The sequence below is a fragment of the Sorex araneus genome, chromosome 2, assembly GCF_027595985.1.
Source record: "Sorex araneus isolate mSorAra2 chromosome 2, mSorAra2.pri, whole genome shotgun sequence".
Classification (NCBI taxonomy): Eukaryota; Metazoa; Chordata; class Mammalia; order Eulipotyphla; family Soricidae; genus Sorex; species Sorex araneus.
The window spans coordinates 135,149,291-135,647,739 of NC_073303.1; the positions used below are offsets into that span (position 1 = coordinate 135,149,291).

Here is a 498,449-nt window from a genome sequence, read left to right on the forward strand (position 1 = left end):
ACCCATCCCTCCACCAGTGTCCATTATCCACCACCAATGAACCCAGTATCCCTACCACCCTCAAATCCCGTCCCCACCCCACCCCACTGCACCCTGCCTCTGTGGCAGGGCATTCCATTTTGTTCTCTCTCTCCTTTGAGTGTTGTGGTTTGCAATAGGGGTATCGAGTGGCCATTGTGTTCAATCTCTTGTCTGCTTTCAGCACGCATCTCCCTTCCCGCTCGGGATCTCCAACCATGTTTTACTTGGTGTTCCCTTCTCTATCTGGGCTGCCTTTCCCCCAGCATGTGAGGCCAGCTTCCAAGCCATGGAGCCAACCTCCTGGTATTATATACTACTATTCTTGGGTATTAGTCTCCTACTCTGTTATTTTATATTCCACAGATGAGTGCAGTCTTTCTGTCTGTCCCTCTCTTTCTGATTCATTTCACTTAGCATGATACTTTCCATATTGATCCACTTATATTCAATTTCTAATTCAATATTCTAATTTTATTCTACTCAATATTCTAATATTCTAATTCAATTTCTAATTCAATATTCAATTTCTGATATTTTGAGAAGCATCCATACTGTTTCCCAAAAGGGCTAAACCAATCACATTCCCACAAGCAGTGAAGGAGAGTCCCTTTCTCCCCACATCCACGCCAACACCGGTTGCTTTTGTTCTTTTGTATGTGGGCCAGTCTCTGTGTGAGATGATATCTCATTGTTGTTCTGATCTGCATCTCCCTGATGATTGGTGATGAAGAGCATTATTTCATGTGCCTTTTGGCCATTCAGATTTCTTCTTTGAGAAAGTTTCTGTTCATTTCATCACCCCATTTTCTGATGTGATTGGATGTTTTCTTCTTGTAGAGTTCAACCAGTGCCTTGTATTTCCTTGATATCAACCCCTTATCAGATGGGTATCCTCTTATCAGATGGATACCCTTATCAGATGGGTATCCTCTCTGATTCTGTAGACTGTCTTTGTATTTTGGTCACTGTTTCTTTTGAGGTGCAGAAGCTTCTTAGTTTAAAATAGTCCCATTGTTTATCTGTGTTTTCACTTAATTGGCCAGTGGCATTAGCTACCATCTTTGAAGATACTTTTAGCTTCAATGTCATGGAGGGTTTTGCCAACCTTGTCTTCAATGTACCTTATGGATTTTGGCCTGATTTTGAGGTCTTTAATCCATTTTGATCTGACTTTTGTGCATGGTATTAGGTAGAGGTCTGAGCCCATTTTTTGCATGTAGCTGTCCAGTTTTGCCACCACCACCTGTCCAATTATTCTATATGGTACAAGTAAGTGAGATCATCCTGTGTTTGATCTTCTGGCTTACTTCACACAATATGGTATCTTCCAGTTCTTATCAGGTTGCAGAAAATCCCATGATTTCATCATTCCTTGTAATGCATAGTATTTCTCAAGCCTGCTTCCCTCCATCTTCAAAGACTGCAAGGGCATGTCTTGTTCTTCTCACTTCTCTGTCTCTGATCTCTCTGCCTTTCTCTTTCGTTTTTAGGGTCCTTATAATTGCATCAAGTTTATTTTGTAATTCAAAATACAGTAATGCAGGATAATCTCTCTGTCCTAAAAGCCGTCAATTAAGTCCTCTTCACCACATAAGGTAACAGATTCATAGGCCATAGGCTTTAGGATAGGAACTCTAAGGAATTCCTTTATTTGCCTACCATACTAAAATAGTAAAAACCACAAATCCACAAATTCTTTCTTATGGTGATTCAATTATTCAAAGACTTTATAATTGGTTCAGTTCTTCTCTGTGCCATACCTCTGCAGTAATTGCTGAGGTTACAGCAGAGGTCAGGAATTAGGGATTTAGTCATGTTTCCCTCCCTTTCAAATACAATTCCCATTCTGGCTATTTTAGCTAAGGAAAAAGAGAAAACATGACCTGAATAAGCTCTCTTCATTACATTATAAATGACCTGTAGAAACCTTGTAGAAGAGACATTTAGATTCTTTTTTAAATGAGCACCCATATCCAGTGTTTCTCAGCGTTTAGCAAGCATACAAATCATCTGGGACTCTTCAAATGCTGTCTTGATCCACTGGGCTGGGCCTGTGGCCTGAGACTGTTTTTCTAAAAAGCTTCTAGGGATTCTGATTCTGTTTATCTAGGGCAGCAGAGGAAAAGCAAAAGCCTAACACAAATGAACCTTTGGATAGGGACTCTAAGGAATTCATTTATTTGCCTACCAGACTAAAATCCTAAGCAATAATCTGTCTGATTCTGCCACCAATCCATCCTTAGGAAGGGGGTGCCTCCTTACAAGAGATTATAGTAAACAATTAGTTTGTCAAATGCCACACCTGGTAATAGAACATCTGTAGCAGAGATAATACTTCATCTTCTGGCTATGATCTAACTTTCCTCTGAGGAAAGTATTTGAGACCTATATTTGTACCAGGTATGGAGCCTGATATATTCAATCCTTTGCAAAATAAAAGCAGAGATCAGGGAGATAACACATGGGTTAGGGGTCATTCTTCGAATGCATAGACCCCAGTTCAATCCCTGGTACTTCATGACCCATGACCATTGCCAGGTGCGGCCAAGAAGGCCCCCTCAGCTCTGCTTTGGTGAGTCAGTAAGCTTAGGAACACAGAGCTCACACAGCACCCTATTCTTGGACTAATCATTGGAACATTCTGGGCTGGTTGAGCAATAATTGCCAGGAAGGGTGCCTGGCCTCCTGAGTACCAAGAGTTCCCAAAAAAGAAATGAATAACTACTATCTCCTAGAAAAAAGATTTCCATCAACCAAATTTTATGCACCACCTGAGTAACCTAGTACCTAGGTTTATTCTGATTGTTGGAAATTCATAAAGTTTAAACTGTTTCAAATGCCTCTACAAGGCAGAAGATCCAAACTTATTTTTCTGATAAAGTTTTTCCTTCTAGCTATGGGAGTGGAATAATGAGACAAGCAGGAGTATAGAAAAGAAGCAAAAGAATCTCTACGGGTAATTTAGATTCTTTTTATAGGTACTTCAGCCAGTGATCCAACCTTAAAGCCCATGAAAGAATACATTTGGTATCAAGATGAATTGACAACGTAATTTTTAAGATAAAGAAGGCCAGCTCTTATATATGTCCAATGACCATTTCTGATAAATCCACTTGAGCAAAGGACTTTCATGGTATACTTTAAACAATTATGTACCTAGGTACACATGTCTTCCTGAAATCCAGATAATCAGCCTCAGGAAGACTGATCACTATGCAGATACAAATCAAACCCGTCCCTACAACTCCAGGCTGTCTACTTTCAGGGCAAATGTCTTATTAACTGGGTTATACTGGCTCCCTAAAACCTCCTTAAAGAGCCTCAGACTTATGTCATCTGCTAGTCTCCTTCCCACTTTATCTTGGGTGGGCAGCTGCTAAAAATATTCTTGCATAGCCTAACACTACTGGGGCTCCCCCACATAAGCAGCACAGGGGCGAACTTGGCACCTCCACAACTTAGAGAGATAAGAGAAGGCATAAATGTCTGCAGTGCAAAGAAAGAGACATACTCAGCCTCCTCTTAGACCACAACCTGCCCATTCATCTCGCATCTATTTCCTAGTGCAGAAGAAGTTAAATTAAAGGTCACTGTACTCTCTTCCCCTAAGCTTTCATCCAAGTATTAAAAGGTAGGATTTTATACCGGGCAGCAACTTTTATTTATTTATTTTTTATTTTTTAAATTTTATCTCACCGTGAGATAGCTACAAGCTTTCATGTTGGGTTACAATCTCACAATGATCAAACACCCATCCTTCCACCAGTGCACATTCCCCACCACCAATATCCCGGGTATAACCCCCTTTCCCACCCTCCCCCTGCCTCTAAGGCAGACAATATTCCCCATACTCTCTTTCTACTTTGGGGCATTATAGCTTGCAACGCAGACACTGAGAGGTCATCATGTTTGGTCCATTATCTACTTTCGGCATGCATCTCCCATCCCAACTGGTTCCTCCAGCCATCATTTTCTTAGTGATCCCTTCTCTATTCCATCTGCCTTCTCCCCTCCACTCATGAAGCAGTCTTCCAGCTATGGGGCAATCCCCCAATCCCCCTTGCCCTTGTATCTACCGTCCTTGGGTGTCAGCCTCATATGATCGGGCAGCAACTTTTAAAACAGTGTCATACCCTCACTGTATGAGTAAAGAACAGGAATTCTAGAGAGCAGAGAGATAATACAGTGGTTAGGGCGTTTGCCTTGTGTGGAATCAAGCTGGGTTTAATTCCCAGCATCCCATATGGTCCCTGAGCGCAGAGCCACGATTAAATACTAAGAACTGTTTGAAATGGCCCCAAAGCCAACAGGGAACAAATAAACAAGAATAGGATGTCTAGAAGATGAAGTAAATAGATGATACTTACTTCATTGGTTACTGGCAATTCTGGAACTAGAACCCATCTCCTGCCCTAACATTTACCCACTGCAGCTTCCTCAGCCATCGCTAGAACACCCTATTCCACCCCAGATGGAGAAGTTTGAGGATATTCACTTTGGTGGCTAAAGGCTATAGATTAAGACAGGAGAAGGGTGGATGGAAGGAAGTGGAATTTCCTGGAAATGCTATTTATCAGTCCTAGCCATATCAGCTTTTTCATTTAACAACTTCTTTTCTTCTTCTCCTTCTCCTCCTCCTCCTCCTCTTCCTCCTCCTCCTCCTCCTTCTCCTCCTCTTCCTCCTCCTCCTCCTCCTTCTCCTCCTCTTCCTCCTCCTCCTCCTCCTTCTCCTTCTCCTTCTCCTCCTCCTCCTCCTCCTCCTCCTCCTCCTCCTCCTCCTCCTCCTTCTTCTTCTTCTTCTTCTTCTTCTTCTTCTTCTTCTTCTTCTTCTTCTTCTTCTTCTTCTTCTTCTTCTTCTCCTTCTCCTTCTCCTTCTCCTTCTCCTCGTCCTCGTCCTCCTCCTCCTCCTCCTCCTCCTCCTCCTCCTTCTTCTTCTTCTTCTTCTTTTTCTTCTTCTTCTTCTTCTTCTTCTCCTTCTCCTTCTCCTTCTCCTTCTTCTCCTTCTCCTCGTCCTCGTCTTCGTCCTCCTCCTCCTTCTTCTTCTTCTTCCTCCCCCTCTCCTTCCCCTTCCTCTTCCTCTCCCCCTTCCCCTTCTCCTTCCCTTCTTCCCTTTCTCCTCCTTCCCCTTCCCCTTATCCTTCTCCTCCTCCTCCATATCCCCCCTCCTCCTCCTTGTTCTCCTTCTCCTCCTCCTCCTCCTTCTCCTACTCCTTCTATTTATCTTTCTCCTCCTCCTCCTCCTTCTCCTACTCCTTCTATTTATCTTTCTCCTCCTCCTCCTCCTTCTACTTATCTTTATCCTTCTCCTCCTCCTCCTTCTTTCTTCATCTTCTCCTTCTCCTCCTCCTCCTCTTCCTTCTTCTCCTCCTCCTGCTCATCATCATCATCCTTCTCCTTCTCCTCTTCCTCCTCCTCTTCCTACTCCTTCTCCTCCTGATCCTTCTCCTCCTCCTCCTTCTTTCTTCTTTTTCTCCTTCTCCTTCTTCTCTTTCTCATCCTTATCCTCCTCCTTCTTCATTATTATTATTATCATCACTAAACTATGACTTACAAAGTTATTGATAATAGCATCTTAGATGTATAGTATTTTAGCACCAATCCCACCACCAGTGTCAACTTCCTCTCACCAGTGTTCACACATTCTTTCCCCATCACAACTGCTACTCCTATCCTATTTTTATGGATTAAGCCTTTTCAATCTCTTCTTAGCCTAACCTCTCTTTCTGGTCATGTGTGATTACTAACTTGCTATTTTAGGGGTCTCACCAGTTGGGTGAATCTTCACTTTCTGCTCTGGACTAGCTCTTAGCACTGGGTTTTCCCTTTGATGTCCTTTCCTCGTCCAGGAGGCCAGCTTATTTCCCACATCCCCACATTGATACTTTCCATATCCTTTCTTCCTTCTACTTCTCTTGGAGGATGGTGCCTGAATTTTTCATCCCCACCCAAACTGGATGGCTCTTCTCCCTCTGCTTCAGCAGGGCGAGGGAGTGGGGGAGCCGTGAAAGCCCAAAATGCCATCTTTCATCTTATTTCCTATTTCCAGCACATATCCTATTTATAACTTTGCCTCCTTCATAACAGATTGACACAGCATTCCTCTTGCTTCCCAGAATAAATGCAATTCAAGAGAGGCAAGTCCAGGCTCCCAGCATTCTTCTGCAGTCAGACACTTTTTCATTTTTCTGCCAGCATTTGAGAAGTGTCTCAGCTGGCAGCTGTGTTTCTCAGAACCAATATTCTGTTGTCCTAGAAGCCCCTTCCCTAGTGTATATTTTCTTGCTGATTTCCCCTCTTGACCATTTCTGGACCAAGCTTATATGACAGTGTTTTTATCTCTATCACACACTGACTATACTATAAAAGATACTTAAGATGTATATCTGGGTGAATAAATATTGGCATATCAGTGATACATCCTGAGTTTGTAAAAAGGACAATTTGGAATTATAGCTGTCCACAAAGTCACTAGCACATACAGAAATTCACAATTCAACATCAAAGTCAAATTTCATTATTATACCTAGTATCTCTGATGTCTCATCAAATCACCACATCACCAAATGAGGTAGACACATTCCCAGAACACCTTCTATTCTCAGGGATTATTCTTTGTGTGAGATTTATCTTAAAACCTCTGACATGTATATTATTACTTCTATTTTGTGGAAAACAAAACCTTGTTTCACAGAAAAGTAATAAGTCTCTCCCTATGTAACAAAAATAGAAAATGGATTTGAGCCCAGTTGACCTTCCTGCAAAGCACACTTTGAAACCTAAATGAGAACTCGGGTTCTTTGAATGCAGCATCTGAAACCACAAGTCCTGAGGACATATGGCTCAGTCTGTATCCCTTGGTTTTCTTCCTTTCCTGTTTAGCACATAGAACTCAAACAAATACTTGTGAGATTAAATTACTCAGTGTAGTGTTTAAATTTGCTTTATAGCCTGGTATTTTTTAATACTCAAGGCTTGATGTCGACACCCTAAAAGAACCTCAGCATCAACTGAGGGTTATCAGATAAGGATGCACAGTCTCCATTGAGATAAATAAATTTGGCGTCAAGCCCCAGTAGGCAGAAGTGAGGTAAAATCTAAGGTTGACATTCTAAAACATTGATCCAGAGCATTGTGAAAGAGAAAGTATTTTGTCCACAGATCCTTCTCTCCAGGATGAGCCAAAGCCAGGACAAGAAGGCTCCATCACTGAAGATCTGCAAGAAACCCTCATCTGCACGTGTGGCCACCAGAAGAAAATGCTGCAGAATGGCTTCTGTCGGTGATCTCCTCTCTGCAGCAATGTGGATTTGTTAGTTCCCTTGATTGCTCTGATGCACAGCTTTAATTGCATTCTAGCTTTTATGTAGAGAATAGAATCATGTTCCCAGGAGGATAGCTGGGAAAACCCACTGTCAGCCTCGAATACAAATAGGAGCTTGCAGAAACTGCTGTTTCATGGTGGGCTCAGGAAAAAGGAGAAGAGGAAGACAGCTCCTCCCGAGGCTTGGGTTGTGGGCGTGGATGGATCTCCATCCCCTCGCCCCCTTTCAGGAGCATGAACAGTGCGGCGTCATTTATAGGAAACTGCCTAGAAATCACATAGAGCCGGGTTTCTATGCAGAGAGGGTTTATGTGATGTGGAAAAGCTATCACCGCCCCCCCCCCTCGACGAAGCTCTTCTTCACCCACACAAGAGTTCCCAAGGACTAATACTATTATTGACATAATTATGTGTTGCGTTCCCTAATTTTCATGCATATTTTTATACACTTGAAATTATAGCAAACAATCTGCCTTTTCCAGTAAACGTTGTTGCTTACCAGCATTTAGAGGAGAGCACTATAGAAAAGTTCAGCCATTTCACAGCTGATGGTGAAATTAGGCAGTATCAGCTTCCAGAAACTGAACTTGCTTCACCCTCACCTCTGACTGTGCTCAACCAATTAAACAACTTCATGGGGCAGGATTACAGCATTTTTAAATTTTTTTCCAATACTTTTATTTTTTTCAAATTTTATGATAAACCAGAATCACTGACTTAGAAAAAATTATTTTCAGTGTTTCTCCTTTCTACTGTCAAGAAACCAGCAAGGCAGTGAGTCTAAATCAGCAGTAGAAGAGTCTGTCACCCAGGTTCATCCCACCATACCTCAGGCTCCATCTGTGAAGGGACCAGCCTATGGCACCCTCCACAGTAGGGCTATAACACCATTGACATTAAGGGTGAGGTGATGTCAACGCAGGACCAAGGGAAAGGATAGCCAAGCACCTGGAGCTGGGAGTTGTCCATGCTTAATGATACCTGCTGACTCACTCTCCAAAGCATCCTCTACCCTACAACCCGAGCTTCTCAGAGGAAACCATTCATTCATCTTATTTCTAATCATGATTTTATCATGATCATGATCTTATTTATGATCACAACCTACAATTCAACCATCACTGAGACCAGACTGGAAGTCAGACTGTTGACATCATTATGTTTTGCTCCCCCTCATCCTCCACCAGAAAAAAAAAAAAGCATTCCGGTACCTTCTTTCCCCATTTCTCACTGAGCAGGCTAACTTACTCACTACACTTAGCAGACACAGTATCCCTAGAACCAAACTGTTTTAGAAAGTCACATGAATGTGTCCGCAGCTAATATCCAGGCAGTTGCCATTATGCCAAGATGGTTGTAAAAGTACTTTTAGAGGCGGAGGTCCCCGAAGGCAAATGCACCTAAACCACACCCAAGTGTGCATCCTCCGGCACTGCTCAGAGCCTATGAGTTTCACATTTCTTTAGCCTTTCCATGAAATCTCTGTGGGCTAGAATGCAGACTCCTCCTCTCTTTTCATCCTCTTCATCCTCTGGGACAACAGCTATGGAACCTGGATATAGTTTTTTGTTTTTTGTTTTGTTCAAAGGCCACGCCCAGGGGGCTAATCCTATCTCTGCTCTTAAAATGGTAGCAGGGACTGAACCCAGATATCCAGCATGTGATCTGTGCGTTCAGCCTGTTGAGCTGTCTCTCTAGCCCCAGGTGTGGGTTTGGGCATGAAAATAACCAGAGCCATGAAATCAAACAGAGACACCATAGCAGAACTAGGCTGATGGAAACAGATTTAATAAGTCATAGAAGAAATGGCTTTAAAATTGTCCTCACAAACAACTATCCTTCCACACAGGAAGGATAGAAAGCAATAATAACTCAATGAAATGATGTAGCATTTCCCCTTTTCTTAAAAATGATTGTTCCTCATTCCTTAGGATAAGGTTTGTATGAAACATGAACATACCCTTTTATAACTCTGGTCCATTTTTTCAAATTAAAGTTATAAATAAGTAAGCACAATTCACAAAGCATTTGATTACATCCCTGTACTTTCCCAAAATTCCCCAAGGAGGCACTTATACCAATTTTCACATCATTAAATATTTAAATAAAAACTTGAGGTAAATTGTGAGACAAAAGGCATTTATCAAACATACACTTGGACACAAGGCGGCACCAGGTTTTTGGACCAGGAAATAAGAGAAACATTTGGTCCCTGCAACCCAGCCATAGTCTAACACATCAGAGTTTCAAAGGGAGAGAAACCTGGTTTTAAGGTAAGAAGCCAGCACAGAAGTCCCAATTTTCTTTGAGTGGCTTCAGAGACACAGACCACCATCAGAAGCAGTGAGGTGGGCAAAACAAAGCATCTGAGTGGCTGACCCCCCATGACAATGTCCAGGCCTGATTCATCAGGGACTGGGGAGCTGGTTTAGGAGTTGGGACATTTGCTTTGCATGCACAAAACACTGAGTTTAATCCCAAAAACCACATGTCCCCACCCTAGCACCACAGGTAGGCCTGGTGGCCCCTGCACTGCACCATATCACCAGGTCTGACTGTTGAACTCTCCTGCTCACTGACCGAGTATCAACAGGAATGGTCCTCCAGCTTCTTTGAGGAGCACTCCCCCATCCCCAAAATATAACAGCATAGAAAAATGACTAAGCCCTATTACCTGATACCTGTGGCACAAAAGATAATAACAAATCTAAATTCAGAACACCTAATAATAAAATCTGGAAATTACCTAATCCATTTTGCCATTATTTTCACTGGTAAACAATGGCAACATGCCAGAATGTGAATGATGCATGAAATTGCCTCAACCTATGGGAGCGTGAGCTGTGCCTGCAGAACATGACAAATCCTGGTTGCCTAGGGGCAACTGAAGTACTGGTTGTTCACCATGAATGATGCAAGAGTTGGCACAACTGACTCTTTCTGTGCATCCTCTGTTGGAGTGACCAGAAGTCTCAGGTTACTGTCGTGTCATTAATCATCAGCAGGAAGCATAGGCTCTCTAGGGGTTTAACTAGGAGACACTGCTGAGATGGGTTGGGGGGAACTGGGACTGGCAACAGTGGGAAGTCTCAGTGCTCTTGTCCTGAAGAGCTAAGCCTAGGAAGGCCATCACCAGGCTCGCTGAGAGCTGATATCATGGAAGAAGGGCTACTCGACAGGATCCGAGTGGTGAGGCAGGATGATCCTGATGGGGATGAAGAGCGAATTCACAACCAGGGAGTCAGGAGATATAAATGGGAAGAAAGAAGAACGGAGAGTGAACTTAGGGGGACAAAAGGAGATTCAACCAGGACACAGCCTGGACATCTTGCTCAAGAGAAAAGGAAAAATTCTAAGCATTCTAAGCTATGGAGGGAAGGGAATAACTCTGGGTAGAGGAAGGTACATATGAAAAATAACTTTCATGTAAATGGGGTTTATTTTCATTTAGGCAACATACTTTACAAAGTGGTTGACAAGAGACTCTGGCAGACAATGCTCCAACTCCTATCCCAGCAGTGTCTGTATCCCTCTACCAATGACCCCAGGATCCCTCGCACCCCCATCCTGTCACCTTAACAGACATATTTTGTAGTTCAATCTGGTCTGATTCAGTTTGGTCTGTTGCTTACAACAATGTGCATAGTGGTTTAGACACAAGCAGATACCTCATCTCTACACCCCAGAGTCCAAGGCCCCCAGCCCTGGCCCTTTTGTTAACTTCAGACCACCTTGTCATGTACCCCTCACTTTTATTTCTTCTCCTTCCTTGGCACTTTTATTTCTATGTCTAGAATCAAGGGTTTGCCCATCTTCAATATGTTCACAAAGAATGATGCAATCATAGAACTCCCTGCAACTCTGATGGAGCTGGAGGATGGTTCAAAAGGGCAATGGCTAATACCGGATGTTCCACTCATCTGTGGCATGTAGACTAGTATGACATGGGAAAGGAAAGTATTAAAGAGAAAGGTTTCTTTCTGTTGGTCATTACCTGTGCAAAACGCTCTTTGCTTGAGGAGATGCAAGCTGTCACACTCAGGAATCTTGCAGACTTGGAGCAGGGTTCTTGGTTTCGGCACTATTGGGGCAGAATAACTGCAGTGGGGCCATTTTGTGCTTTGTAGGATGTCGAGCAGCATCTGTGGCCCCAACTCACTAGGTGTTGGTAGCATTCCACTCCCAGTTGTGGTCACCAAAACTGTCTTCTGATATTGCCCAACATCGCCCAGGAGGAAGAGCATGGCTCCAGGCTGAGAGCCACAGGCAGAGGACAGGAGGGGACTCAAAGATGCTGCAATGCAGTGCTGGTAAGGGGTGCTCAAGGACAGCCCAGGAGAGAGCTCGGGGCTGACAGAAAGGGCAGAACAACACAGACACCATAGGGGAGGAGCAGGCGGCTCTCCCCAACCCCTGTATGTGAGGTGGGGCCGAGCAGATGGCCGGGGGTGACTCTCAGGAGCGCAGGTTGGCTAGCAGGGAGAATGAGGCATGTCTGACGTTCGTGTCGGTGAAGTAGTCGGGAGGGAGCCAAGGGCCTTTAGACAAGGGTCTGAACTGAGGAGGGATGTTGACATGAGAGGCCTGAGGTCAAGTCATCCACTGAGCCTGCTCTCCTCTGGAGAGAGGTTCTCAGGAAGGGAAGGTGGGAAGAACAAAGACTGGGGTTTCCTTTTTCCAGTGGAGAGGCAAAGAGAATGGAAGTGCTGTTTAAAATAATGTGAAATTAAATAGAAAGATGCTGGGGCAGGAAAACCAGGCAGTGTTTTGTTTGGGAGGTCAGTTGGGTGGACTGACACCCAGCTCCTGTCCGAGTGACCCTTTCCCAGTGTGTGCAAAGGTGCCCTGGAGGATGGGGTGGAAGCAAGGCAGCCACTAAACCCACAGGAAAGGAGGCGCCTCGAGCTCCCTTTCCACCTTCTCCTGCTCCCTTTCCACACCCAGAGGTGCTCAGGGATCACTCCGGGGGGTGCTCTGGAACCGCATGTGGTGCTGGGGATTGAAATGGGTCAGCTGCATGCAAGACAAGAGCCTTTACACCTACACTTTCTCTGACCCTGATGTTATTTGGTTGTTTTTTTAATTGCTTGATAACTTAAAGCACACTTGTGTTAACTATGAAGTTCCACCTACTTGAAACAAGCAGCATGTTCTTCACAAGTAAATTTCAAGGTGGTTTCCCGAGATTTCTCAAAGAAATGAAGCAGCAGACGGCTGAGGGAATCCTCAACCACAAACAGCACCGTGCTCACCTGACTTTGGCTTTTCTGAAGAAAGGGATGCATCTTGCTAATTGCCCCATCCCCCAAAGACGGAACTCAAAGGCTCACACTTCTAAGTGGGTATGACCTCAAGGGCGCCTTGAGCACAGCCAAGAGGCGAAGCAGACGCCCTTTGCTGGTGGGTGCGAGTGAGTCTCTCTCCAGAGAGCCCCTGGAGGAGGTAAGCTGGGACAGAGGGTGCCTCCAGAAAGCCGGGTCAGCCTGGGTAAAAAGTCAGGAAGGAAATAGGGACCTGTCCTAAACCTCAAGAAAATGAGTGTGCAGCCAACCATGGAAAAGGTGGGAAAGCATGGGGAAAGCATGAAAAGCACCCCCGCCCTGCAAGCTTTATGAGATTGCTGCTTCCCACCCCCATGCTCAGAGGAAATCCAAGGCCCTACCAGCCACCTGGGCCCCACTGGAGAGTCTCAGCCAACCAGGAGGTGGCTCAATGCCAGGGTGGGGGAGTCTTGGGTGCAGGAACTCACCCACCCCCGTGGTGGTGCTCGAGAGGCGTATGTCGCGACCTGAGTGCAGTGGGTAGGGCGTTTGCCTTGCACACACAGTCTCAGCTTGATCCCTAGCACCTCATAAGATTTCTCAAACCCCACCAGAAATGATCCCTGAGTGCAGAGCCAGGAGTAAGCCCCGAGCACTGTCTGATGTGGCCAAAACAAACAAACAAAAAACTATAAACAGAAAACCTATGTGTACCAGGAACTCAACCCCGGCAAAGTGAGTGCCTGCAATCTACCTGTTCATCACACTATATCCCAGCCCCCTAATGATCCTGCCATTTTGGAAAACAATAGGGGCATTCCTCAAAACATTATAAATTGAGCTTTCATATGACTCAGCAGTATCACTCTTAGGAATATACCTTAGAGGCCCCAAAATACAATTCAGAAATGCAATCTGCAGCTCTATGTTCATTGCACCACTATTCACAATAGCCAGAATCTGGAAACAACCCAGCGCCCAAGAACAGACGACTGGATAAAGAAACTATGGTCCATCTACACAATGGAATACTACTCAGTCATCAGAAAAAACTGAAGTCATGAAATTTGCGAATATATGGCTAGACATGGAGAGTGTCATGCTGAGTGAAATGAGTCAGAGGTCGGAGGGAGAGGGGCAGACATAGAATAATTGCACTCACTTGTGGGATATAAAAAAACATCCCATGAAATTAATACTCAAGGATAATGGAAATGAGGATTGGGTGTACTGGTCCATAGTTGAAAGCTTGCCACAAGTGGGGGTGGGGGTGGGGGAGGAGAGTGCAGTTAGGACATAGGAGGGACCACTAAGACAATGACAGTTGGAAATGATCACTCTGGACAGAACTGAGTGCTGAAAGGAAGTAAAGTGTATACAGGATCATCCTTCAGTACCTATATTGCAAACCATAGTGCCTAGGGAGGGCAGGAGAGAACAAGAGGAGGAGAGAGAGAAGAAAAGTGTCTGCCACAGAGGCAGGATGGGGTGGTGGGAGGGGACAAAGATGGTGAGAAATGTACACTGGTGAAAGGACAAGAGTTAGAACATTGCTGAGACTTAAGCCTGAAAGCTTTGTAACTTTCCACATGGTGGTTCAATAAAAAAAAAAAAATTAAAAAAAAAAGAAAAGTCAATAAAATCAGATAACCTGGGGGGAAAACGTTAGAACATTGTACGTCAAAAACCCAATCATGAACAAATTTGTAACTGTGATTCCATAAAAATTAAGAATCACTGTATCACTGTGTCTCTGTCATCCAATCGTTCATCAATTTGCTCAAGCAGGCACAGTAACATCTCCATTCATCCTAGCCCTGAGATTTTAGCAGCCTCTCTTTACTCGTTGTTCCCAACAGTGCCACATTGGAGGCTCTTTCAGGGCCAGGGGAATGAGACCCCATCATTGTTACTGTTTTTGGCATATGCCATGGGAGTTTTCCAGGCTCCGACATGTGGGCAGGATATTCTCGGTAGCTTGCCAAGTTCTCCAAGTGGGAGAACTAGTGGGATGTTGCACAGCCGCAAATGCTTCTGGGAGCTTTGTTTTATAGTCTCTGGATCTTGGTCATTGGCCATTGATGGGATTACATGACGCAGGGGGAAGTTTGTGGGTGGAACTACCTAGCTACTGGAAAATGGGGGATCTGGGTGGAGGAGGCCCAATCCCATCTGAGCAGGCTTGGAGATCTCAGCCCCAGGTCCCGCACACCTGGGTTCCTCTGCCGATTCCTTCATGCTTGAGTCTCGTCCAAGCGTGTGGAGAGTGGCCTGGAGCACAGCTGTGGCTGGATTCTGAAGGTCTTCGGCTGCCGGGGCTCTGCTTGGGTCAGGGAGGAAACTCAACCTGCCCCCCTCGAGGGTCCCTGGTGAAGACAGCCAGACATGGGGGCAAGAGATTCTGCTAAAAAAAAAATTAAGAAATAATTAAATAAGTAAAACAATACCAGCATCCCTTTCAACTCCTCCTGATATAGGCAGGTAGAGAGGGAAAGGTCCTTGTTAGGGCAGGACTGCCCTGGGCAGGGCCAAAGACAATGAAAACCTTATATTTTCCACTCAGGCCTCTGCTATCTGCTTTCTCCAAGAGGAATGTGTGGGCTCCTGAGCTACAACCATATAAGGGTATAATCTAAACAGATAGCCTCCAGGGCCTGGGCTCAGCCCTCGGACCTGTGCAGGCGCTTATGCAATTGTGACCTATAAATCTATAGGCTGGAAAAGCAGATGGGCCTAACAGGATTGGAGGGAAAGGCATGTCGAATTATAAACTTATTGGCTATGGAATGCACCGGCTTTTGCGCTTTCAACGTAAGGGCCTATATAAGTAACCCCTGCACCCTGGGTCGGGGCCTTGCCTCGCACATGGGACCTGTGTGTCGCTCTGTGTGTGTGTGTGTGTGTGTGTGTGTGCGCGCGCGCGTGCGCGCACGACCCTAACTAGTCAGCTTAATAAATTACTCGCTTGCTGATTGCATTCCTATGTGGTCCTTGTCGGTGGTCGGAGACCAGAACCATACCCTAATAGTCCTCAGCAACGAAACTCAGTCAACAAAACTTCTGGAAGAAAAATTCTAAGGCTGATCCACCTGTGGATATGGATAAGACCTTGAGCAGCAATGGATCCTGAGGAGATTGAACCCCACCCCATGAAGGAAATTCCTCGAATACCCTCGGACCTCTCCTTTTATCTGATTAACTGTAGTGATTAGGCCCAAAGAAGATCATCACCACTCCCAACCTCCCTGGTAACTTCCTTAGCAATGGACTTTTTCCTAGGAAGAAGCCCCACAATGGGGCACATTGGAGAAACCCTATAAAGGCCGCCTTGAATGAAGGAAGCACATGCATATGCTGCCCGAGCCTATGTGCTGCTTGTGGCCACGTGGCCAAGTACATGGGGTGCCCCAGCACATGTGTCGCCTGCATCTCCCTTCTTGAGATGTGTACGTTCATGCTTTGGTGTCTAATGCTGAGATGTGTGTAGGGGCTCTCTCTGCCCTTGGAGAAGCCTGTGTTATCTCTTGAGCACGTTACCTCCCTCCCTCCCTCCCTCTCTCTCTCTCTCTCTCTCTCTCTTTCTCTCTCTCTCTCTCTCTCTTTCTCTCTCTCACGCGTGCGCTCTCTCTCTCTCTCGCTCTCTCTCTTTCTCACTCACTCTTTCCCTCCACACCTTCAAAAACCTTCCAAATAAAATCTCTTTTACTCCACTGCTTGTCTACTCCTGAAACTCTTTCTGCTAGTGAGACGAGAACCCAGTAACCCTGGGTCCGTGATGGCAGAGGTGGATGGGGGAAAAAGTGACCATTTTTCTCCTCCCCTTTCAGATAAGTCACTCTTGGGCCCACCGACATCATGCCTATGTTTAGTCATCACTGTTCACATTTTAAAAAATTGTTTTACTAATTTATCTGCATTCTCCTACTAGGGTGCATGTAGTTTTTGTTTATTCTATTTATTTCTGGGTCCCATGATAGGGCTGACAGCACCCAAGCTCAATAAATATTTGCTTACATTTATTTGAATACAGTTCTCCTTCACCCCTACCTCCCCCATCTTTCCTCCTCCTCCATGCTTCCATGAGGCTCTCCTGATACTTCCTTGTTCAGGGCTGCACCTGAAGATGCTGTGGGCGGGGGCGGGGAGCTGGGGGTGGGGTAGGAAGGGGGGGTGATCAATCTGGGGCTGGGTCCATAAAAGACATGTTCCTTAATCACTGTAAATCTTTTTCCTTTTCCCCAGAAAAAGGAACTTAACTCTATACTCCTGGAAGTGGTCCTGCAGGCCCTGGGGTGGGCTGAGTGAATGCCAGCAGGGCAGGACCTGGGCCACACTGCATCCGCAAGCCCTCAGGCTGTTACTCCCAGGTCTCCTGAGTACTACTTGGGAGCTCCTTCTTCCCACTCCCATTCCCCAAAAAGGTTCTCCTTTCTGCCACACAGCTTCTAAAACTCTAGTAATTACCTAAGTGAGGCAAGTGATAAAAATGTCTTTTATTATCCTAATGAGAACACTTTGGGTTCGCCCCTAGAAATGGGGTCTGGTTGCCAAGAGAAAGAAGCATTAGGGGTGGGACTTTAGGTCATACCTCCCTGACCTTCTTTGGGGAGTGGGGAAGAATTCATTATCAGTAGCACACAATGACTTAATCAGTCACGCCTATGTGATGAGGCTTTCCTAAAGACCCCAAATGCAGAATTTAGAAATTGAGGACGTTGAACATACCAAATGTGTGGCCAAGCTGCTGCTTCAGCTCCACAGGGACAGAAGCTCCTTTGTGGATGACCTTGCCTCTACATCTCCTCATCTGAGTGTTGATTGGGATCCTTTAATAACCGTGTAACAGACCAACAATCTAATGATTAAATTGGCTTCTGTGAGCTGTTCCAGCAAATTATTCAAACCGAAGAAGGGGGCTCTGGTAATACCTTATTTAGAGTCAGTGGGTCAGAAGCACAGATGACATCCTGGGTTTATAATTGGCATCTTTCAGGGAATAGTCTTGTGACACAAAGCCCTTAACTAGGGGTGTTGGGGCCTGGACGAAGCCATCAAGATGAGCTGTGTAGACTGTCCTGCAAATGAACAGGAACACCGGACCCATGAAAATGGGAGAGATTACTCATGTGTCCAGATTGGTTTGGATGAGGCTGGACTCTTGCTTTGATCTCGTGCTTCAAGCTGCCTTCAGTAAATAACAAATTTCAGTATACCAAAAGAGTCAGTCTGCCTCTTCTCACAGATCCCAGGTGCTTACCCAGCCAGTCTCTTTGACATGCAGATCCAGGTGCTTGCCCAGCCTGTCTTTGATATGCAACCCCAGGTGCTTGTAGCCCCCTCTCCCAAGGCTTTCGGTTTTGCATTTCTTTCTGGAGGTCAAAACTAACTGACTTGCAGACTAAGGAAACAATGTATGCCCTACTGCCTCAATGTTCTTCCTGTAACTTCTTTATTGATAACATCACTGTATTGAGCCATTTAAAGGTGTGTATGGTAGGATGGTAGTAAAAGGAGACCTCAGGACCTCTACCTTTGTCACAGGGCCTGAGCGAATCTGGGCCCTCCATGAAAAATAATTTCTCTCACGTTCCTTGTCTCAGAGCCTCCAACTGAACAAATAGCACAACACAGGGAGAGCTGATGTTTTCTCATAGTGTCAGAATTTTGCTGAATTGAAGGAAACCCAGCTGGTGTTGGAGAATTGTTGGCAGTGTGGCAGGGGCATGAGGACCCTACATAATGTAATCTTGGGACAGCCAAGATCAATGTGCTGGCAGAATCATCTACGCTCAGAGTCTATAGGAAGGCTTGCAAATCTCCCACCTTCTGGCAGTGTCCTCAAAGACCAGAGAGAACCAGATCTGGGACCCCCTCTTCATTTAGATGTATTGATCCTATCATAAGAGCGACACCACTGAGACCTGTCTACACCCAATTCCCCACAAAGCCCACCTCCAAACATCATCACGTTGGAGGGTAAGGCTTTAACACAGGAATATTGGAGGATACAGACTTTCGGGTCTGTAGCAACCAGCAAAAATCTGAGTAGGAAACGTGAGGATAGAAGGGGGGAAAAAACAGAGTGTGATGTTCTAAAAGTCCAGGAAAGATTTTTCAAGAATGAGTAATCAGCAGGGTGAAACACTGCTGATAGATGAGTGTGGGCTGAGACCCCTTTGATTTAACATCCTGTCCTCTGGGTCCTAGGAAAGAGTAGTTTCAGGAGAGTGGTGAGGATGAAAGTTTGATTCAATGGATTTAAGAGAGACTGGGGGGGAGAGAAATTAGAAGCAGCAAGTTCAGACAACTCTTTACAGGATTTTGCAGTAAAAGGGAGCGGATAATGGGACTAAGCTAGAGGTGAATATGACGGGAGAAACTTCAGTATGTTTGCAAATTAATGGGAGTAAGGTAGAAGTGAAATAAGGGTAAACACAAATAGTGAGTTCGGGATTACAAAAGAAAATAGAGGGAAATAGCTTGATCAGATGTGTTTAAAGGTTTTGTGAAATATTTTTAAATTTACTTTTTCATTATTTTTTATTTGTTATAGTTTAGGTCATGTTTATGAGTGTTAACATCATAGGTTTGGGGAGTTGGGAGGAATTAGGCCATGCCCCCCAGTAATGCTCCTGGCTCAGTGCTCAGGAACAACCCTGGGAACAGGGGCAGATCACTGTTAGGGCACAGATCGAAATCTCCCTTACCGACAAAGAGTCCAGAGACAGCAAACAGCAAGCAGTGTTTATTGTAAGACTGGCTAGCCAGGGTCCAGCCGCCTATGCAGACACATAGGTCCAGCAGGTTGGGCAAGACCCTGAGCTTCTTCAAAGGAGATCTTATATAGGCCTTCCCCAGCCGTTACAGCGGAGCCCACGCATTTCATAGCCAATAGATATTTGTAATATTACAAACTCTCTTAACCAATCCATTTAAAAGGACATCACTCCTTAGCCTATGGTTTTAGAGATCAGTATTCGCGCCAATATTCAGGAATGTCCCGGTTCTGGAGGCAGTCCTGGGTCTTGTGACATAGGTCTTGTGATTTGGGCCTTGTGATATGCTTTTTGTGATATGCATCTGGTTATCTGGTCTGACCACCACCCTTTTTTCGACCCAGGGTGCCTGTATCCAAATTCCTTGCTCAGGGACAGATAGACAAGTTATTTTACAATGCAGGCTCCTGTAAAAAGAGTCTTAAGAAAGCTAAATAGATTCCTGTGGTCTGTCCTTGGCCAGTCCTTCACAATCACATGCGAAGCAAGCACTGGACCCCGCACTAGCTCTCTGTGTTAGAGGAACCTAATGTTTATAGTGTTTATAGACAGATTTTGCTCCTCACCACTGCCAAAGTGGTCAAGATCCTGGTGTCAACTCGTATCAACCTCATCATTACACTCTCCCACCCACCTTGTTTAGAAATCTCAGTTCTGTAATCCAGGCCAAAAGTTTGTCATTATTTGATACTGTACATTCCCTTGTGTTTGTCTATCTACCACACGACTTGAGGCCAGTCAGTGTCTGTTCTTCTCCTTCTAACTTTATTCACTTAGCATGAGGCCCTCCAGTCCCATTCACACTGCAGTGAACTGCAAGCTTTCATCTTTTCTTACAGCTATATAGAAATTCATTATGTATATATATGCCTTAGCTCCTTTATTTATCTCTCATCAAACATTTGGGTTGTGAAACATATTTTAAGTACAAGAAAGTTCTGAAATATAACGGGCCTCCACCAATACACCATAAGCATGACCACCGTCAATCACAGTTAGTTGCTCATCCCTCTACCGCTCCACCTTCCGCATCCAACTCTTGGATCAAATAAGCTTTCCTGAATTTTGTGATTATTTCCTCGTGATGTCATAAATTCTGTTGCACTTATTAACAAACTGAGCAGAATCCCACTGTGCCTCTAGTAGACTGCTTCAATCACATGTATTGTAAAATCTTCTTTGACATTAAGCATTACATTAAAATTCAGGTTTTCTTCCCTCTCCAGTTGGTTGCTGCTTTTCCTATAACACTCCTTCTACTATACCAAGACCCTTATTCACACTTGTCACTCTCCTGTATCACTTTCTCTGCAGGGAGACAGGCATTGACACCAACACATTATTTCCTTGCACACACAGTAAACAGATCCAAATGATCAGAATGTTCTCTTGCTCCTGGTATACCTGCAGCCCTCAAGCCACCCACATCTTCCTGCAGCTGTAAGGCACATTTTGATTGGGCAGGGATCATACCAACACCTGGTGGCCTCTTTACAGAGAGCATTGGAAAGGCAGGTGATGACCCGTGGTTCTTTAATCCTTAGATCGTCTGTGGGCAATGACCACCCCTAGAGCATCCAAAATTCTCCAGCTATGCAACGAAAAGCAAGATTTTTCTGAATGCATTCAGACTAAGCTCTTTATAAATGGATGACAGCAGGCTCTGTAAAGCCCTCTGCATACATAAACCCCAAACCCAGCTCCCTCACCTGCTCACTGATGCTTGAAATTGCTTTAAGGAGAGACAACAGTTTTCATCTCACAACTAGAGAAAACTTTGAAGGCCCTGGGTGAAATAATTCATTTAGATTAGAGCACACTAAGTATAAAATGGGCTAAAAAAATGGATGATGCAACTGAGCCCCTTAAGAAAAACAACAACTGTGTATAATGACAAGTGTAGCAAGAAAAGGGTTTGTGTGTGTGTGTGTGTGTGTGTGTGTGTGTGTGTTTAAGTACTTAATAAAGGAAAAGTCTTGACACCAGAATACCTGGAGTCAAATCTGTTTTTACCATTGGCTTTTCAATCATAATCAGGTTATTCAAAGTTTTGAGTCTATTTCTTCTAAGAATATGGTAAATCCTTTCCTACCTCCAGCATTGTGAGAAATTTATGTCATTCCACAATATGAATATTTTCATTTTTCATTGTTTCTGTATCCTGAGTTCTAGCACTTTTTACTATAGCTTCAATCTCATTCTTTGCAAAATAGAGATTAATTTTGTGTGAGGAATTGGGACTATAGGAGAAAGGTTGAAACCCTATCACTTGCTAACTATGATCTTTATTTTTTATTTATGTTTTATGTTTTCACTTTTTGGGTCACACCCGGCGGTGCATAGGGGTCACTCCTGGCTTTGCACTCAGGAATTACCCCTGGCAGTGCTCAGGGGACCATATGGGATGCTGGGAATCGAAACCTGGTCAGTCGTGTGTAAGACAAACGCTCTACCCGCTGTGCTATTGCTCCAGCCCTTAACGATGATCTTTAACAAGTATCTTTTATTTATTTTGGGATTTGAGCAACATGTTGATGAAAATGTTTTGAGGAGGCCACACCTAGTGGTGTTCCTGGGATACTCCTGGCTCTGTGCTTAGGAGACCATGCAGAACTGGCCTCCCACATGCAACACAGTACAGACCTATATCTCTCTAGCCCCAATAGTGTTAATATTAATGTTTATTATGTGCAAAATTTACAGCACTTGCACCACCACCAAAGTACCAAAGACCAGAGACTTTCCACCACTGGTCTCACTTCACTTCTAATCCGCCTTTTCCATCCCTGATCCCTACCTCCACTTGGTAACTTCAGCTCTGTAGCCAAAGTCCAAGTGTTTATCATTATTGGATATTACCTATCCTATTGCCTTGTTTATTTATAATCCACATACAAGAGAATGTATTTGGTATTTTCCCTTGTCCCAATGATTTATTTTGCTTAACTTAAGCCCTCTAGTTACATGTTGTAGCAAAAGACAAGTATTGACCTTTTCTCATAGCTGAATAATACTTCACTGTTTGTATATGTGTATATATTACTTTCTTTTGGGATCAAGTCATACCCAGTAGTACTCTGGTGCCATTTCTGACTCTGTGCTGAGGACTGATTCCTGGCAGTGAATCTTATGTGGTGCTGGGGACTAGATTTGACTCGGATTTAATGCAAGGCCAGCACTTCACCTACCACAATCTTTATCCACTCATCTATCACTGAACATTTGAGTTGTACATAGTGTGGAAATGAACACAGGTGTGCAGGTACCTTTTCCTTTTCACATCTTTTCATATCTAGTTATTTCCTTTCCATATCTAATTGATTTAGAAATCTCTCTGTAGCAGCTACAGTTGATAGGAGGGTTCCTTTTTTACACTACATCCCACCTGTTTCCCATTATAACAGGAGAATGCACGAACATATGAAACTTAAATCGTTTCTGTGAGGCCTCTCTACTTCCACCCTCTTTCTGTTTATTTTTGGCTTGTTGGGTCACACCCGTGGATGCTCAAGGCTTACACCTGGTGGTGCTTGGAGGAGCAAATGGGATGCGGGATCGAACCCAGGTCTCTGGAGTGTGAGCTACCGCCCTCCGGACACTCTCTGCCTTAAAGCAAACTCACTTCCGCCACAGTCTACAAAGGCCCACAGCAAACGCTGCACACACACCCCTGAAACCTCCATGTCTTCAGGGACCACCAACACACAGTAGTCACAGTCCACAGTGCTCAAGTTTACCCTAGTTGACGCTCCTTCACTGTTTGTGGGAATGCTGACTGGTCCAGCCTTTCTGGAAAACAATATAGACAGTCCTTCAAAAACTAGAAATTGAGCTTCCATATGACCCCACAATACCACTTCTGGGAATATATCCCGAGGATTCAAAAGAACACAGTAGAAATGACATCTGTACCTATATATTCATTGCAGCACTGCTCACAATAGCCAAAACATGGAAACAACCTGAGTGCCCTAAAACAGATGACTGGTTAAAGAAACTTTGGTACACCTACACAATGGAATACTATGCAGCTGTTAAGAGATGAAATTATGAAATTTACTTATAAATGGATAAACATGGAAAGTATCATGCTAAGTGAAATGAGTCAGAAAGAGAGGGACAGACATAGAGGGACTGCACTCATTTGTGGAGTATGGGGTAGCATCACATGAGGCTGACACCCAAGGACGGTAGATACAAGGGCCAGGGGGATTGCCCCATAGCTGGAAGGATGTTTCATGAGTGGAGGGGAGAAGGCAGATGGAATAGAGAAGGGATCACTAAGAAAATGATGGCTGGAGGAACCAGTTGGAATGGGAGATGCATGCCAAAAGTAGATAATGGACCAAACATGATGACTTTTCAGTGTCTGTATTGCAAGCTATAATGCTCCAAAGTAGAGAGAGAGTATGGGGAATATTGTCTGCCTTAGAGGCAGGGGGAGGGTGGGAAAGGGGGGGTATACCCGGGATATTGGTGGTGAGGAATGTGCACTGGTGGAGGGATAGGTGTTTGATCATTGTGAGATTGTAACCCAGCATGAAAGCTTGTAACTATCTCACGGTGATTCAATAAAATTTTTAAAATTTATATTTTTTCTTTTTGGGTCACACCTGGCGATGCACAAGGGTTACTCCTGGTTCTACACCCAGGAATTACTCCTGGCGGTGCTCAGGAGACCTTATGGGATGCTGGGATTCAAACCCCGGTCAGCCGTGTGCAAGGGAAACACCCTACCCGCTGTGCTATCACTCCAGCCCCTAAAATTTTAAAAATTAAAAAAAAAGTTTACCCTAGTCTGGGTCCACGGAGGGGGGGAGGGCAGTCTGGGAGCTGGCGATTCAGTGGGTGGGGCAAGGGTGGGACTGGGGCCTGGGCAAGGGCGGGAGTGGGGGGAGGGGGGTTTGGGCGGGGGCGGGGCAAAGGGATAAGAGGGCGGGGCTCGGTGTGGGCGGGGCGAGGGTATGGGCGGGGTGCAGATGTGGGCAGGGTTTTGGGGAATGCAGGGGCATCGCGCTGGGCAGGATGAGACTGTAGGCGGGGTTTTGGGGGGTGCTGGTGTGGGCGGGCGCTGATAAGGGCGGGGCGCGGGTGGGGGCGGGGCGGGGCAAGAAGCCTGCAGGTGGCTCTGTGACGTCTGGTCCAGCCGTGGTCCTTGGCACCGGTTGCCACTCACACTGCACCAGCATTCGTGTTGCCAAGCGAAGGTTCGGCACTAACAAAGCTGGGTCCCTTCCCACCGTTTTCGCCCCTAACGGCCCAGGCCGTTACAGCTCTTCCTTGCCCAGGTTCAGCTGCTTTCCTGCCAACAGTGCTAGCTACTGGATCTCGCCCAGGCCTTCCACTTGAGGCCAGTCTCGAGGAGTCTCTTGGTGCCAGACAGCTCCTTTGGGAGAGAACCTCAGGTAGCGACCCCGGAGGGCAAGAGAAGCTGGGTTTGCTCCCAGAGCAGACGTAGGACGGTGACTGGGTGGGTCTGGAGAAAGGGTCTTTACCCTCTTGGGCTCACCTGCATTGTGAACAAGAGGAGGAAGTTAGGATATTTAAGAGAACATGGTAAGGGGTGAATGTTCCGCGCTGACAAAATATGTGTATTTTGTACCCAAACCTATTGTTTTTTTATTTCCTACACAGTAATTTAAGTCACTAACAATTTAGAACTAGAACTCCTCCACTGATTGGCAAACCCTCTACTCTTTCAAAAGTATTTGATGCATATAAGAGTACCTGGCTGGGATGGAGGTAGGGCGGCAGGCAGAGCAGGGATAGTGTGGAATTGTCGGGAGGACTAAGGATGTTAGTTCGTTGTAGCATTTTACAAACTCCTCTCATTTATTCATTTTAAATTTTATTACTTTTGGGGTTTGGTACTCAGGGCTTACTCCAAGTGGGCTCCAGGGACCGCTTGGAATACCAGGGAACCCAGGCAGGGCCCGCACAAGGCAAGTGGCTTACTTGCTGTACTATCCCTCCAGCCCCCCCATTTGCTCATTTCCCTCCCCACTGTCTCTTAAGCACCAGTACTATCTGTGTGCATAGGTGTGTCTACAGTGGCCACCAACTGACCTTCCCTGCCTTCAGTTGGTGACCTACTGGGGGCGAGGCAACTGTCAAAGCATCAGGCAAGTAATGGAAACTTAGAGCTGGGCTAAGTGTTGCCACGGAGAGGTGGGTTAAGTGGTACTCTCAGAAAATGTGGTAGAACTGACAAGTCCTGAAAGTGGGGTGAACTTGGGAGAAACAGTTAAAGCATTTCAAGTAAGGGTAGCCGTGTGTCTAGTTCGTGTGTCTAGTTCACACCACCTTCTATTCCAAACTCAGGTACATAAAGTTGCCTTGTCTATGGTTCCCAAAGCTGTAGATAGAAACTGCCTCTAAGATTCTGTTGTCTGTAGATTTTCTTATGTAACTGAAGCCTTTTTTTGTTCCTTTAACTGAAGTCCTATTGAGCCCACACATAAATCTAAAAGAGAAATTCCAAAAACAAATATTTGATTCCTTATTTGATAAGCTTCTTCGGCATTCATCAAGTACTTCTACACATTGGGGAGCATGCAAGTTTCACAAAAAGAGGAAATTTATTGAATTTTAAGAGAAAGGGGGCTGCTATAATGGCAAATGGAGGAAATGAGAAATTTGAGAATGGAAAAGAATGTCATGGAACACTACGTTAGAATAGAACCTTCCTCAATCCTGTCACATAGGCATCACATTGACTGGTGGCAGAAAAGTAGGATTTTGGTGAGTGTTGAATCTGAGTAAAGAGTCAGTGAGCCTGTCTCTGTGGTTCAAGAGTACAACGAAATTCCTGAAAGAAAATAAGAGAAGAATTTGATCTGTCTCCTTTGACGTCAGTGTTCTTTATTTACATATTGGTGCCACCAACTACTAGTCATCTAAGTCTGAAAAGTGATGAGTCATTCCAAACAATTGTCTTTCCTCATCCTCTTCCCTCATTGACTACAAATCCAATAGTGCTTATTTTCTACCCTCACAACTGCAGCTACTTTCCAAAGCTTTGAGTCTCTCAAGTTGTTGAAAAACATGTTAGCACCTTTTCCTAAGCAGGATCCCTAAAAATGCTTCCCTCCATACTCCTCAGCCCACTTAGACAGCTGCCATCAATATTTCAGAGATTAAAAGAAAGAAATCATGTAAGGAGGTAAACAAAGAATGTTCAGTGTAAAGAACTTTCTACTTTAATGATTTTGGAGTATTGGAAGATTTGTTAGACAGGAATTAAGTGAACAACAATGACAAATATAAGAACCAACTAACACTCTTAAGTAAATCACCAATAGACTAGACTTCCCAGCAGCTTGTTGCAGAAGATATGGTGACAACCCATTGGAAACTAGGGAAATGATGCCAGAGCACTGGTAGGCAGAAACCCATTAAATGGAATAGAAAAACCATCCACAAAAAGCAGCTCGTTGGCATTCTGAGGCAAAGCTTCCCAAGAGAGGTGCCTGGGAAAGCTGCTGACTTCCATGCCCCGCAGCAGTAAGGCAGTCAGATCACACACTGCTGGAGCTAGAGGCTAGACGCTCTGCACTGCTGGATCTCCATGCTGCAGAACTGTCTTTCTCCAGTCTAGGATCATATGGAGCCCACAATATAAAAACCTTCCTCCTTCAGTACCCTCTACTGACAAAGCTTAATATCATACAAGCTGGCTAGTATTTATGGGACATTTACATTTTGCTTAAGAAGAAGTAATGGAGGGTGAATTTAGATTGAGGGACATTACATTGAAAATGAGACACCAACTTAACTACCAATATCTGATGGTGTAATTTGGGACCTAACTCTCCACTTCCTATTATCTTTATGATTATATTACAAAGCCTTAGCATGACCTATCAGTCCTTTTATATTCAGATCTTGGGCTATATTTCTAGCCTTAGCCCTTACCATTCCTCCTTGGTCCATTTTAGCCTTCTATAGTTACTCAAGAGTTCCCTGAATTTTTTACTTTACTTCTTTTCTGAGAAATCGTAGCGAAAAAGAATACCTCTTGCTCTTATTATCCAAAACGCCCTTTATTAAATACTTACTTCACGGTTCTAGTGAAATAGTACAGTAGTTAAGGCACTTGCCTTGTATACAACTAACCCTGGTTCAATCTCCAGCATCCTATATGGTTCCTTGAGCACCACCAGGAGTGATTCCTAAGTAAAGAGCCAGGAATAGTCCCAAAGCATAGCTAGGTGTGGTCCCAAAATGGAATATATATATATTTATAACTAGAATACATATATTCCATGGAATATATGTTGAATATAGAATATATATGAACATCTGCTAAGTGAAATGAGTCAGAAAGAGAGAGACATAGAAATATTGCACTCATCTGTGGAATATAGAATAATAGACTAGGAGACTAACACCCAAGAATAGTAGAAATAAGTACTCCATGGCTTGGAGGCTGGTCTCTCATTCTGGGCAACTCAGAGAAGGGAACACCAAGTAAAATGTGGTCGGAGGTCATGTGGGGGAAAGGTGATGTGTGCCGAATGTAGACTAGAGACTGAACACAATGGCCACTCAACACGTTTATTGCAAACCACAACACCTAATCAGAGAGAGAGAACAAAAGGGAATACCCTGCCATAGTGGCAGTGTGGGGTGGGGGGAGACGGGACTGGGGAGGGTGGGAGGGATCTGGGTTTACTGGTTGTGGAGAATGGGCACTGGTGAAGGGATGGGTTATCGAACTTTGTATGGGGGAAACATGAGCACAAAAATGTATAAATCTGTAACTGTACCCTCATGGTGATTCACTAATTAAAAAAAAGAATATATATGAATATCTATATAATAGGATATATATAAAATCCACATTTAATAGTGTACATTCTTTTATCTAGTACTGACTAATTTTAGGGGTGGAGCAGATCTCTGCCTGTGGGAGGAACGGAGGAACAAAGGAACAAAATGGAGACAACTCTTTCTGCAAACACACGGGGTTTATTCAAGCCAACATGTCCATGTCAGGACCTTCAACCGTGCCTGAGAGCTGAGTGCGGCAAAGCTAAAGGCCTCAAACTCAAAAAACAAGCCGTTTTTGTACCCTTTTGGGGGAGAAAAGGAAATCACACATATTGGATCAAAGGGAATCACACATAGGTCACTTAATTTGCTAATCTCAACATTTGTTAACTGTTGTTTCCTCACAAATGTTTGCTTACAGATCCTAGAGCAGTTTGTTGGCCCATTTATTGACCATTTCCTGCCCAGCAGTAGGTCTCAAAAACATCTTTCAAAGCAGCCAAGCAGTTACAAAGGCAAATTTAACCCTTAACCAGTCCTCCTCTTCACTTCTTGACATTTTTCATAGCCCATTTTAATAACAGATTTTCTTAGCAGTCTCTTGACTTGTCCATGAGTTCTGTGCAACTAAGAGGAATAATATTTATTTCTGTGATACAGTACTCAGCATTATTTCTGATTGGATTAATAATTCTCCCAGGATCAAATAATCATCCAAAGTGCAATAACAAAGCATCATGGCCTCTTGCCTCCCATGAAGATTATTTCTTCCCTAGAGCTTGCTCTACCATCCCTATGACTTTTACATTACATCTCACTATGATGAATAGGTGGGCCCTCTCTCTTCTGTTACAAAAGACAGGTGCAATGTTTTATGTTATCCATAGTGTGAAGTAAAACAGGAGGGAACATACTCTTCTATTGAAGTGTATGGTGTATTTGTCCCTCCACCCTTATACTTCAAGGCCCTCATCTTTGGAGTGCTATAATGAAACAAGAAATTGGAAGTACAGGTTAAACAATGAAAATTTTGGTGGTATTCTGATGCATTTAACTTATTAAAAGTTCTTATATTTATTAAAGACAATGTTAAGGTGATCTATGCTTGTATACCTGGCCCTCAAATTAAAAAACCTACTGTATAACTTTTTTTTTGACTGATGGGGAAAAGAAAAAAGTTAAGCAGTGCTCAGGGGCCCAGGAGATACACCAAGCAGTACATGATCAACCAAGCCAAAGCGTTCAATGTTGGAGCTCAAGGAATGTGATGTTACTAGGGCTGGCCCTGTGGTGCTCATGGGTCACTAGAGTCACACCAGCAGTGTGTGCATGCATGCAAAGCATATGCCTTTTACCCCTATATTGGATTTTTTTTCTTTTTCGGTCACACCCAGTAATGAGGAGTAACCCAGGGGTTATTACTGGCTCTGTAGTCAGGAATTACTCCTGGCGATGTTTGAGGAACCATATAGAATGCTGCGGATTGAGCCCAGGTTGGTCATGTGCAAACCTCCCTGTTGTCTTATTGCTCCAGCCCCTATATTGTTATGTTCCTTAACAACTTTAAGGAGCACGTTAACATGCCAGTTTATCGATCCTATTTTGGGATTGTAGACATAGAAAGACGAGGGGGATATGCACAAATTTGAAATATGCATAGTCTAGTTCAGAACCTAAACATGAAAGACTTAAAACCTCTAAGAATCAGTACTAGCGTGATGTACTAGCAACTTAGGGATCTTTATTGATAGATTAAGAATTACTAGTCAACAAAAAACACTGTAAAATAGTACCTCGTTTGGCAATGTTGCTGCAGACAACCAAATGTAGATTGACTTGATCAAGAATTTGGACCAGGATAGAAAAAGATCCAGACTTCTGGAAATAAAGTTGGAGAAGCAAAGCTAATGTGAATAAGACAAAATTTGAAGTGCCTGAAAATCAGACATGGCTTCATTTTGATGAGAATAGAATTGAAGATAGAACTATGTGCTTTGGTTTTTTATTTTGGGGTTTTGAGGGGTTGTGAGTTGAGATTTCTCCCAACTGGTGCTCAAGAAGTCTAAGAACCATTCTGGGCAATTTTTTTTTTTTTTTTTGCTTTTTGGGTCACACCCAGTGATGCACAGGGGTTACTCCTGGCTCTGAACTCAGGAATTACTCCTAGAGATGCTCTGGGGACCATATGGGATGCTGGGAATCAAACCTGGGTTGGCCGAGTGCAAGGCAAAGACCCTACCAGCTGTGCTATTGCTTCAGCCCCCAGGGCAATCCTTTTTTTCATTATATTGTCTGTAATTGTAATCATTATCCTGTTTGAGGGGTGAGTTCTTATTCTTTATTTTTTTTTATTTTTTAATTTTTTTATTTTTTGTAGTGCGTCACAGTGAGGGTACAGTTACAGATTCACACCTTTTTGTGCTTGTTTTTCCCTCATGCAATGTTCGAGAGCCCATCCCTCCACCAGTGTCCATTCTCCACCAGCAATGAACCCAGTATCCCTCCCACCCCCCGATCCCATCCCCCCGCCCCACCCCGCCTCTGTGGTGGGGCATTCCAATTTGTTCTCTCTCTCTCCTTTTGGGTGTTGTGGTTTGCAGTAGGGACACTGAGTGGCCATCGTGTTCAGTCTCTAGTCTACTTTCAACACGCATCTCCCTCCCCGCACAGGATCTCCAATCACATTTTACTTGGTGTTCCCTTCTCTATCTGGGATGACTTTCCCCCAGCATGTGAGGCCAGGTCCAGAGCAATTCTTGACTACAAGGGCTGTGGTTCAATGCATGGATTCAAGGATATGGTGCTGCTCGAACCTTCTAGTGCCAGAGATTAGCTGGAACACCCCGACAGTTCTATAGTTCAGAGTATCAAATAGATACCAGTGCGTTATCCTATGTACTCTCTATACACTAAAGATTCTTGAGACTGATGGAATAATATGACTAGTTAAGACATTTCAGTTGGGAAAACTAAGCCTCATGGCCTTAGAAAATGATTGTATTAAAACATGCCTTCTCATTTGTACTACAAGAATTGAATGAGATAATGAATGTGCAATGATCATTTTAAATCTGTCTTTTTCTGGACACCCTTCTGTTTTTTGCTACTTTAAGGAATATTTGGATCAAATTCTGACAAGTATTTTTTGTTCCACTTTCAGGTACTCAAAATATACTTTTCATAATGAAAGTGGGAATATATTTTCTGTGATTAATGGGGAAATTTGGACACACTATTTGATCATAGTTTTAAATTACTCTTGAGATTACATGGTTTACAATAAAATTAATAATGATTATCATGTACATAATAATTCAAACACTACACCCATCACCAGTGCACCCATCTTTCTCCCCCAAAGACCGAAATATCTGTCCCTCTCATCAGCCCCCACCCCTACTCAATTGTGTGAATCAGTTCTCCCACTTTTGCTGCTACCTTGTGTATCTTTAGGTTCTACATATGAGAGAAATCATTCTTGATCTTTCCCTTTCCTTGTGACTGACTTCACTCAGCATAATATCCTCTAGTTTCATCCATGTTCGTGCAAATAGCAAATTGTTTCTAGAGCATAGTATTTCATTGTGTATATTCCTAGTATTTCATATCACAATTCTTGATTCATTCATCTGTAGTTGGGCATTTGGGTTATTTCCATATCTTGGCTATTTTTCTAAGTGCAGTGATGGACACAGGATACACGCACACACACACACATATATCACTTGTATCACTTGTCGTCCCGTTGATCTTCGATTTTCTCGAGTGGGTGCCAGTAACATCGCCATTTGTCCCTGTCGCGTGCTAGTGCAGCCCAATGATATCTGCTTGCTCCAGGAACAGAAAGAGCCTCAAATCGTTTATTCAGGGATTTGACGAAGAAATCTGACCATCTAGTTGGTGGGTGGCCACACGGTCTTCTGACATCCCGTGCAATCCAGTAGGTAACAGCTCTAATCCAGCGGTTGTCTCTGAATCGCATTATATACATATATATAATATATATAAATATGTATATATGGGCTGGAGCGATAGTGCAGCGAATAGGGTGTTCACTTTGCACACAGCAGACCCCAGGTTTGATTCCTCCGCCCCTCTCAGAGAACCCGGCAAGCTACCGAGAGTGCCCCACCCCCACAGCAGAGCCTGGCAAGCTACCTGTGGCATATTCAATATGCCAAAAACAATAACAAGTCTCACACTGGAGATGTTACTGGTGCCCGCTCGAGCAAATCAATGAGCAACGGGATGACAGTGATAGAGTGATAGAGTGATATATATATATACATATATATATATATATATCCTCAGACACAGTATTTGAGAGCAGAGTTGTTATAGAGAAATACCTGATGCCTCATATCAAGAGAAGCATCCATATAAACAACCATAATTATAGTATGGGAAGCACAACAAAGTAGACTGGATTTTTTATTTAGCTCTCACATAAACATGTAAGACCTTTTGCTTCTTTGTACATCAGCTCTCTCATTTGTAAACTGCAAGTGTTGACTATAACATATATCCAAATAAGTCGTTTTACCTATCTTTTTAAAACTAAGGTGCTCCTTCTTGTTTTGTAACTGAGAGGTTTGTTGGTTTGGTTTGGTTTTGGTTTTTAAGTCCAGGCCAGGGAGATAGTTTAGTGGGCTGGAGTTTATGCTTAGCATGAAGAGGCCCAAGTTTGATCTATGGCACCATGTGGTCCCCCAAGCACCATGCCAGGAATTATCACTGAGAACACTGCTAGGTATAGCCTGTAGGATAACATAGCCTCAGGTAGTTTAGATTTATTGGGTTACTCCCATTAAGGTGCTCCCATTCCTCTGTGTTTATTTGTAGCTTCTTTCTTAGTGTTCTGTTGACTTGTAAATATTGTTTTTCTCTTCTCCTTGAGTCCTTTGCATAGTTTATTCAGAGCAATGTCCTTTTTTGTATGGACACAGGAAGACTTAGCAAATGTTATGCTTTTGTAACCTGGGAGTCATTTGACTCTACATGATATTTTCCTCCTGGGCATCTGTTCTCTCCACCTAAGTCTCAGCAAGATGTTGCCAGGAGAGCTGCCTTGCAAGCCTCAATGTATCTCTTGCTATGTCCATACAAAAATAACTAGTATTAAGATGTTAATGAGTGTTTGGAATGAGGAGAGGAGAAAAAACCCTTAAGAGGTATTTTGCCTACTGGCAGTCTGGAAGGGCTTTGGAATGCCCCTAGATTGTGTTCCCTTTGAACCGGACAGCCCTCAGGAGGGGCTTTCTTATGTTGATTTTGCTACTTGTCAGTGTGTAACCTAGGGGCAAGAGCGAGAGAGGAAAAAAGGAGGAGAGAGATGGCAGAGAGGCTGCAGTAGATCCAGAGAGAGGATGGAGCTGGGAGTGCGGGAGATGAGAAAGATGGAAGATTGAATAAATGGTAACTAATTAGCAACCAGCTTGGTCCTCGTTCTTCCTTCCGTCGCCTGCCCTTGACCAACAGCCATACACAGCGGTTCCAGAGCACCGAACGCGGGAGGTGAGACAGCCGCCTGGAGAGCCCTTGAGTGCACATGCCCCTCAGCTGTGTGCCTTAACAATAGCCCAATGACAACAACAACAAAACCAGAAATTCCAGAATGGAAGAAAAGGATGAAGCATGACATGTCAGATAAGGCAATTGATAGAGTGAAATAAGTCTTTGGGGCTGCTTTTATGGCAATGTGAAATAATACACTAGAGAGGTGGTGGATATGACTATGACCTGGTTGGGAGTTTACAAAGGAAAGATTTTTGGGGAAATTATCAGCCCAAAACTCTGGCTAAAGTCACAAAAAATAGTTCTTTGCCTCCGCTAAAATAGTAGGCTGCAGCACTCAAGACTCCCACTGCAGCAACTAAAATAAGCTGGAAAATGTTTTTAAAACATTATAAAGACGTCATAGAGCTTTAAGGCAATGAGAACTGGATGAATTACAATTCTAGGAGGGTGCAGATCCTATCCAAACTGAGGTGAAGGCCACAGCCACTTGCTTCCCTGGGAACATTGCCAATCATGGCTATAGACTGAGGTTTTCGTTTTTTTTTTTTTTTTTTTTTTTTGCTCAGCCTTGGCTGAGAATCTTCTCTGAGGAAGAGAGAAGCCAGAAAGGCAAATCTGGCATGACAAACTAGAAATGTGTGAGGCATACCTACCCCTAACAAAATTTTGCTTTTATGTAATGTATGATATACAATTTGGGGTGGGGTGGGATGTCACACTCAGTTATGCTTAGGGGTTACTCTTGGCTCTGCAATCAGAAATTACTCCTGGCGCACTGTATCTGAGCAACCATATGGGATACTGGTGATCAAACCCAGTTGTGAGTGTGCAGGAAAGTGCCCTACTTGTGGTACTATCCTTCTGGCCCCTGCCATACAATTTTTATTTCTTATTTTATTCTATTTTTTTTTTTGGTTTGGGGGCCATACCCTAAAGTGCTCAAGCATACTCCTGGCTTTTTGCTCAGGAATCACTTCTGGTGAAGCTCTGGAAACTATATGCAGTCCTGGGAATGGAACCTGATCAGTCACTTGCAAGGCAAGTGCCTTACTCACCATGCTGTCTGACCTCTAACATGCAATTATTAAGTGTTTCATGTAAAGAAACAATAAAATGTGTAGTAATCAAGAGGAAAAATAGACAATAGAGAGAAAATCCTGAAGTACATTCAGATACTGAAGTCATCAGCCATTAATTTCAACAACTATAAATTATATGTTCTGGAAAATCAAAGGAATGAATGCATAAAAGGAAAAAAATTGAGAATTTGTAAGACAAAAATTACATCTTTAAGAACACCAGATATTCTAAAACACAAAACACAAAACACAACATCCAAAGGTAAGAATTTGTCAAATGGGTTTGACAGTAGCCTGAACAGGAGACATATGAACTAAAAACAAGTCTATAGAAATATCCTAACTGAATCATAGACAGAAAGAAAAAGGATGTAAAGGAATCCTTTTATGTAGAGTATATATAAAGTAGATATGACAAGAATCCCAGAAGGTATTGGGAGCATAGTCACTATTTGGAAAGATAATGTTCAAGGGCTTTCAAAACTTATGAAAGATGCTAATCTATAGGTCCAAGAAACTAAGCAAATCCTGGGCTAGATGAATAAAATAATGTTAGATATGGACATATAATTAATCACATTATTAAGATTAAAGACAGAGAAAAAATTTAAGAGGGAAAGCAAATTACCAAGGAGCAACAAAAAGATCTTCAGTTTTTTTTTCAACAAATTAGAAATGAAATAAAATGAGATATACTTTTTACAAAAGTATATCTTAACAAGTTCTTTGTTAAAGAAGGCATTCTATAGTAAGTAAATATGTTCTTTCAAAGATAAGTGAAATGTTCTTTTAAAGGAAGTAAATACATTTTAGACAAAGATTGGCAAATGTTTTCCCCAGCAAATAGGTTTTATAGAAGCAGAAATAATTAGGCAGAAAGAAAAAAACTCTTGGAGAGAAATAGGAGATAGACCTTGACCATTTGAAGAGAAGAACTAGTGGATTTGAATAGATTGACTAAATTTGACATTGACTTTTTAAATAGTTGTTTCCAATGTGAATAACAAAATGTAAATAGAAATAAATTGATAATAGTACAAAGAGTGGGACGGTGATATTTGAATTAAATGTTAGAAAGTATTCAAGAAATAAAAATATTAATGTAGACTTAATAAATTCAGGATAAAAAATACATTGAAAATTAAAAGCAGGGGATGGATCAATAGCACAGCAGGTAGGGCATTTTCCTTGCATGAGGCCAACCCGAGTTCAATTCCCAGCATCCCATATGGTCCCCTGAGCACCGCCAGGGGTAATTTCTGAGTTCAGAGCCAGGAGTAACCCCTGTGCATTGCCAGGTGTGACACAAAAAGCAAAAAAAAAAAAAAAATTAAAAGCAGATGGGGCTGGAGCGATAGCACAGCGGGTAGGACATTTGTCTTGCCCGCGGCCTACCCGGGTTCAATTTTAAGCATCCCATATAGTCCCTTGAGCACCACCAGGAGTAATTCCTGAGTGGAAAGCCAGAAGTAACTCCTGTGAATACTTGGGTGTGACCCAAAAAGCCAAAAAAAATTGAAAGCAGGTATATAACTAACAAGCTAGTAGGGGAAAAAAATTAAAATATTAGGGGATTGAAGAGATAGTATAGTGGGTAGGGCACTTGCCTTGCACGTGTGCAGGACCCGGGGCCAAGATCTCCAAGGCTGCTCGGATTGGACTGGTCCTCTTCCACCCAGATCCCCCATTTTCCAGTAGCTAGGCAGTCACATCCAGAGACTGCCCCCAGCACCGTGTAATCCCATCAATGGTCAACATCCAGAGACTATAAAACCAAGATCCTGGAAGAGATTAGGATCCCACAATGTGTCCACACAACGTCTAATAGCCTAGTTCTCCCTCTTGGAGAACCTGACAAGCTACCGAGAATCTATTGCCCACTTGGGAGATCCTGGCAAGCTCCCTGTGGCGTATTCATATCCAAAATACAGTAACAGATATATACATACCTCTTGGAGAGCCAGCAAGCTGCCAAGAGTATCCCACCCACATGGCAGAGCCTGCAAGACACCCATGGCATATTCAATATGCCAAAAACAGTAACAATAGGTGTCATTCCCCTGACCCTGAAAGAGCCTCCAATCGTTGGGAAAGACGAGTAAGGAGAGGCTGCTAAAATCTCAGGGCTGAGTGTAATAGAGATGTTACTGGTGCCCGCTTGAGTAAATCAATGAACAATGGGATGACAGTGACAGTGATACAGTGTGAAAGACACATTTCACCAAAGGAAAACAGAATATTGAAAGAAAACATTTTGGCAACAACTAAACCAAAGCAATTTTGCAGAGCAAGTTGACTGATTTATGAAACTAGACCTAAGTAGGAACATTTCTGTTTTTCTTTTTTTGGCTTTCAGGCTACACCTGGCAATGCTCAAGAGTTGCTCCTGGCTCTTCACTCAGTAGTCACACCTGGAGATGCTCAGGGGACTATATGGAATGCCAGGGATCAAACTTGTGTTGGCTAAGGGGAAAGCAAATGCCTTACCTGCTCTACTATCTCTCTGTCTCTAAGTAGGGACACTCCTTAATGATAAATAAGACAATTTCAACAGGAAGACTTTTAAATCTTAAGTTTTCATCTACTTAGTAATAGCTTAAAATTATGAAATAAAAATTGAGAAATTGAACTTGAAGAAGAAATAGACAAAACTAACTAAAATAAAAGGATATAGAATTCGAACAACTTCATGAAACCTCTTGATATATATGGAACATCATGCCTAATAGCTTTAGAGTAAACCTTTTTTTCTGTTTTGGTCAGGCAAAAGAAACCTTTTTTGTTATAGAAACCTATTTAGAAAAATATGACAGGTGATTACAGAAGAAATGTATGCTCAGGAGAGAACACGGGCTTCTCTAGAGTGAAAATAAATAAAGAAGCATAGAGACATGGAGTGAGATACATGTTCAACATAGAACATGCATATTAAATTCTTAGAAAAATGAGCTTCTAATAGAAAAATCATAAGTTACAGTGGCCCAGGAGATGGCTCAATGGCGGAAGTTAGAGGCTTGCAGTTTAACTCCCAGGTGTATATAGTCCCAAGTGTGGTCCCAGAGCTTTGCTGACTGAGTCCCCTGGCACTGCAACAGAGTTGGAGAGCTTCAGTGCCCACCCAGGTGTGAAAGCCCCATGGCCAGGAGTGTGACCCCCAGTGAGTACACAGTGACCATACAGCGATGCCCAGAGAGCACCACAACCAGAATGTGCATGAGCCCCACGCAGGAAAGAATGTGACCCTCAGTGAGTATATATGCAAGTACCAAAACTAAAAGGGTGTGACCACGGCTCCACCTCAAAACACCAGAACCGAGTGTGTACTTGACCCCTGGTGATCACAACAGAAGCAACTAGTGGAGGGAAAGCAAGAGGGGGGTGGGAAGGGGAAACAGATTAGCAAACAAGCAGCCAGCCCTTCAGAAACCCTTATAAATGTGACAGTGGAGACAAAAGAGATCAACAGAAATGAACACGACACTCGACTGAAGTTAAGCAAGACTCAAACTGTTGTCCAGACAAGCAAGGTGTTTCATGAGAGCGATGTTTTTCAATACAGTACAGAAGCCCAGAAGGATGAAAGATTCTGGAGGACTATCACTAGATTAGGCATACAGGGAGACTTTTATATTTGTGAAAACAGTCTCAGGTCAGTCTGGAGGGAAACCCTGTGTGAGGTAAAGGGAGAAGAGGGAGGGTATCATTCCTGAGGGCACTTGGAAAGTTTGATAGTGAAGAACAGAATTAAAACACTAAAAAGATAAGAAGTGTCCAGAAACATTTTATTTCCAAAGAAGGCCAGGCTTAGAACGAAAGGTGCCAGGAAGGTGGGAAAGTTTAATTTTTGATGGTTGTATGAATTGTCTCTTGCAATCTTGATTTCAGGTAGGAAATGAGTTCACTGCTGAGAATGGGATCAATAGATGCTTTCGATGCAAGCTGATGGGTGATGCCATTCCCTGGAGATTAAATTAGGAGTAGAATTGTGTCTTGGAGGATGGCAGATCAATGCAGAAGCTGGAATAAAGGAGCTAGAGAGTCAAGATGAGGCTGGGGGACACACTGAATGGCATTGTAAACATACTATTAAGTTATTATCTAAAGCATGTGACTATTAGTTATTGACTATTAGGTGTTGTATAAAACTGAGTCAGCTGAGAATACCCTCAACTCATGTGTGATCCAACCTTACTTGATATAAGCCTATTCTACTTTTTAAACTCACTCATCTTTTCTGTTTTTAAAATTCCAAAACTATATTACAACGTTTTCATGTTTTGTTGTTTTATCAAAATCTTAGACCCTCTTCCCTCTACCAAACCCAGAAAGCAGCTTCAGTTTTCATGGAGTAATTCCAGCTACCTGTTAACAATAGGCCTACCGGACATCTGCACTCAGGGAGTTTCCGCCAGTAACTAGTTAAATGTTTCTGTTTCTTTTTCCTGGCTTCTGTTTTTCTTAGAAAGTTAAGACGTGCTTTTAGCCTCTAAGATGTTTATTGCTGGGCAGAAAGATAGTACAGGGGTTGTGGTTGCTCTTGCAAGCAGCCGACCGCAACTAGATCCCCACCACCTGTGGTCTCCCAAGCATCTCCTGAGGACAGAGCTAGGAATCCAGCCTGACCATTGCAGGGTGTGGCCCCTGATCCCCCTCCCCCCAAACAAACCAAAAATTAAGATTATTTGTGAACTCTATTTTTCTGTAATCAAAAGAAGTTTATTCATTCTATTAGGGATGGGAACCATTTTGGCTGCAATTTTCTTCCTGGCTTCTAATTAATGCTTTGAGTAATTAAAATTATCCCCTTAGTAACTCTAATTTTTATTTTACTTTCTCATGAACATTCTTTAAAATTATATTATAAATATGTTTTTATCAGAAATTATTTCAATGAACAGAAGTCTCTCTTAACTAGTACATAATCTTAAAACATTGAAACAAAACTTCAAAGTTTTTAAACAGATGTACTTGACATTGACTTCATAGCAGACTTTATGTCAGCACACAGCAAATATTCATGAAGTTGGGCCAACTAGAGTATAAGGAGATCTATGTGACATTTACAAAAATTCAGCTTATTTTTATTACATAATCATAACTAGCAAGTAAACCTCAGGTAAGATTCTCTGTCACTGTCACTGTTACCCCGTTGCTCACCGATTTGCTCGAGTGGGCACCAGTAACATCTCCATTGTGAGACTTGTTGTTACTGTTTTTGGCATATTGAATACGCCACAGGGAACTTGCCAGGCTCTGCCGTGGGGACAGGATACTTTGGTAGCTTGCCGGGCTCTCCAAGAGGGGCGGAGGAATCGAACCGGGGTAGGCTGCGTGCAAGGCAAATGCCCTACGCGCTGTGCTATCACTCCAGCCCCAGGTAAGAGTAAAGATACCAAAGATACTAAATGTTTATTTGAATAAAAATTCTGAATAAAAAGTTCAACTTTTTAAAAGATTGAATTAAGATTCCTTAATATTAGCTTGCTTTACTTTAAATCTTTTGCTGTACTTAATGCATGGCATTACTGACAAACATTTTTTTATGATGTTATCTTGTTATCTTTCTGAGAAAGATAACATCATAAAATTTCCTGAGAAAGTTTAGAAACTTTCAGAAACTTTCCTGAGAAATTTTTCCTCACAGAGGATTCTTAGTTAGTGGTATAGAGTATTTTTTCCTGAAGTTCATATTAGCCTGAATTTAGGTCATTGTATTTCTTCCATATTTCACTGAAATTCATAATGTGAATGAATTTATAATGTACTTGAATTTTTTCATATATCTATTCCCAAATCACATGACTTTCTGTTTGTTTTGAGCCAACACCCAGCTGTGCTCCGGGACTACTCCTTGCTCATGATCAAGGAACCATGCAAATGCCTGGAATTAACCCTGGGCATCCTCCATGGGCAAAGCACATGCCCAGTGAGTTAACTTTCTGAACCCAAATAATGTGACATTTGTTTTGCAACTTCTTATCTTTAAGACTAAAATTAGATTATCAATTAAATATCCCATTCAACTCCTTCGAGCCTCACATTTCTTATGAATCCATAAGCATTGTTGGCATACTTTATTATACGTTCACATCCTCTTAGCAATTTTGATTAAGTTCATCTGGTGTTGAATAATGTCAAATAAGCCAATTTTCTGAAGATAAGCTATTCTCAACAACTCTGCAATAAGAATCATTGGCATTCTTTTCAATTCCTTTTTTAGTTCCCAGCTTCAGAAAAAAAAAAGAAAGATTTTTTTCTTTGATAGGTAAAGTACTGATTGAAGGCTGAAAACAGAACTATAATAGCTTAGAATTTATTAGTCACATCCTTTAATATAGCACCCACATATCCAGGCAAATGCATGGTGAAGGGCTCTGTGTGAACAAAGAGGTGGCTTTCATATAACTCAGGTCCAGAACATGGAGAACAAAATGCCATTCACACAGATAGACAGACAGACAGACAGACACACACACACACACACAAACACACACACCCATTACTCTCATTGTTTTCCCACTCCCATGGCATCAATGTGTTCACATACACCACAAAATCTTAAGGCTAAAATATCTTCTTCTTGTTGTTTTGTCTTTTGTACAGGGACCTCACCCAGGGAACCAAGTCCCTGCCTGGCTATGTAAGGCCTGGATCTGTGGCAGTGCTCAGGGACCTGAGGATCAAACTTAGGGCCTCATATAAGCTAGGTACATGGTTTATCACTTTCTGTCAAAACAATTTATGCTCTCTCTCTCTTCCTCTCTGTCTCTCCCTCTCTCTCTTCCTCTCTCTCTCTCTCCTCCTCTCTCTCCCCCCCCCCCCTCTCTCTCTCTCTCTCTCTCTCTCTCTCTTTCCCTCCCTTCCTCCCTCCTCTCACCCATGCCCAGCTGTACTCAAGACTTGCCCTGGCTCTGTGCTTAGAAATCACTCCTGGCAGTGCTTGGGGAACCAAACCTGACAGATTGAACCAGGTCAGCTGCATACAAAGAAAGAGTCTTCCCTGTGTACCCCACAAAACAATTTCCTTCCAAATATTCCTTTCCAGGGATTATTACCGGCGATGATAACTAAACACTTAGATTAATTAGATCATGAAGATATCTCAGTGAATTTTCTAATAGTATTGTTCTAAAATTGCATTTTAATATTAACTTTGCTTAATTTTGTCTCAAATACAGACATTTCCCAGGGAAGTTCTTAAAATAAGTGATTCTGTAATGATGAGAGCTATTTTGACTTTAGTTCTAAATTGAGTCACCTCTTGATCAGTTTTTTCAACCCCCTATGAAATAATCATTGTTATAAATTTATAGTTATATATGCAGCACTGGGTTTTAAAGTGAGTTCCAGCACTGGGTTTTAAAGTGAGTTCTTGAGACTTTGGGGGATAGGAGTCAGCAAAGCTAAAACTATTTTTGCTGTAATACCTAAGGCATTATATGTATTTCTCACTTCTTAAGAGTATACAATAGAAATTTCCAGAAGCTATATGATGTGTGATATCACAACATATCAAATGCAAAACATATGTAAGAATCTGTCTCCTTTTAAGTCAGAACTTAGAAAATTTGCAAAATTTTGCAAAACTTGCAACTGACCAGGTTTCAGTCCTCAGCACTACATCTGATGTCTGCAGCTACCCAAACTTCCTGGAAAGCCTATCGCATAGTATGGGCTCAAGTTGTAGCTGAGGGAATGTGCTGAATTTGAGTAGATGGGAAGGAGAGGATGGGCACTGGGAGTAAACTGGTCAGAATTAGCCATATGCTGAAGAGAAAAGAAAAGCAGATATCAAACTCTATGAGAAAACGTGCACTTTGTACTTTTTTAAACCACTTTTAGTGGCCTGTATTAGGCTATGTAGATCTGCATTTACATATAGTACTGTTTTCTTTTCTCCTGAAGGAAATTTTGTTTTCAACTTTAAAATTTGATATTCTATAGTTTACAGTGATATTAATAATAATTTCTAATTATTGAAATATAATTCCAATATCATATCCATCACCAGCACATTCCCTCCCGCTCTTAAGGGCCCCAACATCCCTCCCTCCAAATACTGCCCCTCAACTCAACTCTGTGAATCAGTTCTCCCATAATGTTGCCTTTGGACCTTTGTTGTTACCTTGCTGTGTATCTTTATTTTATAGTCCCACATACGAGAGAGATCTTTTTATCTATGATCGCTATCCCTTCCTGATCCCTTTCCTTCTGACTTCGCTCAGCATGATATCCAGTCATTTTATACATGTTGCTGCACATTGCATGGTTTTGTTCATTGTTAACAGCTGCAGAGTACTCACAATTCTAGATATATAATACAATTTCTTGGTCCATTTATCAGTAGTTGGATATTTGGGTTGTTTTCATATCTTGGCTATTGCACTAAATGTAGCAATGAACATAGGTGTACATGTATCCTTTCAAAGTAATGTTTTTATGTTTTGGGAATAGATGCCAAGAAGTAGTATTGCTGGATCGTATGGTATTTCTATTCCTATTTTTATATATCCATATTCTTTCCATAAAGGCTGAAACCAATAACATCTACACCAACAGTGCAAACTTTGGATACATAAAAGTACATAAGGTGTCCAAAGCAAATGATGGACTGGGAATGTGTAGATGCTAATAAAAATTTAGTTTCATATTGTGTTTCTAACTCCTGGAAACCTAGAAAGTCAGGATATCATTGCCCTTTTATGAGTGGGACTCTCTGACCTATTTCGAGCAGCACTATAAATCAAGGCACTCTGGAAAGAATATACCAAAGAGCCAACACAACAGGGCTAACCAATCAGCCAGCTACACAGCATGTAGAGTCAAAGGAGTCTAAATAGCAGAAAGGGTAAATTGGAGACATTTCAAAGGAAATATCAATGAGATTTAGTGACAGATTCAACAGACTGAAGAGAACATATGACTATGGCTTTGAGACTGCATGACTGAGGAAATGGTGACATCCTGCTCAGAAGTGGATGTGGGAAGAAGTCTTAGCTGGAGGAAAGAGAGTTAATTTTAGTAGACATTTATCTGGAGCTGTGAGAAGTGTGTAATGAGACACAGTTGAAAGATCAAGGACGAGTAAGCAAATAGAACCAACACAGTTTTAAGGTAGATGGAGCCAAGAGAGGATGTGACCTCTCTAAGAGCAGCAGATAAAAAAACACACTCGATGCCAGAGGCTGAGCTTGGAAGGTAGGAGGTTAACTCTTGCTTAGCTGGAAGAAGTTGGAGAAGAGCTGTGGTTGCAGAGGAAAAGTGCAAAGGTAAAAGAAAAACAAGATTGATGTCTCAGGAAGAAAAGGGACAAGTCACATTCTGTATCACGCTTTTCAAATTCTGCCTGTGTCACTTGATTACTGAAGGCCACTTGACAAGATTTCTCAATTTCATCTATAAAAAACTGATAGTGTTCTTTAAACTATTTAATTTAAGGTTTTGACTTCATACTGGGATGAGACCATGTAAGCATTGAGGGTATAAATCAAATAATTATACAACTAAAATATCCTCTCAAAATATACACAGACAGTACAATGGAACCACCCCCATAGGAAACAGTATGGCAATTCTTTTTTTTTTTTTTTTTTTTTTTGCTTTTTGGGTCACACCCGGCGATGCACAGGGTCACTCCTGGCTCATGCACTCAGGAATCACCCTTGGTGGTGCTCAGGGGACCATATGGGATGCTGGGATTCGAACCCGGGTCGGCCGCGTGCAAGGCAAACGCCTTACCCGCTGTGCTATCACTCCAGCCCCTGGCAATTCTTTTAAAAGTTTAAAAAAAGATTTAAGAGGCTGGAGAGATAATACAGGAGAAAAGGTGCTGCCTTGCATGTGGCCAACCCCGATTTGGTCACAGGCACTATTTTTTTTGATCCCTGAGCACTGCCAGGAGTGACCTCCGAGTACAGATTCAGGATTAATTTCATAAGTACCAATGGGCATGACCCAAAATTCCCCCACAAAAATAAAATTAAAACAGAGTCTGATATAGCAACCCTGAGTGTCTGTCCAAAGAATTGAAAGGAATAACTTAAATATATATCTGTATGCTCATATTTAAATGGATATGCACATAGCCAAAGTTGAAAACATCCTAAATGTCCGTCAATAGACAAATATATAAACAAACTGGGATATACACATAAGATGAAAACTGCAAGACTGATTCAAACAAAAGAAAGAAAATCTATCACATCATCAGAGAATCTTGCAGCCATTGTGCTAAGTAAAGTAAACAAGAAATATCAAATCTGTTATTCCATATATATGAGGTTTAGTGAAATCCATAAGCAAATGGGAACTGAGAAAGTGAGAACAGGAAGTTATTGTTTAGAGGGACACAATTTCAGATGGGTAAGTTAAAAAGTTGGGGTAATGGGCGGTGGTGATGATTGTTTAATATCACTATACTGTATGCTTAAAGTCAGTTTAGTGGCCAGAGAGATATTTTAGTTGGTAAGATGTTTGCTTACACATGCTTGATCCCCGACACCACATATGATCTCCTGAGCACTACCAGAAGTGATCCCTGAGTATAGAGCCAAGACTAAGACCTGAGCATGGTTAAATATGGTCCTAAAACAAACAAACAAAAAAAATAACTTAAAATGTAACTTTTTTATGTATTTTACCACATATACATCTATCTCTTCAGAGAGAGAGAATGAGCAAATAAGTTATTCCCTTTTGCCAGACAAAATGTATGAAAAAGTTACCAGAATCTATCAACGTGCAACAGGAACTTTAACTTATGAAATATTCCATACATCACTTCACTTGCATCACTTATCATCCTGTTGATCTTTGATTTGCTCAAGCGGGCACCAGTAACGTTTCCATTTGTCCCTGTTGTGTGCTAGTGTAGCCCAATGATATCTGCTAGCTCCAGGAATAGGAAGAGCCTCAAATCATTCATTCAGGGTTTTGACAAAGAAGTCTGACAATCTCATTGGTGGGCAGCCACGTGGTCTTTTGATGTCCCGTGGAATCCAATCGGTAACAGCTCTAGTCCAGTGGTTGTCTCTGAATCGCATTACGTGTCTGGCCCATCTGATTTTTGATGCCTTGGCAAAGAAGACAGCATCCCTGATTCTTGACCGTTGTCAGAGATCAGAACTACAGATTCCTTCTCTCACTTGAGTGAAAGCTGATACTCCAAGCATAGCTCTTCTGATTCCTCTTTGGGAGATCCGAATAGCATTCTCATCCTGTTTTCGTAGGGCCCACGTCTCTGGAATATGTTATTCCAGAAAGAATTGTGGAGTCGAAAAGATGTGCCCAGAGCCAGAGTTTCTTTGTCCTCTTAACCACTTCTCGACGCTCTTGAGGGTGTTCCACGCTGTTCTCTTCCTCCTGCGCATTTCTGGCGCCAAGTAGTTCCTCATGTTGAGTTCTCGACCCAGGTACACTGCTGCATTCGGAGATGTTCGTTCCATTGAGAGCAAATGGAAAGTCAGGGAATCGATCATTTTTCATAAACATCATTTTGCTGAGATTCAGCTGCAATCTGAACTTTCCACACTCGAGGTCGAAGTTGGCCAGCATTTGTGCCACTTGGCTAATATTTGGTGTTATGAGAACGATGTCATCAGTGAAGCGGATATGGTGTAGTTGCCAACCATCTATCTTCACTCCCCTTCCTTCCCATTCCAGCCCTCGAATGATGTTCTTGAGGGTGGCACTGAAGAATTTCAATGAAGTGGTATTATCTCGCCTTCCTTTTAGAATGGTGAGATCCTGGTGGTGAATTGGTAATACAGTTCATGGAGGATCTTGATGTATTTAGTTTGAACGCCCTGTTTAGCTAGGGCTTCAATGACTGCTCCAATATCAACAGAATCAAAGGCCTTCTTTAAATCAATGAATGTTAGAAAGAGTGGCATCTTGAACTCTTGCGAAACTTCAATGAGTTTGGTCACCTTGTGGATATAGTCAGTCGTGCTGAATCCTTTTCAGAATCCGGCTTGCTCGCATGGTTTTTCTTCCTCTAGTGTTCTGCCTGTTCTATTTAGGATGACTCGAGTGAACAACTTGTAGATGATATATAACAGGCATATTGGGCGATAGTTGCCGATGTTGTGGATGACTCCCTTCTTGTACAACAGAACAGTCCTGCTGGTTTTCCACTGGAACGGAACCTTGCATTTGGACAGGTAGCGTGTGAAGAGCTGAGCCAGTGTATTGACTACTACTGGCAGCAGATTCATCAGGTGTTTGGGTCTGACCTTGTCTGGACCAGGTGCTGTACACATTTTTACCGACGAAATGGCATGTCAGATTTTGGAAGGGAGGACGTTGAGAACGATATATCCATCCTGTGGAATTTCGTATGTGGGCAGGTGGATGTGGCTGTCGAAGAGATCAAAGTAGAAGTCGTGAATAATCCTCTCCATTGCCTTTCTGGAAGATGTGATAGATCCATCAGGACATCAGAGGGCAGTCATCTTGGTCTTGTAGTTGGCGAAGGACAGGTGAGCGTTGCAAATACTTTTCCCAGCTTCTGCTGCATCGGCCAACACTGCCACTCTTCCCTCTTTGAGGTCTTCCTTTATCGCTTCTCTGCACAGCTTTGTGAGCTCAGACATTACCTTGTGGTTGCCTGAGGCTCATGCCAAACCACGTTGGCGAATGAGCTCAAGAGTTTCTGAGGACAGGCGTCTGTTTGTGGTTTTCTCTCTCTTGGCATTTTTCACGCATAGAGATGCTGAACCAGTGGATCGTATTTCTTGTCGATGTTGTCAATGACGGCATCTTCCTATGTTGCCACAAATAGTGCCAAAGAGCTCTCAGCTAGTGGTCATTCTGGGAGTTCTCTTCTTAAACTCAAACTTTGCAGTCCTTTCTCCCCGCTCTGGAAGTAGAATTAAGGACAAAGGAGATGGTGGTCTGATCCCATTTGGAATTTTGGGACAACAGCAACATCAGTCAGGCAAAACCTTCGATTGAATATGATGTGGTCAATTTCATTGTGGAACTGTCCTCCGGGAGACTCCCATTTCCAGTGTTTAGATTCAGCCTTCTGGAACTGTGAGTTACCATGATGGTCTTAGTCGACATGATGAACTCAGACAGTCTCTCACCCTGTTTGTTCCATTCTAGACCATGGGACCCAATGTGGAGTTCTTCGGGTGACCTTCTCGGACCTATCTTAGCATTAAAATCACCGACAATGATCTTGTAGAAGGTGTGGTCTTCTTTATAGAACTTCTCCAGCTCCATGTAGAACTTCTCAATTTCTTCTTCATTGTAGTTGGATGTTGGTGTGCAGACAACGAAGATAGAAACTGCTGGTAGTGAGCCACATCTATTCAAGCATAATCATCTGATTCGGGATGTCAGGCATTCGATGAATCAATGTTCATGGTCAAGCTCATGTTGACAAGGACACTGACACCACCAATGCCTCTGTTGTCGCATGTTCTGAGGAACAGTTCTTCTCCAGTGTCGAAAATGGTGTGATGTGATTGATGCCTTCTCATTTCGGTCAGACCAATGATGTTATACTTGATCTTTTGCGCTTGCACCATCAGGTCCTTGATGGATGCTTCTGATGCCAGCGTACATGAATTGAAAGTACAGACAGTCATTTTAGTCTTTCTTCATTTTGGTAGTCTAGTTCGTCCCTGAGATTTTATCAGCCTCTCCTTGCTCATCCTTCTTAACGCTGCCATATTAAGGGCTCTTTCGGTGTCAGGAAAATGAGGCCCATTGTAGTTACTGTTTTTGGCATGTCTAATACACCACGGGTAGCTTGCCAGGCTCTGTCGTGCAGGTGAGGTACTCTCGGTAGCTTACTGGGCTGTCCGAGAGGGATGGAGGCTTTTTGGGCAGCCTCCAATCGCCCTTACTGGCCTTTTCCATACATGAAAAATAAAATTCCTAATGTAAACATAGGCATAAAATAATTAAGTAAAACTCCTGGTAGCCACCATCCAGCTTCAAACATATACACGGGATCCAGGTATCATGCTGATTTCATGACCAGTGGAGGGTAACAGTCATTCTAAGTTTGTGTTTCTCATCCTTCATACTTTACAGTATTATTATGATGTATATACTGAACCCTAAGCAATAGATCATCTCTCCACCCAGTATCACAAATAGTCTCTAGCATACTGTGAGAGGATTCTGCTGTGTGATCAATAAACGACATTTTATCACTATGCCATGATCCATTTTTATCCTTATAGTGCATACTGTCCTAAAGACTTTTTTGGAAGCATTAACATATCTACATCAACTTTCTTTGGATTATTATTTGCCTATTTGTATAAATTTGTATAATTTTTGTATGTATTTATATAATATTTCCCTTCAGCTTCTGTAAAATTGTTTTTATGTATGTCACATACATAAAGTGCCTATAGCTGGATTTAAAAAATCCTTATTAGTCTTTTCAGTGATACATTTAAAGCCATGACTTTGTATTGTGATTTATTTGGGATTACTGGTATGCATGAATTCCTTTCTAGCAGGCCATTTATCTACTTTGTCTATGCTTACTCAGTCTCCCACTTGACTTCTTCTGGATTGATCAAGTTTATGTTTTGTGTTTCTCTAACCCCTTTTCTTCTCTTTACTAGTCCAGGCACTATATTCCTTCTAAAGTAGTTACTCTTGAAACGTGCTTACTTGTCTTTTGACAAATTCTAAAATAGTATGAAATAAAATAACTTAAAGATAGGGGCCACAGAGATAGCTCAGTGGGCTGGAATCACATGCTTTGCATACAGCAGGCTCACCTTTGACCTCCTACACTGCGTGGACCCCTGAGCACCCTCAGGGAATGATCTCTAAGCACTCACACCTGGTATGGCCCCAAACTAAACCAAAACAAAGAAATAAAGATAAAGTCAGAAAGATAATGGATTTTGTCCCCAGGGTAGAAGGCCCTACAAAGCGGAGGTTTAAGAGGGAGGTTGGTAGCTACCCTGGCTTGGCTCCACCCAGCCCTGGTCCCAAGAAACAGAAGTAGTACAGCATTGGAGCACTGACTTGTGTATTCAAAAAATAAATTATGAAAGGGCCATATGCATCTCCCTCTCTCTCGCCACCTGTGTTCCTTAGTGTCGGGCCACTTCTCCCACTCGGGAGGTCAATGGTGATGGGTGGACAAAGGAAGGAACGGAAGAAGGGCAGGCTGGTTGGTGTCAGTTGCAGTTTATTCCATTCCCATCTCCATTCTCCTCTTACTCTCCTCCTGCTTCTTCCTCCCCCATGCTACTTCATTCTCCTTCTGGATCCCCCTTCATTCTTCTTGCTCCCCCAGCCCACTCTTACAACCTAGTTAAATCCCAAAGCATGAGGGGTTGGGGTAATAATTACACGTAGGTGTGATCATACAATCAACAGAGGTAAAGTTCTTCCCTCCAGGGAAGCTTCTTCTAGGGCAGATTCTCATTCAGCAGGACGACCTACCCATGAGCGGAGTCCCATGAGTGTGTTTCTCCTCTCCTTGTCCAACAAACATATAAACATTCATAATATTAATCATATTGTATGGACATAGTAAGAGATACATTAAGCTTATAGGATTGCTCTCCTGGGCTATCTCACTATAGAACTCAGACTATAGTGCTCAGACCAGATTAGTCTTTCCTAACCCTAGCAGGGTCCTAATCTCATCGTCATTACTTTTTGGATCATGACAGCATTAATCCATGACCATACTCTTAACTTATAGTTAAGTATCAGGGCACTTTGACCTGGCCCATTTTGTTGCTAGGGTAGCTCACAGCTTGCCCTGGGTCCATTCAGTCCCTCATCAGGACCCTGCTTTTGGGGTGCTATGAACTAAGGGCAACTAAGACTTAAGTTAAGAAAGCAGATGCCCAGGAGTGAATATTATTCAGAGTCAATTAACACCCAAGTTACATAAGTATATAATATTAACTGTCTTTTTGTGTCTATACAAAAAGGACATTGCTGTAAAGTAAACTATGCAAAAGGACATAAGAGAAGAAGAAAGGTAATATTTCACTTATGAATACAAGCCAAGTGTCCTTAGAAGGATCTGACCTTACAAGTTAACAGAGTCTGATTAGGGGACAAAGATAGACCGGTTGAGAAAGAGAGCACAGAGAAGTTACAGATAAACACAGAGGAATGGGAATGACTCGGGAGCCTAAGCTCCCTGTGGCAAGGGAGAATGGACAAACCAATGTTATCCTACACTGACTTCCTCAAGATTGCTACCTTGCCACTCAGGTCAGAAGGCTGCGCAAAGCATGCAGCTGCTATGTGGCCACACATTTCTTCACCTCTTCATATCTCACCGTGAGGATACAAAGCCATTCTAACTCTCATCATCAAGCCACACAGCAGCAACTCATAAGAAACACCTCCAAAAGTCAGGATGGGAAGGCAATGCAGAACCCCAACACACTTAGAGTTCAAAGATGGTAGCCCTGAAGACTCAACCAGTAATAATGAGCTTATAGGGGCTCTCTGATAAGGACTTTAGAGAGGAAATGTTGAGGATTTTTAAGGAAAGCTCAAAGAAACAATGAAACAGACCACCAATAAAACACAAGGGGATCTGAGAGCAGAAATGAGGAAACTACAAATAGAAATGACAGAACTGAAAAAATAACCTGAGGCAAAATGAAAAACTCACTGGAATTCTTCACCAGCTGCTGAGGACAGAATTGGTGAGCTCCAAGATGAGGTGCAGAAAACCTCCTGGAAACAGCAAAAGATGAGAAAAAGCTCCCAAACAAATAACCTGAAAAGAGAACTTGGGATCAATTCAAGAAGAACAAAATAAGAATCATTGGGCTCTCAGAGGGCCAGGATGGCAATCCTGATGAAGCAGCAACAACAGTCAAAGCCATCATTGCTGAGAAGTTCCCAGAGCTGGAGAGTGCACATACTTAATTCCAAGCGGCCTTAAGGGTGCCAGTTAAAAGAAATTCAAATAAAAATGCTACAAGATGGGGGTCAGAGGGATAGTACAGCAGGTACGGTGTTTGCTTTGCAAAAGGCCAACCGGGGCACCCTATATGATCCCTGACACTCTATATGTTCCCCCCTAAGCCCTGCCTGGAGTAATTCCCAAGTGCATAGCCAGGAGCAATCCCTGGGCATCACTGAGTGTGACCCAAAAAAGCTAAAAAAAAAAAAAAAAAAAAGACCCAAACTACAAGACACACCCTAACAAGAATGATCAAAACTGTTGATGGAAATAGAATACTTAAAACTGGCAAGAGACATACAAAAGAATCTTGAAACTGAGCAGCTCGCTACAGAGATGCCTTCGGACTTCGAGCCAGGCCGATTTCACTGGGGTGCCTTACACAGGAGCAGGCCTTGTCCCTCCACCTGCCCCCTAGGAATCTTGGTGGCTGCCATCTTCCAGATCCCAGTGAAAAGCCCAGGTAATAGGGATTAGTGACAGCAAACTCCAGACCTCATGGAATAGGAGATGGGCCTCCCATCTCCCCGTCCCCATGAGACCCTGGATGTCAGGCCTATGAGTTGCCTCCAACAACTACTTAAGCTCATTAAGAGCCATGATCCAGAGACACACAAAAGAATCTTGAAACCCATTAGCTCGTTGCAGAGATTTCTTCAGACCCTAACTATCTAAAATTTTATAACTCCAGGAGCGAACACCCGCTCTTATGGCTGCACAACAGCCTATATTATTCATAGTGGGCAATACAGATAAATTATCTAGCATCTGTCTGTTCAGCAGGTTTGAGTGGTGGTGGAAAATTCAAAATAATGGTGGTGGGAAGGTGAGATGGTGATGGGACTGGTGTCGAAATATTGAATGTAACCTATTATTGTGAACAACTTCATGAACATTTTTTTTATTTATTTATTTTTTTTTATTGAATCACCAAGTGGAGGGTTACAAAGTTCTCAGGATTATGTCAGTTATACAATATTCAAACACCCCTCCCTTCACCAGTGCCCATCTTCCATCCCCAACCCCCCCAGTCTATCTGCCGCCCCCTCCCACCTCCCTAGTCCCCACCCTTATACGTGATAAGTTTCACTTCATTTGCGCTTATCTCGATTACATTCCATGTTTCAACACACAACTCACTACCGTTGCTGGGGTTTCCCCCCAAAAAGAAAAAGACAGTCCTATTGCCAATGAGGCATTTGATAATTCTCCATTACTAAGCATATAGAGATATTAAGTCCTGCTGTTTGTTACATAACTTTTCTTTTTCCCCCTTGCCCCACGCCACCGAGTTCACGCCTGTTTAGTAATCGCCACGCTGTCTGACAAAAGGAAAAAAAACCGAAGAGGATGGTTATTTCCCGTCATCAGCCGGCATGGGGCTCTGGCTTAGTTGATAGTCTAGTAGAGTGTCTGGAAGCAGTTTCTGGAACCAAAGCTCTTGCGCTGATATCGGCTCCGGCTCGAGATACCACTAGCGTCCCGCTGGTCCATGTACCTAATTTTTCCCCTTATTTCCCATTCCCACGCCACCAGGTCTGTTTGCTTAATGGACATCACACTATGTTTGACACCACGCCACATTTCTTCCCGAGAAAGAAGGATATTTCTTCTCAGCCAGCGTGGGGATATAGCTTAGTTCAGTCTAGAGAGATGGCTACCATTTTGATTGCCTTCAATATTTCAACAAAATACTTACTATTCTTGTTAGGATCACCCACAAAAGTCCGACCCATTAAGAAGGAACCATTACATACTGCTGATACTAAGATGACATTAGGTCGCGCGGCCTAATAGATTAATAGATTAAAAAAAGAGCAGCGGCCGCGCGGTTTTGGGTTTCTGTCTAAAGTCCAGGGAAAAAGTTGAAGGAGAGAGAGAGAGATTTCCGCACGGGGGACCTAGCGGAAACTCTCAAGTCACATACTGCAGGTTGCTGGTGGGCTGCCGGTGTCCCAAGCAGCTCCATCCTCTTCGTCAGTCATTCTGGGGGTGCGGGCGCGGAGAAATGGGAAAGCCCACGTGGCTGCACTCTCTTTAAGTGTCCGATGTGGGCGGAGACCGGTACTTCCCCGCCCTCGATCCCCCGCCAGCCGCGCCGCGCACTTGGGTGCGTCTCTCCATTTTGTGCTCAGAGTGGGGTAGATGCTGTGCTGTGCCCAGAGGTTGAGGGGAAGAGAGATAGATTAAAGAAAAAAAAAAAAAGAGAGAAACGCCAGGCCCCCGCTCGGGGGACCTGGCGGAAACTCTCAAGTCACATACTACAGGTTGCTGGTGGGCTGCCGGTGTCCCAAGCAGCTCCATCCTCTTCGTCAGTCATTTGCAGGTTGCTGGTGGGCTGCCGGTGTCCCAAGCAGCTCCATCCTCTTCGTCAGTCATTCTGGGGGTGCGGGCGCGGAGAAATGGGCCATGAACATTTTTTTTTAAATCCAGCAAGAACAAAAGAGGAAATTATATACAAAGAAGTGTCCTTAAGAATTGCAGCAGATTTATCCCCGAGTTGGGACACACTGGTGGGATATAGTAAACTCAATTAAATTAATGTCTCACCAAGAATACTTTACCTAGCCAGACTCTCATTCAGATTCGAAGAAGTATGTGTACACAGTTTCACAGAGAAACAACAACTTAAAAGAACTTAGACTCAAACCCATCTTTACAAGAACTAAAGAGGCTATCAGATATGATGAGTCCCACAAACAAGCCAAACTCCTGCAGAAAGATGGCACAAACTTCATGATAATCTCTCTCAATGGAAAAGGGATAAATGAACAAATTAAGAGACACAGTACCAGGATGGATTAGAAAACTGAACCCAACATTCTGCTGTCTGCAAGAAACACATCTGAATAGTCAGAGCAGATACAGACAAAGACAAAGATTGGAAGACAATTCTTCAAGCAAAAAACTCCCTCAAAATAGCAGAGGTGGCCATACTCGTATCAGAGGACATAGGTTTCAGGATGAAAAAGGTTATAGGAGACAGCAGAAGTCATTTCTTTTCTTTTCTTTTTTTTTAATTGAATCAACTTTTTTTTAATTGAAAGTTTGTAAGTTTCATGATTATGTTTCAGTCAAACAGTGATCCAGCACCCATCCCTCCACCAGTACCCATTCTCCTCCACCAATATTCCCACTGTCCCTCCCTCCAACCCCACCCCTTCTCACCCCCTACTTATAAAGCAGGCACATTTCCTCTTTCTCTCTCCTTTTGGGTGTTATGGTTTGCAATACAGGCACTAAGAGGCCATTATGTTTGATCCATAGTCTATATTCAGCACATGTCTCCCATCCCGAGCAATCCTTCCAATCATCATTTACTTACGGTTCCTTCTCTATCCCAGCAGCCTTTTCCCTCAGAATGGGAGGCCAGCTTCCAAGTTGTAGTACAATCCTCCTGGCCCTTATTTCTATTGTCTTTGGCTGCTAGTCTCCTATTATGTTACTTTCTATTCCACAAATGAGTGCAGTCATTCTATGTTTGTCCTTCTCTTTCTGACTAATTTCACTTAGCCTGATAGTCTCCATGTCAGTCCATTTATATGAAAGTTTCATGATTTTATCTTTTCTAACAGCTGCATAGTCTGCATAGTATTTCATTGTGTAGATGTACCAAAGTTTCTTTAACCAATTGTCTGTTCCCGGGCACTCGGGTTGTTTCCTGATTCTGGCTATTGTGAACAGTGCTGCAATAAACATACAGGTGCAGATGTCATTTCTACTGTGCTTTTTTGTACCATCAGGATATATTCCCCAAAGTGATATTGCCCGGTCATATGGAAGCTCAATTACTAGTTTTTGAAGGAATGCCCATATTGTCTTCCAAAAAGGGTGGGCCAGTTGGCATTCCCACTAACAATGAAGGAGAGTCCCTTTCTCCCCACATCTGCACCAACACTGGCTGTTCTTGTTCTTTGGGATGTGCAGGATCTGTGGTGTGAGATGAGATCTCATTGTTGTTTTGATTTGCATTTCCCTGATGATTAGCTGTGTAGAGTATATTTTCATGTGCCTTTTGGCCACTTGTATTTCTTTTTTGAGCAAGTACCTGTTTATTTTTTCTCCCCATTTTTTAATAGGGTTGGAAGCTTTTTCATTGTAAATTTCTACCAATGTCTTGTTTATCCTGGATATTAAGCCCCTATCTGATGAATATTGGGTAAATATTTTTTCCCACTCTGAAAGTGGGCTTTTTCTGTACTTGGTCACTGTTGGTTTTTTTTTTTTTGAGGTGCAGAAGCTTCTTAGTCTAATGTCATTCCATTTGTTTATATTTGTTTCCACTTGCATGGTCAGTGGTGTTTCATCCTTGAAGATGTCTTTAGCTTCAATATCATGGAGGGTTCTGCCTACATTTTCTTCAATGTAACTTATGGATTCAGGTCTGATATTGAGATTTTTAATCCATTTGCATCTGACTTTTGTGCTTGGTATTAGATAGAGGTCTGAATTAATTTTAGCAAAGGTCATTTCTTAATGATCAAGGGTTATGCACACCAGGAAGAATTCACACTCTTAAATCAATACACACCTAGTGAGGGACTAGCAAAATTCTTAAAACAATTGCTAATAGACTTGAAGAAAGACATTGATAGCAACACAATAATAGTAGAAGACTTCAACACCACTCTGTCACCTCTTGTTAGAACAACTAGACTAAAGCTCAGTAAGGAAATACTTTCTGTGAAGGAAGAAATGGAAGAGAAGGACTTGGTAGACGTTTATAGGGCTTCTTTTCCTCAAAAAGCCTAGTACACATTTTTCTACAATGCACAATGGACAGTCTCCAAGATAGACTACATGGTAGGACAAAAAATATTCCTCCACATAGTAAAGAGCATAGAAATAATATAAATTATCTTCTCAGACCATGATGCACTAAAAGTAGAAGTTAATCACAAACAGAAATGGAGAAACAACTCCAACGCCTGTACATTTAATAGCTCATTACTGAATAACCTGTGGGTTAGAGAGGAAATCAAAGAGCAAATTAAAAGATTAATGGAAATAAATGAGGATGAGGACTACCATAATTTGTGGGATACAGCAAAACTAATGTTGAGGGGATAATGTTAAACTTCATAGCTATGCAAGCATTTATCAGGAAGGAAGAAAGGATCCACATAAATAACTTGACTGCACAAATTAAGAAACTAGAAAATGACCAACAAAAGGAACCAAAAGCAGGCAGAAGGAAGGAAATAATACAACTTAGGGCAGAGATTAATGAATTGGAACTTAAAAACTCCAAAAGATCAATGAAATAAAGAGCTTCTTTGAAAAAGTAAACAAAATCAATAAATGACTAGCAAGACTCACAAAGAGAGAGAGATAACCCTAGTAAACCAAATCAGAAAGGAAAGAGGGATGTCACAAAAGACACTACAAAAATTCAAAAGATCATCGAAGATTACTTGGACAATTTATGCCACGAAATGAGAGAAACTAGAAGAAATGGATAAATTCTAGGACTCCTATAATCTCTCAAGTCTGAATCAAGATGATTTGGAATGTGTAAAGAGACCTGTAACTATCAAGTTCATTGAAATGGTTATCAAAATTCTTCCCCAGAAGAAAAACCCAGGCCCAGATGAATTCACTGGTGAAATCTTTCAAACTTTTAAAGAGGACCTACTTCCAATCTTCTTCAGGCTCTTCTAGGAAACTGAAGAAAAATAAACACTCCCAGACAGTTTCTATGAGGCAAATTATCACCCTTATAATGAAAGCAGATGAAGACATCTCAAAAAGGATTACAGGCTGCTATCTTTGAAGAAATAAATGTAAAAATATCTTCAACATAATACTAGCTAATAGAATCCAACAATTCATCCAAAAATCATATACCATGACCAAACAGAATTCACTCCAGGAATGCAAGGATGGTTTAACATATGCAAGTCAATCAACATAATAAACCATATCAAGAAAAGAAAAATAAAGATCATATAATATCAACAGATGCAGAAAAATCATTTGACAAGATACAGTACCATTAATGATAAAAGCTTGCAACAAAATAGGAATTGAAGGAACTTCTTTCAATATAGTCACAGCTATTTACTATAAGCACACAGAAAACACTATACTCAGTGGGGGAAAACAAAGAAACCTTCCCTCTAAGATCAGGTGCAAGATAAGGTTGCCCACACTCACCACACCTATTCAATATAGTACTGAAAGTACTTGCCATAGCAATTGAGCAAGGACATCTTGATAAAAAAGGAATAAGTCAAGTTCTCACTATCAGTGGATGACATGATACAATATTTTAAAAATCCTAAAGACTAGGGACTAGATAGATAGGACCACAGTTAGGGTGCTTTCCTTGCACACGGCTGACTGGCTCAATCCCTGGCACCCCAAATGGTTTCCTGAGCACTGCTAGGAGTGACCCCTGAGCACATCTGGGCACAAACCAAAGCGAAAAATAAATCTAAAATAAATATTAAGGGGGGAAAAAAACCTAAATTCTCTACCAAAAAGCTCCTAGAAACAATAAATTTGTAAAGTGGCACCCTACAAATTTTTTTCTTTTTTTTATTAATGAATCACGGTGAGGGTACAGTTACAGATTTACATATTTTAGTGCTTGTGTTTCAGTCATACAATGCTTGAGTACCCATCCCTCCATCAGTGCCCATTCTCTACCATCAATGATCCCAGTATCCCTCCCACCCACCCCCATCTCCCCCACCCTACCCTGCCTTTGTGGCAGGGCATTCCCTTTTGTTCTCTCTCTCCATTTGGGTGTTGTGGTTTGCTATGGAGGTATTGGATGGCCATCGTGTTCAATCTATAGTCTACTTTCAGCAAGCATCTCCCATCCCGAGCGGGTCCTCCTATCACACTTTACTCGCTGTTCCCTACTCTATCTGAGCTGCCCTTTTCCCCAGCATGTGAGGCCTGCTTCCAAGATGTGGAGCATAACTCCTGGTACTTATTGCTACTGTTTTTCTGTGTTAGTCTCCCATTCTGTTGTTTTATATTCCACAGATGAGTGCAATTTTTCTATATCTGTCTCTCTCTTTCTGACTCATTTCACTTAGCATGATACTTTCCATGTTGATCCACTTATATGCAAAGTTCATGACTTTAAATTTTCTAACAGCTGCATAGTATTCCATTGTATAGATGTACCAAAGTATTTAGCTGGTCGTTCATTAGGTGCGTATACGTTTAATAGTGTGATTTCTTCCTGTTGTACATATCCCTGGATGAATAGGAAATGACCTTCGCTGTCTCTTCTAATCTTTTTTAGCCTGAAATCTATGTTGTTGGATACTAGTATGGCCACTCCTGCTTTTTTGAGGGAGCTGTTTGCTTACAGGATTGTTTTCCATCCTTTGATTTTGAGTCTGTGTTTGTTCTGATTATTCAGATGTGTTCCTTGTAGACAGAAGAAAGTTGGGTTTAGTTTCCGAATCCATTTTGCCACTCTGTGCCTCTTGATTGGTGCATTTAGACCGTTAACATTAAGAGAAATTATTGTCATGGGATTTTGTGCCATTTTTCTGTAGGGTTTGTTGTTCTTATAGGTTTTTTTTCCTTGTCTTATAGTAGCCCTTTGAGTCCTCTTTTAAACTTGGTCTTGAGTCTATGAAGTTCCTGAGCTGTTGTTTCTCCGTGAAATAGTGTATGGTTCCTTCAAGTTTAATTTAGAGTTTAGCCGGGTAAAGTATTCTTGGTGAGGCATTCATTTCATTGAGTTTTTTCACTATATCCCACCATTGTCTTCGGTCTTGGAAGGTTTCTTCTGATAGGTCTGTTGTGAGTCTAAGGGGTGCTCCTTTGTATATGATCTCCTTCTTTGATCTTGCTGCTTGTAGTATTGTGTCTCTATCCATAGCATCCATCATTCTGACTATGATATGCCTTGGGGATTTTTTATTTGGGTCCCTTTTAGCTGGCACCCTTCGGACTCCTTGGATCTGGTTGTCCATATTCTCTAGCTCTGGGAATTTCTTAGCAATAATGTCTTTAATTGTGTTTTTTTCATTAGGATTGGTCCCCTGTGGTTCTGGTACTCCAATGATTCTTATGTTGTTTCTTGTGATGTCATCCCCTAGGACTCTAATTTGCTCTAGAGCTGTTTTGAGGTCTGTTGCCATTATTTGTTGTTGCCTATATGCTTTCTGCAGCTCGTCTTCAAGATCACTGATTCTTTCTTCAGCAGTAGTCATTCAACTGTTAAGGACTCCTACTGAGTTTTTTATTTCATCTACCGATTCTTTTAATTGTGTCACTTCTGATCGTAGCTTTGAAATTTCTGCTCTCATTTCTTCCTGAATTATCTTGGTGGATCGTTCCAATGCTGCATCCATATCCTCCCTAAATTTATTGGATGTTCGCTCCATAGTTGCTTTGAGTTCTTCAACCATCTTCACGATTTCCTCTCTGAATTCTTTATCTGAGAGGAGAGTGTATTTCTGGGGAGTCATTGCTGGGGTTGCTGAGATCCTCCCTTTCATCTCTGCTGGTGGTGGGGATTTTCGCTGTTTCTTCATGTTGTTATGGGTTTTATTGTTAGGTGCTTTCCTTAGCTTGAGAGGGGTCTCAAGAGAAAGTGTGGGGCTATGATCTTTTTACAAAGGACTTTATGTGCAGCTTGATGTGTTCACTGACAGATTTTGAAAAATTAGGATAGGCTAGGTCAGTTGACTGTTAACATATAGTGACTAAGATGATCCGGGTATTCTTCAGAGGAATAGATTCTATCAATTATGGCCAAAGCACAATGCAATGAGTGGGAAAAATATCTTCGGCCGCTCCAGAAGGAGGCCACGCCCCCTTTTGAGGTCACGCCCCCTGACGTGTGACCACGCCCCTAACACCCTGGTTGGGAGGGAAAGTTAAGGGCCACCGCAGGGAGAGTGAGAGGTGAGAGTCTGGCCTGGGGTCTCTGGACTCCAAACCACCGGCGTGGGGGAGATCTATGTTATTAATTTCTGCTCTAAGTTTTATTATTTCTTTCCTTCGGTCTGGTTTGGGTTCCTTTTCCTGGTCCTTTCTAATATCTTGAGCTGTGAAATCAAGCTATCTATGGAGGCCCTTTCTTCCTTCCTGAGGAATGCTTTCAGAGCTATAAATTTTCCCCTTAACATGGCTTTAGCTGCGTCCCATAGGTAGCTCGTGTCTTCATTATCATTTGTTTCAAGGTATCTTTTGATTTCTTCCTTGATTTCCTTCCTGAACCACTCATTGTTCAACAATAAGTTGTTTAATTTCCAGGTGTTCAATTTGGTGTTCCGCGTGTATGTGTGATTAGCTTCTATCTTCAGAGCATCGTGGTCTGAAAAGATAGTTGATACAATTTCTATATTCCTGATTCTATTGTGGGAAGGACACGCCCAACCCAGAGAAGCATACAGAACCTCCTCCCGCTGTACTACCGCTGAGGGGATGCTGTGACTCCAGGAGTCCCTGGGAAGTCAGCGAAGAACTCCCTCAGCACACACTCCTACCCCTGAGAGAGGGATCCCCAGCTCATCCTTCTTGCAGGTGACAAAGGAACAGTAGCCGTCCGTGGAGGAGATAGCAAGGAAGGCCCCGTCACTGACCCTAGTTCCAAAATCAAGGGATGTCACACTTGCACCCAGGTCCCGAGAATCTGGAAGGCCAGCGATGTCCCCAAATGCCCACCTGATTATTTTGCTGTTTTGTTATATATACACACATACATGTATATATGTATATATACATTTGTGTATATATACACAATATATATATATTGTGTGTATATATATATATAGTGTATATATATATATATATATATACACAAATACCTCCTGGAGAGCCCAGCAAGCTACCGAAAGTACCCTGCCCACATGGGCAGAGCCTGGCAAGCTACCCATGGTGTATTCGATATGCCAAAAACAATAACTATAAATCTCATTCCCCTGACCCTGAAAGAGCCTCCAATCATCGGGAAAGACAAGTAAGGAGAGGCTGCTAAAATCTCAGGGCTGGGGGAAACAGAGACGTTACTGGTGCCCACACGAATAAATCGATGAACAACGGGATGACAGTGATACAGTGATACAATGATGTTTTGTGACCCAGCACGTGGCCTATTTTGGAAAATGTTCCGTGAGCACTGGAAATGAATGTGTATTCTTTCTTTTGGGGGTGTAAAGCCCTGTATAGGTCTATTAGCCCTCTCTCTTTCATTTCTTCCTTCAGAGCCAGTGTTTTCTTGTTGAGTTTTGTTCTTGTTGATCTATCCAGAGGTGATAAGGCGGTGTTGAAGTCTCTGACAACTATTGTGCTGCTAGCGATGTCCTTCTTAAAGTCTGTTAGCATTTGTTTTAAGTATTTAACTGGTTGCTCATTAGGTGCATATACGTTTAAGAGTGTGATTTCTTCCTGTTGTACATATCCCTTGATAAATATAAAATGACCTTTGCTGTCCCTTCTAATCTTTTTCAACCTGAAATCTATGTTGTTGGATACTAGTATGGCCACCCCAGCTTTTTTGAGGGAGTTGTTTGCTTGCAGAATTGTTTTTCATCCTTTGACTTTGAGTCTGTGTCTGCTCTGACTGTTCAGGTGTGTTTCTTATAGGCAGCAGAATGTTGGGTTTAGTTTCCGAATCCATTTTGCCACTCTGTGTCTCTTGATTGGTGCATTTAGACCATTGACATTGAGAGAGATTATTGTCATGGGATTTTGTGCCATTCTTCTGTAGGGTTTGTTGTTCTTGAGTCTATGAAGTTCCTGAGCTGTTGTTTATCCATGAAATAGTGTATCATTTCTTTGAGTTTGAGTGAGAGTTTAGCTGGATAAAGTATTCTTGGTGAGGTGTTCATTTCATTGAGTTTTTTCACTATATCCCACCATTGCCTTCAGGCTTGGAGAGTTTCCTCTGATAGGTCTGCTGCAAATCTAAGGCGTGCTCCTTTGTATGTGATTTCCTTCTTTGACCTTGCTACTTGCAGTATTGTGTCTCTATCCATGGCATCCATCATTCTGACAATGATTGTCAGGGTCCTGGCTAGTCAACCCTGACAAACCGGGGTAAGATCCCCCAGCGACCGGACTTACTCCCTGTAGGAGAGGGAGTGGGAGAGGGAGAAGCCTCTGCCCTGCCCCTCAGCGCACCGTGGTCACCCGAACTGCCAACACCGAGAAAGAACCACGCCGAGAGGGGAGAGTTGGAGGTCAACACAACTCTCAGTTTTATTAAGCTTTCATACCAATATTTAAAGAAGAAATTTTAGGGAGGAGTGGGCGGGATAGACACCTGGTTATCAGCTCTGAAGTAAACATTTTGCTAGCCCCTTTACAGATGTTAATTGATGATTTATGTTCCCTCCTTTCAAGGCCAGGTATGCTTAGCTCAGACAAGCGGTGACTTTCAAGTTTCATCCCACTATCTCCTCGACCAGGGAGCCCTTCTGGGTGGAGTGCTGGCACAGGGCCTTGGGGCCCTGTGTGAAGAGAGCCTGTTTCTGTCTCTAAGGGCAGGGGATTTGGCCAGCGTCTCAGGCTAGCTACTAAGACCCCAACAAATGATATGACTTGGAGTCTTTATATTAGTATCCCTTTTATTTATTTTATTTATTTTTTAACAGGAAAATAGCTAAATTTTTAATGAACACTGAGGGTAAGCATAATAGAATTATTAAGCAGCAAGTTTTTGGCTCTTAATTATTTTTTTAAAATTTTTTATTAATTTATTCTTTTATTGAATCACCATGTGGAAAGTTTGAAAGCTTTCAGGTTTAAGTCTCAGTTATACAATGCTCTAACACCAATCCCTTCACCAGTGCACATATTCCACCACCAAGAATCACAGTATACCTCCCCCCTTCCCCCCACTTCCCCAGCCCCCCACCCTGCATGTGTAACTGGTAAATTTCACTTTACTTTCACTTTACTTTGATTACATTCAATATTTTAACAAAAAACTCACTATTATTGATTTGGAGTTTCTCCCCCCTAAAGTCGATCTGCTGAAAAGAAAGGATTTGATAATTTGTTTTCCATTGCCGAGAATGAAGAGATATGAGGTCGAGAGGCCGCATTAGCAGCCGCACGGTTTTGGATTCTGTATTTTAGTATTTTAGTAACTAAGTCCAGAGAAATATCTGACAGAAATTGCAACATTGTAAGCTTGTACCTCTCAGCTACTTTATATTCCACATATGAGTGCAATCTTTCTATGTCTGTCTCTCTTTCTGACTCATTTCACTCAGCATGATACTTTCCATGTTGATCCACTTATATGCAAATTTCATGACTTCATCCTTTCTGACAGCTACATAGTATTCCATTGTGTAGATATACCAGAGTTTCTTTAGCCAGTCATCTGTTTTGGGGCACTCTGGTTTTTCCATATTGAGGCTATTGTAAACAGTGCGGCAATGAACATAGAAATGCAGATGTCATCTCTACTATACCTTTTTGCCTCTCCGGGATATATTCCCAGGAGTGGTATTGCTGGGTCAAATGGAAGCTCAATTTCTAACTTTTTGAGAATCGTCCATATTGTTTTCCAAAAGGGCTGAACCAGTCGGCATTCCAACCAGCAGTGAAGGAGAGTCCCTTTCTCCCCACATCCACGCCAACACCGGTTGCTTTTGTTTTTTGGGATGTGGGCCAGTCTCTGTGGTGTGAGATGATATCTCATTGTTGTTTTGATCTGCATCTCCCTGATGATTAGTGATGTGGAACATTTTCTCATGTGTCTCTCAGCCATTCGGATTTCTTCTTTGGGAAAGTTTCTGTTCATTTCATCACCCCATTTTTTGATCCGGTTGGCAGTTTTCTTCTTGTGAAGTTCAACCAGTGCATTGTATATCCTTGTTATCAACCCTTTATCGGATGGGTACTGCGTAAATATCCTTTCCCATTCTGTAGATTGTCTTTGTAGTTTGGTCACTGTTTCTTTTGAGATGCAGAAGCTTCTTAGTTTGAGATAGTCCCATTTATTTATCTCTGTTTTCACTTGCTTGGCCAGTGGCGTGTCAGCTTTGAAGATACCTTTGGCTTCAATGTCGTGGAGGGTTTTGCCGATCTTGTCTTCAATGTACTTTAGGGATTTTGGTCTGATGTTGAGGTCTTTAATCCATTTTGATCTGACGTTTGTACATGGTGATAGGTGGAGGTCTAAGCCCAGTTTTTTGCATGTAGCAGTCCAGTTTTGCCAGGACAATTTGTTCAACATGCTTTCCTTGCTCCACTTCACATTTCTTGCTCCCTTATCAAAGATTAGATGATCATATATTTGGAGGTGTGTGTCAGAGTATTCAATCCTGTTCCATTGGTCTGCAGGTCTGCCTTTGTTCCAGTACTAAGCTGTTTTAATGACTACCGCTTTGTAGTAGAGCTGGAAGTTGGGGAGGTTGATTCCTCCCATTTTCTTTTCCCCAAGAATTGCTTTAGCTATTCGTAGGGGCTAATTGTTCCATACGAATTTCAGGAGCGCTTGCTCCATTTCTTTGAAGAATGTCAAGAGTATCCTTATAGGGATCGCATTGAATTTGTACAATGTTTTGGGGATAATTGCCATTTTGACAATATTAATTCTTCCAATCCATGAGCAGGGGATGTCTTCCCATTTCCTCGTGTCCTCTTTTATTTCCTGAAGTAGCGTTTTGTAGTTTTCATTATACAGGTCCTTTACCTCCTTTGTTAAGCTAATTCTGAGGTACTTAATTTTTTGAGGCGCAATTGTGAACGGGATTGCTTTTCTCATGTCACTTTCTTCTCTCTCATTATTTGCATATAGGAAAGCCATGGACTTTTGGGTATTGATTCTATAGCCTGCAACTTTACTATACGAGTCTATTGTTTCTAGGAGTTTCTTGGTAGAGGTTTTAGGTTCTCTAGGTATAGTATCATATCATCTGTGAATAGTGAGAGCTTGATTTCTTCCTTTCCTACATGAATGCCCTTAATATCTTTTTCTTGCCTAATCGCTATTGCAAGTACTTCCATACTATATTGAACAGAAGTGGAGAGAGTGGGCATCCTTGTCTCGTCCCTGTTCTCAGAGGGAAGGCTCTCAGATTTTCCCCATTGAGGACGATGCTTGCCATAGGCTTGTGATACACGGCTTTAACTATGTTGAGGAAGGTCCCTTCTATACCCATTTTGGCGAGCGCTTTCATCATAAACGGGTGCTGAATCTTGTCAAATGCTTTCTCTGCATCTATTGATATGATTATATGATTTTTATCTTTTCTTTTGTTGATATGATGGATTATGTTAATTGATTTCTGGATGTAAAACCATCCTTGCATCACTGGGATGAATCCCACTTGTTCGTGGTGTATGATCTTTTTGATGAGTTGTTGGATCCTATTTGCTAATATTTTGTTGAGGATCTTCGCATCTGTGTTCATCAAGGATATTGGCCTGTAGTTTTCTTTTTTTGTGGTGTCTTTGTTTGCTTTTGGTATTAGGGAGATATGAGCCTCATAGAAACTGTTTGGGAGGGTTTCTGTTTCTTCAATTTCCTGGAAAAGCTTGAGAAGAACTGGCAATAGATCTTCTTTAAATGTTTGGAAGAACTCTCTAGTGAATCCATCTGGACCTGGGCTTTTGTTTTTGGGAAGACTTTTGATTACCGTTTCAATTTCTTTGATGTTAATTGGACTATTCATGTACTCAAGGTCTTCTTGGTTCAGTCTTGGGAGATTGTAGGAATCAAGGAATTCATCCATTTCTTTTAGGTTCTCTTGTTTCGCGGCATACAGACTTTCAAAGTAGTCTCTGATGATTTTTTGAATCTCCTTGGTTTCTGTTGTGATATCCCCCTTTTCATTTCTGATTGGCTTATAAGGGTTCTCTCTCTCTCTTTCTTTGTGAGTCTTGCTAGTGGTTTATCAATCTTGTTTATTTTCTCGAAGAACCAGCTCTTAGTTTCATTGATCTTTCGGATTGTCTTTTGAGTTTCCATATCGTTAATTTCTGCTCTAAGTTTTATTATTTCTTTCCTTCTGCCTGGTTTGGGTTCCTTTTGCTGGTCCTCTTCTAATATCTTGAGCTGCGAAGTCAAGCTATCTATGTAGGCCCTTTCTTCCTTTCTGAGGAAAGCTTGCAGAGCTATACATTTTCCCCGTAGCACAGCTTTAGCTGCGTCCCATAGGTTCTGGTAGCTTGTTTCTTCAGTCTCATTTGTTTCGAAGTATCTCTTGATTTCTTCCTTGATTTCCTTCGTGACCCACTCATTGTTCAATAGTGAGTTGTTTAATTTCCAAGTGTTTGATCTGGTTCTCCGCATCTGTGCGTGATTAACTTTGATCTTCAGTGCATCATGGTCTGAGAAGATAGTTGATACAATTTCTATCTTCCCGATTCTATTAAGGTATAATTTGTGACCCAGAACGTGGTCTATTTTGGAAAATGATCCATGTGCGCTGGAAAAGAAAGTGTATTCTTTCTTTTGGGGGTATATAGCCCTGTATAGGTCTATTAGCCCTGTCTCTTCCATTTCTTCCTTCAGAGCCATTGTTTCCTTGCTGAGTGTTGTTCTTGTCGATCTATCCAGAGGTGATAAATCAGTGTTGAAGTCTCCTACTACTATCGTGGTGCTATTTATGTTCTCCTTAAATTCTGTTAGGAGTTCTTGTAAGTATTTAGCTAGTCGTTCATTAGGTGCGTATACGTTTAATAGTGTGATTTCTTCCTGTTGTACATATCCCTGGATGAATAGGAAATGACCTTCGCTGTCTCTTCTAATCTTTTTTAGCCTGAAATCTATGTTGTTGGATACTAGTATGGCCACTCCTGCTTTTTTGAGGGAGCTGTTTGCTTGCAGGATTGTTTTCTATCCTTTGATTTTGAGTCTGTGTTTGTTCTGGCTATTCAGATGTGTTTCTTGCAAGCAGCAGAATATTGGGTTGAGTCTCTGAATCCATTTTGCCAGTCTGTGTCTCTCCATTGGTGAATTTAGACCATTGACATTAAGGGAGATTATTGTTATGGGATTTTGCGCCATCTTTGTGTAAGGGTTTGTTGTGCTTGTAGGGGTTCTTCTTGCTTACAACAGCCCCTTTAGTGCTTCTTTTAGGTTTGGTTTTGAGTCTATGAAGTTCTTGAGCTGTTGTTTCTCCGTGAAATAGTGTATGGTTCTTTCAAGTTTAACTGAGAGTTTAGCCGGGTAAAGTATTCTTGGTGAGGCATTGATTTCATTAAGTTTTTTCACTATATCCCACCATTGTCTTCGGTCTTGGAAGGTTTCTTCTGATAGGTCTGTTGTGAGTCTAAGGGGTGCTCCTTTGTATATGATCTCCTTCTTTGATCTTGCTGCTTGGAGTATTGTGTCTCTATCCATAGCATCCATCATTCTGACTATGATATGCCTTGGAGATTTTTTTATTTGGGTCCCTTTTAGCTGGCACCCTTCGGACTCCTTGGATCTGGATGCCAGCATTCTCTAGCTCTGGGAATTTCTTAGCAATGATGTCTTTGACTGTGTTTTTTTCATTGGGATTGGTTCCCTGTGGTTCTGGCACTCCAATGATTCTTATGTTGCTTCTCTTGTGGTCATCCCCTAGGACTCTAATTTGCTCTAGAGCCATTTTGAGATCTTTTGCCATTATTTGTTATTGCCTATATGCTTTCTGCAAGTCATCTTCAAGCTCACTGATTCTGTCTTCGGCTGTAGCCATTCTATTATTGAGGGCTCTTACTGAGTTTTTTATTTGATCTACCGATTCTTTTAATTGTGTGACTCCTGTTTGTAGCTTTGAGATTTCTGCTCTCATTTCTTCCTGGATTATCTTAGTGGACCTTTCCAACGCTGCATCCATATCCTCCCTTAATTTATTGGATATTTGTTCCATAGTTGCTTTGAGCTCCTGAACCATCTTGACGATTTCCTCTCTGAATTCTTTATCTGAGAGGAGATTGTATTTATGGGAAGTCCCTGTTGGGGTTTCTGAGATCCTCTTTTCCATTTCTCCTGGTGGTGGGGATTTTCTCTGTTTCTTCATGTTGTTATGGGCTTTACTGTCAGGCGCACTACCTAAGCTAATGAGGGGCCTCAATTGAAGATGTGGGACTATGATGTCTTTAAAATGGACTTTTTGTTGCGCTTGATGTGTTCACTGATAGAGTTTTTGAAAGTAGGATGGGATAGGCTAATTAACTATCAGCATATAGTGACTAAGATGACCAGGGTATCTTAAGAGGAATAGGTGATACCAATTGTGACCCAGGCACCATGCATGGAATGGGAGAAACAACTGCGACTGCTCCAGAAATAGGCCATGCCCACTTTTGAGACCACGCCTCTTGACAAGAGGACTCTCCCCTAACCTGGAGAAGAGGGAGCGTTCAGGCACGGTTCGCGAGATGGCTGAGAGCTGTCAGGTGGGGCTGGGGGCTTCCGACCGAGCCCCCGACCGCGGGCAGGGGGCGAGGGGAGAGCTTCTCCAGTGGGGCCTAGGATCCCTTTTTGCTGGCACCCATTGGGCTCCTTGAATCTGGATGCCTGCATTCTCCAGCTCTGGGAATTTCTTAGCTATGGTGTATTTAACTGTGTTTTTTGCATTGGAATTAGTTCCCTGTGCTTCTGGTACTCCAATGATTCTTATGTTGTTCCTCTTGAGGTCATCCCCTAAGATTCTGATTCACCCTAGAGCTATTTTGAGGTCTTTTGCCATTTTTTGTTGTTGCCTATAAGCTTTCTGCAGCTCATCTTCAAGCTCACTGATTCTGTCTTCAGTTTTAACAATTCTACTTTTGAGGGCACCTACTGAGTTTTTTATTTTATCTACTGATTCCTTTATTTGTGTCACTTCTGTTTGTAGCTTTGAAATTTCTACTCTAATTTCTCCCTATATTATTTTGGTGGACTGTTTCAATGCTTCATTCATATCCTCCCTTAATTTATTCGATGTCTGTTCCATGGTTGCTTTGAGTTTGTTGACCATCTTGAACGTTTGCTCTCTGAATTCTTTATCTGAGAGGTCCTATTTGTGGTTAACCCCTGTTGAGGCTTCGGGAATCTTTTCTTCATCTTCTCCTCATGGTGGGGATTTTTGCTGCTTCTTCATATTGTTATGGAACTATAGAGGTGGAACCTTCCAGTTCTCTATCCCTATTCCCTCTTGCTGCAAGAGTGGATTTTAGATGAGCTAAGCCTTTCGAACGATAGCCTTTTTCCTCTTCTAGAATATTTCCTTACTCTCAGACCCTTTTCCTGGTCTATGTGGGGCGTCTAGTGAAGACTTGAGGCTATGGTCTCTTTATGAAGGGCTTGTGCAGCTTCTTGTGTTCACCGACAGTTTTTGTGAAATTAGAATAGGCTAATGGACTATTGGCATATAGTGATTAAGATGGCCAGGGTGTTCTTCAAAGAAATAGGTTATACAGATAGTGACCTAAATCTGTAGAGCAGGGAAGGGGAGCAAATAACTGCAGCCGCCTGCCCAACTGGAGGCCATGCCTCTTTTGAGGCCACGCCCCTGACTTAGTGGACACGCCCCAAACAACCTATTTGGGAAGCCTGGCCAAGGTCTGGAAAGTGGGGCGGGCTGCAGGGGCACTGCGCAGTCCCAGGGGACAGCTCCTAAGGGCCTGGTGGGATAGGCGGGGCTGAGCGATCCCAAGCACCTGATTGGGGAAGGGCGCGAGTTAGGACTTCGAGCAGGGAAGCCTGGGGGCCTGAAACCGGGGCACCTTAGAAAATTAATAAGCAAGTCTATGGCTTTCTTAATGATTGAAAGAAATTTGAATAATGAAAGAAAAAGATATTTAAAAAAACAATCCTGTTCACAATTGTGCATTAGAAAATCAAGTACCTTGAATTCAGCTTAATTAAACAGATGAAAGACATATAGAGGAAACCACAATATACTATTTCAAGAAATAAAAGAGAAAATGAGGAAATAGAGACGCATCGCCTGCTCATGGATTAGGAGGATTAATATCTAAATGGCAATACTCTCCAAAGCATTGTACAGGTTCAATGCAGACCCTATAAGAATACCATGCCAGTTTTCAAAGAAATAGATCAAACATCCCTGAAATTTATATGGAACAATCAACGATTCAAATAGCTAAAGCAATCCTTGGAGGAAAAGATGGGAGGCATCACCTTCCCCAACTTCAAACTATACTTCAAAGAGGTAGTAATTAAAATAGCATGATACTGGAATAATAACACTGTCAAGCACATGATGAGTTAATCTTTGATAAAAAAGAAAAAAATATGAAGTGGATCAAGGAACACAATTCTTCAACAAGTAGTGCTGGGGAAATTGATCAGCAAAAAAAAAGTGGGGGTGGGGGACTCACACCTCTTTCTAATGTCATGCACAAAAATAAAACCAAAATGGATTAAAGATCTTGATGTCACACCTGCATCCATACGGTACATATGGGAAAATGTAGGCCAAACTCCCCATGATATTGAAACAAAGCGTGTCTTCAAGGATGAAACATCACTGGCCAAGCAAGTTGAAAACAAACATAAATAAATGGGACTACATTAAACAAAGTTTCTGCACCTCAAAGGAAATGATAACCAGGATACAGACCACAAAGTGGGAATAATTATTTACCCAATACTAACGTCTGAAAGGGATTATTATCCAAGATATGTAAGCCACTGGTAGAACTTTACAAGAAAAAGCACATGCAACCCCCATTGAAAATTGGGGGAAATAGATGAACAGAAATTTCCTCAAAGAAGAAATACAAATGGCTAAAAGGCACATGAAAATGTTTTCATCACTAATCATCAGGGAGATGGATATCAAAACAACAATGCAATATCATCTCATGTCACAGAGACTGGCACACATTAAAAAGTGCTGGAGTGGATGCAGAGAGAAAAGGACTATCTAATTCACTACTGGTGGGAATACCAATTCGTGCAGCCTTTCTGGAATATAATATAGACATTCCCATTCCCCCCCTCCACCAAATAAAACCCTAGAAATTGAGCTTCCATATGACCCAGCAATACTGATCCTTGGAATACACCCCAGGAACCCAAAAACACAATGCAGAAGTCATTCGTGCTCCTATAGATTGATTGCACCACTGTTCACAATAGCAAGAATGTGGAATGTTCTCAGCCAATTGCCTGAGAACAGATGAGTAGATAAAGCTTCTGCACCGCAAAAGATACAGTGACCAAAATACAAAGACTATCTACAGAATGGGAAAGGATATTTACACAATACCCATCAGATAAGGGGTTGATATCAATGGTATATAAACCACTGGTTGAACTCTACAAGAAGAAAACATCCAACCCCATCAAAAAATGGGGCGAAGAAATGAACAAACTTTTCCAAGGAAGAGATACGAATGGCCAAAAGGCATATGAAAAAGTGCTCTGCATCACTAATCATCAGAGAGATGCAGATCAAAACGACCATGAGATACCACCTCACCCCACAGAGACTAGCACACATCCAAAAGAACAAAAGCAACCGCTGTTGGAGAGGATGTGGGGAGAAAGGGACCCTTCTACACTGCTGGTGGGAATGCCTGCTAGTTCAGCCCTTTTGGAAAACAATATGGACGATTCTCAAAAAACTAGAGGTTGAGCTCCCATTTGACCCAGCAATACCACTGCTGGGAATATATCCCAGAAAAGCCAAAAAGTATAGTCGAAGTGACATCTGCACTTACATGTTCATCGCAGCACTGTTTACAATAGCCAGAATCTGGAAAAAACCCGAGTGCCCTAGAACAGATGACTGGTTGAAGAAACTTTGGTACATCTATACAATGGAATACTATGCAGCTGTTAGAAAAAATGAGGTCATGAAGTTTACATATAAGTGGATCAACATGGAAAGTATCATGCTAAGTGAAATGAGTCAGAGAGAGACAGACATAGAAAGATTGCACTCATCTGTGGAATATAGAATAATAGACTAGGAGGCTAATACCCAAGAATAGTAGAAATAAGTACTAGGAGGTTGACTCCATGGCTTGGAGGCTGATCTCTCATTCTGGGCAACTCAGAGAAGGGAGCACCAAGTAAAATGTGGTCGGAGGTCATGCGGGGGAAGGGTGACGTGTGCCGAATGTAGACTAGAGACTGAACACAATGGCCGCTCAACACCTTTATTACAAACCACAACACCTAATCAGAGAGAGAGAACTAAAGGGAATACCCTGCCATAGTGGCAGTTTGGGGTGGGGGGAGACGGGACTGGGGAGGGTGGGAGGGACCCTGGGTTTACTGGTGGTGGGGAATGGGCACTGGTGAAGGGATGGGTTATCGAACTCTGTATGGGGGAAACATGAGCACAAAAATGTATAAATCTGTAACTGTACCCCCACATTGATTTACTAATTAAAAATAAACTATTTTAAAAAAAAAGAAGCAGTGGTACATCTACACAGTGCTACACGGTGGAATTACTATGTAGCTGTTAGAAAAAACATGGAGTCATGAAATTTGCCTATACATGGAAGGACATGGAGAGTGTCATGCTGAATGAATGAGTTTGCATAATATAAAAAAAATTATATGAGAGTAATACCCAAAGACAATAGAAATGAGGACCAGGAGGACTGGTCCATGGTAGGAATCTTGCCAGAAGTGGGGGTGTGGGAGAGAGTTCAGTTATGACAGAGAAGGGATCACCATGACAATGACAATTGGAAATGATTACTCTGGACAAGAACTGAGTGCTGAACCATGGGAAACTGATACACATGATATCCTTTCAAGTAACAGTATTGCAAATCACAGCGCCTGAAAGGGGGGGGCGGGGAGAGACTTAGAGAGAGAGAGAGAGAGAGGTCTGCCATTGAGACAGGTTGGGGGGGCAATGGAACTTGGAGGACATTGGTGACAGGAAACATACACTGGTGAAGAGACCGGTGTTCAACCGAAACTCCATCATGAGCAACTTCATATCTGTGTATCTCATGGTGATTCTACTTTTTTTTTAATTTAAAAAAAATGGAGTACCACAATTTGGGAACACTTTGTTTTCCAAAGTAGCTTGGTATTTTCCAACAAGGCTGCTGGTTTTAAATTTAAAACTCAATGCTAGTTTCTACACACCCAGAAGACTATTTCTCTCAAGTGAGCAAAGGAAACTGATTCTGGTCTCCAGACTGATTTCTGCCAGTAAGGGAAAACATCAGACATCTGGAGGTTTTGTTGTTGTTGTTTTAATTCAATCAGTGAGATAGTTACAAAGTTACAAAGTTATTCTTCCCTTGGGTTTCAGTCATTACAATGTTTCAACACCCATTCTTCAACCAGTGTACTTTTTTCCAGCACCAATGTCCCAAGTATCCCTCACAACCACCAACCCAGCCTGCTTCTATAGCAGGCACTTGTCTGTCTGTCTGTCTGTCTGTCTGTCTGTCTTCACCCCCCACTTCTCCCTCCCCTCCTCTCCTTTTGGTACTATGGTTTGCGGTACAGGTACTGAAAGGCTATCATTTGTCTCTTTATCTACTTTCAGGTCTCAGTTCTTGTCCGACTATCATTGTCTTATATCATATCTAGTGGTACCTTCTCTATCCTAACTGGCTGTCCCCACCACCACCACCACTTGTGGCAAGCTTCCAGCGGTGGACCAGTTCTCCTGGCCCTTGTTTCTACAGACCTTGGGTACTAGTCTTATATTGTGTTTTTTACATCAAGTGTTTTTAAGAGGGCTTTTCAGAATATCTAGTCTCTCAACTAAAAACAGACAAAAAAACGTTAATCTGTCCATACATTGACTTGTATGTCATCTATGGATTTTTATGGTTTGTATCAGTTTGTCCTTGAACAATTTGAATGAACATACCTTACTATTTTTTAATTATAATACATGAGTACATGCAGATTAGTGATGTTCATTAAATGACAATTTAATGACCATTATTAATTTTATTTTGGAAGTAGCCTAGTGTCAAATAACAGATGATTCTATTAGATTATCTTAAATCTTTATCTGGTCAGAGGATGTAAATTATGAGGATGTTTGGGATCCTCATAATAAACTATTCTATGTAATACCACCTATTTTATATATATATTGAGTAAATAAGCTATTCTATGTGATACCTCTTATTTTATGTATATATTGAGTAAATAAGCTATTCTATGTGATACCACTTATTTTATATGTATTCTTTTTAATTGAATTCTGATTACCTATGAATATGAAAGAGATTTTATAAAGATGTTATGAACTTATATTAAAATTATTTGTGTTTATCTGAACAAGTATATAAGTTCTAGACATCTTTTATTACTTTTCCTGATGATTGACTTTTTCCTTTTTTGATTTGCAAAGCGTTTAATAGCAGAGTTTCAGGAATTCAAAGTTCTTGCTCCAAATCCACACCAGTGTCGGTGTCTCTCCACCAGTGACCTGAGGTTCCCTCCTTCTCCCTACCCCACATCCTTTCTATTATAATTTGGTTCACATGTTTACAATAATATTAACTTTTATAACTTCATTCTACATGGATGCCTCATTCCTAAACTAATGAACATCCAAGACCCTTGACCTCTGCCCTATTTTATTGCCCGTTCACCTTCTCATCCCTCCCTTCCACTTCTCCTTCCTTGGTATTCTCATTTCTACAATCCGGAGTCAAGGGTTTGCCACCACTGATTTCTACCATTCCCGTGTCTTATTACTCACTCTATCACAAGTAAGTGGAAACATTAAAATTTGAGAAAATTCTGTAAGAATAATTTAATCCGTTGGAACGACATCACTAGATTAAGTTTTTTGAGTACACTTTTTGGCTCTTATTTTTTTCCAGTGAGCATGGCTTGTGTGCTTTTAATGTAAAGAGCAGTTATTTACATCAATCCAAAGCAGGGGTGACTAGCTAACTTCGGGGTTATGTAAGATCAGATTGCGTGTCGCGCTGTCTGTGGCCTGGGGACTCCTTCGTAATCGGAATGCCAGAGACTGATCTCTGCTCAGGATTCCTGCCGTCTTATGATTCAAACATTTCCTTTTTATTTCCCGCCCCCACCCCAGCCAACAGATCAACAAATCAATGCCTCAGACAGAGAAGCAAGTGTGCATTCCCCCGGAGCTGCCGGAATTGCTGAAGCAGTTCACCAAAGCTGCCATTCGGACCCAGCCCCAGGACCTCATCCAGTGGGCTGCAGAGTACGTGCAGGCGGGCGAGCGCGGAGGGACGGCCTTGGGGACCGCGGGGAGATTGCCCCGGCTGCAGCCTGGCGGCCAGGACTCAGCATCCCGCCGGACCGTCAGGCTTCCGTGGCGTGGAGCTTTAGAATCCACCACCCAGAAATCCATCAGATTAGTTGAGGAGTGGCATGTCCGCCTAAGCGGGCCGGACCGGCCAGACGTCACAGTGTCCCTGAAACAGCAAGAGCTGGAGGAGGACCGCCCTCCTCGGCGCTCGCACAAGACCCGCGGCCCTGCAGCTGCGGGATGCAGGGCTCGGGAATCCCACCCCCACACCCCGCACCCCAGGCTGGGTCACCTTTCCCCAGGGTGACCCGAGGCCGCTCTCCTGGCACGCCACGAGGTGGCGGCCTCGCGCCGGGGAGGACGACGGCGCCTGGGGTACCCTTCTGAGGATGCCCGCCTCGCGCCACGCCAGGAGGGTGGTGATGCTGTTCTTCTGCGTTCCTTAGAGTCATGTGGTTCTTCCCTCCACCTGGAGACGTGGGCATAGCGCAGACTGCGTTCTAAAGGACACGGGAGCTGGGCCAGCAGCAGGGCAGGAGGATACGGGAGCTGGACCAGCAGCAGGGCGGGGGGACACGGGGAGCTGGACCAGAGGCAGGGCGGCAGCAGAGGCCACGCGGAGACCAAGCGCCCTCTTCCAGGAAGAGTCAGGCCGCCCAGCCAAACCCCTCACCAGCAGTAGCTACCGCCCTGGAATGGGAACAAAGAAAGCCTCTCAGCCTTGACATGGTTTCTTAGACAAATGTCCAGGAAACTGGGGGCCTGGGGCAGGAGGTGGGCAGTGGGAGGTAACTAGACCGCCCAGGTCATTTGCAGTCTGTACATGGTGGGTGGGAGGGGGTGTCAGGGCATAGCAGTGCTCAGGGGGAGGGAGTCTGCAGAGAGGCTAGAGTAGGTGCCTCTGAGGGGTCTCAAAGGCACCAAAGGAGAAGCTAGAGCAGCCCCTGCCAGCCTCCGTGAAAGCTCTGATAAACGCGCTGCGTGTGCTCCTCCGTGGACCTGACCTAACGGGGAAGCTCTACTGGTAATGAGCCCTGTTTCGTTTCCTTGTTCTAAAGAGTCTTTATTACCCCTAAGATTGCAGAAGACAATTTCTTAGGCATACTCAAACAGTGTTGTATGCTCTAAAGTTAAAGACCTCATGTTATTGTTCTTGTGCTGTAATTTTATTGCAAGTAAAATGTCATTTCTTGGTTTGTCCCTGACATTCATGGGAGAAAACATTCCTCTGTTGTTGCCTGCTCGCTTCTGTATTGCACCTCGGGCTATAAACTTTAAATATCCGTGAAGAATCAGTTTGTCCTTTAACAACACTAGAAAAGGAGAGCTTGGCCTCAGAGTGTGCTTCATCCAGTCCTCACCTGAGAAGCACTTAATGGAAGGTTTTATATGACTTTACAGACCTGCACTATTTTAGAGGATAAAATTCCACAAAATTCCAAGACAAAATATATGTCTAATGCACCATAAGCAAGAATGTCCCTACATATGCCTTCCCAGAGAATAAAGCCCCTGCGTGTGTGATAACCCAAATTTGCAATATGTGACTAGCCTGGGAATTGTGCTCTGCAGAAATAGCCTGTGGGTGACTCAGTCCACACACTAGCTTTCTGCATATGCCAGTCCTCTAGCTATACCACCACTAAAAACATTGTTGCTCACTTTTTCCTTTTTTTTTTTTTTTTTTTTTTTTTTTTTTTTTTTTTTTTTTCTTTTTGGGTCACACCTGGCAAATCACAGGGGTTACTCCTGGCTGTGCACTCAGGAACCACCCCTGGCGGTGCTCAGGGGACCATATGGGATGCTGGGATTCAAACCCGGGCCGGCCGTGTGCAAGGCAAACACCCTACCTGCTGTGCTATCGCTCCAGCGCCCACTCTTTCCTTTTTCTTTCCTCCTTTCTTCCCTCCCTCCCTCCCTCCCTCCCTCAATCCTTACCTCCCTTATTTCCTTCCTTCCCTCCTTTCTTCCTTTGTTATCTTTCTTCCCTCTCTCCCTCCCTCTTTTCTCTTCCTCTCTCTTTGTTCTCGCTCTCTGTCTCTTTTTCTTCACCTCCCTCTCCTCCCTCTCTTCCCTCTCCCACACCCTCTCTCCCTTTCTTTCTTTCCTCCTTCCTTCCTTCTTTCTTCCCTCCATCCCACCCTCCCTCCCTCCTTTCCTTCCTTCCTTCCTTCCTTCCTTCCTTCTTCTCTTTCTTTCTTTCTTTCTTTCTTTCTTCTTTCTTTCTTTCTTTCTTTCTTTCTTTCTTCTTTATTTCTCTTCCCTCTGTATTCTTTCCTTTCCTTCCCTTCTCCTTCCTTTCTTTCCTTCTTCCCTACTACTTGCTTGCTTGCTTTCCTTGTTTCTTTCTTTTTTATATATAATGTAGTACTGCTGTTTATTCATCTATTGATTAAGCTGATTGAATTGGTCATGAACTCCACATTACTTTTTTAATTCAGAATGTTAAATTTATTTTATTGTTTTATTATTATTTCCTCTCTTTTTATCTATTCAAGATGAGATACAGTTACAAAGCTTTCATGTTTGAACTTTGTTTATACAATCATCAAACACCCATCCCTTCACCAGTGCACATTTGCCACTACCAAAATCTCCAGTATTCCACCCCCTTCCCATTCTAACCCTTCCCCTGTCTATGTGACAATTTCCCCCATACTCTTTCTCTACTTAGGTTACATTTAATTTTTCAACAGGAGTCCCACCATTACTCAAAACTGCCCCAAAGGCAATGTTAGACGATTTGTTTTGTATTGCTTGTTACAGATCGAATATCATGTCCAGGACATTCTGTGTTGTTCTCTTCTGGGAGCTTTAGTTTATAGTCTCTGGGTCTTGGCCATTAATGAGATTGTCTGTGAGGCAGTCTGTGGGTGTGATTGCCTCCTTCTTTTCTTCTTGTGCTGGGAAATGAACCAAGGCCCGCTATACACAAGGCATGTACTGTACCACTGAGCTATGTCCTCAGCCAAACTGAGAGTTACTCTGGACAGCCACTTGTGCCTTGTGTCTATCCCATGATGTCATCTAAGTCTAGATCCATAGCCTGAGGTCACACTCCATCATGTTATCATCTTGAACCCTCCCCCTCCCAATATCAGACTATATCTATGGAGTGTGCTCATACGTACTGTCCAAAGTGGCCTTGCCTCTCTCTTACTCACCTTGCTGAGGACCTTGAAGGGAAGGGATGGCTGGCGGGTATTGCTTTAGCTCTCACAGCTCTGTGTCTTAAAACAGGCAATGGGACTCCCATCATTGTATGACTTGTGTAGGGTTGATAAAATCCTCCCTTAATTTTTTGCTTATTACCTGGTTCTGGAGAAAGTGATAGAAAAGAGAGACAGTAATTTTTGATGCATGGACAATCAATGACAAAGCTTCTGTTGCAGACAAATCTTTCCATTTCGCTGCATGAATGGCACATTTTAACTGCTTGTTTAAACTGCTTGTTAAACTGCTAGAGGCAGTCTCTGTGCATCTGCCAGTTCTGATGTGGGTCTTGGTTACAAGTCCACTCCACAAAGCACTAATGGTAAAATAGATTTTATTAAAATTTTTAGGGAAGATAGATAGGAGAGTGCTGCATCGCATACCCCAAACTCTTTTTTGCCTTGTCTTCTCACCTTCACCTCTCTTAGAGCCCTTTCAGCCATTTCTTTCTTTTCCCTGAAGCTCCAAGCCACAGTGCCTCCAGCCAAACCCTTCCTGGCTCACCCTTGGAGTCCTTTCATCGCCCCTATTCTATAAGTTACTTTGGTTCTTTCAATTGCTCTTTTTTGAAGTTATATATCTCATCTCACTTCTCAGTGACAGACTTTATGTCAATAGCTTTTATGCCTGAAAAAAATACTTTAGGTTCTAGGATTCATCTTCCATAAAATAATGACAAAAACAATTTAGTTTTCTTTCCTTTTATTTCTTTCCATATATATGTATATATTATACATAAACATATATAATAGGCATCATGAGAATGTCTGTGTTTATCTGTGCTGTATGTACATAGCATGTAAATAACAAACCAAGACCAAATGTGTTTTATAGAATTTTATACCAAACTTTTATTGGTTGTTCCACATCCTAAAAGAGGAAAGAATCTTTTTTATTTCCTAAGCATTCCTGTGCCTTAAGTGGGAAGTAACACAGTCTGGGTTTTCTTATACATAAATGAAATAAAAACTGTGCCTGGCACATGGAAGTCACTTAATTGTTCTTTCCTCCATCCCTTTTCCTCAAAAAGGTGGGGAGTGAGGGGGGAATTCCTTAAGCAGCCAGAGGCATTGGAGTATAGCATCCTTTTCTTACCCTTTATTTTTTTCCTTACAGATATTTTGGGGCCATGGCCCGTGGAGAGAGCCCTCCAGTGAGAGAGCGGGCTGAGCGAGCCCCTTTTTCGAACTGGGCAGAGCTTACACCTGAGCTGCTAAAGATCCTGCACTCTCGGGTAAGGACCGCAGACCATGTGGAGTCGGGGCATGAGCAGGGGACAAAGGGAGGAGGGCTGGGTGGTTCCAGACAAAAACCTGCAATTCTGTTGCCAGTCAGCAGGCTGCATAAAATCAGTATCATCTTAAAATTCACTAATCCATCTCTGCCTTGAAAGTAGATCTGGGGGGGGGGGGGGACTAAGAATGCTATTGAAATCGACTCTAAGTTGAGTTGGCAGTGGAATGATCCCAGGATTCCCAGAAGTTGGCTGAATGTCTAGAGGCTCATGACAATACTAATTCATTCTCTCCAGAAAATACAGACCCACATCCCTTGACCATGTCTCTCTAACTAATCAATACCATACTATAATGCTCATCACAGTTGGAAGGATAACATGTTATGGCTTCCCAGTTATCCCAGCTGTAGACAGAGAATAGATCTTAGGGAAAACCCTGACCCCACGATTACATCATCCTGAGATCTGCTCAAAGACTGAATGAAAGGTGAGACTGACATGAGGAAGTTTGTAGATTGGCAAATTCCCTGTAAATAAGGTTTTTCACCATCGTACCTGGTTTTAGGATACAAGATAAGGGGTTTGGGTTGAATGAAGACGGACTGAATCAGTGCCTGCATCACAGATACTGAGCCTTTTGCTATAGTCAGGGTCAGGGAGTGCTTCACTGGGCATCTGTACCATAGTGCATTGTTGGCCAACAGCTGGCCTTTCATTCGCTTCCTTCTCTCATACACTTATGCAGTGGACATGGCAGGAACCTGAAGTGCCTGGGGCCAAGCAACATGAAACATTCCAGGCCATCAAGCCCCATGATATTCCTGAGAAGGCCTAAGGGATGCAGGGTAAGGTCTTTGTGTAAAGAACTCAAAGGATACTAGAAGCAAAAGATGAAATCTAGTTTCATCACTAACTAGTGGTATTAGGGGCCTTATAGAAAGGGACAGCCTAAAAATAAAATAGAATAATATGAAAGCATCAGAAAAAATAAATGATGAAAGATTCATGTTTACTTTTCCCTACAATTCTGACTTCGAAGTTAAATATGATTCAATTATCTCAGGCATTGCTCTGTTCTAGGCTGAAAATTTCTCTGCCCTTGCTAAAAGAACTGCCTGGCAGAGTCCTTCCCTGAACTTTTGCAGTGTGCTGGGAGATTAGGGGTCCTGCCTAAGCTGGGTTTCCTGAACAATCTATTGTTCTTACCTCATACTCAGGCCTTATGTCTTCCTTTGACCCACAGGTTGGTGGCCGATTGATCGTCCATGCAGATGAGCTGGCCCAGATGTGGAAGGTGCTGAGTCTCCCAACAGATCTGTTTAATAGCGTGATGAATGTGGGCCGATTCACGGAGGAAATAGAGTGGCTCAAGTTTTTAGCCCTTGCTTGCAGCTCTCTCGGAGTTGTAAGTTAGCTTTACTGTCTGATGCTTGTTATAGGGAAATCTTTCTCTGGAAGAGCAATGCATCTGTACCCACAGTCCGCTGACTCTCTAGCTAATGATGAGTCATGTTCTCATAGTGAGAACTCTCATACTTTCTGAACTGAGATCAATTTCTCTGCTCATCTGCCAGAGGAGTGACTGACTAGAAGAGAGATTCAGGAAAATTTTAACCTGGCCCTGGAGCTCTCTCCTGGTTGACTAAAAGGGGCTTTTAGGTGAATTTCAAATCATTGCACACAAATAGTTCCAGTGCACTTCATTCCCTCCCTTCCTATTCTGAGAGATAAACTGTGACCCAGCTGCAGGGTAAGATTTACTTATATTGGGTTCTAGGCTCTTAGAAGATACTCCTAGGAGATACATGAGACTCCTCAAAGAGGTGCAACCTTATAGAGAATTTCTATGATAAGCATAGTTCTATAAAAATTAGAAATGAGAGAAAGTGAGGAGATGAAACTGTCTCTAGACATACAGCCATGATGTCACCATTAATGCCGGATGTTCATACAAATTCATGAAGTTTTCAAATTTGACCTCATTTACAGTTAGAAAGCTATTTTCCTGTTTTAAAGAAAATGATACTGTAACCAGCTTATAAATGTATATATATATATATATATATATGCTTTGGTATCATCCTATATGTGGAAACACTTGTTAAACATGGTTATAATAACTTAAAATGAATCAGACTTTTTTAATCCCTAAAATATTTGCAAGTTAATGTGAAAAGTATTGCTTCTGCCAAAACCAAATAGTCTGAAAAGGTAGTTTGAATAATTTAGCATATCTGAACACGATCTTGTTCTTTCTTCCTAAATATGCCTTAAATCTGCACATTTGACTTTGTTTCTGCAAAAAATACAAAAAAAATATTACAGCCTAATTCTTCCTATGAGTTTTCTCTGTAACTTTCATTGTAATTTGTTAGAGAAGAAAGGAGAGATAACTCCTGGTTTTTTTTTTTTGTGTGCATGTGCTTTATAAGAAACATATGTATAATATATATAATGAATTCCTTTTTTTCTAAAGAGGAGAGGAAAATGCAGCATGAAGATGTGTTATTTACTGATAATTAATTATCAGTATCACATTTCTGTGGAAACAGCCCTAAGGATTCAGGTTTTTTGTTGTTTTTTTTTTTTTTGAGGGGCATGGTTTGATCTGTACCCAGCAGTACCAGGGTTTATTCTGGCTTTGTGCTTAGGAAACACTCCTGGTGATGGTCGAGGGACCCTATGTAGTGCTGGGGAATAAGCTGAGGTCATAATCATTGTGACCATATGCAAGGCAAGTGTCTTACCTCCTGTATTAGCTCTTTGACCCAGGACTTTTTAGGTTTTATGTCACTGTCACTGTCATCCAGTTGCTCATTGATTTGCTCAAGCGGGCACCAGTAACATCTCCATTGTGAGACTTGTTACTGTTTTTGGCATATTGAATACGCCCTGGGTAGCTTGCCGGGCTCTCCGAGTGGGGCAGAGGAATTGAACCCGGGTCAGCCGCGTACAAGGCAAACACCCTGCCCCCTGTGCTATGGCTCCAGCCTAGTCACTTTCTCTACTGGCTTATTTGTGTGTGTGTGTAGGTTTTATGTATTTTATTAAAGTCTCATAGTGTTACACATTCATTCACATCACATCAGAGACATACACACCCATGTGCGTACACACACACACACACACATACACACACACTACTACTACTGCTGCTGCTACTACTATATTATATCTGTAGTTTATTCTGATCTTCTTAATCTTGCTCACAAAGGTTAGAGTAAGAAAAGAAATACATAAAATCCAATCTAAGAATTACAGTCTGAGACAAAATGGAAACACCTATAAGAGAAATCTCCCTGTTGCTCAAATTGCTCCTCTTTGCCCTTCTCTTCACTGGCAGCTGAGTGTCCAGTGGCAACTCTAGGATGTCAGGGCAGTCAAGTGAAGTTTTTCCACATCCCTTGAATCCTCCTTGCTGTCTCTGATCTCCATGAAATACTCGTCCGCAAGGTCGCTAGCTGCTTGCAGTTTATTGTCTCTCACAGAACTGTGGTTCCCATTGGTTCACCTCCCTTTTCACCGGTGCTGAGCTAGAAACTACCAGGTTGTCCTTGACTGTTCTCTGACTTGGTAATCTACTCCCCAGCCAGTCTCCACCTTGAGAGAGATATTAGTCCTCCCCAGTCCACTTAGTCACAGTAACTGGAAATGACATTGAAAGACAAATCTCAGCCCTTCCTCTGCTTACCCGACGGTGCAATTACTAGTTCACTTTAATCTGGCTGCTTCCAGCTTGTGATAGAAAAACCAGAAGTTAGTTTCTACCTGGAGCTGTGTACCTCCATTCAAAAATGAAGATGATGGATAAATAAGATGTTCTGTGAAGTTCTTTTGTCTCTAACATCCTGTAATACTCTCTCGCCTCTTTTTTCCACTGAGACACAATCAATTCTGGCTCTAGATAACATAGGGTTGCTCTGATTCTGAGATGGTCCAGGATGTCTGCTTGACTTTGATCCTCAACTTTCTTTTGTTAGTTTCTAGAGGCCAGGGAGATGGTGCAAAGTGCTGAGCACATGCATTGCATATGAGAGCCCTGGATTCCATCCCCATACTGCTTGGTCCTCCAAGCACTGCCAAGTACGACCCCCAAAACAAAGAATACTTAGAGGTGTGAATAAGGGGCTCTGTGAATCCAGGAGGTAACACCCCCTTGTTTTGTGTTACACTGAATTTAAGTGCGCAGGAATCAGAGTGTCACCTTCTGGGAGAGGCTTTGCATCAGCATTAATCCATAGAGCCTTAGAGGCAGGTCCACGAATTTCCTCCTTCCTCTGCCAACTTATTGAGATCTTCATGACATCTTAGAAGTCCAGATCTTTCCTTATAGAGGAATCCAGGCAGGAATGTTTGGCAGTAGGTGCTTTAATCCTGAGCTCTGTGGCTCTCTAATGTTATTCAGAGACCTGGATTAATGTTATTCAGAGATCTAATGTTATTCAGAGACATGCAGACCTGGATTCACCTTTCTCTCAGCCTTCTTCCCCTAGACCACTGACACCTATTAGTTCAAATCATGTCATTGTGTTCACTTGAAGGAGTCACATATCTCTATAGCCAATAATTCATTCTCTGAGTCTTTCGCCTCTGAGTATTTTTAAATTAGGCTCGTAAAATGCTTGAAGTGTGTTCCTTTGAAGTGTATATGACCAGAACAATCTAATGCAACAAAAAAAATTTAGATATTTTACTCCTGAAACTTGGACTCTCCCTGAGGAGTTTTGTTTTCAGAGGGGCCTGTTTCGGGAGCTCAGTGTCCTACAGGGAAGAGAAAAGAGGTTCTGTAGAGAAGGAGTAGTTATGGGGACCATGGGGAGGGTGAACAGGGCACTGCACATCTTCACCCAATCGTTGTCTATCTGTTTGCTGAGGTTTGGCGTCATCTACTAAGGCCAAGACTTCAGAATGGAGGGCCCATTCGGCAGCTGGTGCTGTCTCCAATTTTGCTCTCCAAGTATTCTGGAGCTTGCATGCTGCAGAACCCTAGCACCAAATATTTTGATATCCCTAACACCACATATTTTCTTCTGATCCCCACCAGGAATGATCCCTGAGCACAGAGTCAGGAGTAAGCCCTGAGAGCAGTTGGGTGTGGGGAATGAGAGAAAGGGGAGGAAGTATGGAAAGAATGGAATGAAGGACTTTTGTTTTGAAGTCAAGCAAAAAGCTTTAGTCTATAGAGTTCTTTATTCAGTGTTCCATTTATTATACTTAAAATATATTTTATTTAAAATACTTAAATATATTTAAAGTGAAGAAAATAAAATGTGAAGATTGGGGGCTGGAGAGATAGCACAGTGGGTTTGCCTTGCATGCGGCCGACCCAGGTTCGATTCCCAGCATCCCATATGGTCCCCGGAACACCGCCAGGGGTAATTCTGAGTGCAGAGCCAGGAGTAACCCCTGTGCATCGCCAGATGTGACCCAAAAAGCAAAAAGTAAATAAATACATAAATAAATAAATAAGTAAGTAAATAAATAAAATGTGAAGGTTTATTATTTGTATAATCAATGAAAGATGATGCTTGGAGTTGAAACCACTTATATTAGTTTGTTAGGATGACCCTGATGACTACAGTACTCAGACTAGGTGGCTTGAACATCTTTATTTTCAAGTGGAAGCTAGAAGTCTGAGTTCAAGCATCTTTGCTCTCTCCCCTTTTCTAATAAATGGCTTTGGTTGTCCATTGATTGTCCTTCAATGCATGTCTGCCCCCATGCTCTCATGAGCTTCTTTCTCCCTCTTATCTTCTATCTCTCCCTCTCTTTCCCCCCTCCCCCTCTGTCAGTCTTTCCTGTTTGTCCTTCCTCTTACAAGGACACAGGTCCTGTTGGATTAGGAACCTCTATAATGACTTTGATTTTACTTTTAAAGGCTCTGTTTCCAAAGAGAGTCTTTTATGAGCTACTACAGGTTAAGGTTTCAACTTAAGTATTTTGACACAATTCAGCCTATAATAGCAGCTCAATTTATTTTTGGGTCACACCTGGCATTTAGGAATTACTCCTGGCGGTGCTCAGGGGACTATATGGGATGCTGGGATTTGAACCCGGGTCAGCCGTGTGCAAGGCAAACGCCCTACCCACTGTACTATCGCTCCAACCTCAATAGCAGCTCAATTTGTAGGAGACTGCAAGAGGAGGACAAGAGAACAAAGACAAAGGGGAATAGCTGAATGATTTTTAAGAGAAGCAGAGACAATGTGCTATTGATGGAAATTATGGCATTAAGGGCATATATGCTTACACATCTGTCCGAAATTACTGTCTTGTTAACTTCATCTCTGCTACCTTATCTCCCATCTCACTGACTACCTTTTGCCCAGCCCCCCTCCAGCCTACTTCCCTTGTAGGGAAGGTTCCAGCTCATGCCTCATACAGGCTCCACATTAGTCTCCAAGAAATGACTCCCAGAAGCAGGAAAGAGTAAATGAAGGTGGCCTGCTGCAACCCCCAAATTTCCTCTACCTTGTACGGTCAAGCATTTTACAAGACCAATGTTCTAGTCCCTGAGCTATTTAAGATGTATGTCCATTGGAAGTTTTGCTTATTAACACAACAATATTTATACAAGAAGCAAAAATTTAAGTATTAAATCAGTTGAAATTAAAATAAATGAATGCAAGTCATGTAAGCATGACTTGCCATTAGGTAAGACTGTCAATTCAGGAAAATGGACCAAGTTTATTTATTTTCCCTACACACTTTCTGACATTCAGACTTAATTTCCTTGTAACACACCACAAAGTTAAAGAAACACCATCTATAATTCTGTTATATTCAGAGAGAGGAAGGAAGCAGAATTGCAAATATCAGTTGCAAAGGAAAAACAATGCAGGCCAATTAGGGAACTAGAGCAGTTACTAATTCAGTCAGCACCTCACCACTCAGGACTAATTTTCACTGATCCCTGAGAAAGTGGAAAGATAATCTGCACACCATGTTTCAGTAAACCACTTTGTGTGTGTGTGTGCGTGTGTGTGTGTGTGTGTGTGTGTGTGTGTAATGCATGTATCTGTATATATCTACTGACCTGCCTTTTCTAATTCACAGTTAAATAATCCTTTCTTTTAGTCATTCTTTCATCCCACCATTTCATAACTTTTGATGTTTGAAATTTATCCAGAGTAGGGCTTTTCCCTTAAGACACAGGTAAGTGAAACCTCTGTTTTGAATACGATCCTTTAATGATCAAGTTTTGTTATAAAGACTAATTGCTTCTCTAGAAGCCCCGCTATGGAAATACCTGCTCTCTCACCTGCTGATTTCCTCAAGCAACAAGGTTAGTGCTGTGGCATGTAAAGAGCTAGGTGGTTCTGCTCTGATGGGATTGCAGGTGTTAGAGAAAGTGGATTTATCTTGATGCTCAGCATCACTTTCATGCACCTGGAACTCTTATCCCAGGACATCACTTTACTTCCCTTCTCCTTTACACTGGCATTTATCTGACTGTATTGCTGGATTATATAACATAGCTAGAGATAAGATTGGGGAGCAATTGAAAATAAAGTATGATTCTAATTTATATAATATAATATCAATTTTTTTTTGCCTTTTGGATCACACCCGGCGATGCATAGGGGTTACTCTTGGCTCTGCACTCAGGAATTACCCCTGGCGGTGCTCAGGGAACCATATGGGATGCTGGGAATTGAACCTGGGTCGGCCACGTGCAAGGCAAATGCCCTACCCGCTGTGCTATTGCTCCGGCCCTCAAATTTTCTTTAGTGAAGTTATTCTGATTAAACCAATAAATATCTTAAAGTATTCATTAGGTTACAACCCAATTCCTCGAGACACTATACCTCCAACAAAGAAAGGACATAAATATTACATCATTCCCAATTCACTTTATGAGAGCAATAGTTTGGTGGTGTTTTTTTTTTGTCCTAGCCTCTATACCAATTTTTGGACTCTAGTTTGGAATAGTGACCTTCTACTCATTTAATCTTATGGCTTTTATAGACCATTGCAAAAACTCTCAAGATAGTGTGTGAAGTTTTATCATCTGACCGTGATTGTGGACCTCCACGGATTCCTTTTAGCACTTTTCAGTTTCTCTACACATACATTGCAGAAGTGGATGGGGAGATCTCTGCCTCACATGTCAGCCGAATGCTGAATTACATTGAACAAGAAGTGTAAGTCAACTCAAACCAATTAGAGAGGAAAGGATAAAAGGATGAGTAATCTGAAAGGCTACGTTATAGGAAGTTGCTCAATTATACTTTCTGGGTACAGAGCAATACTATAAAGCACAAGAAGCAATAGGGGTCTGAAAAATAAAGGTAAAGAAATTGGAGAGAGAAGGGGGATCTGGTGGATAAAAGAGAGATTTGTAGCATGCCAACACCCACTTCAGTTGCATCACTGAGGAGCATGTGAGAAATTCAACGTCTAGAGTTGCTCCCTGAACCTTATGGAATCAGACGTGTGGGGTTGGGTTCAGGCTAGTAAGGCCTCCCCAGCAGAAGAGGACGAGGAGGCAGAGGCCGAGGCAGAGACATAAGTGGCAACAATCCTGAGTCAGAGTCCAGGAGGAGTGGCCAGTGACAAAGCAGTGATGTGGGATGAGAGGGTTGCTCATTTCTAAGGCTGATTGTAGATGACCTAATGCCACATGTTTTTTTCTTAAACAGAATTGGTCCAGATGGTTTAATCAAGGTGAGTGACTTTACCCAAAACCCCCGGGTTCGGCTGGAGTAAAAGCACCCTTTTGGCACTTTCAAAGAAGACAGAGATGATTGAGCTTCACAATGATTGAATCTCTTCTGCCATCTGATGTCAAATTTCTTGTTAAACTGGTACACACTAATAAACAATTAGGCAAACATGTGAAATCAGAAATGTGTGTAAGTGAGATATAAAATTGTATAAACAAAACAGAAGATTAGCATTCTCCTAACACAGATACAACACACAAAGCCTGGATAGGAAATGATTTTGAATCAAAGCCAGACAGTGAAGGTACCACCTAAATTCTGACCATACTCTCCTATTTCCTAGGGTACAGCAGTATCCATGCACAATTTTGAAGTCAATCCACAGGAAGCACTAATAAAGCATTACAGAGATAGCATTATAGAGATAGCATTGCATTGTCCATAGATTTTTCTGACACTATTTACAGAGTCACACGACCCTCTTGGAAACTTTTGTCTGAGAAAGCAGATGAGTTTAGCAGACTGTGTGGTTATTATTCTGAAGGGCAAGTGTGACCGGCATGTAAGCATGTTAAGTTGTTAAAAGTTATTTCTGGGGGGATATCATGTTATCTTAGCTTTTGATATACATTTGTATCTATATGAATGGGGGAGAAATTTCTCTATTAGTGTCCAAATAAAAGAAGATTGTAACAGGATGTTCGAATATTCTGTTGATTTTTTTTTAACCTGGAGTGAAATAAAGCCATCTAAAATAGGTGAGGAGATGGCTCAAAAGGCTAGAAAAGATGCTTTGCATAAGGGGTCCCCTGAGTACCACCAGGACTGGCCCCTAAGCACCTCACTCAGAAACACTCCTTATAAGAATAAACTGGAGTAAATTCTACCCCATACTAAGTGGGAGGGCAATAAGTAACCCGCATTTTTCTGCAAAGTTAGATGAAAATTCCCTACCAGTTATATTCACTCTGGGGACTCAAACTGTTTGCAAGGATTGAGGCACCACAATTGAAACTTGGCATTAAAATTCAAAGAAGACACGCCCTTGGCCCAGATAAGATCTGGAGCTGCGGCGGGAGCAAAACGGATCCTCTGCTCCTAAAGACTATGATCCAAGAGGTCTTCTAACCCATTTTGGCACCCAGAGCGGCTTCTTACAGTAATACATCTAGACTGTGAGCTGTGCTACAACTCCGTGCCGCCCGGGGAGGGGTTTTTCCTCTCCACCCTGTTTTTCTCCGTGGAAAATGGGGGCGGTGGCAACATCCACATGGCGAGAGTCACCTTCTAAGACTCCCAACCCAGAGGTATGAATTTTGCAGTGTTGTGGCTCATAGGCGATCAGGGGAAGGGGAGTTACCGGCACGCCCTCAGCCCAGATAAGATCCGGAGCTGCTGCACGCACGAAAACGGACCTTCTGCTCCTAAAGACTATGATCCGAGAGGTCTTCTAACCCATTCTGGCATCCAGAGTGGCTTCTTACAGAAATGCATCTAGACTGTGAACTGAGCTGAAATATCAGAAATCCAAAATCCAAAATGAAAAGCTCGTAGAGTCTTCATTCTCAGCAATGAAAAGAAATTATTAAATTGATGCCTTTTCAGCAGGCCTGATTGTTGGGGGAAAATTTCAAACAACAATAGTGAGTTCTCTATTGAAATATTGAATGTATTCAAAGTATAGAGAGAATAAAGTGAAGATCATTAGCTACTTAGGTGGGGGCTGGGTGGGAGGAGGTTATTTTGGGGTTCTTGGTGGTGGAACATGTGCACTAGTGAAGGGATGGGGGTTCAATCATTATGTGACTGAGACTTAAAAAAATTTTTTAAAGTTAAAAAAAAATTCAAAGAAGAATGAGATTAACCTGTAACCTGCCACAAGGTTCTTGGTTTCTCTTATTGTGATCAATGGATTTAAGTATAATCTTACCTGGGACTGGAACATTAAGTGGAGCAGAAGGAGCAGTCCCAATTTTAAGGAGCCTAAAATAATACATTAATAAACATAATAAAAGCTGAGGGATTCTTACTATATTTGAGAAAACAGATTGAATAAGAAATTAACCTTCTACTGTCCTGAGTATCATCCCACAGGAGTGAGGCTAATAAAATCCCAATCCTTTTTTTTTTTTTTTTGCTTTTAGGGTCACACCCAGTGATGCTCAGAGGTTACTCCTGACTCACGCACTCAGGTATTACTCCTGGCAGTGCTCGGGGGACCATATGGGATGCTGGGAATCGAACCCAGATCGGTCTCATGCAAGGCAAATGCCCTCCCCGCTGTGCTATCACTCCAGCCCCCCAATCATATTTTCCAGTTCCACTATCAACACTTGAGCCTCAAGACACTCCAGGTCCCTTTTACTGATCCTTATACAGTTTTCACTCATTTAGCATCCTCTTTCTATTTCACGAATTCTTTTGAGCTCTGCTCACTGGAGCACTACTGAAAATCACAAATGAACACATACAAATCAAAAACAGATTCCTTTGGAGAGGTAGCAGAATAGGATAAACCAGGAATCTGATGCACAACCTAGGTAACTAGGCTGGCAGAATAGGAATGATGCAACTGTTTTGGGAGAGGGAAGTGCTGCTGTGTGGTGGACAAAGAAGCTAAGATGTAGGTTTAGAGAAAGTTACCTCCTTGGTACAAAAATGTTCTCACACAGAGAGCAGCACTGCTTTCGAATGACTCGTATTTTGTGTATGACATGAGTTGTTATATTCTCCCAGCCACTTTCTGGGGTCCTCCCAGCCTCACCAATCCAGACTTCTCCCCACACACCCCTCTGATGTGCACCCCAGACTAAATGCTCTTCTCCAAGGCCAGTGAAGACAGTCACAGCCCATGGATCACCTCTGCCTCAACCCCATCCACTTCTCCCTCACTATCACATGCCTGTGCCACTCTGAGAAAGCAGTCACACAAAAACAGAGTTGTTATATTCTTGTGAGAAGAGCTAATACAGGTGTTTGACACATCAAGAGGCAAGTGAAGGAAAATCATTGGGATTTAAGGCTAGTTGAGATATATGTACAGCTCTGCTCATTGCCACTCAGCACAATAGCCAAGGTATAGAAACAACCCAGATGTCAAACTGCAGAGCACCAGATCAAGAAGCTGTGGTATATACAGAAAGGAATTCTATGCAGCTCTAAGAAACAATAAAATCATGCAATTAGGAGCAACATTGATGGACCTGGAGGATAACATGCTGAGCGAAGTAGTCAGAAAGAAAGGAATAAGAATGATCTCACTCTAACTTTTCAGTATCAATATTGCAAACCACAATGCCCCAAAGGAAAGGAAAAAAGGGGAGAGAGAGAGAGAGAGAGATAGAGAGAGAGAGAGAGAGAGAGAGAGAGAAAGACACAGACAGACAGACAGAAAGACAGACAGAGACAGAGAAGAAAAGCGTCTGCCATAGAGGCAGCCAGGGAGGGGTTGAGGATGATGGGAGAGACTGGAGCTGGGGACACTGGAGCTGGAAAATGTACACTGGTGGAGGGATGGGTGTTGGAATACTATGAGAAATCCAATTATTAACAGCTTTGTAAGGATCTATGTAGGGAGCCACTTTACAGAGCCTGGCTCTTCTGATTAAACAGAGGCCTACTTAAATTCCCTGTAACAAGGTTGCCACTACTGATCTTACTGATCTTATCACCATTTGTTTCTCACTAGCGAAGCCTATGCCTGATCTGCATATTACTACTGTTTGTATGGGGGTCCAGGCATGCATACCATATCACCTCCTCCCAGCAGAGAGGTATAAGTACTGTAACTGCCAGTAGAATAAACTCTCTCTCTCTCTCTTCCTCCTTCTTGCTCTATGTCTGTTCATTTGGCTGAGTCCCCTCCTCAGCCCCACGAAGGATCCTCCCTGCTGGACAGGACAGGACCCCCACAGATCTATGTATTCAATTAAAAATTTTAAAAAAGACCTCCGGACCCTGCAGAGGCGCAAAAAAGCGACCACCATCAACCAAGCTCTTCCAGAATCCTTTCTCGAAACAAAAGAGGAATACTGATATAGTGAACTGGAAGGTCCCACCTCCATACCACCACAACAACATGAAGAAACAGCACAAATCCCTACCATGACGAGGAAGAAAAGAGTCCAGAAGCCTCAACAGGGGTTATCCACAAATACGATCTCTCTGACAAAGAATTCAGAGATGAAATGTTGAAGATGATCAATGAACTCAAAGAAACGGTGGAACACGCATCCAGCAAATTAAAGGAGGACATGAAAGAAAAAATGGAACGGACAGCCAAGAAAATACAGGAAGAAATGAGAGCAGAAATAAAAAGGCCACAAGCAGAAATATCACAAAGGAGTCAGTAGATGAAATAAAAAAAACTCAGTGGGTCATTTTTGAAGTCGGCCTCGAATGCTGGGGTAAAAGGCAGCTCAGATAGAGAAGGGACCACCATGTAAAGGGTGCTAGGAGGTCCCACACGGGATAGAAGATGTGGGCTGAAAGTAGACTATAGACCGAACATGATGTCCACTTAATACCTCTACTGCAAACCACAACACCCAAAAGAAGAGAGAGAACAAAAGGGAATGTCCTGCTGCAGAGGCGGGGTGGGGTGGGGGGAGCATGGGATTGGGTGGTGAGAGGCATGCTGGGACTATTAGTGGTAGAAAATGGGCACTGGTGGAGGGATGGGCACTCGACAATTGTATGACTGAAACGCAAGCATGGAAGTTTGTAAGTCTGTAACTGTACCTTATGGTGATTCACTAATATGCTCTCGGCTTGACCAGTGTTATTAACCAGAAGCTGAAGGATGACGAGGTCGCGCAACTCAAGAAAATCACCGACACCCTGTGGAACATCCAGAAGGACCTCAAAGACCTGTGACTGCGGGCTGCCAGGCTGTAGAAATGTGCCGGCGATGCCTCGTGACGGACTCGGCGCCTTTAGTTTCCATCCATGTATATGCATCTCAGTCAGCTTTTATCTTCCTAAACATGTGAAAAGGGGGCACCCCAAAATCAAAGCTGCCACTGGCTTAGTACTTGCAGTATGAGCCTTTGAACAAATAATAAATTAATGACTGTAGTGTAAAAAAAAAAAACTAATAAAAAATTTAAAAAAAAAACAGTGGGTGCCCTCAACAGTAGAATGACTACAGCTGAAGACAGTAGTGAGCTTAAGAAGCTCATACTGAAGAATCAGTGAGCTTAAATATGAGCTGCAGAAAGCTTATAGGAAACAACAAACAATGGGAAAAGACCTCAAAATAGCTTTAGGGCGAATCAGAGTCCTAAGGGATGAATTCAAGAGAAACAACATAAGAATCATTGGAGTACCAAAAGGACAGGGAGGCAACCCCAATGAAAAAGCCACAGTTAAAGTTATCATCGCTAAGAAGTTCCTAGAGCTGGAGAATGCAGGCATCCAGATCCAGAGCCTGAAGAGTGCCAGCTAAGAGACCCTAATAAAAAAATCCTCCAAGATATATCATAGAATAATGGATGCCATGGATAGAGACACAATACTGCAAGCAGCAAGGTCAAAGAACGAAATCACATACAACGGAGCACCCCTTACATTTACAGCAGACCTATCAGAGGAAATCCTCCAAGCTTGAAGATAATGGTGGGATATAGTGGGAAAAAAAAACTCAACGAACTGAACAACTCACCAAGAATACTTTATCCAGCTAAACTTTCACTCAAACTCGAAGGAATGTTTTACTATTTCATGGATAAACAACAGCTCAGGATCTTCGTAGACTCAAAACCAAACTTAAAGAATAAAGGATCTACTGGAAGACAAGAAAAACCCCTACACATGCAACAAACCCCTACAGAAAAATGGCACAAAACCCCATGACAATAATCTCTCTCAATGTCAATGGCCTAATGCACCAATTAAGAGTCACAGAGTGGCTAAATGGATTCAGAAACTGAATCAAACATTTTGCTGCCTACAAGAAACACATCTGAAAAGTCAGAGCAAACACAGATTCAAAGTCAAAGGATGGAAAACAACCCTACAAAACTCCCTCAGAAAAGCCGGGGTGGCCATACTAGTATCTGACAACATAGATTTCAGGTTGAAAAATAATAGAAGGGTCAGCGAAGGCCATTTTTTATTAATCAAGGGATATGTATAGCAGGAAGAAATGACACTCCTAAACGTGTATGTACCTAATGAGGCACCAGCTAAATACCAAAAACAACTGCTAATATATTTTAAGGAGGACATTACTAGCAACACAATAGTAGTTAGAAACTTCAAAACCACCTTATCGCTTCTAGATAGACCAACAAGATTAAAACTCAGCAAGGAAACACTGGTTTTGAAGGAAGAAATAGAAGAGAGAGGGCTAATAGATCTATACAGGGCTTTACATCCCCAAAAGAAAGAATACACATTTTTTTCTATTGCACACAGAACATTTTTCAAAATAGGCCACGTGCTGGGTCACAAAACATACCTCACTAGAACCAGGAAGAGAGAAATTGTATTAACTATCTTTTCAGACCACAATGCATTGAAGATAAAAGTTAATCACACACAGACAGAGAACCAAATCAAACACCTGGAAATTAAACGATTAAATGTTGAACAATGAGTGGGTCAGGGAGGAAACTAAGGGAAAAAATAAAAAGATACCTGGAAACAAGTAAGAATAAAGACATGAGTTACCAGAATTTATGGGACACAGCTAAAGCTGTATTAAGGGGAAATTTATAGTGCTACAAGCGTTTCTCAGGAAGGAAGAAAGAGCCCACATAAATAACTACTTCACAGCTTAGAAAAGGACCAACAAAAGGACCCTAAACCAGGCAGAAGGAAAGGAATAACAAAACTTAGAGCAGAAATTAAAGACATGGAAACCCTGAAAACAATATGAAAGATCAATGAAACCAAGAGCTGGTTCTTTGAGAAAATAGACAAGATCGATAAACCACTAGGAAGACTCACAAAGAAAGGGAGAGAACCCTAATAAACCGAATCAGAAGTGAAAAGGGGGATATCACAACAGAAACCAAAGAAACACAAAACATCATCAGAGACTACTTTAAAAGTCTGTATGCCACAAAACAAGAGAACCTAGAAGAAATGGATAAATTCCTGTCTTCCTATGCTTTCCCAAGAGATTTGGAATACCTAAATAGATTTGGAATACCTAAATAGACCTATCACTATCAAGGAAATTGAAACTGTAATCAAATGTCTTCCCAAAAGCAAAAGCCCAGGTCCAGATGGATTCACTAGAGAATTCTCCCAAACATTTAAAGAGGACTCACTGCCCGTTCTTCTTAAGCTTTTCCAGGAAATTGAAGAAAAAGAAACTCTCCCAAACAGTTTTATGAGGCACATATCTCCCTAATACCAAAAGCAAACAAAGACACTACTAAAAAAGAAATCTATAGGCCTATATCCCTGATGAACATGGATGCGAAGATCCTCAACAAAATGCTAAAAATAGAATCTAACAACATCAAAAAGATCATACACCGTGACCAAGTAGAATTCATCTCGGGGATGCAAGGATGGTTTAACATCCGGAAATCAATCAACATAATCCATCATATCAACAAAAGATAAAAACCATATGATGATATCAAGAGATGCAGAGAAAGCATTTGACAATATCCAGCACCTGTTTATGATGAAAACTCTCACCAAAATGGGTTTTGAAGGAACTTTCCTCAATATAGTCAAAACCATCCACCACAAGCCTATAGCAAGCATTATCCTCAATGGGGGAAAACTAAGAGCTTCTAAGATCAGGGACAAGACAAGGATGCCCACTCTCACCACTTCTGTTCTATATACTATTGTACGTACTTGCAATAATGGTTAGGCAAAAATAAGATATTAAGGGCATCTTGATAGGAAAGGAAGAAATCAAGCTCTCACTATTCGCAGATGATATGATACTATATCTAGAGAACCCTAAAGCCTCTACCAAGGAAATCTTAGAAAAAATAGATTTGTACAGTAAAGTCGCAGGCTATAAAATCAATACCCAAAAGTCCAATGCTTTCCTAGATGCAAATAATGAAAGAAAGGAAAGTTGCATGAAAAAACCAATCCCATTCACAATCATGCCTCAGAAAATCAAGTACCTCAAAATCAGCTTAACGAAGAAAGTAAAGGACCTCTACAAAGAAAACTATAAAACACTACTCCACGAAATAAAAGAGGACATGAGGAAATGGAAATGGAAACATATCACCTGCTCATGGATATGGAGAATCAATATTGTCAAAATGGTAATACTCCCAAAGCATTAGACAGATTCAATGTGATCCCTATAAGGATACCCATGAAATTCTTCAAAGAAATGAATCAAACACTCCTGAAATTCATATAGAACAACAAACCCCCACAAATTGCTAAAACAATACTTGGGAAAAAGAAGATGGGAGGCATCACATTTCTCAACCTTAAACTCTACTACAGTGTGGTAATAATTAAAACAGCATGGTCCTGGAACAAAGACAGCATCACAAACCAATGGAGCAGGGTGGAATATCCTTACACACACCCTCAAATATATGCTCATCTAATCTTCAATAATGGAACAAGAAATGTGAAGTGGATTAAGGAAAGCCTCTTTAACAAATGATGCTGGCAAAACTGGACAGCTACATGCAAAAAAATGGGGTCAGACCTCTACCTAACACCACGCACAAAACTTGGATCAAAATGGATTAAAGACCTCAACATCAGACAGAATCCATAAGATACATTGAAGACAAGGTCAGCAAAACCCTCTGTGACATTGAAGCTAAAGTTATCTTCAAAGATAACACACCTCTGACCAACCAAGTGGAAACAGAGATAAACAAATAGGACTATCTTAAACTAAGAAGTTTCTGTACCTCAAAAGATACCGTGACCAGAATACAAAAACAATCTACAGAATAGGAAAGGATATTCACCAAATACATCTTATAAGGGGCTGATACCAAGGATATACAAGGCACTGGTTACAAGAGAAAACATCCAACCCCATCAGAAAATGGGACAATGAAATGAACAGAAACTTTCTCAAAGAAGAAATCCGAATGGCCAAAATGCACATGAAAAAATGCTCCTCATCACTAATCATCGGGGAGATGCAGATCGAAACAACAATGAGATATCATCCCACACCACAGAGACTGGCACACATCCAAAAGCAACCGGTGTTGGCGAGATGCTGGTGGGAATGCCAACTGGTTCAACCCTTTTGGAAAACCATATGGATGCTTCTTAAAAAATGGAGCTCCCATTTGACCCAGCCCTACCACTTCTGGGAATATATCCCAGAGATGCAATAAAGTATAGTAGAAATGACATCTGCACTTACATGTTCATGGCAGCACTATTTACAATAGCCAGAATCTGGAAAAGACCCAAGTGCCTGAGAACAGATGACTGGTTAAAGAAACTTTGGTACATCTACACAATGGAATACTATGCAGCTGTTAGAAAGGATAAAGTCATGAAATTTGCATATAAGTGGATCAGCATGGAGAGTATCATGTTAAGTGAAATGAGTCAGAAAGGGAAGGACAGACATATAAAGATTGCACTAATTTTTGGAATATAAAGTAACAGAATGGGAGACATACCCAAGAATAGTAGAGATGTATACCAAGAGGATTGCTTCATGTCTTGGAAGCCGGCCTCAAATGCTGGAGGAAAAGGCAGCTCAGATAGAGAAGGAACCACAAAGTAAAGGGTGCTTGGAGGGCCCACTCGGGATGGGAGATGTGAGCTGAAAGTAGACTACAGACCCAACATGATGGCCATTCAATACCTCTGTTGCAAACCACAACACCCCAAAGGAGAGAGAGAGAGCAAAAGGGAATGCCCTGCCACAGAGGTGGAGTTGGGTAGCGGGAAAGAGGTCAGGGTGGTGGGAGGTATACTGGGATCATTAGTGGTTAAGAATGGGCACTGTTGGAGGGATGGGTACTCGATCAGTGTATGACTGAAACGTAAGCATGAAAGTTTGTAAGTCTGTAACTGTACCTCACAGTGATTCATGTAAAAAGAAATTAAATTTAAAAAGCTTTAAAAAAAATTCTCTCCACTCATGTGGGACCTAAAGTTTCACAGCAGGGTAGCAACAGAAGGCCAAACGCAACAGAACAGGAGAACTGATCCACACAACTGAGTTGGAGTGTACCTCTGGGGGAGTTGAAAGGAAGATGAGTTGGGATCCTTGGCGGAGGGAGGAGGTACAATAGTGATGGTGGTGTTGGAATTTTGTGCATGGGAAACCACCAAAATATTGAAGAATCACAGAAGCTCAATAAAAATTTGAAAAAGACCTGTTGGAGCCAAAATAAGAAATAAATCTAAGATTGGAATATCATTGTTGCATGACTACCAGCTTCATTGTATGCTCATTACAATACTTTGGGAGGGGCACATCTGGTTTTCTGCTCTGGGGTCACCCTTGGCAGTGCTTAGGACATCATATTGGAAGTTTGAGCCAGGGTCTGCCACATGCAAGGCATCTTACCCCCCGTGCTATTTTTCTGGCCCTACCAGAAAATTGTGTTTCAAGGTAAAAATCATACCCACTTGTACTATGCTAGAGCAAGTTTTCAATTGCTAGAGCAACCCCTGGAAACGGTCAAGTATGGTCAAAATCTGGGTCTTACCTTGGTTCTGAGAAATACCCAAACCAGAGATTTCCTCCCCTGAAAAGTCATGAGTAGTCCACTCCTAATTAATTTGTTATATTCCATTTGTTTTTTAATAATTCCTTTAAGATGTAATTAAATTTAAATGTAATTTAATTTAATAATTCCTATACAATTTATGTAGAAATGATGCTACACTCTTTGGAGTATACCTATACTTGGATTCTTAGAGAGTATACTCTATTTTATCAAACTGTCTTACTTAGAACACATCTGCTCATCTCAGTATAGTTACATTTTGATTCTTGAGTGGTTAGTTTTTTAATTTTTAACTTATTTTTATGTAGAAAAAAGCCACAACAGTTGATAAATCACTTGTAATCACTTGTATCACTTGTCATCCCGTTGATCTTCGATTTGCTCAAGCAGGTGCCAGTAACATCTCCATTTGTTCCTGTCGCGTGCTAGTGTAGCCCAATGGTATCCGTTTGCTCCAGGAACATGAAGAACCTCAAATCGTTGGTTCAAAGTTTTGACAAAGAAGTCTGACCTTCTCGTAGGTGGGCAGCCACACGGTCTTTTGACGTCCCGTGGAATTCAGTCAGTAATATCTCTAGCCCAGTGGTCATCTCTAAATCGCATTACGTGTCCGGCCCATCTATTTTTCGATGCCTTGGCAAACGAGACAGGGTCCCTGATTCTTGATTGTTGATGGAGATTTAAACTTCGGATTCCTTCTCTCACTTGAGTAAAACGTGATACTTCAAGCATAGCTCTTTCGATTCCTCTTTCGGATACCCAAATAGCATTCTCATACTGTTTTTGTAGGGCCCAGGACTCTGAGCCATATGTTAGTGCAGGAAGAATGGTGGAGTCAAAAAGATGTGCTGGGAGCTGTAGGTTCTTTGTCCTTTTAACCATGTCTTCAAAGCTCTTGAAGGCGTTCCATGCTGCTCTCTTCTTCCTGTGCAGTTCTGGCACCAAGTAGTTCCTCATGTTGAGTTCTTGACCCAGGTACACATAACTGCTGCATTTGGAGATGTTCATTACACTGAGAGCAAATGGAACATCAGGAACTAGTTCGTTTTTCATAAACATCATTTTGCTGAGATTCAGCTGCAGTCTGACCTTTCCACACTCACGGTTGAAGTTGGCCAGCATTTGTGCCACTTGGCTAATGTTTGGTGTTATTAGAACAATGTCATCAGCAAAGCAGAGGTGGTGTAGTTGCCGACCATCTATCTTCACCCCCATTCCTTCTCATTCTAGTCGTCGAATGACATTCTTAAGGGTGGCACTGAAATGGTATCACCCTGATGAACGTCAATGATCACTTCCTTGTAGAATGGTGAGATCTTGGTGGTGAATCTGTGATACATCTCACAGAGGGTCTTGATGTACTGAGTTTGAATGCCCTGTTTGGATAGGGCTTTGATGATTGCTTCAGTCTCAACAGATTCAAAGGCCTTCTTTAAATCAATGAACGTTAGAGAGGCATCTTGAACTCTCATGAAACTTCAATGAGCTTGGTCACTGTGTGGATATGATCGATTGTGCTGAATCCTTTTTGGAACCCGGCATGCTCGCATGGTTGTCCTTCATCTAGTGTTCTGCCTATTCTATTCAGGATGACTCGAGTGAATAAGTTGTAGATGACGGACAACAGGCAGATTGGGCTATAGTTGCCGATGTCATGAATGTCTCCCTTCTTGTACAACAGAACGGTCCTGCTGGTTTTCCAGTGGGACAGAACCTTGCATATGGATAGGTAGCGTGTGAAGAGCCGAGCCAGTGTAGTGACGAGTACTGGTGGCAGATTCTTCAGATATTCAGGTCCGACCTTGTCTGGACTGGGGGCTATACGCATCTTTACCGACGAAATAGAGTGTCAGATTTCGGAAGGGAGGACATTGGGAACTACATATCTATCCTGCGGAATTTGCTATGTGGGCAGGTAGACATGGCTGTCGTAGAGATCCAAATAGAAGTCATGAATAATCCTCTCCATTGCCCCTCTGAAAAATGTGATAGATCCATCAGGATGTCAGAGGGCAGTCATCTTGGTCTTGTAGTTGTCAAAGGGCAGGTGAGCGTTGTAAATACTTTTCCTGGCTTCTGCCAAATCAGCCAACACTACTGTTCTTCTCTCTTTGAGGTCTTCCTTTATTGCTTCTTTGCACAGCTTTGCGAGCTCTGACGTTAGCTAATGATTGCCTGAAGCTCTTGCCAAAACAAGTTGGCGAATGAACTCGAGGGTTTCCGAAGACAGGAATCTGTTTGTGGCTTTCCCACTCTTGGCATTCCTCATGCTGTCATGGAGGTGCTGAACCAGTTGATTGTATTCCTCACCAGTGTTGTCAATGACGGCATCTTCCCATGTTGCCACAATAGTGCCAAAGAGTTCCCAGTTGGTGGTCATTCTGGGAATTCTCTTCTTAAACTTAAACTTTGCAGACCTTTCTCCCCGCTCTGTGAAGTAGAATTTTGCACAAACGAGATGGTTGTCTGATCCTGTTTGGAATTTTGGAACAACAGTGACATCGGTCAGGCAAAACCTTCGATTGAATATGATGTGGTCAATTTTGTTGTGGAACTGTCCTCCAGGAGACTCCCATATCCAACATTTAGATTCAGCCTTCTGGAACTGTGAGTTACCATGATGGTCTTAGTCGACATGATGAACTCAGACAGTCTCTCACCCTGTTCGTTCTATTCTAGACCATGGATCCCAAAGTGGAGTTCTTAGGGCAACCTTCTCGGTCCTATCTTGGCATTAAAATCACCAACAATGATCTTGTAGAAGGTGTGGTCTTCTTTATAGAACTTCTCCAGCTCAATGTAAAACTTATCAATTTCTTCTTCATCATAGTTTGATGTTGGTGCGTAGATAATGAAGATAGAAACCGCCATCAGTGAGTCACATCTATTCAAGCATAATCGTCTGATTTGGGTTGTTAGGCATTCGAATGAATCAATGCTCATGGCCAAGTTCATGTTGACACCGACACTATCAATGACTCTGCTGTCGCATGTTCTGAGGAACAGTTCTTCTCCCGTGTTGAAAATGGCGTGATGTGATTGATGCCCTCTTGTTTTGGTCAGATCAGTGATGTTGTACTTGATCTTCTGTGCTTGCACCATCAGGTCCTTGATGGATGCTTCTGATGCCAGTGTACATGCGTTGAAAGTACAGTCATTTTAGTCCTTCTTCGTTTTGGCAGTCTAGTTAGTCTCTGACATTTTATCAGCCTCCCCTTGCTCATCCTTCTTAATACTGCCATATTGGGGGCTCTTTCGGTGTCAGGCGAATGAGGCCCATTGTTGTTACTGTTTTGGGCATATCAAATACGCCACTCATAGCTTGCCAGGCGCTGCCGTGCAGGCAGGGTACTCTCGATAGCTTGCCTGGCTCTTCCAGAGGGATGGAGGTTCTTAGGGAGGCCTCCAATCGCCCTTACAGGTGTTCCCATGGTTCACACCATATTTGAACCCTATCAAATATGGTTTGGAAATTATGGAAAATGGGTATGAAGTGTCCTATTGTGTGTCTGGAAAGTGGCCTGTATCGTGGCGGTGGCTGGGTAGTGGAGGTAGTGGAGGTCGGCCGATGAGGTATTTATCTGGCGTAGGTAGGGTAAGGCGTCTGGGCTTGGTCCCTGGGGCGCCAGAGATTGGAGGAGGCAGGCAGAGGATCTTGTTTCTGGGTCTCGTTGAGCCTGGAGTCCAAGGTCACAATGTTCTCCTTTACCTGGTTCTGTGGTACTTCACTCATGTGTGAGATTCAGCCCGAGTATCCAGAAAGTGGCCTGGAGCATGGCGGTGCCTGGGTAGTGGAGTTGATAAATATTTATAATTCAAATTTATTATTAACAAAGCTCCAGTATTAAAACCAATAAATATAAAAAATCAATCTTTGTGACAATTATTATTCTGATGCCAGGCTGTAAAGTCCTTCACTAAGAATTTATTAAATTGTTGCAAGTTGAGCCTTCTGTATTGTTTTTGTTTGTTGAGTTTAGTCTGCTTCTGTATTACTTTCCCATCTAATTTGGTGGGCTTGTCCTGGAATTTCAGTATTGAGGAATTGAGAGCTGTTGCATGGCTGAGAGATTTGTATATCTATGATCTGGGTCCATGGGTTGAGTTGGTGGTGGCTGTGGGGGGTGGGAATGATCACCGTGGTTTCTGGAAGTATGGGGGTGGACAGGAGGAGGTTACCCAGCCTGACTCTCTGCCTGGGTGCCGGATACCTGAATTTAGTCAAGTTTGGTATCATATCTCTGCCTGTTTTGATTATTTATTTCTCTGACTCATGCTTGAATTCTTTCCATTTGGGTTGAGTGAGCCTAGTTTTTGTATCAGGGCCTAAAGATCTTGGCACTGACTGGGGACATCCTGCAGCATATCAAAGGCTTGCAGCTCCTAGGAGAAGACTTAGAATGTAAGTTGAAATTAATTTCAGGTGATATTGGAGTACAGTCACAGCAAATTCAGTTACCGTGATATATATTCTTTCTGTTCTAATATATTTTACATAAATACACTGTTGGGAAAAATCTAGAGGGAAGTAGACTTCCAAAAGAAAATTGTAAAGAGTGGTAATACCAGAGCAGTGGAATTGATTGCAGGCTGTTTTTATTCTTGCTAATCTACACTTTTCTAAAACTGTGTTAAGAAAAATCAGACAGGTTTAAAAAAATAACGGAAAGTTTCACAATCAAATCTAATCAAAACTAAATATAGTACGTGCCTAATTTCCCCAAACCACGCTCAGGATGAGTATGTAACATACTGCTGGGCATTTTAATTCCTGGATTTTAATTTTCATTGAAATTGAGATTTTCTTAAAGGTAGCTTATTTTCTCATCTAAGAAAATGGAATCTATTGAGTTAATTTCTCCCAAATTTGATTTAAAAAACTAATTTAAAACTCGATAAATGCCTTAAAAACCAAAGACTAATTCTCATTTCCAGCATACCAAAGGTAAGATTATCGTGTCATATTTATTATAAGTAATTATCTTGACTATGCATGCGAGAGTAGACAACTATGCATGGAAACCAAATCTCAATTAAGGAGCATCATTCTAAATTCATGAGCCACGGTGAAGCTGTCATCAAAATTATGCAAAATTAACGAGATCCAGGGTTGTATTTTTTAATGAGAATTAAGAAGTCCAAGTCCAAAGAGCAAAACTGCAAAAAAAAAAGAAAATAGGAAAACTGCAAGCGCCTGAAATCTAAGCTCCTTCTCCCCTATCCCTTACTCTGGTCTGTCGAGTCCTTGATCTCCACTCCCTATAGCCTCAACAGGACTGTGAACCCCTTCCACTTGACCCCACCAGGGCTTCTGTTCTCTCTGGGGTTCAGGAATTTGGCTTTTAGGGTATGGTCTCTAGGCATCTCTTCCTGTCCCTGCCCAGGTCCCGTCCCCGCCTCCGGCCCCTCCCAAGCCCCGCCCAAACCCAGACTCGTCCAAACCCCGCCCTTCCCGGCCCAGGCCCGGCTCCAGCCCAGGCCCGACCCCACCTTGTCCCAGCCCCGCCTCAATCCCGCCCCGCCACGCCCATGCTACTCCCCGCCTATCCCAGCCTTGCTCTCCCCACCCTAGCTCCGCCCCTCCCAGACCCCGCCCCACCACGCCTCTCCAAGACCCCAGCCCTCCCTGGCCCTCCCAGACCCCGCCCAGGACCCCGCCCAGGACCCCGCCCCGCCCTGCCACGCCTACACCCGCCCCGCCCAGACCCCGCCCCCCACCAGACCCCGCCCTACCAGACCCCGCCCACCCTGTCCAAACCCCGCCCACCCGTCCGGCCCCGGTCCAGCCCCGGTCCCGGCCCGCCAGCCGGGGTCTCCCCACAGCCGCAGCCACTGTTGCGCAGCCCGCGGCGGGAGCTCGGGGCGTCCGGCGGGCTCCTGTCCGGAAGCGGAAGCTGGGGGCGGGGCCACGGCGCCGGTGGCGGTTGGTTCCGAGCGCCCGGTCGTGCGTCTGCGCTGCGCTGAGGCTGCGAGAGATGGTCAGGTCCGGCTCCCGACCCGGCCAGGTGAGGCCGGGGGCCCGGCGTGGCCCGGGAGGGCGGGGGCTCGGGGCGGCCGGAGCTCAGAACCGGGGCGTCCAGAACCCAGACTGCGGCGGCTGCAGGAAGGCTGGAGGCGGGGCCGGCGGCCGCCCCTCCGAGCGGGGGACCCCTCCCGCGCCCCCGGCCCGCGCCCCAGGCCCACACCTTGTGGGTGCCTGTCAGGGCCGAGGGACCCGGGCAGCGCAGGCTCCTGGAGCCCGGGGCGGCCCCTGGCGAAGGCGAGACTTCAGGGATGGAGTCAGCCGTGCCTCGTGTGGCTCCCCGGACCGCCTCTTTATTTATGTTGCTACGGGCTTGACCAGCTCACCCCACTGCTGTTCGCATTAACATGGTCTGACACTTTCGTTTCAAGACTTTCTGTGGGGATGTTGAGACCAGCCCCATCATAGAGAGTTTTCTTTTATGCTGCACGCAAAATAAGTGCAGTTAGCAAGGAGGGAAGGATAGTTTTCAGAGTCGTTGTCACAGATGCCGAGTTTAATATACTCTGCCACAACTGGTGGTGATGTTTAGCAAAGTAAAGCCCTCCTCATTACTCTGGACCACCTTTCCTGTTTCTATAACATGGGTACTAAAAATCTCAAAGGATGGGAGAGATTCAATGCAAGAATCCCCTAAAATACGTTTCACACAGCATGATGAGCAACAGAATTTAAGCCTTTTAGAAAGTTTATTTACTGTCTTATTAATGGTAAAGGAGGTCATGTTTAAGTAGCACTTACATTGCAAGTACTATTCTAAGTACTTTTACACATTATGTATTATTACTCAATCTGTACAATAACCCTTTGATATAGGCTATTATCTTTTGTAAATGAGGAAAATTGAGGCATGAATAGTTATTTACATAACTCTTGACTAGTTATAGAACTGATGAGCAATGGAGACAGGATTCGGATCCACATAACTGGAGCCAGATCATATTTTAAAATGTTACATTATATCTGGACTAGAGCAGTGGCACAGCAGGTAGGGCGTTTGTCTTGCACACGGCTGACCATCCCTCTCGGAGAGCCCGGCAAGCTACTGAGAGTATCCCGCCCGCATGGCAGAGCCTGGTAAGCTCCCCGTGTCATATTTGATATGCCCAAAACAGTAAAAACAAGTCTCACAATGGAGATGTTACTGGTGCCCTCTGGAGCAAATCAACAGTGCTACAGCGCTACATTATATCTAGTTGGATATATAATTTCAGGCTAGCTATCCCTTGGAAATCTAGGTTTGCACCAGAAATAACTCAGAGTGGATTAAGTAGAAATGAAAGGCTTTATACTCAAATTATTCTCAAAGTGTACTTTTATTTTGGGGGGGAATAAAGCTTTTAAGATAAACATACATGCTATCCGAGTGTGTCCCTATGAAATCTTCCGTAAGCTGGAATAGCATAAAGCAAACAAGCAATTGCTACTAATTTGTATGAAAAGATATTTGAATAGTCCCCGATAATCATAGCATAATATACCTGAAAACACATAAAGCCTAAAGTAATACACGCGGTAAATACAGAATGATGTGGTAAATTTGGAGCCTATGGAGAGTAGTTCTGGAGCACAGTTAGCAGATTACCGCCGCCTCTAATAGCTGCTGAATTCTAGCTATGTTCACTTTTTTTTTTTATCTTATCATGAAAGACAAAATCCTTGCATTTCTTGTGGTTAACAAAAACAGATATTAGTGTGAGTCTTTCATCCATCTGCTTTCAGGCAGTGGTAGTAAGGTAGGAGACAACGAGCAGGTTAAATACCAAACGCTTCCCTGCACGCCAAGGTAATCCAGTGGCACTGCTGTTAGTGTAATCCCACAACTGCACCAAAGTGTGCAGCCTCCAGCACATCTAGCCAAGGGTGTGCACAGCACAGCTAAGCGTGCAGGTGCCTCAGCCAGAGTGCGTGACTGCTGGGAAGAACTCTCAAGGGTGCAGCCCTCAGCAGGTGCTGCAGTGAAGTGAGCACCTCACCCAAATGCATAGCCCAGTCAACACAGCAATTACAAAGAGGGAATAAAATTAAACAAAAATAGGGGGTCTTGTTTGTTTGTTTGTTTGTTTGGCAATACCCAGCTGTTCTCAGGGCTTCCTCCTGGCTCTACTGGGAGATCACACCTGGCTGACCTGCTTGGGAAGCCAGGGATTAACCCAGGCAGGCTGTGTGCAAGCAAGTAGCACTACTGTCTGTACCATTGCTCTGGCCCCAAGTAGATTATTTTACAAGAGAGGAGATGTGGAGAAATTGGAACCCCTGTATACTCTTTTTTTTTCTTTTTTTCTTTTTGGGTCACACCTGGCTATGCACAGGGGTTACTCCTGGCTCTGCATTCAGGAATTACCCCTGGCGGTGCTCAGGGGACCATATGGGATGCTGGGATTTGAACCCAGGTTGGCCGCGTGCAAAGCATACGCCCTACCCGCTGTGCTATCGCTCCAGCCCTGAAACCCCTGTATACTCTTACTGGGCATGCAAGATAGTGCAGCTGCTATGAAAAGCCATATGGAAATGCTTTAAATAAAGAAAAATTGAACTGATGAACCTATGATCCTGCAGTTCTACTTAGTGGGCATTTGCCCTACAGTATTTAAAACAGGATCTTGAGATAACTGTACTCCCATGTCCATTACAACATTGCTTGCAGTCACCAAAGTGTGGGACCAACCTTAAGCATATGTGCTAGCCTCTTGCTTTATAAGCTGGAGACTAAGGTTCTCTTTAAGATGCAGGAGTGACCTCTGAGCACTACTGTGAGTGGCCCCACAACAAAAGAAAACAAAAAAGGAAAACTTGCCACATATATGCCATGAACTACTACTAAGCCTTAAAGTTAAGTTTTGCCATAGGCAACGTAAATGAATCTTAAGGATGCTAGGCTAAATGAATGTTCCACTCAAAGGCAAAGGAGGGCCAATATCACGACCACAGAGTGAGGAGCTTGTCTTGAGTGAGGCTGATCCTGCATTGATTTCCCCAGTACTGCATATGGTCTTCTGAATAACGTTTGTAGTGACCCCCAAGCACAGAGCCAGGTCTAGTGCTGTGCACTATGAGGTATGGCCCTCAAACCTAAAAACCCCAAACAGAATAGGGCAAAATGCCACATCTGTCACAATCAAGTTCATAGAAGCAGAGAGTAGAATATTAATTGCTAGGGACTAGAGAGAGGCTGTGAGGATGAATTGGCTAGGAGAGATCTTCTATACAATGTCACATAAACCACTGCTCTACAATAAAAGTTCGTATTAGGAGGTTAACATTGGAATATCACCCGATGTCTAGTAATGAAGGTTGGTGAAGGTTCCACAATAGGCGAATGGATTTAATGCCAGAGAATTGCACTTAAAAGTGAGGTTGTACTTAATTGTCTTAAAAGGGAGATTCAAGGGGCCGGAGCGATAGCACAGTGGGTAGGGCGTTCGCCTTGCACGCGGCCGACCTGGGTTCGATCCCCGGCATCCCATATGGTCCCCCAAGCACCACCAGGAGTAATTCCTGAGTGCAAAGCCAGGAGTAACCCCTGAGCATTGCTGGGTGTGACCCAAAAAGCAAAAAAAAAAAAAAAAAAGGGAGATTCAATACTGTGTTTACCATGGGTTATCAAAAAAGGAAACCATAATTCAGGTTTTTTACTAAGAATTCCTGAGAATATAACCTAAAACTATTTGTGCATCTGCTATAATAGAATTTATTTTGTTGTAGGTGGTACCTTCTGGAAAGCATACTGGACCTGGTAAATTGGGAAATGGAAAGAAAGGGTAAGTACTTAAAGGAGCTTACAACTTCAGCAAATAGCAAGAGATCGTTTTAGTTTTGGAGGCTGTGAACTGAAGGTTGCTGAGTCCAGAAAACCAGAAGAATCATAATCTTGGGAGGAACCTTTCCTGTTGTCCCATATTGATCATTTTAGTGTTTGAACAGTTTTATGATCTTCACAAAATACTTATATAAATCTAAATTATTCATGGTTGGTCAGTGTTTATTACTTTGGTTTGGGGCCACACCTGGCCTGGCAGTGGTCAGAGCTTACTCTTGGCCCTTATGCTCAGAGATCAGTTTTGCTGGCTTGGAAGTGTGCACAGCAAGTGTCCTCTCCACTGTCCTATTGCTCTGGGCCCAAGGACAAGTATTCTTTTAAAAATCTTTGGTGGGAAGAAAATGATTATTTACTAATACTTTGTGGGAAGAAAATTTTTTGGTATGATTTTTAACAATTGTGACAAATTTGTTTTCTAGTATCCACTTAAGAAAGGTAGCTCGTCTCAATGCTGATTCTGGCTGTCCCACCCATTCTGATTCAGAAAATCAGGTAAACTTGAACTGAATAAAGACAATATACCCTTTTTTTTTTTTTTTGAGTCACCATGAGATACAGAGTTACAAAGCTTATCGTGGTGAGATTTCAGTCATACAGTGTTTCAGCACCTATCCTGCCCGCCACCAGTGTGCATTTTCCACCACCAATGTCCCCTGTTTCCTTCCTACCACCCTCTCTCCATCCTGTCTCTATGGCAGGCTCTCTCCCTCCCTCCTTTCTTCCCTTGCCTCTTCCCGTCCCATCCATCCCTTCCAGCTTAGCTAAGTCGAACAGGGTCCCTGAGGTGAAGGGCAACGGGGTAAGGAGGACTGACAGTCAGTGCTCACGCAGCGTCTTTATTGAGCAAGCATCAGACTTTTTATAGGTCTCTAGAAGGAAACATACATTGAAAAAATATACAGGAATGTTCAAGATACATAAGTTTATAATGTACTGAGCTTCTAGACATCAATGATGTTTTTCTATAATTACATCTTTTCAACGTTATTTTCCCTGGTTATATATTGATAAAATTTAGCAACATATTCTGCCACCAGAACGAGGAAAGAGCGCGCTAGAAAAACAAGAAAGTCAGCCCTTAGATTGTGTAACCCTAAGACAGTGGTTTCTATAAACCAGCCTTTAGACAACACGTCCCCAGGACAAGAACTTTCTTAATATTAAACTAGCACAGGCTCCCAACACACTCTCTCTCCCTCTCTCCCTCCCTCCCTCCATCCCTTCCTCCCTCCCTCCCTCCCTCCATGTCTTTATCTCTCTCTCTCTCCACACCCCCTTTGGAATATACACTTATAATTAGTCTTTAGGTATACAATTTAAAGCAAGAGTAATAAATGCCCAAAGGAAGTGTGATGTCTTTTGTTTTAAAACATTGCTTGTTTCACCAAAAGGAAATTACGTCAGTATTTAGAAATGTTAAAACTTTGTATTTATTTTTCTGCATTAAAATTTCATGTTGAGGGGCTGGAGTGATAGCACAGCAGGTAGGGCATTTGCCTTGCACTCAGCCGACTCGGGTTCGATTCCCAGCATCCCATATGGTCCCCCAAGCACTACCAGGAGTGATTCCTGAGTGCATGAGCCAGGAGTAACCCCTGTGCATCGCTGTGTGACCCAAAAAGCCAAAAAAAAAAAAAAAAATTCCCGTTGAAATTTCTGATTGGCTTTTTCTTTGCAGAGTGAAGCTCCCCAAGGGCTTGATAGGTGTGCTGCTTTGCTGCGGGACATTTTAAGAAAGGAAGACTCAGGTTTTATTTTTTTAATTCTTTGTTGATCATCTTTCTCAATTTAGGACATTTCTTGGTGCTAATAATTTTTGTTTTAACTTTTAATCCAGAAATAGCATATTCTGAAAACAGAAATAACCCCAGACTTTTCGAAGGCAAAAGATATGGGTCTAAGAGGAAAGTGCATGAAAAATGTACTGTTCCTTTAGTCCGGAAAGAAAACTGTAAGTTTATTTTTTTGACTCGTCTAAATATGATCCTTAGTTCTGCTGGTTTGGGTTAATTAGCAGGGTTCTGTACTTGACCTTTCATTTTAATAATATATCGGTTATTATTATTATGGAATGTACATTTGTGCTTCTTTGTACAAATTCTAGTCACTGTATTTGTTCTAGTTTTCTATTGCACAGGATGTGAAAAAAGGAGAAATGACTGAAACTCAGAATGACAATATTTGGGAGGGGTGCAGAATCATCTTTGTTCTTTTTGCCACATTCACAAATTGATTGTTTATGTGTGTCCGTGTAGATACTGTCTTTATTTATATGTATATATCCAGAGTAAGTTGCAAGTAGATCAACTTGTTGAGCTGCATTGTTAAAACACATGATTCGTAAGCAGTTCAGTTTCAGGTTAGATAAGGAGAGCCTGCCACCAGTTGTACTGAGTGTAACTGAGAATATTTTACACTTCATGACTGACTGCTCATTTACCTGTGTGATACTTAAGCTGACAGTGTGGGATAAGCTACCGTTGACTATGCTGCCCTTTGGAGACTTTAGAAGAAGACAATCATAAAGGATTGGTCAAAGGCCTCACAGTGAGAAATAACCCAGGCAGGAATGAGAGTAGGTGTCTCCATGGTGTGGTGCCAAAGTAGCAGCAGTGTGGCTTCGATTCTGTTAGGCAGGGCCTCAAGGCCAGGAAATCACCTGGAGCACTAGCACTGGGTCCTGGGACTGAGAGAACTGAGAATAGGACATTCATTGGGCTGGAGATGAGTTCTAGATGGAGCTGGATGGTGAGTTAGAGAATTATGTCAAGGAAATAGCTTCCTAACCATCTTCCTAACCATCACATTGCTCTGGCCTGCTCTGTTACTCACCACTTGAAATGGAGCTGATACAACTAAATCTGTCTTTTAAGTGTTGGTTAAGTTAAATTTAAATTTGAAAATTGTTCCTTCATATATTAGAAAACTGTTGTGTGTTTGAAATAACTTGGGTATGTGAATCTACACTTTCAGCTAAAAGATCTAAATACAGAGTTTTGATGATAATTTAGTATCTAGATTGAAATGTGCTTTTTGTGCTAAAATATACATTAGGTTTATAATGTATATTAAATTAGGTTTATAAATGTGCTAAAATATACATTAGGTTTAGAACCTTAGTACAAAGAAAAACTTAAGACTTTTACATGAAATACATGTTTAATTATATATTTGGATATACTTATATAAAACATTATGAAAAAATTTGACTTTTACTTAATGTAGCTACCAGAAAATTTTATTGCACATTTGGTTTATGATTTATTTATTTACACTCCTGTGTCGGTTTATGTCTAATATAGGAATCATTGTACCGCAGCCGGTTTCATTTTATAGATTATATTTAGTTCATTTATTTTATAAACAAATTTTAATTGAAGCACACTGTATTAATTCATTTATGCACTTTCTGTGTCCCACGGGCAGAGTTGAGTAATTGTGATGACTGTTGGCCTTGTCTGCAAAGCCTGAGTACCAACTTTCTGGTCTTAAGTAGAAGTGTCCCGGCCTCTGGTCTGGACACTGACGGCAGCGGCCTGGTTCCTGGGGGCGCAGTGAGCAAGCAGTGGGGCAGTAGCATCGTCCCCTATTCCCGGGCCTTCCGGGGTTCCCTCTCAGGGCATGCTGTTTCCTGTCCAGGGCACCTTTCCTGAGGAACTCTTGAATGGACCTGCTGATAATGGTGCACAGAGGCCACTGGTCAGGTCCAGTTTAGCCAGATCCAGAGGGAGGTAGAGAGCCAGAAACAGATGATTATGCTAAAGTTAAGAGACTACAAGAAGGGTTATTTACAGAGGGACTCATTGCGAAGATGTGAGTGGGGTGCAGGGAACCACAGGCCTGGGGAAGAAGATGGTTCTGGAACTGAGAGAGACACAGGCTTGAGGAGCATTGAATGCTCCCGTGGGCCAGAGCCAGCCCAGGGTTCCCTGGAGGGAATGGGGGGAGGGAGTAAGCACCTCAGCCCCAGCTGCTGTTTCTTCCATCCCCCAGGAGCTCTGTTGGGTCAGACCCCACTAAAATGCTGCTGCTGCTGCTGTACAGATTTGGGGTTTGATTTTTATTCGTGTAAATTAGTGTTGAGAATACTGGCGGGAAAGGCAAGCCCCGGAGGCAGAGGGGAAGGGCTTCAGCAGAGCGTGAATGGCATACCTCAGCCTGAGTGTGGTTCTCTCCACGCCCACTGCCCAGGGTGTGGTCCCTTCAGGCCGAGGAGCAGGCGTTGATGTGGCTCAGAGGGAAATATCACCTTGTTTCTCAGGTGACTTCACTGTAAAGGCAGTTCTGAGAAGTGTCCAGGTAAAGAGCTTAGGTCAAGACAGTGTTTTCTTGGAACAGCCAAGACAGGCAGAGGCAGACGGGAGCCAGGAAAGATGGCTTTGTTTGGGGCTGGAGCAATAGCACAGTGGGTAGGGCTTTTGCCTTGCACGCGGCCGGCCCAGGTTCGATTCCCAGCATCCCATATGGTCCCCTAAGCACCGCCAGGAGTAATTCCTGAGTGAAGAGCCAGGAGTAACCCCTGTGCATCGCCAGGTGTGACCCAAAAAGAAAAAAAAAAAAGATGGCTTTGTTTGTTGCTGCTGTTCCCAGGACCCTGGTGGGGGAGTGAGTGAGCAGTGGAGAGTTTTATGGGTGTTTCTTCTGTGATATTTTTTTTTAAGAAAGGGTCAAGATGAAACCCCCTCCCTTTTTTTTTCTTTTTTATTGAATCATCGTGAGATTCAGCTTTCATGATTTTCAGTTTTTCAGTCATACAATGATCAGACACCCATCCCTCCACCAATGTACATTTTCCACCACCAGTATCCCCAGTATCCCTCCTTCCCCCCTCCTGCCCACCCCCTGCCTCTGTGGAGGTGCTTTTCTTCTTACTTTTTCTCTACTTTTGGGCATTATGGTTTGCAGTACAGGTACTGAAAGGCCCTTATGTATGATGAACTGAACTATCAGAATCCCTTTTTTCTTCTGAGATGATAAAAGTTTTGGAAGAACCATATTTTGAGAACTTGTTTTTCTTTCACGTTAGTATCTTTAGACAATAAGAAACAGATACTTAAGGAAGCTTCAAGTGATAGAGATTCATCAGATGTGGCACAAAATCAGTCCTTGCAAGATCATTATAGGATGTATTCACCTATCATCTACCAAGCCCTCTGTGAGCATGTGCAGACACAGATGTCATTGATGAGTGACTTGCCCACCAGGACCTCTGGAAGTTCCTCTCTACCTTGTCATACTGTGTCTGGTTAGTATGAGAAAATGCTTGCATAGAAACTCTTAGTTGCCTGTTATTAGACAAGCAGTATGAAACATGAATGATTTTTTTTTCTCTTTACCTTTTAGAAACTCAGGCAACTCCACGGTCTTGCTCTGGCTTATCCACTGCTGTCCCAGTCTGGTTTCCTCAGCAGCCACCCTGCCCTCAAATGGTCCACACTGTGGGTACACTAGATAAACTATCCAAGTAATTACTTGCTTTTAGAAATTATTCTGAAGAGACAGAATTGAATGTACTGATTGTATCTTAATGCTGACAGTAAAGATCAATTGCTTATTCAAGATAATTTTTTGGTTTCTTTTTTTTTTTTGGGGGGGGGTCACACCCGGCGATGCACAGGGGTTACTCCTGGCTCTTTCACTCAGGAATTACCCCTGGCAGTGCTCAGGGGACCATATGGGATGGTGGGATTAGAACCTGGGTCGGCCGCGTGCAAGGCAAACGCCCTACCCGCTGTGCTATTGCTCCAGCCCCGAAACGCAACCCCTGTACCCCGGGTGGGACTCGAACCCACAATCCCTGGCTTAGGAGGCCAATGCCTTATCCATTAGGCCACCGGGGCTGACTGGTTTCTTTTTTATTTTTTAAATTTTTTATTAGAGAATCACTGTGAGGTACAAACTTACGAACGTTTGTGTTTGCATTTCACTCATACAGTGATTGTTTACCCATCCCTCCACCAGTGCCCATTCTCCTCCACCAATGATCCCAGTATCCCTCTCACCACCCCCACCCCATCCCCCACCACCCCACCCTGCCTCTGTGGCAGGGCATTCCCTTTTGTTCTCTCTCTTTTTGGGTGTTGTAGTTTGCAGTAGAGGTATTGAGTAGCCTTCATGTTTGGTCTATAGTCTACTTTCAGCTCTCATCTTCCAACCTGAATGGGTCCTCCCAACATATTCTACTTGGTGTTCCCTTCTCTATCTGAGCTGCCTTTTCCCCCAGCATGTGAGGCCAGTTTCCAAGCTGTGGGGCAGACCTCCTGGTTCTTATCTCTCCTACTTTTGGGTGTTAGTTTCCTATTCTGTTATTTTATATTCCACAGATGAGTGCAGTCTTTCTATGTCTGTCTCTCTCTTTCTGACTTATTTCACTCAACATGATACTTTCCATGTTGATCCACTTTTATGCAAAGTTCATGACTTCATCCTTTATAACAGCTGCATAATATTCCATTGTGTAGATGTACCAAAGTTTCTTTAACCAGTCATCTGTTCTTGGGCACTCAGGGTTTTTCCAGATTCTGGCTATTGTAAACAGTGCTGCAATGAACATGTAAGTGCAGATGTCATTTCTACTATACTTTATTACATCTCTGGGATATATTCCCAGAAGTAGTACTGCTGGGTCAAATGGAAGCTCAGTTTCTAATTTTTTGAGAAGCGTCCATACTGTTTTCCAAAAAGGCTGGACCAGTTGGCATTCCCACCAGCAGTTAAGGAGAGTCCCTTTCTCCCCACATCCTCGCTAATACTGGTTACTTTTGTTCTTTTGGATGTGTGCCAGTCTCTGTGGTGTGAGATAGTATCGTTGTTGTTTTGATCTGCATCTCCCTGATGATTAGTGATGAGAAGCATTTTTTCATGTGTCTTTAGGCCACTCGGATTTCTTCTTTAAGAAAGTTCTGTAGAAAATCTTTAATCTTTATTAAGGACAGTTCTAAAGGGGCATGAGAAAGACCAATTAAAAAACAGAAGTTATCTATAACCAGCACCTGAGCACAATTGCTGTTAATTGATAAAGCATTTTTCAATCATTGGGTTCTTTGCATACGTTTCATTTTCAAGTTTTTATTTGCTAAGTTTGTATCATTTAAAATATATATAATTAAATCTTACATAGCTTTATTGCTTCTTTCATTTAATATCTTATTGTAAACATGTTTTTCTTTTACAGTATGTTTTTTAAATTTTTAATAAGTTCCTAATATTCTAGTGTATATCTATGTCTGTGTAAACTACTCCCCTATGGTTAGACATTTAAGTAACAGCTAGGATATTTACTACCATAATAGTTCTGGAAGAATTTGATGCTTTTTGTATGTTTGAGGTTATTTTTTTACAGGGTCATTTCTTAAAGTGGAAGTGCTTTTAAGCCCAAAGTGGGCTAATTTTTAATGTCTTAAAACTATATGTGGTATTTACATATTTAGCCATGGCTCTATAATGTTTCCACATTGCAAACGGAGATGATTAAGTTGTTGTTGTTGTTTTTTTAAACAACAGTAATGGGGCTGGAGTGGGTACAGTGGGTAAGATGCTTGCCTTGCATACGGCCAACACAGGTTCAAGCTCAAGCATCCTGTATGGTTCCCTGAACACCACCAGGAGTTATTCCTGAGTACTGAGCCAGGGTAACCCCTGAGCATCTCTGGATGTGCCTCCAGAACCAAAGGGGAATAAAAACCACTTTAGGAGCTGGAGAGATAGTATAGTAGGTAAGGGGATTGCCTTATATGCAGCTGTACATATGGTCCCATGAGCATTGCCAGAAGCAGTACCTGTGTGCAAACTGGAGTAAGCCCTGAACACAGCCAGGTGTGGCCCCAAACAAACAAAAGATTAAAAAAAATTAATACTGTGCTGAGGAGAAATCCAGCATATTAGTGGTAATCTATAACTCCATCCTTCTAAAGTCATTTTCTAATATTTCTGGCTTGAGCTTATTATAGCTAATGTCTACGTGTCAGTGCTTACATTTTTTAAGATTTACCTTGTATTTGTGGTTTTGTCTTTTTTACTGTAGGAAGTTCAGACTGATGATGACAACTGTTTTTCATCACAAACCAAGACACTCTCTGTGAACTCTACTGATATTCTGAGAAACTCCTTCAATTCTAGCTTTGGAGTTCCATGTGGGTTTCCTAAGATGGACAAACCAGCTCCTCCTGCGTTTACTAATGGAACTCTGCCACAGCAAGAGGTTCCCAGGGAACCAGATCTACTGAAGTGTCTCCAAACATACATTAATTTGTTACGTTCACATGGAAAAGAGAGCCAACCAGATAATCAGGTACCAGGAAGTCCTACTCTGTCACAACCAACTTTCTTGGCTGTGGATGAGGAAAAAAGTGCCAGAGAAAAAGTTGGAGAGATCACAAGTGAGGGAAAGGATTTAAATACACATATGCAAGATTCGAGAATGAAGGATTTGCAGAAGGCAAAAAACGTGTACCAGTGTGCTGAAGAAATTAGAACTGTAAAATATCTGTTGGGAGAGCTCAAGGCCCTGGGAGTAGAACACGGTAGATCAATATTTTCTTTCTAATTTTCTGAAGCATGGAGTTAATTCTAAATGACAACATCATATTATTTAGCTGTTAAATTTAGAGTGATTGACATGGAATTTGTGGCATTCTTCCACACATGCATGTTGAGCTAAGAAGGAAATTGGTTCTGCTTGTTTTATTGTTTTAAGTTTTGGTCCTTTATTTTCCATGGATTTAAAATGTGCTAGGAAATAGCAGGCAGTGTTTTAATTGCAGGTGTGTATTCTCTTTGGTTCAAAGGAACTTTGAAAAGATTCCATGGAAGAGAATTTGTAGAGATAAACTTTTAAAGGTTAGAGGATTAGCTGCCTAGATGATTAGCTCCCTAGAATAAACTCATAATTTTTCCTCTATTAAATAGTGGCAGAGATGGTCTTCCCAACATTTCTTTCATAACCAAAAGTTAAAATGTATAACAAAATGAGTAACAACTCATTGGTTACTTTTTAGAGAAGAGAAGTAACTTTTTAATCTCTCAGTTTAGTTTAATTATCTTCGTTATTGTCATTATTAAAGAAATTATGAAGAAAAATGTTTTAGCACATCCCCAATCCTAGAAAATACATTATCAAGAAAAATATTTTAGTTGAATTTATGAGTATTTTGGCCAGATCATGTTCATTTTTATGTGTGTTTATATTTTACTTAATTTTATTTTATGATTATTATTTTTTCTTTTGCTTTTTGGGCCACACCTGGCGATTACTCCTGGCTCTGCACTCAGGAATCACTCCTGGTGCTCTGGGAAATGTATGGGATGCTGGGAACCCGAGTCAGCCATGTGCAAGGCAAACGCTATACCTGCTCCAGCCTCTGTCACTGTCACTGTCACTCTCATCCCGTTGCTCATTGATTTGTTCGAGCGGGCACCAGTAACGTCTCTCATTGAGAGACTTATTGTTACTGTTTTTGGCATATCCAATACGCATGGGTAGCTTGCCAGGCTCTGCTGCGCCGGCTCAATACTCTCGGCTCTCTGAGAGGGGCGGAGGAATTGAACTCGGGTCAGCTGCGTGAAAGGCGGAAGCCCAAACACTGTGCTATCGCTCCAGCCTCTGTGTTCATATTTTAAACAGTGGCTTTTGCTTGGAGTAAACTATAGATTTGTCATTTTTTGTAACACAGTAGTTCATTATGGAAACTCTGAATACTTGATGTTTGCAGACTGCTAAAAGGAGATACTAAATTTTAAAATGTATCTATAGGAATATGGCACTATTAATCCCAGGGGTTTAATATATTGAAACTTTGGTGGCATTCCAGGTGTAGCCAGTGGTAGAACAAGTGCTGAATATGGGTAAGACCCTGGATTTGATCACTGGGCCACACCAAAAAAAAGGCATTTTTAATTTGTTTGTTAAACAAATACACTAACAATAATGATACGTTAATAATAATACTATTGTCTGCCATTACTGAACACTTACCATGTTGTTGGCATTGTGCTAAGTGTTTTTACATGCATTTTCTTACTGAATGAATCCTTACATTGATTCTCTGAAGTAGTTACTCAACCATTTTACAGGTGAGGAAATTGAGACTCGTTTAATTCTTTTGGAAGCCCTGTGAGGTACTCTTGTTATCTTTTAATATATAGAAATTTAGGCTGCAAGCTGTAGGTCTTCTGACTAACATGATGTTGCTGGCTCTGATGGAGCCTAGACCACTGGCTCCAGCACTTGCCAGAAGAACTGCTCTACAGAGGCTGGGGAGAGGACTGCAGAGTGACTGGCACAGTCATTTACTCTGCGCCTGTGTTTTTTATCTATGAACATTAAAGTAATCTATTGTGGTTTTTTTTCCTTTTTGGGTCACACCTGGCGATGCTCAGGGGTTACTCCTGGCTCTGCACTCAGGAATTACTCCTGGCAGTGCTCAGGGGACCATATGGGATGCTGGGAATTGAACCCCGGTTGGCCGCATGCAAGGCAAACGCCCTACCCGCTGTGCTATCACTCCAATCCCATCTATTGTGTTTTGTAATTTATAACATATTTTCTAGGGTTGGGGATATGATTTAGCTGTGCAGTGCTTTCCTTGCATGTGTGAGGCCTTGGGTTTGAGTCCCAGCATTGCCCAAAATAATAAAATAAATAATAGGAAAATAAATAGAACATGTTAGATGTTAGCTAATATAAAAAATGTTTTTAGTTCAAAGAAAATTTTAGTGGAAATTTGGGGGGGAAATAAAAGATTAAAAATCCACCCTCTACCCATATCTACTTGCCCCCTCCAAAAATCCACTCGTCACAGTCTATAAATGTGGTTTTGGTTGCACGCACTCTCTGACCTACCACAAGTGTTGGGTGGATCAGGCCTAAATGTGGCTTATTTAATGCAAATCAAGGGGCCAGCATCAGTGAAATAAGCTGTGGCTCATTGTATTAACCCTACAGTATAAAATTAAATGAACCCTTGATAGAAGTCCTTTTCCTTGATATTTTGTCAAATTAAATCATCCAAAGTGAATTATTTGCTCATGCCAGGATCAAAGGTTTTGTTGTAAATGCCAATATTATGTACCCATTGTAGTCATTTGGTAAATGTGGCCAAGAGGTTTGTGTAAACTATCTTTCTACTATACTCTGTCACCAAAAAAATGAATAATTCTTTGATTTAAGGCTAATTTTAATTTGATTAATTTAATTCTAAATAAGCAAATGTAGGAAAGGGAGAAATAGATTTTTTAAATAAACATATAGTTGAATGTATAGAAAATTACACAAATTTGAATATTTCCTTTTATATTCATGAATAACCTCATTTAAAAACAGGTTACACTTTGGGGCAGGAGCTTTGGTACACTGGGCAGTGTGCTTGCCTCGTACATGGCCAGCCTGGGTTCAAACCCTGGCAGCCCATATGGCCCCCCGAGCACCACCCAGAGTGATCCCTGAGCACCACCAATGTGGCTGAAAAACCAAAAACTAAAATCCAAAATCACTTATGTTTACTCTAATGGTGACAGGGATGGAGGATCAGGGGTCCTTGATGGTGTGGGGGGCGAAGGCTTAGTAACTTTTTTTTTTTTTTTTTGAAAAAAATGAGAAAATTCAACAATTTATGATGTAATAAGAAATAACTCCATGAATGTGATAAAGATATTTAAATACATATAGATACCATTATACTTTTTTTTTTTTTTTTTTTTGTAAAATATTTTTTTTTATTTTTTTATAGTTTATTTTTAATTAGTGAGTCAACGTGAGGGTACAGTTACAGATTTATACATTTTTGTGCTCATGTTTCTCCCTTACAAAGTTTGATAACCCATCCCTTCACCAGTGCCCATTCTCCACCACCAGTAAACCCAACATCCCACCCCCCCTTCCCAGTCCCGTCTCCCCCCACCCCACACTGCCACTATGGCAGGGTATTCCCTTTTGTTCTCTCTCTCTGATTAGGTGTTGTGGTTTGCAATAAAGGTGTTGAGTGGCCATTGCGTTCAGTCTCTAGTCTATATTTGGCCCGCATCATCTTTCCCCCACATGACCAACAACCACATTTTACTTGCTGTTCCCTTCTCTGAGTTGCCCAGGATGAGAGAACAGCCTCCAAGGCTTAGTAACTTTGATGCTGTTCAACCATGTTACCTAACCTAGGACAGAAAACTCAGGGCTGGAGAGAGATCAGTGGGTATGGCTTGCACTTCATGTGCCTGACCAGGGGTCAGCTTCTCACACTGAGTGTGATTCCCTGAGCACCACTAGGAGTGACCCCTGAATTTAGAGCCAGGAGTAAGCCCTGAACTTTTCTGGGTGAAGCCAAAAATAAAAATAATAATAATAATAATTATAAAAAATTTAGAGGGCCAGAGAATTTAAGCAGTAACACAAACCATGCATGTATCAGGTCTGCACTTAATCCCTAGCACTGTTTATTTCCCCAAGCACCTTTGGGAGTGACCCCAAGTACTGAGCCAGGCGTGGTTCCTAATCGCTGCTAGCTTGTGGCCCCCAAAACCAGATCAAACCAGATGAAAATTTATAGTAGAATTATTTTTTCCTCTGACTTTTAGGGGATACAGAAATTCAGAGACTGATTACAGAATTGGAGGCATGTATATCTCTGCTTCCAGCAATGCATGAAAACAAAAGTACTCAAGTTGAAATAGCAATGGCTGTACAACCATTGAGAAGTGAAAATGCTCAGTTACGCAGGTAAAAATTGTTCACTGAATATTTTTTTTTCCATACAGAGATGTCTCATGGCCAACACAAAGGGGCCAAATGAGATGTCAAAGTCTCCAGAAGGGAAATATATTTATTGTCTTACTTTTTCTGCCTTTTTTTCCATTTTCCAAATCTTAACACCTTTTTGTCTTTAATTACTTCTGCATATTGTTCCTCATCTATTTTTCTAACCACTATTATCACTTGGTAGTGTGTAGAGAAAATAAAGTATTCAGACTATTTATCAGAAGAGGCAGTTTGAGCCAACCATAGCAAGATCAAAGATATCAGGAGCATCCGATAGCAAAAGTTTCTTACACTAAGACCCTCACAACACCCCAGTTTCTCACCAGATGACTCAAGAATTAGTTATGATGAAGTCATTGTTTTCCAGAAAAAGAAAATGGGGATATGTCACACCAACTCTTATTGATACTCTCCATGTCTGTCCATGTGTAAGCAAATTTCATGACTTCATTTTTCCTAACAGCTGCATAGCATTCTATTGTGTACCATAGTCCTGTCGTTGCTTTGTCTACTCATCTGTTCTCAGGCTTGTTTCTAGCTTCTGGCTGTTGTGTGTTGTGCTGCAATGAACACAGGTGTGCAGATGACCTTCCTACGTTGTGGTTTGGGCTCCGAGGGTATATTCCCAGGAGCAGTACTGCTGTGTCTTAATGGAAGCTCAATTTCTAGGTTTTTAAAACTTTTTAAATTTTAGCACTTGAAATAAACATACATATTTTATATTTTTTATTTTTTTATTGTTTTTATTCCCACATTATTTTTTTTAACTAAAGCACTAATTTACGAAGTTATTCATAGTTGAATTTCACTAATGTTCCCAGGTTCCCTCCGACATTCGCCCGTCCCCCACCCCACCTGCCCTCTTGACAGGCCCTTTCTAAGTTTGGGTCTCTTGATTTTAGTGTTGTTGACTCTGTAGTTGGGATATTTGGCTCTCTCATTCCTCAACACCGCCTTTGTAGCTGACTCCCCTGACTTGACCCCCTTCTCATATGTTCCTCCCCCTTCTCTCCTTATCCTTCCTATACTCTGGGAGAAGGTTGATCAGGGCATTTCCCTTTGTTTTTTCTTTTTATTCGGGGGGGGGGGTTACACCCAGCAATGCTCAGGGTTTACTCTTGGCTCTCATCCCCCTTTAATTTTTTTTGGGGGGTGTCATACGAAGTGATGCTCAGGGGTTACTCCTGGCTCTGTACTCAGGAACTACTCCTGGCGGTGCTTGGGGGCCATATGGGATGCCAGGGATTGAACCCACGTCAGCCAGGCAAGGCAAACGCCCTACCCTCTGTGCCATCACTCTGGCCCCAGGGCATCCCCCTTTAAACCATTGCTTTCCCTCATTCAGTTATTATAAATACCACATACAAATGACATCATCCTGTGTTTATTCTTCTTCTGGCTTCTCAATTTCTAGTTTTTTTGAGGAAAGTCCATATTGTTTTCCAGAAGACTGGACCAATCAGTGTTCCCAGCCCTTTCTCTCTGGATCCATGCTACCACTGGTTATTCTTTTTGATGTGTACCAGTCTCTGGCGTGACATCTCATCATTGTTTTGACTTGCATCTCCCTGATGATTAGTGATATGGAGCACTTTTTTATGTGTGTTTTGGCCATTTGTATTTCTTCTTTGAGGAATTATCTGTTCACCTCTTTCCCCGTTTTTTATGGCAGTGTATATTTGTTTTGGAAAGTTCTGCTAGTGCCTTATGTATATGGAATATATACTCCTTATCAGATGAGTGTTGGGTAAATAATTTTTTCTATTCCATGGCCTGTGTTTGTATCCTGGTCATAATTTCCTCTGGGAAAACTCAGAAGCTTCTTAGTTTTGTGTAGTCCCATTTGTCTTTGCTCCCGCTTGTTGGTCAGTGGTGTTTCATCCTTGAAACTGTCTTTTGGCTTTAGTGTCAGGGACAGTTCTGCCTGTTTTCCTCTACGTACCTTACGGATTCAGTCTTACATCAAAGTCTTTAATCCATTTTGATCTGACTTTTGTGCAATGCGTTAGGTCCAAGTTATTTTTTTGCATGTAACTAACCCGTTTTCCCAAAATAGTTTTATTTGGGTCTCTCTTAGCAGGCACCCCTTTGGGCCTCCTGGATCTGGGTGCATGCACTCTCAGCTCTAGAACTTCTCAGCAGTGCCTTTGACTGTTCTTCTTGTTCTCTAGGACCGATGATTCTTATGTTGTTCTTCTTGAATTCATCCCAAAGTTCTCTTTGTCATCTGTTGATTTCTGGAGATTTTCTGCACCTCGTGTTGGAGCTCACTGTGTCTGTCCCCAGCCTCTGTCACTCTACTGCTGAGGCCTCTCAGGAGTTTGTCATTTCACCTGCCAAGTTTTTCAGATGTGTCATTTCTTTTATAGTTTCTTCATTTCCGCTCTCATACCCTCTTGTGTTTTATTGGTGGTTTGTTCCATTGGTTCTTTGAGCTTCTCATACATTTCCATGATTCCTTATCAGAGGTTTTGTAGCTCTTCCATGCTGGTTGAGTCTATCTGGCAAGCATCTTCATTCATTTAGCCGGGTGGAGTTTGCACAGCTTTACCACTATAACTTTTGCAGAGTCTGGAGTTGTTTCTTGTATGTTTTTGTGTGGTAGTTTGGATGTTTTTGTAGTTCCCGGGGAGTTATAAAGAGGTGAAGAAAAGAAAAGATGTGAAGCCATCCTGCACTCCATGGTCTTCTAGGTGAGGGCAATCCTCACCTGTGGGGACAAAGTGTTGATTCTGAGTAAAAAGTGGGGCCTGTATGTTGCTGTGCCTCCTCACTTACCTGGGACTGGGGCTGCTGTACTTAAATTTTTGGCTAAAATGAGGCTATGGTCTTACCTCATATTTTAGGGCTTGGGTCGTAAAATTGTCCCATACTTCCAAAGACCCCAAAGGAAAGGGTGAACCTGATGTCAGTGAGTATCAGCACAGTCAGACATGGACAAAAATTTACTTAAATTATTAAATGTAATAATTTGTGCCATATTTGGAATTTGAGTCTTGATTTATTTAGGCAAGAGATAAATCAGATATCTAATCCTGTGATTCAGAAATTACTTATATATTATCAATAATATCCTAACTAAATGTTCTCAGTGATGTTCAAGGCCATCATTCTTTGGTCATGTATGTTTTCAGCATCTTTGCAGAGAATTGTATTGCATTTTCAGGTGTCTCTGTAGCACTGAGTGTGATCTTATCCTGAGAGGGCATTATAGCTACATGTGTTATAAATATTATGCAGGTGGGACCTGCAGAAACTTGCATGGACATTTGCAAGAAATTACAAAGCAATAAAAGTAAATATCTGCTTGAAATTTGGTTATGGAGCTTGCAAAGCCAACCCAAGTGGATTGATTGATTTATTTACGGTTATTTTTCTAAAGATGATTAGTCTCTAGAAACTATGATATATGCTCGGTTTTTGGCTTTCATTTCTAATAAAACTGCTTTCATTCCTGACCTAAGGGAGCCCTACAGTAGCACTGAATTTCATATTCAAAAGCAACTACAAGTAATAATGTTGACAGCACTACTTTATCTAGGTCATCTCTTTAAACTATTTCAACAGTACTGAGTGAGGTAGGTATCATGTTATTTTCATTTACAGATAAACCAAGGCACAGGGCTGTTCTGTAACTTGTCTAAGATTGCATACCTACTGAGTGAAATAGACAAAACGCAAATCATGGCAATTTGATTTTAGACCACATTGATCTTAATCTCTATATTTCTTCATTGCCTCTGTTCAGAGGCAATGAGATGGATTTTTTGGTAGATGCGGTAGTAGAGATGAATGTACTTACATTTTAGCTTTTAGGTATATTTTTATAGAAGAAAATATTTTACAAATATAAATAATAAAAACAAGTGAATATATTTCACTAGTATAGTTGTTAATTTTTTTTTTAACAACTGGGTGGGGTCACACCTGGCGATGCTTAGGGATTACTCTTGGCTCTGAACTCAGGAATTACTCCTGGTGGTGCTTGGGGGACCATATGGGATGCTGGAAATCGAACCCGGGTTGGCCTTGTGCAAAGCAAAGGCCCTACCCACTGTGCTATTGCCCCAGCCCTTGCTAATGTGTTTTTATGTAAGCACACCGACCTTGATCTCAGAATATTATGTTTTTATATTGTTTAAATAGTTTAATGTTGTAGAAATATTAATAATTCTTTTTTCTTTCCATACCCTAGAACAGTTTAGAGTTGCTTTAATAGCTAATTTATAAGCCACTTAAGAAAATGAGACCACTAAATCGGTCCAACCTCTTTTGAATGTTTTAAAAATATTTTATGTCTAACCTAATTCTTTAGTCTTGGCACCAGAGACTTTTGGCTCAATTTTTCTTAGAGGACAAAGGTCATATGTATGTTCTTACCACTGTTCACTTGGTCTTCTAAGTATGAAATAACACATTTGTCAGAATTCTCTTTTTAGCATAATGTGGTTCCCAGCAGAAGTGTGGGAGTTTTCCACCTCTTTGATAATCTTTTTTTGAAAGAATTATCCATAATCTTTATTATAAATGAATGTTGGGAGTCATATGTTCATCAAAAGTGTTTTTCAGCATTTTTAATCAAAAACTTTCTTTTTTCTTTTTTTGGTAGGATATTTAGATGGTCAACATTTCTTTGTAGCCAGAAGTGACATTTCTGGACTTCATTGAGTTTATTGCCCTCTTGTGGCAAAAAAAAAAAAACACAGCTAGGTATATTACGTTATTATGTTATTTGAACTTGAATATTTTTAACTGGAGGTTTTTTATACGGGACTCCTTATGCATATTCAACATCTAGCCTAGCTGAGCTCTATCTGCCCACTCTGTGTATAGTTACACATTAATTATCTCTCCAAAATCCCTGGCACATTTGTAAGCTTCTTTGATGGAGATTGGGGGAGGTTAAGTTCCAGTTAAGCATCAACAAGCAGGGTCAGAGAGATGGAACAGGGAGTAAGGCAGTTGTGCAGGTTACCCTGGTTCAGTCCCCAGCACCACATGTGATACGCCACATATTACCACATGCTTGCCAGGTGTGACCCTAAAACAAAACAAAAAAACAGACAACAGAGAAAAGAATTATCAGGCTAGAGAGTACCTTAATCCTTATGGACTAAGTTTCATGACTGCTTTCTAGTTTTAGACCCAAATATGTATTCACATGGGACAAGAGAAAAATGAAATGGAAGTGAATAAAAGGAGACAGGTGGGCATTAGGTATTTGAATTGATAATTTGACAGATAGGATCTTAATTTGGATTTTTAGACATGCTGACTATGTTATTTAGACTATCTGGAGATATGTATGTCATAATTAGAGCATAGAAGTAAATTTGCAGATATAAACTTGGAAATTAGCATTTTTATTTGTTTTTTTTTAATACATTTGACACTGTTCAGAGGCAGTCATTAAAAGCAAGCGTTTGCTATGAGAACATAATTGTAAACTTAATAAGATAATGTACAGTGTGAACATAGATAAGGGTAGATTTCTGTAGAAAAATAGAATTTCAAGGAAAGGGCAGTAGAAGAGGAGCCTGTGAAAGAATGCGAGAAGGAAACCTAGAGATAAAGCTCAGTGGCGTAAAACACTTACGCCTTGAAAGTAGAAGGTCACGTGTTCAGTTCCAGTGTCACCACTTAGCCAAATGTAATCGCTGATGCTGCAAGTGAATTCTGGCTACACTACAGCTGCGTAAGTGTGAGTACTGCCACTTAAAAGAGGTGTAGACGCCATGGCCAGGAAGTTGCCTGTAAGCACGTATATGAGGACAGTGCCCTCCAGTGAGCACTGACACCAAAATGTGTGTGAGCAACTCATCTAAGGAGAGCGGCTCCTACGAGCACATGTGCAGGCACCTCGGCTGAGGAGTGCAGCCCCCGGCAAACAGCTGGGCCCAGTGTGTGGACGACATACCCAGGGTCTGCCCTGTGCCTGGTACTGCAACAGTCAACATCACTGACAGCGAAATTAAATAAAGGGAGAAAGGAAGGAAATCTGAGAGAGGAGGCAGGGCCCAGATAACAAAAGAGGGAGCGAGCGCAGGGTACTTCTGCAGCGGTGCAGAGTCTGGGGAGTGGTGGGGGCATGGGAGCACTGGGAGGGGAAGTTAACTCTAGGGGTGAGCACTGAAATACTGCGTGCCCCAAACTCATTTAATCATGGTTCTTTAGTTTTAAAACATAAAGTACATCAAATAATCAATTTGTGATGATTGCTATATGCTTTTAATCTTTGTAATAAAGAAATTCAAGTAATTTAATACAGTATTATAAAGTACCTGTTACTTCCATAAATAAATTTTCAGCTCTGACATTTAAAATATGTTGCCTTAAACTTTATTTTGTACTTGGTTCTCATTGTGGTAATAATCATGCCTTTCCTATCATTAGGAAAACTTTAAAAAATATCTTTGCTAGTATATAAGTTTACATAAAATAGATAAAGCCTAGAAATACATAATTTAGTAAGTGAAGAGAATTAAAAAAAAATTAAAGGGAAAAATTTGAATAGGCCTGTAAAAATACAGTGCTTTATTTTAAGAATAGAACTACTGGTTTTATATTAGAAATATTATATTGTAGATACTGTGTACATGTCTACATTAATAAGTAAAAGATTGCAATATAAATCTATAGTAAGGGCTGGAGCAATAGCACAGCGGGTAGGGTGTTTGCCTTGCACATGGCAGACCTAGGTTTGATTCCCAGCATTCCATATGGTCCCCCCGAGCACTGCCAGGAATTATTCCTGAGTGCATGAGCCAGGAGTAACCCTTGTGCATCGCCGGTATGACCCAAAAAGCCAAAAAAAAAAAAAAAAGAAAAGAAATCTATAGTAAAAGAACTGACAAGACATAGAACATTTCAACATAAATAAATGATAATTTATTACTGAAAATATATAAAATTCCTTAACAAGGTAGGAATAAACATACCTTTCCTAATCTAGTAGAGGACAGCCATGACACCATGAACGTGCCATACTCAGTGCCACATACTGGGAAGTTTGTCCTGTCCTTTAGAGAAGGTCCTTTAAAGCTTCTTGCAGGGGCTGGAGTGATAGTGCAGTGGGTAGGGCGTTTACCTTGCATTCGGCCAACCTGTTTTGACCTGGGTTTGATTCTGGCATCCCAAATGGTCCCCCAAACACCAGCAGGAGTGATTCCAGAGTGCAGATCCAGGAGTAACACCTGAGCACTTGCTGGGTGTAGCCCCTAAAACCTAAATAAATAAAATAGTTAAAAAAAATTTTTTTTTAAATAAAGCTTCTCTCAGAAACTGGAACTGGTTTTGAGGCTATGAATTCCCTAAACTGTTGCCTGTACCTGAAACTCTGTACCGTTCCTGTTCCTTCAGATCTGAATGATAATCTGGCTGGATAAAGTATTCTTGGTGAGGTGTTTGTTTCACTGACCTCCAACTGGAAAACCAGGTTCTTTGAGGAAGAGTTGCAGAACAGGACAGTGTAAATAACAGGAGAGAGATACAGCTTTTATTTTTTTTTTAATTTTTAAAATTTTATTGAATGAAGAGTCTTGCCCACATGCCTGGCTATCTTCCCCGGGGCCCCTCGGAGGGGATGGGCTCCAGCTTCCCTCCCCACCCTGAGCAGAGCTCCTGGCTGCCGAAGACCACTGGAACCTAGCTACAACCCATGCACGAGGCCCCTCTCCACACGTTCGGATAGGCCTCACGCATGAAGGTACCGGCAGAGGAACCCAGGTGTGTGTAATTCCATCAATGGCCAATATTCAGAGACTAAAAAGCAAGCTCCCAGAAGCAATATCTTGTAGTCTACTTCTCCCTCTGGGAGAAACTGGCAAGCTTCTGAGTTTCCTGCCCACTTGGGACAGCCTTGCAAACTTCCCATGGTGTATTCATATGCTAAATCCAGTAACAAGCTGGATCTCATTCCCCTGACCCTGAAAGAGTCTCCAGTGCGACATTGTTGGGAGGGCCAAGTTGAGAGAGACTTCTAAGATCTCAGGGAAAGGACAAATGGAGAGGTTACTGAGCCCGCTCTAGAAATCGACGATTAACGGGGATTTCCTGATTTGTGATTCATGATTGAATCATCGTGAGATAGTTACAAGCTTTCATGTTTGGGTTACAACCTCACAATGATCAAACACCCATCCCTTCACCAGTGCACATTCCCCACCACCAATGTCCCGGGTATACGCCCCCTTTCCCACCCTCCCCCTGCCTCTAAGGCAGACAATATTCCCGATACTCTCTCTCTACTTTGGGGCATTATAGCTTGCAATACAGGCACTGAGAGGTCATAATGTTTGGTCCATTATCTACTTTGGGCACGCATCTCCCATCCCAACTGGTTCCTCCAGCCATCATTTTCGTAGCGATCCCTTCTCTATTCCATCTGCCTTCTCCCCTCCACTCATGAAACATTCTTCCAGCTATGGGGCAATCCCCCTGGCCCTTGTATCTACCGTCCTTGGGTGTAAGCCTCATGTGATGCTACCCTACACTCCACAAATAAATGCAGTCCTTCTATGTCTGTCTCTCTCTTTCTGACTCGTTTCACTTAGCATGATACTCTCCATGTTTATCCACTTATAAGCAAATTTCATGACTTCATCTCTCCTAAAAGCTGCATAGTATTCCATTGTGTAGATGTACCAAAGTTTCTTTAACCAGTCATCTGTTTTAGGGCACTCGGGTTTTTTCCAGATTTTGGCTATTGTGAACAGTGCTGCAATGAATATTGCAGATGTCATTTCTATTGTGCTCTTTTGCATCCTTGGGATATATTCCCAGAAGTGGTATTGTGAGGTCATATGGAAGCTCAATTTCTAGTTTTTGAAGGACTGTTCATATTGTTTTTCAGAAAGGCTGGACCAGTTGGCATTCCCACCAACAGTGAAGGAGCGTCCCTTTTTCCCCACATCCACGCCAGCACTGGTTGTTTTTGTTCTTTTGAATGTGTCTCTGTGGTGTGAGATGATATCTCATTGTTGTTTTGATTTGCATCTCCCTGATGACTAGGGATGTGGAGCATTTTTTCATGTGCCTTTTGGCCATTTGGAGATACAGCTTTTAAAGAGTGCATTTACAGGAGAGGAGGAATATGCACCAAGGTTATTGGGGTCATGTGTAAAGAGCTTGACTGGGCTTTGTTAATGGTGTGCATGCCTTTAAGGACTGTGCTTGCTCATATGTCATGTGTCATTAGCATCTAATGTAGCTAAGTGGCATGTAAGTTTATATGTGTGTTAGGCTTAATGAGGAGAAAAGTGGAAAAGGGACAGGGTTCTGCTCACTGAGTCTGCTTCCACAGCTGGCTGGAACCGGTTTTCTAAATCCTTGGTCAGGAAGTTGGTGACGCAGGGTGAATGAGGTAGCTTCTTAAGGCCCCTTTCTTTTTCACTAGACACACGAGTGACTTTTCCACTCTGTCTCTTGATCTTCCTGAGAGGAGGAGGCTAGAGGGAAAATTCATGATTCAGGAGGTTAGAGGGAAGATTCATGTACATGAGTGAAGAGAAGTGTAGACTAGGACTTGTTGGAAAGGGAAGAAACTAACAAGAGATGCACAAAGCAGTTATCATAGTCTCTGTCACACCCTTCATGAGAGGCCAAGCTTACTTTTTTTTTTTCTGATAAACTGTAAGTTACAGAACTCCAAGTCTGTGCCAGATTTTCTAGTTCTTTTCTAGATCTTTGTTGCATCCTGTTGTGAAGAGGAATCACTTTATTTTTAAAAGTTTTTTTATTTTTTGCTCTTTTGGTCACACCCAATGATGCTCAGGGGTTACTCCTTGCTCTGCACTCAGGAATTACTTCTGGCAGTCCTTGGGGGACCCTAAGGATGCCGGGGATTGAACCTGGGTCAGCTGTGTGCAAGGCAAACGCCCTACCCATTGTACTATTGCTCTGGCCTGAAGAGGAATTATTTAGAACATGAAAGTGGGATCATGTAAGCCCTGTTATAATGTTATATTGTTCCATTGTTCAGTAGTTTGCACTTTTCTGCTTCACATCATGTCTTGGGAGATTTCCATGTTCATTGTGTGGGGGTGTCTGTTTGGTTTGTTTCTGCAGTACTTGGGCCTGAGACACCCCTGAACAGTGCAGGGCAGGTAGTCTAGTGCTTGGACCCAGCGCAGCAGTGCTGTGGACAACTGAGCAGTGCTTGGTGGGCTCTAGCCCATACATCAGTAGTGTTCTAGGGGGCAGCACAGTTGCTGGGAATTAACATTTGACACCCAACCCTGTCTTCCCCCTCCCCTCTGAGTCCCCCAGCCATTATTGCTGGGTGTGGCTCTGGAAAACCCCAGCACTGATGCTGTGTGTGGCACTGAGTATCACAGGAATGCTCCTGGGAACTCCTTCCCTCTTGCCAATAAAATAGAATGTTTATATATTTATATTTTGTAGTATTGATAAACACTAATTTGTATAGTATTTTAAGTTATTTTCGGTTATCAACTCACTATTAAATAATAGGCTTCTGTGAATACCCTTTTATATATCTACAAGATTGTAGATGTTTTGCACATACTGCTTCTGAAACCAGATAATGTAGTTATTTTGTCAAAAGTTCCAATCAAACATTTTCATTTTGTTGAATACCACCAAATTGGTAGTCAAAATGGCTATGCTAGTGGACTTTCTCCAATTGAGAGTTTATTGCCTTAATGCAGAACCAAGAGTGTTTTTATTTTCTTCATATTTTTATTAAAATTTATCACTTCTCATTTTTTCATATACTTACAGACGCTTCTGCTTCTTGTGTAAATTTCTTCTCCTCTTTTTAGGAGGGAGTTGGGTTTAGGGGGCACAGCTAGCCGTGCTAGAGGCTACTCCTGGCTATGTGCTGGGGTCTCTCCTGGTCCTGTGGAGGGAACCACGCAGTGCTGGGGACCAGAGCTGGGCCTCCCACATACAAAGCTTGCGCTAGGCCCAGCAAGCTTTCTGCAGTCCAGTTGCTAGGTTGGGGCGGGGGGCTGCTTTGAGGGCTCCTCCCAGTGTGCTCAGGGCCTACTCCTAGCAGTGCCCTGAAGTGAACCTGGGCACCCCTGCTTGCAGTGCCATCAGCCAACCCACTGTACTTTCTGGGCCTGGGTGCTTTTTTTTCCCTTTGGTACTGCTGGATCTTAATTTTGCTTAGAAGAGTTTTTCTTCAAAGAATGTGCATTTCCAGTTTATACAGATTTCCACCAAGCCTAGTTGTCTTGAGTTTTGTTTGCATGTTTTAGGCTTAGCTCTTTAATCTGAAACTAGCACGTGGAAGATAATGTATCATTTTAGATTTTATAACAAAATGCTTTAATGAGAATGCTGAAATGAGTATTTCAGGTAATTCCGGAACGATATTAAGGATCAATTTCTTTAGCTCTAACTTATAAAACTCCTTTTGGATTCTGGGCTGCACCCATGTGCTCATCCCATTGAATTCATACTGCCTAGTCGCTCATTGGGGAGGAGGGGTGGAGGGGAGGAAAGCTTCTCCCCGTTGTTCTCAGGACTTACTCCTCAGCTCTGAGCTCAGGATCACTACTGAGTGGCTTAAGGACCATTTAGGGTACCAGGGATCAAACCTGGGCCAGCCGCCTGCAGGGCAAGCCCCTCATCCCTGTACTATCCCTCTGGACACTTATTTGGGGCGGGGGCGAGGGGGAGGCAAGCCAGCGGTGCTCAGGGGTAACTTCTGGCTCTGCACACGGGATCACTCCTGGGAGAAGTCAGGGGACCATATGGGATGCCAGGGGTAGAACCTGGGTCAGCCAGTGCCCTACCGGCTGTACTTGGGCTCACCAGAGAACATTTTTGTAGTTCTTTTTTATGTTCCTTTTTCATAAAAAGGAAAACTTCACAAGTTGCTTGATGTCAAGAAGTTTGTGGTAGGCAGAGCAGCTATTTATTAACATTCTCTTAAATAAGCTGATTAAACTTTCCATGTAAGAAATAAATTATGAGGGGGAGGAGTCATAGTACAGCTGGAAGGACAATTATCTTAGTGAGGCTGGCCTGGTCCCCAGCTTGCCATATTGTCCCCTGGATCCACCAGGAGTGATCTCTGCGCTCAGAGCCAAGAGTAAGCCCTGAGCACCACCAGCTATGGCCCCCACAAACAAAAAAAGAAGTATAAGTGATGTGCATTTTACAGCAGTTTCTATAGATATTCTAGTTCATCCTGATGATAGAGCTTTTTGAAAGTATATGATTACTCCAATAATGAAAATACAGAGAAGGAAGGAAAAAGAAAATAGCAAGGGGAGAGAGGAAATGAATAGAAAAAGCAAGGAAACCACTGGAAAGCCATATCAGAAAAGGAAAGGGGCTGGGCGGGGTGTGGGTGGGAGTCAGCTCTTTCCCAGGGAGGGGATGTTTTGTGCTACCCCAGGACATCCTCTTTCCTCTCACCCTCCTCCTGTCTCTCCCCTCTCATTTGCTGTTTGTCTTTCGCTTGGGGTGAATGTGGATTTCTGCTTTGTGATCAAATGTGCACCATTGGGATGCTGACATTCATATCTCTTCATTTTTTTTAGGCAACTAAGAATTTTGAGCCAGCAACTTAAAAAACAAGAAGAAACTCAAAAGGCATCAGGTTCTTTGGATTCCAACCTTGAATGTATGTAAAAGAAATGTAAGAACCCTTGCTAAATTCTTTGTCACTTAGAAGTGCAATAAAGAATTGACTGTTGGCACGGCTCATGCTTGTATGTGTGAGACTCCCAGTGTGATTCTCAGTACCGAATCACCTCCAAAGCACCACTAAGGTGGCCTGGTTTCCCCAGCACTGCCAGGACCAGACAGCACCAGGCTTGGAAGATCAAAAAAAATTTTCAAATTGAGCTCTCTTATTATTTTATTTTAAGTAGACTCTTTGATCAGCATTAAGAAATAGAAATGTTATTTCTATTAACATTTAAAATAGTTCAGGAACATTACCTACCAAAAAATCCCTATTTGTTTCTTTTTAAAAAGTATATTTTATTTCACAGTTCTCTGATTATATATGACTGATATATTTCTTTGAGTAGTTACTGAGCACTGCCATGTGCGAGGTATTAATAGAAATATTATCTCTGTACTTTTTCTTCTTTTTTTTTCTTTTTATTTACTTATGCTTTGGTTCTGGGCCATAGCACCCAACTGTTCTCAGGGCTTACAACTGGCTTTGTGCTCAGGGATCCCTCCTGGCAAATACACAGAGAACTAAGTGGGGTACTGTGGACCAAACTCAGGTTAGCCATATGCCAGGTAAGCGTCCTATCTGCTGTACTAGCTCTCTCACCCACGAACCTGAGATTATACTGTGTACAACATTCTTTTGCAGTTTACAGTTAATTCACTTAGCATGTAGGGTATTTTTGTCTATCACAATTCATAAATAAACTTCTGTGTAAGAACTACTTGGCAGTCTACGCAAGCAGTTCTTCCGTCATGTAAAGTCCTCTGTTGGTGCATGTGGGCATACTTAGTCCTTTCCTGGCATACAGAGCATGCTGCAGTGAAAAAGCCTTCTACAAATGTCTTTGTGTGCTTACCCGAGCATTTTAATAGATTATGTTAGTAGAATTGCTATGCTAAATGGCATCTAGAGTTAAATTTTCACAGATATTACTAAATTTTCCTGATAGATCATAGCTAAAATGAAAGTAAAAACAAAAACAGAATAGTACTATAGGAAAAGATGAAAACTTGGTTATTTTTGCAGGGGGCAGGGGCGGGCGAGAAGAGACATTTCCTAGCCTGACAAAAGCTCATGTACCAGGAGGAATATCAAGGAAAAGATGATAAAATTTGTCCCCATAAAAATTATCATTTTTTACACAGCAGTATAAAAATTTTTTTTGAAAATCATTTTTAAAAGAGGTAAACAAAATGAAATTTGGGAGTAATTCACACCTGCAACTTAATTATTTAAATATATCAATATCTCTTTAAAATAACTAAATATGGCACCCATCACAAATACTACATGAAAGGGTTCAACTTTACCTTTTTTGAAAAATAATATGCAAAAGATCACTCTAATTTCACTACAAATAAGCTCTAGGGTAGTGATGGATGGTGTATTCAGTAGACCATGGTAGGAAATGGAGGGAAAAAGGCTGCCAGTCAAAATAGCTTATCTTTCCTTGTTGTTTGTCCTTTTACCTATTGTTTCACTGAGAGTATTTCTTACTATTTATAGGATTCTCTGTTTCCTGAGAATCAGGACTATGTTCACTGCTCGATACCCAGATTTTAGTACAATGCCTCACAATAGTAAGCCCCTTTCAAGGCTATGTCTAAGTGGAGGATGTCATGTACTTCATAACAGTCAAAAGGAATAGGATACATTTGTGCTTGTGCATGTGCTTGTGGTGCCATGATCACAGTGATGTGGGCAGATGCTGGGGGTTGAACTCGGGGCCTCACACAGGTAAGGCCAGGTGTTCCATCACTTGCCAGTCAGTTCTTTAAAATAAGTCTAGTATTTATATAGAACAGCTCAAGAGTATAATTTCTAATTCAAAATCAATAAATTACAGGACTCTTCATTTTTAAAAACAGATCTTTTTCAGGTTTGTAATTTTTAAACTGGGAAAGTTACTTGACCTTTTATCTTGCAGTGTTTTCGCTTCAGTCATTGAACAGCTCACTGCAAAATCAATTAGAGGAGTCACTGAAGAGTCAGGAATTACTACAGAATAAAAATGAAGAGCTTTTAAAAGTGATTGAAAATCAGAAAGATGAAAACAGAAAGATTGCTGGTTTATTTAAAAAAAAAGACCATATTTTACTTGAAAATAAACAGCAATTTGACATTGAGATGACAAGAATGAAAATTGGTATGTATTTGAACTGTAGTTTTGGCCACATGTTTCGAAAAAGAATAAGAAAAAGGAATAAGAAAAGTGAAATGCTTTTGTCATTTTAGAATTGGAGGAAGCCTTAGTCAATCTGAAAAGCTCTCAGTTTAAGTTAGAAGCCATGGAAAAGGAAAACCAGATACTGGGGATAACTCTGAGACAGCGTGATGCTGAGGTGACTCGACTGAGAGAATTAACCAGGTAATGGTGACTTAACTCTGAGGGACTGTGCTCAGGTTATATATGTAAAATGCATTTCTAAAATATATTTACAAATTTTGAAGTCATTTTTAGTCTTTTTTTCTCCATCTTTTTTGTCTAATTTTATCAAATATCATGTTCATTTGTAATGATATTTTCTTCTGTTCCAGTTAAGATAGTTTAAAAATTCCAATCTTGGCTAAATGTTTGTTTTTAAACTATGTGATCCAGGAAAAGGGTTCTGATGAGTCCAAGACTTGTTTAGCAAAGTGATGATGGGCCCTGGATCTGTAGAGCTAAAGAGAGCTGAATAGAATCCATCCCATAGAGCTAATAGTGTTAGCCCCATGCCCCGGGCAAGCTCTTGGCCCTCTAAATCTCAGCTGTGAGGTGGTGTTGTGAATGGATTCACGGGATGACTAATACAGGAAAAGCACTAGCATGACAGAACCCCATGCCATGGAAGCTTGGGTCAATCTTATAGCCACTTGAACCTGATTCATTACATTAGTGAATTGATCAAGTTGGAGGCCGCCCCATTAGCAGACATACAATAATTTCATATTGTTTGACAACTAAATGGCTAATGGAATTATCAAAATACTTCAGTAAAAGAAAATTTGCAAAAAATTGTTATATGTCACCATGAGATAATTTGCAAATTATCTTAGTTTGGGATTTACTTGCAAATTATCTTAGTTTGGGATTTACTAAGCTGTTTGTTGCTAGTTAGCCTTCTGTGTTATTGTTTTTGTTTATTGTATTTAATTAACTTCTGTGTTACCTTCCCAACTCATTTGGCGTGCTCCTGTTGGAATGTCAGTGTTATGGAAATTGGAGGTGTCCGGAAATTGGAGGATCTGTAGAACTGGGCCAATGGATGAGTCAACATGGCGGTGGCTGTGGAATGTGGGTCTGGCTTCCGGGGCTTCCAGAAGTACTTGGGGTGGGGGAGCTCCCCACTTCCACTCTGAGAAGACTCCAGAGTTCTCAGCCTGAAAACTAGTGCTGGAAGTTTTGCGGTTTGATATCTGATTGATTGTGAGGCAGTGGAGGTTGGCCTTTGGCGTGATGTCTGTGAGGTGTGAGTGCAGCTGCTGGGGATTCAGCAGGGTGGGGACTTGACACCTCTCCCAAGGCTGTCCCAGAGTTTTCAGCTGGAAGACTGGTGTGTCCATGAATTTTAGTGGCTTGGCTTGCATCTTGTCAGAGATTTAGTCATGAATCAGTAGACCAGAGCCAATGAGTTAGTGGTGGTGGCTGTGGGGTATTGGCATGGCTGCCAGGGTTTCAAGAAGTAGTTGTGTGGGGTTACCTGCTACCATTTTGAGAACTCGGAGTTCTCAGTCTGAGCACCAGTGTACCTGGATTTTTCTCAGTTTGGAGTCTCTACTGAGATTAATCATGATGCGATGGAGTTGGACTGTTAGCATGGCAGCAGTGTAGTTGAAAAATGTTCTCAAGGGCTCCACAGAATGGTTCCGGAAATCCTCAAATACTATGCAGAGCTTTTTCCTTACCTGAGTTGCAATTTTGGAAACAGAGGATTTGTTTGAATAGCCAAGAAGTTTTCATAATCAGTGTCTGGAGGTGAATTTTCAGATCTTCCAGAACCTCACACTGGGCCAGGTTTGTGTAGTCAGAAAGCTCGCTTTGCAGCCTCGTACTAGGCCCACCATGGTGGCATGATAGCACAGTCCATGTTAAATACAGTTCAGCACCCTCTGGCATGATGAAAAGAGCTCAGTATCTTGGTTAGCCCTTGCAGACGTACACTGTCTGGAAAAATCCTAGCAGTTGTGAGGAGTTATCAGGAAACATCAGCTGATAGGGTTTTCATGATCAGTTTCTCCCAATTTCAGTGACTTATAACACGGCCTGCCTGCTCAGCCCTGTTTTTACAGCAACTGTCAAATAACTTTTTATTTTTGATATTTTATGAAGACTTATGGTAAATAAGGGAATTCATTTAGTTGCTCTGAACAAGAGTGTTATGGTCTAATTAATAGCATGAACAGATGATCTTGAGAAAGTAGACAGCTACAATTTTAAAAAATTGGCTACTCTACCCACATAGAAAATTAAATTCAAGACATCTTATAAATGTAGGTATAGAATTCCAAAGCATTATGTACATAGAAGATAATATAGATAAAGGGGCTCAATGGTTCCTTAACATAAACCAGAGTTAGAAATGTCTTTGGAGACAACCTTAACTGCAGAGGAAATTAAAGTAAGCTTAATAATTGGAGCTGCATTAAACTGAGAAGCTTTTATAGCAAAAGAAAATAAAAGCAAAATGAAAAAAAGCCTATGGAATGAGAGAAGATATTTGCACTTCAAACATTTGTAAGGGAGCAATATTATGGATTATTAAAGCACATACAGCATGAAAAAAAACTAATAAAAAAAAATAAAAGAAGCAGCCATGAGTTCTGGAGGGTGGCTGATGAGGAGTCACACCCATAAGCCACCTCCTGCTGGTGCCAGGTAATCTCTTCATCGGCCACCTTCCAGAACTCATGGCTGCTTCTCCCAGAAGGGAGCATAAAATGAGGCCCCCATAACCATGCCACGGGACTCCACACTAGGGGTGCCCAGAGGGGGGTGGGTGAGAGCCTTCCCCGGGACCCAGCCCCAGCAGCCGACCTCCACTACCCCACTGCCGCCACACTCCATGCCGCTTTCCACATGCTCAGGCCAATCCTCATGCATGAGTGAATGAACATATTCCTGGACTGCGCCGCCATGGGAAATAATTATGTGTGTGTATATACATATACATACACATACACATACACATACACATACACATACACATACACATACACATACACATACATATACATGTCTCTCAGAGAGCCCAGCAAGCTACAGAGAGTATCCTGTCCGCATGGAAGAGTCTGGCAAGATCCCCATGGCGTATTCGATATGCCAAATACAATAACAGTGATAGGTCTCATTCCCCTGACCCTGAGAAGAGCCTCCAATCTTGGGAAAAACAAGTAAGGAGAGGCTGCTAAAATCTCAGAGCTGGGACAAATGGAGACGTTATGGTACACACTTGAGTAAATCGATGAACAACAGGATGACAGTGATACAGTGAATTAAAAAAATGGGCGGATGAGGACTATACAGAGGCAGGCCTAGGGAAAAAATCCTCCTCACCACTGCACTGATCATCAGGGAAATGAATACTAAAACTATTTTACACCTGAGAATAGCTTGTCTCAAAAGGAACAAGTATTGGTGTGTGTAGAGAAAGGAAACTTTTTAAAACTAACAAACAATCTTGAATTGATAATTATTATAGGGTTTGTTGTTCCTGTAGGGTTTTTCCTTGTCTTACAGTAGCCCCTTTAGTCCTTCTTTTAAGTTTGGTTTTGAGTCTATGAAGTTCCTGAGCTGTTGTTTATCCATGAAATAGTGTATTATTCCTTCCAGTTTGAGTGAGAATTTAGCCAGATAAAGTATTCTTGGTGAGGCATTCGTTTCATTGAGTTTTTTTACTATGTCCCACCATTGTCTTCTGGCTTGGAGGGTTTCCTCTGATAGGTCTGCTGTAAATCTAAGGGGTGCTCCATGTATGTGATTTCCTTCTTTGACCTTGCTGCTTGCAGTATTGTCTCTATCCATGGTATCCATCATTCTGACAATGATATGCCTTGGAGTCTTTTTATTAGTGCCCTTTTAGCTGGCACCCTACGGGCTCCTTGGATCTAGATGCGTGCATCCTCCAGCTCTGGGAATTTCTTAGCAATGATGTCTTTAACTGTGGTTTTTTCATTGGGGTTACTTCCCTGTGCTTCTGGTACTCCAGTGATTCTTATGCTGTTCCTCTGAGGTCATCCCCTAGGACTCTGATTCGCCCTAGAGCCATTTTGAGATCTTTTGCCATTATTTGTTGTTGCCTGTAAGCTTTCTGTAGTTCAGCTTCAAGCTCACTGATTCTGTTTTCAGCTATAGCCATTCTACTGTTGAGGGCACCTACTGAGTTTTTTCTTTCATCAACCGATTTATTTGTGTCACTTCTGTTTGTAGCTTTGAAATTTCTGCTCTCATTTCTTCCTGTATTTTCTTGGTGGACTGTTCCATTGCTTCTTTCATATTCTCCCTTAATTTATTGGATGTCTGTTCCATGGTTACTTTGAGTTTGTTGAACATCTTCAAAATTTCCTCTCAATTCTTTCTCTGAGAGGTTGTATTTGTGGGTAACCCCTGTTGAAGCTTCTGGAATCTTTTCTTCATCCTCTGCTCGTGGTAGGGATTTTCACTGTTTCTTCATATTGTTATGGAACTATAGGGGTGGAACCTTTCAGTTCTCTATCCCTATTCCCTCTTGCTGCACTAGGGGATTCTGGATGAACTAAGTCGATGATGGTAGCCTTTTTCCCCTTCTAGAATACTTCCTTACTCTCAGGCGCTCCTCCTGGTCTATGTGGGGCCTCTGGTGAAAACTAGCGGCTATGCTCTCTTTATAAAGGGCTTGTGCAGCTTCTTGTGTTAACTGACAGTTTTTGTGAAATTAGGATAGGCTAATGACTACTGGCATATAGTGATTGAGATGGCCAGGGTGTTCTTCAAAGAAGTAGGTTATACAGATTGTGACCTTAGTCCGCAGAGCAGGGAAGGGGGGAAAATAACCCCAGCTGCATTAGAAGCCACAGCCCCCACTGGAGGCCACGGCCCCTGACATAGGGGACATGCCCCCAACAGCATATTAGGGGAAGCGGGGCCTGGGGTGAGAAGCGGGGTGCTGGGGGCTGCAGGGGCACTGCGCTGGTCCAGCAGGACAGCTCCGTCGGCCGGGCTGCTTTTTTTTTTTTTAGAAGTGGAAGTGAAGCTTTGTTAACATCAAATATTTCTAGTGAACAGGAAGTCTTTAGGAGCCAGAGTTATGGTATAGTGGGTAGGGTGCTTGCCTTGGTGTGCAGCCTACCTCAGTTTGATCCCTGGCACCCTGAGCACAGAGCCAGGAGTAAGCCCTGAGCACTGCCAGGTTCGTGCTCATGTTTCCCTCATACAATGAGAACCCATCCCTTCACCAGTGCCCATTCTCCACCACCACACATTAATATTTTTATATGAACTGTTTCTTCATTCCTAGGTTTTCCCCTCCACTTTAAACACGTGGTTTACAAAGTTGTTCATGACAGTTTGTTACAGGCATTCAGTGTTCCAAAACCAGTCCCACCACCACTGTCGCCTTCCCTCCACCACTGTCTCCCGTTTTCCCAACCACCCCTAACGCCTGCCCCAGTACCAGGTCCAGTGTAATTTATTTTATATTGCTTGTTATGAATAACTTGCTAAGGAATGATCAAAAATTATTTCTTTAGAAGAAAAGGAAGTCCTTGTCTGAGGGATCACTAAGATATTGTTATAAGTTAAGCCTTCTGTGTTTGTTTTTGTTAGTTGAAGTTGGTTGGTTTCTATTGCATCCCATCCAGTGCTACTACTGGAATTGTCAGTATTGTAGAGATACTGATACAAATACAGCCACAACATGCTCCAAGAAATCCAGAATTTTAACTGGGCGGTCCAGCCAGAATTAATTTTTTAACTGAGCGGTGGCTTTGGGGTGTGGGCATTGACTGCTGGGGCTTCCAAAAGTACTGGGAAGTGGAGGGAGGCAGCTCATCCCAACTCTGAGAGGCCCGGAGTTTTCAGTCATAGGGACCTTAGTTTTTAGCAAGTTAACTTCTCTATTGGACTGGAGCAGTAGCACAGCGGGTAGGGCGTTTGCCTTGCACCGGCTGACCCAAGTTTGATTTCTCCGTCCCTCTCAGAGAGCCCGGCAAGCTACTGCCCGCAAGGCAGAGCCCGGCAAGCTCCCCGTGGCATATTCGATATGCCAAAAACAGTAACAACAAGTCTCACAATGGAGACGTTACTGGTGCCCACTCAAGCAGATTGATGAACAGCGGGCTGACAGTGATACAGTGACAGTGATACAGTGCTAACATGTCTGTTAAGGCCAGTCCGATGGAGTCCTGCTGGAGGGAGGAGCTGTGGGAGCAAGCTGCTGCCAGGGCTTTGTGTGGGCGCGTGCTGGCCCGACCCCCTCTTGACGGGGATGTCTCAGCCGGTAAGGGATTCTCAGAAATTTTTGCAACCAGCTGGTCTCTTTGGAGATTTGTTTTTGAGTCTCTGGAGCAAGGCCGGCAGATGAACATAGGGGGTGGCAGACGGGGTTCGTGGGTGTGGCTCTGACATTGTCTCTCATATACCAAGTACTTCTCATTTTTTTTCAGTCTCCCAAGTCATTTTATTTCTCCTCTACCTGTATCACTATATCACTGTCACCCAGTTGCTCATCGATTTGCTTGAGTGGGCACCAGTAACGTCTCCATAGTGAGACTTGTTACTATTTTTGGCATATCGAATTCACCACGCATAGCTTACCAGGCTCTGCCATGTGGGCAGGTTACTCTCGGTAGCTTGCCGGGTTCTTCGAGAGTGGTGGTGGAATTGAACCCGGATCGGCCTCGTGCAAGGCATACGCCCTGCCCACTGTGCTATTGCTCCAGCCCCCTTCTCTACCTGAGATGTTTTTAATACCTGCATTTTCACAGATGGAGAAACTAGGGCCATGCAAGTTAATATTAATAGAAAGTTGGTCACAGGAGGACCAAAGCCTTTGCACCTCTATTTCCAGCCAGTCTTTCTTCCAGTCTGACACATGCTGTGGCTTCAGCTTTAAGTTTGTGTTCATGTTAATAATTCCTTGCCTATTTTCATCCAGATAAACCTTGATTTTTTGTTTGTTTGTTTTTGGGCCACACCTGTCAGTGATTAGAGGTTCTTCTTGGCTTTGCACTCAGAAATTACTCATGGCAGTGCTCGGGGACTATATGGGAGGTTTGGGGTTGAATGCTGGTCAGCCATGTGCAAGGGAAATGCCCTACTCAGCTCTGGTCCCAAAGCCTATTTTATTTATTTATTTATTTATTTGCTTTATGGGTCACACCTGGCAATGCACAGGGGTTACTCCTGGCTCATGCACTCAAGAATTACTCCTGACGGTGCTCAGGAGTCCATATGGGATGCTGGGAATCGAACCCAGGTCAGCCACATGTAAGACAAACGCCCTACCCGTTGTGCTATCACTCCAGCCCCTAATATTTTTTTAACGTTGGGAGATAGGTGAATATATGGATTCATTTATTTGTTTATATATTAAATATTATCATGTTCTAACTATGTGTAACTGAAACACAAAAATGCTTAGTCATTTCCGTTTTTAAATAACTAAAACATATCATAAAACAAAAACCTTATCCTGGTGTATTTATAAGGTATCTAGGAAATAAATGTCTTTTTCAATAAAAGCACAACTAAATATAGTACTTTAAATAGTTTAACATGTTGGTGTATTTATGAAGAAACTTGATGCAGAATTATAAGAGTAGTCTTTCAAAATAGGTAAGAGTAATTTTAGAAATTAGTGCAAATGCTAATTTCCCTGAAGGAACACACCTGGCTTTGATCACAGGCTGGGATCTGAGCTGAGATTTTGGATTCCCTCCTCACTTATTCCTGTGTTAAAAGGGTAATTTCTCTCTGAGAAGTGATCCATTATTGAGATTCTTCTACCTTTGTAGAAAATTTCTTTTTATCTGTTTGATTTTTTTCAGAACAATTTGCCCTTTTTAGTGTATTTTAGTAAATACAACTGATTAATCGAAAAAGGACTAATGTGCAACAGAAGCCTTTCCCCAGTATAAACCCTTAGAAGCAGAGAAACTGAAAAAAATATCTCATTGATTCCTGTTGATTCCTGTATATCATCAACTTTAAAAACTCTAAAAAATTTGTCTTTACTTTTTGGTTTTTGGGTTACCCCTGGATGTGCTCAAGGGACCGTATGCGGTGCCAGGGATAGCAGCTTGCCTGCCCAGCTCCTGCCCCAGGCCTGACTTTTAGAAAACACGGTCTAAAATATTAGCTGTAGACAGTTTGTTCTCCTGGAGACTCCAGGATTCTCAGTCTTTTCTCCCTAGTTAGCAAGGACCTTTCCTGGGACATGGGCACAGGCCATGCCTTTCGATGACTCGCTCACTTGCTAGTCAGGCAGACTTCTCTGAGTAATGCAGAAACCTGCTGCAGTGGCTCAGGGGCCCTCCTGGCTGCAGTGTGCCTGTATTTCCTGTAGGTGCAGCACAGCAGCTGAATGCTGAGGAACTTGTTTTGTTCTTCAAAAAGCAAGCAAAAAAACTGGTCACTGAGTTTAATAGTATCTACATCCACATTGATGACTTCTAGTATATATGCTGACACCCCATGCAGTTCAGTTACTTAGGGACATCTCTAGTATCAGAGCTGGCCTGCTGTGATCACTTAATCTTTACTTTTGGTGGCTACATCCACAGTCCAGATAAATTTCCCTGTCACTTATTCCATTGCCCTTCCTTATTGTCATACAATTCAGTTGAATAAGGGTGTGTGTGTGTGTGTGTGTGTGTGTGCGCGCGCGCGCGCGCGCACGCACACACACATGTGTTTTAGGTTGTTGTATGTATGTTTAAATTAAAAAGTTGTTTTAATAGGAATTGCTGTCAAATGAACACCCATTTGGCCTGAAACTTAAATTTCTAGAGAAATGAAATACTCATAATTCTAATTCTGAAGTGTTGGCACCTTCATTTTGCAAGTGAGTAACTTGCTCCAGGTCTCAGTGATATTACTGGGATTTGATTCCATTTCTGTGACTTCAAACTGTGCCTTGTTTTCCTACTATCACTGCTACCTAGCTGCTGCTTGTACCTAATCACGCCAGGTAAATATCTAACCATTCCTTTTTTCTCCAGTATTAGCCCAGTGTCCTTGGCATATAAATAAGTAACAGATTCCACTAACAGATGAGTAGTGTATTTACCATTTTGCAGTGTTGCACAGTAGAACATCTCTATGTAGCACTGTTGCACTGTCATCCCGTTGTTCATCAGTATACTCCAGCAGGCACCAGCAACGTCTCCATTGTGAGACTTTTTACTGTTTTTGGCATATCAAATATGCCATAGGTAGCTTGCCAGGCTCTACTGTGTGGGCAGGATACTCTCAGTAGCTTGCCAGGCTCTCGGAGAGGGACAGAGGAATTGAACCCGTGCAAGGCAAATGCTGTGCTATCGCTCCAGTCCAGTCCATACCACCCTGAACACACCCAATCTTGTCTGATCTTGGAAGCTAAGCAGGGTTGGGCCTGGTCAGTACTTGGATGGGAGAACATCTCTATAAAAGAAACTATTTCAGAGCCTTTATAATAGTACTAGATGTGGTGCAAACTAGCAGTCTCTCTAGAACTCTCTGGGTGAGTTTGCAGTCTTGGTTGACTGTCTCCATAAGAACCCAGGACTGGCTTCAGAGCCTTTTGTAAAGACGAGATGTATGTAGATAAATAAAAGCAGTGGGTAGAAAAATAATGAGTGTCCCACATTCTTGTTGACAGAACTTTACAGAGCAGTATGGCAAAGCTTCTTGCAGACCTCAGTACCGACCACACTCGCTGCATGCCTGGGAATAACCTGACCAAATCTCTTCTGAACATTTATGATAAGCAGCTTCAGCATGACCCGGTCCCCACCCACACGTCTGTACTGAGCTATCTAACCCAGCTGGAGACAGACCGCACTTTGACGCCGCCAGAGCCGCTCTCCCCGGTGCCCGCGGGGGAAGCCCTGGGGCCGCGCCCGCCCTTTGCTAGTGCCCGGGCCTCGACGCCCAGCAGCGCCGGGAGTACGGAGGGCCTCTCCCAACTGGGACTCGCCTCCCTGCCGTGCCCAGAGAAGCCCGAGGACGTGGCGGCCGTGTTAGGAGCCCAGTGCGCCGTGGACAGTACCGTGTACATGCCCTTCGCCAGGAGCACTCCCAAGAGGTCGCTGCCAGCGCACGTGTCCCCGCAGCCCCGCGCGTGCCCGGGCAGCAGCGGCCGGGAGAGAGGGAAGGGGGTGGACGCCGCAGGGGCCGCCGGGCAGCAGTCCAGGCCGCGTCTGGAGGACAAGAAGCTCCTGAAGACCATCAGGGAAGTGCTCGGCCAGGTCCCTGGCGCCCCGGAGCAGAGCGGCTGGCCCGCGGACGCCAGCATCTTCGCCTCTGACATGCAGTCGGACTGGAGCATCTCTTCCTTCTCCACCTTTACGTCGCGAGATGAGCAGGATTTCCGCACCGGCCTCGCCGCGCTGGACGCCAACATTGCCAGGCTGCAGAAGTCCCTGCAGGTGGGCGTCCTGGAGCGACAAACCCAGCAGGACCCGGCCCACCCTGCCCTGTAGGACGAAGACCTACCCGGGGATCACCAGTTTACATGGCCTCCGAGAAGTCATGCTTGTATTAATTATGTAGGAAACAATAAATCGAGTAATAAATAGTTGGAATATATTGACACTAGAATGACACCTGTGGACTTGTCATCATAAAATACGGGCATTTTCTAAGAATGAGAAGTTGTAGAAAACTGGGGAGATGTAAGTAACGTTTTCGTTTTAGTACTTAGAACTTAGTGATTTTGTTTATCCTCTTGGAGTAAGGATGCAGGATGAAAGAATTTTCTGATTGTAAAGGGAAATAGGAAGGAAGTCTCCGAGTACAATTTATTCAAACTAGAGTTTCTTTTTACTTTCATGAGTTTTGCTAATTTTTAATGGCATTTTTTGTCTTTATATGAAATGCCCTGTTGATATCATTGGCAAAATGTATAAACATTTCTTTTAAGAATGTGCCAATATCTCCACCTCTTCAAAACATCGTTCCAAGAAAATACAGAAGACACCCTGAATCAGCACATGATTTTTAAAAACTATGTGATTTTTATTTTTATCTTGAATGCGTTTTAAAAATAAGGTCAGATTGATAAAGAAGTGATAACAGTAAATGTCTTTTGGAATTTGGTTTTTTAAGTAAATATTTATTTGGCTGTTCTCATGACCCTGTTTGAATATGACGGAATTTGTAAATTTTATATTGATTGTATTTCTGCCCTTTTGGATCACTTCTCTGTTCCCCACCACCACCCCCCTTCCATCTCCCAGCAATTTAGCTGAGAACATTTTCATTTCATAAATCTTATGGCCTAGTTGGTCATTGCTTCTCTATACCAGGACACTCATAGGAAACTAAATGTTCTGTTGTCACTGAGGATATTGACAAGTCACCTGCTTGGTACAAGTGTTTAGAGCTTGGGCAGACTTAAGTATTAGTGTTCTGCACATTCCAGAATTTTGTCTGCTGCTTCTTAAAGTCTTAGTACTAGTGTTTCTGGAGAACACAGACACAGTCTCTTTGACTTTTATTCACTCACATTTCTTTCATTTATTTTTGGTCATACTAGGCAGTGCTATATCCTCTCCAGGCTTGATTGTCAGGGCTCACACCTAGTGGGACTTGGGGGAACATATGCAGAGCAGGCAGGGGTTCAAACCACTGTCATGGCACAACTGCATGCAAGCAAGTACCTTAACCTCTGTATTCTCTGACCCACAGAAATTTCTTAAGCCTAAAAAAGGGAAATGAATTCTAAATGGTTCATTATTGTACAAATTGTGAGTCCATTGGTTTATTTAGAGGTAGCAGTCCGTAACTTCAATAACTCCCTTAAAATTAGAAACTGTTGAGAAATATAAAATAATGAAGAAACTTAGGTTATATATCTCCTTACAAATATTGAATTGCTACTTATATGAAGAATTAAAAATATAAGATTATTTTTAAATAATAGATTGTCCTGTTTTTCTCTTCATATAGAAGATGCTATATGCAAATGAAATTCTAAAATTCATATGGAACAATTGATTGGGGGTTAGTCATTTGAGGAACAAAAGGGATGGGAAAAATCTTTTTTTTTTTTTTAATTTTATTGAATCACTGTGAGATAGTTACAAGCTTTCATGTTTGGGTTACAATCTCACAATGATCAAACACCCATTCCTCCACCAGTGCACATTCCCCACCACCGATATCCCGGGTATACCCCCCCTTTCCCACCCTCCCCCTGCCTCTACGGCAAACAGTATTCCCCATACTCTCTCTCTACTTTTGGGCATTATGGCTTGCAACACAGACACTGAGAGGTCATCATGTTTGTTCCATTATCTATTTTCAGCATGCATCTGGGATGGGAAAAATCTTAAGAACCATTACCAAAAACTATTTGACATGGTACCTACACATAATGTAAAAGCATGAATTTGTATGAAATAAGTTGTTAACTTTCAAGGACAAATATGGATGGCTAAATGGATGGAAAAGAGAGTTTTATAGATGTTTAGGGTAGAAGGAAGCCAAAAAATAATAGAAGAAAATTTAGAAAAAAAATAACTTTATTTGGACTTGGAGAATTTATATGACTTGGATAGTCCTATACTATGTCCTCAACTGTTCATCCATGTGGAAAATCCATTGCAACAAAGTTGTAGGGATTTATTATTTTTCTTAGTAAAAGGATGATAGCTATACCATCATTATTAAAATAGAAACTTGGAATTATTTCATGATAATGATAGTATGATGATAAAATTAGAGTGGTTTGGGGTCAGATTGCAGAAGTTCTTGAGCTTCAGACTGAGGAATAGCTATACAAAACGATGGTCATGGGACATGGATGGTAAATTTTGTTTTTCTGTTTTGGGTTTTAATTGAGGATCACTAGATGAAATTGGACATCCAAAGAATGATAGCAAAAATGGGGTAGAGGAGGGGGCAGCTGGAGACCACTTTAAGAGAACTGTTGCAGTGGCCCATTTGGCAATAAAAGTACAAGAGACAAATTGAGCCTCGGTTCAGTAGACCGAGTGACTTGCTGGGAAGGAGGGGAGGCCTGAGGAGGAAAGGAACGAGGCAAAGGAATGATTCCAAGATTTCCACATTGATGATTTTGAGTTATACTGAATAGCACTAAAAATGAAAAATCAGTTTCTCACTTAAGTTCCTAGTTTAGTTCCATGTGAAGTCTTTGTAATGGTATTGATAATGGATACAGGAGAGGAAGGGTGCACATTCTCTGTCTTTTCAGATCTTAGCACCAGAGCTGGCTTAAACTGCCTCCTTGTGGTCTGGGAAGACTTGGGCTGGCCTGCAACCCTGACTTCCCCATGAAGTCTCCTCAGAGGATGAGAAAGCATGTGAGTGGAATATCCTCCATCTTCTGACAAGTACAAACAGAATAGCTCTAGGGGAGCAAACCACCTGTGGAGTGAAACGATAATGTAGGAAGCATTTTTTCGCTGCATCCTTTCATTCACATGCCTGAGGAAACCCCCTTCCACCCATCAGGAATTTCACCCCACAGGGTAAAAAGCCGACAGCCTTGCTGCCAAGCTCTCATACAGAGAGCACCAAAGCTGATCCCACCTGAGAGTGACACAGGCTCCCTCCCCAGTTCCCACAGCTACTCCCCCAGGGAGCCTTTGCTCTCTGGGATGAGGATGTCACAGTATCTCACTATTTGTAGCACTAGATGTGCTTCCCTGATTCGTGCTTGTCCCGGCTTGCAAGGCCTCTTCCTTTATATGTCCCTACCCCAAGACCCGTCACGTTACCTGGCTGTATGTAGTTGCTTGTCCTGAGCCCACTCCTCTTATCCCAGAAGGTGTTCCCTGGGTCAGAGGTGGACTTAAACTCACCAGCCTGTTTCTTGAAATACCAGAACCTATGAAGACGCTATGTTTCCCACCCATCCACACCCACCACCTACCCAGACAGAGGCACTGGAGCAAGACCCAAAGATGCAGTGTCTCAGGCTCTGATACCGTGGGAGCTGCACTCCTGGTGCCAGCCACTGCCTTCGCAAGTGCACCTGCACCCAGGGTCCACACTGTGACTGTTAAGCATGTTCCCCTCTCACAGACATGGCTTCACTACTGCCCTGGCTGCCAGCACACGACCCTGCTCCAGAAGGGATCTCCTTGGCCAGAACTTCCTACACACAAAAAGAAGTGGCCAAGAGCCTTCTTCTCTTGATCAAGTACCCAGTAGCTCCAACCACCACTGCCCTCACAGACTTGGCCACAGAGCCCTCAGTGTTACTTTGAACTGGTGGAGCTGCCACCAGGTTTTTCCTGAACCTGAGCTGTGTGCTACCCAGCTGGCAGCTTCATGGTCATCTTTAAACAAAAGCTTTTCCCACCAAGGTAGTCTGGAAAAGCTGGATGAGGTAACAACACCTAGATGCCCAAACATGAAGACCTCAACACAAAGCTTTCAGAAACACAAAAGCAAGGATGCATGATTCCATCAAAAGACCACAAATGATATTCTGGTACCTGACCCCAAAGAAATAGGGACATGAGCTTTATGAAAAATATCCAAAATCACTATATTAGGGAAGCTCTGCAGTAGTCTATTCACACCCAGTAGACACAGAACAAAATCCAGTTCATGAAGAAAAACGAAATGTTCAATAGATAAAAATGATTAATAAGGGCTGGGGAGATGGGGGGAAGGGGAGAGGTATACTGTGATTCTTGGTGGTGGAATATGTGCACTGGTGAAGGGATGGGTGTTTGAGCATTGTATAACTGAGACTTAAACCTGAAAGCTTTGTAACTTTCCACATGGTGATTCAATAAAAGAATAAAGATAAATAAATAAATAAATAAATATTCTGCACATAAAAAAAGAAGAAAAATGATTAATAAAAAAATAGACAAAATTTGGAGCTGAATAATAAAATGCATGAAAGTAAAAGTGTAATAGCTTCAATAATATCCTCAATGGATAAAAGAAATACTCTGAAAATTTTAAGACAAATGTTTTGATATTCAGCCATAGAAGACAAAAGATGAAAAAGAGTAAAGTCTATTACATATTATGGGACACTGTAAAGTAAAATAAAATAAAGTAAATAGTATGCATATGGGAGTCCCAGGACAAGAGAAAGAAATAAACTTTATTTTTTTATTTTTTTTAAATTTATTTTATTGAATCACCAAGTGGAAAGTTACAAAGTTCTCAGGCTTATATCTCAGTTACACAATGCTCAAACACCCATCCCTTCACCAGTGCCCATATTCCACCACCAATAAAAACAAAAACAAAAGCAAAAACAAAACAAACAAAACAGTATACATCCCATCCCTCACCCCCAACCCACCCCATACGTGAGTGATAATTTCACTTCCTTTTCTCTTTACCTTGATTACATTCCAGATTTCAACACATAACTCACTATTGTTGTTAGAGTTTCAAAACAGACTCACTATTTTTGTTGGAATTTATCCCCTAAGAATACAGCTCTATTAACAGGGAAATATTTGATAATAAGTTTTCCACTGATGAGAATGAAGAGATAAAATGTTGCGCAGCCGCAGTAGCGGCCGCGCGGTTTACAATTTCTGTATTATAGTAATTAAGTCCGCGAAGATTTAAGTTTGAAAATGAATCATTTCCCTTCCTGGAACAGCATGTAGCCAAAGTTAGTTCACAGTCTCCATACATGGGTGCAAGCACTTGCTGGAACCCCAATTCCTAAAGCTGTCTCTGGTTCCTGCTCGTTCCACATCCACCGGCTCTGCAGAGGCATGGGCACCCGGGCCGAAAACCCGGCCGGCCGGAGCCGAGCACCGGCCCCAGCTGGGGCTGGCCCTGTATCCCGAGGCTGTTTCCAAGAAATAGAAACTTTAAATAAAACATAATGAATAAAATTTACCAAATCTGGGGAGAAATATAGCCATCCCAGCACATGAAATTCAAAGATCTACTGTTAGGATCCAGTGTCTGAAAGATCACACAAAGCAGTGAGCTCTGCAGTGTAAGGTTTTATTTGGCATAAGTCAAAGAAGTATGGAATTTAGAAAGCTGACCAGTCAGGGCCCCACTTTAGTAGGAGAGCGACCCCTCCCCTTGTTTCCAGGGTTCTTTTACACTCTTAAGAACGCTTGAGGGAGGATGGGGGGCCTGGAGTGATAGCACAGCAGACGGCATTTGCCTTGCACGTGGCCAACCCGGGTTCGATTACCAGCATCCCATATGGTCCCCCGAGCACTTCCAGGAGTAATACTAACTTTTTCCTTGATTGGTTTGGTGGTTATCTCCACTGTTTTCATGCAGGGGTGATTCTGTTTTTTTCAGTTGATCCCCAGAAGTGGGTGTGAGTAGTTCTGCCTTTTTGGCTGATTCCCATAAATGGGTGTTATCTGGTTCAATTGATGGTTACTGGCAAAAGCAGTGCTTTTCTGAAATGGCTGTGCTGATTCTAAGCAGGCTAAGTATTGTAGGAGGGGAGTAGGCCTTCACACTGCAAATAGTCATAATACACAAAGAATGTTAATAAGACAGTATAATTAAGCTTTCCAGAGCTAAATATAGAATTTTTAAAATAATGAGAAAAAAAAAGTCATCACATACAATGGAATCCCAATAAGACAATCTAAGAGATGAATATAGATACATTTAGAAGGGATGTTATGAAGCCATAAATGGAAGGGAAACGCCATTTCAATACAGGACTGAATCTGGAGAGCATTGTGCTCGATGAAATAATCCAGAAAGGAAAGCACTCTAGTTTCATTTATAAGTGAAATATTAAAAAAACTTTTTTCTCTAATATTTCAACTGATTTCATGGAATCATAGACTAGAATGGTCTTTAACCAGAATGGTCTTTAACCAGACATGTCAAGTTTCTTTTTAAAGGAAGGGAATTAAGTTATTAAATCTATGAGATTAAATAGGGAATATCACTACCAGTTGTATAGCAAAAAATAATTTTAAGGGCATAGTTTATACTAATAAATTATTTAGATGAAATAATCAAATTCCTACAAATACACAAAGGAACAAAATTAACTAAAAAAGAAATAGGAAAGCATTAACACATAGCAAGTAGCAAGATTAAAGTATATCCCAGTAAGTGTAACCAAGCCCAAACCCAAACAACTTCAATAGAGAATTTTATCAAACATTTAAAAACTAACAGTTCAAAAGAGGTGACATTTCAGATTTTATTTAGTTAGGCCAGTATTAGCCACATACCAAAAAACATCATGGGAAAAGAAATTCACAATAATATATTCTTATGAATCACAGCGGGTAGGGCCTTTGCCTTACACGCAGCCGACCCAGGTTTGATTCCTCCACCCCTCTCGAGAGCCCGGCAAGCTACCAAGAGTATCTCGCCCTCACGGCAAAGCCTGGCAAACTACCCGTGACGTATTCGATATGCTAAAAACAGTAACAACAGGTCTCACAATGGAGATGTTACTGGTGCCCGCTTGAGCAAATAGATGAGCAACGGGATGACAGTGATTCTTATGAATGTTAATATAAAATCCTATAAAAACCTAACCCAAACCGGGATAAATATAGAAAAGATTCTATATCATGAACAAAGTGAGATTTAATTCAATAATATAGTCTCTTTGGCCCCTAGAAATGAACTCATGTGCTTAGGGGACACACAAGCCTTTCCAGGGAATTCTTAGGCAACTGGGCCCATTTTATCTAAGGGTCCACGGATACAGTATTGCTTTGACCCTGTGGTGTCAGGGATTACCTGGACCAGTTCTGGGGACCTCCCAGGCTCCACCAAGTCATCTTCAGGTGGGGGCTTCCTGGGGACCATGAGAATCCTGGGGATTGAACTGGGGTTAGCCATATGAAAGGCAAATGCCTTAATTCCATACTATCTCTCTGGCCTGACCACAGCTATCTTGCTTAACTTTGCGTCCTCATCTTAATACCTGCCACGTCCTGGTTGTAGAGAAAGTGCTCAGTGAAGGAATGAATTTCAGAGCATTTGAATGAATTTCTTAACACTTGCTCCTGTATGTTGTCCATTGAGATTTTAAATTAAATTAAATTTAGTTCCCCCCCCATTTTTTTCATTTTATTAAAGCATCGTAAATTATAAAGTTATTCTATGTTGGTTATTTGACATATAATATTCCTTCTCCAGTCCCCCCACCAGTGTCAGCTTCCCTTCACCAGTGTTCTTAGATTACCTCTCCTACCCATCCACCCCAGCAGAATCTCCTGCCCCCGAGCCAGGCTGTGTTTACCGGGGGCCCCCTCGGAGGGGAGTGGGTTGAATTTCCCTCTCCACCGCAAGCAGAGCCCAGCAGCTGAAAACCTTCAGAACCCAGTCGCAGCCATGCTCAAGGCCACTCTCCACATGCTCCAATGAGCCTCACGCATGAAGGAACTGACAGAGGAACCCAGGTATGCGGGACCCAGGGCTGAGATCTCCAAGCCTGCTCAGATTGGGACTGGGCCTCCTCCACCCAAATACCCCGTTTTCCAGTAGCTTGGCAGTCACACCCACAAACTACCCCAGGTGCCATGTAGTCTCATCAGGGCCAAGATCCAGAGACTATAAAACAAAGCTCCCAGAAGAGAGCAATGCAGAATCTCACACAGCAGAGCCCGGCTGTGGGGAGCCATTTTACAAGCCTGGCTCTTAACTTCTTCTCTCCCAGCAGAAAAGTATAAATGCTGTAACTACCAGTAGAATAAAGCTTTCCTCTTTCTTGCTGCTTTCTGGCTCTGCATCTGTTCATTCGGCTGCGTCCCTTTCTCAGCCCCACGAAGGGTCCTTCCTGCTGAACAGGACGGGACCCCCACACCTGTCAAGCTACCCGTGGCATATTCAATATGCCAAAAACAGTAACAATAATGGGTCTCATTCCCCTGGTGCTGAGTGCAACAGGAATGAATGGAGATGTTACTAGCACCCGCTTGAGCAAATCAATGAGCAACGGGACTACAGTCATACAGTGATACCCACACACCCCAATCCCAGCCTGCTGTCTTGACCTTTAAAAACTGGTTATTAAAGTTTGGGTCTCACACCCAGCAATACCACTCCTGGGAATATATCCCAGAGAGGCAAAAAGGTATAGTAGAAATGACATCTGCATTTCTATGTTCATTGCAGCACTGTTTGCAATAGCCACAATCTGGAAAAAAACAGAGTGCCCAAAAACAGATGACTGGTTAAAGAAACTCTGGTACATCTACACAATGGAATACTATGTAGCTGTCAGAAAACATGAAGTCATGAAATTTGCATATAAGTGGATCAACATGGAGAGTGTCATGTTGAGTGAAATGAGTCAGAAAGGAAGAGACAGACATAGAAATGTTGCACTCATATGTGGAATATAAAGTAGCTGAAAGGTACAAGCTTGCAATGATGCAATTTCTGGCAGATATTTCTCTGGACTTAGTTACTAAAATACTAAAATACAGAAATCCAAAACCATGCAGCTGTTAGTGTGGCCACCTGACCTCATATCTCTTCATTCTCAGCAATGGAAAACAAATTATTAAATTCTTCCTCTTCAGCAGTTCCGACTTTAGGGGGGAGAAACTCTAAATAATAATAGTGAGTTTTTCTTGTTGAAATATTGAATGTAATCAAAGTAAAGTGAAAGTAAAGTGAAATTTATCAGTTACACAGGCGGGGTGGGGGGCTGGGGAGGTGAGGGGGTGGGGGGAGATATACTGTGAATCTTGGTGGTGGAATATGTGCAATGGTGAAGGGATGGGTGTTCGAGCATGGTATAACTGGGACTTAAACCTGAAAGCTTTGTAACTTTCCACATGGTGATTCAATAAAAGAATAAAATTAAAAACAAAAAGTTTGGGTCTCACAAATTCAGTGTTGTTGACACTGTGGTTTGAATATTCATCCCTATCCTTCATTAATACCACCAAAGCACCAGGGTCTCTTGACCTCTACCCCCACTGATTCTCATCTATCTCTTCTTCCCTTCCCCTTTACTCTATGTCCTTTCCTCTCCTCCTTAAACTCTGGGGCAAAGGGTGGATCTAGGCATCCCCACCCCCACCTTAACCCTTTGCACTCCCTCATCCAGTTACATTGGGATTTTAAGTTCTCAGTTTCTGTCATTAGCCTGATCCAAAAGGAGAGAAGTCAAAGACAGTCTAATTAGTGCCTGTAAGTGAATATTTCAGAAGACCCAGCTTCTTGATTCTTGTATTATTTTTTCATTCCCTACATTGATTGTAATGTGAACTCACATCCTCAGTCAGAAAGTAGTGTAAACTTTGGGGGAGAATGGGATGCTGAAAAGAGGTATAAAGATTGACCATAGAGGCAGGCTGGGGGGTGAGTGGGTAACCGGGGCATTGACGAAGGGAAGTGGACACTGGTGGAGGGATTGGTGTTGGAATATTGTACTCCTGAAACTCAATCATGAATAACTTGGTAACTTTGTAATTCATAATGATTCAATTTTTAAAAACAACAGTATAAAGAAGCATGAAAGCTATATTCCTGGTTAACAATAATTGGTCCACCACCTCCTCCTCTAGAGATTATAATGGTGGCTACTTTGCCTTATCTTGTTTCTTCCTCCTTTTCAAGAGGTGCTGCCAACCTCTGAGTAGTCACTTCAACCAAGCCCAAAGCCAGGCCACAAACATATCCCTGAAAAAGGAGTGTTTGCACTGGAGCTAGGGGGACTTGTATTTGTAAATGGGGCTTTTTAGTCACCAAAATACTTATGAATGTATTTTGAAAATAAAATAATTATTACCTAGAATAGATAGAAAAATATTGATGGGGGAAAGAGATCGAGAAAGGAGAAAATGAAAGATGAGAAGGAAAGGGGAGAGGTATGGAGGTGTGCGTGTGTGTGTGTGTGTGTGTGTGTGTGTGTGTGTGTGTTGTGAGAATTTTAAGGTATTGACCCCTTAGAACATGGAAATCTGGAAATCTGCTAGGAGAATTCCCATGTCTTCAGGGAAAGTCCAACTTTTCTACTAAGGTTTCAGTTCATTGGCTGGGGCACACTCACCCATATTAAAGAGTGCAGTGTACTTTGATCAGACATCTGACCAAAACATCTAAATTACAACTATTTCCAAACTTAATTTGATTTGTCATCCCTTTATCAAAACAAACAAAATTGTTTCTTCAGTGTCCTCGCTCCTGAAACTTTAAAATCATTTAAAAATTTTATTAAAGCACTTTGAATTACAAAGTTATTCATAGTTGAGTTTTAGACATATATTATTGTAGCACTGATCCCCCCCACCAGTATCAGCCTCCCTCCACCAATGTTCCCAGGTTCCCGCCCATATCACCTCCCTCCCCCACCACTGCCTCTCCATATCACCTCCCTCCCCTACCACCCTGCCTCTCCAGCCTGCCCTCTTGACAGGCACCTTTCTAAGTTCAGTTGTTAAAGTCTGGGTCTCTTGATTTCAGTGTTGTTGACTCTGTGGTTTGGATATTTGGCTCTGTCATTCCTTAACACCACCTTGCATCTGAGTCCCTTGACTTGACCCCCATTGCTTCTCATCTGTTTCTCCTCCCCCTTCTCTGCACTTTTTCTTTCCTTCTCCACCCAAGACCTATCATTACTGTTTTTGGCATATTGAATACGCCACAGGTAGCTTGCCAGGCTCTGCCTGAGGTAGAGATACTTCTGGTAGCTTGCTGGGCTCTGCGAGAGGGATCTATATATCTGTTACTGTACTTACGATATGAATATGCCACGGGGAACTTGCCAGGCACTCCTGTGCGGGCAGTAAACTCTTGGTAGCTTGTCAGATTCTCCAATAGGGAGAACTAGGTTATCAGATGTTGAGAAGCCAAATTGCTTCTGGGAGCTTGGTTTTATACTTTCTGGATGTTGGTCGTTGATGGGATTACACAGCCAAGGCCAGTTTCTGGGTGTGACTGCCTAGCTACTGGAAAATGATAACATCCCATATTTGTCCTTATTCTGACTTATTTTATTTAACATGATGTCTTCCAGTTCCATTCATGTTGCCTCAAATTGTATGATTTCATCATTCCCTACAGCTGCATAGTATCTCACTGTGTATATATACCAACTCTTCATGATCCACTTGCCTGTTGTTGGACATCTAGATTGACTCCAGATCTTAGTTATTGTGCTGAGTGCTGCAGTTAATGATGGTGTGCATGTGTTCTCCACCCCTCTACCCTTTATTTAAACACCGTGGTTTACAAAGTTGTCCATGATGATTTGCTACAGGCATTCAGTATTTTAATACCAATCCACTACCACTGTCATTTTCCTCCGTCCTTGTCTCCATTTTCCCAAACATCCCTCAAGCCTGCCCTCATAGCAGGCCCATGGTAATTTATTTTATATTGATTGTTACCAAAAAAATGACTAATGGAGTGATCAAAAATATTTCCACAGAAGAAAATTGTGAAAATTGCTGTATCCCACTATGGGGATCTTAAGTTTTTTTTTTCTTTTTGGGTCACACCCGGTGATGCACAGGGGTTACTCCTGACTCTGCACTCAGGAGACCATATGGGATGCTGGGAATCGAACCCAGGTCATCCGCGTGCAAGACAAATGTCCTACCCACTGTGCTATCATTCCAGCCCGGGGATCTTAAGTTTTTGAAAGATTTACTACACTGTTGTTGCAAGTTAAGCTTTCTCTGTTAATGTTTTTGTTAGTCACGATCGGTTGGCTTCAGGGGCCAGAGCAATAGTACAGCGGGGGGGGGGGGGGGCATTTGCCTTGCACGTGGCTGATCCAGGTTCAATCCCCGGCATCTCATATGGTCCCCCAAGCATTGCCAGGAATGCTTCCTGAGTGCAGAGTCAGGAGTAACTCCTGAGCACTGCTGGGTGTGACCCAGAAAGCATGAGAGAGAGAGAGAGAGAGAGAGAGAGAGAGAGAGATTGAGATTGGCTTCTGCATTCTGCATTACATCCCATCCAATCTGGGGTGGTCTGTGTTGTAGAGTTTGAAGGTATGCCATGCTAGAAAATCCAGAATATTTGATTGAGCAGTTGCCCCAGAGGTCTCAGCTGGGAACAGGTGTCTGAGAAATTTTTGCAACTAGGTGAACTCTCAAGATTTGTTTATGAATCTCTGGTACAAGGCAGGTATATGAGCTTACAGGGCACCAGCGATGTGACATGGGAATGTTTGCTGGGGCTTCTGGGAGTATGGGGAGGTTGGGGGAGTTCACCCACCCCAACTTGGAGAAGGCCTAGGGTTTTTAGCCAAGAAAACCATGTGCTTGAAGTTTTAGGCAGGTTAGGTTCTCTGTGAACCTCAAGTCTGAGACGGTGGAGTCTGACCAGAGGCATGGCAGTGGTTCTGGTGCATGGGAGTGACTGCCAGGGCTTTGTTATCTTTGTTAGGGGGGAGCTGGCTTGCGCCTCAATGCCTGGGAGCCACCCAGTAAGGTACCCAGAAGCTGTGACTGTTTTAACTGACTTGGCAAAGGGACTTGCAGGCCCAACAAAGTGTTGAGATGGACAGTTACGCAGTTGCCCAGTGTCCTCATAAGGCACTTATAAGAGTGGAGCAGGAGTACGTGGGCAGTGAAGGAGCTGTGCAGTCCCAGCACAAGCCTGGTGCAGAGACTCTGAGGCTGCTCTTGTTAGCATGGAGAAGGGGGGAAGGGGATGGGAAAGGGGGAAGGAAACCTGTTGTTTCTGGAAGCTGGACCACACAAGGACACAGACACACAAGGGATATCACAACCAGCCACGCTCATGCCTTCACTTTATCCGAAGACATGGATTCTGACTTGTGACCCACAGAATGGAAGGTGATGAACTTATGTTCTTTAAAGGCACTAGTTTGTGGTGATCTGTTACCGAAGCAATCATAAACCACTGTACCCAGTAATATGATTATCAATTATTCAAAATGAACTTTTGATGGGAAAGAAAGTGTATACATATGGGTGAGGAGGTAGGGTAAGAGAATTAAACATTTTCCTAGGCAATAAACCAAAGAAAAATATAAAAAACAAAAAGTTCTGATAAATAAAGAAAACAGAACTCAAATGAGAAAAGTAAGAGTTAGAGGATTCCTCTCATCTGGGCAATCACAGTATGCCATCATCTCCCTACTTATAGTTATCAAAATTTAAAACCAAACCAAAAATAATTATTAATTGTTATGCTCTGAAAGATTTATTAGTAGATATATACAAAAGGAGAAAAACAAAATCAGAGGAGATAGACCTGCGAGGCAAGGCAGAAACTAAAGAAGCCTAACTAATCTGAGCAGTAAAATGCAACAATAATTGAAGCCAACTTCCCACATGATCTCAGTCTAGACGACAGTGAAGGGAAAAAAGAGGCAGAAATACTGTGAAGTTTCATAATACAGGTTGGGGATTTGGTCAGCCCTACATACTGATTCACTCAGTGAGTGCATTAATGGCTAAACAAAGATGCTGTATCCTATTTTCCTAACCACTTCCTGAAACCCGCCACCAGTGTAACCCCCTGAAGATCACGAGCTCTGACGGGGTTAGGAGGCAGCAGTGGCCACCGGGCAACACAACTGAGAGGACCACACAACTAAGACCACAGCCATGGAAGCCACACTGATTCTAGAAGTAGATTTGCAGGTGTTGCTTGTCCTGGGCTTGGACCAGGCAGAGAAAGATGGGTCGGTCAGCTGATTATTTCCCCAGCATACTTGAGGCTCTGGGATGTGATGGGGAACAGCTGGGAGAGCTTTGTGTGGAGTGCCACATGGTTATAAAGTTCTGCTGGCTGCTAAATGGGTCACTAAGATATGGCACATGGGTTAGTGTGTTTGGTGGTTGGGGACTGGGAATGTTAGTGCTTCAAAGATCAGCACACATCAAAGCATGAGCAAGTTGTGGACAAGATGGCAGGAAAAAGTCTGTTAGTGTTACGATATTAATACCTGCGTGTCTTGGACCTCTTGTGAGTCAGGGAGGGGTGCTCTGCTGGGATTGCTGGGGTCCCACCAGTGTGTGCTTAGATTGACTGTGGTTCTTGGCACTTTGGTGTTGCCTTTGCTTTGACCCTACCTCCCACATGCAGTGCTGCCACCAGCATGACCAGAGTTTGGAGACAGGTGCAGAGGCAGGAGTGACTGTGCTCAGCACTGCAGTGCTATCCCCACCTTCCCCCTACCCTGCAAGGGCCACAGGAAGACTGAAAGCGTCACTTTTACCAAGGATTGTTTTTACTGCTATAGGAACAACTTGTTTTGTGAATGGGGATTTGCTTGTGTGGTTTTGGTCTGTTTTTCTCTTTATGGTGGGCTGGGGGTGGGGCTGAGAGGGGGTGGGAGTGAGATACTGGTTATAAAATGGGAGAGGAACTTTCTCCACCATGTCATCACTAAACTGCCCTCCTGTGACTGTGAAGGTAATGTACAATGATTCACTATATGATAGGATCTAATTCTCCTTGAAAAAACATAGAAATACTAAAACTATAGAAACTGTGAAAGATACTAGAGGCAGAACTATAGAAACTAAAGTGATATTTGCTATAGACATTTCCACCTTTCTTGGAATTTAACAAATTTTCCGGAAATCTTTACTTTTCACAAATGATGGTATTTATGTTAGGTTCTTTAAAAGGTCCTATTCAGCTACATGGAAAGCAGTGAAGAATTGCAAAGCCTGCTTGGAAAGAGAATGCAGGCAAATAACAAGCAAATATTGTTTGCTTGGGATTTAGAGAAATCTTCAGTTCATTTTCTGTTAAATGATCCAATGAATAAGTGAAGTTAAAGCTGTAATATGTGGGCCGTGGGCCCAGATAAATCCGGAGCTGCTGAGAGTGAAATGGACCTTCTGCACCTAAAGACTTTGATTCTAGAGACCTAACACATTTTGGCATCCAGCGCAGCTTCTTACAGCAATGCACTGTGAGTTGGGCTACAACTCCCCGCTGCCCGGGGATGGATCTTTCCTCTCCACCCTGTTTTTCTGCACGGAAAATGAAGGTGGCAGCAATATTCACGTGGTGAGAGCCATCTTCTAAGACTCCTAACCCAGAGGTATACGGTGTTTACACTTGGAGCTCCTACGGAATCATGGGGAGTGGGTGTAACCAGCACACCCTAGGCCCAGATAAATCTGGAGCTGCTGAGAGTGAAACGGACCCTCTGCACCTAAAGACTTTGGTTCCAGGGACCTAACACATTTTGGTATCCAGCGCAGCTTCTTACAGCAATGCACTGGGACTGTGAGATGGGCTATGCAGTTTCTGGCAGAATTTTCCCTGGACTTTATACAGAAATCCAAAAGAGACTTAACATCTCTTAATTGTCAGCAATGTGAAATGGTTCCTTTTTAGCAGGTCTGACTTTGGGGGGAAACTCCAAATAATAACAGTGAGTTTTTTGTTGAAATATTGAAGGTAGTCAAAGTAGCAGCCATTTCTCTAGACTGAACTAAGCAACAGCCCCACGCCAGCCGAGAAGAGGAAATATCCCTCTTTCCCGGTTGTTTCCCATTTTCGGGGAGAAATGCGGCATGGCGTCCACCATACTATGAGGCGCGGGAAGGGGGATGAGGGGGAAAATAAAGGAAAAGGAAAAAGGAAAAAAAGGGTGTTATGTACTTGGAGCAGTGGGGCTACAAATCTCTTCATTCTAAGGAATGGAAAACTAATTGTCAAATGCTTCCTTGGTAGTAGGGCTGTCCTTCTTGGGGGAAACTCCAACAACAATAGTGAGTTTTGTGTTGTAATATGGAATATAATCAAGGTAAAGAGAGAATGAAGTGAAATTCATCAGTTATGCAGTTGGGGGTGGGGGAGTGGGGGCGGGAGGTATACTGGGGTTTTGGGTGGTATAATATGGGCACTGGTGAAGGGATGGGTGTTTGAATGTTGTATAACTGAGACATAAGCCTGAGTACTTTGCGACTTTCCACATGGTGATTCAATTAAATAAATAAATAAATAAATACATAAATAAATAGTAAACTAAAAGGAATCCCCCCCAAAAAAGCTGTAATATGTGCCTCATGCCACTCTGGGCTGAGAACGCAGCATCTTCTCAGTGAGCAAGGCATATTGTCTGCCTTCAGGTTGGCATTACAATGGGAGACAGACAGAAGCAGCAGGGCTCAGAGATAGTGCAGTATTAGGATAGTCGTGGTATGCCCCAGCTGGGTTTGTGTCACATCTATACGGTCCCCCAAGCATGGATGAAACAGTCCTGGAGGCTCCCAGCACCATCCAGGTGGCTCTGTTCTCCCCACACTATGCTTTCTGAAAGGAATATGCTTCTTTTTGAATTTCTGTTTAACATGTGGCAAAATCTAAGTAAACAATTTCCCAAACTGTCTCCTGACCAGTTCTACTTAAGGACATTCATTAAACTTATTTTTAAAATATCTGAGGAAAGTTACATGTGCTTTTTGGCTCATCGACCTTGGCTAATTAGTAAGTTCTGACATTTTCAGAAGCCCAGCACTACTGCCCAGACAATAGAGTAAGAGAAAGCTTATTTCTCAATAAGCATCTCAAGGAAATATGCAGGGGAATCATAAGACTATAAGTATGCAGGAAAAGTCATCTTACTAACACTGTGTAGGAGAGTGGGAGGCTTGAAATGGGGCTTGGGTGACCTACTGATTGCTTCATAGATGATGTGTCTTTCATTCATTTATGATTTATTAGCTTTTTACATGTGCAGCTCTGAGCATTCAAAGACAAGACAGCGTGATAAGACCTGGAGCCCTAAAAACTACTAAATGAGGAGTGATACAACACAGTATTCTGCATTGCCCAAGAAAGAGGCTATAAACATCAAAAGAACTAGGTCTTTAGCTCTGATGGGACTCATACTGTTTTGGCGTACCACAGATTGTTAGCTGTGGATTGCTGTTCTTTCTTTAATATTCATATGTTAGATACCCTTCATAATTTTTTTTCTGGTTGATTTCACTTCCAAAGACTATCTGTGCAAGTGTCTCTGAGGATTTTAGTATTTTAATTTCACCCACCACGTTTCAACGATAGTTTACATTGGATTTCAGTGTGAAGAATGGTAGTGTAAAGGTTTCATTTTACACTTATTTTGTAGAAATCAAAACCAAGAAGAGAAACTCAAACTTCTTTTGTGTGGAAAGCCAGGAGACAGCTCTGATACTAAACTTCCCATTAGCAAGATGATAGTTACCAAATATCTAATGGGACAAAGAAGGTTGGATGGAGCAGAGAGTAGGAAAGCCAGCAGAATACACTTCTCTGCTGAACGACACCCAGAGGGAAATATTTCAAGTCCTTAACTCACATCAATGGGGACAGAGTCCTACAGCCTTACACTGAGGAGAAACCATGGTTGTGTTGTCACCTGAAGAAGTCAACACTGAACAGACCAGCACATGTTCTGTTCTGGAACATTCCAGTGCCACTTCTACACAAGCATTCTGCAAAAAGGCTGATTCAGGAAAAACTTGTCTTCTTCAAAAATAAATGAGTCATCAGCAAAGACTAAAGAGGACCTATAATAAAATGATCTTTAGGATTAAAAAAAAGTAAAGAAATCACAAAAGAAAACTGCGAAACTGCAAATGTAAAATTATTTAGAGAAATACAGCCCTGGAGGGAGAGAGAGAGAGAGAGAGAGAGAGAGAGAGAGAGAGAGAGAGAGAGAGAGAGAGAGAGAGAGAGAGAGAATGGTGATGAAATATTTGGCCAGGTAGCGGCACTTTGGTGGTGGGAAGGGTGAGAATTAAACACAAGGAAGAGTAAAGCCAAACCTTTGAAATTCTGTATTTCAAACCAGTGGCAAGTCAGTAAAAGAAAAAAATAAATAATTGACCTTGAATTCCTCAATTAAAAGCCATTCAAATCATTGGGTAGAGAAATAGAGAAATAGGAAACCCAGTGCAAGATGATGCATGAGCAGGACCTGAAGAGAGTGTGGGCAGACCTGGGGGAAGAAATAGAAGGGACAGTTGAGACATTTCAAAATGAAGCCAAAATTGGAGAGAAAATCAGTAAATTTACAGCAAATATCTTTACCACAAAGTGTGTTTTCCTCTGGAATATTTTGCACGTTGCATCATATCCTTCTGGCTTCCAGTGAGGTGCTAAGCTGGAGTAGAGCAGATCCTTGGTGCCCTGAACATGATGTGATCATTTTAGATGTCACCCAAATAAGGATCACCATGATTTTTTGTTTGTTTGGGGACCACACCCCATGGTGATTCAGGGCTACTTCTAAAGTCATTGCTGGCTGTTCTGGGGACCAGTTGATACTAGGGATTTGATGCTAAGATCAAAACATGATCTTATCCCATGGACTATTTCTTTGGCCTGAGTATTACCATTTTCATTCTTTGTTTATTATTTATATTTGGCCTCAATAGTGTTCAGAAATCTGGATGATTCCAGTGGCTGGCTTGGCAACAGTTTTGGTGGACACAAGGCTATGCATAGTGGGCTCAACTTATGTTTACTCTGTATGCTCCAGCCCCCAGGTCCTACTTATGTTTACTCTGTATGCTCCAGCCCCCAGGTCCTACTTTCAGATGCCAAATTTTCATCTTTCATTGTTGTGGAGGTAACCTCACCCTGAGCTGAGGGCAACAAGGCCAATCCCAGAGGTTGCTCTGGGGATCATTTGGTGTTAAGACTAAATCAGGGCTTAGCATATACAAAACATATGCTCTATCACTTGATCCACATCATACACACACCAGCATTAAAATTTTTTAAAATTTATTCACCGTGAGATATAAGTTACAAAGCTGTTCATGATTGAGTTTCAGTCATACACCAACTATTCCTTCACCAGTGCATATTTTCCTGCCACCAGTGTCCCAGTTTTCCTCCTTTGTGTCCCCCCTTCCCCACCCCCACAGTCTGATCCTATGGCAGACACTTTTGTTCTCTCTCTCTCTCTCTCTCTCTCTCTCTCTCTCTCACTTCCCTTTCAGGCTCTTTTCAATACTGTTACTGAAAGGGTATTGTGCATATCACTTTACCACCTTTCAGTGCTCAGTTTTTGTCCAATGATCATTTCCAGTTATCATTGTCATAGTGACCACTTCTCTGTCCTAAGGCAAGCTTCTTACCATGGCTCAGTCTTCCTGGTCCTTATCTCTACTTTCTTTGGATATTAGTCACATAACATGTTATTTTTTTATATCCTACAAATTAATGCAATCATTCTCTGTCTGTCCCTTTACTAATTTCACTCAACATGATACTCTCCGTGTCCTTCCATGTATAAGCAAATGTCATGATTTCATTTTTACTAACAGATGCGTAGTGTTCCTTTGTGCTGATGTGTCATAATTTCTTTATCCATTCATCTGTTCTTGGGAATTTGGATTGTTTCCAGATTATGGTGATTGTGAATAGTGCCACAATGAACATATGAGTGCAGATGACCTTTTTGCATTCTCTTTTGGGGTTAGTAGGGTGTATTCCCAGGAGCAGGATTACTGGGTCATATGGAAATTCAGTTTCTACAGAGTTGAATATTTTGTCACATACCATGAAATATATCAAAATAATCTTTGATAAAGAAGCAAGAAATGTGAAGTGAAACAAAGAAAGCCTCTTCAACAAGTGGTGCTGGGAAAACTGGACAGCTACCCGCAAAAAAATGAACTCAGACCTCTGTCTAATGCCAGGCACAAAAGTCAGATCAAAGTGGATTAAAGATCTTAATGTCACACCTGAATCCATAAAGTACATAGAGGAAAATTTAGGCAGAATCTTTCATGACATCTTTAAGGATGAAACACCACTGACATCACCAAAAATCAAGTGGAAACAAACATAAACAAATGGAACTACATCAAAATAAAAAACCTCTGGCACCTCAAAAGAAACAGTGACCAAAACACAGAGAGAGTTTTGGTCAGAATGGGAAGGAATATCCAATATCCATCAGATAGGGGCTTAATATCCAGGATATACAAGAGACTGGTGAACTTTACAAGGAAAAAACTTCCAAACTCATTAAAAAATGGGGAAAAGAAATGAGCAGAAGCTTCCTAAAATATATATATATATATATGTATATATAAATGGCCAAAAGGCACATGAAAAAATGCTCTACAGGGGCTGGAGCGATAGCACAGCGGGTAGGGTGTTTGCCTTGCACGTGGCCGACCCGGGTTCGAATCCCAGCATCCCATATGGTCCCCTGAGCACGGCCAGGGTAATTCCTGAGTGCAGAGCCAGGAGTAACCCCTGTGCATGGCCAGGTGTGACCCAAAAAGCAAAAAAAAAAAATACTCTACATTGCTAATCATCAGGGAGATGCAAATCAAAACAAGAGATATCATCTCACACCACAGAGACTGGCATACATCCAAAAGGATAAGACCAACCAGTGCTGGCACGGATGTGGGAGAAAGGGACTCTCTTTCATTGTTGGTGGCAATGTCGACTGGTCCAGCCTTTTTGGAAAACAATATAGGCATTCCTTAAAAAATTAGAAATTGAGCTTCCATATGGCCCAGCAATACCACTTCTGGGAATATATCCTGAGTGTGCAAAAATGCACAGTAAAAGTGACATGTGCACCTGTATGTTCATTGCAGCATTGTTCACAATAGCCAGAATCTGGAAACAACCAAGTGCCCGAAAACAGACAACTAGTTAAAGAAACTTTGGTCCATCAACACAATGGAATACTATGTAGCTGTTATGAAAGATTAAGTCATGAAATTTGCTTATAAGTGGATGGTCATGGGAAGTATCATGCTAACTGAAGTGAGTCCCTCTCTTTCTGAAGAGAGGGACAGACATAGAATGACTACTCATTTGTGGAATATAAAATGTCATAATATGAGGCTGACATCCAAGGACAGTAGAGATAGGGCCAGAAAGATTGCTCCATGGTTGGAAGACTGCCTTTGAGCTGGGGGAGAGGGCAGGTGGGATAGAGAAGGGATCATTAAGTCAATGATGGTTGGAGGGATCGCTTGGGATGGGAGATGTGTCCTGAAAGTAAATAAGTGACCAAGCATGATGGCCTCTCATTATCTGTATGCAAACCATAAAGCCCATAAGTAGAGAGAGAGTAAGAGGGAAACTGTCTGGGGCTGGAGAGATAGCACAGCGGGTAGGGCGTTTGCCTTGCACGCGGCCGACCCGGGTTCGAATCCCAGCATCCCATATGGTCCCCTGAGCACGGCCAGGGGTAATTTCTGAGTGCAGAGCCAAGAGTAACCCCTGTGCATCGCCAGGTGTGACCCAAAAAGCAAAAAAAAAAAAAAAAAGAGGGAAACTGTCTACCATAGAGGCAGGGCGAAGGGTGGGATGTGAGGTGGGGAAAGGGATACTGGGGACATTGGTGGCAGAAAATGTACACAGGTGGAGGGATGGGTGTTCGGTCTTTGTATGACTGAAACTCAAACATGAAAGCTTTGTAAGTGTTGCTCACAGTGATTCAATAAAAAAATTTTTTAAAAGAAATTGTTTCTAGTTTTTTGAGGAATGCCCATGTTATTTTCCAGAAAAACTGGACCAATTGGCATTCCCACCAGCAATAAATGAGAATCTCCTTCTCTCCACATCCATGCCAGCATGGATTGTTCTTTTTGATGTGAGATGATATCTCATTATTGTTTTGATGTGCATCCCCCTGGTACTTAGTGATCTAGAGCACTTTTTCATGTGCTTTCTCATGTAATGCCCCTCTTTCTACCCTCTCCCCCTGTATCTATACTTATGAATATATGTCCTCCTACTTTTGCTTAATGCTCAGAAAAACTCTATAAAAAACTATTTAAATATTTAAATTTTTCAGGCAGTTGATTATGCTTTTTGAGTCACACCCTGTGATTCTCAGGGGTTACTCTTAGCTCATGCACTCAGGAATTACTCCTGGCAGTGCTTGGACCATATGGGATGCTGGGAATCGAACCCGGGTCTGTCGCGTGCAAGGCAAATGCCCTACCTGCTCTGTGTGTGTGTGTGTGTGTGTGTGTGTGTGTGATGGAACTCTACTACTTACTACATCCCCAGTCCTTGAGGGACCTGGATTACAATGCCACAGGTATCATTGACAACTGTATGATTTTACCTTCTCTTACATGTATGATTTTACAGGTATGATTTACAGGTATCTTTTACATGGTGTTGGAGGGATAGTAATTTATAGGTTTTTTTGTTTGCTCCGAAGGAAAAGTAGCTATGAGGACCTTTGTAATTAATACATTTTCCCCCATTTGCCTCATGGCTTAGGGCAAACATTTCCCCCTAAAGTTTAAATTTTCATTTATATCATGATAATGCTGCAACAATAGGATTTTAAAGTACGGAAAATCAATTTACAAGAAATATTCACAGGAGCAAATCCACAAATACATTCTAGCATTTAGTACAATTTAATTTTCACACAGGGGTGGGGAACCATTTTTTTTTTTTTTTTTTTGCCAATGGCCTACTGGCTATTTATAGTATCATTTACAGACCACACAATAGAGGCAGACGGGCTTCAGGCAGCCAGTGATATGCATGTGTGTCTCTGTCTTCACATTCCCAGGACCAGACCGCATGATACTGTAAACTTCTTATGACCTGCAGGCCCAATCTTTACTCCTTATGCCTCTTTTCAAGCCTTTTTTAGTTACTATTATATTTTAACCCATCTGTCTTTAACAGAAGAGCAAATAGCAGTAAAGTTGGTTGATTTTCATGTTGTTCTTTCTGCTATGGATTTTACCTAAAGTATGAGTAATTCTCAACTACAGTCCCACATGAATTATTGGGGAATTTAAAAAAATCATTCTTTAGGAGCCACCCTAGACTTTGTATCAAATTCAGGGGGAGATCTCCAGGCATAAGTGTTTTTAATAAGCTGCACTTCCAAGTACAGTGTACTGTGAGACTTGAGAGCTAGCAAGATTTTATTTAGACTCAGTTCACCAATGCTATGCTAGGTAGACTTAACAAATTTATGAAGTGAGATGAGCTATATATTAATCAACATTGGTGAGGATTAATACATTTTGACTCTTTATCTTCCCACATTTCCTTTTCCTTTTCCTCTGGCGCTTCTACCATGGACCCTGCAGTGATAGGGACCAATCAGACAAGGTATCGGATGGGAAAGAAGTACAGAAGATGTGCACAGACAGATGGAGACCAAGTTCTCCTCACACCGGTGGGCCTATGGGCGGCTTATGTGAAGCAGGGAGGAGAACAACAGTCACTTTCTCCTGATCTGCCTCTGTCACCCGGGACGCAGGGTTACTGGCCTCATGTCTCACCTTGCAGAAAAGAATTTCAAAAGTAGACAAGCAGTGAAGTAAAACAGATTTTATTTGGAGGTTTTTGAAATGAAGGAGGAAGAGAAAGTGGGAGAGAGTGGAGAGTAATGCTCAAGAGAGAACATAGGCTTCTCCAAGGGCAGAGAGAGCCCCTACACACATCCCAGCATTAGACAGGAAAGCACGGAAGTATGTATCTCAAGAGGGGAGGTGCAGGCGACACATGTGCTTGGGCACCACATGTGCTCAACCATGTGGGCACAAGCAGCACATGGACTCTGGCAGCATAGATGCACCCTTCCTTTGTTCAAAGTGGATTTTATTTTATTGCTAAAAAGGTTGCCATTTTTAGGTTTGAGAGTTATGATAGGTTTAGAGTTAGGGTAGGTTTGAGAGTGGTGATGGTCTTCTTTGAAATTCCTTTTCTGGCCTTTTGTTTCTGCTGGACCTCCACTGTGTCTGTTGCTGGTGATAGGTGAGGACCTTATCAGGCCTTAGTTCCTGTTTTCTGCAGGGTTGGCTTTCACTACTTCAGGGCTGTTACTTTCCAGGAAATTTACTGCCATTGCCTTGGGAGGGGCCTTCCCTATCTGCCTGCCTGCCTACATCACTCCAGTGTGTGTGTTCACGAACGTGTGGGTGCTCGCTACGGGCATTCGTGGGTTGGCAGCTGATTCCCTCACCCCGGATGACTGATTGGCAATGGGTGAACGAAGGAGGAAACAAGGGACAGGCTGGTTGGTGATCAGTCGCCATTTATTCCAACCTATTCTCCCTCTGCCTCCTTCCAGTCTTCCCATGCACCTATTCCAATATCACTGAACACCCCATTCCAATATCACACTGCCCCTCATTCATATCTCCTCCTGTCCCTCAAGCTAGTCTCACTCTGTCCCTACTCCAGTCTCTCAGCCTCACTGAAGAGCCCAACCTCCAAGGTTGAGAGTAGCAGTTACATAGGCCAGATAGCACAATCAACATATGTAAAGCCCTTCCTTCCTGGCAAGCTCTTCTAAGACAAAGATCTCATCCTGCTAGGAGATCCACCCAAATCTGAAATCCCATCTAGGGCTATATTTCTCCTTTCCTTAGTTCATATCCATTTAAACAGTCATCTTAATTCTATTTCTTAATAATCTTTCTAGTCCTTTTGTATGGCACAGTAAGAGATATATATGGCTCTCCTGGGGACATCTTGCTATGGATCCCAGACTACAGCCCCAACCCCAGCAGGGTCCTTGTCCAGTTACTTTTCCTTAGGTTATGACAGAATTTGTCCATGACCGTGCTCTTAACTTAAGTTTTATGGTGCTTGGCCTGTCCCATTTTGATGCCAGGGTAGCTCACAGCTTGCCCTGGGTCCTTCCAAATCTCTTTGTCAGGACCCTCCTTTTGGGGTTATAAACTCAGGGCAATTGAGGGCTAAATCGAGTAAATATGACAGATGTTCAGGAGTTAATATTATTTGGAGTCAATTAGTTCCCAAGTTACAAAAGCACAGCATTAACTGTCTTCCTGTGTCTATACAAAAAGGACATTTCCCTAAAGCAAACTATGCAAAGGACATAAAGGAAAGAGAAAAGCAATATCTCACTTACAAATACAAAATCCAGTGTCCGTAGAAGGATATGACCTTACAAGTCACAGGGTCTGATTTGGGAATATAATGATTAACAGATGAGGAAGCAGAACACAAAGGAGAAGTTAAAGATAAACACAGAGGAATGGGAGCATTGTGATTGGTGTAACCCAATAAACCTAAGCTCCGTGTGTTAAGGGAGAAAGGACGGAGGAGAAAGGAAGAAACATGTTATCCTACACTCCAGGTTAAACTTCCCAGGAAGGACTAAGCAAGTCCTGTTAAGCAATGCAATATGTTATGAACTAGTGTCTTGCTTTCGAGCAACAAGCTAATTTCCATAGCTAATTTTGATCTGATATCAAACCCTGATATCCTAAGTTATGGATATCAGGGTTTGATATCAGATGGGCTGGACACGTAATGCTATTTTAGAGATGACCACTGGACTAGAGCTGTTACTGACTGGATTCCACGAGATGTCAAAAGGCCTTGGGGTCGCCCACCAATGAGATGGTCAGACTTCTTCGTCAAAACCCTGAATGAATGGTTTGAGGCTCTTCCTGTTCCTGGAGCAAGCATATATCTTTGGGCTACACTAGCACGTGAAAAGGACGAATGGAGACGTTACTAGCGCTCACTCGAACAAATCAAAGATCAACAGGATGATAAGTGACACGTGATACAAGTGAAGGATATCAGGAAATAAACAGAAATCTTCCTCTGAAGCAAACTGATTTCACACTGACACCAGGTATCATGTGTCAGGTTTGTGTGTTGGCCATGGCATTTTTGCATTAAGCAATGTATTTCCTAGAGCTTCGGCAAACCCTCTGGTTCCCCCACCATTAGTCAGAGTTTGGAAAGAATGGTGTTTATCTGGTGCCCTAATCAACTCTTCAAACTGACCAGACAGGGCTCCCTTTCTGGGCAGAATCCACAATAAAAAAAAAAAAAGAATTTGAAAGTAAAACAAACTTAACAAAGTCAACAACCAAAACTCAGTAATATTTCTGTTCACTATCAATGAATAAACTGAGAAGGAAATTAAGAAAACATTTTCATTTTCAGTAGAAATAAATTTAGAGATAATAAAAAATGATAAACACATAAAATAGGCAAATTGGCATAAAGTAGGCAGTTATTCAACTATAAAAAGAAATGACGTTATAAAACATGTTATGCAACATGGATGGTTCTTGAAAATATAATGCTAAATGAAAGCAACCACACACAAAAGGACAAGTATCATATAATTCCACTTGTACTATATTAAATATTTAGAAAAGGTGTAGTGATAAAGTACTGTGGCAGTTACCAGTACAATGGAGGTTACCAGAAACTGAAGGGAGTTATAATCTGTACAGCTTCTGTTTGAGATGATGTAAAAGTTTGAAATAGTGGCAATGGTTATGTAAAATTGTGAAGGTGATTAATGTCACACTTAAAATGGTTAGAATAGTATTTTTTGTGATGCTTCCAGATCCCACACCAGGTTGAGTTACTTGGGGCACCCTAGAGGGTGGCTGGTGACCCCAGCACCTGCCCCAAACGAGGCCTGACAACTGAAAACCTCCACACTCCATAATTGCAGACATGCTCACGGCTGGACTCCACTACTTGGGATGAGCTTCATCCAGAAATTAATCTGTAGAAAAACTCAGGTATGCAGGTTTTGTGACTGATATCTCCAGACTTTCACGGAGTCGGGGATGGGCTACCTCCCCACATCTCCCTGTATTTTCAGAAGCTTTGATAGTCTTATCTGTTGCCAGGTAGCTCATTAACTAGCCATGATCCAGAGATTCATAAATGAATCTTGAAAGAGATCAGCAAATTGCAGAGATGCTTCTGGACCCCCTGCCAGACTGAATTGTTGGGGTACCCAAAGTCACCATCCAGTTAACTCCAGCTGTATCACCCCATTCAAATTTTTGGAATTCCTGGAGTGTGCAGCCACATTTGTGGCCATGTGACATCTTAAACTCTACATCACTGATAAACCAGGAGTAGCACACCACATTGACAAGATGTAAAGTAGAAGGCAACCAGTCTCAATAAACTATAAACCTGTAACAACATGTTAGTAATCTCTCATACAAAAGCTTAACGATTCCATGGTGGGATACAAAAATATTCACACACTTTTGCCTAAGGAAACATTTGAAAATCCTTTTTACCGAATTATTTTTTTATTTTTTTAAATTTTTTTATTAGAGAATCACTTTGATGTATAGCTACAAACCTTTTACCGAATTATTTATAACAAGAAATACAAAATAAATTATTCAGGGGCTGCTATAGGGGCAGGCTTGAGGATGGTTGGGAAAATTGAAAATAATGGTGGGAAGATACAATGGTGGTGGGATTCGTGTTGAAATATTGAATGTAACAAATCACGAGCAACTTCATAAAAAAATAAAATATGCTAAGTAAAAATACTAAAATAGTATATTTTAAGTGACACGTATTTTGCTACAATAAAGAAGTGGAAAATTTACATAATAAAGAAATTTTAGCTGGGCTAAAAAGGGGGCAGATACCATGCTGCCCCAGGAAGGGAAATGATGCAATTTCCAACATAAATCTCCCTGGGCCTAATTACTAAAATACAGAAAGTCTAAACTGTGTGGCTGCTACCGTAGCCGTGTGACTTCATATCTCTTCATTATCATCAGTGGAAAACTAATTATCAAATGCTTCCTTGTCAGTAGGGCCGTATTTTTGGGGGGTAAACTCCAACAACAAGTTGTGTGTTGAAACTCCAAAAACAATAGTGAGTTTTGTGTTTAAATATGGAATGTAATCAAGGTAAAGAGAAAATGAAGTGAAATTTATTAGTTATGCAGGCTGGGGTGGGGAGTGGGGGTGGGATGTATACTGGAGTTTTTTTGGTGGTGGAATATGGGCACTGGTGAAAGGATGGGTGTTTGAGCATTGTATAACTGAGACATAAGCCTGAGAACTTTGTAACTTTCCACATGGTGACTCAATAAAATAAGTTAAAAAAACTTCATTCAGATCATGAGGAGTACAGATACCACAAGCAGGCTTGCTCTGGAGATGTGGCACCCTCGATTTTTTATGACAAATTCTCATTCATTCATTAGATCTATTTATTCAAGATAACCACTAATAATCTGTGCTAGGCTATAAGACCAAAATACTATCATCTCTGTTTCTTATTCTAAGTTCAAAATCCATCTACAGTCACCCTTCTGGTGCTAGGCAGGCCCACTAGGGATGGGAGATACTGAAAATAGACTATAGACTGAACATGATGCCTACTTAATACCTCTGTAGCAAACCACAGCACCCAAAAAGAGAGAGAGAGCAAAAGGGAACACCCTGCCACAGAGGTGGGGTGGAGTGAAGGGGACAGGGTGGGGGTGGTAGGAGGGATGCTGGGACCATTGGTGGTGGTAAATGGGCACTGGTGGAGGGATGGGTACCCAATCATTGTATGACTGAAACATAAAGATGAAAATTTGTAAATCTGTAACTTTACCCCATGGTGATTCACTAATAAAAATAAATAAATTAATTTTAGAAAAGGGGGAACAGATAAATGTAGGGAGCAAATTAAGGAAATCTCAGAAATCTGGTCACCAATTGTTTAGCAATGCAGCACACGCTGACACACATACCTACACACACACACACAAACACACACACACATACACACCAATAAAATGGGGAGCTCTGTGAATTCAAAAGACTTATTTGGACCAAACATCATTCTAAAAGTTCAGGAAAATATATCTGATGTGAAAATAAGCTACATAAAGGTATAAAGAACAACAATCATGCAAAGTTGCAAAAGAAATATGAATAAGGATAAGAATCATTTTTCTATAATTAAAACCTGCCAGAGAGAACTTGCTAAAAAATCAAAACTTAATGTCCCTGAAGAATAAAGACATCAAGAGAATTATAAAATTGGATCAGAATTCAAAGAAGAATTGTAAATTAAAAACCATTTGAAAAATAAACATTGAACTCTAAGGAACACAAGAGTAATTAGGGACTACAAATAAAGCTTTACGAGAAAGAGACAAAAATTAGGGGAAAATTAACTGTATCACTGTCATCCCATTGCTCACCGATTTTGCTGCAGGCACCAGTAACGTCTCCATTGTGGAGACTTGTTGTTACTGTTTTTGGCATATCAAATACACCACGGGTAGCTTGCCAGGCTCTGCCATGCGGGCAGGATACTCTCAGTAGCTTGCCAGGCTCTCTGAGAGGGGCAGAGGAATCAAACCTGGGTCGGCCACATACAAGGCAAACACCCTACCCGTGGTGCTATCGCTCCAGCCCAGGGGAAAATTAAATAAAAAAATAAATGAGGGGATGGGGAGATAATGCAATGGGTCATCTTGGATGCATCTGACACTGCACATGGTCCTTGAGCACTGCCAGAGGTGATCCCTGAGCACTGAGCCAGAAGCAAGTCCTGAGCATGATCAGGTGTGGCCTGACTCCTCTCCAAAATAAATAAATCACTGTATCACTGTATCACTGTCGTCCTGTTGCTCATCGGTTTGCTCAAGCAGGCACCAGTAACGTCTCATTCGTCCCTGTCGTGTTCAGGGTCAGAGGAATGAAGCCCATTATTGTTACTGTCTTTGACATATCAAATACACTACAGGTAGCTTGCCAGGCTCTGCTGTGCAAGATTCTGTATTGCTCTCTTCTGGGAGCTTTGTTTTATGTCTCTGGATCTTGGCCCTGATGAGATTACGTGGTGCCGGGGGCAGTTTGTGGGTGTGGCTGCCATGCTACTGGAAAACAGGGGATCTGGGTGGAGGATGCCCAGTTCCAATCTGAGCAGGCTTGGAGATCTCTTCCCTGGGTCCCGCATACCTGGGTTCCTCTGTCAGTTCCTTCATGGGTGAGGCTGGTCTGAACATATGGAGAGTGGCCTTGAGCATGGTTGTGGCTGGGTTCTGGAGGTTTTCAGCTGCCAGGTTCTGCTTGGGACGGGGAGGGAAACTGAACCCGCCCCCCCTCCAAGGTGCCCTGGTGATGACAGCCTGGCTCAGGGGCAGGATAAATAAAAAAGAATGAAAGAAATGAATGAAATAAAAAAGAATGAAAGAAGGAAAAGAAAATAATTTGAGGGTAAGTGACAAGTATGGAAGACAGGCAAAGTAGGTCCAACACAGGGTAACTGAAGTGCATAGACAAGCAATAGTTGCACGTCCAAACAACATACTGTCTGCTTGGAAATTTTAAAGCAAATGACAAATAATTGTGTTCCAATGAAAGTACTGGATTTTCATTGTACTTTCATTGAAAAAGTACAAAATTTTTCAATGTACTTTTTACATTTAAAAGTAAATTTTCAATTTAAAAGACAAAATTCTTTAGATATCTTAGTCAGAGAGAGAGAGAGACAGAGAGAGAGACACAGAGAGAGAACGCGCGCTTGGGGCTAAGGTCCAGTGTAGGTGTTCAGGCTCTTGACTGACATAGCCCCTCACTAGATTGATTCCAGCACAGTATTTGGTCCCCTGAGCACAGAACCAGGAATAAGCCTTAAATGCTGATGAGAATTACCCCTCAACAAAACCAAACTAAAACCAAACAATAGAAAATTAATAAATTGGGATATTTGAATTTCATTATTTCCTATATCTTTGAATAACAGAATTCTTCATGTAGAAGAAGAGAGACTTTGATACAATATAGAAAACATTAATTAAAAATCCTGTAATCCTAAGGACTATAATAAATATTAATGTGGACTTATATATGTACTGTTTCACTTCTGTTTGGGACTGGAGTGATAGCACAGCAGGTAGGGTGTTTGCCTTGCATGAGGCTGATCCGAGTTTGACTCCCAGCATCCCATATGGTCCCTTGAGCACCGCCAGGGGTAATTCCTGAGTGCAGAACCAGGAGTGACCCCTGTGCCTCGCTGGGTGTGACCCAAAATGCAAAAAAAAAAAAAAAAGCTACAGCAGGCTCATTCAGGACAACTGGGAGGGGGGCGGGTGAGTCTCCCTGCCCGCCTCAATAGAGCCCCCACAGCCAAAAACTTCCAGAACTCAATCGCTGCCATGCTCATGGCTGAATTCCTGGACCATGGCCACATGATATCTCATATTCTACACCACTGATGTACCAAGACAAGGGCTTAATGGCTCCAGAGCAAAATACAACAGTCTTCACACACTTTCCTCTAAGGAAACCTACGGATCACTTTTAGTGGATTATTCATAATAAGCAACACAAAATAAATTATTTAGGTCCTGCTTTGGGGCAGGTTTTGTGGGGCAGGGTGGAAACATTTGAAATATGGTGGTGGGAAGGTGTAATGGTAGTCAGATTGGTGTTGGAATATTAAATGTAATAAATTATTGTGAACAACTTTATAAAAATTTTAAAAAGTTAAAAAGAGCTACAGAAACAGCTATGAACTTCATTGTATCCCTGGTGTCCTTGTTATTTTACCAAGCCAACAAAAGAAACTAGAGCTTCATTGAGAAATATCTGACTTCAGGTTTGGGAAAGCAAACATGCAGGACAATCCTGGAACTTCTTGCCATATCAGGTATATCTAATAGCTTTGCTCACTTAGGTGAGCACCACAATGAAATGTACGAGCATCACAGTCAGTTGCGCAATCGATGCCTTCCTTGTTCACCACCATCATACATCAGTATCAAAAATAGTGAAGGAAAGAGGGAGCGAGGAATAAATAAATTTGTCTCAAAAAATAAAAATTTGGGTCAGGAGATAGTATTGGTTTTGGGTACATGTACCCGACCCAGGTCTGCTCACCAGCATCACATGGTACCTCAAGCATTGCCAGGTACAGCCTTAGAGGCCCCTGAGCACTGCTGGGGTGGCCCTAGTGGTCCCTAACATGTCAAGGTCTGGGCATCACTTCATCCTTGGGCCCTAGCATTGAACTAGTGGGACAGTTATCAGAGAATCTCTGGGAGTGGACCCAGGGTTCTCTGAGAACCATGTGGGAGCCCCCATCCCACAACTGATATTGTAAATCTTTTTAAAAAAAGCAAAAGCAAACTAGACATCATCATATACCTCTTGATGAAAGAAAGCATCCTCACTTAAACATGCAAAAGGTACAAGACATCATGTACAAAGACCTGGGACTGAAGAGGGCTTTGCGTCAGCTGCCAGTTCCCAGGAAATTCAAAGGCTGGGGAATGCTCAAAAGGCAATTTTCAGGAAATTCCATAGGGCAGAAAATGTTCAGGTTATTCAATAAGTAATTGTAACAAAAGACTTTAAAGGCACAAGGAAAAGAAATGAATGGGCATCATTTACACTTGAGAGATAATTCTGTAAAGAAACTAGCAAAGGTGATGATCTAAAAGCCAAGTTGGTGGTGACACGGAGAATCAAATCAAACACCTGGAAATTAAACAATTCAATGTTGAACAATGAGTGGGTCAGGAAGGAAATCCAGGAAGAAATAAAAAAAATACTTAGAAACAAATGAGAATGAAGACACGAGCTGCCAAAACCTATGGGACACAGCTAAAGCCGTGTTAAGGGGAAAATTTATAGCTCTCCAAGCATTCCTCAGGAAGGAAGAAAGGGCCCACCTAGACAGCTTGACTTCACGACTCAAGACCTTAGAAAAGGACCAGAAAAAGGAACCCAAACCAGACCGAAGGAAAGAAATAATAAAAATTAGAGCAGAAATTAATGACATGGAAACCAAAAAGACAATCCTAAAAGCCAAGTTGGTGGAGGAAAGAGCATTGCAGGATACTGTGGCTGGATGGGGTGGTGTCCAAGTTCTTTTAATTGACCTGGATACTTACTGGCTGCAAGGAAGTTTGCCTCATCATAACTCACCAGACTGTTTGCTTTGTGTGGTTTTCTGTACCTATTTTGTTTTTCAATAAATAGCGTAGCAGGGGCCCTGGGATAACTGTGGAGGGAAATGGACGCTCTGGTAGAGGGTGTGGTGTTAATTGGAACTTGTATGCACAAATTCTTATCATTAACAGTATTGTTAAGCATGGCCTTAATCAAAGAACCCACAAAATGTTTTTTACTAGATTCAAACTAAATATTAGACAAGCCAATGTGTGTGGTGGTGGGGAGATGTTAAAAACACGTTGCAATTATCTTCCAAATCAACGAGGAATTGCTATTTAATTATTTATACTAATTTAATGCTGGGGCCACACCCAGCGGTGCCCAGGGGCTCCTGTCGGCTTGTGGTCCTGATCTGGTAGGGGTACCCTGCAGTGCCCAGGGAGGAACCTTTCTCTCCTGCATCCAAGTATGCCCTGCCCATTATGTCATCTTTCGGCCCCAGGGAGAGATTCTCAACACACAACCAAGGGAAAATATCAGGAGAACCCTGGACTACCACTTTAGAACGACTTCATTTTATGATTAAAAAACTGAGACCCAGCGGCTACCCAGTGAACGACTCACGCAAGTACCGGCACGGGGTCCAATACAGATCTCCCCAGCCCAGGCTTCTCCCATACAGCGCTAACTATGCTTGCTTGAGGGTTTGATTCGTTTTCTTTTAAAATGTGGCTGAATCGCGCATTCTCTCTTGCTCCAGAACATCCCTAAGATAACATTTCAAAATGCAATCCAGGTTAAGGCTTCGGGATGGTGTGTGTGTGGGGGGGGGGGGGGCGGGGCTGGGGGGGAGGGAATGGGATGCAGAAATTGCTCTCTGGCAGCTGGATAGCTTGACAGCACACTGGGGGGGGGGGTCTGCTCTCTTGAGAGAGGGTCTCTGGGTGCAGGCCACCTCTTCCGCGGTGCACACAGCCTCGTCCCTCCACCCCCTTCCCTGCTCTCTCTAGCCTCGCCTCTTCGGATCCCGCTTCCGGGCTAAGGAGACAGATCGTACTTGCAGGTTTGAGAGTTAATCACGACTTGGCACACAATGAGAGCTTCCCGGACTTATCTCTCCGATGTCTCCCATTCCTAGGAGGCATTTATTTCAGAGATAAGGAAGAGAGTAACAGAGACATTACACAAACTTGTCGCATAGTTTGCCACCAGAAGGGGGTGGGCATCTCCACCCCAGAGCCCACCTTGTAGAGGGCGGTGCTAGCGTTCCCGCCCGTGTTGTGCTTCTTTACTAAACGAGACCGCGCGGGACTTTTTGCTAGTCGGCAAAGTGGGCTGAGTCTCTCCTGGCACCTCGTTCTCAGCACGAAATCTCCTTATGAACAATCTACGCGACTCGTTGCTTCTGGCAACCTCACAGAGAAAGAACGGATCGCGGTTTAGGTCCGCGCGGCCCTTCCCCGCCGTGGGCTCCCCGTAGGTCCTGACACCGGCCCGCCCGGGCCGGGCGCGCTAGGAGGCGCGGCGCGGCTTGTTCTGTCTGGTCGGGGTACCCTGCGGTGCCCAGGGAGGGACCTTTACCGCCCCCCCCCCGCCCAACTCCGCACCAGTCCCGCGCGGTGCCCGCGCTGCCTGCTCCCTACCCTCACCTCCCCTCCGCCCGCGCTAGGTGCCCGCCTCCCCTTCCCCCCGTCCGCTCCCTCCCAGCACCCAGTCTAGCGCGGTGCCCGCGCCGCCGCCTCCTGCCCCCGTCCGGGCTCCCCTGCCCGCCCGGTCCCGCGCGGTGCCCGCCCGGCCTCCACCCTGCCCACCCAGACCCGCGCGGTGCCCGGCCGCCTCCCCCTGCCCCCGTGCGGCCTCCCCCTGCCCGCCCCAACCCGCGGGTGCCCGGTCGCCTCCCCGCTGCCCGGGTCCCGCGGTGCCCGGCCCTCCCGGCTCCTGGGCCGCGGGGCCGCCGAGGGGGCGTGTCGGGCCGGCGGGCAGGGCCAGTCCGAGGGCCGTATGCAAATGAATGCAAATCCGCGCGTGCGGCCCGCGGTCCCTCCGGGCGCCACGCACTCGGCCAGCGCGTCCCGCTGCTCGGCGCTGCCCTGCCTGCCCCGCCGCCGCCGCCGCGCGCCCGCCCCGGCCCGCCGCCCGCAGCGCCCAGCCCGACCCCAGCGGCGCGGGTGAGTGAGGCGCCGCGGCTTTTGTCCGAGCGCGGCCCCGGGACCCCCCCTCCGAGGGCGGGCTGCGATCCCGTCTGAGCGCGGCGTGGGGAGCGGTGATGTCCGCGGGGTTCCAGCACGGGACGGGAGCGGGGAGCGCGGGGCTACGCACGGGGGGCCCTCCCCAAAGAGGGGGTCCGCAGGCCGGTCTGGGAAGGCCGTCGCGGGCCACGGGGGGCTGCCCCGCTGCTCTTCCTGGAACTGCGGTCCGGAGCGGGGGGGACCCCAGAGGGTCGGGTTGGACCTCTCAGGACAAGAGACTCCCCAGATACTGGCTGTCGAACCCTGGAACTTGCGACGCGTGGGGCGGGTGGGGGAAGCGCTGCAGCCGGGAGGATGCATTGAGGACCGGTTTCGGCCCAAGGGGGCAGCGCGCCCTACATCAGAATCCCAAGGAGAAAGACCCGCCGGCGTCCTTTGGGACCTAAACGGGGTGAGGAGGGGCAGTTCATAGGATGAGTCTTCTCACCAGCCCTTCTCACCTCGCCCGGTGCAGCTGCTGACTGGCTTCTTCACTCCCTTCGTGGAATCCTTTTTTGTCAAGATGCGCATGTCTGGGCCAGAGAGCCCAGACTTGCCTGGCATGCTGCCGATGCCAGTTCCATCCCTGCACTATATACCTGAGCACTGCCAGGGGCAAACCCTGCCTGAGCACCACCGAGTGTGCCCCGCCACTCAAGAACAACTTATCAATAAATTATTCCCATTTAAGGGACCCTTCAACTTCAGAGCATCAGATATTCCCCCCACTCCAAGACTCTGGGGCTGTATGCATATTTTTGGTAAAACTTGTTGGGTTCTTTTTTGGGGAAGGGTATATCATGCAGTGCTCAGAACATACTCCTTTTTCTGTGTTCAGGGGACCATGTGTGATGGCGGGGATTGAACATGGGTCTGCCATCTGCAGTGCAAGTGCTTCCCTTGTGTTCTTTAAAAGAATTTTTGGGTCTACTAAAATCATTTTGGTTTCTCTCACTTTCTCCCCCTCCCTCCCCTTTTCTCTTAGATTATTTACCCTCTTCCTCCCTCTCCTCTGTGTCCCTCTGTCTAAAGCCTGCCTCCCTGCCTCTCCCCCTCCTTCCCCCCTACAGACAGGGAGTTTGGAGTGAGACAGATTTGTTTGTTTTTGCTTTCTGGGTCACAGGTGGCTTTTGCACAGGGGTTACTCCTGGCTCATGCACTCAGGAATTACTCCTGGCAGTGCTTGGGGGACCATATGGGATGCTGGGAATAGAACCTAGGTCCACTGCGTGCAAGGCAAATGCCATACCCGCTGTGCTATCGCTCCAGCCCAAGAGTGAGACAGATTTCCCTGAGCCTTGTGACATTCTTTGCGGCTACCCAGAATGAGGCAGACCCTTTGTCCCTCACCCTCACTGACCCACCCTATCAGGGCAGGTAGGCGCAGTTTCCGAGGCCCTGACTGAGTGGTGGTGGGATGCGGCTTGTGGGACGGGGGCTCTGGGGACATGTTCCTTTTTTCTAGGATCTGCAGTTTGCCTTCTTTGGTGATTCCAAAGGATGCTGGTTGTCCCTGCCCACAGAGCCAACTCTGCTGTGGAGGAGGAAAGCCCCTCCCTGGGTTTCCTTTGTGCAGTGAGTGAGTGGAGGAGGGGGCTGCAGAGGCTTGGGGGAGCTTTCCTTTGTGTGAGGTTTGCTGACCCTCTCAGAGACTCTTTTCCTCAAGGAGGCACTTCTGGGAGTGAAGGGCTCACAGGGTACATGAGGCCCCCGGTCTGACTGGGAAGGTCAGAAACTCCCACCTGCTCTGGGACCAGGAGACAGACAGGGATCCTCACACAGGGCAGGGCCTGGGGGGCAGTGGCAGGAGAGTGGGCTGGGAAGGCTTGTCCCTTAGTACACACACACACACACACACACACACACACACACACCTCATGGGGTCTTGATCCTACTTGGAAAAGCCTTGATCTTTTTTAATTTTTAAATTTAATTTTCATAAAGTTGTTCATATGAATTGATTACATTAAATATTTCAATTCCAGTACCACCATCATGACACCTTCCCACCACCGTTAATTTGAATTTTGCCACCACAATTCAAGATGGCCTGCCACAGGCAGATGCTAGAAAATTTATTTTCTAATGCTTATTATGGATATCATGAGACATTTTGCAGCCACACGAAATTTTAAAATTGTAAATTCTAAAATAGAAATTCTAAAATTGTAAATGATTGGGGTCCAGAAACACCTCTGTAGGGGGCTAATCCATTTTGAGATTTGTTTGTGATTCTCTGGATCAAGCCTTGAACTTTCTTGATCCTCAGCTTTCGAGGAATAGACTGTGAGTGCCCTGGGGTCTGTGGACTCCCTGCCTACAAAAGTGAATCTGGGCTTTTCCCCCTCTAAAAATATCAACTTGGAGGGGACAGATTGACAGGACAGTGGGTGCGGCACTTGCCTTGCACATAACCAGCTTGGGTTCCATCCCCCTCCCCCGAACCACACTGCATTCAAGTGAACCCTGAGTACACAGCCAGGAGTGAGTCCTGAGCACTACCCGGTATGGCCCCAAAAGCAAAAATAAAATAAAAAATAAGCCTGAAGTCTGTGACCCAGAACTCAGTGACTATTTTCTGGCTTCAATTGCTTTTATTGTGTGTGTATGTTTGGTGACACAAATGTGTGGGGTGGGGGGGGCACACATGTGGTATTCAGGGGCACTTAGGGCACAGGGAACAAACCCAGGGTCTCGAACATGCAAGGCAGGTGCTCTACCACTTGTGACACATCCCGGTCCTGGATCTTTGCCTTATCAGTGTCAGAGGAGGGATGGGGCTTTGAGAATGAAGCACTGTGGAGTAAGGCTCCAGAGACCTCCATCCTGCATGGAGTTTATTTATTTGTTTTTGGGCCCTGGCATGCTCAGGGCTTACTCCTGGCTCTGTGCCCAGGGATCACTGCCAGCAGGCTCAGGGGACCGTATGTACTGTCAAGGATGGAACCCAGGTCAGCTACATGAGGCAAGGGCCCTTCCTGCTATACTCCAGTCCCTACCTGGAGTCTATTTAGTTCTTTCTGGGGGCCACACTTCTTTTATCTTGGAAATCTACATCAAGGACACTTGAGAACCCATCTTTGCCCAATTCAAACTAGCACACAGAAGTTGGGAAATGGTTCATTCTTCAAAACATCCTGTTCTTTCTGTAAATCAGTGAAACTTAGAGAATGACCTGTTGAAGTAAACTTTTTCAGGGGCCAGAGAGACAGTGCAGGCATGAAAGCACTGCTTTGCATGCAGTCAACCCAGGTTCAATCCCTGGCTCAGCGTATGGTCCATTGGTAGGAGTGGTCCCTGAGCACAGAGTCAGGAGTATGCCCTGAACACTGCCACGTGTGGCCAAAAACCAGATAAATGGAAAGGAAGGTAACCGTTCTCAACAGAAGACATTGTCCTTACACAACCTGCCTTTGTCATTTTCTTGACCAACAGTGAGTGAACCTATAGGTCCCCAAGTTGGACTTCTGGCACGGAAACCATAGAGTAGGCACTTGCAAGGCGCTTGAGCTGGGGTTCTAGGAACCTCCAGCAGTACTCCAGAAGGAGGACCTTGCAGGTATCCCTGGGCTAGGCTACATGGTACATCTGTCCCCTTCCCTTGTCTACCAACACAAAAAAGGTGAGTATTGTGGGCTGTGTGAGTGGTCACCTCTGCCCACCTCTGCAGAGTCGCTCTGTAGATGAACTTTCCATCTCTTCACTAAGTTGTGCCTGTGTTACAACAATCACAGTTCTCTGAGAAAAGTCTGAGTCTGGGGGTTTGTCACTACCTTCCAGATGGCATATCCCTCTAGCCATTTTTGTGCTGAGCTACAGCACTTGTGAAAAGGACAATGACAAAGATACTAGCATGCTTAGATTAACAAAAATTATGATTATGGAAATCATAAATATTTGCTATCTTTGATATGTAAGTAACAAATAAAGAAAACAAAAAGTAAAAAGAAAAGGACAAGGACAGCCAGTGCTGTGCTGGCAGGAGGAGCACTAGGAAGAGCTTTCTGTTGGCAGGGCAGGGTGAAGGCCAGGTTTTTGCCACCTTCTTTTCATTGCCCTCTCCCTAACTTTCCCTGGACACCTGCTGGCAAATAGGATCCCCACGAGGGATTGTGGAAATTTGGGGGTCTATCCCACAACTTGCAATTCCTAGTGTTGTCCCATCCCCCCACTCCTGTCACTCTGTCTTCCCTGCCCTTTTCTCTTGAGTCCTGAGTGCAGAACCCTTTGGAGACAAAGAAAAGCAATGAGGAAAGGATTTCCTTTCTTTCAGAGCAGTTCTTGGATCCCCACCCCTGCCCATTTCTGGGTCCCCAGCTTGACCCTGATTTGTAAAGTAGGACCTAAGGAGTGATTTTTCAGTCTTTTGGGAACCTGAACACTTGTAACTCCAAGCTAGCGGAAGATGTTTATCTTTTTTCAGAAACTGGGATTGGGAGGCCAGAGTAGTTTTCCTTCAGATTTCTGCAGGAAGCAGCAGCACAGCTGGGGAGTGACCTTGGGTTCAGAGCTTTCCCACTGGCTGGAACAAAGGTCTTAGGCACAGTGACAGTGAGGGTGGTAATAAGAATGAAATGAATAAGTGACTATGATGAGTAGGTGCAAGGCCAGGAACAGCCACTCAGCACATGTGGACATAGAGAACACTGCTTTCAGCAGGAGAGCTGGTCCTCCCCCCTGCTTAGCTTCCCCTGAGCTCAGCATTGCACTGACTCTAATGACCCTATAAACACTAATCCCACACCTGCCCCACACCCCAGACCTGTGGAGGCTTTATAAAACAAAGGTGATATGCCCAGCACTCTTGGGTTTGCATGGGAAAATAGCTCACATGTATGAAGTAATTAGGAAACAGGAACATGTTCTGTGGTATAGGCTCAACTAGTGGAATTATAAGAAAAAATTCAGGGGCTGGGAGGAGTCAGGAATGGGTCAAAGCAGAGGAGTGGATGTGAACAGATTCCTAGAGGGGATGGGGCTCTGACCAAGGAGGAGGATGGGTGGGTGGGGGGGGGGCACTCTGTCTCTAGTGTCTAGAATCTTTTGTGCTGGGACCTGGTGTCTCCAGTGACTTTGCCGTGAGTCTTCTCCCTTGCACACTCATTGTCCTGAGGTGTGCATTATGGGCCATTTCCATTTCAGTCTGTCTTCCCTCTGCCCGGAACAGATTTGGGTTAATTTTATACTGGATCAAAATGACTAAGAAGCAAAACTCCAGCTCTGGGGAGCCCGGTCCCCTGGAAGGCCTCTCAGTCCCTGGGCTTTGGGTACTTCCTCATGCTTCATTCATCACATGCGGCTCAGAGTCCCAGACACTTAAGGTCCTCCGCCGCACATCCCCAACTCCGGGTGGCAGATTTAGAAATGTCAGAGTCATCATTCTATCCTGAGACGAGGAGGAGGTGGGTGGCAAGGCCTGCTGGGCCAGAGGAAAGGATGTAAACTGGGCCCATCACCATGGCTTGGTCTGATTCTGCGGAGACTTGAATTCTGAGAGTGACAGCTTTTTCCTTGATCCCGCCACCGTCTGTGATCATCTCCCAGGATCCTTGAGTACTTTGTACCTGCCACCCTGATCCCACCCACCTCTAAAGTTGGGCCTGCCATCCTCCATCCCGGGCCTCCTGTCTCCTCACCTGGGTAGGCTATGGGTAGAGGGACCTGTGCTAGGTAACCTTTCCTGGGGAGGCAGTTTTTAAGGTGGGGGGAACCTTAGCTCCAAGGAGCCATGGACTCCAAGGGCAAAGGTCATGTTCATCTTTATCTTCTCACTTGTAGCCCAGTTTGTAACCTTAATACCTGACCTTGGGCACTTGGTACACTGGGTTGAAGGACCAGGTGATGGTGATCCTCCACCTGTCCAAGGATACAGAAATGTTGAGAACCATTGGTGGACCACCATGGTTAGAACTGTTGATCCATGGGCCAGGACTGGTGCTGGTGTAAATGGTTGAAGAACTTTCCCAACTACCTCACTTCTTCAGTTATGACTTTTTTTTTTAATAATGTAGGAGTACTGCTATTTATTCAACCATTGATTAAGCTGATTGAACTGGGCATGAATTCCACATTACATTTTTTAAAATTCTATTTTGAAAGTTAATTTTATTTTATTATTTTATTATCATCCCCCCCACCTTTCTTTTGATTCACCATGAGATACAGTTACAAAGCTTTCATGTTTGAGCTTCGGTCATACAATCATCAAACACCCATTCCTTCACCAGTGCACATTTTCCACCACCAAAATCCCCAGTATTTCTCACCCCCCACCCCCATTCTAACTCTTCCCCTGCCTGTGTGGCAGGCAATTTCCCCCATACTTTCTCTCTACTTTGGTTACATTTGATATTTCAACATGAGTCCCACCACCACTCAAACCTGCCAAAAAGGCAATGCTAGATGATTTGTTTTGTATACTTGTTACAGATAGAATATAATGTCCAGGAAATTCTTTTCCGGGAGCTTTAGTTTATAGTCTCTGAGTCTTGGCTCATCCAAGATGACGCTCATCCCCTCTTGGTGAGGCTTGTCCAAGCGTGTGGAGAGTAGCCTTGAACATGGTGGCGGTTGGGTTCTGGAGGTTTTTGGCTGCTTGGGTTCTGCTTGGGGCAGGGAGGGAAACTCAACCTGCCCCACTCCAAGGTGCCCCAGTGAAGACAGCCTGGCGCAGGGTCAGGACATTCTGTGGCGCTCTCTTCCGGGAGTTTTAGTTTATAGTTCCTGGGTCTTGGCCATTGATGAGATTACATGGTGCCAAGGGCAGTTTTTGGGTGTGACTGCTGAACTACTGGAAAACTGGGGACTTGCGGGGTGGAGGCCCAGTCCTGATCCAAGCGGACCTGGAGTTCTCAGTCATGGATTCCCGCCTACCTCTGTGCTACAGGCCCTAACTGTGTCTTTTGATCTCTTTCGAGATTTATGGGTCTCTGAAATAAGGCAAATAAATGAGTTTATGTAGCTGAGCCGGAGGTGGTTTGTGGGTGTGTCTCCCACATACCTAACTTTTGGCAATTTAACTTCTTGGTAAACTTGGCCCCAAGTTGTTGGGGTCTGGCCAAAGGCACAGCAGCAATTTTGGGGTATCTGGAAGTCAGAAGGCACCATCAGGCTGCTGATGCACTCGCCCCACAGGTACAGGTTGACCTGCTGGCAGCACCGTACCCCCAGTTATGTCTTTATGGATGGATATATAGCCTCATAATTTTTCTACTGAACTTTATACACTTTTTCAGTTAATTATTAAACCTCTTCATAGAGGAGGTCTAAACTGGACTAAATTTCTACCCTTTTCTCCTTTTTTCCAGGTTAAGTTCCTATTGATTAATATTTTTTTGTATCTCTGGAATGTTCATTTTCCTAGTCTCTAGGTTGCTGCCTTGAAGAAATAACTCAGTTCACGAGGACGCAGCTGTCAGGCCGTGTAACCTGGAGGAGGACAGTCCTGACTCTGTAACTTCGCTTCCAAAGCTTTAATCCTTACAGTTGGCGTTCAGGGGTGCCTCGTGGTGGATAATTGACAATGAATGCTTCTGGATTTTCCCCAAATTGTTTCAGCTAGAGGTGGCTTGGTTTTTGTTTGGAGTTTTGGGCCACACCCAGTCATGCTGGAGCTACTTCCAGCTCTTTGCTTGGGTTCACTCACTGCAGTGCTGACAGGATCATGTGGTGCTGGGCATCAGGCTGGGGTTGGCAGCATACAAAGCAAACTCCTTATCCACCCTGCAGCCAGGGATGTCTTCGGGAGTTCTCCGGCTTTGTGCTGCAGTAGGGCTGCTGCCCTTCCTCCAGGGGGCCCTCTGGAGGCCTCAGGCACAGAAACCGAGGTGTGCTTTCATGTGACTTTGCTTCTGAGCAGACATCACTAGGTCTTACTCAGAGTATTGACGGTGACTTCTCTGTGGCACAAATACATTTACATTGGAATGTTTTGCTCATCTTAAAGCATTATCCCCTGCATGCCTCTAACTCAGAGACCTCCTGCTTTTGACTGGACAGTCTCTACCTGCGGTTTCATATCTCCGTTATCTGACTTCAACCAAAGATACTTTTTACCTTATCATTCTGATCCAATATTTACTTCTCTGCCCCTTTGCCTCTGACTGTGAATTTGTTTTCTCTTGGGCAACTTTGCTTGCCTCTTTGACTGACAAGTCCTTCTAGCTTTAAATATTTGTTCAGAGAATTATTTAAGGCCTCACACCTGTTAGATACTACCCTATCCCGGAAACTTTGAGGTCCTTCAAGTTCTTTTTCTCATTGAATCTTCTTCAGTTAGTCCCTATCTGTCCTATAAAACAGGTAACCATGTATATAAAAACCATAAATATTAACACCACTGTAGATGCATTATCTAAATGATAATATTCATAAAACATGAAATTAAACTTATCCTTGAATAAAATTAAATTGAATTAATGGTGACAAGTCATATATTACAAGGGAATGCTTTTTCTTAGTTTCTTAACTGTTTTTATTCTCAATTTTTGTCCACAATTACTTTTGAAAAAACATTCAAAGAAACTGTTACTGTTTTTTCTCTGAACTGTGGTTCCAACATTAGCTGATATAACAAAATCCCTCTGTAACTGTTATGTGAAGAATTATGCAGGTCCTCTATCCCAGTCCTGAAGCCCAGAGTGGTCAGGGAATCTCTGCTTTTACAAAATTCCCGGGGTATCTCTCTGATTAGTCAGGTCTGCCCCTCAATCTTGATTGGTTCTCACTGCAATTATTTCTTTGATTTGGGTATTAGGAAGGATATTGAGATATTCTTACTCAAATTGAACAAAAAACACTCTTAAAATGGACATTTTTTTCTCAACACCTTGTTGAAGAGGGAAAAATTGCTAATAATCATGTGGTAAAAAGGAGACAACATTCTAGATTCTAAGTGAGATGTAAGTGAGGTTGTAAAATTCACATCACTTGTAGTTTTTCAGGGAAAAAGCACATTGATACGCACAATAAGAATTTGAATTATATGTCTTTTTCATAAAATTTGTATGCCTTTTGGTGCTGAAGTGATAGTATAGTGGGTAGGTTGTTTTCCTTGCATGTGGCCGACCCAGGTTTTATCCCTGACATCCAGGAGTTATTCTTGAGTGCAGAGCTAGGAGTAACCCAAGCATCGCCAGGTGTGAACCGCCTTCTCAAAAAAAGCCAAAAAAATTTGTATGACTTTTTATTATTATCAGAATAAAAATATTAAGATCCTTCTGAACTGTGTTTATCAATGAGAGTGATACATGATTTCAGAATGGTAATCTGCTTTTAATAATAATAATAATCTACTTTTAATAGTTACATTAATAACCCTTTAATGTTGACTCTTAATTCTTGAGGTAAATTCTTGGAAAAATACATAGCTGTGCTGTATTGTTAAAAAAAACTCCCTTTTATTTTGTTATTAAGTGCTTTTGGGGGGATATTAAGTGCTTTGGGGGGGGGGGCTGTAGTGATAGCACAGCGGGTAGGGCGTTTGTCTTGCATGCGGCCCACCCGAGTTTGATTCCTCTGCCCCTCTTGGAGAGACTGGCAAGTTACCGAGAGTATATTGCACGAGTGGCAGAGCCTGGCAAGCTACCCATGGCGTATTTGATATGCCAAAAACAGTAACAAGAAGTCTCACAATAGAGAAGTTACTGGTGCCCGCTTGAGTAAATCGATGATAAATGGGAAAACAATGATACAGTGATATAGTGAAGTGCTTTTAAAAAAAATTCACATCCATAGAAAAGTGAAAATTCCATGGCAAACTTTGTAAGCTCACAATTTTGACATTTTTAGCATCTTTAAGGTTAACATAATTCTGAGGAGTATTGAATATTCTGAGAATTTTGTCTATATTTCCTAATGGTAACGTTATTTTTAACTAATGGTTAAACTTTTAGCTTTTTTAAAAAAAGTAGATAATATTGCTGAAAGTAGAATATCTTTGGAAAGTCAACTGGAAACTTGGAAAACAATATTGTTCAGTACCAAATATCTTTTGTCTTTTGCACATGAATTTTTCTGATTTTGAAAAGTTTGTGCTTTATTTTGGTTACTTTGGCAGTTTCCTCTGTCTTTTGATTCCATTGCTTGTCAAGTGGTGGGCATTGTTTTGGTATTCTGTAAATTCCACCACCCCCCATTGCTCCATAATAATGGAATATTTTTGAAGACATTTTTCTTTCTCTTGAAAAATTGATTTATAACTTACACCAAAAAGAACATACTAAAATTTTCCTCATTTCAGGGTATAAATTTGAATTTTTACAAACACATTCCAGCACCACCACAATCAAAATAGCAAGCAGTTCCATCTCCCCCAACCCCCCAATTGCCATATGTACTTTTTGGCATGCTTCATCTAAGAAATATTTATAGTATTAGATAATTAAAAGATTTTTGTTCAAAAGTTTATTCAGAATATTTCTTACTTTCATTTAACTTCTCTTCTTGCTTGATTTTTAAAAACATTTTTATTATTTTGATTTTTTTATTTTGAGGGTACACCCAGCTGTGCTTAGGGTTTACTCCAGGCGCTGTGCTCAGGAATCACTCCTGGTAGTCCTTGGGGAACCATATATGGTGCCAGAGATCAAACCCAGGCAAGCACCCTACCCAATGTACTATCTCTCTAGACTCCCTTGGCAACATTTTGGAACCTGTTTCCATCAAACTCGGGAAGAACCTGAATGCAGCATTTGTCTCAAGTCCTGTGAGATAAATCACTTCAGAGCCCTTTATCTGAAATTGCTCAAAACATGGAGAAAATTGGCCTCTTTTTGGCTGGATCCAGACATGAGGTAAATTTTATCCTGCTTCTCTATAATTCTTTCCACAGAATTGGTCTAAATTGGTAATGTCCCTGGCATGAGGAGAAGACTGGAAGAGAAGTTTAGCAAATCAAGTTCTGTTTGAGTAGTATTCAATGGCACTAAACTTAATGTTGGTACCAAATTCTTTCCAAAATGTATCATTGCATTTCTCATCAGTAATCTTCTTGGTCTTGTCTAGAGTTTTCAAACTTCTTTCTTGAGCAGTTTATGCTGCTAAAGTCTCTAATGGTAAACATTCAAGGGGAGATCACTGGGGTCTACAAACAGCCTCAACAAAATTAGGGTACTTTGGCATCATATTGTGGAAGTCATCTGTGACACCAAACAGTTTCATCTCCCTTCAACTTGACATATATACTTTTTGACTTGTTTCATCTTAAGAAATACTTACATAGTATGAGACAACTAAGATTTTTGTCCAATTAATATCTTTTTGGCACACATAGAGCTTAATGAACTCAGTCTTCTTAGATCTATACTTATCAAACAGACCACTAGGAGCAGATGTGGGTATGAATAAAATGGATTCAAAAGTTACTTTCCCTTCAGCAGTAAAGTGAGATAAGCCCTAGGTTCCTCACTTTCTTTTGAAAACAACTTCTAGAAAGCTTTATATTCATCTTCTACTTCTGTAAGTGGTCTCTGCTATGTTGGTTTGATATCATTCATCAATTTCCAGGCAGTTTTTCAACTTTTTTAGTTTTGGTTTTGCATCCTAATCATCATATTCCTCCTTTTCTTTTGCTGCCTCTTCTTCATCTATGGATTCTTAATTGCTTTTTGTCTCCATACATAAGTTGGGAAGTTTATGAGTTGTGAATATTTTTTGACAAGATTTTTAACTGTATCTGATTCAAGTTAATCAGAGGCTTCTTTTGAAACAAGTGTACTTGTCATTTCTTATGGAGTGGGGTTTCTTCTGGCTCAGCAATTATAGAAAATTCACTGGAGTCAGATTTTCAGATGTTCTGGGTATCACTGCTGTGTTTGAATGTATAAAAACTTTGAATTTAAAACATGAAAGCTTTGTAACTGTATTTCACAGTGATTCAATTTAAAAAATACCTTTATCTGCTATGAGAAAGGTAGAGCTAAAACCAATACTGAACTGGCCAGGCAGTTTTAAAGTTACTGGTTATCTTCCTGTGTCTTGACATTGTAAGAATGAGTGGTGAAATATTAAGAATGAGTAGTGAAAATCATTGCTTTATTTCCAATCTTAGGAGTAGTATTCCCTTTTTAACCATATGTTTTATGTAAACCGTAGGGCTTTTGTAGATATCTTTATCAGGTTGGGAAAACTTTCTTCTACTTTCAGTTTTCTAAGAATTTTTTAAATTGTGTATGGATAATGATTTTTTCATGAGCCCTGCTTCCTTCCTTCCTTCCTTCCTCCTTCCTTCCTTCCTTCCTTCCTTCCTTCCTTCCTTCCTTCCTTCCTTCCTTCCTCCCTTCCTCCCTTCCTTCCTTCCCTTTTCCTTTTCTCCCTCCCTCTTTTTTCTCCCTATTTCTCCTTCCTTCCCTTCTTCCCTTTCTTCCTTCTTTCCTTCCTCACTTCCCTTCTGTCCTTATTGGCAACTTTTTCCCTATGAGACAGCCCAGACTGTTGTAATACCATACTATAGATTGGGTAGATTGGGTTGAGTTTGATTAAAATTGTTATTACTTATTTCTTAAATTCTTGGTACTGTTCAAGACCTTTTGAACCTGGAGTTTGTGGCATTGTTTTAAATTACAAGAGAAAAATGTTTTTTTTCTTTTCTAGCTTGGTACTACTTACAGTTCTGGAGGTTGGGAGGCCCAAGATTAAGGCACCCACATTTGAGTTTGGGTGAACACCTCTTGCTGATTCCTAGCATCTCACCATTGTGTGCTTGCTGGGTAAGGGGGACAAAGGATCTCAGGACCCTTTTTCTTAAGGCACTAAAACCATTCTTAATGATGCCCTCATTCATGATGGACTGCCCAAAGATTCCAGCTCCTGATATGATCATCTTGAGGGTTTAGGATTTTCGCACATGAATTTTGGAAGGACACAAATATTCAGACCATAGCATAAATAAAGGGGGACTATTTTAGTCTTTCTGAGTTTCTATTATTTTATTATTATTATATATTATGCATATTATATATATTATTAGAAATAATGATTTCTATTATTATCTGGGTTTCTCTAGGTTTCTATTCAGCTTATTACTCAACTCTCCTAAGTTTTTACTCAATTCTACTAGTGTAGCATGAAAGCAGCCATGGAATATACATGATGGATGTACAAGGCCATGTTCCAGATACTATTTACCAAAACAAGCTGCACAATTGCCCACCCCTGCTTTAATTCTTTTATAGTGCTGAATTACATTATTTGATATTTCAAATGCTTAGCCAACTTTCCATTCCAGGAATAAACTCCATTTGGGCATGATATAGATTAATCTTTTTATTTATCACTGGATTCAGTTTGCTATTTTTTTTTAGTTTTTATAAAATGTTTAAGCTTGTGAAGAATATTGGTCCGGTTTTCTTTTTTTGTGATGTCCTTAACTTTAGTGCCAGAATATTATTGCCTTATAAAATGAGTTGGAACATGTTCCCTCCACTTGTATTTTCTGTGAGAGTTTGATTAAAACTTTTATTATTTATTTCTTAAATTCTTGGTAGTGTTCAAGGCCTTTTGAACCTGGAATTTGTGGCATGGTTTTAAATAGCAAATTTTATATTTTAATAAATGTAGGTCTATCCACATTATTTGTGTTTTATGAGTAATTTTTGACAGTTTGTGTTTTTCTTGTAATTGATCTGTCTTATCTAAAATGAAGAATCTGGTTTTGGGGGCAGGGGGGTCATGTCTGGAAATGCGCAGGACTTTCTGCCTGTTCTATGCTCAGATATCACTCCTGAAGTCACGTGGGGGTCGTATGTGGTGCTGAGGACTGAACAGAAGTGAGCTGCACATGAAGAAAGGCTTGCTCCTGTAACATCATTTCAACCCCTAAAATGAAGAGTTGATGGTCAAACATTATATATTTAATATCTCTGGGAATGTTAATGATTACTTTCCATTACTTTTAGGTATTTTCAGTTTGTAACCTTTTGCCCTTTGTGAGTCTAGTTAAAATTTATCGATTTCATCCTTCTTATCAGAGAGTAAGCTTTAGTTCCTTTTTAACAAATTGTTTTTCTTTTTTTTTTCAAGCCTGCCTGCCACAGGCAGATTCTAGATAATTTATTTTCTATTTCTTATTATGAATATCATGAGAGGTTGCACGACTGCAAAAGCGACCACACAGTCTTGAAATTCTAAATATGTAAATGATTTGGGTCCAGAGACATCTCTCTAGAAAGCTAATCCATTTTGAGATTCATTTGTGAGTCTCTGGATCAGGGCTGGTGGCATGCTTCAGTATGGCCTGGAGGCTGTTGGTGGGCATGACAGCCAGGACCCCAAAGGAGTAGAGAGACAGGAAGGGACGAACTGTCTCCACCGCCATGTGGCCTGGCATCTTCAGAGCCCATTCTATTTTTCTTTTTTTTTAATTTTATTTAATCACCATGAGATAATTACAAGCTTTCATATTTGAGTTAACAATCACACAATGATCAAACACCCATCACATCACCAGTGCACATTTCCCACCACCAATATCCCCGTATATCCCTCTTTCCCACCCTCCCCCTGCCTCCATGGCAGACTATATTTCCCATACTCTCTCTCTACTTTGGGGCATTATGGCTTGCAATACTTTTTTCAACTTCAGTAGTTTTCTTCTCTTATGTCTGTCTCTCCCTTTTCTTCTTTGATTTAGTTGCTCCCATATTAGTTTGCTAAAGTAAAAGTTTAATTTAGTTTCATAATTTTGGTAATTAAAGTTTAGATCATTAATTTGTCACAAATGACTTAACAGTTTTTTTCTGGGACAGCTGGGTTAGAAAGGGAAATTTGAAAGAAAAAATAATGGAAATTTGAGATATAGAACCAGTGTTTCTACCCTTATTATGCGATTTTTTAATAAAAGCCTGTGCTAGATTTTTCCAGATTTACCCCCCCCCCACCACCACCACCACCAGGCATCTGTGTGGAACAAGGCCAGTGGGCTCGAGAAGTTGTACATTGGTTTTTCTTTCATGGCAGCTGGCCTCCAAGTGTGGGTAGTTTGGGACCCCAATGCTCTTCTTCTTCTCAAACTGATTTAAAAGACAGGAAGTTGGGAATGTGAAGTTTTATGAGTGAAAGGACTCTCTCCCAATCGTTTAGAGATAAGGTGGATGAACTTTTCCCAAAGACTCCATAGTAAATATTTCAGCTTTACAGGACTCGACCCCATGTCCATTAGAAGGATCCACTGTTACTGCAGCTCGGAGGGAGCCATATAGACAACAGGTGAACGAGTGGGCATGGCTGAGTTTTCATAAGACTTTATTTATGCAAACAGATAGAGGGCAGGCTGGGCTTGGCCTTTGGATTTTGCCTGATAGTGTGGTGAATTGCACTGACTGATTTTCAGATATGGAACAGGCCTGAGTGCCCAAGGCCCACTGCCCTTCATTAAGAACATGGTCTGCGTCTGGTCCTTGCGTCTTGGAAGTTACTCAGCTGGGAGTCTCTCAGGGTAGGGCCATTATGGAACCTTTTATCTCCCACCAGGTACATGGTGGATGGTTTGGGCAAGTGCACTAGATGGAAGCCACCGTGCATACAGCTGCTGCCACTGCTGCGCCCCCTTTATGGGTCCCCTCAGGAACCCCAAGGCAACAGGAATTGCACAGCCCTGGACGCTGGTGGTGTCATTGCAGGCACCACCTGCAATGGGTTGGAAGCTATTTTGGAAACATGACTGAGTCTGGCCTGAGGCGCTGTTTTCTCGTTCCACTCCCTTCTCCCTGAGGGTTGTCATTGGCATGCTGGCTGCCAGGCCGGGGCCTCAGCATCCAGATGCCAGCCCAGCACTGGGTTCTAAGGGTCAGCCTCACCCTTTTCCAGAGGTGTGTGCCTGTTCCTGCTGGCCAACTGGCAGGCCCGGCTGGTGATCTTCTGGTCTGTGGCCTTCGTGGCTGTGGTCAGCCCGTGAGGACCATGGAGTGCCGCTGACACGGTGCACCAGATGGACTTTGTCCGGATGCCTGGCAGAGTTGTTCCGATTAGGGAATAAAAGCTGGCTGTGGGGTGGATGCCGAGGTGGCACCCTTCAAAGTTCACAGACTTGGACTGAGTCTGGCTCAGTACCCTGTTAGATGGGCAGTCCTGGAAGTCATCTCACTTTTACCAACTTCTGCTCACTCATTTATAGAATGGAGATATTGCCACCTCCCAGCGTTGTTGTGAAGATTATGTTTCACCCCACCCTCCTTCCTGAGGGATTGGTGGGAGACCTATGGCAGGGGGTGGCGAGCAAGTCTGCAGAGAGGTGAGGACCAGGTTGCAGACATGGCGGGAGGTCCTGAGGTGGTCAGGCAAAGAGAGAAAATGGTGGGAGCTATCTCCTTCCTCAGTTATTTCTAGAATGAAGGGTGAGGGGGGAGCTAATTTAGGGCCAGAGTTTGGGTTGCGTGGAGGGAGGTTGGTGTGACTGAGAGTTTGAAGGATGCTTTTGTCTGCTAGATCCTTTTGTTTTTTCAGCGTGGTTCTCGGGCTGGGAACTGAATTACTGGGACTGCACCAGACCCTAGAGCTCGTTGCCTCATTGCGTGGGATTCCAGGGCCCCCGGCCCATAGGACTCAGCCACAGTAATAGCCTCCTTTACACTGCAGATCCCCCGCAGGCGGGACCCGCCCCCAGCATTTGCCCAGCTGCCCTGGGAGGAGAGGCACCCCAGATGCCATCAGAGCCCCCTCTTTCAGTGCTCTGCTTTTCCTTGACGAGCCTCAGACCTTGGAGTGCAGCTGCTAAGGGATGAGCCCTCTTTTTTCTTGCAGAAAGGCCGTGCATTTAGGCCTGCCTTGCCCAGCTGTCGGGGAGCTAGTCCAGGCCAGCTCAGGAGACTCACTGAGGATTGGGAGTCCCGTTCTGTCAGTCTGAAATGATTGCATATGACTGTACCTTAAAGCAACATCAGGACATTATTACTTATGATTGCAATACTTTTGATTAAGAAATTATTAAGAATCCTGATTAATAAGTGTGATGCTTTACTAAATAAGGGAGAAGATTCTTTTATTTTCTTTTCAATTAATTATTATACTTTAGTTCGCAAGGTTACAATAGTATTCACGTTCACGGTTTCATTTGTTTATTTATTTTTCGGTTTTTGGCTCTGTACTCAGGGATCACTCCTGGTGACCTCAGGGGACTATATAATGTGACTGTTCAGCTTAGTAAACAAAATAGACTAGTTAGATTCCTGCTACATGAGTTATTCACTTCTCCCTGAGCTGCTGCGAATCAGCCATTTGGTTGTGTGCAAGGCAGACTCCTTACCCACTGTTTGTCGCTCTGGTCCCACATTCGAGGTTTAGAGGTAGGCATTTATCCCGCCTTCACCATCACTGAAGTTCCCCAGACCCTGCTCCATGTCCTAAGGCCACATCAAGTCTAGCTCTTTCTTCCTCCTCTTCCCTCTCTGCTTCTTGGTTTTTTTTTTTTAATTTTAGTGCAAGTTTACATTTATATGAATAGCTTACTTCTTTCTGAAGCTCATTTTGTTTTCTCTTTATCTGAGCTTTTATTTTAGACTGGCTTTTTGCCCCTCCCCCATCCTATTCCTTGAATTATTTCAAATTTCCCTGTGAAATTTTTTACTCACTGTTTATGCCTAGTCCCTCTTTAATTCTAGAGTCCCTTTCTCAGTTATTTTTCTACAAATAAATCCCATCACTTTATGATTATTACTTTTAACAACTCTTACCCATGTTGTCTCTTTCTTCTATTCTCTTCTTTTAAGGTGACCCTAGTTCTTGGTTCAGTATTCATTGGTTGGTTTTTCTCTTGTTTCATTGGTTCCTCAATTTTGCATCCTCTTCTTGCAGACATGGATGATATAACCCACCCAATACTGTGCATTTCCCTTTTGCTATTTTGCTTCCGTTTTGCTATGAATACCAAAGTTTAATCTTTTCTTACAGTTGAATAGTATTCCATCGTGTATACATTCCACATCTTTATCCAATCATCTTCGACTAGGATCATTAGTTGCTTTCAGAGTTCTGCTTTTATAAATAATGCTGCAAGAAATACTGGAGAAGATACAATTTTTTTGTGTTACTGTTTTCAAGTTTTTGGATAGGCACTCTGAAGTACATTGTTAGATCACATTGTAGCTCTTTTGTTCCTTGAGGAAGCCCCATACCATTTTTCAAAATGGTTGCACTAATTTTTACTCCCCCAAAGAGAAAACTCTGACTGTTCAGCTTGGCAAACAAAATAGCCCAGTTAGATTCCTGCTACATGAGTTATTAAGAGTTATTCCTGAGCTTGTGCTTTCTGTTTGGACAATGCCTTTTAATTTGGGTAATGCTTAATGTTTTCACACATTTTGAATTTAATCTTTGTAAATCTTAGGATGTTATTCTTGGTCTCATTTTATAGCTGATGGCCTAAGGCTTTGGAAGGTTAGAAACAACTTGCCCAATTTTACATGGCTACAGTAAAGGCATAACTCTCACTCTGACAGAGGATGCAAAATAGTAGTCACCTGCCTTTTCCCAGCTGTGTGGCTTTGCAGATGCCTTTTTCTCTATGTGGTACAGCTATATTGACGGAGTTGAGGGTTAAATAAAGATCATCCATGTGAGGCATTGACATAATACCTGCCCTAGAGTATGGGCTCAGAGTGTTAGCTATTGTTATGATCCTTTCTTTTATCTGTTTCACAATGAACGTTTCCAGTTTTTACTGCACTATGAGTAATGCTGCTATAATTATTGTTGTCTAGATGGTTTGTTTTCTTTCCTGTCATGTTATTTCCTTGGATTATTTTCCAAGACAGCATTACCAGGTGGAAAGGTATGATCCTTTTTTTTTTCATTCCATATTGCCAAACAGCCTTTTGGTGGATGATTCTTCCCTGGCAAGTCATTACTAGATCCATGAAAGTGGTCCATCTCCTGTGGGTGGTACAGCCCCCTGACCTCGCAGCCAGGCAGAGGGCCCAGTCATCATTCTTAATGAGAACTAAAAAGACCTACAGATTCTAGACTGATTAGAGCCAGACATTATGAAGTAGGTTGCACCTCCAGCAAGATATGGATGGAGAACCTTGCAAAGGATTGGCCTCTCCTCTGCTTTTCTGCAGGGATCTGTGGGAGGTGTTTGCACATGCATGGGTTGGTGGATCTGAAGGGTGGTGTGGGGGGGGCCCGTGGAAGCTGCCTGAGCTTGGGGCCTGGGATTGCAGGGCACATGACCCAGTGGCAGCTGGTACCCTAATAGAGGTGCTTCAAACATGATGTCTGAAACAGCAGAGACGTATCCTTTCAGAGCTCTGGGAGCGAGTCAAAGTCACAGCGTCAGCAGGCCCTGCTCCCTTTGCAGGACGTGGGGAAGACCCTCCAGCCTCCTGTAGCCCGTGGTGGTGAGCTGCAATCCTTGGCAGCCATGTACTTCCTTCCATTATGCCCTGCTTTCCAGAAACCTTTTCTCCTCCTGTGTATGCGTCCATAGGCTGTTCCCCTATCTGGGTCTGGGTGTGGGTTTTTATCTTCATGTAGGGACACAATTCTTGGTCTCAAAACTGCCCTCCTCCAAAGTAGCCTCATCTAAGCAAGCAAAAATCCTGTTTCTAAATAAAGCTGTGCAGACCATGTACCCAGGAGGGAGTGACTTCAACATGACTGATGAAGGACACACTTCAGCCCACAAGAGACGGGACTCAGAAGAGATCATAGGAAGTATTTTCTACCTGCAGACAGCCATGTTGCAGGGAGTGCTATTTTGTAAAATATCAGAGAAAGTTGCAGACATTGGTATATTACCCCCTAAATAGTGAGGCATGCATATTATTAGAGTTCAGTGGTTGTGTTGTTGTTTAAAGTAAATTTTGAGGAAAATTTTACATTTACATTTATTCAACAAAATGAATAGCTCTTTGTTGTTGTTGTTCTGGGGCCACACCTGGTGGTACTCAATACTTACTCCTGGCTCTGTGCTCAGGGATCACTCATGGTGAGGCTCAGGGTACCATATGGAATGCCAGGAATTGAACCTGGGTTGACTGCATGCAAGGCAAATGCCCTATCCACTGTATTATCCAGCCCCACAAGGTCATTTTTTTTTGTTATGCCCTGAGAAAAGTTTGCTGACCCATGTTATAAAGATCATTTCTTAAATTTCCTTCTAGGAACATTATAGATTTATTATCCATGTCAAATTAACTTTTTTTTCAAATTTACTTTTTTGTGTAGTGTAAAGTAAGGTTGAAGATTCTTGTGTTTCCCTTACATCTATTTTCTTGTTTTTGCGCCATTTGTTGCAGCTACATTGTCTTCACTGTTAAGCGCTGTTTTCAGCCTTCTAGGCCGGGGAAGAACTCTAGAGTGAGATTACTTGGTCGGTTCCCGGGTTTGACAGTGGTAGAGACCAGGGACTGAACCCAGAGGATGTGAGCCCAGAGATGGTAGCCACCGTGTCCTGTTCCTTCCTCATGCCCATCACTGGGAAGCTCTGCCTGAGTGCTGGGTGGCTCGGTAGAAGGCAGAGAGAAGTCAGGAGGGGGAGTGAGTTTTGTTTGAGGTTGAGTGGGGTATTATGGGTTGCCTGATTGAGTATGTTAGGGAGAGGAAAAGAAGAAAAGAAAAACATGTAGAAAGGTAGTGGGGAGCAAAGCCAGGAATGTGGGAGGCAAGTGTGCAGGAAGGTCAGTCCAACCTGAACTTCTCTTTTGTTTAGAGTCTGGGGATTGATAACTGTTCAATCAATTGTGGTACCAAAGACTCAGGGACCCAGGCAAGAATAGCGTAGATCTTTTGAATCTAGATGGAAAGGATGACATGCACCAGAATGATTAACACATTGGTGCTGGCACAGTAATTCTTGTTAATTAGGCTGCATCCATTAGCACTACACACTGGCACCAGTGTCAGAGAAACCTGGTTGCCAGCCTTCCTCTTCCTCTTCCCAGCTGCCTACAAGGCAAGCACCTTATCTAGTATACTATTTCTCTGGCCAAAGCTTTGTTTTTCACTTGAATTACTCCAACAACTGAATTTGTTTCCTTGCATGCAACTGCCGGCACTGAACTCCGCTTCAACCTGGGGGTCTTCCGACAAAGCAGATCTCACCATGATACTTCTCTAAATCTTCCCATGGTTTCCTACAGCTTTTCAGGAAAAAATCTGAGTTCTCTGGAAGTTATATGATGTGGCCTTGGTCACCTGTACCTCCCTAAATGAGTGAAAGCAAGTTATGTCATTTCTATACCTCATTTTTCTTTAAAATGGAGGGGAACAACAGCCTCACTGGGTTAAATTAGGCAATGAATTTGCAGCATTTAGCACAGAATCGGGCACAGACTAAAGACTCCATAGATGGTGGGCTATTTTTGTTGAGATTCAGTAGTTTAAGTGAGTGATCAGTGCCTGCAATGTAGGGAGCCTTCACGGGGAAGCTTCAGATGACCTCCAGAGGTGCAGACGCCTCCACCCTACCTTGTATAACTCAGCTGCTATGGAGTGCAAGGTAGGGAGTGAGGAGCAGTGATTTTGAGCTGAGCTACACTGCAAACACTCAAGGTGGTACAGGAGGCAGTCCAGGTGGCTGGCACTGAGCCACATCGCCGTAAGAAATTTTTTTTTTATAAATTACAAAGTTTGCTTATAATTTACCTTGTAAAAGTCAGAATATAATGAATTTCATTTTCTGGAAAGTTGTCTTATTAGAAACATGTGAAGTGCTCTTAACACAGGGCGATCAGTTTCTTGAGACCACAAGTGTGGAATCTCTCACCAGTTCTCTCAGATTTGGTCAAATTTCCCTCCAAATACAGACTGAAATTATCTCAATTCAAGATCAAAATGAACTTTTCTCAGAAATTACAGTAGAGAAGACAACTTGTAGGCATTTGGGCCTCCTTTTTTTGAGCAAAGGCGTATTGGAAAAACTTCTTACTCAAAGGCCCATTTTTCTGGTTAGGAGGCCCTGTGGCTCTTTCAGGGACTGGGGCGAGGACCAGCCCAGAGGGGACAGGTCTGGAGCCCTCAGTCCCTCGCAGCCCCGGCCCCAGACTGGCCACTGCATCTCCACATTCAGACTTATTTCTGATGTGGTTTGATGTCTGCTGTCATAGCTGATGTGGAAAAAGGAACCGACATCTGCATGCCGTTTGGTCGTGGTTCTGTACCTAAGGATGAGGCTGGTAACTCTTAGCCTTATGTTTATGGTCTGTGTGAAACATAATGAGCATCAGGCTTGTGCTGTTATCAAAGCAAATTTCCTAGGACAGTTTCTCTAGAACCACAATAGAGCTGAACCTTTGACTAGTGTCTCTTGTCAGGGGCAAGAGTAACAGCAAGACTAGAGTCCTTGAAGACATTGCCTGCCTTCCCTGGAGCTTCAGAGGAGACATTGAGGATGCTCACTCAGGGTGCAAATTGCCCCCAGAGAGTGTGCAAAAGAGTACCCCCACCTGAGGAAGGGGTGGAGCCTCTGTTGTGTTACTGCCCTTTGAGTCATGGAAACCCATGTCTGTCTCTGGTTTGGATGACTAATTTCTAGAAAATTCACTTCTAGAAAAGTTCATGTAAAAGTGAAATTTGCATGATTAATCTTTGAATTTAATTCATTCTGCAAACAAGTAGTGAGCTGTGTATTCATCGAGTATACTCCCCTGGCTGGAATCTGATCTCCTGTCAAAGACACTGGGTTGAGTTTGGATTCCTTTTCTGCACTTTTGGAGCAGAACTTTTTATGGTCTAGTTAGGGAGCATATGTGTATGTGAAGAGGCACACTATGAAGTCATTTCCAGATTTAAAAAGAAGGCCAGCAAGTAAAATAATGGTCAGAAGTGAGCTTGGGAGGAACTTAATACCATAAATGTCTACACGGGTTGTCAAAGCAATGACAAACATTATGGTTGGACTGCTTGCTGGGTGCTATACAGGCTTTAGTTGCAGTGTTTCACACACCTGGTTGTGGTACGCTGAAGATCATACAGTCTTTTGTGGCACTGAGAGTCCCAGATAACACTCAGTGCATGTGAGTGGGTGTCACTGGGGGTCAAACTCACGACTTATTTTTTAAAGACAAATGCTTTTACACTGAGCCATCCTGACCTGTAAAGGAAGACACTTTAAATGGACTAACTGATTGATGTCTTATGATGATCCAGTGAGGTTTTGCAGAATTCCCATATATCAGAGGAGGAAATGGAGGGACAGAGATACCAGGGGACTCTGTCCTAGGACTCTATGGCCACAGAGCTGGGGGTGATGGAGTGGGTCTGACACCAGTGGTCTTGCTCCAGAGCCTACCTTGATTGCTCTACAAAGCCTCACTTCCTGTATTTGATGGGTCTTCTCTTTTGACTCGAGAGCAGAAGGGTATGTTACCAGCTTTATCATATGACCCTAACATGCAATCATATAGGGTCCATCTATGGCCTCTATTTTTTCCCCTTGTTCAGCTAAAGTATTCTTTTTTATTTTACTTTTTAAATTGGAAAATAACATTTTATTTTCATACCTTAGGGATAACTTCTGTGAAAAAAAACTATATAGAAAATTCATTTCCATCAATATTTTATTACTATTATTTTTAATTGAATCTCCATACAATGCACTGTTATAAAGTTGCTTACAGTTGGGTTTCACTCATACAGTGTTCCAACACCCTTCCCTTCACCAGTGAACATTTCTTACCACCTGTGTCCCCAGTCTCCCTCCCCAGCTAAAGTATTCTTTATTCCAGAAGTGGAAGGAATAAGGCCGAGCCCTTCTGTGGACTGACCAATTTAGACTGACTCAGGGCACAGCTCTGAGGACTGAAACACACCAGGAGTGAATATTTTTTTAAACAATGCATGGCAAGATTACAACATCTTGGGCTCAGACACAAGAATTATTCCAGCCTCAGCTTTTTTTTTTTTCCACCCCAGTGCCATAAATTTAATCAGCTGGAATTCTTTTCCATTCTATTCAACTTCTTGAAGTCAAGAATTTGGCCTTTTATTGGGAAATCTGCATCTCATTGTATAGATGGAACAGGATGTCTTGGCCCATGGGTCTCTAGAGAGGCTGAGACTTTATTGAAACCTCTGGGTGTCCTAAGGGCTCAAGTGCCAGCAAGTCTGTTTCAGGCATGAGAAGCTGGAGACGTAGCAGTGCAGCAATCTAAGGTTGCAGTGGCAGCAACTGCAGAGCAGCCCACAGCATGTACACGTGAGAATATGGGCAGCTCTTCACATCACAGGCAGGGGAGGGGTGTTTCTCTGGGCAGCAGTGTGCCTCTCACCCGTGTGGGCCTGCTGGCCTGGTCCCTCTCCTGCCTTCTCCAGCTCTGGGACTGCAGAGTCGGAGGAGGGCAGTTTCACCAACAGTCTGGAAGTCATCACCCGGATCACAGATTTCCCTTCAAAGTAACTCTCTTTGGAAGCTGCATCACTGCATTTTAGTGATGTAACCTTTGCTCAGAATTATTCTGAAATTCTGGGGTGGGAAAATTGTATTTATGGATTGGTAAAGTTTCTTCTTCTAGCAGTTGTCTTCTTTTGCCCTTTTCCTAGCTATATCTGAAAATACTTTGAACAGCTCATCAATTTAAATGTTTTTGTGGATTTGGAAAAACAGTGCAGGAAATAAGTCATTTGCTTTGCATGCGATCCATCCCCGTTCAGTCCCCGGCACTACAGATGGTCAGCTGAGAATGGCCAGGAGTGATCTTTGAGCCCAGCCAGGAGTAACCCCCCAATATAGCCCAGCGTGTCCCAACCTCCCCCTGCAAAAGTATGTGTTTTTACAAACGTTATTTTTACTAGCTAGAAGAAATTACTGATAACAGATTCATGGCCATACACCACCAAAGTTAGTCATTTAAGCTTTTGTCAATCTACTGGATAAAAAATGCTGTCTTCCTGTTCGTTTAATCTTTATTATTTTTAGTGACACTAAGTGTGTTTCTGTGATTTTTGCTTGCTTGTGAGTTGTTCTTGTCCTGGGCTTATTTTTCTATGAAGCTGTTTGTCTTTTTTTTTTTTTTTTGCTTTTTGGGTCACACCTGGCAATGCACAGGGGTTACTCCTGGCTCTGCACTCAGGAATCACCCCTGGCGGTGCTCAGGGGACCATATGGGATGCTGGGAATCAAACCCGGGTCTCATGCTTGCAAGGCAAACGCCCTACCCGCTGTGCTATTGCTCCAGCCCTGAAGCTGTTTGTCTTTTTCCTCTTGAGTTATAGAAGCTCTTTATGTAACTGCAATAAACTGGATGGTCTTTTTGAACATGGATTAGGCCTTTGGAAGTGGCCTGCATGTGGCACAATTGAGTCAGGCTGAATTGACTTCCGTGCTGTTATTTTAGTAACCATATGTGTGGAAGATTTTAAGTTGTCATAGACTTGGAGTTTGATGAGATCAGAAATGGACTGTGCTAGAAATGTGATAAAGGCCAGTAATTGACGATTGAAAAAGCAGATAAATATATATTATAAACAATTTAACTGAAATGTAAAGTATTAATCACTGAGTTGCTGAATTTTCTCTCTGGGGAAACTTTCACTGAATCCTTTCATTGCCTGAAAGCAACCTGTAACCCTTTTCTGCACTTTCAAGTTGAAAACATTTTAACATAGAGTGGAATTTTGATACTTTCAAAACAATAGAAATGTAAAACTTTTTATATTTTTATAATTTTTTTCTCAATTTTAACAGTTGAGCCCTCCATAGCCAATTGAATGGTAATATTTGAAAGTCATCGCCATGCCTTAATTTAAAATTTAAAGAAGGGACTGTAGCAATAGCACAGCAGGTAGGGTGTTTGCCTTTCAAGCAGTCGACCTGGGTTTGATTCCCAGCATCCCATATGGTCCCCCGAGCACAGCCAGAAGTAATTCCTGACTGCAAAGCCAGGAGTAACCCCTGTGCATCACCGGTGTGACCCAAAAAGTTATAACAAAAAAAATTAAAGAAAAAATGTTTGCTTTAGTAACATTATATAATATTTAAATTATACATAGATTTGTTCATTTAAGTAATAAACATGATTGGTGAAAATGGTCTTGGGGCCGAATCAACTGAACTCCTGTAAATCATTACCTGGGGGTAACAGAAGTAGAGGTGGTCTAGTGTGGACTACTCACTCTGAACATCCAGCACGGCGTGTCATCCTTCAGATCTGGTTGAGAGGGGAAGGAGATGACTGACCAGAATGTGATCCTGGGAAGTGGAGGTTATTTAAAAGGGCTCCTACTCAATGAACATTTTTTTTTTGAGTGGTTGCTATGGGCCAGAGGTGCCTAAGTGTCTGGAAGATATAGTTTCATTTAATTTTAAGCATCCTATAAGATGTAGGTACTGATATTCCTGTTTCATCAAGGAGAAAACCGAAACAGAGTTTTGTAATTTATACAAAATCTCATAGCTTACGAAAGACAGAGCCAGAATTTTAAGCCTAGTGGTTTGATGCAGAGGCTGGACTCTAAGCTATTGTAGATAACCTCGTGTTAAAAACCAGACAGAAATGGCCAGAGTGGGGACTGGAGTGATGATAGTACAGCAGTTAGGGTGTTTTCTCTGCGTGCGACTGACCCAGAGTTGATCCCCGGCATCCCATATGGTCCCCCTTAGCTTGCAAGAGTGATCCCTGAGCACAGATCCAGGAGTAGGCCCTGAGCACTACCAGATGTAGCCCCCAGAAAAGATGGATCTAAATCCTATATGTATACATAACTTACTTGTGCAGAAATTTGAGAGCACTGGGTTGTGAAACAGCATCTTGGTGAATTGGCAGGTCATCGTTCCCACACATTATCTGGTAAGGCTTAGCTTTTTAAAGCATATATACATTTTGTCACTGAATGTAAGAGTTGCAGAAAATTTGGCATCAGGGAGATGTTTCTGAGTGCAGTGATCAAACATGGCTGCAAAATCAGCCATGTAATGAATCTGAGTCTCAAGCAAATAACGCTGATCAGCCTTCTGCTCTGCAGACTAGAATTTGTATGTGTTCTGAGGACCCAGATGAACACAGGAAAGCCCTCTAGAACACATGGAGGAGGGTGAGATAAACGTAGAAGCTTCTATAATGGTGTCATAAACAAAATAGGTTCTGTATAGTCTGGAAGCATTTAAGACAGGTTACACAGGCAATGGGAAAGGATGTTTTTGGAGGTCTGATGGGAAGGAGCCAGTTCAGGTAGCTGACGGTGTTGTTACTGCAAAGATCCTGGGGAATACGTGGGCATGTGATATGAGTGAAAGTGGTGACCAAGGCCACACCATATCCTTCCAGAGAATGTAGAATTAACCCTGAAAATCTGTTGGGAACCATGGGTAGATTTTAGAGAAGTGTCGTGCTGAGATTCGCTTTGTAGGAAGATCCCTTGGTTGAAGTGGAGCTGGGTGTCAGCAGTTGCAAGCAGGGGAACTAATTCAGTTGTTGGAAAATTCAAGTAAAAAACAAAGCTTTCGCCAGAGAGATAATGCAACAGATTAGATGCGTGCCTTGCATGCAGCAGACCTGGATTCAGCCCCTGGCCAGGCATAGGGTCTCCAATGCTGCCAGGAGCAAGCCCTGAGCACAGCCAGGTGTGGTGCCAAAACCCAAATAAAACAAAGCCAACCAAAACAAAAACAAAAAGGAAAGATTTGATCAAAACTGGTTAAATTAGGCATGCATTACAGGGACCAGGGTCAGATTGAAGTTGGGGTGAGAAGGTGTCCTGGTCTGCAAAAGACTGACTTCAGATCAGGAGGGCAGGGTGTTTATTCTGGCTCTGCTGTAATATTTCAATGTCTCAATCCCTCTGAGCCTTGTTATGAAAATGGGGACAGTATCCTCTCCCCAGGTATTTAGCTGCCTCCTGGGATCAAATGAGATCTTGATAGAAAAGCTTTAAAGGAAGCTATTTGAGGCAGCTTAACTGACAGAGGAAGTTTTGATGCAGAGTAGAAGCATTTGGTGAACTGAGACCTGTGGTGGTGGCCTCAGGCTCCCCTGTGAATAGCCAGAGACCAGTGGAGTAGGTTAGAGCCCCTCTCATTTCTCGGCACCCAACTTCTCTTTCCTTAAGACTTCTAGACCTCTCTTACTCTTGAGATCTTTTGCTTCCATATTCCACTCTACATTTTTCTATGATATCATTTTCAGAGGCAATACCACAGGATCTGGGCACCATTGCAAGTGATAAAAATAAATTAGACAAGCAGACAGATACCAAGAGTTTCTGTAGCAGCAGCAACAATCACTGTATCACCGTTATCCTGTTGTTCATCGATTTGCTTGAATGGGTGGGTGCCAGTAATGTCTCCATTCATCCCTGTCACGTGCTAGAGTAGCCCGATGGCATATTGGGGGCTCTTTTAGGATCGGGGAATGAGGACCGTCGTTGTTACTGTTTTTGGCATATCAAGTATACCACGGGTAGCTTGCCAGGCTCTGCCTTGCGGGCGGGATACTCTCAGTAGCTTGCCAGGCTCTCTGAGAGGGATGGAGGCTTTTGGGGTGGTCTCTAATCGCCTATACAGGTGTTCCTAGTCTACCAAATGGAAGCGGCAACAATAAAACCACCAAATGGGCTGGAGAGATAGTACAGCTGTTAATACACTTGCCTTGTGTATGACTGACCCTTGCATCCCATATGCTCCCCCCAAGCACTGCCAGAGATAATTCCTGAGTGCAGAGCTAGGAGTAACCCCTGAGCATTGCGGGGTGTGGCACTGCCTCTGCCTCCTCTAAAAAAATAAAAAAAAAAAAGCAACAACTACCAGGGCCTCAGGGCCCAGAATCCAATTCCAGTAGGGACCCAAAAGTTCTTGGTGCCTTTTTTCTGCATTCCACCTATAGCTGAGAGTTGTCAGACCCCAGAAGCATAGGTAGTGAACTCGAGGTGGAAGGAGAAATGAATATACACAGGTCTATGTATGGGTTGCTCGAGGGTGTCCTTGCCCCAGTGTTAAAGGTATGGCTGTAAGACTCTTGTTTAAAAGATATGTGTCCTCAGCTTGTATTCATGGAAACAGTCTGGGTTTGGGAGCTACTTAAATGAACAGAAAACACCCTCCAATTGCACCCAAGGCTTCTGTCCCCCAGAATATATCAGAAGCCCCTTTGGAAAATTCTGGTTTAGATATAAAGAGAGAAGTTCCCAGATTTCCAGGTGGTGCCATGGTGGAGGCAGACACCAGAGTTTAGTCTATTTGCCTTTTGTCTATTGGTGAAGTGACACTATTTATCTGATTCTAGAGAAAATGTTAGCTTCTATTTTTATTTTATTTTATTTTTTTATTGAATCACTGTGAGATAGAGCATTACAAAATTGTTCATGATTGCATTTTAGTCATACAATTGTTAACTCCTTTTAAATTTGTTTACTTTTTTTATATATTGGAATTTGGGGGGAGGGGGCCATCCCAGGCTATGCTCACACTTACTCCTGGCTCTGTGCACATAGATTTCTCCTCGTGATGCTCAGGGAAAAAGTAGGACTGGGGATTGAAACCACATTCAGTATGTGAAAACTTGTTCCCATTTGCTCCTCCTAAAAGCATTTCATCTTGGTGGCACATGCAGCATTGGGAAGGAGGACCAGGTTGCTAATTTACCTTTTGAAAACTGTTTCTTCTTCCCTTTCATCTCTGTTGGATGAAAGAGAAAACAAAATATGAGCCTAATCATCAGACACAAAAGCAACCCTTTTTTTTTTTTTTTTTGCTTTTTGGGTCACACCTGGCGATGCACCGGGGTTACTCCTGGCTTTGCACTCAGGAATTACTCCTGGCAGTGCTCAGGGGACCATATGGGATGCTGGGAATCGAACCCGGTCAGGCGCATGCAAGGCAAACACCCTACCCGCTGTACTATCGCTCCAGCCCCAGCAACCGTTTCAAATGGATTATAAAGAGGACCAGAGATGGCAGTGTGCTGTACTCTGGATTGGAAAAGGCAGTGAGCTGCAAAGAGTTTGGCTTCTAGCAAATAAAAGGACCAAATATGCCCTGCTGGCCTTATGAAAGCCAAGAGGCTTGAAGTCAGGGGCTATGGTGAGCTCCCTGAGTCATGGCAAAAGGGCTGGGCATGTGAAGGAAGGGGCTGGCTGAGACTGACACAGAAGTTTGTGAGCGGAGGAAAACAAGGAACTAACACATGTTCTCACTAGCAGGGACTGAGCCCACGACCTTCCACGTGGGGCTAGAACACCGTCCCTGATTCTGCGTGGCATTGGAGGCCTCGAAGGCCAAGTGGACTTGGGGTGAGGCAAGGAAACCCCAAGGGACAGAAATGAAAAGAACATTTTAGGTGTGTGTGTGTGTGTGTGTGTGTGTGTGTGTGTGTGTGTGTTATCCCTTGGGAAAGTGAAAAAATTTTTCCCATTCATTTTTTTAATCGAATCACACATTTACAAAGTTGTTCATGATTGGATTTCAGTCATAAAATGTTCCAGCACCTGTCCAGTATACTTTTCCCACCACCAATGGTCCCAGTTTCCCTTCTGCCTCCTGTCCCACTGCCTGCCACTATGCCAGGCACTTTTCCTCTCTCTCTGTCTCTCTCTCTGTCTCTCTCTGTCTCTCTCTCTCTCTCTCTCTCTCTCTCTCTCTCTCTCTCTCTCTTTCTCCCCCACCCTCTCTTTCCTTTTGAGCCTTATGGTTTGCAATATAGATAATGAAAGGTCATCAGGTATATCCCTTTACCTGTGCCCTTCATCCCCCCACACACTCTTTTTTTTTTTTCTTTTTGGGTCACATCCAGTGATGCTCAGGCTTTAGTCCTGGCTCTGCACTCAGGAATGACTCCTGGCGATGCTCAGGGGACCATATGGGATGCTGAGAATTGAACCCAGGTTGGCTGAGAGCAAGGCAAATGCTCTCTTCACTGTGCTATTGCTCCGCCTTCTTCCCCCCCACACACACACTCTGATGGCAAGTTTCCAATCATTGACCTACCTGCCTGGCCCCTTTTTACCCTCACTTTGGGTACTATACATATACTTTTTATACTCATACTACACATATATTTTATATTCCACAAATGAGTGCAGTCATTCTATACCTGTCCCTCTCTTTCTGACTCATTTCACTCAGCATTATACTCTCCATATCCACCCATTTAAAGCAAATTTCATGACTTCATTCTTCCTAACAGCTGCATAGTATTCCACTGTGTAGATGTACCATAGTTTATTTATCCAGTCATCTGTTCTCAGGAACTTTGGTTGTTTCCAGATTCTGGCAATGGTGAATAGTGCTGCAATGAACATAGGAGTGCAGATGACATTTTTGCCATGTGTTTTTGGGCACCCAGGTATACTTCCAGAAATGGTATTGCTGGGTCAAATGGGAGCTCAATTTCTAGTTTTCTGAGAAATGTCTATATTATTTTCCAAAAAGGCTGGATAAGTCAGCATTCCCAAAGAGCATTTTCAAAAGAAGCATGAAACTTCAAAATTGCAAGTAACAAATCCTGAAATAGAGGTAGCAGAATTGAGTAACCAGAATAGAAAATTTTCCCAAATGATATTCATTTTCTAGAATAGTCTGAAGAAGATGTTATTGTAAGCAGAGGATATGCCAAAAAAGAAAATAGAACTTTCACTAAAGAATTAGGAATTGTGAAAAAAACTCATAAAAAACAAGATTGTACATGTTAACTAAAGAATTGGGAATTTAAAAATGTATAACTAAATTGGAAACTAGTATCCTGCCCATCACACAGAAATATAAAGATGCAAAAACACAAAATAGTAGATAAAAATATGAATTAACAAACTACAACACTCTTTAATAAAAGTTACAGAGAGAGTAGAGGAAATAAAAAAGAAATATTTAAGTAAGTGACCTACAATTTACTAGGATTGAGTAAATTAGTTTAGATCAAAAGTATCTCCTATATCTATGAAGGTTAGTAAAAGTTCACAGTTATACCACAATTATACATATTGTAGTGGAACTTCAGAGGCAGCGAGGGGAAAGACTGCTGTATGAATCTGCTCCAGCTGTCATAACAAACACTATGTATTAGGTGACTTTAACAACAGACATTTATTTCTCATAGTTTCGGAAACTTGGAAGTTCAAGATCAAAACTGATTATGTTTCTGATGAAACATCTCTGCCTTAGTGGACTGCTCTCACTGCATTCTCTTAGAGCAGAAAAGGGCAAAGAGAAAACAGGCTTTCTCCTGTCTTGTATGACTTCATTTAACCCTAATTACTTCCAAGAAAGCCCATTCTCCAAAAATAGTCATGTTGAGGGTCAGCACTTCAACATATGATTTTTTGGAAGACATAAATGTCCCATCTGTAACAACCAGCTTAAAATTAGAGCTAAATAAATGTGTAAGTAAATGCTAGATTTATGAACATTTAGGTAGAAGTAGGAGTTGAGAGAAGAGTAACAACTTCTAAATTATGAACCTAGAATACTATATGTAAGTTATCCTACAAGAATAATTGTAAAACAAGGTCTAGAGTATTAATATAGAGACTCAAACAAACAAACAAAAGACTATTAAAAGAGACACATTGGAAGAAAAATATTAATGATAAATCATGTACAACATGTAAAAAACAGTGAACACAGAAATTTATAACATATTTTAATTTAATGGTTAGTTATGCAAGAAATTCCTAAGTGTGCATATAGTTTAAAAGCCACAATTAGAAGAGAACCAGGCAATAATAGGAGGCTTTTCAAAGGGGAAACTGGTTGAAGCCATATTCAGAATAAGAAGATCATAATTATATCTTTTCTAAGAAAAATTGCATTAGTTTTGCTGCCTAACAAACTGAAGAACTTAATGACTTAAAACAAATATGCTCCTGGGCTAGAGAGGGAGTACAATATTAAGGCAGGGATTTTTTGTTGTTTTTATTTGGGGGGCGTATCCAGCAGTGCTCAGCTCTGAGCTGAGGGATCACTAGTTGTGGGCTCAGGGGACCATATGTGGTGCCAGGGATTGAACCTGGGTCTGATATATTCAGGGCAAGCACCCTACTATTCCTGTCCCCAGCAGGGAATATTTTAAAACCTGTACCAGTTCAGCTGACCTTGATGAAGATCAAGCATGCATCTGTGTTTGAGTGGTGGCTAGCTAGATGATCCCGAACGGTTTCATTCATGTCTAGAAGTTGATTGTATGTTGACTGAGATAACCTCTCATTTTTCAAATTATGTTCTGGACCTGTTCACACGGTAGTCCAGATTTTTTAATGCAGCCATGCAGGTCTGTGATTTCTGCTTGTGTTATGTTTATCAATGTCCTGTTAGCCAAAGCAAGTCCCAAGTCCAAGCCCAAATTGAAGGGGTAGAACGTTAAACTTCACCACTTGGTAGAAGGGAAAGAATTTTTGGCTGTTCTTAGAATGTACCACAGCCTTCTCTTTAGCCACAAGCTATTCACATTTCTTCATACTGTCACTGTCATTGTCATCCGGTTGCTCACCGATTTGCTCTAGCAGGCACTAGTGATGTCTTCTTTGTGAGACTTGTTATTACTGTTTTTGGCATATTGAATACACCGTGGGTAGCTTGCCAGGCTCTGCCATGTGGGCGAGATACTCTCGGTAGCTTGCTGGGCTCTCCAACAGAGGCAGAGGAATTGCATCCGGGTCAGCTGCATGCAAGGCAAACACCCTACCCGCTGTGCTATTGTTCCAGCCCCTTCTTCACACAAAATTTGTTAATTCTCATGCCAGATTTTCATCTACTTAGAACACCATTACCTTTATATGATGTCATGGTTCATCACATAAAGATATGAATGAGGCTTCTCAGATATATCTTCCTTGTGTAAGTCTCTGTTCCTTTGAGAAAACTATAAATGACAAGCCACTCCTCCCTGTACACATTGAGTTGTTCACTGTGTCTCCATTCATTATATACCTTTACCTCATTACACGAGTCTAAAATTTCAAGTAAAAAAGTTCCGGAGACTACTTACTGCTAGTGATATCTGCCACTTGGTTTTTCCTGTTAAGCATGTTGACCTGAAAGGTCCGTATACAAATGTCTTGGATGGCATTAGCACAAGCGACTCCATTTTGTCTTCATACTAATCAAAAACCTTCATAGAGCTAGGCCATTTCTTTCCCTAATTTAGTCAATTAGATAAAATTTATTCTTTCTTACTTATAGTACAAGTAGGATAAAATTTTTGTACCTGTTTTAATGACTTTAGAGATGGACATGTTTCAAACTAAACTTTACAATTTTTGTTTTGGTTTTTGGAGCCACACCGGTGGTGCTCAGGAATTACTCCTGGTTCTGTGCTCAGGGATCACTCCTTGTGGGGTTGGGGAACCCCAGCAGGGGGAATCAAACCCAGGTCAACCACATGCAAGGTAAATGTTCTAACCTCTATACTGCTGCTCTGGCCTGTAGCACTGTAGCACTATCATCCCGTTGCTCATTGATTTGCTCGAGCGGGCACCAGTAATGTCTCCATTGTGAGACTTGTTGTTACTGTTTTTGGCATATCGAATATGCCACGGGTAGCTTGCCACACTCTGCCATGCGGGCAGAATATTCTCGGTAGCTTGCCGGGCTCTCCAAGAGGGATGAAGGAATTGAACCTGGGTCGGCCGCATGCAAGGCAAATGCCCTACCTGCTGTGTTATTGCTCCAGTACACTGCTGTGGCCTAAAATTTTAAATTCTCAACAAAATTTTTCTTATGAAAGTAATCTTAGATCTTAAGCATTTTGGGTCAGATATTCTAAGGTTTCATTCAGGATCAAAACAAGAGTGGGGAGACATAGAAACATACATCAGGCATAAAAAGTCCTCTCTTAGTTTCCATTCAAATTTAGATACCTGTACTAGTGCAAAAGAAAACATTTAAAGTACCAGTGTTTGTAAAATCACAGAACTTTCTTTGATTTAATTAAAAAATAGTTTTTTACTTCTGCTAAGAGTTTTCTTATTAATGTTTCTGTAAGGATAATTTAATCTAAGAAAAAGACAATCTAATTCCTAAAAGAATTTGGGCATGGTCTGTATAAACCCTACAGCTGTTCAGTCATTTTTGAGATCAAACAATCAAGCTCACTTCATGTCAGCAAGAACAAAAGGCTAAAGCAAACAACCCCACAGCAACTAATCTCAAGATTTTCCTTTCCTGAATGTCACAGAAGATGGATCTCGGGCAATGGCAGATGTAAAAGAAGGTGCTCTGAGCTCTCATACTCTCCACTGTTCCTAGGCTCCACTCAGAGCATTCCATTTGTGTCCTTGTGATTTGGAACTTAGTGCAGTTATTGAAACCCAAGTCCTCACTTATTCTCGTCTAGTTAAATTTTGCAGCTTTTTATTAACACATTGACATCAATGCTGAAATTTGTGTCAGTTAAGCCCATTTCAGTGTGAGCCACTGTTGGTTCTTGCTGGCATCAGTGTTTTAAAACTTTCTTCTTTAGAAAAAATAGAGCCTAGATGCCACAATGCATAAATACTAGAGCAAAAAATGTAAGAATAAACAATGTTGAACCCCCCAAAAAACCCAACTCCAACTCTTGGATTCACAGATAAACCTCAAAAATCAGGGGCTGGAGAGATAGTATAATGGGTAAAGGTGTTTCCCTTGCATGTGGCTGACCCAGGTTTGATCCCCAGCATCACATAAGGTCTCCTTAACCCACCAGGAGTAATACTTGAGCACAGAGCCAGGAATAAGTTCTGAGCACAGCCTGATGTGGCCCCCAAGCCAAAAACATTTGAAAAAACCCACAATTGAAACATAATAGAAGAAAAGATACTGAAAATAAGGGCTCTAAAAGTAAACTACGGAAAAGCACAAGGCAATAAAGCATCCAAAAACTTTTAAAGGTTTGGGAGGTCTTGAGATGGGCAAGTAAACTCATTAGACTTTTCTTTGTGAGTCTTAGGGCATAGAGAGGATTCCTTAGATTGCTCATTTGTTTTCAAGCTTCACGTTACTTTGGGTCTCCTGAAACAATTCAGCCTGTCCAGTTTGTTAACCAGTTATACCAGATCACCTGAGCACGATCTACTTCTGACTTACCTGGTTTCAACCTTCCAGAGTTTCACAAGGTGGAGTATACCTTTTGATAGATCAGAATTTCCCTTTTCTCAGCATGCTCTTTGGAAGTAGCCAACGTACAAGCACAACCAAGAGGATTCCAGACACAGAAGAAGAATTCTTGAGTGTCCACCTTGGTGACTTTCCCCACTTACAAACCCAAGTGGCCTGGGCCTTACTGTCAGTCAACTCACTCACAACTGTTTCTCTAGTTCATTAGGAGCTGTGTGAGAGGCAGCCGGTATGGAGTCAGGAAGGAGGAGACAGTCCCCAGAGCAGAGAGCCCTGAATGCCAGGAAGCTTACCTGGGAGTTTCCCACTCAAGGTCTCAACACAACAGAACTCACTTCCAACCAGCTCACTACAATGTAACCAGAAAGGTGGTTCTGTCACTGCTCAAAGACCGAGCTATTGAGAGTTGCAGAGACAGGTCTAAAGATAGAAAGTGCTTTGTGGGCAATGTCTGTGGGCTGGGAGAGGAGTCCTCAAAATAGTCTTACCATTCAGGTCACAAGAGGAGTTTTTGTGTTGTTGTTGTTTTGTTTTTTTGTGCCATACCCAGTGGTGCTCAGGATGTACTCCTGCCTCTGTACTCAGGATAAGTCATGGAAATACCTGGGAAATCATATGCAGTGCTGATGGAGGCAACTTTTTTAATAGAGAAAGATATTTACTACAGTCTAGGTAAGACCATTTGCTCCGACCCCTGAAATACTGCTAAAGCATGAGATCAAGTGGGTGTTTGTCATTTCTGTGTCCCTTACAACTGCACCTGGGTTTTATGTTGATGAAGTGGTATTTGGAAAGTCCCTAGAAAACCTAGGAAGGGCTGGTTTCCAGGGAGACCATACAGGTGATTATAGAAACTTTCAATCCCACCTCATGACTTCTGGTAAGGAGAGAAAAACTGGACATTTACTTATATCAATAGCCAGTGATGTAGCAATCATACTGTGTAGTGACGCTTCCCTAGAAACCCAAAAAGATGAATTGGTGAACAAGAAAACATCCACATGTCCAAACGTGGAGCAACTCCAAACTCCATGGAGACAAAAGTTTGTGTCTGTGGCCCTGTGAACCATCCTTATTGAGGATGGGACCACTTTCATCTGACCTTTAATGGTATTTTTTGTAGCCTTTTAAAATATGTTTTCATTGTATGTTTTCATATCTTTGCAATAAACCATTAATTCATTAGGTAAACTGTCTCCTTAAGTTCTGTAAGCTGTTCTAGTGAATGTGGTCAAATGTGAAGAGGGAGGTAGAAAAGCCAGTGGCATGTTTACTCGTGGATAGTTCAAAGTATAAGTGCAATCCGGACTTGTTATTTGTATCAGAATCAAGGACAGTCTCGTGGAACTGAAGCTATTTCCAGGTAGATAGTAAACAGAGTTCAAGTATAAGACATCTAGTAAGTGCCTAAGAACAGCTTAGTGTGGGGAATCCTACCTTCATTTGTTGACCAGAATGACCCGAAGTGAGTAGAATTGTAGAAAATAAATAAATAAATTTTCCTTTCCACCTCCCTAATAGGAAGCCATGACTGACTTGAAGAACTCAGGATTAATAAAAACCCTCTTGAAGACAGGGAGAGTAAATTCTCCAGAGCTGACTGCATCTCCTGGGCTCTGAGAATGATGTAGAACAGGATCCAAGGCAGAGTGCCAGCCTTCAACTGGCTCCCAAGGGTCTCAGGGGGCTGGATGACAGGCCTACAAGATCTTCAAGCCACTGTCAATTCTTCTTTCTGGAAAAGAAAAAGCTACATGAGTTCCTGCTCTTCCCACCTTGTCTTCCTCCATCAGATCCCAGCCCAGGGAGGCTGCCCTAAACCAAGGACCCCACTTTGTTTAGTTGCTGCAGGAGCTTGTGCAATAAATGAGAACTTGAGTTTCTCAGGCCTTGGTTGAGGTGATGGAGGGGAAAGTAAACTAAATCATAATAAAAGTGGGTTTATTGGCCACACAAAGTATGACCTGGGAGGTATGGGGCGGCATGGGGGGGGGGGGAGGGGGAACTGCCTCTTCAGAGAAATCTCCCAGGAGAATATGAGATTAGTTAAGGTTCAGTGGATCCTTTTCTCTCTAACTCAAGAAGCATATTTCAAGGGATAAGTCCCCTCACTTAGAGTAGAGCATCCCAGACTTGTCACCATAGTGACAGTGTTCAGACAGGGGCTTAAAAACCAAAAAGCCCCAGGTCAGAGGGATTCCTTTGGGGCCATGATTCTTCAGCAGAGGACTCAGCTATTGTGTGCCATGGAGGAGAGGGGGAGGGATTCTGAATAGCTTCTCTTCCTTCCTGTCTCTCACTGTGAAGCTTTTGTTGTAGTTTTTCTCTCTGGATTGATGTGGCTTTGGAATGGGGTGCCTTCCTGCAGAAGGAAGTAGTCTTCATTAAAATCAGTGTCAGAAGCTGGAAGCATGGACAATGGACTATCCAGCAAATTTAAAAAAAAAAGATAAAACAATACTATCAAAATATAATGGCTCAAAAGTATTAAGATACTTGGAATAAATTTTACCAAGGTAAAGATCTGTAAATTGAAAACTGTAAAGCACTGATGAAAGAAATTAAAGAAATGAATAGAAAGACACCCCTATTGTGTTCATTCTAGTGTCTATATACGAAAAGGATTAATATTGTTAAGATTTGCTTATTACTCAAAGTGGTCTGTAGATTTGAAGTAATTTCTACCAAACTTTCAATGATATGTTTTATGAAAATAGGAAAAAAATCCTAGCAAAAGTCCCTAGTTAGCCAAAGCAATCTTGACGAAGGAGAAGAAAGCTAGCAGCCTCCCTATTCCTTAATTTAAACTATGTAATGAAGCTTAGTAATCAGAACAATACGGTACTGGCATTAAAACTGACATATAGACAATCTGGAAACAAACTCACACATTTATAGTCCTTTGACAAGCACTCCAAGAATATACCTGGGAAAGGATAGTCACTTCAGTAAGTGGTGCTGAAAAAACTGGTTATCCATATGCAAAATAATAAAATCAGACATTTATCTTATGCTACACATACACAGAACAACAGTTCAAAATGGAGTAAAGATAAATAAAAGACCTGACACTAAAATTTTTAGAAAAAAGACATACAAAAATGTCAAAACCAGTATCAAGCTCCTTGGCAATGGTTTTTTGGCTATACACCATAGACGGGTGGTAAAAGCAAAAATAAACGTGAAATTACATCAAAATTAAAATTTAATTTTAGGGCAAGACTGATAGCACAGTGGGTAGGGTGTTTGTCTTGTATGAAGCCAGCCTGAGTTTGATCCCTGGCATCCCATATCCTCCACCTGTGCACTGCCAGAAGTGATTCCTGAGTGCAGAGCCAGGAGTAACCTCTGAGCATCACCGGGTATGACTCCAAAATTCAAAATAAATTTTAAATTTAATCAAAATTTAAAGTTTTTCATTTTTAAATAAAAAATTTAAAAATAAAAAGCCATGAACAAAATAGGAAGGCAGAAAATATTTACAGATCATATATCTAATATAGAATTGATATCTGAAACATGAGGAAATTATATAATTTGTAGAAAAAAATAACCCAAAGTATCTGATTAAAAATGAGCAAAACATGTGAATAAACTTATTTCTTAATGTAGATATCCAAATGACCAACAAGTACATCAAAAACAACTCAACATCATTAATCATCATGAAAATGCAACTTAAAACCACAAATAGATTATTAACCCACTTATGTTTGGGTATCTTTAACAAAAAGATAAGAGGAGGAGCAGAGAGATAGTTAAGTAAATAAAGCTTTTGCCTTGCACATGGTGGACCTGGATTTGATCCCTGGCATCCAGTATGGCCCTCCAAGCACCAGAAGTGATATTTCTGAGTGCAGAGCCAGGAGTAACCCTGAGTATTGACAGGTGTGGCCTAAAAGAAAAACAATCCTCACTCCCTCACCCCCAAAACAGACAAAAGGTGAAAAAAAAGATGAATGCTGATGAGAACGTAGATAACTTGAAACTCTTGTACACTGTTTCTCGGGATTTCATTTGCTACAACCATTCTGGAAAATAGTGCGGAGGTTCCTAAAAGAAGTAAAATAAATAGAACTACCCTTTTCTGCATAAATATCCAAAGGAAATGAAATCCATGTCTGAACTAATGAATGAATGGATAAAACACCTGTGATAGAAATGGCAGAGGCATGAAAAGAAAGAAACCTTTCGTGTGACAACACAGATGAACCTAGAGGGCAGCATGCTAAGTGAATGAGCCACTCAAAGACACATAATTTACATTCTCACTTATACACAGAATCTTAAAAAACCAGACTGACTCAGAACTGGAGAGTACACAGTGGCTGCTAGGGGCTGACAAGTGGGCAATAAGGGAGATACTGGCCAAAAGATACTCTTATAAGGTGAATAAATTCTAACATACCTCCTGGTGACTATAATTAATCCAGTATCATACACTTGAACTTTGCTGAGTAGATCTAAAAGTGTTCTTACCACAGACAGACATGCACACAGAAACATATGTGCATTATATATGTAGATATATATATGTATATATATATATTTCAAGCTGTCATATTGTTAACTCTTTGAGGGGGCTATACCCAACTCTTTACTCAGGGGTTACTCCTGGTGGTGCTTGGGGAATCAAACCAAGGTCAGCTGTGTGCAAGACAACTGCCTTACCTCTGTACTATCTCTCTGGCCCCCACATTGTATACTCTTTTGTTTGTTTGTGTGTGTGTGTGTGTGTGTGTGCACGCGTGCTCGCGGGGAGAGGATTGGAACCATACCTGGTGATACTCAGAGATAACTCTGGGCTCTATGCTCAGGGATCACTCTTGGAGGTGCTCAGGGGACCATATGTGGTGCCGGGGATGGAACTTGGGTTGGTCACGTGTAATGCAATCACTTTACCCTCTGTGCTATCACTCCAACCCCAACATTGTGTACTTTAAAAGGCTGAAGGGTCTGTTTTTCAGACACTCTTGTGGGAATTCATCAGGTATATAAGGTCACTTTGCCACTATGCCTGTTAGAATATGATTATTTGCAGCAAGCCATACATTACTCTCCTCTTTGTCCTGCTAACTGTCTAAGAAGATTGGCTGCTCCTTCTGTCTCACAGGAAAGGAGAGTAGAGCCTTACAACAATTAACTGGGCATCTGGCCACTTCTTACTGGTCACCTGACTTGTCTTGGTTCTTCCTGTTGATCTGTCAGACCTTGTTGCCTCTGAGACCTTAACATCCATCAGGCTGTCTGCAATTCTGCTTTAACAGCCTGATTTCTGGACTTGGGCAGCGTTGGCCATTGCACCACTAACTTTTGATCTGTCGAATTGTTTTCAGAGGGCTGGTAAGGGTGTCAGAGTATGTCACTTATCCTGGTCCTAGGTGCCTGCCTGACATCATGTTCCACTCTCACAATGCTCTCAGCCCCACCGTCTGTTTTAATTCTCAGGCTGTAGATTCTCCCTGCCAGCACCAATGTGATGTGTGACCCAGGAACTAGTTAGGAGTCACCAGAAAGAAAGCTGTTTGGGACATGGCTCTGACTTCAGCTGTGTGGATGCCAGGATATTGGGTGACCCTAAAATGTCATCTTATCAAAGGAAGGATTTTTTTTCTTCGTTCATGAAGGTATTTCCTGTGCTTGAAACAGTAACTGGCATTTAAGTCTTTATTATTTGTTGACTAAATGAATGAATAGATGAAATTCCCCTATACAATGTTTAGTGGGCTAAGTATAATTAGGAATAAGGGAGTTCTAGAGGGAAGTATCTTTTCTGATGATATTGATGAAATTTGTTGAGACTGCAGTCATGAGTTTTTGAAGGTCAATTTTTGAAAATATTTTTCTATATTATTTAATAATCACATTTTATAGTGACAAATTCTATATCTGGCTTATCAAATTTTGTTGCTTATGTTGACAAATGTAGGAGCCTTTGTATAAAAATTATGGGATTTAATTAGATTAAAAAGAATTGGCTGATTCTGCACTGTTTGGTATATTTGGTTTGCAGTTATCATTTTTCTAAAAGTGGGGGCTGTCCTCTATCATGGAGGGGTTTGGGGCCACACTCCTGGTATTGCTTGGCGTACCATGTGTGGTGCTGGGATTGAGGCCAGATTAACCCTTTGCAAGGCAAGCACCTAATCCTAGTACTATATCTCCAACCAACTGTACTTTTCTCACGTTATTATTATCATTTTGTAGTGATTATCTTTCGAGAATTACATTTAAATCTATTCTCTTTGTTTGTTTGTGTTTGCTGTTGGGTGTCACCTGGCAGTGTTCAGAGGTTGCTCCAGGCAGTGCTTGGGCAGTGGGGGGCCGGGGTGTGTGTGGTGCTTGGGATTCAGACAGGGCTTCAGCCCTTTGAGCCATCTTTCATCCCTAATTATCTGATTATTATTCTCTTTTTTTTTATGGGGGCAATAGCCAGTGGTTCCCAGGGCTTTCTCTTGGCTCTATGCTCAGGGGTTACTTCTGACAGTTCATAGGGGACCCTCAGCTGTGCCAGGGATCAAACTGGGGTCATCTGCATGCAAATCAAGTGCCTTAGCATATACCATCTCTCTGGCCTTGTTCTTACATTCTTATAGTTAATTTTTTTTTTAATTTTTTATTGAGTCACCATGTGGAAAGTTACAAAGTTTTCAGGTTTAAATCTCAGTTATACAATGCTCGAATACCCATCCCTTCACCAGTGCTCATATTCCACCACCAAGAATCCCAGTATAGCTCCACCCCGCCCCCTCACACCCCAAACCCCCCCACACCCCTAGCCCCCCCACCCTAAGCCCCCCCCGCCTGTGTAACTAATAAATTTCACTTTACTTTCACTTTGATTGCATACAATATTTCAACAAAACTCACTATTATTGTTTGGAGAGTCTCTCCCCTAAAGTCAGACCTGCTGAAAAGGAAGCATTAGATAATTTGTTTTCCATTGCTGAGGATGAAGAGGTATGAGGTCGAGTGACCACACTTAGCAGCCTCTCAGTTTTGGGTTTCTGTAATTTAGTATTTTAGTAACTAAGTCCAGAGAGATATCTGCCAGAAGTTGCATCGTTGCCAACTTGTACTTCTCAGTTACATTATATTCCACATATGAGTGCAATCTTTCTATGTCTGTCTCTTTCTTTCTGACTCATTTCACTCAACATGATACTTTCCATGTTGATCCACTTGTATGCAAATTTCATGACTTCATGTTTCCTGACAGCTACATAGTATTCCATTGTGTAAATATACCAGAGTTTCTTTAGCCAATCATCTGTTTTCGGGCACTCTGGTTTTTTCCATATTGTGGCTATTGTGAACAGAGCGGCAATGAACATGGAAATGCAGATGTCATCTCTTGGACCTTGCTGCTTGGAGTATTGTGTCTCTCTGGAAGATGTCCATCATTGTAACTATGATATGTCTTGGGGTTTTTCTGTTAGTATCTCTTTTAGCTGGCACTCTTCGGGCGCCTTGAATCTGGATGCCCGCATTGTCCAGCTGTGGGAAGTTTTCCGCAATGATTTGTTTGACTGTGTCTTTTTCGTTGGGGTTGGTTCCCTGTGGTTCTGGTAGTCCAATGATTCTAATGTTGTTCCTCTTGAATTCATCCCCTAGGACTCTGATTCTGGCTAGAGCTATTTTGAGGTCTCTTGCCATGGTTTGATGTTGCCTGTAGGCCTCTTGCAGCTCATCTTCAAGCATACTGATTCTGTCTTTGGCTGCAGTCATCCTATTGTTGAGGGAAGCCAGAGAGTTTTTGATTTCATGTATGGAATCCTTCATTTCTTTTTGAAGGTTTTTTATTTCTGCTCTCATTTCTTCCGGTATTTTGTCGGCTGTCTGTTGTATTGTTTCCACCAGGTCTTCCTTGAAGTTGTCCATCTTTGCATTGAGTTGATTGAACATGTTGAGGATTTCAACTCTGAATTCTTTCTCCGAGAGGTCAAGTTTGTAGGAAGCGCCCATTGAGGTTTCTGGACTCCTTTGATCGTCCTCTGGTTGCAATGGGGATTTTCGCTGTTTCTTCATGTTGTTTGTGGTGATATGAAAGAGGGCCCTTGATGATGAGTGTCCCTGTTTCCTTTTGTTGCGAAAAAGGATTGTGGATAGGCTCAGTTAATAGTGGTTGGCTTTTTACTTGCCAGTTGTAGAACCTGGTCTCCTACTGAGATGTTTCCTTCAATTCTTATGTGAAGTCTTGTGTTTTATTGTCCTACTGCTTGCGAATAGCTAGGATGTTAGTCTTGGATAGGATGTCGAGGAAACTACTTGCCACCGCGTTAGCGGCGGCCGGCCGGCAATGAGGCCACGCCCACTTTTCTTAGGCCACGCCCCCTAGTGGTTAGGTCACGCCCCTCTCCCACAACCCAACAGAGGTCAACGTGCTGGGGGTGGCGTGCCGGCCACTCGGCCGGCAGTCCGGAGGGGAGGGAAGCCCGGGGTGCTCAGGGCCGCGGAGCAGGCTGGGTCCGGAAGGGTGGGTCGAGGGAGCGTCACAGACCTTTGCCGGAAGACAGGACGGTGGCGGCCCTTGGGGTCGGCGTGCCGGCCACTCGGCCGGCAGTCTCTTATAGTTAATTTTTGCCTGACATATTTTTCATTCATCTCTTTTAATCTCTTTTAGAATCATTTTATAGAAGGTAAAAGCTGCCATATACAAACATACATGACCATATTTACATGAGTATATATGTGTATACTTCAATACATTTCCCTGAAGAGTTGGTAAACTAGTTATACAAAAAGTAGGTACAGGTATAGAAAAGATACAGATGATGATGAAAACCTCACCAACTCACCCAAATTTACTATGTTGATTCTGTAGCTTAAAAGGACAGGATCCATTTTCCACATGAAATTTTCACAAGACCATTTCCTGGGTCACCTAGGCTAAAATGTCAACTTGGATATTTTTTTACATAATTTTTTTTTTTTTGGTTTTTGGGTCACACCAGGCGATGCACAGGGGTTACTCCTGGCTCTTGACTCAGGAATTACCCCTGGTGGTGCTCAGGGGACCATATGGGATGCTGGGATTAGAACCCGGGTCGGCCGCGTGCAAGGCAAACGCCCTACCTGCTGTGCTATCGCTCCAGCCCTTTTTTACATAATTTTTAATCATGAATTTGGTCCATCTATGTTTATTGCTATGTGTTGGAGTGGTTAAGGTGCTCAGGAATGGCCATCTGAGAGTCAGTCTACACAACAGTAGTCGAATGTGACTAAGAAACGTCAAGCCTCTTTTCCACCCTCTGCCTGCAGTCTCTGTCTTCTGGCTGTTTGAGAGATTCATGCTGATTTTGTCTGATTATCTCTTTGAAGTGCCAAGCTGTGCCTTGCTGATAGTTTCATCCCTCCTCTTCTGCGGCATTTTGACTAGGTCTGAGGTGTATAAGAGAACAAGGCTTACCAAGAACACTGCCAGATATGGCCCCAGTGTCCCCCAGCGTCGCCAAGCTGAGCCAAGTGCCCTTTGGGTTTCCTTCAGCCAGAGAGCCTACCCTCAGAACCAAAAAATAAAATAAACCGGGCCAGGGGTCAGGGTTAAGGCTCATGCCTAGCATGGGCCCCGCCCCGTCCAGGTGAGAGCCCTAGCTCTGCATGGTCCCTTAGCGCCATCTCACAGGGCTCTGGGGGCTCCTGAGGATGCCTGGGCGTGGCCCAGGTAGCCCCTCATCCCCCAGTCTGGAGCAGCATTGCATCCTCTGGTCCTTGCACTGAACTGACTGACCGAGCTGAGTTAGTTCACTGATAAGTCCCTCTGCCTCCTTGAGTACCTCTTGGTTATCCCCCCGCGCCTGCCCCCCACCATCCCGGAAAAGAAAAAAAAAGCAGACAAACTGAGCTTATTGCTTAAACATGGAGTGGGGGTAAGGGAAGTTGTGGTAGGAGGTATTGGTGAGTCATTGAAGACATTTGAGTGGCAAGGAGGGCTGGGAGTAGGCTTTGGTGGGAAAGAGCGGTGAAATTTAATTGTAGGTCTTTTCCAAAAGAGGATATCTGGAGGCAAATAGGAAGGAATTGACAGAAAATAAATGGTAGAAGATATTACTGAGGCCAGGGGTACTGTCACTCGGCCTCTTCAGAGTACTTAATAGGGAGAGAAATTTACTGAAAAATAGTTGTACCTCATGCACTACAGAGATACACATCTTTCCAAAATTACCAGTGTAAAATACATTGAGACAAGCAGTGTGATTTAAAATTTAAATGAGTCTCCTAATCTCTTACCCTGGCTTTCTTATTTTTCTTTTTTTTTTTGCTTTTGGATCACACCTTTGCAGTATTTAGGAATCATTCTTTGCAGTGCTCAGGGGACAACATTTGTGGTGCTGGCTTGAACCCAAATTGGCTGTGTGCAAGGTAAGCACCTTATCTGTTGGACTCTCTCTCTAGCCACTTAACGTCCCTCTTAAAAAACAGTAAACGAATTGGACTTTCTTTACCTCTTGACTAAAAAGAACTTTCAATGTCATGTGGTCTATATAACCATCAAAGGTGAGACAGGGTATTTGAAACTGCTGATTTTAAGAATATCACCACCTTAAAATGAGAGCAGCTGCCTTTGCCCAGAGGTGATAGAGAAAAATCCTTTTATACAAATGAAATCTGCCTTAATGATAGTTCTCGAGGAACAGCTGCAGTGTGAATGTAAGTCTTTGCATGTTCGAAAGCTCTACTGTGCATCTGTTTTGTTTTCTTGGGCCACACTGGGTAATGCTCCTGGCTTTTCACTAGGGAATTACTCCTGGAGGTGCTCGGCGGGGACCATATGGAACTGTGGGGATCAAACCTGGGTCAACTGCCTGCAGGGCAAGTGCACCACCCACTGTACTCTGATCTGGCCCCAACTCTGCCATACACCTGTAACTTGGCTTCTGAGGTCACCTGAGACCTCTCACATAAGAGGACCTCTGGGTCCCTCAGGAGCTTGTAACTACTGTAGAGCAAGACATGCCAGGTTGATTTTCGTTTGTTTGTTTTGGGTATTTGGGGGGCTTAGTTTTAAAGTAACATTTCATTATGACATTGTGTAGGTTTTAGATATGCATACTGCAAAATCAACTTGTGAGACAAATAGGGAGATGGCTCGAAGGGCTGAAGCACACGATATCATGCTGGAGTGCTGGGTTCAATTCCCGCACTGCATTGTCTCTGGAGCACCAACAGAGCGGGGAGTTGCCCCTAGAACCACTGGGCCTGTCACCCAAAAAGCAAGCAAACACACAGAATCATCCTGTATCTACTAAAGGTCACCACTACAAGTTCACTTTATCCTTCTCCATGCAGTTGACACCTTTTATCTAAGCTACTGACCCCCTTCTCTTTCCCTTTCAGTAGCCACTAACTAGTTTTATAACTAGTTTTTTGGGTTCTGATTAAAGTAATTCTCAGAACCACAAATGAAACTTGAATGTTGTTGCATGCACTTTTTATCAAATAAAGTGTTCATATAGCTTTTCTTCTTTAATCAGTTAATGCTATGAGTTGTACTGATAGTTTTAAAATTTGGACAGTCTTAGATGTTCAGAGTAAATTCACATGATGATATATATGTATATAGATAAATATATCTGATGTGTATAACACATATATAAATGAATTTGATCTAATTACATATATGAGGATTTTTGTTTTTCTGCTCATGAGGAATATTGATCTGTAGTTTTAATTTTTATATCAAAATTATTTGGCACCCAAAATTTTTATACTCATTATCTATTGTCTTCTTTAATATTATTGGTGTCTTCTTGAACAGATTTCAGTAATTTATATCTTTCAAGGAATATATCTGTTTCATCCAAGTAATCAAATTTATGGACATAGAATCTTTTAATATAAAAATTTTATTAAAACACCATGATTTACAAAGTTAATTATGGTTGAATTTTAGACTTGCAATGTTGCAGCACCCACACCATCCACAGTGTCCTCAGGTTCCCACCCATCCCCAATCTGCCTCCTTGACATTCCCCCATTTATACATTACATTTACCACAGACAAATGAGAGCATCATTCTGACTTCATTTAACTTGATATATTCCAGTTCCATCCAGGTCATAGTGAATGGCATGATTTCATCATTCCTTATAGCTGCATAGTATTCCATTGTGTGTGTATCATGTCTTCACAATACACTCATATATTGTTGGACATCTAGGTTGATTCCATATCTTAGCTATTGTACGAAGCACTGTAATGAATAATGGTGTGCATTTGTTCTTTTTGAATGAATGTTTTGTGTCCTGAGAGTAGGTACTCACAGCGGGATTGCTGGGTCATATGGAAGCTCAATTCTTAGTTTGATGAGAAATATTGTTTTCCACAGGGGCTGAACCAGGCAACTTTCCTACTAGAGTCGATGAGAGTTCCTTTTTACCACATCCCTGCCAATGCAGTTTGTTCCCAGTATTTGTGTGTGTGTGTGTGTGTGTGTGTATGTGTGTCGCACCTGGCAATGCTCAGGGGTTACTCCTGGATCTGCATTAAGGAATTACTCCTGGTGGTGTTCAGGGAACCATATGGGATGCTGGAATTGAACCCGGGTTGGCCATATGCAAAGCAAATACCCTACTTGCTGAACTATCCCTCCGGCCCCTCCCAGTATTTTCCTATGTGTGCCATTGTCATTGGTGAGAGGTGATATCTCATGTTTATCTTTTTAATGTCTGTGAGTTCTGTAGTAATGTCTTCTCTTTCATTTCGGACAAATATAAAGTAGTTTACTTTTTCCCCCTATCAACTTGACCACAAACTCACCAATTTTGCTAATCTCTCAAAGAATAAACTATTGATTTCATAATTTTTCCTCTCTGATTTCACTGATTTCTACTCTTATTCTTATTATTTTTATTCTGATCAACTTGGATTTAATTTTCTTTTCTTTAATATATTTTACAAGAGTGGACTCTCAAACCATTGTCCCATTTTCCCAATCGCCCCCCACTCCTGCCCCCTTAGCAGGCACATAATAATTTTTTATATTGCTTGTTACAAACAAATGGCTAAAGGACTTATAAAAACACTTCAGCAAATACAGAATTTGTGAAAATTGTCATATTTTACCAAAGGGTTGTGTGAGGATTTCCTAAGATGTTCATCACTAGTTGAACCTTCTGTGTTACTGTTTTCATTTGTTGAGTTTAGTTGGCTTCTATGTTACTTTCTCATCTAATTTGGTGTTCTCCTACTAGAATCTCAGTGTCCTGGTCTAAAAACTTAAGAATCTTTGGAACTGAGATGAGTGTGCAGAGATTCTTAGTGAAGCTGTGGAGTTAGGCTGTAGGCTGTTGGAGGGGTGGTAGCAGTGGGGTGTGGGTGTGGGCATGGCTGCTGAGACTTCGGCAGGGTGGGGGTTCAACTCATCCACCTCCCAAGGGTGTCCCAGAGTTTTCAGTGTATCCATGAGTTTCAGCTGCTTAGTTTGCATCTCCTTGGAGACTTAGTTAATGAATCCGAAGAGCAGGGCCAGTGGGTAAGTTTACATGGTGGCGGCTGTGGAAGGTGGGTGCGGCTGCCAGGGCTTCAGGAAGTAGGGTGTAGGACACCTCCAAGAAGACCCCAGAGGTCTCAGCCCAATACCAAGAATACTTGGGGTTTACACAGTTTGGTGTCTCGGCAGAGATTCTTAGTGAAGCTATGAAGTTAGGCATTGGCCACTGGTGTGACTGTATTTCTTAAAAACCACCTAAATAAGACACTTAAAATGGGCAAGATAGAGCTATGTTGTGAGTTGTGTCTCAATGGAGCTGTTACTACAGGTACTTTCAGGGCTTAGGGTGTAGATCAGTGCTAAAACACTTGCCCAGCATGAAGCTCTGGGTTAGGGTTCCTGGTACCAACTACCCTATCCCCCACTCCTACCCCGACAAAAAAAACACCTTCAGTGATATAAATTCTGGCAGGAATCAAGGAGAGACAAAGGATATCTTAGTGATGGTGCTGAAGGACAGCCAATATAAGAGTGAAATCTAGAGGAAACATTAGTTCAATTATAACTGGTGGGTGAGGGCTGGAGCAATAGTAGCACAGTGGGGAGGGCACTTGCATGCAGCTAACCCAGGTTTGATCCTTGCCTGACGTACCACATGGTCCCCTGAGCCCACTGGGAATGACCCCTGAGTGCAGAGCCGGGAGTCACACAGAGTCAGGCTTATTCCCTGAGCACAGTTAGGTGTTGCCCAGCACCTGCACCCCTCACAATTCCAAGTGCTCTCATAGCTTTTAGTTCTCTGCAGTGTTTAGGCTCTCCTGGACTCGGGGTGCCTGATTGATTGAGTGCTGATTATCATTGAGTGGTGTTGTTCTTGGGTTTTAATGAACGAAGAATGTACACATTATCTCCTTCCCCTATGAGGAGTGCCTGTGTATAGGTACCTACATACAGGTAGAGCATGATATTATGGGTTTTCTAAGGAACACACAAGAATTGTAGGGTGGCCCAGCACCTCCTCTTCTGCAGCAGAGACACGACTATGCCTGAGGGTGCTGTATGCTTCCAGACACACTCAGATGATCTCTGAGACATCTCAATGATCATGATACAAAATCATTGTCCAAAAGTAATATGTGGAAAACAAAATCTTTTTGGTCTAGATACGTTGATGGACTGGGGATGTGGCTCAGAACTTGCCTTGTAAGTGTGACACCCTGGTGTCACTCTGTTTTCCCTAACATCAGGGGGAAAAAATCACCATCTCTGTGGGAACTCAAATAAGTGATAATAGTGTGATCAAACCCCCCAACTTCCATACCAACTAGGTGTTTACTATTCTTAGTACATTCTACTACTAAATGGACAAAGAGGGTGTTTGTACAGGACAGTGTAATTTGAAAAGCAGGAATCAAGTCTGTGCATTGCTGTATCGTCTTCCTGCAAGACACTGTTGATATGGCTGACTCAGAGGGAGGCTGGGGGGCCAGAGAGGGAGTGCTCCCATGGGCCTCTGAGAACCACTGGGAGTGATAGGGAGAAGCATGCCCTGAGCCCCAAGTCTCCACCCCTCCAAGACTAAGCGGAGGCTGACTCTGAGCGTGCAGGACTTCCCACACCGTTCTCCATCTTGTATTTAACCTTTTTTTATCTTGAACCTTATGCATGTATTAGATATTCAATACAAGGAAGAAAGAAATGCAAGGAGAAAAAATTCTTCTAGGGTGGTAAATCAGACTTGAGTCTTAATTGGCCCCGATGATCAAATGTTGCTTCCTTTTCTCCTCTTGCTCACGCCTCACATTACTGCCCACCACACACATGTTGCAACATCCCCTTGACTTAGAATTAATTAAAACTATACGCAAGTGGAGGTGTGGCTCAGTGCTAGAGCAAATGCCTTGCAGCACACAACAACACACACACACAAACACACATTCACAAACTTATTAACTTATGGGTGGCGCATCATTCTGAAGAGCTTTTGTGACCCAGACTGTTTGCAGTCCCAGACTTCTCAGACTCCGGTCTGCATCAGCCTTTCCTCACAGGACTAAGAGGGCTAGGGGGGCCCCTTGCTTAGTCTGGGGTGTTCTGCACTGCTGTTGGGGAGCACGCTTAGATAGCCACTGCTCCAACAGAGTTGTGCTTCTATGGTGTCCTGCTGTGCCTCCCTTAGCCTGTGATGAAGTGAGCCCCAGGGCTCTTTCCTGCTCGCTGCAGGCAGGTCTGTAGCTGGCCATTCAGCCTTCGTGGGCACTGATCTGTCCTCACTGAGACATGCCCATGTGGCAGGCCTGGCTGGCCTTTCATTTCTGTGCTCCACAGAGCGGGTTGGTTGCTGGCAGCTCCCTGTCAAGCCTTTTTTAAAAAAATTTATTTATTTTTAATTAGTGAGTCACAGTGAGGGTATAGTTACAGATTTTCACATTTTCTTGCTTGTTTTTCCCTCATACAATGTTTAAGAGCCCATCCCTCCACCAGTGTCCATTTTCCACCACCCATGAACCCAATATCCCTCCCACCCCCCAGTCCCATCCCCCCACCCCACCCCGATTCTGTAGCGGGGATTCCAATTTGATATCTCTCTTTCCTTTTGGGTGTTGTGGGTACAAATAAGGGAATTGAGTGGTCGTCCTGTTCAGTCTCTAGTCTACTTTCAGCACGCATCTCCCTTCCCGTGCAGGATCTCCAATCACATATTACTTGGTGTTCCCCTCTCTATCTGGGATGACTTTCCCCCAGCGTGTGAGTCAAGCCTTAATTGGTATTTAAGAGCCAGCATTTGAAGAGGCCTGTTAATTATTGATTCCCTCCCAGCTCTCCCAGCAGGAGCCTTGTTAGTGGCGAGGAGCCCATTCTTGCAGAGTCCTGGTTCTGTAGGAGACTCAGCCTCCTTTCCCTCCCCCACCCACCCGAAGGCTTGGTCGCGATCATAATTCCACAGGGCACTGCTGACCTCCCCACCCTCACACCCTCCCCCGCTCCCAGCCTTTCCCCACACACAGATGGGGAGGGTAGTGCAGGCTTTCTCGGAAAACTTCGGTCTTGGATTAAACTTCCAGAGCGCTGCCCAAACCGTGTGGCCCTAGTTCCCCATCCAAATCCCTGTCTTGATGGGAGACAGTACAGGGGTGAGGTGTCCGCCCTGTGCGTGTCCAACTCCAGTTCCAGTTTCACCGCCGTGTGGCTTCCCGTGCACGGTCAGGCCTGGCCCCGGTGGGCCCTGCAGAACTGCACTGCATCCTGGGCCCTTGGCTGAACTGCTGACCCAGTTGGTTGTAATCTCCAGAGGCCCTTGGGACTCCCTGAGCACTGTTGGGAAGTCCCTCGAGTCGTGTTTGAACAGTCCTGGCTTTCATGGTTGCTGACTGGACACCATGGTGTTTCTTTGGTCACTGCTGGTCGGTCAGGTGCTGTTCATCCCCGTCTGCAGCACTGTGGGCTTGGTACCCCTGAGCGTCCTGCACTCTGTGAGTAGGCTCACGGCCTCCTACAGCAGGACAGTGTTTCCCCTGCCCTGCCTCTCCCTGTGGCCCTGTGTTTGGGGGAGCCTAGGGATCAACAAATACCTGGTAGTGTTGCCACATTGGCTTTAAAAACCACGAGTCTGTGACTATATCTGCTCCCCCACCCTCCATTTTTTGTTTGTTTGTTTTTTTTTTTTTTTTTAGTTTTGGGCCACTCCTGGCTGTGCTCAGCAGTTACTCCTAGCTCTGCACTCAGGGATCACTCCTAGCAGGGCCTGGGGATTACATAAGGTGCTGAGGTGTTGAAACCAGGTCATCCATGAGCAAGGTGAGTGCCTTTCCCACCACGTTCTCCCTCCCTCCCTCTCTCTCTCTCTCTCTCTCTCTCTCTCTCTCTCTCTCTCTCTCTCTCTCTCTCTCTCTCTCTTTCTCCATCGCATTCTCTCTCTCCACCACATTCTCCCTCTCTCTCCCATCTCTTTCCCTCTCTCCTCCCCCCTACTCTCCCTCTCTCCCATTACCTGCTTTGACAATTCTCCTCAGTGGCGCAATCTTGTATGTTCTTGTGCTCAGCTCCCAGTCCTCTCAGAAGCAGTCCGTGCCACAGGTTGAGTTGTAAGGAGACGGCCAGGTGAAGGAACAGGCTTGGCAGGGCAGCAGGGACAGGCCGCAGGCTGGGGCGCAGGAGGCGCCGTGCATGAGGGCAGCAGGCCAGGAGCGGCTGGGGAGGCTGGTGCTGGATGTGCTGGAGCTGGGCCAAGGACACGGAACCCACAGGTACCCGTGGACCTCTGGGTTGGGGATCACTGAGGAGAATGGCAGCAGATGGTGGGAATTGCCCTTGGGAGACACAAAGCCTTTATTTCTTGGCACACTCCCACTAAGAGCCACCAGGAGCCGGAGGGGTCAGGTGGGCAGCACTCTGGTCTCTTGTCAGGTGGCTGAGAGGAACACCTGGGGATCCCACCCCATCCCATCCATCTCCCTGCTCTGAGGGCACAAGTGTGCCCCCGGGTGGGAGTCCATCGCGGGGGCCTCAGATGGAGAGGTTCCACCCCCCAGACCTGTGTTTCTCCACCTTTGCCCAATTGCGGCTCCTTCTGACGTGGTTAATCCCGTCCCCTCCGCTTGCTCCTGGCACTGTCCCACTCTGTGTGACTTTCCCCTGTGACCCTGCGAACTCTGGTGGGAAGTGCCACCCTGTGTGACTCCTGTGTGACTCAAGCTTGTCTGAGCGGCCGTGGGTTGTGGCTCTCCCTCTGCTGTCCCCTCCTCTCTGCACTGTCCCCTCCTGAAGGCTGCATTTCCTAGGGCTTCACAAATCATCTTTGGGAGATGAAACACCTCTGGAAGGGCAGCCCGAAGGGGCCGGAGACAGCCCCTTGGCAGCTCATTCCCTGGGCATTTGTCTCCTTCCCCTCAAGGGAAGAGGGAAAGGGGGTAACCTGGGGCTTGGACTGGACCCAGGGCAGTGAGCGGATCTTGTCCTGCGAGTGCCTGCTTGCTTCCTGTCCCTGCCACCATGATGCTGCAGCTGGGTCCCTGCTTGCCCTTCCCACACACACCCCCATGCACACACTCCTTCAGGCTGGGTCTCTGCTTCTCTCCTGTGGGAGAGGCTCCATGGCCTCCTCCCTCACCCCGCCAGGATGTCCTCAGCCCCTCTCTCCCCTCCCCCACGTCTGGTCTAGCTCTGGGAGGGAGAGAGCACCTGCTTCTTAGTTTCCTTGTGTCTGTGGCTCCTGGCCACAACAACCCCACGCCTGGTAAGAAAAGCTGCTATTGTCTTCAGCTGTTTCTATGTTTCCAAGCACCGTCTCAGTGACCACTTCTCCGGCCACTCCCTCCCCTTTTGCTTGCATGTGCCCAGTGCCAGCTCAGTTCCTGGCCACCTGCCCACCAGGCACTGGCCAGGTGGCTCTGCTGCCTCGGGAGTTTCCCCACGCCCGAGCCCACGGGAAACAGATTCTTAGGAGGACTTTCCTTTGTCCTCCCAACCCGTTGCCACAACAAAGAGCAGGAGACACCGGTGAGTGGATAGAATTGAACTATGCTGTGGACCATTCTCTGTGCACCCCAACACGCTGCCCCCACGGTGAGATGACCCTGGCCTTCTACCCAGCTTTGGGGGGGGGGGTGATGTCAGCCTTCATGAGCATTGTCTCTGGCCTTGTCTTGGCTTCTCAGGCTTCTATAACTGGGGGAGTCGAAGGGAACAGCGGTCGGGGCTAGCCAGGAAACAGTGGTTGAGGTGCCTGCTGCCCACCCGCCTCTGCCAAAAACCCTTCAAGCTGCCCAACTGGTGCCTCTTTCCTTCCCCACCCCCTCACCCAAATTGGCCTCCTGGAAGTTCCTTGGATAAATCCCACTGGGATCTGGTTTCCCCTTTGACACCTGGTTCCTTAAAAGCCAGTGCCTTTGGGTTTGAGCCCAGGAAGGACCTGGGTCCTCCAGGGAGTGAGCTCAGCCAGCTCTGAGTGAGTCCAGGGATCCGCCTTGCAGACGGAAGTCACGGTTCCCCCGGGAGTAATGCAGAGTGAGTCCTTCTTGGGCCTGCTGCCCCATGGGAATTGTTAGTGATGTGTCAGAGCGGGACTGGTCTTGGGGACAGACAGTTCAAGTGGTGGAGCACACGCAAGACCCCGAGTTCCATCCCAGCACCACCTGGAGCTGGGTGTGGCTCTGCCAAGCACTTGAGTGACCTTTAGGGTGACCTAAGGGTGGTGGCCTATGCTTTCTGGAGCTTTGATTCATCAGAAGTCTGCTTCCCCTCTGAGCCCAGGACCCTCACCTTAGGGTCTCCTGTGGTGCTCGCGAGTCCTCACCAGCTTCAGCGGGCGTGGCATATTCACTGCAGTGGAGTCTGACAGGGCCAGATGCAGACGAGCACGGAAAAGGACAAGGTGGAGAGGAAAGGGAGTTTTGAGTCAAAGGAAGCATGACCTGTAAACAACAATGGCAACAACAACACTGGCTGTTCCCGCAACCTAGTTCAAAGCCTGGTCAAAACCATGGTCCCAGCACTCAAATGAGAGAATAACTCCTTTGTCCACTTTGAAAGAGAAAACTAAGTATGCATCTGCTGTTTAAGAAAATACATCCCGTCACTTGTAAGGAATGTTGAGAGTGCTGCAGAAGTTGGGCTCCAATGTGGTTGCAAAGGGGAGAAACCGTATCTGGCCTGAAAGGAAGTGGAGAAGCCATAGCTGAGCAGGAGGCCTTGCCTCAGGATTCAGGGGAGGCTGGGTGAAAGTGAACTCTGCAGGGTGGAGCTGAGCACTCCCTGAAAGGACAAACTTAAGGCGCTTGAACATTGTGAAGCAGCAGCAGCAGGAGATCAGAAATATTTGACAGAAATATTAAATCAAGTCCTTTTGTTTCAGAGGTAGGTTTGCCTTGGTAAAATCAGGATGGAGCAGGGCAGAGAAATAGTGCAGGTTTGCTGTGCTTACTTAGCATATAGCTGATGGTTCGATCCCATCAATCCCAGGCACCACATACTTCCCTGAGCGTTGCTGGTGCAGCCCTGACAGCCCTGAGCACTGCCAGGGTGACCAGGTAATCGCCCTTGCACTGAACCATTGACCAGTTGGTTGAGAATCATCAGGGAGGACCCCTGATCTCTTTAGCACGTTTGGGAGACACCTTCCCCGGCACCCTCCCAATTCAGGATGGATGTGGACATTTTGGTGCCAAGTAGTGGACTGTGAGAGAAGCACTGCATAGTGCCCACCTGTGTGCTTATGGTGGGGGATTTGGAGTGAAGCAGAGGCCATCAGATTTCCACTGTCACACCTTGAGACAGGACTGGCTGCAGAAGCGTCTGGGTTTCTTTCCCCTGCTTGATGCGGAAATGTAGCCTCCTGAGCAAAGCTGTAGCACCACCTGTTCATTGTGAGGCAGTGTAGAACAGTGGTCTTCAGTGGTCAATCCACCGACAGGCACCAGTATGTGGATGTAGGAAGGTGGAAGAATGCTAATATAGACTAGCACAGATTTCTTCTCCAGGCTCCCATAAGACTAAGCCAGCAGGTTTAGGAACCTTTGGCAGCACAAATAGGAAACTCTTGACCAACTTAACTGTGGGTTCAATACTAGGGAAGCACCAGGAATGTTCGGGAAAGTGTGTGGTCCAAGGATGGAACCCAGGTACCCTAACCCCTGTACTATCTCCCCAGTCCCACAAACTTTTCATGATAGACTCCTCAAAAGGGGGAATACTCTTTAGTCTCCTCCAGATATTTGTTTTGAGATATCTGTGGAATATCTCTCATTTAAGTTTCATCATCTTTTATGGTTTTGAGGCCACACCCATGGATCTTAGGACTTACTCCTTCCTCTCTGCTCAGAGATCACTCCTTGAGGGGCTTGGGAGACCATATGGGGTGCCAGGAATATATCCATGCTTGGTTGTGTGCAAGATGAACAGTTTATCTTCTGTACTATCACTCCAGCCCTTTGAGTTTTATCTTCATAATGAAGATATTCATCTGCTTTTGATAAAATAATCTTGAACAGTGAATCATGGTGCTGTAGAACATCAAATTATATTTTTCTATGCTTCACTCATTCTCTTTTAATGAAAGCACATGTGTTTTAGAGTTTCATATTGCATGACATATAACTTATAATTAAGTATGAGGCTTGGTCATGCTTCTTTTTTTAATTTTATTTTTTAAGGTCATGTTTCTTGAAAAGTTGAATATTTAAGTGCCTTGATAATGCTATCACCATCCCTTTATACAGTTGTTTCTATGGGAAATACAGCCCCTTTCTATAAAATGGATGCAACCCATGTCACCCTACTTAACACTAATATAACTCACATCTCAGACATGTTCACTTATTTAACAAACACCTAGAGAGATGAGTGAGTCCATCTTTACATCCCCTTTCTATAAAACGGATGAAACCCATGTCACCCTACTTAACACTAATCTAACTCACATCTCAGACATGTTCACTTATTTAACAAACACCTAGAGACATGAGTGAGTCCATCTTGATGCAATCTTCATTCTAGTGAGAGAGAAAAAATAGGAAAATCCCGTATAAATTTTATTGGGCAGAGAATCAGGATTAAGGTAGAAGGATTAGGGTAGGCAGTCATTTTATATGATTGATGATCATATGTTCGGGATAAAATCAATAAATGGGATCACATATGATCATTTTTAGAGATGTAGATACTAGATCAAGTTCAACAGGCTTTCTATATGGTTAGAGATAAGGAAAAGATGTGGATGTAAAGGAGTCAGAGTAATAGTATAGTGGGTAAGCACATGGCTGACCCGGATCCAATCTTTAGCATTTCATTATAGTTCCCCTAGACCACCAAGAGTAATTCCTGAGTGTAGAGCCAGGCGCAACCCCTGAGCATTTTCAGGTATGGCCCAAGAAACAAACAAATCAAACAATAAAAAGAAGAAAGAAAAGATGTACCTGTAGATTCAGTCAAGAAAGACCTCTGTGTGGAAGGAGGTAAGCAGAGGTGTAAGTGAGGGAGTAAGTCTTGAGATGATCTGGGAGAAGAACTCTGTTCAAGGCAGAGACTGATCATTGTAAAGACCCTGGGCAGGGCCGCACTCGGTGGAGTGAGGGAGCAGCACATGGGTGGTGAGTGGACTGGCAGGTGAGTGCCACATGAGAGCAGGTGAGTTCGGAGCACTGGGCAGGGTGATTTAGGGCCGACGGGGCCGTGGTAAGGAATATGGATTTTATTCCATATAAAATGGCAGGAAGATATTTGGGAAGGAGAGGAAGATATGTCGAGCAGGAGAGTGTTGTGGGCTGACGGCTGAGTGGTAAATGACTGGAAGGAAGCTGGAAGGAAATAGGTGTTGGAAGAGGAGACGGTTGGGAGTCACGCAGATGGAAGAGCTTCGTGCGAGATCGTGGCTGGCTGTGGCGGTGGGGCGAATGAAGAGTCATTCTGCTGAAGGAAGCAGCGGGGTGCTGAAGGAGTTGGAGCAGAGTCAGAGCATGGGTGAGGAGGCTTCTCAGCCTGAGCATTTTGGTGGTTGGTGGAGCCTTTGCCTGGCTGGGATAAGCTACAGGAGGAGCGCATTTGCCTGGAGAAAATGGAGACCTTGTCATGTTTTGTCAGCTAAATCAGGGGAGAATAGTGTAGCAGTTGGGTGCTGTGCTTTGGTGGAGAGTCTGGGCAGGGAATGTTGTTAGGGAAGCTCCATCTTCTAGATGGCATTTTAAATACCATCTGGGGATGGAGAGATAATAAAGGAGTTAAGGTACTTGCCTTGCACAAGTCCAACCTCATTTCAATTCCCAGGACTGCGTATGGTCCCTCTAAGCACGAGCTAGTGTAAAGCCTGAGCACAGCAAGTGTGGCCCAAGCCTCCACCAAATTAAACCATTCTCACAGGACTGGACTTGATATATGCCATATTTGGGATGAAGAAGTGGAAAGAGTAGGAGAATGCAGCAACCCACAAGCCAAGAGAAGAAGAATCTTTCTAGAAGGAAGGTGTGCGGTGGCAGTGCAGTGGGAGCACTTTGCTCATTCTGAAAGCAGGAGTAATGTTCTCCTGACAGGCTCCTGGTTTCCCAGGGGCTTGAGGGCCCTACTTCCTCTCCCGTTGGGCTGGAAACACACTGGAGCCAGGGATTTAAGTCGGTTTGAGCTTTGCTTTGCTCGCACTTGATGCCCTCAAAATAGATTTCTTCGCCCTGTGGTGGCTGAGACCCAAACCTTTCAGTAAGATCCTTGAGGAATGGCCCATCCTCAGGCCCATGGGGATGTGCTGATAATGATCGCACAGGACAGAGCCAAGCTCAAGACAAAGAGGCTGGGCATGTGCCCGCTCAGGGCAGAAAGCTTGGTGGGCAGGGGAGAAGACAGCCGGGTGAGCAGGGAGAAGACACGGAGTGTCGGACTCTGGAGCCACAAACTCCTTCAGGCGCCACCTCACTCTGTGTGAGGAGGCCTGTGGGGTCAGTTGAAAGGGCAGCAGCTGACACGACAGTGCGATTCTTTGCCTTCCTCCTCTGGGACCTGTATCTGATTCCTGATGTGACTGACTCAGGACAAAGTATCTCCTGTCCCCACACTCCACCATTTCCAGGTGCTGGGGACTGTGAGAATGTCCCAATGCTTTGGGATACACATGGCCATTTCCCTTGCCTTCCTGGGTCTGTATCCCTGTAGGGTTCTGTTGCAGGCCACCTCTGGCTGGGGACACTGCCTAAAGTGGAACAAACAGCAAGACCTCAAGTATTGTGCACCTTGGGAATCAGGCATAAGATATGGGTCTTCTGTCTCTTACATATGGTATAGTGAAGTTAGATGACCCGATGGGGTAGGAATGTGCCAGAAATCATTTTTGGCTGGGACACTGGAGAGCTTTGAAAAGGTGGAGAGCTGTGTCAAGGGGGACAGGATAGGAGGCTGAGGGCCTCTGCAACACGCAGAGGTCATGCACGTGGAACGTGGCTGGTCCTGGCCATGCAGAATTGAAGCTTGCGAGAAGCCTGCAGGTCAGGAACCTGCTTGCTGCACTCACCGTAGGAGCCCAGCTTTCAGACCTTCCCCTGAGAAACCACCACTCACTGCTTAAGCTACGTGAAGATGAAAGTTGTTTTTATTTATTAAATAAGTACTAGAGCCACCACAGATTAATCATTGTCTTGAAGGAAAGGAAAGCATGCCATGATTCTGCTAGTAACTTGTGACCAGATGTCGAGGTCTTGGGAGACCCTGTCACGCTTGAGAGTACTGTAAGAAATCTTTAGGCAATAAAATCTAAAAATAAAAGCCCAAATAGTCAAAGGATGAATAAGAGAAAAGCAGTGTAGTGCAAGAGATTTATTGACTTATTTATTGCCTTCCCCGCTCTTTGCAGAGAATCAAAAGTTACAACACCAGATGCTGAGACCTAGAGAGGCCTCGTTTGGGAGAGGGAGAGGAGTTATAAAATGCAAGGATGAACCCCCAGGAGAAAATAAGGAACATCACTGGTGGCTCATCTGAACTGACCCTGAGTGTCTGTAAGTTAGAGTTTATTGATGTCCCTGAATCCGTGTCTGGACGGGAGTGGGCAAGGCAGTGGTGGCTGCATTGGGTAGGAGTACATCCCCCTGAAATGGTGGTATCTTCAGAAGAGCTGGAGCCAGTGACAAATTCCTTATCTTCCTGCCTTGCATTATGAAGCCAGAGATGGGGGGAGACGGGGTGGTAACTGAAATTGTACAAGGTATTTGTAATATTATCCCAACTGAACTCCCTCCCACCTTTCTTGGAGCCCATGGAGCAGAGACATGGTAGAATCCACACTGCCCTGTGCCCAGTTACCCAGCTGCCTTCTCTGGTCAGCTGGCTCTGCTCCATGGCTTGGGAGGGCCTGGATGAATTTCTCAGAAGGACATGAGTGTCCTTCTGACCTTTTATTCCTGATGACTCTAGGGGTGTGTTGCTTGGCTTTACTATGTCAGAGCCCTTGGTCATGGACTCCCAACTTTGGTGTTGTGGGGGCACAGTGCTCTTGACAAAGGGTGAAGATGGGGTGAAAAGCAATGCAGGATAGTGGAATCTACAGTGTTCTTTTGTCCATAAGTTGAAACATTTTATAAGCTTGTCAGGAGTTTAATTTATTTAGGAGGCTTTGAGACCACACCTAGCAGTGCTCAGGAGCTATTCCTGACTATGTATTCAGGGGTGCTTGGAGGACATATGGTACCAGAGATCAAACTTGGGTTGGCCACATGCAAGACAAGAGCTTTACCCCATACTGTTTCTGTGGCCATTTGTCAGGAGACTTATACAGTATTGAGCTTCATGTCTGATGTGAACGAGCAGTCAGATTTTGAAGGAGTGATTGCTCTGTGTCTCTCAGAGAGCTTGAAGCAGGGACCTTCAAGGTGTGTGTGGGGTGGGGGTGTGGGATGGACTTGAACTTCAAAATATGTCCCTTCCAAGAAAATAAGAGAAAAGTTTTAGAAGAACTATGAATGAATGGAACTTTGGATTAAAATAAGAACAATGAAAGTCAGAATAAATAAGTAAGGGATTATCCTTCACTTCGAATTCTTTAAGCATCAGGCAGCATGAAGAGAACTGGACGGAGTTAATGAGAGTTTAACAGATGATAGTGGGGGGAGGCTGTGCTTTTGATTCTGCAGTTATTCTTCTCTGTGGCTTGTTAAGAGCTTGTTGAGACTTCGCCGACTTGCAAGCTAATGAGTTCACCTGCCACTTTCACAAATGCTAGCAGAAGATGAGACCCAAGGGGTGAGGTACAAAGCGCTTTATACTTCACAGTGGTATCAGTAACTGAGGCATCAGCATTTTCTTTGCTGCTGCTTTGAGCTCCTGTCCCCTCAAGTGGAGGCAAGGGGGCAGGTGGCACCTCTGTTGCCACTGGTGAGAAATCCTGAGCTTAGGTATCTTGTAATAGTTAATAAGCATGCTTGTGCTTCTCTCAGGAGGGATGCACTCTCTTCCAGGGCTGTTTAGCACGCAAGTATTCCAGGAAAGAGAGTCTGATGCAAAGGCAGCATTTCTGCTTGAAGAAAGTACAGAATTGGGAGAGGCTCTGGAAACTGCTGCGTGGACATGGGGAAAGGAAGTGAAAGTTGATCACTTCCTTGGAATGCAGAAAGCACTGAACAGGAGACCGGACATGATCACCTCATCAAAGAAATCTCAGAGGCAGTGCTACTGCTGTTCAGCAATAAGAAAACTGGTGATGAGTGGGCCTGGATATCGAGCCAGCTGCAGGATTCATGTCTGTGTCACTGCACTTCTTACATGCTCAGCATCGTGCCAAGACAGAGTGCAGATTTAATTAGCTGTTGATCAGATGTCCAGCGAAATCCTGAGAGATCTCTATGAATTGACCACCTGTGAAATTCTCAAAGCTAAAGTGATCAGGTGCTGCCGAGAAGCTGCAGATGTGGCTTTTGAAGCCAGAATGAGCCACTGAGCTGTGATGCTCCAATGTGCTTCATTCCCAGGCTCTGGCCAGCAGGTCGTGGCCTAACTGGCTGTGTGATCTGAGCGTGTCGAAGGCTCTGAAAACCGGCAAGTGGGAATGGTGGAGGGATGGAAGTGTATCTCACCTGCGGGAGAGAAAGGAGGGAGGAGGATTGTCTTCAAGTAGTGGCCAGCTCTTTGTAGAGGAGTTTACTTTGTGGGGATCTCTGGTGGCAGAATTGGGGAAGGCCAAACACGGCCAGTGAAATAGATTTTGTGAGTAATAATGTGTCCTGTGATGGGACAGAATGTTCATTTGGGCAGGGAACGTCCTCTGCAGGACTCTCTGGGCAATTGCCTTTTAGGGTGCTCTTGGTGGGATTTACAAGGGTCCCATAATAAGCCTCTCTATTATACTCCCCCCCCCAGGGGCTAGAAAGGAGCAGTGGGAAAGATGGCCCTAGTGAGATGTCTTAGACCAGAATTTCTCAACTGGGGGCCAGATGGTTCCCAGTAGGGTCCCAGGATTTCCCAAGGGGCCCACAGGTGATAATCACATAAATGGTCTGGGGCAGGGAGCTCATAGCATGAGATTGAGTCGGGAGACAATGGTAGAACAGGCAGAAGAAGGAAATGTATTTATTATTATTTTATTGAATCACCATGAGATATAGTTACAAAGCTTTCATGTTTGAGTTTCAGTCATAATATGATCGAACACCCATCACTCCATCAGTGTACATTCTCTACCACCAATGTCCCTAGTATCCCCCCTCATCCTCCCCTCCCCCTGCCTCTGTGGCAGACAATTTCCCACACACTCTCTTTTTACTTTTGGACATTATGGTTTGCAGTACAGATACTGAGAGGTCGTCATGTTTGGTCCTTTATCTACTTTTAGCACACATCTCCCATTCTGAACAATTCTGCCAATCATCATTGACTTAGTGATCCCTTCTTTATTCCAGCTACCTTTTCCCCAGCTCATGAGTCAGGCTACCAACCATCGAGCAATATTCCTGGCTCTGTCTCTACTGTCTTTGGGTGTTAGTCTTATATTATGTTATTTTATATTCCACAAATGAGTGAATGAGTGCAGTCATCCTATGTCTGCCCCTATCTTTCTGACTCATTTCACTTAGCATGATATTCTCCATGACTAACCACTTATAAGCAAATTTCATGACTTCGTCTTTCCTAACAGCGGCTATTGTGTAGATGTACCGAAGTTTCTTTATCCAGTCATCCGTTCTCGGGTACTCGGTTGTTTCCAGATTCTGGCTATTGTGAACACTGCTGCAGTGAACATACAGGTGCAGATGTCATTTCTACTGCACTTTTTTGCACCCTTGGATATATTCTCAGAAGTGGTGTTGCGGGGTCATATAGAAGCTCAATTTCTAGTTTTTAAAGGAATGTTTTCAAAAAAGGCTGGACCAGTTGGCATTCCCACCAACAATGAAATAGAAACCCTTTCTCCCAACATTCGTGCCAGCACTTGTTCTTTTTGATGTGTGCCAGTCTCTATAGTGTGAGATAATATATCATCATTGTTTCGATTTGCAGCTCCCTGATAATTAGCATTAGAGCATTTTTTTCATGTGTCTTTTGGCCATTTGTACTTCTTTTTTGAGGGAGCTTCCATTTATTTCTTCTTCCCATTTTTTGATGGGGTTGGAGGGTTTGGAAACGTGTTTAGAAGAGGACTGTGATCGAAGGTTTGCAAACGCTGCTCCAGACCAGTGGTTTCAGCCCTCTGGTGTGCACGGTGAAGGCTTATAGATGTTCCCTGTCAGTCATGTAGAAGGCAGTGCCACGTCACAAAGTGGTTTGTTTTATGGGGGAATGTGGCACCCTCGAAGGTGCTCCAGGATGGTGCCAAGGCTCAAACCCAAGATTCCTATATGCAAATACCTTCAAGCCCTATCCATATCCGACATGTTATTTTTTTTCTTTTGGTTTTGGGCTCCACTGGTGCTGGTATGAAAAGGTTGAAAACTATGGTTCTAGATATTTCCTCAAAGATCCAACCCCATTGAGCATAATAACCTGAGCTCACCCCACCCTGTTAGCCCATTTCCTCCCCTCCTGGAGAACTGTCTGTTCCTCAGCATGCCCAGAGACTGTGCCTGCCTGAGCGAGGGCCATCTCCTGGCTCTGGGGGATCCAGCCCACTGTGGGTGAGGGCCACATCCATGGATCCCTCATCCTAGCTCCTGCTCATTTAGGGAGGGACCACCAGGGTCTGAACTGATGACTTTGGTTTCAGCCCAGCTGCCAGCCTGTGGCACAGCTCCAGGCCATTGTCCACACCCATTTCAGGCCGGCAGCTGTCCAGTGTGGATCCACTGCTGGCGGGGCAGTTGTATTGGAAGAACTTTGTGGTCTCCTAACTGTGTCTGTGCTTCCTTGTCAAGTGGCCCAAACTTTCAAAAGCAAGTGGAGACAATAGCTGAATCCAGACCTGATTGGACTTGGTCAAGGCCTCATGGTCGCTCCCTTGGTCTTGGGGCAGCTCCATTCCTGAGAGAGCAGGTCTGGTCCAGACAGGGACTTTGAGGTGGGGAGATTGTGAGGAATAGGAGTGGTGGCAACTGTCTTTGTGTCCTGTGTTCCTCCAAGCTGGAAACATATTCTTTGACAGCTAAACACTCCCTAAACTGGGTCTCAACTTTCCTGTACATAGCTCTTCAATTACTTCATGATCATCAAAGGGCTGTAGGGAGTGATGTTTAGCCCAGGGTACAGGGCATGGTCGGGGCCTGATCCTGGAGTCATGACTCTGCTTTCCCAGACGGCAGGAGCAACTAAAAATATACTTGTAACTCAGAGGAATTTGGGGTTTATTGGACCCATCTCTTTTCTCTCTCAACCTCCCACAAGAAAGTGAGAGAGGGAAGAAGTGAGCCAAAAGGCTTTAATTATCCAGTCTGCTGATATTATTCTATCTGCACCACTAATATTAGATCTGCTCCACATTCTTTGGACTTCAGAGTGCAGAGCAGCCTCTGCACACTCGGGCCTTTGTCCTTCTGCTGACTATGGCCAATGCTCAGGGTTTCATCCACCCACGCACAGCCGTCAAGTCTGAAGCTCTCTAAGGCACCAGAAATTATCTCTGAATGTCTGTGCTTGAGGAAAGTCCCTGGACAGGGGGGATGTATTCCCCTCCTCCAGCTCTCTTTGCCTTTGTGATTTAGCACTAGCCTTGGCTGAAGCTTGGAGAAATCTCAACTTGGCAGAAGTGTGTTGCATGTTTCTAGCATGGATATAAATGAAATATCTTTGTTTCTGTCATTGGCATCAGCAGGCAAATTCAGGCTAGTAGTTGGTTTTGCCATTTTTATCTACAAGTGATAAATTACCAGTGAGGAGGGTTGCAGGGATAGTTTAGATGGTGAAGCATTTGTTTTACACGTGGCTAGGCCTAATTCCATCTCTAGCACCCCATATGCTAGGTAGATGTGGCCCAAAAGAAAAAAAAAATTTAGGGGGTATGGTGCCACCAGCAGTTCAACCTATACCTATATGGTGCCTTCAGGCTTTCTGGTACCCCCAAATTGCCACTGTGCCTTTGGCCAGACCCCAACAACTTGGGGCCAAGTTTACCAAATAATTAAATGGCCAAAAGTTAGATATGAAGAACCCACACCTACAAACCACCTCCAGCTCAGCTACACAAGCTCACTTATCAACCTTATTTCAGAGACCCATAAATAAATCTCAAAAGAGATCAAAAGTTGCAGTTAATCCCAGACCTACACATGGCTGGACAGACCGGGGTAAATCGGAGGCGAGTGGCTTGGCCTGGTGCCAAGCAGAGCCTCCAGCAGCCTCGTGCTTCCACAATCCAAAATCACCGCCATACTCTGAGCCTGACTCCACCATCTCAGGACAGACCTCACCAAGATATAATTTTCTAAAAACTCGGGTATGCGGGTTTTGTGACTGAAATCTCCAGGCTTTCTTGGAGTTGGGGTGGGCTACCTTCCCCACCTCTCTGTACTTCTGGAAGCCTTGGCAGTCACATCCACATCCCAAAGTAGCCACCCAATTGAAAAGCTACTCCAGCCTTATTGTCCTGATAAAAATACTGAATGTCCTGAACAGACATTATGACCTGTTAGCACCTATATTGCAAACCACAACGCACAAATGGAAAAGAAGAGAGAGAGAGCAAGAAGGAAATTGCTTCCTGCAGAGGGAGACTGGGGGTGGGGGGTAGGTTGTTGGGGGATGGTGGGAGGGAAACAGGGGACATTGGTGGTGGGAAATGTACACTGGTGGAGGGATGGGTGCTGGATCATTGTATGACTGAAACCCAATTATGAACAGTTTTGTAATGGTCTATCTCATGGATATTTAATTAAAAACTTTTTTAAATTAAAAATAAATTTTGAAAGTAGAAAATTTCCCAGTTAGGGTCTTCATTTTTAGTCAGTAAACACATATTTAATTTTAGTTTGGTTCTCTGGACTTTGACCTTTTCATTTGGTTTAATGTTGACTCACTCCTTCAAGAGCCCGGGAAATAATTTTGAGGACCTAGCTTTGCATTTGGAGGGCTTGGGTTCCATCTCTGGCACCAGGTGGTCCCTAAGTAGGCCTTGGTCACTCCCAGCAGCACCACCCCTGGGTCCCTGAGCACAGCTTAGGAGGCCCCCTAAACTTAGTGACATATTGATTCATTCACCTGTTATCTGTTTTATTTAGCACCCAACTGGTGCTATTGTTATTGCTGCAACTATGTGGCATTTACTGGGTACTTCTGGAATGTCGAGCACTGTGCTAAGGATGACAGCCCTAACTTCCAGAGACCAGTGCTCCTGCTGCCCTCCACATTTTAGAGGTGGGCAAGTAGTGTTACAGACCACAGAGCGTGGAGCCGGCTGCCTTCGTGCTCCTCCTTCCTGCCTGTGCTTGCAGCGGTGTTCTGGGAATCCTCGGGGAGGGTTGAGGCTCTCTGGAGTGTCTCAGTGCTTACAGAGCAGTGACTGTGCCCCGGAAGCAGTGCCAGCGAGTCTTCCAGAGGGAACTCACAGCAGACACCAAGCCTCTGCAGTCAGAGCCACGCTCCCCACCTATAGATCCCCACTGCTGAGGACTGTCGGCTCACCAGGTCCTTGGGTGCTCACCTGAACTGCTCCCAAGACACGGCCTCCAAACGGAGCCCAGGGGTCCTCATGATGAGTATGAGACGAAGCTCAGCAGTGATCTCTGAAAAAGGAGGTGCAGCACTTCCAGGTCCTGGAAGGAACATGGCAGCATATCTCCCAAGGTGACAGTGACCCGTGTCTCCCAGGATGACAATGAGGTCTTGGTGGGGGGCCTGGGAAGGAGGAGCAGCAGATGTGTGGTGTAGTCACAATGGAGGTTGGGAGTAGGGGCACCTGGAATTTTACGTTTTCATTCTTGTTGCATTTCATCCATGAGAGTGGCGAAGAAAGTGAGGAGAGGGAGAAGAAATTGCTTACGTGGTCAGTTCTGTAATCCCACCAGACCTCTTGAAGTGGGAGCTTCCAGAAAGAGGGGTCTCTTGGAGCCTTTGAGCTGATGTGTCTGTGAGATGGACATGTGTGAGTGGGGTGCCTAGGCTTCAGAGCCAAGGGGCAGGCACTTTCATGACAATCAAGAAAGCTAATTGCCAGACCCTTCCAGCACAAACTCCTTTGCCATTTCCTGCTGTGGCTCTAGGGGCTAGAGTAGCACCTTGCCCCCTCCTCCCCCTAAAAAACTGATGAAGGAACTATTAATTCAGCAAAACCAGGGTGCATTTTTACAAATAAATGGAAGAATGGATTCTAAGAGAGACCTTAGAATATAAACTGAAATGAAAAGGAAGACCATCTAAACTATGCTCATTGAGCTTTCTGGAAAACCTTCACATATCAACCTACATTTATTTATTTATTTATTTATTTATTTATTTTTGGTCTCCTCCCAACCCACCCCAGACTGGTGGGAACTCGGTGTGGGTGGGGAATGGGTGCTTATGATCCTGAATCGCAGCCCCTACAGAAGCTGGGAGGAAAGGGGACTTGAAGGTCGGGACTTACACACGTGGAGAAGACCTGAGCTCATCAAGCCCCCTCCCTCCCACCCCATGCCCACTCACAGCGTTAGACAGAGAGCAGGGGCTCTTGTGCTGTGTTTGATAATGACACAGATTTTGGACTTCGTGATGCCTTGGCATTGGGTCCTTTCCTGTCTTGCCCAACAGTTGCCTCTCTCCCTCAGCCTTGCCTAACTTGGTCGGCTCTGTGGGGCTGATCCCTTCCAACTGTGCAGGAATCCTGGGGCCAGGCACCCATCAGGGAGCGTAAGCACAAATTGAGGAATATAATCTAATGTTTGGGAAACTGAGAGTCAGCTCCAAGTATAGGCTGATAGATAAAGAGAACCCGGAGCCATGAAACCTCCAGGCACTTGGATTCAAGTAAAAATTCCTGACCTGTCTTGACCTGAAAGAAAAAGTGGTGCTTGTGGAACTGACTTATGGAAGAGTCTGTTCTAGTGAAATTAGGAGCTGCCAGCTAGTAAACACCCTGGGCAGGAGCAAGTACATGAAAATTCACCCACTTGATAAAGTACTATGGAGCTGTAAAAATGAGACAGGTGTGAGGCCAGAGAGGTATCACAGAGGGCAAGCTACTTGCCTTGCACTGGTACCCCGTGTAGTCCCTGAATGCTACCTAAGTGCAAAGCCCTGAGCATTACTGAGCAAGCCCTAAGCACTGCTGGCCATGTCTCCCCAAACCAAAAAGTAAATTAAAAGGAAAAAGAGAGAGAGATAAGAGTGTTTCCTTACGGGGTGGGGGTGGTCTAGCATGAGCAAAAGTATGAAAATTAAGACAATAACAATATATAAATTTTGTTGGTAAAAGTACATAGATAAAAAGACTGCGCGCACACACACACACACACACACACACACACACACACACACACAGATGTACCCATCTCACAGATCTAATCCATAACCATGAACCTTTCCAATGAGCAGAAGAAGTAAGAGTAAATACTTTTACCATCTGAGTTTCTCCCCCTAATTTGCGTATCCAAGACCTATTCTTCTTAGAGAAACTCCTGACTTTGAATGGAAAAATCTAGTTATGGCGAGTGGACATAGAGGCTTCAAGGGTAGGAGACGGTCTTTGGCTTGTATGGGTGTAGCCTGGGTGCACTTAGCTCCCTTCAGTTCCCTTGGCTCTGAAGTGGGCTGTGAACCCGGTGCCTGAGCAGAGCACCATGTTTCCTGGCGCCAGGCCTGCACTCACCTAACAACAACAACATAAAATGGAGTGTAGTTATGGAGAGGGGCCGTCGTCTGTGTCCTCAAAGGATTGGTCTGACCCTGCGTGACCCAAGTTGCTTGCCCACACACTGGGATGAGAAGTGGAGGGAGCAGCTCCTCAGAGAAGCAGAGGCCACTCCCTCCGTCCATGAGCTAATGCCATGGGGATTGTCCAACCCAGTCATGCCACACAAATGACGGGCACATGGCATGAGAAATGCATTGTTGGTGCTTTCGTGGCTGTGTGAGCATCAGTGCACTTACATAAGCCGGGCAATGTGGCCTCTGGCTCCTCAACCATGAAGCCGGCCTCGGGACACTTCGTGTACTCTGTCCCTGACCTTGACATCAGTGTGTGACCCGCCTCTGTAGAACCCTTGGGGTGTTCAGTAGCGGCTTCGTCCTGTAAGCAGGATGTGACCTTCTGGGCACAGATTTAACTCTGAGTAAGGAGACCAGGGGAGTGGCTGCTTTTAAATCAGCTGTGCATCTTCCCCAGATCCAAAAACAGACATGCCTACATGGCTTGATTCGGTAGGTGTGTCATTTGAATCTGAAAATGCTAAAAATAATCTTTTTCCTTTTATTTATTTGTTGAGGTGTTCATATTCCTGGTCTCGTTTTATCGTACTTTTATCCCATTTTTATTGAGGTACCATGATTTATAATGCTATCAAGGATAGTTTCATGCGCACATCATCCCAACATCACACCCACCCCCAGGGTGCCCTCGGCCCACCACTAGTGTCCCAGACCCTTCCTGTCCCAACTGCCAGTGCTCAAACTGTTTGATGTGCCCAGACCCACCCGCTACCTGTCGGATCATACTAAATGGGAATATTCTCCTCTGTGGGGGCAGCTGTGCACTTATAGACTTCCTTAACGGCAACCTGCAGAGCTCCGTGGAGGAAGGAACCTGAGCATGTGCCAGCCTCTGGCATCTCGCCACTTCCGCAGCAGTGTGGAGAGCAAAGCTGACCTGGAGAGAGAAAGGGCCAGTGTGAAGACTGAATTGGCATCAGCAAGGCCATTCTGGCTCTTCTCTCGTTTGGTTTCTGCCAGGCCACTGGGAGGAGGGGCTGCCAGCAGCGAGGTTCAGCTGTGTGGGCACCAGGAGAGGTGAGGCACCAGGTGAAGAGAGAGGACCTAGCCCGACTCACAGGCGTGGACTGTGCAGGTGGGTATGGAGTGATGGCAAGACTTTGGTCAGGGTTGGAGAGTTTGCATGGGGTACAGGTACACCCCTTCACACTGGCCTGGTCAGTTCCCAGCACCCAGCACAGCCTTGAGGCCTTGAGCAGCTCAGAAATGACCACACTGTCCCTGACACCATGGGCCCGGGGAGCAGCCCATTCCCAGGCCCTCCTTGCCTTGACCACAGCCCAGTTGGATGAGAATGCTGGGAGTAGCCCCAGGAGCTCCTGAATGGCTGGGAGTAGCCCCAGGAGCTCCTGAATTGCTGGGAGCAGCCCCAGGAGCTCCTGAATTGCTGGGAGCAGCCCCAGGAGCTTCTGAATTGCTGGGAGCAGCCCCAGGAGCTCCTGAATTGCTGGGAGTAGCCCCAGGAGCTCCTGAATTGCTGGGAGTGCCCCAGGAGCTCCTGAATTGCTGAGAGCACACCCAGGAGCTCCTGAATTGCTGGGAGCAGCCCCAGGAGCTCCTGAATTGCTGGGAGTAGCCCCAAGACCTCCTGAATTGCTGGGAGCAGCCCCAGAACCTCCTGAATTGCTGGGAGTAGCCCCAGACCACTGCCAAATTGCAGTTCAATGTCCTGAATCGTTCCTGTGCAGCCCCAGGGGGCTGCTGGAAGAAAAATCCTGTATCAGGTAATGGGGGCAAAAAGCCAATCTGACCCTTGACCTTCCACGTTCATGATAAGTGCCCCCATGAATGCTGTTTCTTCCACAGTCTGTAACTGTTTGCCGTGGAGGCTGGTCACCAGAAGTGCCCCACTAACCTAGCCGATGCCTTTGCTAAGATGCACACAGTGAGTCCTCTGGCACGCACCACTGCACCGCCAGGGCCCTCGACGCTTGGTCTCCATGCACACTGGATAAAAGCTGACCTAAATTGCCCAGAAAGAAATGTTCAGAGAACCACAAGGGTAATTTCAAAGCTGTGGGTGATGGTGAAGAAGGCCGTGTCCCTGGAGAGCCGCCTGTCCAGCCGCAGAGGGAGAGCATTTCACCCGTCTCATCCAGGTGGGAGGCTAAAAAAGGAACAGCTTCTGTGTTGGCCGAGTGAGAGTCTGGAACAGGGAGCAGAAGATCTGGGTTCAGGTTCAGGAATGGAGAAAAGGCTCAAAGCCTGCAGAGCCCACTCAGTCTTTTATTTCAAACCCCACTTTCCTGGCCACTGCGATTTTATTGTTCTTGTTCTTTCAAAGGCCTGTGTTCCGCCTGGCCAGTGGTGAGCCCAGTCAGGGCTGGCCACTGAGCTTCCTGTTGGCCTGGATCTGCCTGGACACCCCTTTTCTGGACTGGTGGGGAAAGTTCTTTTTCCTGGAAAGGGGCAGAGATTAGGGTGGGAGAGGGCAGGAAGGCCAGAAGCTCTCCCCTCACCGCAGGAGGCCCGGAGCCCCTTGAGGGGACCCCTCTGAGCCAAGCTCCCCTCCCCAGGGCATCATCTCTTTCCCCAGCTTTCCTGCATGTGCACCACTGCCTGAGCTGGAGGTCCAGAGGCCCAGGCTCTGCAACTCCCCAGGATCCCATCTCCCATCTGTGGACACTGCTTGGGGGCCTGGGGAGAGAAAGGCCATGGTAACTGGGAAGGGAAGGCAGGAAAGGGCGCAGGAGGGCAGATAGTGGAGCGAGTGGTGACCTTGGCAGAGGGGGGTGGAGAGGGAGTGGGTGTGTCTTTGGGCAGCTCCCCTGCATCACATTGGTAGGCACTGGAGCCCGTGTCCCTCAGCTCACCTTCCACCCTGTTTGTACTCAGCTGGTGTGTAGGTGCTGGCTCGGGGCGTTCACACTGGGCATGTCACTAGGTGTATGCTGGGTGTATGCTCTGACCCAGGGCTCCAGCACACACGATAAACCTGGCTTGGTGGGCCCAGGCACTCCTCGGGGGGCTACAGTAATATCAATACTCCGTGTAGCCGAGAGCAGCTGGCATCTCTCGGCTTGCTTCCCTCCAGCCCGGGAGCCCTGGAAGAAGATCCTTATAGACGTGAACCACAGGAATGAATGAACTTCTGGAATTTCCTTGCTGAGAATCAAGGAGGGGTGGGGACTGCATTTGCCCTGTGGCTTTTGGCTACTGTGTATACGTTCTGCTTCCTGCTGTCGCAGTACTGGGCTAATGATTTGCAGACCAGCCTGTCACTTTAGAATCAGAAGCAACTGTCAGTTGTTGCATAGCATGCCCTGTTCAGCTTCTGGGCGGGAGGTCTAGGGCCTGTCTGAGCTGCAGTCTGCAGACCCCATGTCACTACCTCCAAAGGTGCTTGGTCACAAGCTGACAGTTGTGCCAGCCAGATAAGAATTGGTACATCTAGGAGGGTCATTAGCGGTGTTGTAACCTCAGAGAGGTTCCCTCCCCACGGCCTTCCATTAGCAGCTGTGCCCTGAAACCCAGTGCCTCTGGCTTTCCACTGGGTCCTTCTGTGGTTCTCTTATCTGTGGGCCAAGAGAGTGACTCAGGCTCCCAGGTCATCAGCTGTGGGTCATCAACCTCGCAGTGGAGCCAGGGTAAGACACCAGAACTGTGAACTCTGATCCACTCCCAGCTCCTCCCCCCCATTCCTCCCCACATTCCTAACGGTGTGACCTTGTCCCCAAGACCTGAACCTTGGCTCATCTGTAACATAAGAATAATCCCTACATTTTGAGATTTGCTTTGAAAATGAAAATTAGGAGCTAGTACAAGAAGCCTTGCATGCAGCTGAACCTGGTTTCAAGGGCACCACATATGGTGCCTCAAGCTCCTCCGGGCTCTGAGCACAGAGCCAGGCATAGATCCTCAGCACTGTCAGCTGTAACACAATCTCCCTCCCGAGCCCCCAAAAGTAAAATAACAATTAACTCAGCTATAACTTCTTTGATAATACAGGTACTCCTGCCCAAGGAACATTCAACAAATATTTGTTTTAAAATGAGTGAGATAAACTATATTTTTCTCCTTTTTAGTTTTTTAAATTTTATTTTATAAAGTTGTTCACAATAATCTACTACATTTAATATTCCAACACCAATCCCACCACCAGTACACCTTCCCACCACCATATTTGGAATGCTTCTACCCCGTCCCCCAAGCCCTGCCCCCAAGCAGGACCTAAATAATTTATCTTATATTGCTGCTTATGAATAATCCACTAAAGTGATCAAAAAATATATCCTTAAAGGAAAGTGTGTGAAGATTTTTATATCTCACCCTGGAGCCATTAAGACCTTGCATAAGAGATTACTAGCATGTTGTTAACACCTTGTTAAACTAACAAGGTTGAGCCTTGTGTACTTATACACACACACACATACATACATACATATATATATTTTTTCTCCCTGAGATTGGTTGCCTTCTGCTTCACACCCCATCAAATGTGGAGTGCTATTCTTGGTACTTCAGTGGTGTAGAGTATGAGATGTCGCTCTAGGAATTCTAAAATTTTAAATACAGTTATACTGCTTAGGTTAATTAAATTTTTTTTAACTGGATGGTGACTTTGGGGTCTGGAGGCCTCTCTATGGCATGTTGCTCTGTGTTGCTCTCTTCTGAGAGATTTAGTTGTGCATCTCTGGATCATGGCTGTTGATAAGCTTATGTGGTGCCAGAGGCAGCTCGTGGGCATTACTGCTAGGAAGGACAGGAAGATGCGGGGTGGTTGCTCATTCCTGACTCCACGAGAGCCTGGAGATTTCAGTCACAGGTCCCCCATACCTGGATTTTTTCAGCAATTTCACTCATGGATGAGGTTTGTCCGAGCCTGTGGAGAACAGCCATGAGCATGGCAGCAATTGAGTTCCAGAGGGTTTAAGCTGCTGGGGCTCTGTTGGGGTGGGGAGGGGAACTCACCTGCACCCCTCCTGGTTGCACTGGATGTAACAGCCTGGCACGGGGTCTGGAGGCATCTCTATGCCCCCCCTCTGTGGGGGTGGGTGGGTTGGCACACCCAGCAGTGCTCAGGGATTATTCCTGGATCTGTGCTCAGGGATCACTCCTGGCAGTGTTTGCGGGACCATATGGAGTGTTGAGGATCGAACTGTTTGGCCATGTAAAAGGCAAGCACCCTGCTATCATACTATCACTCCACCCCCTGAGATAGTGTGTTGCATCCTTACTTCATTTACCTGGAATTAGGTTTCCTTTCTGTAATGCAAGGGCTGGATTGGTCCAAGCCTTCTTCAACTTTGTCATCCCCAAGAAGAGGGAGAGAGAAAGGCAAACACCCTACTCCCTACCTGCTGTACTATCACTCCAGCCCCAAGCCTCATGTTTTTGAAGTTCTCTATTTATTTGTAAAATTTTCTGGTAGTTGTCATTCTGTGCTATAATGTAAATGCACTGGTTTTAATATAAAAATAGTTTTTCCTAATCTCTGAGTTACATGAGGGGGCCTAAAGTGCCCCTAGAAGGTCATACAGTTGCACCGGCCTAGGAAAGAAGGTAGGTGGATGACAGTGTCCCTAAGGCCCCTCCCAATTCTCATATTCCGGATTGTTGGGGTCACTGCATCTCTTCCACAAAGGACCTGACCCCTGAGAATCCTGTGGCACCTCAGAGGGGCAGGCCCCCTGGGACCCTCCCTCCTCTGGGGTAGCCCCAGCAGGGGAGGCAGCCCTGCAGCCCCCGGCTGAGTCTGAGCTGGACCCCAGGTCAGCAGCGCCCCGCACATCCCCAGGAAACACAGGGCCATTGTTTCTCCTCCACAGTTGGAATTTGTCCTGGGTCAGCGCTCAGAATGGGCGGCCAGGAAGAGCAAGGATGAGCGGCCCACAGAGGCAGAAGCCACTCTCCTGGATGCTCCTGGCAGCACCCAAGTCCGGAGTCTCAGTCACTGCACCAGCCACTGAGTGCAGCCAGCTTGAGGAGTATAAACGGATTTTTTCTGTGAAGGGCAGGGGGGCATTTCTTTCTTGGGGAGCAGGTACTGGGAAGGGCTGTGTGGGTGGGTGTAAGCATGGCCTCCCTTTGTTGGGGAAGAACTAGGTATGAGTCTCTCTTAGGTGGAAGAGGTTGAAGCCCCCATTTGTTTAGGACAAATACAAAGGGTTTCCTTGATCAGTGAATTGATCCGGTCTGACGATCTAAGAGAGCAGCAGCAAACTTGGAGATTTAATTACTGTACAGCATGGAACTTACTGTATGTCTTGAAAACTCCTTCCTCAGTCTGTTACCAAATTGAGTCAGTATTTGAAGTTAAGGACTGGATTCTGGCTCTGTTTTATATTATTATCATTTTTAGTTGATTTTTCCTTTTTACTTAATGTTTTGGGCAAGGTGGAGGTACTCAGACCGGTCTGGGGCTCCCCTGGAAATTCTTGGCCAACCTGGCTGGTGGTTCAGTGCAAAGGCCCAGGATGTGGCACTCAGGTCCTGCCGTGCTGGGGGACCTGGGGCCCCTGGTGCTGCTCAGGGCCTCCACACTTGCATCTTAGCAGTGCAAGGTGCGGAGGGCGGAGCATTTGGTGCAGGGAGTCAAGCCCAGGTCAGATGCCTGTTAGCATGTTACCTAACTGCTCTGTTGTCTCCCAGCCCTTCTGCTATTTCTTTGATTTCTTTTAATAGCTTTGATTTCTTAAATCTTCACTTGGCTTGAGCTCCAGATTTCCCATCAGGAAAATGAGATTATAACTTCTTTGGATATAAATCCAATTTGGAATTGAAGTGAGATCTTGATTAAGGAGGCATTTCATAATTAATTCAGCAGCGTGGTGCCCATTTAAAATTAAAAGACCATTTCAGTATCATTGACAAGCCCCCTAAGAGCATTGGTCTCTCCTGGCTCTGCATCCCAGGCTCAATCCACTTAATGGCCAATTCTTGGAATTCCTCTAAGCCCACCCCTTTACCACACAGCTTCCTTGCTGTTAGAGATGGGCCACGGGCTCCCCATCCCTAGCTCTCTTGCAAGGCTTCCCTGTGTGGATGGCCCATGCTTAGTTCCTTGTGATCTCTGTTCCCAAGAAGACACATTTGTCCCCCTGTGACTGACGAGGGACTGATGTAGAACAGTCAGCATCAGAGCATGAATGAACAATGTGCTCTCATTGATTGATCAATAGGGAATATTTTAGCAATATTTAAATGAGATTGAACAGGAGCTTTCAGCCCTGACCACAAACGGGTGCCACTTGAGAGAAGGTTCCTGCCTGCAGATAAGGGTCATCACCACCTGATGCATGGCACCTCTGGCTTGTGCTGTGCCTGCAGGAACTTCCGAGGGCCCACAGGGAAGTTTTGCAGATGGACGGTTGGAAGCCAGTGAGCTAGAACATCTCGAAGAAATGTGATAACTTGGGTTCTTGAGAGTTGCTGTGTCCAGTAGTAACTGCACCAGGCAGCGTCAGATAGAAGACAGTCACAGCATATTGGTGTTCTGAGTATTTCCTTTGTATTCGATACATGAAGCTTCCTCTTATCTCTCTAGAGCTCCTCAAAACCAATTTGTAGAGCAGGAGATTATGGTTTAGAGAGATTATGCACATCATCCAGGCAAGTTCAGATGCAGGCGTGTGTGGCTCCCAGACGCGGGCAGTTTCTCCGCTCACTTTCAGAAGCAGGGGCCTTCTTAGTCGCCCAGCCGAGTTCTAACCCTAGGTCAGAGCATCCCAAACTTGTTTGAGCAACTGTACTCTTTTCAAAACCAAACCAAAACAAAAAACAAAACCAAAACAGGGGGCTCTGTATCCCCCTGAAGACTACCTTCTCTAAGGGAACAGAGAGAAAGTGCCCTTTAATTGTGCCCCGACCAGTCCCTGGGGGCCAGGGGTGCTATCACAGCCATCGGGAAACTCTAGAGTGAGAGGAGTTTCTCTCTCTACTTGAGAAACCCCGTGAGTTTGCACCTGTCACTCCTCTGGCACGTGGGTACACCCGTGCTGCCTGCTTCTCCCCAGCTCGAGCACCTGCCCACTTCTCAGGGAGGAAGGAGACCTGGAAACGTCCCATACTGGTTGGGTGAGGGGGCAGGGGCGCTGGAGGGAAAGCAGTGGCAAACTTGGCTCTCGGGTCCCTCCCGGGAGAACCTGTAAGAGCTGCCGCTCCGACCCTGGTGGCTCAGTTCAGTCTCCCCCTTTTCTGTGCTGCCGCATGGGGGAGCATTATCAAGAGGGTGCCAGGCCCCCTGGATGGGAGCAGCCCTGCCAGGCAGGGGCTTTGGCTGGAGAGTGTCTTCAAGCCCCAGCTTGCTCCTAGGGGGCCTCCACAGCCCTGCAGCCCCTTTCGCTCTCTCCTTGGTGAGTCCATCAGCGTCTTCCATGAGGGGCATGTCTGGGAGGCAGGACCCCGCCCGACCGTGGCTCTTCTGGAGCAGCCCTGCATATAGGCTGCACACCTGGGGTTTGCCCAGGCCAGTGCAAGCCAGCCCAGGAGTGGAGCAGCCTCGCCCTGGGTCGCCCCTACCCCCCCCCACCAGCTCCCTTCAGAGGAGGGGAGAAACACTGGGGTAGGGGAAGGGGGGTGTTGGGGAGGGGGCGGGAAGGGAGGCAGGGGGTATCTCCAGTTTGATCAGCGTAATCTGGCTTCCAGCCCTCGGAGGAGCCTTTTCTAAAGCCCCTCTGCACCCCTCAAAGGAACCTTTGCAACCCCCCTCAACCCTCAGCACACCCAGGGCTCCCCCACCGTCTCCCCCAAAGCTCCTTTATGGAATAACTCAAGTTGAAAAAGGTCAGCTGGAGCGTTGGAGCGGGGAAGGGAAAGGAAGAGTGCTGGCTCAGGAGGGGAGCTTTCTGTCACTGGGCAATGAGATGTGTCCCCACACGCCGCCCCAGGTGTGTGTGTGTGTGTGTGTGTGTGTGTGTGTGTGTGTGTGTGTGTGTGTATGTGGTGTATGTGGGTGAGTCTGTGGGGTGTGTATGTGATGTGTGTATGGTGTGTATGTGATGTGTATGGGTGTGTCTGGGGGGTGCTATGTGATGTGTGTATGTGTGTGGGGTGTGTATGTGGTGGGTGTGTATGTATGTGTGAGGGAGTATATTTGGGGTGTGTGTATGTGTGTGTGTGTGTGTGTGTGTGTGTGTGGGTGTGGGTGGTTGGGTGGGTGTGTTCACTCTCTGAGAAACCAGACGGGTATTAGTGGAGAATTGTCAGGAGTAGGAAGGAGCTGCACTTCTTTCACTTAGTTCTAATCAGGGGTGTTAGTCTGGCTTTGATTTCTTTTTTGCATGTGGTTTTTATTGAGGAAAGCTTCTCTGAGCCTGTTCTCATAAAATCCCAAATTAAACAAGAGTCCCAACAGGAAGAGAGCAGCTGCAAACGAACAGACCTCATGCTTTCACAGTGTGTGTGGTTGGGTGTGTTTATTTGACTTGATGTGTGTGTGTGAGTGTGCACGTACGTGTGTGTGTGTGTGTCCCCTCTTAAGAAAATTTAGAAACAATTTTCTGGTGAAGATGTGGGCACTCAGCATTGTGCTTCTGAGCAGACACCTTCCTCCTAGCCTGCTCTGCTCCCCCTGGTATGGCCGGGCTACTGTGGGCAGCTTAGCCGCCTGCAGAAACCCAACCCAAACCTGGACCTCTTTTCTAGCAAGAAAGATCCAGGAAGCCACTGGGAAGAACAGGGACTGTGGTGGCTCAGAGATGAACCTGACTCTGGGGGACAGAGTAGAACCAGGACCCTGGACCCAAGACTCTGAGTGGACAGAGCAAAAACCCTGAAAGGCTAAGACAGGATCAGGACCCAGCCAGGCAGGCTCACACCCATTTTTTTCACACAGCAGGCTGAGGAGCAAGGAGCAGAAGGGCTGTGTGAGCTGCATGCCAGCCTTGAGCTAGACTGGCACCGTGTACCCAAGGCAGGCACCTTTGCGTACCATGAGGAACACTACGGGGCCACTTCCTCACTTCTATTCTCCCTCTCTCTACCATCCATGAAATTCCTGTACAAAAATATTGAATGGTGTCATAGTTTGGAAATGATTCTTTTCTTAATAATTATTTTGAACCACACTTCCACTCATTCATGTTTGCTATGAGTGTTTGCTATGAGCAAGTAGAGAACTTGCTGTCTACTCATCAATATCTAGGCATTGGGGATATCGCAGAGAACAGAACACAAAGAACTGGGACCTGGTGGGGCTGGTGGTTCAGTGGGGGAGACAGGTGTTCATCAGCGATCACAAGACTGCCAAGACAGGGGCAAAGATAGCAGAAGGGATTTGAGGCATGCTTGTCCCATGGGCCTGCCTCAACCTCTTTGGGGGCCAGAAATATGACTTGAGTCATCTTCCTCACCAGGGTTTACTCGAGCAATTGTATCATTTTAATTTTCCAGTCAAAATATAGAAACTTGAAATTCGTCCTTTTGAATGTTCTGTCCTGCTTACAGTGTGTTGGCTGTTCTTGCTTTGCTTGGTGTAACCCACAGGTGTCTATACGCACAGTCACTGTCTTGGTCCAAATCATCATCCTTATTTCTGTCCAACTCAGAATGATTCTCCTGCCTTGGTCCTACCCCCAAACCTCTGTCTGAGAGAATGGGATCCTGTTCACTTCCATTCTTTGGTGATGAACATCATACTTTGGACTTGTTTCTGCCTTTCTTTGTTCTCGAAGATTCAACTGTCTCCCATATACAAGGTCTGGATGTATATGCAGTCATTGCCAAGGATATAATTGATGTCAAGACATTCACTTCTTCTGTTTCTATCTCGGGCTTCAAATATCTCTGTACCTTATGTGTCCAACCCACTCCCTTTGGAAAAAAGATGAAATAAGGTAGCTCTTGACAGAGCTGCTTGGAAATGATCACTCTGGACAGGAACTGAGTGCTGAAAGTAGACAGAGGGATAGCATGATAACATTTCAGTACCTATATTGTATTGCAAACCATAATGCCCAGAGAGAAAAAAAGAAATACAAATGGCCAAAAAGCACATGAAAAAATGCTCCACAAGGAAAGCATGTTTAACAAATTGTGCTGGCAAAACTGGACGGCTACATGCAAAAAAATGGGCTTAGACCTCCATCTATCACCATGTACAAAAATCAGATCAAACTGGATTAAAGACCTCAACATCAGACCAGAATCCCTAAGGTACATTGAAGATAAGGTCGGCAAAACCCTCCACGACATTGAAGCCAAAGGTATCTTCAAAGCTGACACGCCACTGGCTAAGCTAGTGAAAACAAAGATAAATAAATGGGACTATCTCAAACTAAGGAGCTTCTGCAACTCAAAAGAAACAGTGACCAAAATACAAAGACAGTCTACAGAATGGGAAAGGATATTTATGCAGTACCCATCCGATAAAGGGTTGATAACAAGGATATACAATGCACTGGTTGAACTCCACAAGAAGAAAACTGCCAACCCGATCAAAAAATGGGCTGATGAAATGAACAGAAACTTTTCCAAAGAAGAAATCCGAATGGCTAAGAGGCACATGAGAAAATGTTCAACATCACTAATCATCAGGGAAATGCAGATCAAAACAACAATGAGATATCATCTCACACCACAGAGACTGGCCCACATCCCCAAAAACAAAAGCAACCGGTGTTGGCGTGGATGTGGGGAGAAAGGGACTCTCCTTCACTGCTGGTGGGAATGCCGACTGGTTCAGCCCTTTTGGAAAACAATATGGACGATTCTCAAAAAGTTAGAAATTGAGCTCCCATTTGACCCAGCAATACCACTCCTGGGAATATATCCCGGAGAGGCAAAAAGGTATAGTAGAGATGACATCTGCATTTCCATGTTCATTGCCGCTCTGTTCACAATAGCCACAATATGGAAAAAACCAGAGTGCCCGAAAACAGATGATTGGCTAAAGAAACTCTGGTATATTTACACAATGGAATACTATGTAGCTGTCAGGAAACATGAAGTCATGAAATTTGCATACAAGTGGATCAACATGGAAAGTATCATGTTGAGTGAAATGAGTCAGAAAGAAAGAGACAGACATAGAAAGATTGCACTCATATGTGGAATATAATGTAACTGAGAAGTACAAGTTGGCAACGATGCAACTTCTGGCAGATATCTCTCTGGACTTAGTTACTAAAATACTAAATTACAGAAACCCAAAACTGAGAGGCCGCTAAGTGTGGTCACTCGACCTCACACTTCTTCATCCTCAGCAATGGAAAACAAATTACCTAATGCTTCCTTTTCAGCAGGTCTGACTTTAGGGGAGAGACTCTCCAAACAATAATAGTGAGTTTTGTTGAAATATTGTATGCAATCAAAGTGAAAGTAAAGTGAAATTTATTAGTTACACAGGCGGGGGGGGGCTTAGGGTGGGGGGGCTAGGGGCGTGGGGGTGTTTGGGGTGTGAGGGGGCGGGGTGGAGCTATACTGGGATTCTTGGTGGTGGAATATGAGCACTGGTGAAGGGATGGGTATTCGAGCATTGTATAACTGAGATTTAAACCTGAAAACTTTGTAACTTTGTAACTTTCCACAATAAAAAATTAAAAAAAAAAAAAAGAAAGAAAAAATGCTCCACATCGCTAGTCATCAGGGAGATGCAAATCAAAACAACAATGAGATATCATCTCACATCACAGAGACTGGCACACATTCAAAAGAACAAAAGCAACCAGTGCTGGCGTAGATGTGGGTAAAAAGGGACGCTCCTTCATTGTTGGTGGGAATGTCGACTGGTCCGCCTTTCTGGAAAACAACATGAACAGTCCTTCAAAAACTAGAAATTGAGCTTCCATATGACCCCACAATACCACTTCTGGGAATATATCCTGAGGATGCAAAAAAGCACAGTAGAAATGACATCTGTACCTATATATTAATTGTATCATTGTTCAAAATAGCCAAAGTCTGGAAACAACCCGAGTGCCCTAAAACAGATGACTGGTTAAAGAAACTTTGGTACACCTACACAATGGAATACTATGCAGCTGTTAAGAGAGATGAAATGAAATTTGCTTATAAATGGATAGACATGGAAAGTATCATGCCAAGTGAAATGAGTCAGAAAGAGAGGGACAGACATAGAAGGACTGCACTCATTTGTGGAGTATAGAATAACATTACATGAGGCTGACACCCAAGGACCATAGATACAAGGGCCAGGAGTATTGCCCCATAGCTGGAAAACTGTTTCATGAGTGGAGGGGAGAAGGCAGATGGAATAGAGAAGGGATCGCTAAGAAAATGATGGCTGGAGAGACCAGTTGGGATGGGAGATTCATGCTGAAAGTAGACAATAGAACAAACATGATGACTTCTCAGTGTCTGTGTTGCAAGCCATAATGCCCAAAAGTAGAGAGAGAGTATGGGGAATATTGTCTGCCATGGATGCAAGGAGAGGGTGGAAAAGGGGGGGTATACCAGGGATATTGGTGGTGGGGAATGTGCACTGGTGGAGGGATGGGTGTTTGACCATTGGGAGACTGTAACCCAAACATGAAAGCTTGTAACTATTTCACGGTGATTCAATAAAATTTAAAAAAAATTAAAAATATGCCCAGAGAGAGAGTGAGAGAGAAAGAGGGAGAGAGAGAGAATAAAAGTGCCTGCCATAGAACACAGAGGCAGGCTGGGGTTCCCAGGTGGGAGCATTGGTGGTGGAAAGTGTACACAGGTGAATGGATGGGTATTTGAAAATTGTATTACTGAAACCCAATCATGAACAACTTTGTAACTGTGTATCTCACGGTGATTCAAAAGTAGTAAATAAATAAACAGGTTAGCATTAGTTCCCTCTTCTTCCCCATCCCCCCTCAAAGTCACATACCAGTACTTGGATCAAGCTTTTCCCCTTCCATATATGTTCTCTGAGGAGAGTGGATGGTGAGAGGAGATGGTAAGAGAAGGGGAAGGGAGGCAGGGAGGGGCCCTGAGGTAGGAGCAGGTGCCTGAGCTCCAAATTGTGCAGAGATCTCCTTTGCCTCTGCCAGGCTCCACTTTACACTGTCAACTTTACTGTCTCCGGTAGCATTTTTTCCAGAGGCTTCAAATACTATGATGTCCCAAAAGATAAAAAGCAGAAGCAGATGTGTAAGTTTCAACATTTTCTGTAAAACCAGACATGGGTCAGATTGGTCAAAATTATTGGCCAGATTTGGCCAAAATTGGCCTCACATATTTGTGGTTATTGTTCTGGGGAAAATGTTTGCTTTCAAAGATATCATTTTTGTTGCATATATGGGCTTCATATTGAGATTTTAAATGGATGTAAGTCTCTTAGTTTAAATTTCTAACAGTAAATATTGGAAGCAGTAGCTCAGCACCAGAAGCTCTTGGTTTTGTTTTGGGAGTATATAGGGGTCCTGAGAGCAGCCTTCGGGGTCTGAGAACCAGGGGTGACCTCCGTGTGCTCAGAATGCTGGTATGCTCAGGCGTCAGAGAAGACTTAATGGAAAGTTTAAATTCCTGTCCTTCTGAAATCTCCTGGCTCGAACAGAGTCGGGAGTGGGGGACCTGCCCCATTCTCCCTGTATTTCTGGTAACCTGGCAGTCACACCCATGAACCACCTTTGGCGCCACATAAACTTATTAACAGCCATGATCCAGAGACTCACAAGTAAACCTCTTAAATGAGAGCATCGTAGAATGACTTGCTGCAGAAATGCCTTCAGACCCTGCGCCAGGCTGTCTTGCCAGGGACAACTTGGAGAGGGTGGGTGAGCTCCCCTCCCCACCCCAGCAGAGCCCTGGCAGCTGAAAACCTCCAGAACTCAATCACTGCCATGCTTAGCCTTGCCCATGAGTGAATCTGCAGAAAAAACTGTATTTTAAATTTTAGAATTCCTGGAGTACTAGGCCACATGACATCTCAGACTTTACACCACTGGTGTATCAAGGGTAGCACACCACATTTGAGGGGGTTTACAGCAGAAGGTGACCAATCTCAGGAGAAATATATGTATAAAAGCACACAAGGCTCCACCTCTAACAACATGTTGGTAATCTCTTAGAGAAGGGCTCCAGGTCTCCAGGGTGAGATACAACAATCTTCACACACTTTCCTCTAAGGAAACTTTTTCAGATCGTTTTTAGCTTATTATTCATAACAAACAATACAAAATAAATTATTTCAGTTCTGCTTTGGGGGAAGGGTTTGGGGCTCATGGTGAAAACATTTGAAATAAGGTGGGGAGAAGGTTTAATGGTGGTAGGATTGGTGTTCAAATATTAAATGTAATAAATTATTGTGAAAAACTTTATAAAAATAAAATTAAATTTATAAGAATAGGAGAACAAAACTAAAAGTTTATTATTGAGAAACTACATATCACAACTTTTCCAAAATTAATTATTTTTCAGTGATAATGTAAATAATTATTCTTACAGGTTAATTATTAGGGACTTTTATAAGTGAAAATATTTTATGCAGTTTCTGGTTGAATATTAAGTGAACTATAAAATGAGAGTAACTATATGTCATAGTAAAATCATTAACATATGATTTACATGAAATTTTGCATGTTTTTGTATCAAAATGTAATACATATTTTGATACATATTTTCACTTAATAGAAAATATGTATAAATCAAGGTGCTGTGGTATTGTACAGTACAATGCAACGTAATATTACATTGCTTTGTCCTTTCTCTCTTGCTACAAAGAGCTTAAGTTTATTAGGTTACAACAATCACAGTGCTCCCAAGTCACTCCCATTCCACTGCGTTTATCTGTAAACTCTCTCCATGCTTTCTTCCCCAACCGTCTACCACCTTTTCCCCGCTAATCAGACTCTGTTAACTTGTAAGGTCAGATTCCTCAGAAATCTATGATTTTACATGTATGAGTGAAGTACTGTCTTTCTCCTCTCCTTATGTCTTTTGAATAATTTACTTTAAAGCAATGTCCTTTTTGTATGGACAAAGGAAGAAAGTTAATATTATGCTTTTGTAACTTGGGAGTTAAAACTCCAAATAATATTCCCTCCTGGGCATCTGCTTTCTTGACTTAAGCCTCAGTTGCCCTTAGTTCCTAGCATCCCCAAAACAGGGGCCTGACAAGGGACTGAATGGACCCAGGCCAAGCTGTGAGCTACCCTGGCATCGTAATGGGCCAGGTGAAAGTGCCACAATACTCAACTCTAAGTTGAGAACATGGTCATGGACAAATGCTGTCACCGAAAAGTAACGACGAGATTAGGACCCTGCTAGGAATAGGAAAGACTAATCTGGCCTGAGCACTGTAGTCTGAGATTGAGATGACCACAGAAGAGCAATTCTATAAGCTTAATGTATCTCTTACTGTGTCCATACAAAATGAATAATATTAAGAAGTAGAATTAAGATGTGTGTTTAAATGATTGTTGGACTAAGGAAAGGAGAAACGCACCCCTAGATGGCATTTCACCCTTAGGCGGGTCATCTTGCTGGATGAGAATCTGTCCTAGAAGCAACTTCCCCTGAGGGAAGAACTTTACCCCTATTGATTGTGACCACTACCTGTGTGTAAGCCCCAACCCCTCATGTTTGGGAATTTAACTAGGCTGTAAGAGTGGGCTGAGGGGTTCGGATCTAGATCCCGAGGCGGGAGGAGGAGAATGAGAGAGGCAGGAGTAGATCAATGAGAGATGGAGAAGGAAAATGAAGTAGCATGGGGGAGGAGCAGGAGGAGAAACAGAGGAGAATGGAAATGGGAGTGGAATAGACTGAAACTGAGATAAACCAGCCTGGCCCTCGTTCCTTCCTTCGTCCGCCCATCACCATCGACCTCCGCGGGGTGGGGGAAGTTGCGTGAGACTACCGAACGCAGGCAGTGGGAGAGATAGAGCGCCACTGCCCCTTTGTGATTACACAAGGTGCAACTATAACTATGTTCTCTAACATGAATTTTATGTGATTTATTATTTTACTATTATATAAATGAACCAGTTTAATTTAAGTATTACATTGTAAGGGAAATATGTCAGGTGAGTTAATAGAAAACAAAAAAAAATACATACTACAGAAAAAAATTACTATACTACATAGCATTTTTAGTAAAAAGAAACAACAATTTTAAACATGAAAGGAAAGCTCTTAAGTGATAAAAACGTGGTTAAAAACATATTCCTGATTCAGTGGCCACAATCTGCCCCGGATTGTGCATATGGGTGAGAGATTCTTTGGACCCACTTCTTTTCTTTGCTTTTGTTTGGAGAGCACACTTGGTGTGCTCGGGCACCACTCAGGGTCTGTGCTCAGGGGACCATATGAGGTGCCAGGGATTGAACCCAGGTCTGCCACTGCAAGTGCTTTACCCGCTGGGCTTTCTCTGTGGCCCGGAGAGTCTGTGGAAGTACATCTTTTCTGGAGTAGAGGGCTGGACTGGCGTCCCCTTGCTGCATGTTGCCAGGGGGTGCCAGACACGATTCCTGGAGCACCTGGTCCAGAGCAGAAACACACGTGGGCCATGGAGGTGCCTGGTGCCCACCCCGGATTCCTGGCACCTTTGCAGCTTGTGTGCTCCCGTCTGCTCGGTATTGTGACCTCAAGCTGGCTGCTTCCACTAAAAGGCAGGGCTGGGTTCCAGGAGGCAAATATCTTGTAAACCCTGGTGGGCAGCAGGGGCCAGATGTGGTGGGGTCTAGGGGTGTTCCAGGCCAGATGTGGAGTTGGGGCTCTGCCCGGGGCATCCTCCCTTTGCCCCCACTCACATCGTACCCAGCACTCTGATCAAGGAGATCCCACTGGGAGCCTCTGTGGCTGGCCTCCAGGGTTTCAAAGGTCACCCCTGCTAGGTGAATCAGAACAACAGATCTGCTCCCGGGGCAAAGCCAGCTGCCCAGTGGAAAGCAAGTTGCAACATCTGTGAGCAGAGTCAGACAAAGGTCCCTTAGCTGCGCAGTCCAGCCCTGGGCTTGGCAGTGTCTCCTTCCCGCCTTCCTTCTTGAGCAGACGGGAATCTGCAGCACAGCGGGGAGGCCGTGGCCGCCTCCCGGAGAGCTGCCCCAGGAAGACTGGTAAGGCAGAGAGTCCTCCGGGTGTGGCCCTGACCCACTATTTGCGCCTCTGGGTCACAGCGAGACAGCAGGGGCAGCACACAGCCCAAAGCAGCGTGCTCTGGGTTAGGGGGGGTTAGAGGGTCGGGGAGGATTATTTGGGTCTTCTGAGGGAGGATTGAGGTGGGTGAGGCAGATGCTCAGCTGCCTCTGAGGTGTGCCAGCGATGGGTGGGCACTGCCAGGCTCACAGTGGGGAACCTGCTGAGTATCCTTTCTGGCAGGCAGGGGCGAAATTTCCTGGGTGCCCTGGTGCATCTCAACAGACGCACTCTAGAGGGGAAGCGGGGCTGGGCTTCTCAAACTAGTTCTGCCCAATCAGGGATCAACTTGATCCCAGATTTTTTACTTTTGTCTCCGTCTTCTGGTCTCAGAATTGCTTTTTTTCCTTCCTGTAATTGAAAGGGTTTTTTTTCCCCTTGCCCTGGGTTTAACAGAGAATGCTTTTGATCAAAATCAAGTCATGTTAGAAGAACTTTGAATGATTAAATGAAGTAAGTTGCTTATAAAATTTTATTTGGAGGTGAGATTTGGTCTGAGCCGTGTGTGTACATGTATTGAGGTGCAGTAGAGAAGGAGGGTGCTGTTTCCTGCTTGTAGACCACAAGTCTCTTGCCCTATGCCAAGTTTTCTCCCTTCCTTCCTTCCTTCCTTCCTTCCTTCCTTCCTTCCTTCCTTCCTTCCTTCCTTCCTTCCTTCCTTCCTTCCTTCCTTCCTTCCTTCCTTCCTTCCTTCCTCCCTCCCTCCCTCCCTCCCTCCCTCCCTTCCTTCCTTCCTCCTTCCTTCCTTCCTTCCTCCTTCCTTCCTTCCTTCCTTCCTTCCTTCCTTCCTTCCTTCCTTCCTTCCTTCCTTTCTTCCTTCTTTCCTTCCTCCCTCCCTCCCTCCCTCCCTTCCTTCCTTCCTCCCTCCCTCCTACCCTCTCTCCCTCCGTTCCTCCCTCCATCCCTTCCTTCCTTCCTTCCTTCCTTCCTTCCTTCCTTCCTTCCTTCCTTCCTTCCTTCCTTCCTTCCTTCCTTCCTTCCCTTCCTTTTTGCCATACCCAGTGATGCTCAGGGTTTATTCCTGGGTCCGCATTCAGGGATCATTCCTGGTGGGGCTTGGAGGATCACATGGAGTACTGGAATCAAACCCCAATCAGTCGCATGAAAGGTGAACACCCTATCCACTATACTATCACCTCGGGCCTTATTTTATGTCTTTTGATTCACATGTGTTTGATATTGAATGAACCCCCCCCCCCAGCACGGTGTAGGATGTTTCTTTCTTCTTCTTCCTCCTCCTCTTCCTCCTCCTCTTCTCCTTCTCTTTCCCCTTCCTTCCCATCCTCTTCTTCCTCCTTCTTCTCCTCCTCTTCTTTTTACTGAATCACCATGAGATATAGTTACAAAACTTTCATGATTGAATTTCAGTCAAACAATGTTCCAACACCTATCTCTCCACCAGTGTACATTTCTCACCAACAATATCCCTGTTTATGTCAGGTACTTTTCTTCTCTGTCTCCATATCTCTCTCCTCTCTCTCTCTCTCTCTCTCTCTCTCTCTCTCTCTCTATCTATCTATCTATCTATCTCTCTCCCACCCCAGTTTGGGCATTATGGTTTGCAATACAGATACTGAGAGGCCATCATGTTTGGTCCTTTACCCACTCTCCGCACACATCTCCCATCCAGAGCGATCCCTCCAACCGACACTGTCATAATGGTAGTGAGTGTCTTTGGTTCTGAATCTGGCACTGTTCTTATAGACAATGAGGCAGGCCTCACCCAGGCTCTTTCGTGTTCCTGGTTGGAATGCAGGTTTCAGGCTGGAAAAGGCATCTAAGGGAACAGGATGATTCTGTCTGAACTTTAATACATATATAGCATTTCAGCTATGCCAATGGTCGTAATGGGCAGCGTGAAATCTGTTTACGCTGCAGACGGCAGTGTGTGAGGCTCGGCTGGGCGTGGCTGGGTGGGGCTGTCCATGTGTCGGCCAGCCTGGCACTGCTCTATTCCTGCCTGTGTGGACCCACCACTCCCTTGCAGGGACTGGCTGTTCCCTTGCTGGCTGACTCTTCTGACCCATTTCCACCTGCAGCCAGATCCCCAAGAGGTGGGCGACCTCCCTTCTGTGCTCCTGAGGCCAAGTACATTCCTTTCTTTCCTCCTGTGCCAGGGGTTAAACCCAGGGCCTCAGTCATGGAGGTCAGTGACACACGCCTTTGTGGGTGGCCTCCAGGCTTCAAGCTGAACTACAGGAGGAGTTGTAGAAAGAGGGGCCACCACTCCCAAAGGGATTGCCACTGCAGAAGGGGTCCAGGTAGGGAAGGAAGTATGCCGTGCCTTCCAAGCCTGGGCTAGAGTCGGACTGGGGCACATTCCTGCCTCCTCCCATGCACCCCAAGCCTCCGCCTCATTGCTTTCTAGAAGATAGCACTGATTTCTGTCCCTCCAGAAAGGGGAGGTGTGTGCCCACCTCAGCACAGTCCCTCTGGTATTTTATGTTGGGCTTTTTGTAAAATGCCTATGTGGTCTGTTTTTGAAAAGAAGAACATGTTCTTACCCCATAGTCTTGGGTTCTTACTGAGGCCGGCAGCACCTTTTTGCTCCGTGATCACTGGCTCATCTTTGGGGACATGGCCTGGCCATTCACCGCCTCTGCCTATCTATCTACCAGGCTGCTTTCTTCTCACAAAGAAAAGTAGCTCCCTGGTCCTTTGTTCATCTTGCAAAGATTTTATCCTGGGTTATGATCCATCGTTTAGGTTGTCAATGCAGTTTTAACATATAGTCTTAATTATACATTTGTAGTGCAACTCCCACACTTTTCATTTGTCACCCCAATTTCCGGTGCCCTTTCCATTGGCCATCTCTGGTGGCTCACAGGGGGCAGGTGGGCCCAGGGGTGAAGAGTAGGAGTCTGGGAGATGGCTGGGAGATGGCTCAGTGAAATGGAGCACATGTTTTGCATGTCAACCCCCAGGTTCAATCTCTGGCACCACATGTCCCCCCTGCACTGCAAAAAGCAAGTCCCAAGAACTGAGCACCACCATGTATGCCTCCCTCCTAAACAAACCAAAAGGAATAGAGGTCCAGAGAGATAGCAGGGGCCAAGGCCATTTCATGGTGCCAACCTGATTTAGTGCCCAGCACGAGATGGTCCCCTGAGTATCACCAGGGGTGACCTCTGAGCACAGAGCCAGGAGTAGCCCCTGAGTACCCCTGACAGAGTCCAACTGCCCACCATATGTACATAGAAAAATAGAGAGAGACTCTGGGACTGGAGTTGTGGCTCACATAGCCAAGCACGTGCTTGGCACTACATTTTCTTTTTTTTAAAATTTAATTATTTTTAATTAGTGAATCACCATGAGGGTACAGTTACAGATTTATACATTTTTGTGCTCATGTTTCCCCCATACAAAGTTCGAGAACCCATCCCTTCACCAGTGCCCATTCTCTACCACCAGTAAACCCAGCATCCCTCCCACCCTCCCCAATCCCATCTCCCCTCACCCCACACTGCCACTGTGGCAGGGTATTCCCTTTTGTTCTCTCTCTCTAATGAGGTGTTGTGGTTTGCAATAAAGGTGTTGAGTGGCCATTGTGTTCAGTCTCTAGTCTACATTCTGCACGCATCACCCTTCCCCCGCATGGCCTCCGACCACATTTTACTTGGTGTTCCCTTCTCTGAGTTGCCCAGAATGAGAGACCAGCCTTCAAGCCATGGAGTCAACCTCCTGGTACTTAATTCTACTATTCTTGGGTGTTAGTCTCCTACTCTGTTATCCTATATTCCACAGATGAGTGCAATCTTTCTATGTCTGTCTCTCTCTTTCTGACTCATATCACTTAGCATGATACTTTCCATGCTTATCCACTTATATGCAAACTTCATGACCTCATTTTTTCTAACAGATGCATTGTATTCCATTGTATAGATGTACCAAAGTTTTTTCAACCAGTCATCTGTTCTAGGGCACTTGGGTTTTTTCCAGATTCTGGCTATTGTAAACAGTGCTGTGATGAACATATAAGTGCAGATGTCATTTTGACTATACTTTTTTGCTCCTCTGGGATATATTTCCAGAAGTGGTATTGCTGGGTCAAATGGGAACTCAATTTCTAGTTTTTTGAGAAGCGTCCATATTGTTCTCCAAAAGGGCTGAACCAGTCGGCATTCCCACCAGCAGTGTAGAAGGGTCCCTTTCTCCCCACATCCTCTCCAACAGTGGTTGCTTTTGTTCTTTTGGATGTGTGCTAGTCTCTGTGGTGTGAGGTGGTATCTCATGGTTGTTTTGATCTGCATCTCTCTGATGATTAGTGATGTAGAGATCTGCGTCTCTCTGATGATTAGTGATGTAGACCACTTTTTCATGTGCCTTTTGGCCAGTCATCTGTTCTATGACTGGGACTCGTATCTCTTCCTTGGAAAAGTTTCTGTTCATTTCTTTGCCCCATTTTCTGATGGGGTTGGATGTTTTCTTCTTGTAGAGTTCAACCAGTGCTTTATATACCATTGATATCAACCCCTTATCTGATGGGTATTGTATAAATATCTGTAGATTGTCTTTGTATTCTAAATAAGGAATCTAAATATCTCTAGATTCCCATTCTGTAGATTTTCTTTGTATTCTGGTCACTGTATCTTTTGCGGTGCAGAAGCTTTTTAGTTTAATGTAGTCCCATTTGTTGATCTCTGTTTCCACTTGGTTGGCCAGTTGCATGTCATCTGTGAAGATACCTTTGTCTTCAATATCGTGGAGGGTTTTGCTGACCTTGTCTTCAATGTACCTTCTGGTTTGTTGTCTGATGTTGAGGTCTTTAATCCATTTTGATCTGACTTTTGTGCATGGTGTCAGGTCGAGGTCTAAGCCCATTCTTTTGCATCCCTCTGCTGTAGTGAGAAGCAAGTTAGCTATAAATCCTATAGATAGAGAAATATTCTATAATATCTGAGCACTGTAAAGTGCACCGGTATTTCTGGCTTATATTCGGAGCTGCATTCAGTTTGCATGTTTCATGACTTACTTCACGGAGCCTAATAGTCTTATCATTTAGGTGGGAATTTTGTTTGCAAAACTAATGCCTTATCAGTGAAAAAGAAAGCTGAGTTTGTTCAGCAGACTTTTGTTTGTTACAAACAAATCGATTTTGTATAACTGCCACTGCAACCTCAGAAGATGCATCCCTGTCTTAGTTTTTGTGAGACATCATTGCACTTAAGCTGGTTGCATGCCCTGGACACCATTGTTTATTTGTGTCAGTCAGAGCAAACTACCAACCTGGGACTATGTGTGGCTAAAAAGCCCAAAGAAGTGAGCAGAGAAATTAACACAACACTGTCTGCCTTCTGTTTGTCACATACCTTAGGTAGATTGGCACCAAGGATCTGTGGTGAGGAAGAGGTATTCCCCAGCCAGGGCTGGCCCAGCCTGGGTGGGCACCCCCCTGGCCTTGCCACTGCATGCATTAGCGTGGACTCCAGATGATGGATGTGGAGGCCTGTGGCCTGGCAGGGATCTGACCATCAGCTTTTCTCCACTGCTCTTCATTCCCCAGCCTGGCTCTCAGCCGTCGCTGTGATTTGGGGAAGCTTCCAAAAGGGGTGGGGTGCTGTCTTTCCAGTAGATCTTTTCTCCACTTTTGAGAGCTGTTTCCAGGGTTTGCAGTTCTGATTCATACCGGGGAGCAATTCCACACCAGTAGTCTCTCCTCAGAAAGCTCCTTGCGCCCACCACCTGGCCCCGCATCGCCTGGCAGTGGGTCAGGAGCTGAGGGCTCTCCCAGTGGTGTCGTGACCGGTCATGGGTGAGTGACTCACCTGTTCTGGGCCTGCTATCAAGGAGGGAGTTGGCCTGGAGAATCTGTCTTTTCCTTTCGGTTTATTGAGAGGTGTATGTAGGTGAGCAACAGAACGTGCGATACGTTTAGTGAACACTCATCACTGCGTGACCTTCAAACCCTCTTCTCTGATTTCCTGTGTCCTTTGATCTTGTTTTTGTCATGTCCCCAAAGTGCAGTTCCCTCCCTAACCCGGCTTCCTTCTCTTCATTACACCCTTGCCCCTCACTTCATCTGAGAGAGATGCCTGCTGTTTGAACACATGACTGTTCTTTGTTGGTGTAAGGACCCTGTTTTTCTCTGGCACATGGGAGCTCCTTGAGACAGAGCAATGATTGTACCCCCTCTCCACGGCTAAAAGAGCCAGCGCTAATGCAGGTGTTGGTTTACAAGTGTTGGTGATTCTAAACACCCCTGCAGGATTACATCCCTGCAGGATTACACCCCTGCCCTCAGAGCCCCAGGAGCCAGCCCGATGCTCCATTCTTGTCACAGCTGCCCCTTTCCTAGGAATTCTTATGGGGTTTGAGGAGGCTGGGCACAGCCTGGCAGTGTGCAGAGGACACAGGGTCGTGTGTTCCCAGGGGCAGCCCTCCACGTGACCTAGAAGAGCCTGGGCCCGTCGGAGCCACCAGGCAGATAGGACTGTGTCTCATGCCTGACTCTGTCTCCTTCCTGTTACAGACCATGGGGGATGTGAAGCTGGTAGCCTCAACACACGTGTCCAAGACCTCCCTGACCATGGATCGCTCAAGAGTCGGCTCCATGCCCCTAACCGAGGCTCCTGCATTCATTCTACCCCCTCGGAACCTCTGCATCAAGGAGGGCGCCACTGCCAAGTTCGAAGGGAGGGTAAGGAGCATGTGGAAGGAAGGGTAATGAGCGTGGGGGAGGGAGGCTGGGTTGGCCCCTGCTAGGGGTGCAATCGTTGGTCTGTCTCAAACCTTTTCCATGGGAGCCTCATCTTGTAGGAACCTGGATTTCTTTTGAATTCACATAGAAAGGGAATACCTACCATTTGCCCTAGTTTATGTTTATTTGTGGTTGACTTGGGTCTGTGTTGAAGAACTTGGGAATAGTGTTGGGAGGGACACTGAAATTTTGGCTGCTAATGTAATTGTTACGAGATATGTGCTCTCTGATTAGTAGTTGGTAGCAGCAAGAATACAGCTGGATTTAAGTAAGTGTGAACAAAGCTGGCCGCTGAGAGCTGACTGCTTTTTCTGGGAAATTTAACTTAGTGTATCAACTCTCTCATATCCGCTTCGTGTGTCTGGAGTGCAGAGGCCAGGCGATGGGACCCCTTCCTCAGTCCCGTCATCTTTCACCACCGAGTAGTGATCTCTTCCCCTTATTGGGCCTGCATTTTCTGCAAAATTCTGATCATTCCTTACCCACCTAGCACTAGAAAGAGAAGATGGGAACACTAAAGAAACAATGTGTGAACACTGGGCATTAGGTCCCTGGGAGAGACTGAGTAAGTTGCTGGCCAGTCAACTTGACACAGAAGAGACTGCCAGTCAGGGGGACTGCATGTTCTATCTGTCCTGGAAGTGAGCTTGAGAACTCTGCTCAGAAAACATTTTAGACTTTGGAAGGCACTGGCCTGGGCCAAAGACCCCGGCATGACAAAGCCATCACTCCTGACCGCTGTGAATCTACAGCAGAGCAGCAGAGGGAAATGGCCAGGCAGGTCAGTCTTCCTAGGCTGTCCTGGGCTTTGCCTTGGCAGAGGTTCTGGTGTGACCATGTGGCACATGGAGAGTATTTAGGTGTGTCAGTTGCTCCTCACGAGCATATCTGCTTAGACCATTCATGACCTGCCTTCTGTTTGTCATATCAACAACTGAGAGTTGTTGTGGGGGGTGTTGGAGATGGGACCAAGGGCCCTGTTTCTCCCAGCATCACCAGGAGGAGGACTCCCCTGTTGTCCTGAACTTGCCTCCCTGCACCCCCCACAGCTACAGGAAAGATCCCTCAGAGTTTAAAATGGCTTAGATCACCATAAACAGGAATGCGTACTCTCACCCGAACTCACATTCACAGATGAGTGAACACGGAGAAAATTATACTGAGCGAAAGGAACCAGATGTGTAAGGCTACACAGAATGATCCAGAAGTGTCCAGGACAGTCCCATTCAGAGAGACTCCTGGGTACTAGGTGTTAGGAAGCAGCAGTAACTGATGCTAACAGATACGGGATTCCTTGGAAAGTCCGTCTAAATGGTCTGAAATTAGTGAGGCTGTTCACACAACTATGTGGTTGTTTTAACCACTGGATTCACACTAAAAGTTAAAGTTGAACTTTAAAACTTTAAACACATTAAATAAGATTAGGAAAACTGGTCTTTTCAGCAGAGCACTCCCCTGCCCTGATGCCTCTCAGGTACAAGCTCCTTTATCAAACTGGGGGAATGAAAGAGGAAGCATCAATCCCACTGCTTAGGGCAACATGATCCTTTGATTCCTTTCCCAGTGAGAGGCTGCGGAAGAATCATTCCAAGATATTATTGGGGTGGGAACTTCGCAGGACAAGCGCCAGCCCAGGAGCTGGGCACGGGGTTCTCCGGGATTCTCTGCTGTGCACCATCCTCTCATGGGCACTTCAGGCTTCCTCTGAACCTCAGTCTCCTTCTCTGAGAAGAAACAGCTAGTTGTTTCTGAAAGACAGGAATGGTGGAAGAATGAGTTGAAGGAAAAAATAGTTAAAACCACTTCAAGTTAAAAGATAGCAATACAAGTTAAAAGGTGATGATACAGTATTTTAAAATTGTGGTTTAAATTCAAGTAGCTGATTTCCAACACTGCATAGATTTCAGGTCTGCAGCCTTACGAATAGGCATCTGTCTTTGCTGCATTATTCTCACTACCAACACACCCATCATCTCTCAGCTGACCCCCTTCTCTGCGTTTCTCTCCTCCCATAGGATAACTTCTGTTTTGTTCTTATGGGCTTTGTTTTTTGTTTTGTTTAGTTTATTCACTTATTTTGTTTCTTTAGATTCCATGTATAACTGAAATCCATGTTTAGATCTCAGGGACCCACAGGTTCTGGGGCCTGAATCATCATCCCCCAGCTGTCCTGTTGCCATTACAGATGGCCGATGGTCCAGCAGGACACTCTCCTCAACCAGGTCACGTTTAAAATTAGGAAGACAACAGGGAATACTGAAGTGACTGGAGACCTTCCCTTCTCCCGGGACACCTCCTTTCAGGAAAAGCCAACCTGGATTGGCCTGGGCGGAGTGGGGGGGAAGGGGGTGCAGGCAGCGGTGGGGGTGGGGTGGGGGTGACTTTGAGGCACCAGACCTCTTGAGCAATACAACCTGGGGGCTCTGAGGTATTTGTTTGTTTGTGTAAATGGTAAGCAAGAAACACATCTCATCTTCCTTATTGATTTGGGCTTCAGAAGTGGGACAGTGAGAGTGGTGGAAGAGAGCTAGTATTGGTCAGTGTGCACACGTGTGTTCTTTGTCATTCCCCGCTCTGGATAGTTTTATCCTCAAACACAGAGGGAGAGCCTGGGGGCTCAGAGTGATTATAAAAGTTTCCAGATGAAGTCAGGAGGTCGTGGAGGTGGAACTTGGGAGCTCAAATTGTGTATTCCTCACACTCTGACGTCATTCCTGTCACCTGTTTCATCTTGTTCCTCCAGCTGAGTGTCAAGTTATTTTATTGGGTTTGGGCAACACCTTGGCAGTGCTCAGGACTGACCCCTGATGGGACCAGATGCAGCGCTGGGGATTCAAATGATGCTCAAGGCTACTGCACCCATTTGCATGGCAGAAGTGCCTTACTTCAGGCACGAACTCTCCAACCCCTATGGCTGTTTCTTATTCACCTGTCTGCCCCTTCGTGGTGGATCCCAGGAGCGGTGCTCAGGTTCCCCGTAGCCACAGCCCCAGGACACAACACCTCTTGCCAGTCAAATTAATAGGGATCCCGGTCTCAGGCTTCCTGCAGTCTTACATCCCCCAATCCCAGGCACCCACTCCCAGCCTTTCCAGAGGCCCCCCACTTTCCTCAGCCTAGGCCTTTTTTAGATTGCTCTTTCTTCTCCCACTCGATCTTACCAGTCTCTCCAATTTAAATTCTACCTCCTTCCGATGTCTTTCCTTAAGTATGTTTTCTTTAAAGCATTTTATTAAAGTACAGAAGAAACATTGTCAAGGATATGGAATATTCCCAGTAATCATTCATGAGTAATAACCACAAGATAAGAGTCGCCTACTGTAGCCTTATAAAAATGGAATTATTCTTTAATCATCTTATTATTCTTTAGTCATTTTTATAACCTTGTTATAAGGAAAATTATGTAAATGTTAAAATTGTTTTTAAAACAAAATTTCAAGTATTGTAAAAAAAAATCCTTACCTTGACCCTTATGCTCCCCAGAGATAACCACTTTTTACCACTGGGGTGTCCTTCCATAATGTTCTATGCAAGTGTAAGCAGAGATCTGCATATGCTTTTATGTATAAAGATGGACCCACATGCTTAGACCACATAGATTGGTCTGCAGTTGGCTCTTTAGTTTCACACCTGTTGGTGTTTTGGTGGTGGGATAACATTAGCCTGTTTTTCTACCTCATAGACCTTATTCCTAGCCTTCAATGGCTCCCTTCTCTGAGTTCCTGTGATAATCACATATAATTTTTTATAACTGTCTTTTGATTCCAATGAAAATTAATTATGCAAGATCTATACCTGCAGTATCTTGTAGGATAGCTTCCGGCCACATGAAGCTATTTTAATTTAAGTTGAGATTAATTAAAATGAAATTTAAAATTCAGTTGCTTGGCCCCACTTACCGCATTTCTAGTATTCAGGAACTACCCTGTTGGGTATCACAATCACTGACCATTTTTATCTTCCCAGATGAAGCACCTAGACAGGGCTGATTGAGATTCCTAGATTCCATTCAGTTCCCTAACACCACTGACCCACAGCTAGAAGATAAAATGAAAATAGTTTCAGTCACAATAGAAGTATACATTTATTAAAATTATTGTTTTAATTTTAAGCATCATGTTTACAGTTCTATTAATGATGGGATTTTGTGCATAATGCCATCTTTCACCTCTCCCTTCCCCACTGTCACTCTTGTCCACCGCTGCCCCAGTGTCCACCCATCCTAAACCTCTCTATCCCACCTCCCACTCCCCATTGCCATGGAAAATGTCCTGCTGAAGCCAGTTGTTGGTTTCTGCTGCCTTAGAACACCTATTGTACCCCCACTTAATTTATTTATATCCCACTAAGAGAGATCCTCCTGAAAAACTAATTATCAAATGCTTCCTTGTCAGTAGGGCTGGTTTTGTGGGGGGAAACTCCAACAACAATAGTGAGTTTTGTGTTGAAATATGGAATGTAATCAAGGTAAAGAGAAAATGAAGTGAAATTCATCAGTTACACAGGCGGGGGTGGGGGGCGGGGGTGGGAGGTATACTGGGGCTTTTGGTGGTGGAATATGGGCACTGGTGAAGGGTCGGGTGTTTGAGCATTGTATAACTGAGACATAAGCCTCAGAACTTTGTAACTTTCCACATGGTGATTCAATAAAATAAATTAAAAAATAATAAAGTCAATGGTGAAATGCCAAAAAAAAGAGAGAGAGATCCTCCTGAGTCTGCTCCTCTCTTGCCTGGCCTCACCTGACACGCACTAGGTCCCTCCACACAACAGAAAGCTGCACGATTCAAGACTTTCCTATAGCCAATTAATATTCCTTTGTGTACATGAACTATAATTTATTTATCAATTCACCTGCTCTTGGATATTTGGATATTGTGATTTGTGCTGCAATGAATAAAGGAGCGTCTTTATTTTCAAATTCTTTATTAAAAATGTATTTTCTGAGGGCCAGAGCAATAGCACAGTGGGGAGGGCACTTTTCTTGCATGCAGCCACCTGGGTTCAATCCCCAGCATCCCATATGGTCCTCTGAGCACCACCAGGAGTGATTCCTGAGAGCAGAGCCAGGAATAACCCTTGAGCATCACCCACCATCCCCCAAAAATATGTCTTTTTGTCTACTCAAAAAAGGGACTCTTGGGATAGATGCCAAGAAGTGGAATTTCTGATCATAAGAAGTTCAATTCCTAGTTTTTTGAGGAGTGGACATATTATTTTCCCAAAAGGCTGGACCAGTCGCCATTTCCACCAGCATTCTCTTTCCCCTCACGTCCACGCTAACACTGGTTGTTTTTGTTCTTTGGTGTGTGCCAGTCTCACAGTGGGAGATAATATCTCACTCTTGTTTGGTTCTCATTTCCCTGGTGAATAATGACAGAGAGCATTTTTGTGTACCTTGTGGCCATTTCACGTCTTCTTTGAGGAAGTTTCTGTTATCTCTCCCAACCCCATTCCCATTTTTTATGAGGTTGTTTGGTTTTTTTTTTTCCTTGTAAAGTTCTACCAGTGCTTTATATGTTTTGGACATTAACCAGTTGTAAGATGAGTAGTGGGAAAATATTCTCTCCCAGTTTGTGGGGTGTCTTTTTAGACTGGTTATCATTTTGTTTGAGGTGCAGAAACTCCATAGTTCGATGTAGTCCCAATTGCTGGGCAATGGTGTTGAGTCATTGGAGATATCTCTAGTTCAATGTCTGATATACCTATGTTTTCCTTGACATCATTTATGGATCTGGGACTGATATTGAGGGGTTTAATCTACTTTGATTTGACATTTATGTATGGTATTCGAATAGGGTCTGCTTTCATTTTTTTGCCTGTGACTGACCAGTTTTCTCAATACCACTTTTTGAAGAGGTCTTCCTTGCTCCACTTCACACTTTTTGCTCCTTTACCAAAGATTACTTGTTCATATATTCAAGAGGATCTGTCTGTGGGCTCTCAATTCTTTTCCACTTGGTCTGAGATTTTGTTCTTATTCCAGTACATTGTTTGTATTGCCTACCAGTTTATAGTATCATTTTAAGTCCGAGAAAGAGAAGACTTCTGTTTTCTTTTATCCTAGGATGACTATGGCCATTGATTGGGATTTATTTCTCCATATGAATATCTTTTTAAAATGTCCCGGGGAGGGGAGGGGGGCTGGAGAAACAGTACAGTGGGTAGGGAACTTGCCTTGCACTCGGCCAATCCAGGTTTGTTCCCTGGTGCATTTATGGTCCCCTAAGCCCACAGGACTCATTAAGGGGCCTCCAGAACCACAGCAGCAGTTCTTAAGAGGCCTGTAGGGCTACATTCAGCATCAGCAGTACTGGAATGTGAGGGTAGGGGTGGGGAAGGGAGGTGGCAGCAGGGATTGAACTCTGGGCATGACACATAGATGGCATTGCCCTACACCCTGAACTCTCCAGCCACCATGAGGGATTTTAATTTTAAACAGTAGATAGAAATCACTTCTGTAATTTCTGAAAATAAGGCATTTTAAAGCTAATTTAAATAAAATTGCCTGTGAAAAGACTTGGTTCATCTATCTGAGTTTAATATCCAGATTTAAGTTGATGAATGCTTAAAGATTAAATCACAGTTCACATTAAATGAAATGTAAAAAAAAGTCTGTTTGTGTAGTAGTACATAGTACTGCATCAAGAAGCAGTGCATTTTACTGCAAATAGTTGAACAAGTGAAAATCAATGCCGCCACTCAATACCTCTATTGCAAACTATGACACCCAAAAGGAGAGAGAACTAAAGGGAATTCCTGTCACAGAGGCAGGGTGGGGTGGTGGGGGATGGAGTGGGGGTGGTGAGAGGGATACTGGGATCATTGGTAGAAGAGAATGGGCACTGGTGGAGGGATGGGTGAATGATCACTGTATGAGTGAAATGCAAACACAAAAGTTCATAAGTTTGTAACTACATCACAGTGATTCTCTAATAAAAAATTTTTAAAGAAAATAAATAATTTATGTACCCAAGAAATGGCAAAAGAAGAAGTGCCAAAGTTCGCTGTTGGGACTGCAAGGAAACAGGTTGGCGTGGGGGTAGGTCTTCCTTTGATGGGAGCACTGGTGGCTGGCTGAGTCCTCCTGGGCTCTGCCTTACTGAGGGGAAACTGGCAGAATGTTATGGGGACAATAAAACTATTGACATGCTTTGCCAAGAATTCTGCTCCTGACACTTAACTCTTAGAGGAGAAGGACAAAAGTAGTTGATGCTGAGATGTTCAGAGTGCCATATAAAATAACAAAAATAAATTGCTTTGTGATCTCAAAAAGATCATTAAACAAACACATCAGTAAAGCAGATATGACATAATCACATGCATATCATTTGAGGGTGCTCCATAAATGGAAATGTGTGGAAATACTTCTTAAATGGAAAGAAATTGAGCAAGGACCCCTTTCCAACACATAAAAGCATCAACGTGCTCAACTCCCTCAGATTAGAAGGGGATTTGGAATCATGTAAACGGAATTATTTTTCATTGAATGTTCATTCGATGGCTAAATACATTTGGGTGGATGCTCAGGGCTTGCTTCTGGCTCTGTGCTTTGCAGTCACTCCTGGGGGATCAAACTGGCATCAGCCATGTGTTTTAACCTCTATACTGTCTACCCAGACAGATTTTTTTTTAATTGCAGTTTATCTAACAGATAGACTGCTCACTCCTGGTTCTGCACTCAAGAATATATAGTCCCCTGCTCCTGTCGGTGCTCAGGGATGCTGGGAATCGAACCTGGGTCAGCCGCTTGCAAGGCAAACGCCCTACCCGCTGTGCTATCTCTCCAGCCCCTCTCCGTCTTTTCTAATAAGGCCTTGAGGCTGCTATTAGTTTATCATATTCACCTTTACTATCTGCCTGAATGTGGAAACAGAGTTATTGGCAAAACGGGCCACGGATAGGTCAAATGTGCATTTACTTACTCTCTGCATTCACGGTGGGCTGAGGAATGAGATGGAGTCAGCTCTAGCATTCACAGTAGGGCTCTGTACAGACGTGGGAGATAGCACTGAAGATTTCTTTATTGGTTTTTTCACACCAATACTATTGCTGTAGAATTCAAGATGTTCATATTCCAATATGCAACTTCCTCCCAAGTTTCATTTGAAATTAAGAATTAAGAAGGTACCCTTTTTCAAAAAAATTGGGCAACATGAATGGAGTTTCTCTGTGCCCCAGACACTGGGGCTATAGAGGAAAATAAAACAGGATCCCCATCTCCAGCAATCTTGCCACTAGTGGATTATCAATTTTGGTAATGGAAAATTAAAATTTTCCTCCTCTCTGAAGCCAGCATTCCTAGGCCATTGCATTCTTTTCCATTGCCACATTCTAGGCGGGTTATGTTTTGCACCCTATAATTTAGAATTTAATCCAATGTGAACATAATGTATTGTGGAAAGAATACTGGCCTGGAGTTCAAGTTCTTACAAAGTTGTCTCAAAATTTTGGATAAACTCTAAACATTGCTGACTCTGATTGCTTCTGAATGGTCCTTAGCCCCTATGTAATCTGAAATTCTAACATTTTCTATTGCCAGGTATGCTCTCCATTTCACAATCTGTTGTATTTTTTTAAATGGCTCTCAGGGCTGGATAAATAGTAGAGCAAGTAAGGCCTACTGTATGTGGCCAATCTGGATTCATATGTATATGAACCTGCACCATACATATTACCCCAAGTCAGGATAATATGTATCTCTGAGGCCAAAAATATGTGACTAGCCTGGGTTCAATCCATAACACCAAGCCCTGCCAGGAGTGATCCCTGAACACAGAAACCAACAATAATAAAGACAATAAAAGTTTTTTTTAAATGCATCTCAACTCCAGCTCCTGGTAATTTTCCAGTAAAAAGACATTTGTTCTGTCCATCACACTTCTAAATCTTTTTTTTTTTGGTTGGGGGGGCCGAGGGGTTTGGGCCACACCCCATGTGTGGGCTTTCTCCTAGCTCTGTGCTCAGGGATCACTCCTGTCAGTGCTTAGGGACCCTTTAGGGTGCTGGGGATTGAATTTTGGATTGACCACATGCAAGTCAGCCCCTTTCCACTGTGTTCTGGGTCATGTTTCTTAATCTTAATCTCTCAAATCATTAAGCATCTGCTTTCAGTCAAGGTGCATTTGAAAGGATGTGTTTGGTGCATTCCTGAGCACAGTACTCTAAGCAGGATACTCTGTTAATTGTTTTGAACTGAAAGTATTTGATGAAGACTGGCCTGTCACTTGTGATGGCTTCAGTTCTTGAGATCCATAAGTCAGGTTGAGAACTTAATAAAATAAACTTGACAGTTGTTCCCATCTCTCACACTTTATTTACGAAAAATCTTTTGTCACTTCCTTCCCCTTCATGGTTGTTGCTGACTTGTGATGGCTGGGGGCTTGCTCACAGGTCTGGCTGTGGTGCTCACACATTTCAGCTCTGGTGCTCATCAAGTAGTGGTGCTCTCAGACTCAGACTCAGTGCTCTCTGGGGTCACACTCTTTAGTTGCACAGGTCATGCCCATCTTTTAGCATGGTCCTCATCAGAGGTTGCACCCCTTGCAGTGATGCTCGCATATACCTTGGCAACTGTGTGGCTGGAAATTGCTGTGGTGCGTGCAGAGCTGCCAGGATCGTGCTTGACACATGTGGGCACACCAGGGCTCAAACTCACTCACGACCTTGTATTGACTGGGCAGGCATTGTAGGCCACTGAGTTATTCTTATGTGCCCAGCAGTTTAATCCTTGTTCACTTCCAACATCTTAGTATTTGAGTTTTCCTTGTATTATGTTCTGATTACCTCTTATTTTTATGTAGCACCTTTGAATGCTGTTTATTTTAGTGTGCAAAGGGCTTTCTAGATTTTTCTGGAAACCAGAAAGAGTGCTATCACCCCAGCTATCATTTCTGAGCACTTGGGACAAGATTTTCAAAATGTCTTTGAACACAGTATATGAAGGGGGTCCCAGTGACCCCAGAGCTCAGCGGCCTTGGAGAGACCCGCATCAGGGCTTCGGCTTTTTCCACTCATGCTCCACATTTGACTCAAGAAACGAAGCCTGGCAAGTACACTAACAAACACCCCCTGGATTCATTTTGCAGAGGTTGAGTTTGAATTAATTTTTGGCTGCTGTGAGTTCATAAACTGTTTGCTGTTGCCAAATCTTGAGGACCCCCCACATTCATTTGCGTGACCCCAGAGGGGCTCATGGCCCAAAGCTTCGGAAGCCAGCTAACCAGAGGAAGAGCGAGGCCAGGCCTCTCATCAGCTTCTCTGGGATAAATCTGCTCTGCCAATTGCTGGCCTCTCCTGGGGGCGGGGGCGGGGAGAGGGAGGGGGCGCGCTGCTCAGTTCCTCCCTCTGCCCCTTCCAGGCTTCATCTGCTTCCAGGTTCTTCTCTGGCTACTTCTGCCTGGGTGTGCGTCCAGGTTCTGTCCAGTGACCCTTGCCCACTGCGGGGGACTGGACCCCTGTAATGGGACTCTGGTCACCTGCAGCTCAGCCTCCAGCCCTGTGCAGGGCCAGTCTTGCCACTCTGGCTCCATCTTCTTCCTAACTGGAGTCTGAGCCCCAAATCTATGAGTGTTCTTCCGAAAGTTCCTCTCCTGGCAACTCTGCCTGTCTGGATGTCTCGTTGCTGGGTCCCTGGAGAGCCCCTAGACTATGTCTCTTTGGCTTCACATTTCACTTCTTCATGTACTTGTCGCATAAATGGGGGCCCTGAAGGGCCATTTCATACTTATCTTGGAATGTGTGTGAGTATGTGTGTGAGTGCATGTATACGTGCATGTGTGTGGGCGTGTGTGTGTGGGCATGTGAGTGTATGTGTGCATGTGTGTGTGCGTGCTTGTGTCTGCATGTGTGAGTGTGTGAATGTGAACATGCTTGTGTATGTGAGTGTGTGCGTGCATGTGTGTGTGAGTGTGTGCATGCTTGTGTCTGTGCGTGTGTGTGTGTGTGTGTGTGTGTATGTGTGTGTACCATATTTTGGCTTCTCAAAGGCGGCGTTAGGAGGTCAGTGTGGCCTGACTGATCGCACTAACAAAGACGGGTCAGAGTTCAATGCTGAGCCCTCCACACTGGTGTCTGCTCAGCAGGGAGTATGTTAGCTGTTGACAGGAGCTGTGGGGACCAGAGGGGAACCCCCAAGGAGGCCTGCAGAGGTCACAGGCCTGGGTCTTTGCTTCGGACCTCAGGTATTGGCCTGAGTGGATGGCCCTGGGCCTCTTCTTTCTCTGACTGCCCAGGACTCGGAAAATGAAGTGCCCAGGAGTACTAGAGGGGTAGTTTAACAGCGCGCCTACCCAGCGACCTGCCCCCCAGTGTCACCATGACAGCAGCCCCAGGACCAAATATGAGCAGCTGGTTTCCAAGCCCAGGTCAGTCAGTGACGTTAGCTGATGGGTGCCTTGGGCAGGTGACAGAAGATGGGGTGACGGGAGGCCCTGAGAAAATGGCGGGGAGCAGACACTCTGGTAGGAGCATGGACACGGGCAGGAAGCACTTCCAGGGCAAGGTCGTAACTCACAGTGCCTCAAGTAAAAGAAAAAAGCTTTAATTTTTAAAAAAGAAAGAAAAGTGCAGCAGTTGAAAAATGCATCTAAGTAAAAATCAAAAATAAAATAGTCCCTGCGGTAGAATTTGCTGCCTCTACTGGCTGGGCCCGAAGAGCTGTGGCTTCACACACACACACACACACACACACACACACACACACACACACACACACACACACACACACACACACAAACTCACACACAAGCATGCACACACACATGCACTCACAAACATACACACTCACAAACATACAAACACGCACACACATGCACACATGCACTCTCATACACATGCACACACACATTTACATATGCACACACAATGTACACACACATGAACTCACACACACATGTGCACACACGGCTACGTGAGTGTGGTTCCCAGGCTCTTGCTTGGTGGCTCCTGGGGTTGAGTCCGTGTCCCTATGCTCGGCCCCGCAGTGGAAGGGTTGGGGACACAGGGGCGGTGGGGAGGAGCCTGTCCCAGCAGAGCGCAGAAGCACCATGCTACTGGAAGTGCTCGCAGCCTGTCTCTCGCGGGGCGACACGCCAAGCCCCTGAACCAGGTCTCTCAAGAGGCAGGTGGATCCTGCAGAAGCCTCCAGCGGGATTTGGGGCAGATGGAGGGGGAGGGCTTTGGGAGGGGACACGAATCTAGGGAATGTGGAGGCCTTGGCTCGCCTGCCCCCAGCCCTGAAGGCTGACAGGGGAGTGAAAAACGAGCCTGGAAGAGCTGCGGCTCTGGAAGGCCAGGAAAAGCGGAAAGCACAGCTCCTGCTGAGAAGGCATCAGGCAGAGGGAGCCAGGCACCTGGGCATACTTTCCACAGCCCGTCACCGGCCTCCCGCCTCTGCCAGCACAGGGACGTGCACATGGGCGCCTTGGAGGCAGGCCCCTGCCCTGAGACCCGCAGCACCCACAGCCATGCCACAGTGCAGCCATCGCCTCCAGAACCACAGCGAGGCTGGGGGCCAGCAGGGGCAGGGCCGGAATGGACCAGCCCCGCACACCTACCAAGGCGCCGCCCCGAGCGGTGGTGTGTCGGGACGATGCTCTCTCCCCCACCCCCTTCTTTTGGCTGTTGGGGTCTTCACAGGCAGTGGTCAAGATGGAAGTCTGTGGTTCTCAGCTACCGAGACCACCCATTCAGTGCAAGGGCCTGAGGAGGTGATGCTGCTTGGTCCTGCGAGGGTGGGACCATGTGGACCTCCGGGGCCACACCCAGCAATGCTGGGAGACCGTGTGGTGCCAGGAGTCAAACCTGGATAGGGTGTATGCTGATGGCACATCCTCCTGCTGTCCTGTCTCCTGCCCCCACCCCGGCCCCACAAAGCTCTTTTGTAAGATCAAACGAACCCCTGCCCCTCGCTTCTTTGTTTGCAGCAGTTTAACAGATCTTTGGAATTTAGGGTGAAATTTGAATGCTCAGGCAGGGCCTGAGTCATTAGTGGAGACACCATCCTGTGCAGAGATGATGCCTCAAGGTGCCACCCATCGTAATCTACCAGCTGCTGATGAGCCCCACCCAGACACCTGGGATGAGGCCAAGGAAGTAGCATTTAACAAGAGGCTGTTAGCCCCCAAATGGATTTATTCCAGAGGTAATGAGATGCTGAGAATTGCACGAAAAGTTTGCAAGCAAAACTTAGGTGCTGAAGTTCAAGTTTTTTGTACAGTTCAAGTAGACAGGTCCAGGTACCTCCCAAAGCCCAGGCCTCTCCTTTTAGCTGTGGAAAAGCTCCCACATTTTGTCCCTTGCCGCCTGATCCAGAGTATGGCATCCTAAGTCCTGTCCCTGGCCGTCTGCCCACCTCCTTCGTACAATGCCCTGGTCTTTCCTCTACACTATTCCCTGTCCAGTGTGTGGACAATACTTTCCTTCCTAAACCGAGATCTGCAGCTGACCTGTTACCTGTGCCCCCTTGCTGGGGCTTGCTGCCCTGTATCTTGTCGCTGGGCCTCTCTAGGGCTGTGCCCAGAATCCCTGCCCCTCTCCTCGGCTTTCCTTGGTCTCTGGCCACAGCAATATGTATGTTGGTGAAATCCCTGCTGTCCTGCTGTCTGTCTGGGCATAAGTGAGGGGACAGAGGGCGGGCATTGCCTCGCTGGGGTTTTCCTGTTATCTCCCGCTAGCTTCTCCCCCCTCCAGCTATCCTATTACCTCTTGACTAGAGACCTTCTTGGTGGGACCAATTAAATTAACTAGTTCACCAGGCGCTCCACCTTTCAACTCCAGGGAATCAACACCGCCCCTAAGCAGGTTAGCCTTTAAGCCTCTAACAGAGCCTGTGGGTGGGTTGCTGGGCAAAGGTCCCTGCAGTCTTCCTGGGCAGAGGAGTCTGGCCCCCTGCCTCTGGGCTAACTGGGCTTCTGAATGTTGTGTGGGACAGCCCCATGCCAGGGCAGCTTCTCTTTATGGACGGGCAGCTCAGGTACATGAGGCTCACATAGACAGATGTCCTGTGTCTGTTTATGAATAATAATTTTTTTTTTTGCTTTTTGGGTCACACCCAGCGATGCTCAGGGGTTACTCCTGGCTTTGCACTCAGGAGTTACTCCTGGCGGTGCTTGGGGGACCATATGGGATGCCGGGGATCGAACCCGGGTCGGCCGCGTGCAAGGCAAACGCCCTACCCGCTATGCTATCGCTCCGGCCCCTAATTATTATTATTACTATGAGCCAGAGAGCTGCTACAGTGGGCAGGACATTTGTCTCACACACAGCTGACCTAGGTTTGATCCCACATTGGGTCCCTGACCCCCAACAGGCGTGATCCATGAGCACAAAGCCAGGAGTATGTCCTGAGCACTGCCAGGTGTGGCGCTCCCCTCACAGAGTAAGCTGCCTGTCCCCCTTCCCTGACTGTGCATGCACCCCTGAGGTGTCGTATGGTTTCCTGGCTCTTTGTACTCTGAGTCTGACAGTGCAGCTGAGCCACCAGAAGAGAAGGCAACCGGAGGAGGTGAAAGGCCAGGGGAGACCGGCCCACCCTGAGAGGGACGCAGGACTGTCTGGCACAGCCACCAGAGGTGGTGCTTCAGGTTTGATTTTCAGTCCCCCCGAAAACCCCCTTCAAGTGCAGGAAGGTTTGGGTCTTCAGAGGAAGCCTCTCTGCTGCAGGAATTCTCTTGGCCAGAACCAGAGGCCTCCCTGCCTGTGCGTGTTGTGGCTCCTGTGTTTCCTGGCAGTAAATAGTAGATAGTTGGCTTGAAAGGTGGTCGCAGATGCCAGCTGAGACGCTGATGCAGGTGGGAGGCTGAAGTGTTCTCTGCTTTGGGACTTCCTCCTGAGGAGAACTCAGGACCCCAACCTGGTCACTCACCTGCTTGGGCCTTGGCTGCTGCACTCGCTCAATCCCCTGCCCCGGGGAGCAGCAGCCTCTTCTCTGCTGCGGTCACTCAATTTTCCCTGCTCCCCAAACCTTTCTGTGCCCCCAGTGCGTGGGAGGTGTGATCTCCAAGGGAGCAGGGGAGGAAGGAGGGTGCTGACGAGAGCTCTGGCCCATGGTGCACAACTCTGGACTTCTTCTGGTAGAGAATAGGGACATTTCTGGTGATATTTGGAGGACTCAGTGCAGTGCTAGAATTCGAACCATTATCACACCCACAGAGGCATACAAGGCAAGAGTCAACATCTGTATTATCTCTCAGGCCTAGATATAGACTTTCTGTGCCCAGAGATTATGCCCGTCAGTGCTGGGAGACTAGATGAGAGTCAGGGATTGAACCCATGTCAGAAGTGTGCAGGGCGAGTGCCCTAACCCCTGTACTATCTCTCCAGCCCGTGGATTCACTGTTTAAATGAAGTATCTTTACTACATTTGTAATGTAGTAATTAGGAACTTCGGGGCAGATTTCACTCATGCTGTTTGTTTCCAGCTTTTCATATTTCCCTAATGTATGTTCTTTTAAATCACCACCCCTGTAATTGTAGGGCTACTCTTCCATCACAGCTGATGTGGCCCCTTTCCTGAGTCATTCCTCCATGGGAAGATATTTCAGCGGTTCCATAAAGGAGATTAAACTCTGATGAACATCTATATACATGAAGCTTCCCGTTGCATATCTAGGACATTTCCTTGGGTTGATCAGCCTGCAGGAAAGCATTATTGGGCATTTGTAAGCATTGATGTTTCTCCAAAGGTCAGTCCTCGGCTAGCGCAAAGACCTGGTGCCCGCTGTGTTGCATCCAGGCGCTGTTAACACAATATGTCTGATTGGGTCTCCTCCTGCCTCAGCTCCGCCCAGCCCCCCTGGGTCTGCCCCAACTCTCACTGGAGCCTCTCACTCGAACCAGCTACCCCACACTGGGGCTTTAACTACTGCCTCCATCTTTCTTCTTCTGGTGTCAGCTGCCAGCTGCCATGGGCAGAAATCTCCAGGGCTCGAACTCATCACACAAGGTCAAGTCTTACACTATTTGCTCTTTATTTCCTTTTAAAAATTGTTTTTGGCTTTGGGGTCACTCTCAGCAGTTCTCAGGGCTTACTCCTGGCTCTGTGCTCAGGGATCACTCCTAGCCAAGGTCATATATGGCGCTGGGGATTGAACTCGGGTCGGCTATGTGTATGGCGAGTAACCTACCCACTGAACTGTGGTACCGGCCCTTTCCCTTCCTCATTCATCAGGTCTGAATCCACGTGTTCACTCAGTTTAATCTTCCCTTGAAGTTCCATACTTATCAGAGTATTTCTAGTGTCTTTTTTTTTTGGTATGTTTTTTGGGATCACTCTCAATGGTACTTAAGGGATACTCCTGACTCAGTGCTCAGGGGTCAGTCCTGGTGGGTGGCGCTCAGGTTACCCTGTGGTGCTGGGGATTGAACCAGAGTGGGCTGTATGCAAGTCCAGCACTTTACCCCTCTGTACTTTCCCTCTGGCCCATTTTTTCCCTTATCTCTTCTCTTTTCCTTTTCTTTTCTTTCTTTTCTTCTGAAGCAGATTACTTTTATTTAGAAAATTTTTTAAATTCAATTTAAAAAATCTCTCTAAAAGTAATATTAAAAAGAAAGTGGGAGCTGCCTCGGGTAAGGAGCACTGTTCCTGACAGGGTGAGCAGCAGGTGCAGGCTTGGTGGGGAGGGCAGGAACCCCCAGCCCTCAGACACAGCCTGATCATGCTGAGAAGTTTAAGTGCGAGTGTTTCTGTTACACACACGTTTTTCCCTTCACTTACATTGACTGTGGTTTATTTTAAATCTAAATTTATTTATTATTCATTGAATCACAATGAGAGACACAGTTACAAAGTTGTTCATGACAGGGAGGGTTTCAGCCATCAGTGTTCGAACACCTGTCCCCTCACCAGTGTGTGTTTCCCGCCAGCACTTTGACTATGTTGAATGCCCCCTCCATGTCCCCGCGGGCCTTCCCAGCAGACATAGTCCTTGCAGGGGTGCCCTGTGGATCTGGGGAGAGTGAGGGCGAGAACCAGCCCTCCTTAGTGAACAGGCTTCATGCTCGTCAGAGTATAAGATACGATAAAATGGATGACAAAAGCCACAGGCAAGAAACATTCAGAGAAAGGCGAGCCCCCCACCCCCGGCCATTCTAAATATTCGATTTGGAAATGAGAAGTTGGTATCTAATAGTGCGCTCCGGAATTCTCCATGGTGGGCACTGGCAAGGCAATGTGCCCGAAGATTCAGGTGGTATCTTTGGAAGAGCCTTTTCACACCAGGAACTTTCCTAAGCCCGTGATGCTATTTGACTCTCCCTGAACATCTGCAATGGAAAAACCATGAATCAAGGGACTTTGTACAAATTACTTAACTTCCTTGAATGCTGTTTCTCTTACCTGTAAAGGCCAGTGCAGTCATGCTGACCTCCCTGCGGTGGGAAGGAGTGAGTGAAGTGGCGTGTGCGAAGTGGTGTGTGCAGAGCCAGGCCAGATGGCCATCCCTTTGTCCTTGAGTCGCATGAGGAAGACGAGTGGCCATCCCAGGAGGCCCATGCTGCCGTCTCCACTCACCGTCTCACAGTGTTATAACTCAGTCTGCCCTGCTTGTCAGCTGCTCAGCTGAGAAGTGACAGGAAAAAGGTTTCGTGCACAGTTCATAAGTTAAAAGAATATTACTTAATTGTGGGTTTGATGGAAAACATTATGTGAGGTTGGTTCAGAGCTTTCCAGAGGTCTGCCAGCAACCTCAGAAGTGGAGCCTTATTGAAAACAGCTGGCGGGGAGGCTGGCTCCCTGCCGCCCCTTGCTTTTCCATGCCCCAGAGCTGTCTTCGCCCAGTGGACCCAGCTCGGCCCAGGACTGCTCTGCCAAGGCCCTGGCAGCCTCCTCTGGCACTGGGCTGCCGCTCTGCCAGTTCCAGACCCCAGCTCCAAGGCTGAGACCAGCCAGACCTCAGAGAGGTTCCTCCAGATTGCCGGCGGGCATGTCTCTCTCGAGGCAGAGTTCACCCCAAGTTGAGCCAACCAGCTTGAGCTAACCAGCGTGGGGGCCTCTGTGCGGGGTGGGCCCGGCTGCGCTTGGCAGGGATGGATGGAGCCCGTCATCCTTTGAAGTCCTTTCAGCAGTACTGCTGGGCACGAGGGCGAGGGGTGAGGATGCTGGAAGCCTCGCCCAGCCCCCAGTGTTTCAGGGAGCGTGCCCCCGGGCCTGCCGCAGCTGTAGCCACTCGGCTTCATTCCACTTGGTCACCATCCTCAGAGTTCAGCTGAATTTCCTTTGTGACAAGAATGCTGTTCCCACCGCCCTTCCCTCAGAGGAGGGTTCAGTCACAACCATTCTGTCTCTTAATTCATTTTCATGGAAAGGTGCTCCTAGAAATGGACATAATCAGAACTTGACCACATCTACTTTAAACTTTTCCTCTTCCATTCCTAGAAGTAAACAATGGTCCTTGTTGAAAAAAAAAAGGAAATATAGAGAACAGCATCATCACCCGGAGAGCACTCTACCTATGTGTAGTTTCCTTCTAAGTTTTTCCCCTTTAAAAATTTTATTTATTTGGTTCTTTTTGGGTCACATCAACAATGCTCAGGGGTTCCTCCTGGCTCTGCACCTAGGAATGACGCCTGGCAGTGCTCAGGGGACTATATGGGATGCCAGGGAGTGACCTAGGTTGTCTTTGTGCAAGGCAAATTCTCTACCTGCTGTACTATAGCCCTGCCCCCTCTTTTGCTTTAATACAAGGGAAAAGTACAGTCATTAAAGTTCAGTTATATATATTAAATAACTAGTTTTTTGAGTTTGCTTTTTTACTTGATATTTAATGGTCATATTTTTGTGGCTCAAGATTTTTATTTAAGGGGGGTATGGGGTGGGTGTGGTGAGAGGGATACTGGGAACATTGGTAGTGGAGAATGGGCACTGGTGGAGGGATGGGTACTCAATCATTGTATGACTGAAATGTAAGCATGGAAGTTTGTAAGTCTGTAACTGTACCTCACAGTGATTCACTAATAATTTTTTTCAAAAAAATTTTTAAAGATTTTTATTTTAAATAGTTGTATTGCACCATAATTATTTGAAATATACTATGTTATGGACATTTGAGTTTCTGATACTTGATCTCTTAAGTAACTTGAAGTAACACCTATTATCCTGGGCAACTTCAATGATTCCTAGGGAAAGACACTAGACTTATTGCATCTTTTCAAAGTATTTTGATAGCTAGTTCCAAATCATCAAAATAGCCTGGAAAGAGCCCTGAGTGATAGAACATTTGGTAGGGCACTTGTCTTGCATGAAGCCAACCCAGGTCCAGGTTCTATCCCTGGCACTACACATGATCCCCCACCGGCCACCAGGAGTGATCCCTGAGAGCAGAGTCAGTAGTGGCCTAAGCACTGCCAGGTGTGGCCCCCAAACAAAAAAGAAATTAAAAAAAGAAAAGCTTTGTAAGAGCAGCACTTCCATGCTACATTTTATGGGTAAGAAAACAGAAAAAAACGGAATTTTTAAAGTATTTTTCTCACATCAGTGTTTAAGAATTTAATTTTCCCAACTTTAAACAATAGTTATCAATTTATTAGCAAACTTTAGTAACCATATAACATTTATTTTACATTTTCTCGATGTTGTTGTGGTGCCAGGGAGGCCATACCCAGTCATTCTCAGGGGGCCTTAAGTGCTGGGGACCACACCCGGGGCCTCACACCTGAAAGGCAGATGCTTTCTGCTTCAGCTGCGTCCCTACCTGCCCGATTACTTTTCCTTAAGTGTTTTGTGTGTGTTTGGCCACTTTACAAACTTTGTCTGTGCCTGTGTTGCAGGCACAAGCCCTGGGTTCTGTCCCAGATACACGTGGCCTCCTCAGCACTGCTGAGAGTGACTGAGCACTGAGCCAGGAATGGCCCCAAACCAAAAAAAAATGATTTCTACCTTAGTTTCCCATGTATCATTACATTAACTTCTTTACCTTTTAATTTTGGTCTTTATTTCACTTTGGCGCATTTGGGGGGTGGGGGGGTGGGGCCACGGTGCTTACTTCTGGCTCTGTGCTTGGGGATCCCTTCCGGAGGGGCTCAGGGAGCCATATGTAGTGCCAGAGGTCAAACCCAGGTCAGGAGCATGCAAGACAAGATCTTCAACTCCTGTACTATCTCTCTGGCCCAGAACAAATACTTTACTTAATTATGGTCATGTAGCTTCAAGATTTTATCACTGGTGTCATGCTTAGATTACTCCTCCTTTTTTCAGTTTATATTTTTGATTTTAACATTCTAATTGAAATAGATGTCTCTTCTGGACTGGAGCAATAGCACAGCGGGTAGAGTGTTTGCTTTACACACAGTTGACCCGGGTTCGATTCCTCTGTCCCTTTCAGAGAGCCCAGCAAGCTACCGAGAGTTTCCCGCCCACATGGCAGAGCCTGGCAAGCTACCTGTGGCATGTTCGATATGCCAAAAACAGTAACCAGTCTCACAATGGAGATGTTACTGGTGCCGGCTCGAGCAAATCAATGAACAACGGGACAACAGTGGTACAGTGCTATATTTTTTATTTTAACATTCTAATTGAAATAGATGTTTCTGCTATTAAATAAGGATCCTAGATATGATTTTTTTAAAAAATTGTTCATACTTAGTCAATAATTCGTTTTTTACTGTTTATGTGAGTCCACCTATATAAGACTTTATATACCAAAGGCTTATGTAGAGGAGCCAGAAAAAATTGGGTAGCGCATTTTCCTTGCATGCGACTGACCCAGATTCAATTCCCAGCATCTCCTTCAAACACTGAATAGTGTTCAGTGTTCCTTCAAACACTGCCAGGAATAATTCCTGAGTGCAGAGTTAGGAGTAACCTCTAAGCACTGTCAGGTGTGGCCCCAAAACAAACAAACAAAAATTTTATATAGAGTTTGTACAAAGGATTTTCTGGACTTTTTATTAATCAATGTGTTTATGCTTTATCAGAACCCAAATGCTTTTAATTGTAGTTTTTAATTTTTTAATTTGTTATTGATTGGTTCTGTGGTTCACAATACTGTTAATAACGGTCTCTTGTACACATAATTTCAGTTTATTATAGTTTAACATTTCCACCTCTAAAGTGTAATCCCACTAAGTATTTTCAATTCAATAATAAGTTATTTCTCTTTTTTTCTTCAGTTTTTTTTGGGGGGCATACCTTGATTCAAGGGCTTAGTACTGACTCTTCATTCAGGAAACACCTCTGGCAAGACTCGAGGGGCCATGTAAAGTGCTAGGGATCAAACCCAGGTCAGCTACCTGCAAACCAAGCACCTTATCTGCCATACGCTCTCTCCAGTCCCTCAAATTATTCCTCTTTTTTTTTTTTGAGACTTCTAATGTCTTTGGTTTTTTTTAGAAAGTTTGAAATTTGCATCATGTAGTTTCTTGGGACTTCTTCAGATTATTATTGAGGCTGGAGTGATAACACAGTGGGTAGGGCATTTGCCTTGCATGCAACCAACCCAGGTTCAATTCTCAGCATTCCATATGGTCCCCCATGACTTCCAGGAGTAATTCCTGAGTGCATGAGCCAGGTGTAATCCCTGTGTATCGCCGAGTGTGACCCAAAAAGAAAAAAAAGATTATTATTAGATAAAGTATATGTTTGTGTGCATCCAATTTCTATTAGTTTTTTTGTGTAGTGATACCTACTACATGAAAAACTAATCTTAATTTTTGAATTGTTCATTATTGGCTAAAGTCAATACCAAAAGCAAATGAATGCATGACCTTTAATACCTTTGTTATTAAACAAAAAAAAAACACCCCTAAAATTAGTGAAATTAGTAAACAAAGCATTCAACTCACCAAGTCAAAATCTAGAACAAACCAAAGGAAAGCAGAAACAAGATATTTATTTAAGAAATGAGTTGAGAGGTCAGAGCTATAGAGAGTACAGCTGATAGGGTGCTTGCCTTTGATGTGGCCAAACAGGGTTGGATCCCCAGCATCCCATATGGTCCCTTGAGCACTGCCAGAAGTTATTCCTGTGTGAAGAACCAGGAGAAACCCCTGAGCATCTCTGACTGTGCCCCCACGACCCCACGACAAAAAATAAAAGCAAAAAAAAACTGAAATGAGTTCATTACAAAGTGGAAAAGTCTATGAGCACATTTAGGACTAGTACTGGAAGTAGAAAATGGGAAAATTCAGCCAGGCCAGTTATATTAAAAACAGAAAATGTCAGCACAATGTGGCCATGAATCTGTAACTGACAAAAATGGAGTTTTCAGGTTCAACTTTGTAGCAAAATCAGAAACATTGAAAAAAGAAATTCCTTAAGAAAAGAGAAGGTTTCAAATTTAACTGAAAAGGAAAATGAGAATAAAAGTTTGAAAAGTTAGTTGGGAAAAAACGGAAAAATTAAAGCAGCTCCTCTGGACACATACTGGATTCAGGTGGTTTTGTAGGTGAGGCCATGAAAACCCTTCAAGCAACTCACCCCAAGCTTTCATTGTGTAGCATTAATGGGGGATTCCCTTCACGGTCTCATTTGTCGTTATGCGTTCAGTTCCGCTGGCTTGTGCAATCTTAGAGAGCAAACGGGTTTCCTTGACAACACCAGCCTTCTCGTCTCCCGACCTCCTTATTCGCTTCTCTGCGATGAGCATCATCATTCCTGTCACACTTGGTTCCTTGCGTTGTTCAAGCAGACTGGTTCCCTCTGGTGTGATTCTTAGTCTGACCATCCCTGGCTTGTTCCCCCCTGGAGAAACCCTTGTTCTCTCTTAAACATGTATCTTCCGACCCCAACCTCACGTTTCTCAATGTTTTTCCAATAAAAACCCTTTTGCTATCACTAAAACAAATAAACAAATGAATAAAATACAGCCATCCCTGCTCTGGCTTTTGGAACCACACAACACTAGACTCTTCTATTCAAGAGCAGATATAGCCTCCTGTTGTGTATTTTATTCCAGCATTAGTATACATGCCTACTTTCTTTAGGTTCCTTTAGTAAACATCCATTAAGCACGTGAAGGATGCCAGTTAATCTGTGGGTATTGTCATCATCCCACAGATCATGAACCCCTTCATCAATGTCCTATTAGTATGTGGTACCTGTACTCCAAAGCATTTGTAAGTGGCATCTAGGGGGATGGGACTGCCTTCTCTTCATCCAGACCACATGCATGGTAGATTCAGTGTAGCATTGAATGATGTTTAGAAAACTCTTATCCAGGTCCTTTTACACCTGAACTTCCCTCCACCCCAGTTCTGTCTGATTGATTATGCATGATCTTCTCAAGCCACATTCTTTCCTAATTTTCTTTTTTATTTGGACCTTGATTATTTCAGAAGACTGGTTCCTATAGATAACATGTCATGCTCCCTAGTAATAATGATAACTTTAGTTCTCCTTTGCAGCCCTGCAGTCTTCATTCAAGTATTTAATTAAAATGTGGATACAAAGGAGGGCTAAAAAGTTCTTGGATCTTGCAGAGAGACCATATGATTGATTTAAAAATATTTATGGATCACCTGTTATGTGCCAGGCATGTGCTGAGAGTGGGTGATTCACTAGTTAGCCAAACCATCATTGCTCTTTTCACAGCCATTTGGGCTGAGTGCTGAGTCAGGCAAAGCAACTATGGTTGCAGATGACTGATTAACTGTGATGAGATCCACTGCAGGCAGAATGCAGGGCGGGGGGCTGGGGCACAAGAACATAAACTGGAGGAAGGTGTGTCTCACACAGTACCAGCTGGCACACGACATTGGAGAGGAGGAACATCAACCACCTTCTCAGTCGTGGAATTTAGTAGCCGTGCTGGGCGTGGAGAGAACTTCAAAGTGGGTGTAAGGCCTCGTTCACCACCAGATAACTCACAGTCCTTTGAGAAGTTGTTCCAGATGTGCCTGGAATAAACAGCTGTCTACCCTTCGTGGTCAGTGTAGGTACTGTCACCTCTGATCATTGGGAACTACAGTGATTGAAAAGAGTCTCATTTTTTTTCCAGCAAAGCCTTCCAAATGTTCTTGGAGTTCCCATATTTCGATGACAAAACTTTTATAATGCCAGCTCCTTCTTGCACCTGGAGGTTGCCCATAAATCTCTTGTCAGATAACATGTCCTGAATCTTTTATGGAAAATACAGTCATTGTATTTGCTGCAGGGCAGAAAGAAATATGAAGGTGATGCAATCATAATTAGTTGCCCCAGATCACGGGAGAGACCTGATTTGAAATAGTCTATACTTTCAAATGGTGATCAGATTTTTCCTGCTGGGTTTTCTAAAAAATAATTTTAAAAGTTTAATATAAGAACTAACTTAGTTATTGATAGTTGAGTTATTGATAGTTGAGCTTTAGGCATATAATATTTCAGCACCAATCCCACACCACCAGTGTTCCTATATTCTCTCCACAACCAGATGCCCGGCCCATCACCCACTGTCAACATTTTTATGTGGTCACTTTATTTGTTGGATTTTGGGGGTGGAGGTGGCTGGATCACACCCAGCTGTGCTTAAGGCTTACTCCTGGCTCAGTGCTTAGGGATCAGTCTTGGTGGTACTCGAAGACCATATTTGGTGCTGGGGATAAAACCAGGGCCAGCTGCCTCCAAAACAAGCACTTAAACCCTGTCCTGTCTCTGCAGCCCCAAGCATGGTCACTCTAGGTAATTGAATGAAATCATTAAAAATTGGAAGATGGGAAAGATCGGGAGTGGCTGGATAACTCCAGAAGTCTGAATTAAGGGAGGAAAGCTGGTCCGGAGAAGTCAGCAGTGGGGAGAGGAGCAGCATCCTGAATTGTTCCTCACTTGTTTGCACAGCCCTGCACTTTCCCACACTGTTTTATACTCCTCCTGGTATACAAAATGAACAAAAGTTAGGCCAGGGATGCGGGTTAAGTGACAGGCCTTTCCCATCCGGTCCCTGGGTAAAATAGCAGAGCACTGGGAGGAGGGCCCTGGGCCACCAAACACCTCCAGGAGTCCCACACAGCGTGAAGAAAGACAGACAGAATGAAGAGGGCAGCTTTAGTCTATAGCACTTCCTACAGACAGAATCAAACAGCAGTGATCTCCTTTGGAATAGGAGAGAACTGAGAATTGGTGGCATTCTCATTTCACTCTAGCTTTAGGATATTTCTTTTCTGGCTTTATAACTAAATAAAGATGCCTGCCTTGAAACCGAGCTGTCCTGGAACCCGAGCCGTGAGCAGGTTCTTGTGTGAGCAGGCAGCAGCAGTGGCCGGGACCGAGCCCTGAGTGGAGCTGGGGGCTCCGACGTAGAGAAGATCTAGGTGAAGTCACATGCAGTCCTCCTGCAGGCGGGGAACAAGCAGCAAGTCAGTTCTCAAGGACCCCAGGGCCAAAGCAGTCTCGCCTCTCTCCTCATCCTGTCCAGAAAACAGGGTATTGAGGCATTACGACAGAAGGGGAGGGACAGGGAGGGCTGGGAGACAGCAGAGGACTTAGGGTGCATGTTTGCATGTCCCTGACCCCTGCGCCACAGAGCCCATATGCTTTCCCAAGGTGGCCCTGAGGCTCCTGAATACAACTGGGGGTGGCCCTGGTGGTCCCCAGCCCTACCAGAGGAGCACAGGGTCTCAGACCCTTGCGTTCCCCCAGACAGCTGTTACCCTGAACACTGTTTGGGAGCAGCCCTCTGACCCCAAAGACAGGAACAGTGCTCTCATGCTGTGTCTGGCCACGGAGGGGGACGGCCTGCTGGTCACCGCCCAGGCCCACCAGGCTCTGCGGCCAGCCAGCTACCGAGCGGCATGCAGATGTGGTTGCTGGCAGGCAGGGATCCCCCAGGGCTCCCACTGCCCAGGGGCTTCTGAGAAGGTGAGTGGTGTATCTAAGCTTCTCTGGGCTAAGTGCACTCGCTAGAGACAGAAGTTTCTAGATCCTTCAATACTCACCCTGAAGCTGCCCCCCCCACCCCGTGAGTAACAAATGAGGAACCAAGCCTGGTGGGAGACAGAGGGCTCTGCCAACAGCAGCTGGTAGAAGGCCAGGAGGCAGGGCCCTCACAGCCGCTTCCTGCCACTTCCCCAACGCTCCCCATCACCCCACTCCTTAGGCCTGGAGCTGCAGACAAGTGACTCACTTCATTCAGTGAAGGCTTGACCCGGCCAGCCTGACACTGCCAGCACGGGCATCCTTGGGACAGCTGCTGGGGCTGCACCTTCAGTGCTGAGGGTGTGGTCTGAGCAGTTACCACAGCACTGCACCACCCTACTGTCATACTCGAGAGTGTGTGGGGGGGGAGGGGGCACACCTGAAGGTGCTCAGGGACTGTTCCTGGCTCTGTGTTCACGTCTGACCCCTGGTGCTCAGAGGACCCTGCGCAGTATCAGGGATCAGGCCTGGGGTCCTGCATGTACGCAGTGGCTTACCAGGGCTCTGGCCCAATAAGGTTGTTTCCTTCCATTCTCAGTGACTGGCCCAGGAGACCAAAGCCCAGGCAGTTTGCAGAGTCCCAGTTGTCCTTCTGCCTTTGACTGGGTGAGGGTTGTCCTAAGAGGTGAAGAAAAGGGCTACAAAGCCTGGTCTGGTCTTGAATTCTCTCCCTGCCAGAGTGCTGAGATAAAATCGGCTCAGCCTGTGCACTGCTTTAGGGAGTGGGGAGAGGTGCCCGCCTTCTAGGCTGTGCCAGTGGCTGTCATGGGGGCTGGGGGCAGGGGACTTCACCTTCTCTGGGGACAGATGCTCAGTGCCAGCTCAGCTGGGCCCCAGGCCCCATGCCTCCCTGAGGACCACATAGTTGGAAGAGACATTGGCAACAGTGGGGAAAGGAAAGTTTGAGCTTTGTTTTTCTCTAAATAACTGGGCAGCTTCTCCCTCCATTTTTCCAGATGCTTCTACAGAAGAGAAATGTCAACTGTTTGGACCACGTAGTCTAAATCTGCTTTAAATGTGCGTTTCAAACTAGCATTCCAATGCAGTTGGCATAGCTCTGCCTGCAGCACGCCACCAACCGCTCCGCTCACAAGAGCATCTTGTTTGGAGGTGGTGGGCATTTGTTTCTTCTCACTTTGCCTGGTCTCCCAGGGGCCCTGCTCTAAAATTCCCAAACAATAGCTGGTATGAAAGCTGTGCGGTTGGGAGGGAAATTGGCAGGGGCGGAGAAGCAGGCGGCATGGCTGGGGAGGGTGGCTCTGCCCTGTCTGCTTCTGCTGGAATTGTCCATGGTGGGAAGTGGGAGTCCCAGGGCACCCCCAGCTGCATGAACACGCCTCAGGTCCGGAGTTCTCCAAGTGACGAGTGACATCCCCGTGCACCGACCCCAGCATGGGGCGGAGGGTCTGCCTTCAAGCAGGGTGAGCCAGACTCTTCTCATCAGACTAGGATGGCTGGCTCAGCTGAGCACACTTGGCCGGCTTTGGGGATAGCAGCCCGAGGGTGAGAGGCGGCCTGCAGTTCCCGCACAGCTGCAGCGGCACCCTCCTCTGCTCCCACAGCCCTCAACACTCTCCTCTTGGGGGGCTGGGGGGAGAGGGTGAATAGGAGCCGGAGGGCTTCCAAGAGGTGCTCAGGAAGCTCAGGGGGCCACTTGCAGAAATTCTCAGTCAACTGGGCCGGTGGATAAGTGCAAGGACCGGAGGCTGTGGTGATGCTTGGGCCTGTGGTAAACAGCAAACCCCAGTCAGTGGACTATCTCTGCCGTCTCCTCTTTCATCAAACTATCCAGCAGCTCCACCCCAGTACACACCCCTGCCACACGACAGGCCAGGAGCCTGGGTGGAGAACCTGCTCTCTTCATCTTGGCGCTGTCAGGCCTGTGTGGCCGGGAATAGTGGCCGAGCACAGAGTGGGTGAGAAATGTGCTGGGGCCGGGCTGTGTTGGACCTGTGCCTCACGTCATTGGTATTTATTCTCAACATTGGGAAGGCTTTGGAAAAATTAAAATTAGGAAAGTATTTATATTTTGGTGTCTCTTACATTTTCAAACTTTCATGTCTTGATTTTAACACTTAAAGTCGTTGAACTAACGGCAGGGTGGTGTTTGGCAAGAGGATAAGTATACACATAACTCAAACAAAGCAAACTCCTTAAATGCATGGTAGCACTGTAGCACTGTCGTCCCATTGTTCATCGTACCGGGTCAATTGCGTACAAAGCAAATGCCCTAACCACTGTGCTATCGCTCCAGTCCAACTTTATAAATAGATTCACATTTATAACTTGTTGATTTTTTATTGTGTAAAATATGTATACCATTAAAATTGGGAATTTTAGCCATTTTAAAGTCTATAATTCAAAGAATATATTCATGTTGTTTTGCGACTTTCCCCACCATGAATTCATGAACTGTTTGTCTTGCAAAATTGAAACTCTATGCCTCTTAAAAAAATAACTCTCTCTCCTCCAATCACCCCTGGAAATCCCCATTACCTTCTGTCACTGTCAATGTGAGTATCTCAGATAAATGGAATCAATGATAGTGTCCCCTGTGAGTGGCTCGTTTCACTTAACATGACATGTTAGAGGTTCATTCATGTCATAGCATATGACATTGCCTTCCTTTTTAAGATTAATAGTCCTGGGGCTGGAGCAATAGCACAGTGGGTGGGGCATTTGCCTTGCACGCGGCAACCTAGGTTCGATTCCCAGCATCCCATATGGTCCCCTGAGCACCGCCAGGGGTAATTCCTGAGTGCAGAACCAGGGGTAACCCCTGTGCATCGTCAGGTGTGACCCAAAAAGAAAAAAAAATGATTAATAGTCCTCTGTCTGTACATACCATTTTCTTCTTCCTTTCTCTCTATCAATGTTGCCATGGCCAGGGGCTGCACAAAAGTTGGTTATGGTGCTCACCTGGGGTTGCATCTGTAGTTGTGTGTTTGCATCTGTTCTGATTGTTGTTCCTGTTGTATGGCCTTAGTGGTCACACACCCGCTCACTGGGGACGCACTTCTGACCATGGAACTCACACGTCTTTGTGGTACTAACTAGGGTCATATGCTTTATTTTTGGAGCTCATACATCTGGCTTCAGGGAATCTAGAAATCATCCTAGACCGCAGGAATCACAGATGGCAGAGTTGACTCATCATGCTCAATGCATGCAGGCTACACCAGGGATCAAGGTTGTGGCCTCACAATTGGAAGAAAAACTCCCTGATTTAGATACTGAGTCATCTCCTGGGACCTGAACCACTTTTTAAAAATCCATATATCTGTCATTGAACATTTAGGTTGCTTTTCCGTGTTATAAATAATGTGCTATGAACATGAGTGTATAAATATCTGGTCAAGTCCCTAACTTAATTTCTTTTTGCTTTTTGGGTCACACCCAGTGATGCACAGGGGTTACTCCTGGCTCTGCACTCAGGAATTACCCCTGGAGGTTTTCTGGGGACCATATGGTATGCTGGGAATCAAACCCGGGTTGGCCATGTGCAAGGCAAATGCCCTACCTGCTATGCTATTGCTCCAGCCCCCACCTAACTTAATTCTTTTGGGCATATACACAGAAGTAGAATTTCTGGATTATTACATTAACTCCAAACAAAAACAAGCAGTTATCGCATCAATAAAATTGGTTTATTTAGAGATAGCAACAGCAGCAACAAAATAATGTCTTGATGAGATGTGCACTTTCCCAGAACAAAAACCATAGTTAAAATATATGCTTTCAGGAGGGCTATTGGAATAGTTTTTTGGAAGAAACTGGGAATAGGATGTGTGATGATCTTCATTTATTGGTTTGTGGGGTTTCTCACTGAATATTGTGGAGAAAGAGAAACCTCTTACTTCTTGCACTGGGTAGAAGTAACATCATGTCCCCTGGGGGATGAAAGGCATCTGGGTCCTCTCATTTACTGCTTGAACATGCATGAGAATTTTCTTCTAGTTTCCTGATCTCATCCAAATAGGAATCTGGCCCTTTTCTCACAATATGGTTGTTCTATTTTTAATTTTCTAAGGAAATACCATACTGTTGTCCATAACAGTTTCACCCATTTAAATTCTCACTAGCCCTGGACAGGGATTTGATTACACTTGATATTTTTTTCTCTCACCCCCCCCTCCCCGTGTGTGTGTTCGCATACATACAGGTATACATGGAGAGATTTAATAGCCATCCATCAACTGATGTGGTTTTTTTGAAGAGGACTACACACTGGAATGCTCAGGAGTTCCTCCTGGCTCTGCACTCAGAAATCACTTTTGGTGGTGCCCAGGGGACCATATGGGATGCCAGGGATTGAACCTGCATTGGCTGCATGCAAGGCTAGTGCCTCACTTATTGTACTATCTGCCCAGCCCCTCAACTGAGTTTTTAAAGGAAAATAAAAACTTATAAAACTACAAGGGCAGAGCAGCAATGGTATATGGATTGACAGACAGTAGAAAGTAAATAGATTATTGGCTGACTTGGATTTCACCTTTCTCTGTTGGATTTTGCATGTAGTTTGGTTAGAGGATGACAATAAACAGCCCTGTGCCTAAACATTTTTGAAAAGGCAGAGGAGTTGGTGGTATCAAATGTTTTCAAAGCTTAGATTGTGGAGTAGAGGGGCTGGAAAGATAGCTGTCCAGCAGGTAGGGCGCAAGCCTTGTGCACAGCAGACCTGGATTCAGTCCCTAACGCCCCAGAGAGGTCCTGAGACCGCCAGGATTGATCCCTGAGCACAGAGCCAGGAATAGGACCTGAGCACGATGGGGTGTGGCCCCCAAAACTAACTAATGAACCCTGGAGGGTGGTTGAAAAGTTTCGTGAAGAGCAATTGTCCTGCATCCCTTCCTGCTCCATGTGTCAGGGAGACATGATCCTGCAGAGACTGAAGGTTTCTCTGGGGAGCCTGAACCTGACCAGCTCTCAGCACATCAGCAGAAGGTACAAGGTGAGAGCCAGGTGCAGAATTGGGGCAGGAGGTACCCTTCTCGGTAACCACTGGTCAGTGGAAACTAAAGCATTAATATTAAAATATATGGAGACAAATGAAATTAAAGACATGTTATCATAATTGATGGGGTGCAGCAAACGCAGTATTAAAAAGGAAATTACTAGCCATGTAGACCTTCATAAGGAACAGGAAAAAATCACAAGTAAGTAATTTAGCCTTATAGTTAAAGCAGCAGGTACAAAAACATGGTATAAAAAATACTAAGAATCAGAACACAGAAAGTGGGGAAAAGCAAAAAAAATAAATACTTTGTTTATCAAAAAGATAAGTAAAATCAATGATTCTTTAACTAAGCTTACAAAGGAAAAAACTTAATAATAAGCAATCAGAAATTAAAGAGGAGAAATTGTAATAGGTACCATAAAAATGCAAAGGACTTTAAGAAACAACTGTGATCAACTATATGCAAATATGTTTGATAATATAAAGAAATAAATTTTTACATAAATATAACCCATGAGACTAGAAGAAGGAAAAAAAACCCTATATGAACAGTAGTCAAAATATTTCCAAAGAGCTCTGAATTTTGTATCTTTATTGGTGAAATTTACCAAACTGTGAAAAGACTTAGTTAAGCCTTATCTCCCCATTGTACTTCCACACACATCTTACGAGACCAACATTATTCTGATACAAACTAGTCACAAACACTATGCCTTCATATCCACCCTCCGTGGGTGGGAGGGCCACTGTGATCCTGTCACGTCCAGCTCTCTGTGGACAGAAGGACCACAGTGATTCTGTGATATATGCCTGGGACTGTCCTTCCTCAGGAACCTTCACAGCCGGTCACCAAGACATGAGCAGTGATATATGCACTAATGTCATTGCATGGCACACTGTTATTCCTCACGCTTGCTTCTTGGCCACACCAGTTGGAGCTCAGGGTTAACAGTGCTCTGGAATCACCCCTGGTAGCTACCATATGCGCTGCTGGGAATGCAACCTGAGCCATCACGTGCCACACAAGCCCTGACCCCTGTGCTTTCCAGTCTGCTGTGACACCTCTTTCTTTTTTATTTTTCATTTTTTATAAAATTGTTCACAATAATTTATTGCATTCAGTATTTCAGCACCAATTCCTCCACCATTACACCTTCCCACCACCATATTTCAAATTTTTCCACCCCCACCCTTAAAGCCTACCCTAAAGCAGGACCTAAATAACTTATTTTGTATTGCTTGCTATGGATATTCCACAAAAAGTGCTCAAAAAAAGTTTCCTTAGAGAAAAGAGTGTGAAGATTGTTGTATCTTACCTTGGAGACATTAAGTCCTTGTATAAGAGTTTACTAACATGTTAAAGGTTGAGCCTTATGTGCTAATATATGTGTATATATATATATACACATATATATACTATTTTAATTGAGATTGGTTGCCTTCTACTTTACACCCCATTAAGTGTGTTGTGCTACTCTTGGTACATCAGGGACATAGAGTATGAGACGTCATGTGGCTATGAATTTGGCCAAGCACTCCAGGAATTCTAAGATTTTAAATAGGGTGATAAAGCTAGAATCAAAATTTTAACTGATGGTGACTTTAGGGTCCAGAGGCATCTATGCAGTTTGTTGCTCTCTCCCAAGCTTTCTTTGTGCATCTACAGACCGTGGCCATTAATGAGCTTTTATGTCCCCAGAGGCAGCTCGTGGGCGTAACTGCCAGGGTACCAGAAGCACAGGGAGGTTTGGGGAGGTACCTTGTGTCACAACCTCATGGAATTTACTCCAGACATGCAAGGGTAGTTTGACATAAACAAGACAATATATGTACTACACATCAATCAAAGGAAAAACAACAATGATCAATAAATGTCATGAAATCATGAATCACGAAATCCCGTTGATCATCGAATTTCTCCAGCAGTCTCAGTAACCTCTCCATTCGTCCTATCCCTGAGATTTTAGAAGCCTCTCTCTACTCGGCCTTCCCAACGATGCCACATTGGAGGCTCTTTCAGGGTCAGGGGAATGAGACCCAGCTTGTTACTAGCTTTGGCATATGAATACACCATGGGAAGCTTGCGAGGATCTCCCATGTGGGCAGGAAACTCTCAGTAGCTTGCCAGTTTCTCCCAGAGGGAGAAGTAGGTTATAAGATATTGCTTCTGGGAGCTTGCTTTTAAGTCTCTGGATGTTGGCCGTTGATGGGATTGCACACACCTGGGTTCCTCTGCCGGTACCTTCATGCGTGAGACTTGTCCGAATGTGTGGAGAGGGGCCTTGAGCATGACTGTGGCTAGGTTCTGGAGGTCTTTGGCTGCCGGGAGCTCTACTCGGGGCAGGGAAGGAAGCTGGAGCCCATCCCCTCCGAGGGGCCCCGAGGAAAACAGCCAGGCGTTCAGGCAAGAGACTCTCTGCTCTTATGATCAATAAATATAAAGAAGTTTTTTTTAAACATTTAGCACTTATTTTGGATCAAAACTCTGAATTCACTAGGGATGGAAGAAATATATCCGCATAATTAGGGGCACTTACTATACACTCACAACTAATATCAGATTCAGAATTGAAAAGTTCTTCTTTAAAATCAGGGGCAGTGGGGCTGGAGTGATAGCACAGTGGGTAGAGCATTTGCCTTGCACGGGGCCGACCTGGGTTCAATTCCCAGCATCCCATATTGTCCCCTGAGTACCACTAGGAGTAATTCCTGAGTGCAGAGCCAGGAGTGATCCCTGTGATCACTGGGTGTGACCCAAAAAGAAAAAACGTTGGGGGCAAGACAGGCTATTTACTGTCATCACTTTAATAAATTTTGTTTCAGAAGTTTTACCTAGAGCACTCAGACGTTAGTAGGAAATAAAAGGAGATCCCCCGGATTTGGCTCGGTGGCAGAATGTCTCCCTTACTTACGTGGTTGAGTGTCCAATCCCTGCACCTCTCCGTACTGTACAGTGATCGCTGGCACTGCTATGGTAATCTCTGGCACCACACTGCTGTGTACGCTAGCACTGCAACCAAGTTTGCAATACCTGGGCATCACAGTAGCTACAATATCCAAAAAAAGAAAAGGGAGGAAAAAGTGGGTTTAAAAAGAAGCAAACCTATCATTATTTTAGACTCTGATAGTATATCTAGAAAGCCCCGAAATCTCTATTTATAAAGCTATTACAATCAATATGCAAGTACAGAAGGTGTCTAATTATAAGGGCAATATACAAAAATATGTTGTGTTTCTATATGCAAATAAGTGAGGCAAAGAGGAAAATAAAAAAGCCATTCCATTTACACTAGGAGTACAATAATTCTGTTACCCAAAGAATAAAATATCTAGGAATAAATTTAGCAAAGTAGGTGAGAGACCTTTATAACACAAATTTCATAATATTATTAAAAGCATATGGAATATTATTATTAACATGTGTACTATTTTTAAAAACATATGGAACAGAAAGAAAGGCTGGAAAGAAAGGCAACAGATAAGAGGCTTTCCTCGCACGGCAGACCCAGATTCAGTCCCTGGCACTGTGTATAGTTCCCCAAGCCCACAAGGAGTGATCCCTGAACTCAAAGCCAGGAGTAAGCCCTGAGCTCAGCCAGGTATGGCCCCCAAAGCAAAAGTAACCAAGCACACAGAAACAAGAGTATAGAACTAAAGATGATTGTGATAAAGAGATCATTAAGATAATCTCTTCCCACACGGGGAGAATGAATAACCAATCAAAAGGAATATATAGATTTAATATAATTCCCCAAAAACTCAAAAAAAGTTTAAGGAAATCAGATTCTATGGTGTGCAATGAATCATAAATGATCCCCGGGGGCTGAAGCACAAGCACAATGGAAAGGTGTTTGCCCTGCATGAAGTCAATTGGGGTCCACTCCCTGGTGAAGCATATGGTCCTTCCAGCCCACCAAGGAGTGACCCCTGAGCACATAACCAGGACTAAGCCCTCAGTACTGCCGGGTGTGGCCCAAAAACTGAAAGGGGAATATACCCCACAGCAGCATTTCTAGCAAACCTGAACAAGGAAAGAGAATGGAGGCATCTTGTTACCTGATTTCAAACTGTATGAAAAAGTAACAGTATCGGTGGTGGCAAATGTACACTAGTGAGGGGAAGGGTGTTAGAACATTGTATGACTGGAGCCCAATCATGAGCAACTTTGTACTGTGCATCAATTATAAATAAATAAATAAATAAATAAATAAATAAATGTAACAGTAACTAAAACTGTATAGTATTAGAATAAAGATAAACACATGGATCAATGAAATATAATTGAAAGTCTAGAAATAAACTCACACATTCATCAGTGTTTAATTTATAGCAAAGGGACTAAGACCATGCAGTGAAGGAAGGAGAGTCTCTTCAACAAATGGTCTTAGGGTGACTGTATGCCTCAAGCAGTGAAGCTGAACTACCTTCTAACTCCAAAGTTTAGGAAAAAAATGTTGAAGTGTATTGAGGATCTAGATGTAAGACCCTCAAGTCACAAAAGTACTTAGAATATGGCATAGGTGGAAATACACATGACATTAATATTAGAACTTTTTCTACTCCAACAGCAAGAGAAATGAAGTAAAGATAAATAGTTGGGACTACATTAAATAGAAAACCTTTGTCTAGTGGAAGAAAATAGAAACAGAATGAAAACATGGCCTACTAATTTGGAGATTATATGGCATATCACATATCTGATAAAAGGTCAATATCCAAAGTATGTTAAAAAAAAAACTCATACAGCTTAAGAGAAACAAAGAACCTAATTTAAAAAACTGGTCAGCAGATTTTAATAAATACTCCACAGAAAATATACAGATGTCCAATAGCATACATAATAAAAGCATTACCCAAACCTTATCAGAGAAATGCAAGAGACACAATGAAGTTTCATCTCACACCTGTAAGAATGACTCATGGCAAAAGCAGTGATCGTTTCCAACTATCATTGTCATATCCTTTCAGTAACAGTAGGGGGAAGAGAAGGAGGAGGGGGAGGAGGAGAGGAAGGGAGGAAGGAAGGAAGGAAGGAAGGAAGGAAGGAAGGAAGGAAGGAAGGAAGGAAGGAAGGAAGGAAGGAAGGAAGGAAGGAAGGGAGGGAGGGAGGGAGGGAGGGAGGGAGGGAGGGAGGGAGGGAGGGAGGGAGGGAGGGAGGAAGGGAGGAAGGGAGGAAGGGAGGAAGGAAGGAAGGAAGGAAGGAAGGAAGGAAGGAAGGAAGGAAGGAAGGGAGGGAGGGAGGGAGGGAGGGAGGAAGGGAGGAAGGAAGGAAGGAAGGAAGGAAGGAAGGAAGGAAGGAAGGAAGGAAGGAAGGAAGGAAGGAAGGAAGGAAGGAAGGAAGGAAGGAAGGAAGGAAGGAAGGAAGGAAGGGAGGGAGGGAGGGAGGGAGGGAGGGAGGGAGCCGGTCTTCTGCCATAGAGGCAGGCTGAAGGGGTGGCCAGGATGGGGGGACTGGGAACGTTGAAACTGGGAACGTTGGTGGTGGGAAATATCCACTTGTGAAGGGAACATTATATGACTGAAACTCAATCATGAACAACTTTGTAACCATGTATCTCATGGCGATGCAGTTAAATAATAATTATATTTTTGCTTTTTGGGTCACACCCGGCGATGCTCAGGGGTTACTCCTGGCTCTGCACTCAGTAATTACTCCGGGCGGTGCTCAGGGGACCATATGGGATGCTGGGAATCGAACCCGGGTTGGCTGCATATGAGTCAACACTCTACCTGCTGTACTATTGCTCTAGCCTCATTAAATAATAATTTTTAAAAAGGCAATGAGGAGTAGTGTTGGGCAGAGTATAGAGTAAACAGGCACTCTCTTGTACCTACGTGGTGCAATTCACAGAATTGCTGCTACTGTTTTGGAAAACACAGTAGAGTTTTCCCAAGAAGCTAGAGGCAGAACTACCGTATGATGCAGGACTTCTACTCCTGGGTATTTATCTGAAGAATATGAAATTGTGATTCAAAAAATAAGCTACAGGGGCTGGAGCGATAGCACAGCGGGTAGGGCGTTTGCCTTGCACGCGGCCAACCCGGGTTCGATCCCCGGCATCCCATATGGTCCCCCAAGCACCACCAGGAGTAATTCCTGAGTGCAAAGCCAGGAGTAACCCCTGAGCATCGCTGGGTGTGACCGGAAAAGCAAAAAAAAAAAAAAAAGAACAGATGCCCTGGAGGAAAATATCATGTAGAGTCAAATGACTCGCAGGTTACAAAAGCATAACATTTGTTAAGTCTTCCTGTGTCCATACAAAAAAAAAAAAGCTACATACAGCTCAATGTTTATTGCATCTGTTATTTACAGGAGTAAATGTATGAAAGGAACGTAAGTGTTCATCAAGAGATGATTGGATAAAGATGTGGCTCAAGGCCAGTGGGTAGAATAGTGGGTAGGTCGAGGGCTGAATTCCAATCCCCAGCACCTGCATATGTTCTCCTGGGCACAACCCTGAGTGATCCCTAAGCACAGCCCAGAGCAAGCCCTGAGCACAGAGCCAGAAGTCAGCCCTCAACTCTGCTGAGGTGTGGCAAAAACAAACACAAACAAACATTGATGTGGTTCAAAGGAGTGATATTCAACGGATACTGTGAGCTTTCAAAAAAGAAAAGAAAAAAAGTCTTTCACAAGAAGGTGTATAAAACAAAGAATAATTAATTAGAAAAAAGACCTGTTTTGAATGATTTTATCTATGGGTGTGATATAAGGATGTAAACTGGCAACAGGCAAAACAGATTTGGAAAAGATCTGTAGGTATCAAAACTAAGGTATGCGTGAGAGAGGGAGAAGGGGGCGATGGTGGAGAGTTGGATTGGAGAAGCTTAAAGAAATAATTTTCTTAAAAGAGGAAAGCAGTCGGACAATTTTCCTCTGAAAAAAATCTACATAGTTTTATAAAAAGAAGTAAGCGAAATTCCTCCTTGACTTTTTCTTACTCAGATTTCTAAGTGCTGGTAGATTTAATTACCATATCACCACCACCAGGGAAGTAGAAAATTGGAAGATTTTTCTTTGTGGCAATTGACCGTCTGGAGAGAGGAGCGGCAGATACCGGTGGCCCAGAGTTTGACCCCTGACATCACTGACGAGCTCCACACTGAACAGAAAATTTTTAATTTCTTCACTCACATGGATGAAAAAGTTAGTGAAGACTCACCGGGGGCTTTGGGGAAGCCTCTTTAATGAGAGACACAAAGGACCAAAAGAGGAGCCATGTAGAATTAGAAGAGTAGAGTAAACCTCAGAGAAACCCCACTCCCCTCAGAGAAGGTGTTGCCTCTCTTCAAGATATATAGGGGCTGGAGCGATAGCACAGCGGGTAAGGCATTTCCCTTGCACACGGCCAACCCTGGTTTGATTCCCAGCATCCCATATGGTCCCCTGAGCATTGTCAGGGGTAATTCCTGAGTCCAGAGCCAGGAGTAACCCCTGTGCATCGCCAGGTGTGACCCAAAAAGAAAAAAAAAAGATAGATATACAAACAGTTTTTTAAAACAAAGAAACACATTGTGTGGGGGGTGTGGGGAGGGGAGTTAATCATAACCAAAATAATAAACCCCATAGAGTGTTTGGAGGGAAAACATTGAGAAACTTTCCTGGAGCGAACAAAAAGATGGAAATCAGTGAGGAAAGAGAAGCAGTGTAGGGGGTGAGTCTAGTAGGCCAAGAGCCATCTCAGAGGAGTTCTATAAAGAGTCAGAAAAGCAGAGGAGAGAGAATTGTTGAAACATAAGAATTCCTCAAAATTGAAAGACAGGCATTGCCAATAAAAAATTTTTTTTAATAAATAAAATTTAAAAACCTACTACCAAGTTTCTAAACAGTGAATAAATAAAGACGCACCCTAAAGACAATCATTTTAGATTGTCGAGGAGGAAGAGAAGACTCTTATTCTCTCTGTCTCTCTCTGTCTCTGTCTCTATCTGGCTGTCTGTCTATTTCTCTCTCTCTCTCTCTCTCTCTCTCTCTCTCTCTCTCTCTCTCTCTCTCACACACACACACACACACACACACACACGTTAAGAAATGTTAGGTTTGAATTTTTTAACTGTTAAATCTTAGGAAACCAGTGGAGGACAAGGTGTTCAAACAATGTGCAACATTCGAGCAAAAGTTTCACAGGTGATAGGGAAGGTGTGTTCTGGTATCACCAGGCAGCGGCCGAGCAAGTCTCCAGTTTTGGCTGGGAGAGGATGACAGGATGTTCCAGGGAGGATGTCCAATCGAGAAAAAACAGAAAAGCAATTGATGAATCATCTGATTCTTCCATTACTGAGAAGAATTTTATAGTTCTCTTGAGAAAGTGGAGTGCTTTTAAAAAATAAAATAAAAATTTAAAAAGTGAAACAATATGACACAGCTTTAAGGAAAGATGAAATCATGCAATTAGGTGCAATGTGGATGGAACTAGAGGATATTGTGTGTGCTGAACAAAGTGGGCCAGAAGAAGGACAAACGCTGGTATATAGAACTGATCGAGGGAATCTCACTTATATGTGGTATATAGAATTGGACAAGGGAATGCAATGTTTGAAAGGGGGATGCCTAGGTCACCCTTGACCCCAGAGTATAGGTAGAAGGGGAGCAATTGAAGGGGGAAGAAGAGATAGATGAAGAGCAACAGGGAGCAGGGCCAAAGGGGGTCCGAGGAGTGATATAGCTGAGTATCCAGACTAGACAGTTAGCAGGAGTGAAAACAAAACATTTAAACTTCAACAACCAAAATTAAAAGTGTGTCTGTTAAGGTGGCAGGCAGCGCAGGTGGAAGGGAGCCTGGCAGAGGGAAGAGGACACTGGGGGTGGGATTGGTGTTGGAATGCACTGCACTGTGTCTAAAGCCCTCATATGAATGACTTTGTAAACCCCATGGTGCTTTAATTTTTTTAAATGTTTAATTAGAAAAAACTTTAAATAGAAAAAAAAGTAAAACAAAGAGATCAACTAACCAACGAGCAAAATCATCAATAGCTAACTCTGGGAAAAAATAAAAGTTTAATAAATTTAACTGTAATATACCAAGTAGTTTGGCAGTGAGCAGAGCTAAATTGAAACAAGTACTGTATATATTAGCATGAAAATTGTAATGCAATTTTTGAGGGTAGGAGAAGGATTTGTATATTGGGGAAGATTTGAGAGCTGAAAGTACTATTCCATATATTAAGAAATTGAGAAAAAATGACTAAAACTAAAATGAATACAGTTGTACTTGTATAAGACCTTTGTTTAAAGTTATTGCAGAAACTACGGGAAGAAATGGCAGGAATGAGTTATGGCCTCCAGCACAAACTGGGCAGAGATCTGCTTTGGTTGTTGTTTTGACTAAACGTACCAACAGGCATGTTAACCTTATACGAGCGATGTCTTGGTGAGAAGAAAGCACTTTCTGGAGTGTTGGCTTATGTTTTTGTGCCTGATGGACTGGCATACCCAAGGAGCAACTTTTCATTCCCTGTCTGGACTGATTCCCTGGTGCAGCTGGAACCGTAGAGGGACTCTTGGCCCCGAGCTGCTCTCTGTTCCTGTGCCAGATATTCCCCGCCAGCATCACAGAGGGACTTTCAGAGCCACACTGAAGCAGGAGGCGGAGCGGTCCTGCTGCCAAAACCGCACCTGCTCACCAAGCACCCACCGCCCATAGCCGGCCACCTGCAAGAGTCCAAGCAGAACAGACTCAGGGTGAGGTGTGCGGGGAGCAGATGCTGGCTCGGGGACCTCCTGGAGAGCCCAGCGGTTGGAAATCAAGCTTCTGAGGCCAGGTCAAGTGATTCTTGGACTTAGGAACCCTGGGTTCCCCGGAGCCCACTTTTGCCTTTACCTCACATTCTCTGATTATTGGTGTGGTCACATATTCCCAGTGTAACCTGTGGCCAGTTCAAGACGACTGTGTTGTTTGGACCTGCTGGGGCGTCAGGGCCAGTTGCCAGGGGTCTGTGTGTTGTTTGGGGAGTAGCTATGCTGCTCCATGCTTCTGCCAGGGAAGTATATCTCATTCTCTCTCCAGGCCCAACCAGACTGGCTTCAAACTAGATTTATCACCCAGATTTATTTCCTTCCACTCGCTCGAGCCCTTAAAATTCCAGGGCTGCGTTCATCAGTGAAGCAGAAATCAAGGGGATGACCTTGGTCTCCAGGCTGCATGCGGCGGAGGGGAGTGGGATGGTGTAGCGTTCGAACAATGGGCTGCATGGTTGTTTAAACTGGGCTTCTGATGTCACATGAAAATTATACTTTTCAAATCGGGTTTAGCTCTTCAAATGAAACTCAGAGAACAGTTCAGCTACAGTGAAAGGTCTCTGTTACAGTGTCGGGCTGCTAGCTAACAGCAGTGTTGGGCCACAGCTCATAGTGCTCAGCTCTTCCTGGCTCTGTGCCTGGGGACATGGGAGCGTGAGCCTGGAATTCGAACCAGAATCATGGCCAGAGCAGCTGCACGTAAGACAGCTCCTTACCTTCCGTACTGTGTCTCTGGTTTGTGATGTCTATTTTAAAACAAGCTAGAGTGAAGTTGCTCGCCAACATGCAGGTGTGTAAGAGGGGCCCTCGAAAGCCCAGCCGTTCACAGGGTCTGAGGTTTCTTAAGGCAGGAACAGTTTGATGCTGTTAATAAAGCTCGACAAAAATCCCAAGGTTTCATAGTGGGAAACCAACAGAACCACACATTTGAGTTGGGGGAGTTGAGAGGAAGAGGGGCTGGTTCCCTGGGGGAGGGAGATGGTGCACTGGTGGGGGGTATGGTGTTGGAACTATGCCCACGAGAAACCATTATTAATAGCAGAGTAAACCAAATATAATGTTAAGTAAAAATATAAAATAAAGCTGGGAGCTGGATGGATCCTAGGGTGCCTGCTAATGAAGGATTAGTGACTTTGAAGAAAGGAGAGAGAGGATGTAACCTTTAAACTGTCATTGTGTTCTCTCATTTCATTGTGGGTTCTGCCATGAAAGGAGTTGCTGGTTGTGTGTCCCATTTGCATGTCATGTAACCTGAGGTCTAGAATCGTTAGGTAACTTGCCCGAGGTCAGATGCTGAGGGATCAGTACAGCCTTCACGCATGCTCACATTCACCAGACTCTTGTTAACAGTGATGTTAATTATAACAGTGATGTTATTAACAACTTCCCCCAGCTCCCAGAAACAGATACGTTGTTTCTTTATTATTATTATTTTTTAATTTAATGTGTTGTTTCTTGAAGCTTGGTGGGTCTGTGATCAGGGTTATGTTTTCTCTCTCCTCTTCCCTGTATCTGTGGCATCTTTGCATGTGACTGTCTTCCTCTTGGTTGGGGCTGGGAAGACAGGTGGGATGAGAGGGTGGGAACAGAGAGCTTTGGTCCTCTGCTGCCCCAGTGTGGGATCCCTGTGAAGGAGCGTTGGTGCGTCTTTATTCTAGTTTAAAGACGCAGGGAAGAGCTCTGGCAGGCTGGCATGGCTCATCTACCCATTTTTGGTGCCCAGGCACCTTGGCTGGGGGGACTAAGTGATGGCACCCACACCAGGCAGCCCATGTGTATCAGGGGGAGGGGCGGAACAGCTCCCCCAGGGAGGGCCTCTCACTGGGATACTGAGCCAATGAACCCCGGACACAAGCCTCAGATTGTTGCTGTCACTTATCTGAGTGTGTCTCAACTTGGTGGTAGAAACCAGAGGGTGAGCTCTGGTGCCAGCCTCAACCACTGTAAGCATGGATCCCCTCAGCACCCAGGGCCCCGCTTTGTGTGGAGAGTCCCCTCACCCTGTCATGCTGGGTCCCACACCATCCCAGAGGACATTCAGGAGCTGTGAGTCCAGAGGAACCTGGAAGGCACCAACATGGAGTCTCCCTTGGCATTCTCCCTTAGGACTAATCTTGGAGACACTACCACTGGTTTTTTTTAATTGAATCACCATGAGATAGTTACAAAACTTTCATGTTTGAATTTCAGTCATACAATGATCAAACACCCATCCCTCTACCATTGCACATTCTCCATCACCAATGTCCCCATTATCCCCCCGTACAAGCCCCCCATCCCACCCCTCACCTGCCTCTGTGGCAGACAATTTCCCCATACACTCTCTCTCTCTCTCTCTGTCTCTCTCTCTGTCTCTCTCTGTCTCTCTCTCTGTCTCTCTCTCTGTCTCTCTCTCTGTCTCTCTCTCTCTCTCTCTGTCTCTCTCTGTCTCTCTCTCTCTCTCTCTCTCTCTCTCTCTCTCTCCTTTTGGGCATTATGGTTTGCAATGCAGATACTGAGAGGCCATCACGTTTGGTCCTTTATCTACTTTCAGCACACATCTCCATCCTGAGCGAGCCCTCCATCATTGACTTAGTGATCCCTTCTCTATCCCAGCTGCCTTCTGCTCCAGCTCATGAGGCAGGCTTCCAACCATGGAGCAATATTCCTGGGCCTTGTGTGCTACGACTGGTTTGTCCTTTGGAGATGCTACCACTGATTTGTCCCTTGGAGACCCTACCAGTGATTTGTCCCAGGCTGAGCTCTCTGGATGGGGAGGGGAGCCAAGAGTCCCGGCTCTCCCTCCCACACCCAGCATCCTCAAGAATATAAAAGCTTCACAGCTGCACAGATAATCTCAGGTAGGCCGAGATGCCAAGCGGCTAAGTCGTCCAGTTCCACAGCTCCTCCGAGTTTCCAAGTACTGACAGCCAGTGGGATTCTATGGGAAAGTTGTGTAGAAGCCCATGAGCACAGTGAGTGAAAACAGTAACACAGAAGCTCCACTAGCCCCAGGTACAGTGAATCCTCAGACGATGTCTTTAGTAGCAGCATTGTGAGATGTGGTACAAGCACTAGAGAGTGGATTTCACTGTGGCTTGGGGATGTGTGTGGGAAACTGGTGGCATTGGTGGAGGGAAGGTCACATTGGTGGTGGGATTGGGATTGGAACACTGAATACCTGAAACAATACTATGAACAACTTTGTAAACTGCAGTGTTTCAAGTTTCAAACAACAACAGAACTTCTCCCTCGGTTAAGGTGCTCACCTTGCCTGAAGCCTACCCTAGCTTGGTCTCTGGCTCAGCCAGATCAGGAATATCCCCTGAGCACTGCTAGAGGAGACCCAGCTTCCCCTTCACACAGAGGCTTCTCCCTGCTGCTGGGCTGCCGGAGGAGAGCACATGTGCAAGCCTCCTCGTTGCAGGGAACCTGGGGCTGGAGGGACAGTCCGTGGGCCGAGCGCTGCCGGCCCCAGCACCACATGATCCTGAGCGTCCAGTGCAGCCCTGGTCTGCTGGCTGGCTCCTGGGGTGCCCCCACCCCATCACCACGAGGCACCCATGCATCCCCCAGCATTCCTAGGGCTCTAATAAATCACATGTCAGGCAGGCTGAGGATCGCAGGGAGGATCCACTGGGTCCCTTGAGTCACCACCCTAAAGGGGGAGGAGGATGCAAAGTGGCGTGTGTTGGTAAGCTTCATGTAGATCAAAGAAAATCTATTTCTTTGACTTAGTAGGGCCTGTGGGAAACGGGGCCTCGGCCTGCAGGGGTGGGGTGTGGGTGTCTGTGGGTGGTGAGGCAGGCACGGGCAGTGAGAGTCCTGGCCCCTGGGACTCTCCTTCTGTCCAGGACGCTGGATCCCTTCTGTGCGCCCAGCTGCAGGTGGGTAGTCCGCGTGCTCGCCTGGTGTTTCACAGCCCACCCTTAGTGTCTCACAGGCCAGACAGGGATGGGCCACCCTGTTAGCGGGCGCGCTCTCTTGCTGTCAGTTTCTGGCTGTGGCAAGGAGGGCGTTCAGCGCCTTCACGAAGGGCCTCCTGTAGCCCGGGGCTCACGGGCACTCCCGCCCTCCGCATCCACGCCTGCTGTGGGCTCAGGAGACACTGCGGCCTGACTGGCGGTCTCCATGCTCTTCTGTGCGTCCGCCCGCTGAGCACCTGCCTGTGTGTGTGTGAGACTGGGGGCTGAGCGGGGGAGTGTGCCGCCAATTCCTCAAGCATCGTGAGTTTGTCAGAATCCATTTCTGACTCCCGTCACTGTCCCGAGTCTCCTCCCTGATCGCGGGCGTTTACTTCTGACTGGAGAAGCTGCTGTCTAGGGGCGCTGGGCAGGACCCCCCCCCCCGGCCGCCGAGGTGCTGTGGAGTCAGCTTTGTCTGACACGTTTCCTTAGCGTTCTCCTCCAGCCTCAGCCCCTCAGCATCCACGGAGTCACTCAGCGGGAGTGACACAGGGTCACGTGACAGCCTCACCCCAAGGTGTCTTCACCTCTGCGTACTGCTCCCAGCCCCGCTGGAGTGTTCCTTCCCCGGGTCTGCCGCCACCCTGGGCGGTCCCTTCGTCTTTTTCTCTCTCCAACCTGGGGGCCTCCATCGGAGCAGCGGCCCGAACCCGCAGGAGGGCCACCCTGCTGTAGCCTGCCCAACACAGCGGCCGCCCTGCCTAGGAGACCCTGCCCAGAGCACAGAGCCACCCCTTTCTGCCATCCGCAGGCTCCCAGGAGGGCAGATGCTCTCAGCCTGCTGGGGGCATGCAGACGGGGCCTGTCTTTGTCGGCCTCGGTAGTCTGTCCCCAACACCCGGCCTGGGCTCCATGCAGCCCTTCGCACCAATCTGAGGCAAGAGACGTCGCGTCCCACACAGCACCTCATCTGGGGCCACGTGGTCAGCACAGGCAGGAGGCTTTGAGTGAGGCCCCCATCACTGCTGCCCCTCCCCCCACAGCATGTCCAGGGGCAGCCCCGGTGGTTTATGTACCTCCCTACCAGGCCTGAGTGCTGGACCCATGGGCCATTCTGCCAGGGAGCTGAGTGGCACCAGCAGCACTGGTCCCCGAGTGCAGCTGGCCCCTGGCTTTTAAAAAAGAATATCTCACTCTCTGTCTATATTTATTTTTATTTTATTTTAATTTTTTATTGCACCACAGTGTTACTCTTTCTCAAAGAGCATGTCCAGATGGTACTGGTTCTGGAAGCCAGCCTCCCCGTGTGTGGGTCACGGTCACCCAGCCTGCCAGCCTGAGCCCTGCCTCCCCCGTACACCCCCCCCCCCCGGAACATGTCCTCATTCCTTTTAAAGGCCTTCTGAGGCCTTAAAGGTTTTGAGGACATTTTCTGGAACACAGTTTTACTATTTAAAATTATTATAGGGGTTATGGTTTCTCTATCTTTATTTTTATGACAAGTTGTTGGTCATGGCCTGGATTTATTTGTTCCCAAGCATTTTGTTCAAGAAAAACAGCCTCCAGTGAAATATGTTTACTGTGGCAAAAACATGAATTCTCCTCAGAAATGGTCTTTTGGGTCCATTTCCTAGAAGCCCCTTGTGGCGGAAGCATGTTCACACTCGCATGTGTGTCCCCAGGATGACTGAGACTTCCCCGCTAGAGGATTACAGGAGCTCAGCCTTGTGGAGGATGCAGAAGAGGTCAGAGGGAGTGGAAAGAAGTGCCCAAATGCAAAGTGGGTCCCTGGGGGCAGCGATGCTGCCTCAGTGGTGGCAAGAGCTTGCGGGAGTGAGCTGGACGGGAAGAGGAGGAAGCCCGGGCCACGCTCGCTCTGACACTCCTCGTGTGTCTCGGGCACACACACAGCACCACCCTGTCCACCGTAGACTCTTCCCGCTGCCATGTTGGAAATACTGGAAATACCATAAATGGTAGAAGTGTGTTTCTGAGCTCCCACGGCTGGCCATGGCTTAGCATGGCAGCAGCAGGTTCAGTGCCCGGGGACAGCACCACAGCCTGGCCCTTCCCCGCATGTGCTCCCTATGCACTCATGCCATGGAGGGCTGGGGGAGCCCCTGGGGTCTCTGTAGAAGCCCTCACCCCACTCACAAAGTCGCAGCCTCATGCCCAAGGCCCGAGCTTGATACCATCACACGGCAAGTTAGGCTGCGACGTTGCATGTTGGAGGAACATGGTACGTCAGCCGCTAGCTCTGTCCTGCTGTCACTCTAGAGAACAGTCCAAGACTGGCCCATGGCCGCTTGGTCTGTTGTGAGGGATCACTGCCAAGAAACCCACTCCACAGGCCTCATGCCTCTGTCCTCAGCTGCGTGTCCTGTGAGGGCAGTTGGTGTCCTTCCTCCCTGGGCCCCCTTCAGTGGGCAAGCAAGCACATTCCCCGCTCCTCGAATGAAGGGTTTGCAGACAGAAGCCCCCAAATGCCAGGCTTGGTTTCTGTGTACCCCTGACACTGTCACCAGTATCAGAAGTGAGTCTCCACTGCAGGCTTCCTGACAACCGTGGGTGGATTTCTGGTTATAGAAACCCAGCGGCAGCTTCTTAGCTGCAGGTCAGCGAGGATGGCAGAGCAGGCACTGGCAAGAGATGCCACCCAGGGTAAGGACCCCAGGCTTCTCCCAGTCCACCCAGGAGCCTAGGACTGTGTTAGGCAGTGAAAAATGGGATTGAGGCTTAATAGTTTCTAGGTGATGTCAGGCAGTAGTTGACTCCCCACATCAGGAAGACTAGAATTGGGAGTTGCAAAGCATTCCAACCTTGGGAATGAGCAAGGTCAACAAAGTTGCCCCATTACATCCGCTGTAGATGCTTTGACCCCAAGGCAAGCTGCAGCCTCCAGCACGTGCTAATTTCAACATATTTTGGATCCCAGGATATTTAGCATTTTACAAGTAAATTGTGTGTGTGAAAGAAATGGAAAGGATAGAGATAGAGGTGTCCTATCCATGTCCCAGGCTTTAGAATACTTGCAGTATCCCAGTTAATCATTGATGCTTCCGTGCCCGATAGGGCCACCAGAGCTGGCCTGCTGCAGGGGGCCAAGTGCTTGTTTGTGGAATGTGAGGACACCTTTGGTGCAGTTAATGATTAATCTCCTCCTGGTGCCCCCGTGCCAGTCCTGTGCTATCCCTCTCTCCGATGCTGACCAAAAATTACTCGAGCATCCAAACTGAGACTGGTCTTGCTTCACAAGGCGAAGGAAAAGATGATGATGATCTGAAAATTAGTGGCAGGACCAGACTGGGTGGGTTTCTCCTGCTGTAAAGTCCTTCCTCAGTGTTCTGAAAATGAGAGCAGTCTTAACAGAGCAATTGTTATCTGATGTTTCCCTGCAGGAACCTCATGCCAAGATCGCACAAGGTGACATTGCTTTTCTGGGCTCATGACACTTGTCACCTTCAATAATACAGAATGTTTATGTGTATTGCCCTTTCATTTCCATTTTCCAACGCCCTAAACTACTTAGTGAATTTTTGTGCTGTACATTAGTCTTATGGGCACGCTAATAAAACAGATCACATATGTTTGTTTAGATTTTTTTTTCTGTTTTACAGTGGCTTTGTGTGTCATTTGCAGTGATGTTAGAAAATAATGGTTAAGTAAAAGGAATGGAGTAGTGAACTGGAGAGACAGTACAGAAGCTAAGGCATCTGTCATGCAGCCAGCAAACAAGTGATCCCCTGAGCATTGCCAGAAGTGCCCCCAAGCACACAGCTAGGAGTGAGCCTGAGTACAGCTGTGTACAGTTGAAGCCATTTCTCCCAAATGCAAAAGAAATAAATAGGGGTTCACTTCTCCACAAAGATTGCAAGTAGGTGATACTGACTACTAGGAGTTTTATTTTGCTTTTGTCTATTTTTCACCGAGGACTGACTACTAGTTAGTGAGGAGTGAGACTGAGGGGGCTGGACCTGTGAGACTTGTGAACTGGCAAGAAGGGGTGGGGGGTGCTCCCAATGAGGGAGGTGAGTGTTCACTTTGGGGGGTTCCCTGTGACCTCAGGCTTCCTTCCCCAGGAAGACATCTGCATCCTGACTGCTGTGAATGTGCCTAAGGATGAGCAGTGTTGAGCAGTTGTAAGGGGTGAGCACAGCCAACGGTGACGATGCTGCTTCTGGCTCCCTTTCTCCTTCCCATCCCCTGCACGCCGCTGTGCTGCACCCTCTCTGACTTTGCCGGGAGGCGAGGGACACACTGCCCTGGGTCACAAAGGCTTCCCTTGTTGGTGCACTTGGCAGCGTCCAGCAGGTGTTGGTTTTGCATCCTCTGGAGTATGTTTTCTGCTGTCCCGGAGCAGCTGTGTCATGAGAACTTACTGCCACCACCACTTTGTAACCTTCACACTTCTTCCCCAGGTCTCTATGATGTCATGCATTTCCTATCTGGGTCCTAGGCTGTGAGCTGATGGCAGTCTGGGCCAGCACCCCTGAGATTGAGTCCTTCCTGCGGGACCCGTGCACTTTTTGGAGTTTGAGGGTCTTTGGGAAATTTTCTTTCTCTGAAACTGAGTATTTATTTTTGAGTACCTTGGCACTCTCTGCATGTTCTCTTTGGAGAAATATCTTTTTTTGGAACAAGTTTATGCTGAGAGACTCAGATGCTTCTAGTACCTAGAAAAGTACCTAGGAAAGTGCTTAACACTTAACACTTGATAGATAATCATTTCAATGGGAGAAAACCAGATTGGAAAAGATTAGTACTGTCCAGTAGAATCACCAAGCAACAGCATGTGTCATCATAACTATTAGTAGCTGCCTTTAAAAAAGATTGGTATTACGGATAGCTAAAACAATTCTTGGGAAAAAAGACGATGGGAGGCATCACCCTCCCCAACCTCAAACTTTACTACAAAGCAGTAACAATTAAAACAGCATGGTACTGGAACAAAGGCAGAGCTGCAGACCAATGGAACAGGGTGGAATATCCCTACACACAACCCCAAATGTATGATCACCTAATCTTTGATAAGGGAGCAAGAGATGTGAAGTGGGGCAAGGAAAGCCTCTTTAACAAACGGTGCTGACACAACTGGACAACCACATGCAAAAGAATGGGCTTAGACCTCGACCTGACACCATGCACAAAAGTCAGATCAAAATGGATTAAAGACCTCAACATCAGACCACAAACCATAAGGTACATTGAAGACAAGGTCAGCAAAACCCTCCAGGATATTGAAGATAAAGGTATCTTCAAAGATGACATGCAACTGGCCAACCAAGTGGAAACAGAGATCAACAAGTGGAACTACATTAAACTAAAACGCTTCTGCACCGCAAAAGATACAGTGACCAGAATACAAAGACAATCTACAGAATGGGAAAGGATATTTACCCAATACCCATCAGATAAGGGGTTGATATCAATGGTATATAAAGCACTGGTTGAACTCTACAAGAAGAAAGCATCCAACCCCATCAGAAAATGGGGCAATGAAATGAACAGAAACTTTCCCAAGGAAGGGATACGAATGGCCAAAAGGCACATGAAAAAGTGCTCTACATCACTAATCATCAGAGAGATGCAGATGAAAACAACCATGAGATACCACCTCACACCACAGAGACTAGCACACATCCAAAAGAATAAAAGCAACCGCTGTTGGAGAGGATGTGGGGAGAAAGGGACTCTACTACACTGCTGGTGGGAATGCCGACTGGTTCAGCCCTTTTGGGAAACAATATGGATGATTCTCAAAAAATTAGAAATTGAGCTCCCATTTGACCCAGCAATACCACTGCTGGGAATATATCCCAGAGAAGCAAAAAAGTACAGTCAAAATGACATCTGCACTTATATGTTCATCACAGCACTGTTTACAATAGCCAGAATCTGGAAAAAACCCGAGTGCCCTAGAACAGATGACTGGTTGAAGAAACTTTGGTACATCTATACAATGGAATACTATGCAGCTGTTAGAAAAAATGAGGTCATGAATTTTTCATATAAGTGGATCAGCATGGAAAGTATCATGCTAAGTGAAATGAGCCAGAAAGAGAGAGACAGACATAGAAAGATTGCACTCATCTGTGGAATATAGGATAACAGAGTAGGAGACTAACACCCAAGAATAGTAGAAATAAGTACCAGTAGGTTGGCTCCATGGCTTGGAGGCTAGCCTCACATTCTGGGGAGAGGAAAACTCAGAGAAGCGAACACCAAGTAAAATGTGGTTGGAGGTCATGCGGGGAAAGGGTGATGCATGCCGAATGTAGACTAGAGACTGAACACAATGGCCACTCAACACCTTTATTGCAAACCACAACACCTCATTAGAGAGAGAGAGAACAAAAGGGAATACCCTGCCACAGTGGCAGTGTGGGGTGGGGGAAGATGGGATTGGGGAGGGTGGGAGGGATGCTCTGTTTACTGGTGGTAGAGAATGGGCACTGGTGAAGGGATGGGTTCTCGAACTTTGTATGAGGGAAACATGAGCACAAAAGTGTATAAATCTGTAACTGTACCCTCATGGTGATTCACTAATTAAAAATAAATAATTAATTAAAAAACGTTTCAAGCAAAAAAAAAACAAAAACAAAATAAAATCATATTCTAGCTGAAAGGACGGTTTTGATTAAAAAATTAATTAATTAATTAAAAAAGATTGGTATTAATTTTCTTCCTTTATTTGTCCTAGGACTAGAGTGATGTACAGTGGGTAGGGAGTTTGCCTTGCATGCAGTCTACCCGAGTTCAATTCCTCTGTCCCTCTCAGAGAGCCCAGCAAGCTACCAAGAGTATCTCGCCCGCACGGCAGAGCCTGGCAAGCTACCCGTGGCATATTCAGTATGCCAAAAACAGTAACAACAAGTCTCACAATGGAGACATTACTGGTGCCCACTCGAGCAAATCGATGAACAACAGTGCTACAATGCTATTTGTCCTTAGTTTAAAACATTACAGATTTTTTGGCACATAGCCTAGCACCTCACTATGTGCTGAGGCTTTAGCACATCCATAACCAAAGTCACAGAAAAGACCCCTCTTCCCAGTCTTCCTACTCCCTTTGCCTCCAGTAATTGTGCCATAGTTTCAGTGTAATTAATTTTGAAAACATATTTTGCCTTCTTTTCTCATGCTGTCTTCAAAACCCAGTATGTAGTTGATGCTGACTGCACCACACATTAGGGTTTGCCACGTCTCGGGGGCTCACCCACCCTGTGGCTGGTGGTCCCTGTGATGGAGCTCAGGTCTAGGCTCTTCCTACTCAAGATGAGTTATGGCACCGGAAGCTCGGCGTCATCAAGAGCTCGTCATCGAGAGCTTGGCCATGCCTTTGGAAGCAGAATGTGCTTGTGACATGTGGATTGGGAAGTGTGTTGTGTGTTCATATGGCTAGAATCCCAACGTTTGTGCCCATTTAATTGACGCAAGGTAAATTAGAGCCTCAGAACTAGGATTTTCTTTTTCTGTTCCTATAATCTCTTTCCTTATAACATACTTTAGGTAACATGGTTACAATAGTGTTAACATTTATGGTATCAATGCACTGAGTCACCGCATTTTCCCACCCTTCGAAAGTGCCCACAATCTCCCACCACCATCCCTACGTCACTTCTGGTCCACCTCTTCAGCTTCTCCAAGTGAAGCTTCCCTGAATGGTTTCAAGTTTCTTTTTTTTTTTTTTTGAGGGCCACATCTGGCGATGCTCAGGAGTTACTCCTGGCTCTACACTCAGGAGTCACTCCTGGCAGTGCCCAGGGGACCATATGGGGTGCCAGGGATCAAGCCCAGGTTGGCCACATGCAAAGCAGGCTCCTTACCTACCATGCTGTCTCTCCAGGCCTGGTTTCAGTTTTTAACCAGACCTAAGAGTTATGTAGCTAGTGATTTCAGAGGCAGGAGCCTGAGCCAGCCAACTTTCTACATCTTGGACCTTGCAAAATTTACCCAAACTCTCCACAACTAGTTTTTCCCATCTCTAGAACAGAAGGGAGAGTGGAGCCCGAGGCCGGACTGCGTTAGCACAGGTCAGTCTCTCAGAATGGTGTCTGGACACGGAAGTGCTCCTCGAACATAAATGCTCTCCCTTTCCCTTTTCTGAAGGTCCGGGGTTACCCAGACCCCCAGGTGACATGGCTCAGAAACGGACAGCCCATCTCAAGTGGTGGCCGCTTCCTGCTAGACGGTGGCCCGAGGGGGGCCTTCAGCCTGACGATTCACACAGCCTGTGAGGAGGACAAGGGGAAGTACACCTGTGAAGCCGCCAACGGGAGCGGCTCCCGCCAGGTGACTGTGGAGCTGACAATAGAAGGTGAGTCCCAGAGGTCATGGCCGTGGTGGGCGATGAGTGACCGGCCTCCCAGGGCCTGCAGAAGCGCATACCCCACACCTAAATGCAGGTGCTCCGGCTCGAAGCTGGGCGATGAGTCTGCAAACCTGGGCTCCTAGGGTGCACTCAGGGATTGGGCACATGTCTCGACTTGCGAGGACTTGGGTTTGATTGCTGGGACTGCATGGCCCCTGAGCAGTGCTGTCGTGCTGGGTATAGCTCAGAGCCCCTCCCCCAGACTGTGGGGGTGTGCCCTGGCGCCCCTCGGCAGCACTGGGCCTGAGCATTGCCTCACTGCTGGACTTGAGCATTAATAACTGCCCAGCCTACATGGCCAAGTGTCTGGCAGGAGCCTCCGCCCCTGAGCACTGCTTGGGAGTTCTCCTGCCACAAGCAGAAAAATGAACAAAGGAAACATCCCGGAGGTGGGGGTTGTCGCACCCCGCCTCACCTCTCACCTCTCTCCAGCTTTCCACAGCTGCCCCTCCGCTGACACAGAGAGGTCACTCCTTACAAGGGTGGGAGGGGTCAGCCCTGCCCGGCTCGCTACACCCCTCCTTCCTCTCCTCGCCTGCTTTCTCCACCACGGTCAGCACCCTGTGCTTTCCTCACGTTCTGTTCAGACATCCCTGGCTCATTAGTGACCCCTCTGACCCCAGCCCCCTTACCTCATTGGCCTCTGCTAGCCTGCATTTTTAATACATATGGATTTCTTAATACATCACTTCCTGGCCTTGGACACATATGCTGATTAGGAAAATTTGGGAAATTCAGAGGGGAATATGTAAATAGGAAATACACATACCAATGTGTTGACATTAGGTAACTACTTTTACTTCCTGGTTTTAAAAATTCAGCTTTATTATGACTCCCAGGAGAGGGGACAGGAGCTAGTACAGGGGTGAGGTACCTGCGTTGTGTGCAGCACAGAGCTAGGAGAAGACCCCAGAACTACTGGGTGTGATCCTGGGGCCTAAACGAAAAAGGGAGGAAAGATTTCAGTGAAACACTGGACCCTAAGCAGGGAGGAGTTTCTCACTGAGCCTGTACCCCGTCTGCTGAATGGCTGCTGTGGCCACTGCTCCGGACAGAAGGTGTGAAGGTGCGCAGGGCTCTAGTCCCCTGGGAGTGAAGCGTGGCCACTGAATTCTCCCAGGCCTTCCTAGGATTTGCAAGACCAGAAGGCAGACCCACTTCCTCCATTATCGGAAGGTAGTGCTCTTAACCTGGGGGCAGTATTCCTGAGGGCTAGTACCTGTATGGTAGGCAGGGAAGATTCTAGAAGGGGTGGGTGCACTTGAGCCAATGGTTACTTATTGTCCTGCATCAGGAAGGACAGAGAGACTGTTTCGCAGAACTGAATGACATAGTTTGGATGCTTTCCCCAGATTCTTTAGCTCAGTGACTCATTTGTTTGATGACCTTCAGGTGCCTTTGGGCTGGAGGATTCCAGGTGGAAAGTGGCCCCTGGCCAGACTCTGTGGTCCCAGGTCAGCCAGCACTGGTGCTGGGTCCCCCTGCAGAGGCCCTTTTCAGAGCAACACTCAGATCAAAGATAACCTCTGCCCCCGATGAGACCAGGCTTCCATAGTAAAATGCTCAAGGGAACAGCAAACACCCCCAAACCAGCTCTGGGATTCAGAGCATGGAGCTGAGGTCGCCAGAGCAGGAAGACACCGGGATCCAAGAGCCAGGAGGCGGGATCTTTGACAGTGACGGTAGTATGACCACTAAATTTTGAAGAGGTGTGATAAAGCTCTTCAGGCTCAGCAGGGTGAGTCCATATGACTAATGATTTAAAACACTTTAATAGTTTACATTGAGGGAGGAAATAACACCCTCCAAAGCCATGTTAAAATGACTTTGCTTTCTAAAATGTGATTTTAAAAATAGGCGGAAGAATTCTTTCAGTGAAATTACACAGTACTGAACCTTAACTCCATACAAAGACAAGTGCTATTTTCCTTATCAGAAGGCTTATCAGAAAAATGGTGATCACCATTGTTTACTTTGGAACAGTTAGAAAAGCAAAATATGTGAGCATTTACCTTCTGATTAGACTTAACTTACATATTTCTTTACCCAGTCCTTGCCTCGTGGCTATGCATTTATTTAGCATGTTTCTGTTCAGTGTGGACCTGCCCCCTTCTGGCCCTGTGCTCTCAGCAGTGTCCTTGCTAGAGGGATGTGTTCACGCTGCGCCCTGCATGACCCGCAGGTGTATTCACACGCTTTGTGATGTTGGCCCTTTAAGGCAGGCAGGACTTCGTGGCTCAGACAATAGAAATGCATTTTCTCTCTCTTCTGGAGACTGGCAAGTCCCAACTCACAGGCTGGCCGGCCTGGTTTGAGGAGAAGACTCCCTCACTTGCAGACACGCCCCCTTTCACCTGGCAGAGAGACAGCTTGTCTCTTCCTCTTCTTTTTGGTGGTGGGGCGAGAGCTGGGTGCCTTCCAAGTGACACTGAGGGGGCCTCAGCCAGCTGCACTGAGGCTCCCATGCTGGAGGATGAGGTATCACTTGGACTCTGTGGTGCTGGGGTGCCAGGCCAGCCGGTAGGGCAGTGTCCAGGGCTCTGATCGTGATGCTCGAGGGACCATGTGGGGCTGGGATTTAAGCGTGGGCGGGGCACCTGTCTAACTCCCTCTCTCTCCTGGGCCTCTTCCTCTCCTTAGAAGGGTGCTGGCCCTTCTGGATCTGAGTCCTACTCCCAGGACCCATTTAACCTTTACACCTTGTCACAGGCCCCGCTCCCCGTACTCACCGGGACAGAAGGTCAGCCTGTAACAGCCCTTTCTGGCTTTTCTGTTTGGAGCTGGGGGAACTGGGAGTTACGACCCAGAGGTCCAAGGTTCTGAGTCCAACTTTTGCCACTCGGACGTGTGTTCGTTAACCCCTTGGCCTCTGGTTCTGCTGAATCAACCCTTTCGCTTCTCATCCTAGAGGAAGTTAGGTCTGACGTCTCAGCTAACAGGAAAAATGTTCCCAGGCGGTGGTGTCTGGGGCTAGGAGGAGGTGACGGGCAGGAGGGACAGAGTGGAATGAGGAAGGGCCAAGGCTGCCATCTGCGCCTATTGCCCTTTGGTTTGAGTTTGTGGGAGACTCAAGCCAGAACACTGGAGAGGCGCTCTGCCTTCTAGCCCTCTGGTTCTGCTGTCTCCTCTCTGCCTCTGCACCCAAGCTCAGGGTGTGCGCTTGGGAACCGTCCAGGGAGCAGAAAGGAGCAGAGACCATGGGAGTCACCCTTCCTGCCTGTCACCTTCCAGGCTGCTTTCTTGGAGGGACAGTCGCCCCCACCTGCCCTCCTTTCCACTCTGTGCCATTCTCCTCGCATGCGTGAATCACTTGGCAAGAATGGAGGGATCAGACTGTCATTCGAGGGGTTGGGGTGTGTCTGAGCGGCCATGTGATCCCCATACTGCAGCAGCAACACGCAAGCGCGATTCCTAAGTGGCACCCTTGGGCCCCCCCTGGGCAAGTTTAGAAGGTGCTATTTTCTTTTTGTTGTTCTGTTTTGATTTTTGTTTGGGGGGCCATACCTGGCAATGCTCAGGGGTTCCTCCTGGCTTTGCACCCTGGTGACCTCAGGGACCAAACCAGATGCTGGGGATCAAACCCAGGTTGGTGCCTTACCTGCTGTCTGTCTCTCCGGCCCTAGAAGGCACTATTTTCCAGTGGCCTTTAAATCCACTCACACCACACTGTTGGAGAATCTGAGCCGATTTCCATTGCTGTGGACTGGAAATAATTGCCACCCTCAGGTGGTGTGAGGGCAGTGCTTCTCTGTGAGGTACTGTAGTTTGCAATAGAGGTATCGACACAGCATGCGGCAAGTGTCGCCCTGTGACACTGAAGGTGGTGCTCACCCCTAGCACCAGCTGCTGCCAGAGGGAAAGCCTCACATAGGCAGCAGAGGGCAGAGCGGGTCCTCTGCTGAGGGCTGTTCCGATCATCAGGGGAGAAACTGGTGCATCCTTGGTGTGACATGGCTTAACCACAGGACCATTCGTGATCATGCTGGGGACAGTGGGGATCTCCATCACCGCCCCAGCAGGATGGAAAGCCCCAGGACAGCCCCCAGCTCTGGTGCAGAGCAGAGAAGAGACAGGTGTGTGTGTCCCGGAGCCCCTCTCTCCCACAGGCCACGGGGCTGGTCCCCCAGCACAGCCCCGCATGGCCCATCCCACGGGAACACAGCAGAGCCTCATGTCAACCTCCAGTTTCTAGTGACCATACTGGAGATGGAAATAACATCATTTGACGATGCTACTTCTCTTAGACCCCCATATACACGATATCATTTTAGCATGTGATAAATACAAGGTTAATAATGAGTACTGGAGAGAGAGTGCAGAGATAGAGACTTGCCTTGCAGGGGCTTCCAGGTTCAAATCCCAGCATCACACATAGTCCCTGAGCTGTACACAAGAGTAAGTCCTGGGCACCACCAGCTGTGCCAATGCTCCGAAAACAACAACAACAATGATTATTAATGAGATAGTTGACACCCTTCAACACTGGGCGTTTGGGACAGCACATCTCTGTACATATGACAAGACTTGAGCACCCATCAAAATGATCAAAGGAATTTCTGAAATCACAGTGGGTGAGGCTCTGCCCCAGAATTTTTTTTAAAAATTGTTTATTAATGAATCACCATGAGGTACAGTTACAAACTTATGAACTTTCATGTTTGTATTTAGTTTACATCCCTCCACCAGTGCCCATTCTCCTCCACCAATGTTCCCTGTATCCCTCCCACCACCCCCACCCCTACCCCAACACCCCACCCTGCCTCTGCGGCAGGGCATTCCCTTTTGTTCTCTCTCCTGTTGGGTGTTGTAGTTTGCAATAGAGGTATTGAGTGGCCATCATGTTCGGTCTATAGTCTACTTTTGGCACGCATCTTTCAACCCAAGTGGGTCCTTCCAACATCCTCTACTAGGTGTTCCTTTCTCTATCTCAGCTGCCTTTCCCCCAGCATGTGAGGCCAGTTTCCAAGCTGTGGGACTGCCCCAGAATTTCTGACTCGTGAGATCTGCTCAAGGTTTTCCATTTCCATCTTCTGTGATGATGAAATTTCTGCATACTGGGAACAGATTTTGGAGGTCCAGAGAACTGATGCTTACCTCTCGTATATTAGGGTTCTCCAGACAGATGGAACAATAGATCCTTCATACATGTATAACTGTGCTATGACATGTGGACAAAAATCTGTAAGATCGATGTGTACTGAGATTGCAACAAGCCCCAGGCGCTGCAGTCAGCAGGCTGATGAGGTCCCAGTCAGACCCGCAGGCCTCAGCACCCAGAGGGCCAGCCTGGTGCTATTTTGGTCCCCAGCTGGCAGCCGCCCCAGAAACATGGAGGACATGTGTGATGGGCTGTCTAGGCGCCCTGCGGCCCAGCCACTTTGCATGCGGTTAGCCATCACACTAACTAAGTACTCGATTACAGTGTTCCTGCTTTCTGTCATGGGTTCTGCTCGGCGTCTCTGCTTTCTGAGCTGTCCGACAGGACTACGGATGAAGCTGCACCGCGGTGGTGTCAGCCTGAGCAGTGGTACTGGACGCAGGTAGAGAAGTTGAATGGGGGAGCTCCTTCAGATTGCAGATTGACTCCCCACACCCCTGGGAAACCTCCGTCCTGCAAGCCCAGACCCCCTGGCCACAGGAGAGAGAGGACTGGTGCCTGCTCACCGGGGCTGAGGCGCATGCGGGGAGCACCTCACGGGGTGGGCAGACTGGAGAGGAAAGGCCAGGCTAGCCCAGGTGGACTAAAGCCATTCATGCTCGCACTGGGGGGATGGCGCTCCTCTGCTGTCTTTCTATGCCCACCCTCCAGAGGGACAGATTTCTGACTCTTATTTCCGCATGGGCTCAGGTGCATGATATTATATACCTTCAGCCCTCCGCTATTTCTGGGCTGGGTTTTTAATTATGATATTCCTCCAGAATGCCTGTCATGATTCTCCTGACTTTGTAGCTGTTATTTTGGCCCTAATTTCTTTTACACAATCTTGTTTTATTTCTTCTTAAAATCCTGGTAGTATGTGAGATGCTCTGTCCATTCTTTTCCGTCTGTAGGATACTCCAAAACAGCCCTTCCTTTTCCAGAGGGGTCTGCCTTATTTTTTATTTTTCAAAACGAACTAGAACCCTAAATCATATGAATTGTCATCCTTTTCGTGTCTCATCCCAGTTAAGAGTACAGGCGCGAAAAATGGAAATGCTGAGCGGGCTGAAAGAGGATGCGCGCGCCTGCGGGAGGCCCCAGGGGGCGGGGGCAGTGACCCCCGCCCACCGCAATAGATACTTAAACCCACCTCCCCCACGTGTGCCTCCTTTTGGAAACTGCTGCGGAGCCAGCACGATGGAACTCCTAGTCTCTCTCTAGATTTCTCCATCTTATGAGCACCATATAAGCGTAAAAGTTTGTAGTGATGTTATTTCTGGTTGTACTTTCCCTGGACTTTATACACAAACCCAAAACCGCGCGGCCGCTGGCGCAGCCGCGCGACCTAATGTCATCTTAGCATTAGCAATATGTAATGGTTCCTCTTTAACAGGTCGGACTTTTGTGGGAGATCCTAATCAAGAATAGTCTGTTGCTGAAATATTGAAGGCAATCAAAGTGGCAGCCATCTCTCTAGACTGAACTAAGCTATATCCCCACGCCGGCTGAGAAGAAATACCCTTCTTTCTCGGGAAGAAGCGCGGCGTGGTGTCAAACATAGTGTGATGTCCATTAGGCGAATAGACCTGGTGGCGTGGGAATGGGATATAAGGGGGAAATTATGTACATGGAACAGTGGGACGCTGGTGGAAATCGAGCCGGAGCCGATACCAGCGCAGGACCTCTGGTTCCAGAAACTGCCTGCAGACACTCTGCTGGTCTATCAACTAAGCCAGAGCCCCACGCCTGCTGATGACGGGAAATAACCACCCTTTTTGGTTTTTTTTCCCCTTGTCAGGCAGCGTGGCGATTACAAAACAGGCGTGAACTCGGTGGCGCGGGGCAAGGGGGAAAAAGAAAAGTTAGGTAACAAACAGCGGGACTTAATATCTCTATATTCTTAGCAGTGGAGAACTATCAAATGCCTCCTTGGCAATAGGACTGCTTTTCTTTTTTGGGGGAAACCCCAACAACGGTAGTGAGTTATGTGTTGAAACATGGAATGTAATCGTGATAAGGCGTAAATGAAGCGAAGCATCATTTACAAGGGTGGGGACTGGGGAGGTGGGAGGGGGCGGCGGGTATACTGGGGGGGTTGGTGATGGAAGATGGGCACTGGTGAAGGGAAGGGTGTTTGAGAATTGTATAACCGACATAATCCTGAGAACTATGTAACCCCCCACATGGTGATTCAATAAAAAAAATAATAATAATAAAAATAAAAAAAAAAAAAAAAAAAAAAAAAGAGTACAGGCGCGAGAGCAGCTCCTCCGCCCGGCCCCCGCGTGCGTGTGCGCAGCGCTGCTCGCTCGGGAGCCTTCGGGGGCGGCTGCTCGCTCGGTTTTGTTCTTGAAGCCCCTCCGAAGGGTCTTCGTCTTCCTCATTCCTCCTTTTCTCTTCCACTTTGCCCTTGCTTCCCCCGCCCCCACCCCAACACATCCGTGACCGAGGATGTAGCTCCCTAGAACACATGCCTCACCTGTGCAAGGCCCTGAGTTGGACTGCTGGCCCCCAGCACCCGTGGGGGTGTTCCCAGTGGCCCTCCAACGCCATAATGTGCAGCCCCCAGAACTAACAAAAGCCCTGATTGTTTTTTCAGATCAGCAGCTCCCCCTGCTGGCCCATGGTGAACATTATCGTCTTGCTGCCCTCTTTCCTTATGTCTTCCTCTTCCACACTCTCCATCCTCCCCAATGGTCCTTGGTGGGTTTGAGCTTTTCACCAGGGGCTTATAATTCTCGCATCTTCTTCATTCATCACATTTTGTTGAACGTGATAACTTTGTGTAGGTATCTAAAGAGCAACAGCTTAGTTATTGTCCTCCAAAGGTTGACTTCCTTGTCCTCATATTTCATTTTGTATTGCATGGAACAGTGGACATCAGGATGTGTTTATGAATGCTCACTCGTGTGGAGTGCTGTGTGAGACAGTACTTTGTTAGGTCCTTTCTTCAAGTACCTGGCTAGTCAGGTACTAAATATGTGTTTAAATACTAAACACTAAAATACCACTGTTTTTATACTAAAAACATTTTTAGTGTTTAAATACTGTAACAGTTTAGCACTGTCATCCGGTTGTTCATCGATTTGCTCGAGTGGGCACCAGTAACAGCAAGTCTCACAATGGAGACGTTACTAGTTTAAATACTAAACACTGAAAATGTGGTCAAATAAATCTGAACACATTCAAAATGAAGTAAAGACACCAACCCTCAGCACCTGACAGTCGGGCCACTCACCAGGCGGTTGGCACTTCAGCGTAGCAATCTGAGACTGGCCTCTGGAAGCTGAAGTGCTGTGAAGACTTCTTGGGGAAAGGTGTGGGCTTGGGGAAACAGGTGAAAGGAGGATGGCAGGTGATCACTGGGTGGCGGGGATGGGAGGACATGGGCCCCAGGGGAGGAGGGGAGAGTGGACTGACGGAAGCAGAGCAGGGGAATGTACAGGGCAGGTGGGACCGCGGGGGCGTGGCACTTCCAGAGTGAGGATTCTTCCAGGCTCTGCAGAGACCACTGTCTCCCCAGCGAGGGTTCTCTGCTCTTCTCCTGCTGCATCCAGCCTCCGGGAGGCCTGTTCTCCAGAGCCACAGCCCCGTGTTTGGGAACTGCATCTCCTCTTGAATTTGATCAACTTTTTTTTTTTAATTCTTTTATTGATTCACCATGTGGAAAGTTACAAAGCTTTCAGGTTAAAGTCTCAGTTATACAATGCTCAAACACCCATCCCTTCATCAGTGCACATATTCCACCACCAAGAATCACGATATACCTCCCCTTTCCCCCCACCTCCCCAGCCCCCCACCCCGCATGTGTAACTGGTAAATTTCACTTTACTTTCACTTTACTTTGATTACATTCGATATTTAAACAAAAAAATTCACTATTATTGATTTGGAGTTTCTCCCCCCTAAAGTCGACCTGCTGAAAAGAAAGCATTTGGTAATTATTTCTGGTTGTCACACAGATTCTGGTCTTAGCTTTTTCTTGTGTCCCTTTCATCTTTGATGCACCATCATTTTTGCATGACTCACACCCCCAAAATGAGTTGTTTATGAGAGCAAAGGTCCTGCTGGTCCCTGCTTCACGTGGCCTCCCCATGTACCACACTTGCCCACCACCAGGTCTGGACTGCAGGTGACTGCCCAGCCCTGACCAGGCCTGGACTGCAGGCGACCGCCCAGCCCTCAGAGCCAAAAGTTAGGGAAGGGCCCAAATGTGTCCTTGTTTCCTTTCTGATGAATTGATAGAAAATCAGTCCCTGGGACTTATGTACGAAGGGGACAGCTGTGCAGCCTAGCGTTGTTCCTGGGACCACAGTGGAGACTCCAGAGAAGTGAGCTGATGCCTGTGAGTGTCAACAGGGCGGTGTTCTCAGGGGAGTCTCCCGGCTTCCCTTAACTGCTGCTGTCAGTGGATCAGAGAACTCTCGCTGGGATTTACTGGGCTGTTTCCTCCCAGACAACACTCCAGTCCCTCTTCCTCTTCCCTCAGCAGCAGCAGGTAGGGTTCCCTGTCTCCGACCATGTTTCCTTCCGGCTCCACCCTGGCCTACCAATTGGCCCCCCATTTCCATGACTCCCAACATTGGCCCCTGTGTATCCTGGGGCCCCTGGCTGAGAAACACTGCACTGAGGAACCCATCCTTCCTCAATGGGCTGAACTAAAACGTTCACCTTTCAGAAGACAAGTGACTCCCCAGCCATTCATGAGGTTGCAAAGGGGCCACAGTCAGGGAAAGGCTGAGGAACACTTTCATGTGTCAGTTTCCTGCAAGTCCAAACAGAACTCGTGAATGGTCTGACTTTGTTCTGGGGGGGGCTCTTCTCCCTACAGAAGGAGACACTTGTATTTTCACCGTGGCGGAAGTGACGCCACATGCGCACAACAGTCAGGGCACTGCAGCAGTGACCCAGAGCGCTCTGCCTGGTCCATGCCTGCTGACATGCAGAGTTAGGACCCTGGTGGCCCCAGGAAGACGGCCACAGCCATGAAAGGTAAAAGCCCACCTCTCGCCAGGCAGGAGGCAGTTAGGCAGCTCCGTCACCCGACGTGTTCTTTGCCTCCCTGTCACCAGCTGGTACCCACACCCCCGCTCTGCCCTCTCCCACACAGCTCTCATGACCCCACTGCTCTGGACAGGCCCTAAAGGCCGGCGTCTCCTTCCTGTTGCACATGTTCCCAGCTGGCCTCCCCTTTCCAACTGTATCCCACTTTGCTCTTCAAGTTGCTGCTCTAGAAAAAAGAAGGAAATATATATATATATATATATATATATATACATATGTGTGTAAAGATATGTGTGTGTGTGTGTGTCAGAGACAGAGCTTAGCTAAGCACATATTTTGTATGTAGATATCCAGGTTTGATCCTGTGCACTGCACAATCCCCTTAGCACTGACAGAATAATCCCCCCACACACACACCAACGCTCCCCAGCCCCAAGCACAGAGCTACGAATAGCCCCCAGCACCAGGGTGTGGCCCAAAATTCTTTATTTTTTTTAGAATTATTCCTCCCTCCTTTCAAAGTCTCCAGAGATGTGCAGTTGCTCTTCTGTGATGACTCGGATCTCCCAGGAGACCTGACCCTCTGCCTTCTGGGGCCCCTGTCTGCATGCCAGCCCCTCAGAGCACCCAATGCTTTCACCACCCACATCCCTTCTCACCCGGTGCCCTGGCCCAGAGTGTTCTGACCCCTCCACCACCTGGAGCCCTCCTTTCCTGGTGTCAGCCTATGTGCCCTCCCAACGCACATAATTCTTCATACACTTGCGTCTGAATTACAGATCTAGATTCTGCGCTCCATGAAGACAGAGATGCCCGAATCAGCTCTTGGGGCCCAGAGAGGAGTGAGGTGCTTCCCTTGCATGCAGCTGGCCCTGGTTCCATGCCCAGCACCTCATGTGGCCCCCAAGGATGTGATCACAGAGCCAGCAATAGCCCCGAAGCACCTCTCTGACTGTGACCCAACCCTCACCCGGCATCTGACCCTTAGTGGGTCTGGCCTATAGTGTAGCTCATTGACTTTCTGTGGACTCCTGGGGGCTCCTGGAGACCCCCTCTGTACTCAGATGGGAATTCAGCCCTCATCAGGCCCAAGCATTAGCTTAAAAAGTAGACTGGGGTGGGTGGAAATAAAAAGAAAATTGGAGTTAAAGCATCACGCCCAGCTTCAGACAAGCGAAAGGGGCATTTTGGGTACAGAATTCCTGCCCAAACCTCCCTGCCTCGAAGTTCCATGACCTTCTATTTCTCCTTTATCCACTCTTGTTTCTTGCTCCCAAGTTTAGTATTTACCCTGAAACTGGGATTCTGAACATTTCTTCAGAATTTTTCTCAAGCCAGTGGCCCCAAGTAGAGATTATACTGCTCTCAGGGACACAGGGGACAGTTCTGGGAGATCGTTTTTGATGTACAGTGATTAGGGACGCTGGCAGCATTTAAGGAGTGCAGAATTCACTGCAAGAATTTTCTCAAATACCACACAAAACTGTTAAAAAAAAAAAGCCTTCCCAGAGAGCTACAGTACAAATATAGACCTTTGCCTTCAATGTAGAAAATATTTCAAGTACTTGGGGGAGGAGGGAAAGCCCGATAATTTAAGAGATGTTCACCGGGAGAGAGTAGCTTAAAAGGAATGAGGTTGTTGCTTAGGAACTATTGAGAAGCTTGCTCACATTTTTCTACTAACTGGAAATAGCATTTCTAGCTATATATATATATTATTTTATGTAATTACATGTAATTATAATTGTGCTTATATAAATATATATAAATAGTACAGTTACTGTAATTTTGACCATATACATATTTATATACATATACATAATTTAATTATTATATAGTAACTGCATTATTATCTTGAAAATATGTATCAGAAGACATGAAAAACCAATTTTAGTACCAAAACATATTAAGTTAGTGAAGATGCACAGAAGGTTAGTGACTCATTGCGTTCTATCAGTGTCTTATATTGGGGCTATCAGTGATGAATTGTTATAAAAATCACATATGGGTGTTATTTATTCATTTTGGGCTTACTTCTATTCTCCTTTGGGGAAGAGGTGGCATGGGGTGGGGACACCCCCAGTGGTGCTCAGGGCTGCGCCTGGCTTGGTGCCTGGGGATCACGCCTTTGATGCTGGGAACCGAAGCTGTGTTGAATACACAGCTGTTCTGTCTCCCAATCCCGATCTCTGCTCTTCATGTGACTTTTATTCCTATTAGCTGCTCTGTAGTCAAACCATTCGCTGAAAGTCGGTTTCGAGGTATGCTGGGATTTTCATTATTATCATCATTCGCAGTGGTAGTAAGTGGTAGTAGTAGTTTGGGGCCACACCTGGCTGTCTCAGGGGCCACCTCTGGCAGTGTTCAGGGAACCATGCACAATGCCAAGAACAGCCAGGGTCAGCCACAAGCAAAGCCCGAGGTCCAATGGGATTTTAGACATACACAAGGCTTCTGTGATGATTCTTGACTCCTTCATGTCATATCACAAAGTTGAAAATGTGTTCTTGACACACATTTCTTGAATAAGGGCCATACCCAGGGCCCTCAGGGGGCCATACGGGACCATGTCTTCTGCTCTCGAGTCGCATCTCCCACCCCTCACACCATGTTTTCAGATGGATTTTTTCTTCTTCTAACCTTATTGATAACTTCATTCTGCAGCTTTCTCTATCTTTGTCTTTGCAAATATACTCTGACCAAACTGTCAGTGAACGCCACTGCTTTCAACGTTTCATTCTGCAGCCCTGCCAGCATCCATTTTCGCTTATCCTCAAGACTCTGAGGTTGTTGTCTTAAAAGCCTTAATACCATGGTCTTTCCTTTTCCTCACCAATTTGCTCCTGTCTTCTACAGTTCTCCTAAGTCGCTCTTCTATTTTTGGCACTTCTATTTCTACCTTCTCCCCCTTTCTACTTATTTTTTACGGAGCCTGATTCTTACGGAGCCTGTTCTGCCAGCTTCTCATACTTTCACAAAATTTATGTTGCTTTATCTGACAATTTGCAGCTTCAAATTTTTACCTATAAATAGACTTCTAGTTATTTCAGCCCAAGTTCTCTTTTTGTTTTGATGTAAACTTTGTGGTGTTAACGCACATTAAAATAAGCTTTCTTAGGTTCCATTTTTAGCTGGATACTTTATGTGTTGTCTCTGGGTTGCACTATAAAGTACTTTTACCCTGATGCCCCCAGCATTCTTTGGCATCTCTTTGATGAAATGCCATATTCTTGCTTTGAGTTGGGGTGGGGGGTTGTTGTCTTTTTAAGGAATAAAGGGATCTTAGTCTTCAGGATAAGAAGCTTAAATAAGAAGCAAATTTTTTAAAAGCATACTCTCCAATTTATTGCAGTAAAATAACCATGACATACAATTTTGCGTTTTGGCCATTTTTAGGTTTAGTATTCAGGACAATGGATGTGATTCAATGGCAGAGCACCTGCCTTGCCTATGTGAAAGCCTAGAATCAACCCCTGGCACCGAAAATAAACAAAGAGCAGCATCAAAGCCACATCTGTCTCAAACCTGGTAACACCAACAAAAACATTTAAAAACAAAATAAAATTTGCAGTTCAGTAGCATTGATTTTGTGCTACCATCACTGTAACCAGTTCTGGAGCCATTTTATGCATCCCAGAGAAACCTGAGAACACTCTGCCCTGGCAGCTGCCAGTTCATGCTCCATCTCTGTGGATTTCCTCATCCAGGCATTTTCTGTCTGCAGAATCACACTCTACAGCCATTTGCGTCTTGCTTTCTTTACTTAGACTCCTATCCATGATTCATCAGTATTTGCTTGGGTCAGTACTCGATGATTGAATTGAATGGGAAGAACCAAAAGCACATGACAGAAAGGAAGCGATACTCAGCTTAATTGCTAGGTCCGACGAACGTAGGTTTCATGATGTTAAGGGAGATGATGCTGTTGGTTATTAATTTTTCTCCAGATGACTACTGGTAAAAACTTTTTTTAAATTTATTTTATTGAATGACCATGTGGAAAGTTACAAAGTTCTCAGGCTTATGTGTCAGTTATACAATGTTCAAACACCCATCCATTCACCAGTGCCCATATTCCACCACCCAAAAAAAAAAAAAACCAGTACACCTCCCACCCCCCCACCCCCAACCCCACCTGCATAACTGATACAATTCACTTCATTTTCTCTTTACCTCGATTGCATTCCATATTTCAACCCAAAACTCACTATTGTTGTCGGGGTCTCAACACAGAACCCACCATTCTTCATGGAGTCTACCCCCCCAAAACATGGCCCTATTGACAAGGAAACACCTGACAATCAGTTCTCCACTAATGAGAATGAAGAGGTACAAGGTCGCGGCCGTGCAGTTTAGGATTTCTGTGCTTTAGTAATCAAGTACATAGAGATCCAAGTGGGAAATTTCATCATTTCCCTTCCTGGGGCAGCATAAAGCAAAAGCTTAGTTCAGTCTGGGGACATGGCTGCGAGCACTTGCTGGGTTCAGAAGTAATCTAGCTGGCTCTGGATGTTGGTCCAGCAGCAAAGCGGCCATGAAAACGCATGGCCACCCGGTTCGAATCTTGGCGGAGCGCGAGCCGGAGCCAGTACCAGCCCCAGCCCAAGACTTACTGGTAAAAACTTAACAGATATGTCCAAGGGAAATGACCAGCCCTGTCTTCCTGCGTATTCAGAGAGATGTGGTGAGTGCTAGAATTTAAGGAAGGGCACCCCTTGTCCAATAAGCACCCCACAAATCTCCCAGAGTAGCTTGGCACACATGCCATGGGTGGGGTTATAAACACCTCACCCCCACCCCCAACTGTTGACCAAAAGAACAACTTTCAAGCTGATCATCAGCTCAAAAATGTTCTCCAGGCCTGGAAGTAGTAAAGTGGGTAGGGCTCATGCCTAGCACGCAGCCGCCATGGGTTTGATTCCTGGCACCACATATGGTCCCCCAAGCACTGCCAGGTGCACCTGGAGACCTTCACGCGGCCAGTCTGGCTGGCCAGGAATCAGCCAAGGCGGATCACAGTCGTCCCAAGCACCACTAGGGAACCCTCCACACCCCCTTTGAAAATAGAGAGAAAACCAACTTCACCACATCTCCTTAATCCTCAGGAAGCACCTAGGGCCCTTTTTGCTCACATTACGAATTCCCCCAGCCTCCTGGAGCAAGGTTCACTGTCTGAAAGCTTCCTGCCCAGCTCCCAGGACCACCATAGCCCAAGCAGGTGCCCATGGATGCTGACACTCAGCCCCGCTACTGGTTCTGCACAGTGGCCCAAGACTGCTGGTGCCATCCTCAAGGGGACAGCCTGAGTTGTCCTGGTGGCCAGCAGGAGAAGATGCAACGTGAGAGGTGCTGTGTGGCTCCCTACCTGCCAGGCACTTTTACCACAGGGGCTCTCCAGCAAGTCTGGGAGATCTGGGGCTTCTGAACAACTCCGTGGGATGGTTTGCTTTCCCCGTACAAGCAGACCTGGTGGGGGGAGGAGGCCTGCCCTCCCAGCTCTGTGACCTGAACAGCTGACTTGACTTTTCTGAACCTCATTCTTCTCATGTATTAGTGAAAATTCATAGCAGGACCATGGAGTCCGGAGCAACGCCTTGGCTTGTAGGAGACGCCCAGGATGAGACACAGAAGAGCCTGCAGGGCGTGTCGGGGAGGCTGCACCCTGCGCTGGCTCTCCACTGTGGTCCTCCAGGCCTGAAAACTCCTGAAGCCTCTTTGTTTCTTTGTCTGCTAGTTAGTTTTTCAGTTATATCCCGGGTGAGGTACACAGTTACAAGGTTTCAGTCATACAGTGTTCCAATACCCATCCCTTCACCAGTGTACATTTCCCACCACCAATGTCCCCAGTTTCCCTCCTTCGCCCCCCCAATCCAATCTGTCTCTGAAGCAGACAACTTTTTTCTTTTTGAGTATGAAATATTTATTTATTTATTTATTTTATAAAGTAGTTCACAATATTTGACTACATTTAATATTCAATCACCAATCCTACCACCATTACACCTTCCCACCATCATATTTGGGATGTTTCCATCCCAAGCCCCAAGCCCTGTCCCAAAGCAGAACCAAAGTAAAATCATATTTCCCTTTAAGCTGGTTAATTTGTTTTTTATTGAAGTCACCATGAGATAGACAGTTACAATGCTTTTCATGGTCGGGTTTCTGTCATACAGTGTTCCAACACCATCCTTGGGTATTAGTCTCATATTATGTTTATTTACATCCCACAGTCCGAGGACTAGAGAGATAGCACAATGGATAGGGCGTTTGCCTTGCACGTGGCCGACCCGGGTTCAATTCCTCCATCCCTCTCGGAGAGCCCAGCAAGCTACCGAGAGTATCTCGCCCGCATGGTGGAGCCTGGCAAGCTACCCATGGTGTATTCAATATGCCAAAAACAGTACCAACAAGTCTCACAATGCGGACATTACTGGTGCCCGCTCGAGCAAATCGTGAACAACGGGATGACAGTGACAGTCACAGTGACAGTACATCCCACAAATGAGTGCAATAATTTTATGCCTGTTCCTCTCCTTCTGACTCTTTTCACTCAGCATGATATCTATGTCCATCCATTTATAAGAACTTCATTTTTCTTACAGCTGAATTCCATTGTGTAGATGTACCATAGTTTCTTTATCCAGTCATCTGTTCTCAGGCACTCCGGTTGTTTCCATATTCTGGCTATTGTGACTAGCTCTGCAATGAACATAGAAGTGCAGATGGCATTTCTGCAGTGTAATGTTTTAGGGGGCCCAAGGTATTTTCCCAAACGTGGTATTGCTGGGTCATAGGAAAGCTCGATGCCCAGCTTTTTGAGGAATGCCCATATTGTTCTCCAAAAAGGCTGGACCAGTCGACATTCCCACTAACAATGAAGGAGAGTTCCTTTCTCCCCACATCCACACCAGCATTGGTTGCTCTTGTTCTTTTTGATGTTTTCCAGTCTTTGTGGTGTGAGATGATATCTCATTGTTGTTTTTATTTGCATCTTTGTTGGATATCATTGGTTTGTCCTGCTCCCCTTGCCCAAGGAGCTTAGGTTTATCAGTCACACCCATCAAAGTGCTCCGGAGTCACTCCCATTCCTTTGTTTATCTGTAACCACTTCTACCAGTTTATCTGCTCTTCCTCTAATCAAACTCTGTTAATTGGTAAGGTCAGAACTTCCTAGGACACTGAATATTATAACATTGCCTTTCTCTCCTCTTTATGCCTTTTGAATAATTTACTTTAAAGCTATGTCTTTTTTGTATAGACACAAGAAGACAATATTATGTTTTTATAACTTGGGAATTAATTGGCCTCGAATATTATTCCCTCCCGGGCATCTGCTTTCTCCACTTAAGCCTCAGTTGCCCTCAGTTCCTAGCACCCCAAAAGCAGGGTCCCGACGAGGGACAGGAAGGATCCAGGGCAAGCGGTGAGTTATGTGCTACCCTGGCATCGAGATGGGCCTGGCCAAAGTTCCTAATTCTTAACTATAAGTTAAGAGCTTGATCATAGACAAATGCTGTCATGATCCAAAAGTAATGATGAGACTAGGACCTTGCTAGGGATAGGAAAGACTGTTCTGGCCTGAGCACTGTAGTCTGAGATTGAGATGGCCCCAGGAGAGCAATTCTATAAGCTTTAATGCATCTCTTATAGTGTCCATACAAAATTATTAATATTATGAATTCTTATATGTTTGCTGGCTGAGGAGAAGAGAAACACATTCATGGGACTCTGCCCTTGGGTGGATCCTCCTGCTGAAAGAGAATTAAGTCCTAAGAGAAGCATCCCCTGAGGGAAAGGAATCTTACCCTATTGCTGACCACATCTATGTGTATGCCCCAACCCCTCATGCTGTGGAGATTTAACTAGGCTCTAAGAGTGGGTTGGGTGCCAGATCCACAGATCGAGAGAGAGACCGAGAGCCGGGAGAGAAGCAGGGAGAGAGAATGAAATAAACTGATAGAGCAACCAGTTTGGCCTTCTTCCTTCCATTGCCTGCCCTTGACTGACGGCACACACAGCGGTTCCGGGGTACTGAACGTGGGCGGTAAGACAGAGCCGCCCAGAGAGCCTGCGAGTGCTCGTGCCCCCTTGGCGAGCTTTAGTTTTTTACACATCTCCTTGATGATTAGCAATATAGAGCATTTGTATATGTCTTTTGGCCGTTTGTATTTCTTTTTTGAGAAAGTTTCTGTTCCATTTCTTCTCCCCATTTTGTGATGGGGTTGGATGTTTTTTTCTTGTAAAGTTCTACCAGTGCATCCTGATATTAATACAATATTTTATCAGATGGGTATTGAGTAAATATTTTTTCTCAATCTGTGGGCTGTCTTTGTATCTTGGTCACTGTTTTATGATTTTGTTTTGTTTTGTTGAGGTGTAGAAACTTCTTAGTTTACTGTAGTTCCATTTGTTTATCTTTGCTTCCACTTGCTTAGTCAGTGGTATTCAGCTTTGCAGATGCCTTCAGCTTCAATGTCATGGAGGGTTCTACCCACATTTTCTTCCGTGTATCTTATGATTCAAGTTTGATATCAAGGTATTTAATCCATTTTGGTCTGACTTTGGTGCCTGGCATTAGGAAGAGGTCTGAGTTCATTTTCTTGCATGTAGCTTCCCAGTTTTCCAAATACCATTTGTTGAAGAGACTTTCCTTGTCCCAATTCAGATCTCTTGCTCCTTTATAAAAAATTACGTGATCATATATTTGAGAGTTGGTGTTAGGATATTCGACTCTCTTCCATTTGGGTCTGACTTTATGCTAATGCCATGCTGTTTTAATTGCTATTGCTTTGTAGTACAGTTTGAAGTTGGAGATGCTGATGCAGTAGACACCTCTCTCTCTGTCTGTCTCTCTCTCCATCTCTTTTCTTTCGGGCATTATGGTTTGCAATACAGGCACTGAAATATTATCATGCATATTTCTTTATCTCTTTTCAATACTGTTCTTGTCCAGAGTGATCATTTTCAACCATTGTTGTCATTGTTGTCTCTTTTCTGTCCTAACTTTTCCCCCACCCCACTTCTGGGAATCTTCTAACCATGTACCAGTCCTCCTTCCCCCTTTTTACTGTACATGGATATTAGTCTTAATACTATGGGATTTTTTTAATATACCAAAAATCAGTGCAGTCATTCTATAGTGTGTCTGTAGCTCTCTGGCTCATTTCACTCGTCATGATACTCTCCATGTCCATCCATTTATAACTGAATTTCATTACTTCTTTTTCCCTGTGGCTGTGTAGTATTCCATTGTGCCATAGTTTCTTTATCCAGTCATTGTACCATAGTTTCTTTATCCAGTCATCTGTTCCCAGGCACTCTGGTTGTTTCCAAATTCTGACTATTGTGAATAAACCTCTTTTTGTTTTATTCTCGCAGGCAGCTTTGTGAAGAAGTTTGGTCAGCCAGCTGTTTCCAAAACCTTGGGGTGAGTTCTGAGATATTTGAGGCAGGGGAAGAATGTGATGTGCTCTGCCTGTCCCTGTAGCAGAGCAGGTGTAGGGAGCAAGTCTCCTGAGACACCTGGGTGCCAGCCTGGGAGGGGGTGTGGGGTCATCTGCCCAAGACCTCGGGCCTGGCTTCTTCTGTGCATCACCTCCACTGCTCCAGCTGCTCCAGGGAGAGACGAGGCTAGAAACAGAGGAAGTGGGTTACGTGGCCGTGGTCGGTAGATATCGCTGCAAGTCCTGACCAGAGTCAAAGCATTTAACTGAGCAATCCCCGAAGAGAACCAGGGTCTGGAACATTCTTTTTTTTTTTTTTTTTTTTTTTTTTGGTTTTTGGGTCACACCTGGCGATGCACAGGGGTTATTCCTGGCTCTGCACTCAGGAATTACTCCTGGCGGTGCTCAGGGGACCATATGGGATGCTGGGATTTGAACCCGGGTCGGCCGCGTGCAAGGCAAACGCCCTACCCGCTATGCTATCACTCCAGCCCCCGCGGTCTGGAACATTCTTACAGAATGTAAACCCGCACTGGTAAGGGTAATAGCAGCTGTTGTCGTGGACACGCTCCAAAGTCGGGGGGGAGAGGAATGTTTATTTCTATTTATAATCCTGCTAATAATAGAGTTTAGGCTTACAGTGCTCCAAAGTCACCACCAGTGACCCTGTCCCTCCACCGATGTCTCAAGGTCTCTCCCACCCCCGAGCTGCCTTCCAAGAAACTCATGTGTTTTAATTTAACAATTCGTATCCAAGACCCTCATCCCTTGTCTTTATGTTACCTCCATTTACTTTATCAGTCCCCCATACTTTCCCTTTCTTGGCATTCTCGGTTCTGTAATCCTGACCCACGTGGCCGTATCACTTGGTACCTTCCATCCCCATCTTGTTGCACTGATGTCACAGTATTTGTCCTCTCTCTGACTTTGCTCAGCACATCCCCTTTAATTCCTTCCAAGTTGCAACAAATATCAAGATTATATCTTTTCCTCACAGCTGCATACTATTCTATCATGTGTGTCTGTGTGTGTGTGCATGCATGTGTGTGTGTGTGTGTGTGTGTGTGTGTGTATCACAGTTTTCTTTTTCTAGTCCCCTGTGGAGCTTTTATTTCTTACTCAGGCAAGAGGACAATTTGACTATCCTTAGACAGCAGGAGACTAGCTTGTGATCACTTAGGGATCCAGATTCCTTCCATGTTGGGGGCCTTAGAGCCCACACTCTGCATGTGGTCAGAGGAGAGGGCAGGGGAGGATGGAGAGAAACATAGGTGTTTCTGGGTCCTATCTGGGAGCAGCACACAGCATTTTCCCTCACCGCTTATTAGCCAGAACCTAGGCACTGGAGCAGTACATGTAGAATCAGGTGTATTGTTCTTCCGGGGAGCTGAGTCTAGACTCATGCCTAAAATACAGGGCAAATACGTGTTGGAACCACAGATTTTCAGGGATGCCTTGGAGATGGAGGCTTCGTCTGGGATTGCTGCTCTTTGCTGGCTTCTGGCCTCAGCTGAAGTGACTGAGAAGAGCGGGGAGGTGGGGTTGCAGGTCTGAACTGCTGTATCTGGACTGAGAGTCTATGCCATTCCTTTCCAGGGACAGGATTGCAGCCCCCACCGTGGAAAGCCGGCCCAGCATCTGGGGAGAGTGTCCACCAAAGTTTGCAACCAAGCTGGGTCGAGTGATAGTCAGAGAAGGACAGACAGGACGATTCTCTTGCAAGATTATGGGCCGGCCCCCTCCACAGGTTACGTGGCTCAAGGTGAGGGTTGTGTTGGGGCCAGACCTGGGAAAGCTGGAGGTTCACGGCCAGACACGGGGAGTGGTGGGGGTCTGTTTCTCTAGTCCCTCCCTCTGTTTCCACAGTCACTGGGGTCCGTGAGCAGTGTGAGAGACATAGCCAGCTGGTCCTTGCCCCAACTACATACACTCTACTACCCAGACCAAAGTCCTAGTGTCCACACACTCTCCAGACAGCAGAGGACTTGGGACCAAGAAGGGCTTGAGCATCCATCTCTGTGCTCTGAAGCAGGTTTCAAGCTTCAGAGCTTCAGGACTGGTTTCAAGCCACACACACATGCACCTGGACCCCAAGGTGTGTGCAGATGAGCAACTACTGGCTCCCTTGAAACTCTGAGTGCCTGATCTGCAAGGCAGAGGGAGTCCCACCTGCCTCAGAAATGCTGCTGGGGGCTTCCAGGTGAAAATCTTTGTGAATGCTTTGGGCTGGGCCCTGTGAAGGCTGAGTGGGTGAGAGGAGGAAAGCCACACGGGGGAGTCAGAAGCAGAGCAGAGAGGAGCTTGGGGACACCAAGGAGGCAGTTCATACTGGTGAATTTCTGGATTAGAACGAGGGAATGAGGGGGCTGCAGAAAAGGTACCGGGGATTGGCACATGCCCTGCGTGCAGCCAACTCCAGTTTGATCCCCAGCACCACTTTTGGTCCCCTGAGCAGTCCCTGGAATGATCCCTGAATACAGACCCAGGAGTAAGCACCCCAGATGTGACTCAAACCACTACCACCACACCCACAATTAGGTAGGATAGATACTTAACCTTCCAGTTCTTCTGAGCTGGCCTTGGGGGAACAATTCAAGAGGAGAGGTCAGGAAGACTAAAGAGAGGAATGTAGGGTTTCCACATCCAACACTGACCCCTTTGAAGCCAGCATAATATCGGTTGCTCTGTCCTCGGAACCACAGGCCCACATCAGTGTTGGAGCCTTTTGAAACCCTGAGAGTCCATCTGAGTTTTGTGTCGTTGCTGCTGTTGTGGGGGAGAGGAGGGCAGAGATGGGGACATAGCTGCCCAAAGGCCAGCTGCTTCTGTTCATACCATGTCTCCTCGCACAGGGAGACGTGCCCTTGCAAGCCAGTGCTCGCGTGTGCATGTCGGAGAAGAACGGCATGCAAGTTCTGGAGATCCGAGACGTCAGCCAGGAGGACGCGGCCGTGTACACCTGCTTGGCAGTGAATGGTTCAGGGAAGGCCTCCATGTCCTCCGAGCTCTCCATCCAAGGTACCTGTCCAGGACTGGGGCTAGGGCTGAGGCCGGCGAGACAGTCCAGCAAGTAGGGTTCTTGCTTGCCTGTGGCCAACCTGAGTCCAACCCCCGGCATCCCTATGGCCCCTGAACACTGATGGGAGTGATTCCTGAGTGCAGGCTAGGAGTGGTGGCTCTGAGCATCGCCAGGTGTGGCTCAAAACCAAAGAAAAATTAAGGGAATGGCTGAGGTCCACACCACTTCCAAGGGGCCACTTGTGCACACCCAGTACACTCAGTGTCCAGTACACTCAGTGTCCAGTGCACTCGGCATCCAGGCACTCCCCAGGGGCTGCATGTTGAACCAGCTGCATAGATACACTCTCCCTGTCAGTACCCTGCACCCACACCTGTGTTTTCAGTCTCTCCTTGCTTACACCCATGTTTGGTCTCTCTAAAGGTTGGTTGGGAGGGTGGGCCTGGCTTGTATCTTGCCATCGCCCCCTAGCGAACCTGCTGAAACCGGAAATGAGCATCATTCTGTACTCCAGACCGAGGGGGCCTCATCTGACTCAGTCTCCTCCCAGGGCCCAACCTGGACACTCACCATTGCCCTCTCCTCTTGCTAGAGTCTGTCCACTCTTTCTGTGACACTTCTTTTCTCTGTATGCTTCTGGTCCCCTGAGTTTCCTATTCATTCTCTGATGGGGAACTCAGGTATCTGGGCTGGGAAAGGAAGGGAAGGGTTGGACAGGACAGGATGGGATGGGACGGGGTCAGGGCATCAGCGCACTGGTGTTAACAGGAACTGTGAGAAGGTGGGATCTGGGGATCAAGGAGTGGCCTTGGGTGATGTCGGGAGGCAGGACATGGCCTGTGGGTGGGGACTGGGGAGCAGGACATGGCCTGTGGGTGGGATGTGGGGGATAGGGCGTGGCCTGTGGGTGGAGTTGGGGCAGGGCGTGGCCTTGGGTGGAGTCTGGGCAGGGCTTGGCCTTCATTCTCATTTTCACCTCTCCTTTTCTCCCTTTGCTCTCAGACGTTTTGGCTTGAGTGTGTGTGGTTTCCTTTTTACTTTTACCATTCAACAATTGTATACCAATCAATTGGGCTTTATAGCTTCAATTCAGAACTGAGATTGCATTATCTTTCTTTTTAAAACACATGATTGTTATATTATTTTAGTGCATTTTAGCATAAAAATTGGGAGTCCTTGGGGGCCACCTCCCTGGCAGTGCTTGGGGCCACCAGGGCTACATCCAGAGTGTTAAGTCAGTAGTGTGGGACTGGAGTGTGCCCAGGCCCTCTACATGCTGGTCATACATACAAAAAACTAAATTAAATACATGTAAAGTCATTTAAATTAAAAATAAATTTTAGAAGTTTCTAAACTTAGTTGCCTACCTTCAACTTTTTAGGAAAAGAAATTACTGAGTACCCCAGCCCCAAAATCTACCTTAATAAATAGGAAATGCCCCACCTGCACCCAGGGCTATTACTGCCCCCTGGTTCATTATCGAAACCCCTGCCCCCATGGGGAGACTATAACCCACTTTAGGAAACTGAATTGGATCAGTCTTCAGATTTATGCAAAAGCCTTCGAATACTATGCAGACATTTCTTAACATTAAAATATTATTCACAAGTAGTATTTGTAGCTCTCAGCTTCAGACACAGAAGGTTCTCTATGGATGTGGCCATGTCGATATGCCCTGAAGCTCAAAGACATTGTTAGCCAGGCTAGACTCAGAGTTGTACCATCTTGTAAAAAGTGTGGTGTCTCTGGGTCACAGAGCTTGGCATGTAAAGAAGATTGGGAACAATTCTTTCTCTTTGTTATGACTTTTAAGCACTTGCATGTATTTTGGCAAGTCAAAGTGCAATCAGATAATAGTGAATTTGGATTTTAAAGCAATAGAAATGTTTTTATTGTAGAACTCATAAAATTCAAATGGGCAGTTTTTAAGTCAATAAATATCAATTTGAGTGTTTGTCACAACCCATAGAAAGGAGTCCTACCCAGAGACCAGGCTTACACATGTGTATTTGCACCTTTATCCCTGTGCTGTGTTATACCTGGTACATGCTGGTATTTTTATTTCCATTCTACACCTTTCTGGGGGAAACCATGCTGGTCTTGAGTATGGAATTTGACTTCACAGAGGACAAGGATCCTGTCCTGCAGGCCCCTGCTGCCTGCACCAAGTTAGGCTTCTAGTACTGTAAAACACAAAATCTAAAACACAAAGATTGTTCTTTTCTGAACCCCGGAACACCAGATGAGTCCTTACTGGGGGGATGACCTTCAATGTTTGCTTTTCTCTTTGTCTTCTATTAGGAGACATTTTAAAATCTTCCACAATAAAATAGTGTGGCAGAAAAAAAAATAGGGGGCATGCTTTTTCTTCTTTTTTTGTCGGGGGGGTCCTATTTGGGAGATATATTTCCTCTTTAATTGAATAAAATTATACTTTTCCCTGCACATTTAAACATTTTTGAGTTTGGGGGCTGCACCCAATGGTGCTCAGGGCTTACTCCTGGCTCTGTAATGAGGGACCACTCCCGGCAGGGCGTGTGATACCCTATGTGATACTGGGGATCAAACCATGTCAGCTGCAGGCAAGTGCCTCACCCACAGTACAATAAATATCTCCAGCTCCTCGACTTGTTTAAAGGTATGTAAAATGCTCCACTACTAGTTGTTACTCCCATTAATAAAGTAGTCTACTAATACTTCTGCCCTTCCCCCCTCTAGGTTTGGACCGTGTCAGCAGGTAAGTCTAGACTTACCTTTTCTTGGGTTTCTGTCTTACAGACCCTGTCAGCAAAGAGAGTTGTGCTAAAGAAATTCCCTGACTTTCTGAGTTATCACAGAGGGAGGGACAACTGACCACGTCAAAAGAAGGGGAGGAGACTGCCCATGGGGTGGGGTGGGGTTACAGCAGATCTGCTCCCCTGCTCTCATATGCCCTCCTGGCTCAATGACGTGTCTCTCAGGTCTGTGTTGGCTGTGAGTCGGAAGGGGCGGCCCCTGAACGCCTCCCCCCGCTGGCTCGCCTGCCCCTTCCTACAAATATGCTCAGAGCCGGGCTCACTGTGTGGGGAGCTCAGGGCCAGGCAGAGAAGAGCAACAGACAGAGCAGCCGGAGCACTCACAAATAGGGGGTACAGCAGCGGCCCTGATCGGAGCTTGGGGGCCAGAGAAGCCCTCAGCTGGGGGTTGGAGCTATAGCACAGCGAGTAGGGTGTTTGCCTTGTACGCAGCCGACCCAGGTTCGATTCCCAGCATCCCATATGGTCCCCTGAGCACCACCAGGAGTAATTCCTGAGTGCAAAGCCAGGAGTAACCCCTGTGCATTGCCAGGTGTGACCCAAAAAGCAGAGAAGCCCTCGGATACACTCACCATGTGGGCTGAGGCCTGGGAGGTGCCCCTCACGCGTGTGTGTGAGAGGGCTGAGGGGAGATCTGGGCGTCGGCAAACACCAGCGCTGCACTTTGATGCCTTAGATCACCCTCAGTGTGAGCACCCAGTGGCATCAATGCTTCAGGGAGAAGGAGACCCAAGTGAATGCCCAGGGGCTGTGGGGGTTCAGGGTCAAGAGGCCCCACTTACGGGGGCTTTCTTGCAGGCCTCGAGGATACTACTTTTCCTTTGGGACAGTCCTTCTTGCTAGGATATTCCCAGGGGCACGGCTTTAGTATGTGTGAGGGTATTACTCGTGTGTTTAGAGTAAGTGGGTGAGGGAATGCAGTGTCTAAAGGGGGATGCTCTGACTAGCTTGGCCCCAGAGTACAGGGAGAAGGAGAGAAAGCGAGGAGGGGAGGGGGAGAAGAGAGAGATGAGAAGCACTGGGGGTCAGGTGGGGGCGCTCAGGTGCAAGGTGGTGTTCAGGAATGACAGGGCCAAACCACAGAGTCAACAGCACTGAAATCAAGAGACCCAAAGGCTAACAGCCAAGCTTCGGAAGGTAGCTGTGAAAAGGGCAGCTGGAGAGGGGAGGGGAGGGAGCCTGGGAGCATGGGCCACGGGAAGCCAACCCTGGTGGTGCTGCAATACTGGATATCTAAAACCCAACTGTGGATAATTTGTAAATCATGCTGCTTTAACAAAATTTTTAAAATTAAAAAATTAGAAGTTAAAAACCGGAGAGTAACTGTAGGGGCTCGTGGGGGGGCCTGTAGCACATGGGCAGAGTGGGTCAGGAGACCCAGGGACCCAGTTTACTCTCAAAGCAGGGTGGGGTCCTGGAAAAGGGAAACAGGTGGAGCGAAGGGCATTGCTCGTCGGCCCTGGGTGGCCACTGGGTGGGACGGGGGGACATGGAGAGTGGCTCCTGACTTCCGGCCCAGGAACCTGCCAAAAGGGCCCAGGTAGGCTCTAGCTCTGACTCTCGGCCTGGGGAACTGTATGGCCCAAGATCGTGCACCTGCCAGCCGGTAAGCCATGCTGTGACTAACTAGATGGTCTCTGACTACCCCCTTTTTTCTCCCTGTTTTCTTCACCCCACCCCTGCCCCCTGCCTAAAAGACCCCTGGTGAGAGGCCCAACGGCCCCCGAGGCAGACAGCAAGGAGGAAGTGACCAATGGACTGGCCAAGAGACCCACCCAGGGTGACCCGGAGTTCATGGCCCCAAGTCAGAAAAGCCCCAACTCTGAGAGAAGCGGCTCCCCCGTCTGGACCCCAAACAGCCCGGGTCAGCCCCCAAGGGACTGCAAGCTGGAGGCGACCAGAGACTCACCCCGAGGGGCCCTGCAGACCACCACCCTGCAGAAGACTTCCAGTACCATCACTCTGCAGAGCACGAGGGTGCAGCTTGGGCCGAGAGCAGTGGTCTCAGGCGCACCCCTGCTCTCCCGAGGAGAGAAGGGGACGGCCCCTGTGCCCCCGCCAGCCCCCCTCTCCTTCAGGCAGTCGGCCCTAGGAAGCCACGAAGTTGGGAGCAAGACTGCTACCAGGATGACCCCTGTGGAGAGCCAGAGGGAGTCAACAGCCCCCAAATTCGAGAGGAAACCCCAGAGCCAGCAAGTCAGCGAGGACCAAGCAGTGGAGTTCAGATGCGAGGGTGAGTGGAGGCCACCAAGCCCGGGCCCGCTGCCTGCAGCACGAGGCCCACAGAAGCCCCCAGTCTCTCAGGAAGGCCTCGGACAAGTACTAGCCCTTGGTCTGAAGAAGCAGAATCTTGGCCAGTTGTTCACTGCTGAGTAGATTTGGGATGACCCTGTGCCCTCCTTAGACCCCCAAGAGGGGAAAACTCATCCTTACTTTCAGCATCATCAGAAACAACTCCAGAGGCCTCTCTTTCTCCCTCCCTCACCCCCAAGGGCCTTACAGAGCAGAGGAATGGGGGTAACAGTCACGGGGAGAGTGGGGGTATGACTGTCCAGCCAGTGATGTAACTGGTCCCTTTCCCATCCTGTATCCCGCCTCTAGTTTCAGGCATCCCGAAACCCCAAGTGGCCTGGTTCCTGGATGGTGCCCCCGTCAGGAGCCGGGAAGACAGCGCCGAGGTCTCTGAGGATGGGGGGGTGCACTACCTGCGCTTGCGTAGAGCCCGGGCACTGGACAGTGGCCGCTACAGCTGCACCGCCTCCAACAGCCGGGGCCAGGTGTCCTGTGAATGGAATCTCCTGGTGAAGAGTAAGTGCACCCAGCCCCAGGTCCCCTGGGTCTTCCTCTTGGAGGGGCTCCTGGCTCCGCTCAGTCCCTCCGTTTGCCCCCCTGTACCCGCCAATCCTCGTGTGTACCTGCCTGACAGTCCACCTGCTCACAAGGGCCACGGTCATTGCTGTGTCCATCCTGACCCAGGCTGCAGCACTGAGCCACGTCAGGGTCAGCCCAGCCCCGCGCGCCTGTTTGCCTGCTCATCTGTCTGAGTAGTTTCCTGATGCTCCAGAGAGCCAGATACTGTCCCCAGATGTCCCCTCCTGCTCTTAGAGTGTGAGAGGGTATGAGGTTCCTGTTTCTTATAGTGCTAGTGTCTGTTACCTGGGGGCCACACTCAGTGGTACTCGGGGCTTCTTCCTAGCTCTTGCTCAGTGTCACACCTGGCGGTGCTTAGAGGACCACGTGTGGCACAGAGACGGAATCTGATCAGTCGCATACAAGCCCCTTAATTGATCTCTGTCCTATCTCTCTGACCCCAGCAGGGCAAGCTCACTGTGGGGAGCATCAAAGCTGTGGAATCTTATGACTTATCAAAGCTAATGATTTGCAGGGCTTGCCTAGCAGTGTTGGGTGGGGGTATTCCCAGCTCTGTATTTGGGGTCACTCCTGGTGTTACTCAGGGGTCACTCATGGCATTGTTTGAGGGTCACTCCTGGCATTATTGGGGTCACTGCTGGTGTTGTCGGGGTCACTGCTGGCTGTGTCATGGGACTCTTAAATTCAAGCCAAGCCTTGAACCCAGCTCTCTGTTGGGATGTATTCACCCCATTGAGCTCTCTCTCTCTCTCTCTCTCTGCTCCTAATGACACTTTGTTGTTGCTGCTGTTTTTTGGTGGGGCAAACCCAGCTGTGCTCTGGGACTACCCCTGGCAGGCCTGGGGGCTGCTATGTGGTCCTGGGGATTAAGCTGGGGCCAGTCGTGTACAAGATCAACACTCTACTCTCCTATCATTCTGGCCCTTTGGATGCTTCTTAAACAAGATTGCCATTGTGTTGTTTATATACTGCTTTCTATCCTGATTCTACCCTACTTTGTCCATGTTTAGGGGGCTGGAGTGATAGCACAGCAGGTAGGGCGTTTGCCTTGTACGCGGGCAACCAGGTTCAATTCCCAGCATCCCATATGCACTGCCAGGAGTAACCCCTGTGCATTGATGGGTGTGACCCCAAAAAAAAGCAAAAAAAAAAAAGTTAATTTGTCCATGTTACATAAACATCTTTAGTATTAATATTTGCAAACATAATTTCAGTGACTGCATAGTATTTTGCAGGTGCATGTATCTTTATGAAGGCAAGCTCTGATCACTCATTATTGATTCAGATCATTTCTAATCAATACCACAAGGATATAGAAGCAGCAAATTGTAGCTATTAAACACTCTATAGGATAAGTAATCTGCTTATTTGCTGCAAAATAAGTTGTTTATCATTTTTTATTGTTGTTTTTCACTATACTGGTGATGGTCAGGCCTTACTCCAGACTCCACATTCAGGAATCACTCCGGGAATATTCAGGGGACCATATGTGGTACCAAGGACCAGGTCAGCAAAATGCAAGACAAGTGCCTACTCATTGTACTCTTTCTCTGGCACCTGCTTCAAAATAAATTGTTAGCAAAAATGGGAAAAGGAAAGAGAAATGAAAGGAGACACAGTGTATATCTTTGATGAAAAGATATGTCAGAACATCATCAATTCCAGTATAAAGACACTGTATAGAACCCAGGTAAGACCACCTTTATAAAATAAAATATTTTTACAAGAACATCAGAAAATTTGAGCATTAATGAACTATTTCATGAAAAAGGAACTTGTTCTACTTTTTTGATGTGATTATGGTCTTGGAAATAGTTTTAACTTCATGTATTTTAGAGACTAAAACAGTGATTCATTTGGAGTGAAATGATTGTCCAGTGGACAAGTGGATTGTTCACTTGCCTCGTCATGATTTACCCGGGTTTCATCTCCAGCATGACACCTAGTCCCCTGAGCCCAGACAAGAGTAATCCCTGAGTGCAGTCACCATGGATATGGCCCAAAACAAATAAAAAGAAGAGTTATTTATTGGATGAGATTTATGATTTTTTAATTTAAAAAAAAAATTGGGTTGATCAGGGCTTTCTTCTGGCTCAGCATTCAAGCCGTGTCAGCCATATGCAAGGCAAGTGTCTACCCGGCTGTACGATCATTCCAGCCCTTATAATTATATTAATTAATAAATGAATTATTTCTTCAATGCCAGGGATTGAATTCAAGTCGTAAGCATGCAAAAACATGTGCTTTGTTGCTGAGCCATATCGCTGGTCCTGGAGAAATTTGTGGTTTCTGGCATTTGCCCCAGAGATGATCCAGGCATAGACGAAGTGGTTAGGGGTTTGGGCCATGAATTGATGATCATTAAAATTGAGAGAGGGGAAAGTGAGGGTTACTGTGCTGCTTGCTTTACTTTTGTATGTTTTTAAAATTTGCATTAAAAAAGTAACTTCAAAAAAAGAAAAGAACAGAATGGAGTGATCAGCACATGCTGTCGAATCCCTTTTAGACGTGACGCCTTGTTGAGGCCAACAGGGAGACAGGGCCAGGACACAGCGTTAGGGAGGAAGTTCCGGTTCAGAGCCATGCGTGCCTGATGCGTGTGTGACAGGAAGGAATCCTGTGTGCCCTCATGTGGGCAGGAGCCACGTGTCCATGAAACACTTAGGAAGGGACACCCAACTTGCTTTTAGAAAATGGGAGTGCTGGGAGCTACTTTATTCATAGCGCTTAGGAGTGGGGGACGGCCTGGCAGTGCTGGGGTCAAGCCCATATCTCCTGCGAGCAAGGCCAGGGCACTCACCCTGGAGCCATCTCCCTGCCCCACGTCCTTGACTTCTTAATTGGGGTTTAACTATCATGGTGAATTCCCTTGGAAGAAATCGGCTCCATTGCATTTGGTAATGAGAGTGCCCAAAGGCAGAATCCCCAAGGTCAGGGACAAGGTTTGTGAGATTATGCACAAAAGACAAAGCAACAGGTTTTCACTGGCTTCCACTGGAGGGCTGGCTGGCATCATTAAATGGAAACCAGTATTGTTGAATTATTCAAAGGAAGCTGTGCTGAGAGTGAAAACAAAGTTTTGAGTGTTGGAAAGCTAACACAGAGTTGAGGATGGGAATTTACAGAGTGCTACAAAGATCAAGTTCTTATCAAACTCCAGCTGTTTGTTTCTGAATAAATGAGCCTCAGAATGTTGCAAGCCTTTGGTTCATTTCCAGAATTTTTACTATTCCGGCCAGTATTTTTGCTGCTTTTTTTGAAGTAGATTTTCAGAAGTCCTTGTTTGACATTCCAGAAGTACTCCCCTGTTTTCTCAGAGAAACTAGCTATGCAAAAACTGCCCAGCCTGCAAAACCTTTCCCGTTGGAAGGTCCGGGGAGGGGTCCAGACATGACTCCATGGCAGAATGTCCGCCTTGCAGAAGCCAGGGTGAGAGTTGGATCCTGGCAGCACCACCAGTGGGGCTCTCTGGTACCTCTCCCGCCCAGCAATCAAGTGAGTGAGATCAATACAGTCCATGCGTATGAGCCCCAGTCATTAGAACAATAGTGGGAAGAGAAAGAGGGGTCCTTACTTCCCTCTCGGCAGACACTTGACAGATAGAGGTCAACTGATGTGTGTCCCCTCATCATCTCCTGCAACCCCAAACCCTCTCTTTGCCCATCACTGAAGACTTGTCTTTTTCCCATAGTGGGACTTTTCTTTCCATCCCTCTCCCCTTCCACAAAGATGGTATCCAGTAACCGCTGGCCCCTCACCTTACCCTCATTCATTCACCACCCCCCTCCCCACTGGCCCCTGTCCATGGCCTCTTTCTCCTCCCTGCACATACTCTGGTTTGAGGTCTCGCCTCCATGCACCCTCATACTTGCTGTCCGCACACAGCTCCCACTTGATGACAGCAAACGCTAGGGGCTGGGAGAGGCCCCATGGGCTGACCACATGCTTAGCATGCAGGACGCCTTGTTCTGGTCACTGGCACAACCAGGAGCAGCCCCTGAGCACAGAGCCTTGGAGATGCCCATGAACACTTTCAGGTGTGTCCCCAAAATTCAACGCTTGACAATGGCCAACTTTCATCAAGAATATTCCGCATGGGGGCTGGAGAGATAATAAAGTGGGCAGGACACTGGCTTTGCAGCAGCCGACTAAGTCCAATTCCTAGCAACTCAACTCCCAGTTTAGAGCCAGGTGTGGCTAGAACGCGCGCGCACGCGCGCGCACACACACACACACACACAAACACAAATATTCTCCAGGCTAAGCTTTGTGCTAAACCACCCAGAAAATTATGGGTTAGTGAAAAATTATTAAATCAAATGACAAGGAACACACTGAGCCGTTGTCATTTGAGTTAGTCCCAGATTAGATAAAGGCATTATAATTATAATTATAATTATAAGGATGCACTGCCAGCCGTGGGCTCGGGGTCTGAGGTGTAAAAGCCATGGTGAGTTGGGACAGTCAGAGAGAAGAGACCCTCTTCTTAGAGTAGCACCAAGACAGGTGGGGAGGAGGGGTCCTGCGGGTGTTCTGGGGTACGCACAGGTGGAGCCTGGGTGGAGGAGATCTGAGTGCTTCCTCACCTGCAGGGTTTCGTGACGGGGATAAAGCCAGGCCCCATGTCAGTGGTGTAGAGATGAGGCATGTCTATAGAGCTGACCACACTGGGGCTGGAGTGATAGCATAGCAGGTAGAGCGTTTGCCTTGCACGCGGCCGACCCGGGTTCAAATCCCAGCATCCCGTATGGTCCCCTGAGCACCGCCAGGAGTAATTCCTGAGTGCAGAGCCAGAAGTGTAGAGCTGACCACAGAACCTATAGTGCTGCCAGCAGGAGACCCAAGCCACAGCGACCAACTTCAAACTGCACCTGTCCAGGAGACAGGCTGTGGGTGGGAGGGAAGCGAGGGGCACTGGTGGGCCTGGTGCTAGAGCACTGTGTGTGGCAACACTGCTGTGTATGACTATGCAAACCACACCGCCTTAATATTTTCTTTGAATCTGGTGTTACAACTATAGCACATTTTTGGGGAGGTGAGGGGAGCTTTTTGGGTCACACCTGACAATGCTCAGGGGTTACTCCTGGCTTTGCACTCAGGAATCACTCCTGGTGGTTCTTGGGGGACCATACAGGATGCTGGGGATTGAACCTGGGTTGGCCACGTGCAAGGTAAATGCTCTCCCTGCTGGACTATCGCTCCTACTCCAAATGTGCCTTAATATTTTTAAATTTTTATGTAGTACTGTAGCACTGTCATCCCATTGTTCATTGATTTGCTCAAGCGGGCACCAGCAACGTCTCCATTGTGAGACTTGTTGTTACTGTTTTTGGCATATCGAATACGCCACGGGTAGCTTGCCAGCCTCTGATGTGAGGGTGGGATACTCTTGGTAGCTTGCCGGGCTCTCCAAGAGGGATGGAGGAATTGAACCCAGGAATTGAGCCCTACCCGCTGTGTTATTGCTCCAAAGATGTTTTGAAAAAAAACCTTCACCCCCTCTCACTGGAAATGCTCCATGGGGGAGGTGCTGAGGGCAGTCAGGCTCCAAGGAGGCCCCGGGCAGCTGGGCTCTGAGGCTCTGTCCCTCTCTTGCAGGGCCAGCCCCAAGGGAGGTGGTGCCCTCCTTTTCTCACACGCTGAAGGACTGCGCCGTCGCCGAGGGCCAGGACTTTGTGCTCCGGTGCTCAGTGCAGGGGACCCCGGAGCCCCAGATCACCTGGCTGCTCAATGGTGAGTCCCGCTGACTGACGCCCCGCACTTTGTTTCTCTGGCGCCAGCTCTTTGTGGGGGAGAGATGGGTAAGCGATCTGGTCTTGGCAGGCCCCCCTGGCGGGGAGTCCAGCCCGCTGTCGTGGCACCATGCAGAAAACGCTCACTGAAGGTGACTTGGGGCAGTTTTCTTGGTGTCAGTTACTCATCCATTGAGGGTTTTTTTTTTTTTATCATTGAAAATGTATGAAAAGTATTTTGACTTTCGAAAAAGCTTCATCGAAACAGGAGGGTCATGTCATATTGGGCCCACAGTCAGTAGTTGGCTGAGCCTTGGTCCCACCACTGTGTGGGAATTCTGAACACAGCCCCCGACCCACACCACCCCACAAGGAATCTTGGCATTAACACACTGACCACAGAGGTGATGATGCTTGTCAGGTCCCCGTGGCCCCTGCTGGGCCCCAGTTCGGGGCTGGCTGGGAAAGTTCCTGAGTTCCTAACACAGTATCCTTGGAGCAGCCTCTGCTCCCTCCCCCCCCAACTTGTGCACGTGTGTGCGTACATACATACACATGCACATACATACATACATAGACACACACCACACATATAGACTGACTCTCCAGTCTTTCTCTCTCTGTGTCTGCCTGTCTGTCTGTCTGTCTGTCTGTCTGTCTGTCTCTCTCTCTCTCTCTCTCTCCCCCCCCCATCCCAGACCTGTCAGACTAGAGCAAAGCAAGGTGGGTGTTGGTGGAAGCACCCATGGGCACAGGTTTCCTTGGTGTTTTGATACAGCCACGGAACATGCTGGTATTTTCACAAAGGAGAGGTTTGAAGGTGTCCCTGCCACAAAAAATTTAAAACAAAAGGCAGTGCTTGGGGAACAGGATCGGGCCGTACCTTTCCCAGCCCCGACCTCGTGGAGCGTAGTGGAGGGGCGCTGGCGTGGCTGTCCTGGGGTATGGAGTGCTCCTCTCCGCCCCGCCTGCCGAGTCCCCCAGCCAGGACCCACGGGGCACCTTCCTGCTGTGAGGCCGGAACCGGAAAGACATCCCAGAGCATGGAGTCTGGAGAAGGGCTGGAGATACAACACAGGGGTCAAGGAGCTCGCTTTGCCTACGGCCAGCCCAGGTCCATCCCTGGAACCCCGAACCCCGCCAGGGGGGATCCCTGAGCACAGAGCTGGTGTAAGCCCAGAACACCATTCAGTGTGGCCCCAATTCTTTTTTAAAAAGTGAAATAAAGTCTCGTGGGTCTGTAGCATCTGGGATGCCATGAGGTCTACAGCATGTACTTCCCTTTCCCTCCAGGGCCTGGTGTCATTTTTATTTTGAGTTTCCTATTCTTATCTTTTCCACGAATCCTAAAACATACCAAAGTTCACCGAAGAAATGCACCCAATCACAGTATTCGGCCAAGGGCCAGGGCTCCTTGCTGACCCCTCTGTGCAGTTGTTGGTGCCTGGCCCCAGCCAGAGGAGCAGACAGAGTCTTTCCAGCCCGATTACCCCTTGAGGCACAGGACGTGGATCAGGGCCTATTGATTTCAGCCTTTTTTTTGGTTTGGGGGCCACACCCAGCAGTGCCCAGGGGTCGCTCCTGGCTCTGCACCCAGGGTCCCTCCTGGTGGGGAGTGAGGGACTGCATAGAGAGCCAGGATCTGACCCCCCCAGCTCCTGCACTTCCTGTGGCCCAGTTTTGCCCTTCCCGCCCACAGCCCTGCACCACCCCTCCCGCTCCTGCCTCTCCTCCCGCAGCCTCTGTCCACTCGCCCGCCCAGAGGCCCTGAGCGAGCCACCACAGCCTGACCCTGGCCCCTGTCTCCCCAGGGCGGCCCATCCAGTACGCCCGCAGCAGCCTCAAGGCTGGCGTGGCCGAGCTCCACGTGCAGGACGCGCTGCCAGAGGACGCGGGCACCTACAGCTGCCTGGCCCGGAGCCCCTGTGGGCAGGCGTCCTGCAGCGCCCGCGTCACCGTCCACGGTAGGCACCCCAACCTCTCAGAAGCCACCTTGACCCTTCTCCCGGGTGTGGGGTGGGTGGGGACACGGGGCCATGGCAGAGGCCATGAGACGGGGGCGGGCAGGGAGGGGGCGCCAGGGCTGGCAGCAAGAAACACACTCACAGCGGGAGCCCTGGAGGGGGCTCTCACCCCCGCGCATATGGGGCCTGGGGCCCTGCATGCACCACTGAGTGCAAGTCTAGAATCTTCGGGGTGGGGGAGGGGCAGGCCAGGCCTTGTCCTTCTGCCCCTGCTCATCCCCCTCCAGGCCTGTTGTCCCATTCACCAGAGTCTGACATCCAGATCATCCAGTTCATACCCACCCGTCACAGATCCCTGGGCCCCCACACACGTCACAGATCCCTGGGCCCCCACACACATCACAGAACCCTGGGCCCCCACACACGTCACAGAACCCTGGACCCCCACACACGTCACAGATCCCTGGGCCCCCACACACGTCACAGAACCCTGGGCCCCCACACACGTCACAGATCCCTGGGCCCCCACACACATCACAGATCCCTGGGTCCCCACACACGTCACAGATCCCTGGGCCCCCACACACGTCACAGATCCCTGGGCCCCCACACACGTCACAAATCCCTGGGCCCCCACACACGTCACAGATCCCTGGGCCCCCACACACGTCACAGATCCCTGGGCCCTCACACACGTCACAGAGCCTTGGCCCCCACATGCCTGAGGGGCCCAGTCCATCCTGAGCACACATGCCATCCCCCACAGAAGGGAGCAGGTCTCCGCTGAGCTCTCTCGGCTGCCTCACGTGGGCTCCTGACCCCAGCGTGTGCGGCAAGCAGGGCTGAGGGGCCCCGGGCTGGGCAGTGCCACCCCTGCTGGCAGAGGCTGGCCCTGAGCTCTCATAGAAGGTGGGGGCACGCCAGCAGCATCTCCTGGGGGGCCCAGCACGGAGCCGCCTCCCTGTCCTTCCAGAAGGACACCTCCCCCCAAATATACATGCTGGGCCCTGGGTGTGCTCAGGCCAGTTATGGCTCAGGGAGGGGCCTTGTTGGGACAGAGGGGTGAGCCCTGAGAGGAGACATCTGTCACTGGCCAGAGGCCCGGCTCTCACCTCCCCAGCAGGGGTGCCCAGCGCTGCCCACGGGGCCCGCCCCCTCCACGGTTAGCCAGCAGCATGAGAACCCAGGGAGGGGGCCTGTGGGCAGAGACGCTCGGCGCCTGCCCAGGCTCCCACCCTCACCTACTGCCCTTTTGTAAAGAGCTTGCTCTGTGTCCCCACACCAGCACCGTCGAGTCTACACCCCCCCCCCATCTGACAGTGTGCACTGCTCAGGGCACCTCGGCCACCCCCGGCTCCAGGGGAGAAACGGGTGGGCAGCACACACGGGCAGTGCCTCCCCGGCCTGCAGCCTGCCTTGTTTATGGAACGGACAGTGCCCCGAGAGCTCTAGGGCCCACGGAGGGAAGCTCCAGGTTTGGCTGAGCTGAGTTCCCTGTGAATGGGGGTCCCCAAATGCCAGAGCAAGTGTGTGGGGCCCTCCTGCTTGGCCTGGGTCTGCGTGACCACCTGCCCCCAAAAGTGTTCTTGGTCATCCTTTGGGGCCACACCTGGCAGTGCTCAGCATGTACACTGGCTCTGTGCTCAGGGAGCACTCCTGGAGGGGCTCAGGACCGCCTGTGTGCTGGGCTGGAGCCCAGGTCAGCCACCGTGAGACAAGCTCCCTGCCCTCTATACTGTCTCTCCAGCCCCAGGAGTGTTGACGTGGGTCTTGGCATGTGATTTGTTTCTGTCTGGGTGGTGCCAAGGATCCAACCTGGGGCCTTATCATGCCCACCATGCATTCCACCCCTGAACTTCCCCCCCACCGCCCTCCTCCGGCTCCCCCAGTGCATTTTCCAGCAGGAACCGAGCCCAGAGACGGCCTTGGCAGGCGCCCTGCAGGACCCCAATGGACTTGCTCCCAGAATAGCCGTGCGAGGGGATTTGCTGGGCCTCCGAGCTGAGGCTCCATACCATACATGGTGAGGGAGGCCCAGGCAGGGCCCGCTCAGGCGGGCAGTGGGGGCGTCTGGGAGGCTGCAGCCCCTCTCGCCTCCCCCCACCCCCCGAGCGCCCGCTCACTGGCAGCATCGTGGGCTCCAGGTCCCTGGGGGAGAGGATGGAGGTGCGTCCCCGGAGGCCTGGTCCCCGCTGTGCCGCCAGCACTGTAGCCAGGGCCCTTCTCTTCTTCAGCCTCACCCTCCTCTCCTCGGGGGCTTGAAGGGGACGTCTGTGTTTCATCCCCGGGACATCGGGAGTTCTCAGCGAGGGGACCCTAGGCCAGAAACCAAGGCAATCGGGAGAGGCTCCCCGCAGGCTCCACTCGAGGGGCCCAGCCACACGGGGGCGCCCTTGGGCCGCGCTTCTCCTCCTACACCCAGGGTCCCGCTGGTCAGAGCCCAGCAGAGACTTGCCAAAGGCCGCATGTGAGGACTCTTCCTCACCTCATTATCCTTCTCCCAAGGTTTCGCAACCGTTCAAAAATTGTTGGTCGGGTCCCGGGACGTATTTTGTAGCTCCTCTCCTCGCTATGCACAAAAGCCTCAGACACTCTGGCGAAAGGGACCTGAGCTGGTGAAAGCCGGGTGAATTTAGTTATGCGTAACTGCGTACAGAGGTGCGTGTGCGTGTGTGTGTGTGCGTGTGCGTGTGTGTGTGCGTGTGCGTGTGCGTGTGTGTGTGCGTGCATGTGTGTGTGCGTGCGTGTGTGTGTGTGTGTGTGTGTGTGTGTGTGTGTGCGCACGCGCAGAATGCACAAGGCTGAAAACTCAGAGGAAGAAGGAAGACTGAGGCTTTTAGCCCCAGCTGTGGAGTGCGCTAGCGCCTGGGTGCTCCAGGAGTCAGCCAAGGCTCTCCCACGGCTGGGAGGCCAGCCCTTCCTTTGCATGGAGGGCTGGAGGAGTCACTCGCTTTGTACGCGGCTTGAATCCCCCAAGCCCTGACCACAGAGCCACCAACAGCCACTGAGCACTGCTGAATATGGCCCCAAACCAAAAAGTTAATTATTAAAAAATTTAATTAAGGGACCAGAAAGGTAACAGAGTGGTTCAAGAGTACAGTGAGGTTGCCTTGCATTCCCAAGTTTGATGCTCGGCACCACTTGTGGCACACTGAGCACTGCCAGGAGTGAGCCCTGAGCACAGAGTCATGAGTAAGCCCTGAGCACAGAGTCACGAGTAGGCCCTGAGCACAGAGTCACGAGTAGGCCCTGAGCACAGAGTCACGGGTAGGCCCTGAGCAGAGTCACGGGTAGGCCCTGAGCACAGAGTCACGGGTAGGCCCTGAGCACAGAGTCACGGGTAGGCCCTGAGCACAGAGTCACGGGTAGGCCCTGAGCACAGAGTCACGAGTAGGCCCTGAGCACTGCTGTGCTTGGGCCCTCCCCAATTAAATTTAAAAGTTTAATTAAGACTTTAAGTAATTTGAGCACAGAGCCAGGAGTAAGCCCTGAGCACCATTAGGTATACTTCCCCAAATTAAATGTAAAGGGATTTAAATTAAGACTTTAATTTTATAATTAAGTTACTTCATTGTATCTAAGTTTTATTTATAATTTGTTATGTTGATCAATACAATTCATAAATAATTGGTTGATGAATTGATAAATTCGTAAATTAAAAGAGAAGGCTACTGTTAGAGATGATTCCACCTCATACAGACCGGTGACTAACAGTTACTGTGCCACTCGTTCTTTGGGCAGCTGTTGGGGACCATTTGGTTCCAGGAATGGGAACCCGTGCCTGCCACCTACAAAGCAGTTTTCCCTTGAGACCCAAAGAGGCTCCTCCCCTGACCCTCACTGGCCAGCCGTGGTGACTGCTGGTGAAGCCTCTCTGAACATCGTTGGGGGAACCTCCCGCTCACCGACCACTAGCGGGCAGAGCTCTGCGGACACTGCAGTGACTGGCCTTGCCATCAGATATGGGACGGGCTATAGTCTGGGCTTGGTTTAGTCTAAAAAGGAGCAGGAGTCGGGGGGCGTGTGTGGCTCCAGCTCTGGGCCACAGGCCTGGCTGGGGGAGCACTGCCCCTCCCTGAGCATGCGCTGGTGCGGGGGCAGGAGGTGGTCCTGAGGGCCCGAGTGACAGCAGACAGGTGCAGGGAAAGCTTTTGTAGTTCGGGGGACTAAAGACACCTCAGTAAGGGCAGGACGGGTACCAGGACACAGTGGACTTGAGGCCTTCTGCCCGGCCAGGCCCTGAGCCCAGAACCGGTCAGCCTGTGCAAGCAGCAAGATAGCCTGAGTGGCCGGGGCAGGGAGCGGGCCCAGCACAGCCCTGGGGGGAGCAGGTGGCGCCTGGCTTCTGCTTCCTCCTAGGCAAACGGGGACTGCCCCTCCAGTGCCGGGCCCACATGTGCTCTGTGCCGGGAGCAGCCCCGCCCCGGGCAGAGCTGGGGTGTGTCTCCCACCTCCCTTCTTGGTGGGGGCCCTCGCCGGACTATGCAGGAAACATCCGTATTCTTGAGTCCCTCCAAAATATTCCTTTGTTCCTCCCACATGAGTAAAACAAAACCACCCCCACACACACACAAAAAAAAAAAACTCGGTTCACCGGGCAACAAATACCCTCTTTCCTGACCTAGCATGGGGCCCAAAGGATGATTTATTCAAATTCCTGCAGCTTCCAGGGAGATCTAAACCACAATAAATATTCACTGCCCTTGAACTGGATCCTTGGAGGAGGGGCCTCGGGGTGCACTTCCTTGGGCTGGAATATTGGACTCTATCTCCCCCTGGAGTATCCTTTTCGGGGCTGACATTCTTGAGTGACTTGATTTATTAACCTGCTAATTGCACCCACTTCGCCATAGTTTCTCATCCCTCCCTAAAGTGCTGACGCCCCCAGCCCACGCCAACCCTGTTAGAGAGGCTCAGGGCACAGCATGTGGCCGTACAGAAAAGCAAAGGGGGCTCCGAAACACTGCACTCGGCACGCGGCATTCGGCAGGCCTGGCCTCAGTGACGAGCCCCTAAAGCAAACAACAGTTCCAGCAGAGTCGCTGTTTAGCCGGCGATGAAAAAAGCATCAGGAGAAACGTGTGTTTCCAGGTGAGCAGCAGGTGGCCAGGCCGCTATAGCTGCAGACCCCCTAAAGCCTCGGCTGAGAAGGCCAGGGGCACACGTGAGGGCTGGACACTGACCCAGAGTATCCATTTTTATTTTTATTTTTTAATGTTAGTCTACTCAAAGCATATGAATGTCTTTTAAATTCTCAGAAGCAGGCAAGGGGCTGTTTGATTGTTTTATGATCCTGTCTTGGTCTTCTGTGGGTGGCAGATTGTGGGCCTGGGCCCCAGAAGGATGCTCAGTAGCATGTGGGCACGTTCCAGACCTGAACAGGACACTTACTGTACTCATAGGCCAGTGACAGTCTCACTGTCCACTTGGGCAGCCCTTCCTGGGGCTGCCAGCTGCTGATTGGCTGGTGTCCGGGCTCAGCAGTGCCCTGAAGAATTTCAGCTTTCGGTTCCTCATGGCAAAAATGTGTTGGTGTTTTTAATTTCTGGTTTGCTTCTGGGGGGTCGGGGCCACCCCAAGGCTGTTGCTCAAGGTCACTCCCGGTGGTGCTCAGGAGTTCATGTGGTGCTGGGGTTCCGGCTCTGGCTCCTGCGGGCAAAGCCTGTGAGCCAGTCCCATAACCCGTCTCTCCCGCCGCCAGTGGCCAGTGTGATGCAAGCTCAGCTGGTGGTGGGGAGCACGTTTCCAGGCCCTCCGGGTGCTCTGGCAGGAGGAATGGCTGGCACTGATCCCTGCTGCATCACAGGGCAGGGAACTTGAAAGCGCCCCCGAAGGGAGAAGGGCCTTAGCAGCTCTCAGACAGCCAGGCCTCCTCAGAGGGGCAGGGAGACATGCCCAGGGCTGCAGCCCTTGCGTCAGTGTGCGAGGCTCGCCGCCCTGGGTGAAGCTGACCTTCCCGTGATGAGTCCTGTCTGGGCAAGGACCTGGACTCCAGGGACAGGAGGAGGCTGCCCTGAGGCCTCTGCCCTGAGGCTGGCTGGGCTGCGAGCGCCAAATAAAGGGAAGCCCGAGGCTCAGCGGTGCTTCCAGAGCCTCCCTTTGGTGGATGACTTATGGGGCCAGAGCTGGGAGTGAATCCAGTTTGCAGTCTTGTGCGTGGTAGGGACTAAGCACGGTAACCAGCTCCAGGGCATGAGGAGAATCCTAAGGTCAGAGACAAAGACATGCCCATCCCACTACCCCCAGTCCCTGCCAGAGATTCATATTCAAGGAATCTGCGAGTGTGAGTATGTGTGTGTGTGCATTGTGTGTGCATGTGTGTGTGCTTATATGTAGGTGTGTGCACGTGCATGTAGTGTATGCACGCGTGTGTGCATGTGTGTGTGCGTGAGTGCTCATGTGTGTACACACATGTGTTTGTGTTTGTTTGCACGTGCTTGTGCGTGTGCTTGAGATGTTGTGGGAGGGCTCCCCACCTGCATTCTCACCTGGGGAGGCTGAGCTGGGCCGTGCAGTGTCCGGGGCTGTGACATCTCTAAGCCAGGCCCTCCCCAGGGTCGGGCCCTGTTGGGAGCTCAAGAAGTGATGGACTTTCTTACTGACTTTTGTCTGTTTTTTACATATGTGTCATCAGTTTAACACAGTGATGCTGGCACCACTCATGGCTCAATGTGTTAAGCTCTTTAAATAGAACATCCCACGAATTTGGGGTTTTGTCTGTAACAAGCTTTGGATGAACCAGGAGCCTGCAAAAAGCCGTTTGCAAATGAATCTACTCGGTGTCTAGAAAGGCTTTTGGACCCCGAAGGGCGGGGGTCTGAGAGCTGCACGTTGGCAGGTAGAGCGAATGCTTCTAAGCAGAAATCCATGATTGCTCTTGCCACTAACCCATAGGAAGGAAAGGATGGGCGCCTGAGGGAAGAGGTGACTCACCGCAGCTGAGGAGTCCAGACCCTGGCCAGTCCCAGGACAAGAGCTGGAGCAGGGCGAGAAGTGGGCCTGAGAAGATCTCATACAAGCTCTTGCATAAGGACTAGGGAGGGCCTGAGGGGAAGCACAGGAAGTGAGGGGGCATTTGTCTTGCATGTGGCTCAGTAGTTGTGACCCTCACTCAGATCCCCAGAACCACATATGGTTCCTAAGCATGGCCAGAAACACCCCCTAGGCATTGCTGGGTGTGGCCCATGGTCAAACAAACAGGAAAAAAGTTAAAAAAAAAAAAAAAGCTACAAACCGCACCTGTTGTGTGGATACTTGACTCTAGACAGCCCTTCCCCAAATGTTATCTCAGTGGGCTGGAGAGAGGGCCCCGAGGACCAGAGTCCGTGCATTGCGTGGGGGTGGGGAGCTAAGCTCAGTCCCCAGCACTGTGTAGTCCCCTGAGCACCACACCCCAACACTATTGGGTATGCCCCAACCCCACTAGCAAAAGAAACGGGGCTTCCCAAGATGTGCTGGTGGGCTAAGAGCAGCTCTCAAGAGTGGCTGAGACCCAAGCCACCCTCGCGAGTGGTCTTGGGGTTTTACTAGGTGCTGCTCTTGCGGGATCCAGGCTGCTACCAGGGCTGCTCGGGAGCCAGCAGGGCCGTCCCTGGTGGTCCTGGGGCACAGGCCGTGGTGTGCCTGTGCTGTGGGGGCTGCGCTCCAGCCCCTCCCCCACACCGTGCACGTGCCCTGCCCCTCGGCCCAGCCCGGCAAGTTAGTGCCAGTCATGAGGAACATTGCTCTGAAATGAGAAAAATGAGTTGGTTAGAAAGGCCAGTCTGTGCCATTCACAGAGCCATGCACCCCTTGGAGGCTACCCCCGTCTGTGGGCGCCGCTTCCCTGCCCGGAGCTGCCTCTCCCAGACGTGGGCCCTGGGGTGGCATTTGTTGCATGCTTTTGCTTCGGAAGAGCAAGCACTTCATGCTCAAGTTTGGAACCAGCAACTGTCTGAAAACGATTTCTGGGCCAGAGATTTAGTCCAGGGTTAAGTTGGTAAGCCTTGCATGGCTAAGCCTTAACCAGAAGGCTATGCCTTGCACGCGGTTGGACCCAGTTTCATTCCTGACACTGCATAATAAATAAATTAATTAATTACTAAATAAATAAATAAGGACCTGGAGGACTCAGTGGTAGAGCAAACACAAACATGCGTAAGGCCCCCCCGACCGTAGTGATGCATCAGAACAGAACAGGAGTGGCTGTGCAGTGGGCCCCGGGGGCAGAGCACGTGCTTAGTGTGTTCAGAGCCCCGAGTTCCATCATGGGCACCCCAGGGCCCCTGAATACCACCAACACGGGCACTGCCAATGCATGCCAGGCAGAGCTCTGCCATGAGTGACCAAGGAGCAAATGTCTCTTGACCCCCTACTCCGCACTCAGCCCTCCCCATATTCCTTCTCAAGGCAGCCTAGCCCACTGGCAGCATCCTTCCTGTCTACCAAGTGCTTTTCTAAGCGCTCTCAGCCATAGCTCTGGTCTTCCCTCATCTCTGCTTAGGGAAGCAAATAAGGGAATGGACATCCACGGGCCAGTCGGCCCAGGCTCAGGGCCACACATCAGTCCACTTACTTGGTGGTGGGGCTGGTGCCTTGGGGTTGCCGTGTGGGGAGATCCCAAGCTGGGGACGGCCCCCAGGGTCTCACCCATGCACTTGAGCTACTTGCGCAGCCCCTGAAGTTCACATTAAATCTTTACCCCTAGGCCATAGAGCAAAGGCCCAGTCCTCCCCGACCCTAGCACAGAGGCCCTTACGGGGCCAGCTCTGCAGAGCCACAGAAGGCACAGCCACGGGGGACCCAAGGGAACCTAGTCCAGCCCTGTGGAGCCGGTTCAGCCTCCGGATCTCAGGAAGGGCCTGCCCTCCTCTGGGCCCCTGCCCCCTGCTGCCTGCTGTCCATGGGGTGGCCAAGGGACCCAGTGGTGACAGACCAAGGCTGTCGGAGAGTCTGGCTCTGATGCTGTCTCCAGGGTAGCTAGGTGTGAATTCCCACCTAGTGCCACTGTCGAAAGGCCACTGCGTCTGCCGGCATCTCAGGTCGGGCTGCGTCTGCGCAGTCAGAGGGTGGGTTGGGCAAGGAAAGGCGCAAAGCCTTTGTCTGCACACCCCTCGTGTGTGCGAGACGCGGCTCCCGCTAATCCCACGGTGTTTCTGTAAACCATCTAGACGCTCCACATGTTCATCACACACTCCGCTACTGATGCCACCATGAACCCATCCGTATCACAGCGTCATCGATACTGACAGCCGGATTGTGGGCAGCAGAGAGGAGCGAGGCTTAGGATAGGAGTTTGCCTGGGGCGTTTCCTGTGGCCCGGGGCCATGTCCGGCTGCCTCGGGCCAGGAGAGGCTCGGGTTTGAGGTTTGCTCTGCACCCATGGCACCGCACACTGCTGCCTCCTGGCACCGCCCCAGCTCTACGGAGAGCACCCCCTGAATACAGAGCTGCTGGGGTAGCCCCTGAGGCCAGCCAGGTATGAAAACCTCGCCCCCCCCCCCGAAAAAATCAGCTGGTGAGTGCTGGTGGGCTGCAGACACGCCCAAGTGAGTTGCTGGTCTTTGAAATGAAGTGAGATCTGTATGCACGCACGCACACATGCACGCACGCATGCACCTGTTATTCTCGGCCACGCCTGCTCGGCTCTCGCTCTGTCTCCCTTGTAAGGACCCGGACGACAAGCCAGCAATGAGTCTGTCCTGGGGGTCATCCAGTGGGTCCCCTCGGTGCAACCAGGGGCAGGGGTGCTCCACGTCATTCCCTCGGCCCAGCCCCGCTCTCCTCTAGTGGGCCGGGGCTGCAACTGAAGCTACTTTTCTTGTCCTCTTTCAGACCAGTGCCCGCACACTGGGGTCCACCCCAGCTACTCCCTCCCCTCCAGGGGCAATAGGGATGTTGGCTTCCCCCCCCCCGCCCCCGCCCACCAGAAGAAGGCAAGGTGTCTGGGTCATTTGCTCTGGATTCACACTCCCTCAAGGCGAGCATGACCCCAGACCACAGGTCTGAGCAGGGCCGCCCTGTGCCTTCCCCCTTCAGCGCGTTCCTTCCTCATGCCTGCAGCCCCCGGCTGGGGAGGAAAGACCAAGGTCAGCGCTGGACCCCAGAGAGAGGCCGCCCTGGCTGCTTCCTCCAGCTCTGCCTGGCGTCTCTCTCTCTCTCTCTCTCTCTCTCTCTCTCTCTCTCTCTCTCTCTCTCTCTCTCTCTCTCTCTCTCTCTCTCTCTCTCTCACATACACACACACACACACACACACATGCCTGCAGGGGTGGGAGCGAGGGAAAGCTTGCTCCTGATTTAGACCATCTGGGACCCTTAGAATAACCCATGAGGGGTCCCTTGCATGGGGTTCTGCCGTGGTCAGGCCCAGTCCCAGCCTTCTCCTGCTGACCTGCCCACTAAGGGCACGGGTGAGACACCAGAGGGTTCCACGAAGCATTCTCATGGGTCAGCTCTTCAAAAACATGCCTAGTGCTGTGACAGTGCTAATACACACCTCCATGTGGCACACGTATGCACACACGCTGGCATGTGCATGCTCCCGCCAAGGAGGAAGTGGCAGTCAGATCCAGGATTTCCCAAGGCTGCCAGCGACCCCGGGGCTGCCCTCTACAGGCTGTGCCCACGCCAGGGTGTTTTATCTGCACTTGGCAGCAGCGTCCCCGCGGGGGGGGGGGAGAGGGGGGTGAGGAAGGGCAGCGCCGCTCACTTGAAGGCCAAGGGCTGGGGTGAGGAGTGGGCAGCCCAGGAAACGGGCTCATCTGGGAGGCTGGGCGCTGCTGGCCCAGCCAGGGAGGCGGGAAGGGAGGAATCTGGAGAAGAGAAACATTCTGTCCTGCAGCCTTCTCAGTCTGCAAGACAGGAAATGCCTCAACTCTCCCGAGGCCGCCAGGGTCTTTGGCCGCGGCCGCCAGGCAACAGGCTGGGTCCGAATCTTGGCTGCGCTGCCCCCCATCCCCAGCCCGCCTCTGTGGCACCCACCAAGCCAAGATCCCCAGGACGCCTCCCTGTTCAAAGGCAATGTATGTGTGTGTGTGGGGGGGGGGGTGCTGGGAGCAGTGCACGGGGGCCTGAAGCCCATCATCCCTCTCGGCGCAGTTGCCCACCTGCCCTACTCTGCTCCTTGAGCTCTGCAGCCCCTGGGGGTCGGGGACCCCTGCACCTCGAGGCCCTCCCAGGCCCTGCCCACACCGCCCTGTGACAAACCCCTCTCTGTTTCCACTTTGGCAGATAAAAACTCAGGGGCCACTAGAAGCTTGAGTCTTAGCTGAGGAGTGCGGGATTGTTCTCCAGCAAGGCAGGCCCCAGCATTCCACCGGCACTGCGTGAGGGCTCTCCCTGGGCATCCTTGCCAACGCTGGCTGTTCTCACTCTTTGTGATGTATGCCAGTCTCCCTGGTGTGACGTGGCATCTGCGTTGTTTTGATTTGCATGTCCCTGGTGACAACTGATTCAAGCAGTTTTTTCATACACTTTTTAACCATCTTTATGTCTTCTTTGAGGAAGTTTCTGTTCATCTGCTCTCCCTATTTGGGGATGGGCTTATTTGTGGGGTTTGTAGTTATTCAGTTTTACAAGTGCTTTATGTATCTTAGATATTAACCAAAATAATATCAGATGAGTGATTTACCTGATACCAAATCTGTCTCAAGGGCCAAAAAACTTTATTCAAAAAAGACACTTGCAATCCTATGTTCACAATAGCCCCAAGCCTGTAAACAATTCAAGGGTCCAAAAGCAGATGATTAGATAGAGAAACTGTGGTACACCTGCGCGCGGAATACTGCTTGGCTCTCAGAAAGGACAAAGGCATGCAGCTTGCTGCCATGCGGGTGGATCTGGAGAGTTCCATGCTGAGTGAAGCCAGCTAGAAGGAGAAGGACAGAAAGAGAAGAATCTCTGTTTATATGGGATATAGAGAAAATGGTAAGGCAGTAACAGACGGCCAAAGACAACAGAACCTCAGACTGGCCTCAGAACTGAGGAGGGGGCTGGGAGGGGAGCGAGCACTCTGGTGGGGGCTGTGCTGTGGCATCGCTGTGTGCATAAAACCCTATCAGGAACAGTACTTTAAGTTCTGGTGCCTAAATTTAAAAATAAAATTTAATAAAAATTCAAAGTGCTAAAGACCAAAGTGACCCTTCAGGCGCCAGAACTGGAAGAGGACTCTGGGACTGTGGCCACGTCTCCCGTGCGCAGGCTTTGAGCGGGCCCAGCCCTGCACGTGTAGCCCTGGTGGCCCCAGAGCACCGCCAGGCCCAGCCCACAGTTGCCAGATCTGCCTGCCAGGTTGAACAGAGCATTGGGGAGCCTCCCCGCAACCTCCAAGGAAGAAGAAACTTTCCATGGCCAACTCCAGGCTAGCCTTCCTCAGGTGTGCAGAGTACCTGGAAGTTTGCCTCCCCCACACCTGCAATGGGGCACCAGGCTTCCTGCAGGTGATCTGGTACTCATGACCTTGTGCTCAGAACCCCAAATGCCAGGGCGCCTTACCCCCGACACCTGGGGTTTAAGTGAGAGCTGTGCTACCACCTCCAACCCTCTCTCCCGAGCAAAGGCAAGTGCTAAGGATCTTGCAGAGAGTGACAGGACAACACTCCTGTTTCACATGGGGCTGGCCTGGGTTCAGGCCCAGCACCAGCACCACATATGGCCCTCTAAACCCCACCAGGAGTCATGACTGGGTGCAAAGCACGAGACTGAGCACCGCCAGATATGGCTCAAAAACTGAAATAAAAAGAGAAATAAAGAAAAATGCTCAAAAGCAGGAAGGTATTCACCGCAAGGTTAAAAGCAAAAGGCTTGCGGTGACGGGCAGGACAGGAGATGGGCAGTGATGGGATTGTCTGTGCCGGTAAGAAGTGTGCCACAGCCACACCTCCGGAGGCGGGTGCAAACCGAGCATGGGGACTCCAGGGAGCGCCCGGCCTGCGCCCTGCCCGTCTCCCGAAGAGCTGAGCATGGAGACACCCTCCCCCGAACCCAGAAAGATGCTCCAGTTTCCCCTCCTGCTCCCCGGCGTGCTCCCTGCCCCACAGAGAGATTCTGCCCATTGTTTTTAGTAAGAGAGTGTTGATGCGCATGAGACCACATCAGCCTGAGGTGTTTCGTACCCACCAAACCTTTACAGCTGTTTTTGAAAGTGGAAATTTTCCAGGGAGTAAGGCACTTACTTGCCTTGTACACAGCTGACCCATGTTCGATCCCTGGCATCCCATGCAGTCCCCCAAGTCCCGTCAAGACTGATTCCTAAGTACAAAGCCGGAGTAAGATCTGAGCATCGCCAGGTGTCACCCCAAAACAAAAAAAAAATTTTTAAAGAATAATTTCTCCTTCCCATGTTTCCCCAGGCCCAATAGAGTCCACTCACCCGGAGGCAATCCACAGCCCGTGCTCTGCCCTGACATCATATTTTTGGAAATTCTGTACATGGAATCACCCATTGCTGGTTTCCCTTTGGCCAACTCCTCTCACACAGAAGTTTAGTGCCACAGGACCTGTCAGTGGGGCGCTCGTGGGTCTGTTCCTTTTCATTCTGAGGGGGACCTGCCATGTGGCTGGTCACCCACTGTTGACGGACGAGAGGGTGGTTTGCAGGGGGTGTGAGTTGATAAGGAGCTTGGAGTGTTTGTGCAGGTGCATGGCTTTCTTTGGAGATTGCTTTTCCAGGGGAAGGTGCCCTTGGGAAGGGTGTGCCTGCCATTTTCAGAAACTGTTCAAAATGCACTTCCACGAAGCTCATTGTCACTTTACAACGCCCCCCCCCACCTCAGGCCCGTGGCATTTGTGGGTTTCCCTTGCACCAAGGCCTCACATGGGCATCTCACGAGCATCATGTCTGTGCTACGGAGCATCTCCCCACCAGGAGGGGGAGGACCGGCTGCCTCCCGCTTGAGGAGCAGTAGCAAGGGGCGCTGCGAGTGAAAGCAGGAGCCGTCTGTGGTTCCTTCCCACTGACTTCCTGCCACCCATTTCAGGGAAAAAATCACTCGGTGCTGCCCCCGAAAGTCTACCTTCTCTGAAGCAGAGACACCATGCCCCCGTTGCACTGACGGCTACTGTCCCCTGCCCCCCGTTACTCCAGGGCCCTCTTTGGGAAACACTGATGTGGAGTGTGTATCATTTCTCTTTTTCTCTTCCCCTTCCTTTGCCTTTCATGTGGCTGGTTGTTTATTGTCCGGGAGTGGGGGTAGCGGGGGGGTACACCCGGCAGTGAGCAGGGGCTACTCCTAAGCTCTGTTCTTGGGGATCACTGAGAGGACTGTGTGGTGCCAGGGACTAGACCGGAGATTTCCACATGCCCAGCGTGCCTCAGTGCTGTCAGCCACTGCCAGCTCCCCCCACCCAGTGAGCCTTTGGTTTGTTTTGTTTTGTTCTTGGGGCACACCTGGCAATGCTCAGGGGTTACTCCTGGCTCTGTGCTCAGAGATTACTCTTGGCGGTGCTCAGGGCACCATATAGGATGCTGGGGACTGGCCTGGTTGACCGCATGCAAGGCAAATGCTCTACCTGCTATACTATCTACCACTCAGGCCCCAATGGTCAGCATCTTAAAGAAATGGCTGAGGAAGCCTCTTCTCTTGTGGGTCACACCAAGACCAAGAGGAACAGGGACTCAACACGGGGTTGCCTCTGGGGAGAGGCGCCCGGGGCAGGGCCGGCAGAAGGGAGAATTCTGCTGTTCTCATGTCCCATGTACTATGTGCGTCCGTCACCCACACGGAACACTAGCATCCCAGGAGGAAAGTGTCTTCGGGCACCCAGAACTCGGGTTCTTGTCCCTGTATGGGCCTTGTCCCCAGGGTCTCCGGGGCCCCCGTTGCCCTGCTGTCTGTGTGCAGGGCTGCACAGGGGCCCCTGGGTGCCTGCTCAGACCGCACTCTACCGTCTGCCCCCAGAGAAGAAGAGCCAGGGCAAGAGGGAGCCCCTTCCGCCCACAGCTCCCAGGAAGTCCGCTGCTGCACCCTGCTTCCTGCAGGGCCTCTCGGATCTCCGCGTGATGGACGGGAGCCCGGTGACCATGACGGTGCGGGTGTCAGGTGCGTGTGTGCGGGGTTGGGGGCTGCCTGGGCAGAGACGTGCCCTGCCGGGGAGCAGAGCCTTGGTCCCAGCAGCCTCCTGGGCACGGTTCCCAGCCCCGAGGTCTGTGGCACAGGGGAAGGTGACGGGGCCAGGGGGCGAGGGGGGCCACGGGAAACCAGCACAGCCAAAGGCGCTGGGGGAGCCCCTCCCTCTCACCTGTTGCTTCCTGTTATGACCGAGCGCCCCGTACCTGGTGACAGGCAGGTACGGGGTGGTTGGTGTTTCTGGGTGGCACTGAGCTTGGGCACTGATGCCGGACACCAACGTCGTGGCCTCCTGGAGGCACAAACAGGCCCCTAACCACATGTGCTGAGGACTCTCTGCCCAGCAGACTTTCCTGGCTGACTCTGTCCAGGCTTAAGGTGAGGCGGGCAGCAGCGCCTACGGCACCCGCATGCCGCCAGGCCAGTCCCCACCCAGCCGACTCCCAGCCCGTCGGCCGCCTGGCACATGCCAGAGCACGCAGGCGGTTCCTGGTCATGCCCACACACTTCCTGGTGGTGATCAGCCCTCTGACTGTCTGCGGACTGTATTTCCTTCGTGTTTGATTCCTCCTGAGCGGAGAGCAGTAGAGATGAGGCGGGTGAGGGTGTGGATGCCCGTCCCAGGCCCTGGGGGAGCTCCTGCAGGCTGTGGGCAGTCTTCTGCCAGTCCCTCCCCGTCCTCTCACACGAAGCTGCTCAGGCACTCTGCCCAGTCTGCAGGCCACACAGCCTCGTGCACACCTAGTGCCCTGGGGGGCCACTGCGCCCACCTCAGCAAACTACAGGGAGCCGCCAGGAACTAGCTGACAGTGACCCCAGGCTGGGGCCTCTCCGCCAGGAGCCCCTGCAAGCTGGGCCCCCTCCCTTCCCACGGAGCAAATTTGCAGCAACATGAAATGCTGCTTCCTCCTGTCACACACCGGCAGGGGAGTGACCTCATGGTCCTCTGTGCCGCCCAGAGGTGTGCGGGCTGGGGTGGGGGGCAGAGCCCACACTCTCATGTCCCACATGGGGGTCTGGCCCCACAGAGTGTCAGCCAGCCACACAGTCTCACTTGAAAACCAGCTCCCCAAATCTGCTTCTCATTAATGATCCTCCCAAGGAGCAGCCTCGGGGCTTTTCCCTGCCGGATGCAGCCCTGCAGGTGACTACTGGGGAGCGGAGGCACTGACCCTCCCCTCCCGCAGAGCTCTGGGCTGGGTGTGTGAGGGGGTCTGAGGGGAGCCCAGAGCCCTGCCTGACCAGCCCGCGCCCATGCCCCTTGCAGGGAACCCCACCCCGGAGGTCCTCTGGCTTCACGACGGGAAGGAGATCCAGGAGTCGGAGGACTTCCACTTTGAGCAGAAGGGCGCCCAGCACAGCCTCTGCATCCAGGAGGTGTTCCCCGAGGACACGGGCACGTACACCTGTGAGGCGTGGAACAGCGTGGGGCAGGCCCGCAGCCAGGCCGTGCTCACCGTGCAAGGTGTGCCGGGGTGGGGGTAGGGAGCAGACCAGCCCCCCCCACCCACCCCACACAGCACCACCTGGCCCCGAGCTGGCAGGAAGACGCCCTGCCTCTGGGCTCTCACCAGGAGTGGCCCACGGGCACCAGGGGTGGACCCAAGGAAACAGAAAAGGTGGTCCAGAGAGATAGCACAGGGGTTAAGGTGCTTGCCTGGCACATGACTAAACTGGGTTCGAATCCCCAGCAGCAGGGATGGTCCCCCAAGCACAGCCAGGAATGAGCCCTGAGCAGAGCCAGGAGTGAACCAGGAGCACAGCAGGACGTGACCCCCGCCCCCACCGAAAACAAAAAGCAGTTTGAGAGTCCCCTGGAGCTGCTTTCATCCCCCCAGGACTTCAGCCCCCTTAGTCCCAGAGGCCAGCACCCACCCCCAGCTCTCTAGGGCAAGTGGGGCTCCCTCCCTCCCTTCTCTGGGTTACCTCACCCATGGCACACCCACACCGCACACTGTGCTGGGAGCAAAGTCATGTCAGACCCCCAACAATTGGACAGCGAAAGCTTTTCAGGCGAACAATAGCCTCAGAGACCCCATACAGGCCCCCACCCAGCCCCTACCAAGGGCTCCCCGTTCCTCCTTGGGTCTGTTTGTGGGACCTGGGGGTGCCAACATGCTTCTCCAGGTAAGTTAACAGTAGCAGCACTCCCAGACCCCACCCCCAGGAACAGTTCAGCTTTCAGGCAGCAGGGGTTGTCTGTTTTTTGCATTGGGGGGGGAGGTGTCGCTGCAGTTAAGAGCAGCAACTAGACCCAAGTGCAGGACATGGGGTCCCTGCACTTAGGAGGTGGTGGTGAGCAGCAGGCACCGTGGGGGAGGAGGGCGAGGCAGGGACAGACCAGCCCCGAGAAGGGTGTGCTTTCTGACCGCTGCCTGCAGCTGGCCTCACGCTGCCCACTGTCCGGGGAGACACCCAGGCTGCAGCGCTGCCCTCTCGCCTGCTTGCAGAGCCCCAGGACGGCACCCAGCCCTGGTTCATCAGCAAGCCTCGCTCGGTGACAGCCTCCCTGGGCCAGAGTGTCCTCATCTCCTGTGCCATCGCCGGCGACCCCTTCCCCACTGTGCACTGGCTCCGAGATGGCCAGCCCCTCGCCAGGGACACCGGCCACTTCGAGGTGCTGCAGAATGAGGATGTGTTCACCCTGGTTGTCAAGGACGCACAGCCCTGGCTCGCCGGCCAGTACGAGATCTTGCTCAAGTGAGGCTCCCGCCATCCCCACCAGGATCCCACCTGGGGCCAGCGGCAAGCAGCAGGGGGGAGGGCTGGCGGGGGTGGGGGGTGGCGGCAGTGCTGGCTGGCTTTGCTGCTGTCCCTCCTGCTTCCACACAGCACTGAGTGACCCTCCGGAGCCCGCTCTGACCACCTCTGCTCTTGCTCCCCCTTATTGGGTTGAGGGAGGTTCAGGGGGGCAATGGATGCAAAAGCAGGTGAGGGGCTAGAGAGTGCAGGAGTTTAGGCACTCTCCTGTACGTGGTGGCGTCGGCCAACCCAGATCTGATCCCTGGCACCACATGTGGTCCCCTGCTCCCCACCAGGAGGGATCCCTGAGCACTGAGTCAGGAGTGAGCCCTGAGACTGCTGAGTGTGACTGGAGGTGCCCAGGGGATTGTGTATGGTGCTGAGGACAAACCAGGGTTGGCTGCATGCAAGACAAATTCCTTAACCCCTCTACTCTCTCTCTGGCCCTGATACCCCAATTCTTAACATCCCACACCAGCCCTGGGTGCAAGTGACAAAGGTGCTCCCCGAGCCGCTGCAAGCACGGTCGTGGAGCCCTGCCATCCCACCCTCCCTCCTAACACAGTGGGACCCGCCCTGCACGGAGCCTGGCACTCGCTGGGCTGGGACTCCCCATCCCCCTGACGGACCTGAAGGCAGGTCAGGCTCTGGCAGTCCCAGATGTCGTGCCAGAGCCGAGAAGAGCACATGTGCCACTCCCCTCCCCTCCCCCCCAGCCACGGGCTGGCTGACAGCTCTTGCTGCGCCGGAAACCACTCCAGGACTGGAGAGTACAGTGGGCCCAGGTTTGATCCCCGACATTGCGTTTGGCCCCCCCAGTACCAACAGGAGTGATTCTCAGCTCAGAGCCAGGAGTAAGCTGATATGTCCCCCCAAGGCCCCCCAGAAAAAGGAAAAGGAAGGAAGAAAGAAGCCATTTTCAGGCCCAGCATTTGTTTTACTTTTTTTGAAGTTGTGAGTACTTAGGTGCCTGTGGATGTTCTGCTGACCCAGGCCAGGCTCGGTGAACTGCACTGGATTCTGACGCGTGTGTGGTCAGCAGATGCAGCTGGGGTGCAGGCGGGCTGGTGGCGCCAGTCCACCCAGATCACGTGCATGGCCTTTGCCTGATGCCCAAACCAGTTATTAATCATGAAGGCAAGCCTGCTTCCAGAGTAAAGAGAAGTCGAACCCTTCCACCCTGGCCAGAGAGAGTGTGGAACCCAGCTGTCTGAGAACAGAGCTCATGCACGCTGGAGAGCAGAGTTTAAAGTCCTGACTCAGGCTGGCCGACGGGCCACGTGAAGGAGACGGGCCTTTCTGTGGGGTTTTGAGGGAGTAGGAAGGGCGGAGGCTTGGCAGAGAAGAGGTGGCCGCCTGCAGGGCTGAGCAGGGCCCAGGAGGCGAGAGCTGAGCCAGGCCAAAGGGCCCGGCCGCCCGGGCGAGAGGACGCCTGCAGAGGCCCGCAGGCAGACTGCTGGGGCCAGCTGGGGCCAGTCAGAGAGCTGTAAGGGACCTCAGGAGGGAGCCGCCGCCCACTTAAATGAGGGGAACTAAGGGCTCCGAGACAGACTTCTCCTGACCACCCAGAGGCTCACGGCACAGCCTCCGGGAGCTTTCGGCTCTGCATGAAATAGCTGCATGTCTGTTCTTGTTTCTGACCCCCAGCCCTGTGCCCGAGCAGCCGGGGACCTGGGGCTGGGCCCTGCCACCCAGCCCTGGCCCCTGTCCTCCCCCCCAGAGACCAGCCTCTTCATTCCTGTGGGCCTGGCCTTGGCTTTGTCCCCGCTGGAGAAGCACGGCATGGAAACTTCTCCCGGGGGAGGGTGCCAGGCATGCCACCCCCCTCCCCAGCTCTGCTCCTGACAGAAGTCAGACGCAGAGCCAGCACAGAATGCCTTTCAAGGAGGAAGACTGGACGGGGTGGAAGGAATCAGAGCGGGAGGGCTAGTCTGGCCTGGTTAGGAAGGGAAAGCAGGGGCAGGCAGCTGGAGGGGTCGTTTCCACCTCCCCTCCCCTCCCCTCCCCTCCCCTCCCCGCCCCCCCCCTCCCCTCCCCTCCCCACCTCTTATCGTTAACTGAAAGGGGGGACGTGTCTAAAAGTCAGCTCCAAAATTTATGCTAAAGTATTTGAGAGATTGATAGTTGCCAGGACATTCGTTTCTTAAACTAATTTTGCGTCTGGAATTCCTTTCGGAGATGGATGATTCCAGGAGTGCTGGGGGCCAGGGCTTCGTAACCCAAGAGGGGGCTGGGAGGTGAGGCGGGGGATCTGCTGGCCTGTACCAGTTGCATCTTCTAGGGTGGGAGACTGGGACGGGGAGGGCTGGGGCTGGAGCCGAAGCTTGTCTGGAGGCCATTCTAGCTGTTTCGGTACTTGGTGTGGGGGTCCCGGGCATGGGCCCTGCACACCAGACCCTGGTCAATGCTGAACAAGCCCAGGGTTTGCCTTAAAGTCCCGGCAGAGGTTTATGTTTCAGTTGTAGACAGTGACCCAGGGGCAACCCACGCGGCACCCCAGCCCTGGCACCCTGACTTCTCCCACTGTCAGTCCTACATACTACCTGGAGGGGAGCCCCAGGCCGCCCGTGTGCCCTCCCCCACCCCCGCCCCTGGAGGCTGGGTGGAGATGGAGCAGGAGCCCTTACCTGCCTCTTGCATCTGGCCCTTGCTCTGTTCCTAAGGGAGGAGACGAGCTCCCTGTCCAGAGGGGCCCCAGGACAGCAGGCCCAAGGAGGGTGGCAGCGGCAGGGGGGAGGGCAGGGGGCTGAGAAGCCGGTCTGCCCCTGTGACCCGGGGGCCTGTGAGCACTAGTGTGAGGTGCTTGAGCCCCTGGTGGGCCTGCACCTTGCACCAAGGGGGCTCCTACTGTTGGTGTGGAGCAAAGGCACCCTCGGCAGACATGAGGCTCCCCGAGACCCCCAGAGCCCAAACACCAACGAAAGAGTCCCAGTGTCCCTTCCCACCCATCCCTGCCCAGAACCATGGCCTGGGCTGCTGATACCTCCTGGGAGTCGGACTGGAGAGTGAGGGGCTCAGATGTCTGGGAGGGGACACGCTGCACTCACCCCACTGCAAACATAGCCCTGCCTATGCACGTGGGGGGCACACACGGGCACCCCCCTGGGCCACTGTGACCAGGTCTCGACGCTGCCTCTGCTTCCGACCTCAGTGAGTTTAGGAAAACGGCTGAAACTTTGCTCTTTTGTTTCTGGAGGGGAGGCATTGCCGGCCTCCTGGACCAGCTCCCAGGGGTGGAGCCCCCCGCCCCCGCAGTGTCCGCACGTCTCCCTGCCCTTGCCTCTCTGGGTTACTTTGCCCCCTAGAGGATGCTGACTGCAGCCCCCAGCTTGGCTCATCTGCAGCAGGAAGACTCCCACAGCCCCAGAGGGTCAGCCAAGTGGACCTGTGTAGGGCGCCAGCTAGAGAAACGCACATGGTTGGCAGGAGCGCCCGCCCCAGCGTCAGTCCTGACCTGGAAAATGCGCCCAGCAGAGCTCTGAGGGGATCTTGTGGACCCAGTGGAGGTCAGAACTCCAGCAGATGGCAGCCTTAAGGAGAGAGGGTTGATCTGCTCAAGGGTACACAGCACCCAAAGGTGGGCACCCCGCAGGGGGGTTGCAGGGTTTGTTTTTACAGCAGCTGGAAGATCCCAGAGCCCTCCTACTCCATGTGCAGGAAGGGCTGAAAGGGATTTGTCAGCTTGTGAAGTTTAAAATGTTGTATTTGGGGCTGGAGCGATAGCACAGCAGGTAGGGTGTTTACCTTGCATGCGGCCGACCCAGGTTCAATCCCTAGAATCTCATATGGTCCCTGAGCACTGCCAGGAGTAATTCCTGAGTGCAGAGCCAGGAGTAACCCCTGGGCATTGCTCTGTGTGACCAAAAAACCAAAAAAAAAAAATTTTAAGTTGTATCTGGGATCCAAGAGATAGTACAGCAAATAGGGCACTTGCCTTGCACATAGCCGACCCTATTTCAATCCCAGGCACCCCTTACGGTTTCTTAAGCACCGCCAGGAGTAATTCCTGAGTGCAGAGTCAGGAGTAACCCCTGAGCATCACTGGATATGGTAAAAAAAAAACAAAACAGCAAACAGAAAAGTTTCACCTGAGGTTCTGGGCCCAAGACTTAGGATTGGGGCCTTTTCATTTCATGAGCAGAGGAAAGGGGAGCAGCAATTGGGGGCAGTGGGTGGGTGTTGAGAGGAGAGAAAGCACCCCCTCTGGATGAGGGGAGTCAAGTGGGTGGTGTCCAGAGACTGTTGTATCCCCACAGCTGCCCCTTGCTCCTCACGGCCGACTGGCTGAGTATTTTGTCTAAAAGGCTCACGGAAGGCAGCCAGACTCACGCCTGCCTATCTTAGCCATCGCCCACATGCTGCTGTTCCTACCGAGAGCTGGGAAATAAAGAGTGGCCCAAGGTGGCCGGGAGGTGGGGTGGGTGGGGGTTCCTGCCCACCAGCCAGCTGCATGTGGCTGCGTCCGTCCGTGCTGGCCCCGCCGATGGCTGACCTGATGCCTGCCTCCCTCAGGAACCGGGTGGGTGAATGCAGCTGCCAGGTGTCCCTGATGCTGCCCAGCAGACCTGCCGGAGCTCTGCCATGGTGAGTGCCCCCACACGTGGCCCCGCCACCCACCTTCCCCAGGCCCCTGCGGCCGGCCTGCCGCCCAGCTTGTTTGTCTCCTCCAGCCCAGGCAGCCTGAGCCAAGAGGGAGAGATTGGAAGGGAGGGAGGGAGGAGGGAGAGAGGGGGGTATTTTTTTTTTTGCACACACCCTTATAAGGCTACTGAAGTCATTACCCATCGAACAAACCCACTGAGCCCGCAAGTCTCTCACCAATGTTCCCTTCTATAAACACAGCCCGGCCGGCCCCCTCCCCGTTTGCCTCCCTCAGGGATCTGCTCTCCCTGACGTTGCTCTTACCCTGCCCCTTTTCCTCTGCTCCTTTGCTTTCCCCTCCACTGACCGCAGGGGGAGGGAGCCCGCCAGCTGTGCAGGCCTCGGTGGTGGCTGCGGTGGTGGCGTGGGTGCTGCTGCTGGCAGCGCCGGCTGGCCAGCACGAGGGCGAGGTTGGCCAGAGGAGGAGAAGGAGAAGGAGGAGGAGGAGGAGGAGGAGGAGGAGGAGGAGGACTGCGAGGACACGCGGGGCGTGCTGAAGCGGCGCGTAGAGACCCGGCAGCACACGGAGGAGGCCATCCGCCAGCAGGAGGCGGAGCAGCTGGACTTCCGCGACCTGCTGGGCAGGAGGGTGAACACCAGGGCCCTGTCGGAGGACGAGCTCAAGGGGCTCCCAGCAGAGCAGATGGATTTCCGCGCCAACCTGCAGCGGCAGGTGAAGCCCAAGACAGTGTCCGAGGAGGAGAGGAAGGTGCACGGCCCCCAGCAGGTGGACTTCCGTTCAGTCCTGGCCAAGAAGGGCACGCCCAAGACCCCTGTGCCGGAGAAGGGAGCCCCTGCCAAGCCCGCCACCCCAGATTTTCGCTCTGTGCTGGGCAGTAAGAAGAAGCCAGCGGCAGAGAATGGGAGCAACAATGCAGAGGCCGTGGACACCAAGCCCGCCGAGGCCCCAAAACCCGTGGCCAACGCCAAGCCCGCCGAGATCCCAAAACCCGTGGGCAATGCCAAGCCCGCCGAGATCCCAAAACCCGTGGGCAATGCCAAGCCTGCTGAGACCCCGAAACCCGTAGGCAACGCCAAGTCTGCTGAGACCCCGAAACCCATAGGCAATGCCAAGCCTGCCGAGGCCCCCAAACCGGCTGGGAAGGAAGAACTCAAGAAGGAAGTTAAGAATGACGTGAACTGCAAGAGCGGACGCGCCGATGCAGAGAAGACCCCCAATGCACAGAAGACCCCCAATGCCCAGAAGACTCCCGCCTTCTCGGAGAAGCTGCAGGACGTGCATGTGGCAGAGGGCGAGAAGCTGCTGCTGCAGTGCCAGGTGTCCGCCGAGCCCCCCGCCACCGTCACCTGGACCCTGAACGGAAAGACCCTCAAGACCACCAAGTTCATCGTCATCTCCCAGGAAGGTAACGAGTCTGTGGGTGGGGGTGGGTGGCTGCTGGGCCGCCGGGCCCTGGGGCAGGGTGCTTCTGACGGGCGGGGGAGGTGCTCAGCATCTATCTGCTGGAGGCCCACAGCCCCCTCAGAGCAGACCTGGCCATCCCCCCCACTTCCAGGCACGGACCTGGGTTCTGTGCGTGGGTGGGCTCAGAAGTGGGGGGCTGCTCTGAGCTGCTCGCGCACCTCGGGTGGGTGAAGAGTAAGGCTCTCGCGTAGGTCTGGGCTCGCCGACAAGCCAGCTTCCGTCTCAGCGACCTTGGGGGTGGAGGGGGCCGAATCCCCAGCAACCCCGTGCTGCCCGCTGCCCGGCAGCCCGCTTCCTAATTTGGATGAGACTTTTGTTTGCTGGTATTTCACATTCTTGGGTGGTGGGGAGGAGGGGGGGGCCGAGCCGTGCCCTCTGGGGCCCTGGGGGCCTGGCGTTCTCAGAGGGGCTGTGTAGAGCCGGGGAAGGGGGGGGGGAGCTTTTCCCTGGACCCTCCTTTAGCTCTGATGCTTTCATGAGTCCCAAAGCCCAGTGGGTGCAGGCTGGGCCGTGGCCCGGGGGGCCGACCCTCATGCTTTCCCGAGTGGGAAAGGCCTGTCCTGTACAACCCTGCCCTGTACTCTCCCTGCTCCCTCGCCAGCGCGGGAGGCGGCGGCAGTGCCCGCTCTGCCCGCCACCGGGCTCTCTTTGAGCTGAGCCTTGTGTTGGAGAGTCAGAGGGAGCCAGGGCAGATGACCAGGTCAAAGGAAACTGCTTTTCTCCCACCCCAGTTTGGGGGCCACACCCAGCAGTGCTCAGGGGGTATGCCTGCCTCTGTGCTCAGGGATCACTTCTCTTGGGGCTGTGGGGGCAGGAGGGTGCTGGGCCGCGATCCTGGATCCGTCGCATACAAAGCAAGCCCCCTAGCCCCCGTGTACCTCTCCAGCACCAAAGCGTCTCTTCCTGCCGGGAGGTGCCCCTCTATCTCTTTCTGCCAGAGACCCCCAGATTGGCAGGACTCCAGGAGGCACCACCCACCCCCAGCCTCCCTAGGAGGGGTGCCCAGGGGCATCGACTCCCTGGCATTCCTGCCTGGGAAACCATCTGAACTTGACCCGGTCACCTGGGGCGGGCAGCGTAGACTATGAGGAGCCGCCATTCTGGGTCCTGTGTGGTGGCTAGCGGCGGCCCCACATCAGGGAAACAGATGTTAGTGCCATTGGGAGCAAAGCCCAGAGTGGGCAGCTGCGCTGGGAGCCGAGTGCCCTGTGGGCCCTCACAGCCCCTTGGCAGCTCTCCCCTCCGCAGCTGGACCCACTGGGTGTGCAGTGCCCCCTGGTCTGAGCAGAGGGGGCACAGCAGCCTGCTCCTCCCACCCTGCCTGCAGGGGGCAGTGTGGGTGTGAAGCTGCAAGCTAAAGGCTGCCGGGGGTCACGCGGGCAGCTGGAAAGAGGCCCGTGGGGGAGGGGCGCTGGGCCCCACGTCCAGCTTCTAAAAATACCCTTTTTTGTTTTTTGGAATGGGCGGGCGGGCGGGCGAGGAGGCAAGGGGGCGGTAATTGGGCCCAGGGCCCTACATGCAGAGCACGTATCCTCCCCCCGAGCCACGCCCCCACCCCACCCCGGGCATCCCAGGTATTGGCTCAGTATTGAGAAGTGAGAGAAGTTCGCCATGTGTGGCAGGAGCAGCGGGGCCAGACCCTGTCAGGCCCCTGCCTGAGCCTGCACGGCCAGGGAGTGGCACGCTGGGCCTGGAATGCGTCCCCGCAGGCCACGCTCTGCCGTGTCATCTCCCCCCGTTGGTACGGCCGTGCTGCGCTGGATGGCCGAGAGCACTGGCCGAGAGCAGGGCTACGGGCGCGGCGAGGCTGTCCGAGGCTGGGTGCATGCAGCAGGGCCCTCTGGGCTCTGGCTTCTGGTGCCCCAGCTGCAGGGGCGGGAGGCAGCCCTGGGCCCGGGCCTCACCGTAGTAGGGTAGCAATGTGTCTCTGAGCATCAGCCTGCATCGGGCCCACTCTGCCCACCCCCCAGCCCCTAGAGCTTCACCCTCCCAGCCCCAGGACACCCGTCTCCCATCCCGTCTCCCATCCTGATCACTCCGCCTCAGCAGCCCTCAGCGTGCACAGGGGCTGGGCGGCTGGGATGTGCTGGCTCTGTGGGGAGCAGGGAGTGGCAGGGAGGGAGCTGAGGGCTAGGGTTGCTCTGAACAGGAGGTAGGCAGGATCCCCATCCCCCTCCCACGGAAAGAGGGAGGGTGTCCCGGGCGTCCCCTGCTCACAGCACATCTATGCCACAGGAATGCACCGTCCGATGCCATCCTAGGTCATGCCCAGGGTTCTGAAAACAGCAGGGAGGGCTGGAGAGACGGCTCAAGGGCCTGAGCACGAATTTAGCCCCCAGGAGACCCGGGTTCGAGTCCCAGCATGCAGGTTTCCAGAGTACTGCCAGGGGACATCCCTGAGCACAGCTGAGCATAGCCTCCGAGCACTACCAGGTATTGATCCCAAAATCAAACAAATGGGGGAATTGTGAACGATTATGGAATAAGGAGCTGAGTTCAGAGAATGAGATTTTGGGGAGTTGGGTGGCATCTGTGCCCAAAGGCATGTAAGGAGCCCCCTGAAGAGGTGAGAGGGGTGGGGGTTAGACCCCAGCCACTAAGTAGCTGTGAGTGCAGAGAGGAAGTGACCCGTTCAGGAAGCCAGAACAGAAACCAGCGCCTGACTGGGGGGGAGCCGGCAGGCAGGGGAGAGAAGATGGAAAAGCACTGAATGTGGGCGTCTGGCCGGCCGGGGTCACGGCCACGGTCTCTATGGAAATAAGGGAGCTGGACACAGGAGGCAGCTGCAGGAAAGACGGGGGTCCTCATCCCCCCCGTCTGTGCGTGTGTGCCGGGGAGCTAACTGCCTCTTCTGAGACATGGGCCCTCCACAGATTCCATTCAGGCTCTGGTCTCAGGCCGCTGGCCCCCTGGGAGCCCGTCCCCTCCCCCTCCCAGGGTCCAGCTGCTTCTGGAATTCTCTTTGTAGGATTCCGGGGGCTTCTCCAAGGCCTGCAGCCCAAATAGGATTCACAATCCGAATAGGATTGTGACCCGCAGGCCCCTGAGGCCGGCATCTGCCCGTCCACTGCGGTTGGCACTGCCGAGAGGCCCGAAGCAGCCCACCCAGTGCCAGGAGGGATGGCGGTGTCCTTCCCTTGCGGGACCCCACAGCTGCTGGGAACTGGGGTGTCTCCCTCTCTAGTGTTCAGACACCTGTTGGGTCTGGCCTGCCCAGAGGGCGCTGCACCCTCCGGGTGGCCTTCAGCCCCCTGCCCTGCACTCCCGAGAAGCACTTTCCTCTGTGCTGGCCCCTGTGTCCAGCGCCGGCAAACAGCCTCCAGCTCGTCATGAGGACACAAGTGTGTGAGTGTGCATGTGTGTGTGTGTGCGCGCGCACCTGTGCGTGTGTGCTGCTTTCTCATCACCCCAGTGTTGGCACCTGCAGAGGCTTTTCCTGACCTGTGTATATCCGTGTTCCCGCACCCAGGGTTTCTGTAGCACCCACCACCCGGGCCTCCCCCAGCCCCTTTCCTTGTAGAGCTCATCTCCCGGAACTCTAGGTTGGGGTGCTTTTGCGTTGTTCTCCTTTCCAGCGTACGATTACCTTCTTCGGCCCATGGGATTCAATATCCACCACGTGCTCTGGCTGAGACCCTCCCAGGTCCTCCCAGATCCTCCCAGAATGCTGGCTCATTCTCAGAAGGGAAAATATGTCTTTAAAAAAAAAAATGGGGCTGCATTCCAGGCTCGGGACAAGCATTTGTAGCCAACTCACTGCCCACCGGGAGCCAGCGTGGGGCAGGAGTGCTGGCCTGTGTGTGAGCACTCCTGTGTCTGGGTCCCAGCTGGGTGCTGTGGGGGGCACGGGAGGCGCCGGCCCTGTGGCTCTCAGCTGGGCTGCTTCCTCCCGACTAGCCAGGGACCCCGGCAGGGCAGCGCTGGCCTGGGGAGGGAAAAAGGGTCCCTGAGAGCAGAGCTGCTCCCCCCCACCATCCCAGCCTCACACGGGCCAGAGAGAGACGGGCATCTCCAGCTCCTGTCTGCCCCCGGCTGGCCCCATGCCCCTCGCCTCCTGCACCAGACTCCCCACCCGGCTAAGGCTTCTCAGAAAAACGTGATGGTGATGATGATGATGGTGAGAACAACAGCAGCAGCAACAAGCCCCTGGGAGACAGTTGTTCTCTAGAGGCCAAGACGCTGTCCCACAGGAAATACCAGATTCTTCACTCGGGCTGGCCCGGCCTCCACACCAGCCCTGGGGGCCAGGATGTGGGCAGCCTGCAGCCTGCCTGAGGTGCCCGAAACCCGCTTCTCCTGGGGTCTCCCTGCCACCTCTGCCGTCTGTGCTGTTTGGGTTGTGGCAGAGGGAAGCTCGGGCTGGAGCAGGATACCCACGGGGAGCCTGGCATCTGCTGCAGAGGCTTCACCCCCAACCAGGGAGCACTGTAGACTGAGTCCTGGGTGGGGCGCCAGAAGCTGTCCCAGCCCTTCCTGCTTTCCTGGCTAAGTGCTCATGTCTCCCTCTCTAGGTTCTTGGCCTCGTTCCCTGTGGGCCCTCACCCACAGATGGGCTGGAGAGGCAGTAGGTCAGGCCAGGTCGTGCACATGCTGACTTGAGCTGGACCCTCGGGCACCCCCGAGCCCCACCAGGACTGATCCCTGAGCACCTTCAGGTGTGGCCCCAAACAAACAACTAAAGCCCCATCCAGATGCCAGAGCAATCAGACTGCGGGAAGGGCATTGGCTTGCATGTGGCCGCCAGGTCCAGCCCTCAGCATCTGACATGGGCCCCCGAGCCCCACCACCCATGACCCCTGAGCATGCCAGGTATGGCTCAAAGGGAGGAAAACACCCCTGGGTCCAGCCCAAGGCTTCCGTGGGTGATTCTCGAGGTCCATCTTCCCACCTCGGTGTGACAGCCCCACGGAGGGGACCTCAGGGGGCTTCTCCAAGGGGGCAGGTGCACGGAAGAGTGTGGGGGTGCAGTGCCCCTCAGGCCCAGGCGGGCAGAGAGCATGGTGTGCCCTGTCAGGCGGCACTTGGGGTCAGAGAGCCGGGTACCCTGTGAGGTGGCACTTGGGGTCAGAGGGCCGGGTGCCCTGTCAGGGGGCACTTGGGGTCAGAGGGCCGGGTGCCCTGTAAGATGACCGGCCTGTGGCCCCTCCCACTCTGGGGCTCGGGCAGAGCTGCCGCGGTCCCTCTCTCTGGACAGCCTTGCTTGTTGGTCTGCCCAAGACCTGTCCAAAGGGGCCAGGGCTGTTTTAAGACGCCGCCCCTTCCCCTTCCTGGCTTGCACCTCCAGACAGCTGTGAGCCTTCTGCCCTGCAGTTGCCCAGCACTCTGGGGACAGGACTGGGGAGGAGGTGTCTCACCCACACTGCTGTCCCTCGGCCCGGCCACAGTTGGCCTGTTGCCACACCAGGGGGTCCCCTGGAGAAGGAGCCAGTCAGGGGAGAAGAGTGAGGCTAGGGATCGGAGCGATAGCACAGCCACTAGGGTATTTGCCTTGCACGTGGCTGACCTGGGTTCGATTCCCAGCATCCCATATTGTCTCCTGAGCACCGCCAGGAGTAACTCCTGAGTGCAGAGCCAGGAGTAACCCCTGAGCATCGCCAGGTGTCACCCAAAAAGCAAAAAAAAATGTGAGGCTGGACAGAGACAGGGACGTGCCCAGCCTGATGCTCTTCCCCTGGTGGCCAGAAGAGGGTGTTTGGGTCCTGGGGAGGCCCCAGGTGAGTCTGTGCAGGACAATGGCTGTCCTGTGGCCCCTTCCTGGGGGACCAGGAGATCTTGCTCCCATGGGCCAGAGAGACCCTGGGCGCAGCTTTGCACCCAGGAGGCCTGAGCTCCGTCCACAGCAGCTCGGCCAGAGGGGTGCCCCGGGCACAGAGCAGGGAGCCGCTCGGGCCCTGCCAGGCATGGCCCAAACTGAAGCAAAGGCAAAAGACCCTCCTCTCTGTCGGCCAAACCCTTGCCTCGACACCAGGGCCAGCTCAGGGCCCTGCCAACAGCTTCCCGGGCACCAGTGCCCTGCAGTCCCCGTCCACACTCTGTCCCCTGTCAAGGGGCCCCCGAGCCTCTTATGGAAGCTGGCAGCATGCCCTCACCCGGCGCCCCCTCTCTCCCTGCCACCAGCGACCTGGCCGCTGGCCACTGCTGCACCGAGTGAACGGGCCACACTGCAGAGGCAGACCCCTGCCCCAGAGCGTCCTCTTCGGAGAGCTCAAGCAGGGTCCAGGGTCGGGTAAGAGTGTGTGGGGGCCTGGGCCCAGCCCTGGGGCCCGAGGGGCTGCTGCCCATGTGCCTCTGGCTTCTGGTGCCTGGGCTGCCCCTGGCCTGCTGCGGGCGGCCATGGCCTAGGCCTGCTCCACTCAGGGTGTGCTTCTTCCTGCAGGCCCTCGGTGCTCCGTGTCCATCGAGAAGGCACTGCCCGAGGACAGAGGCGTGTACAAGTGCGTGGCCAAGAACACCGCTGGCCAGGCCGAGTGCTCCTGCCAGGTCACCGTGGACGGTAGGTACCGGCCCCCAGCTCTGCTCACCCCGAACCACAGCCCACCCTGACCCCACAGGCCGCCCCCGCCCCCCAGGCCAGTGCACGCCCCAGGAAGAGAGCAAGGCAAGGGAGCCCAGCTGGAGGAGGGGTGCCCCCTCCCAGCACCCCCAGCTCTGCCAGGCTTGGCCTTAGGGGGCAGGGAAGTCTGGGCACACACTGAGGGGAAGACACTCCCACAGGAAGACGAGTGCGCGGGCAGCCTCTGCACAGACACTGCTGGCGCCAGAGAGGGCAGGGAGCAGAGGGCCCCCCGCGGTGAGTTGGGGCTTCTCGGGGAGATGCTCAGGAGAGAAGTGGGGGGGGGTGCCCTGCCCGGAGGAGCTGTCGCTGTCCCTGGCCCCTGGTGCAGGCACTGCCCTGGCGGCTCAGCTCTCTGGCCGCCTTGGGCACTTTGTTTATTGGGGGTACTCGGGGATCACTTCCGGCTCTGTGCTTAGGGATCACTCCTGGTGGGGTGCCGAGGACACTGTGGGGTGCCGGGGATGGAGTCAGGCACGAGCCTTCGCCTGCACTGTCTCTCCCATCCCCTCACCACAGTGGGCTTCAGAACCAGACACAGGAAGCTGAGCTCCCTGGTGTTGACTTAGGGGGCGCCCTTTGTTTCCTGAAAGGTCAGGCACCCACTCCCCCCCACCCCCGCAAGGTTCTGTGGCACACCAGGATCCAGGTGCCCCCAGCCCACCCTGGGCCTCCCTTAGTATCTGCTGGAGTGTCCCTGAAACTCCTGGCTCATGACTGTCACTGACTGTGAAACACTAGTGCCCAAATAAGGAGCCGGGAGCCCAGTGCTGCAGTGCTCCTGCCTGAGTCCTCCTCGTGTCATGCCTCAGCTGGGGCACCTTTGTCCCCAGGATGGGGTTTACCATCTAATTTCCTCCTCACTGACCCATGGGGGGAAAGCGGATCTTATTTTTCTTATCTTAAGAAAAACAAACACACAAGGCAACATGTGTGAACTGGTCAGTAATTGGCAGTGAAGCTGAAATTGTGTGTGTGTGTGTGTGCATATGTGTGTGTGCGTGCGTATGTGTTAACAAGATCGTGTGCATGTGCGTGTATGTGAGAGAAAGATTTTGTGTGAGAGAGATTGTGTACCTCTGTGTGTGTGTGTGTGTGTGTGTGTGTGTGTGTGTGTGTGTGTGTGTGTGTGTGTGTGTGTGTGTGAGGGGGGTGGGGATGTTCTGGGAATGCCCGTGTCCCAGAGGCTCAGATGCTTAGGAACAGGTGTGCTGGGCCAGCGAACATGAGGGTTGGAACCCTGCATGCAGAGCAAGCTGCTGCCCACCGCCCACTGCCCTGGGTGTGACTGAGCCCCAGGGTCCTCCGGGTGCAGGCGTTGCAGTCCAGCCCCAGGGTGTCAGGGCCTGGCCCGGGCCCCTCTGGGCAGTGGGTGGCCCCCGGTGCCTGCACGCTGAGGAGGCAGGCTGCGGAGGGGCTGGGCCACCATTTGCCCCCTGATCTGCAGAGCGCCAGCACCTTGTAGAGAAGCAGCAACTGTTTGTTTTAAAACCAACCTTGCTCGAGAAGTACAGTTTTCCTTTCTCTACGGAACAACTCGGGGCTTCTCTTATTGTTATTATGTATTCCTTGTGGTTGTAGAGCTGCTCCCAGCAGAGTCTCGGGAGGAGGGCCCCAGGGTTCCGCCTGTCTGCCACTCAGAAAAATCCTTTTCTGGATTTCCCCTTCCATCTGTGGTAGTGCCTGGTAGAGTCGCCCGCCCACTCGGCCCACCCTGCTGACCGTCTGATTTCACCTCTAGCTCCAGGGCCTCTGCGGGGCTAGGCCTCCGGCTGCCGAGGCGGGCTAAGGGACTGACTCGGCTCGGAGGTGTTGTTTGGTTTGGTCGCAGTCGCCTTTCACTCTGTCCAGGAGGGAAGGGCCGCATGCCCCACCCCTGGCACGCCTCTTCTCAGCGCTGCAGGGCCCACAAGTGGTGGCTGCTCCCACTTGAAGCTTGATTAGCTCCTGGCAAGCAGCAAGCGAGCGCCCCACCGGCCCCTTTCAGCACCTCCTCCTCTCCTCCGTGCCTCTCAGCCTGGTGAAGAGGGGCCCTGTCCTCACTCTGTCCCCACCCATCTCAGCTCCTCCTGCTCTCAGAGACCCCAGCGACTCCGATCCCTTGGAAATCAGAGGCGGTATCATGTGCGTGCAGGCCAGAGCCCGAGGAGCTGGTTTGTGGGCGTTTGGTTTTGGTTTGGGTTTTGTTTGGGGAGCTACACCCCGAGGTGCTCAGGGCTTACTCCTAGACGGCTCTGGGTTCAGGGATCACCCCTGGAGGTCCTCAGGGGACCAGCACAGTCCATGGTTCTTACGCAAACGCTCAGATGAGTCAGGAACTAAGACCCTGAAGAATTGCTTGTCCCGAGACAAGTCCTGCCTGCGTTTTCCAGCCCAGTCACCACGTGGCTCCTGCTCCCCCTCTCTGCAGCTGCTGCCCCCAGCCCGCACCCCACACTGGACAGTGGGCACAGGGTCAGCTGGAGGGTGCCAGGCTGGCTCCTCTCCCCCAGGCCCCTTGGCCTGTGTGGCCTTGGCCCCCGACAGCCCCTCTGGGTCAGACCCCACATGCCCACCCACCTGTCAGGCTGTGGCTCTCCGGCCCCTGAGTGTTTGCGCCACACCCACCAGTAGGGAGTCTCAGCACAGCACGACTGGTACGCTGGTGTTGCGCCAAGCCCATGGGTGCTGTTCCCCAAGAACAGGGTCCCTCACACACGTCCCACTGCACTTGGGGTGTGTGCATCCCACTGCCGGCTGCAGGGGGCATGACACGGCAGAGGCGTGTCTGAAAACTGACCTGGAACCGAGAGCTGGAGGGAGGCCAGCCCGAGCACTGAAGAGCTGTCAGGGTGGGTGGGGGAGCACGCACAGGTGAGGCCGTGAGACCCGGCATTGAACATGCCCCTTTGCATGGATGTCCCTAAGAGACAGAAAGAGGCAGAGTCTGACAGAAGGAGGACCTGGCGACACCCCGCAGATGTCTGAGAAGGAGACAGAGAAGGACTGACCCCAGGGAGATAGGAGGAACCCACCAGAGGCATGTCCCAGAAGTCAGATAAGGGTCTTTTTCTAGCAGAAAAGCAGGATGGATTGTGCATGTGTTGGATGCTGCTGCCTGGGAGAGTGAGGGTGCGCCCGCGCCTCAGCCGCTGGGGACAGCAGCACGGAAGTTATGGTGGCCTGTGATAAGGGGTATCAGGGGTCGGGGGGCCGGGAGAGAAGCCTGCGCAGGGTGGTGGGGACACTGCAGAAGACCAGTTCACTGTCTGGGTGGGCACTGCAGCCCGAGACACGCTGCGCAGGTTGTTGAGCTGAGTTCGCCACCCTGTGCTGCCGCTGGCCTTTATCTGCCCTGTCCCTAAGCCGCTTCGCCACTGTCCTATTTCTTATTCAGTGTCTCAGGCAGCTCCTCGGGTTCACTGGGTTCAACAAGAGGAAATAACTTGGCGGGGGTGGGGGGGACGTGTTTCTTCATTCGGGCTCTGGGATTTGGGAAGCTGTTCGGCCCAAGTGCTCTGACCCCAGCCCCGGTGACCCAGGGTTCCCCCCAGCCCTCAGCCCCCTCCTTAGCAAACTCTTGGTTGTTAATGTGCTTCATAGAGTTTGGTCGCATGCTCACAGCGGTGTCGACGTTCATGGTTCTGAGACACATACCGGTTCTCCAAACCACTGAGATGTCCGAGCCCTTGGCCCCTGCCCCGCCCCCTTGGTACTCCTGTTCCTGTGCTCCAGCCCCAAGGCCTTGCCGTTGGGAAGAGCTGGTTCTGTAGCTCGAAAGCCCTTGTGGGGGCGATGGCCTGGTCCCACCCGAAGCGAGGACTGTGCACTCGCTGCTCTGCCGGCTGTTCTTGCGGTCTTCCTGGCGAGGCAGAGGGTGGGCTCAGAGTTCAGGGGCTGCGTGAGGCTCCCGCCCTCCCGGGCAGCACAGTATGGAGCCATCAGAGCCCCTGCGCGGACTGGAAGGGCGTGAGGGAAGGACGCCCTCCAGGAGCGGTGGCCTTGTAAGGACGCTCTCTCGGCCCACACCCCCATCCTCTCCACATGTATTTAAAGGGGCGGGCGCAGTCGAGAAACGAGTCCAGCTTCATCCCCAGCAGATAGGAAAGGACCACCAGCAGACAGCTGCTCCGACACCGTCACGGCGGTCATGCCTATCCTGGGCAGCCATGCATGTGAAGCTGGTTCTGGTTAGGCACACGGCCTCCGGCCACCCGGCTATGGCACTCATGGAGACAAGTGGCTCGCCCCGCACCCCTGCAGCCCCGCAGACAGGCAGGGGCAGGCTGTAGAGACAGGGAAGCTCCAGATTTGGGGCGTATGGGGCCCTGCTTTCACAGGAAGACGAGGCCCTTGCCTCACAGAGGGATGGGGAGGAAGGGGGACTCTGAAACAGCCCTCCAGGCCTCTCCTAGGAAAGCCCCGCCCCGGCACAGGGCAGGCGCAGAGGCCAGAGAAGGTGCAGATGGGCCCTGCGGGAGGGTTTCTGCAGTGGAGCATTTTCTGTTTCACTGGGTTTTGAGCGTTGTAAGGCAGATTCGGGGTGGCGAGATGGCTCGAGGGACGAGAGCATGTGTTTTGCATGTAGGAGCCACAGGGTTCATCTCGTGGGCCTCATGCCCAACTCAGCACCTCCAGGAGTGCGTGTGAGTGCATGTGTGTGTGCGTGTGTGCGTATGCATGTGTGAGTACGTGTGTGTAAATGTGTGAGTACATATTGTGAGTGCATGCGCATGTGTGTGCATGTGTGAGTTCGTGTGTGTGACTGTGTGTGAGTGCGTGTGTACATGTATGTGTATGTGTGTGTGAGTATGTGTGAATGCATGTATATGTGTGTAAATGTGTATGAGTACGTATGTATGAGTACATGCGCACGTGTGTGTGAGTTCATGTGAGTGTGTGACTGTGTGTGAAAGCGTGTGTGAGTGCATATGTGCATGAATGTGCGTACGTGTGTGCATGTGTGAGTATGTTTGAGTTCATGTGAGTGTGAGTGCGTTTGCGTGTGTGGGTGTGAGTGTGTGGGTTCATATGAATGTGTGTGAGTGTGTGTAAGTGCATGTGTGTGTGTGTTTGAGTTCATATGAGTGTCTGAGTGTGTCATTGTGTGAGTGTGTGTGAGTTCATGTGAGTGAGTGTATGCATTGTATGTGTATGAGTGCGTGTGTGTGAGTACATGTGTGTGAGTGAGTGTGTGTGCGTGTGTGTGAGTTCATGTGAGTGTGTGTGCATTGTATGTGAGTGTGTGAGTGCATGTGTGTATGAGTGCATGTGTGTGAATGCATGTGTGTGTGAGAAAGTATGTGTGTGAGAGAGAGTGTGTGTGAGAGAGAAAGTGTGTGTGTGTGAGAGAGAGAGAGAGAGGGAGTGTGTGTGTGTGTCTGTGTGTCTGTGTGTGTCTGTGTGTGTGTGTGTGTGTGTGTGTGTGTGTATGAGAGAGAGAGCGCGCCACTCAGTGGTAGAGCAAAGGCCCTGCAGGGCAAGCATGCTGTCGGGCTTGCACTGTGGCTCTGCATGTTCCCCCCCCCGCCCACCCCCCCACCCCGTGTCCAGCATGGTCAGGCATGGCTCCTGGGCCTCCAGCCCCTCGAGCTGCCGCCTGTGGCCCCACAGCTGCAACAGTGAGAGCAGGTGAAGGTGAGCTGCCCAGGGTGCCCGTCCAGAATCCTGGCTCTAGGGCGGGTCCAGGCTCAGGCTCACGCCCACAGCCCCCTGATGCCCTGATGTCAGAGGACATGGTCATACACTCACACACAAACACACAGTCACACATACACTCACATACTCTCACATTCACACCTATAGTCACACACATTTTCTCACACATCCAAACACCCACATTCAGACATATTCATACACAGGCTGAAACACACATATTCACACATACACTCCCATACACATATATTCACACATACATACAAGGATACACACAAACATGTACTTACAGACTCACATGCACACACTTACACACACATTCATACCCACAGAGTCACACATATTTTCATACACACCCACACTTACACGCAGATACCTACACACCTACACACACAGACTACAACACACATATCCACATTCACTCACACCCATTCGCACAGACACACACTCATACTTGCACAGAGCGGCTGAGCCGAGCTGGGAGTTTAGCTTGGGCATCTGTGGAGCTTGCCTGTGCCCAGCCAGTGTGGCAGGGCTGCGGGGTGCTCCCCCTGCGTGAGGTGAGACCGTCGGGGAGACAGACAGGTCTGAGGCGTCTCCTGTCGGTGCCTGGGGAAATACCCAGTGTGGGAAAATAAATTCCCCCCCTTCCCACAAGCTGCCTCCTCCCCGCCTGTGTCCCCTGGGACTCTGGAGTGGGGGTGGCCCCAGACAGGATCTGGGCAGTGCCGGCTGCCCTGGCCCTGGCATGAAGGAAGGGGCCGCGGGGGAGGCGCGGCGAGGAATAAGTGCGGGCAGGGCACGGGTGTGCTCCGTCCTGAGCCCTGTCTTCAGCCATCCCACCCTGAGGCGCGCGAGCACGCCCGGCCACGGACTGCAGACCTGCGCGCCCCAACGTGGGGTGCGGGGGGCACGGGCGTCATTCCTACAGGCAGTCCCCGTGCTGGAGCAGGCTCGAGATGCCAAATCTAGAAGGAGAAATAGCTCTGGGGCCCTAGGTCGGGGCCGGGGGCAGACGGGCCCAGCCTCTGTGGAGCTGCTGCGGCCCCTCCAGAGAGGCCCTTCCTCCACCGCCCAGCTGCAAGAATGCGACTGAGGCCTGGCTGGAAAGTCCCAGCCACTTCCTCCCCTCTCCAGGCACAGGAAAGGACAGCGGAAGGGGCTTCTGTCCAGGCCTCGCCCCAGAGTGCGAGGGGGTGGGAGGGATGGCACAGGGAGCCTCCGCCCGCCGCCTGCCGCCCGCCGCAGGCCTCCCCAGTCCCCCCGCACCCTGCTCTCTGCCACCCTGAGAAGGTAGGGGTCCCCATGGGCATTCCCCCCTCGGCATGAACAGGGGAGGAGGAGGGTGGAGGTGAGGTCTGAGGCGCCGTGTGCTCCTTACTCAGTGCTCCTAGCTCCCCAGGGACTAAAAGGAGGCACGGGGTCTGCTGCGGGAAGGGTAGCAGAAGCCCCCACGGTGGGTCCAGGCTTAGTCTGGGGCTGAACTGCCAGAGCCTGCCTTTTGTCTGCTCCGAGGCCTGTGGGTGCCTCTGGCTTTTGCGACACCCCTCAGATCATGAGTCCCCGGATGGTAGTTCACAGAGCAGAAGCACTACGCGCTTTGCTGTTGGAGCCCCTGGCTCAACCCCCGGCACCACACGGCCCTCTGAGCACTGCTGGGAGTACGGCCTGAGCGAGTGCCAGGTGTGACCCAAAAACCTAAGAAAGGAAGAAAAGAGAGAAAAAGGAAGGAAGGGAGGGGGGAGGGAGGGAGGGAGGGGGGAGAGAGAGAGAGAAGAGAGAGAGAGAGAGAGAGAGAGAGAGAGAGAGAGAGAAGGAAAGAAAGAAAGAAAGAAAGAAAGAAGGAAGGAAGGAAGGAAGGAAAGAAAGAAAGAAAGAAAGAAAGAAAGAAAGAAAGAAAGAAAGAAAGAAAGAAAGAAAGAAAGAAAGAAAGAAAGAAAGAAAGAAAGAAAGAAAGGAAAGAAAGAAAAGAAACCGCTGTCCCACCTGGCTCTACACAGGAGCTCTCCCCGCAGCGCTCAGGTTTGGGGAAACCTTTGCTGAGTGAGTCCAGACCCAGTGGCGGGGTCCATTCAACCGCTGCCAGGCACCTGCTCTCTGCACTGGCTTGGAAGGCCTGGGAGCAGGCGTGCTCCTTCTTTGGTGCTCCACTGGGGGAGCGTGGGTCTGTGAGACCCGGTGCCTGTTTCCCGGCTGCCTGCTGATGACCTGACTGGTCCTGTTCCAGATGCTCCCGCCAGCGAGAGCACCAAGGCGCCCGAGATGAAGGCCCGGAGGCCCAAGAGCTCTCTTCCTCCTGTGCTGGGAACAGAAGGTGAGTACTCGCGGGCGGCCCCATGACGCGGAGCCCTTCCCTGGGCGGGCTCCTCCAGGCCTGGCCCTCCTGCCCCACAGCCCCTGGACTTCCTGGTGTCTTCGCGCTGGGGGCCTCCCCTCCGTGCCTGCCTCTGCCTGTCGTCCTGGCCTCGGCAAGTGTGCTGGCTCCCCCCTCCCTCCTCTGCAGGGGACTCTGTTTGTTTTGTTTTTGTTGGGGGGGGGGCACACCCAGCAATGCTCAGGAGTTACTCTAGGCTCTACACTCAGGAATTCCTGAGTCAGGCGGGGACCCTATGGGATGCTGGGAATCACACCCCGGTCTGCCAGCCACAAGGCAAATGCCCCGGTAACCTTTCTGAGCTGGGCTCTGATCTCTCCCGTCCCCAGAGCCTGCCCATCTCTTCCAGCCACTCCAGCCACCCGACCATGCTTGTGCACATATCCGATGGGTGGCTGGCCCCATCTCTCCTCCCTAGCACATCACCCGTGGGCGTGCCTGGGCCACCTGTGTGCTCGCTCTTGGCTTCCGTTGGCTCCACCTGAATCCCCGTGTCCCTGGGGGTCTCCCTCCTGTCAGCTCCCAGCGACCTCAGCTCCTCCCTCACTGGTTGGCTTCCTCCCATGTCACGTGAGGTGGGGCGAGGTGTCTGTGCTGTCCGCAAGGGCCTCGCCTGGGTCCCCTCACCTGAGAGAGGGAGAGAGAGGGAGAGAGGGAGGGGAGGTGCCTGCCTAAGCCGGCCTGTTCCTCCCTCCTGTGGCTCTGGCTTCCTGCTGGACACGGCACCTGGGGGCAGGAGCTTTCACCATCTCCCAGACTTAGTTAAGTATCTTACATAGTTACGAGGAAATAATGAACTTTTCTAGGTCAAAGAACATGTGCTGTATGTTAAGATATTCGTCTTTATACCAACGAAATGGTGAACTTTAATCTGTATGTGTGTTTGTACAGATAATGGTTACAGTCAGAGACAGTACAGGGGCAAGACATATGCCATTTGTCCCCGGTACCACATGGTCCCCTGCGTACTGCCAAGAGCAACTCCCAAGCATTACTGACCAGGACCTAACCTCTCCTTCAAAAATAACACAAACAACAACAATAATGATGCGATACAGAGAAATTGTGTCCCGGAGAGGGGGCCAGGTAGCCGAGGGTGCTAGTGCAGCCCTGGTGTCCCCTGCTGATTGCCGCTCTGAATGGTTAGAACTGCGCTTGGAGCCAGGCCCCCGGTTATAACAGAAGGTGTAGATTTCGACCTCCCCAAGCACTTTCCTCTATTCCAAAAGACCTCACGAGCATGACCCATCTGAAGAGAAAACTCAAGCTGGTTGATTCCGAGACTGCTTCCAGCTCCAAAGAGAACTCTGTGGCCCTGGCCCTCCTCTCCCCCGCCCGTCCTCCAAGTGATGCGCCCCTGGCAGCTGCCCACAGGGGGGCTCAGCCTGAGGATGCCAGTCAGAGTGGGAGGGCCGTGCCTGGGGCTCCCAGCTGAGCATGTGTGGACACTTCCTATGCCATTGGGATTACCTAAAGAATTTGAAGAAAGGCCTACTAAGAACAGGTCAAGGCTCTTACTTCCCTAGAAGATTGCGGGTTCCCCACTCTGTTTTCAGGAGAAATGGGGGTCCTTAAGGAGACCCCAGTGACTGGGAGCTGGGGTCTGGCCTGGCTGGCTGCCTCCCGAACTCGTGGAGCTTGTGCTGTGAGGACCACAGCCACTCACTCAGCTCTGGCCCCGGCATCCCAGTCAGGCTGAGAGCGGCAGGTGGGCAGAGGACAGGGAAGGAGACAGTGGGCTGGCCAGCACCTGGGTGGGACCCCACTCAAAACCCCTAACGCTGTCCCTATCTGGCTTAAAGGCACTGCAGCCCTGGTGTATGTGTGGGTGGCCCCAGGGCCGGAAGCCTTGAACATCAGGAGTCGCCCTGCCTGCCTCTGCTAGTGTGGAACCACCTAGAGAGCCAGGTCAATGGGCTGGGCCACGTGCTTTGCATGTGGGAGACCCAGGTTTGGTCCCCAACACAGCAGGGTCCCCTGAGCACCAGCCAGGAGTAGACCCCAACACCATGAGTGTGGCTCCAAAACAAACATTAGAATGTGGATCTGCCTTGGGGATCCCTTTTAACCAGGTCCTCAGAGCCTTGCACACACACCCCCCAACACACACACACTTGCCCAGGGAAGGGGCAAGAGGCTCGCCGGGGAGAGTCTAGATGCCAGAGCTCCGGACCCCATGCTCTCTGGGAAGAGGGGCCGGGCTGGCCGAGACACAGGCTCATGCACTCTGGTCATGCGCTGACCCACCCTCTGGTGGGCTGCAGAGAAGCTCACCAGCTTGCTCTGCGTAAGAGCCACTGGTTGGGGGCCATGCGACAAGGAAGGGTAGCCCCAATGTCAGGAGTGGCCACTGAGTGCCAGGTTGCTCTGCCACCTGCTTGCTCGGTGCGTCCACAGGCCTGGAGGGTGGCCAGCGCTTAGGACCTCAGGCATCCTCCCCCAGGCTCCCGAGGACACGGCAGGGACTTTCTCTCAGGCTGGCACGCCGGGTCCTTTTCCCCCTTTCTGTTCAGGTCGGTGGTGTTTGTTCAGGCCACTCTCGGTGGCTCTGGGATGAGTCCTGTCTCTGCACTCCAGGATCATTCCTGGTGTTGCTTGCGGGACCATATGTGGTGCTGAGATCAAACCCGAGTCGGACACGTGCAGTGCGAGCACCCTGCCTGCAGTCCTATCACTCGGCTCCATTTGATGAGCTTTTGTTTCACTTGCCGTGGCAGGGATCAGAACCCAGGGCCTCACCCACACAAGGCTGTCTGAGCACTTTCAGCTGACAGGAGCAACCTACTCCCGTCCCAGTGGCCCATCCGAGCGCAGACTCCATGGCTCCTAGCATGAACGTCCGCAGAAACTGCACAGTCTGAATCCTCGACTTTTTCTCTCTGCACTTCTGCCGCCATCCGGCCCTCTCTGATCAGTGAAAGAGCCCAGAGGCCCATGTGCTCTATGTGTGTCTGTGTGTGTCTGTATGTGTGCACACATGTGCATATGTGTGCATATGTGTGTGCGCGTGCATATGTGCTTGTGTGCGAGTGTGTGCACATATGCATTTGTGCGTGTGCTCTGTGTGTGTTGTGTGTGTGCGCACATGCATATGTGCATGTGTGCTGTGTGTGTGGTGTGTGTGTGAGCTCTGTGTGTGTTCTATGTATGTGTGTGTGCTCTGTGTGTGTGGTGTGTGTGTGCTCTGTGTATGTGTGTGTGCTATGTGTATGTGCTCTATGTGTGGTGTGTGTGTATGTGCTCTGTGTATGTGTGTGGTGTGTGTGTGTTCTGTGTGTGTGGTGTGTGTGTGCGGTATGTGTGTGTTCTCTGTGTGTGTGTGGTATGTGTGTGGTGTGTGTGCTCTGTGTGTATGTGCTCTGTGTGTGTGCTGTGTGTGTTCTGTGTGTGTGCTGTGTGTGTTCTGTGTGTGTGGTGTGTGTGTGATCTGTGTGTGTGGTATGTGTGTGTTCTGTGTGTGTGTGGTATGTGTGTGGTATGTGTGTGCTGTGTGTGTGGTGTGTGTGTGATCTGTGTGTGGTATGTGTGTGTTCTCTGTGTGTGTGGTATGTGTGTGCTGTGTGTGCTGTGTGTGTGCTGTGTGTGTGTTCTGTGTGGCATGTGTGTGTGCTCTGTGTGTGCAGTGTGTGTGTGTGTGGTGTGTGTGTGTGTGCACACTGGGCTATACCTCCTTCCCCCGGAACCGCGTCTTTTGCTGGTGGCTAGGGCTCTGGCTGCAGTCCTGTGCCAGCACCCATTCCCTCGTGCCTTGGGTTACTAGGCTGCAGAGGCTGCTTGCGTGGGGGAGGCTGGCAGCCTGCTGGATGTGGCCCCCTGGGTTAGCTGTTGGTGTGAGTGTGGACAGCGCTGTCCACACTCTCCTGGGCAGCACCTCTGCTGCCAGCAGGTGGGAGAGCCAAGTCTCCATTCCCCGGCCTGAGGGGCAGCCTGCCAGGCCGCTCGTGAGCCCAGGGGGAGGAGGTCAGTGCCCGAAGGGAGGCTGAGGGAGACCGGCCCCCAGGGGGTGGGCTCCAAGGTAATGTCTCTGGGGCTGGCAGGGAGACCCCCCACGCAGGAGTGATCACCATATTCAATGTGTCGTCCTCACAAGCTTTTTGGAGTTTTGTTTGTTTTTGAGTCACACCGTGCAGGGCTAAAGGGTTGCTCCTGGCTCTGTGCTCAGGCATCACTCCTGGCAGTGCTCAGGGGAATCACATGGGATGCTGGGATTGAACCCGGGTCAGCCACACGCATAGCAAACATCCTTCCCTCTGTATTCTCCTTCCAACCCCAGTTGTCACAGATTTTCTGCCAGATTTTTAAATGTAAGATAATTCAGGTGCGGCCATTGTGTGAAGCTTGGTAAAACTGGGCCAGGGTTGCTGAAAATGGCGCAAGAATTGAGCAGGGACATGGGTTAGGAGGCCCTCCCAATAGCAGCGTTCATCAGCAGACCCAGACACATCACAAGAGCTGAGTGGCCCTCGCCAGGGCCATGGAAATTGTCCGGGTTCCAGCAGAGCAGGGAGCCTTCCAGAGGGCTCTCTCTGCCGGGGTCTCGGCCCTGGTGGAAGAGGGCTGTGAGGCACCCACCTGCAGCCCTGTGGCCTCCACACTCCAGGGCCTCGGGGCCCGCTGGTGTCAGCCCTGCAGGCCTGTGCAGTGAGTGGGCCCGGGACAGATCTGACTGACAGGAGAGCCCAGTGCAAGGGGGTGAGGCGGGCACGTGCCCCACATGCTGAGACCTGATAGGGTGCAGGCCACCTGTGTCTCAGGGGGAAGCTTTAGACCTTTATTTTCACTACATTTCAGACTTACGGGGAAGTTCCAAAGTGTAAGAAACCCTCAGAGGTGGTGATGAAGGCACGGTAACTATGTACTTTAAACCCATTAACATGGGTGCTGTTGAAACCATCTTGCCTAGATAACATTAAAATTAAAATTTTTTTTAATTAAAATAAAACAGAGGGGCAGGAGACACAGGGCAGCGGGTAGGACCTTTGCCTTGTTTGTAGCTTACCTGGATTCAATCCCCAGCATCCCATATGGTCCCCTGAGCACCAGCAGGAGTGATTCCTGAGTGCAGAGCCAGGACTAACGCCTGAGCATCGCCGGGGGTGACCCCAAAACAGAACAAACCCAAAACATCCCCCTGAGCCAGAAAGCACCATGGGCCGGATGCTGCCCTGCATGTGGTCACTACAGTTTGATCCCCAGCAACTGTGTGGTTTCCCAGGCCCCAAGCTGGAGGGTCGCTGAGGCCAGAAGCAGGAGTAAGGCTCGAGCTTCACTGGGATGACATCACTAGGATGACTGCTAAACCAAAAGAAATGGGGAAAAGAGAAGAAACCCTCATGTACAGTTAAACTCACCAATTATTTACATTTTATTTCGTGACATTCTTATATAAATTTGCCGTTATCATATTCTCACTTCTGTTTCACTATATTCTCGTAGATGTATACTGTGAATATATTTTCTATATTCTTACATCGACCACCCGAGCCTGGCCTGTGGGGAAGGATGCCTGAGCCCTGCCCCTGGTGGGCTGCTCCTTTCAGCCCCTCCCCCAGCTCTACAGTGCTACCTTGGGTTCCCTCTAGACACCCCCACACCATGTCCTGGGCCTGGGGCAGGGTCCATGCCTCTGGGACAGCCTTTGCGGCTGGGGCTGTGTCAACTCTGGGTAAGTGACCCCATTTCTCCCTGAAGCCTGCAGAACGGGGTGAGTGGAGCTGAGGCTGTGAGGGCCCCAGGACCCCATGGCTGCCCGTGGGGGGTGGCCCAGCCTCCTGCCGTCCCTGGGGCTCGGACACAGCCAGCACTGGCCACACTTGCCTTCCGGGGCCTCTGGCAGAGAACATAGCGCGGGCTGAGTTGGGGGACTGTCAAGGGTTCAGTGGCTATTTTTAGCTGACTCCCTAAAAAGGGAAATGTCCTCAGAGAGGCAGAGATCCAGGAACCTTTGGGTACCCAAGGGAGCTGGTGCCACCGCCTCAGTTTCTTCACTTTTCGATACCTCTGTGACACCTGCCTGCAAACTCAATACAAAGCTCCCCACTCTCGCCTGGGCTTGCCCGCATGGATGGGGCCTATGGAGAGGGGCTCTGGGCGTCCTGCAGGAGAGACCCCTGGAACGAGCTCCTCCCTCCCAGCAGGCTCGGGAAGCCTGGGTCAGAAGCAAAGGACGGGGCCCCAACTGCTATTCTAGAGGCTTCCGAGCATGTGTCTGGGGGGTCTGCAGTGTACTTCCAGGTACCTCTGTCCAGAGTGGCAGGCGCCACACCTTAGGTCCGGGCGGTGGCCACTCGGTCTTGAGCCCCACAGAGACCAAGCGTGGAGAGCCATGGGCCAGCGGGCCCCTGGAGGGAGCAGGAACAGAGCAGGGCAGACCCCCAGGGCTGGAGGCAGGGCGCCAGGCCTGAGAGCAGAGCAGACCCCCAGGGCCGGAGACAGGGCATCAGACTGAGATGCAGAAGGATCACTCGGCCACACTGGCCCAGGGCAGAGAGGGAGGAGCCGACCAGGCTCCATCCCTGCTTCTTCTCCAAGATCTCTCTTTCCTGCTTACCCAGGGGCCTTGGAAGTGTTAGGAGTAGAGGTTATAAGATCCCTTGGGGTCCCCTGAGCACCTCCAGCGGTCATCCCTGAGTGCAGAGCCAGGAGTAACCCCTGAGCATTGCCGGGTGTGGCAAATTCTCACCCAAAACAACAAAATGAATAGGAGAGCGTGGGATGCTGGGAGGGGTAGTGGCAGGAAGCGGGCTCTCTGTCCCTCACCACCAGCGGGACAGACAGACAGACAGTGGCTGGACACGGGTCGGAACGGGGACAGACAGCAGTTTAGGCCTCGGTTTGGGGTGGGCCACAGCAGCCTTGGGCAGAGAGCAGCCCGGTGGGGAGTTGGAAGGAGAGCTCGGGAGACCAGTCTGGGTTCCAGGAGAAAGGAGTGCAGCGGAGACGGCCAAAGGGGAAACGGGGTGCAAAGAGATGGTACAGAGGTTGAGACACTTGCCCCCAGTTCATCCCTGGAACTGGGTATGGTTTCCTGAATGCCCCAAAGGACACTCCGGAGCACAGTGTTGGGAGTAGCACCTGAGCACTGCTGAGTGGCCCAAGCCCTCCCCCCCACCCCCCCACACACACCAAAAAGGGAAACTTTGAGAGAAGCCTGGGATGTTTGAGAGTTTGTGGCATTGTGCTGTGCCACGAGAGTGGGCTGCCTTGGCTAAGGCTCACGGGAGGACCGAGCTTGTGCCGGGAGATTTGCTTGCACAGCTCTCCTCTGACAGGGCCTCCTGGAGCTGAGAGTCTGGGGCGTTGGGAAGGAGCTGGGAGTGGGAAGGCTCTGTGAGGGCCGAGCCCAGGGAGGAGGAAGCCCGTAAGCAGCTCAAGGAGAGAGGGTTTATCTGGGCCCAGGAACACCTCAGGCTCACCAGGGCCCCGCCGGAGAGCAGGTGGGGGCGAGGGTGGGGCCCTGCTGCTGGCTACTAAGGGGAGGGTAGCAGAGCACCCTCAGGAGGGCAGAGGGCTGCTGTGAGGGGCTGGGTTTCTGCCTCCCCCATGCCCTCCACCCAGCCCTGATGTTGTGATGAGGGCCCCAGCACACACCTGCTTGGTTGGGCCCCGAGGGGCCTCACACACCAGGCGAGAGCTCCAATCCTCGCCATGTGCTCTCGGGGGCACCTCACTCCTCTCGCCTTCGAGGGCAAGACTCTGGCGTCGCTCCCAGCCGTGCTCAGGGGATCCCATGGTGCCGAGGGCAGCCCCGGGGTCTCCTGCGTGGAGCGCAGTGGTCCAGTCCAGCCAGCGGTGTCCCCGGCTGCTCATTGCACAGGACTTATCAGGGCCGCATTCTTAGCTGCAGAACCAGCGCCATCCTGTGGCCATGCCGCACCGTCCTGTGGCCATGCTGTGGTGGGGTTGACGTGCCCTGGGGTGGTGCTCACACAGCTGCTCTCCACTTTCCGCTCAGGCTCTCACCCGGGGCACATCCTCTCACTGCCACGCTGGCATGTGCCTGGAAACTGGATCACGCGCTCCGGAGCCGCTCCATTTACTCTTGGCTCATGCAGTAGCACCACAGACTCTGCCTTAGGCGCACAGGGCAGTTGCTCTAACCACTGAGCTCCACTCCCACAGTGGTCTTTGGTGGGGGGCTCAGAGGTTAGTCCACTCCCAACAGTGCTCAGGGCTTACTTCTGCCTCTGGGCTCAGGGGTCGCTCCTGGAAGGGCTCAAGGACCATAGGTGGTGCCTGGGCAGAGCAGGTGCCTTCCCCTGTAAGGTCTCTCCTGCCCCTCCGATTGCTTTGATGTGCCTTAAAGCTTCATGGGTCAGGGCCATCTTGGATGCAAGCCCAGCCCCCGAGCCTCGGTATACCCTCTGCTCTTCAGCAAGAGGCAGTGGAAGGGGCTGGCAGACCCAGCTCTGTGGACAGAGTCGGGAGGCACCAGGAGGAAGGCAGCCAAGGCCCGGACCCCGGCCACCTCTGGGTCTGAAGCAAGCGGCCACCTAACATCTGGACGAATCCGTCTTCTTCATGAAAGCCACGTGCTTGTGATTGGTTGGGAGAAGCACCAGGCGAGGAAAGGAGCAAGAGCATGACCGGAATTCCGGTTGGGGGGGCTGGAAAGAGGCCAGTGGGCGGAGCATGGGCTTTGCATGCAGTAAGTTTCGGACTCTACCTGGTCCCCTGAGCACTGCCAAGAGTAACCCCTGAGCACCGAGCCAGGAGTAGCCACTGGTGTGACTCCCCCCACCCCCAAGAAAGAAGCTCAGCTTCCATGTCCAGCTCTCTGTGAGACCGCGGGTTTGTAGTCAAGTGACCACTGTGTAAGCCCAGGAGACAATTGGCAGGTTTCAGCAGGCGTCCATAAAATATATATGGACTAGGACATAGACCATGGTTGATTCACACTGAAAATTGTTCCTGCGCAAGCCAAACTGAATCCTCACCAGCTCGGCAGCAGCCAGTCCACATTTACGGGCACCCACGGACCTTGGGCCTTGCTCCCCTACTGTGGCAGCTGAGGGATTGGTTCCGGCTCTCCTCACAGCCCTGCAGGCTTTCCTGCAGCTGCAGGCACAGGGGCCGCTGGCCCTTCCTGGGGTCTCCGAGCCCACCAGCCTCCCTCCTGGCCCTACCTCCCATCCCCAGCCAACACAGGGCGGTTTCAGCAACAGAAGCACCTGGGGCAAGGGCCTGGGTGCAGTGATAGAGCGTTTGCCTTGTATGTGTGAGGCCCTGGGCTCAATTCCTTGCACTGTCCAGTCAGGACAGAAGCAGATCAGCTCCCATCCTGTAGCCCAGATGCCTGAGCTGAAGGGCTGGCACCCGGCCGCTCCGCGCTGCTGGCTATGTCTTCCGGGACCTTCCCGCTGTGCTGCAGTTTCCTCTTCACTGTCCTCACAGCCTCACTTAACTTAACCACCTCCAGGAAGGTCCCCTCTGAGGGTCCAGCTCTGAAGAACCCGGCTCTGGGCTCCCACGGGATTGGAGGGCACACCTCAGCTTGTGGCAGCATCCCCACCCCCATCACTCACACACACACACACACACACACACACACACACACACGCGCGCGCGCGCGCACACAGCACCCCCACCCCATCACACACACATACCTCAAATACACACACATACACACGCACACACAATATCCCCCAACCCATTCACACACACACACAAACGCTATACACACACAGCCCCGCTCATCACTTCCCCTTCCAGGTCAGACCTGGAGAAGCCGCTTTCCCTTCTTAATGCCACTGATGGAGAAGGGCCCCAGGGGCTTTCAGGCCCACTCATCCATCGGTGTCACAGCCTACCCAGTGTCCATCCTGCGCCCCTGCCTCGCATCTGTGGGGTCTCCCCTCCCTAGCCCTCCTGAGAGACCGTGGCCCGTATGTCTTTTCTGTCGCCTTGCTTTTCTTTGCATCATCACCTCCAGGATTTTGGGCGGGGCAGCAATGCTCAGGAAGTCCAGGAGCCCCACTAGCAACTCCTGGCCCTGGCCCGACGACGTTCCAGCGCCAGGGCCAGAGGGTTCAAGCAGCTGAGGCCCGCAGGGCAGGACCCTGCCTCCCGGCCACTCTAGAATTGTGTTTTGTTTGTATTTGAGGGTCATGCCAGCAGTGCTCAGGGCTCTCTCCTGGCTCTGCACCCAGGGGTCAGACTCAGGGAACCATATGGGATGCCAGGTCAGCCACATGCACGGCCAGCACCAGCACTCTCTGACCCTTCCCAGGATTCCCGGCGTGACCATTGATTCCTTGAGACTGTCCTGTCCTCCCAGTGAGAGGCCATCTGTTGGGTCCTTGCATAGCCTGACCCTTTCCCCAGCAACCCTGCGGTGTCCCCTGGAATCCGACCCGCCCTTCGTATCTTTTTTTAAAATTAATTTATTTTTTAATTAGTGAATCACTGTGAGGATACAGTTACAGATTTATACATTTTTGTGCTCATGTTTCCCTCATACAAAGTTTGAGAACCCATCCCTTCACCAGTGCCCATTCTCCACCACAAATAAACCCAGCATCCCTCCCACCCCCCCAATCCCTCTCCCCCCACCCCACACTGCCACTGTGGCAGGGTATTCCCTTTTGTTCTCTCTCTCTAATTAGATGTTGTGGTTTGCACTAAAGGTGTTGAGTGGCCATTGTGTTCAGTCTCTAGTCTACATTCAGCACGCATCACCCTTCCCCCACATGGCCTCCAACCACTTTTTACTTGGTGTTCCCTTCTCTATCTGAGTTGCCTTCTCCCCAGAATGTGAGGCCAGCTTCCAAGCCATGGAGTCAACCTCCTGGTACTTACTTCTACTATTCTTGGGTGTTAGTCTCCTACTCTGTTATTCTATATTCCACAGATGAGTGCAATCTTTCTATGTCTGTCTCTCTCTTTCTGACTCATTTCACTTAGCATGATACTTTCCATGCTGATCCACTTATATGCAAACTTCATGACCTCACTTTTTCTAACAGCTGCATAGTATTCCATTGTATAGATGTACCAAATTTTCTTCAACCAGTCATCTGTTCTCAGGCACTCAGGTTTTTTCCAGATTCTGGCTATTGTAAATAGTGCTGCAATGAACATATAAGTACAGATGTCATTTCGACTATACTTTTTTGCTTCTCTGGGATGTATTCCCAGCAGTGGTATTGCTGGGTCAAATGGGAGCTCAATTTCGAATTTTTTGAGAATCGTCCATATTGTTTTCCAAAAGGGCTGAACCAGTCGGCATTCCCACCAGCAGTATAGGAGGGTCCCTTTCTCCCCACATCCTCTCCAACATCGGTTGCTTTTGTTCTTTTGGATGTGTGCTAGTCTCTGTGGTGTGAGGTGGTATCTTATGTTTGTTTTGATCTGCATCTCCCTGATGATTAGTGATGTAGACCACTTTTTCATGGTACCTTTTGGCCATTCGTATCTCTTCCTTGGGAAAGTTTCTGTTCATTTCATTGCCCCATTTTCTGATGGGGTTGGATGCTTTCTTCTTGTAGAGTTCAACCAGTGCTTTATATACCCTTGATATCAACTCCTTATCTGATGGGTATTGGGTAAATATCCTTTCCCATTCTGTAGATTGTCTTTGTATTCTTTTTTTTTAATTTAAAAAATTTTAATTTTTTTATTGAATCACCATGTGGAAAGTTACAAAGTTCTCAGGCTTATGTCTCAGTTAGACAATATTAAAATACCCATCTCTTCACCAGTGTCCATATTCCACCACCAAAAACCCCAGCATACCTTCCGCCCCCGCCCCCCACCCCCAACTGCATAACTGATGAATTTCACTTCATTTTCTCTTCACCTTGATTACATTCCATATTTCAACACAAAACTCACTATTGTTGTTGGAGTTTCCCCCCAAGAAAGATAGCCCTACTACCAAAGAAGCATTTGATAATTAGTTTTCCGTTGCTGAGAATGAAGAGATATGTAGCCCCACTGCTCCAAGTACATACTCTTTTTTTTTTTCCCTTTTTCCTTTTCCTTTTTTTTCCCCCTCATCCCCCTTCCCGCGCCTCATAGTATGGTGGACGCCACGCCGCGTTTCTCCCCAAAAATGGGAAACAACCGGGAAAGAGGAATATTTCCTCTTCTCGGCTGGCGTGGGGCTGTTGCTTAGTTCACAGTCTAGAGAAATGGCTGCTACTTTGATTATCTTCAATATTTCAACAAAAAACTCACTGTTATTATTTGGAGTTTCCCCACCCCCCAAGTCAGACCTGCTAAAAAGGAACCTTTTCACATTGCTGACAATTAAGAGATGTTAAGTCGAGTGGATGCTGCTGCGTCCACGCAGTTTTGGAATTCTGTATAAAGTCCAGGGAAAATTCTGCCAGAAACTGCATAGCCCATCTCACAGTCCCAGTGCATTGCTGTAAGAAGCTGCGCTGGATGCCAAAGTGGGTTAGGTCTCTGGAATCAAAGTCTTTAGGCACAAAGGGTCCAGATTGTCTTTGTATTCTGGTCACTGTATCTTTTGCAGTGCAGAAGCTTTTTAATTTAATGTAGTCCCATTTGTTTATCTCTGTGTCCACTTGGTTGGCCAGTTGCATGTCCTTCGCATCTTTTACCGCACGTATCTCCCCAGAAAACAGTCCTCTCCGCTCCCTGTCGCTGCCAGTGTGACTGGAAACCGTTCACTTCCATCTCGCTCAGGCTTTCTCTGGAGTTCCCTTGGGCTCCTGGCCTGAGATCAGGGAAGGCAAACTCCTCCTCACCCCAAAGGCACACCTGTCAGTGACTGTCCCCACGGCCCCAAGCAGGGAGCCCCGAAGGCTTCCCCCGCCTTGTCCTTCGGGTTTCTCTGCTGCTGCTTTCCTCGCAGCCAAGCCTCCAGCTGATCCCGAGCTTGTCTCCGGGCAGAGGGGCCACCCTCCCAGGGGCCCTCAGGCACCCCTGGCCAGTAGGACTTCCTGTGACAAGGACAGGACAGTGTGTTCTGTGTCTGTCGCATGGCAGACACTTGAGGTGTGACTGGGAAAGGAACTTTTTACTTTCTCTTTAACTCCCTGCCGGGCCCCGTGCTCACCCGGCTCCTCCAAACGCCATCCTTATTCTCCCCACAGCCCCTCCTCACCCCCAAGCTGGGGGCTCTCTCCTATTCCTCAATCCCCCCCATGTCTCAGCAGCTCCCCAAGCCACCGTTCCACTGTTGGCTCTCCCCCTCCCCCAATTCTGAACAGCCTGGGATACAGTTGCTTCCTTAATGAAGTGGGATGCCTCCAGTCAACCCTGCTGTCATGAACGCAGGGGGCAGAAATGCCCTTATGCAAGAGCCAAGCAGGTTTATTAAAGGGTGCTCTGGCAGCGTGCCAGAGAGGAAATCTCTCTGTGGGGTTGTCTGTGGGTCCCTTTTATGAGGGCGTATTATTTTAGGAATGTCATGAGTTTGGGGTTCCTTGTTAGGGGGATCCAGGTGACTGGAAGCTGAATGGGAGATCTGGGCCCCTGGAACCTTGCCACTGTCGCACTTCTGGCGTGCACCTGACCCCGGCTCCACCCTCACACCACATGTCCCCTGAGCATCACTGGGTCCAGCCCTGGAGTCCTCCCCACACCACTGGGGTGACCCAGGCCCTCTCCAGCACTGCAGCGCCTGAGCCATACCCGCTGGTCCTCATGTTGAACCTTCAGCCAGTTGGGCAAGAATCTCACAGAGGGGCGTCCAGGCCTCCTGAGACCCCACTCACCCCACCCTGCATGGGAGAACCCCCCCAATTAGTGATTAAAACACAAAACTAACATCGATATACTTCTCTCATCTTATTATGCCTTATTCACATTTTTTCCAGTTTCTCCATAAAACATTCTTTGACAACATTTGAAACAACAGCCTCAGACCAGGAGGGGAGGGTGAAGCACTGAGACCGTGCCCCGGAAGTGTGGCAGTCCTTCCTCCTGTGCATTTCGGGGTTCCCGGTGGATGGCTATGCCCAAGGGAGGGGGACCACGGGGACTCCCACTGGGGGCGACTACACTCAGAGTGATGGTGTTTGGTTGGGGGTCATGGGGACCACGCCCAGGAGTGCTCGGGGCTTACTCCTGGCTTTGGATTCAGGGATCACTCCTGGCTGTTCTGGGGCCACATGGGGTGGTGCGGGGTGGAGCCCGGTGGGCCATATGCAAGGCCAACGCCTGGCCGTCTGACCTCCCCTCCACCACGAGCAGCCCCATGCAAGCTTTGTGCATGACCTGCCACCCCTCACACAGGTGTGGAAAACTGGAATGAAATCCCAAAGCTCATCCTTCATAGTCCCTGCAGTATCGGGGTGAGCGAACGGGTTTGTGCCTAAAACCTGGTCTGCTGAGGTCACTTCTCTTATTTAATTCTTGGAGAGGGTGGCAGGAGGAATGCAGGATTGGGCCGTTCGTGACTTCATACACACACTGATCCATTTGGAAAAGTGGGTCGGGTGAGAGGCGCCAGTCTGCGTCCTGGGACCCTTGGGTCCATATCAGCTGCCAAGTTTAGTCGGTGTATCTGACATCATTTCCTTCCTGTGTCTTCTGACAGGGTGAGAGTAGCTAATGGGTGTGGGGTGGTAATCGTGCAGACGGGCAGTGGGAGCCCAGCCACAGTGGGGGTTTTATATCAGTGGAGGCTCCGGGGACCCTCGAGAGCCCCTTCCCTCAAGAATTGACATTCCTGCCGCAGCAAGGGCTTCAGAGTGAGAATCGTGACCTCTGGAAAGGCACTCTCGGGGCCTCTCTCTGGGCCAGTCGCCCCAGGGTTCAGAAGCTCGTGAGAGAAGAGAGGGGACGGGACGAAGCTCACCTGCACCTTCTCTGTTCCAGGTGACGCAACTGTGAAAAAGAAGCCTGCCCCCAAGACACCCTCGAAGGCAGGTAATCGGCCACAGCGACATGGGCTAGCCTCCTCAGCCACGCGGGATCCTCCCATGGCTCCACTTCGAGCCACTCAACATGTGGTCCCAGGGGTTCACCCCCAGCCCCACCCCCTGTCTCCCTACCCACTCAGGACCCTGTCATAGCCTGGCCCCGGCCTCTCCCCCTGCTCACACTGTTTCTGACTTGGCTTCTCCTTCGTGCCAGTGAGGCCTCCTGTCCCTTCTCGGAGTTCCCCTGTGGAGATGAGCCCCTCGGTGGCCGTGCTCTGCTGTGCCCTTTCCTCTCTGGCCTGTTTCCCGTGGGAAGAGTGGGCGGGCAAGCCTGTCAGCTGGCATGGCAGAGTGCCACTTAATTAGTAAGGAATTAGTGGAAGAAAAGCTGGGGGCATGGTCCCAAGGGCTGGAGTGTTTGCTGGCATACCCCCGGCCCAGAGTTTGACCCCAGCTCTACGTGGCCCCTCACACCACTGAGCAGAACCCCTGGGGCACCTGGGCTGTCATACCACATGACAGGGCCCAGACATTGAACTGTCCGGCCCATGTGGTCAAATATCACCAGAGATGCACCCCCCCAACCAATCACCTGAGCATAGCTTAGGAGCCTCCTCCCCGCAAACCTTCAAGGTGCAAATAAGCCATGCCGATTACATGGCTACTTGGGAAGGAGTCAGAGCAAAGACTGAGTGAACAAAATATTTGGGAGCCGGAGAGATAGTACAGTGGGTAGGGCACTTGCCTTGCGCTCGGTCGACTAGGGTTTGATCCTGATCCTGTGTGTGGGCCCCCGAGCCCTGCCAGGAATGACCTCTGAGTGCAGAGCCAGAGCAAAGTGCGTCCCCCGGCCAAATAATAACAACAACAACAGCAACCACAACCAGCCCACAGAATATTCGGGAGCCGTGAGGGTGGGCCATTCTTTCCCTGGGGGCTCCCCACGGCGAAGGGGCTCCAAGGCCGGGTGGACCCCCATCCTGCAGGCAGAGCCCCCTGTGCTCACCCTCTCTGTACCTCCCAGCCATGCCCCCACAGATTACCCAGTTTCCCGAGGACCAAAAGGTGCGCGCGGGCGAGGCGGTGGAGCTGCTGGGCAAGGTGGCAGGCACCCAGCCCATCACCTGCACCTGGATGAAGTTCCGCAAGCAGGTCAGTCTCGGGCAGGCCTGGGACGGGAGGGGAGGCACCCCCCTCCCCGCCATTCCCCAACCAGCCTGATGCCCAATAACCTTTGTCTTGCCCCCAAGAAGTGCCTGGTCTACAGCTGACTCGATGGTAGAGAAAGGTCTGAAGGGACTCCTAGAAAGCACCCTGGCTCCTACCCGACCTGACGGCCTCGGGGGTAACGGGGCCAGTGGAACCCCAGCTCCCTAAATGACATCTCCCCGCACAGCCTCACATAACATGCAGGTCATGGAAAATGGCGGCCACGAAAGGTCTCTGGACAGCAGCTGGAGAGGGGGCACGGGGTTAAGGTGTGGGCCTGGCACAGCTGACCTGGCTGCAGGACACGGTCCCCTGAGCCCCAGCGTGATTCCTGAGCACTACACCAGGAGTAGGCCCTCAGCACAACCAGATGTGGTCCAGATTCCTGCCCCTCCCCCCTGCCACACGCACATACACATGCACACACACGCACACATGCACATGGAAAGGGTTTTGAACACTGAACACACCTGCATTGTGAATCTGAGGTGCTTCCCCTTGGTGCATCTCTCAGAAGAAAGGGGTTCTCGAGTGGGAAATGTTCTAGAAACCCTGGGCTCTGTGCCCCTGGGTGCTGGGCTTTCTGAGGCCTGTACCAGCCCCCTCTGCGATGGAAGCCTATTTCCGTGTGCTGACGGGGTTCTCCCTCAGCGAGGTAGGCTGTATGTGGAACAGAAGGTCCGTCTGCACGTCCAGTACTTCTCACGGCTGTGGGCTATCGCCCTCGGGAGAATGTCTGCAAGTCCAGCAGCCACAATGCGAGGAGCTGGGCGGCCGCCTTGCAGGCTCTGTGCCCCCACCCGGGCTGAAGCTCCACTGTGGGCAGAGGAGGGAAAGGTTCTCTCCGCTCTCTCATCCCAAACTGTCCACATCCCGTAGGCCCAGAGATGGGCATTAGGCCCAGGAAGGAAGGAACGGTTGGTGTCAAGATGAGGAGGAAAGCTGGCCCTCCCCGCCCCAAACGGTTTGTCCTGAGGGCTCTGGCCGCATTGCCTCCTTAGAGATGGAATCACAGCCCTTCTCCAGGACCCCGAGTCAGGCCCCAGCTCTGTCCAAGAGGACTCTCATGGGCAGAACTGTGCTGGCCGTGTTGCAGTGTGGCCGCTGCGGCTCAGGAGTGGACGGCCCACTCAGCCTAGCCTGCTGAGGCCGCACACACAACCTGGCAGCTCCCTCTGGGGGTTCCAGGTCAGAGGCAGGGCGGGAGGTAGGGGCTTCCCTCGCCTGCAGCTGACCCCGGTTCAAACCCCTGCACAGCCTCTTGCCTCCTGCGCCCCGCCAGGAGTGATCCCTGAGCACAGAGCCAGGAGGAGCCCTGAGCACCTCCAGCTCTGGCCCATGAAACAGAGAAATAAAAACAAATGAACTGGATGACAAAGTGGCACTTCCCGTGTGTCCAGGCTTGCAACGCACAGTCATGTAGTTCCGTCACCCAGAGAAGCCTCAGTCCGGTCACCCCTCGACCTCCGGGTGCCTGGCCTCCCACCTGTCCCAGTGTGTGGCCCCGTTGTGTGCAGGACCTTCCCCACTGTGGAGTGCTGTGGCATGTGGTCTGGCTCTGTGACTGAGCACTGTGTCCGGAGCCCCCAGGTGGGATTCTGCTCCTCGGGGGCCCAGACTAGCAGAGCCCGGCTGGGCCTCTGGGCTGTCCCCCACTCACCACCCACGTGGGCACCGGGAGGACTCAGGGGTGACTTGGCCCCCACCCCAGAGGCGCCAGCCCCTCCCTGCCCCGCTGTGTCTCCTCTGGGTGTGCGGGAGTCCCAGCGCTGCCCTCTGCCCCCAGATCCAGGAGAGCGAGCTCATCCGCGTGGAGCAGGTCGAGGGCGGCAGCAAGCTCACCATCCTGGCCGCGCGCCAGGAGCACTGCGGCTGCTACACGCTGGTGGTGGAGAACAAGCTGGGCAGCCGGCAGGCCCAGGTCAACCTCACGGTCGTGGGTGAGTCGGGTGCGGGCTGGGGCGGGCGAAGAGAGCCCAGGGGAGGGCTCTCCCCCCAAGGCCCCTCCTCCGGCTTGTCGGTCTGGGGAGGGGCACACCCAACTGTGCTCAGGGCTCACTCCTGCAGGGCTCAGGGGATCACACAGGGTGCTGGGGTCAAACCCAGACAGGCAGCACTAAGTCGAGCACCCTGTCCGCCCTACGGGGCTCCAGCCCTGGACGACCCCACTGCGAGCCCCTCCTGGCAAACCCTGAGTTCCAGTTCACCTCTGCACCTCACCACCTGCCGGGGAGGCAGCAGGCACGGGATGGGGAGGGCGGCCTGCAGCCCAGGACTGTCCCCTTCCTGCAGACGCCTGTGCCTGCCTCTCCCGCTCCACACAGCTTGGCGCAGGCCCTCCCGAGCCCTGGCCCTTTGTCCTGTCTCCTGCACCTCAGCCTGGAGCTGAGTTCATCTTCAGACAGATCTTCCGAGTTGGTTTCTCTTCCCCATCCTGACCACTGTGCTCTGGGGGCCCCGCGGGTCTCTCCACTGAGCAGCTTTCTCACTGGCCGCGGCTCAGGCACCCCACACACACGGCCAGAGCTCAGGATCCTGCAAGGGAAGGTGCTGGAGCTGCACGTCTGCCCCCCCCCCCCCCCGCAGTGTGACGCCCCTCCCTGTCTGCAGGGCCCAGCCTTTCCCTCCTTCCCTCAGGCAGGAACTTTGGCTGGGAAGCTCAGTCCGTCCCCGAGGGCCGAGGGACAGGTTTGCATTCCATAAAAGATGAAGTGGGAGCCAGGGCTCCCTCCTTTGCGTGCAGGAGGCCCCGCACCTGAATGCTGCTGGGAGTCGCCCCTGAGACCCACAGCGTGGCCCCCAAACCAGTGTTCATTAGAATAAGGCAGGAGGGCCTCTCGGCTTTTCTCTTGGTGTGGCTTCATGTTTTCGCTATCCTGAGAGGCAGGGCCTGGTGGGGTGAGGGTTCGAGGGTCGGTGCTGAGACATGGCTTGCTTTTCCTTTTAGAACTAGTCCCTGGTGGCTCTGCTGGCCCTTCCCCCTTCTGCTTCTGCACAGGGTGTCCTGTGGGCGCTCTTCTTGGAGGCGCTTCCCTGTGCCCCGCTAGCGCCCACCCCGTGCCCCGCGGCCGTGGCTCAGGCTGCTCGCCTGGCCTTTTATGGTCGGGTTTCTCCTTCTCCCTGGCCAGTGCTGACAGGGCTGGGTGGCTGGCCGCCAGCTGGCGGGAGCAGCGTGCTAAGTGCCCTGGGAGGGACTGGAATGGAGGGGCTGGGCTTTCTGTCTGCCTCCCCCTCCTCCCTGCAGAGCTAAGAATAGCACTGCCCATGGGGCACAGCCGGGCGGCCCGCAGGGTCCAAGTAGGCCCAGCAAACCTGCGTTGTCGGTTCAGGTTGACCAAGACGGTGTAGAATGTCAGTGAGCTGGAGCAAGAACTATTCGCCTCCTCGCCTCCTCTGGACGATTTCCCAGCACTTGGGAGATGTCCGGCTGACGGACGCCAACAGAACAAGGCTCTTATTTACGGCCACTCAGTCCCCTCCCTGGAGGTCCTGCCGGGCCCCGCTCCAAGAAGGACAATCAGATAGGCGGCTCCATGTTGGGGGTCTGCATGGTCCCCGGCCCCGCATGCTCCCCTGAGCACTGTGGCGTTCAAGCACCACTGGGTGTGTCCCCCACTGCCCCCCCCAATCAAATGCCACTTTCTTTTCAGGTCACCTAGGACTCTTGTTGGGGGGGGGCGGTGGGCAGAGGGGTGTTTGTACTATATCCCAAAGTGCTTGGGGCTTGCTCCTGCCTCAGTGCTCAAGGATCACTCCTGGAAGTGTTTGGGGGACCCTATGGGGTGCTGGATCAAACCCACCTCGGCTGCATGCAAGGTGAGTGCTTTACCCCTGCACTACCTTCCTGCTTGTGAAATGAGTGGAAGGAGCCATCTCATCCGTGAAGGGTATTTAACTCCTTTAGAGGCGTACAATTTTTAATTCATGTCTTTCGGAACATGCCTGGCAGTACGGCAAGGCTCCTTCTGACGTGGTGCTGTGGGGTCAGCCCCAATGCAGTCTGGGGGACATAAGGTATGGGGGGGTCGAACTGGGGGCTCCGGCATACAAAGCGTGTGCTCCAACCCTTTGGGCCATCTCCCCAGCTCGATGTATTAGGGCTTTGTTGCTTGGAGAACCACTAACTGGCTTCTTACCACCGCCTGGGGGCATTACTGGAGGCGCTGGGTGGGGGGCACAAGAAGCAGCAGCACCCAGAGGCCCATCATGGGAAGTGGGTCTCTCTGTCTTGGTTTGAGGGAGAAAAACAAAGTAGAAAGCACCTAAAATTCCAATTCCGGGGGCGGGGGGGAGGGCGCGTGAGCCACAGCCAGCCGTGCCCGGGGCTCGCTCCTGGCTCTGAGCTCAGAGGTCAGTGCTGGCGGGACCTGGGGCCATCTGGGGTTGGCCGCGAAGGGCAGGGTTCCCCTTACGCACTGCACTCTCTCTGTGGCACCACGGTGTGGTATTTCTTGCATGTGTGGGGGGCGGGGGCAGAGCCGGCAATCCCCGGGCGTATTCCTGGCTCTGAGCTTTGAGGGCAGGCTGAGAACCAGGCGCTCACGAGAAGCCTTTGAGCGGAGAGCGTCTTTCCCCAGGATTGAGGTCATTTGCTAGGCAGAAAATTGCTGGGAACCCTGGAGTGGGCACCATGGGGCCTTTCTGTGGGACTTGGCGCGCCCCATCCTCTGGGTCTCTGGAGGGCCCGAGTGTGGGGCTTGGGCGAAGCCCCCGCCAAGCGCCTGCAGCCCAAGTTAGCTGGGAGCAAAAGCTCCAGGAGTCCTGAGGCGTGCTCTGCCCGGCCCCCTGCCTGTGTGGGGCCCCGTGGTCAGGGAACAGACCTGGGGCCAGCCCACACCCGAGAGCCACGGGCACGGGGGCTTCCCCTGGCCGGCAGCTCAGACAGGGGTGGTCTCTAGCCCTGAATTCGGGGCTCGAGCCCCAGAAGCACTGAAGCTGCTGTGGCCCGGGAAACTCCCCTTCCCGGCCCGGCACCTTCTGTGCTGAGGCAGCGGCTCGCACTGCACCAGGCTGGGCATGGGACCCTGTCTGCTCTGCCCACTCCTCAAAGGTTTCTTCTGCAAAACAAGGCAAAAGGAGGAATCAGTCTGTGAAGTGCAGCCGCTTCACTTGGATGAACCTCGAGTCACTGTAAGCGCGCCCAGCCCAGCCTCTGCGGGCCGTTCCTGGTGCCGAGTCTGGTTTTCGTCCGGCCTGCGGGTGGCTCTTGGCCTCCCCTCCTTGCTGGCTCTGGAGAGGAACTTGAACCACTTGCCTCTAAGAGAGCAATAAACATCTTAGCCAGCACCCAGAGTGCTGCTGAGAAGAAACCCTGTCTCTCTCGGGTCCTAAGAGGACTCGTTAAACAGCCCGCGGAAGTGGATTCGCCACTCTCGGCCTCCGGGGTCAGCGATGGAGCTGGTCAGGCTGTTCCCGGGCTTGCCGGGCTTGGCAGTGGGGTGCATGGTTTCCGGGTGGGCACTCTTGGCAGCAAGCAGGAGCAGCGGGGGGGGAGGGGGTGAGAATAAACCCTGCGTCTGCGTGTAAACACACAGCTCGCCATGTAGAGGCAGATGGTTTCCCTTCTCTCTGCACAGGGTCGATGGCAGGAATTCTCTCTGGCCTCTGGCCTTGTGGAGGGCTGGGAAAGCGGACACAGAAGCACATACACCTCCCAAGAGTACTTTTATCTGGGTCTGCTTATAGAATTCTTGGAAAACCCCTAAAAGATGCTTGTATATTAGCATGTCTTTCCCTGGCCAGAAGACCAGCCAGTCTGAGGAACTCAGAGAGCTGCAAATTCAACAGAGCTTGTTTAACTCGTCTGATTTCATTTGCTAGTTTATGGAGCTCAACGTACCCGGTTGTGTGGGGCCAACAAAGATGAAGGGTCCCTGACTGTGGGTGTGGGTGACTACTTGCAGAAATACATCTGAAACACAGGAGAGTTTTGTTCAGATGAGCAAGTGACAAAATCAGCAAAATGCAAGCATCTCTTGGAAGCCTTGCCCGCGTGCTTGGCCCTGCAGCCCTGGTTCTCGGTGTGGCTGAGCGGGCGCGTGGCCCGCCTGCTGTTATGTATGTCCCCTGCTCAGTTTCCAGCCCCTAGTCAGGCCTGGCTACGGCCTGCTTCTGAAATTCTCTCTCTTCTCCTATTGCCAACCTCTGAGGACAGGAGAGAGAGGATAGGCATATAGGCATGAGGAGAGTTAGCAATAAACTCCCCGAGTGAAGACTGGGCGGCTTTGCTCAGAGAACTTCTGGGCAGTGCCTGGTGACTCGGGAGCTGTTGGTACCCACAGTTTTATAGATGAGGAGACTGAGGCATGGACGCGTTTAGCAGCAGTGAGTAGACCTGAGCAGTGCTCACACCCGCGTCTGTCTGAGTCTGAGTTGAACCACTGGCTGTGCTGCTGTTCAGGCCTCCTGGGGCCAAGGGAACTCGGAGACTGAGCAGTTAGAGCACTGGCCCAGGAGTAGATAGCGCACATTCACCTCTCTCTCTCTCTCTCTCTCTTTTCTTTCTCCTCTCTCTCTCTCTCTCTCTCTCTCTCTCTCTCTCTCTCTCTCTCTCTCTCTCTCTCTCTCTCTCTCCTCTCTCTCTCACACACACACACACACACACACAAACTCCCCTCTATCTCAAAGCAGTTCTTGATGAGAAGCAGGCCACGCCTTCTGAGCAGCTTCCTAGATGTTTACTCTGAGAAATATGTTTATGAGTTGGGCAAAGTACAGGAAATCATGACTTGTAGACTGAAAAGCTAGCCAAAAATGAGGCGGTTGCCTTATTTCATTTTATTTTATCATATTTTGAGCAGAGAGGTATTGAGAGGGTTTTCTTTCTCTCTGGGCTTATGCCTTGTCGGTGTGGGCGAGGGAGAGATTTGGGTCCAGGGGCTGGGCCTGGGTTTCTCTGCTTCTCCTCTCACAGCAGAGCTGGTAGAAGTTCTCCTTCCTGTAGTCTGGGAGATAGAACAAAGGTTAAGATGCTTGCCTTGCATGTGGTTGGCCCGGGTTCGATCCTAATCCCACCAGAAGTGATCCCTGAACACAGTGCTAGGAGTAATTCCTGAGCACCTGCACATTGTGGTCCAAACACACACACACAAAACAGAACTTCTTTTTCACCCGGGTCTCAGAGTCCGGGTGACGTGGTGCTTCCCTTGCTACAGATAGGCCCGACCCCCCGGCTGGCACACCTTGCGCCTCGGACATCCGGAGCTCCTCGCTGACCCTGTCCTGGTACGGCTCCTCCTACGATGGGGGCAGCGCCGTGCAGTCCTACAGCATCGAGATCTGGGACTCGGGGGAGAAGACGTGGAAGGAGCTGGCCACGTGCCGCAGCACCTCTTTCAACATCCAGAACCTGCTGCCAGATCTAGAGTATAAATTCCGCGTGCGCGCCATCAACGTGTACGGAACCAGCGAGCCCAGCCAGGAGTCGGAGCTCACGGTGGTGGGAGAGAAGCCTGAAGGTGAGCTGACGCGGGTGCGCGTAGCCATAGAAGCCCGTGCCCGGGCAATGCCGAGGAAGCGTCGCGGTGACGGGCACAGCCCTCAGCTTCTCAGGCTTGACGCTGATGCCCGCTTTGGGGGTGAGTGGGACTGGGGCAGGGGAGTTGGGCCACACCCGGCCGGGCTCAAGGCTTGCTCCTAGCAGTGCTCGGGTGGCCATATGCGTTGCTGGGCCCCAAGCTCGAGGCAGCCGCCTTAACCCCAGTACTATCTCTCCAGCCTTCCATACCTTCTTGGAAAGAACACGGGACCTGGAAAAGGCAAAACAGAACTGAACACTGACACAGTAATTCTGGCACACTGCCGCCAGGGGGTGGTGGTGAGTCATTAATCGCACCCTCTCCTAGCTACTTCCTGGCACTCCTGCCGGAGTGTCCACTGGCATGACAGGGCCGTGGGACACAAAGCAGAAAAGACAAGGAGGTTAAAGTCTAGAGGGGAGCTGGGGCAGAGGCCGTGGAGCTGGCCCGTGGCTGGGAGCCACTTTCTGCATGCAGGAGGCCCGGGTTCCGCCCCCGGGTGGGGTGGTCCTCCTAGCACACCGGGGAGGGACCCTCAAGCACCAAGCCCTGAGCACTGCCAGGTATGCCCAGAAGCCAAAAACTAAAGTTAAGTTAGGGGCCGGAGGGGCGGCCTAGCATAGGCAGGGCGCCTGCCTGGCATGTGGCCAACCCAGTTTGATCCCGGGCACCCGGTACGGTCCACCGAGCCCACCAAGAGTGATCCCTGAGCACAGAGCCAGGGGTAAGCACTGAGCACCGCAGGGTGTGGCTGAAAAAAAACAAAAGATGAAGTGTTTACATTTTAAAAGTGCATTTTAGTACCAGGATGCAGTGGATACATCCCCTACTAGCTACACAAGAGTGCCAAGACATTGAGCAGGCAGTCAGAGCGGGCCTCCTGGAGGAGGGATGCGCAGTCTTTCTGGGGCCGGAGCGATAGCACAGCGGGTAGGGCGTTTGCCTTGCACGCGGCCGACCCGGGTTCGATCCCCGGCATCCCATATGGTCCCCCAAGCACTGCCAGGAGTAATTCCTGAGTGCAAAGCCAGGAGTAACCCCTGAGCATCGCTGGGTGTGACCCAAAAAAAGCAAAAAAAAAAAAAAAAAAAAAAAGAAAGGATTTCTGGGGCTGGAGAGATAGCACAGCGGGTAGGGCGTTTGCCTTGCACGCGGCCGACCCGGGTTCAAATCCCAGCATCCCATATGGTCCCCTGAGCATGGCCAGGGGTAATTCCTGAGTGCAGAGCCAGGAGTAACCCCTGTGCATCGCCAGGTGTGACCCAAAAAGCAAAAAAAAAAAAAAAAAAAAGAAAGGATTTCAAGAGGCAGGACAGGTTAGGAGGGGCATTGCAGGCACTGAGCAGCCTGGGCGCGGCCGGGGCACATGCTGTGCGGAAAGGCAGCTCGGTGAAGACGGCCAGGTGTGTCGGCGACGTTCAGAAAGGGAGCAGGTGTGCTTAGATCAGGGTTTGTTTCGATTGGGGGGCCATGGCCGAGAGCACTAGGGACCAAGTCCTGCATCAGTGCTTGGCAACCACGGAGTCCTGGGGTCAGGCGACGGCACCCGACTCCCGCCGCAGAGCCTGAGCTCGCACGCTCACCCACCAGGCACAGCCCCCAGGGCGCAGCCATGGAGTTTGCCCGAGGAGGAAGATGGTCCCCCTGGCGTGAAGGGATGGGTGCCTGAGGGAGAAGCCAGGCCCCCTGCATTCTTTCATGACCGTGCATGTGAAGAGGAGGGGACGCGCGCGCTGTGAATTTAGGCGGAGAGCAGGCGGGGGCAGGCGGGAGAGTGGAGGGACCCCGGGGCGGAGCTGGGGGAGAGGAGCCCTAAAGGTGGGAGGCAGTGTGCGGTGGGGGTCTCCACGGGTCTGCCCGGCCCACCCAGGGCTGGTGTCACTTCGCTTGAAGATGACCGTCTCAGGTCAGTTAGTACAGGAATCGCCTGGCACGCAGCTGACCCTCGTTCCATCCCTAACACCATGTGGAGTGACCCCTGAGCACAGAGCCTGCGCCCCGGCACTGCCGGGTGTGGCCCAAAACCCAAAATAAATGAATTAAAAATAGAAACAAAGAGCTTCAGATGAAGGAGCCCAAGTGGTCCACTGAGCACCGCCAGGAGTGATTCCTGTGTGCAGAGCCAGGAATGACCCCTGAGCACTGCCAGCTTTGACCCCCAAACAAAACAAAACAAAATGAAAACCTCTCAGATTAAATTGAGGCTTCAGATAGGACTTAGGGGGAAAGCAGCGTTGCCAATGCAGGTCTTGGGGACCTGCTCCCCATGAGCCCCCGACCCACAGAGTGGGTCTCCATGGACCTCCAGCTCCCGGAGGCCTGGGCGGGGCCCAGGACAGCTGCGGGGGGTCGGGACACTTGCCTGTGCCCACAGGACCCATGGCCACTGCCCTCAGCGGTTGGGGCTGTCCGGGGACAGGGGCGGGAAAGAACCATCCGCTGCCCTTTGACACGAGAAGAACAGCCCAGGGCCGGGTCTCCAGGCCGGGCACCCAGTTCCCGTCTGGGCTGTTTTCAGGAAGCTTCCTCCCTTTCCTGGAAGGCCGACGGGAAGCGTGGAGAGTTGCCAGGCAGTGCTCAGAAAGCACTTTCGTGCACAGGCCTTGTGACCCTAGGCTCCTCGGGGACCCGGCCGGTCAGGGCAGCAGCCAGTGGATTTGGGTGGGGCCCCAGACGGGCGGCCCTGCTCCGGGCAGCTGCTGCCTTGCAGGGCTCCTCCGCGGGAACTGGGCAGGAACACACTGAGCCTGTCTGCAGTGAGCGAGGCAGGAAGCGGCCCCCAACCATGCGCAGCCCCATGCGCAGGGCTGCGGGGAGGGAGGGGGCGTCGGCCACTGCAGGCCTGGGTGAGCTCCAGCATTCGCATTCGGCAGAGGTGTTGATGTTGGTGGGCTGGGGGAGGAGAAAGACAGCCACTTTCTCCCCATCTACCCCTGCCACCCATGGTCACCGGGCTCTTGTCTTGCCTCACAGAAAAGAATTTCAGGAGTAGACAAGCAGTGAAATAAACTTTTTTTTATTTTATTTTATTTGGAGGTTTGGAGGGGAAGGAGGAAGGGACAGCGGGAGAGAGTGGAGAGTATCGTGCTCAAGAGAGAACGCAGAGGGGCCGGAGCGATAGCACAGCGGGTAGGGCATTTGCCTTGCACGCGACCGACCCGGGTTCGATCCCCGGCATCCCATATGGTCCCCCAAGCACTGCCAGGGGTAATTCCTGAGTGCAAAGCCAGGAGTAATCCCTGAGCATTGCTGGGTGTGACCCAAAAAGCAAAAAAAAAAAAAAAGAGAGAGAGAGAGAGAGAACGCGGGCTTCTCCCAGGGCGGAAAGAGCCCTACACCACCCCAGCAGTAGACACGAAAGCGTGAAAGTCCACATCTCAGGAGGGGACATGCGGCCACACGTGTGCTCAGGCACATGGGCTCAGGCAGCATGTGAGCGCCCTCCCTTTGCTCGAGGTGGCTTATAGGGTATTTTCTCAGGCTGTCTTGGTGTGGAATGTTCCTAAGTCTTCTCTGGGCTGAATTGCCAAAGTTACTCGGATTAAGGGAGAGGTCGAGGGTTTTGGGAAATTTCCTTCATGGGGGGAGGTGCATCTCCTCAGGGTCCCCTGCTGAAGGCCCTGTCTCGGGTCTTGGTCAATCGTAGGACTTTCACTTCCCAGGCATTTCACTATGAGTCCTGGGGGCTTTCCTCCCTAGAAGCTTCACAGCACGGGGCCCTTCCCTGACTGTCTGCATGCCTACATCATGTGCCGGTGTGTGTGGAAAGGCTCAGAGATCTGATTATGATAGATCATTATTTCTTTAGCATTTAAAAAATTAATTGAATCATTGTGAGAAACAGTGACAACACTGTTCATGGTCGGGTTTCAGCCCTGCGGTGTTCCAACACTCGTTCCTTCACCTGTGTACATTCCCACCACCAACGTCCCCGTTTTCTTCCCATCTGTGGTGGGTCATTTCCTTAGAGCTGGTGGGAGACGGCTGTCACCACAGGGCCGTGAGCTCCCCTCAGCTAAGTCCGCCCATTGGCGCTCAGCATCACCCACCCATCCCTGCCTCTGCTGCTCTGTCCTGGCACTGCGTTCACCCGCCCCCGCCTGCCACCTGGGTGCTGCTCAGGACTGCCCACGTAGGCCCTCTGAGGGTCCCCCTCGCTGCAGCCCTCCCTGCTGTCAGGTCTCCCTCAGACTAAAGGTGCCCTCGCCCTTCCCAGCTGCGGAATGGACCGGCCCTCCCACACTCCCACCACCTCCTGCGCTAACTCTTTAGCTCTCCAGCCCTGTCCCCCTCCCCCGCTGGCCCTGGCTGGTAAGCTGGGCCCCGGGACTCTGCAGCCCTGACAGCCGCTGCCCCCTCATTGCCAGCCAGCCCCACAGAGCCCCTCCAGGGCTGCGGCACCCCCAGTGTCCACTGGGCTGTGAGGGGGCCGCCCTCCTTCCCCCATATTGCCCTGTTGTGGCCGAGCAGGGGATGGGGGAGAAGCCAGGGGTAAGCCCTGCGCCCTCTGAACAGGGCCTTCGGCGCTGTCTGCGGCTCTGGGGCCAGGTGCCCTCTCGCCATGGCAGCCTCACTCCCGCACGCCCAGTAGCGCCTTTCTGGCCCTCCAGGGCTTGGCAGCCATGGTGCTGGTGACTTCCCCGGTCCCCGAGCAGCAGACAGGGAAACTGGGCTCCCGTCTGGGGCTTCAGAGAAAGTCCCCGGGGGAGCTTGGACCAGCAAATTCTCCCCTGGACCAAGTCTCTCCTGCCCTCGACGGCCAGCAGAGTGCTCGGCTCAGGGGGCCGTGCCCGGGCAACCCCTGACCCCAGCCAGGTCATGTCACTCTGACCCTCCCACCTGTGCCCTCATCCCTCGACCTCTGAGAGGCTGACCTGAGCCCATGACTCAGGCACCTCTGCCTTGCTGTCAGGGAGTGTCCCTTCTAATTGGCTTCTAACCGATGGGGGGAGAGGGGGGCAGCTTAGAAGCACCGGAAACAGGTCCAGCCCATCTTCACAGCTGTCCCCAGAGAGTCCGGGGGTCTGTGCCCCCAAGAGCCTCCGGGGACTCCTAACTCTGGCTCTGATCTGCACCTTCACAGCAAAGCTCTCAGCTGGGCGGGGCTGGTGGGGTCGAGCCCGCAACATAGTGGACCAGGCCCTGGCAAGGCCTGGCGTCCCGGCCAGGTGGTCTCATGTCTGTCGGGGTCCCCCTGTGTGCTTTGCTCTCCGCGGGCTCGGTACTGACCACCATCTCCTCTCTGCCCCCAGAGCCCAAGGATGAGGTAGAGGTGTCCGATGACGGTGAGTGCGCCCTGCCCTGGAGGGGGGGTTGGGGGGGGCCCTGGGGGTTCTCACTCACCCAGACCCCCCTGCAGATGAGAAGGAGCCCGAGGTGGACTACAGGACCGTGACCATCAACACGGAGCAGAAAGTGTCCGACTTCTATGACATCGAAGAGCGGCTCGGATCGTAAGTGGATGGGAAGCGTCCCTCTGTGCAGGCTCGGTGGCCCAGGACCCCAGACCTCGGGGCAGAACCTCGGGGGCAGTGGTCTTAGAGATGGAGTGCTGTGAGGAGCAGGTCTGCGACTGCCTGGTCTGGGCGTGGGGCCACAGCGGTCAGGCAGAGGCCGCCCGTGCATCCTGCTCGGCCAGCGGCTCTATTTCCCAGATATCCTTGCCACTGCATACTTGTTGCACCCTCTGGGATATTGTTGATGTTTGTTGTTTTTTTTTAAAGTAAAATTAGCGTTGTCTCACATTCCTTAACTTCACATAATGGTTGCTCCCTACGTTTTGCAAAAAAAAAAAAAAATCACACCATCTGTGAGGGCAGTGGTGAGATGCGGCTGCTTCCGTGCCCTGGCGCCCCCAAACCCACAGCTGCCAGGCACCACTGCTGAGGAGCAGCCTCTGTGGGGCTGTGCTGGGGCCTGCCGGGAGGACGCAGGGGAGGGCAGCGGGGAGACCTCTAAGAGGTCTGGCGGCCATCCTCGCCCTGCACTCTGGCGGGAAGGGGAGGGTTGCAGCCATCAGGACTGTGGCCCAGCCCCCTGTCCTGAGAGGCCAGACAGAGTTTGGGGGTGCCCAGTGGGAGGCCGGTCTGTGGGCGTCTGGGCACAGCGGGGCCTCTCTCGCTGCTTAGGGTGGGGGGACCCCGGGCTTTGCCCCAGCCCCTGAGGTGGGAGGCGAGCCTGCAGACCCCTGAGGAGGCACCGAGGGGGCCCAGCTCCTGCGCCCACTCTCCTCCGCAGGGGCAAGTTCGGACAGGTCTTCCGGCTGGTGGAGAAGAAAACCGGGAAGATTTGGGCCGGAAAGTTCTTCAAGGCTTACTCGGCCAAGGAGAAGGAGAGCATCCGCGACGAGATCAGCATCATGAACTGCCTGCACCACCCCAAGCTGGTGCAGTGCGTGGATGCCTTCGAGGAGAAGGCCAACATCGTCATGGTCCTGGAGATGTGAGTGCACTGACGCCATCGTGCCCCGCCTGTGCCCCCTTTCTGTGCCCGCCCGCCAGTGCCAGGTGCCCGCGCTGGGACCAGCTCACCCGCTCCTACCCCTGCCCAGCTGCAGCCCGCTGCTCACTTCTGCAATAAGCGGACGGTGTTGGGGGACCCTCACCTCTCCACCCCCAGCTCGCTATGAAGTGACCAATGCCGGCCCTGCGCAGGGCTGCCCGGAGGACACTGACCCCGGGTGACGCAGAAACAGAGGGAGGAGCAGAGGCTCTGGCTGGGTTGCAGGGACAAGGTGGCATGGGACGGCACCCTCGCTAGGCCCGTGGCAGCCCCCAAGACTTGCGAGCGCCTGGCTTTGTCTTGGGGTGTGGGTGAGGGGCCACACCTGTTGGCCAGGAGGTCATGCAGGGGTGTGTGGAGCCCCGGCACACGTGCCAGCCCCTCAGACTCTCTCCCCAGCCCCCTTCTTCATTTCTTTCTTGATTGGTTTTGGGGGCCACACCTGGCAGTAAGCACCCCGGCAGGGCTGGGGGCCACCAGGGACTGAACCCAGGTTAGTTGTATGCAAGGCACGTCCCTAACCCCCCTGCTCTCTCCCCTCGCACACACCCCTAACCCAGCGCTCTCTCCCCTCACACACACTCCTAACCCAGCACTCTCTCCCCTCACACACACACACCCCTAACCCAGCGCTCTCTCCCCTCGCACACACACCCCTAACCCAGCGCTCTCTCCCCTCACACACACCCCTAACCCAGCGCTCTCTCCCCTCGCACACACACCCCTAACCCAGCGCTCTCTCCCCTCGCACACACACCCCTAACCCAGCGCTCTCTCCCCTTGCACACACACCCCTAACCCAGTGCTCTCTCCCCTCGCACACACACACACTCACACACACATACACATGGAAATCAGGTAACTGCATCATCTGTATTTCTGAATTGCCCTTTCATGTTCAGCTCTGGGCTTTCTGACTATATCAATCACATAAAAACTTTGAAGGAAATTCACAGTGGGAAGTCCTGTTCCCATCCCTGTGTGCCATCTGCCCTGTCCCTCGCCCCCCACCCCCAGCAGGGCTTAGAGGCTCTTCTTGCATCCTCTGCTGTCTGCATCCTCAGCTCTGTTTGCATCTTGGCTCTGTCTGCATCCTCAGCTGTCTGCATCCTCAGCTGTCTGCATCCTCAGCTGTGTGCATCCTCGGCTCTGTCTGCATCCTCAGCTGTCTGCATCCTCAGCTGTGTGCATCCTCGGCTCTGTCTGCATCCTCAGCTGTGTGCGTTCTTGGCTCTGTCTGCATCCTCAGCTGTCTGCATCCTCAGCTGTCTGCATCCTCAGCTGTCTGCATCTTCTGCTGTCTGCATCCTCTGCTGTCTGCATCCTCAGCTGTCTGCATCCTCAGCTGTCTGCATCTTCTGCTGTCTGCATCCTCTGCTGTCTGCATCCTCAGCTCTGTTTGCATCTTGGCTCTGTCTGCATCCTCTGCTGTCTGCATCCTCTGCTGTCTGCATCCTCAGCTGTCTGCATCCTCTGCTGTCTGCATCCTCTGCTGTGTGCATCCTCAGCTGTGTGCATCCTCGGCTCTGTCTGCATCCTCAGCTGTCTGCATCCTCAGCTGTGTGCATCCTCGGCTCTGTCTGCATCCTCAGCTGTGTGCGTTCTTGGCTCTGTCTGCATCCTCAGCTGTCTGCATCCTCAGCTGTCTGCATCCTCAGCTGTCTGCATCTTCTGCTGTCTGCATCCTCTACTGTCTGCATCCTCAGCTGTCTGCATCCTCAGCTGTCTGCATCTTCTGCTGTCTGCATCCTCAGCTGTCTGCATCCTCAGCTGTCTGCATCCTCAGCTGTCTGCATCCTCAGCTGTCTGCATCCTCAGCTGTCTGCATCCTCAGCTGTCTGCATCCTCTGCTGTCTGCATCCTCTGCTGTCTGCATCCTCAGCTGTCTGCATCCTCTGCTGTCTGCATCCTCAGCTGTCTGCATCCTCTGCTGTCTGCATCCTCTGCTGTCTGCATCCTCAGCTGTGTGCATCCTCGGCTCTGTCTGCATCCTCAGCTGTGTGCGTCCTCGGCTCTGTCTGCATCCTTGGCTGTCTGCATCCTCCAAGAGTCTGTATGGAAACAGGAGCACACAGTCTGTGCACCTCACGCACATTTCTCTTGGAGATTTGTCCATGGCTGGGGGTGTCGTCAGTCACCAACTCCTTCGGACCCTATCACTGCCCCCTTATCTAAGCACCTGTGCATGGATAGGTCACAGGGTCCAAACTCTGTCCCTTAGAGAGTCTGCCACCACCTCTTCTCTCGTGCCTGTGTTCCTCCATGGCATGAGTTTGAGCCATGTGGGTGTGAGGTCCAAGGTGCCCACCTGAGAGATGTGCAGAGATTGTGAGATTATCCTGACACCGTGACTTGCTCCCTGGCTTCTCTGGTGAGAGGAGACCCCCAGTCTCCTGGAGATGCCAGCAAGGCACCCCTAGACGGGGCTTGGCCCTTCCTCTCCCCTCGCTCCCTTTCCCTCCTCTGATCCTCCTTAGTGAATGAGAACAGACATGCTGGTCCCGGAGCCTAGCACAGCAGGGAGGGCTTTTGCCTCGAATGCGGCCGACTCGAGTTCAATCCCCAGCATCCCATATGGTCCCCCAACTCACCAGAAGTGATTCCTGAGCACAGGGCCAATAGTTACCTCTGAGCATTGCCAGGTGTGAGCCAGAAACCTACAAATTAAAACAAATAAACAAACAAACAAAAACAAGAGCAGAGACCTGCATCCAATAACCCCTCTCCCATCCCTGCCTCTCGCTGGGTCGCGGGACAAGCCCTGCTGGTCCAGAAACCTGGGTCAGGACCCATCACGCCGGAACCTGCTTTGTCCTTCTTACATCCCTCCTAGGAGAGGAAACGTTTAAGAGAGACTCGCCTTTTTGGCTGTGCCCCTCTGTGGGCCTGTATACAATTCAGAGAAAAATCTTCATTTATCTCTTGACCCACGTTTCCCTCCCTTCCAGAGAAGGCTTAAGGCCCGCCTGGGAGCTCCCGCACCCTGACCTCACACGGGCCCCGGGGGCCGCAGCCTTTCACGTTTGTCCTCGAAGAGGCTGCCTGGGCACATGGCACGTGCGGCCCCAGGGAACACTGTCGTGTCTGGAGAAGTCCGTGAGAGGGGCCGGGCCGGGGTAGGAGGCAGCCAAGCCGATGGGCAGAATACCATACTTAGCTTGGAATCGGGAGTTGGCAGGCTGGGTGGAAAATGTAAGAAGGAAATGTAAGTAGGTTCGGCCGGCCTGGCTTTCGTCCCTGCCGCTCCTGTTCCCCCCGTAGACTGGCGTGAGTGCTCCCCGCACAAATGCCAGTGTGTGCCTGCGGCTGGGCTCGTACCAGGAGAGAAGAAGGAGCAGATTATCGCTCTGCACTGGCCTGCTGGCATAGCAGACAGCCTTGAGCTAGGCAAGGGTGGGTAAAGTGTGATGGCCAGGGTGGTGCCCAGAGACGGAGGAGGCTGGAGAAGGATGGTCAGTGTCCCTCAGAGACGGCCAGAGGGGGCCTTCATGCACCGCCCGCCTCTCTGGTAGGAGAGGAGTGCACGTCAAGTTACAGCCTGACCTGTTTGTTTTGCTTGGGGGCCACACCCAGCGATGCTCAGGGGTTCCTCCTGGCGGTGCTTGGGGAACCCGGGCTGGCCCACAGCCTGGCCGTGAGGCAGGGGTCTTCCAGCTCCTGGACAGGGTCTGCACTTGTCCTTCCAGGCGTTCTGGGGGCCTGTGAGGTGTGTGCAGTCCTGAGCAGAAGCACGTGTGCAGCTGGGGTCCCCACCGTCCACCCACCTCGCATCGCCCCTCCCGCGCCCAGGATCGGGAGCAGGGCTGCATGTCCAGTGTCCATGGAGGGGAACTGAGATATGCTCCCTGGGGGTCAGCTTGATCCCCCAAGATCAGGGAGTCTGGGGAAGGGGTCCTTCCCCTCCATCTCTCGCTCACTCATTTTCAGTTATTCACTTTTCCTGGACCAGCCTTGCTCCTTGGTGTTTTCCTGTCCCCAGGATGTCAATTACTTTCTATTAAGCAGGTATTTTTCAGTCACAGCCTCGAGTGGGCTTGTATAATTATCATTATTAATGGTGCCAAGGATCCAACCCCTCACACACGCACAGCAGGCGTCCTGCCACTGAGCCACATCCTGGCCCATAACCTTGAGAATTTTGCCAAGAAATCTGTAAGACCTTAATCCCACCCCTGTAATCCCCTCCTTCATGGGAAATGAATCATGGGAATGATTTCAAGCTACATTAACTATTTGTAAAGGGTTTGAACCTACCTAGAAATGCCACGTGGGGTCAGAGAGTGCTCAGCAGGTTTAGCACATGCTTGCACGCATGAGGCCCGGACCAATTCCCATCACCGCAGGATCCCCCAAGCATTGCCACGAACATCCCCCCCCCAATAAAAACCAAAAAAAATGGAAAAAGAAAGAAGTATTACTGCAGTCATCTCATACCTCACATTTATACCATTCATTGCCTTAAGCAATCCAAAAGGAAAACAATGGTTCATTGTTCTAGAATATTCTAAATTTAAAAGACAATATTTTGGAACGTGTGCTGTGCTCCATTTTGCCAGGCATAAAGAAGCATCTAGAGATGAGATGGAGAGGGAACCTTTGAAGACAGAATGTTGAGCATCAACAACTGTAGGACAGGGTAGTCTTGACTGAAAAAGTGCAGAGGCAAGACTGTAGAAACCCAGAAGGGAAAGTGTGTTTTATAGAGGGAAGCCTAGCACGATTGCTTGGAAGACATGAATTTCCGCTGCCCGGCCTCTCTGCACCCCGGGGCCGGGCAAGCCAGCACTGCCCAAACTTGTTGGAGTAAGAATGATGTTGGGGAGAGGGCTGGGAAATAGAATGGCAGGCAGGCACTGGTCTCATACTCCGACGGCCTGAGTTTGATCCCTGGCACCACATGTGGTTCCCCAAGTGCCATCAGGAGTAACTCCTAGACAGGAGCCAGGACTAAGGAATTTGGAGCCTCAATTTCCTTCCACTCCTCCCTTCCTTGTTTTGGGCTTACTCCTTACTCAGGAATCACTCCTGGCGGGCCACAGGGACCATACGGGGTGACAGGGATCAAACCCAGGTCGAATGCATGCAAGGCAAGTGCCCTCCCACTCTATTATTGCCTCAGTTCTCCTTCCACACTTTCTAAATCAATTTTCTCAGGACTCCGTGGAGCATGGCTCAGGAGTAGAAGGTATATATGTCCACATGTGTAAGACCCTGGGTTGGAAGCAAGGCACCAAAATATATATATATATATCCAGAAGAGGAGTTAAGGAATCTGAATCTTCTTTCCTTTTTTATGCTATTTTTGGGGCCACACCTGGCAGTGTTCGGGTACTCCTCCTAGCTCTGTGCTCCTGGGGGAGTCCCAGGGATGTTTAGGGAACCCATGTACAAACCACTGAGCTCTCTCTGGCCCCCCTCCCCGTTGTTTTCACTCTTTTTAAATTTTCCTGCTACCCTTCTGTTTCTGTGATGGGGTCACACACACAATCAGTTGTGGTGTTGCTGAGGGTCACATACTTTAGTTGTAGTGCTCGTACATGCTTGGTTGTGGAACCAGGGATCTCAAACAGCAGGAAGGAAGGAAGGAAGGAAGGAAGGAAGGAAGGAAGGAAGGAAGGAAGGAAGGAAGGAAGGAAGGAAGGAAGGAAGGAAGGAAGGAAGGAAGGAAGGAAGGAAGGAAGGAAGGAAGGAAGGAAGGAGAGAGAGAGAAAAGGAAAAAGAAAGAGGAATAGGACAGAGATTAAGACACTACTTGCCCTGTATGTGTCCAATCCTGGTCTAACCCCGACACCACTTATGGTGCGCTGAATCCTACTGGGATCCCTGAGCACAGAGCCAGGAGTAAGCCCTGAATCCTTCCAGGTGTGGCCCAAAAGAAAAAAAGGAAAGAAAAGATGATTGAGCCCTGGCTAGCTGCCGGACAGTCTTCTAAGCACTTGGCTTCTGTTGACGCCCGTAGCTCTCAGCGCGTCCCAGCCAGGTGCTGCTGCCGTTCCGGGATTTTGCAGATGAGGACCCCGGAGGCGCTGACCTGTGCCAGAGACTGGGATGCTCCGGGAGCCTGGGTAGAGCCATAGAAAGGGGAAGCGTGAGGCAAAGGCGCCACCTGCTGGCGCCCAGGAGCCTCTTTCCCCGTCTCCTGGAGGGTGTCATGTCTCTGTTCCAGCGCCCTCCAGCGGCCACTGGCATGATGTGCCGACAGCAGCTGTGACTGTATCGTGTGTGTGTGTGTGTGTGTGTGTGTGTGTGTGTGTGTGTGTGTGTGTCTCCAGGACCAGGCCTAGAGCCGCCAGCCAGCACAGATCATCCAGTATGACGAGCACTTGGCTGAGCTCCGCCTGCGTGCCAGGCAGGGTGCCTTACGAGTGTCCCTGGCTCCTGAGAACTGTAAAGTAGTGGCAGATTCAGAGAGACTGAGAAACTCGCCCAGGGTCCCCAGGCTTGCGGAAGGCAAAGACAGAATTCAGATGCAGCCGTGCTTCCTTCTCCGTGAGGGGATCCAGAGGTGAGAAGGTGCGTCCGCTGTGCGCGCCCACGGCTCAGCCCGCCCGCCTCGGTCAGCCAGTGGAGCCGCCCGCCTGGCAGACCTCGGGGCCTGGCTGCAGGCCGTTGCCAGGGAGCACTGTGGCCCTTCTGAGCAATGAGCAGGAAAATGGGTTAGAGGCTGGGGCAGGCCCCCAGCATGCCCCTCGTGACTCTGGAGATCCACAGTCCGGCTTTGGGGGACTGTGGTGCTGGGGGAAGGGGGTGAGGAGGCTGCCCGAGCAGAAAATGCCTGCCGTGAGCCCCAGTGACTGAGGCCAGGGCCCACCGCAGTCGGGACTGGGCAGACGGGCTTCCTCTGGGCTTTGGCAAGGAAACGGGAGGGTCAGGTGAGCTGTGGCTGGAGTGGGAGCTGGTGTGGGCCTGACCAGAGGCAGCAGGTCCCTCACGGGTGGAGCAGGGCCAAAGTGAGAGAGTTTAGAAATAGGTTCACAAATTCTGGAAATGCTGTGGAGGCTGCTTCTCGCCGAGGGCTTTTTTGTTTTCGTGTTTGATTTGGAGCTGGCTATGCAAACGGTGAGGGGCCAACGAGGGCGAGAGGCTTGACTTCCCTGGGACTTAAAGCTCTGGCTGGGAGCCAGAGAGGCGGGGCGGCCGGGAGGCACCTGCCTCGCACACAGCTCGTCCTGTCCCTCCCGCCCCCGCCGTGGCCCGACACCCCTCCTGCTCCCACAGAGTGTCGGGGGGTGAGCTGTTCGAGCGCATCATTGATGAGGACTTCGAGCTGACGGAGCGCGAGTGCATCAAGTACATGAAGCAGATCTCGGAGGGCGTGGAGTACATCCACAAGCAGGGCATCGTGCACCTCGACCTCAAGCCCGAGAACATCATGTGTGTCAACAAGACAGGCACCAGGATCAAGCTCATCGACTTCGGCCTGGCCAGACGCCTGGGTAAGGCCACTCACCACCCGTGCTGCCCGGGGCCTCGGAGGGAAGGTGAAGTGTCACCGCCAGCACCATACATACTACTCGGGGTCTGGCCAGCCAAGTGACCACCTGTGAGCTCGGGTTTCCTCTGTTTGGGGCAGTGGGTGATGGGCGGATGCCTCTTGGCATGGTGAGAGGACCAGAGGGTCCATCGGCATGGTGGCGGCTGGAGCAGTAGCACAGCAGGGAGAGCAATTGCCTTGCACACTACTGACCTGGGGTGGATCCCCGGCATTCCACATGGTCCCCCAAACCCCACCAAAAGTAATTCCTGAGTGCAGAGCCAGGACTTACCCCCAAGCACTGCCAAGTATGGCCCCCAAACAAAAGCTAACAAACAAGTACATGTGGTCAGTGTGGTAAGTGCTTTGCGCATCGCCATACCAGCTAGGGGTCAGCTCATGTTCGTTACTCAGGGGCTATTCCTGCCCTGTGCCCAGGAGTGACCCCTGGCAGTCCTTGTGGTGCTGGGGATTCGAACCAGGGTCAGCCATATGTAAGGCAAGTGCCCCCTGCTCTACCACATATTAACTCCTCCAAAGAGGCAGTACTGTAGTGCTGGGTGAAGCACCTGCCATGCACACGGCCGACTTAAGTTCGATCTCCGGCCCCCAGTCAGTCCCCTGGGCCCTACTAGGAGCAGTCTACAGCCCCCAGGAGGAAGGCCTGCACCCCTCGGGCTGTGAGCCGCACCCGGGGAGAATAGGTGAGGCCACCCACGGTCTGGGGGCTGAGAGGCTGCACACAGCGGGGCTCAACTCAAGCACAGGCGCCACCCCTGTGTCAGGGATGGCCCAGTGCTCCTCGGGCTCGTGCCAGGCGCTGCCCTCACACACAAAGCCCTCGTGGCCAGCCCGCTGAGCATCTGTGGTGCTGGGCCTTTATTACTCTCCTGTTGGTGGTTTCTGATATTTCCATTCTGATGCTGCTAGTAGCACATTCAGGGGGCTTGGGACTCCTCATAGGTGCTCCAGGCTACAGCTCTCTGCTTCCCGTCCCAGGGTGCCCAGTATGCCCTGGTGTGGGGGCAGATCATAGGAGCCACCTTCACAGGTGGGAACCGGGGCTCCCAGGCGCTTGGCTCTGCGGGTCCCACCACCCGCGAGAGTCGACCCCCAGCCCAGCAGGGGCCTCTGGCCCAGCTGAAGTGGCCTTGGCGGGCAGGTCTGCCAGCCTGTGTGGGGCCCCCTGGGGTCTCGGCAGCGAGAACAGTTACAAGCCGCCTCCCGACAACGCGGCCACAGGAGCGCCCAGGTGGGGCTTTCACTGTCACTGGGAGCAGGGGAACGCTAATGCCTCCAGCAAAGCTGCACCAGCCCTGCAGGGACCAGGGGAAGGTGAGGCGAGAGACCGCAGAGGGCAGTGAACCCCCCCTCAGGGCCCCTGCCACAGTGCTGCCACCGCCTGGGCTACCTCCCAGGAAGTACCCGCTTCCGCCCACGGAGAGCCGCTGGTGTTGTGTGCACCCAGGCCCTCCGGAAGCAGGGGCGATGGCGGGGCGGGCAGGGGCTAGTCTCTGTGGGCGTGCCTGGGCACGGGGCCAGCGACCTTCTTCTACCATCCTCCTGGTTGATCCTGAAGGTAGAGGTGGCGGTCCTGGCACAGAAGCAGGCACCCCCTCTCCCCCCCACATACACACAACCTATACACACACACACCCTACAAACACACACACACACAGATGAACAAGTCAGTCACTTTCTGGCCCCCTTACTTCGCGGGGCAGAGGGGCCTCCCTCCTCCTGCTCAGGTCGCTGAGAGTGTGAAGCCTGCGTGTGCCGACAGAGCACCTCTCCCAGTGCGTGCCACCCTGCCCGGGGCACAGAGGCACCTCACTCCCCACGGGCCCTGGGTTCACTGTGAATGTCACTCTCCGTCAGCTCCAAGGCTGTGGGGTCCAGGGGCTTGGCGCGTGCAGCCCTCTGCAGAGAGGGTAGCGAGCATTTGGGTGACTGTCTCTCTCCGTCTGCCCTTAGAGAATGCCGGGTCTCTCAAGGTCCTCTTCGGCACCCCGGAGTTTGTGGCACCTGAAGTCATCAACTATGAGCCCATTGGCTACGCCACGGACATGTGGAGCATCGGGGTCATCTGCTACATCCTGTGAGTCCTGGGGCTGGGGGCAGCGGGGAATGCCCAGGCTGGCCTGCCGCTGAGGGGGCTGCGTGGGCCCCCAGAGTCAGGAGGCGGAGGGCACACCCCCCTGCTGTGCCCCTTGAGTCACTGCACACCCTACATTTCTGTGAGACATTGCTCTAAGAACCCCGGTTTCTGTTGTGGGCCCCTGCCAGACCCTCGTGCTGGCAGCCCCGGCCTACAGTAGAAAAGGGGGTTACTTATTTGCACTGGTGTGTCTGTGAAGGAGGGAGGGGGCCGAGAAGAGAGCTCAATGGGTAGAGCACGTACTTTGCATACTGGGGTGTACCACATTTGAGCTCTGCTGCCCCCAGGAGAAGTGCCAGGAGACCCCCAGGTAGGGCCCCAAAGCAAGCAAATAAACAAAATGAGAGGAACCATGTGTCCATCCCCCGGGCCTGTGCCATCCTCCCGGAGGGGCACCCTCTTTGCCAGCCTCCTCTGGGTCCAGTGCATAGCAGGTCAGTGAGTGCCTTTGATGTGGGGGCTGGCAGACGCACCACACAGCACTCGGGAAAAATAGTCTGCGATCCCTCTGCCTCTCCTTACATTGCAGCTTCAGGTTCAGCTTTTTGTTGTTTGTTTTATTGGGTGGTTTTTTTGTGGGGGAGTTACACCCGGCGATGCTTAGGGGTGATTCCTGGCTCTGCACTCAGGAATCACTCCTGCTGGTGCGCAGGGGGCCCTATGGGATGCTGGGGATTGGAACCAGGTCGGCCGCGTGCAAGGGAAGTGCCCTACCGGCTGTGCAATCTCTCTGACGCCACAGCTTCAGACTCAGGGGTCTGGGGCCCGAGAGCCCACTCTGCTAGCCCATTCCAGCAGTGTGGTCTAAGGACGGGCCCTTGCGGGGGGACGGCTCAAAGGACTGGAGAACGGTTTTGCAGGCAGGAGCCTGGGTTTGGTCCCCACGTGGTCCCTGAGCCCTGAGCTGCAGATAGTTCCTGCACACCTAAAACCGAACAGTAAAAGAGATGCACTTCCTGGGGCCAGAGACACAGTACAGCAGGCAGGGCACTTGCTGTGCACATGGCTGGCCCGGGTTTGATCCCTGGCTCTCCCAGCAGTGATCCCTGAGGGCAGAGCCAGGAGGAGCCCTGAGCACTGCCGAGGGGTCTACAACAGTGGTTTCCTGCTCTTTTCCCTGAAATCAGACACCAGGCCCAGGGCCACAGTTGATAACTGGTGCCCAGGGATGCTCATTCTTGGCGATTCTCCCTGAATGAGTCTCTGGAAACCTCTGACATTAACTTAAGTAGTAGCTCCTGATACTGCAGCAGACCCAGGGATGATCTCCCCAGAGCTGCCTGCATTCACTTAAAAAAAAAAAAAAATGTTGTGGTTGTTAAACATGAAGCAGTTTCATGGAAACCTAGACCTCTCCCAGCACACTCCCTGCCCTGAGGTGGGTAGCCCTTGCGAGAAGCAGCCTGGTTCCCAGCGAGGTGCGCGGGCCTTGTGGTCACGCCTGTGTCCTTGGTGTGGGTGAGTCTGCCCCTTGCCTGCCGTGGAGGCTGGAGGGGCTGCCCAGGCCCTGCCGTAGAGGCCCCGAGGGGCAGCAGAGCTGCGGGACGGTGCTTGGCCGATCTCAAGCCTCTCCCTCGGGAAGCGGCTGTTTCCCTGTTGTGTTTGGCTTGGGGGCCCTGGGCAGAGCCAGGGCTCTGTGCTCAGCGCAGTCTCCCTGGCCAGCAGGTGCCCCTCGCTTTCCCGCCCCCGGACCGTGCAGTCCTCTGCGCGGCCTGGCCTTCCCATCGCTGGGCTTGCTCCCCCTGCCTGTCCTGCCTGTCCGGACAGCAGACCTGCACTACAGGTTCTGCTCCCAGACTTTTCTCCCTCCCAGCCAGGGCCACCCCCACCAAGCCTCCTGCCCCCGGTGCCCTGCCTCCTCCCACGCCCACCTGGCCCTGCCCTGGGAAATACACGCTCCTGCGTGCCACTGCCTGCTCCTTGGCCAGAAAGACCCAGTGGGCAGGGGCCCAGCTGCCTGGTGCTCTCACTTATCTCCACCCCGGGGAGACCCTGACACTTGACACGGGCTTCCGTGGCTCATGCTGCTCAGACCCCATCACCACGGCCCCCTGGTAGCCTCCGAATGCCGTTCCTGTCTCCCTGGGTGTGGGGACGGCACCACCCACAGCTATGTCTCCCCTCAACCTCACCGGCTCCCTGGACAGTCCAGCAGTGGGTTGCAGGGGCTCCCCGGACAGCGGGCTCCATCTTTGCTGGGCATCGAGGCGACCATGGCTGAGGTTCTTCCTGTTGTATCAAAAGTGACCCACTGTTTGACTCACCCCTACTGAGGAGTGACCCGAGACCCAGAACTTTAATTAAAAAGGACAGACCCAGGCCCGCAGGCACTGGGTGTGTCCCCTGGGCCGAGGACAGAGCCAAGGACCAGTGGGCCGGGCCGACTGCTCTTCCACGCCCCCGTGTAACATCCCACAGGGTGTCGAGGCAGAGCCCGGGGCTGCCCCAGTGACCTTTACTCTCACTCCTGGCATCAGCCCCCTGTCAGACCTTTGCCTGTTCTTGGCCTTGGAGTGGCGGGAGCTCCTCCTGCGGTGGTGCCCAGCACTGGGCATGCGCGCCGCCCCGAGCTGCCTCCCTGTCCTGGCCCTGGGATGAAGCCAGCGCCCGGTCTCCTTGGCTCAGCGCTGAGACTTGCTCTCACGCTTCTCGGCCGCAGGGAGCAATGCTCCCCGATGTGGGCCCGTCCAGGGCCGGCCCTTGAGCTGTTGGTGGGCTTCTCTCCTGCTGGTTGGCTGTTGGCTCAAGTGTTAGGGGACTTCAGGGGTCTCAACCCCCACCCGCTGGTCTCTGCCGTTTTCATGGCCCCTGGCCCCCGGCAGACAGCTCTTCTCACCATGCTGGCGAGCTCTGCAGTAGATTCCAGTCTGGGTGCTGTGAGTGTCGTGGCGTGTGTGTTGGGGGTGAGGATGTTGTTTGGGGGTGGGCCTGCAAGGCAGTGCTCAGGCTTCCGGTGACTTGGTGCTAGGGGGACTCGAACCCAGGCCTGTCCCATGCAAAGCCTTGAGCGGGTAAAGATCGCCATGCACACACATGGCCTGACTTTGATCCCCAGACTTGCGTATGGCTTCCTGAGCCGCACCAAGAGGGACCCCTGAGCACAGAGGAAGGAATAAGCCCTGAGCACCTCCACAAAAGAAGTTATTGATCAGGGTCAGAGAGAGAAGCTAGGGGTCAGGCACTTACTTTGCACATGGCTGACCGAGGCTCTGGTCTCCTGAGCACTGCCAGGACTGACCCCTGAGCAACAGAGTGTTCCCCTCTAAAGGAAAAGCCCCAGTTAGGGGCTGGCCAGGAGGCAGGACCGCAGGTAGGACACATGTCTAGCACATATGTGCACGGCCCACTTTGACCCTTGGTGCCACATGGTCTCCTGAGCATCTTCGGGTGCAGCCTGAAGACCCCCAGCAGTCCAGGGAGCCCAGGGAACCCCGAGCCCTGCAGAGCCAGAGAAGGATAAGATCTTGGGCCTTTGCTTTGAACCACCAGTGCCCGAGAAGCATTAGTGGGCTCTGAACCTGCAGGGCCCCCCAGCACTGGTTGGCCCTCTAATCACTGCCAACTGGAACCCTGGGCAGCAAGCTCAGAGTGGCCCGGGCACCACCACGTGTGGCCCAGAGACTGAAAAAAAAAAAAAAACCACCTTCCTCCCCCACCTCCAAAAAATAGAAATTGAGAGATTAGAAAACTCTGTAACCACAACCTTTGTGTTTTACTGGCCACTTAAAATAAACATGAGGGGGGGGGGCTGGAGCGATAGCACAGCAGGTAGGGCATTTGTCTTGCACATGGCTGACCCGGGTTCGATTCCCAGCATCCCATATGGTCCCCTGAGCACCAACAGGAATGATTCCTGAGTGCAGAGCCAGGAGTAACCCCTGTGCATCGCTGGGTATGACCCAAAAATAAAAAAAATAATTAAAAAAATTAATGTGAGGGGCTAGAGAGATAATGCAGTGGGTGGGTCACTTGCCTTGCACATGGCTGATCTGGGTTTGATACCCAGCACCCCCTGTGTTTTCCTGGGCCTGCCAGGAGTGATCCCCAAGAAGCGCCATATGTGTCCCGAAAACGAAAATAGAAATAAAGGAATAAAGACCCCACTGTGAAAGGCCAAGAGTCTGGTGAGTGCAGGCTTTGTATGCGGGAAGCCGAGGGTGAACCCTCAGCAGCAGGAGCACAGAGCCTGGAAAAGCCCCTGAGGGCAGTGGGTGTGGCCCAAAGACCCCGCCCCCCAAAAGGAAAGACTCCACTTATAAATGACATCAGGTGTGGGGCTGGAGCAATAGCACATCAGGTAGGGCGTTTGCCTTGCCTGCGGACGACCAGGGTTTGAGTCCCAGCATCCCATATGGTCCCCTGAGCACTGCCAGGGGTAATTCCTGAGTGCAGAGCCAGGAGTAACCCCTGTGCATCACTGGGTGTGACCCCAAAAAGAAAAAAAAATAAATGACATCAGGTGAAGGGAAAGGGAGATCATCAAGAACCTACTGATTGCAATTTCGTGAAAAGCAATAAACACATTGGTGACGTGACGCTCGAATGAAAGTAGCGCCAGGAGTTGGCGTCCACCAAATGGACAGGAAAAGCCAGTCAACAAGAGAAGACAGGACAGGCTCCTCCGTATTCACAGACATGGGACCCCGAGGCAGTGAGAACTGGGCGCTGGTGTTTAATTGCAGGAAAATAACTAGACAACAAAAAAGGCACTGGGGATTTGGAGAAGGTATAGGGTGAGCTAGTAGCAAGGAAATGTCAGAAAGGTCTTTGGGGGCGATGCAAGTAATAGTCTTTCTCCAGCTCTTTCTGGGAAGGAAGCCTCTACAGCAGAGACCTTTGTCGCCTGAATGAAAATAAATAGATGAGGGCAAGATGGGTGCCTGGCTCCATGGTAAAGTACTTAGCAGCTATGATGACAGAGACAGACAGACAGACAGACAGAGACAGAAACAGACAGAGAGCAGAGTTTAAACAGTCCACCCTGGTTTGGTTCCCCCACACTGCCTATGGCCCCCCAGTACCAGGAGTCACTCCAAGAGTGATCCAAAAGCAAAGGAGAGAAAGAGAGGAAAAGAAATGCATGTCCTGATTTGACAGAAAGAGGAGCCAATAACTTGTCACCTTCAGCGTACATGGAGTCTCGGACTGGAATGCTGTGTTCTAATCACCGCAGTGCAGACAGGACGCAGTGAGAGCCGAGTGCTTATGGTTTTCTTGCTAAAGTCATTCTGTTTGTTCAGCCAAAGAGCAAAGTTGAGCACTCTGTCCTCATGCTCCGCAGAAGGGCCTGGATTCCTTCAGAGACACCCTCTGCCGAAGGGGGGTCACAGGGAGCCTCGGGCGCGGGGCCAGGGAGCTCCTCGGGCATTCCAGATGGACGGGCGCCAGGAAGGAAGAGCGTCTCGGAGGCAACAGCTCCTAATTAGGAAAGGAGGTTTACAGAAGGGCCTGCGGGCATCCCACAGGACTGTCCCCTCTTTCATTGGGGGCCAGCGCCTTAACCCCTGTTACGCCACGTCTCCCGCCCTAGTTTCCCATGGAGAGTGTCAGGCAGAGGACTCGGGTGAGCTAACAAAGAAAGTTAGGTGGCCCTGGTATAGGTCGCACGGGACAGCAGGGTCAGGAGGAAGGGTGCGGAGGCCCCACCTAAATTCTAGTCTTTGGTGTGTAAACGGGGAAACTGAGGCTGGAGAGAAAGTTCAGAGGTTAAGGCATTTGCCTTGATGTGACTGGCCCTGGTTTGGTCCTCGGCACTCCATGGTCATTCGGGCTCCACAGGAGTGGCCCCTGAGCCTGAGTCAGGAGAAGCCCCCATGCACTACTCTGTGTGACCCCTCAGGCCTACCCCCAAAGTAATCAAGTGGGCCCAAGAGATAGCACGACAGATAGGATGCTTGCCTCGCAAGGACTGTTATGGCATGAGGATGACTCTGGCAAATGAGTCATCCCTGAGGTCCCAGTGCAGGGCGGGGAGTGACCCCTGTGGTAACTCCAGGCCCGGGCCAGCTGCGTCGTCCGGGCCGGCCTCACGCTCTCGGAAGTGCTCTCCCGTCACTGGCAAAGGCACAGCCCCTTGAGACAGACAGTCTTGCTGGCTGTGAAAACTGGGCAAACTCTTTAATCCCACTCTGTGCCTCCATTTCCCCATCTGTTAAGCCAGGAGTGTATTTTGCAGCATGGTGTGAATGTCCTTTCCTTGGGCCAGAGTGACAAAATTTCGGATAGGGTAGGGTAGGGTAGTGGGTAGGGTGCCCGCGAGGGATTCATCCCCCAGCACCGCCTGCCCCCCTCCACAGAGCTGGGAGGAGCTGGGTGTTGAGGGATGAGTCTGCTACAGGGGGAGGAGGCAGACGGGAGGTCAGGACAGAAGCGGGACCTCTCTCCCCACTTCATGTTAGAGTAAACCATGACGGAAAACTAAGGAACATCCCAGACCACCCACAAGTGAGCAGGCTGTGCCCCTCCTCCCCGTGGCACCCGTGGCCCTGGCTCCCTGCCCCGTGGGCTCAACGCCCACCCTCCGTGCATATACCCTTTCTTTCCAACCGCAGCCGGGTGGGCCCTCCCGCACTAGCTGCTGAGCACGGAGACAAGAGACAGGAGGGCTGGGGCAGACGGGGCGCCCAGGAGTGTCCGTGATGGGGAGGGACGAAGGGGCTCCTCCTGCCGGGCCACTGGAGAAGGTTCTGTGAGCCCGTGTTCCAGCTGGGCTTTGGAGGCACGGTAGGAGTGTGGGGGTCCTCAGCTCAGCAAATCCCTTCCCCTGCGTCTCACAGGGCGTGGGGGCAAGGTGCAGCTACACCCCTGGAGCACAGAGAGCTGGGAGAAGCCCGTCCCTGGGGCGCAGGGCAGGGTCTCCCCCGGGCCCCCGTCTCTGCCCGCACTCAGTCCCGCTCTCCTGCCTCCTCAGGGTCAGCGGCCTCTCCCCTTTCATGGGGGACAATGACAACGAAACCTTAGCCAATGTGACCTCAGCCACCTGGGACTTCGACGATGAGGCGTTTGACGAAATCTCAGACGACGCGAAGGACTTCATCAGCAGTTTGCTCAAGAAAGACATGAAGTAAGGAGCTGGGATCTCGCCTCTCGTGCCCTGAGCACTGCACTGGGGGCTGGAAGGCCAGCTAGGGAGGTCCCTGAGAAGGGCAGGTGGGCCTGGGGGTGGCGGTGGTGCAGGGCGGTCTTCTGGGCCAGAACACCCTTCCCCATGGAGGTACCAAGGACCCCAAGCAGACCCTTGGGGCTGGAGCGATAGCACAGCGGGTAGGGCATTGGCCTTGCACGTGGCTAGCCTGGGTTCGATTCCCAGCATCCCATCTGGTCCCCTGAGCACCGCCAGGAGTAATTCCTGAGTGCAGAGCGGGGAGTAACCCCTGTGCATCACCAGGTGTGACCCCAAAAAAGAAAAAAAAAAGAAGAAAAGAAGAAAAGCGGGCCCAGGTTGGGGGCAGCAGGGAGTGAGTGCCCGTGCCCCTTTGGTCCCAGGGCCCAAGTGGCTCTGGAAGCCCAGCTCAGGCTGACCCTCTCCCAGGCTTCCAGGAAGGAGGTTCCGTGTGGCTTCTGGTCCTATCCCCAGTCTGCTCTGGTTTCGTGGAATCAGTTTTTCGTTTTGCTTTGGGTTTGGGGCTGACGCCCCAGCAGAGCTTCGGGGTCTCTGTGGCACTGGGCATCTGACAGGGGCCTCACTCACCAGGCATGTGCTCTGCTGGCACCGCCTCCCGCTGACCGGAGCCCAGGCTCCCCGACCCATCCCGCTCCATCTCTGCACCCCGCAGAGCACAGCGCAGGGCCCCCCTCCTCCTCGGGGTGGGGGGGCTGCCTGGAGCTGCCCAAATGGATCTGCAGAACCGTCACCGGCAGCAAAAGGCCTGTGTGTGCGGGTGTGGAGGGGCCCCGGTCAGACATCCGGAGGGCTTCTGAGTGCTCCAAAGAGGCAGGAAGGGACTGGGGTGGTGCAGGAGACCCACCCGGAGCGGGGGAGGAGGCGGGGGCCTCTGTGGGCTCCCCTGGTTTCATGTAGAACCAGCCACATTGGAAGGCAAGGGCCCTGTCTGCCGGGCCGGCAACCGGTGCCCTACCCCAGTGGGGCCAGACGGCAGGGCCAGACCCTCCCCACAGCCTATTTGGCAATGCCCGGCAGTTAGAGGAGCAGATAATAGGCTTGCCTGCGGAAGGTGGTGTTGAAATGGGGCTGGTGCCAGAGAGGGGGAGGGAGGGGAGACAGGCAGCTGTGCACTTCGCCAGCTGTCTTGGCACCCAGGGTCTGCCGCCCACCTGCCCCCTGGGACTGTGGGACATCCTGTATCCCCTCAGGGGACTCCCATGTCCCTGGGCGAGCAGAGCTGCCAGGGGAGCCTCGTGGCTCTCCGTGACTTACCCGCCTCCCAGTCCTGTTTGGCCGGTTTGTGTTGAGAGTTTGGGGCTGCACCTGCCTCGCTCAGTGCTCATTGCTCTGGAGTAATGCCTGGCAGGGGTCGTACTTGGGGTCTCGGCTGAAACCTTGGCCCTGGCACTGTCTCTGCAGCCCCATTTCAAGGCTTTGCCTGTCTTGATGGGAGGTCTGTGCTTGTCTGCGATCAGCAGGGGTGGGACCCAAGAAGGATCTGGATGTTGAGTGGCTTCTAGATTATTCCCTCAGTGATGAGCAAGCCCCCCACGCCCCAAGGTGCCTCAGGAAAACGCAACCCTTCTTCCTAAAAACTGAGCTGCAAGGATGCGTGGTTGTCAGCCTGACTTCATTCCTGGGAAGGTGGAAAATGAGGAGTTTTATCCACACCCAGGCTTCCCATCTGGCCAGAAATCAACTTAGAAATGGCTTGTGTCGGGGTCAGAGTGATAGCGGAGTGAGGAGGATGCTTCTTACCGTCCACGTGGCCGCACGGGCTTGATTCCTGCATCCCAAATGATCCCTCAAGCACTGCCAGGAGTGATTCCTCAGTGAGAGCCAGGAGCAACCCCTGAGCATCACCGGATGTGGCCCTGACACAAGCAAAAGGAAACTTACGTTGTCACAAAGCTCAGAGAACAGGATTCCGGTCAAACTCAGCATCTCTCCAACCAGAATCTCCAGATATCGGCACTGAGATTTTTCCTTTTTTTGAAGTTGTTAATTAGCAAAATGGTAGAAAACTGGAAAACAAAAAGGAAATTTTTTTCTAACTTCATAGTTTTTTTTTTCTAATTACTGTGAGATACCAGATACAAAGTTGTTCGTGATTGGTTTCAGTCATGTTTCATCACCCTTCACCAGTGGACATTTCCCACCACCAGTGTCCCCAGTTTCCCTCCCTCCAGCCCCCAGCCTGCTGCCTGTAGACGTACTTCTCTTCTGTCTGTGTGTCCATCTGTCTCTCTACCCCCTTTTGGCCATATGGCTTACAGGACAGTTCCTGAGAGGTTGTCATGTCTGTCCCTTTACCTACTCTCAGCGTTCAGTTCTTCTCCAGAGCGATTATAAAAAGGAAGAGACTCAGCCTCTGCCCTCCCTTTCCCTGAAAGCCCTGCACATGACTCTCTTCCTAGGACCGCTCTCCTCTAGGCCTTGGGTTCCCGGGGCTCTGCTGGCCCCGTTGCACCTGCTAAGGTGAGAACGCTGGATCTCTGCTGATCCCCGCGCTCTTGGTGAAATGAAATGCGTTTCAAGGTGGTTTGGGGTTTGTCGTCACTCACACTGGCATGAGGCTGGACTTCTGAGTCGTGGCAGGAGAACCAGGCCGTGAGGCAAGAGCTGGGCCCTGGGGCCCCTCTTCTTAGCAGGCAGGGATGGGAGGATTCCACTTAGACGGTGAGGTGAGCCCCAGGGTGCCGGCCATCCCGGAGCAGGGCCGGACGCAGACAGGCGGGGGGTGCTCGCCCCTTTACGGGTGACCCCTTCACCCTGATCTGTGTGGGCCAGTGGGCGAGCAGGCCTCGTGGCTCCCCCTTCTCCCTGGCCTGCTCAGAAAGCCCCTCGCCTCTGCCTCCCCAGAAATCGCCTGAACTGCACCCAGTGCCTGCAGCACCCATGGCTGATGAAAGACACCAAGAACATGGAGGCCAAGAAGCTCTCCAAGGACCGGATGAAGAAGTACATGGCGCGCAGGAAATGGCAGGTACTGCCCCGCTCTCTCCCCGCCCTCTGTCTTGCCCTGGTCTCACGCCCGTGTGATTGCTGTTGCTTCTAAAACCGTCTGGGGCCAAGGCTGCCATTTCGCTTCTTCCTGGGGTGAAGGCCCTGAGCAGTGCCCTTAGACTCGGGGGATGGCTGTCCTGTACAGGAGTGGACTGGCCTCGGTGACCTCGAGGGGACGAGGAGGGCATTGGGCCGAAGAGAGAGAAACCCCGTCCCCCACCCCAGAGAGCCCATCTGTCCCTGCCTCCTCCGTGTTCTGGCCAGCTGGGCCCTCTCGCCCTGCCTGTTCTTCTCAGCTAAAAAGGGAGATGGATGTGGCCAGTCGGGGGAGGGGGGAAGTGAGGAAGGGGGCAGTGACACCATGGCCTCAGTGTTGATCTGAGAACTCATGAGGTCTGTCTAGGCGTGGCACCATCTTCGGGGGACATTCTCCCCACTATCCTACCCAGCCTACACGCCCCATGTGGAGTGCTGGCTAGGCCTGGGCCTGTGCCAAGCTCTCCTACGCATGCCCCTCTTTCCCTCTCAGGAGGCGGTCCTGTCGGTTGGATTTGTTTGGGGGACACACCCAGCCAGGGCTCAGGGCTTACTCCAGGCTCTGTGCTCAGGAATCACTCCTGGTGGTGCTCTTGGGACTATCTGTGGGGCTGAGGGTTGAATCAGGTCAACTGCATGCAAGGCAAGTGCTGGCCCCAGCACACAGATGGAATGACCATGCAGAACTGCCCCTGCTTGTCGGCAGGTGCATGAGGTGACCGTGCAAACCCACACAGAACTGCTGCCGTCTCCTTTATCCCTTCATCCTCACCACTGGTCTCGAGGCGTTCGTGGGCTCTGGAGGGGCCGGGTCTCTGTTCTTGAGGAATGTATAGTGTAGTGGGGAACCGAAGCAGATACACATAAAAGGGCATAGCGCAGACCACAGTTTAGAACTCTCACTGTCACCCTCCCTACCCATATATGTGAGTGGGCAGGAGAGCAGGGCTGGCGCCTGAGGTGGGGGTGGCGTTGGTCAGGGAACGTGGGAACTACAGAGAGGAGTGCAGATGAAGGGGCCAGCATGGGGGGGAGCGGGGACAGGGAGGAAGGGATGTCACCAAGCAGTCGCGACCAGGGGGCCATGTAGCCTGCCTGAGAAAAGGAAAATCCTCCTTCTGGGATGACTGGGGACATGGACATTGCCACACAGAGTTTCCCAATGTCACCCGAGGTAGAGATAGGGAGCAGAGGTGACTGGGGTAGAAGCAGCACTCAGCCAGAACGCCTGGCACTGGGGCTGCTTCCTGCTCTCCCCACCCTGCCCTGCCCTGCTCCACACACGGACAGAGGTGTCGTCCTCAGCCCTCCTCACTGCCAGGTGACTTTGGCAGTCTGCTGAAGCCTGGCGTCGGGCGTATTGTCCTCAGCGTGGCAGATACGCCTTCAAAAACAAAGTGGCCTGGAGTGATGGCACAGCAGGGAGGGCGTTTGCCTTGCATGCGGCCAACTCGGGTTCAATCCCCAGCATCCCTTATGGTCCCCCAAGCACTATGAAGAGTGATTCCTGAGTGCAGAGCCAGGAATAAGCCCCAAGCATCGCCCAATGTGGCCAAAAAAAAAAAAACAGATAAAATAAGAACCAGAATGGGGGCCACAGAGCAGAAGCCTCTGCCCTGAAGCTCGCCGTGAGACAGCGCATTCCTGGAGCAGCCGTGTGGGCTGAGCCACATCTGCGCAGAGCCCGGGCCAGGGGCGGGCGGAGGAGGGAGAAGGAAATTGAAGAGGAAGGAAGTGGGATTTTCCAGGCAGCTGGGGCAGGCAACAACAACTCGTGCTGAATTTTAATCATTTAAATCTTTTTCTTGTTGTTTACAGTGTTTGTGGCCTAGGGTTTTCTGGAAATGGGATTGGATGGTGGGGAGAAGAGAGCAGAATTCACAGAGGAGCTTTGATTGCCTATTTTAATACAGGTGGGATTGGGGGTTTGGGGCACCCCCCACCTGCACTCCTGATGGGGCTCAGGAGGCCACATGCAGTGCTGGACAGTGGACCCTGTTGGCCACCTGCAAGCCTACCCACCGGGCCCGTTGGTGGCTTTCTAGCAGAGTTAAAGGCATGGCGGTGAGGAGTGGCGGGGGTCTATGGAGCTGGGGCGGCGAACTCTATGCAAAGGTGAGAGCAAAGCCTCAGGTACTGGAGATCCACAGTGTCTGGGAAGCATCATGGGTCCAGCCGTGGGCACCGGCGGGAAGAGGGCTCTGGCTCCAGGTGCTGGCAGGACCCCGCCTCACCTCGGGAGGACAGGTGCTTCTCAGGGAAGTTGCCTGTGGTCTGTGTGGGGTCGGAGACACAGGCTGGCTCTGGAGTCACCAGCTTGGCTGTCTGGCTTTCCTCCTGGGAGGCCCATTCTGGGAACCCCTCCGTCCTTGGCAGAGCAAACTTCACAGCACAGGGGTCAGCCCTGCTGGCCGCCCTCAAGCAAAATGCAGGCTTCTTCAGCACCAGAATGGAACGCACGGAACGAGGGCCTGCTGCCCCAACATTCCAGGCCTTTCCAAGGACTTGGTCCGTAAAGCAGCAAGAAATTTTCAACTCAAAGACATGAAACCTAAAGGTCATGCAAGTTTATTTCTTTCTCAATTCTTACAAATAATTTTTCTCTCATTTTTAAGAAACAGGGAGTGACACCGATATTCTCAAGGGCTGCTCCTTGCCTGGTGCTCGGGAGCACTCCCCAGAGCTTCTCAGGCACCCTGGGGGGCCCCAGACTGGGCCCCGGTGAAGTATGAGCGCCAGCTCTCTGAGCCAGCTCCCCAACCCCAGGATCCAAGTTTTGATTTTGAGAATTCAGTCTGCAAAGATTGAGTTCTGGTGTCGATTGTCTTTCTTTGTCATCTTGTTTTGGTTTTGTTTTATTTCACTTTGTTCTGGGGCTCCAGGGTGTTCAGGGGACGCCCCGGGAAGGGTTTGTGCCGGGGCCTCCTCCACGCTCCATACACTGGCCTCTTTCCGCTCTCAGCCGGTTCTGGTTTTATTTTTTATTTTAGTTATTCATTTTTGACTTTTTGGGTGACACCTGCCGATGCTTAGGGCTGACTCCTGGCTCTGCACTCAGGAATTACTCTTGGTGGTGCTCGGGGTCCATATGGGATGCTGGGATCAAACCCGGGTCGGTCCCATGCAAGGCAAATGCCCTCCCCCTGTGCTATAGCTCCGGCCTCCCTACCCCGGTTTGGTTTTTTAGAGTTTAATTATGGGCACTTCTTGTTCTAGAAATGATGCGCTGTGTTGCTGCCCCGATGGAAGTCTACCCCGGGGTGCCTGGCTATTGGGGAATATACTGCCTCTCCTGTCTCCTTCCACTAATCTCCCCTTGATGGGTCTGTGGCCTGGAAGAGGTCAGCTGTCGTTTGCTGGCCTCGAAGTGAAGACAGGTGTGGCCTGCTGCCACCCGGCCTCTGGGCTCAGGGAGCCCACGCGTGCTCCTCCCCACGTGTGGACGCGAGCTGGCCTTGGGCAGGGCTGGATCTCCCCATCCAAGGCCGTGGGGACTTGAGGAGGAGTGGGAGCCCAAGGCCTCGGAGGCCAGGCGGAGAGAACGCCCCGGGCCTCGCTGGGGACACACCGTCCATCCGAGTTGGAGAGAGCATGGAAAGCAGCTGCAGGCGGCTGGGGGGGGAAGATGCGTGCCTGGGGCCATGTAGCCGAGGGCAGCCGTTCCCTAGGGAAGGGCCAGTTCTCTCCACACCCCAGCAAGCACAACAAACAGGTCACCAGTGTGGTAGTGACTGCCTCTCCCGGGAGGCCAGTGACAGTGCCAGCCTAAACCCTCACATGCCTGGCGCCCACGCCCCACCAACACCTTGGTCCCCTACCCCCTAGGCAGTGCTCACAGTGACCTGGCTGCCCTGTGGGCACTGAAAAGAGCAACACACAGGGATATACGTGAAAGGGGCAGAGGCAGGGACAGGATGGCAGATCTGGGAGGGCGTGGAAGCAGCAAGGTCCCCTTAGAGGACACAGTGTACACACCCACACTACCCCACACACACCACACCACCATCTACACACCCACCACACTTACTATATCATCCACCCTATATATATGGCACACACGCACACACTACACCACACCACATACATCACACACACACACACACACCACATACACAAAACATATATACCACACAACACATATATACAGCACCTTAAACTACACATACCACACACACCACAATGCATACACTTCACACATTATGACACACACACCACACATACCATACATACATATACCACACACAACACACATTCAACCACTCAAATCACACACTACACCACGCACAGTGTATCACATACTACATACACTTTTCTGCATGGTTCTTAATACCGTGTGAGTCTTTGGGGAGCAGAGGGTAGAGGGGTTGGATCACACCCAGTGATGCTCGGAAGCTACTCTCTATCTTTGCTGGGAGAGACAGGGAACGGGAGGTCGCCCTGGGCAGTGCTCTCAGGACTGCACAATGCTAGGAACTGAACCGGGTCCACCATGCACAGACCAAGCTCTTTGACACCTATTCTGTCTATCCAGCCTAATCCCTGAAGTTCTTTACAAATAATCTTTGGAGCTAGAACAATCCTACAATGGGTGGGATGCTTGCCTTAATTGTAGCTGACCAGGGTTCGATCCCCAGCATCCCATATGGCCCTACAAGGAGTGATCCCAGGCACAGAGACAGGAGTAAGCCCTGGGCACCGCTGGGTAGGGCCCAAAAACAAAACCCAAAAATTCTATCATCATCATCATCATCATCATCATCATCATCATCATCATCATCATCATCATCATCATCTTTCTTGTTATTGGAGCATTCTGGCTTCCCAGAGAATGCAAATTTGTGAGACTTGACTCAATTGTTCAATGTCTGATGTCACTTCAGGGTTAAGGGGTGTCTCCAACTCAGTCTGACTTCCAGTGAGCAGGGCCTGGCACCTTTACAGATGGACTCTGTCTTTGGGCGGCTGAGCAGCCCGACGGGGCAGGGGGACATCTGCTCCCTGCACGCCCAGCACCTGGAGGCCTGAAACGCTGCTCTGGGTGCAGAGGTGGAAGGAGTCAGGTCTTCACTCCTTAGGCTTTCCAGTGGCCTTGGCACTAGGGCTGAGAAACTCATCTAAAGGTGAGAAGCATAGAAATAAACTTGATTGTGAATTTCTTGACCTAAATCCTATACTTGATCGACCCTTCATAATGAAAGAGAATCTTCCATTGCCAGCGGAAGTTCTGGGATGCTGCAGTCTGAAAGTGGATGTCTCTGCTTTCCCCCTTTTTGGAGGAAGGTTTGGGCCATACCTGGCGATGCTAGGGCCACCCCCAGCAGTGCTGTGGGGCCATGCATTGCCAGGACTCGAACCCACGCCTCCTACCTGAAAAGTTTGTGCTTGGTGCATTGAGCCAGAGCTGGTTTTCTCTTGAGTGTTCACCATGGGGGAATGGCCCATTGGAACTTCATATGCTCACAGGCTTGTGCCAAGGACAGCCAGTGTGTCTCTGGAAATCTCCTTAAGTATCTGAATCATCCCAGATTTACATGAGATTACCCTGCCCACCCCTTCCTTACACAGTGAAGGACTAAAGTAGACTAGGGGTTAAGTGACTTGCCCTAGGTCAAGAGAATACTTTATTTTTTCCCTCAAGACCTGTGGGAGCTGTAGTAACGGTCTTCAACCAATTAAAATTCTATCACTGGCATTGTTTTACGAGAACCAGCCCTGCTGGGCCCTCAGCAATAAGTCTTGGAGCTGTCTCAGCCTGCCGTTGCTTTATATAAACTATCCCTTTTATGGGCGTTGAAGCACAGTATGAAAAGGGTTTTTGTCTCATGTTGACCTTGTTTAGTCACATTAATGCACACATCGCTTCCAGGGCCCCATTCCATTCTCTGAACATCCTCTGACCCGCTGATAGTGAGAGCAGAACGAGGCTGGGCTCACTCTTCTGGCAGACCCTGGGCGTTCGGAGTCCTCTCCCTCTCTTGGGGCACAGCGCTCAGCCTGCCTGCTCGCTGAGTCCCACCCGTGTCTCTCTCCCAGAAAACAGGCAATGCTGTGAGAGCCATCGGAAGACTTTCCTCTATGGCCATGATCTCAGGGCTCAGCGGCAGAAAGTCCTCGACAGGGTCGTCTCCCACTAGCCCTCTCAACGCAGAAAAGCTAGAGTCGGAAGGTAACGGAACTTGGGGGAGGAAGGAAAAGTTGGGCGGTGGGGGGCGGGGGGGCCCTTTGTGAAAGTTGGGGGTTTTGTTCCATCGTCTGTTGATAATGCAGCCTCCGGGATGAAATTCAGAATGCCTTTTTGCATTGCTGGACCAACCATAATTCCTAAGCCTGGGTCCTATGCTTTGATCACTTAGCCTGAAGATTCTGCTGTTTCTAGAGGAATGTTATTATTTATCTAATACATGTCATGACCTCTTCTCTTCCCTGTGTTTCATGCGAAAATTAGCAAAACCTTAGGAAAGGCTTTCTTCTTTAGAAAATTGATATTTTAGATAATAAGAGACAAACTTTTTAAGACAGGCATATGCTTTTTAAAATATCCTATCATCTCTTGACTGGGATTTGTGTGTTTGGTTTTTTGTTTTTTGTTTTTCTAAACAAACATGAATTCTTCAAGCCCAGATTCTGCGGGCATTTATCTAGCTCCAGAGCAGATCACTTGAGCGTGCCATTGGCCTGAGAGATCAGTCTGCAGTCACTTGCCCCCAGGCTGGAGAAGTGTCCAGGCCCCTTGGTGCAGCCTCAGCCACTCCAGCTGACACCAGAGCCGGGCCGGCACCTCCTCTCCCTGGGATGCCTCCCGCAGCCCAAAGCACGTTCTCCTCTCTCTCTCCTGTGTGTGCGGGGGCCGTGACAGCTGGGGCTCGGTCCTTCTTGGCACAAGGCAGTGAACTTGGCGGGGTGGCTGGCTGGGCTCCTCTGCTGCAGCACCCGGCCTGGTCCCCAGGGACCCCTGAGAGCCCGGTGGGGGTAGAGAGGAGACGGAGCCCCTGCAGGTCTCCCGTGCAGATCCCAAGTGCTGTTTCACAGCCGTGCACCGCGAGGGCAGGGCGAGGCGCACAGGAGGACACGCTGCAGGAGGCGTCCTGCTGGGCCTGCCAGGAGAGGCGGGGGCCACAGGGGTCAGGCCGCTTCTGCCCCGCCATCCTTCTGAGAGACGCGCCATGGAGTCCTGAGGCAGCATGAAGTGCAGCCAAAAACCCTTTTAGAAAATTATTTTCTTTTGCAAGCACAGGGAAGAGGAAAGGCCAAACCATGCTCCCGCGTGGGCCCGGCTCAGCACCCTGGGTGAGCCGCCTGGCAGCAGGCCCTGTCCCCAGGAGAAAGGTGTGCACATGTCCCGTCCAAGGCCACTTGGGTTACCGAGTCAGCTCCCCACCGCCAAATGAGGGATGTGGAGAGAGCCAGGGACGGAGAAAGAACCAGACCTTCCCTGCCTTCTAGAAGATGTCTCCCAAGCCTTCCTGGAGGCCGTCGCCGAGGAGAGGCCCCATGCCAAGCCCTACTTCTCCAGGACCATCCGCGACCTAGAGGTGGTGGAGGGCAGTGCCGCTCGCTTCGACTGCAAGATTGAAGGTCAGCTGAGCCCCTCCCTCAGACTGCAGGAGGCTGTGGCCGACGGGGGCCTCAGGGGGCGGCAGTCCCTGTGGGTCCTGGGCATGCTGCTTTTTCTGGGCAATCAGGAGCATCCCGGAGAGGTGGCCCCTGCTTCTCACCATCTCCTGGGCTTGGGGACGTGCCTCCTGAGGTGAGCCTTGCAGGTGTGAGGGACAGGGGGATCGCCCATGAGGGGCTGTCAGGGGAGGCCCAAGGACAGGCGGCGGGGGGGGGGGGGTGGGAACCTGGACAGGGTTGGCATCTTGGCCCTGAGTGGACAGGGTCCCTGACAGCCCCTGTGAGAAGGGTGAGCGCAAGGACAGAGGCACTGACCGTGGGACCTCCCTCTGAGGGAGCAGGAGGAAGAGGGCAGAGGCCTGGCTGGGAAGTTCAGGGGTATCCGAGGGTTGTAGCCCACACTGTGAAACAGCCACGCCTGTGTTTGTGGCACCACGAGCGTGTGTCCAATGGCATGGTTCCAGGAAGACGAGGGCCCGGGGACACCGGCCCCAGCTCACCAGGCCTGTGTCTCTGACTCTTCTTTCTTTTGTTTTGCTTTTTGGGGTCTCACCCAATGATGCACAGGGGTTACTTCTGGCTCTGCACTCAGGAATTACTCCTGCGGTGCTCGGGGGACCATGTGGGATACTGGGAATTGAACCTGGGTCGGCCGCATGCAAGGCAAACACCCTACCCGCTGTGCTATCGCTCCAGCCCCTCTGACTCTTCTTCTTGTCCTAATGTTTGAGGTCATTCCAGCCAGTGCTCCAGGCCACTCTTGGCTCAGTACTTGGGGGATGCTCCTGGCAGGGGATGGTGTGGTGCCAGGAATCACGCCTGGACCTCCTGCGTGCAAAGCAGGTTCAGCCCATTGAGCTATCATGCCAGCCCACTCTTGTTACCGTCTGTTAACTGTTACTGTAACTGGGCCACAGAGATATTACAACAAGTAGGACACTGCCTTGCAGGTGGCCTGTCAGGGCTCTACCTGGAGTGAGCCCTGAGCACAGAGCCAGGAGTGAGCCCTGAGCACAGAGTCGGGAGTGACCCTGAACACAGAGCCAGGAGTGAGCCCTGAGCACAGAGCCAGGAGTGACCCTGAGCACAGAGCCGGGAGTGACCCTGAGCATAGAGCCGGGAGTGAGCCCTGAGCACAGAACCAGTTGTCTCCCACACCCATCATAAATTACTGTAATTACTGTAACTGATTCACCTTAATACTTTTCTCTTTGGAGCCAATTCCTTGGTATTTGTCTAACTAGAGTGCTGAGGTGAAATGAAAGTATATGGATGCTGTCTGATAGGAATAAAATTCTACTTGACCATCCGAATCCCTACGTTTAAAATAAAACATATTGTGATCAAGGCTGCAATTATGTTTTAACTATAAAAGGTAGCCTAGTGGGGGCTGGAGCAATAGTACAGTGGGTAGGGCGTTTGCCTTGCATGCGGCCAACCCGGGTTCTATTCCCAGCATCCCACATGGTCCTCTGAGCACCGCCAGGGGTGATTCCTGAGTGCAGAGCCAGGAGTAACCCCTCTGCATTGCCAGGTATGACCCAGAAAGCAAAAAAAAAAAAAAAAAGTAGCCTGTGTTTTACCTTTTAAAATAATTAAATTACAAATCAATTGGAATTACTATATATTTTTAAAGTGTATGTCATCTGAATTTTATATAACTAATGAATGAATGAGGCTAATTGATACGGTTCGTTTCCTGTCGTACTTTAGCTGGACTTTGGATCCAGTTAAGACCCACATAAGCTTTCTTTTTCTCAGCATAAGTTCTAGCTTTCTAGCTTCTTAAAAAAAAAAAAAAAAAAAAAAAAAAGGTTCCAGCTTCTTAGGGCCAGTGCAGGTGGTGTGTTTGCCTTGCATGCAGCTGACCCTTGGGTCAATCCGGCACCCCATATGATCCCCCAAACCTTCCAGGAATCATCCTGAACATGGAGCCAGGAGTAATCCCTGAGCACTGCCAGGTATCACTCAGAATCAAACAAACAAAAATTGAGTTTCTGGAAACTGTTTTAGGTAGCTGTTATCTGGACTGAGTTATCATTTAAATGTTATCAAACCCAGTTGTTTAAATGGTATCACTCAATAGTACAATGGGTAGGACTTTTGCCTTGCACTCAGCCAGCCTGGGTTTGATCCCTCGAATTCCTTAAGGCCCTTAGCACCACCAGCAGCCATCCCTGACTTCAGAGCCAGAAGGAACTCCTGAGCTTTGCCAGGTGTGGACCCAAACAAAACAAACAAAAAAACTGTATCTCAATTATTGTTAGTAAATTTACAGAGTTGTACAGTCATCACTAAAATCCAGTTTCAGAAGATCTCTTCCCCCACCCCCAGTTTCCTGCTCTTTTATTTATTTACTTAACAGAATTAGCATGAGATGCACAGTTACAAAGTTGTTCATAATTGGGTTTCAGTCATACAATATTCTGATACCCATCCCCTCCCCAATGTACATTTTCCATCACCAATGTCCCCAGGTCCCCTCCTGCCCCTCCCTCTGCCTCCCCCTGGCTCCAGCCAGCCTCTGTGACAGGCACTTTTTCTTCTTTCTCTCTCACTCTCTCTTTACTTTCTGGGAATGATGGTTTGCAGCATAGATAATGGGAGGTTATCATGTGTATCCCTTTACCTACTTTTAGCACTCAGTTCTTGACCAGAGTGATCGTTTCCAATGATCACTGTCTTACTGATCCCTTCTCTGTCCTAACTGCCCTCCCCCGCCCTTCCACTGTGGCAAGCTTCACCGTGGACCAGTTCTCGTGGACCTTGTTTATATCCGTGGGTATTAGTCTCATATTACACTTTTTTATATCCCGAGGATGCATGCAATCATTCTCTCTCCTTTTGGCTCATTCATCACATAATGCTCTCCACTCTGAAGATCTCCAGTGCCCCCATTTGGGGGAGGCAGTGGAGGGCTGAGTTGGGGGTTGAGCCATCTCTAGTGGTGCTCAGAGGACGCTTCCGACTCAGTGCTCAGGAGTCCATCATAGCTGATCTCTCTGATCACAATGGTTTATTTTTATACAAGAAACACAAGATGTAAAAGAACTATTTTTTACTCAAATTGTTAAAAGTAGTTATTTCAGAAATGTGTTTATTCTGCTGCGGGCATAGAGCTGGGATTGGGGTGGGTGGGTATTCCCAGCAGTATTTGTTTGGGTTTGGAGGTGGGAGCTGGTGTAAGTTAGATCTGAATGGGGCAGGGGTGAAAAATACCTCATTGAGGGTTTACATATTAGTATTTGGAATACATTTGGTAGGGAACTTCAAAAGAGCAGGCACCTTTGTCTCTCCTTCCCGTGAGTCGCGTTGAGGTGGGCAGCCTGAACAGGTGAGGGCCGCTGACCACCCTCACGCTCTCTCCTTGCTGCAGGGTACCCAGACCCCGAGGTCGTCTGGTTCAAGGACGAGCAGTCCATCCGCGAGTCGCGCCACTTCCAGATCGACTATGACGAGGAGGGGAACTGCTCCCTAACCATCAGCGAGGTCTGCGGGGATGATGACGCCAAGTACACCTGCAAGGCCGTCAACAGCCTGGGCGAAGCCACCTGCACCGCAGAGCTCATTGTGGAGACCATGGAGGAGGGCGAAGGGGAGGGGGAGGAGGAAGAGGAGTGAAGCCAAGCCCGGGAAAAGCACTTCCTAAGTCAGACAACAGAGACTCTTTCTCCCAAGTTGCAGATAGTAAAGCACCTAGTGTGAGCAGATCTAGGCCATGTGGGGGTCGGTTCTCCAGCAAGGGCAGTTGAGACCTGACAGCACGCTCGTGGGCATTAATTTGAGTTAGCTGGCACCTTCATACATGTCCAATCATAGCTCCATGTCATGATATCTATTGGGGAGGTTGACAGTGACTTCCCCGACGATTTCAGAGTTGCCTTTAGAGAGAAAGTAACCAAAAGAGCTATTTTCTGGGAAAAGTCATAAATTCCCCCCAACTGACAACATACATGAATAAACAGGCCCTTTGGCACAGCTCAGCCCTGGGGATGGGGCGGGGGTGGGGTGGGGTGGGACCCCTTCTCCAGCCCCAGCTGGGTGCATGCCTCTTCGACATGGGTATTGCAACATTTAATTCGCAAAGCATATAAGCCCTTTCAGCTGACAGGCACGTGTCTTTAATCCAAACTCTGCAGTAGACACTCAGACTTTAGTTCCCCTCCCCCCTTCTCCTGGTCTGTTTCTTCCCCGGGTCTTGGCTTCCCCTGAGTCTCAGAACTAGGAACATCCTACTTCCTACAGTCTGAAGCCAGCCTGCTCCTGCGTGACTCCGGCTTCCTGAAGGAAAGTAGAAACTTCTTTCCTCCAAAAGCGAAACACATCCCGGCCCCCTTCACAGATACTGAGCAGCTCCTGACATTTCCTTACAGATCTGGGAAAGGGGCAGGGAGGGGCGGATAAACCCTTGCTAATGTGCTTGTCTTCTGAGACCAAAACTCTGATTTGTGCTGTTTCGGACTAGCAACTCTGCATGTGTGGGACAGATTTCTGTGCTTGAATGTATGAAAAACCAGTTTGCTGAGCAGTGAGACTTATTTCTTGGCCACTCTGAAACAGATTTCAGCTGCTGAGGAGCTGTGGAACTCCGCGTTCTTTGGCGTTTCCATCTGGAGAACCTGGGTGAACACTGCCTCTCCTTTCTGAACACTCCCCAGAGACTGCTCTAGGGGCTCCACTGTGCTTTTCTTTCAGAACGTGCATCAGTTATGCCTCGCCCCCAACTTGAAATAGATCTTTAGACCTGATAAATGCACTCAGACTTGCATCTTTAGGGATTTCTTTTTTAACTTTCTTTCACTACATTGGCACTTAAATTTTTCTTTATAAAACATTTTGAAGGTCATAAACAACGACCATAAACAGATATTCCTGATACATTTCCTTTGTGTGTGTGTGTGCGTGTGTGTGTAGCTTTTCAAATATTTTTTTTTCTTTTCCACTGTTTGTAAAGTGCAGCAACTTAAAATTGCAAGGGACTTTTAAACAGTTCCTCAAGAACCAATTTTAAATGACTTCATGCGTCCTACACAATATCAACATTAGGGACGGGCGGTGCTTAGTCCCGGGTTCCTCCTGTTCTATTTCTATCAGCCTTTCGCTGCTAGCGGCCAGCTGCCAGTATTTTTCCCTTTTTGCTTTTTAAACAGTTATACTATTTTTCATAATAGCCACAGTATTGCCACAATTTATTATAATAAAGGGTTTTTTATTTGATTTAGAGCATTCATAACTTTCTTTCATCACCTCTCATTGTGTGTAGACTATAATCTTTGTGTGTATGTTGTGTGTGTGCGTGCATGTGTGATGTGTGTTGTTTACAGGTTTTCAATGCCTTCCTGAAATAGTGTTCATGTTCTCCAGTTTATTAAGCCATCCGAATGGTGAATGAGAACAGTACAATTGTAGTTAGCTCACAGTTTTTAAATAAAGGATACCACAGTGCACACTGTTTGTTCAGCCTTCTCTTTCTTTCCATGCAGAGGACCCAGATAAATCTTGGAAACTAAAACACAATTGCTCTGGGTCAGAGAAGCAGCTCAAAGGGGTGGGGGTATGCTATGCATGCAGAAGACCGAGTCCATCCCTGGCACCACAGTCGCTAAGCAGAGAGCTTTGAAAACAAAAAACAAAAGCAAAACAAAAAGGGGTGTAAAAACCTAGTTAGGATTGAAAAGAGCACAGTAGAAATGACATCTGTACCTATATATTCATTGCAGCACTGTTCACAATAGTCAAAATATGGGAACAACCCAAGTGCCCTAAAACAGATGACTGGTTAAAGAAAATTTGGTACATCTATACAATGGAATACTATGCAGCTGTTAGGAGAGATGAAGTCATGAAAATTGCTTATAAATGGATAAACATGGAGATTATCATGCTAAGTGAAATGAGTCAGAAAGAGAGGGACAGACATAGAGGGATAGAGGGACTGCACTCATTTGTGGAGTGTGGGGTAGCATCACATGAGGCTGACACCCAAGGACAGTAGATACAAGGGCCAGGGGGATTGCCCCATAGCTGGAAGACTGCTTCATGAGCGGAGGGGAGAAGGCAGATGGAATATAGAAGGGATCACTAAGAAAATGATGGCTGGAGGAACCAGTTGGGATAGGAGATGCACGCCGAAAGTAGATAATGGACCAAACATGATGACCTCTCAGTGTCTGTGTTGCAAGCTATAATTCCCAAAAGTAGAGAGAGAGTATGGGGAATATTGTCTGCCTTAGAGGCAGGGAGAGGGTGGGAAAGGGGGGTTATACCTGGGATATTGGTGGTGGGGAATGTGCACTGGTGGAGGTATGGGTGTTTGATCATTGTGAGATTGTAACCCAAAACATGAAAGCTTGTAACTATCTCATGGTGATTCAATAAAATTTAAAAATTAAAAAAAAAACCCAGTTAGAATTGGAGAGACAGTCCGGGTGTTTGCCTGGCATGCGACCAACCCAGTTTTCTTCTCAGCACCACGTATGTTCCCCCAAGAACTGCCAAGGGTCACTCCTGAGCACATGTCAGTACCAAACCTTGAGCACTGCAGAGTATGACCTGATCTTCCCCCCGCCCCCCGCCATCCCCAAACACTGAAGCCAGCTGCTATGCCCTGTGAATTTCTTTATAATTTTTTTCTTATAGTTTTTTCAGTTCACTCATGTGATTGGGTTTTACTAAGAAACAGAAAGGCTTACATACCCCAGGCAGCCTCACCGATACACCTGGCTCAGAGTTTCTCTGCGGCATCAGCTGGGTTTCATGACATCCTGGAGGGATATCAGTAGTGGTAGAGCGCTGACATTGTTAGTGTGGAACAACTTTGTCATCATTACTTTTAATAATTCTGGGGGCCCACAGTGATAAGGCACATGGGGCCTCTCGAGCTGGGGGTGCGGCTAGCCCTTTCCTCCCCCACCCCGATGAGACCCCAAGTCACCGCCCACGAACAGCCTCTCTGGCTCCTGATCAAGTTGCTGAACGGCCATGATCCCAGAGACTCAGAAACAAATATTGGAATCCAGCGGCTTTTGGCAGAAATCCCTCCAGATTCAATTATTGAAATTCCAGAATTCCAAAATTCATATACTATTCATATATGACATTGTATACTATTCATAATCAGCAATAGAAAACAAAGTGTCTAATGTTGCCTTTTTGGCAGATCTCAGTGTTGGGGAAAAATCTCAAATAACAATGGTGGATCTGGTGTCAAAATATTGAATGTAATCAAAGTAGAGAGAGAGTAATGTGAAAATGATCTGCCACTCAGGAAGGGGGAGGGTGTGGGGGGGTATACCGGGGGTTTTGGTCATGAAAAATGTGCACTGGTGAAGGGATGGGTGTTTCATAATTGTATGACTGAGACTTAAACCCAAACGCTTTGTAACTGCTCTCACGGTGATTCAATAAATAATTTTTTTTAAAAAAAAAAAAAGGGAAAAAATTTGGGGGGCCACACAGCTATGCTCAGGACTTACTCCTGGCTCTGCACTCAGGGATCACTCCTGACAAGGCTCAGGGGGACATATGTGGGGCTGTGGATCAAACCCAGAGTGGCCACTTGCAACAAATGCTTTAATCCCTTTACTGTCTCTCTGGACATTTAATGAAACTTCTTTATGCAGCTAAAATCACATACCAAATGTTGTCATCTCTAACTAATTAATATATATACATATATATAAAGGACTTTCATTTTATCAAAATGTCTGAATTTTACTTTACATCTCACCACATTTTTAGAAGATTTTGTGACTGAGCATTAAGAAAGTGAACATACTTGAACTGTGAAGAAACGCAATTCCCCACTTTTCAAAACACACAATTTGGGCCTAAGCGACAGTGCAGTGGGGAGGGCACTTGTCTTGCACAAGGCCAAACTGGGCTCGATCCACTGACCTGGAGTTTCCTGGGTAAGGTTCCTTCCTGGGTAAGATTTGCTCTGGCCAGTAAGGCAGCCACTTATCTTGTGTTGTTTAAATAAAGTGAAACAGGCTTCCAGCAAGGGCGGTAAGGCTCTTGCTTTGCATGTGATGCAAACATAAAGGCAGACTCTTACTTGGCACACACAGTCCAGGTCTGATACTCAGCACCACGATGGTCCCCTGAACCCTGCCAGGAGTGATGCCCTGAACACAGAGCCAGGAGCACAATCGGGTATGGCCCTGATTAAAACAAAAGAAAAAAGGAAAAATCCAGGCTTCATGCACGCAGTGTTCCAACCTCTTCCCCCTCCCAAACACATAATCCCTCCATTACCTCCGTACCCTGGGAAACTCAGTTCTGTAGACTAAAAGAATTCAGTTTTCAGGTTTTATTGCCTTTAGTTATTTGTTATTCCTTTACTCTGTTTCTTTATATCTCACATGTGAGGAAGTTCATCTAGTGGAGAGTGTGGGATTGGAACATTGTATTCATGAAACCCTAACATAAACAGTATTATAAATTATAGTAACTAAACTTAAAAATATATTTAAGGGGCCAGAGTGATAATATAGTGGTAAGGCGTTTGCCTTGCACATGGCCGACCCAGATTGGATCCTTGGCATCCCATATGGTCCCCTGAGCACTGCCAGGAGTAATTTCTGAGTATGGAGCCAGGAGTAACCCCTGAACATTGCCAGGTGTGAACCCCCCCCCACCCCATTTTTTTTAACTCAGTTTCAAGGGCCAGTGGGATAGAACGGTGGTTAGGGTGCTTGCCTTGCATGCAGCTGACCTATTTCGTTTCCTGGTGCCCAGTAGTAAGACGTGAGCACTGCCAGTTGTGCCTCTCCCCCAATTTCACCTCCAACCTGAGAGATAGTAAACGGGTTAAGGATCTTAACTTGCTGTGACCAACCCCATTCCATCCCTAGAACAATGTATGGTCTCCTGAACACCACCAGGTGTGGCCCAAAGCCAAACAAACAAAATGTATGTAAAATATGCTGGGAGAATTGGAGCTACAGTTCCCTCAACCAGATAAGATAGACTCATATTGGGGCTGGAGCAATAGCACAGCGGGGAGGGCGTTTGCCTTGCACACGGCTGACCCGGGTTCGATTCCCAACATCCCATATGGTCCCCTGAGCACTGCCAGGGGGTAATTCCTGAGTGTAGAGCCAGGAGTAACCCCTGTGCATCGCCGGGTGTGGCCCCAAAAAGCAAAAAAAAAAAAAAAAAAAAAAGATAGACTCATACTGGGCCAGAGCAATAGTACGGCAGGGAGGGTATTTACCTTGCACTTGGCCAACGCATGTTCAATCCCAGCATCCCATATGGTCCCCCAACCACTGTCGGGAGTAATTCCTGAGTGCAGAGCCAGGAGTAACCCTGCGCATCGCCTGTGTGACCCAAAAAGAAAAAAAAACCACAAAATAGACTTATACTTACATCTTTATTTTTGTTTCATTGTTAGATAATTTTTTAACTTATTAAGAAATTTTTAAAAGTACCAGGTCTGAAACAATCCCCTGTTCATGGATTGGGAGAATTAACATTGTCAAAATGGCAATACTCCCCAAAGCATTATACAGATTCAATGTGATCCCTATAAAGATACCCAGGGCATTCTTCAAAGAAATTGATCAAACACTGCTGAAATTTATATGGAACAACAAGCCCCCATGAATAGTTGAAGAAATTATTCAGAAAAAAAAAAAAGATGGGAGGCATCATCACCTTCCCCAACCTCAAACTATACTACAAAGTGTTAATAATTAAAACAGCATGGTATTGGAACAAAGGCAGATCTGCAGCCCAATGGAATAGGGTTGAATATCCTTACATACACCCTCAAATATACGATCATTCAATCTTTGATAAGGGAGCAAGGAACAAAGTGGAGCAAGGAAAGCCTATTTAACAAATAGTGCTGGCAAAGCTCAACAGCTACATGCAAAAAAAAAAAAAATAGGGCTCAGACTTCTACCTAACACCATGCACAAAAGTCTGATCAAAATGGATTAAAGACCTCAACATTAGACCAGAATCCATAAGGTACATTGAAGAAAAGGTCAGAGCACCCTCCACGACATTGAAGCTTAAGGTATCTTCAAAGATGAAACACCACTGACCAAGCAAGTGGAAGCAGAGATAAACAAATGGGACTATCTTAAACTAAGAAGCTTCTGCACCTCAAAAGAAACAGCAACCAGGATGCAAAGACAGTCTGCAGAATGGGAAAAAATGTTCACCCAATACCCTTCAGATAAGGGGCTAATATCAAGGATATACAAGGCACTGGTTGGATTCTACAAGAAGAAAACATCCAATCCCATCAGAAAATGGGGTGATGAAATGAACAGAAATTTTCTTGAAGAATAAATTAGAATAGTCAAAAGGCACATGAAAAAATGCTCTTCATCACTAATCATCAGGGAGATGCAGATCAAAACAACAATGAAATATCATCTCACACCACAGAGACTAGCACACATCCAAAAAAACAAAAGCAACCAGTGTTGGCATGGATGTGGGGAGAAAGGGACTCTCTTTCATTGTTGGTGAGAATGCCGACTGGTCCAGCCTTTTTGGAAAACAATATGGACATTCCTTAAACTATTAGAAATTGAGCTTCCATATGACCCAGCAATACTACTTCTGGGAATATATCTCAAGAGTGCAAATAAAGCATAGTAGAAATGACATCTGCACCTGTATGTTCATTACAGCACTGTTTACAATAGCCAGAACTGGAAACAACCCGAATGCCCAAGAACAGATCCAGTCATCTGTTAAATGAAACTCTGGTTAAAGAAACTTTGGTACATCTACACGATGGAATACTATGCAGCTGTTAGGAAAGATGAAGTCATGAAATTTGCTTATAAGTGGATAGACATGGAGAATATCATGCTAAGTGAAATGAGTCAGAAAGAGAGGGACAGACATAGGAGAATTGCAATCATTTGTGGAGTATAGAATAACATAATATAAAACTGACACCCAAGGACAGTAGAGAAAAGGGTCAGGAAAATTACTACAACCATGGGGTTGGAAGCCTGCCTTATGAGCTGGAAGAGAAGGAAGCCGAGATAGAGAAGGGATCACTAAATCAATGATGGTTAGAGGGATCGCTTGGGATGGGAGATGTGTGCTGAAGGTAGATAAAGGAATAAATATGATGGCCTCTCATTATCTGTAATCTGTATTGCAAACCATAATATCCATAAGTACAGAGAGAGCATAAGAGGGCAATTGTCTGCCATAGAGGCATGGGGAGGGCTGGGAATGCGGGGAGGGGATAATACTGAGGACATTGCTGGTGGAGAATGTGTCCTGGTGGAGGGATGGGTGTTCAATCATTGTATGACTAAACTCAAACATAAAAGCTTCGTAACTGTAGCTCACGGTGATTGAATTAAAAAAATAATCTGTCACTGTCATTGTCATCGTGCTGCTCATCAATTTGCTCGAGCAGGCACCAATAATGTCTCCATTGTGAGACTTGTTGTTGCTGTTTTTGGCATATCGAATATGCCATGGTAGTTTGCCAGGCTCTGCCGTGCGGGCAAGATACTCTCGGTAACTTGCCGGGTTCTCTGAGAGGGACGGAGGTATCGAACTCAGGTCGGCCGCATGCAAGGCAAATGCCCTACCCGCTGTGCCCTACTCTAGTCCAAAAAATAATAAAAAAATTTTTAAAAGAAACTGACAAAACCACACACACACACAAAAGTTCCAGGTCTGTGCTTTGCACCATAAAATCCAAATGGACCATCACTCATAAGCAATAACCAGTTGTGAAGCAACCCACTGAGCAGAAGAGCCAGGGTTCCTAGAACTTGGATCTGATTCAGTTAGGGGAGCATCCAGTGGAGACCTGCAAGAGGGGTGCAGAGGAAAGGAGGCACTGGGCCAGGAGTGACCAGGAGGAAGGGGAGGGGCCCACCCAACAGCTGCAGTGGCTGGATGTTGGGTCTTTCATCCCAATTCCCTTCTCCCTAGGACTGCTACAGCATTTGGCGACATTGCAGTTCTCCTCTGCTTGTTTGTGGGGAGGGGCGTTGCTGAAACTCCAGCGCGAACACCGCGTCTGCATGCAAGTGCTCTACCGCTGAGCCCCACTCCTGGTCTGAAGACAGGACACGGTGCTCTGACCACCGGCCGTTTGAAATCGGGGCCCGTTCTGGCCAAACTATTGCCTAGTGACCTTCGATCTTATTTACCAGTAATGTTCCTAGTTTCAGTTTCCTGTTTTTGCCATCACTAGCACAGGCTCCTTCCTACTTCTGGTACCTACCTTAGAAATAACCGTTACTTTTCTGCAAATCCCATCAGCAGTGGTTTTTAAAGATATTACTTTTCACATCTCCCCAGGTCTAGGTTTCTTCCACATGAAAGGAACTCAAGAAGATGAAGGGGATAAATTTACCTAAATCAATTTATTCATTCCATTTGGAGAGTGGGAATAGGGACTTGAGGACCACACCCTCAGGTCAGACTCCTGGTTTTGTGCTCAGGGGTCATTCCAGGTGGTGTTCAAGGTATGATATGTGGTTCTGGGGGTAAGGGCTCAACTGTGTGCATGGCAAGTGCTTTAGCCCCCAAATTCCCTCTCTAGTCTCACCTTTTATTTTTGGTGGTGACAGCGATCAAGCTCAGGGCCTCACAGATGTAAAATGAGCCACCGCCTCGGCCCTACATTATTAGATGTGAGCAGCTTCCAATGGTTAAAGAGTTATAGGTTACAGGTCATAGGCTCTCTCCACAGCCTTGATGCAGATGGTGTCAGCAGGAGAGAGCCTAGGCTGAGTCTAACGTGCATGTCCTAGCAAGCAGTCATAGAACCTGTTCTGTCAGTTCCTAAAACTCCTCCGTCTGTCTCCAAAATGCACCCGACCAGTTTCTGAAGGCTGCTGCAGAAGGCAAGGGTGAGTCTGGTCAACCAGCTGAGCAGAGCCCTGCTCCAGTCTGCCTCTCCCTAGAACCTTGTAATTCATACCTCAGTTTCCTCTCTGTAGACTTAGAGTAATAGCAGTTCCTTTTTCATAGGTTGCTACAGAACTTCAATAAACTGGTGCAGTTAAACCCTCATAATAAATTCCTACTCTCTTGGAACTTTCAAGTTTGGGGAATGCGGGGGCATATCATTGCTTATGCGATCACTCCCAGTGTGTCTTGGGGGACCATGTGGTGCTGGGGATTAAATTCAGGCCTCCTACAAGCAAAGTATGTGCTCCAGTCTTTTGGGCTATCTCCCTGGCCCCCCTTTTTTTTGTTGCTGTTGTTGTTTGGATTGATTTGGGGGCCATGCTCAGCAGTGCTCAGAAGCTGTTCCAAGGTTGGTCTCAGAGGTCTATCCAAGTGGGCTCCCGAGACCACCAGTTCCAGAGATTGGAGCGATCTCCCAGCCCTCTTAGCTCCTCCTGTGTCAGATACATCCACTACCCTCAAGGAATGGATAAAATTTCTGAAGAAACAAAACAAAAATGTGAAAAGGTTGTATACTAGTGAAGTGTTAGTAGGGTGTCAGATGATAGTACAGGTGGGTGCTTGCCTTGCACGTGGCTGGCCAGGGTTCAATCCCTGGCTTCCCCTCTGGTCCCCTGAGACCATGAGGAATAATGCTGGAGCACAGAGCCAAGAATTAGTCCTTGAGCACTGCTGGGTGTGGCCCCAAAACCAAACTCAGAACCAAAAAAACACAAATAAAAGTAATGTTTAGTGGACCAGAGAGATAGTATAGGAGGTAAGGCTCTTGCATGCAGCTGGTTCAAGTCCCTGGCACCACATGTGATCCCCTGAGCAACAGGCCACAAATAGCTCCTGAGCACTGTTTTGGTTTGTATGGCTCAGCCCACCACACCTCACAAAAATGTTCATTTAAATTCCACTAATTTCAAAAAAAAAACAGGAATTTTTTAATTAGTCGTGCCTATATACTTTCCCCAAAAGTAATTGCTATGAGTTTAGAAAATGCTATATCAAAAAAACAACCTTTTTTTCCTAAGAAAGGTTATGTTGTTGTTCCTAAATTGTCTCCATAGTCCAAGCAGAAAAGTTCATCTGACCTGAAGAACCTCATTTTCTAATCAAAAGGCAATTTCTCAGCGTTAGCACAACCTTATAGTAATCCCTCTTAACCCTTATCCCCCCAGTTTTTCTGGCTTTCCATGGGATTTACAGCAGCTCACTCTCAATGGCTTACTTCTGGCCGCCTGTTAATCACAGAACAAACAGGCTCACCTAGGCAGCCCAGGAAGAGGCTGGAGAGATATCATTTCTCTATTCTCTAGAAAACTCAATGTGAAGTTTTTCTGAAGAATTTGGAGTTGAGAGTTCTGGGCGTGGCTGGAGGGAGCTCCAGGGGCTGGCACAGGCTCTGCATGTGGGTGCTTCCTCTGTGCTCCCACTGCAATCACCAGAGTAGAACCTGAACTGTCAGTGTGGTCCCCCAAAGCAAAGAACAACAAGCTATTCGAAAGCAAGGATGGGAGACAACATTGGAGAAAACCAGCACTTGGGAAGCTGAGAGTCTATAGATAAATGAGAAGCGAACTCCAGCCAGGGAAGCTGGGAGCTGAATTCCTGCAGAAGAGGAAGCCAGCAGGAAGGCAGCTCAACCTAGCTGAAGGGGCCCCCAAACACCAGGATCCAGAGGGACGGGACCCAGGAAGGGGTGTCTCCAATACTCTGACTTTCAAATCCAAAGTTTCACAGGGCATTAGGCTATGACTGTTGTGAAGCCCTGGTTCCACCCCAAACAAACAAGATCAGTGTGGAGAGGAAAATAGGTGGAGAGAGCAGGGATCAGTGCAGAGAAGAGTCCGGAGTCCAGGAGGGCTGTCTGGAAACATCACCCCACGGCTGAAGTCCAGTAAAGAGCCCGATGCTAGAGAGGCGTTAGCTGGCTCCAGTGTTAGTGACAGATGCACTTCTCCAAAGTCACATTGGTTGCCAAGAGGCCAGATCGTTTAGGCTGTCACCATTATACTCTCTTCATGAATGTTGTACAGTCACTGATTTCCAGTAGAAGCTGGAGAGATGGTTCAACGGATTGAGCAGAAGTTTTTCAAGCAGGAGACCAACCCCCACCACCACCAGGAACAACCCCCAAACACTGTTATGAGGGTAGCCCCTCAAGCACCACCAGATGTAAGCCCAAATCCAAAACCAAATAAATAAAATAGAAACCCCAAAGCGGAAAGGCGGCTTGCAGGCAGCCAACTTCAGTTTGAAACCTGAGCACCCTGGGAGAGAACCCCTTACGCACTGCCAGGTGTGGTCCAAAAACCACACCGGGAAGCAATGACAGAAGCACAGGGCTTGGGAGAGTCAGATCTCAGCCTCACCTCCACGCAAGCCTGAGTCTGAGCAGAGCTCAGATACCAGTCCTGCCCTGCTGAGCCTCAGCAGGAGTGAGCCATTCAAACACTAAGGCCGATGCCGGAGAGATGGCCAAGGGGCCTAGGGCACATCCCGTGCAGGCAGGCGGCCCGGGTTTATTCCCTGGTACACACGGTCCCCCAAACATTTACCAGGTGGGACCCGAGAGATTCCCGAACACCTCTGGGTGGCCCAGGTGGTTCCTGGACTGAAGGACGTCAGCAGCAATTTATCCTGAGGCCCGAGTGCTGAGCCAACTGATTCTTCTGGCCAAGAATTGTTGGAAGTGGCACAGGGTCCCCTGAGCACCACTTGGGATCACCCCCAAAAATAATTTTATGTGGCTCAGTTAACTAATTTCCATTTAATCCAACTTGCCCGGATTTTTCACTCCTCTGTGAAATTAATTAACTGATGCCCACACACTTCTCCTCCCACTAACCCAGTTGTGTGCTCATTGAGAGTCAGTTGGGTTTGTTCTTATTTATGACAATTGCACTTGTAATTACATAATTCAATTATTATAAAGCCAGCAGAAATGGCCAGCTAACAGGAAGAATGTGTGTTCCTATGGAAACCAAATTGACACCGTGGTCTCTGTGGCAGACGGCACAGCTGCATTTGCCCCTGTCTCCCCAAAACCCACTAAAATGGAAACAAGGAGACAGAAGGCATAAACTTACAAGAGCAAAGAGTAAGAGGGACAGGATAGACGCGAGCCGATGACAAAACAGGGGGTAGACTGATTGATTATTAAATTTGCCTCAACAAGGAAGCCAGAACAAGACAGAGCAGAGAACAGGGGGTGGGGAACGAGGGGGAGCCTAGAAGTGACATCAAGACAGTGGGTGGGTGCTGGGACACTTTGGGGGGAGGGGTACTGTAAAAAACTAAAGCACGCCGAGGGGGCAAGTGCACTCGCGGGCTCTCGGGGCGGCTCTGTCTCACCGCCCGCGTTCGGTGCCAGGGAACCGCTCTGTGTGCCGTCGGTCGAGGGCAGGCGACGGAAGGAAGAAGGAAGAAGGCCAAACTGGTTGCTCAATCCGTTTATTTCATTCTCTCCTTCCGCTTCTCTCCCGCTCTCCTGGATCTCTCCCCGTGGATCTGCCCCGTGGATCTGGCTCGTGGATCTGGCCCCCCAACCCACTCTTACAGCCTAGTTAAATCTCCACAGCATGAGGGGGTTGGGGCATACACATAGGTGTGGTCCCCATCAATAGGGTAAGGTTCCTTTCCCTTAGGGGATGCTTCTCCTAGGACTTAATTCTCTTTCAGCAGGGGGATCCACCCAAGGGCGGAGTCCCATGAATGTGTTTCTCTTCTCCTCAGCCAGCAAACATATAAGAATTCATAATATTAATTATTTTGTATGGACACAATAAGAGATACATTAAAGCTTATAGAATTGCTCTCCTGGGGCCATCTCAATCTCAGACTACAGTGCTCAGGCCAGATCAGTCTTTCCTATCCCTGGCAGGGTCCCAGTCTCATAATTACTATTGGATCATGACAGCATTTGTCTATGATCAAGCTCTTAACTTATAGTTAAGAATTAGGCACTTTGGCCAGGCCCATCTCGATGCCAGGGTAGCACATAACTCACCGCTTGCCCTGGATCCTTCCTGTCCCACGTCGGGGACCCTACTTTGGGGTGCTAGGAACTGAGGGCAACTGAGGCTTAAGTGGAGAAAGCAGAGGCCCGGGAGGGAATATTCGAGGCCAATTAATTCCCAAGTTATAAAAACATAATATTGTCTTCTTGTGTCTATACAAAACAGACATAGCTTTAAAGTAAGTTATTCAAAAGGCACAAGAAGAGGAGAAAGGCAATATTAACTTATATAATATAAATTCAGTATCCTAGGAAGGTCTGACCTTGCAAATTAGCAGAGTCGGATTAAGGGAAAGCCGAGGATTAACTCTTTTGGGGAAGAGAGCATGGAGAAGTGATTATAGCTAAACAAAGGGATGGGAGAGATTCGGGAACACCTTGATGGGTGTGACTGGGGTAAGCCTAAACTCTGGGTAAAACCGGGACAAGCTACTTGTGGCAAGGAGGGAAAGGGCAAAGTAATGTCATCCTACAGGGTACTGTAACTGTACATCCGAATCATTAATGTTAACACCATTATAACCATGTTACTGAAACTATAACAATAATTACTCAATAAAGGGAGTCGTGTTCTACTACTGAATATTCCATATGGCCCCTGACAATCCCTCCTCCAACCCTGCAGAAAAAGAATATTTTTCTGGTGCCAGAACAAGTGCTCTGCTGCCAAGGCACCTCCCCAGCTCATTTTTGGGGAGTGCAAGGGGCACACCAGGCAGTGCTCAGGGGCAGGTACTCAAACCAGGACCAGCCACAGGCAGAGCAACGCCTCCCTCCTTCCCCTCTCTCCGGCTCCTTCTAATCTTTTCTGCTGTGGAGGCAGTGCTCACTGCTTGTACTCGGTAGTGACCCCTGATGGTGCTGGGCTCCAACCCGGGGTTGGTGGCACGCCAAGCAAGCACCTTACCTTACCTCCTGTACCCGCCAGCCCCAAGTGAGAGGGGCCAGGACCGATGGACATGAGGCAGAACCACAGTGCGAGATAAGAGGTCAAGTCCAGCAATGGGGCTGCAGGAAAGACTGCACTCAGCCGCACCCGCCCTCTCTCGCTGCGGGGCCACCAGGACTTGCTTCAGGGTGGACAGGGGGCCCTGGCTTACAGAAGTATGAGGAACTTGAGAGGCAGGTCAGGGATGTGTTCCTGAGATATCACACATACTATGTGTCAAGCACCTGGGTTTGATCCCCAGCACACACACACAGTGAAAAAAGGAAGGGAGAACAACGATTTCAAGACAAGATCAGCAGAGAATTAAGATCAACATGAGGTCCCTCTAAGGGGCAAGTGACTGCTCAGGCTTTCACAGAGAAGAGATCCATGGAAAGTCCTCGGAAGGCTGAACAACCCAAGGAGTGATTCACACCTGCAGAGCCTGGAATTTCTCAGCAGAACTGAGTCCCATCCGATTGTTAATGCGAGTACCTGAGGGCAATTTTTAGGCCCATTCACAAAAAAGATCATTTACAACCTATGCGGGTGGGGTGTTGTAAGTAATATTTTATATATTAATATTCCAAAATTGTTTTTTACATCTATTTATTTAGGGTTTGGAAGAGGACCATGAGGGGCTAGGGATGAAACCTGGGCCCCCTGCAAACAAAGCTACCTGTGAGTTCTCTCTCTGACCTGATGTTGCAAAGGTTTTTTCGTTTGTTTTTGTTAGTTTGTTTTTGGGGCCGCATCTGGTGATGCTCAGGGGTTCCTCCTGGCTTTGCGCTCAGGGTCACTTCTGGCACTGCTTAGCTGGCAGTGCTTTGGGGACCATAAGGGATGCTGGGGGTCCAACCTGGGTCAGGCACGTACAAGGTAAGCGCCTTAACCACTGCACTGTCTTTCCAGCCCCATCGATGTTTCGAGCTTTGAAAGCTTCTAAGCTTTTAATTTACAGCTGTCAATGTGGCTTGTACGTGTGAGGCCCTGAAGGTTCAGTTCCTGGGTTGGCATGATCTCCTGAGCACTGCCAGGACCAACCCTCCTTCTCCAAGAACTGCTGGGTGTAACATCTAGATCTGATTTCATAAATCTACCAAGACCTAAGTTTCACTTTTGGGACTGGAGTAGGGGAGCACTCATTGGTACTCAGAGGTGAGTCCGCCCAGAGTGATAAAGGCAGGTAGGCAGGGAAAGGCCCTCGGCAATAAAACTTAGGTCAACGGAACTTCTGGGAGGAAAATCTGAAGACTGATCCACCCTGTGGATACAGAAAACAGACCCGATAAGACCTTCAGCAGACCCTGAGGAGGTTGGACCCCTCCCCACGAAGTTCCTCAAACTCTCGGACCTCTCCCTTACTCTGATTAAAATGTGATCCAGCCCCGAGAAGACTTTAGAATTTCCAGATCAAGACAACCCAAGAAGAGCCCATAAAGGCCACCTTGAGCAAAGGAAGAGTGCACATGTGCTGCCTGAGCCCATTGTTGCAGCTTGCACTCGCATGGCTGAGCAAGTGCGGTGCCCAAGCACATGTGTCGCCGCATCTCCCTCTTGACATGTGTACGTTCATGCTTTCCTGTCTAACCCCGGGTTGTATGTAGGGGCTCTCTCCACACTTGGAGAAGCCCCACATTCTCTCTTGAGCACGTTACTCTGTCTCTCTTACTCTCCACTCTCTCCCACTTTTCTCTTCCTCCTTCCCTTCAAAAACCCTCCAAATAAAATCTGTTTACTTCACAGTTTGTCTACAGCTGAAATTCTTTTCTGCAAGCAAGACAAGAACCCTGAAAAGCCTGGGTAAGGCCTGGGATTGGTTTCTCCTTTCCTGCAAAGAGTAAATCCTCGGATGTGGGGAGAAAGGGACTCTCCTTCACTGCTGGTGGGAATGCCGACTGGTCCAGCCCTTTTGGAAAACAATACAGAAGTTTCTCAAAAAACTAGAAATTGTTGAATGCAATCAAAGTAAGGAAATAATAAAGTGAAAATCATCTGCCACACAGGCAGAGGAGGAGTGGGAGGGAGGGTATGCTGGGGTTATTGGTGGTAGAACATGCGCACTGGTGAAGAGATGGGTATTTGACCATAGTATGACTGAGACTCGATCCTAAAAGCCCTGTTCTCACGATGACTCAATTAAAAATTAATAAAAAATAAATTAATTTTTAAAAACCTAGAAATTTTGGCCAGGGGTCAGGCCCAGGCCAAAAAAATAGAGCTCCCATTTGACTCAGCAATACCACTTCTGGGAATATATTCTGGAGATGCAAAAAAGTATAGTAGAAATGACAACTGCACTTGTATGTTCATTGCAGCACTGTTTACAATAGCCAGAATCTGGAAAAAAAACCCGAGTGCCAAAGAACAGATGACTGGTTAAAGAAACTCTGGTATATCTACACAATGGAATATTGTTATAACAATATTATTATTAGTAGTAGTAGTAGTAGATGTACACAATGCAGCTGTTAGAAAAGATGAAGTCATGAAATTTGCGTACAAGTGGATCAACATGGAAAGTATCATGTTAAGTGAAATGATTCAGAAAGAGGGACAGACATAGAAAGATTGCACTCATCTGTGGAATATAAAGTAACAGAATGGGAGACTAACACCCAAGAATAGTAGAGATAAGGACCAGGAGGATTGCTCCATGGCTTGGAAGCCAGCCTCACATGCTGGGAGAAAAGGCAGCTCAGATAGAGAAGGGACCATCAAGTAAAGGGTGCTAGGAGGGCCCACTCGGGATGGGAGATGCGTCCTGAAAGTAGACTATAGACTAAACATGATGGCCACTCAGTACCTATATTGCAAACCACAACACCCAAAAGCAGAGAGAGAAGGGAATGCTCTGTCAGAGGTGGGGTGGGGTGGGGTCTGGGTAGGGGATAAGTTGGAGGTGGTGGGAGGGATACTGGGATCGTTGGTGGTGGAGAATAGGCACTGGTGGAGGGATGGGTACTCGATCATTGTATGACTGAAGCATAAGCACGAAAGTTTGTAAGTAGGTAACTGTACCTTACGGTGATTCATTAAAAAAAAAAAAAAAGAGCAAATCCTCTCTCCAGCCTGAGTTCGTGGCTCCCCAAGAAACCAGGTGGTGGGGATGGACTCCCATGCCTGGAAGACCAAGTGAACGTCAGGTGTGGCCTGATAGCCACCTGGTGGGGCTGGCAGGGGTCAGGCCCAGGCCAAGCAGGGGCTCATCACAGACTTTACCGGTCCTCGTCTTCCCAGGGGTCCCAGGTGCAGAGGCGGAGTGGGACAAGGTGACGGTCCTTCTCTACTCCTGACTCACGTGAGCCACCCGTAGGGTCCACCGACATCAAGAGGATTCTCTGTAGCACCAGGAATCCCAACCCAGGCTGCTACACGCAAGGGAAGTGCCTTATCTATCTCTCCCACCCCATCAAATTCATTTAGGGCGAGAGTGATGTACCACAGATAGGGCGCTTCCCTTGCACGTGACTGACCTAGGTCCAATCCGCAACATCCCACATGGTCCCCTGAGCCCCACTGTAAAAAACTAAGGCTCGCCGAGGGGCGCGCGCACTTGCAGGCTCTCCGGGCAGCTCTGTCTCACCACCCGTGTCCGGTGCCCCGGAATCGCTGTGTGCTGTCGGTCAAGAGCAGGCGACGGAAGGAAGAAGGCCAGACTGATTGCTCAATCAGTTTATTTCATTCTCTCTCTCTGCTTCTCTCCTGGCTCTCAGTCTCTCTCAGGATCTGTGGATCTGGCCCCCGTGGATCTGCCCCCGTGGATCTGGCCCCCGTGGATCTGGCCCCCCAACCCACTCTTACAGCCTAGTTAAATCTCCACCGCATGCGGGGAGTTGGGGTGTACACATAGGTGTGGTCACCATCAATAGGGTAAGGTTCCTTTTCCTCAGGGGATGCTTCTCCTAGGACTTAATTCTCTTTCAGCAGGAGGATCCACCCAAGGGCAGAGTCCCATGAATGTGTTTCTCTTCTCCTCAGCCAGCAAACATATAAGAATTCATAATATTAATTATTTTGTATGGACACAATAAGAGATGCATTAAAGCTTATAGAATTGCTCTCCTGGGGCCATCTCAATCTCAGACTACAGTGCTCAGGCCAGATCAGTCTTTCCTATCCCTGGCAGGGTCCCAGTCTCATAATTACTATTGGATCATGACAGCATTTGTCTATGATCAAGCTCTTAACTTATAGTTAAGAATTAGGCACTTTAGCCAGGCCCATCTCGATGCCAGGGTAGCACATAACTCACCGCTTGCCCTGGATCCTTCCTGTCCCACGTCGGGGACCCTACTTTGGGGTGCTAGGAACTGAGGGCAACTGAGGCTTAAGTGGAGAAAGCAGATGCCCAGGAGAGAATAATATTCGAGGCCAATTAATTCCCAAGTTATAAAAACATAATATTGTCTTCTTGTGTCTATACAAAACAGACATAGCTTTAAAGTAAATTATTCAAAAGGCACAAGAAGAGGAGAAAGGGGGCTGGAGCGATAGCACAGTGGGTAGGGTGTTTGCCTTGCACGTGGCCGATCCGGGTTCGATTCCCAGCATCCCATATGGTCCCCTGAGCACCACTAGAGGTAATTTCTGAGAGCAGAGCCAGGAGTGACCCCTGTTCATCACCGGGTGTGACCCAAAAAGCAAATAAATAAATAAATAAATATTTAAAAAAAAAAAAAAAAGAAGAAGAGGAGAAAGGCAATATTAACTTATATAGTATAAATTCAGTATTCTAGGAAGGTCTGACCTTGCAAATTAGCAGAGTCAGATTAAGGGAAAGCCGAGGATTAACTCTTTTGGGGAAGAGAGCATGGAGAAGTGATTATAGCTAAACAAAGGGATGGGAGAGATTCGGGAACACCTTGATGGGTGTGCCTGGGGTAAGCCTAAACTCTGGGAAAAACCCGGACAAGCTACTTGTGGCAAGCAGGGAGAGGACAAAGTAATGTCGTCCTACACCCCACCAAGAGTGATCCCAAGAACAGTCAGGAGTAAGTCCTGAGCACAGCCAATGTGACTCAAAAACAAAACAAAAATGGAATTACAGATTAAATTGTCCCACTAGTAAGCATAAATCCATTTAAATGCAAGAAATACAATGTTACACTATGCAATTTTTAAAATAACACTTTATCACTATAGGTTTAATTGGCTTAGCTGCTTCATTAAATTTTAAGTTCATAAAGACCCAGAGATTTGTTCACTTGATGGAAATTTTCTTTCCTTTTGGGAGAAACCCAGATGAGTTTGCTTTTTAATTTTGGGGCCCCACCAAGCAATGCTCAGGGCTCACTCCTGGCTCTGCACTCAGGGACCATTCTTGATGGGGCTCAGGGGACCATCTGTGATGCTGGGATCAAACAAGCCACAGTGCTATCTCTCTGGCCCTGTTTTTTTGTTTAATTTTGTTTTGGGGGTCATACCTGGTAGTGCTCAGAGGGCTTCTCTGGCTCTGTGCTCACAGTTACTCTTGGCAGTGCCAGGGATTGGACTGTGATCATCCTCTTTGAGCCAAAGCATACAGAACATCGGGCTGGAGGACAGCACAGCAGGTAGGGCGTTTGCCTGGCACTCAGCCGACCCAGGTTTGATTCCCAGCATCCCATATGGTCCCCTGAGCACCGCCAGGAGTAATTCCTGAGTGCAAAGCCAGGAGTGACCCCTGTGCATCGCCAGGTGTGACCACCCCCCTCCCCCCCTACAGAGCTCACGTGACTAATCAACATCTCTCTTGAAACGTCCTTGCAGACCTGCCCCTTATCTTTGGTCTCCCTTACATTCACCCACTGTCCTTTACCTTCCTCTCATTCTCCTCCCCTCTGGAAGCATATCTAAGATTTCGTAAAACGAGGTGGGGAGTTGGGGGTAGGGGTAGAGAATATATTATCTGTCCTCCTCAGGAAGAGGACCAAAGATAAATTGTGCTCATAAAACTATTCATCAGAGAGAAATAAAGCCCACCTATGTAGGACGCACACCTGAGAGGACGGATGCCTTTGCCAACCCAAGCTAAACCTGGTCTGCTATGAATATTCTCCCAATGCCCCAGCTCTCCTAGATCTTCTCTAGCTGACAAATAGGCAAACCAGGGGGGAGTGGGTAAGCAGAATGGAAAGATGGTTGTTTTAGTGTTATGGGGCAGGCTGGGGCAGTTGAGAGAAGAAAGGGGTTCCCAGTATGAGAAAATGCTTTGTTTGCTCTGCAAATAGATGAGCTTTCCACATAAGAAAGACCAGAAATCTGCAGATGATCCCACCTGATATCCTGAATATCAGGATAAAATCCTTGGTATTCATTACCCTGGGTCCTTAAGGGAGTGGCTGGGCCTCCCGGGGGTAGGAGAAGGGCAAGAGCTTCTGAACCCGAAGGGTGTCTGCTGACCACACTCAAAATAGACTTCGTTCTAGCACAGTGTCCCTGAGGAGGCCAGCCCCGGAATCATGGGGTAGTCAGTTCTGAGCATCTTCACCTCCTTCTGATTTCTCCCACTCCTAATGGTTATTTTTTAAAAGATAATAAAGTAATGAATAAATTAAAAGATAATAAGACCAGGGGCCTGGAAGATAGCTCAGAGTGAAACCTAAGGCACAGAGCCAGAAGTATGACCTGAACACTGCAAAAAAAAAAAAAAAAAGATTAGTTCAAAGGTCAGGATAGCAAACAGCAAGCTATTCTGACAGCTCTGTAGGGTGGCAGCTAGCAGGAAGGAGTTAATGACCAACGGGAGACAAACAGGAAGCAGGAGAGAGGAGAAGGAGTTCTGGAAGTAATGGAAACACTATTTCTTCACCTGGGTGGTGATTATATAGATTTCCCCTTTGCAATGATTTATTAGGTGTTTATTTATATTTGGGGCCCTTTTGCGTATACTTCCATACGTTATATGTATACACACACAGATACACACACAGTTAGATATTAAGGCAATGGAGGATCCACTAGGAAAATAAGGAAGAAGTACGATTGTTGGAAGAAGGAAGGCCACACAAGGAGTCGCTAAGGGACCACAATACGGATGACGAAGGTGCTGGTGCTGGTACCCCAGTAAAGCCACATCAGGGTTGTGTGCTCCCATAGGCCCCTCACCTGCCTAAGCCAGGCTGCAATGAGCACATGGATGGCGATCAATGAGACCATTATCACAAAGGTAGGATGGTTTATACTTCCAGGGCTTTGCGGGTGGGGTAGTGCTCTAGGGCTGATCCCAGCAGTGCCAGGGAACCATGGGTGGCAGAGACAAAACCAGGGTCTCTGGCATGCAGAGAATGTGAGCCAGCCCTTTGATCCATCTCCTCAACCCCTGTATTTGTTTGATTTGCTTTGGGGTCACACCTTGGTGCTTAAGGCTCATTCCGAAATCAGTAGTGCCCTGGGGACCATGCAGGGCTGGGCATGGAACCCCAGCTTTCTTCACGCAGAACCGTTTGAGCTATGTCCCTGGGCTAGCCCCACCCCCTCCATTTTTATAGTAAATAGAAATGATGAGAGAAGAGAAAGGAATAGAGAGCCCCACAAAGTGAGGTTAAAGAGTACACTCCTCTTGGGACTCCGGAGTAGGGCCAACTGTGGTTGATATCGAGAGGTTAGGCCTGAGCGTCTGACCCAAGCAGCTGATGGGGAGATGCCCCTCTCCCTCAAAAGTCATCTCCACAGAAAATTCAACTTCTGCACAAAGAGGCTGTATACTGATCAGATATCCTGTTTTCTAACCTTGTTTAGGAAGGTGGCCCTTGGGGCACCAATTCTGTCAGAGAGAAAAGGAATTATTGGATGGACATTATGTAGCCACACAATTAATGGAAAAACTGAAGAATGAGGTTTTGGAACATGGACAAAAGCATGGGCAATTAAGCAGCCATAAATAGAGACCAAATCTATAGACAGAAAGTCTGGATAGTATTCAACCGATCTGTCCTTGAAACAGCCACCGTCGGACATTGAACTCTGCTATCACTGCTCGCTTTCCCACCTCCAGAGGGATTCTAACTAAACCTGCATTTTATTTTTTTTATTTTCTTTTCTTTTTATTTTATAAGATAGTTCACAATATTTTATTACATTTACTATTCAAACACCAATCCCACCACCATATTTCGGGTATTTCCATCTCGTACCCCAATCTTTCCCCCAAAGCAGAACTGAAATAATATAATATTTCCTTGAACGCTAAACCTGCATTTTTTTCTCTGTGTTACTCTTAGGTCTTAGGGAGAAACACCTGGTTAGAAGCTCACATGCCCAATAAGCCACCTCTGGCTGGCACCAGGTAATCTTGTCCTCGGCCACCATCCAGATCGCATGTCCTTCCCACCCAGAAGGGAGCATAACATGATGTTCACCATAACCATGCCGCCAGACCCCGTGCCAGGCTGTTCCACTCAGGGCTCCCCAGAGGGGGCAGGTGAGAACCCTCCCCACCCCAAGGGACCCAGCCCCGGCAGCCGAAAACCTCAAGAACTCACTGCCGCCATGCTCACAACCACTCTCCACACACTCAGGCTGAGCCTCACCCACGAGTAAACCCATTACTGGACCACGCGGCCACATTCTCAGCCACGGAACGCTTCATACCCATACTCCAAGAGAACTGCACCACATTTGATGGAGTTCAAAGTAGAAGGCAACCAATCTTAGAGGGAAAAAATATATACATATATATATAAAACTTATATATATATATAAAAGCACACAAGGCTAAACTTCTAACAACATGTTAGTGATTTCTTATAGAAGGGCTTATTGCCCCCTGATATATATATATATATATATATATATATATATATATATATATATATATCCATACAACAATCCTCACCCTCTTTCTTCTAAGGAGACTTTTTTTGTAGCATTTTCAGTAATTTTTCATAACAAACAATACAAAATATATTATTCAGTTCTGCCTTGGGGCAAGGATTGGGGTTCAGGTGAAAACACCCAAAATATCGTGGTGGGAAGGTGTAATGGTGGTGGGATTGGTATTTGAATATTAAATGTAATGAAATATTGTGAACTACTTTATAAAATAAAAAATTATTCTAAAAATCATGTTAAAAAAAGTTCACATGCCCAATTAGAGACAAAGAAGACAAAGAAGAGAGAAAGAAACTGGGAAAGAGGCTGCTGGCCCATGCTTGTCCTCTCCGTAAGAATTCCCAACAGGCACAAAGATGCTTAGACATTGGGTGGCCAGAAGTGAAAAATACCTATCATAGGAAATAGCAGAAGTAAATATACCTGACTCCCCCAGGGAGAAATAAAGACTCAAATGATTCCTTTGAGATCCGTGAAATCCATTGAACCATGTTTCTACTGGGGACAAGATTGTGTAGTCATTAACCTGAAAAGTTGTCAAGCTCTCTCCTCTCTTCCTTCTCTCCCCCCTGCCCTCTCCCTCCGTTCCTCCCTCCCTCCTTTCTTCCCTCTCTCCTTCCTTCCCTCCCTCTCCTCTCTCTCTCTTCCTTTCTCCTCTCTCTCTTCTCTCTGATTGGGAGTATGGAGGTGAATGCAATTTAAAAAAAGATTCTGGTGCTGGGGATGAGCCCTGGGCCACACCCCCAGCTCTAGGGATGCGGTTCTTAGCACCCTGGGTCAGGGAGATGGGGACTTCCTTTCCCTCTACCACCCCACTAAGCAGGAGTCCTACAAGTCAATGATCTTGGGTGCCATGAGGACAGCTGGAATTTGGATTTCTACTTGGCTAGGATGTGTTTAATTTTGTATTACACTTTTGGGGGTTTTCTTGGGGGAAAGGGTCTCACAACAGTGGTGCCACTGTTGTAAGTTGTAATCAGGGGCTATTCCTGGCTCTGTGCTCAAGAGTTACCCTTGACAGTGCTCAGGGGACTAACTACTGTTTCTGGGATAGAGCTGGGGGTCGACAGCATGCAAGGCAAGTGACTTGCCCCCTGTACTGTCTCTCTAGCACATGGTTAGAATCTATTCTTAATATATATGTATATATATTTTTTTCTTTTTGGGTCACACCCAGCAATGAGCAGGGGTTACTCCTGGCTCATGCACTCAGGAATTACTCCTGGCCATGCTTGGGGGACCATATGGGATGCTGGAAATTGAACCCGGATTGGCTGCATGCAATTCTAAATATGAAGAGGAAAAAATGAAAGAAGTAAAGCTTATACCAAATTCTTCTTTTTCCATTTATTAATTATTACCTGGGGGGAGAGTGGATCTGGATGACACCAAGCGTGCTCAGGGCTTACTCCACTGTGCTCAGGGCTCACTCTTGGCCATGCTGTGGTTGGGTGTGGGGAGACTGTATTTGATGCCAGGGATAGAAACTGGGCCGGTCGAATGCTAGGCAAGTTCCTTAATGCCTGTGTTATCTCTGTGGCCATTGTTTGTCTTTTCTTTCGCTGTGTGTGTGTGTGTGTGTGTGTGTGTGTGTGTGTGTGTTGCCAGGGATTGAATGCTGGGTCTCATACATGTGAGGCATGAGTTCTATCACTGAGCTACATCCCATCTCTTTGCTTTTATTTATAGATTTACCTCCTGGTTAATTATTCCTCAATAATGAGCTCTTCTTTTCTTTCTTTCTTCCTTCCTTCCTTCCTTCCTTCCTTCCTTCCTTCCTTCCTTCCTTCCTTCCTTCCTTCCTTCCTTCCTTCCTTCCTTCCTTCCTTCCTTTCTTTCTTTCTTTCTTTCTTTCTATCTTTCTTTCTTTCTTTTTGAGCCATGTCTGGCAGTGCTTGGAGGTCACTCCCAGCTGGGCTCTGGGAAAAGTGGCACCAGGGATCTAACTCAGACATCCAACACACAGCAGGGATAATATAGACTCAGCCTGTTGAGGTGTCTGTTAGGCCTTAATTTTTCCGATTTGGGTAGTTGGGGGGAAACTTCCAAGTAGTGCCCAGGAGTCCCAGGGGCCCTCCCAGGGATTCTCAGCCAACTCGGCTGCTGACAGGCCCAAGCAAAGGCCTGATTAACTATGACCTGCTGATCCTGAGGTGCCAGGAATTACCTGTCCACCCCAACTGTACTCTGGGAACCATGTAGTGCCAATGATATAACCAGGGTCAACCACATGCTCATTAACCCCTTTTATAGATCTCCATCCCCATAGGCCCTGATCGTTGGGAAGGCTTCGAGCCTTAAGAGCCCACACTCGGAGGTCCTCGGGGCTTACTCCTGGTTGGCACTGCTGCGGACCTCATGTTGTGCCTGGGATCAAACCAGGGTCAGTCTCATGCAAAACAAATGTCTTAACCCCTAAACTATCTTTCCAGTATCACACTCTGAGTTTTGAACTTCAACTGAATAAAAATACTATATGCATATATGATTCTATTGTCACTGTCACTTTCATTGTCATCCTGTTGCTCATGGGGATAGAAAGTGGGCGCCCACCTGGCAGTAGAACCACACTCCTGGGATATGTGTGCATCTGACTGACCTCCACAGTGTTTGGTGGGGCGAATGCACTCCGTTCACCACCAGCAACCTCCCAAGGTCCAGCACCACACCCTTCACAACAATTGCTACTGGTATACTGTTTACAGTTAGCAGCTCCACTCCGGAGGATGACTAATGGAGGCTTAATAGTTGTAATTTTCCTTTTCCTGACTAATATGAAGATTAGCATATCTGCATGTTATCAACCATCAGGAGTGAATCCTGAACAAAGAGCCAGGTGTGGCCCAGTCATTCACCCCAAAAAGACTTGAATAGAGACTTTATCAAAGAAAACACATAAATTTGATCCCTGGCCCTGTATGGTCCAGGGATGCACCTGAGCAGCCCTGGGAGTGACCAGTGGGCACAGAGCTGGGTAACCCCTAACCATTGCTGGTGTGACCACAAAACAAAACTTATTTTCTTATCTTTGAGGTCATAGGAATATCTTTTTCTATTTCCCAAAATGTTTTAAATGTCTTCCATATTCAAGCCTAAAAATGGTCCTTATTTTAATATTATTTAATATTTTTAAAAACTCAGGCCCTTGAGCCAGCCCCAGCCGGGGCCGGTGCTCCGCTCCGGCCGGCCGGGTTTTCGGCCCGGGTGCCCATGCCTCTGCAGAGCCGGTGGATGTGGAACGATCGGGAACCAGAGACAGCTTTAGGAATTGGGGTTCCAGCAAGTGCTTGCACCCATGTATGGAGACTGTGAACTAACTTTGGCTACATGCTGTTCCAGGAAGGGAAATGATTCATTTTCAAACTTAAATCTTCGTGGACTTAATTACTATAATACAGAAATTGTAAACCGCGCGGCCACTACTGCGGCCGCGCAACATTTTATCTCTTCATTCTCATCAGTGGAAAACTTATTATCAAATATTTCCCTGTTAATAGAGCTGTATTCTTAGGGGATAAATTCCAACAAAAATAGTGAGTCTGTTTTGAAACTCTAACAACAATAGTTATGTGTTGAAATCTGGAATGTAATCAAGGTAAAGAGAAAAGGAAGTGAAATTATCACTCACGTACGGGGTGGGTTGTGGGGTGAGGGGTGGGATGTATACTGTTTTTTGTTTGTTTGTTTTGTTTTTGCTTTTGTTTCTGTTTTTATTGGTGGTGGAATATGGGCACTGGTGAAGGGATGGGTGTTTGAGCATTGTGTAACTGAGATATAAGCCTGAGAACTTTGTAACTTTCCACTTGGTGATTCAATAAAATAAATAAATAAAAAATAAAAATAAAAACTCAGGCCCTTGAGCAGGTTGCAGTTCCAGTCCTTTGTTTTCGTGGGAGTGCTGGCATAACCCTGCTGAAAACAAATATGTGCCAATCATTTTTTATTTTACCTCATTCGGAGGTAAAATGATCACTGATTAGCACAGACAGTTTGGAGATAGTCTTTGAAACAAGGTCTCTTTGGTCTTGAAGTCATGCGGTTCTAATCTATTGAAAAAGTGATGGGTTTTTGTTTTCCTTCTGTAGCCATGGCTTGTGGGGTGAAATGTCTGTCTCTGGCAGGGTTTTTAATGCAAAGTGTGGGGTTGCTGCTGGTGAGGGGCGAGATCTTCATTTTGTCTGATGCTCACAGACAAAAATCTGTCTTTTTGTTTGTTTGGGGGGCACACCCAGCTATGCTCAGGGCATATTCCTGGCTCTGTGCTCAGAGATTATACCTGTTCTGGGAATGATCTGGAGGTCATATGGGGTCCCAGGGATTAATCATGGGCTGGGGTTGGGTGGTGCATGCAAGGCAAGTGCCCTACCCACTCTGCTATCTCTCCAGTCCTTTTTCTCTGGGGTGGGGTGATGCTCAGAGGTTACTCCTGGCGCTGTGCTTAGAAATTATTCCTGGTGTCACTCAGGGGACCATATGACTCAGCCGCGTGGAAATCAAGTGCACTACCTGATGGACTATTGCTCAGACCCTTTTCTTTTTTGTAAGGACCCTGAAAGGAGAGGTTATACCGAATGTCTGCTTGGAACTAAGGTAATCACACAGGTAATGCTAAGAAAAAAACCTAGTTTCAAAGCCAAAATAACAAATTTGACAACTGCAACAGAGACTGGTGTGATGCAAATATGAACTAAGGAAGTTAGGAGTAAGGAACAGAGTGCCAGGTAGATAGCTTAAAGGGCTAAGAGTACGCAATTTGTATGCGGAGGCCTGGGTCCTGGCACTGCCATGAGTGATTCTCCATGGGCAAGCTGGGAATGGCCCCTGAGCAGCTCCCTCTGCGTGTGCCTAAAACAAAAAAGATTGAATTTTAAAAAGAGGGTGAGGAAGAGATAGAAAAGGAGGAAAGGCACTTGCTTTGCGCACAGTTAACCAGGGGCCAGGCCTTGGCCTCACCACACACAGCCAGGAATGACCTCGGAGCAGAGAACAGGAAGTAAACCCTGAGCACGGTGGCTGTGTCCCAACACCCCACCTGCTCAAACACAAAGGAGAGTGAGGGGAAGAGTCTCTCTCGGAGCTTCCGGGAGGGGTCGGTGTGTGCAAAGCTGCCTCTGCCCTTCACAGCTCAGCACATACTTTCAGAGGCTCGAGGGTGGTCTAGCCCCACTGGCCACAGTGACCGGCCAATAGTGTGCTTGAGACCCCAAGTGATAAAACTGCTTTCGAGGACTTAGTTGGAAGTGAATGGAAGACACAGATTTTTATTCTGGGACTGCTAAATTAAGCAAAAGTAATGCTGTACCTCATTTGCTGGAAAGCAAAATTCAAATGAAAACATCAGGTACCAGGTTTGGGAGATTAGCTTAAGACTCAGTGCCCCCAAACCATAAGCTCCCCCTCGTGCCACACCAGTGGTACTCAGGACTGACTCCTGGCTCTGTGCTGAGGAATCCCTCCTGGCAGAGCCCTGGGCCATCTGAGGTGCTGGGAACTGAACCCGGGTCAGCTATGTACGAGGCAAGTGCCCTGCCTGCTGTCCTACCGCTCTGGTGCATGTTTCCGTTCTGTAGACTTACTCTCTTCACGCGGAAGGGAAGGTGGTCTGGACCCAGGCGCACACGCTCTTATCTTTAACTGCCCAGCCCCAAAGACAAACATTCCACCTCAGAATACACCTAGCAGTTGCACAGGACTCTGATCAGCTCTGCTGTGTCATCACGGTCCCAAGTCTTGAAAAGATCATTTTGTAAGAGAAACCATAATTGATCCAGCCTGTATCATGTAGCCGGGCAATCATGGAGGGGGGCAGGGGGACTAAGCACAGTCAGTTCAAATTAGCCACCAATACCACCAACATGAAAATATCACTGTTCCTGTCTTTAAAAGCCTACAGAGGGAGAGAAATCACAGGAAAAAATGAAATCACTGGCAATGATGATGATAAGACATCATAAAAAAATAATATCATTGTCAATGTCATAAGATGTACCTGAAGACCATAGCAGGAAGAATTCTATGAGTTCTGGGGAAGTGATGGCACGATTGAGAGTGAAAGGAAAGGTGGGGTAGAGTGTTTGGGGCAGAAGGAACAGATGCAAAGTCCCATAGCGGAAAGGCACAGAGCTCCTGGGCGAGCTGAGGGAGAGGCAGGATGGCGAGAGGCATGTGAGGGGAGACGGGGAAAGTGTTCCAGGGGACACAGGAAGAGAATTCCACGGGGGCACAGCGGTGAGAGCAGTGTGATATGGGAAGAGCTCCCCGAGAGCTGTTCTATGTCCAGAGAGACGTGGGGTTTGCAGGGTTTGCTTCCCTGTCCTTGAACTCTTGGTCAGCTGCCCTCTGATGTATCTCAGCCAATCCACTGATTGGTGAAGTCCATTGATCCGCATCCTTGGACACCTGGGTTGTGTCCGGGTCTCTTCCTGGATGGTTCATGCACTTTTTTAGGGAAAATGGATTCATTCCAGCGTGGTTGGGCCGAAGGGCAGTGGTGCTGGCTGGCAGGACATCTTATGGCGTGGTGCTATCGCCACTCTCTGCCACTTCTTGGTTTCCCCTTGCAGCCTGCCAGCTGTCAAACACCCTGATATGACACAGTTCAAACTCGTGTTGTGTTAAGTGGCTTTTGGCTTTGTTTTGTTTTGCTTGCTTGCCTGCTTACTGGTACTTCCATGTCCATGCCCTAATAGGAGTAAGTAGGACAAGACCTTGTACACTATTTACATGTATGCCATGTCAACCAAAATGTCACATTAAAAACATTTGATTGGTTTTGGGGCCGTACTTGGCTGTGCTCAGGCCTTACTCCTGGCTCTGTGCCTCGGGAGCAGCCCTGCTGGTATTCAGGAGACTAAGCAAGGTGCTGGGGACGGAACCACACTGACTGCATGCAAGACAAGCATCTTAGCCCCTGTACTACTTGCCTGGTACATAAAATATTTTATACTTTCCCTTTAGTGACATTAAAAGCCAGAGAAGTGGCTGAAGAAGGCTGGGAGAAGACCTCCGCATAGACAGATTTGAATTTATTAAGAAGCACTGTGACGGTGCTATAAAAAACAGACTGATGTTAAGCTAAAAAAAGATACACTGACTTTAAAAATTGATTTTTATTGACAAAGGCTTATACATTAGTACCTTTAGCTTTTCTGTTAATTAGTTTATATTGGAAAAAAATCAGTAAAATGAATGGAAGCTTTTTAGAAGAGTGATTATTTGCCCTGTAAAATATCTCATTTCTTATATCTTTGGCAAAATTTTTCCCTTCTGCTGAGTTCACCAACTTGTTCATTTTAAAAATTAGCAAAAGCAGTCAGAGATATAGTTCAGTGAGTAAGGAGCTTGCCTTGCACATGGCTGATGTGGGTTTGATCCCTATCATCACATATAATCCCCTGAGTCTGCAAATCATATATTATTCCTGAATCATATATGAAGTCATATATGATTCCTGAAGTAAGCCCTGAGCAAAGCCAGTATGGCTCAAAACTCAAAAACAATCAACTGCAAATTAAAAAATGAAAAAGTCAGCAAGAGAGGCCAGAGATATAACCAAGAGGGGCTTGGCACATGTTCTGCATATGTGAGAATAATTCTATCCTGGTATCACATGCCTCAATCCCAGGGCCACCTGTAGAGCTGGTGGCTTCCCAGGCCCACACTGACTCCATCCGCCCTCCCAGCATCTCCTGGCTTGAGCACTGAATCCTCAGGGACCCACAGGAAGTAATGGCCTACAAGCATCATGGGGTATGGCCTCTACTTTTGAAAAAAAAGTCAGAAAGTAAGGCAATAGGATTATTGTTCAATCTTTGGGGCTGGAAAGAATGTGACCTGGATAACTGTTTAGTTCTGAAGCCTCAGTCTCAAGGTGCTCAGAGCTCTGGATAGCACCACCACTGGAGTGATGACTCAGTCACATCCTTAGACTTCCCTACCCAAGCCTAACTATCTACTCAAATGTCTCCATTTTGGGGTATACAGTGATGGGTGTGGTGTAGGAATAATGTACACGGAAACCATCATTAACAGAATTGTAAATAACAGAACCCAAATCAATAAAAATATAAAAAAAAATTTCTCTACTTTGGTGACTGATGAATATTTAAAACTCGACAGGTAAAAAGCAAAATCCTGATCTCTGCCTTCAAAATAGCTTCTACAATTCAGTTCTTCCAAGTTACTCTCTTACTTCCGGATCTCATTTCCCTATGTAATATTCATAAATGTTATCAGGTCTAGCTAAAGGAAGTCCAGAACTCAATTCCGTTTTCCTCTCCCCTCAGTAACTACTGAGGTGGAAACCACCCCCATCAGTATTGTCTGGGTAGCTAGATTTTCCTAACTGGTATCGTTTTCACCAACTAAAACATTTATTTTCATCTTGCTCAATCCATATAATCTCCAGGAGACCAAGGACTTGCCTTTCATTTAAGTGCCACTGTAGGCTTGCAGACACAACAAATAAAATATTTTATTCCACTACATACAGAGTACAAGTCTCACAATGGAAGCGCTGGTGCCCGCTCGAGCAAATCCATGAACAACGGGGATGACAGTGCAGTGCAATGCAGTGCAGTACATACAGAGTAATTAATCATTAAGATTGTTTTTGGATTTTGAGTCTCACCAGGCAATACTCGGGTCACTCCAGACTCTGCATTCAGAAACTGTTCTCCAGGAGAACATGGGAGGCGGGGATCAAATCCAGGTCCTGCTGGTTCAAGGCAAGCGCCCTCCTCATGGGCTCTCTCCAGCCCCACAGTAACTAATTTAAGAGTTTTTTGGGAATGCAGCAATTGACAGTTGGGGGTGGGATGTACACATATAAAAACCCTAGCGCGGAGGAGGGAACGGAACGTGGGGTTCGCGCCTTTAATGTACCCATAATTTGTTGGTGCCTGGCAAGTGGTTCTCTGTGGAGACAATGATGTCAGTGGACCCCACGGGTGGCTCACGTGAGTCAGGAGAGAAAGACAGTCACCTTCTCCCGATCTGCCTCTGCCACCCATGACCCAGGCTTACTGGGTTCCTGTGTCGCCTCGCAGAAAAGAATTTCAGGAGTAGACAAGCAGTGAAGTAAAACAGATTTTATTTGCAGATTTTGAAGGAAGGAGGAAGAGAAAGTGGGAGAGACCAGAGTATCATGCTCAAGAGAGAACGCCGGCTTCCCCATGGCAGAGAGCCCTACACACACCCCAGCAGTAGACACGAAACCGTGAATGTCCACATCTCAAGAGGGGACATGCGGCCACACGTGTGCTCAGGCACATGGGCTCAGGCAGCATATGGGCCCTCCTTTTGTTCAAGGTGACCTTGATAGGGTTTCTCCAACCTGCCCCCACTGGTGCCTCTACCTAGGTCAAAGTTCGTTGCTAAGGAGGTTACCAGGGGGGTTGGGAGTGGTAATGGTCTTCTTTGAAATTCCTTTCCTGGCTTTTTGGTGCTGCAAGAGCTTCAGTTCCTGCTCTTTCCTGCTTTGGCCATTGCCTTGGGCAGGGCCTTCCCTATCTTGCCCGCATCAAGGATTTTTCTCTATTTGTGGCCCTAGCGGGTTTAACACCTCGTCTGTAGTCCTAC

General features: G+C 47.4%; 3 protein-coding genes and 2 non-coding genes across 8 annotated transcripts; 4 read left to right on the top strand and 1 right to left on the bottom strand.

Annotated features, from left to right (window-relative positions):
* Positions 1-75,596: 75,596 nt before the first annotated feature.
* LOC101550671 (ropporin-1) lies at positions 75,597-89,567 on the top strand. 2 transcript variants are annotated; one of them, XM_004606664.2, is made up of 5 exons: positions 75,597-75,727; positions 80,105-80,222; positions 81,469-81,630; positions 88,194-88,369; positions 88,868-89,567. In XM_004606664.2, the coding sequence occupies exons 1-5, from the start codon at positions 75,612-75,614 to the stop codon at positions 88,932-88,934; spliced, it is 639 nt and encodes a 212-aa protein (XP_004606721.1). In that variant the 5' UTR covers positions 75,597-75,611; the 3' UTR covers positions 88,935-89,567. The 2 variants fall into 2 exon arrangements, with proteins under 2 accessions (XP_004606721.1, XP_054984765.1); XM_055128790.1 differs by lacking the exon at positions 75,597-75,727 and adding an exon at positions 76,681-76,799.
* A 15,794-nt stretch (positions 89,568-105,361) lies between these two features.
* CCDC14 (coiled-coil domain containing 14) lies at positions 105,362-148,940 on the top strand. The gene is made up of 13 exons (XM_055129407.1): positions 105,362-105,554; positions 109,277-109,332; positions 109,811-109,883; positions 111,070-111,139; positions 111,229-111,342; positions 114,418-114,636; positions 114,735-114,829; positions 117,415-117,913; positions 121,956-122,097; positions 134,652-134,734; positions 136,725-136,943; positions 137,033-137,165; positions 146,614-148,940. Exons 1-13 carry the CDS (start codon positions 105,525-105,527, stop codon positions 147,434-147,436), a joined length of 2,556 nt encoding a protein of 851 aa, XP_054985382.1. The 5' UTR covers positions 105,362-105,524; the 3' UTR covers positions 147,437-148,940.
* Positions 115,159-115,231, bottom strand: TRNAR-CCU (transfer RNA arginine (anticodon CCU)). The gene has a single exon. It is a non-coding gene; the product is annotated as a tRNA-Arg (tRNA).
* A 33,629-nt stretch (positions 148,941-182,569) lies between the features above and the next one.
* MYLK (myosin light chain kinase) lies at positions 182,570-467,654 on the top strand. 3 transcript variants are annotated; one of them, XM_055127484.1, is made up of 32 exons: positions 182,570-182,650; positions 277,365-277,532; positions 330,110-330,317; positions 349,894-349,942; positions 351,555-351,720; positions 352,811-352,976; positions 355,696-355,714; positions 357,470-358,005; positions 358,374-358,580; positions 364,242-364,376; positions 366,187-366,339; positions 381,216-381,356; positions 382,651-382,848; positions 383,834-384,083; positions 388,638-388,709; positions 389,079-390,133; positions 396,569-396,685; positions 404,607-404,693; positions 419,544-419,594; positions 420,612-420,739; positions 422,583-422,736; positions 427,951-428,253; positions 433,566-433,598; positions 433,673-433,766; positions 434,551-434,754; positions 442,033-442,250; positions 444,263-444,386; positions 451,357-451,509; positions 454,414-454,537; positions 460,627-460,759; positions 462,037-462,168; positions 465,584-467,654. In XM_055127484.1, exons 2-32 carry the CDS (start codon positions 277,368-277,370, stop codon positions 465,826-465,828), a joined length of 5,820 nt encoding a protein of 1,939 aa, XP_054983459.1. In that variant the 5' UTR covers positions 182,570-182,650; positions 277,365-277,367; the 3' UTR covers positions 465,829-467,654. The 3 variants fall into 3 exon arrangements, with proteins under 3 accessions (XP_054983459.1, XP_054983461.1, XP_054983460.1); XM_055127486.1 differs by lacking the exons at positions 182,570-182,650; positions 277,365-277,532; positions 330,110-330,317; ... (20 more) ...; positions 433,673-433,766; positions 434,551-434,754 and adding an exon at positions 441,100-441,319; XM_055127485.1 differs by lacking the exons at positions 182,570-182,650; positions 277,365-277,532; positions 330,110-330,317; ... (20 more) ...; positions 433,673-433,766; positions 434,551-434,754 and adding an exon at positions 441,459-441,686.
* A 25,073-nt stretch (positions 467,655-492,727) lies between these two features.
* On the top strand, positions 492,728-492,861 carry LOC129403001 (small nucleolar RNA SNORA69). Its single transcript, XR_008628993.1, has one exon. It is a non-coding gene; the product is annotated as a small nucleolar RNA SNORA69 (small nucleolar RNA).
* Positions 492,862-498,449: the final 5,588 nt, after the last annotated feature.

What these genes read in the sequence shown, in the direction of transcription:
- LOC101550671 (XM_004606664.2), top strand. Translation starts at nt 75,612, where the DNA reads ATGCCTCAGACAGAGAAGCAAGTGTGCATTCCCCCGGAGCTGCCGGAA. An exon ending in TAAAGATCCTGCACTCTCGG is followed by an intron (nt 80,223 to 81,468) that starts GTAAGGACCGCA and finishes TTTGACCCACAG; the next exon opens with GTTGGTGGCCGATTGATCGT. An exon ending in CTTGCAGCTCTCTCGGAGTT is followed by an intron (nt 81,631 to 88,193) that starts GTAAGTTAGCTT and finishes TGGCTTTTATAG; the next exon opens with ACCATTGCAAAAACTCTCAA.
- CCDC14 (XM_055129407.1), top strand. Translation starts at nt 105,525, where the DNA reads ATGGTCAGGTCCGGCTCCCGACCCGGCCAG. An exon ending in GAAAATGCTCAGTTACGCAG is followed by an intron (nt 122,098 to 134,651) that starts GTAAAAATTGTT and finishes CATTTTTTTTAG; the next exon opens with GCAACTAAGAATTTTGAGCC. An exon ending in GATGACAAGAATGAAAATTG is followed by an intron (nt 136,944 to 137,032) that starts GTATGTATTTGA and finishes TTGTCATTTTAG; the next exon opens with AATTGGAGGAAGCCTTAGTC.
- MYLK (XM_055127484.1), top strand. Translation starts at nt 277,368, where the DNA reads ATGGGGGATGTGAAGCTGGTAGCCTCAACACACGTGTCCAAGACCTCC. An exon ending in AGTGGAGTTCAGATGCGAGG is followed by an intron (nt 358,006 to 358,373) that starts GTGAGTGGAGGC and finishes TCCCGCCTCTAG; the next exon opens with TTTCAGGCATCCCGAAACCC. An exon ending in CAGTACGAGATCTTGCTCAA is followed by an intron (nt 384,084 to 388,637) that starts GTGAGGCTCCCG and finishes TGCCTCCCTCAG; the next exon opens with GAACCGGGTGGGTGAATGCA.